This window comes from Pristis pectinata, chromosome 19 (genome assembly GCF_009764475.1).
Source record: "Pristis pectinata isolate sPriPec2 chromosome 19, sPriPec2.1.pri, whole genome shotgun sequence".
Lineage (NCBI taxonomy): Eukaryota > Metazoa > Chordata > Chondrichthyes > Rhinopristiformes > Pristidae > Pristis > Pristis pectinata.
In genome coordinates this window covers 2462759-2985406 of record NC_067423.1, presented here as the reverse complement: position 1 = coordinate 2985406, position 522648 = coordinate 2462759, and the positions used below count along the sequence as shown (strand labels likewise).

The 522648-nt window shown below is 45.6% G+C and overlaps 5 protein-coding genes across 12 annotated transcripts; 3 read left to right on the top strand and 2 right to left on the bottom strand.

The window, feature by feature from the left end:
* The first annotated feature begins 7170 nt into the window (after positions 1 to 7170).
* meig1 (meiosis/spermiogenesis associated 1) lies at positions 7171 to 14174 on the top strand. Of its 2 annotated transcripts, XM_052034104.1 has the most exons (4): positions 7497 to 7520; positions 9677 to 9822; positions 12011 to 12183; positions 14046 to 14174. In XM_052034104.1, exons 3-4 carry the CDS (start codon positions 12025 to 12027, stop codon positions 14172 to 14174), a joined length of 288 nt encoding a protein of 95 aa, XP_051890064.1. In that variant the 5' UTR covers positions 7497 to 7520; positions 9677 to 9822; positions 12011 to 12024. The 2 variants fall into 2 exon arrangements, with proteins under 2 accessions (XP_051890063.1, XP_051890064.1); XM_052034103.1 differs by lacking the exon at positions 9677 to 9822 and having other exon boundaries at positions 7171 to 7520.
* Positions 14175 to 26567: 12393 nt separating this feature from the next.
* tmem243b (transmembrane protein 243, mitochondrial b) lies at positions 26568 to 57871 on the top strand. 2 transcript variants are annotated; one of them, XM_052034266.1, is made up of 5 exons: positions 26568 to 26593; positions 36926 to 37162; positions 49964 to 50014; positions 55287 to 55391; positions 57150 to 57871. In XM_052034266.1, the coding sequence occupies exons 2-5, from the start codon at positions 37085 to 37087 to the stop codon at positions 57270 to 57272; spliced, it is 357 nt and encodes a 118-aa protein (XP_051890226.1). In that variant the 5' UTR covers positions 26568 to 26593; positions 36926 to 37084; the 3' UTR covers positions 57273 to 57871. The 2 variants fall into 2 exon arrangements, with proteins under 2 accessions (XP_051890226.1, XP_051890225.1); XM_052034265.1 differs by lacking the exon at positions 26568 to 26593 and adding an exon at positions 27828 to 27977.
* Positions 57872 to 58004: 133 nt separating this feature from the next.
* On the bottom strand, positions 58005 to 139643 carry dmtf1 (cyclin D binding myb-like transcription factor 1). Of its 3 annotated transcripts, none has more exons than XM_052034263.1 (17): positions 139539 to 139643; positions 120974 to 121090; positions 117063 to 117194; positions 115391 to 115546; positions 107091 to 107208; positions 97025 to 97101; positions 95013 to 95170; positions 94889 to 94921; positions 90903 to 91012; positions 84342 to 84570; positions 80655 to 80806; positions 77548 to 77766; positions 75423 to 75508; positions 73634 to 73780; positions 69457 to 69852; positions 65331 to 65463; positions 58005 to 58769 (listed from the first exon to the last, which is right to left on the bottom strand). In XM_052034263.1, exons 4-17 carry the CDS (start codon positions 115463 to 115465, stop codon positions 58696 to 58698), a joined length of 2007 nt encoding a protein of 668 aa, XP_051890223.1. In that variant the 5' UTR covers positions 115466 to 115546; positions 117063 to 117194; positions 120974 to 121090; positions 139539 to 139643; the 3' UTR covers positions 58005 to 58695. The 3 variants fall into 3 exon arrangements, with proteins under 3 accessions (XP_051890223.1, XP_051890222.1, XP_051890224.1); XM_052034262.1 differs by having other exon boundaries at positions 115391 to 115497; XM_052034264.1 differs by lacking the exon at positions 117063 to 117194 and having other exon boundaries at positions 115391 to 115497.
* Positions 139644 to 161841: 22198 nt separating this feature from the next.
* On the top strand, positions 161842 to 269698 carry elapor2b (endosome-lysosome associated apoptosis and autophagy regulator family member 2b). The gene is made up of 22 exons (XM_052034256.1): positions 161842 to 162008; positions 208900 to 209020; positions 214437 to 214629; positions 217567 to 217714; positions 221775 to 221861; positions 223562 to 223667; positions 226362 to 226514; positions 227694 to 227782; positions 232434 to 232614; positions 233990 to 234118; positions 236914 to 237004; positions 237106 to 237208; positions 243597 to 243734; positions 244872 to 245135; positions 246075 to 246248; positions 248208 to 248397; positions 251097 to 251193; positions 253922 to 254023; positions 255002 to 255128; positions 260102 to 260280; positions 263511 to 263676; positions 265785 to 269698. The coding sequence occupies exons 1-22, from the start codon at positions 161904 to 161906 to the stop codon at positions 265842 to 265844; spliced, it is 3003 nt and encodes a 1000-aa protein (XP_051890216.1). The 5' UTR covers positions 161842 to 161903; the 3' UTR covers positions 265845 to 269698.
* Positions 269699 to 275384: 5686 nt separating this feature from the next.
* Positions 275385 to 467710, bottom strand: grm3 (glutamate receptor, metabotropic 3). Of its 4 annotated transcripts, none has more exons than XM_052034261.1 (7): positions 467623 to 467699; positions 467166 to 467233; positions 349560 to 350154; positions 336782 to 337640; positions 289220 to 290286; positions 280296 to 280470; positions 275385 to 275896 (listed from the first exon to the last, which is right to left on the bottom strand). In XM_052034261.1, coding segments are annotated over exons 3-7 (2577 nt in total). In that variant the 5' UTR covers positions 350034 to 350154; positions 467166 to 467233; positions 467623 to 467699; the 3' UTR covers positions 275385 to 275894. The 4 variants fall into 4 exon arrangements, with proteins under 4 accessions (XP_051890221.1, XP_051890217.1, XP_051890218.1 ...); XM_052034257.1 differs by having other exon boundaries at positions 275385 to 275856; XM_052034258.1 differs by lacking the exon at positions 467166 to 467233 and having other exon boundaries at positions 275385 to 275856; positions 467623 to 467710.
* Between the last annotated feature and the right edge of the window lie 54938 nt (positions 467711 to 522648).

Genomic DNA, 522648 nt, shown 5'->3' with positions numbered 1-522648 from the left:
TGTGGGATCTGCTGCTGGGGCTGTGGGGATATCCTGCTAGGGCTGTGGGGATCTGCTGCTGAGGCTGTGGGATCTGCTGCTGGGGCTGTGGGGATCTGCTGCTGAGGCTGTGGGGATCTGCTGCTGAGGCTGTGGGATCTGCTGCTGGGGCTGTGGGGATCTGCTGCTGAGGCTGTGGGGATCTGCTGCTGAGGCTGTGGGATCTGCTGCTGGGGCTGTGGGGATCTCCTGCTGGGGCTGTGGGGATCTGCTGCTGGGGCTGTGGGGATCTTCTGGGGCTATGGGGATCTCCTGATAGGGCTGTGGGGATGGTGACTGGGGCTGTGGGGATCCACTGCTGGGGCTGTGGGGATCTCCTGCTGGCACTATGGGGATCTCCTGCTGGGGCTGTGGGGATCTCCTGCTGGAACTGTGGGAATCGTGACTGAGGCTGTGGGGATCTCCTGCTGGCACTATGGGATCCCCTGCTGGGGCTGTGGGGATGGTGACTGGGGTTGTGGGGATCTGCCACTGGCTCTCTGGAAGCTGAATATTTAAGCACCCTCAGTTATGCAAGTATCGACTGATACAATCAATGCTTATTTTTAAACATTTAAAGAACATATATAGAACAGTACAGTACAGGCCCTTCGGCCGACCTGTATAAACCTTTTCTCCATTCAATCTGTCCCTCTCTCTACGTCACCTCCGATTATTTTTCTTTCATCCATGTGCCTATCTAATAGTCTCTTAAATGACCCTATCATATCGGCCCCGACCCACCCCCAGCAGTGTGTTCAAGGCAAATACCGCTCTGTAAAAAACCTACCTCTGACATCTCCCCTGAACCTTCCTCCATGCACGTTAACCGGGTGACCTCTATTGTCCATTGCCACCCTGGGGAAAAGATGCTGGCTGTCCACTTTGTCTATGCCCCTCATAATCTTATACACCTCTATCAAATCTCCTCTCATCCTCCATCACTCCAAACAGAAAAGCCCTAGCTCACTCAACCTCTCCTCATAAGACATGCTCTCCAACCCAGGTAGCATCTTTGTAAATCTCCTCTGCACCCTCTCTAAAGCTTCCACATTCTTCCTATAATGTGGTGACCAGCACTGAACACAATATTCCAAGTGTGGTCTAACCAGAGTTTTATAGAGCTGCAACATTACCTCGCTGCTCTTGAACTCAATCCCCTGACTAATGAAGGCCAGCACACCATACGCCTTCTAAACCACCCTATCCACTTGTGAGAAAACTTTGATGGATCTATGTACTTGGACCCCAAGATCTCTCTGTTCCTCCATACTGCTAAGAATCCTGCCATTAACCTTGTACTCCACCTTCATGTTCGTTCTTCCAAAGTGTATCACTTCGCACTTCCCCGGATTGAACTCCATCTGCCACTTCTCTGTCCAGCTCTGCATCCTGTCTAAATCCTGTTGCAACCTACAACAACTTTCTGCATGATCTACCACACCACCAACCTTCGTGTCATCTGCAAACTTACCAACCCACCCTTCCACTTCTTCATCCAAGTCATTTATAAAAGTCACAAAGAGCAGGGGTCCCAGAACAGATCCCTGCGGAACACCACTGGTCACCAACCTACAGGTCGAATGCTCCCTTTCTACAACCACCCTCTGCCTTCTGTGGGCAAGCCAGTTCTGAATCCACACAGCCAATTTTCCATGGATCCCATACCTCATGACTTTCTGAATGAGCCTACCTTGTCAAACACCTTGCTAAAGTCCATATATACCACATCCACCGCACTACCTTCATCAATTTGTCTTGTCACTTCCTCAAAAAGTTCTAAGCTCACAAGGCATGACCTTGCCCTTCACAAAGCCATGCTGACTATCCCTAATAAGACTATACTGCTCCAAATGCTCATAAATCCTGTCCCTAAGAATCCTCTCCAATAGTTTGCCTAGCACTGGTCTTATGGGATTATCCCTTTTAGCTTTCTTGAACAATGGAACAACGTTTGCCATCCTCCAATCCTCCGCTACCACTCCTGTGGCCAGGGAGGACTCAAAGATCATTGTTAACGCTCTAGCAATCTGTTCACTCACTTCCCATAGTAACCTAGGGTATATCCTATCCAACCCTGTGGACTTACCTATCCTAATGCTTTTTAGTAGCTCCAACACTGCTACTTTCTTAACCTTTTGCAGGATTTCTCAGCATTGGGCTGGGAAGCTGACAATTTATCAACAACAATATTACCATTAAAATTTTTATGTCAAAATATAAAAAAAACAAATGTGCAAAAAATAATAATTTCTCCTGCCTTAAACCCTCGTTTGTTTGCAAAAAAATTGAGAAGTACAATTTATTTCTGCACTGCATGACTTTCTAAATTCAGCAAACCAACCCAGATTCCAAAAGCTCTCCAAACATGAGTTTATAGATCTATTGCACAAAAAAATTCAGGTGAGTTACAATAAATGAAAGTAGATTTTTGGTTGATCTGTTGGTATGAAGTGAAGTCAACATGTATCAATGCTGGCCAATGTAAAACACACCCTCCTAAGCTTGTTGCAACACACAAAATGCTGGAGAAACTCAGCAGGTCAGACAGCATCAATGGAGGAAAATGAACAGTCAATGTTTCAGGCTGAGACCCAAAGTGTTGACTATTTGTTTCTCTCCATAGATGCTGCCTGACCTGCTGAGTTCCTCCACCATTTTGTGTGTTGCTCCAGATCGCCAGCATCTGCAGAATCTCGTCTCCTCAGCTTGTTGTTTGGACACAGTTTGCAGCCACTTTCTGTTCACATTCATGCAAAGTACAACCCACAAGGGCCACTATCTTCCTCAAAAATAAAGACAGGGACTGCTACTGGGGTCCTAGATCTTAGTACTTGGCATTTGTATATAGTTTTAATTCAGTATTCTGTCACAATGTCAAACAAAGAGCAAGATCACAGAGAACCCAAATGCAGAACACTGGTATGAGACTGCAGTCGGGATGCTTCCTCAGAACCAAACACAGGCAGTGACCAGAAGGAATCTTGCCTGGGGGCTCTGAGGCAGAGTCCCAACACAGAAACAGGATATCCTAGGTGAAACAGCAAAACCAGGACAGCTCTAGAGTTGCCGGGAGATAAAGTATACCCAAAGATTGACCAATACTCTAGCAACCAGTGCTAGTGAAACCAGGGTTCTAATACAAGTCTCCTGATGGAACTCAGGTGTGTGTTATTATGCAATTAGTAGTGCATGGAAATCATGTGCTGCACAACAAGGCACCAACAATGGGGCCGAATCGAGGGCCAGCACTTGGAACCATGACATATTCACTGTAATCCCACAGATCAACTGGGATTAACAAGCCTTCGCCCCCTCTCTCAGCCAGCACCATCACCTCCTGTGTCATTCAGTCTCTGCTGGTCTCCAGCCTATCACAGCAAATCTTCCTGTTCTCTCCATCCCTTCGCCTCTCAAAGTCAAAGTCGAGTTTATTGTCAGATGCACAAGTCCATGTGTTCACAGGTGCAATGAAAAACTTACTTGCAGCAGCATCACAGGCACAGAGCATCAGATAAGCAGCATTCATAAGAAAAACATAAATTAAAAAATTTGTTACGAGAAAACACAAATAGAACAAGAACAAACAGTCCATTTTAGTGCAAAGTGTTCAAAGTGGTCATAGTGTTGCTAAACTGCAGTGATTAGGGTTGTGCCGGTTGGTTCAAGAACTGAATGGTTGAAGGGAAGTAGCTGTTCCTGAACCTGGTGGTGTGGGACTTCAGGCTTCTGTACCTCCTGCCCGATGGGAGCTGTGAGAAGACGGCACGGCCCGGATGGTGGGGATCTTTGATGATGGATGTTGCCTTCTTGAGGCAGCACCTCCTGTAGATACACCCGATGCAACTTCAAACAGGTTTGATTCCTGACTTTTCTCAGTTCTGAAGAAAGGTCGTCAATCTGAAATGGTTACTTGGTTCGCGCTCCTCAGATACTACCTCGACTGGCTGCTTTGAATATTTTCTGTTTTTATTTGCATTTATATAGTGCTCGACACAATCCTATCAGTGCTTTACATAGAATGAATGTTGATTTATCTCTCTATGCATCATGATGTTCTCTCTTCTCCCCCCTCCCATCGGGCAGAAGATACAAAAGCCTGAAAGCACGTACCACCAGGCTCAAGGACAGCTTCTATCCCGCTATTATAAGACTATTGAACAGTTCCCTTGTACAATGAGATGAATTCTTGACCTCACAGTCTACCTCATAATGGCCTTACACCTTATTGTCTGCCTGCACTGCACTTTCTCTGTAACTGTAACACTTTATTCTGCATTCTGCTATTGCTTTTCCCTTGTACTAATGTAATGATGTGATGAAATGATCAGTATGGATGGCATGCAAAACAAAGTTTTTCACTGTACCTCGGTACATGCAACAATAATAAACCAATTTACCAATTACCCTCGAATGCCTGATGCCTCAGGGAATTCTGGAGTAGTGATTTTTAACTTTAAAGCTGACACTATTGTTAGGAGTTTGAGGAGATTTAGTATGTCACCAAAGACTTACAAATTTCTATAGATGTACAGTGGAGAGCATTCTGACTGGTTGCATCACAGCCTGGTACGGAGGCTCCAATGCACAGGGTCGCAAGAGGCTGCAGACGGTTGTAGACTCAGCCAGCTGCATCATGGGCACAACCCTCCCCACCATCGAGGACATCTTCAAGAGGCGGTGCCTCAAGAAGGCGGCATCCATCAGCAAGGACCCTCACCATCCGGGATATGCCCGCTTCTCGTTACTACCATTGGGGAAGAGGTACAGGAGCCTGAAGACCCACACTCAACGATTCAGGAACAGCTTCTTCCCCTCCGCCATCAGATTTCTGAACGGTCCATGAACCCATGAACGCTACCTAGTTATTCCTTATTTTTGTGCTATTTATTTATTTTTGTAATTTATAATAATTTTATGTCTTTGCACTGTACTGCTGCCGCAAAACAACACATTTCATGTCATAGAAGTCAGCGATAATAATTCTGATTCTGACTATAGACAGGGCAACCCCATCGAGTTAACAGTTCATACTTTTCAATGTTGCAAATGGATTTTCTCCTGTCTGTTCAAGAGCAGCTGGTTCATTCAACAAGCATGTGAGTTGTAGTTTTACCCAGCTGTTTGAACAGATGTGTTATTTCCTGAAATCTGATCTGCTATGTGATGTCTTGATTGAAGACACACTAATTAAATTTAAGCCAAGTTCTTGGCAGTGCTTCATCCTCTACATAACGAGAGCTGAATTGCGGTTCAGGAACTGATCTGCTATTGGCTACTTGGACTGTGTTGAGGTCAATGAACCCACACAGAAGTGTGCCTATTCACAGAAACGTGCCAATGACCCAGGATTGGGACAGCACTTACAACAACAATAACTTACATTTATATAGAAACTTTTAAGGAGCACAAATGCTCCAAAGTGTTTCACAGAAATTTTAATCAAAAAATTGGATGCCAGGCTACCAAGCATTAGGGCAGGGACCAAAGGTTTGATCGTAGATGGAGGACATGACTGAAAGGAGGAAAGAGCAGCAGGGAAGATTTAAGGAGGGAATTCCAGGGCTGTTGAAGATACAGCTGCCAGTGGTGGGACACATGCTATCGGGAATGTTCAAAATCCAGAACTGGAGGAGGCTACAGATATAAGGGGGGGGGGGGGGAATTAGAAAAGAACATTGTGAATTTTTTGAACTCTGAACCAGGCACCAGTGTACGTCAGTGAGCAGAGGGATGTGTAGAGCACTATATAAATGCAAATATAAACAGAAAATATTGGAAACAGTTAACCAGTCGAGAGAGAGAACCAAGTTACCATTTCAGATTGATGACCTTTCTTCAGGACTGAGAAAAGTCAGAAGTTGAACCTGTTTGAAGTGCCTCAGTAGTATCTATAAGAGGCGCTGCCTCAAGAAGGCGCCGTCCATCATCAAAGATCCCCACCATCCTGTCCATGCCATCTTCTCACAGCTCCCATCAGGCAGGAGGCACAGAAGCCTGAGGTCCCACACCACCAGGTTCAGGAACAGCTACTTCCCTTCAACCATTCGGTTCTTGAACCAACCTTCACAACCCCAATCACTGCCTCAGTATAGCAACACTGGGACCACTTTGCAATACAATGGACATTTTTGTTCTAATTGTGTTCTTTCTTATATAATTCATGTTTAATTTATGTTTTTCTTGTGAATCAACAATCAACACCGGCGCACCTCAAGCGGTGGAAAGGGTGAGCAGCTTCAAGTTCCTGGGTGTCAACATCTCGGAGGATCTATCCTGGGCCCAACACATTGATGCAATCAGAAGAAGGCACACCAGCAGCTCTACTTCATTAGGAGTTTGAGGAGATTTGGTACGTCACCAAAGACTCTTGCAAATTTCTACAGATGTACGGTGGAGAGCATTCTGACTGGTTGCATCACTGCCTGGTACGGAGGCTCCAATGCACAGGATCGCAAGAGGCTGCAGAGGGTTGTAGACTCAGCCAGCTCCATCACGGGCGCAACCCTCCCCACCATCGAGGACATCTTCAAGAGGCGGTGCCTCAAGAAGGCAGCATCCGTCACTAAGGACTCTCACCATCTGCGACATGCCCTCTTCTCGTTACTACCATCGGGGAGGAGGTACAGGAGCCTGAAGACCCACACTCAACAATTCAGGAACAGCATCTTCCCCTCCGCCATCAGATTTCTGAATGGTTCTTGATCCCATGAACATCTTGTTATTCCTCTTCTACACTATTTATTTATTTTGTAACTTATAGTAATTTTTATGTCTTGCACTGTACTGCTGCCGCAAAACAACACATTTCAGGACCCATGTCAATGATAATAAAGCTGAATCTGATTCTGAATGTTGTGTCTGTAATGCTCTGTGCCTGTGATGCTGCTGCAAGTTTTTCATTGCACCTGTGCACACATGGACTTGTGCATCTGACAATAAACTCGACTTTGACTTTGACTCTGACTCATCCAGACTCTGCCTATAACTGACATATTCCAATCCAGGCAACGTCCTGCAGATTCCCTCCCCAGCCGACCTAATTATGTAACATCTCTGATCCTTTCCCACGTCCTGAAAGGGCCCTTTTACTAAATACTCTCTCTCTCTCCCACTATCTCGGCCAGTATTGTGCTCTCCCATAAACTCTCACTCAGTTATTCCAACGGTAACAGGAAATGTCCAATGTAATCACATCAGATATGAGTCACATTTTGCATTGTGTTAGAGGCAGTCAGTAGAACTAATCAGCGGGACATGGACGCCGGTGGAGAATGCATGTCCAGCTGCCGCAGTTCCCGGACAGACGAGCGAGGTGGACGGTGCAGAACTGGACGTGTGCCCGGCCCTCCGAGAATATTGTAGCGTCAGACGTTGCCTGGCTACCGAGCACAACAACTGATCAGTCACCCCCAACGTCCGGTCTGGTGAGCAGGACAAAGTCACGGACAGGCGTGGGTGTCCCCTGAGCAGAAGCAGTTTATTTGTGTTGGGCTTCAGCGGTAAGTTTCCTTCCCCCGACTTGCAGCGACCGGCTTGGGAAAGGTTGGCAAGTCAGGCTGGTGGCGTGAGTCTCCCCTCCTGGGACGGGGAGATTGCAAGGGGTTGAAATCGGTCCTAAAAATAACAACTCACCCAACTGTTTAAGTTTTCCTCCGACAAAACCGGTGCCCAGACTTATAATTTTCAATCTCTTTCCGAGATGTGAGTGTCACTGGCATGTGCTGCCAATCATTCCTGTATCCCAGGTGTGGACTTTAGACATGAAGTCAAGTCAAGCCCAGTTTATTGTCATGTGCACAAGTACGGTGAGGTACAGGTACAGTGAAAAACTTGCTTGCAGCAGCATCACAGGCACATAGGTACAGACAACACACAGGACATCAATTATACAAGACAATGAAGAAAAAAGACTGTGCAAAACAAGATATTAGTGCAAACTAAAACACGATCAGAGACAAGTCTGCAAACGTAACTGGGTACATTCATTCACAGTACAGGACAGATTATAGTTATCCCATATGCAACTGAATGTATGACTTCACTTACAAGATTGGCTTTACGTCAGCACGATGTCATTTTACACACACTTTGCTACAATTTTTCCCAAAAATAAACTCTGTTCATAAAATATGCAGTCATCCAGTAGGGGACATTGTATTCACTTAAAGTCATAGAGTCACACGACACGGAAACAGGCCCTTCAGCCCAACTCGTCCATGCCGACTGTGTTGCCCAGCGAGCTGGTCCCATCTGCCCGTGTTTGGCCCACAGCCCTCTAAACCTCTCCTATCCATGGACTTAGCTAGGTACTTTTAAATGTTGCTAATGTGCCCGCCTCAACCACTATTTCTGGCAGCTCATTCTCATTGAGGAAGAATATCATCACATTACCATATTTACATTCTGCCAACGTGTTTGAGGCTGTTACAGGGGACTCAGTGGCAGGACCCAGACTGTGGACCTTCCCCACAGAGCCTTTGTATTAGCTGCACCGAGCTTCAGTGCGTCCTTCAGCATGTACTCCTTCAGCCTGGACTGCGCCAGTTGACATCTTACACTGGAAGACCAACAGGTTTCAGGCAGACCTGTGTGTGTCTTTCACTGAGTTGATGACCTTCCAGACAACGTGTGTCTCAGCGTCCACCTCTGGGTATCGCCCAGCACAGAATCCCGAGACAAATCTAGCTGAAGACTGCTACATTCCTTTGCAGACCTGCTGGGCTGGATGATGGTCTTGTCTTGCAGCACCTTCCAGGAGAGTGTGTGGTGGGAGGGACCCTACAGCTGTGCGTGAAGGGTCAGACAGGAAGGACACTTCTCCCCACTTCACTACAAATCAGTCCCTGAACTGAATATCCTACTGGGCCATCTCAGAGGACAGAGAGATTTAATCATACCAACGTGAGTCTGGAGTCACATGTAAGATCAGCTTCCTTCCCAGAAGGACAATAGTGAACTAGATGCATTTATAGAGTCATAGAATCATAGAGCAATACAGCACGGATACAGGCCCTTCAGCCCAACCAGTCCATGCTGACCATGGTGCCCACTCAGCTAGTCCCAATTTCCTGTGTTCAGCCCATATCCCTCCAAGCCCCGCCCCTCCATGTACCTATCCAAGTGCTTCTTAAATGATACTGTTGTACCTGCCTCACCCACTTCCTCTGGCAGCTCGTTCCATACACTCACCACCCTCTGTGTGAGAAAGTTGCCCCTCAGTTCCCTTTTAAGTCTTTCCCCTCTCACCCTAATCCTATGCCCCCTAGTTTTGGACTCCCCTACCCTGGGGAAAAGATTGTTATCATCCACCTTATCTCTGCCTCTCATAATTTTAAACATTTCTATAAGGTCGTCCCTCATTGTCCTATGTTCCAAGGAATAAAGACCCAGCCTGGCCAACCTCTCCCTATAACTCAGGCCCTCGAGTCCCGGCAACATCTTCGTAAATCTTTCTGCGCTCTTTCCAGTTTAACCACATCTTTCCTATAACAGGGTGACCAAAACTGTACACAGTGCTCCAAGTGCGACCTCACCAACGACTTATACAACTGCAACATAATGTCCCAATTCCTCTGCTCAATGCCCTGACTGATGATTTCTGGGATAATCCGATGGTTAAGTGGTCACCATTACTGAAACTAACTTTTAATTCCAGGTTTACTTAATTAACTGAACTTACATTCCATGGTGTGAATTGAACTCATATCATTGGGTTACCAGTTCAGTTAAAACAGCCATCCCACATCACTGTCGAGAGACTGGACCTCAGTTCTGCTAAACTCAGTCGGACACTGTGGCCAGGTAATTTCAAGATGCTGTTGGTTGGTGGTGATGTCCAGTGACCCAGTCTAAAGATGCAGAGATGTAAATGCACAGCAGCAGGGGAACTTAAATTCAATTAACTAAATTGGGAATGAAAAGACAATGATTCCTTTAGGGAACAGAATTAACTCTACCTTCTGAATGAATTGTGTCCCCTTTGAAATGGTCTAGCAAGCCATGCAAGGCAACCAATATTCTTGCTGTAATACCCACACTTTGTGAATAAAAAAAGTTAAAATACATTAAAAATAGATCAGGCTAATTGATTGGAAGGAGTCAAAATGGTTTGAGTGGGGAATAGTCTGAAGAGCTAGGATGCAATAACCTGGATAAATATAGCTTGGAAATATTGCTGACTTTATCTCCAAGTTGGGATGTTGTGTGATTTGTGGCAAACATCGGACATAAAACAGTACAGCACAGGCCCTTCAGCCCACAATGTCTGTGCTGACCATGATGCTAATCCAAACTAATTCCATCTGCCTGACATGGTCCATATCCCTCCATTCCCTGTTCATGCATCTGTCTAAATGCCTCTTGAATGTTGTGTTGTACCTGCTTCCACTACCTCATTCAAGGCATCTACCACTCTCTGTGTAAGAAACTTGTCTTGAAAAAGCTTGTTTAAACTTCCCCCTCTCACCTTAAAGCTATGCCCTCTAGTGTTTGACATTTCTGCACTGGGAAAAGGACTCCTTGACTATCTAAGCCCAGTCTCCGGCACTCCAGAGAAAACAATCCAAGTTTGTCCAACCTCTCCTTATAGCTAATACTCTCTAATCCAGGCAACATCCTGGTGAACAGGCAACTCCTGAGAACTTGGAGATATTAACCTTCTGGCTGGTGGAAGTCAAAGGATTAAACGATTGGCTTTACATCTGTATGTTGTTCCTCCTGCATTGTGCTGTGATAGTCAAAAGAATTGTTACAGAGTAAAATTGAGACAGTTTTTCAAATTTGTGCTCTGGATGTGGACATCATTGGTGGTGCCAGCATTTATTGTCCATCCCTAAGTGCCACTGAACTGAAGAGGTGGTTAGAGTCAACCACATCGGTGTGTTTGGGGTCAAATATAGGCCGGACTGGGTAAGGACTGGGTAAGGCTGGGTATCTTCTCCCATAAAGCGCATCAGTGAACTGGATGGGTTTTTAGCATGACTGAGTCTCGCTTTTTATTGGAAAATTCCAGCTGGGATGGAGTGAGTTTAAGTTCCCCACCTGCTATGGCGGGGTTTGAACTTGTTCCTCTGGATCAATGGTTTAGACCTCTAGCTGCCATTCCAGTCACTTAACCACTACTCCATCACATCCTAAGGGGAGATATCTGTCTATTGAGACATGTCCCACCTGTTATTTCTGGACCCAGGTGATCCATCACCGTGCTGAGCTGTCATGAAAGCAGTCCACTAAGAAATGTCTACAGATATGGAATGTGTCCTCCCTCTGGAATTAGCCTATGGAAACCTCAGAGCAGAAGCCTAATGGGACCTAAGCAGCTTGATTTGGTAAATGAAGGGACCATGTTTCCCTTGGTTTGGAGTATTCAAAACCAAGGGTTGTACTTTCAAAATGATGGATCGTCCATTCCGGACTGGGATGAGAGGGCTGTGGAGGCTCAGTCCCTGAGTACATTCAAGGCAGAGGTTACCAGATATTAAGTGATTCAAGGAGTTAGTGAAGGAAAATGGTAATAGATCAGCAGTGAACTAATTGAATGGCAGACCAGGCATGAGGGGCAAAATGGCCAACTCCTGCTTCTATTTCTTCTGTATTTGATGTAACATTGAAAGCAATTAGTGATACTACTTTGAAGAAAATGACAGTTCTCCCTAGTGTCCGAGAGCCAATATTTATCCCTCAACATCAGTAAGAACTAATTATTTGGTCAAATCTCTTTGAATTTCAAATTACTAGTGTTTCCTACATTACAGCAGTGACTAAAAATATGTCATTAGCTGTAAAACACTTGAATGATCTAAATGGATGTCAATGACACTACAGAAATGCAAGATACCCTCTCCTCATTTTCTTTCTGAAGACTTGTGGCTATCCGCATGCAACTTCTGACATTCCTTTCTCTGAACTGCAGACTAGATAATGATCCATGAAAATGGTATGATTATTTTGTACATTAGAAGGTAACTTCTCTCCTCCTTCTGCCCTGAAGGTATTTATGACATTATGTCTCTGCGAAACTTTGGAACTGAAGGAAAGGATGTTAAACCGAAGTTTATGAGTCGTGCCAAACATTGGACTGAAGAAATAGAGAATTTATACAGGTTCCAACAAGCTGGATACAGGGATGAAATAGAATACAAGCAAATAAAGAAAGTTGATGGGGTATGTTTTGTTTTTGCATATTTTGTTTACTGTATTGGGGATTGCCCTTCTGAAGGGATTGCCCTTCAGAAGGTGGTAGTGAGCTGCTTACTTGAACTCCTGCAGTCCTTCAGTGATTCATTTCCAAGTCGGGATGGTGTGTGACTGGGAGGGGATCCAGCAGGTGCTGGTGTTGTCCCCATGTACCTGCCCTTGTCCTGAGCGGTTGAGATTGTACTCCAGAATTGTCCAATTACTATAATTATAATTGTAAATATTTTGGAAGTTGGCACAAATTAATTTTAACCAGATGGATTATTCTTTGGAAGGGACCCAGTGAACAGTGGTGAGGTAAAGTATCTCCATAACTGAGCTATGAGTGACAGAAGTAGAAAGGTATTGTGGATTTGGCTAAGGTTCTCCAAGGGAGTATTTTAAAGACTTTTTAAAGAACATCAAAGTGGTCTAAGATTATTCCCAGATTTGGAATTAGACATTATTATATTTCTTTTGGAAAAATAGTAAAATAAACATTTTTTCAGTTCCAATTACAATTCTACTGCTTCTGAAGATATTTCTTCACATTTTTCCAAATTGTCACAAACTGGCTCACATTTTTGCAAATATGATCAATTTTATTCCCACTGATATATCAATCTCTGGCAGACTGCGAAATGTTTCAAGAGTAAGTTTACCATTCCACTTTACACTGGTGTTGTGACTGTTTCATGTGACCATATCCAGGCCTGGGCTGATAGGTGGCAAGTAACATTCACATCACACGTCCCAGGCAATGACAATAAACATCAAGAAAAAATCCTGACATCTAATGGCATCACCATCTTTGAGTCCCCCACTGTAAACATCCTTGGAGTTACCACTGACCAGAAACTGACCAGGAGCAGCCATATACACAGTTTGGCTACAAGAGCAGGTCAGAGGCTGGGACTCCTGCTGTGAGGGAGTTAGGAGGTGTGTTCAGCTCCCCAAAGTGTGTCCACCATCTACAAGGCTCAGGTCAGGAGTGTGAGGGAACACTCTCCACTCTCGAGAAGCTCCACACCATCCAGGACATAGTAGCCCGCTTGACAGGCACCTCATCCACAACCATTCCCTCACTCCACCACCGACACACAGTAGCAGCAGTTTGTACCATCTACAGGACGCACTGCAGCAACTTACCAAGACTCCTCAGACAGCACCTTCCAAACCCACCACCTCTACCAGCTAGAAGGACAAGGGAAGCAAAAGCAAGGGGACCACCAACCCCTGGGAGATGACCTCCGAGCCATACACCGTCCTGACTTGGAAGTATATCCATGTTCCTTCACCGTCACTGGGTCAAAGTCCTGGAACTCCCTCCCTAACAGCACTGTGGGTACACCCACACTTCAGGGACTGCGGCAGTTCAAGAAGGCAGCTCACTGCCACCTTCTCAAGGGCAACTAGGGCGGGCAATTAAATGCTGGCTCAGCCTGTGAAGCTCACACCCCTTGAATGAATTAACAAAAATTGCACCTATCTTTTCCTTATTCACTCCTGAGATGTGAGTGTCACTGGCTTGTCCAGTGTTTAGTGTCCATTCAGAACTGCACTTTAGAAGGTGGTACTGAGCTGGTGCCTTGAATTGCTGCGGTCTATGCATTGAGGTGCAGTGTTTCCAGGGCTTAAAACCAACAACAATGAAGGAAAGGTGATATATTTTCTCAAGTCACTCTGTGTGTGATGGAGGCAAATGTGGAGCTGGTGGTGTAGCCGGTGTTGACCTGGGTTACTGAGGTTGTAGGTCTGGGAGGTAAATGCTTAAATTTCTTTAGCACCATGCTGTGTGTCTGGGTTACTGAATAAAAGTGTAGTAACACTAGATGTTCTGTTGAATGCAGGTGGATCGCTGGCCAGAAACAGGATATGTGAAAAAACTCCAAAGACGTGACAACACTTTCTATTACTACAGCAGGAAGAGGGAATGTGAGGACAACGATGTTCAGAAAGTCAAGGTTTATGCCTATTGAACAGTTCTTGTTCATCACACTTTTGAGTGTAAATAAATCGATGTTTACCTTCACAATTTTTTGTTTGAATAGTTTACATCTTCAAAGTTGTGATTTTTCTTGTGTACTTTCTTGTTCAGGTTAAAAGTTAATGAAAATGCACCAACTGCTCAAAAAAGTGAAAACTGCAGGTGATGCCGGTCAGAGGGGCTACAGAGCTTCCAAAATGTTTATTTAAATAGAGAGACAAAGCAAAATTGGACTAAGTTACTGTTTACACCAATAACGATTTTAAAGCTTGCCAATTAACATGGGTGTAATTGAGTGGCGCAGGCTCGTTGGGCCGGAAAGGCCTGTTACCGTGCTGCAGAAATAAAAAAAAGTTATATTTGGTTACACAAAACTAAACTGGTACACAAGTTGGCTGCGGGGGGTGGGGTGGGGGTGGCGGGAGATGGTGTAATAACAAACTGGCCCTCAGGCCTGGGATTGGATGGTCGTGATTTAATCACAATGAATATTTCTGCGCTGAGTTGGGGAGATGAGGAGAGGAGAGAGCCATTCAACTCCTCAAGCCTATTAAGAGATTAGGCTGGCCGATCTATGTCTTGCATAACACTCACCTTGGTTACGTGACCTCTAATATCCTTGGAAATTGTGTTACAGTTGGTAAATTGGTAAATTGGTTTATTATTGTCACATGTACCGAGGTACAGTGAAAAACTTATCTTGCATACCGTTTGTACAGATCAATTCATTACACAGTGCATTGAGGTTGTACAGGGTAAAACAATAACAGAATGCAGAATAACATGTAACAGCTACAGAGAAAGTGTGGTGCAGGTAGACAATAAGGTGCAATGTCATAACGAGGTAGTTTGTGAGGTCAAGAGTCCATCTTATCGTACAAGGGAACCGTTCAATAGTCTTATAACAGTGGGATAGAAACTGTCCTTGAGCCTGGTGGTACGTGCTTTTAGGCTTTTGTATCTTCTACCTGATGGGAGGGAGGAGAAGAGAGAATGTCTGGGGTGGTGGGTGGGTTCTTTGATTATGTTGGCTGCTTTACCAAGGTAGTGAGAAGTGTAGACAGAGTCCATGGAGGGGAGGCTGGTTTCCGTGATGTGCTGAGCTGTGTCCACAACTCTCTGCAGTTTCTTGGGGTCTCTGGCAGAGCAGTTGCCAGACCAAGCTGCGCTGTACCTGGATAGGATGCTTTCTATGGTGCATCGATAAAAGTTGGTGAAGGTCGACAAGGACATGCCAAATTTCTTTAGCCTCCTGAGGAAGTAGAGGCACTGGTGACCTTGGCCATGGCGTCTATGTGGTCGGATCAGGACAGGCTATTGGTGAAGTTCACTCCGAGGAACTTGAAGCTTTCAACCCTCTAGACCTCAGCACCATTGATGTAGACAGGTGCATGTACACCGCCCCCCTTCCTGAAGTCAATGACCAGCTCTTTTGTTTTGCTGACATTGAGGGAAGGTTGTTGTCCTGACACTATGTCACTAAGCTCTCTATCTCCTTCCTGTACCCTTGACTCATCGTTTTTTGAGATATGGCCCACTACGGTGGTGTCATCTGCAAACTTGTAGATGGAGTTAGAGCAAAATCTGGGCACACAGTCATGAGTGTATAGGGAGTAGAGTAGAGGGCTGAGGACGCAGCCTTGTGGGGCACCAGTGTTGAGAATAATCGTGGCAGAAATGCTGCTGCCTATCCTCACTGATTACAGTCTGTTGGTCAGGAAGTCAAACGATCCAGTTGCAAAGGGAGGTGTTGAGTCCCAGGTTAGGAGTTTGGTGATGAGTTTGCTTGGAATTATATTATTGAAGGAGGAGCTGTGGTCAATAAACAATAGTCTAATGTAGGTGCCTTTACTGTCCAGATGCTCCAGAGATGAGTGTAGGGCCAGGGAGATGCCGTCCACCGTAGACCTATTTCATATCAGTCCTTCTAGTACAGGCTGGGTAAGGAAAATTCATTGGGTCACTTGTTCCTGATCATTGACACTGCAGATGAAAAGAGGGTTGGCTCAAGGATAGGAAATCTTTCGAAGGATATGGGCCAAATGCAGGCAAATGGGACTAGCTTAGATTGGTGTCTTGGTCAGCATGCATCAGTTGGGTTGAAGGGCCTGTTTCTGTGCTGTGTGACTCTATGACTCCATGAGAAAGCCTGAACGATAATCTGCAAGTTCGCATGGAAGAGAAAGACACATTAGGCTGGATTTTGTATTGAAACATTGGCATTACCGTCAGTGAGAGTTTGGAATTGGAATTGGAATTGGTTTATTATTGTCACATGTACTGAGGTAGAGTGAAAAACTTCTCTTGCATGCCGTTCATATAGATCAATTCATTACACAGTGCTTTGAGATAGTATAGGGTAAAACAATACAGAATGCAGAATAAAATGTCACAGCTACAGAGAAAGTGCAGTGCAGGCAGACAATAAGGTGCAAGGTCATAACGAGGTAGATTGTGAGGTCAAGAGTCCATTTTATCATACTAGGGAACTGTTCAATAATCTTATAACAGTGGGGTATTGGTATTGGTAGAATAGGGTAGAAACTGTCCTTGAGCCTGATGGTACGTGCTTACAGGCTTTTGTATCTTCTACCTGATGGGAGGGGGGAGAAGAGAGAATATTTGGGGTGGGTAGGGTCTTTGATTATGTTGGCTGCTTTCCTGAGGCAGTGAGAAGTATAGACAGAGTCCATGGAGGGGAGGCTGGTTTCCGTGATGCGCTGGGCTGTGTCCACAACTCTCTGCAGTTTCTTGCGGTCACAGGCAGAGCAGTCGCCATCCCAAACCGTGATACATCTGGATAGGATGCTTTCTATGGTGCATTGATAAAAATTGGTGAGGGTCAAAGGGGAACATGCCAAATTTCTTTAGCCTCCTGAGGAAGGAGAGATGCTGGTGAGTTTTCTTTACCGTGGCATCTACGTGGTTGGACCAGGAAAGGCTATTGGTGATGTTTACTCCCAGGAACTTGAAGCCTCAACCCTCTTGACCTCAGCACCATTGATGTAGTCAGGTGCATGTACACCGCTCCCTTTCCTGAAGTCAATGACCAGCTCTTTTGTTCTGCTGACACCGTGTCACTAGGCTCTCTTTCTCCTTCCTGTACTCTGACTCATCATTATTTGAGGTACAGCTGACAATGGTGGTATCATTTGCAAGCTTGTAGATGGAGTTGGAGCAGAATCTAGCCACACTGTCGTAAGTGTATAGGGAGTAGAGTAGAGGGCTGAGGAAACAGCTTGTGGTGAGAATAATCATGCCGGAGGTGTTGATGTCTATCCTTACTGATTGCGGTCTGTTGGTCAGGAAGTCAAGAACACAGTTGCAGAGGGAGGTGTTGAGTTCCAGGTCTCGGAGTTTGGTGATGAGTTTGCTTGGAATTATAGTATTGAAAGTGGAGCTGTAGTCAATAAACAATAGTCTAACGTAGGTGTCTTTACCGTCCAGATGCTTCTGAGATGAGTGTAGGGCCAGTGAGATGGTGTCCACTGTTGACCTGTTTCGGCAGTAGGCGAACTGCAGAGGATTGAGGGAGGCTGGAGTTAATGCGTGCCATGACCAGCCTTTTAACAAAGGCTTTTAATGTGACCAGTTTTTAACAATGCAGTAAACATAAGCTTCCTGCTGAATAGTGGAGAGAAGCTGAAGCTGAGATTTGTTGCTAATTTTGATTGGTTTGTAATGGTAACAGAAAGTTGGGTCTTTACTTGTTCTGAAATGAACTGGGATTAGGGAATAATTTGGGGTTAAAATGGGAAGAGGAGTTCCTAGAAGGCAGCCAAGACCTTTCTTCAGTCAACATGTTCTCTGTCTAGGGTGTATTGCCAGATCTGCTTGAGTAATAAGAAAGAATGAAGCAACCAGAAAATAGCAATCGGAAGTAGTTAGAACAACCTACAACCTGACGAGGTTTGCATTGAAAGAAAAAGGAACTTACAAAAGCTCAGCAGCAAAGTGGATCTTCAACTCCCAAAGCCAATTCCCCATTCCTCAAATACTGAGATATTACAGAGTCATAGAGTCAGAGGGTAATACCACACGGAAACAGGCCCTTAAACCCAACTGGTCCATGCTGACTATGGTGCCCACCAAGCTAGTCCCAAAATGTTCTAAATTTTTGCAACCCATCTGCTGCTACGTTCTTAATTTACAAGTTAGTCTATTGCGAAGCACAACCACCAGATGGAACCAGTATGAGATTTTTGTAACACATTGCCAATATTGAATCGTTTACATCTTCTTCGTTGGGAATCTCTTTTTACTCTCCAGTTAAAAATGAATGTAAGGATACATCAGTTCGATAAAAAGCTCAGTTACAAAGTTAAAAGTGCTAAGTCAGTGGATGGTATATGATGCTTTAAACATACAGTTATCATCCACAGGTTGTGTACTTACACCTACACTGTCGTCATAAGAAATATCATCAAACTATATTGCACATTTGTTCATGGGATGTCAGCCTCAATGTTAAGGCCAACATGTAACGTCCCTCTCTAATTGAATTGAAGTACTGGACATTCTCTCTTCTCCCCCCTCCCATCAGGCAGAAGATACAAAAGCATGTACCACCAGGTTCAAGGACAGCTTCTATCCTGTTGTTATAAAACTATTGAATGGTTCCCTAGTACAATAAGATGAACTCTTGACATTGTGCCCTATGATAGTGATTAGGATTGTGCCTCCTGTAGATACTGTAGATCTGCAGGTTTGAGATGGTAATCATTTTAGAAGCCTAGAAGTACGTTCCAAAGATGTACGGGTAGGGTAACATGGGTCTAAATGGGCGGCGCAGGCTCGTTGGGCTGGAAGGGCCTGTTACCATGCTGTATAAATGAAATAAAAAAAAGTCTGCAATGTTTACATTGTAGAATTTCAATTACAACTTATCACACTGAAGAAGTTTAAGAAGAGGGAAGTGATATCAGCTGCATTTGCAGAAGTTTGATGATCTCTCCCCAACAGTTTATGGTCAGATTACATTGAGGACGTTCCTGCTTACACCACTGCCCCACAGGTACACCTCACATACTGTAGATAAAACTTTATTTCAGCAATTCAGCAGCACAGCCTTGGTCCAATGATCTCGACAGCCCATTAGCAAAGCTATGTGTCATTAGTTAATCCAATTAAAAATAAGGCGACACAATTGCTTCAATAACAACATTGAGTTATGTCGTACCTTTAATTCAGCAAATCAGTCAAATTTTGACATTGAGCTAAAACCCACCGTGGCAGCTTGGGAGAGTTCCACAGCCAACTTCACGATAGTGATGTATCAGAGGACTGGGAAAGGAAAGGCAAAATAACAGAAAATGCTGGAGATATTTGGCAGGTCAGACAGCATCTCCTTAAGTCAGGTGCAGAAAGCATGCTGGTGACAGCCGAGCCAGCTCGTGTGAGATCTGGAATAGTGTGTTGCATTGACACCCCATCTTATCACCACTGAAGAATTTTTGGACTGTAGTCACCAAAGTGATGTTGGAAACATAGCAGCCGCTTGCTCACTGACTGCAGCATGTCCTTAGGTAGCTCTGCTAACCCAGACCTAACCCACAGCTGCACAGAATGACAGAATGTTACAGAACAAAACCAGCCCAACTGCGCTCTGTTACACCACCCCTCTTCACCTCACCCTGTCAGCCCATTCCTTAAACAAAACATTGCAGATGCTGGAAATATCTGAAAGGTCATTGATCTGAAATATTAACTGTCTCTCTCTTCACGGATGCTGACTTATCTGCTGAGTGTTTCTGGCACTTTCTGTATAGCTCCTAGGAGTGAACATCACCAATAGCCTGTCCTGGTCCAACCACGTGGACATCATGGCCAAGAAAGCTCACCAGCGTCTCTATTTCTTCATGAAGCTAAAAAAAATTCAGCATTTCCCTTTTGACCCTCACCAATTTTTATCGATGCACCATAGAAAGCATCCTATCCGGATGCATCACGGCTTGGTACAGCAACTGCTCTGCTTGAGACTGCAAGAAACTGCAGAGAGTTGTGGACACAGCTCAGCACATCACAGAAACCAGCCTCCCCTCCATGGACTCTTGTCTATACTTCTCACTGCCTTGGTAAAACCGCCAGCATAATCAAAGACCCCTCCCACCCTGGATATTCTCCTTCTCCCACCCCCCCCTCCCTTGTCCTACCTCATTGCATGAGATAAGATGATCTGTATGGATGGCATGCAAAACAAGGTTTTTCACTGTACAATAATAAACCAATTTACCAAAAGTTGTTTCCTTTCACTCCTTCTATTTATTTTCAGTTCTGACAATCCACAAATTTTATTGTCAGCACTTCAAGCATTAGCTTTTTAATTCATATTTACTAACTAAAGTGGTGAAGAAAGCATTTGGCACACTTGCCTTCATCAGCCAGGGCACTGAGTACAAGAGTTGGGATGTCATGTTACAGCTGTATAGGACAGTGGTGAGACCACACTTTGAACAGTTTTGGTTGCCCAGCTATAGGAAGGACGTCACTAAGCTGGAGAGGCTGCAGAAAAGATTCACGAGGATGTTGCTGGGTCTGGAGGGTTTGAATTATAAGGAGAGACTGGATAGGCTGGGACTTTTTCCTCTGGAGCGTAGCAGTCTGAGGGGTGAACTTATGGAGGTCTATAAACTCATGAAGGGCATAGATAGGGTAGATAGTCAGAGTCATGTGTTGAAATTTTACAAATCACTGGTTGGACCACATTTGGAGTACAGTACTGTGTGCAGTTCTGGTCACCACACCATAGGAAGGATGTAATTGCACTGGAGAGAGTGCAGAGGAGGTTCACCAGGATGTTGCCTGGACTCAAGGACTTTAGTTATGGGGAGGGATTGGACAGACTGGGCTTGTTTTCCCTGGAGCGAAAGAGGCTGAGGGGTGACCCGGCGGAAGTGTATATAAGTGACAACATGGTCAAGGATAAGGCAGAGAGAGGTTGGAGACTGCAAGGTACTTTGCAAGGGCAGAGGGGCCAAGGACGGTTTTTGACTGGGAGGATGACAACAATAACTGCGAGAGGAACGAATACAGGCTCCCTGGAGCAGGAGGTCAGTGGATCATTAGCAGATCCGTGGGACTGGGTCAAAGGCAGCAGATGACAAATGTCGAGAACATAAGAAATAGAAGCAGGAGTAGGCCGTTCAGCCCCTGAGGGCAGCTCTACCATGGCCTTGGCCCCATTTTTCTGCCTGTTCCCCATGACCCCGATAGATCATGCACAATATGTGGATTGGAAACCTTCGTTATGGGCCAAACGCTAGCAAATGGGACTAGCTTGGATGGGGCATCTTGGTTGGCATAGACCAGTTTATGTACTGTATAACTCTGTGATTCTATTAGCCTTGAATATATTCAATGTTTCCACAGCTCTTTGAGACAGAATACCATCCCAAGACATCTGAGAGAAGAAATTTATTAACTGGGTAATGCTTTATTCTGATATTATTCCCCTTAGTTCTGCAATTCAGCATCTACCCTGTCAAGCCTGCTTCCAACGCTGCATATTTCAATGAGATCATCTCTCTCTACTCCAGAGAGTGTTGGCTCAGTCTTATATCGATCATGACCTTGGAGGGGGCATGAAAGAAAATAGGAGAGAGAAAAACTGTGAATTTCGGCATGGCGAGACCTGAGTGAGTGTTTCACTCACTGCTCTGGGACAATGGGAGCCATGGCCTTATTGATCAACAAGTCCATGAGCACTTCACTTATCGGTGAGCGTGGAAGGTGCAGAGAGAGGAGTTAATGAGGTGGCAGACCGTGAATGTAAGAGGTCCATGTCACCCTTTGTCCCAGAAAGACCAGACTGCTCTTGGAGTATTGTGTGCAGTTCTGGTCGCCCCGTTACAGGAAGGATGTGGAGACTGTGGAAAGGGTGCAGAAGAGGTTCACCAGGATGCTGCCTGGATTAGAGGGCATGAGCTATAAGGAGAGGTTGGACAAACTTGGGTTGTTTTCTCTAGAGTGGCAGAGACTGAGGGGAGACCTGATAGAGGTTTATAAAATTATGGGAGGCATAGATAGGGTAGACAGTTGGAATCTTTTCCCCAGGGTAGAAATGTCAAACACCAGAGGACATGCTTTTAAAGTTAGAGGGGGGAAGTTTAAAGGTGACGTGAGGGGCAAGTTTTTTTTTTACGCGGAGAGTGGCAGGTGCCTGGAGTGGTATACCGGGGTAGCAGTGGGAGCAGGCAGTTTGGTGGAGTTTAAGAGTCTTTTAGATGGACACATGAATATGAAGGGAATGGAGGGATGTGGATGATACACAGGATGAGGGCATTTAGTATAAATTGGCGTTAAGATTGGCACAACATCGTGGGCAGAATGGCCTGTACAGTGTTGTACTGTTCTATGTTCTATGTTTTAAAGACCACTTTCTTAACAGAGGAAAGGGAAGCCCAGTGAAACTCAAAGTTATCCTGTCAGACTGGACCACAGATGGTTTATACGATGGAAGTAAAAATTGTTGTGGAGGGAACGACCATAATGCGAGGCACTAAAGTATGAACCGGACAAATGCGCATCAAAGCTGGGGTCAAATGGAAGCATTAGGGACATTCTGGATGGATCGTCAATATTATGGAGGCTCACCAGCACTGAATTCAAATGCAGGAAAAGGCACTGCTGGCAAGGACAGCATTTGTTGCCCATCCCTAATTGGCCTTGAGAAGGTGGTGGTGAGCCACCTTCTGGAACTGCAGCAGCCCTGTGGTGAAGGGTCTCCCGCAGTGCTGTGGGGTAAGAAGTACTTGGTTTTTGACCCAGTGATGATATCTTTTCAAGTAGTGAATGAATGTGACGTGCAGAGGAACCTGCAGGTAATGGTGCTCCCACACCTCCCACCTAGGTGGTAGAGGTGGACAGGTTTTGGGGTGATGTTGAAGCAGCCTTGATTCTGTGAATTTTGTAGATGGTACAAACTGCAGCCATGGTGGAGGGGATGTTTTTTTAGGGTGGTGCATGGGGTGCCAATCAAGCAGGCTGCTTTGCCCAGGATGGTGTTGAGCTTTTTTTAAAGAGTTGTTGGGGGTCACACTCAGCCAGGCATCTGGGGAGTATTCCATGACACTCCTGACGTGTAGGTGCTGGAGAGACCTTGGAGTGTCATCAGATCAGTTGCTCACTGTAGAATACCTCATTTCCAACCTGCCCTTGTAGCCACAGTATTTATTTGGTTAGCACGGTTAAGACTATGGTGAATGGTGATCCCCAGGTTACTGATGATGTGGGATTTGGTGAAGGAAATGCAGTTGAATGTCATTGAGAGGTAATTTGCCTCATTCACGGTGGAGATGGTGAATCCTTGGCACTTATATGGATTCGCTAGCGATGATGAAGCATGGCATGCAGCCTTAGTTTACGACATACCAAGTTTGATGGCGGACAGCTGGATAGTTGAAGGGTGGTACATTGTGGGAAGCTGTAAGCTGTGCCTTCAAAGAATATTTACCAAGGTACGCCACTATAGAATTTCACAATTTAGGCAACTGCAATGCAACAAGAAACTGCAGAGAGTTGTGGACACAGCTCAGCACATCACGGAAACCAGCCTCCCCTCCGTGGACTCTGTCTACACTTCTTGCTGCCTCAGTAAAGCAGCCAACATAGTCAAATACCCCACCCACCCCGGACATTCTCTCTTCTCCCATCTCCCATCAAGCAGAAGGTACGAAAACCTGAAAGCACGTACCACCAGGCTCAAGGACAGCTTCTATCCCGCTCTTATAAGACTATTGAATGGTCCCCTAGTACGATAGCATGGACTCTTGACCTCACAATCTACCTCGTTATGATCTTGCACCTTATTGTCTACCTGCACTGCACTTTCTCTGAAGCTGTGACACTTTACTCTGCATTCGGTGTTGCTTTACCTTGTGCAACCTCAATGCACTGTGTAATGAATTGATCTGTATGAACGGTTTGCAAGACAAGTTTTTCACTGCACCCCGGTGCATGTGACAATGATAAACCAATTCCAATTCCAACCTGGCCACCAAACAGACTCAGAGAATCATATAGAATGGGAACAGGCCATTCGGCCCACTACATCCATGCCAACCAGTAGACACCTATCCGTATTAATCCCATCTTCCAGCACTTGATCCATTGCTTTCTATGGCTGGGAGATTTAAATGCTCTTCTTAACTGCTGTCAGTGACTCTGCTTCCTCCACTCTCAAAGGCAGTGTGTTCCAGGTACTCCCCACTCTCTGGGTGAACACAACAGCTTCTTCCCCACTGCCATTAGGTTCTTGAACCGACCTGAAAACCCCTAACACTACCTCGGACTATATTTCATTTTCTCTCTCTCAACTTGCATTAATGTCGTTTTGTTTCTTTTGTTGTTTATTTTTGTGCATGTGTAAGTTATGTATAATTTATGTTAATTTAAGTTTATGTTAATTTATGTTTGTCATGTTTGTACTGTGCTGTTGTCGCAAAAAGCTCATTTTCATGGCATTTATTCCCTGGGTATGTACGCCAATGACAACAACAAGCTTGAAAAGATCCCCTTCAGATTCCCTGGAAATCTCTTAACCTAAATCTGAGTTCTCTAGTTTTATTCACCTCTTATAAGGGAAAAGTTTCCTGCAGGCTACCCTATCTATACCCCACATCATCTTATATACCTCAGTCATGCCCTCTTTTAATCTCCTCCATTCCAGGAGAGCAGACCTACTTTCTCCTGTCTCTCCTCATCACTGAAACACTCCATCCTAGACAACATCCTGGTGAAACAACACACACAAAGTGGTGGAGGAACTCAGCGGGTCAGGCAGCATCTGTGGAAGGAAATGAACAGTCAATGTTTCAGGCCGAGACCCTTCACCAGGACCCTACATCAATCCAGATGTAGGGCCCAGGACAGGTCGTCCGATATGTTAACACCCAGGAATTTAAAGCTGCTGACCACTCCACCAATATTAAGATAAATGACCAAAAACTTAATGAAACGGAGAGGTATGAAGGATCATAGAGGCAGAGAAGTTCAGGGAAGGACTCCCACAACTTAGGGCTCTTCTTATACCCTTCACGATTTTAAATGTCTGTTATAACATCTGCTTGTATCCTGCTGTGCACCAAGGTCTCCAGTCTATGCACACAACTAAAGCCACTCATCCCTGGAATCTTCTGAGCAAATCTCTTCTGCACCCCCTTCAAAGCCTTCACATCTTTCCTAAAGTGTGGCACCCAGAACTCCAGCTGTGGCAGAACTAGTGTTTTACTGAGGTTTGCCACAGCTCCCTCTGTGCTCCCTGTGTAAAATCCAGAGCTTTTGAAGCACTTTCTCAGCTTGCCCTGTTACTTCCAGCAAACCCTGCACACAGCCCCTCAGTTTACCCGAAATCCCCTCGGATATACCCACATACCCTGAGATATACCCCTACCCTCAGATATACCCCCACACACCCTCAGATATACCCCCCACACCCTCAGATATACCCCCCACACCCTCAGATGTACCCCCACACACCCTGTAATACTCCATCCACCCTCAAATATACCCTCACACCCTGATATACTCCATCCACCCTCAGATATACCCCCCCACCCTCAGATATACCCTCACACCCTCAGATATACCCCCACACCCTCATATATACCCTCACACCCTCAGATGTACCCCATACACCCTCAGATGTACCCCCTACCCTCAGATATACCCCCCATATCCTCAGAGATACCCTCACACCCTCAGATGTACCCCATACACCCTCAGACTCTACCCCTACCCTCAGATATACCCCCACACCCTCAGATATACCCCCCACACCCTCATATATACCCTCACACCCTCAGATGTACCCCTACCCTCAGATATACTCCCCACACCCTCAGATATACCCCCACCCTCAGATATACCCTCACACCCTCAGATATACCCCCACACCCTCAGATATACCCTCACACCCTCAGATGTACCCCATACACCCTCAGACTCTACCCCTACCCTCAGATATACCCCCCACACCCTCAGATATACCCCCACACCCTCAGATATACCCCCACCCTCAGATATACCCTCACACCCTCAGATATACCCCCACACCCTCAGATATACCCTCACACCCTCAGATGTACCCCATACACCCTCAGACTCTACCCCTACCCTCAGATGTACCCCCCACACCCTCAGATATACTCCATCCACCCTCAGATATACCCCACCCTCAATTACCCCCACACACCCTCAGATACCCCCCCAACTCTCCCTGTTCTCTTCTATTCCTACCTCGGGTTAATGATACTGAGGTGATGCCGGGATCGGACTGTCCCCCCCCCCGGGTGAAGGCCGGCCTCTCCCTTTAAGGGAGCGACCGCCCCTTTAAGGGCGCGACCGCCCCTTTAAGAGCGATCGTGACGTCACCGTCATTTGTTTTTGGCCGACGGCGCGGGGAAGCGACGGACGGTGAGTGAGGAGGAGGGAGCGGAGCGGAGCGGGGGGGCCGGGCTGGGGAGGGGGGATCCCGCCCCCCCCCACCCCCCGTCACCCCTCACCGCCCCCCCTCCACCCCCACCCCCGGGAGCCGCTCCCCAGCGCTGCCCCGCCCGATACCCGGGACCCCCTCCTCCCCAGACCCGCTGGGCCGCAGAGACCCCCCCCCCATACAGACCCGGGCTCTCTCCCTCCCTCACCCACCCCCCCGACCCACTCTTCCCCCCCCCCCCGACCCAGGGTCTTCTTGCCCCCCCACCCCCTCCGTACAGGTTCTCTCTCGTGTTCTCTCTCGTCTCCCTATTCCTCCTCCCCCCTCCCCTCCTCCCCCCTCCCCCCCTCCCTCCTCCCCCCCTCCTCCTCCCCCCCCCCTCCTCCCCCCCTCCCCCCTCCCCCCCTCCTCCCCTCCTCCCCCCCTCCCTCCTCCTCCCCTCCTCCCCTCCTCCCCTCCTCCCCCCCTCCTCCCCCCTCCCTCCTCCCCCCTCCCCCCCTCCCCCCCTCCCCCCCCTTCCCCCCCTCCCCCCCTTCCCCTTCCCCCCCTCCCCCCTTCATACTCTCAGACTCTCTCTCTCCCTAACCCACCCCCCAGACCTAGGCTGTTTTGCACCCCCTCCCAAGGCTCAGACTCTCTTCTCCTCCTCTTTCTCCACCCCCTCCCCCCCCAAAGACACAGGCTCTTTCCCCCCACTCCCCCAAGACGGTCTCTCTTTCCCCACCCCCTCCCCCTTCACCCAGGATCTCTCCTCCCTTTTCCTAGACCCAGGCTCTTTCCCACCCCTCTGCCCAGACCCAGGCTTTCTCCTCCTTCTCTCTTCTCTCCCCCCCCCCCCCCCAACCCTGGCGCTCTCCCCCACCCTCCTACTGATGGTTTCCACTTTGCCCCCATGTGCTGCGCTGCCTGTTTCCCGTCTGGTTAGCTGGGTGTGCTGCACCTTCTGTGAGCCCCGTCCACTGCTGCCTGTTGTTTCTATGTTGTGGCAATTCAGTTTGTCATGTAGAAAGGGAGTCTGTTGTGGCGTTTAAATTTGTCTGCTTAAGGAAAAAATAACATTTATTGCAAAGATTTGCAATCAAAACATTTTTAAATTCACTTTTCAGAATGCTTGCAGTTAAGTTGCTTTATCTTTGGCCAGTGAGCTGGTATTTCTTTTGCCTTTGCTGCATTTAAAAAGCCACCTTTTCCCCCTGAATCCATTTCTCAGGTGCCTCTGGTTTAAGTGTGTCAGCCTTGTTCTACTGTTCCAGTCTGCTGCTGCTTAGTCAGAGGCTGCACTGAAGCCGATCTGGCAAATCCACCAGCAGTTTTTCCAAGTTTCACGGTGGAGTTGTCAGCCACCATCCCACACCACAGGTCAAAGTACGTCACGTTATCCACATTTGAATGTGCAGTTGATAATTTACAAATGTCACCAGCAATCTCGTTATGTTTACTGGGATTTGCTTTCTTTTGTTTCCTCTGGATTTGTCCTTTTTCTTGCATGCTGTGATTGGTCTTGTTGATTTAAACAATGGTGTTACATGTAGACTGAGTTCTTTATTCGTGTCACCCTGAAGAATGTCACAAAAGCCTTGCACTGATGTTTGGAACTGATTTTGATGTAGATACTTTGCAAAAGGTAATTCTTAGTCTGGGTGAGCGCTTTAATGGATTTCATATTATTATGTGGATTATAGGCAACCTTTTTGTGAAACGATTCCTGAGATCTGTCAATCTTGAATCAGAATCTCATTCATTCACTGTCTTGTGTGATGTGAAATTTGTTGTTTTGTGGCAGCAGTACAGTGCAAAGACATGAAAAAAACCATAGATTACAAAATGGTGCAAAACAAAAAGGAATAATGAGGTAGTGTTAAGATTAAGATATAAGATATCTTAGTCATATGTACATCAAAACACAAAGCGAAATACATCTTTTTGTGTAGTGTTCTGGGGGCAGGCCGCAAGTGTCGCCACACTTCTGGCACTTACAGTCCGTAGTGTGCACGGACTGTAAGAAATCTGATGGGGAAGAAGCTGCTCCTGAATCGTTGAGTGTGGGTCTTCAGACCTTTAGCTCTAATAATTAAGTGTTGCTTGAAATTGAAAAGGAGACAGTTCAGTTTTATAGTAGTTGCATGGCTGAATTCAGTACCTGCTGGTGCGGCCCAAATGGACGCTTGCTCGCCCAATGAAGGGTTTTGGGGGGGGGGGGGCGAGTGCTGAAAATGCTCAACAGATAAGATTTCTTTATTAGTCATGTGTACATCAAAACACAGTGAAATACATCTTTGGCGTAGTGTGTTCTGGGGGCAGCCCGCAAGTGTTGCCACGCTTCCGGTGCCAACATAGCACGCCCACATCTTTGGAATGTGGGAGGAAGCCAGAGCACCCTGAGGAAACCCATGCAGACACGGGGAGAACGTACAAACTCCTTACAGACAGCAGCCGGAATTGAACCTGGGTCGCTGGCGCTGTAGAGTGTTAAGCTAACTGCTACACTACTGTCTGTGGAATAAAATAATTAATGTTTCAGGTCAAGGGTCTTTGTGTACACTAAACTTCTGTGTGACTATAGTTTGCTCTGAGTTAAACTTTGTTGGTAAAAGCAGGCTATTTTCATGGAAATGTAAAGGCTCTGCAATTTTATGCATTTTTATTGATGCTCCTTAAAAGCATTTTAACTGGTAGGTTGAGTTTGTGTTTTGAAACTCCAGTGTACTTTGGTTACTTGAAGTTTTTGCTCAAGATGAACTGGGTTCGACTGGTGTGATAGAATGCAGAAAAATCGGTGAATAGGGAGGAAGGGATAAACATTGCACTCAGGAATTTAAGACTTGTGCAGATTGAAGATGGCACTAAACCGATGTGTGTGTTGCATTAGGTATTCTACAGTAGGTAGAACTTGCATCATTTTACTAAGAGGATGTAAAAATAACTTAAGAATATCTTGACAGTGAGGGTGCCTGAGCAGGAGTTGATTTCATTGCTAAATATATGGGCTCTTTTTAAATTAAAAAGGTGACCCAAAACGTCAACTGTCCATCTCCCTCCACAGATGCTGCCTGACCCACTGAGTTCCTCCAGCTTTGTGTGTTGCTCCAGATTCCAGCATCTGCAGTCTCGTGTGTCTCCTAGTTGGTAGTGTTAGCCCCAACTCCTGTAAAGCCATTCACTTTGGATTTGAAAGCATGCTATGGTATCTTCTGTTTTTAAATATTGGAACACTTAAAATGGTGGAGGTCTATGTATATATTGAATGTAAAATTGTCATGGAGACACCAGAGACTGCAGATGTTGGAATCTGGAGCAACAAACTATCTGCTGGAGGAACTCTGTGGGTTGAACAGTGTATGTGTGTGGTGGGGTGGGGGTGCAGGGAGTGGTAGGAACAGAACCCGGCATCAGTCCAATTCGATCCTTCTAATTGTACCCACCCCCCTCCAACACCATTTTGCAAACCCAGGATGTACTGCAACTAAAGTTGTTTTGGATTCAAAATTCCAATGATGGGCACCCACAGAATCACAACCCCAACCTTTAAAGAACCAATAATGTTCCTCTTCTGGGCACAGCTAAGAGAAGCTACAGCTTAAAAGATGCCCGATAGATCAGCTGGAGTCACCCTTCAGCTTTTTTATTCCTGGAGTGGCACTTTCCCTGATCTCTCCACTGAAAGCAAGAGCTTAGATACTGCAGGTACAACATCACCAAAATAGAGAATGAAAACACAAAACGCTGGAAATACTTAGTGGGTCAGGCCTTGTCTGTGGAAAGAGAAAAGTGCTTCAGAGGAAACAGAAGAAAATTGAGAGTTGATGTTAACTAAGTTTCTCTTCCCATAGATGTGGCCTGACCTTCTCAGTATTTCCAGCATTTTCTGTTTTTAGTTCAGATTTCTAACATTGGATTATTTGACTAAAATGGACTTTTTTTGTCCTAGTTGTGTTCTTTGTTGTAAAAATTGGGTATAATTTGTTTTTCTTGTGAATGCTGCTTAAATGATTCCATGTGCCTGTGATGCTGCTGCAAGTGCACACATGGACTTGTGCAGATGACAATAAACTCGACTTTGATTATCACCAGAATAGACACATGCTGCTACGTCAAGGCAGGATAAAAACAGTACAGCTGCTGGAGTAAGCCTCTGCTACCTTTTCACTTGTGAAAGCAGAACTTGCACAAAATTCTCCAAAGTAAACTTCCAAGAAATTTAAATGCGTGCTACATAGCAGTTACAACAATACATAGTTCCTCCTGTGGGGGCATATCCTGTTTCATGTGGACCTAGAGATCTTAAAAACACTACAAGTGTCATGGCTTTGAAGACCAAAGTGCTGAAGATCAAACAGCTGGCGGTGTGGCACTCAGAACTGTTCCTGCTATTTAACCAGATGGAACATTTTTACCCAATGGTAAATTGGTTTGCAGAGTTATCTGCAGCAGTGTGATAAAAATCCAGGGGCTCCGGGAAAATAAGAACATGTTAACGGCCTTATGATCTTATTCTCAAGGAATCTCTCTGGATTTCTACAAATCCTGCAGTAAGTGACTGACTAGGCAAACCAAAGCTTTTCCACCATCTACAAAGCACCAGTCAGAAGTGTATTGGAATAATTTCCACCGTCCATAGGCTGCTTGATAGGCACCCCATCCTCTACCCTACACACTGAAGAAAACAGGGCAGCACAATGCCACAGCTAATACAGTCGCTGCCTCACCGCTCCACTGACCGGGGTTCAATCCTGACCTCGGGTGCTGCCTGTGTGGAGTTTACATGTTCTTCTTGAACACATGGGTTTCCTCCAGGTGCTTAGTTTCCCCTCGCACAGGTTAACTGGCCACAATAAAATGGCCCCTAGCATGTAGGTGACTGGGAGAATTGATGGGAGTGTGGAGAGAATAACTTGCAGGGAAAATTACTTGGGGAATGGGATTACTCCATGAGCCACCGACCTGCACGTCTTTAGATGTGGGAGGAAACTGGAGCACTTGGAGGAAATCCTCGCGATCGCAGGGAGAACGCTCAAAGTCCACACTGAACCCAGCTTGGTGGTGGTGAGGTAGCAGCTCTGCTGCCCATTTTATTTTTAAACCAGAAGAGTCTGTTCAGCCCATTGATTCGAAGCTGTTTCTGAATCATTGAGTGTGAGTCTTCAGGCTCCTGTACCTCCTCCCCGATGGTAGTAACAAGAGGGCATGTCTTGGGTGGTGAGGGTTCTTAGTGATGGATGCCACCTTAAGGTACTGCCTCTTGAAGATGTCCTCGATGGTGGGGAAGGTTGTGCTTAGCGTTGGCTGAACAAATAATATCAGCAATGGTAACAAGAAAATTCCTTCCACATAAACTGTCCTTGATAAAGCAAGTATTCAGAGTCCTCATACCCCTCGATTCCACTCAAATTCTAGCTTGTATTACAAGATCATTTTATGAAACACCTGAATGCCTACAAGTCGTGTGCTTGGTTTTATTTGATGCCATCTGCTTTCTTTAGATTTCCTGTTTTTACACAGAAAAACCACAAACAAGAAAAAAACACAAAAAGGACCTTAAATAAAAAAAAGCAGAAGTTATATTATTGATCTGACAGGACTTAGCACAAAAAAGGCAATTCTTTGGGCTACCACTTTGTGCTGGTTAAGTTACACTTCTGAGGGCTGGTTTTGATTTCTTCCTGTTGACCAAAACCTGGTCCCTCCTTCACACAACTTCTAACCTGAACTGGCACAATGGCAGCCAAGTGGGAACAGGGCAAACAAAATGGGACTGCTCTCAAGTTGATGAAACTGCTGACAGCCATGTGTTGCATATCCCAATAACTAATTGTCAAAAGCATATTAACTGCTATTCTTGCATTTTAAATCAAATGTGCGTTAGTGGTTCAAACCGTGTGCTATTAGGCTGTTCAGTCAACACGGCTATTACATTACTTCCTACCACGATGTACTTAATAAGGATGTGGCGGCATGCTCTACTTCTGGGGTCAAGATGATACAACAGCAAACGTGCATCTGGAAAACAAATTGCGCCTGCTGTAGAGAAAAGCTGAGTGTTTCTCATCTAAACATTGAGAGGCATTTGGACAGGCATCTGAACAGGCAGGGGATGGAGGGATATAGATCAGGTGCAGGCAGATGGGATTAGCTTGAATTGACATCGTAGTCAGCACAGACATCATGGGCTGAAGGGCCTGTCCTGTGCTGCACTGTTCTGTATAATCACTGGGATAATTTGGCACCCACATTTTAGCTAATTTTGCTTCTGACTGGGCAGATAAATTAATTCTATAATGCAACTAAAAAAAAATCACTAGAACACAAAAACCAAATGTTGAGTTGCTGGTTGGTTGAGTTTTACATAGAACACGTTTTAAGATACCCTTTACTTTCGTTATCCCTCGCCAGTTTATTCCAACTTTAAATCTATAATTTGTCCATGGTTTCCACAATGAGATTGAACGAAAAGGGAGTCTGCACTCCTGATGATCACCTACCACTGCCTTAACTTGCATCCCCCATTCTGCCTTCACCCTACCTTGGCAAACACTTTGGTCTTATTCATGCAGTCTACATGAACAATGAATCAGCACTGGGTTTTAGGAACCAAATGAACGTAGGTAATTTTAATACTTAAGCCACAGTAGAAATGCATCCTGCTAAATGCTAAAGATGAGAGGAGGTTAAAGTGAGTTCTCTGGAAGATTGAAATAACATGGGCAATAGTTTGTCTTCACCAGAGCCGTTCAGTCGTTACACAGCCTCCACATTTGATGATTTTCAGATAAAAAAAATAACTCAGTTCAATGTCAAACTGCGTGGCCAACATTTAAATATCTGACGTATGTGAAGACACATGAACAACCTCCCAGCCACAAAAACAGACAGTTTATACAAAGCTCAAGTTTTTCAGTTCCATGTTCCAGAGTCCAGCAACATACTGGGATTTGAGAACTACTACCTTTCATCAGAAAGTTCCAGTGAAGGGTCTACAACCCAAAACGTTAACTCTGCCTGACCTGCCAGGCACTTCCAGGATTCCCTGCTCTCATTTCAGATTTCTGTCAGCTGCAATATTTTGCTCTTGTACTGAAGCACATCCCAGTCTACGAGTGGTTGTGCCCAATTCTAGAAATCCAGGAATCTGCCAACTGACTCCATGTACCTATCTCTCCCTGTGTCCTTTGATAGACCTTTGTTAGCCAGTTTTACAATTGAACACCACAGTTTTATGCAAGATATTCCCAACCTCTATGTAAAAATATTTCCCAGATTCACTCCAGAAGTGCATGGCTCCATTCAGCATCAGATTTATTATCACTGGTAAGTGTCGTGAAATGTGTTGTTTTGTGGTGGCAGTACAGTACAAAGACACAAAAATCTATAAGTTATAAAAATAGGTCAAATAAAGGGAATAATGAGGTAATCTCCCAGATTCTCTTAATTTGGCTACTTGAAAACTTTGTTCAAATTAATTTTCAAACTTCTTAAAATTTAGGAAATATGCATTGAGCCAAAAGCCCTGTTCATGCTGAATAACTATAACAACCCTAAAAATTATGTTTTGTAAAAAAAAACCCAGCAACTGGAAGAATCAAGTGGGTCAGGCGGCATCTGTGGAGGCAAAGGGATAGTTGACACTTCGGGTCGAGACCCTGTATCAGGATAACCAAATGTGTAACCGCTCTTTGCACTTCAATTCCTGGGAGTCCAGAATCATCCTTTAGTGAATTTAACACTTCACTCCTATCAAAGCAAATGGATCCCAAGGTGTGACACCAGTCCTCATTGAGGGGTCAGCGGTGGAAAGGGTGAGCAGCTTCAAGTTCCTGGGCGTCAATATCTCTGAGGATCTATCCTGGGCCCAACACATTGATGCAATCATGAAGAAGGCACGTCAGCAGCTCTACTTCATTAGGAATTTGAGATTTGGTATGTCACCAAGGACTTGAAAATTTCTACAGATGTACGGTGGAGAGCATTCTGACTGGTTGCATCACCGCCTGGTATGGAGGCTCCAATGCACAGGATCGCAAGAGGCCGCAGAGGGTTGTAGACTCAGCCAGCTCCATCACAGGCACAACCCTCCCTGCCATCGAGCACATCTTCAGGAGGGGGTGCCTCAAGGTGGCATCCATCACTAAGGACCCTCACCAACTGGGACATTCTTGTTACTATCATCGGGGAGGAGGTACAGGAGCCTGAAGACCCACACTCAATGATTCAGGAACAGCTTCTTCCCCTCCGCCATCAGATTTCTGAATGGTCCATGGACACTACCTCGTTATTCCTTTTTTATGCACTATTTATTTTTGTAATTTATAGTAATTTTATGTCTTTGCACTGTACTGCTGCCGCAAAACAACAAATTTCACGCCACGTAAGTCAGTAGTGATAAACCTGGTTCTGATGTCCAGGGCCACTTACAGTGCTCTAGGTGTGGTCCAATCATACAGCGTAACATTGATCCCTTTCTATTCCAGCCATTTGGACAGTAAAGGATAGCATCCCCAGCAGCCTTGACAGCTTTGTGCAACAAACAATCTGCTGGCGAAACTCAGCTGGGACCCTTCCTATTTTTTATTTACACAAAGAGATTTGGGTATGAATGTAGATGTGATTAGTAAGTTTGCAAATGACACAGATTGATGGTGTTGATAGGCAGGCAGGGAGTAACAGGCTACAAGATGTTGCTCAGTTGATAAGGTAGATACAGAGCCATGTCCAAAACATAGCAATAGCAGATGGAATTTAATTGGGATAAGTGTGGAATGATGCTCTTTGTAAACACTACAGGTAAGATGTACCTAATAAACGGTTGGGTCCTAGAGGGCGTGTACAGGTTCAAGGATCCCTGAAAGTTGCCACACAGGTTATGTAGAAGGCATACAGGATTCTTGCCTTCATTAGCCAAGGCAAAGAATATAAGAGCAGTGAGGTTATGGTACAACTTTACAAAGCATTGGTTAGGACACAGCTGAAGTATATAGTTCTGGTCATCGTCGTATAGAAAGGGCATGATTGTACTGGAGACTGCAGAGGAGATTGGCCTGCGATGGAGCATTTCAGTTATGAGGAAATGCTGAATCGGCTGGGTTTGTTTTTCAAGGAGATAAGAAGGCTGAGTGAGTACCTGGTAAAGGATGCACAATTATATGGGTAGGTAGTAAGATGCCTTTCTCCACAGCAGAGGTGTCTAAAATTAGAGGGCTTAGGGTAAGAGTTTTGGGGAAGGAGTAAGATTTAGTAGGTATCAGAGAAGAACTTTTTCACACAGAGTCAGGTGGTAATGAAGGCAGAGAGACTCAGCATTTAATAACTGCCAAGGGGTACAAGGCTAGGGGTCAAGTTGGAGTTAATAGGATTAGTATAGGTGGGTCCTTTTAATCTGAAGGGCCTGGTTTTGTGCTATATGACTCTGATTTTACTGATCTGGAGACGAGCTCAAAACAAACCGGCAAATCCAGTTGTATAACCCCAGAATTAAAAAGCTAGTGATGGTGACCACAAAACTACTGTGCTGTTAAAACCCCATCTGATTCATATGCCCTTCAAGGAGGAAATGTGTGCTTACCCAGTCTGGCCCGCATGTGACTATAGACCCACTGTCACCGTTCCCTGAAACAGCCCAACAAAGTCCCTCAGTTGAAGGACAGTCAGGAATAGGCAAAAATTGCATCCTTACCAGTGTCAACTAGTGACAAAACAATAACACGTTAACAAGTTCTGACCTACAGAAGAAGGGTACATAGCACAAGCCGGCGGACAACATTGTAGGAGGAGCAGGGAGTGACTGCTGTTTAACACTGCGGCCGTTTCTTCCTCATCCTCTGTTTAACTCTGTGGGGTTCCAAATTTGTGCTAAATCTGGCAGACACTTTTCCTTAACAGTTTATCTAAATTTTAACTATTACAAGAGGACCATTGGGAAAAGCAGGATTCTGTTGAATGAGTGTGGTCAGTTTTACTGTTACGCAGTGAACATGGATAAATGATTAGTGCTATTATAATTGATTTTCAGTACCTTCTGAAATAAAATCAGATATAATTCTTTGTCAACATGCTAATTTTAGAGCAAGTATTGTTGCGAAGAAAATTAGATAATTGAAGTTTATTTGCCTGCTGTTGCTCTTAATGAGGAATTTTGTTTTCTGATAATACATTTATTTAAAGAACTTAATGGTTTAGATAATGTAATTTAATTTGATTACTTTAGTAGTGTATTTGCCTGGGAGACTGTCCATTTATGCAAAGGGAACTGTTTCTTGTGACGAGTAAATTGGCAGCAATAGGGAACATTCATTCTAACTGGCTCATCTTTTGCATTTCAGAATCATTCACCATGAAAACGAAGAGGAAATAGCACCACTGAAGTGCTTTCCATCAGATGTCTCCAAGCGAATATATTTTCCACAATGTGCTCGGGATAACTTGTTAAGGAGAGCTGGCAGGATTTTGGTCTGTATGAAAGTATATCGTATAAAGTTGCAATGGATGAATATGCCACACGGACATATGGCACAAGTGTACAAGACAACAGGCCCTTATTTGGGGAGACATCAGCGAGGGTAAGGGCATATAAAAGACACTAAGTCGTTGTGAGCTCTGATCTCTTGATTCCAGAGAGCATTTTGAACATGGGCCAATTTCAGTTTTAGTTTTAGCTGAGTCACTGAAGCCCAGAGGAACCTTGCATTTCTTATTTACTTGTTAAGTGCCTGTTTTAAGTTTGGATTGAAATGGTTGAATTGTTTTAAATGAATAATGGGTTAATGAAGGTAAAAGTTGACAGATACTTACTTGGAGTATCCCTATGGACAATTAATATATATTTTACTTTGATTGCAGTCCCTGAAAAATTGCACAACAACTTGTTATTTTTGTTTGTGGATTTTTATTCTGAGAAGTAGGTTCACAGCAGCAAGTCTTGATTTAACTGGCTTTCAGGCTTTTGTACCATTGATCTACTGAACTGATAAGCAGCCATTTTAAGGGAGTCGAATTAGTATATTCAAAGCAACTTATTTTTAGATTGTGAAACTAATTGCAAAGACCTTAACTTTACAGTTATATTTAACAGGAAATAGTATAATAAAATAAAAGTACATAGTTGGAAGTAACCTTTTATTTCAGACTTTGTCAAGTATAATAGAACAATTTTAAATTGGGAAAACAATTTTTTAAATTCATAGTTCACCTTGATCTTTTCAAAATAAAACAAAGTATCTGGAGGTGGGGAGGAAAGATTTCATCAGTAAAGTCAAAATCCTGGACGAATGAGCACTGAAAAGTTCATGAACTTTGGCAATAATGGTGATCCCATTTTTCTTGGTAAGTTTTGACTTTAAGATCAAACATGAGTAGGAAAACAAGGCTGGAGGTGACTGTTAGATTGCTCTGATACTGAGTTTGTACCGAGTTTGCAGTAATGTAGTGAGTCACTTCCTGTGCTAAAAAGTATGTGATTTCATATCCTACTTAATATTTTTCTTTTCTGGTTTTTGTATGAAATGTAATGCCTTTTCCAAGCTGAACTACCTTGTTACATGTTCTCCATGGACAATACTGTAGATGCTGGACTGAGATTGAAATGAGAAAAGCTGGGAGCACTCAGCAGGTCAGACAGCATCTGTGAAGAGAGACGGTCACAGTTTCAGACTGATGACTGATTTAACATCAGGGGCCTGAAGTGTTAAGTTGTGTGCAAAATTAGGTTTTGTCCTAAATGTGAAATGAAATCTGGCCCTGATGTTGAGAGATGAAATTGTAGCAGTGTTTTGCAGCTGAGGTTGTTGTATGTGTAAAATCTACGCTCTTCACCCTTGGTTTGGAGTGCACAGGAAGATTTCATCTGCTTGCCATTACTGGATATCCTTGTAAGCATTCCACACACACAGTAGAGAAAATCTGTCAACTGTTACAAATATTCACCGAGGAATCACAATATTATTTCGGGTAGTTTAATTATTTGCTCTTTATAATATGCAAAAGCTTAATGACATCTGATGTTACTGCTGGGTATTTTCTTCCCATAACATTATTTTTACCTCTGTTCTCTTAGGGAGATTATTCCAGATATTCAACTTGCATGAAGAATATTCTTTCCTTGATATCCAAATCTCCTTTTGCTTATTTCTTTGGAAGGACCAACCCCAAGGCAGAGTACAAAGTTAATGGCAGGATCTGGGTAGTGTGGAGGAGCAGAGGGATCTGGGGGTCCATATCCACAGATCCCTGAATGTTGCCTCACAGGTAGATAGGGTAGTTAGAACATAGAACAATTACAGCACAATTCAGGCCTTTTGGCCCACAAAGCTGTGTGGAACATGTCCCTACCCTAGAAATTACTAGGCTTACCCATAGCCCTCTATTTTAAGTTAAGAAAGCTTATGGGATGTTAACATTCATAAGTTGTGGGATCGAGTTTAAGAGCCGCGAGGTAATGCAGCTCTACAAAACTCTGATTAGACCACACTTAGAGTACTGTGTTCAGTTCTGGTTGCCTCATTATAGGAAGGATGTGGAAGCATTGGAAAGGGTGCAGAGGAGATTTACCAGGATGCTGCCTGGTTTAGAGAGTATGCATTATGAGGAGAGACTAGGGGAGCTAGGGCTTTACTCTTTGGAGAGAAGGAGGATGAGGGGAGACATGATAGAGGTGTACAAAATATTAAGAGGAATAGATAGAGTGGACAGCCAGCGCCTCTTTTCCAGGGCACCAATGCTCAATACAAGAGGGCATGGCTTTAAAGTAATGGGTGGGAAGTTCAAGGGAGGTATCAGAGGAAGGTTTTTCACCCAGAGAGTAGTGGGGCATGGAATGCACTGCCTGGGGTGGTGGTGGAGGCAGGTACATTGGTCAAATTCAAGAGATTACTAGATAAGCATATGGAGGAATTTATAATAGAAGGATATGTGGGAGGAAGGAGTTAGATAGTCTTAGGTGTGGTTTAAAGGTCAGCAGAATATTGTGGGCTGAAGGGCCTGTATTGTGCTGTACTGTTCTGTTATTTCCTTTTGAATTCTCTGGTCTTGGTGTATTTTGGAATGAAGGTAGATTTATTTATGCTTGAAGTTTCTCTTTTTGGACTCTTGTCTCAAATCTCACTGCTTATGGTTCTACTTGGATAGTCTCTCCTTCCAAGGGCTTTCAAATATCCTATGCTATGGTTCAATTCTGGTGGATGTATTATTTATGTTTGGTCTGCTGACTCTCTTGCATTTAATTTTTATTGGATAATTTTGTATAAATGTTTTAATTTTCCATTTATCCTGAACTTGAATATCTCTTAGCAGTACACAATGGTTAATAGCTTTGTTTTTTTATTTAAGCTTGTGACTAAAATTATGAATAATTTTCTTAGCACTTGGTAGCAAGGAGTGCTAGCTAATCTGAAATATAATATTATTAATGCTAGTTCTGCAAAGATTAGCAGCTCTTATAACAGCTATTGTCCTAAATATCTGACAGGAACACTTGAGGTGCAGTACAGTGATTTTTGTTTTGCTTTTTGAAACACTGATTCTGTTATCATTTCTGTGAAGGAATTCCTAGTAAATCAATAACTTCAGGTTGCTGGAATGCACAGAATAATTACATAGTTCTGTCTAGGGTTTCGCTTTGGGGATAATGTTGATTTGAGAATATGATTAATGTTTTACTGGGAAGGTAAATTATGTAGCGGCTGCTACTGTGATGTGAAAACAAGACCCTAATCGATGGGTTTCAGAACAAGAACTGGTTTATTTTCCCACCTTGCGCGAGCCTTTTAAGAGAGACTGTTCCCGCCCACCAAAAACAAATGACGTATTCGCTATGTCATCAAACCTTTCCTGCACGCGGGTTCTCCCTGTCGCTCGGGGAAGACGAAGGCCCAACGCCATCCTGGGCCTCGCCGCGCCGACGACGCGCGACCCGACTGCCGAGCCAGTTCGCTTGCTTGCTCGGACGGTGAGTCGCTACACAACCACCCCCACCCCAGAACCGGCGATACGGTCCCCAAGGTCCGCGGGCTGTGTTAGCCATTGCTTAGGAGGTCGGCCTTTGTGTTGCATTGCTGGAACCTCGACCGGTTGTTGTAGATCTAAATGGGCTGGTTTGAGGCAGTCCGTTGTGAAGACCTCTTCCTTGCCCCCACTGTCCAAAATAAAGGTGGACCCATTATTCCTGATGACTTGGAATGGCCCCTCGTATAGTCATTGCAATGGTGCCCGAGGTGTGCCCCTGTGAATGAAAACGAACTTACAGTCTCGTAGGTCCTTGGGCTCACAAGATCGGACTTGACCATGCCGCGAAATGGGAATCGGTGCCAAGTTGCCGAGCCTCTCGCGCAGTCTTTGCAGGACTGGCGTGGGTTGTTCCTCTTGGCCCCGCAGGGCGGGTATGAAATCCCCTGGGACGACCAGGGGCACCCCGTACACGAGTTCAGCTGACGAAGCATGGAGGTCTTCCTTGGGGGCAGTGTGTATGCCGAGCAGGACCCAAGGCAGTTCATTGACCCAGTTAGGACCCTTCAGGCGGGCCATCAAGGCTGATTTTAGATGGCGGTGGAAACGTTCCACTAACCCGTTTGATTGAGGGTGGTAGGCCGTGGTGGTGTGCAGCTGCGTCCCCAGCATGTTTGCTAATACAGACTGGAGGCTGGAGGTAAACTGGGTTCGCCTGTCTGAAGTGATGTGGGCCGGAACACCAAAACACGAGATCCAAGTTGTGAGCAGCGCCTCGGCGCAGGAATCAGTCGTGATGTCAGATAGAGGGGTTGCCTCTGGCCACCTCGTGAACCGGTCCACAATGGTAAGGAGGTACCGGGCTCCTCTTGAAACTGGCAGAGGACCAACAAGGTCGACGTGGATGTGGTCGAACCTTCTACAGGTAGGCTCGAACTGCTGTGGCGGGACCTTGGTGTGTCATTGGATTTTTGATGTCTGGCAGTGCGGACAAGTCCTGGCCCACTCACTGACCTGTTTGTGTAGGCAGTGCCAGACGAACTTGCTGGCGGCCAGTCGGACAGTTGATCTGATGGACAGGTGTGCCAACCCATGTATCAAGTCGAAAACGCGTTTCCACCAGGCTGCAGGAACTATAGGGCAGGGCTGAACTGTTGCGATGTCGCAAAGGAGGGTCTGCTGACCTGGGACCGACTAAGAAATCTTGGAGCTGCAGGCCCGAGACTGTGGTTCTGTAGCTGGGCAGCTCGTCGTCGGCTTGCTGTGCGTCAGCCAGGGCCGTATAGTCGACACCCAGGGACAGGCTGTGGATGGTCGGTCTGGAAAGTGCGTCAGCAACGACATTGTCCTTTCCGGAGACATGTTGGATATCCGTTGTGAATTCAGAAATGTAGGACAAATGTCTCTGCTGACGAGCTGACCAAGGATCAGAGACTTTGGAGAAGACGAATGACAAAGGCTTATGGTCAGTGAAAGCAGTGAAAGGCCTGCCTTCTAAAAAGTACTGGAAATGCCGGACCGCCAGGTACAGCGCTAGAAGTTCCCGATCAAAAGCGCTGTATTTCAGTTCGGGTGGTCTAAGGTGCCTGCTGAAAAATGCCAAGGGTTGCCAACGGCCTTTGATTAGTTGTTCTAGTACTCCACCAACTGCGGTGTTGGAGGCGTCCACCGTGAGGGCGGTTGGGACGTCTGTCCTAGGGTGTACCAGCATCGCGGCGTCTGCCAGGGCGTCCTTGGCCTTAACGAAGGCAGCCGCAGCCTCGTCGTTCCAGGCGATGTCCTTGCCCTTACCAGCCATCAGCGAGAACAAAGGGCGCATGATACGGGCTGCTGCGGGGATGAACCAATGGTAAAAGTTGACCATCCCCAGCAATTCCTGTAGGCCTTTGACCGTGTTGAGTTGGGCAAAATGCGGATAGCGTCTACCTTGGCGGGTAGGGGTGTTGCTCCATCGCTGGTGATTTTGTGGCCGAGGAAATCGATAGAGTCAAGTCCGAATTGGCACTTGGCCAGGTTGATCGTGAGGCCGAAATCATGGAGACGGGAATACAGTTGGCGGAGGTGGGAAAGGTGTTCGTGGCGGTCACGGCTGGTGCTTAGTATGTCATCTAAGTAAATGAACATGAAGTCCAGGTCTCGGCCTACCGCGTCCATCAGCCACTGGAAAGTCTGCGCGGCGTTCTTAAGGTCGAACGGCATTCGAAGGAACTCAAAGAGGCCGAATGGGGTGATAATCGCAGTTTTGGGGACGTCATCCGGGTGGACCGGGATTTGGTGGTATCCTCGAACGACGTCCACCTTGGAGAAGATGCGGGCCCCGTGTAAGTTCGCTGCGAAGTCCTGGATGTGAGGGATGGGGTAGCGGCCCGGGGTGGTGGCATCATTCAGCCTGCGGTAGTCGCCGCAGGGCCTCCACCCGCCGGTGGCTTTGGCGACCGTGTGCAGGGGGGAGGCCCAGGGGCTGTCTGACCTGCGAACGATCCCCAGCTCCTCCATGCGACGGAACTCTTCCTTTGTCAGGCAGAGCTTGTCTGGAGGTAGTCATCGTGCTCGGGCGTGAAGGGGTGGCCCTGTGGTAATGATGTGGTGTCGCACCCCGTGTTTGGGCATAGAATTTGTAAACTGAGGTGCCAAAACCGATGGGAACTTGGCTAGCAGCTTGGTGAACTCGTTGCTAGACAGGGAAATGGAGTCCAGGCGCGGGGCTGGTAGGCTGGCTTCTCCCAGGGGGTAGTGGAAAGTTCTGGAGTGGACTAGCCGCTTCCCTTGCAGGTCGACTAACAGGTTGTGGGCCCGAAGGAAATCGGCTCCTAGGAGTGGTCGGGTGACGGTGGCAAGGGTAAAGGTTCAGGTAAAACGGCTGCCGCTGAATTGTAATTGAACTGTATGGGTACCAAAAGTCTGTATCATTGTGCCGTTTGCGGCATTGAGTACAGGACCTTGTTGCCTGTTACGAGTGTCGCGGCCGGTCGGGGGCAAAATACTGACCTCTGCTCCAGTATCGACGAGGAAACGCCGCCTGGACTGCTTATCCCAAACAAATAGGAGGCTGTGTTGACGGCCAGCCGCCGTAGCCGTCAGCGATGGCTGGCCCTGGCGTTTCCCTTAAACCTTGCAGGGTGGGCGGCATCGACGGGCCTCCACGCCCCACCTCTGATGGTAGAAACACAGCTGGTCGCCAGTGTCGTCATTTGTGTTTCTGGGGTGTGGTCGCTCGGTTGCTGGGACTGGTTTAGGCAGGTGTTGGGCTCACAGCCTGGCGATTTGGCTGACAGATGAACCGCTCTCGCATTTGGCCTTCCACAGGACATCTGCCTGGGCAGCTACCTCACGAGGGTTGCTGAAATCAGTGTTGGCCAACAGCAGGTGAATGTCATCGGGTAGTTGTTCGAGGAAGGCCTGTTCGAACATTAGGCAGGGCTTGTGTCCCTCGGCCAATGCCAGCATCTCATTCATTAGGGCGGATGGGGATCTGTCCCCCAGGCCGTCGAGATGAAGCAGGTGGGCGGCGCGCTCGCGACGGGAGAGGCCGTAGGTCTGAATCAGAAGTTCTTTGAAAGCTGGGTACTTCTCCTCCTCCGGAGGAGACTAGATGAAGTCTCCGACCTGGGCGGCTGTCTCCTGGTCCAGAGAGCTGACCACATGGTAGTACTTTGTGGAGTCGGAGGTGATCTGCCGAAGGTGGAATTGTGCTTCGGCCTGGTCGAACCAGATGCTGGGACGAAGCATCCAAAAGGTGGGCAGCTTGAGTGCCACTGCGTTGGCTGCTGCGTTGTCCATTGTGCGGGTCCAAAATCCGTTTGGACTGTCGGGTTCACCAATATAGCGGCTGCTACTGCGATGTGAAAACAAGACACTAGTCGATGGGTTTCAGAACAAGAACTGGTTTATTTTCCCGCCTTGCGTGGGCCTTTTAAGAGAGACTGTCCCACCCACCGAAAACGGAAATGATGTAGACGCTACGTCATCAAACCTCTCCCGTGTGCGGGTTCTCCCTGTCGCTCAGGGAAGACGAAGGCCCAACGCCATCTTGGGGCTCGCTGCTCCGACGACGAGCCGAGCCGGTTCGCTTGCTTGGATGGTGAGTCGCTACAATTAACACAATAGTTTGGTGCTCAAATTACATTCCTTGAAATAGGGTATTCTTCCTTCTCCCCCATTCTGTTTCCCAAACGCCCTGGATATCATCTGCCAAAGTTCTACAGATTCTGGAATTGTTCCTGTGGACTGGGGACGGTAGATGGGACCCGAGTATTTAAGAAAGGAGGGAGAGAGAAAATGGAAACTACTGACCTGTTAGCCTAATGTCAGTGAAAATGGTGGAACCTCTAATGAAGGATTTAATAACATCTTGAAAAGAGCAGAAAAAGCAGATTTCTGAAAGGAAAACCCTATTTGACAAACCTATTGGAGTTCTTTGAGAATGGATAAGGGGAAACCAATGGATGCGGTGTATTTGGATTTTCAGAAGGCTTTTTGAAATGGTCCCTCACTGGAGGTTGATCGTTATGGTTAGGGCACCAGGAATTGGCTGCAATAAAATTGGTTTATTATTGTCACATGTACCGAAGTACAGTGAAAAACTTTGTTTTGCATGCCATCCATACAGATCATTTCATCACATCAGTGCATTGAGGTCGTACAAGGGAAAAGCAATAATAGAATAAAGTGTTCCAGTTACAGAGAGAGTGCAGTGCAGGCAGACAATAAGGTGCAAGGCCATAGCGAGGTTGATTGTGAGTCCAGTACTAGGGAACCATTCAATGGTCTTATAACAGCGGGATAGAAGCTGTCCTTGAGCCTGGTGGTAGGTGCTTTCAGGCTTTTGTATCTTCTGCCCGATGGGAGGGGGGAGAAGAGAGAATGTCTGGGGTGGGTGGGGTCTTTGATTATGTTGGCTGCTTTACCGAGGCAGCGAGAAGTGTAGACAGAGCCCATGGAGGGGAGGCTGGTTTCCATGATGTGCTGAGCTGTGTCCACAACTCTCTGCAGTTTCTTGCAGCCTCAGGCAGAGCAGTTGCCGTACCAAGCCGTGATGTATCCAGGTAGGATGCTTTCTATGGTGCATCGATTTAAGAATTGATGAGAGTCAAAGGGGACATGCCAAATTTCTTTAGCCTCCTGAGGAACTGGAGGTGCTGGTAAGCTTTCTTGGACGTGGTGTCTGTGTGGTTGGACCAGGACGGTATGCTAACATAGATTGAGAATTGTTTTTTGGACAAAACCAATGAGTGTGAATAAACTCTTCATTGCCAGGTTGACAGGATGGGGTACTGGCAAGATGGGTGCTCCCCAGGTTCCGGCAGGCTTCTGTTCCTGGGAACTGTTCGTAACCTGGACAGCTCGCAAGTCGGAAGTGTTGCCTTGTACCGAGTTCCCACATGGCAGAAAATACCTGCAGTCCCACAGCAGCTGGCAAATCCATCCCGCCGGTCTCCCACATGCTCGTTTGTATGTATGGGCTGTACGTAAGTTGGGTGTTTGTAAGCTGTGGAGGACCAGTACATGGTAAATAGTGAGAGTGTTGAAACGGAGCTTGGTGTACTTGCACACAAGTCATTACAGGCTAACATGTAGGTGGCATCAGGTGATTAAAGGGCAAATAGTGCGTTAGCCTTCTATACAAGAGGATTTGAATGCAGCAGTAAGGCCTTAGTAAGACAACGATTGGAGTACCATGTACAATTTTGCTTAAAAAAAGGACGTACTTGCCGTAGAGGGAGTATAGTGGAGAGAGTACGAGACTGTTTTCAGAAAGACTTATTGGGCTGGGATTGTACTCTCTAGAATTTAGGAGAATAACTGGAGGTAGAAATGTACAAAATGAAAGGACAGGCTGGTGCTGGGAGGATGTTTCTCCTTGCTGAGGAATCGAGGAGAATCAAGATGGTGGATCTTTGAAATTCTCTGCTCCCGGAGGGCTTGTGGAGCCTTGGTCATGGTGTTCATTGAAAACGCAGATTGATAGATTTCAGGATTTTGAGGGAACCAGGAGATGAGGGGATTTTTTTTTTGTATATTCATTGAAGGGATGTGGGCCTTGCAGACTGAGCCAGCATTTAATGGCCGATCCCTACTGCTGGAATAATGGAGTGAGGCACTGAGGTAGAAGGTGAATCATGATGAACGGCAGGACAGGCTTGAAGGGCTGAATGACCATGTGCTCCTATTCCTTGTATTCTTGCTGTCCATGGATTTCTAATTAACTCATTGCCCTTTAGGGATGGCCTGGATGTTGTCCTCTATAGGTGGTCCTCTATAGGAATCTTGGCATAATTACCTGAGGTCTGTGAGTTCTTCATGAGGCAACATGAGTCAAGCAGGCAGTGATCCCAAACGACAGGTCCACCACAGACCCAACCCTGGTGTGGATGCTGTCGTCGCACCAACCTTCTCGGTTTTCTGTGCTGCAACACTTCGCCTCTCCTCCAACAAGCTTCTGGCTGCAATGGAGTCTTTCTACATCAGGAAACTGTTCAACCTCATCTCCACTCCATACCAGATTTGGTGGTTGAGTTATTACATTTGTGCACACTGACAGTGAGATTCAGGCCATTGTTGATGACTTCACTGGTGTGTAAAATGTTGGGTCTTAACTCAAACATCGACCAAAGGTTTTCCACTAATTTGCCCCTCTAATAACCAAGACCTGTGTGGAGATCCTAGAAAGCTTGGATCTCTTTCCATATCTCAGGAGCCATCTCTTGGTGAATGTGGACATGGATGACGAAATTCACCAGTACCTCCAATGTGTCAGTGCAGCCTTCAGATCATGGAGGAAAAGGGCTTGAAGACCATGACCTCGTATTTGGTACCTAAACTCATTGTCTGCTGAGCTGTGGTGATCCCTGCTCTCCAGTATCCTTCAGAGTCATGGGCAACCTATACTGGCCTTCTCAAAACATGAGAGCAAAACCACCTAGCCACCCTTCACAATATCTTCCAAATCTATCAGTGGGATAAGTAAACCAATGTCAATGAACTCTCCCAGGTTGACATCCCTAGTGTTGATGGCCTGATCACATTTGACCAGCTCTGCTGGCTGGGCCACATTGTCAGCATGCCCAACACCAGGTTCCTGAAACAAGCACTCTCAGCTCTGGTACATGGATAGGAAGGGTTTGGAGGGCTATGTGCCAAATGCAGGCAAGTGGGACTAAGCTTAGATGGGCAACTTGGTTGGCACGGACCAGTTGGGCCGAAGGGGCTGTTTCTGTGCTGGATGACTGACTCTCTCCCAGAAAGAGGTTTCTACAAGGACAGAATGTTTCGGTGTGTCAGTCCCTGCCCTGCGATTCATCAGGCTGAGGGGTGCTGTCTGAGAAGGTAATGGACACTGTGTTTCAACGAGTGGCTGTGGAAGCCATTCGCAGATGGCTGGAAGAGCACATCGTTTGCTGTGCTGCCTCAGTTCATGTTATGAGTTTCATCAATGTGCTAATACTTTTGTGAAGACATTTTTAAATTGCTCGTGATAAACGTGGTTATACAACTGGGAGTATGTTCCCGTATTTACCTGGGACCATGTAAAATTTAAGAATTATTTCTGTTCTACTATCTTTGACGTTCATACTGTGATTGGCTGCTCGGAGCTTGATGACATCACAGCTGCTGGGCGTCAGGAATCCTTTTGAACTGAAGCCTGAGCATCATGGAGAGAGGGATCACCCAAGGGTCAGAGGTTGCTCTGTGTGGGCAGCTTTGCTGGAGGTCGCTGGAGGAAAGTTGCTTTCCTGCCACTTATTCATTTTGAATATGGATGTTAACTGAAGGAACACACCAATGATCCTGTGATACTTTCTCTCTTCACCCCCCTCCCATCGCACAGAAGATATAAAAGCCTGAAAGCACGTACCACCAGGCTCAAGGACAGCTTCTATCCCACTGTTATCAGACTATTGAATGGTCCCCTGCTACGATAAGATGGAGTCTTGACCTCACAATCGACCTTGTTATGACCTTGCACCTTGTCTGCCTGCACTGCACTTTCTCTGTAGCTGTAACACTTTATTCTGCATTCTCTTATTGTTTTCCCTTGTACTACCTCAATGTACTGTGGTGAAATAATCTGCATGGATGGCATGAAAAAGTTTTTCACTGTACCTCAGTACATGTGACAATAATAAACCAATTTACCAATTTCCTTGAACTGTGAAGTCCCATGTTCTACGCAAGTAAAATGACATTAAAACATAAAGTGATAAGAGGCAAGTTAAAACTACCATCCTCAGAATAACCTGTCATCACAGTTAAATGTTGAAAGCTGGCTGCGGTATTTATCTTAAATGTCAAACTGCACCTTCATTGTTATTTTCTAATACTTGATTTTCCAGAATGGCTCTCTGTAACTCAGTGCTCTTTTAATGACCCGTTATCATGCATATATTCCAATTGTACAAAATGCTTCAAGAGAATTAATTTCATCCCCTTATAAAGAATCTATCTTCTGCTGTAAATATTCAAAGGCTCTGCTTGCACTGTCCTCTGAGGGTCCAATCACTCTCAACCCTCTGAGGGGAAAAATAACTTTGCTTCATCCTCAAATGGACACCCCCATGGTTTTAAACAGTGACCCTAACTTGGGATCTTCAGCAGGTGGTGTAAGGCAAATACTGTGCAGTGATTTTGATGCCTTGTGACTGTCAGCAAATCTTTTCCTCTAAGCTAAAGTTAGTTTTTGTTGCTGATTACTTGTAGAAGATGTTCTATGGTTGTCCAGTCTCATGAGATTGAGGCAAAGCATCTAAACCACAGTTGCATGGAAGTGTTGAACTTTATAATGGCTGGAGATTCATTGGTAGGCACTGTGGATAGCTGACTGGTGAGGATTGATAGTCTGCTATGCATCTGGGCAAGATCCCAGCTATGGGGAGACAAGCAAGTATGGAGCAAAAAGCTATCTGCTGGAGGAATTTAGTGGGTCAGGCAGCATCTGTGGAGGCAGAGGAATGGTCGACGTTTTGGGTTGAGACCCTGCATCAGAGAGTGCAGAGGGAGGGGTGAAGCGGGGGCTGGCAGGTGATGGGTGGAACCAGTGAGGAGGGGGAGGATGGGCAGGTGGAGGGGAGGCTGGAAGGGGACGTGGAGACACGAGGCTGCAGATGTTGGATTCTGATGGATGAGGGAGGCGATGAGGGATTCCAGCCATGGTCCTTTGTTACTGAGCGTTGACCTCAAGCAGAAGGAGCAGTGGGAGTGTGATACACTTCAGTCTACACTCACATTGGAACAACTATTTACTGATTCTGTATGCTACTGAATGTTTTTAAAGATTAAGAAAAGAGTATTTTGATTGTATTTAAAAAAAACCCTAAATGTTTCTGATAAATGCAGTACAGTTTGAAAGAATATTTAAAGTGTATTGTGGTGTTTTACTGCTTTGACCAAAGCTTGAGCTTTTAATTGCTGTCACCTTCTTTCAGGATCGAATTATCAACATTGTTTTAGGTGTCCTCACTTCACTGTTGCTGATAGTAAGTATCAAGGGTTCAAATCTTTGGAACTGTTTACCAATAAACATAATTAGTAATGTTCTTTAGTGTTATTTATAGATAAGTATTATGTTTACAGTTACATAATAGGCAAAGTTAGGGCAGATGTTATCCTCAGTGGGTAAAGTAGTTTGGCTGAGAGGAGGAAATTGGATTCTTGGGAGACTGATGATTTAATGGGGGAAAAGACGGCATTGATATTCTGGAAGGAGGCAGTCAGATAGATTGGTGCATCTTTATCTGAGTTTATCCTGACGTTGTGTATCAATAATGGAACCAACCCTTGATTTGTGTTAAACATGCAATAAATTTTGCTGGAGGGCTCTGCAGTTTCTGGAGCTGAGAGAGTGATGAGATTAAGCATGGGAGGCCTTTTGAAAGGAGTGTTGCCCAGTTGTACGGGGCTTCAGTGAGACCGCACCTGATGTAGTTTAGTTCTTATAGATAGGAAGGATATGTGTGTGGAGGCAGTACAGAAAATACTCACCAGGTTGATTCCTGGGAATGAGAGTTGGGCCTGTGTTATCTGGTGTTTAGAAGAATGGGGGATAGTTGAAACACAAGTCTCTGGAGGAACTTGACAGAGGAGGTGTTGAGGATATTCCCTTCATCAGGGAGTCTAGAACTAGGGGCCACAGTTCAGGGTAAGTGGTTGACCACTTACAATGAGATGAAGACTTTGGGGATTGTTGAATCTTTGGAATTCTCTGCCCAAGAGAGCTGGGTCATTAAATCCGAGAGATTTTTGGATTGCAGGATATAAAGGACAGCAAAGTGGTGTTGAGGCCAACAATCAGATCAGCGAGGATCTTAACACAGGAGCAGGTTCCTAGGGGCCAAATGGGCGGCAACTCAGAGAGGAGCAGAGTTATGGGGGGAGAGGGAGTTGAGGAGTGTGTAGTTATCAAGAAACGTAAGTGCAAAGATAAACTTTAATTTTGAAGCTGTGTGGAGCAGGAGCCAGTGGAGGATATTGATCGTGAGAGGTACTTGGTGTAGTATAGGTCATGGATCGCAGTGTATTGAATGAACTGAGGAGAGGGCAGCCAAAAGAAGTAAATGAACTAAATCAGCTCAAGTTATCCCTTAAGTTGGAACCTGTAATTAAGTCTATAATATCAGAGTAGGGAATCCAACTCTGTGACCGTCTGCACGACAGATAGATATGTGCTCTTTGTGCAAGGCTTTGACCTTGACTCAACTGTTAGAACAAACAGCATGTTACTGGCCCTGCTGCTCTAGTTACAGGTCCTTCAGACCCAGCTGTACTCCAAGGCAGTCGGGTTCAGACGAGGTGTTTGTCCCCGTTAGGATTGCATCTGGCCGAAGTATGTTGTACTGCTTAATAGACCAAAACACCTCGGACATGGTGTCGAACATGGTTGAAGAATCCACGTGGGCTTATTTGATAGGATGTGAAAGGACGCAGATAGGCACGGGGAACAGTAATGATTTTTCATAGACTTGTAGAAATTGTCACCTTTGGAGAAGGCCATTCAGCCCAAAATCCCCTTGATGGCCAAAAATGGAGCTATTTAGTTCACCCCCACTTCCCAGCTCTTGGTCTGTAGCCCTCTAGGTTTTATCTTTCAAATGCTCATCAGTAGGTTTGAAACTGGCTGAGGGTTTCTGCGTCTCACCGTTTTATACTGAGTTCCAGACCGCACCCCCCCCCCCCCCCAAGAATCCTGGCTCTCTAATCCTCATGCCTCCTAGTTACTGACCGTCCTGCCAGGAGAACAGGTCCTCCTTGGGCATCCTTCCTAGGCCTCATCGATTTTGTTTTTCATCTTAATTAATTCTCCCCCCAGTCTGATTTGCTCCAAAGAAAACCACCCCAGTTCAGTCTCTTTGAGCTGGGATCCTGTGCAAAAATTTAGAATAAAGGAAAGTATATTGGGAATACTTGGCAGGTCAGGCAGCATCTGTGGAAAGAGGAATATTGACATTTGAGGTTGATGTTGGTGTGGCTGTCATCACTGGAAGGGAAGGGTGGTTACACGAGTTGACACTGACCTGCCTCTCCCTTGTGAATATCTGCACGGGACTTCCGATAGCATAAATTGCACTCCATGGCTCAGTTAAAAGATATTAACCCAAATAAAAAAAACCTGCCGAATTAGTCTAATTCAAAGGGAAAAAAAATCTTTATATTTGAGTTATACTAGCATTTCTACCGAGTCAGTGTGCCCGGCTTATCAGGAGTTCCAGTTCCTGCTAATGTAGATAGTTTTCTGTACCAGCATTTAAGTAGGGTGTGGGGCATTTTCTCGAGCGTCTTCTTAACTGAAGTCTGATGCCAGTTTCATTATCTCTCCACCCATCACAGAGAAGTGCGCAAAAATTCCATGTTTCACGATTATTCTCCCCTTCAAGGCCGACCAGAAATTCCCCATCTATTGTCACATTTTAAATTTTCTGCCCTTTCTATTATTGATGATAGCTTTGTAGAATATGGTTTAATAGGTTCTATATGAATCTAAGTAAATGCCATTGCTTTAGCTGCCAATTCTAGCCATTTTACCTGGGATACTTGTTTAACCCTTCCTGTCAAGTGTCATTGATATCTCTGTCCTGTCTACTGTGTGGGTGCACCTGATTTATACTTGACGAAGGAGGGATATCTCCATATTGGAGGCAGTGGGGAGGTTCACAAGGTGGGTTGCCGTTTGAGGAAGGCTTCAGCAGGTTGGGCCCATACTTGGGAGTTCAGAATCTAGGGCGACTTTATTGAAACAACTCTGAGGAGATGCGAGAGACGGCGGGATGCTGGAATCTGGAGCAACAAAATGAACGGCTGCAGGGCTGTAGCAGGTCGAGCAGCATCTGTGGAGGCAGAGGGCTGGGCGACGATTCAGGCCGAGGCTGCATCAGGACTGATACAGGGTCTTGACCTGAAACGTTGACCATCTCTCTGCCTCCACAGATACTGCCTGGCCCGCTGAATTCCTCCAGCATGTTTTTTGCTTTGATTTGAAGGTGGTTTGACAAGGCTGATTGTGAGAGGATGTTCCCCTAGAGCTTAGAGTATGTGTCCAGTTCTGGTCGCCTCATTACAGGAAGGATGTGGAGGTGTTGGAAAGGGTGCAGAGGAGATTTACCAGGATGCTGCCTGGATTGGAGAGCACGTCTTATGAGCATAGGTTGAGCGAGCTAGGGCTTTTCTCTTTGGAGAGGAGGAGGATGAGAGGAGACGTGATAGAGGTGTACAAGATATTAAGAGGAATAGATAGAGTGGACAGCCAGCGCCTCTTTCCCAGGGCACCAATGGTTAATACAAGAGGGCATGGCTTTAAAGTAATGGGTGGGAAGTTCAAGGGAGATGTCAGAGGGAGGTTTTTTACCCAGAGAGTGGTTGGGGCATGGAATGCGCTGCCTGGGGCGGTGGAGGCAGGTACATTGGGCAAATTCAAGAGATTACTAGATAAGCATATGGAGGAATTTAAAATATGTGGGAGGAAGGGGTTAGATAGTCAGGCGAGGTTTAAAGGTTGGCACAACATTGTGGGCTGAAGGGCCTGTATTGTGCTGTACTTTCTACGATTCTATGAGCTCCGGGGCATAGTTTCAGAATATGGGGTCACCTACTTAAGGTAGAATTCCAAAGATTCACACTGCTCAGTTGTGGAGGTTGTGTCACTGAATATATACAAGGCCAAGGTGGTCAGTTTCTTGGACTACAGGAGAGTCGGGGTAACAGGGAACAGACAGGAATGTGGATCAGGGGTGAGGATCAGATTGGCCCTGGTTTCAGTAATTGATGGAGTCAGCTCAAGGGGCTGAATGATCCCCTTCCATTGATCTCGTTTACCCACCTACATTGGGCTTTGTTTCCTTGTTGGACTAACTCCATAAGGAGTAGAATTAGCCCGGTGTGTTTGGTGAGCAGGCACTGTGTGTGGTGACCACTGTCCCCACTGCCGGCAGGAACCCCGAATTTAACTCAGAACTGCAAGAAACATTGCACCTTGGAAAGGAGTCACCCTGTCTACTGGCCCACGTTGCTGTCGGTGCTCCTGCCTTCATCTGTGGCAGCAGAAACAGTGAAACAGACCTGAAACATTAACAGTTTGTCCCTCCGCAGAGCCTGCCTCAGTGTTACCAGCATTTTCTGTTCTAGGTTCAGATTTCCAACATCTGCAGCTTTTTAAAAAAAAATTGGTGCAACCATTTCTCTCTCTCTCTCTCTATCTATCCCTACTGCATCACGTGGCTGACTGCTTCACATTCAACACTGATTAGTAGACTTGTTCCCCATCTCTCCGCAGTATTCTGGTGCTGTAACAGATTTTTTGATTAATGCACTATTCTCTTCCTACAGTCCTTCCTGAAAGTTTAGAACCACAAATGTGTAGCTCCTATTCTTGCTCGCGTCTTTGTGGGTAGGTGGTCTGTTAAAACACCTTCTCTTCCCCTCTGCTGCTGGTTTGTACCTCCAACTCAAACTTTTTAAACTACTCCCCATTACTTAATTTTCCAACATCCCTGCCTTCTGCAATCCCATTCTCTCCTTTACAACCCACCCCCAAAAAAACTGTCCCATAATCAAAAGTAATTGCAAGTTGGATAGGGGTTTGGTTTTCATGAAGAGAACACCGGTTGCCACTTGGTTTGCTTTTGGGAGTTAAAACCAAGAATGCTGGAAGTAGGTCAATGGAAACAAACTTAACATTCGGAGAGACACGAGGCTGCAGATGTTGGAATCTGGAGCAACAAACAACCTGCTGGAGGAACTCAGCGGCTCGAGCAGCGTCTGTGGGGGTGGGGGAAGGAATTGTTAATGGGACTGGTATGGAGAGGGGAGATAGCTGGTATGAAGAGGAGAGGGGGAGTAGTATGACAGGGGCCAGAGGTGATGGGCAGATTGGGGGGGGGGGTGAAGGATGATGGGCAGATCGAGGCTGGTAGGGGAGGGCGGTGGGTGCATTTGGAGGCAGATGGAGCCAGGTGGTGGGGAGATTTAGTATTCAGATTGACGAGCTTTCAGCAGAGCTAGGAAAGCTTAGAAATCAAACTCCATTTTAAGTTGCAGAGAGCGGAGGTGGAGAGAGCAGGGAATACAAGATGGTGCACTGTGTTTGGGGTGGGTGAAGAATCCAGTGCAAGCTTGGAAGGAGGGAGGGTGAAAGAATTGGAGACATTTAGTGCCTGTTCCTTGCGTGATGTCGTTGCTTTGCTTTGGAAGTAATGATCTGTAGTATAATCCTTGCTTGTTATCCATCTTATTCTTTGTTTTTCCAATTTCATCCTATAGGTAACGATTATTAGTGCTTTTGTTTTCCCTCAATTACCTCCAAAGCCACTGAATATTTTCTTTGTTGTCTGCATAGTACTGAGTTGCATCTCAATTGCTGTTCTTGTAAGTATTGATATTTTGTAATCTGTTTCGAGTGGTGATAAATCATTATGTAGAGGTGGTGAACATTTCATTTATAGATAACTTTTGTGTATTAATTATTGAAAGAATTCATGGGGAAAGGGAGAAGGATGTGTGTGCTGCTCATGAATGTGTTGTGCCCAAGAAGGTTAAAAAGAAAAGTGATTTGGAGATGATCTGTTTAATGAGCTCATGGTGTTGAAACAATGAACGGGAGTTAGTTAGTTGTACAATCTTCAGGAAAGGCAGGGAGATTTTCACAGGTGTAAGGGTATTGAGAAATCTAATAAGAGCTATGGGGAAAGGATTTTGGGAAAGGGAGGGGGCTGTTAAATACCAGGTGGCAGTGAGGGGCAGCAGTTTGACAAGACTGCTAGGAATCACAGTGCCAAAAACATGGTGATCAGTGGCAACACACATTCTGCTGGAGGAACAGCAGGTCGAACAGCGTCTGTGGGAGGAGAGGAGTTGTCGATGTTTCGGGTCGGAACCCTGCATCGGGACAGAGTGGAGAGGTGAGATGGCCGGTATAAAGTGGGGAAGGGGAGTGGTGGGATAGGATTCAGAGGTGATTGGCGGACTGAGGAGGGGTGTTAGGTGACAGGCAGGTGGTGCCAGGGAGGGCAGCTGGGGTGGAGTTGGGAGACAGTGGCAGGTGAGCAAGGTGGGGGGAGGATGGTGGAGGTGACAGGCAGGAGCACGAAGGACTATTGGTGCTGGTGAGAATGGGAACCACTGGGGGAGAGGTGAAGGGCAGTTGGAACCAGGACGGGGCAGGGGATGGAGATGGGTGAAGGGGGGTGTATGGGAAAGGGGACAAAAATGGGAGGACTGGGGGTGGGGGGGGGGCGCGGTGGGGAGTTGAGAAGAGGTTACCTAAAATTGTAAGACTCAATCAGTGGTGTGTTTTGGGCTACGCTGGAATGCAGAGGTAAAGGAACCATATACCAAAAACTAAGTGGTTACAGTGAGAAACAGAACAGCTCAAGCAATAGACATCCAGTGTCCAAAATGTAGTCAGCACAGTAGGTACAGATGGGGTAAACCACAATAGACTTGGATACAAACTAATGTTCCTGTGGAAAAGGAAGATTTTGCAGATAGCAATGATTCAAAGTTTATGCTGGGTTTTACAAGGAGAAGAAATTTGCAAAGATTCAAGTTAAATTTTGCAATTGTAAGTGATAAATTGTGTATTAAAGTCATTGGGTAAATCTACAGTATCAGCTGTTCAAAGATGTGTACCCAGGACTTAATTACCTGTGAAGCCTTTGCCTGGTTAGATAAGCCACAGTGGTCCACTGCATTAATATACAGCTCCAAGAAAACAAATACAAGGAAAAGTGAAAATTAGTGAACCAGGGCAGATGCAAAGGGGTGTTGGTTAAAACACAAAGGGAGTATAGACAGATACAGGGGCTATCAGAGTAATAAAATCTAAATATAAAAGGCTAGTAAGGGTGGGTAGGAGTGGGGGACCTGTTTAAATAATGCCACTGTGGAGAAAGGTGGAGATATGGGCAGTAAAATAAGTCGGTGGGAGAAAGTGGATTTAATACAAGCTGAAGAAAAATGGAGAGATGGTCAGCCAACTTCCACAGTGGCCCCTTTATGTGAAGCCTGGGGTTTTTTTGGAATGTGCAAATCTGCAAAGGTTTGGCCAGGTTCTGCCAGTTCTTGGCTGTAACCTTCCCATTTTAGCAATCATCTTGTCACTTTGCACTAATTTATATTTTTCAGATTTGCTGGTATCGGCAAGGAGACTTGGAACCTAAATTCCGAAATCTCATCTACTACAGTTTATTTTCCAACATCCTGCTGTGCATATGTGCCAACTTGTACTTCCATGATGTTGGTAAATGATTTCACCCCACGAGTGAGAGAATTCATGTCTGTGACCTGCTTAAAATTAGGGGCATCACACAGAGATTCCTGGATGCTTCATGGGGATTTCTGGCCTGCACTGCGAGACCATGTTTTGTATAGGTGGAGCGAGTTTCTACATCAGCTTCATATTGTAACACTGAACTTGAAGCATCCTTGGTGCAGGCAGTATTGTTTGAGCTGGGGTAAATGCTACAAACATTTTCTGAAGTAACTTTTAAAACTTTGCACTAAATGAACATTCCAGACTTGCCAATGTTTTGAGATACACACATTCTCTTTTTGTAAAGCGTGTTTTTTTTTCTCTCCAGAAAATCTTTTTTAATTATATAAAGCACTTGAAGGACAATGATCTGTTTAAACAAAGTATAAAACAAGGTAGAAATAAAGATACTGCAAGACGAATGTTTATTTTGTCTTAAGTAATGAACTGATTGCACTATGCAACCACTTAACTCTACTGAGTTTGTACAATGAAATGATATAGCCAAACCAAGACTGAACTGGTACTAGACACCACAACTGTAAGAAAGCATTTACTTTGTTTTAAAGAATAAATAGTAATAAAATAATTTATATACATTGAACTTGCATTATGCTTTCTGTTCATCTGTGCATAAAAATAAGTTGAATACTAATGTGAATAATTGGTGAAGGGTTCACAAAATGACTAGTATTTTATCAAATTTATCATTGCTATAGTGCAAGCTTGCTTCAGGTGCAGTTTTGTCCTTAATTATACCTTGGGCAGTTGCTTGGAGTTTTGTGTTTTGAGGGTGGTGGCACTAGGATATTCTTGCTCTATCCTTGATTAAAATGCATTGGGAGATTTAAACATCTTGTTTCTGACATACAGTCGAGTTGTAACAAATGTTTGAAACCTGGAACATTTCAACCACCTTCCAGTACCTGAATTTGTGTGTGTGCATAAAAAAAAACCCTTTTCCATTTAGGCAATGGGTAATGTTCAAAGCTGCTTAGGATTGGAGAATTGTACAAAGTTGTTCTATAAGCTGTGAAGACTTAAACTAGAAATTTACAAACTGTCTTAAAGGTGAAGTTAAATTCATCCAGTAAAAAAAATAACACTCTTCCATTTCACATTGTTTCTCAACTGTTCAAATAAATAATCCTATCTGTCAATCCTTAACATAATAAGGGGAGGGATGATGAACTTATTGAATGGATCGTTTTCTTGGCACAATGTCACATTTAGTAAATCTGCACCACAGAAAATTGAAATCAGATGACAATGATTCTTTTAAATTTCTCAATTTTATGCAGTTTGTTTTTTTTTGAAGGCAGCACCATACATAGAAATAACAGGATTCCTCAGTCAGTATCCAGCCACAGTGAATGATCAGTGTTGCTCACTGACTCTGCAGGTACATAGGAGCTGCTTTTAGTCATCAGGATCTGGGCTTTCCAGTGATGAGTTAATGTCTGAGCAGTCACCTTGGGTTTGTAAAATGGGATCTGCAAATGGAAGACAATGAGTGTATTTCAGGTAGGTACAGTTGATCTATTCAAGCTCTGACAACTTGATGGGAGATGACGTTTCAGATCGCGACCCTTCATCTGGACAAAGAGGTGGAGTGAATCAAGCCACCTCCCCCATTTGGTTCCATGCCCCACCTTCCTCTCCTGTCAGATCCCACCATCTGCAGCCCTGTGTCACCTCCCAGCTCTTGCTCCACCCCTTCCCTTCACCTCTTTATACCAGCTCTCTCCCCTCTGTCCAGGTGAAGGGTCTTGGCCTGAAATGTTAACTGCCCATTTCCCTCCATAGATGCTGCCTGACCCACTGAGTTCTTCATTAGTGTTGCTCCAGATTCAAACAGCTGCAGTCTTGTGTCTCCAATTCAATCCTTCTGCAAGCTTTTCAAAAACTGGGTTTATTACAACCTCTCAAGGGGAGTTTATTCCCATTTCTATTTAAAGTTCCAATTTATGACTTTATCACCTACCACGGCAGTGCCTTCAAGAACTTGCAGGGGTTGGATCGACCTACTTCATCCACAACCATCCGCTTTGTACAAGACCAGCACAAGCCATTGAAGCTTCACTTCTACCTCTGGCCAGTACCAGGGAACAGCAGCCACACACTTGATCAAATGCATCCTCGCACTCTGGTACTTACCATGTCCAGTTCAAGTAAGAGAAGGTGCCTGGAACGTGGCTTAATTTTAACAAGGCAAGATATAAAATAAGCTGTAGGAAAGGGAGGGGGGGGGGAGCAATATTATGTTCCTGTAGCTTGGACCATGTGTACTGTCTTATGGTTGTATAACAGATTAGCAATAAATGTCAAGATAGCTATAGAAAATCTGAGCACTATTTTTGTGCTGGAACAAGGGGCAGAAATTTCACAGGTATAAAAGTCTGCAAATGCTGGAATCTGGAGCAAAACCAAACTGCTGGAGGAAGCATCTGTGGCAGGAAAGGGATTATTGACATTTTGCAGTAATAATGACAAACTACTCTGCATGTACACAATCCCAGAGTCACTGATGGAAGCAAAGTTTGTTAGAGTCTAAGCTGTTGAGGATTCAGCATTATCAATGGCAAGAGGAAAATCACTTGGCCTGACCTCAATTATTTAAAGCAGTTACATTATAAAATATTCTGAAAATGTCCTTGGTTACACAAGGTCAAGGTAACATTTTACTATACAAAACTCCAGCCCCTGGAAAAAAAACTTATTGGCATGAATATTTCACACAAGGTATTTCAATTTAAAATAAAATCACACTATTAGAAATACTCAGGCACTCTGTGGAGAGAGGTCTAAAGGGAAGTCAGGGACCTGAAACACTATTTTTCTCTTCACAGCTGTTGGCTAACCTGAGTATTTCCAGTACTCTGCTTTTGGATTATTTTAAAGCTTGCTGTGCAATGTACATTCTGATCTTTGGCTTTGTTGGTAACATTTAAAATAGTCTGGGGAAAAAAAACAAGCAGGGATCCTTGTACACTGATGTGACATAATTGGATGTGGTAAAGGAAAAATTCTGACCAGAGATCCCTGGGTCTTTGACAGTGATGATGAGATCTGAGTGAAAAATTCCAGGTATTTTCTAGGATGCATCTTAAAGGGTTGTAAGAATGAAGGTTTCTACATGGGACTGATTGGTTGAATCTGTACTTACATAGGAAGGTTGCAAGATGGTGACTGCAATATTCCCCTCTACTGCAATACTAAAGGCTGTTCATCTTCACACTGGGAAATGAACAGCTCAACGAAGTCCATGTGTACCTATGACAAGACTGACAACTGAAGCAACAAAGTGCAGGTGGTCAATGACCCCTCAGCGTTGGGCACTGATCAACAGTCAACATAAGAAATAGCAGCAGTAGGCTATCTGCCCTGCTCTGCTGTCCAATATGATCAAAGCTGATTTCCCTGTACCAACCCCTTCTCTCCATTTCCCTAACAGCCAGTCTTGAGTATGTTCTATGACTGAACCCCTCTGGGTAAAGAATTAAAGATTCACTTCCTGCTGGGTGAAAACATTTTTTCACCTCAGTCCCATTGACAAACTCTGAGCCACCTCAGCTAGATCAAACATCATCCCTGCAACAACCTGTGGAAACTTTTTCTCTTAAACAGAGCCTTAATGCCATTCCCTCTCAGTCTACTAAACTCTAGCCAGGATAGGGCCTAGTCTGCTGATTCATAGTCCAACCACCACTCCTCCCTAACCCCACCACGGCAATAAATCTGGTGAAACTGTACTCCATCATAGGTCAATAGGGAGACCTGACCAGTATTTCTGGTGTGCTCTCACCAAGGCTCTATTGAAGCTAGTACTGTGTACGGGAAATAACCCTCTTCCCTTCATGTCCAAAGCACTGCCAGATCCTCTCAACATCTGGAGTAGCAGTCACTGTTAATCAGACTGGCCGTATAGTCACTACAACTAAGACAACAGGCCAAAGAGTAACTGATCTAACTCAAAGCTCTTCCACCATTCACACGTGGAAACACCTCCACTTGCCTGGACAAACATAGGTCCAGTAACTCGTGCAGCTGGTCATTATCCAGGATCGCTCGACTTTCCAGGCCATCCACCACTTGTGTATCTTGGCTACAACTACGAGATTGACAACAGCAGTTCCCAAACCTTTGATCTCTACCCTTGAGCAGAACCACCAGCTGGTACCCCTCCTAGTACATCGTTCCATGGTGACTTATTGATGTTCCTTCAGTGCTGGGTCTAACTACTGGAAGTTCTGAACGAAGAGCCCACAAGGAGTATCTTCACAGCATGGAGGGTAGAAGCTTAAAGCAGTTCACCACCACCTTGAGCCTATATCTGGAGGATAGATGGTTGGGGTTGGAGGGGAAGGCAGGCAATTAGTCTGCAGTCAGTTACATGGTGTGTGGCTGATGCTGTAACTGGGTACTCCAGATGAAAGTCTGTCTACTGATCGGGTCCACAGAATTCTTGAGTGGGAGGGAGAGCAGCCAGAGGTTGTGGTCCATATTGGCACCAATGACATAGGTAGGAAGGGGGATGAGGTCCTGAAGAGTGAGTTCAGGGAGCTAGGCAGAAAATTGAGGAACCGGACCTCAAGGGTAGCAATCTCGGGATTGCTGCCAGTGCCATGTGATAGTGAAGGTAGGAATAGGAGGAGGTGGCAGATAAATGTGTGGCTGAGAAGTTGGTGCAGGAGGGAGGGTTTTAGATTTCTGGATCATTGGGATCTCTTCTCGGGAAGGTGGGACCTGTACAAACAGGACGGGTTACACCCGAACCAGAAGGGGGCCAATATCCTTGCGGCGAGATTTGCTAGGGTGGTACAGGAGGGTTTAAGCTAGTTTGTGAGGGGGAAGGGAACCGGAGGAGTAGGTCAGAGGAAGAAGGGAATGGGGAAAAGTCAGATCAAACAGGTAGAGAGGCTTTGGGGAAGGAGAAGCAGAATACAGGCTGTAAAAGTAGTAAGGTAGATGGACTGAAGTGTGTTTACTTAAATGCGTCAGGAATAAGGGGGATGAACTGAGGGCTTGGATAAGTATGGGGGACTCTGATATCGTGGCTATTACTGAGACGTGGCTGACGTCAGGAGAGGAGTGGATATTGAATATTCCTGGTTTTCGGTGTTTTAAGAGGAATAGGGAAGGGGGGAGAAGAGGGGGAGGGGTGGCGATACTGGTCAGGGACACTGTTACGGCTGTGGAAAAGATGGATGTTGTAGAAGGATCATCTCTAGAGTCCGTATGGGTGGAATTAAGGAACAAGAAAGGAGCAGTTACTCTACTAGGAGTATTCTATAGCCCCCCGGTAGCAGTAGAGATATAGAGGAACAGATTGGCAGGCAGTGTTTGGAGAGAAGCAGAAATAACAGGGTTGTTATAATGGGAGACTTCAACTTCCCAAATATAGACTGGAACCTGCTTAGTGCCAAAGGTTTAGATGGGACAGAATTTGTTAAATGTGTCCAGGAGGGATTCCTGACGCAGTATGTCGACAGGCCGACTAGAGGGAATGCCATGTTAGATCTAGTTTTAGGAAATGAACCAGGACAGGTGAAGGATCTATTGGTGGGTGAGCATTTGGGGGACAGTGACCATTGCTCCATAACCTTTAAAATTGTCACGGACAGGGACAGGTGCAGAGAGGACAAGATGATATTTAATTGGGGAAGGGCGAACTATGAGGCTATAAGGGGAGTGTAAATTGGGATGTCCTTTTTGAAGGGAACTGTACAATGGAGATGTGGTCGATGTTGAGGGATCTTATGCAGGATGTTAGGGATAAATATGTCCCGGTGAGACAGAGAAGGAATGGCAGGGTGAAGGAACCGTGGGTGACGAGAGAGGTGGAACGACTTGTTAGGGAGAAGAAGGTAACATACGTGAGGTATAAGCAGCAAGGTTCAGACAGGGCCCGTGAGGAATGTAGGGTAGCGAGGAAGTAACTTAAGAAAGGGCTGAGGAGAGCTAGAAGGGGACATGAAAAGGCTTTGGCTAGTAGGGTTAAGGAAAATCCCAAGGCCTTTTTCAAGTACGTGAAGGGTAGGAGGATGGCTAGGGTGAAGGTAGGTCCGATTAAGGACAAAGGTGGGAGAATTTGCCTGGAGGCGGCGGAAGTGGGAGAAGTTCTGAATGAGTACTTCTCTTCGGTATTCACCAGGGAGAGGGGTCTTGATGATGCGGAGGGGAGTGCTGGTAGGGGTAATGTTCTCGAGGTTGTTGATATCAAGAGAGAGGATGTGTTGAAGTTGTTAAATAATATTAAGATAGATAAATCTCCGGGGCCTGACGGGATTTTTCCCCGGGCTGCTTCGAGAGGCTAGGAAGGAGATTGCTGAACCGCTGGTAAGGATCTTTGAGTCCTCGTTGTCTACGGGGGTGGTGCCGGAGGATTGGAGGATTGCGAATGTGATCCCCTTGTTCAAAAAAGGTAATAAGGATAGGCCAGGGAATTATAGACCGGTGAGTCTCACGTCTGTGGTGGGTAAGCTGTTAGAAAGGATTCTAAGGGATAGGATTTATGAACACCTAGAGAATCATGGACTGATTAGGGACAGCCAGCATGGCTTTGTGAAGGGAAGATCTTGCCTCACAAGCCTGATAGAGTTCTTTGAGGAGGTGACCAGGAAGATTGATGAGGGTAGTGCGGTGGATGTGGTTTACATGGATTTTAGTAAGGCATTTGATAAGGTTCCTCATGGTAGGCTTCTTCAGATGGTCAGAGGCCGAGGGATCCAAGGAAGCTTGGCTGTGTGGATTAGGAATTGGCTTGCCTGTAGAAAGCAGAGGGTTGTGGTGGAGGGAGTGCCCTCGGATTGGAGGGCAGTGACTAGTGGTGTCCCGCAGGGATCGGTTCTGGGACCTCTACTTTTTGTGATATTTATAGATGACTTAGATGAGGGGGTGGAGGGCTGGGTTAGTAAGTTTGCGGACGACACTAAGATAGGCGGTGTTGTGGATAGTGTGGAGGGCTGTCGGAGCTTACAGAGGGATATTGATAGGATGCAGAGCTGGGCTGACAAGTGGCAGATGGAGTTCAATCCGGAGAAGTGTGAGGTGGTACACTTTGGAAGGACAAACTCCAGGGCAGAGTACAGGGTAAACGGCAAGGTACTTGGCAGTGTGGAGGAGCAGAGGGATCTGGGGGTTCATATTCACAGTTCGTTGAAAGTTGCCTCACAGGTGGAAAGAGCAGTTAAGAAGGCCAATGGGATGTTGGCTTTCATAAATCGTGGGATTGAGTTTAAGAGCCGCGAGGTTATGATGCAGCTTTACAAAACTCTAGTTAGGCCACACTTAGAGTACTGTGTTCAGTTCTGGTCGCCTCATTATAGGAAGGATGTGGAGGCATTGGAGAGGGTGCAGAGGAGATTTACCAGGATGCTGCCTGGATTGGAGGGTATTGGAGGGTAGCACCTTAAGGTGCTAGGGCTTTATTCACTGGAAAGGAGGAGGATGAGAGGAGACATGATAGAGGTATATAAAATATTGAGAGGAATAGATAGAGTAGACAGTCAGCGCCTCCTTCCCAGGGCACCAATGCTCAAGATGAAAGGTCATGGCTTTAAGGTTATGGGTGGGAGGTTCAGGGGAGATGTCAGAGGGAGGTTTTTCACCCAAAGAGTGGTTGGTGCATGGAATGCACTGCCTGGGGTGGCGGTGGAGGCAGATACATTGAACAGGTTCAAGAGCTTGTTGGATAGGCATATGGAGGAACGTGAGATAGAGGGATATGCGGGAGGAAGGGGTTAGGTAGTGTGAGGGTGGTCTGATGGACGGCACGACACGGTGGGCCGAAGGGCCTGTTTTGTGCTGTATGGTTCCATGGTACTTCCCAGCACAGCTGTCCTCCACAAGATTCGTTTCAGCAGTAAAATGGCTACAGTTTCGCAAGCACAATACTCTCGTGGCTGGTTTTACTACAAAATATAGTGAAATCATTAAAAAAAAATTAGAATTGTAAGAAATGCAAAGCAAGACTTTGGATAATTTTTAGTGCAGATTAGTGCAGATCTACATGAACGTTGCAGAAACAAATCTTTCAGTAAAGGGCTCCTTACCAGTCAGCGTTGATAATGGCAAAACTGAATCATTGTCAATGTCGTCTGTTGACTGAATGAAGCCATGGTCCGAGGAAACGATGAGTGTTGTTTCTTCATCAATGCTTGCTTCGATATTGGGAGATACCAGAGCCTGCCAAACGGGAAAAAGTTGGCATACGTCATTTTATTGGTTAGTTTTTGGGATGTGGAGATTATCGGCAAGGCCAGCATTTACCGCATGTCCCCAAATGCCTTTGAGAAGACGGCGGTGAACCTGACCCCTTCTTGGAGATGACCACTGCCTGATACTCACGGTAGGAATGTTACTCACCATTTATCAGCCCATTCCTGAATGTGGACCAGGTCTTGCTGCACACATGCATGGGCTGCTCCATTGGACAAGGACTCAATGGAATTGAACACCGAACATTCGTCGGCAAACATCCCCACTTCTGACCTTAAAATGGACCTCAATTGTTGCTGATTGTAAGCAGACTGATAGGTGATAATTAGCTAGTTTGGATTTGTCCTGCTTTTGTGAACAGAACATACCTGGAATTGATTGTGGACTTCGGGAAGGGGAAATCATGAGGACACACACCATTGAGGGGTCAAGGGTGGAAAGTGTGATCAGCTTCAAGTTCCTGAATGTCAACAGCTTGGAAGATCTATCCTGGGCCCAACACATTGATGCAATCACAAAGAAATCATGTCAGTGGCTCTACTTCATCAGGAGATTTGGTATGTCACCAAAGGCACACTCAAATTTCTATAGATGTACGGTGGAGAGCATCCTGACTGGTTGCATTACCGCCTGGTATGGAGGCTTCAATGCACAGCATTGCAAGAGGCTGCAGATGGTTGTAGACTCAGCCAGCTCCATCATGGGCACAACCCTCCCCACCATCGAGGACATCTTCAAGAGGCGGTGCCTCGAGAAGGCGGCATCCATCATCCAGGACATGCCCTCTTCTCGTTACTACAATCGGGGAGGAGGTACAGGAGTCTGAAGACCCACACTCAATGATTCAGGAACAGCTTCTTCCCCTCTGCCATCAGATTTCTGAATGGCCCATGAACACTACCTTCTTATTCCTTTGTTATTGCATTTATTTATTTATTTTGGTAATTTACAGTAATTTTATGTCTTTGCACTGTACTGCTGCCGCAAAACAACACATTTCACATCAAATAAGTCAGTGATAATAAATCTGGTTCTGATTCAATCTTCCACATTGTAGGGTAGATGCCACTGTTGTAACTGTACTGGCACAGGGCTTCAGTACTACATCTGGGATGTCTGGTCCTGGAGCCAGTGAATGGAGACTGGCTTCTGTGCTGGGATGTGGAGGAGGAGGCAGAGAGGGATCATCCAATCAGCACTTGGGCTGAACGTGGTCACAAGTGCTTCGCCTCCATCTCCAGCACTCCCGTGCCGGGCTCTGCCACTTCTAGGGATGTTCTTGGAGTCTCCTTGTCCTGGTGGCTAGTGGTGCTGAGATAAAAGGTCAGCCATGATCTGCATTGAGCAGTGGAGCAGGCAGGAGGGGCTGAATCAGAATCAGCTTTATTATCACTGATTTACATGCCATGAAATTTGTAGTTTTGCGGCAGCAGTCCAGTGCAAAGACAATAAAGTTGCAAAAAGAGGAATAACGAGGGAGTGTTCATGGGTTCATGGACCGTTCTGGGATCTGATGGCGGAGGGGAAGAAGCTGTTCCTGAATTATTGAGTGTGGGTCTTCAGGCTCCTGTACCTCCTCCACAATGGTAGTAACGAGAAGAGGGCATGTCCCAGATGGTGAGGGTCCTTCATGATGGATGCCGCCTTCCTGAGGCACCGCCTCTTGAAGATGTCCTCGAGAGTGGGGAGGCTTGTGTCCGTGATGGAGCTGGCTGAGTTTACAACCCTCTGCAGCTTCTTTCGATCCTGCACATTGGAGCCCCCGAACCAGGTGGTGAAGCAACCAGTCAGAATGTCAGAATGACGTACCAAATCTCCTCAAACTCCTAACGAAGTAGAGCCACTGGCGTGCCTTCCTCATGATTGCATCAGTGTGTTGGGCCCAGGATAGATCCTCTGAGATGTTGATGCCCAGGAACTTGAAGCTGCTCACCCTTTCCACCGCTGACCCCTCAGTGAGGACTGGTGCGTGTTCTCCCGGCTTCCCCTTCCTGAAGTCAACAATCAATTCCTCGGTCTTGCTGATGTTGAGTGGCTTACTCCTGTTTCTATTTGTTGGATGTTTTAACTGCCCATCAATATTCATAACCAGATGTGGCAGGACTGTAGAGTTTAGATTTGATCTGTCGGTTGTGGGATTGCTTAGCTCTGCCCCAGTGCATGTGGTGCTTTGTTGTAGCTTCTCCAGGTGCTCTCACAGTGTCTGCTGCACTCACAGGACGAGGGCTGAACCCATCACAGAGGGAGGTCTATGTGGGGCCATGATGGTACACGTTGTGGACGGGGTCATTTCTGATGGTGCCGATGGTCCACAGAACCTCAAACGTCCAGTCTTGAGCTGTCATGTTTATTCTGAGTCTGTGCCACTGCTGTACTGGAGGGTATCCTGGGTGTGAGGACTGTGTGCTGGCTGGTCACTTCAGCAGTGGACACAGTACACCTGGCAAAAGTGGAGTGGTGAGGTGAGACCAGGGCTCTTCCTCATGTTGGTTCACCACAAAGGTGCACGCAGGCTAGCAGCCGTGTCCTTTGGAGGTGGACCCCTTATAGGTCAGTTCCACCCCCATGGTGGGGGTGGGGTGGGGAGAGAGGGGGTGTCCACCCCATGGGGAGAGGGGATCTGATCCCCACAGGGGAGGGGGTCCTATCCTTTGATTCAGCTGTGGGCCCCTCAAACAGGACTCCTGTCCCAGTCACTACTGTGGGGCAGTTGTGTCAATCATGTGGAAGATCTCATTGTAAATCCAGGCCAGGCAGTAGCGGATCCACCACAGTCCAGATACCGGTCGATTCAGAACACCACGTCGGTTATCATCACTCAGCAGTCATGGTCACCAGTAAACAGGGGCCTGCTCCACCACTGAACATGATCATGGTTGATCACCCACTCCAGTGCCATGGTTCTGCCTTCTCCCCTTATCCCTGGATGTCTTTAGGTGAAGATGAATATCCATCTCCTCATCGACAATATTGTCCTGGCCTCCACAGCTTCTGTGGTGGGGAATTTGATGGGCGATGATGGGTGAAGAAGTTTCTCCAGATCTCGGTTCCTAATCCCTGCTCCATTTCCTGAGGTTGAGATACCTCGCTCTCCAGCCATTGGGAACATCCTCCCGTCCATCGAGGAGAAGGTACAGGAGCCTGAAGACCCACACTCAGCGATTCAGGAACAGCTTCTTCCCTTCTGCCATCAGATTTCTGAATGGTCCATGAACCCATGAACACTACCTCGTTATTCCTTTTTTAAGCACTATATTTATTTTTGTAATTTATACTAATTTTATGACTTTGCACTGTACTGCTGCTGCAAAACAACGAATTTCAAGTCATATAAGTCAGTGATAATAAATCTGATTCTGATTTCCTCTATCTAGCTGGTCGTGTCCTGTTAGAATTTGATAGTCTTCTACAAGCTCCTCTCTCATTCTCCTGTACTCCAATGAATACATGTCTAGTGAGCCTAATCTCTCCTCATACATCAATTGAGGAAGCTTTCACTGTACTCCCCTCTAGGCAAGGAGACTAAAGCTGCACACAACTCCAGATGTGGTCTCACCAAGGCCCTGCAGTAAGACATCCTTTCCTCCTCTTGCAATGAAGGCTACCTCACCTTTTACTCCAGATTTAGTATTTAACATATCTTTATTAGTCACATGTACATCGAAACACACAGTGAAATGCATCTTTTGCGTAGAGTGTTCTGGGGGCAGCCCGCAAGTGTCGCCATGCTTCCGGTGCCAACACAGCATGCCCACAACTTCCTAACCCGTACGTCTTTGGAATGTGGGAGGAAACCTCATTGTTAGTCCAAATATAACTACTATGTTATCACAGACATTTGTGATATAGTAGACTAGGTATTGTCTTATTACACAGGTAATTAAATTTAAGCAAGTCGTCTTCTGTTTACAATACAGCTACTTTTAGATCACATGAATAAATCAGAATTTGAGTTCTTACCTCAGTTGCATAAGCACCACGTAGATCAGACTGCACTTCAACTTCCTGCCTAAGGTCTGTCTCATTAATATTTACACCCGAGCCCATCATATCTTCACCACCGTCACAGTTTAGGCCTGGTTGGCCAATTTCCGTCTCCGTGAGGTCCGTCTGACCAGTGCTTTGGTCCTCGGTTAACTTTGCCTGATCGATCTCACTGTAGGCAGCGGATCCGAGCGAGCTGGAGTCGATCTGGCGCTCGGTCAAAGCTGCTTGGTCTATTTCGGAATCGACTGCCAGCTCCGCTTGGGTTATGGAAGAGGTAATGTCATCCGTGGCGACTGCATGGATGATCACACTTGGATGTGCCATTTGTACACTGGCGTTTTCACTGGCACCATGCAGTAGGGTTTCGGACTGTTGGGACATGACAAAAGTAGTTGGATCAGTTTTCACTTTCATCAGGAAGAGCTGAAAAGCTAAACACTTAATTCATGAACTGTAGCCTTTGAATAATCAGAGGCTGAGGGGAGACCTGATAGACATTCATAAGATTATGAGAGGCACAGATAGAGTAGACAGCCGATATCTTTTTCCCAGGGTCAAAATGTCTAATGCCCCAGGGCATGCATTTAAGGAGAGAGGGGGTAAGTTCAGAGGAGATGTGCGGGGCAAGTATTTTACACAGAAAGCGGTGGGTGCCTGGAATGTGCTGCCAGGGGTGGGGGTGGAAGCAGATATGATAAAGGCATTCAAGAGGCTCTTAGAGAGGCACATGAATGTGCGGAGAATGGAGGGATGTGGACATTGTGTAGGAAGAAGGGATTAGTTTAGTTAGGCGTTTAACTACTAGCTTAATTAGTTTGGCACAACATCGTGGGCTGAAGGGCCTGTTCCTGTGCTGTACTGTTTTATGTTCTAATTGCATACTTAATTAAACAGGTAATAAGCTCAGAAACTATTTATGGACTGCATAAAGTTTTCAATAAAGGAATCTGAAATGGAGAGAGGTTATTTCCCAACGAGGAATGATAAAGTTCTCCAAGAGTGAGATGATGCATTTTAGGAAGTCAATAGGGATAGGACATATACAGTCAATGGTAGGGCACCAAGGAATGTCAATGAGCAGAGGGACCCAGGGGTACAGGTCCATAGTTCCCTGAAAGTGGCAAAACAGGCAGATAGGGTGATGAAGAAGGCGTATGGTGTGCTTGCTTTCATAGGTCAGAGTGTAGAATATAAAAGTTGGAACATAATGTGGCAGCTTCACAGAACAATGGCTAGACCACTTGCAGCACTGTGTGTAGTTCTGGTCACCACACTACAGGAAAGCTGTGTTGGTGCTGGAGAGGGTGCAGAGGAGATTCCCCAGGGTGTGGCCTGGATTGGAGTGTTTCAGTTACGGGGAGAGACTGGACAAGCTGGGCTTGTTTTCCCCAGAGCGAAGGAGGCCGAGGGATGACTTGGTAGAGGTATATAAGAATATGAAAGGCATAGACAGGGTAGACGGTCAAAATCCTTTTCCCATGGTAGGGGTGACAAAAACAAGGGGGCATCGGTTAAGGTGAGGGGAAGAAGCTTTAAAGGGGAAATTTAAAAAAATTTTATTTCCACAGAGAGCGGTTGATCTCTGGAACGCGCTGCCAGGGGAGGTGGTGGAGTCAGGTACGTTATCTGTGTCTAAGAGACATTTAGACAGACACTGAAATAGGCAAGGTATAGAAGGAGACAACAACTGCGGATTCAGGCAGCATCCGTAGAGGCAAAAGGGAGGTTGATGTTTTGTTCTGAGCCTCTGCATCAGGAAACGGTCCTAATGTGGGTAAACGGAATTAGTGTAGGTGGGTTGGCAGGCACGAGGTGGGCCGAAGGGCCTGTTTCAGTGTGGACAACTCGAGTGATACATTCACATGTTCAGTAAAGCAGACTAGATAATAGGTACAGAACAACATTAAAAGACTTGAGTTTCCGAGATGATTTGAAACCAAACAGTTCATCCACAGAGTTGTCCCAACCAAACACAGTTACACTGTGTGACCCAGGCTGTGGTTAGCTGAAAGCAATGCCACTTTGTGCCTTCAAACGCACCATTAAGTCACCTGAAACAGTTTAGCCTCAGCAGTGAAGCAGCAAAATGTACTGTACATGGTATTATAGCTTGTCAATATAAACCAGTGTGTTCTCCACTTTCCACAAGAGTAATGCCACAAGGGATAAATTTACATGGATCATGTGAAGAAATACCACATTCATCGTATAATTCTTCCGTTACAGATAAAAAAAATCTTAAATAACAAGCTCCCTTCAGTCTAAAGCATTCCCCACCAAACAGCTGAGTTCTGGCATGAGATTGTTTTGTGTTAACAATCTGACTTCGTGAACTACAAATGTCATAGATACGACTTGCAATGGCTTCAAAATGGGTCCCAAACCCCAGGCTACTTGTGAGGAACATCACAGTACATCAGCAGCAATACACAGCACTTCTTAAGGAATTATAAAAGGCACAGGACAATGAGATCAGTCTCACCACACACTCTCCAGGCAGGATGCACTCAGCCATGCACTTGGGGCATCAAGCTCATGTCAGCTCTACACGCAACAATACAATCTCACTGGTTTCCCCCACATTTTTCCCATAGCGGCCTAAGTAACATTCCTTCAAATGCTCTTCTAATTCCCTTTGAAAGGCCTGAAATGTATCATAGAACATAGAACAGTACAGCACAGAACAGGCCCTTCGGCCCACAATGTTGTGCCGACATAGCTATTCCCTCCTACCTACAGAATGCCCATCTCCCTCCATTCTCCTCTCATTCATGTGCCCATCCAAGCCCCTCTCAAAAGCCCCCAATGAATTTGCCTCAACCATCCTATCAGGCAACGCATTCCAGGCATCCACCCCTTTCTCAGTAAAAAAAAACTTGCCCCTCGCGTCTGTTCTGAACATACCCCTTCTCACCTTAAATGCATGCCCTCTGGTATTGGATCGCTCAATAATGGGAAAAAGATATTGCTTGTCCACCCTATCTATGCCCCTCATAATCTTATACACTTCCAACAGATCACCCCTCAGCCTCCGCCGCACCAGAGAAAAGAGCCCAAGTTTGTCCAGCCTCTCCCGATAGCACATGCCCTCTAATCCACTATCCTTCAAACAGTGATCCAAAAGCAAAATGTTAGTGAAGAAACCCAAAATAAAAGCCAAAAATGCAGGAAGTACTCAGCAGGCCAGGCAGCGTCTGTGGAGAGGGAAATAGACCCAATGTTTTGAGGTGATCAAGAAGGTGGCATCCATCACCAAGAACCCTCACCATCCAGGACATGCCTGAAGACCCACACTCAACGATTCAGGAACAGCTTCTTCCCTTCCACCATCAGATTTCTGAACGGTCCACGGACCCATGAACCCTATCTCGTTATTCCCTGTCTGTGCACTATTTATTTTGTCATTTATAGTAATTTTATATTTTTGCACTGTACTGCTGCCGCAAAACAGCAAATTTCACGACATACAAGTCAGTGATAATAAACCTGATTCTGTTTCCAGTTTTTATGTCGAAGGGAATGCCTTGTTGAAAGCTGAAGAGGTTCACCAGGATGCTGCCTGGATTAGAGGGTATGAGCTATAAGGAGAGGTTGGACAAACTTGGGTTGTTCTCCCTGGAGCATCAGAGACTGAGGGGAGACCTGATAGAGGTTTTTAAATTTATGAGGCACAGATAGGGTAGACAGTCAGAATCCGTTCCCCAGGGTAGAAATGTCAAACACCGGAGGACATGGTTTTAACATTGGGTGGGGGGGGGGGGGGGGGGGGGGTGTGGGTGGGGAGTTTAAAGGCGACATGAGGGGTGTTTTTTTTTAAACTGCCTGGAGTGGGTTACCAGGGGTAGCAGTGGAAGCAGGCAGATTGGTGGAGTTTAAGAGGCTTTTAGACAGACACATGAATATGAAGGGAGTGGAGGGAGTGGATACACAGGAGGAGGACATTTAGTATAAATTGGCATCAAGATCGGCACAACATTGTGGGCCGAATGGCCTGTCCAGTGCTTTACTGTTCTGTGTTCTATGTCCCTCAGGTTAAACCATGAACAAGCTCCAAACACTCCCAAAAAATACACAAAGTCAAATATGATAATCACTTTACATCTGGTGATACTTCTGAGCTACAAGATCTGATTCTTACACGCAGACTTACTGAGAGTGTGTGCACAATAATCTGTTCTGGGGAGGATGGTGAGGTCAGTGTGACTGCGGGACTTGTCAGTGTTATCGGAAGGCCTTGGCTTGAGCTGGTCTGGATCAGGTACGTTCCTGGCGTTCCTGTGGGCTGCAGTCGGAAAGACTAGATAACGTGCAAAAGAGAAGGAATTAATTTTCACACAAATAAAAAGAAGTGATTTGAATAACTATTTATTTATCCAGGAGTTACTTACTAAATAACATATTGTTTGGAGTTACAAAGAAATTAAAACATGGTATCAGACTGTCGGCTCCAACCAGTCAAGTGGGATGGAAACTCAAAAGCACAGAACAAGAGGCTACAGAGAGTGTTGGGACTCAGTCAGTTCCATCACGGGTACAGCTCTCCCCACCACCGAGGGCATCTACAAGAGGCAGTGTCTCAGGAAGACGACATCCATCACCAGGGACCCCCACCATCTGGGCCGTGCCCTCCTCTCGCTGCTGCCATCAGGCGGGAGGTACAGGAGCCTGAAGACCCCACACCTCAAGGTTCAACAACAGCTTCTTCCCCACTGCGGGCAGGTTCTTGACCCACCTGAAAATCCCTAACTCAATATTTCCTTCAACTTGTACTAATGTTGTTATGTTTTTTTTTTGTTCATTGTGTTGTGTAAGTTGTGTTTAAGTTTATGTAACTTATATGTTTGTAATGTACTGGGCTGCTGCTGGGTATGTTTGCCAATGACAATAAACTTGAACTTGAGTTCCTCTGGCTCTACACCTCGGCTCTCTGCACTCCTCCGACTCTGGCCCTGCATTGAATCGTTCCACCTGTGGTGGCTGGTGCCCTTAGCTGCCTGGGTCCCAACCTCTCAATCCACTTCCTAAACCTCTCCACCTCTCTTCCTTTTGTGCTCAACACTCTGTTCCCAAATGGGACCTTGCAGCTGCTGCAGAAGTGCGTGCGTGCGTGTGTGTGTGTGTATGTATGTGCGAGAGAGAGTGAGAGAGAGAGGGAGTGAGAGGGAGAGAGAGAGGGAGTGAGAGGGAGAGAGAGAGGGTGAGAGGGAGAGAGAGAGGGAGAGAGCGCGCGAATAGGTTTTCAGAAAAATCTTGCGTGGTAACAGTGAGTACTGAAGCCTCCTCCACAAGAGAGCTTTCGCTGATTATTCCTTCTCCTTTACCTGTCGATCCCCTCCATCCTCAACCCCGTTACTTCTGAAATACTTTATTCTGCATTCTGTTATTGATTATCCCTCAATGCACTAATATGATGAAATGATCTGTATGCATGGCGTGCAAAACCAAGTTTTTCACTGTACCTCAGTACACGTGACAACAGTAAACCACTTTACTACAATAGCTCCTTCACTGAGGAGCAGCTCTGCAGAGAGGGATTACAATCCAAGGCCTCTCCCAAGTGTCAGTGAACATCAACAGGTTATTTTACTGTTTGGGCATTGGAGCTGAACTTCATCGTCCCCTTGTCCAACACTCACAGCAGACGGACTTCCAGCAACGATTGCAGGATTACATTTGGGAACAAAACTCTGGCTGACTTTCACTGCCCTTACAAGGGCTGGCATCTTGGTTAAACTCAGCTGTCTCTGGCGCAGTGTGGATCTTAATGCAGTCACTTAATTTGCTATTAGTTTTTAAGTCCTCACCATTTTATTATTTTGTTAGTGGTCTCCTGTGAAACCAGTCTCATCTGCTAGGTTCGTTATATTGAACGATTCCAGAAGAGTACAGAATTCATTATAATAAGGTAGTTGCAATTCTAGATGATTTATTGTACTCACTGGTAGGAATTCAAATCTCTGCAGAGTTCCTGCGTTCAGAGTGATTGTTTCACAATCTGTATTGGTGCCACAGGAATCACCCGTTGCTGTTGAAACATTAATATAATTGTTGTACTGTTATGAACAGATTTCATTCTTATTATGTACATTCCCACAATGTACATTTATCACATATAACATTTAGAAATCAAAGAACTTCTCTAAGCTACTTGTGACCCCCACCATCCGGGTCGTGCCCTCTTCTCGATGCTGCCATCAGGCAGGAGGTACAGGACCCTGAAGACCCCACACCTCAAGGATCAACAACAGCTTCTTCCCCACTGCTGTCAGGTTCTTGTACCCACCTGAAAATCCCTAACACTACCTCAGACTGTATTTTTGGTTCCCTCAACCTTGCACTGGTGTCGTTATGTTTATTTCATACACTTGTAAGTTATGTTAAATTATGTTAATTTATGTTAACTTATGTTTGTCCTCATCTTGTAATGTACTGCGCTGCCACTGCAAAAAGCTAATTTTCAAGGCGTTTATACCCTGGCTATGTAGCCTATGACAATAAATGATCTTGATCTGACTAGAGTGAAAACTACTATTTGGATTCTTTGAGTTAAACATTCATTGCTACATCATGTGTTTAGTGTATAGGACAAAACATTAAATCCCGTCTTTTAAATGCAGCTTCCTGTGTGCAGATTTTAAAACTGACTTTAATCCGGTGTTAACTTACATGGTTGATCATGTGGCTAGTGAGTGCACATCAAGGAAAAGCACGTCAGTCTGGAAATCTGCGAAGGATGAGGGAGAGGCACAGACAAGTGGTGCGGCAGGACGATGGTGCACTGTACATCACCACGGTGACAGTCTCTTGCCGTCATTTCCAGCAATCTGACACCGAGGACAGAGGCAGAGCTATGGAAAGTACAGGCTGATCACTGCAACACCCTCTTGGGCAGCTGCTTTCAGAGTTTACCCTGCCAGGAGCCAGAGGCAGCAAACAGCTCAACTGCACAGGTAGGGAGAAAATAAAGGAAGAGTAAATCCAGCTGGGCAATGGGGAAGAGCGGGGGAGTGGATCCAACTGGACGGCTCTGACAAAAAGCCGGCCAGGACTTGATGGCCCGAGTATCTCCTCCTGTGCTGTACCTTCAGTCATTTCAGAGAAGTCGAGGCCAGTGTAGATCAGCCATGTTGAATGGTGGGGCAGGCTTGAGGGGCCGAGTGGCCTACTCCTGCTCCTGTGTTCTGCTTAAATGCGCAGTTCAGTAAAGGCTGCATGTTGTACTCTGCTTCTGAAAGCTGGCTTTCCTGAAATTAATCGAACGGAAGTGGGATACAACACACAAACAGGGACTGCAGGTGCTGGAATCTGAAGCAACACACAAGATGCTGGAGGATCTCAGCGGGTCAGACAGTTGACGTTTCAGGTATCTCCCCTCTATCGTTTAGTCCAGGTGAAGGGTGACAGCCCAACACATTGAATGTCCATTTCCCTCCACAGGGCCAAATTTCAACTACTTCGAATCCACTTTGGAAAGAAAGTATTTCACATGTGCTGCAAGGAAGGTTATCTGAGTGACCACCTGAAATTCAATTTATTGTTATCCAGAAAATTGATAAATCAGTTCAGTTGCAGCACCAGGTATAAATATGAATCATTAAAGGGCAGGATTTAAATAAATAGGAGGAATTCAAAAGATGGGTTTAATGTTTTTGAAGACACAAGAAACTATAGACACTGGAATCTGGAGCAACACAGACGGTGCTACATGAACTCAGCAGGTCAGGTGGCATCTGTGGAGGGAAATAGACAGTCGATGTTTTGGGTCGAGACCCTTCACCTGTCCAGATAAAGGGTCTTGATCCAAAACGCTGACTGTCCATTTCCCTCTACAGATGCTGCTCGACCCGCTGAGTTTTTCTAGCATCTTTTTTAATGTCTTTGAATCTGGATTAAACCCATCTTCTCAACCCCAGCAAATACATCCAGTGTATTTTCAATGTAATTTGGGGCTTAGTATCAGCACTTAGTCTGCCCACATTGAAGTTAACACCACCTGTAAAGCGAGGAATAAGGGGCTGTGAGGACGTTTCAATGATTGACAAAGATCTGCTGGACTCTACATACCGACGTGAGTGATTTGCACGGGGATTTGTAGAGCTGCTACTGGACTGTTGGGGACACTGCTGCCTTCCTCCATCTGAGCCAATCGAACCCGTAACTGTTGGACTGAGGATGAATTTGAATGACGTGAACTTGACCCCGTTTGAGACTCGGGCAGCTGGTGCACCGGGAGGTGTGGCTGCTTCAGACTCTCCACCAGTTGTCGCAAACTCTCAACCAACTCTGTGAAGGCAGAAACATTACTGTCGGAACCTCAGGTAATACTTTCACAGTGTGAAAACGTGGATTGTGTCTGCCTTGGCTGCAGATTCAGGCTGTCATTACCAACAAGACTATCAATAAATTGACTATCTATGAACTGATAAAGTTTACTAGTATTTCATATAAAACAACCTGGATGCTTGGTCAAAGTTACTTAACATTTAAAAAGAAATTGAGTATAAATATTGAGCATTTTATACTTTTCACTACCAGAAGATAATATTGAATTGTAGCCGCTGTAGCAATGTAGAAAGTACAGGAGTCAACTTGCACACAGCAAGATCCCACAAACACGACCAGATCATCTGTTTTAGTTCCAGTGAAAAGTCATTGTTCGTGTTTCTTCACAGATGTTGCCTGGCCTGCTGAGTATCTTTTGTTTCATTTCATCTGTTTTAATGTTGAATGAGAGATACTGGCTCCAGGACGCCTGCTTTGAAACAGGGCCATGGGACTTTCTCCACTCAGTTTAGAGGGAAGTTGGGCTGCTTCAGTTTAACATAAAACCCAAGCACCTTTAACAGTGTAGCACTCTGTCAATACTGCACTAAGTGTCGGCCTTAATCTCTCCATGTCTGAGGAGCCACCTGATAGAAGTACGTAAATTTATGAGAGGTACAGATGGGGTAGACAGTCAGTATTTATAGCAGGTGATAATGTCAATTACTAGAGGGGATAGCTTTAAAGGGAGGGGGAAAGTTTTAAAGGAGATTTAAACACACACTGAGAATAAAGGGACGTCCCTTTAGAATTGAGATGAGGAATTTCTTCAGCTGGAGGGTGGTGAATCTGTGGAATTCGTCGCCACAGAGGGCTGTGGAGGCCAAGTCATTGGGTGTATTTAAGGCAGAGATTGATAGGTTCTGATCGGTCAGGGGTTAAGGGCTACGGGGAGAAGGTGGGACAATGGGGTTGGTAAAAAAAAATGAGCCATGATTAAATGGTGGAGCAGACTCGATGGGCTGAATGGTCTAATTCTGCTCCTATATCTTATGGATTTATGAGGCAATTTATCTATTTTTTTTACACACAGAGTGGTGGGTGTCTGGAACGGGCTGCCAGGGGTGGTGGTGGAGGCAGATACGATAGTGACGTTTAAGAGGCTTATAGACAGACACACGAACAGGCAGGGAATGGAGGGATATAGACCTACGTGCAGACAGAAGGGATAAGTGTAAATTGGCATCATGGTCGGCACAGACACTGTGGGCAGAAGGGCCTGTTCCTGCTGTGCTGTTTTATGTTCCATGTCTGAAGTGGGTCTTGAACCAGTAACCAGCCCCAGAGGTGAGAATCCCACCAACAGATCCCAGCTATAGAGTAACCAAAGCATTTTTAGCACATTACAAGATAAATAAATCACTCGTTTATCTGGGGAAATTCGGCTGCCGCATCCAAATTTGCACCTAGCTCTGTTCGCTCATCTCCTTGTGTTCTTGTACCCCTACCACACTGCTGCCCAGTTATGTTTTAAAATTCTTAACCCACTTTTAACTCTCTCCACGACCTCGTCCCTTCCATTCTCCCAGATCTCTACGCTCCTCTAATTCTGGCCAACCGTCATTCCTGACTTTAACGGCCAAGTCCTCAGCTTCAGAAATTCCTCCATAAATCATTGCCTCTCCACATATCCCTCCTTTAAGGTGTTTCTTAAAAACTTGCCTCTTCGGCCAAGCTGTCGGTCACCTCCCTCGATATCTCCTTCTGTACCTCAGTGTCAAATTCTGTTTAAAAATGCTCCAATGAAGCACTCTGGGATGCTTTGCCTCATCAAAGGCACTATATTAACAGAAGTTGTTGTTGTACTGCTCCATGAACGCCATTTCATAATCAAGCAAATAATTATAACAGGAAGTAGATTACGATGGCTACGAAAATAAAACATCTACCTCTAGTGGTGTTTAAGAGGCATTTAGACAGACACATGAATATGCAGGGATGGAGGGATATGGATCATGTGTGGGCAGAAGGGACTTGGTTTAATTTGGCATCGTGTTCGGCACAGACATCGTGGGCCAAAGGGCCTGTTCCTGTTTTGTTCTACATGCTGTCTGTTTCATTAGACTTTGGTTTCCCTTTGCAGTGTAGCGGTTAGTGTAACGCTATTACAGCACCAATGACTCAGGTTCAATTCTGGCCGCTGTCTGTAAGGAGTTTGTACGTTCTCCCCGTGTCTGTGTGGGTTTCCTCCGGGTGCTCCGGTTTCCTCCCACATTTCAAAGACGTACGGGTTAGGAAGTTGTGGGCATGCTATGTTGGCACCGGAAGCGTGGCGACACTTGCAGGCTGCCCCCAGAACACTCGACGCAAAAGATGCATTTCACTGTGTGTTTCGATGTACATGTGACTAATAAAGAAATCTTATCTTAACATCCTGAAGCAATGCAATTTATCATAAAAGCATGCAATATATAGTGGGATAAGAAAAACAAGAACTGCTGGAGATACACAGCAGGTCAGGCAGCATCTGTGAAGACAGTATCAGAGTTAACGATGCCTCTTCATCAGAACTCACAACAGCAACAGCTGTAGCTTTTTGCTTTTCACTACCCACAGAATGAGACTGCTCCCAGCGGTCTGCTCTCTTTAGGGGGGCTGCTGCACAAACCGACAACGCAGAGAGCGGTGGGTGCGTGGAACACACTGCCGGCTGAGGTGGTGGGGGCAGAGACATTAGGGACACTTAAGAGACTCTTAGAAAGACACATGAACGATAGAGAAATGGGAGGTTATGTGGGAGGGAAGGGTTAGATAGATCTTAGAGCAGGATAAAATGTCGGCACAACATCGTGGGCTGAAGGGCCTGTACTGTGCTATAATTTTCTATGTATTTGCCGATATGACCCTACCTGCAAATGTCAAATCTTTGTGGTTTGTAACCTGCCGCTTGATTGTCCACCATTTACTCCTCAACCACTGTGGAGAGCGTACACTGCTCCAGCCTTCAGCCATTATGTCCCAGTTTATCTCACTCTCATCTTCCGCGTTCAGTTCTGCAATTCTAAATCAAGTTAGTAAATGAATACATTTTTGTCCACAAAGAGCCAGAATGTCCATAAGCCCAAGTAATACTTGTCGGTTCCAGCTGAATACATCTTCTCAATATAGATGCCAACATGGTTAAACAGTTCAATTCACCTAATGCAAGAAACAAGATGTTGGAGGATCTCAGCGGGTCAGACAGCATCTATGGAGGGAGATGGACAGGTGACCGGAATCATCCAGATGAAGAGTCTCCACCAGAAACATCGTCCATTTCCCTTCACAGATGCTGCCCGACCTGCTGAGTTCCTCCAGCATCTTGTTTCTTGCTCCAGATTTGAGCATCTGTAATCTCCTTTGCCTCAATTCACCTAATATTCTACCAGTTTGTTGTTGGTAGAATCTCAGATGGCGATAAGGAGGTGTACAGGAGTGAAATAGATCGGTTGGTTGAGTGGTGTCGCAACAACAACCTTGAACTCAATGTCAGCAAGAGCAAGGAATTCATCTCAGAGGATCTATCCTGGGCCCAACACGTTGATGCAATCATGAAGAAGGCATGCCAGCGGCTCTACTTCGTTAAGAGTTTGAAGAGATTTGGTATGTCACCAAAGACCCTTGCCAATTTTGTATAGATGTACGGTGGAGAGCATTCTAACTGGTTGCATCACCACCTGGTATGGAGGCTCCAATGCTCAGGATCGAAAGAGACTGCAGAGGGTTGTAGACTCAGCCAGCTCCATCACGGGCACAACCCTCCCCACCATTGAGGACATCTACAAGAGGCGGTGCCTCATGAAGGTGGCATCCATCACTAAGGACCCTCACCATCCGGGACATGCCCTCTGCTCGTTACTACCATCGGGGAGGAGGTACAGGAGCCTGAAGACCCACACTCAATGATTCAGGAACAGCTTCTTCCCCTCCACAATCAGATTTCTGAACGGTCCATGAACCCATGAATACCACCTCATTAATCCTTTTTTTTCTGCACTATTTATTTATCTTTGTAATTTATAGTAATTTTATGTATTTGCACTGTACTGCCGTAAAACAACACATTTCACATCATATAAGTCAGTGATAATAAATCTGATTCTGATTCTAGCTTCAAGCTTGTGGACTAGCTCTTTATCCATTAACTACATATAAACTTAACCAACTCAAGCATTAACACTTCAGGCATTGACATTTAAAGATCAGAGACTTCAATGCTAAACATTATAGCAAAGTCGACAATCACAGTCCACAGTTAAACTGTAGTATAGTTCTCAACACATTCCTTGTTTCATCAATTAATCAAACATCACTTGCTTTGGTTGGCAGGGTTAATCAGTGATATTTGCATTATGCGTTTAATAACAACATTTACATCTACATCTTTTCAGTATTAAAGAAAGTCATCATTACCTTGTATTCCCTTTGATACACAAGAGCAAGACAAGAAAATAGGAGCAGGAGGAGGCCACTCGGGCCCTCAAGCCTGCCCCACCATTCACTATGATCATGGATGATCTACACTGGCCTCAGCTCCTCTTCTGTCCCCATCTCCCTCAATTCCTCAATCTTTCAAACATTTATCTACCTCCACCTTAAATGATCCTGCCTCCACCACCCTGGGGGACAGAGAATTCCAGAGATTCATCTCCCTCTGAGAGAAGACATTTCTACTCACCTCCGTTATAAATGACCAGCCCCTTATTTGGCAACCACGTCCCCTTGTTCAGGATTCTCCCACTGGTGGAAACATCCCAACATCTACTCCGTCAGGTCCCCTCAGGATCTTGGATGTTTGAATTCTTCTTCATTCTTCCAAACCTCAAGGAATACAGACCCAAACTGTCCATCCTCTCTTGACAGGATAATCCTCTCGTCCCAGGAATTACCCTGGTGAACCTCCTTTGGACTGCCTCCAATGTTACCAGATCCATTTTTAAGGGGACCAGAACGGTGCGCAGTACTCCAGGTGTGGCCTCACCTACACCCTGTACAACTGGAACACAACCTCCCTGCTCTTAAACTCCAACCCCTTTACAATAAAGGCCACCAAGCCATTTGTCTTCCTAACTACGTTGGAACTACCTGCTAGCTTTTTGTGATCCATGCACTAGAATACCTCGACCCCTCTGAACTTCACTCATTTGCAGTCTCTCTCCATTTAGATAATAATCTGCCTTTTGATTCCTCTTACCAAAGTGCGTGACCTCACACTCTCCCACATCAAACTCCATTTGCCAGGTTTTCACCCAATCGCTCAATCTATCTATCATTATTATTTCTGAACCATTTTCTTCAAACAACCTTGTTCTATTTCACCTGTGGTAGGATACGTGTGTGCTAATCTGTTGTAAAGTTAAGGTCATGAGATCTTACTAAAGTTTCTGCTGTATGAATAAACTTCCTCTTCAGTGCTCTGGAAATTAAAACACATCTTTCAATTCTGTTTGAGCACCTTAATTAACCCAATGTTTCTCAGGATGAAAAGTTATGTAACAAAACAAATTATCTTGGATAAGAGAATGCAGCGACACTTCCGTGAAGGGATCTACACCAGCAACGTTAGTTCCCACTTCAGTTTTAATGTTCTCCTACCTGTTTCCATCCTCCCATCTGTATAATCTCCAGGCTGACAACCTCAGATCTCCGGCGATCATTTCTCCCCACCGCTGGCAGCTGTGCTTTCTGCTTCAGCCACAAAGCTCACTGAACCTTCCACTTCCCAACACCACTTCCTTCATAAAGCTCCTCAAAGGTTACTGCTTTCGGTTAGCTTCCCCCAGTGCCTCCACACGAGGCTCAGTGCCAGATTTAATTTGGAAATGTTATTGAGGTTATTCACTGTTAAAAGGTGTCATTCAAAAATTATATGGAATCAGAAAAGGCATTATGATTTATAATGCAAGGGGTTCCACCCAGTCGCACCCCCACTTCACCTCTGCCTGACTGCCCACCCCCAACTCTGCCTACAATAACCTCAGTTATAAGAGTCATACAGCACGGAAACAGGCCCTTCGGCCCAACTGGTCCATGCCGACCAAGGTGTGTTCCATTTGCTCACATTTGGCCCATATCCCTCCAGACCTTTCCTATCGATGTACCCGTCCAACTAGCTTTTAAATGTTGTTAATGTACCTGCCTCAACCACTTCCTCTGGCAGCTCGTTCCATATACTGACCACCCTCTGGGTGAAAAAGTTGCCCCTCAGGTTCTATTAAATCTCTCCCCTCTCACCTTAAACCTATGCCCTCTAGTTCTCGATTCCCCAGCCCTGGGAAAAAGACTGCATGCATGCACCCTGTCTATGCCCCTCATGATTTTATACACCTCTACAAGATCACCCCTCATTTCTCCTACACTCTAATGAATAAAACCCAAGCCTGTCCAACCTCTCGGCTTCTATCCCACTGTAAAGCCAAGGAAGACATAAATTGAAACTGATTAAGGCTCAATTTGCAAAGAAAATATTCTGCTGTCACTACTTGAATTAACCTGTCGTGTATGTCTGAACCTTCTGGTTGGAAGCAGCAATGCCTTTGGACTTGGAACTGGTGTACCTTAGGATTAGGTTCATTTCATCATCCTTGCTCCACTCTGTCCCTCCACTCTGTTTCCAGTTGAGATAATTGAGCCACTTGGAACGGCATTGCTTCTCCGAACGAGTGCCCACTCGCTCTGCCACTGCGGCCCAGGATACTCCCTGGGTGACGATATCACCAGGGTCCGTGGCCGTTAATTCGTGGACCACCTCTGCCAGTCGTTTCTCTTCCTCCACGGTCCACTTACCTGGAAAGGCAGACGTGAGAAAACATTTATGTTTGTTGGTACGACCAGGGTTCATGAAATGTTCACTGGCAAAATTGCTTCATTTACCAACAGAAAACAGAAATAAAGAAACACACCTCTAGAATGCATTCACTGTGGGCTTAGAAACAATGGAACTGAAATCAATATGATCCAAATAATATTAAGGATAAAACATCCTGGAATAAAATTTCTTTATTCTGGATAGAATATTCTGGGTTCTGGATAGGTTTGTCCCACTGAGGCAGGAAAAGGACGGTAGGGTGAAGGAACCATAGTTGACAAGAGATGTGGAATATCTAGTGAAGAGGAAGAAAGAAGCTTACCTAAGGTTTAGGAAGCAAGGATCAGACAGGGCTCTAGAGATTTACAAGGTAGCCAGGAGGGAGCTTAAGAATGGACTTAGGAGAGCTAGAAGGGGGCATGAGAAGTCCTTGGCGAGTAGGATCAAGGAGAGCCCCAAGGCATTCTACTCGTACGCGAAGAACAGGAGGATGACTGGAGTGAAAGTTGGACCGATTAGGGATAGAGGACGAAACATGTGCCTGGAGTTGGAGGAGGTAGGGGAGGTCCTTAATGAATACTTTGCTTCAGTATTCACCTGTGAGAGAGATCTTGACGTTTGTGAGGACAGCATAAAACAGGCTGATAAGCTAGAGCATGTCGAAGTTAAGGAGGAGGATGTGCTGGAACTTTTGAAAAACATTAGGATAGATAAGTCCCCGGGGCCGTACGGGATATACCCTAGGATACTGCGGGAAGTGAGGGAAGAGATTTCTGAACCCTTGGTAATGATCTTTGTGTCCTCACTGGCCACAGGAGCAGTACCAGATGATTGGAGGGTGGCAAATGTTATTCCTTTGTTCAAGAAAGGGAGTAGGGAATTATAGACTAGGGAATTATAGACTAGTGAGTCTTACTTCAGTGGTGGACAAATTATTGGAAAAGATTCTTAGGGACTATTTATGGGCATTTGGAGAAGCATCGTCTGATTAGGGACAGTCAGCACGATTTAGTGAGGGGTAGGTCATGCCTCATGAACCTGATTAAATTCTTTGAGGATGTGACAAAGCACATTGATGAAGGTAGAGCAGTGGATGTGGTGTACATGGACTTTAGTAAGGTGTTTGATAAGGTTCCCCATGATAGGCTCATTCAGGAGGTCGGGAGGCATGGGATCCAGGTAAACTTGGATGTGTGGATTCAGAATTGGCTTGCCCATAGAAGGCAGAGGGTGGTTGTAGATGGAGCGTATTCTGCCTGGAGGTCAGTGACCAGTGGTGTTCCGCAGGGATCTGTTCTGGAACCCCTGCTCTTTGTGATTTTTATAAATGACTTGGATGAGGAAGTGGAAGGGTGTGTTAGCAAGTTTGCAGATGACACGAAGGCTGGTGGTGTTGTGGATAGTGTAGAAGGTTGTTGAGGGTTACAACGGGACATTGATAGGATGCAAAGCTGGGCTGAGAAGTGGCAGATGGAGTTCAACCCAGAAAAGTGTGAAGTGATTCATTTTGGAAGGTCAAATTTGAAGGCAGAATACAGGGTTAATGGCAGGAGTCTTAGCAGTGTGGAGAAACAGACGGATCTTGGGGTCAAGTCCACAGATCCCTCAAAGTTGTCATGCAAGTTGATAGGGTTGTTAAGAAGGTGTGTGGCGACTTGGCCTTCATTAGGGGTGGTGGTGGAGGCAGGTTCAAGAGACTGTTAGATAAGCACATGGAGGAATTTAAAATAGGGGGATATGTGGGAGGAAGGGTTTAGATAGTCTTAAGCGAGGTTTAAAGGTCGGTACAACATGGTGGGCCGAAGGGCCTGTATTGTGCTGTATTGTTCTATGGTTCTATGGTTCTATTAGTCGGGTGATTGAGTTCAAGAGCCTTGAGGTAATGTTGCAGCTCTATAAAATCCTGGTTAGACTACACTTAAAATATTGTGTTCAGTTCTGGTCACCTCACTATAGGAAGGATGTGGAAGCTTCAGAGAGGGTGCACAGGAGATTCACCAGGATGATACCTGGATTGGAAAGCATGTCTTATGAGGATAGGTTGAGCGAGCTGGGGCTTTTCTCTTTAGAGAGGAGCAGGATGAGAGGTGACTTGATAGAGGTGTACAAGATGATAAGAGGCATGGATCGAGTCGACAGTCAGAGACTTTTTCCCAGAGCGACAATGGCTAACACGAGGGGGTGATTGGAGGAAAGTACAGGGGGGATATCAGAGGTACATTTTTTTTTGTACACAGAGAGTGGTGGGTGTGTTGGAGGGCTATGGGATGGGGAATGGTTAGATTGATCTTAGAATAGGTTAAAAGGTCAGCACAATATTGTAGGCTGAAGGGCCTGTGTTGTGCTGTAATGTTCTATGAACCCTCACATTCCCCATCAACTAGTGTAGGGATAAACTTGGCAGAGAAGTCACTATCCTTCTCATCCAGAGACTGACACTCAAGGAACCAAATAAAAGGAAATGCAAAGACAAGGAAGAAGCTCTGCAAAATTAAAATTAGTAAAGAATTATATAGAATCATATAGGAACTGCAACTAATAGGTCTGTGTAGATTTAATTACATTAAGGTTTGAATTCATGTGTAATTGAAATAATCCCATTACTTGGAATTAAGCAACGCAAATACTGCAAGCTAGGAATTTGAAGCCAAAATATATTATCTATTAATTTGAAACAGCAATTTTTCATTAACTGTATGCACTCAGAGCAAGAAGAGTGCCCATGATCACAGAGGTTAAGGTAACCATTACAAGATCTAAAATAAATGAGAGATCTCTTGTGAATAGAAGCCTAGAAACTGCTGTTAGCTTCAAGTGTCCAATCTTCAGGACTTCATCTTTAGTAGAGACACTCCATCAAATTTGTGTCTGATAGTGCAGGTTTTTCTTCCTGATCAGTTTCACCCTTTAAGGAAATAATTCTTTAAACATTTAATTTAATCAAATGGTCATAAAACTGCCACTACGCCAGACTTAAAAGTGTTCCTATAATAATTTTGAAGTAGTTTCCTGAACAGTTTAAAACTGTGATGGGAAGAATCTGTGTCGTGATAATGTGGTTATTATGTACAAAATATTAATTAAACACCAAGATGGCACATTCAAGAACAAAATGCCCTACCTTGCCATGCAAACACATCAGTTGGTTAAATGGAGTAGGTATTGCAAGAGGCCACAGTGAAAAAAACAATCTTCATTTAAGGGAGAAGATACAAGAGCTTGAAAGCTCGGACGACCAAACTCAAGAACAGCTTCTTCCCCATTGCTATCAGACTCCTGAACCAGTCCCCTCTCTCACATCCCCTTCCCAGTGGTGCTGCCACGGTCTCAGACTTTTAACTCTCCCTCTCTCGGTTATTCCATTATTGTCACTTAGCATTTCTCTTTGCACTACTTCAGACTGCACTGCAATCTTTGCACCATCCTGCTGTTTTGCGCTCGTCTCTGTACTTATTGCTGTATTTATTATCATCGTGTACACTGTTCACTCTGTGAGCTTCACACGGGCACAGAATTTCACTGCACCCTGAAGTATGACAATAAACTGATCTGAGGACGTGTTGAAAATTTTGATTTTCATGTTCTAGTTTTTTTATACATACACATAATCCCTCACAGCAGGGAACTATCAAGGGCAGCAGAATGACTACACGTCAAGCAGGTAATGTACAAGGCATGCAGTTAAGTCCTTCCATTCTGTCACACAGTGTGTCTCCTGCACCAGACTCTGCTACCTGGTAAGTGACAGTAGGGTGATATCGAAGGAGACTCAAGATGCAGCACAGATGCACTTAATTTCCATTCCTTCCAGATATCAATCCAACACTGAATCAAGTGCACCATCGTGTCTGCAGGAATCAAGTGCACCATCGTGTCTGCAGGAATCAAGTGCACCATCGTGTCTGCAGGAGGGTTTACTCTCCCAAAGTGGGCAAGTTACAATGATCAGCAGAACAAAGACATGCTGGTTCCATTAACCTCTCACAAAGCTTTTATGTAAAGTGCATCGCAACAACGAATTTGTCATCCATAGGTCATGGTACATCAGTGCAGAATCATGCAGAGCACCTCTCCCTGGAAAGCTCTCAAATTCCTTCCCTTAATAGGTTAGCATTGCTGCTACCCTTTTTGTAGGGGAAGGGATTACAATAAAGGTGAAATGAAGCATGGGATGACGACCAGGGAGACAAAGTTATTGTGGCTCTGGACATACTATTTGATGCTGTGCATCAAATCAAGGAAATAACCCCCCTCCACCATGCTTCTCTTCTTCCCCTTCCCAGCTTTTGCTTTTTCTCTCCTTACCTGTGACCCATCCCCCGGTGGATCTGCTCTCCCCTCCTCCCCCGCACTTGCCTATCTCTGTCTCTCACCTGCATCTACCTGTCACCACCCTGTGCCCACCCCGCCTCCCCTCTTTTGTCCACCTATCACTGCTCTGCTTCCCCCCTCTATATATCGGGCTTCCCCTTTTCCTATCTTTAGTCCTGAAGAAGGGTCCTGACCCGAAACGTTGACCGCCTGCTTTTCTCCACGGATGCTGCCTGGCCTGCTGAGTTCCTCCAGCATCATTGTGTTTTTCACCTAGATTCCAGCATCTGCAGTCCTTTGTTTCACCACATAACATCTTATGAAGGATTTGCAAACATAATGTTGGGAACTTGAAGCATCATTTGACCGGCTGAATTAATTAGAAACAGGCCAACATTGCAGTTCTTTTTCATCTGCTTAGATGGAATAAATTATTATTAATTATGCGCCCTGAATGTGGAGGTTTGGCTTGCTGGGCTGTTACCAGGAGAGAACGGTGGTGAAAATGTCAGTGAGGAATTGCCATGGAAACATGAACAGTGTGAAGACGTCTGGTTTAACAGACAGTAATTCTCGACTACATCCACGGCATGGTGCAATTATACCAAATCAGGTGCTGTGTGTTTTTGGCTCTGTTGAATAGTTGGTGTCTATCAGCTCGTTGACGAGGTTCACTCGAAAAATGTGCCTTTGGAAGCAAAGAGTATGCTGGGTGACTATGATGTTTCAACCACAACTGGCAATGGATAACAACACACAAAGTGCTGGAGGAACTCAGCAGGTCAGGCAGCGTCTATGGAGGGAAATGAAGGGTCTCCACCTGAAACGCTGACTGTCCATTTCCCTCCACAGACGCTGCCTGACCTGCTGAGTTCCTCCAGTGCTGTGTGTGTTGCTCCAGGTTCCAGCATCTCCCGTCAGCAACTGGCAATGACAAAGCACCTTTAATGTCTGAAGGCTCTTTACTTTGGCAAACAAACTTGGACATCAAGTCATATAAAGAAATAATGACCAAAGGCTGAATCGATGCAGGTTTAAGGAGCTGGAGGGATTTAGGGAGAGTACTCCATAACCTGCCAGATTTTAATATCCTTTGATCTCATTGGTTGTACATTGCTGAAATCCAGCAGGTAGCATCTGGGCTGTGGTTAGATGAAAATGCCACCAAACAGTCTGGGGAACATCAGACTCAAACACAATACAATACTCCACTGACTCCTCACACCAAGCCAAGAGCAGTATCTTCCCTTGCTCTGAAACCACACTCTGCATTAATTTAGCTCAGCAAATATCTGTGCATTGACATCACCAATCAAGATGTTTAAATGCCTTTATTCACTGCTGTCTACTCGAGTGTGTAGGTACACATACCTTGATCCACAGACTGAAAATGGCAAAACCACATATAGACCTGAAGGGATTTTTAACTCCCCCAAACTATTAGTACCCCATAATTAATCTAAATAATGCTCCAAGGAAAATCTCAGTACATCACAGTAAACCTGAAATGTTAACACTTTCACTGGGATTTTTAATCAATATTTTCATTTTCGGAATGTATTAATTATCATGGAACACTATCAAACTACTGCATTATCTAACTTCAGAATGAGGTCAAATTCTACTATATTAAATTATCTCTCACTATTTAGTGACCACATTTCAGAAATGTTTGAGCTGCTGTGTGTAAAGTCATATTATTAAAATAAATAAATAGGTGAAATTCCAAAACTATTTTTCAAGGGTTGACTATGCATTGTGAGTCCAATTTAGACAACTCACTAGTGCAGCCAACCTCATTTAGAGAGCAGATGGTACCCAATGGTAAGGGGCACGTCTTTTCCTCATACATGTTTTAAGCTTCTTAAAATTGGGTGTGGAGGTCAGACATCAGAAGTCTTTACTGACTATAACATGAAATAAACTGCAGGTTGGTAGTACAAAAGCAAAAACAAAAACCTTATGTTTCAGGAAAGTTACATTTAGAATGTAATTTTACCGGTGTTACAAGTGTCTTTCATCAGTCTGCACCGGTCTTTTACAGAGGAAGCACTTCTTCCCAGAGCTGCCCCGATCGTTGCCCAGTCATTACCATGCTTGGATCGCAACCTAAACATTGGGCAAAGCACGGTATCAATATATATTTGCTTTACAGGTAATATCCCATAACACACATTACAATAAAACCCTTTAACAAATCAGTACAATCTTTTGAAAGCTACAATACAGAAGAGGATGTGTGAGACTAGTTTTTCATATTTTAAACTGTGAATGTTTCAAACGTTTTAAATTTTTCTCTTTGGTGAGAAGAATGTAGGTCATTAGTTGTAATTAGATACCAAAATAATTATGCAAATAGTGCTTGTGTGTAAACAGTACACTAATTTGTGGTAACCAGTGAGGGATTGGGGCATGGATTTTCCCCAGGTAACACAAACATGGATATCATCAAGGACCTCTCCTTTGTACTGAGTACATCCATCAAATAAACACAAATATATCCTATAATGTTCTAAAAGCTTTAATGTGCATTAATGAACAGATCATAAATTTAAATACCTTAGAGGACATGATGTTAGCCTAAAAAAAACTATTTCAATTGAATGATTGGATATTTACAAGCAGTGATAGGTTTTGAAATCACAAGGGTCAGCACTGCAAACAAAGAGCTCACACTGGGGAGCCACTTGCTGTAAGTGGTCTGGAATGTGGTTGTGGTACCTATACAGAGGATGACTGGTTCCTCAGTGTGTAAACGTATATAGGCAGATCCGTTAAAATGAAAACGGGGCCCATCTTGCAAATATGTGGATCAGCAGAGAGCAAATCAGAAAATACTAAAGGCTGTGGACTATTTTAAATTTCCTTTTTCAAGATTTAATGAAACCACTTAACTATAGATTGAAAATAACCTCCATATATAATTACATAATCAGAAACGACGTCAGCGCAGCCTGTTTTAATGTCAGTGGCTTAAATCCAGGCATCAATTACCGGGCAATAATACTGGCCTTGTCAGTGATGCCCAGATCCAGAATAATAAAAAGATCTTAATAACTAAGGATAATTCAGTGAAGATAAGACATAAAAGTCAAAGTTAATTTCCAACAAGATGTTGGCAGCTGTTTTGGCCTCAGTATGTATAGACCTAGAACATTTATTGCATTTATGCACTTGATCGAATTTTATTTAAAGCTCTTACTGTGGGTCATTAATGTCACTACACTACTTCTGAGCTTACGACACACTAATGTACAGAGGCACCTTCACCATCACTGTCATGCCCAAGGTATTCAGCACATGTTTGGACGCCTCTTTCAAGTGTGCACGAGGCCCCTCACACAACACACGATTCATGCTTCAAGGAAATGATCTACCCGAGCAGTGTGGAACCTTTAATACCAGCACTCTGAGAGTAGTTAGGTCCCCAATAAATACATCTGCTTCTCTGTTGCTCCCACACACCCACCTTGCAGTGGTCACATGTGGACCAGACCAGAGAAGGACACATCTCCTTCCCTATAGGAAATTACTGAACCAGATGGGGTTTTCCAACAACCTCAACTTCCCCTTATCAGCACTAACATTTGATCTTTGCTTGACTTCCCCAGCCGGTCCCATGGGACCTGAACCCTCATCTCTGGATCAACGCTGCCCAAACTTTGTCATTTCCCTTTCCCACTCCCATCAGTCCACCTAGGGTCTCCGTTCACCTGTTCCATTCCTTGCTCTTACCCCACCATTTGCCCCGACCCCCTCATCTGGTTCCACCAGCTCCTGTCCCAGCCTCCCACACACTTTATATATCGGCCCTCTTTCTTCTCCCACCCACTGTCCAAATGGTCAGCCCCAGCAGACCTCTGCTGAGCATACTTGGCTTGTGAGAACCCGAAGGTCTCAGTCGGAGGCAATCGTTGGTGGTAGTGAAATGCAAGATGCCCCCGTTCCTCTGATGGCCCTACCCTGTCATGCTACCGATGTACTCAGCCTCCTTTGTCCGTGCAACCCAGTCTCCCAAATCTTGTTGACCCAAAAACCAACCATGTCTGCCAGAGTCCTCCCACTGAGCCACACCCTTTCCCCTGGTCGTCTTCCCTCCAAACATCACTGCTCTCCAAGTAACCCACCCTCCATAAATATGGACCCACACCATCCTGTCTCCGACCCCACCTCCCAGACACAAACCTCTTCTTTTAATGACTCTCCCCCTGCATAAATCGCTCCCCAACATCTCTTCCAGAATCAGTGCAGATGGGCAAAAAGGCTGGCATGGACACGATGGGCCGAAGGGCATATTTCTGTGCTGTATAATCTTATCTTTCGGAGATTGTGGAAGAAAGGAGTGGGCCATTTGTCCCCTCGTGCCTGCTCCACCATTCAACAAGATCACAGCTGATCTCCTACCTCAGCCCTACGTTCCTGCACTAACCCCACGTTCTTTAATTCTCTTAATATCCAAAAATCTATCAACCTGCATCTTGATTATCCGCAGCGACTGAGGCTCTACAGGCCGCTTGGGTAGGGAATTCTAAAGTCACCATCCTCTGGGTGAAGAAATTTCTTCTCATCTCTGTCCCAAGTGGTTGACCCCTTATTCTGGAACTATCACTCCTGATTCCAGACATCCCAGGCAGGGGAAGCATTAACTCCACATCTACCCTGTTAAAAAATGTGTACATCTCAATCTACAAAACTCTAGCCAGTATAGAGCTCAGTGTGAACATAGAACAGTACAGCACAGGAACAGGCCTTTGGCCCATGATGTCTGTGCCAAACACGACGCCAAATCAAACTAAAACTATCTACCTGCACATGGTCTATACCCCTCTATTCCCTGCCTGTTCACATGCTGGTCTAATTGCTTCTTAATAGCTACTTCTGCCTGCACATGACCCACATCCCTCCATTTCCTGCACATTCATTTGTCTATCTAACATCTTCATAAACACCACTATTGTATCTGCTTCCACCACCACCCCTGGCAGTGTGTTCCAGGCACCCACCACTCTGTGTGTAAAAGAAAACTTACCCCACACATCTTTTAAACTTTACCCCTCTCATCTTAAAGCTATGCTCTCTAATATTTGACATTTCTACCCTACGAAAAAGACTCTGACCATCTACCCTATCTACGCCTCTCATAATTTTATAAACTTCTATCAGGTCTTCCCTCAGCCTCCGACGCTCCAGAGAAAACAACCCAAGTTTGTCCAACCTCTCCTTATAGCTCACGCCCTCTAATCCAGGCAGCATCCTGGTGAACCTCTTCTGCACCCTCTCCAAAGCCTCCACACCCTTCCTGTAATGGGGCGACCAGAACTGCACAGAGTAATCTGCTTAATCTTTCAGAGACCAATTCCTCACTGCTGTGACCCCTGGTTCTGGACACCCCAACATCATCCCGCATCCCCTCAAATGCAGGAACAACTCTGTATGTTTTAAACAGATCACCTCTCAGAGAGTACAGAGCCAGTCTGATCAACCTCTCCTCATCTAACAAACACCCCATCCCAGCAAGCAACCTGGTGAACCTTTGCGGCACTCTCTCTATTGCAAGTAGATCTTTCCCTGGTTAGGAAGGTCAGACCAGTACACAATATTCCAGATGTGGTCTCACCAGGGCTTCATTTAATTACATGAACAGTCTCAGGCCTGCATGGGGTGGAAAATTGGAGTCTCCACAGGTGTGCACCAGCTTAAGAATAAAGACAGGCCACCGTAATTTGAGCACCTCTGCTTTGGATCTTCAGTGCTGTGATCTACCAGCCCAGTCACTGAACCACTAAGGTACCCTACTCCTCCATAAAGCAACCGGTGGAAGAGAGTTACCTGAATGGCTGATAGAGTGCAGCTGGGTGAAAAAATTGTCTGATCAGATATTAACAACAGCAAAGGCTATAAAGGTCTTTGGTGACAAGAAGTTACAGACAGAAAGGTGAAAAGATAAAATGATTCAAAATAATAAAACAACAACAAAATACCTACTCTTTGAGCTTTTCAATTTCTTGTGGAGTGTACCTGATAACAAGAAGAATTCAAAATTGTTAAGCAATTTAATCAATCGAAATTATTTCAATTTTTCAAAATGATATCAGAATATATTTCCTACTTTCCCACATGGTTTCTGTTGTCATACATTCGAAGCACCCTTCTGTAAACTGCAAACAATGGGCGGTTAAGACCCCTTGCTATGGTTCGGTAGAAATCTTTCCTTTCATCTTTAGACATCTCAAATATGACTTCTGTAGCATCACTTAGCCCATGGATCTATAGAAAGTCAAGCAAAGCAGGAACAAAAAATTACTTTGGGATATTAATACATTGCATTGTTCAGAAGCAATGATATTCATGTGTTATACACTGGCAACTTTCCTTTGCAGGACCAATCGTGTTCACCTTGTGCTTCTAATGTTAGAAGGATGTTCAAGGGGAACAGTGGGGAGAAGAGGTGCAGGAAATGAGTGGAGGTTCTGGCTGGTTATGTTCAGGAATTTGGAAGAGGAGAGTTTTGTGAGGTGCAGGACTGACATCAGGGAGTGGTGAGTCCACTGTGGATGAGTTTTAAACTGGAAGCTTTAAGGGAGGGAACTAATGTCAGGATGAGATTGGTGAAGAGGAGAGAGGGAGGGATGGAAGATATGGGCAGTGGTTTTGATTAGATGAGGTTTACTGAGAGAGGAACACTAGCATCCAGGAAGAAGCTCTGAGTCAAGAGTGGACTGAATAAAGCACGAATTGTGTTTCAACAACAGGTGGGCTGTAGCAAGGCCACACGAGGATTGTTGCAGAGCTGGAGTAAGTAGTCCCTGTGATGGAGAAAACGCTCAAAAGCCAATGCGAGAGCGAAATGGAGCTCTGAAGCTGTAACCAGCTTGTTTCAAAAGAGGACAATGACTGGGATGAAGATGGAATTAGAGGCCAAGGTGTGTGGAAGAATGATTTAATGAAGACAGTGAAGATCAGTGAAATTATTAATGGTGACCAGTTCTTCAGTGCAGAGGAAGGAAAGAAACGAAGCTATCTCAGTGACAGGACTGGAAAAGGACGAGGTGGTACAAGAAGAACATGGAAAATCCAGTGGGAAACTAGATAGCAAAGACCACACTATCTATAAAGATGGTGCCTCAATGGTCCATTTGGAGAATAGCTCTGGATTTAGTCAAAGAGCTTTAAATTCTGGGATGTTCACAGCAGATTTTGGAAGTGGACAGGTATGAGGCACTGGGTAAAGTTTTGGCAGGAATCCAAGGATGGGGGGGTGGAGGGTGGAGGAAGACCAGATGAGAGGAAGATGAAGTGGGAGATTGAACTGAAAGGATTCATGGGAAAAAGCCAAGTGGTGAGCGAAGATTATGAAAGGATTCAATAGAGTGGACATTGAGAGAATGTCTCCTCTGGTGGGGAAGAGCAGAACCGGGCGCCAAGAAGTACAATAGGAAAGTCAAGAGAAACATCTTTAACCAAAGAGCAGTGAGAAGATGGAACTTGCTGCCAGAGGGAATTGTTGAGAATGATACAGATGCACTTCAGAGAAGGATGGACAAGTCATAAAGGAAATGCAAGAAACTGCAGATGCTGGAATCTGGAGCAAAGAAAAACTTCTGGAGGAACTCAGCGGGTCGAGCAGCATCTGTAGAGGCAAAGGAATTGTTGACGTTTCAGGTCAAGACCCAGCATCAGGATGAAGGAGAATGGAACAGTGGACCACACTGATGGTTTAACTGAGGAATGAGGGGAGGAGGCTCAAGTGGAGTGTGCATTCTGACGTGGACTATCTGGGTCAAATGGTCCACTTCTCTGCTGTATATCCTACATAACCTTAGGTAAAATATAAAACCCATGACCTCAGTTAAGGACATTATCAATCTTAACCAAAGCAACAAATATTGTTTAGGTTGAGCAGCATCCGTTGGGGGGGGGGAAGAGGGCTGTGGGGGAAGGTATTGTCGACGTTTCGGGTTGAAACCCTGCATCAGGACTGAGCACCTGCAGTCTCATGTCTCTACTCCCCTTCCTCTCACAGATGCTGCCTGACCCACTGAGTTCCTCCAGCAGATTGTTTGTAGTTCCATATTCCAGCATCTGTGGTCTCTCATATCTCCATCATTTTAACTATCTCACCTGTAGGTAGTTTTCAATATTGCTCATTAAAACGTCTATTTCTTCCTTCGACCACATCCCCTGCTTCCACTTGTGACCTGGATTTTAAAAAAATATATTTTTCAAAAAATATTTAATGAAAAGTCATTGAGTGTTGTGTGGTAACAGGTTAGAGCTTCACATTCACAGTTCCTCAGCTCCAGTGAGAGGCCAGAGTAAGTTGGTAAATTGGTTTATTATTGTCACATGTACTGAGCTACAGTGAGAAACTTTGTTTTGCATGCCATCCATACAGATCATTTCATCACATCAGTGCATTAAGGTAGTACAAGGGAAAACAATAACAGAATGCAGAATAAAATGTTACAGTTACAGAGAAAGTGCAGTGCAGGCAGACAATAAGGTGCAAGGTCATAACAAGGTAGAGTGTGAAGTCAAGAGTCCACCTCATCGTACTAGGGAACTGTTCAATAGTCTTATAACAGCGGGATAGAAGCTGTCCTTGAGCCTGGTGGTACGTGCTTTCAGGCTTTTGTATCTTCTGCTTGATGGGAGAGGGGAGAAGAGAGAATGACCGGGGTGGCCATGGAATGAGGCAAGAGTAAACTACTTGGATACAGTAATGGTATCTGAGCAAGTAGCTCAGGAGTAACTTGACAGATGCCAGAAAGCAGGTCCTTGACCAGAGGCACTAATTGTCTCTCTGCCCACTTACGCAGAGTATTCACAGCATATTTTGATGTTCTTTCGGATTTCCATCGTTTGCAGAAATTCGTTTACTCTAAGAGGAGAGGGAATCCACTAAGGAAAACAGCTCACTTAAAGTGCTTGCCTAATTACAGCATCTCAAATGAGTCGTGACGTGTGCCTTTGGATACACTCAAAGTCTTTTGAAAAAAAATTAAAGATTTTATGAATTGTGTAGTGCCTCTGTTTACACACTCATCTATTCTGCATTCTGTTTTTACCACCTGATGTCATAATATATAGCATGATCTGTCTGGATGGCATGCAGACAAAAGCTTCTCACTGTATCTCGGTACATGTGACAATAATAAACCAACACCAATCTTTGGAACTCTCACTGTATAAACCTACTACCACATCCTGTGAATGAATAAAGAATCATCTTTAATCTTCTAAACTCAAGGGAATACCTTCCACTGACACTTAAATCCTGTTGCTCCTAATCTCACTGCCTCCAAGCTGATAGCTTTCCTGATAACCAGAACCCTGCACACAGTACTTCAGGTCTGTGACTCTGCAAGGTGTGATCTAACCACAGTTGGATACAGTTACAGAACAACTTCATCCCCTTACATTTCACCAGCCCTGAAATAAAAGGCTAACATTCCATTAGGCTGATCCCTCAGCCAAGACTTTGCAGAACAATGATGGTGAAACTGTCAGCTTTGCTGTCGTTACATTACATGCAACACGAGGTTTCAATTCGCCTGCAGTTATTGCCACTGCATTGGAGTTGGACTTTGGGGGTTACTCCTCACCATTTACGATGGGAATACCTTTGTGGATCCCACGCCAGGTGGCAGGAAGCGCAGGGAGTCATTCACCCACTGGGTTAAATGGGGGGAATGACTGTTAGGTACTTGAGTGCTTGTTAATTTAAGTGTTTTAAAGGTTTTGTGTGTCTTTTGAAGTACTATTTTAATGATTGAAGATTTGAGAAAAATTTTAAACAGCTAATCGAAGTTTTATAGTCTTTGACATACTCAGCCTTTTGAAGTTCTGGTTGTTAGGGACACAGATTAGCATGCCGTCAACTTTTGGAAGTACGTTTGTGGCAACTTGATGACACTACAGTTGGTTGATGCTGCCAGAAACAGTCTGTGGGAGCTGTCCAGAGAAACCTCCAGAGACTGTACAAAATCCGAATGTTCTCTCCATGAGTTCCCACCGGGTGCTCCCGTATCTGCCTACATCCCAAAGACATGCTGGTCGGTATATTGGCTGCTGTAAATGACCCCTCAGTGTAGGTTAATGGCAAAATTAGCCTTTGGGCATTTGATGGGTATGTGTGGGGGAGAATAAGTTATGGGGCACAAGGAGGTAAGGGGGGGGAGACAGTATGATTAATGGCATTGCTTCCTAGGAGCTGACATAGACTTGGTGGGCCAAATGGCCTCTTCCTGTGCAGCAATGAGCCGGTGAAGATTCGACAGAATATATTAAAGAAATGAAAATATTGATAAGAAAGGAAACTTTAAAAGTACGAGAGAATATTACTCAGAAATGTCAAAGCAGATAATAAGTTTCTATAAATATTTAAATAGGAAAAAGTTAACAATGTAGGTAATAGTTCTGCAGAAAATCAATCTGGGGAATTACTGACGGAAAGTGAGGAGAAAGTAGATGATTGAAACAGGTATTTTTCATCAGTCTTCACTATAGATAATAGCTCCATCACGGGCACAACCTCCCCACCATCGAGGACATCTTCAAGAGGTAGTGCCTCAAGAAGGTGGCACCTCAAGAAGGCGGCATCCATCACTAACCATCCTCACCACCCGGGACATGCCCTCTTCTCATTACTACCATGGGGAAGGAGGTACAGGAACCTGAAAACGCACACTCAACATTTCAGGAACAGCTTCTTCCCCTCCGCCATCAGATTTATGAATGTTCCATGAACACTACCTCATTAATCCTTTTTTTGCACTACTTACTCATTTTTGTAATTTATAGTAATTTTATGTTTTTGCACTGTAGTGCTGCCGCAAAACAACACATTTCATGTCATACAAGTCAGTGACAATAAACCTGATCCTGATTACAAGCAAGATTCCAGATGGCTGCAAGTTGGGAATTGGAAGGGAGGCAGGAACTCAGGAAAATTACAATCAGCGGGAGAATGGGACTGAGTAAATTATCAGGGCTGTGGGCTGACAAGTCCCTGGGTCCTGATAGAATTCAACCCAGAGTCTTAAAGGAAATGGTCAGTGAGATAGTTTATGTGTTGGTTTTAATTTTGCAAAATTCCCAAGATGTGGGGAAGGTTCTATTGGATTGGAAAGTTGCAATATAATTTCCTTATTCAAAAAGGAGGGGAGACAGAAAGCTGGACACTATAGAAGGGCACTTGGAGAAACTCAAGTTAATCAGGCAAAGTCAACAAGGCTTTGTAAAAGGTAAATTATATTTGACCAACTTATTGGAGATCTTTGAAGAAATAACGTGCTGTGGACACAGGGGAACAAGTTGATGTGTTAAACTTAGTTCCAGAAGGCACTTGTTAAGGTGTTGCATCAAAAGTTATTGGAGAAAATAAATGCTTATGGTGTAGAAGGTAACATATTGGCTTGGGTAACTGGAAACATTAGAATATACGAACCAGGAACAGGAATAGCCCTTCAAGCCTGATCCACCATTCATCAAGACCATGATTGATTTTCTACCTCAGGGTCATTTACCAGCTCTGTCCCCACATCCTTTGATTCCCAGAAATCTATCAATTTCTGTTTTCAATGAAAACAATGACCGAGTCATAGACTCATATAGCAAAGAAACAGGCCAGTGGGAACCCATCCATATTAATCCCATACTTCACCACTTGGTCCACAGTCTTCTATGCCTAGGCAATTCAAGTGCTCACCTCGACATTTCTTAAGTGCTGTGAGTGACTCTGTTTCCACCACTCTCTCAGGGGGTGTATTTTAGGTACTTGCCTTTCTGGGTGAAAGATATCCCCCTCAGCCCTCCAAGACAGAGAATTCCAAAGGTTCACCATCTTCTGAGTGAAGAAAGTTTTCTCATCCTAGTCTAGAAAGCCTAACCCTTATTCGCAAACAGCGTCCCATGGTCCTAGACTCTCAGCCAGGGGAAACACTGTCCTTGCATCTAACCTGTGAAGCCCTTTGAGATTTTTTTTGATGTTTCAATGAGATCTCGGTTCCTTTGTCTAAACTGTAGGGAATACAGTCCCAGTTTACTCCGTCTCTCCTCATACTGAAAACCCATCATCCCAAGGACCAATCTAGTGCTCACTGTACAGCAACTACATCCTTTCCTCAGTAAGGAGACCAAAGCTACATACAAAATTCCAGCTGTGATGTCACCAAGTCACCATACAATTGCAATGTGATTTCCAAATTCCTATATTTAGATTCTCTCGTAATAAAGGCAAACATCTTTTTTGTTCATTGCACGTGTAAGTTGGCCTTCACCAAAGGCTCTTACAAATTTCTATAGAGCATTCTGATTGGTTGCATCACCGCCTGGTATGGAGGCTCCAATGCACAGGATCGCAAGAGGCTGCAGAGGGTTGTAGACTCAGCCAGCTCCATCACGGGCACAACTCTCCCCACCATCGAGGACATCTTCAAGAGGCGGTGCCTCAAGAAAGGAGCATCCATCACTAAGGACTCTTATCATCCAGGACATGCCCTCTTCTCATTACTGCCATCAGGGAGGAGGTACAGGAGCCATAACACCATGACATGGGAGTAGAATTAGGCCATTCGGCCCATCAAGTCTGCTCCGTCTTTCGATCATGGCTGATTTATTTTTCTCTCTCAACCCCATTCTCCTGCCTTCTCCCTATAACCTTTGATGCCCTTACTAATCAAGAACTTATCAACCTCCGCTTTAAATATACCCAATGACTTGGCCTCCACAGCCGTCTGTGGCAGTGAATTCCACAGATTCACCACCATCTGGCTAAAGAAATTCCTCCTCATCTCAGTTCTAAAGGGACAGCTTCTATTCTGAGGCTGTCCTCTGGTCCTAGACTCTCCCACTACTAGAAAGGGACAGGGTTCCCCTTGTCCTCACCTACCACCCCATGAGACCTCGTATCCAACACATCATTCTCCGCAACTTCCACCACCTCCAATGGGATTCCATCACCAGGCACATCTTCTCCCACCCACCCACCCCACCCCACTTTCTGGAAGGATCGCTATATCTGCGACTCCCACGTCCACTTGTTCCTCCCCATTGATCACCCTCCCAGCACTTAACCCTGCAACCACGCCAAGTGCTACACCTGTCCCCTACACCTCCTCCCTCACCACCATTGAGGGCCCTAGACAGTCCTTCCAGGTGAGGCAGTGCTTCACCTGTGAGTCCGAGGCTGTCATTTATTGCATCCAGTGCTCCCGGTGCGGCCTCCTCTACATCAGTGAGACCCGACGCAGATTGGGTGACCACTTTGTCGAGCACCTTCACTCCCGTCCTCCAAAAAGCAAGGATCTCCTGGTGGCCAGCTATTTCAATTCCACATCCCACTCCCAAACTGACATGTCTATCCACAGTCTCCTCGACTGCCACGTTGAGGCCAGACCCAGGTTGGAGGAACAACACCTCATATTCTGTCTTGGTAGTCTCCAACCTGATGACCTTGATATAGATTTCCCTAACTTTTGGTCACCCCTCCCCTCTGTTTTCCCTCATTCGTGTGGCCCCCCTCACCTCTTCTCTTTCCCCTCCCCCACCCTCATGATCTGCCCATCTGTTCCCCACCTCCGTTCCTTTATTCCATGGCTTTATTCCTCTCCTACAAGATTCCTTCTTCTTCACCCTTTTGCCTCTTCTATCTATCACCTCTCAGCTCCTTACCTCCTCCACCCTCTCACCTGGACTCACCTGTCACCTGCCAGCTCGTGCTCCTCCCTGTCACCTGCCAGCTCCCCCTCCCCCGACCTTTTTATTCTGGCTTCTGCCCTCTCCCTTTCCAGTCCTGATGAAGGGTCTCGACCCAAAATGTCGACTGTTTATCTCCCTCCACAGGTGCTGCCCGACCTGCTGAGTTCCTCCAGCATTTTGTGTGTTGCACTGGAAACATCCCCTCCACGTCCACTCTATCCAGGCCTTTCTATATTTGGTAGGTTTCAATGAGATTCTCCCTCATCCTTCTGATCTCCAGTGAATACAGGCCTAGAGCTATCAAAGGCTCCTCATACGTTAACCCTTTCATACCGAGGATCATTCTCATAAACCTCCTCTGGCACATCCTCCAATGCCAGCACATCCTTCATTAGATATGCAGCCAGAAGACCCACACTCAATGATTCAGGAACAGCTTCTTCCCCTCCGCCATCAGATTTCAGAACATCCATGAACACTACCTTGTTATTCCTTTGGCTTAACAAAAATTTATTTTTGTGATTTATACTAATTTCATGTCTTTGCACTGTACTGCTGCCGCAAAACAACAAATTTCACGTCATATGTCAGTGATAATGAACCTGCTTCTGATCAACACCACCCAATTTCTCACCATTTAGCAAGTAGATTCTTGGACAATATACAGAATCAGACCCTTCGGCTCAACTTGTTCATGCCTACTCTTGCTCCTTTTTTGGATGGTCCATGCAAGGCTTTCTTGGCATCACAGTGAGAATACCACCAGCTTTCTCCTGGAGGTCCCAGAGGGAGAGTTGCTCCAGCCAGGACCAGGAGATTGTAATTGAGGTCTGTGGCAGTCTGCTCGCTGCTGACCACAACATCTGTACCATTGTATCTTGTCTGAGCCCAATTCCCTTTTCAGATTTCTATATCCAGACCTCTGAAGCTTTCTCTTACATTCTTACCAATTAGAAAATGTTATTCTTGCACCCTAGTTCAGAGAGATGTGCTTTTACTGTCACCCGTTCTACACTAATAGTGATTAAAAAGATTTCTTGTATAATTATACCCACCCACTTCTCCATCTCCTCCCTCCCTCAGTTTAGAGATCTTGGGGTTGCACAAAGCTTTTCCAAGTTCCATTCCTGGCCTCCCTTTTGCACATTTCTTCATGAAAACAATGGCAACAACCTCGTCAACAAATAATACTCAGCTTAACTAAACAGCTTTTGCCCTCTTCCTTTCCAGTCCTGATGAAGGGTCTCGGCCCGAAATGTCATTTCTCCATAGATGCTGCCTGACCCCCTGAGTCCCTCCAGCATTTTGTGTTCATTAACTAAATAGCTCCACTCTTGATTCCACAAATATTTGTCTTCCTCGGAATATTGCAGCAAGGCTGACGGTCACGGAATCGACACTGATACAGGTACAATTCCTTGTTCTCCAGCAGAAGAATAAAACTCTCCCGTCATAGCCCTGGCTCCCGTCCCTATTCCCTCATGCCCACTCAAGTTCAACTCCTGTACTGAGCTTCAAACCTCCAAGACTCCTCCACATCCACAAGATCACAAGCCCTGCTCCTACCTTTTGACACTCAATTTTTCTAAACTATTCTGTGTTGCACACTACCTCATCCACAGGGCAGTATGCTGACACAGTGGTTAACACTGCTGTCTCACAACTACAGGCACCTGGGTTCAATCCTGACCCCAGTTGTGTCTTTGTGGAGTTAGCATGTTCTCTCCATGACCATGTGGGTTTCTCCTGGGTGCTCCAGTTTCCTCCTATATCCCAAAGACTTGTTAGTAGGTTAATTGGCCACTGTAATTAACCTTAATGTAGGTTAAGTGGCTAAATTATCAAAGGGAAGTTGATGGGAATGTGTGAGAATGAATAAGCTGCAGGAGTAGGTCACTGTATTTATTATTACCATGTACACTGTGAGCTTCATGTGAGCAAGGAATTTCACTGCACCCTGGTGAATGTGACAATAAACTAATCTAAATAAGGAGGTGAGGAATGAAACTGCTCCCCTGGCAGCCAACATGGGCCAAGTGGCCTCCTTAAGTAGAAGATATCACTCCATCCATGTTCAAACTTCCTCTCCCCCTGACCTTTCACACCATTTTCTGTGCATCCTTTTCAGTTTTCATTCTGAACCTGCTCCCTGGCCTCCTGTCTTCGATCCCCAATCCTACCAGCAAACCTCTACCTTTCTAACTCATCTACTGAATGGTCCTTTTTCCTTTTGTTTAACAAACTGGGGAGCTAGACGAATTCTGTGGATAAGTGTCCATCTGCAAGAAGCAAATCACGATTGCAGAATATTATGAGAAATTAATCATTTTGCACTGCACAACTTTGACAATTTCATGGAACTTTTATATGTTTCTGTACTGTTTGGTGTGCTGGTTCAGTAAATTCAATTTGTAAACAGATTTATTTTTCTTTTTAGGCAAACAGATTAACTTTTTATGCCACAATACTTTGCTTAATCTTTCTCTCTGCAATCCTGCCCCTCACCTCCAGCAAGCTTCCCACTGAGATGGAGCTAATCTTTTGAACAGGGAAAGTTACTCAACTTACGTTGCCTCCTCTTCAGAACCATACAATGAGATAAGGTATCTTTATTACTCACATGTACGTTGAAACACAGAGTGAAATGCATCTTTTGCGTAGAGTCTTCTGGGGGCAGCCCGCAAGTGTCGCCACGCTTCCGGCACCAACATAGCATGCCCACAACTTCCTAACCCGTATGTCTTTGGAATGTGGAAGAAAACCGGAGCACCCGGAGGAAACCCACACAGACGCGGGGAGAACGTACAAACTCCTTACAGACAGTGGCCGGAATTGAACCTGGTTCACTGGTGCTGTAAAGCGTTATGCTAACCGCTACACTACTGTGCCTGCAACCTCAGTTGTGGCGCTGCTGTTTGGAGGCCACACTTGGAGTCATTATTGATTTGTTCACTGAAGCTTATTAGAGAACAAGCCTAATAATTAACATTTCAATCTAAGGTCTTTCTCAATCCGCCTCCACCCTGTGACAATAAAGGTAGACAACACCACTCTGGAAGACGTGGACCACTGCTGCATGAGGAACAGAGTGTTTGAAGATTAAGGTCTCAAACCCGGAACATGGTTTACTGGGCAGCAGTGATCTCTGCCCTCCTGTATGCTTCAGAGAGACAGTACTGGAACCAGGTACCTCAAAGCACTGGAGTGATGCCACTAACTATGCCCTCAAGATCCTCCAAATCTACTGGCAGGAGAAGCAAACCACTGTCAGTGACTTCTGCCAGGCCAACATTCCCAACGAGCACCTAGTTACACACAGATGGCTCTGATGGTACCCCCAACACCAGCCTCCTGAAACAGACATTAGCACAGCGGTTAGCGTAACGCTGTTACAGCGCCAGCGACTCGGGTTCAATTCCGGCCGCTGTCTGTAAGGAGTTTGTACGTTCTCCCCGTGTCTGCGTGGGTTTCCTCCGGGTGCTCCGGTTTCCTTCCACGTTCCAAAGATGTACGGGTTAGGAGTTGTGGGCGTGCTATGTTGGCGCCAGAAGCGTGGCGACACTTGCGGGCTGCCCCCAGCACATTCTTAGTAATGCAAAAAGGCGTATTTCACTGTGTATTTCGATGTACGTGTGACTAATAAGTAAATATAAATATTCCAAGAGGTTGCCAGCTAGACAGAAGAAAAGGTTCAAGGATGTTTGCATAGCCACCTTGAAAAAGTGCACAATCCCCACTGACTCAGGGAATCACTAGCCACTCAAAATAGAGAACCTTTTGAGTTAGTTTTGAGAATCTCAAGTCTCTTCCTCAGCAGTACACAGAGGCCAGGAACAAACACCAGAAGGAGCATACCACCTCCCAACCTACCCATCCGCCCTGCCTGTCAGGCACCCCCTCCTCACTTGTAGCCATGTCTTCAAGTCCTACATGGGTTCCGTCTGCCAACTTAGAACCTACAGGACAGGAGTGGAAACTCATTCTCCTGCACCCCAAGGGCTTGTCTAAGAACTAGATTCAAGCAAAGCTTTACCTCCATCAGTTTGGTGCAAGATTCCATAATGAAGGAACAGAATAATTGTTCCAAACTGTTCATTTTTTCCCACATTGCGATGTCAGAGTTATTGGTTTTGATTTTTCTGGCAAATATTCTTATCAAATGAGAAAAATATTGAAAATTCACAATCCCATTGTATATGTTAATAAAAAGTATGATTGGTGACACATTTATAAATAACTGGTTCTGTACTTTAAGGAGAGGCCCTTGGTTACATTACATTGTCATTCACACCACAAGTCGCTTGAACTGGATGAAAGTACCTTGAGCGGACGTTATGAATGGTTAACCATTTTATCACTTCACAATAATTTTTTTCCACTTCAGTTGCTATATATGCAGAACTGCATTTAGTTCCCACCCCCCAACCCCCCCAAGGATAATCATCACATAAATGTGCAATTTTCAGGAAAAGCACAGTCTCCCTACCTTTGTTCTGTAGTGTGTCCTTATCTTCCTTTGTTGTAAACCAGGCTTGACTGACAGGATCAAGGTCCTCACTGTTTTGGGGTGAAATCCCCTCCATTTGATCTTCATTGTGTAAGATCTATGAATAAACAAGAAATGAAGAGCCTTCCAAAATACTTCAGTCAAAGAAAATACTTCAAAGAACAGTCTCATAGAGCTGTACAGCACAGAAACAGCCCTTCAGCCCATTATGTCCATGCCAACATTTTATCCCCCATCTACGCTAATTCATTTGCCCGCATTAGGTCTGCATTAGGGCAGGCACGGTAGTGTAGCGGTTAGCGTAACACTTTATAGCGCCAGCGACCCAGGTTAAAATCCGGCCACTATCTGTAAGGAGTTTGTATGTTCTCCCCGTGTCTGTGTGGGTTTCCTCCGGGTGCTCCGGTTTCCTCCCACATTCCAAAGACAGACGGGTTAGGAAGTTGTGGGCGTGCTATGTTGGCACCGGAAGCGTGGCGACACTTGCGGGCTGCCCCCAGAACACTCTACGCAAAAGATGCATTTCACTGTGCGTTTCGACGTACATGTGACTAATAAAGATATCTATCTATCTATCTATCTATCTATCTATCTATCTATCTATCTATCTATCTATCTATCTATCATATCCTTCTGTGCCTTGCCTATGTAAGTGTCTGTCTAAATGCTGCTAAATCACACTCACTGTGTGACTCCACCGCCTCCCCTGGCAGCACGGTCCAGAGATCAACCGCTCCCTGTGTGAAAAACTTACCCCTCAGATCCCCTTTAAAACTCCTTCCTCTCACCTTAAAACCTATGCCCTCCTGTTTTTGTAACCCTACCACGGGGAGAAAGATTCTATCTAAAAGCAGAAAATGCTGGGAATACTCAGCAGGTCAGGCCACATCTGTGGGGAGAGAGACAGAGTTAGTGTTTCAGGTCGTTTTGCTCTTCTTTCTCTCCCCACAGATGCAGTCTGACCTGGTGGAGTATTCCCAGCATTTTCTGCCTTTACGTTTAGATTTCCAGCAACTGCAGTTATTTTAAATTTCTATTTACCCTATCTATGCCTCTTATAATTTTATGTACCTCTATCAAGTCACCCCTCAGCCCCCTTCGCTCCAGGGAAAAGAAGCCCAGCCTGTCCAATCTCCGCCCATAACGAAAGCCCTCCAATCCAGGCAACACCCTGGTGAATCTCCGCTGCACTCTCTCCAGAACTGCACACAGTACTCCAATTGTGGTCTAACCAGTGTAAAGTCAGAATCAGGTTTATTATCACTGACCTGTATGTCATGAAATGTGTTGTTTTGCGTCTGCAGTGCAGTGCAAGACAAAATTACTATAAATTACAAAATAATATGGTGCAAAAAGAGAGTAACAAAGTAGTGTTCATGGACTGTTCAAAAATCTGATGGTGGAGGGGAAGAAGCTGTTGCAACATAACATCCAACTTTTTATTCTATGCCCCAAGCCATGCCATACACCTTCCTCGCCACTGTCTACTAGTGTTGCCACTTTCAGGGAACTAAGGACATGAACTCAATGTCCCTCTGATCATCAATATTCCTCAGCGCCCTAACCATTTATTTATAAGACTATTGAACAGTCCCCTAGTTCAATAAGATGGACTCTTGACCTCACAATCTACTTTGTCATGACCTTGCACCTTATTGTCTGCCGGCACTGCACTCTCTCTGTAACTGTATTCTGCATTCTGTTGTTGTTTTTCCACTTTCACTACCCAATGCAGTGATGAAACAAAATGATCTGTATGGATGGCATGTAAAACAAAGTTTTTCACTGTACCTCGGTACATGTGACAATAATAAACCAATTTACCTCTGGCCTCTTGCTGGAACTAAGGAACTGTGAATGTGTTGCTCTAACCTGTTACCACACAACACTCAATGACCTTTCATTAAATATGTTTAAAAATATAGTTTTTTCTTAATCCAGGTCTCAAGTAGATAGTCAAACCATTACCCTGGTACATGTGACAGTAATAAATCAATTTACCAATATGGCCTATTCTTATTCGACTTCCCAAGATGTATCACCTTGCACCTGGCAGGATTAAATTCCATCTGCTAATGCTCTGCCTAACTTTCCATCAGATCAGTATCCTGCTGCAGCCTCCGACAATCTTCCTTGCCATCCGCAACACCAAGTTACCCTAATGCAGGGAACTACAACAGGCAATACATGCACCGTTGGAGACAACTGGCCATCTGATTTAGGCCATGTTGGCTGAGGGATAAATGTGTGTCAGGACTTTAAGGCAACTCCACTGCTCTCTTGTAGTTTCTTGGCATCAATTAACTTGTGAAATTATGCCCTCAAATCATGGAAGTGGGGTTTGAATCTACAGACCCAGAACCAAGAGAATTCAAAGTATCGAGTAACCAAATAAAAAGCGCGAGGAAAGAGAGTATGAAATGACTTGTTTAAAGATAATTCTTTTCATTTTTTAATTGTCTTTCAAGACATGGATATCTAATGATCTGTGAGAAGAGAAGAGAGCTTTAAAGAAAGCCTCCACAAACATTGCTCTGTAATCAGAATTGTGCACAAATAACTTCCGCAACTTGGTCATTGTTTCCAAAATACCAGGGAGTATTGGTCAAAGAACATCTAACACCTTTAATTCAATGGCCTGTAACCTCTTCTATCACTTCCCCAGGAGGATGAGACTTCTCCCTTTCACTGCTGGGCAGTAATTAAATGAAGCAAATCACAGCACCATATTAGAACCCACCTTGGTTTCAACCTACTGGGGATGAAACAAGCTGTATAAGACTGACCAGTGATACACTCTACCTGATTACTACCAAAGTCAAGGTGAAAAAGTTCCTCCAGCAGATTGTTTATTGCTCAAGGTAAAAATTGTCCTGAGCACCTCTCCATTTGTGCATTCCAACATTAAACTGCTATTCTTTTTATACAGCCTTTGTAAATAAACCTTTCATCCATCCAAACTACTTCAGTGATCTTCTCGGTGTTGACCGTGGTCTGACTCATGACCCATTGTGGGCGGCCGTCCCTCACACAGTCTCCGCAGGTGAAGGGCATAGGCTGAGGACGTGAGAGATCTACTGGTCTTGGTTTTCTCTGGGCTTCTTCTCAGCTGCTGAGCTTTCCCCTCGCTTCTTCTCATGCCCTACCGGACACTCGGCTTCCAGAGGTCCCAGTTGTTGGTGTCAATGCCCATCATCTTCAATACACTGCTTACAGTTATACTTAGAGTGGAGGCATGCCCAGCAGATTATGACACAGTGGGCAGTTCACTGTACAGAATGTCCTTGGGAATGGGACCAAACCTATGCTAACTTCCTTAGTTGAGTGATGAATACATGCTGAAGGGTTTAAGCACACTCCAAGAGCCCTAGGGCAATAACCTTGCTCTGCCTTGGAAATGTGAGAGAGCAAAGATGGAAACTATTCAGCATTTTCTCATGCCTTGCATACATTATCCAGGCCCCACTGTTGTAGAGGAGCACACTGAGGACATAGACTTGGTAGATTCACAGTTATTATATTGTGCTTCTACATTGTGCAAGAAAAATTAAGTTCTTTTAAAATTATCAATTACTTTTTATCTTTCATCACAGGCAAAGCTCCCCACAAACGTTGTGGAGGATCCAGTGAAATAGTGAAGATTCATTTCAAAAGGTTCCCAAAAGATAACTGAAAAATTAAATTCTGCTCTAGTTTAGCAAAAGTATATTTTTAAAAAGTTAACAAATGAAATTAACTGATACAGAACTTGTGAACTATAATGGTTCACTTCCATTTTAGAGGTTTACATTCAATCTGTAACATTTCTATCACAAATTCACTGGTATTTTTTAATCTCTTGTCGTATCACAAATTAAATTAAGAAGTTTGTATTAAATTTAGTCATAAATAAAAATTGTTTGATTTTTGTCCCAAAGCTCTTGCAAACTCTTAATCATTTTTTTCATGCAGTATTGCTAGAAGGACTGGCATTTATTGCCTTGAAGAGTTTGCTAGGTTGTTTCAAGCACATTGCCTATGGCCTCGAATCATGTATAGATAAGAGCAGATAAAGGAATCAGTTTTAATTCCCTGGAGGGTATTCGTGCCCAGATGGGTTTTTTACAACACTTGAGACTTATTTAATTAACTGCAGTTGTTAAATGTTTGTCCTAAAGTTCACGTTAACTCTTAAACACAATAATTATGTGTGTTTTAATCTATATATAGACTTGGAAACTCCAAACAGCAGTAGCATCTTAGAGAGTGAATTCATGGGGTGTACATGAGGTGGTTTTCTAGAGCAGAACCAGCTAGGGACTAGGCTACATCAAATCTGGTATTATACAGTGAGAAAGGGTTCATTAACATCTTGTACTTAGGGGCTTTTAGGGAAGGGTGATTATAAAAACAATGGTGACAAAGCAAGATGGCACCAAAGCGTGGAGACTCTGCAAGCTGCCCGCTGCAGATCTACTCATTACTTCTACTATAATTGTTCTACTCTTTTAGATCTAAATTCTATGACTCTAAGAATTACCTCAATGCATTGTTGTAATGGAATGGTCGGTCTGGGTGGCATGCAGTTTTTCCGCTTACCTTGGTACATGTGCCAATAATAAACCAAGTTACCAATGTATTTAATGTTATAGAAGTTGATATTAAGACTGAAGGTGATATAGTTCAATCTGAAACCAGGATTTTAATATAAATAAAGAAACTTATGAAGGTATGAGGCATGAAATGACTATGGTTGATTGGGAAACTACACTAAGTGGCAAGCAAATGATAACGTTAAAAAAATACATAGGTTACAGCAAATATATATCCCATTATAATATAAAAACTAAAGGAAAATAGTGATTCAACTATGATTAACAAGGGAAGTTCAAAATGGTATTACAGGAAAATAAAGGGCTAATAACATTGCTAAAAATCTCAGAGGTTTGGGAAAACATCAGAATTCAGTAAATGAGAACAAAGACATTGATAAGGAAAGGAAAATTAGAACAATAGAGTAATCTAGTGAGAAACATTGAAATGAACTGTAAAATCTCCTACTGACATATAAAAATGATAATAACTGGATATGTTAATGTGGGTCCCTGACAGACTAGGACCAGAGAAATTGCACTGGGGATAAGGGAACGCCCAGGAAGTAGTGGAGAGCAGGTCTGGAAAGAACAAGAAACCAAAAGAAATAAGCATTTGTTAAAAATAAGTACTGAAGCCAAAGACCCCCAGGAGGTGTACCCCATGTTTGAAAGATATTTGAGGTAAGGGATACATTGTTAGCTTCCAAAATTCCACAGATTCCAGAACAGTTCCCACAGAATGGAAGCTGCAAATATTAATCTTCAGATGACATCGAGCCCACACCAGATCTCAGAGCATTCCCATCAGTCCCATTCCGTCCCACGCCAGATCTCAGAGCATTCCCATCAGTCCCATTCCGTCCCACGCCAGATCTCAGAGCATTCCCATCAGTCCCATTCCGTCCCACGCCAGATCTCAGAGCATTCCCATCAGTCCCATTCCGTCCCACGCCAGATCTCAGAGCATTCCCATCAGTCCCATTCCGTCCCACGCCAGATCTCAGAGCATTCCCATCAGTCCCATTCCGTCCCACGCCAGATCTCAGAGCATTCCCATCAGTCCCATTCCGTCCCACGCCAGATCTCAGAGCATTCCCATCAGTCCCATTCCGTCCCATGCCAGATCTCAGAGCATTCCCATCAGTCTCATTCCTGCTTATTCTCCTATCAACATTCCCCATATCCTTCAAAGTAGGAGGGAGAGTAAAAAGGAGGGAACTAGAGGTCAATTACCCTAAAATCAGTGGGAGAGGAAATGGGAATGGGGCACTTGCAAAATAATGACAAGATTGGGCAGAATTAATGTTGATTTATGAAAGGGAAATGATATTTGATAAACCTATTTGCGGTTGTAACTAGCAGCATGTAACACAACAAGACAGCTGTTCAACAGAACACACTTAGAACACGGAAAAGTACAGCACAGGAACATGCCCTTCAGCACATAATCTCTGTACCGAACATGATGCCAAATTAAAATCTCTTCTGCCTGCACATGATCCATATCCCTCCATCCCCTGCATATTCATGTGTCCATCTAACAGCTTCATATGGCAGAGTATAGTATTAATGGTAGGACTCTTGGCAGTGTGGAGGATCAGAGGGACCTTGGGGTCTGAGTCCATAGGACGCTCAAAGCAGCGGCGCAGGTTGATTCTGTGGTTAAGAAGGCATATGGTGTATTGTCCTTCATCAATCGTGGAATTGAATTTAGGAGCCGAGAGGTAATGTTGCAGCTATATAGGACCCTGGTCAGACCCCACTTGGCGTACTGTGCTCAGTTCTGGTCGCCTCACTACAGGAAGGATGTGGAAGCCATAGAAAAGGTGCAGAGGAGATTTACAAGGATGCTGCCTGGATTGGGGAGCATGTCTTCACAGGTTGAGGGAACTCGGCCTTTTCTCCCTGGAGCGACGGAGGATGAGGGGGCACCTGATAGAGGTATATAAGATGATGAGAGGTATTGATCAAGTGGAGAGTCAGAGGCTTTTTCCCAGGGCTGAAATGGTGGCCACAAGAGGACATAGGTTTAAGGTGCTGGGGAGTAGGTACAGAGGAGATGTCAGGGGTAAGTTTTTTACTCAGAGAGTGGTGAGTGTGTGGAATGGGCTGCCGGCAATGGTGGTGGAGGCGGATATGATAGGGTCTTTTAAGAGACTGTTGGATAGGTACATGGAGCTGAGTAAAATAGAGGGCTATGGGTAAGCCTAGTAATTTCTAAGGTAGGGACATGTTCGGCACATCTTTGTGGGCCGAAGGGCCTGAATTGTGCTGTAGGTTTTCTATGTTTCTATAAACACCACTATCGTATCTGCTTCCACCACTACCCTTGGCAGCATATTCCAGGCACCCACCACTCTATGTGTAAAAACACTTGCCATGCACATCTCCTTTAAACTTTCCCCCTCTCACCTTAAATGCATCTCCTCTAGTATTTGACATTTCTACCCTGGGGAAATGATTCTGTCTACCCTTTCTATGCCACTCATAATTTGATAAACTTCTATCAGGTCACTTACACAAATACTTCACGGTTCCATCACTGCACTTCCTCTGTAGCTGTGGCACTTTACTCTGTACTCTGTTATTGCTTTTACCTGTACTACCTCAATGCACTGTGTACTAACTCAATGTAACTGCACTGTGTAATGAATTGACCTGTATGAACAGTATGCAAGACAAGTTTTTCACTGTACCGCGGTACACTTGGCAATAATAAACCAATACGTTATTCCTTCACCACTGCACACTGTCCTGGTCAGCACTTTTGCTCATTTATCCCAGAGGGAGTGAGTGAACAAGAGAAACTATTTGATGAAGAGGGCATGGCTCTGAGACAAGGAAGGGATGATGTCAGGCTGTGCTTGTGGCTAAACTCACTGATTCAGCCAGCTCCCACGGGTGCTGCTCCCTGTGTCGGAGGGGGAAGGCTCCACACCTGGTGGTTCCTTTCTGACTCAACCTCAGGACTTATCCTGAGCCACAGGGATTCTGGTTGATCTTCAGTGATGTTCTGCTGTTGTCCATTCCTTGCAGCGCGAGCTGTGGCTCATTGTGTAACACCCTCAAGCCCTGATTCAGAGGGACTGGGTTTCAGTTCTACTTCAGAGGCAGGAGCCTCTAAATCAAGAGCTTGCTTTAGTGCAGTACCGAGGGAGCGGTGCACAGCGATGGTGCTATCTTTTAGATGAAGTGTTAAGGTGAGGAGCTGTCTGTTTTCCCAGGTGGACAATAACACATCCCTTGACCTTATTTTGAGGAAGAGCAGAGTTCTCCCTCGTGTCCTTGGACCAACATTCATGTGTCTGTCAATATCACTAAAACTGATTAACTGGTCATTAACAGATTGCTGTCTGCAAATCAATTCGAAAGGCAAATGGTACACTGGTCTATATTGCAAGAGGACTTGAATACAAGGGTAAAGCTGTCTGCATTCCTTGTGCAATTACATTACCACTATGATACCACATTTATAACTTTGAACAGGTGATACCAAACACTTCAATGTAATTCCAGCCTCTCATACCAGCCTACCATAGAACCATACAGCTCAAAACAGGCCCTTCGGCCCACCACGTTGTGCCGTCCATCAAACCACCCTCACACTATCTAACCCTTTCCTCCCACATATCCCTCTATCTCACATTCCTCCATATCAGGAGAAATTTCCTAGAACAAGAGGAAATCCTTTGAAGGAAGTCTTACCTGTATCTGAGTAATAGTTTCAGCATCCTCAATTTCAGTTGCATGAGACAGCTCCGAAGCTGCCTCTCCGGTCATGGTTACCTCAAAACTTTGATCATTGTCTGAGACTGTCAACGATAGAAATTACACGGAAGTCAGAATATTCTAACAAAGAACCTAAAGGAATTGGAAAACATGAAAATTCTGTAAACTTAAAAAACAGAATGCTGTGATTAATAAATCCCTGTTGCTCTAATGAGAATGCTTTAACTGAATGGCCTATGGAAATTTCCCAGTGTAGTTACTGATGCAGCCAAAGGCCATTGCAAAACCTTAGGATAGTCCTGTAAACAGGAATAAAATTAGAGGACAGTGGGGAAGGAGAGATGATTTCAATGTAAAACTGAGGTGCTCAGACTAAACTAAAGTAACCGGCAGATTCTGTGGTCAGAGATCTACAAGTTAATCATATTTATGTTAATTTATAATTGGACATGCTACAAATGGTAGGACTAATGTCAAGAGGCAGTGCACTCTTAAAGGCAAGACCCTTAACAGTGTTGAATAGCAGAGAGACCTTGGGGTGCAAGTCCATGGCTCATTGAAAGTGGCTACACAGGTAGATAGGGTGGTTAAGAAGGCTTATGGAATGTTTGCATTTATCAATCAAGGTATTGAGTATAGGAGTCAAGAAGTTATGATTCATCTCTATAGAACTCTGGTTAGGCTGCATTTAGAGTATTGCATGCAATTCTGGTCACCTCACTATAGGAAGGATGTCGAGGCTTTAGAGAAGGTGCAGAGGAGGTTTACTAGGATGTTGCCTGGATTAGAGGGCATGTGCTATCAGGAGAGGCTGGACAAACTTGGGCTCTTTTCTCTGGAGCGGTGGAGGCTGAGGGGTGATCTGTTGGAAGTGTATAAAATGATGAGGGGCATAGATAGGGTGGACAAGCAATATCTTGTTCCCATTATTGAGCGATCCAATACCAGAGGGCATGCATTTAAGGTAAGAGGGGGTAGATCCAGAACAGACGTGAGGGGTACGTTTTTTACTGAAAGAGTGGTGGATCCCTGGAACGAGTTGCCCGATAGGGTGGTGGAGGCAATTTCATTGGGGGCTTGGATGGGCACATGAATGAGAGGAAAATGGAGGGATATGGGTATTCTGTAGGTAGGAGGGAATAGCTATGTCAGCACACACTGTGGGCTGAAAGGGCCTGTTCTGCGCTGTACTGTTATATGTTATAAATACAATTCCTCAGAAATCGTTCTAAATAATTTTTCTTATAACTATTAATGTAAATAGAGGCATCCTCACCCACTTTGCCTATGTAATTATCCTGCCGTAATTTTGATCTCTGGTTAACTAATTTAAGATTATTTTCCTTGCTGTCTACAAATGGAACAGCTTGTTAAAGAAATGGTCTTTCACAAAATTGTTCATTGATAATCAACCTTCAATCACAACCAGCTTCAGCATAATCTAGAGTTTTGAAGTAAATGTTATTGGAAGTAAACCAGTAGATTGGAGTGTAGCACACACTAAAAGTATCTGGGCAGGTTATTCCGCATAACTAATTCCCAATTTCAACAATTTAGTCTTGTACTGTTACCAGCTCCAGAGTCAAACTGATATTGTATAAATAATTAAATGAACTAACTCGACTAAACCAGAGGATGAAATTCTTACTTGGGAGAGTAACAACGGACTGTACTGCTGCAAATGGGCCAGCAATACCCGTGGATTCAAGACTAGCGTCATCTTCGGCTGACAAACAAAGCCTTTTGTGTAGAGGTTCTTGATTATCTTCAGATTCTAAATCTGAATTTGATACACAATAAAATGCTTCATAGTGGATGAAAAGAAAGTTATTTTGTAATACATTTCAGATAAATCTTTTATCATGCATGATTAGCAAAGAAGTATTAGAATATTAGGATAGGCAGTGTGTTACCAGCATGTTGGACAGAATTTTCTTCAGCATCATCTCTGAATTAACCAAATGAAATATGTCCCAATCTTGTCATGTGCACAAGTCCATGTTGTGCACAGGTGCAATGAAAAACTTACTTGCAGCAGCATCACAGGCACACAGCATCAGATAAGCAGAATTCACAAGAAAAACATAAAGTGACATGACAACTAAACTGAGGGTATCAGTCATCGAGATGCAGCTTGCCTTCTAAACTACCTGTTGGACCTGCCTCCTAACCTTTTGTGATTCATGCACTAGAACACCTAGATCGACCTGAACTTCACTCATTTGCAGCCTCTCCCATTGAGGTGAGGATTTAGATTCCTCTTACCGAAGTCCATGACTTCACAGCTCCCCACATTAAACTCCATTTGCCAGGTTTTCACCCAATCCTCAATCTATCTACATCCTGATGCAGTCACAATGTTCTCATCACAATCTGCCCTTCCACCTGTTTTCATATCATTGACAAACTTGGAAATTTTACCTTTCATTTCCTCCTCCAGGTCATTAATGTAAATAGTAAACGATTAAGGGCCAAAAACTGATCCCAGAGGAACTCACTGGTTACACCAAACCAGCCTGAAATGGACCCGTTTATTCCAACTCTATGTTTTCTATGTGACAGCCGATTTTCGATCCATGTTAACAAACTTCCTCCAAGACTTTAGACTCTTAAGCAACAAAGGTGTGGGTAAATTTGTCAATGACACAAAGATTTGTAGGAAACCAAGCCGTGAAGAGGACATACGAGGAGCTGTGAGGGAACTTGGCCTTTTCTCCTTAGAGCGACGGAGGATGAGGGGGGGATCTGATAGAGGTATATAAGATGATGAGAGGCATTGATTGGGTGGATAGTCAGATGCTTTTCACCAGGGCTGAATTGGTGGCCACAAGAGGACATAGGTTTAAGGTGCTGGGAAGTAGGTACAGAGGAGAATGTCAGGGGTAAGTTTTTTACTCAGAGAGTGGTGAGTGCGTGGAATGGGCTGCCGGCAACGGTGGTGGAGGCGGATACGATAGGGTCTTTTAAGAGACTGTTGGATAGGTACATGGAGATGAGAAAAATAGAGGGCTATGGGTAGCCTAGTAATTTCTAGGGCAGGGACATGTTCGGCACAGCTTTGTGGGCTGAAGGCCTGAATTGTGCTGTAGGTTCTTCTATGTTTCTATATGGAAGCTACAAGGGACATAACTGAGTGGACAAATTGGCAAAGGGAGTGTAATTTGGGAAATTGGGAAATTGTCCATTTTGGGAGGGAAAAAAAAATTCTCTAAAAGGAGAGAGATACATCGCCGTCTGAGGTGTGGATGGATCTAGGTGTTCTCATTCAGGATTTGCAAAAGTCTAGTATGCAGATACAGCAAGTAATCTGAGAATCTAACAGAATGTCATTGTTGTCGCTGTGGGAAATGAGTACAAATGTAGAGAGATGACACCTTAAGTCACATGCGGCAGTGGTAAGGCCACATCTGGAGACTGTGTACTGTATTGGTCTCCTTATTTAAGGAAGAATGTAAATGCATTGGAAACAGTTCAGGGAAGGTTTATCAGACTAATACTGGAACGGGTAGATGCCTCAGGTGGAAAAGTTGGACAGGCCAAGGCTTAAATGCAATTGAGTCTGGAAAATTGGGGGGACTTGATTGAAACATACAAGACCCTAAGTGGTCTTGACAGGGTGTATTTGGAAAGGGTTTTACTCTTGTGGGAGAATCTCGAACTTGAGGTCACTGTTTAACAATAAGCAGTCACCCATACAAGGCAGAGAAAGGGCAAAAGTTTTTCTTTCAGAAGGTCAGCGGAAAAACCCTTTGAATACTTTTAAGACAGATGTTTGAAGAGCAAGGTTGGGGGGATGGGTGAATGGTTACCAGGCATTTATGGGCCTGCAGAATAGCTCTTATTGAACAGCAGAGCAGGCTTGAGGCTTTCTCCAGCTCCTAATTTGTTTGTTCATATAAAATTACATGAAACATTTTTCATATGAACATACAAATTAGGAGCTGGAGAAAGCCTCAAGCATGCATACCTAATCACCAACAAATCTAATGTGGTTAGATAACCACTCCTGTTGATAAATCTTGCATTAAGTAGATAGTAAATATATACAATTTTTTTTTGATTTTCACAGCAAATATAAAGAAACTTTAAGAACAGGAAAAAACTAATCTGCTCAACAAGGCAGCTGTTTTGGTTGTTGTAAACCCGCTGCCTGTTACAGAGCAAGGATGCACAGATGGGGACAGTTCAGTGTCTAGGGTTGAAGGAGCATGTGGCAACAATAGACTCTCTGTGGTATTTTCCTGCATTAAAGCATCTGTGAGAATAAACAGCATTGGCTGCCATTTAAACAAGATAGGACCTTCAGATTTACTTCCATCCTGATCATCCACTGCTCTGTGGTTCGTGAGGCGTCGACAGCTTGCTGACATATGAGCAGCTTCAAGTTCCTGGGTGTCGGCATCTTGGAGCATCCTGGGCCCAAACACATTGATGCATCACGAAGAAGGCACGCCAGCAGCTCTACTTCATTAGGAGTTTGAGGAGATTCAGTATGTCACCAAAGACCTTTTCAAATTTCTATAGATGTACGGTGGAGAGCATTCCAACTGGTTGCATCACAGGCCGGTATGCAGGCTCCAATGCACAGGATCACAGAGGCTGCAGAGGGTTGTAGACTCAGCCAGCTCCATCACGGGCACAACCCTCCCCACCATGGAGGACATCCTCAAGAGGTGGTGCCTCAAGCATCCATCACTAAGGACCCTCACCACCCGGGACATGCCCTCTTCTCGTTACTACCATTAGGGAGGAGGTACAGGAGCCTGAAGACCTACACTCAACGATTCAGGAACAGCTTCTTCCTCTCTGCCATCAGATTTCTGAACGGTCCATGAACCCATGAACACTACCTTGTTATTTCCTCTTGTTTGTGCACTATTTATTTGTAACTTACAGTAATTTATGTCTTTGCACTGTACTGCTGCTGCAAAACACAATTCACAACATACAAACCTGATTCTGAAGAAGGCAACATCCATCATCAAAGATCCCCACCATCCGGGCCATGCCACCTTCCCGCAGCTCCCATGAGGCAGGAGGTACAGAAGCCTGAAGTCCCACACCACCAGGTTCAGGAACAACTACTTCCCTTCAACCACTCAGTTCCTGAACCAACCGGCACAACCCTAATCACTACAGTTTATCACTACTATGACCACTTTGATCACTTTGCACTAAAATGGACTTTGCTTTTTTTTTGTTCCAATTTTTTTTCTTGCAAAATTGTGTATATGTTTAACTTTTGTTTTTCTTGTGAATGCTGCTTATTTGACGCTATGTGCCTGCGATGCTGCTGCAAGTAAGTTTTCATTGCACCTATGGACACCATGGACTTGTGCAGATGACAATAAATTGACTGACTTTGAACCCTGGCCATTGACAACACAGAAGAGAAAGAGTCAGATGGATAAAAAGAACGAGCAGCAGCCTGGAGCTGCAGGAAAAGTATTAAGTTATATTGCTTCCAACATTTAGCCAGCAATATGCAAATTAACTGTCTCTGAATACTCTTTAAACAGAATACTGAGAAAATTAATGAATGATCCAGTTTATCTGTACCGTTCTGAGGGCAATGTAGAATCAGATTGCCTTCGGTATCCTGGGCTAGGGTTACTGAACTGATTGTTTCCAAGGTAACTGTGCTAGAATTCGCCTTCAATTGTGTTCATACTCAATCTGAAATAAACAGAAATAAAATGTATTACTTGTAATTTTGTAAAGTAAAAGATTTTGAGTAAGAGAACAAGTAAACACTTACACTTAAAGAAAATTGATGGTCTTATGAAATGGTTCCCATTTAAAAGGATTTTCCTTTGCAAATTCAACTGATACTCAGAGAAAAAGAGACTTCCATTTTGTAATGCTTTCCACTTGCTCAAGCTGTTGCAAAATGCTTCAAGCTGGTAAATTACCCTTAATGCTTTTTTGCAGCTATTGCCTCAGCTAATTTCTGTACAAAAATAGTCAAAATGAAATAAAATAAAACAATAGTTCATCTTGTTGGAGTGTAGGAGGCTGAGAAGTGACTTATAGAGGTTTATAAAATCATAGGGGCATGGATAAGGTGGATGGTCAGTCTTTTTCCCAGGGTAGAGGAGTCTAAAACTAGAGGGCACAGGCTTAAGGTGAGAGGTGAGAGATTAAAAGGGGCCTGAGGGGCAGTGCTTCCACACTGAGGGTGGTGGGTATGTGGAGGCCAGAGGAAGTGGTAGAGGCAGGAATAATTACAAACCTTAAGACATTTAGACAGGTACATGGATAGGAATAGTTCAGAGGGGTGTTGGGCCAATCACAGAGAAATAGGACTAGCTCAAGTAGACAATTTGGCCGTCATGGACAAGTTGGGCCCGAAGGGCCTGTGCCTGTGCTGTATAACTCTATGGTGCTGCTGCTACAGTAATAAATACTAGCCAGGATTCAATACAAATTCCCCTGTTCTTTTTAAGAAAAGGCCTTAGCACCTTTGAGAAGAAACATCTCCTCCAGTAGCATTCTGAACGGGCAACCCAAATTCTGGAGGGGTGTTTAAACTTACGACTATCGGACCGAAGTTGACAGTATCATTAATGAGAGAGAAAAAAAGGAATGCCAGCTCCAGTTGTACATATTCTGTTCTGACAAGGTGACTTGGGACCAGGAACATTGACTCTGTTTCTTTCTGCATAGATGCTGTCTGACCTGCTGAGTGTTTTCCAGTGTTTTCTTATTTCAATTTCTAGCATCTGTGGATTTTATTTTGAAAGACACATGCCATCAAAAGACCTCCACCTCCAAACACCATGCCCACACATTCTGACCACTGGTCGCACAACATCTCAATAAACTGTTTCACCACACCTTTCGCCAATCACAAAGAAAATAGGCTCCTTACTATCCAAATGGCTGACTCTTGATTCTTATTCAAACAACCATGTCATCCATGTCTGGTAGTTTTGTAATGTCCTACAAGAACACAAGAACAGGAGTAGGCCACTCGGCCCCTCAAGCCTGTCACACAATTCAATATGATTGTGGCTAATCTATGCTGGCCTCAGCTCCTCTTCTGTGCTAGTTCCCTATATCCCTCAATTCAATGATCTTTCAAGTATTTATCTACCTCCACCTTAAATAATCTTCCCGAAAAGTGGCTGCACAGGTTGATAGGTTGGTAAAGAAGGCATGCTTGCCTTTATTAGTCGAGGCATTGAGTTCAAGAGTTAGGAAGTTATGTGCAGCTTTATAAAACTCTGGTTAGGCTGCATTTGGAGTATTGCATTCAATTCTGGTCGCTCTATTACAGGAAGAATGTGGAGGCTTTGGAGAGGGTGCAGAAGAGGTTCACCAGGATGCTGCCTGGACTGGAGGGCATGTGCTATGAGGAGAGGTTGGACAGACTTGGGTTGTTTTCTCTGGAATGGCAGAGGCTGAGGGGAGACCTGATAGACGTTTATAATAAGATTATGAGAGGCACAGATGGAGCAGACAGCCGGTATCTTTTTCCCAGGATTGAAATGTCTAATACTAGAGAATGTGCATTTAAGGTGAGAGGGGGTAAGTTCAAAGGGGATGTGCAGGTCAAGTTTTATTTTTTCACACAGAGAGCAGTGGGTGCCTGGAATGTGCTGCCAGGGGTGGTGGTGGAGGCAGATACGATAGAGGCGTTTAAGAGGCTCTTAGATAGGCACATGGATGTGCAGAGAATGGAGGGAGATGGACATTGTGTAGGCAGAAGGGATTAGTTTACTTAGGCGTTTAATTAATTCAGCACAACATCATGGGCCGAAGGGCCTGTTTCTGTGCTGTACTGTTCTGTGTTCTACATAATATATCTAATGATCTGGCCTCCACCACCCTCGGGGGCAGAGAATTCTAGTGATTCACTCCCCTCTGTGCCCTAGCTTCTGCAGTTAGCATTGAAGCCACATCACTTGTTGCTGACATCAAAGAAAGCTTCCTACAGTGTAGAGCAATTTCTGCATGCAATTCGCGATTCCATCTTTGCATAGTATCTGACTCCAGTTCAGCTGTGATGCCCTCAAACCAATCACACTGAAACCAGGAAGAAAAGATGCAAACCTCAGCTAAAATTTTAAATTCTGAAAATATCGCTATTTAACAGATTGGAAGATATACACAATTAAGGTGGAAGCTGAAGAAAAACGAAGAAACATAACAAAAACTATTGTATCATAAAATATTTATATGAGGAAATTATAATTCACACATACAAAATTATGTTAAATATGGCTTCGCATGCTATTACAGATGGACATAGACCTCATGTATAAAGTGCAAGATTTTCAGGGAGTTTTTACAGTGAAATTAGTCTATAAATATCTTAAGTTCTCAACTGGCTTTCCATGGTTGTGGTAGAGAATAGAGAAGCCCCAAATTATTGTCGGCATATTTAAGACCTTTGCTTTAAACTACATGTGTGATGAAATGCCGCAGAGTTGGTAGTAAGGCAAGCAAATGCAACGTTAATGTATGAGGAGCGTTTGATGTCTCTGGGCCTGTACTCGCTGGAGTTTAGAAGAATGAGGGGGGGATCTCATTGAAACCTGCTGAATATTGAAAAGGCCTGGATAAAGTGGACGTGCAGAGGATGTTTCCAGTAGTGGGAGAGTCCAGAACCAGAGGGCACAGCCTCAGAATAGAAGGACGTCCCTTTAGAACAGAGATGTGGAAGAAATTCTTTAATTAGAGGGTGGTGAATTTGTGGAATTCATTACCACAGACGGCTGTGGAGGTCAAGTCATTGGGTACATTTACAGTGGAAGTTGATAGGTTCTTGATTAGTAAGGGCGTCAAAGGTTATGGGGAATGGGATTGCGAGGGAAAAATAAATCAGGCCGTGATCGAATGGCGAGCAGACTGCTCCTATGTCTTATGGTCTTATAGAGTTGCTGTCACTTTCACAGTGGAAACGATGGTGAATGCCTATAGCTTTGCCATTGTCAAAACTGCAAAGACTGGGCTGATTCCTTCACTGTTTTTATTGCCCATGTTGCTCACTGGGGGATTGAAAAACCTCGACACAAAAATGTGCTCTTCATAAAAAAAGACAGACCAAATGTATTGAACAAGAGAACATGCAAATAACTTTACCATTCTTCAATAATTCTCAAAACAGTTGGTGACACTGGCCATAGGTTTGCACTGTTGTTACAATTTATTGCATCTGATCATTGCCCATGACCGCAAGAAACTCCACAGAGTTGTGGACACATCATGGAAACCAGCCTCCCCTCCATGGACTCTATCTACACTTCTCGCTGCCTCAGTGAGTGATAATAAACCTGATTCTGGTCATAATCAAAGACTCCACTCATCCTGGACATTCTCTCTTCTCCCTCCTCCCATCGGGCAGAAGATACAAAAGCCTGAAAGCACGTACCGCCAGGCTCAAGGACAGCTTCTATCCCACTGTTATAAGACCATTGAACGGTTCCCTAGTACGATAAGATGGAGTCTTGACCTCACAATCTATCTCGTTGTGGCCTTGCACCTCATTGTCTGCCTGCACTGTGCTTTCCCTGTAACACTTTATTCTGCATTCTGTTAGTTTTCCCTTGTATGACCTCAACGCACTGATGTGATGAAATGATCTGTATGGATTGTATGCAAAACAAAGTTTTTCACTGTACCTCGGTACACACGACAATAATAAACCAATTTTCTATTGGTGTTCAGAGCAGTATTGAATCTTCTCAGCACCAGTGCATTACTGCAAGAGTTCCTCTGAACAGTGTCCTAGGCCAAACCATCTACAGCTGCTTCATCAATGCAGTCAGGAAGGGAACGTCTACTGATGATAACACAATGTTCAATTCCACTTGCTCTTCCTCAGATAATGAAGCAGTCCATGTAGCAAGACCAAGGTAACATTCAGACACGGACTGATAAGTGACACTTAACATTCACACTATGCAAATGCTAAGCAATGACCTTCTCCGTAAAGACAGTTTAACTACTTGATATTCAGCGAGTCCCCTACCATCAACATCCTGGAGATGTCACTGACTCGAAATTTAACCAGACTAACCAAACTAAACACGGCCACAAGAACAGCTGAATCTGCAGGCCCTGTGGAGTGCGGCTTACTTCCAGACTCTGCAAAGCCTTTTCGCTATCTACAAGTCAAGAATAAGACCGAATACTCTCTTCTGGATAAACACTTCAGAAGCTCGGCATTATTTAGGACAGTCAAACCACTTGATCACCACCCCTTCCACTAGCCCAGACAGTCGTTCCCTCCAACACAGTCGTTCCCTCCACCACTGGTGGAACGTGACTGCGATCTGTACCATCAGGCATGGCAGTGTAGCGGTTAGTGTAAAACTATTACAGCGCCAGTGACCCGGGTTCAATTCCGGCCGCTGTCTGTAAGGAGTTTGTACGTTCTCCCCATGACTAAGTGGGTTTCCTCCGGGTGCTCCAGTTTCCTCCCACATTCCAAAGATGAATGGGTTAGGAAGTTGTAGGCATGCTATGTTGGTGCCGGAAGCGTGGCGACACCTGCGGGCTGCCCCCAAAACACTGCGCAAAAGATGCATTTCACTGTGCGTTTTGATGTACATGTGACTAATAAAGAGATCTTACCCACAAAGTGCACCGCAGCAATGTGAGGTTTCTCTGACAACACTTCCTAAGCCATGACTTCTTACCACCATAAAGGACAGCTCGTGGAACTTCACCACCTGCAGGGAGGAGCATTAAACACTGGCCGAACCAGTAACAGGGATGTTCAGAAGGGGGCTACACAGTGGGGTGGATTTTGCTGGCAAGACCCACCCGCTGAGTCACCACTCACGGTCCCTGCATGCCATATCTAACTGGGGAGATGACAAGGGCCAATCTTACTGGCCCTCTGCCTCTGGTGGCATGTTCTTGTTACCGCCATCAGGGAGGAGGTACAGGAGCCTGAAGACCCACACTCAACGATTCAGGAACAGCTTCTCCCGCCATCAGATTTCTGAACGGTCCCTGAACCCATGATCACTATCATGTTATTCCCTTTTTTTGCACTATTTATTTTGTAATTTACAGTAGTTTTATGTCTTTGCACTGTACTGCTGCCGCAAAACAACAAATTACACATCATATAAGTCAGTGATAATAAATCTGATTCTGATGTTGCTATCTGTCAAAGCCGTAGGGAGATTTAATAATCTTTAAATGTCTGACATTCAAAGACAAATAAAAGGGGAGGAACTGACAATGTTTCTACAGAGACAACATTGCCAAAATGGGCTGAATGGCCATTTTATTCACTGTTTTGACTTTATAAGCTGAAAACATTCTACTTTAACCAGTAATCAGAGATTATACTTATTGCACCTTTCTCATAAGCGAACACTGCAAACATTCTTCAATGTTCAGCTAAATAACCTGTTGTGATAGAATAACTACAGCTCCCCCTGCAAGTCTCACACCACTCTGGTGTGTAAATACAATGCTGTTCCTTCAACATCACAGGGTTAAAATCATCAACACGTTACAGCACTGTGGGAATACCTTGACAACATAAACTACAGGTAAATACATCATCAATTAATAACAACATTAAGAAGACATTTGTATAAGTGCCAAGTAGAAAGTTTAGAGGGATATGGGCCAAATGGGCCAAGCTTAGGTGGGTACCTTGGTCTGCATGGACAAGATGGGCTGAAGGGCCTGTTTCCATACTGTATTACTCTATGATGCTAACTCAAGGGCATTTAAGGATGGGCAACAAATGCTGGCCTCACCTCCAACAACATTCTATGAATGATTAAAAACACCAGTTGTGTGGGGCTACATCAACGAAATGGATGCAACAGTGGATCATGTGTGAGCAATTACCTTGCTCTGGGCAGTGTAGGCAGCTGTGGTTTTTTGCATCACTTTGTAATATGATTATTTCACAAAATGTGTTACATACTCCAGTCATAAAACAGGACGTGTGGTGAACTTGATACATGACACATCCTGCCAACAGTATTGAACCGAGTGCGATGCTGGAAACAGAGTTAACTCCTTCCTCAGTCACTGATTCTTGGGTGAGAATTGTGCAGTTGGATTTTATCTCGGAGTCAGACCTCCAGTGATATGGTGATCATCTTTTACACAGTTGGAGTGAATGCATTTGCCCGTCTTCTGTGTTGCTTGCCCTCTGTTCTGTGACCAAACCCAGCCAATTGTTCATTAAACCAATATTACAATCCAAGTCTTAGTGGGTTTCAGGAGTTGTGGGTCCAAGTTCCATGCAGTGCCTTGAGCACAAGAGACCAAGGGTGACACTCCAGTGCAGTACTGGGGCAGAGACAATTAAGTAAAGGCCCCTGTTTCCTCTCTCAGGGTGTACGTTAAGATAACATGGCACTATTTTGAAGAGGAGCAGACAGATTACCCTGATGTTCTGAAAAATATTTATTGTGAATCAACATCACTATCAGATGATTAGCTGGTTATTGTTATATTGTTGTTTCTGGAGGTTTGCTGTGTTCAAATCAACTTTCGTACCTCTTACAATGGTGACTTCAAAAGCAGTTCACTGATTGTACATATACTTTGGGGCATCTTGATATTATGAAGGGACGATATAGACATGCATTTTCTTGTGTGTAACCTCTTGCGTATGGGTGGTGGTATTCTACACGTCCTGAAGCTATTGACTGGGAAACTGAACAGAAGTGTTTCAACAGGTCAATAGCATCAGTGTTAAAAGAAATATAGTGATGTTTCTCCTCAGTTCTGCTGAAGGGCCCTTGAGTAAAACTAACTGCTTCTTTCACAATGGATGCTGCTTGACGTGCTGAGTGCTTCCAGCATTTTTGTTCTGGAGTTTCAGCAACAGCAGTGTTTTACTCCAATATTTTAATATCCTTCTCGAGAACAATGTAACAGCAGCCTAACGCTGGGATTCATAGTCTCAAAATGTTCACAAAAGTTCCAAGCAATGGTCAGATATGCCACCTGGTACTTCAGTAAGTGTCCAGCTGCTTATGAAGCTATTCCGTAGAAAATGTAGACTTGTAATTCATCTCTGGTCAGTTGCTCTAAATTCGCTCTAGAGTATTAGCACATTGTATGGAATGATTTCAGAGGCAGATACAAGATACTGCAGTGACTGTAGAGCATGGTTAGGGCTACCAACCAGAATGAATTCCTAGACACATATTTTATTTGGGATTGAAAGTCAAGAAACTTGCAGAACAGTTCTGATGAAGGGGCTTCGACCTGAACTCAGTTTCTCGCCCCACTGATGCAGACTGACCTGCTGCATATTTCCGCCATTACCGGTTTGCATCTTATTTCAGAAACTGGATGCAACAACCAGCACTTGTAGTGAACCGTGATCACTTGCATTTCGATAACGATTGTATCTGCTACCTCCATAGTCAAGCCCCAGCTGGGAAGACACTGTGACGAAGACTGCTTTCTTAAACTGAAACCCATTTGCTGGTTGATGGTACATAATGAGCGGGTGAAAACAGAATCATAAACAGATGCAGGAAACGGTTACAAGAGAATGGAGAAACAGGAAGCCATTCCCCACTATAGACTGTTCTACCATTCAACTGAAGATGCTGAACTGTGCCACACAACCTGGCAAATCTCCTTTAAACTTTCCACCCATCACCTTAAACCTATGCCCACTAATACATGGCATTTCCACGCTAGGAAAAAGACTCTGATCACCTACCTTATCTATGCCTCTCATAATTTTATACACTTCTATCCGGCCTCCCTTCAGCCTCCAACGCTCAAGAGAAAACAATACCTCTCCGCAACTTAAAACTAATGCGGTCTCTTTCTTAAAAAAAATTTACAGCACGGTAATAGGCCCTTCTGGCCCAACGAGTCCGTACTACCCATTTAAACCCATGTTAACCTACCTGTACGTCTTTGGAATGTGGGGGGAAACCCGAGCACCCGGAAGAAACCCACGCAGACACGGGGAGAATGTACAAACTCCTTATAGACAGCGACGGGAATTGAACCCCTCCTGAAGGTCCCCTAGCACAGTAAGATGGACTCTTGACCTCACAATCTCTCTCGTTATGGCCTTGCTCCTTATTGTCTGCCTGCACTGTACTTTCTCTGTAACTGCAACACTTTATTCTGCATTGTTATTGTTTTCCTGTGTACTACCTCAATGCACTGATGTGATGAAATGATCTCTATGGATGGCATGCAAAACAAAGATTTTCACTATTCCTTGGTACATGTGACAATAATAAACCAATTTACATTGTCATTGGATTTCCTCTTAGCTTCTGCATCCAAAAACTATCAAGTTGGTCAAATGCAATTAGTTTGCAACAAACCCACACTGGCTTTCCCTGATCAATCTATGTTTGTCCAAGTGCCTTTTCTCTCTGCGATTATCATTCCCAAGAAAAACTCTCCCTCTCTCCCTTAAACTAATGTCTGTAAATTCTAGGGGTACCCTTGCATTCTTATCCTGAAGGTGTAGGCTTTGCAATGCTCAAGCACTGTATCCAAGATAAAAACAGAAAATGCTGGAAACAGGTCAGGCAGCATTAGTGGGAAAGGGAAACAAGTTAAAGTTTCATGGTCAAAGACTCTTTCTCTGTAACATCATATACTGCATTCTGCCTTTCTCTTTCCTACCTTGATGTACGTACGTATGGATATGATCTATCCGGATGGCACACAAACAAAAGCTTTTAACTGTATCTTGATACATGTGACAATAATAATAAAGCAATACCTTAACTATGTTTCACTTTCCTCCGATGTTGTCTGATCTGCTGAATACTTCCAGAATGTCATTTTAATTTCAGATTTCCAGCATCTGTAGTACTTTTTATTTTCCGATCACTGTATCTAAGATATTTGGAAGATTATAGCCATAGTAGATGTTTCTCTTATTTCCCTTAATAACCCAGAATGAATGCCATCTGCACTGGGCGATTCATCCACCAGCTTTTCAAGCAGCTTCTCTTTATCACCTCATTTAGTATTGCAGTATATCATTCTTTGCCGAGACACTGGCAGCACCTTTGTCATCAGTTAAGATTGATGTATCAGTCTCATTTAGCAGCTCAGCCATGCCCTGCTTCCTCGTTTTGTAACTTCATGTGACCCAGCAACTTACTGCTTTGAGGTAGGGCAGAGGTAGAGTGGGGAGAGAATTTTTGGACCCCCGCTACTGTGTGAGATAAAATATGATTTCTGTTGAAAAGGTAAATAATCTGAAACACCAGCTGTTTCTTACTCCATAGATGCTGAGTGACCTGATAAGTATTTTCAGCATTTTCCTGCTTTTGTTTCAGATTTCCAGCATCTGCATGTTTGACGTAACATGTATCACAGGCTTCTGGTGCCATCTGGTGTTAGTTACGATTCAAACAGCTGAGTTCTTCCAACTTTGTTTTTTGTTCCATATAATTTCCTCTATCATTTTGTCTAAATGAAACTCACACGTTTTCATCTGCACAGAACATACGAGAGTCATACAGCATGCAGAAAGGCCCTTCAGCCCAACTTGTCCATGCCTACCTGATCTAGTCCCATTTGTATGCATTTGGTTCATATCATATCTCTTTAAACCTTTCCTATCCATGAACCTGACCAAATGTCTCTAAACATTGTAATTCTATGCACGTTTTGAATGCATTCTATGCAGGTTTTGAGGGGATTGGAATGTCACCACCTGCCCCAACAGCCTCCAATGCACCTGAACCCAGTCACCGCTGCAGACGCAAGATTGGTCTTCACGAGAGTGAACCCACAGAAAGCATCTGGCTCGGGTGGTGTCCCCGGCGACGTCTTTAGATCCTGCGCAGATCAGGTGGCGGGGGTACTTGCAGACATTTTTAACTTCTCCCTGCTTCAATCTGAGGTTCCCACTTGTTTTAAGAAGACCACTATCATCCCGGTACCCAAGAGAAACAAAGTAACATGCCTTAATGACTACTGCCCGGGGGCTCTGACATCTACCATCATGAAGTGCTTCGAGGGGCTGGTCATGGCACGCATCAACTCCAGCCTCCCAGACAACCTGGACCCACTGCAATTCACCAAAACAGGTCTCCAGTGGACGCCATCTCCCAGGCCCTCTGGAGCATCTGGACAGGAAAGACACCTACGTTATACTACTGTTTATTGTCCACCTTCAACACTATAATTTCAAGCAAGCTCATCTCCAAACTCCTATACCCAAGACTCAAAACCTCCCTCTGCAGCTGGATCCTTAACTTCCTGATGAACAGACTGCAATCAGTGAGGATAGGCAGCAACACCTCTGGCACGATTATTCTCAACACTCGTGCCTCACAAGGCTGTGTCCTCAGCCCTCTACCCTACTCCCTATACACTCACGACTGTGCGGCCAGATTCTGCTCTAACTCCATCTACAAGTTTGCAGATAATACCACCGTTGTAGGCCGTATTTCAAACAGCGATGAGTCAGAGTACAGGAAGGAGAGAGAGCTTAGTGACATGGTGTCATGACAACAACCTTTCCCTCAATGTCAGAAAACAAAAGAGCTGGTCATTGACTTCATGAAAGGGGGCGGTGCACACACTCCTGTTTACAACAATGGTGCTGAGGATGAAAGGATTCCTAGGAGTGAACATCACCAATAGCCTACAATAGCCTATCCTGGTCTAACCACATAGATGCCATTGTCAAGAAAGCTCCATAGCGTCCCTACTTCCTCAGGAGGCTAAAGAAATTTGGCATGTCCCCCTTTGACCCTCACCAATTTTTATTGATGCACCATAGAATCATCCTATCCAGATAGGATAGGTACAGCAACTGCTCTACCCATGAAGCAAGAAACTGCAGAGTTGTGGACACAGCTCAGCACATCATGTAAACCAGCCTCCCCTCCATGGACTCTGTCTACACTTCTCGCTGCCTTGGTAAAGCAGCCAACATAATCAAAGACCCCACCCACCCTGGACATTCTCTCTTCTCTCCCCTCCCATTGGGCAGAAGATACAAAAGCCTGAAAGTACGTACCACCAGGCTCAAGGACAGCTTCTATCCCGCTGTTATAAGACTATTGAACAGTCCCCTAGTACGATAAAATGGACTCTTGACCTCATAAACTACCTTGTTATGGCCTTGCACCTTATTGTCTGCCTGCACTTTCTCTGTAACTGTAACACTTGTTAATCTCACAAATGCTGGAAAGAACGCAGAGAAAATTTATGAGGATGCTGCCAGGACTCGAGGGCCTGAGGTATAGGGAGAGTTTGGGCAGGCTGGGACTTTATTCCTTGGAACGTAGGATACTGAGGGGTGACCTTATAGAGGTGTATAAAATCAAGAAGAGTACATATTGGACGAATGCACATAGATTTTTTTTACTAAGATAAGATGTCTTTATTAGTCACATGTATATTGAAACACACAGTGAAATGCACCTTTTGTGTAGAGTGTTCTGGGGGCAGCCCGCAAGTGTCGCCACGCTTCCGGCCCAACATAGCATGCCCACAACTTCCGTCTTTGGAATGTGGGAGGAAACCGGAGCATCCGGAGGAAACCCATGCAGACATGGGGAGAACGTACAAACTCCTTGCAGACAGTGGCCAGTATCGAACCCGGGTCGCTGGCGCTGTAAAGTGTTACGCTAACTGCTACATACCGTGAACCAAAAACCAGAGGACATAGGTTTAAGGTGAGATGGGAAGATTTAAAAGGGACCTGAGGGTAACTTCTTCATGTGGAGGGTGGTTCTTGTATAGAACAAGCTGCCAATGGTAGAGGCGGGTACAATAGCAACATTAAAAAGACATTTGGATAAGTACATGGATAGGAAAGGTTTCGAGGGATATGGGCCAAACACAGGCAAAATGGACTAGTTTAGGTACGCAACTTGGTCAGCATGGACGAGTTAGCCAAAGGGCCTATTCCTGTGCTGTATTACTCTATGACTTTATTCTGTGTTCCGTTATTGCACTACCTCAATGCACTGTTGTAAGGAAATGATCTGTCTGGACGGTATACAAGACAGTTTTTCATTGTACCTCAGTACATGTGACAATAATAAACCAATTTAGTTGTTCCTGCCTCTACCACTTTCTCTGGTAACTTGTGCCATATACCCACCACCCTGTGTGAAAATCTTGCCCCTTAGGTCCCCTTTAAATCTTTTCCTTCTCACCTTAAAGCTACGCTCTCCAGTTTTAGACTCCTCTACCTTGGGAAAAAGACTACCTATACCCCTTATGATTTTATATCGTTCTATAAGTTCACCCCTCAGCCTCCTTCACTCCAGGGTAAACAGTCCCAGCCTGTCCAGCCTTTCCTGATAACTCGAGCCCTCCAGTCCTGGCAACATCCGTGAATCTTTCCTGCCCCCTCTCTAGTTTAGTTACATCCTTCCTATGGTACAGCAACCTGAACTGCACACAACATTCCAGATGCAGCCTCACTGATGCCTTTTACAGCTTTATCATGTTGTACCAACTCCTGTACTAGATCTATTTCTTAAACAAAATGTTTGCATAAATAAGGCTACTTATACCAGTAAAGGCTTACAGTCAATGCCATTTACTGGATATAACAGAACATACCAAATGTATTTTTTTTAAACTGTGAGATGATTAGGGACAGTCAGCATGGCTTTGTGAGGGGCAGGTCGTGCCTCATGAGCCTGACTGAATTCTTTGAGAATGTGACAAAGCACATTGATGAAGGTAGAGCAGTGGATGTGACGTACATGGATTTTAGTAAGGCGCTTGATAAGATTTCTCATGGAAGGTTCATTCAGAAAATCAGGAGGCATGGGATCCAGGAAAACTTGGCTGCGTGGATTCAGAATTGGCTCACCCATAGAAGACAGAGGGTGGTGGTAGACGGAGCGTATTCTGCCTGGAGGTCGGTGACCAGTGGTGTTCCGCAGGGATCTGTTCTGGGACCCCTGCTCTTTGTGATTTTTATAAATGACTTGGACGAGGATGTGGAAGGGTGGGTTAGTAAGTTTGCTGATGACATGAAGGTTGGTGGTGTTGTGGATAGTGTAGAAGGTTGCTGTCAATTACAACAGGACATTGATAGGATGCAGAGCTGGGCTGAGAAGTGGCAGATGGAGTTCAACCCGGAAAAGTGCGAAGTGATACACTTTAGAAGATCGAATTTGAAGGCAGAATACAAGGTTAATGGCAGGACTCTTAGCAGTGTGGAGGAACAGGGGTCCACGTCCATAGATCCCTCAAGTTTGCCACGCAGGTCGATAGGTTTGTTAAAGTGGTGTATGGTGTGGCCTTCATTAGTCGGGGTATTGAGTTCAAGAGCCGCGAAGTGATGTTGCAGCTCTATAGAACTCTGGTTAGACCACACTTGGGGTATTGTGTTCCGTTCTGGTCGTCTCATTATAGGAAGGATGTGGAAGCTTTAGAGGGTGCAGAGAAGATTTACCTGGATTGGAGAGCATGTCTTATGAGGATAGGTTGAGTGAGCTCAGGCTTTTCTCCTTGGAGAGGAGGATGAGAGGTGATTTGATACAGGTGTACAAGATGATGAGAGGCATAGATCGAGTGGACAGTCAGAGACTTTTTCCCAGGGTGAAAATGGCTAACACGATTGGGCATAACTTTAACGTGATTGGAGGAAGGTATAGGGGGGAATGTCAAAGGTAAGTTTTTTTTACACAGAGAGTGGTGGGTGCGTGGAACGCACTGCTGGCAAAGGTTGTGGGGGCAGATACATTAGGGACATTTAAGAGACTCTTAGATAGACACATGAACGATGAAGAAATAGAGGGCTATGTGGGAGGGAAGGGCTGGGTAGATATCAGAGCAGGATAAAATATTGGCACAACATCGTGGGCCGAAGGGCCTGTACTGTTCTATGTTCTGATTATGAGGCAGTTTGGTAACAGTTACAAGGATTGTAAAATAATTTCCCCAGACCTATCTCCACCAAGGCTTTGCCACACATTAATTAAAGCCAACATACTGTATTGATCAGAAGATACATTGTGGAGCCACAAACATACCTGGCATCAGTCAAGTGTTTTTTTCAACCTTAGATAAGTCATCTCCCTACCAGAATCTGTAATGATGTCAGATTCTTTAGCATTTTGGAATTAAAATTTCTAAAGTTACAGAAACCTGATCGTGCATCAGCGAGTAATACGCAGTTAGAACCACATCCTCCACTCGGTCATGCTGATCTGACAAATTAATGAGCTATTAGGTTTTATTTTATTGATCAAGAGAATCATTATAATTGTGTAGATTTTTTAAAAAATGACAAAGGAAAAGAATGGTATAAAATATAGGCAAATATTCAAAGCTAAAAATTGATAGACACGCACAATAAAATAGAAATCAGTGCATGTTCCAGATTCACAAGTGTATTCATTATCTTTGAAATATTTTAATGAACACAAGTTTACTAAAGTGAGCCACCTGATTCCCCAGGACAGTGCAACAAATGTGCAGCATAACAAATGGACAGTTATTACACTTTACTGTGGAAACTTTGTGTTTCTTGATATAAAATGTACATCTGACTCTGTATTGGAGACTCAGCAGGTATGTGCAAGTTTTCCTCAATTAATATCAGCCTGTTATTTGTCATTAAACCTCTGATTTCCCTTTTATACATTACACTTTGAAATATCTGGAATTTTGCTTGAATCTGTTACTGCTCATTAAAACAAATTTCCCTATTATTTTCTATTTTCAAAAATTCAGATCGTTCTTTAACCATCAGACATCTCAATGTGCTCCAGAGAACCCTTCATCAAACATTAGCTCAGACAATTCCCTTGGGATTGGGCACCATTCCAATCCATCTTCTACTTTGCTGAAGGTCCAGTGACCAAGAGATCTGTCGGGGGTTTTAAGACCATAAAACCAAGGAGCAGAATTAGGCCATTCAGCCCATCGAGTCTGATGGGACATTGGAGAGATAATCAGTGGTAATTGAAGACGAGGACCCTGAGCCCATGGCTTCGAGAAGAACCTGCCCTCAGAGTGAACCTGCCCAGATCTTCCTAGATTAGGAAGTATCTGGGTGTGAATCCGTGAGGGAGCTGCGAAAGTGAACTAGCTGTGGAATTGTTTAAGCCAAGCAGTGAATAGTAATAAGACCATAAGACGATCAGATATAGGACCAGAATTAGGCCATTCAGCCCATTGAATAGCAGAGTAGAATCAATCATGGCTGATTTTTTTTTAAAAATCCCATTCTCTTGCCTTCTCCCCGTAGCCCTTAACCCCATTACCAATCAAGAACCTATCAATCTCTGCCTTAAATACATCCAATGACTTGGCCTCCACAGCCCTCTGTGGCGACACATTCCACAGATTCACCACCCTCTAGCTGAAGAAATTCCTCCTCATCTCAGATCTAAAGAGATGTCCCTTTATTCTGAGGCTGTGCCGTCTGGTCCTAGACTCTGCTACTGATGGAAACATCCTCTCCACATCCACCCTATCCAGGCCTTTTAGTATTCAGTAGGTTTCAATGAGATCCCCCCCCATCATCCCTCTGAAACATGTTTAATGTACAGTTCCTTTCAGAGTACATGTGTAAAGTACTGTGCAAAATTAATTTGGCTGTAAAGATTCAAACAGCCAAAACCCTCTCAAATTTCCTTTCTAATTCTTCGAAGTTTAGATTCCCATTGCGCTTAATATCTCAACAAAACATATCCATTTAAAAAAGGTTGAACATAATTTGATACACAAATTGATGTCGAATTAGGTTAAACCACAACTAAAAAAAATCTTTGACAAAACCACGTTGTTTTTTAAAGATTACAAGCTATATTTTCTCGTCATACAGACTTGCGCCTGTACTTGTCACTGAATTAAATTTAATTTAAGAATAATTTGAAAGGTTAGATACTGACACCATTAGGGATCTATCTTTAATAGCAACCAAACACAATTATGGCAATATATCTAAATGTGGTACATGGACAAATATCCTTGCACATCATCTATATAAAGTACAAGATAAATATACTGTCATGTTACCTACATACATGAACACAAATACCCATGTACCCTAAACTACATTCAGTATTACAACATAAACACTAAACACCCTTCTGCAATAACTTGCAAAAGCATATGACCATGTATAACTAGATATATACATCTCTTAATCATATACAATTAGAGGAACGCAAGTACTTAAAATATAAAAATTATTAATAAAAGTATCGATAATTTTATTGCACAAAGTAAACGAGGATACAGAAAGCAAATTGCACATCAGATGAAGAGGGTTTTCACTTGCTGCGCAGTGACTGGTCCAACTCCACAACCCTGCGCACACCGCCCTCCGACGCCCCAACACAAACCCCAACCATCTGCAACTCCCCATAGCCCTCCACCACAACCCCGACATTCAAATCTTCACCCTCCCATTTCACTCCACCCTTGCCCACTCTACCTCTCACTCACTTGAGCTTCACCCCCTCAAACCACAACACACCCACCCAAAACTCTCCACCCTCATCGCCACCCACTGCAAATCACCCAATCTTTTCCAATCACAACCTTCCCTACTCCAACTCTCCCTCACCCCTCCCACCCTCTCCCTCTCTCACCCCCCTCCCTCCCCCCACCCTACCCCCTTCCCCAACCTCCCCCACCCTATCCCCGTCACCCTCCCTCCACCCCTCTCCCACCGGCCCCCTCTCACCCCCGACCTCCTCACCACCCTCCCGCTTCACTGCCACCATCCTCTCCCGTCAGCCTGCTCACCCCAACCCCATCCTCACCACCCTCAAACCCCCCACCCTCTCATCAGTCTAACCCCCATCCTCACCCTCACCCCCTCCTCTCCCCATTCCCTCAACAACCTCCCTCTCCCCATTCCTACAGTCCCCTCCCCCATTCCCTCCTCTACCCCCTGCACTTCCTCCTCTACCCCCTCCCCCCATTCCCTCCTCTACCCCCTCCCCCATACCCCCCTACACCCCCCTCTCCCCATTCCCCCTCCCCCATACCCCCCTACACCCCCCTCTCCCCATACCCACCTACACCCCCCATTCCCCCCTACACCCCCCTCTCCCCATTCCCCCTCCCCCCATACCCCCTACACCCCCCATTCCCCCCCTACACCCCCCTCTCCCCATTCCCTCTCCCCCCATACCCACCTACACCCCCCTCCCCCCCACTCCCCTTACACCCCCTCCCCCCCACTCCCCTTACACCCCCTCCCCCCCACACCCACCTACACCCCCTCCCCCCCACCACCTACACCCCCCCTCCCCCCCCACACCCCCTGCACCCCCCTCCCCCCCCACACCCACCTACACCCCCTCCCCCCACCACCTACACCCCCCCTCCCCCCCACACCCACCTACACCCCCCCTCCCCCCCACACCCACCTACACCCCCCTCCCCCCCACACCCCCTGCACCCCCCTCCCCCCCACTCCCCCTACACCCCCCTCCCCCCCACACCCCCTGCACCCCCCTCCCCCCCCACACCCCCTGCACCCCCTCCCCCCACCACCTACACCCCCCCTCCCCCCCACACCCACCTACACCCCCCCTCCCCCCCACACCCACCTACACCCCCTCCCCCCCACACCCCCTGCACCCCCCTCCCCCCCACTCCCCCTGCACCCCCCTCCCCCCCACCACCTACACCCCCCTCCCCCCCACTCCCCCCTACACCCCCCTCCCCCCCCACCCCCCTACACCCCCTCCCCCCCCCACCCCCCCTACACCCCCTCCCCCCCCCACCCCCCCTACACCCCCCTCCCCCCCCCACTCCCCCTACACCCCCCTCCCCCCCCCCACCCCCCCTACACCCCCTCCCCCCCCACCCCCCCTACACCCCCTCCCCCCCCCACTCCCCCTACACCCCCTCCCCCCCCACTCCCCCTACACCCCCTCCCCCCCCACACCCCCTCCCCCTACACCCCCTCCCCCCCCCCCCCCCCACTCCCCCTACACCCCCCTCCCCCCCCCACCCCCCCTACACCCCCTCCCCCCCCCCCCCACCCACACCCCGTCCCCCCACCATTCCCTCTCCCCTCAGAGCGGGGCCGGGTCCGGGTCCGGGGCTGCGGGCGGGCGGCCCGCGGTGTGGGTGGGAGGGAGCGGCCGCCCCCTGCGCCCCGGTGCCCGGTGCCGCTGCCCCCGCCCGCCCGGTGCCCGGTGCCCGGCGCCGCTCCCTCCCTCCGCCCGGTGCCGCCGCCTTTACTCACTTCCTGTTTCTAGGTCCGGGCACTTTGTGACAGCGGCCAGAGACCAGGATGGAGACAGCGCGCCCGCCGCCGGATGCCCGCCCGCCTCACTTCCGCCCGGCCGCCATGGAAACGCGGCCTACGCCGCCCAAAGGCCTGCGCCACCCAACACTCAGTTAAAACTTCACCGAGATAAAACCTCAGCGGGCTGTGTGCATCCTCCTCCAGCACCAGGCACATCTCCTCACCTTCAGGGTTGGGTTTGATGAGATGATCCCTGAAATAAAATAGCTGGAACCTGGAATCTCAGCAGGAGGGGAATAAAAAATTTGCTAAGTTGGTTAATTATGGTCACATGTACCAAGGAACAGTGAAAAACTTGTCCTGCACCGTCCGTACAGATCAGTTCATTCCACAGTGCATTGAAGTAGTTCAAGGGAAAACAATAACATAATGCATAATGAAGTGTCACAGCTACAGAGAAAGTGCAGTGCAGGCAGACAATAAGGTGCAAAGTCATAACGGGGGGGGGGGGGGGGTAGATTATGAGGTCAAGAGCCCATTTTATAGTCGTAGAACAATGGGATGGAAGCTTTCCTTAAGACACACAATTCACACAGGATCTTCCCAAAAACCCAGCAAGAGTGAAAAGGTGGTGCAAAACAGCTATACTTCCCTGCAAGTTTACTGTTGCTTTTCATGAAATTCCAGGTTTTGTTTATTCATTTCAGATTTTTACCATTTTCTTTTTGTTTACGTGGCTTTTGTGTCCAGACACTTAATCGTAGAGTCACATAGCAAGGAAACAGGCCCTTTGGTAAGTTAGCCGATAATATAGAAGAGGATACCAAAAGTTTTTTGGATATATGAAGAGTGAAAGAGAGGCTGGAGTGGACATCAGATCACTGGAGAGGTAGTAATGGGGAACAAAGAAATGGCGGATAAACTGAACAAGTATTTTGCACCAGTCTTCACTGTGGAAGGCACCAGCTACATGCCAGAAATTCGAGAGAGTCAGGGCACAGAAGTGAGTGTAGTCGCTATTAATAAGGAGAAGGTGCTTGGGAAGCTAAAACGTCTGAAGGTGGATAAGTCACCTGGACCGGATGGACTACACCCCGGGGTTCTGAAAGAGGTGGCTGAAGAGATCGTAGGGGCATTAGTAGTGATCATTCGAGAATCACTAGAGTCAGGAATGGTTCCAGAGGACTGGAAAATCACTAATGTCACTCCACTCTTTAAGAAGGGAGGGAGGAAAAAGACAGGAAATTATAGGCCAGTTAGCCTGACTTCAGTGGTTGGTAAGATTTTAAGAGTCCTTTGTTAAGGATGAGGTTCCAGGATACTTGAAAGCATGTGATAAAATAGGCCAAAGTCAGCATGGTTTCCTTAAGGGGAGATCTTGCTTGACAAATCTGTTGGAATTCTTTGAAGAAGTAACAAGCAGGATAGACAAGGGAGAGTCAGTGGAAGTAGTTTACTCGGATTTTCAGAAGGCCTTTGACAAGGTGCCGCATATGAGGCTGCTAAACAAGGTGGGAGCCTATGGTATTACGGGAAAGGTACTAGCATGGATAGAAGATTGGCTGACTGACAGAAGGCAAAGAGTGGGAATAAAGAAGGCCCTTTCTGGTCGGCTGCCAGTGACCAGTGGTGTTCCGCAAGGGTCGGTGTTGGGTCTGCTAGTTTTCACGTTATATGTTAATGAACTGGATGACGGAATTGATGGCTTTGAGGCTAAATTTTCCATCACAAAAGAAGGAAAAATGTCACCCATTGCAGCACCAAATTGGGCAAAAAATAAAGTGAAGTTGTGGACCATGACATCTTTGAGACAGAGTAGGTCAGTGTTGTTGTGGAGGGAGGTGCAAGAGTATGCATGTGCCAATGGATGGCGTTATGTGTGGATCTCAGGATGTGATAAGAACAGCGAATCAAGAACCAGTTTGGGAACCTGGATGCATCCGAATTGGGAAGGTGGAACCTGACTTGAAATCCAGATCAAATGGGCTTGAGCAGAAGATGTCTGCTGAGGAAAGAGATGTGGCTGTGGAAGTGAACTTTGACAAAATCTTACCTAAGACAAGAAAGGAAACAGAAACCTGTGAACAAGGCAAATAAAGCTGATGGAAATCCCACCAGAGAGCAGAGAACTTCTAGGCCGGCATTTGGAGTCATTGAGTTATACAGCACAGAAACAGGTCCTTCGGCCCAACTTGTCCATGCTGACCATGTTGCCTAACTGAGCTAGACCCATATGCCTGAGTTTGCCCAATTTCCCTCTAAACCATTTTTTGAAGAGAAGTGGCACAGCAGATGAAAATTTAAAAAAACTGCAGATGCTTGAAATCTGAAACTAAAATAACAAAAGCTAGACATCCTCAGCAGGTCAGGCAGCATCTGAGGAGGGAGCAGCAGAGTTTCAGCAACATGTTTCAGCTGTGGATCAGTTCATCACATCAGTACATCAAGGTAGTACAAGGGAGAAACAGTAACGGAATGTAGAATAAAGTGTTCCAATTACAGAGAAAGTGCAGTGCAGGCAGACAATAAAGTGCAAGGGCCATGACAAGGTAGATTGTGAGGTCAAGAGTTCATCTTATTGTACAAGGGGACCGTTCAATAGTTTTATAACAGCAGGTTAGAAGCTGTCCTTGAGTCTGGTGGTACGTGCTTTCAGGCTTTTGTATCTTCTGCCTGACAGGAGGGGGGAGAAGAGAGAATGTCCAGGGTGGGTGGGGTCTTTGATTATGCTGGATGCTTTGCCGAGGCGGCGAGGAGTGTAGACAGAGTCCATGGAGGGGAGGCTGGTTTCTGTGATGTGCTGAGCAACTTCATCACCTTCTTTAAGAAATTCCTTGAATACATCCAACTACCACACAGCAGATTGCCAGCAGACTTGTGCCAACAACTGTTCACAACTCACAACTGATTAACGAGCAACCCGAGCCCAAATCAATCATCAATTGTAACGGACGAACCTTTATTGTGACCATGACGTAGTTATGACCAGAGTGCTTTGGGCTCATCAGAGAGTGAGCAGGTAAATAAAGGAAGGTGAGAAGTTGTGAAATGCAGGGTTGCAGGACCTGCCCAGTAGGTCAGGCTGCTGATGGAGAAAATCAGCTAATATTACAGACCCGGAGTAGAAATGGCCAGTTCTGATTCAGACAGAGAAGGTGAGTTACCTGGAGTCGTCATGGCTATCCCTCGAGGTCGAGGATGATGGTCTTCGTTCCATTGATCAGAAGTAGCCCACAGAGCGAAGACGCCTGTGCGTGTATTTGTTTAACGTGTACTTGATGTTGCACTACAAAAAGCACACGATACTCCACAGATCAACCAACTGATTCCAATAGCATGGAAACCATGACGATTGGAGCTGATGGATTTGTTGCAGCCTTCATCTGCCTTCACAGCCGTTGAGTTTGAAATAACTTCATCCGCCTGTTCCACCGTTGAGGTCTTGGTTGGATTGTTCTTTGTCAGGGACCTCACCATCGACCTTACTGCCATGGGTGACCCTACCAGGAGCATAGCTCCAGACGGCATCGCTCTCGGGATCTCAGGACTACACAATCTTCTCCACCACGACAAGGGGACAACCCACGGAGAAGAACCTGGAGTAATACAGCACAGAAGCAGGTCTTATGGCCCAACTCGTCCGTGCTGAACAAGACACATAGAACACAGAACAGTGCAGCACAGGAACAGGCCCTTCAGCCCACAATGTTGTGCCAAACTAATTAAACTAGTAATTAAATGCCTAACTAAACTAATCCCTTTTGCCTACACAATGTCCATCTCCCTCCATTCTCTGCACATCCATGTGCCTGTCTAAGAGTCACTTAAACGCCTCGATCATATCTGCTTCCACCACCATCCCTGGCAGCACATTCCAGGCACCCACCACTCTCTGTGTAGAAAAACTTGCCCCGCACATCTCCTTTGAACTTACCTCCTCTTGCCTTTAATGCATGCCCTCTGGTATTAGAATCTAAGCTAGTCCCATTTGCTGCATCTGGCCCAAATCCCTCCAAACCTTTCCTACCCATGTACCTGTCCAAATGTTGGTATTGTAACTGCCTCAACCATTTCCTCTGGCAGCTCGTTCTGTAGCCTGGGTGAAGAAGTTGCCCCTCAGGTCCCTTTTAAATCTTTCCCCTCTCATCTTAAACTAATGCCCTTTAGGTTTTGGTTCCCCTTCTCTGGGAAAAAGACGAGTGCATTCACCCTATCTATGCCCCTCATTATCTTATACACCTCTATAAGGTCACCACTCAGTCTCCTATGCTCCAAGGAATAAAGTCCTAGCCTACCCAACCTCTCTCTATAACTCAGGCCCTCGTAGTTGTAGAACTAGATATTGTCCAGAAGGCAACAGTGCGCTCAGACAGAAGATAAGGTGCTGTTCTTCAAGGTTAGACTGAGTCTCATTATAGCAGGCTCAGGGTCAGCATCCTGACTGATCCACAGTGGACAGAGCCCTTGTCCACATCTCATCTATTTCCCACATCTTCTCTCTCACCCTCTCTGCTGCTGGACAGAAAAAGAACAGAATTACCTGGTCCTCATCTTCCACTCCTCCAGCCTCCGTCTTCAGCTGATCATCCTTCGTAAATTCCACCAGCCTTCTGGGCTCAAAACTGAATTCAACAACTTCCTCTAACTCGCTTTCCCTGTATCGTAAATGGTCTTTTCACCAGTAAGTCCTCCACTGTGATTTGGCTCTGGTTTTTCCTCTCTATTAGCACTGCCTGACCTGCTGTTCATGTCCCAAAATCTTGCGTTTCACACCCACTTATGCCTTTTTCTCTGTATTCTCTTAACTGCCCTCATCTCATAGCTTTCATTCCCTTTTTTTCAATCTCTAACAACCCCCATTAACCTCTCCACCAGAGGACCTCTACAACTTATCTCCAAAGCAACCTTGGCCTCACCCTTTCACAGATATACCCTTTTTATCCAACCTTTCCCCACACTCTCTGCAACAGTTCTAATATGTTTTCTCCCTGTTTCTCTCTCTATAGACACTGCCTGATCTACCGAGTATCTCCAGCGTGTTCTGTTTGATTTCAAATCTCCAGCATCTGCAGTATTTTTCTTTTGAGCTTGCTAAAGTTGGAAACAAAATCAGACTGAATACAGCAAATCTAGTCAGTGTAATCAGTAATTGGTTTATTATTGTCACATGGACTGAGATACAATGAAAAACTTTTGTTTGAATGCCATCCAGACAGATCATTCCATAGATAAGAACATCGAGGTAGCACAAAGGGAAAACAAGAACAGAATGCAGGATATGCAGGTTGTGCAGTGCAGGTAGACAAATAAGGTACAAGGGCCGTAACGAGGTAGGTTGAGAGATCAAGAGTTCATCTTTGTTGTACAAGATTTCCGTTCAGGATTCTTCTAACAGCGGGATAGCAGCTGTCCTTGAGCCTGGTGGTACGTGCTCTCAAGCTTTTGTATCTTCTGCCCAATGGGAGGGGGGAGAAGAGAGAATGTTCGGGGTGGGTGCGGTCTTTGATTATGCTGGTTGCTTTCCCGAGGCAGCGGGAAGTGTAGACAAGAGTCCATGGAGGGGAGGCTGGTTTTGTTTTTATTTGTTGTGGTGTAACGCTCGGCACTGAAATTCATCTCTTCCCTTGGTCCATCTTTGAAGAGAAGCACAGGCACCTGATTTACATCTCAACACAATACCAGCCATTGTTTTATTAAAAGCAGTCTCATGTGTAATCACCAGGCTCTGAGTAAACTAGCTGGTGCTGAAGCAGAAGGATGTGATTATGTTATACGGGGGGGAATCAGATTGTGCAGAGGAGATTCACCAGGGTGTTGCCTGGATTGGAGGACTTTAGTTATGGGGAGAGATCGGACAGGCTGGGCTCGTTGTCCCTGGAGTGAAGGAGGCTGAGGGGTGACGTGATAGAGGTGTATTAGATTATGAGAGGCATAGATAGGGTAGATAGAATCTTTTTCCCATGGCATGGGTGTCAAATACAAGATTGGCGTAGGTTTAAGGTGAGAGGGAGGAGGGGGATCTGAGGGGTAAGTTTTTCACACGGGGAGTGGTTGATATCTGGAACGTGCTGCCAAGGGAGGGGGTGGAATCAGATACAGTCACCGTGTTTTAGAGACATTTAGACAGGCACTTAAATAGGCAAGGCTTAGAAGGATACGGCCCTAATGGGAGTAGTGTAGATGGACATAAAAGGTCGGCATGGAGCTGGTGGGCCGAAGGGCCTGTTTCTGTGCTGTACAACCCTATGACTCTCCAGCACAGAAGCAGGCTCTTCGGCCCACCCCACCCATGCTGACCACCAAGTACTCTTCTACATTAACCCCATTTAGCAGCACCTGGTCTGGAGACTTCAAAGCCTTGACGACTTGAATGCTTATCTAGGTACTTCTTAAATGTTGTGAGAGTCTCTGCCTCCACTTTCCTCAGAAGGAACTGCTCGAGGAAAGACTAAGAACATGTAGAATGCTTTGGCTTTGGAAGGCTGGGGAGAAGCAGGGTAGTTCCTCAGGGCCTGATGACCCCATGGGTTGGTGGTGGCCTCAATCTCGCTCAGTCCCGCATCACCCACACCCACATCGATCTTCTTCACCCTGAAAATGCCATCATTTCTTGTCCATCCCTAATTGCCCCTGGTCTCAGGAGGCTGGGGTGGGGTGGCACAGAGTTGCATCCAGTAGTGCTGCTGTTTAACAGCTCCAGTGATCCGGGTTCAATCCCGACCTCCGGTGCTGACTGTGTGGAGTTTGCATGTTCTTTCTGTTTCCTCGGGTGCTCCAGTTTCCTCCAACGTCCCAAACAATTTCGTGTTGGTTGATTGTAAATTGTCCCTAGTGTGTGAGTGAGGGGTAGAATCTGGGGACAGTTGATAGGAGTGTGGGGAGAATAAAATGGGATTAGTGCAGGATTGGTGTAAGTGGGTGTTTGCTGGTCAGCGTGCACACTATAAGCTAAAGGACCTGTTTCCATGCAGAATGATTTTATGATGTTGGCGGGTCAGGAGACACATGCAGGCCAGACCAAGTGAGGACAATTGATTTCCTTCCCTGAGGGAATTCAATGAACCAGATATACCATAGAGCATAGAATAGTACAGCACAGGAACAGGCCTTTCGGCCCACAACGTCTGTGCCGGCAATGATGCCGATTTAAACTACACATCTGCCTGCTACACATCCCTCCATTCCCTGTCTGTCCCTGTGTCTGTATAAATGCCTCTTAAACATTGCTATCATATCTGCTTCCGTCATTTCTCCCAGCAGTGTGATCAAGGCACCCAGCTCCTCTCTGTGTAAAAACTTGCCTCGTAAATCACCTTTAAACTTTCCCCCTCTCACCTTAAACCTGTGCCCTGTAGTATTTGACATTTCTACCCTGGGGAAAAGACTCCGACGGTCTACCCTAACTACGCCCCTCATAATTTTATAAACTTCTATGCAGGTCTCCCCTCTGCTTCCAACGCTCCAGAGAAAACAACCCAAGTTTGTCCAACCTCTCCCTATAGCTAATACTTTCCAATCCAGGCAACATTCTGGTGGACCTCTTCTGCACCCTGTCCAAAGCCTCCACATCTTTCCTGTAATGGGGCGACCAGAACTGCACACAATACTCCAAGTGCGGTCAAATGAAAGTTTTGTACAACTGTAACTTAACTTCCTGACATTTATACTCAACATCCCAACTGATGAAGGCATGTGTACCGTACACCTTCTTTACCACTATATCCATTTGTGTTGCCACTTTCAGGGAGCTATGGACTTGCACCCCAAGGTTTCTCTGTACATCAATGTTCCTGAGAGCAACAACCATCTGCTGGAGGAACTCAGCGGGTTGAGCAGCCTCTGTGGATGGAAAGGAGTTGTCGACATTTTGTGTCTAAACCCTGCACCTTGACTTCAGGAAAGGGGGCGGTCTACATGCTCCTGTCTACATCAACGGTGCTGAGGTCAAGAGGGTTGAGAGCTTCAAGTTCATAGGAGTGAACATCACCAGTAGCCTGTTCTGGTCCAACCACATAGATGCCACGGCCAAGAAAGTTCACCAGTGCCTTTACTTCCTCAGGAGGCTAAAGAAATTTGGCATGTCCCCTTTGACACTCACCAACTTTTATCAATGCACCATAGAAAGCATCCTATCTGATGCATCATGGCTTGGTACGGCAACTGCTCCCAGGACTGTAAGAAACTGCAGAGAGTTGTGGACACAACCCAGAGCATCATGGAAACAAGCCTCCCCTCCATGGACTCTGCCTATACCTCTCGCTGCCTTGGCGAAGCAGCCATCATCAAAGACCCCACCTGGGTCATTCTCTCTTCTCCCCTCTCCCATCAGGCAGAAGATACAGGAGCCTGAGGGCACGTACCACCAGGCCCAAGGACAGTTTCTATCCACTGTGATAAGACGATTGAATGGTTCCCTTATACGATGAGATGGACTCTTGACCTCACACTCTACCTTGTTTGACCTTGCACCTTATTGTCTGCCTATAATGCACTTCCCTGTAGCTGTCACACTTTACTCTGTACTGTTATGGACTCTGTACTAACTCAATCTATCTGCACTGTGTGATGAATTGACCTGTACGAACAGTATGCAAGACAAGTTTTTCACTGTACCTCAGTACAAGTGACAATAATAAACCAATACCAGTACCAATACAATTCCTCTGCCTCCACAGACGCTGCTCGACCCACTGAGCTCCTCCAGCAGATTGTGTGTTGCTCCAGATTCCGGCATCTGCAGCCTCTGGTGTCTCCAATACCCCTAAAGGGTCCTGCAGGGTCCTGGGTGGGTTTCTATGACAATCAGTAGTTTCACACTTTTCATTATTGTCACTAAGACGAGCTATTTTTAAATTGCAGCTTTCCAGGAATCACATACAGACAGACAGAGTTAGAACGGGCGATGTCCTTCCCTGAGAGGTGTTAGATTTACTCCTGGGCCTCAGTGAGGGGTGACTCCTGCTGAGCTTTGGGCACTGATCAGTTTTATGCCGAGGATGTCTTTGGTTCCACCACTGGGTGCATCCAAAGGAGAGCCGAGCATTCTCCCTGCAGGCCCGAGGCCAATGGTATCCCTCATTTAACATCATTAAAGAAAACAATTATTTAATCATCATCATGCTGCATTTCACTGGATCCTGCTGTGTTCGTCAATTTGCTGCCACATTTTCTTCCTAACATCAGTGAGTGTACTTCAAAGGTACTTCATTAGCTGTTATGTACTTTGGTACATCCTGAGTTTGTGGAAGTGGCTATAGAAATACAGGACTAATTCTCTGTCTGGGTCAGTTCTCAATGCATAGAATGTAGAATTTAGGAACTTTGTGGAACTCATGGCTGTTTCTGAATTTCCATAACAGGTAAACAACCTTTCTTGAAATTAAAAAAACTGCAGATGCTGGAAATCCGAAATTAGAACAGAAAATGCTGGAAAGATTTGGCAGCTGATTCTGGTGAGGAGTCCAGGACCTGAAACACTAACTCTGCTTCCCTTTCTGCAGACCATGCACTGTTTCTCGCATTTTCTATTATTCCATTCCCCCCCCCCCCCAAGTGGGCTCCCTTCCATGGAAATGAACCTTGGTTGAATTTCTGATGAAATATGTAACCCTAACATATATATTTACAAACCTTGACTTCCTTGTTGAAAGCTTCTTGCTGTTCAAGCTGTGCTTGTCCAACCTGTTCATGGTATGTGACCCACCCACTTTTCAGCTCACACAAAGCAGGCAGCAGCCTGGAGACTAATGACATCCTGGAGTAAATGATTCAAAAACAATGGATTAAAGCAGGGGATTAAAAGATGGGGGATACAGGAAACATAAAATGAAAAGAAACAAGTGGTGATTGGGACTGGTAGAAATAGTCTGAAAATACCATCATCAAAGGTAAATTAAATATACTAATCAGAACAACCTTCATAACAAACATTGCTGAGTTGTACTGGAAAATATGTACTGATGAAGATTACCAGCTGACTGATGTACTGATGATGATGATGGGCAGGCACGGTAGTGTAGCGGTTAGTGTAACACTTTACAGCGCCAGCGACCCGGGTTCGGTTCCGGCCGCTGTCTGTAAGGAGTTTGTACGTTCTCCCCGTGTCTGCGTGGGTTTCCTCCGGGTGCTCCGGTTTCCTCCCACATTCCAAAGGCGTACGGGTTAGGAAGTTGTGGGCATGCTATGTTGGCGCCGGAAGCGTGGCGACACTTGCGGGCTGCCCCCAGAACACTCTGCGCAGAAGATGCATTTCACTGTGTGTTTCAATGTACATGTGACTAATAAAGAAATCTTACCTTAATTATCAGTTCAATGCAGTCAACTTTTAATTAAAAAATCTAAAAGCATTTTAAATTCAATAACTATTTCTCATTTACAGAATTATAAGAAACTCCCTTCTCCTTGTTCATGTTCTCCTGCTCTCTAACATCCACTGCAGTGTCATTCTGTACGGAGCAAGGTTTTCTGTTGTTTCTAGATGATGCCAGAGGGTGACGCTTGACAGGGAGGGTGGTAGCCATGCCTATCGTGTTCCAATAGGATGGCTGCACCATGGTTTCCCAACCTTTTCCAGCCTCTCTGCAGTACACAGCCCAACAAACCCCCCCACCATCCCAATCACCTTGCCCCCATCCCACACCCTCCAATCATGTGTGAGCCAGGCTCCATGCCTGGGAGGGGGTTCTGCTTCACCTCTCACACATCCATGTCTTCTCCTTCCCCCCCCACTTCTTTTCCCACTGTCACCTTCTCTCCCTCTCCCCCTCTGTCTCTCTCCCCCACTTTTTTCCCTCCTGCTTCCTCCCACTCTGAACTCCACCCTCTCTCTACCCCCTCATCCCTCTTCCTCTCCCTTTTCTCTCCTGATGTCCCCATCTGTGACTCTGTGTGTGACTGCCCTCATTGAGGGGTCAGCGGTGGAAAGGCTGAACAAGTTCCTGGGCGTCAACATCTCAGAGGATCTATCCTGGGCCCAACACATTGATGCAATCACGAAGAAGGCATGCCAGCGGCTCTACATCATTAGGAGTTTAAGGAGATTTGGTATGTCACCAAAGACTTTGGCAAATTTCTACAGATGTACGGTGGAGAGCATTCTGACTGGTTGCATCACCGCCTGGTTATGGAGGCTCCAATGCGCAGGATCACAAGAGGCTGCAGAGGGTTGTAGACTCAGCCAGCTCCATCACGGACACAACCCTCCCCACCATCAAGGACATCTTCAAGAGGCGGTGCCTCAAGAAGGCGGCATCCATCACAAAGGACCCTCACCACCCAGGACATGCCCTCTTCTTGTTACTACCATCAGGGAGGAGGTACAGGAGCTTGAAGACCCACACTCAATGATTCAGGAACAGCTTCTTCCCCTCCACCATCAGACTTCTGAACAGTCCGTGAACCCATAACCATTATTCCTTTTTTGCACTATTTATTTATTTTTGTAACTTATAGTAATTTTTATGTCTTTATGTCCTGCTCTGCACTGCTGCCGCAAAACAACACATTTCACCACATATGTCAGTGATAATAAACCTGGTTCTGATTCTGTGTAGGACTCTGTGTGAGTGTGTGGAGGACACTATGTGTACATGTGTATATGCGTGTATCTGTCTTTCTGTGTGCGTGTCCGTGTGAGTGTTTGTGTGTGCATTTGTGTGTGTGTGTGTGTGTGTGTGTGTATGTGTGTGTGAGTGTGTGTGTGTGAGTGTGTGTGTGTGTATGTGTGTGTGAGTGTGTGTATGTGTGTGTGTATATGCGTGTGTGTGTATGTGTGTGTATGTGTGTGTGAGTGTGTGTGTGAGTGTGTGTGTATGTGTGTGTATATGCATGTGTGTGTGTGTATATGCGTGTGTCTGTGTATGTGTGTGTGAGTGTGTGTGTGTGAGTGTGTGAGAGTGTGTGTGAGTGTGTGTGTGTGTGTGAGTGTGTGTGTGTGAGTGTGTGTGTGAGTGTGTGTGTGAGTGTGTGTGTGTGTGAGTGTGTGTGTGTGTGAGTGTGTGTGAGTGTGTGTGTGTGTGTGTGTGTGAGTGTATGTCTGTGTGGAAGGACAGTGTTCTTGCACCTCTTTGCCAGCCTTCCTTGCTCACATTTAGTTTAGACAGCAGCTACAGAAACACACATCCGTGCTTGTTGATTTATCAGTCCTTAATCAGCAAACTATCAAAAGCTACATTTTTGAATCTTGCTGATTTCAATCACGTGTTTCAACAACCTGCCCTCCTGACGCCTGGTCCTTGTGAGCAACCAATTCGTCAGTCCACTCAGTTCACACTCACTTTTCACAGAGTGAATGTCTCCTCCATGGACACTCATCTCTTCTGCCAAATGCGTTTTGATTTCTCATCCACTTAATTCCCTGAGTTACTGTGAAGCTCAGAAAATCCTGCACATTTTTTATTGCATTGTGAAATAATCACAAAAATCTCAGCGAGATGCCTCAGTGCAGTAGTGAGGGAGGGCTGCACTCTTCGGGGTGATGTCTTTCAGCTGAAATGTTAGACCTAGTTCCTGTGAAGAAAGGAGGAGGATGTTTCGGAGATACCCGTACGTAAAGTCTCATTATCAAAGCAAATGTGAGTGTACTTGAACATGGGCTTCCCTGTACCATTGTTAACTAAGCCCTTGACTCTGTCTCACCCATTTCTCATGCCTCTGCTCACACCCCCTCTCCTCCGGGACAGAACAAGGAGAGAGTTCCCCTGGTCCTCACCTTCCACCCCACCAACTTCTGCATTCAGCAGATCATTCTCCGCAATTTCCGCCACCTTCAAAGAGATCCCACCACTAGGCACATCTTCCCCTCCCCTCCCCTCCCCTTTCGCCATTTGTGGTAAAAGCAGAGAATGTTGGAAACACCCAGCAGGTCAGGCAGCATCAGTGGAGAGAGGAACAGAGTTATTGTTTCAAGCTGATGACCTTTTACCACTTCTGATGAAAGGTCTTTGATCTGAAACGTTAACCTTGCTTCACAGATGCTGCCTGACCTGCTGAGTGTTTCTTGGGTTCATGCTTTTACTTCATTATCTGAAGGAGACTAGTTTTTGATTTCAAGTCTTTAATTAGTCCCAAGATGCTCACTGTACATATTCTTGTTGGTGATCAAATATTCGGTCAAACATACTGTATAGATCACTGGCAGCATCTTAAAAATAGGAATAGGCATAGACCAAGTGGACAGTCAGAGACTTTTTCCCGGGGCGACAATGGCTAAGATGAGGGGACATAATTTTAAGGTGACTGGAGGAAGGTATAAGGGGGACGTCAGGGGTAAGTTTTTTACACAGAAAGTGGTGGGTGTGTGGAATGCACTGCAGGCAGAGGACGTGGGGGCAGATACATTCAGGACATTTAAGAGACTCTTAGATAGACACATGAATGATAGAAAAATAGGGGGCTATGTGGGAGGGAAGGGTTAGATAGACCTTAGAGCAGGATAAAATGTTGGCACAACATTGTGGGCCAAAGGGCCTGTACTGTGCTGTGGTGTTCTATGTTCTATGTAGGAAGAAGAGCCGGGGAGGCTTAGAGAAGGATTTACACAGATGGGACCTCGTCAGCTGAAGGCACGGCCTCCATTGGTGGAGTGGTACACTCACGGGTTATTCAGAGTTAGAGGAGTGCAGGGATCTCAGGGGGCTGGAGGGCTAGAGAGGTAAGACCAACGATATTAAGAATTTTTAAACAGAGGCAATGTTTAACTGGGAGCACAGTGGGTGATGGGTGCATGGGATTTTGTGTGACTCAGGACAGCAAGCAGCAGGGTTTTGGATGTCCTGAAGTTTTGGGAAGACAAATGAGGGTAGGACTTTCACAGTGAATGGTAGGGTCCTGGGAAGTGGGCTCTAGTACATGGTTTCCTGAAAGTGGAGTCACAGGTTGACAGGGTGGTGAAGAAGTCTTTTGGCACGCTGGCCTTCATCAGTCAAGGCACTGAGTACAGAAGTTGGGATGTTACATTGCAGTTGTACAAGATGTTGGTTAGGCTGCATTTGGAATACTGTGTTCAGTTTTGGTCACCCTGCTGTAGGAAAGAGCTGGAAAGAGTGCAGAGGAGATTTACAAGGATGTTGCTGGGACTCAAGGGACTGAGTTATGGAGAGAGGTTGAGCAGGTTGGGACTATTCATTGGAGCGTAGGAGAATGAGGTGCATAAAATCATGAGGGGTATAGACAGGGTGAATGCACACAGTCTTTTTCCCAGGATTGGGGAGTCTAGAACTAGAGGGCATAGGTTTAGGGTGAGAGGGGAAAGATTTAATAGGAGCCTGAGGGGCAACTTTTTCACCCAGAGAGTGGTCAGTATGTGGAATGAGCTGCCAGAGGAAGTGGTTGAGGCAGGTACATTAACAACATTGAAAAGGTACTTGGACAGGTACATGGATGGGAAAGGTTTAGAGGGATATGGACCAAACACAGATAAATGGGACGAACTTAGATGGGAATCTTGGTCGGCATGGACCAGTTGGGCCGAAGGGCCTGTTTCTATGCTGCATTACTCTATGACTCTGAGGAGGGTACATCGAGGGAAGTCGGCCAGGGATGAGTTGGATTTGGATTTGCAGCACTTTAGTCAACCAAAATCAGAAATAAATGAGGTTTTTAACCAATTGACAACTGCTCCATTTGAATTTACATTATAGAAGAAAGATATGAAACAAAGCACCCCACTGAATTCACAAATTACATGCTAATGTTAGACAACACATGAATAATACTTGACATGTAATATCAGCCAAATCCTCACAGTTGTCAGTTCGTGTAGCACTAGTCTGATTGTAACTGAGAAATGGTTATGACTACCTGACTTTAAGAAACTTCTTTCTCTAACCAGGGATTGTCCGTGATATATTGGGCAGAGTCCACTACTCTCTCCAGCTTCTTACGTTCCTACATATTCGAATTGCCGTACCAGACCATAATGCAGCCAGTCAGGATACTTTCACTAGTACCTCTGTAGAAGTTTGTTAGAGTATTTGGTGACAAACTGAACCTCCTGAACCCTCTAAGAAAGTAAAGATGCTGGTGCGCCTTCCTTGTGATTGCACCTTTGAGGAGATTTACCAGGATGCTGCCTGGATTAGAGAGCTTGTCTCATGAGGATAGGTTGAGTGAGCTAGAGCTCTTCTCTTTGGAGAGGAGGATGAGAGGTGACTGTCCACTCAATCTATACCTTTTATCGTCTTGTACACTATCTAGATCGAGTGGACAGTTGGAGACTTTTTCCCCCAGCGATAATGGCTAACACGAGGGGGCATAATTTTAAGGTGATTGGAGGAAGGTATAAGGGGGATGTCAGGGGTAAGTTTTTTACACAGAGAGTGGTGGGTGCATGGAACACACTGCCTGCAGAGGTTGTGGGGGCAGATACATTAGGGACATTTAAGAGACTTAGATATACACATGAATGACAGAGAAATGGAGGGCTATGTGGGAGGGAAGGGTTAGATAGATATTAGAGCAGGATAAAATGTCAGCACAACATTGTGGGCCGACGGGCCTGTACTGTGCTGTAATATTCTATGTTCTATGTGCCAGCCCCAGGACAGATCATTCAATACATTAATGCCCATGAATTTAAAGCTGCTGACCCTCTTGATGATACACTTGTGCTTTCAAATATAAATGCCACAATATCACAATCAGACAAAGTTATCGAAGGAAACATTGGACAATGGGTGGTATCTGGGTGGAATGAGCTGCCAGAGGAAGTGGTTGAGGCTGGTACAATAACAACATTTAAAAGACAGTTGGACAGGTACATGGATTGGAAAGGTTAGAAGGTTATGGGCTAAACATTGGCAAATGGGAAAGCTTGGCTGGGGCATCTTGGTTGGCATGGACCAGTTGGGCTGAAGAGTCTGTTTCCATGCTGTATAACTCTGTGACTATGATTCTATGCTAAGTACATGGATAGGAAAACTCAGGCAAATGAGACTAACTCATTAGTATTTAAAAATTAAAAAGTTTTGAAAAGACTAATATGTACAATATCAACATTTAAGAGACACCTGGGCAGGCACATGGACGGAAAAGCAGTATCCCACAATCAGCAATGAGATCAAAAGAAGCTCCGTTTTCTTAGACATAGATTTAGACAGCATGGAAACAGGCCCTTCGGCCCAACTCGTCCTTGATATCCAAGGTGCCTACTTTAGCAACTTCCATTTGACCATGTTTGTCCCATTTCCCTCTAAACCTTTCCCGTCCATGTGCCGGCCCAGGTGTCTTTTAAATGTTGATATTGTGCATATTATCCTTTATATTTTTAATATAAAGTATTAAAAAATAGTTTTTTTTTCTCCAACACTAAGTAAGGATCCCAATCTTCAATACAAAACATCAAATAGCAACATGAAAAAGAAGAGGTTGCAGTGGGCTAAAGTGAACCCAGCTTCTCAAGGCAAACTGGAATGGACATTAAAAGCAGCCTTGAAATCCCAGATCAAATATAGATCGATATGAGAAAGGAGAGCACTGGCAATATTAAACACATGCAGCATTGCAACGGTAGTTGTAGGGAGGCTGGAGTCCCAGGTTTAGAGAAAGATGACAGGGTGTTCTCTCAGCTGCACCCCTACTGATTGCCTGAGGAGCTTAGTGAAGCCAAGAACAGTGAGAAATCCTATGTTCACATCATCGCACTGTACCGAGAATGTTTCCTGTGGGTGACAGTGCTATTGAAACATCAGTCTTGGAAACTGAAGTCAATTTGGTGGGTTGGTGCTGAGCTTAGGAATAGAGTTAAAAGTTCTCCAAATTCCTTAAAAAGTGAATGTTCGATTGGAGAATTTGTTATTCAGTGAATCAGCATTGTCAGGGAATTAAGTAGCCTTGGGAGTGTGAGTCCTTAATGCACAATTAAAGTAGCTTTGTCCCTAACAATCAAGGAAATTAAATTTATCTTTCTGAATTTGTTATGAACAATAAGAAGTATTTCACCTACAATTTTCTTTGCACACCACAATTTTTGTTCAAGAATTACGGAGGTTTTTGTATAACAGTTCTCTAATATGTGTCTTGGTCAGTTCCTTGGGGTATGGCACTGTGGTGGTTCGGTTACTGGACTAGCAACCAGAGTTCTTAACCACTGGTCTGGAGACACATGTTTGAATCCCACTGGCAGCTGAGAATTTAAATTCAAATGATTAAATCAATTTGGAACTTGGGGAAATATTGTAATAAAGATCACCATGCAACAATTGCATTGTTACAAAATCTCCGTTGGATCACTAATGTTCTTCAGCGGAGGAGATCTGTCGTAGTTTCTATCTATCTATCTATCTATCTATCTATCTATCTATCTATCTATCTATCTATCTATCTATCTATATCTATCTATCTATCTATCTATCTATCTATCTATCTATCTATCTATCTATCTATCTATCTATCTATCTATCTATCTATCTATCTATCTATCTATCTATCTATCTATCTATCTATCTATCTATCTATCTATCTATCTATCTATCATAGAACAGTGCAGCACATCCTCACCTGGTCTGGTTTATATGTGAATCCAGACCAACCAATTGACTTTGGAGTGAACAATAAATTACCTGTGATGTCCACATCCTGGCAAAGAAGATTATGCGGCCATTATCACTGGTGAAACAAAGGACTGCAGATGCTGGAATCTAAATGAAAAACACGATGATGCTGGAGGAACTCAGCAGGTCAGGCAGCATCCGTGGAGAAAAGCAGGCGGTCAACCCTACTGAGTTCCTCCAGCATCAAAGAGTTTTTCATTATCACTGGTCCCTGGGCTGTCAACAGTGGGGAAGCAACAGGTTATAGGTCACTCTAAAACAACTGCATTTGAGATAAGATAAGATAAGATAAGATAAGATAAGATATCTTTATTTGTCACATATACATCGAAACACGCAGTGAAATGCATCTTTGCGTAGAGTGTTCTGGGGGGCAGCCCGCAAGTGTCACCATGCTTCCAGCACCAACATAGCATGCCCACAACTTCCTAACCCGTACGTCTTTGGAACGTGGGAGGAAACCGGAGCACCCGGAGGAAACCCACGCAGACATGGGGAGAACGTACAAACTCCTTACAGACAGCGGCCGGAATTGAACCTGGGTCGCTGGTGCTGTAATAGCAACACTACCGTAGAGCACCTTTAACGTAGCAAATCACCCTAGCGCACTTTTACTGAAAAGTTACCAGAAAAAAATTTGGTGGCACATTAGGAGGAAGTATCAGGCCAGGTGAACAAACGCTTGAGTCTAGAATCATTGAGCCACATAGCACGGGAACAGACCTTTTGACAACCAACAAGAAACCATTTACTCAAATTCCATGTTAATCCCACTTTATTCCCCCCACATTTCCATTAACTCTTCCCAGATTCCAGCTCTCACCTGCACACTAGGGGCAACTGACCGTGACCAATCAACTTACCAACTTGCATGTCTTTGGGATGTGGGAGGAAACCCAAATTGTTACAGGGAGAACATGCAAACTCCACACAGACAGCACCCGAGGTGGGGATTGAACCCATGTCACTTTATTGCTGTGTCACTGTGGAGGATTATTACCAAGTGTAAATGAGTGATTTAGGTGTTCTAGTGCATGAATCTAGTGCAAGATTGACAAGGATGCTGTCAGGATTTGAGGGCATGAGTTATAGGGAGAGGTTGGACAGGCTAAGACTTTATTCCTTGGAGCATGGGAGACTGAGAAGTGATCTTACAGAGGTGTATAAAATCATGAGGGGCATAGATAGGGTGAATACACTCAGTCTTTTCCCCAGGGTCGGGGAGTCAAGAACTAGAGGACATAGGTTTAAGGTGAGAGGGGAAAGATTTAGGAGGAACTTGGGGGACAACTTTTTTTTTACACTGTGGGTGGTATGTATTTGGAATGAGCTGCCAGAGAAAGTGGTTGAGGCAGGTACAATAACACTTGGACAGGTACATGGGATTGGAAAGGTTTCGAGGGATATGGGCCAAATGTTGGCTAATGGGACTAACTTGGATGGGGCATCTTGGTCGGCATGGACCAGATGGGCCGAAGGGCCTGTTTCCATGCTGTACAACTCTGTGAGCTCTAATCACAAATGTTAGCAGGCAGGTCCAACAAGTAACTATGAAGACAAATGGCATGTTGGCCTTTATTGTAAAGGGGTTGGAGTTTAAGAGCAGGGAGGTTGTGTTCCAGTTGTACAGGGTGTAGGTGAGGCCACACCTGGAGTACTGCACACCGTTCTGGTCCACTTACCTAAAGAAGGATCTAGTAACATTGGAGGCAGTTCAAAGGAGGTTCACAGGGGTAATTCCTGGGATGAGAGGGTTGTCCTGTCAATAGAGGCTGGACTGTCTTTGTCTGTATTCCTTGGTGCTTAGAAGAATGAGGGGTGACCTTATTCAAACGTACAGGATCCTAAGGGGATTAGGCAGGGTAGATGTTGAGCTGTTTCCACTAGTGGGAGAGTCATGAACAAGGGACATGAACAAGGAACTAGCTACAAAATAAGGGGCTGGTCATTCAAAACTGAGGTGGGTAGAAATTTCTTCACTTGGAGGGTGGAGAGTCTCTGGAATTCTCTGCCCCGAGCGGGGTGGAGGATCACTCAATATAACCAAGGTGCTGATTGATAAATATTTGAGATTTGAGGGTGATGGAGAACTGGCACAGAAGAAGACTTGAGACCGGTATAGATCAGCCATGATCAGATTGAATGGCAGGACAGGCTTAAGGGGCCGAGTGGCCTAATCCCATTTTCTTGTGTTGCTGTGTACCTTTGGAGAGCTGGCTGAGGAACTGCAGTGGTAGCTGGGGCTGGTGATGGACAGTACTGATGAAATCAGCTAAACTAAACCATCACGTTATTGCAACTTGTCGACAAACTAACTTGGAGTTGAACATTTTTTCTCTCAGATTGCAATCCACCTTGTCATTTACCAGAAGGAATTGGACAACTTGCTGATTGTAATGCGGAACATTTGCTTTAATTTAACAAGGCACAATGCCCAATTATTTCTGAGCTGTGGTGCTTTTTGCAAACAAAACTAGAATAATTTGCCTCTGAAGTGTTAGATTGAAAAGCTGGAGTATGCAGGGACAAATGCAGGAGCTTCAGGTTCCAACATCACCAATAACCCGTCTTGGTCCAACCACGTAGAAGCCACGGCCAAGAAAGCTCACCAGCGCCTCTACTTCCTCAGGAGGCTAAAGAAATTTGGCATATCCCCCTGGATACTCACCAATTTTTATTGATGTACCATAGAAAGCATCTTATCGGGATGCATCACAGCTTGGTACGGCAACTGCTCTGCTCGTGACTGCAAGAAACTGCAGAGAGTTGTGGGCACAGCTCAGCACATCATGGAAACCAGCCTCCCCTCCATGGACTCTGTCCACACTTCTCGTTGTCTTGGTAAAGCAGCCAACATAATCAATGAACCCCACCCACCCGGGACATTCTCCCTTCTCCCCCCTCCCATCGGGCAGGACATACAAAAGCCTGGAAGCACGTACCACCAGGCTCAAGGACAGCTTCTATCCTGCTGTTATAAGACTATTGAACAGTCCCCTAGTACAATAAGATGGACTCTTGATTTCACAACCTACCTCATTTATGGCCTTGCACCTTATTGTCTGCCTGCACTGCACTTTCTCTGTAGCTGTAACACTTTATTCTGCATTCTGTTATTGTTTTCCCTTGTTACTACCTCAATGCACTGTCTAATGAAATGATCTGTCTGAATGGCATGCAAAACAAAGCTCTTCACCGTACCTCGGGACATGTGACAATAATAAACTAATTTACAACTTACAAATGTAATATCCTGGGGAACAGTGGAGCAGACAGGAAGCAATATATGATGCATCAGGATTTCAACATGGGTCACGTTTGCAAACGGGGATGAAGATTTCAATTTCCACAGAGCCTGTCACATATCCCCTGGTCCATTCCACAGCCAAACCAGTGGGTTTGGCGGGTAGTCACTGTTACAACATGGAATCCTCAGCCACCGGTTCACACACTGAAAGCTCCCAAATATAGTCATCTGATAATAATCCGTTTCACTGATGGTACTTAAAGGTGAAAGTGGGACCACTGAGCCACAGCAGACTCTGTGGAAATATGTTGGCACTGTTATAAGTGCACTACAAACGAGTTCTTATACCTCCCACACACTTCGATACAACTCATACACTTGCTCATTGGTTTTATTTTAATTTATTCATTTCTTGGGACTCATGCAATAATTGGCAAGGTCGCATTTAAAGCCCATCCTGAATCATCCTTGATCTTGTTCAGAGTGCACTGGACAGTCAGCCACGTTGGCAGGTCTGGAGTCACATACACCAGACTGGGGAAGGATTCATCAGGCAGATTTCCCTCCGGATCTACATTACTGAAGTAGATGGGTTTTCAGCAACAATGCTGTAATTTTGCCATCACCATTACTGACAGCTGTAATAAAACAACACACGCAATGCTGGAAACTCTCAGCGGGTCGGGCAGCATCCGTGGAGAGAGAATCAGAGCTAACGTTACATCACAATTTAAGCAGTGCACCATTCCATCACCTCCCCTACCACACACACAGTCTCTACTACACCACACAAAAATATGACACACACAGACTCAAACACAGCACTCCCTAATACACTGCACGTGTGTAGCGGTTAGCGTGACGCTATTACAGCGCCAGCAACCCAGGTTCAATTCCGGCCGCTGCCTGTAAGGAGTTTGTACGTTCTCCCCGTGTCTGCGTGGGTTTCCTCCGGGTGCTCTGGTTTCCTCCCACATTCCAAAGACAGACGGGTTAGGAAGTTGCGGGCGTGCTGTGTTAGCGCCGGAAGCGTGGCGACACTTGCGGGCTGCCCCCAGAACACTCTACGCAGAAGATGCATTTCACTGTGTGTTCCGATGTACATGTGACTAATGAAGAAATCTTATCTTATAAATACAGCACACCCTCAAACACAGCACACACACAAATGCAACACTCTCTCAAACACTGCACACCCACAGTCTGATACAGCTACAATACATTCTCAGAAATAGTGTACACATACACAGACTCGGCATACACACACAACACTCTCTACTACACTGTACAAACACAGCCTGATGCAGCACACACACACACACAAATACAACAGACAGACCCAAGTGCAACCCTCTCCAGTACACTGTACATAACCCTTTATTGCGGAACACTTTCCCATATATTCCACACACAAATCTGACACAATAATCCGAGCAGTGCACGCCTACACAGGGGTGGCGGCGCGCCAGCACCGGGTGCGCGCCCGGGGCGGGGACGAGCGCCGTGGGTGGAGGAGCCGGAGCGGCTGCCTGTGTGTGTGTGTGTGTGTGAGAGAGAGCGGCTGCGATGGGTCCGGCGGGGCTGAGCTGCTGTGTCAGTCTGCTGTCTGCGAGCGCCCTTCTCCTGCTGCACCGAGCCGCTGCGGTGTCGGGGCTCGGGGCTTGTACAGAGGTGAGTGCATCCAGACCCAGGCACCTTCCAGACACTCATTGCCTGTGTCTGTAACAAACACCTTTGCTGATTACTGCAGGGCGCTCAATTTGTCGACTAAATGTGATTTAAATTGTGCATTTAAACTGGCAGGGTACCATCTAAATCCTTGTTTATTCCTCTTTGTGTTATCCCCTCCCCTTCTAAAGTAACCGCGTAGAATAAGGTCACCCCATTTATTTATTGGAGACTGTTACTGTCATGTCGCTGATTTATTGCATTTAAATACAAATGATTTCCCTTTGAAATGCATTGTTAGCCGGGCTGTGCCGGTGATCCACTGCCCCAATGTTCCTGCCACTAAATCCTGACGGAATTATATAATTTCCTGATCGCTGCCTCAGTTGGACGCTGATTTCTGTGGGTAATCTTCCACTCTTCCAGAGGCTAATTCTAATGGCGTGGTGCGGTGGATGGGCGCAAATCCGTGTTTGGGAAAAGCTTGCGAGGTTTCCTGAATCAGTGCAGAACAAACAGCTGGTGTTTGTGAACGCACTCTGTTTGCTGAGACACAGGGGCCTCTGAATGATCACCCTTGTGCTGATGTGCCACCCTCAGTGACAATGGCACATCAGGGCTCAGGGTGGTCACCCCCACAGCAAACCTGGGGGGAGACCCCAGCGCACCCTGGCTGTAGCCTGCTCTGTCACAGAGAGGCTTCCATTTGTAGAGGGGTAGGCCATTTGGTAAATTGGTTTATTATTGTCACTTGTACTGAGCTACAGTGAAAAACTTGTCTTGCAAACCGTCCGTACAGATCAATCCAGTAGTACATGGTAAAACAATAACAGAATACAGAATAAAGTGTTACAGTTACAGAGAAAGTGCAGGCAGGCGATAAGGTGCAAGGGCCATAATGAGGTAGATTGTGAGGTCAAGAGTCCATCTTATTGGCCCATCAAGCCGGTTCTGTCATTGACTGTGCTCAGGGCTGGCCCTCTCACCAAGCCGTCATTAAAATCTCTATCCTGTGATGCCTTTTGTGTCTACAAACCTCTCTATTTCCTTAAAAATACTCTGCAACTTGTATTTGGGAATTTCAGAAGTCCACCACATCTGGGTGAAGACATGTCAGTCCTGAATTTCTTGTCCTGGATCCTGATTCCAGATAACAGAGAAACATCCTCTCTGAGTCCAGCTTGTTCATCACTGTCAAGAGTTTTGCAATGAGATCCCCTTCAATTCTTCTGCACTATAGCAGGGACAAGTCCAGTTGACCTGATCTCTCCTCTTATGACGGTTCCTGGAATCAGTCTGGTGAACCTCAGCTCCACTCCTTTGGTGGCTGGCACGGTAGCGCAGCGGTCAGCGTAACGCTATTACACCGTTCAATTCCGCCCGCTGTCTGTCAGGAGTTTGTACGTTCTCCCCGTGACTGCGTGGGTTTCCTCCAGGTGCTCCGGTTTCCTCCCACATTCCAAAGACGTACGGGTTAGGAAGTTGTGGACATGCTATGTTGGTGCCGGAAGCATGGCGACACTTGCGGGCTGCCCCCAGAACACTCTACGCAAAAGATGCATTTCACTGTGTGTTTCCATGTACATGTGACTCATAAAGAGATCTTATTTTATCCTTTCTTAAGTAACGAGACTAGAACTGCTCGCTATACTCCAGGTGTGGTCTCACCTAGATCTTATATAATTGGAGCAAGACATCCTTGCTCCTGTACTCAAAGCCTCTTGCATTGAAGTCAACATACCATTTGCCTTTTTTAACTTCTTGCTGCACATGTTTGTTTTCTCTCAGTCACAGGTGTACAAGGACCAGTATTTCTTGACTCAAGTTGATTTAATTTGTGCCTTTAGACATGTAACGTGATAAGGACACTCTGGTATGCATGCAAAATCTGTATGACCTCTCAAAAGAAGTGAGATTTAAATTCTTGCACCATCCCTTGCGCCACTGGTTACGTGACACTGCAGGACTTCTCCATGCCTGAAATGGAACGTCAGTCCCGATCATTGGTGCAGTCCCTGGAGTGGGATTTGAATCTACAACCTTCTGACTCGGAGGCAAAACTGCTGCCACTGAGTCACGTCCATAAAATGTGTGGGTACGTTTGGCTCTGTAACTGATCAACCTTTCAAAGCTGGCAGAATTGTATGAGTGCCATTTATGAGCTAGCCTTTTAAACCTTCAACTGAACCACAGGTTAGCTTATTAGAAACAGTTTATTGGAACTTGAAGGAATGGTGTTGTCTGCTCGATGGGAGGAGATGTTTGATGTTTCGGGTTTGTTCAGTTCCTGGATATTGAGGGTGAACCTGCTCTGACAGTTCAGCTGGAAATGGGCTTCATACTGTTTGGTTTGCTGTTACCTGCTGCAATCCAATGTGATGACTCGTTATTAATCTTACACTACCGATGGTTAAACACGTGCAGTAATAGATTACACAGGTGGCTGCAAAAGTGACAGCATTTGCCGGGGGTTAGGTTATAAATTATTTAGTATTGATACGGTCTTTTTTAAGTCAACACAAGTGGTTGAGTCACCACCAACTTGAGAACGCCTCTGGCATACTCACTTAATGGTTGTTAATAGGTAGTGGAAATATACATTGCCCAGACAACAGTGTTGTCATGTGCGGCAGAGCCTTGATACTGCCTAGATACATAAAATAGATGTGCTCCTGGAATTGGACACTGCTTAGGGGTTTGACTGGATGCTTGGAATTAGATATCCACCTATTCTGTGCTATATCCTTGGATACACATCAGTAGCAGAATGATGTACCCCCGATGAATACTGTGAATAAAAATCCCCCTTCCTATCTGTTGAAACTATCAATGTAAGCAAGTGCTAAGCTGTGTATATTAATCACAGTCGAATATTGTTCAATAAAAGCTTCTTTTTGAAAGGAGAAATGTCATATTAATAGGGTGGTAATTCACTGTTGGGCAAAAGACATTTGAAAAATAATGCTGTGTGTTTGTATGCTTAATTTTTATCCCATGTCTAGTTCAAAATCGGGTTTATTATCACTGACGAGAAATGTGTTGTTTTGCAGCAGCAGTACAGTGCAAAGACATAAAATTACTATAAATTACAAAATAAATAAATAGTGCAAAAAAAAGGAATGACGAGGTAGTGTTCATGGGTTCATGGACCGTTCAGAAATCTGATGGTGGAGGTGAAGAAGCTGTTCCTGAATCATTGAGTGTGGGTCTTCAGGCTCCTGTACCTCCTTCCCGATGGTAGTAACGAGAAGAGGGCATGTCCCGGGTGGTGAGGGTCCTTAGTGATGGATGCCACCTTCATGAGGCACTGCCTCTTGAAGATGTCCTCGATGGTGGGGAGGGTTGTGCCCATGATGGAGCTGGCTGAGTCTACAACCCTCTGCAGCCTCTTGCGATCCTGTGCATTGGAGCCTCCACACCAGGTGGTGATGCAACCAGTCAGAATGCTCTCTACTGTACATCTGTAGAAATTTGTAAGAGTCCTTGGCGACATAACAAATCTCCTCAAACTCCTAATGAAGTAGAGCTGATGGTGTGCCTTCTTCGTGATTGTGTCAATGTGTTGGGCCCAGGATAGATCCTCCGAGATGGGTTGATCTCATCCTACTTGGTCTCAACAGTCCACATTTTTAATCACTTTAAATTCCACCCATTCAAAAAATTAGCTTGACGTGATAAGAAAATACTGTCTTTGTGGAAGCAAGTGTGACGAAGGTCATGGCTCGTAAGGCCAGGCACAAGTGAAGTTCCATTCCCATGGTCCACTCTTTGTGGATAGTAGCAATGGCAAGTTCATTGCCACTGACCTCAAAGTGAGATGCAGCTGGATCCTTGACTTCCTCATCGGGAGACCACAGTCAGTGCGGATCGGTAGTAACACCTCCTCCTCACTGACAATCAATGCAGGAGCACTCAAGGCTGCGTGCGTAGCCCACTGCTCTACTCTCTCTACATTCATGACTGTGTGGCTAGGCACAGCTCAAACACCATCCATAAATTCGCCAATGACACTACTGTTGTTGGCAGAATCTCAGATGGCGATGAGGAGGTGTACAGGAGTGAGATAGATCGGCTGGTTGAGTGGTGTCGCAACAACAGCCTTGCACCCAACGTCAGCAAGACCAAGGAACTGATTGTGGACTTCAGGAAGGGGAAGTCGGGAGAACACACACCTTCTTCATTGAGGGGTCAGCGGTGGAAAGGGTGAGCAGCTTCAAGTTCCTGGGCGTCAACATCTCAGAGGATCTATCCTGGGCCCAACACATTGACACAATCACGAAGAAGGCACGCCAGCAGCTCTACTTCATTAGGAGTTTGAGGAGATTTGGTCTGTCACCAAAGACACTTGCAAATTTCTACAGATGTACGGTGGAGAGCATTCTGACTGGTTGCATCACAGCCTGGTACGGAGGCTCCAATGCACAGGATTGAAAGAGGCTGCAGAGAGTTGTAGACTCAGCCAGCTCCATCACGGGCACAACCCTCCCCACCATCGAGGACATCTTCAAGAGGCGATGCCTCAAGAAGGCAGCATCCATCACTAAGGACCCTCACCACCCGGGACATGCCCTCTTCTTGTTACCACCATCGGGGAGGAAGTACAGGAGCCTGAAGACCTACACTCAATGATTCAGGAACAGCTTCTTCCCCTTCGCCATCAGAACCCATAAACACTATCTGGTTATTCCTCTTTTGCACTATTTAATTATTTTTGTAACTTACAGTAATTTTTATGTCTTTATGTCTTGCACTGTACTGCTGCCACAAAACAACAAATTTCACGTCATATGTCAGTGATGATAAACCTGATTCTGATTCTGTCCATGGATCCTGTATGCCCCCCAGTCTGCCAGGGATATGTAATGTCTGGAGGTCCTCAAACGGGCTGTGTAGCCAATCGTCTAAGGATTACCACAGTCGGCAAATCTGTAGTCTCCTGTGTCTCCATGGGTTACAATGCACCTTTTCCTATTTTAAAGAAAATGAAATAAAGTTTGGGACTTAATAACAAAAGAGATAATTTTTGTTTTACAAATCTATTTGTAATCTCCTGAAAGGAATGACCCTGCAAACATAAGATTAGTTTTTCATGGTCAGAGGGGTTGTGCAGGAGTGACTTAGTACTCCATTTAAAAATGGTTGCACTTGTTTCAGTGCTTTTTTTTACAGGGTGTAGTGGGTGAAAGCAAAGTTGATGACAATGCACTAGGTTTGCATTGTTTGCACTTTGGTGGTAACCTGTGGGGCAGTAAAGGGGATCACTGATGGTGACTTCAGATGTGTAGACTGTTGTTAGTCATCTTTACACCAACAAGTTTGCAGTTGTCATTAATCACGATGCAATGTTTCTTCAGTAAAGATGACCTACTTGTGAAGTGTTCCCATTACAAGTCCAGTACAACATGTGTGTGGGTGACTTCTTTGTTGAAGCAATTTTGGAGCCTTCTGTCTGTTAATGCAGAAGATTAAAATACAAAGCACTGTTTAATGGAATTTCATTCTATCATTTTTTGAAATTTTAACAGGACAAAACCTTGCATACGATGTGGCCTCATTGTACACCCTCTTTTGTTAATAATATTTCATGCTTCTCTTGGTGAATAGAACTTAGTGATGTTTCTTTAGTTGATGTGTTAAGGATCTTACAAACTGTAGATAAATGACCAGCATCTGAGGAATCTGTTTTATGTTGCGGGGAGGTGTGCTTGTCTTCGTTCTGATTTTAAAAAGGGGAAATTCTGTTGTGCAAAATATTTAACATGGCTGGACAATGTCAAACACATGCATTTCAAAAGAATAAATGGTCATCGACCTGAAACATTAGCTGTTTCTTTCTTCACAGATGCTGCCTTCCCTGAGTATTTTCAGCCTCTTCTGTTTTCTTACTTCAGATCTCTGGCATATGTCGGCACTACATTGTGGGCCGAAGGGCCTGTTCTGTTCTGTACTGTTCTATGTTCTATTTGCAGGATCTTGCTTTGCTGTTGGCCAGTGGGTTTGTCAAAGTCAAGTTCATGGTCAGATGCATGAGTACATGTGTACAGGTGCAACGAAAAACTTACTTGCAGCAGCATCACAGGCACACAGCATCAGATAAGCAGCGTTCACAAGAAAAACACAAATTAAATATAATTTATACACAATTTTTACAAGAAATAATACAAAAAAAAACAGAATCCATTTTAGTGCAAACTGGCCATAGTGTCGCTAAACTGTAGTGATTAAGGTTGTGCCGGTTGGTTCAAGAACTGAATAGTTGAAGGGAAGTAACTGTTCCTGAACCTGGTGGTGTGGGACTTCAGGCTTCTGTACCTCCTGGCCGATGGGAGCTGTGAGAAGATGGCATGGCCCGGATGGTGGGGATCTTTGATGGATGTTGCCTTCTTGAGGCAGTGCCTCCTGTAGATACTCCCGATGGTGGGGAGGGATGTGCCCATGATGTATTGGGCAGAGTCCACTACTCTCTGCAGCTTCTTATGTTATTTGAATTGCCGTACTAGACTGTGATGCAACCAGTCAGGACACTTTCAACAGTACATCTGTAGAAGTTTGTTAGAGTGTTCAGTGACAAACTGAACCTCCTTAACCTTCTGGGAAAGTAGAGACTCTGGCGCGCCTTCCTCGTGATTGCATCTATGTACTGGGCCCAGGGCAGGTCATCCGATATGTTAATGCCCAGGAATTTAAAGCTGCTGACTCTCTCCACCACCGATCCCCCAGTGTAGACTGGCACACGTTCACCCTCCTTCCCCTTCCTGAAGTCAACAATCAGCCCTTTAGTTTTACAGACGTTGAGCGAGAGGTTGTTGTTGTGGCACCTCTCAACCAGGTGTTCTATCTCGCTCCTGTGAGCTGACTCATCGCCACCTGTGATTCATCCAACAACAGTATAGTAGAGGCACAGTTAGGGTAGCGTTTGTTAAAGCCCACCTCTGAAAGTTGAGACTAGAAAAGCTTTCACCACAGCAGACAGGACCCAGGATGGGCTGTGGATGATTTGTTTTTGCTGCCTTGTATTGTTTACCTCTCTGTCAGCTCAGTCATGGTACCTCTGGGATGTTGGCTGGGTCCAGGTGTGACAACAGGCTTCAGTGTGACTGACAAACAAGATGTAAAATGGTCTTCAGCAGTGGGACGTTGGAACACAAATCTCTCCGCATCAGCCTTACAATTACAAATCAAATTGGAAGAAATAAGTTATAATGCAATAACAAAATCCTCCTTCTAGACTTTGAAGTTGTACAGACAATCCTCTATTTATTCCACTACCAAATTTATCACAGCAACCTTTATGTATTGAGTTAAGTGGTACCAAAGTAAGACTTTGTATATTTTTGAAACGATAAAAGTTCATGAATAGTGAAATTAATGAAAGGTTTTATGGTGAATTGCTTGCTGCAAGGTCAATAAATATATTGGTCTTTGCTCCATTTTCCTGAAGCAGTACTTACTGCAACATTAACTTTGTTTCTCTTGCTGCACGGATGTTGTCTGAGTAGTTCCAGCATTTTCTGTTTTTAGATCAATTAGTTCACCGGGTTTGTGGTTGGTTTGATTTATGTTGGTTTGTTGTTTGATTCTGGAGGCGCCTGACAATGTTTCAGTAAACAGCTTCAGCAGAGTTTTGAAAGAAAGAATCATCCATTCTCCATATCCTGCCTTGGAAAGCTTGCCTTAAAACCCGTTAGGTTTTATGGAATGAACCATGTCCATGAGCTACAGTTGCTTGTATGATTTAAATATTTCTCTGCTATCTGGGTTAACTGCAGTCAAAACAACTGAATATTTTTATTTAGGTGAAGGCCTTCATTTGGAACATGCTAACATGATTGTGTAACAGTTTTAAAGAGAATTCTCTATCGCCATTTTCTTCTCATCTGTAATTGCAGTGCTTAAATCTGAAACACAAGGATTAATTTTGACTATGAAATTCCCCCTTGCTTTGAAAAATTCCATTTTGCTTTTGGCTATCAGATATTAAATGAAGCATTTAAAAGTGTTTTATTCAAGGGGAGATTTTGGTCAATGAACAAATATCCTTCCCTGATCCATGAATGATGCTTCTTCAATGCATTTATTCTCTAATTAGACATTTGAGGGGAGCTTTTACACACACTGAACATGTGTATGTCATCTGTGGAAGCCCCTTCGACCAAAGAAAGCAAAGATAATGAATTGGATTGCCTTTTGATATGGTTGATCAAACGCAAGATTATTCAATCAATTAGTCAATAACCATCAATAATACAATAGCAATGTCTGAGGCAGTTAGACGGGCACATTAACAGGCAGGGAATGGAGGGACGTGGGCCATGTGTAGGCAGATAGAATTGGTTTGAATTGGTATCGTAGTCAGCACAGACACTGTGGGCTGATGGGCCTGTTCTGTGCTGTGCTGTTCTTTGCTTTGTGTTATATGTTGTATGTTCTACCTGTCATTAGACTTGCTGCTGTAGTAGCAGTAATTTCTAATGCAGGGACTAAAATGCATTTCAGTAAATTATTTAAGCAGCATTCTGCTTAATTCAAACAAGCCCAAAGTTTGTGGGGTGTAATGATGGAATTGACAGCAGTGAGAGAATCCTTTGATATTTTGCACGTGAACAGTTTAACATTGAAACGCAGAGGTTGCAAGCCATTTCGGTGAACATTTTGACAGGTTGAAACTTTAGAGCGTCGACCATTTGAGAGCATCTTTGTTCACAGGTTAGATGTGGGGTAATTTGGGTTGTAGCCATGATTCATGTGTTGCTGTTGGATTTTATCGCTGATGTGGAATCCCAGTTTGTAACCATGACTACAATCTGAATGCACAGCTTTAAGAGTGCATTGTACCCTTTATGTACACAGAACTGCTCATAACAAAAGATGTGGCAAGTGGATCTGTAATTACACTGATGGAGATATGTTTGAAAATTAGCCCAAATTATGGTGGTCAACTTTTCTGATGTTAAGTGGACCAGGGGAAAGAACATTTCTGAAATAGGAACAGAAGATGCTGGAAACTTTCGGCAGCTCAGGCAGTCTGTGTGCATATTGGAGAAATAGAGATAATGTTTTAAATAGAACATAGAACATGGAACAGTACAGAGCAGGCCCTTCAGCCCACAATGTTGTGCCGACATAGCTAATTCCTCCTACCTACAGAATACCCATATCCCTCCATTTTCCTCTCATTCATGTGCCCATCCAAGCCCCTCTTCAAAGCCCCCAATGAATTTGCCTCCACCACCCTATCAGGCAACGCATTCCAGGCACCCACCCCTCTCTCAGTAAAAAACGTAGCCCTCACGTCTGTTCTGAACCTACCCCCCTCACCTTAAATGCACGCCCTCTGGGATTGGATCGCTTAATAATGGGAAAAAGATATTGCTTGTCCACCCTATCTATGCCCCTCATAATTTTATACACTTCCAACATATCACCCCTCAGCCTCCGCTGCTCCAGAGAAGAGCCCAAGTTTGTCCAACCTCTCCTGATAGCACACATGACTGTAGAAAGTAGGCCATTCAGCCCTTTTGAGCCTTCTCTGCATTCAGTATGATCGTGGCTGATCATCTACCACAGTACCAAAGTCCTGCCATCTCACTATTGCCCTTGATGCATTTTGTATCTAGCAACCTACCCACCTTCTTAAATATGTTCAACCACTCCGTCTTTATTGCCTTCTGTGGTAGAGGATCCCAAATTTCTCCTCATCTGGGACTATGACCCCTGATTCCAGACTCAACCCCCTCCCCCCTGCAGGAGAAATATCCTTCCTGCATCCAGTTGTTTGAAATGTTTGGATTTTATATGTGTTAATGGGATCTCCTCTCATTCTTCTAAATCCCAGTGAATATAGGCCCTGTAGGGCCAATCTCTCCTCAGAGAACAGTCCCTCCATCAAGAATCAGTCAGGGGAACCTTTGTTTCAGTCCCTCTATGGCAAGTATACTCTTTCTTGGGGACAGAGACTTTCAGTGGACGGAGACTCACAAATGAGGGGCCGGTCATTTGAAATGGGTGTGTGGAAATTTCTTCTCCGAGGGTAGTGAACCCCTGGAATTCTCCACCTCCGAGGGTGGTGGAGGCCGGATCATTCGGTATATTTAGGAGATAGAAAAAGTATTTGAAAGATCGAGGAATTGAGGGTTACAGGGAACTGGCTCAGAAGAGGAGCTGAGGCCAGTGTAGATCACATGGGACAGATTTGAGGGGCCGAGTGGCCGCCTCCTGCTCCCATTTTCATTTGTTCAAAACCACACAAAATACTCCAGTTGTGGACTCGCTAATGCCAAATTCGCCGCCTTAACTGCATTTCTTCACTTACTCAACTTGTCTCAATGGCTGAAGCTTCTTTGCATTCTCCACACACCTCATAAGTCCACCCCGTTTCTCGTCATCAGCAAAGAAATACTCCATTTGGTGCCCTCATCCAAATTATTGACACCAATTGGGAATAGTTGGGCCCAGCACTAAACTCTGTGGCCCTCCACCAGTCACACCCAGCACCCTCAGAAAGTACCGTTTATTCCTACTAATGCTATCAACTCTCAGTCCCTGCCAGTATATTACCCCCATCCCCGTGGCTTTAAACCTGCACACCAACCTCTTGCAAGGGACTCTGACAAAGGCATTCTGAAAATTCCAATACACCACATCACTGGTTCTCCCTGACCTGTTGTACCAGCCGCATCCACAGAATAAATGCCAGGAGGTTGGGGACACACGACGTTGGAATCTGCAACAACACCGGAGATGCTGGAGGAACTCAGTGGGTCAGGCAGCATCTGTGGAGGGAAATGGACAGTCAACATTTTGAGTCAGGACTGGAAAGATGGAGGGGAGATAGCCAGTATAAAGAGGTGGGGGGGTAGGGGTGGAGCAAGAGCTGTCGGGTGAAGGGTGGATTCAGGTGACGGGTGGGGGGTGGTAGGCAGATGGGGGAGGGGAGAGTGGAACTAATGACAGAAATTGGGAACAACAACTGGGCTGGTACTTGAATGAGCAGGGCATAGAGGGATGTGGAATTAATGCAGACAGGGGATTGGTATAGATGGGCATGGTGGTTGGTATAGAAGGGCCTGTTTTTGTGCTGGACATCTCTGCCACTGTATGAGAAGCTTTTCTCCTCTTTGTTGCATCATTACTGGATTTGCTGGACTCTGTTGGTCAAAGGTTCAAATCGTATCCATGGTTACCTCCATGACAGTGATTCAGTGTCCTTCATTCACTTTGCATATACCTTCCCCAGCATCTTCCCACTGTCAGGGAATCTCCAGTCTCTCCCAGTTAATGCGGTCGGTTATTTTGGATGCTGCTTTGACTCTTCTATTGTGTCTGTTATTTCCAGCGTTACTGCTATCTACTTTGGTGCAGATCTTCTGTCTTCCTTAGACTTCATGATCTGTGATGGTTCCAATATTTAGTCACCAGCCCCGCTCTTCTTGGAACCACACTTCAGTTACTGCAGGGCATCCTTTCCTATCTCCCCTTGTTTTCCTGTACAGTTACACTGCCCCTCTCTGCACCTTTCTTCATTGCTTCCACCCCCTGTGTGGCAGGCACTTCCGAACTCTCTCTCCAGCTCGAAGATTCTCAGCTTGAGGCAGAGAGGGTCACTGTAGATGTGACTTTCTCTTTCTTTATTCACCAGGTAACTAATTTGACATTGAATTAATTTCTTTAATTCCCTCCCATTCTCAGTCCTTTTGTTTTAACCCCCTCTATCCTTCATTCTGATTGGTTACGGAGATGCCCTGTTGCTTGTCCTGTTCCCTTGGGAACGGTCCGCCTGATATCCCTCTCCGCGCTGTAATTCCAGCAACTTTTGGGCGTTCGTTTTTTCTGCTGAGGGGTCCTTGCGGAGCTGGCCGCACGGTTACTGGCTGTCATGGTAGAAACCGCTGTGGGCGGGGTCCCAGGCGTTAGTGGAATTGAGAGGTTACTGGTGAACTGACTCTGTTCACCAGTAATATAAAGTTCAACGATTGTACCTCCAGCTACTCAGCCCTTGTGGTGCTTCATGTGTTTGGCAGCCTTGAGCTGCTTGTACTTATAGAACATGACAGCACAGTACGATGTTGTCACGACCTTCTATCCTGTTCTAAGATCTATCTAACCCTTCCCTCCCACATAGCTCCCCAATTTTCTATCATTCACGTTTCTATCTAAGAGTCTCTTAAATGTCCCTAATGTATCTGCCCCCACAACCTCTGCCGGCAGTACGTTCCACGCACCCACCACTCTGTATAAAAAAAACATACCCCTGACATCCCCCTTATATCTTCCTCCAGTCACCTTAAAATTATGTCCACTCGTGTTAGCCATTATTGCCCTGGGAAAAAGTCTCTGACTGTCCACTCGATCTATGCCTCTTATCTTGTAGACTTCAATCAGGTCACCTCTCATCATCCTCCTCTCCAAAGAGAAAAGCTCTAGCTCACTCAACCTATCCTCATAAGACATGCTCTCCAATCCAGGCAGCATCCTGGTAAATCTCCTCTGCACCCTCTCTAAAGCTTCCACATCCTTCCTATAATGAGGCGACCAGAACTGAACACAATACTGCAAGTGTAGCCTGACCAGAGTTGCAGCCCACTTGCCCTGTGTACCGACTGAAAGGTTTGTGGTGCGTTGGATAATGTGCTTGAGTTGTTTTGACTATGAACTTGGTTTCACTGGCCCTGCTCGGCATATGGTGCTTTGAACAAAATTATTTATGTAAACACTGCATGCAGCAAAATAGACCCGATTAACGTCTCAGCAAAAGCAGTTGAGCTCACAAGACAGCCGCTCAGAAAAGAATCTTTAACAAAGCTTGTCCAGTTTGAGTCAATCACAAGTAAACTCTGAGACACCAGTTTTGGGAACCTCTACTATCTTGTTCTAGAGTTGTGGAGTCATACAGCATGGGAACGGGCCATTCAGCCCATCAAGTCCACACTGACCAGTGGGCACCAGACCATATTGATCCCATCTTCCAAAACTTATCCCAGAGCCTTGTAATTTTGATATAAACCTTATGTTTGCTGTTTAGAAATGGCTGAGAGGGTTTGAAAAGTGTGCAACTGGCTTTGGAGCAGCAGAGACTGAGGGGAGATTTAATTGATGTGAGTAAAATTATGAAGGGGCACAGTGAGAGGTGACGGCTGACCTCCCTGGGGACAACATTGGCAGCGGGTGCGGAGGCTTAAGGTAAAAGCATTGGAGGGGAGTTGAGGAATTGTTTTGAGCTGAGGAGAAGTGGGTGGTCTGGGTTTCCCTACCTGTGAGAGTGCTAAAGGCAAAAACCCCCACAGTCCAAGGGAGGGGGCAAATTAGGTCCAAAGTTACTCAGTGGCAGGAGGGAAAGGTCGATGGGTGTTTTTGTGACTGTAAATTGTTACCAGTGGGGTTCTACAGGGATCGGCGCACGGACTAACTAATGTGTATTGATGACTTTGACCTAGAAGCTGAGGGCACAGTGAAGAGGTTTGCAGATGCAGTGGCTGACGGTGAGGAAGGAAGATCTGAACTGGGCAGAAAAGTGGTAAATGAAATTTAATCCAGGTGTGGGATTAATGTAGGATGAGTGTAAAATGGGTGTTGATGGTCGGTATGGACTCATAGGGCTGGTGTCTGTGCTGTATCTTTCTCTGTGACCCTGTGAGGTGTGATGTGGGGCAGTGCGACAAGGCAAGGAGATTTTCAATAAATGGGGGGTGTTGAGTGCTGTGGAGGGACCTTGGAGTGTATGTCCACAGGTCCTTAAAGGTAGCAGGACAGGTCAATGATGTGATGAATGTGATACTTTCCTTTACTATGCATGGCACAGAACATAAGAGCAGGGAGGTATTGATTAACTGTACAGAATACTCGATAAGCCGCAGCTTGAACGCTGTGTACAGTCCTAGTCACGGCAGTATAAGAAGGATGTGATTGCGTTGGAGAGGGTGAAGGGGATGTTGCTAGGGCTGGAATGTTGTTGCTACCTGGAAAGATCGGAGAGGCTGGGGTTTTATTCTATTAGATGTGTTCTTCTGACCTGATCTTCTGCCCAGTCCCATCTACCTGCACCCGGACCATATCCCTCCAAACCCCTCCCATCCGTGTACCTGTCCAAACTCCTCTTAAATGTCACAATTGAACCCACATCCTCCACTTCTGCTGGCAGCTCGTTCCACACTCACACCACTGAGTGAAGAAGTTTCCCCTCAGATTCCCCTTAAATATTTCACCTTTCACCCTAAACCTATGACCTCCTAGTTCTAGTCTCACCCAACCTTAGAAGTCTCAGTTGAGGTGTATAAAGTTATTAGGGGTCCAGATATAGTAAAGAGGAAGAACGTGTTTTCCTAATCAGAGGGGGGTCAAAAAGTAGGGATTCAAAGTAACTAGTTGAAGAGACGAGGTGAGGGAGAAATATTTTCCCCAGGGGTGGTGGGGTCTGGAACTCGCTGCCTGACAGGGTGATGGAGGCAGAGAGCCTCCTCACATGTAAACAGTCCCCGGTGTGTCCTTGAAGGGCCGTGACCTGCCGGGTACAGACCCAGTGTTGGCAGGTGGCATGAGATTGGGGTAGCTCTTGTTTGACTGCCGAGAACATGATGGGCCAAATGGCTTCTTGTCTTGTAAATTCACTTTAATTCCATGAAACCCTGACCACAGTTCAGTAATGTACCTGGATGAGCACTTCAGGTGAAACAGAAACAAACTGCTGAAACACTCAGCAGGTCAGGCAGCATCTGTGCAGACAGAAACGGTCAACGCTTCAGGTTCAAACGCTCTGGGGTGCTTTATCCTGCTGGGCTACGGACCAAGAGCTGGCCTGTGGGATCCTTCTCAATGGCTCTCTTTTGGCTAGCATGAAAATGATGGGCTGAATGACTGTCTTTGTGCATTCTGTGAAAGCTCCCAACCTGTTGCAGCCCACTTCCATGGTAGCTGTTGCAGAGTACAGCACATCAGGGGTTGGTCTGCTGTTTGCTTCACCTCATTGTTCTCCTGTCTGGTCCAACCTGGCAATGAGAAGCTTATTTCTCCCCAGCGTTGATCTTAATGCACAGGAACAAATGCTCACAGAAGGTGGTGGACCTCTGGAAATCCCTACCCTGGAGGGTTGTGGAGGCTGATCATCGGGGGTACTTAACGAGAAGTTAGATACATTTTGGAAAGATCGGGGAATTGAGGGTTAAGGGGGAACCGGCACTGAAGTGATGAGGCCCCAGAGCTGGTCAATGATTGCATTGAATGGCGGGGGCAGGCTTGAGGGGCCGAGTGGCCAACTCCTCCTGATTTTTGTTTTTGTGTGTTTCATTGAGCATTGCCTCGGCTTCTTGCTCCACAGATGCTGCCTGACCCGCTGAGTGTTTCCAGCTTTTTCTGTTTTTACTTTTTATGGAAACACTGAAAATGAGTGATTTTTAAATATTCTTAATTTTTTTCTACTTTTTTCAGTGAAATTGGGGAGCGTAGCACAATAAAACGCTGGGTAGCTGTAATGTTGTGTTAAGCAAATTTAAAGTATGATTTAATGGGCAGAACAGAGACTTCTGGGCGTGTAGGATTGTTTATCCTTGGTGCTGAACACAGGAACATGGAATAGTCTGCTGCTGGCGCAGAGCTGCCCCCGGGAATGATTGTAATCTGACAAAGTGGATATCAGAAGATGAGGGTTGCCAAGTAAAGCACAAGAACATAGGATCAAGAGAAGGCCTTGTGTGCTCTGCCTCTCAATGAGCCCAGGCCTTTTGCACCTTTCTGCCTGATCCCCTCAGTCTGTCGAGCCACACTTGCGTAAATGATTGTCACAGGTGCCCATGCCACTGGCTGTCTCCCGGTTCAGTACCAACAAGAGAAATAAAACCTTGTCTGGATCACTGCTAATCTGGTGTAGACTAGGGAGTTGCTGCTGCTTGTTGCCCTGGGTTGCAGTGTCAGCGTTGCCATTGTGTGCTGTGGTTTACCAGAGAGCTGGCTTCGGTTTCACAGCAGAGAGGTTTGTGTTTTAACGTTGTGCTGAGCTGGAGTGCTGTGGGGAGCTTCTTTCAACAACAACCCCTTCCTTGATGTGGGAAGCAGGTATTTGTATAGAGGGGGGACTGGGTGAGGGGGGGGGGGGGGAGCCCTTCGGAAATTTGGGATTCATCATTTTCCACGGGATACTGACCTTTTATGTGTCTTAATTATTGAAAACAATTTGTTGATTCAGAGGCTGGGTTCTGACATGCTAAGAACACGCACACAGTCTGAGCAGAGAACAGACTGGTTTGGTGGCGTTGACCTACACTTGTGACAACACGCGAGGAGTACGTTCAGCCCATCAGATCTGGGGAACAATCCCATCAGTCCTTATTTCCCTGTATCCCGGCAACCTATTCTCTCTCACACATGCGCATCAGCTCTCTTTTTGCCATTAACCTGTAGTGAGGGGTAACTTACAGTAGCCAATCCATCCACAAGTCATCAGGATGTGGGAGGAAACCGGAGCACCCGGAGGAAACCCATGCAGTCACAGGGAGAACATGCAAACTCTACCTGATGTTAAAGATGTATTTTCCCCAGGGTAGATTAAGCGCAATTGTTGAACTGTTGAGTTGAATGGTTCTAACGGAAGAATTTGGAAGTGTTGGACCAGAACGTGAATTAATTGACAGCACTCGCCAGTGACTCAAAGAAAATGACCCACGTGTAGCAGAGGGTCATGATTGAGGTATATAAAATTCACAGAGCAATACAGCAGGGATACAGGCCCTTCAGCCCAACCAGTCCATGCTGACCATGGTGCCCACCCAGCTAGTCCCAATTCCCTGCGTTCGGCCCATATCCCTCCAAGTCCCGCCCCTCCACGTACCCATCCAAGTGCTTCTTAAATGATACCATTGTACCTGCCTCACCCACTTCCTCTGGCAGCTCGTTCCATACACTCACCACCCTCTGCGTGAAAAAGTTGCCCCTCAGGTCCCTTTTAAATCTTTCCCCTCTCACCCTCAATCTGCACCCCCTAGTTTTGGACTCACCTACCCTGGGGAAAAGACTGTTACCGTCCACCTTATCTCTGCCTCTCATAATTTTAAACATTTCTATAAGGTCGCCCCTCATTCTCCTACATTCCAAGGAATAAAGACACAGCCTGGCCAACCTCTCCCTGTAACTCAGGCCCTCGAGTCCTGGCAACATCCTCGTAAATCTTCTCTGCGATCTTTCCAGTTTAACCACGTCTTTCCGATAACGGGGTGACCAAAACTGTACACAGTGCTCCAAGTGTGGCCTCACCAACATCTTCTACAACTGCAACATAATGTCCCAACTCCTGTACTCAGTGCCCTGACTGATGAAGGCCAGCTTGCTAAACGCCTTTTTCACCACCCTGTCTACCTGTGATGCTGCTCTCAACGAACTATACACTTGTACTCCTAGGTCCCTCTGTTCCATTACACTCCCTAGTGCCCTACCATTCATAGTACAAGTCCTACACTGGTTTGACTTTCCAAAATGCATCACTTTGGTTATAAGGGGTATAGACAGGGTAGGCTGCAGGAAATCTTTCCTCATATCAGAGGTAGATAAAACTAGAGGACACTGGGTTAGGGTAAGGGGGAAGAGATCTGAGGTGGACCTTTTTTCACCCAGAGCGCGGGGAGTACCTGGAACACACTGCCTGAGAGAGTGGTGGAAGCAGAGTCACTGACAGCATTTAACAGGTGTGTAGATGAGCACTTGAATCACCCAGGCGTAGAAGGCTTTGGGCCAGGTGTTGGAAGATGGGATTGATATGTATGGGTGCCCACTGGTTGACCTGACGTGTTGGGTCGAATTGCCTGCGTCCATGCCCTGTGACCAAGTGTCCAGCGACTCTGCGGTGTGACATTCTCCTGTTTCTGATGTCAGTAATTGCCAGACTTCAGTTCAATGGGATCCCTGTGCCCAGTCACTGTGATTGGGATCCCTGTGCCCAGTCACTGTGATTGGGATCCCTGTGCCCAGTCACTGTCATGTGGTCAAGCTGGCTGAACAGCCAGTCACGCTTCATAATTGTCACATAGGGAATGAGGTAGGAAAGTACATAACTTTTAGCAAATGCTCCAACCAGGCCCAACTAAAAATAGGAACCTATCCAAAGACAGTGATAGAAGCAGAAATATTGTAGACAAACTGAAGATAATTGACCAAAAGTCTCTTATTTTGAGGTAATTATCTGAGGGAAATATAATTCACACAAATGAACTTCAACATTTTGGGACCTGTGAAATTTGGCACTGCTCCTGACACAGTAAACCTTTTTATCATTGTCAAAGTATTTTACAGTCGGAATTGTTAGTGAATGCCAGATTTTGGTCAGTTGGCTGACGATACTGGAGAAGGCAGTAAGGTTCTGAAGTCTGGAGATGTAAAGCATTGATGGTCAGTTTGGAGTTTCTGTGTTTGACACCATTGTGTGTATCCCAAAAGTTCCACTCTGTTTCACGCTGTAGTGACAAAAGGCGATCGTTTTGCCGCCAGTCCAACTGCCACTATCATCAGCACCTTTCTGGATCGTGCTGTGGTTTTCACAGGAGAGATTTGTACAGAAGTAGTGGCCTGGAAAATTGCAAAAATCATCAGCGACCATTCACTTTCTGAGATTTGGTCAAGGCCAGTGATGATACCTCTCCTTTTTGATTTGATTAAAATTTTTTTTCTGCCAAAATGGACAGTTTTATATTTTGAGATCTCTGCTCACTCATTTAGAATCATACAGCACAGGAACAGGCCCTTTGGCCCACCCAGTCCATGCCAATCATCAAGCACCCATCTATTCTAGTCTCATCTAGCAGCAGTTGGTCCATAGCCTTCTCTGCCTTGGCCATTGAAGTGCTTGGCTAGATGATACTTCTTTAATACTGTGAGAGTCATTGAGTACTACAGTGCAGAAACCGGCCCATCTAGTCCATGCCAACCTGATCTTCTGCCTAGTCCCATCTACCTGCTCCTGGACCATATCCCTCGACACCTCTCTCATCCATGACCTGTCCAAACTTCTCTTAAATGTTACAATTGAACCCGCATCCACCACTTCCGCTGGCAGCTCGTTCCACACTTGCACCACCCTCTGAGTGAAGAAGTTCCCCCTCATATCCCCCTTAAATATTTCACCTTTTACCCTAAACCTATGTCCTCTAGTTCTAGTCTCACCCAACCTGAGGGGAAAAAGCCTGCATGCATTCACCTTATCTATACCCCTCATAATTTTGTATACCTCTATAAGATCTCCCCTCATTCTCCTGCACTCCAGGGAATAAAGTCCTAACCTATTCAACCTATCCCTGTAACTCAGGTCCTCAAGTCCCGGCAACATCTGTGTAAATTTTCCCTGCGCTCTGCACCCCCAGTCTTGGTGTCATCTGCAAATTTGCTGATCCAGTTTACCACATTATTATCTAAATCATTAATATAGATGATAAACAGCAACGGACCCAGCACCGAACCCTGCGGCACACCACTAATCACAGGCCTCCAGTCAGAGAGAGAACCGCTAAGTCAACGTTGAATCCATTTGACTACTTCATCCTGAATGCCAAGCGACTTAACCTTCTGGAGCAGCCTCCCATGCTGGACTTTGTCAAAGGCCTTGCTAAAGTCCACGTAGACAAAGTCCACTGCCTTTCCTTCATCAGCCTTCTTGGTAACCTCCTCGAAAAACTCTATTAGATTAGTTAGACATCACCTACCACGCACAAAGCCATGCTGACCATCCCTCATCAGGCCCTGTCTATCCAAGTACTTTTATGTCGTATCCCTCAGAATACCTTCCAATAATTTACCCACGACTGAATTCAGGCTCGCCAGCCTATCATTTCCCGCTTATTCTTAGAGTCTTTCTTGAACAACATTAGCTATCCCCCAGTCCTCCGGCACCTCACCGTGGCTAAGGACATTTTAAATATCTCTGCCATGCCCCCTGCTAGTTCTGCACTGGCCTCCCACAAGGTCCGAGGGGGACACCTTGTAAGGCCCTGGGGATTTATGCACCTTCATTTGCCTTAAGACAGCCAACACCTCCCCTTCTGTAATCCGGATACAATCCATGATCTCACTACTCCTTTGTTTCAGTTCTATAGTCTCTATGCCTGTCTCCAGAGTAAATATGGATACAAAAAATTCATTTAAGATCTCCCCGGTCTCTCTTGGGGGAGATGGCCACGATGATCTTCAAGAGGACCAACTTTGTCCCTTGCTACCCTTTTGCTCTTAATGTAGCTATAGAAACCCTCGAGATTCTCTTTCACCCTGTCTGCCAGAGCAACCTCGTGTCCTCTTTTTGCCCTCCTGATTTCTCCCTCAAGTGTTCTCTTGCATTTCTTATACTCCTTAAGAGCCTCATTTGATCCTAACTGCCTATACCTGATATGTGCCTCCTCTTTCTTTACCAGGGCCTCAATATCCCTCGATAACCAAGGTTCCCTAAACCTGTTAACCCTGCCTTTTATTTTAACAGGAACTTACAGATTCTGTACTCTCAGTATTTCACTTTTGAAAGCCTCCCACTTACCAAGCATCTCTTTACCGGAAAACAACCTTTCCCAATCCACGCCTGCCAGATCCCTCCTGATGCCATCAAAATTGGCCTTACTCCAATTTAGAATCTGAACCTTAGGACCAATCCTGTCCTCCTCCATAATTATCTTGAAACTAATGGTATTATGATCACTAGATCCAAAGTGTTCCCCTACACACAATTCTGTCACCTGCCCTGTCTTGTTCCCTAAGAGGAGATCCAGTATTGCGCTCTCTCTAGCTGGGACCTGTACATTATTGATTAAGGAATCTTCCCTGAACATACTTGACAAACTTGATCCCATCCAATCCCTTTACAGTATGGGAGTCCCAGTCAATATGTGGAAAGTTAAAATCACCTACTATCACAACCTTATTTTTCTTGCAACTGTGTACTATCTCTCTACATATTTGTTCCTCTAAATCCCGCTGACTATTAGGAGGTCTATAATATAGTCCCATTAACATGGTCATCCCTTTCTTATTCCTCAGTTCCACCCATATTGCCTCGGTAGTGGAACCCTCCAGTACGTCCTCACTGAGCACTACCGTGACATTTTCCCTGATGAGTAATGCCCCCCTCCCCCTTTAATACCTCCCCCTCTATCATGTCTAAAACATCAGAACCCCAGAACATTGAGCTGCCGGTCCTGCCCCTTCTGCACTGATGGCTACAACATCAGAATTCCACCTACCGATCCATGCTCTGAGTTCATCTGCCTTACCTACAATACTCCTCGCATTGAAATAGACGTATCTCAGAACATTAGTCCCACCACGCTCATCAACCAGTCGATCTCCGTCTCTGCTTGTAGGCTTAACATTTACTTTCCCCACAGCCCCTCCACTTGCTGCCTGCCACTCTGGTTCCCACCCCCCCGCAACTCTAGTTTAAACCCCCCCTGAACAGCACTAGCAAACCTTCCTGCAAGGATATTGGTCCCCCTCCAGTTCAGGTGCAAACCTTCCTGTTCTTACAGGTCCCATCTGCTCTGGAAGAGAGCCCAATGATCCAAAAATTTGAAGCCCTCCCTCCTGCACCATCTGCTTAGCCATGTGTTAAACTGCACTATCTTCCTATTTCTTGCTTCGCTAGCACCTGCCTCCACCACCCCCTGAGGCAGTGCGTTCCAGATTCCAACCACCCTCTGGGTGAAGAAGTTCTTCCTTAGATTCCCTCTACATGGTTACACCTTGCCCTAAACCTATGCTCTCCAGTTTTAGAAACCTCTGCTGTGGGGAATAGTTTCCAACTATCTACCCCATCTCTGCACCCTTATAATTTTGTACACCTTGATCAGGTCTCCCCTTCAGCCTCCTATGCTCCAAGGAAAACAAACCCAGCCTCTCCCGTCTCCCCTCATATCTGATGCACTCCATCCCAGTCAACCTCCTGGTGAAGACACGGGGACTGCAGATGCTGGAATCTGGAGCAACATGCAAAGCGCTGGAGGAACTCAACGGGTCAGGCAGCATTGTGGAAGGAAATGGACCGTTGATGTTTTGGGTTGAAACCCTTTATCTCGTGCAGATGAAGGGTCTCAACCCGAAACGTCGACTGTTCATTTCCCTCCACAGATGCTGCCTGACCCCCCTGAATTCCTCCAGTGCTTTGTGTGAACGTTCTGGTGAATCTCCTCTGCACTGTCTCCAGTGCTTAACATATCTGTGTCCCTTTGCTGTCTCTGTCCTCTTCACACCTTCAGTACCTTCACAAGAACATAAGAAATAGGAGCAGGAGGAGGCCATCTGACCCGACGAGCCTGCTCCGCCATTGAGTAAGATCATGGCTGATCTGGCCGTGGACTCAGATCCACCTATCTGCCTTTTCCCCATAACCCTTAATTCTCCTACTATGCAAAAATCTATCTGTGTCTTAAATATATTTAATGAAGTAGCCTCTACTGCTTCTCTGGGCAGAGAATTCCACAGATTCACTACTCTCTGGGAAAAGCAGTTTCTCCTTATCTCTGTCCTAAAACTATTCCCCCTGAATCTTGAGGCTATGTCCCCTGGTTCAACAAACAATCTGCTGGAGGAACTCAGCAGGTCGAGCAGCATCTTCAGGGGAAAGGAATCGTTGATGGTTTGGGTTGAAACCCTGACCTTGACCCTACTAACGAACACCAGGCCACCATCTCCAGCACTGTCACAGATCTCATCACAAGAGGAGATCTCCCCTCCACAGCCTCTAACCTGCTAGTGCCCTAACCTCACACTTCCCGCTCCTATCCCTTACCCAAGGTCAGTCCTGATGCAGGGTTTCGACCCGAAATGTCGACAGTTCTTTCCACAGATGCTGCTCGACCCGCTGAGTTCCTCCAGCAGATTGTGAGAGGATGAGATGAGATATCTTTATTAGTCACCTGTACATTGAAACACACAGTGAAATGCATCTTTTGCGTAGAGTGTGCTGGGGGCAGCCCGCAAGTGTCGCCACACTTCCGGCGCCAACATAGCATGCCCACAACTTCCTAACCCGTACGTCTTTGGAATGTGGGAGGAAGTCAGAGCACCCGGAGGAAACCCACGCAGTTGCGGGGAGAAGGTACAAACTCCTTACAGACAGCAGCTGGAATTGAACCCGAGTCGCTGGCGCTGTAATATCATTACGCTAACCACTACACTGCCGTGTCTGTTGCTTTGTGAGCTATGACTCTTGTTTTCTGCTCAGAGTAACACTAGGAGCAAACTACGCAGAAAATTGGGATCAACACATGAAGGTGAGGTCCCCATTGTGACATCGATTGTATCATTGACTCCCCTGGGTTTATTTCCACCTGCTGCCTTCTTGCAGTTGCCCAGCACTGAGGGAGATGGTAATATCTGTGTATTAGATGCCGTGATCTGAGGTTCCAAGGATGAAGGTGCCACAGAGATCACTACATGGGCAATGCCCCTCCCTCGCCCCTGTGTCACTTATCCTCAAATCTTCCCCTCCAGTTACTTCATCTCCACGGCAACCTGTGTGACCCCAGCTTGGAAGAGTTGAGCCGAAGGGCCTCTTCCTATGCTGTATAACTCTATAACGCAACTGTAATCCTGCTGACTTGTTTCCCAGTACACTGTGGACCAATGAGATGGCGGCTGCAAACCCCAAAGGAATTTCTTTTGGAGAGTCCAACCCCACTCCTGATTTGGAATTGGGGCAAAGCTTAGCTTCACTTCATCTCCGCAATAGTGGGGTGAAATTTGACCAGTCCGAGGCCGGAGTTCTCTGACGACACCAGAGGCTGCAGATGCTGGAAACTGGAGCAACACACAAAATGCTGGAGGAACTCAGCGGGTCAGGCAGCATCTGTGGAGGGAAATGGACAGTCGATGTTTCAGGTCATACCCTTCATCTGGACTGAAGGATAGAGGGAGGATAGCCAGTATAAAGAGGTGGAATTCTCTCACACTTTCTGACTGAATTCGTAAGCTGCTACACCTGCTATTTGAAGCATGTAGGTACTCCCCTTGTATTTCTGTAACAATGGAAAACCACTTCAACAATTCCTGGAAGCTGAACAACCTGAAAAACAAGTTTGTGGGTCAAGCAATTAAAAAATGCAGTCATGAAAACAGAACGTTGAAATCACTCAGCAGGTCAGGCAGCGTCCGTGGAGAGAGAAACATGAAATACGTCAGGTGGATGGATGTCATCAGAACTTCTGAAGTGCGCTGATGTGTGTGTAAAGTGTTAAAGCAGTGGACAGTTGGTTCGTTGGCTAAATCAGACAATTATTCAAAACATGGTGGGTATGGAACGAGCTGCCAGTGGAGGTGGGTACAATTACGACATTTAAAAGACATTTGGACAGGTTCATGGATAGGAATGGTTGAGAGGGATGTGAGCTCAAGGTAGGCACATGGGACTAGCTCAGCTGGGCAAGTTGGTTGGCACGGATGAGTTGGGCCGAAGGGCCTGTTTCTCTGCTGTGAATGTTGTTGCAGCCATCAGTGAGATGTGGTTTGACCATCTTTGGGATTCTCTTCCCCCAGGCACTGCGGACTCTGCCTATTCAGGTCTGATAGCTTGTGGGGTCCTAGGGATCTGGCTGGGAAGTAGTCGAGTCTCGGACTTGGCCGTAATCTCCAGCAGTGCAGGGGGCTGAGGGGCTGAATGGCCTCTTCCTGCACCTCTTCCACACCACCTTGTGCACAACAATTCTGAATGCTGTTTGCTGTGGTTGACAGGGTCATGATCCGGAAGGCAGTTTTTGGGGATGGGTTGAGGGGTCAGTCAGCTGCCAGCTGTCACCCTGGGTCATTTGGATGCCTTACTCCAACTTTGTAGGGCACTGGTGAGACCGTGTTTGGGATATTAGTTCCAGGTCTAGTCTCCCTACTCAAAGAACAATATACTAGTGACACAGGGAGTACAATGAAGGTCTACCAGATCGATTCGTGAGGTGGCAGGTTGGTCCTATCAGGAGAGATTAAATAGACTAGGCCTACGCTCTCTTGAGTTTGGATAAATGAGTGAAGATCCCATTGAACTACAAAAATCCTTATGGACCTCGACAGAGCAGATTTTTCTCTTGGCTTCTCTGTCTAGAATCTGTCTTGATCTAAGGGGCCAGGCATTTGCAACAGAGAAGTGAAGAAACTTCTTCAACTAGAGGGTAGCGAATCTTTAGAATTCTCTACCCAAGGAGCTTCAGAGGCTCAGTGACTGAGCATGTTCCATGCAGGCTTTTGGATTCTAAGGGAATCAAGGATACGGGGTTGGTGCAGGAAAGTGGTGCTTGGTAAAAGGTCAACCATGACGTTGTGGAACGTTAAGACAATGCACAGTGGGCTGAATGTGGGTAGATGGGCTTGTGTTGTTGTGCTAGTTATGGGAACCACACCTTAAGAGTGAAGTATCAGCCTTGGAGAGAGTGCACTGTAGATTTCTCAGAATGATACCAGACACCAAGAATTAAAATACAAGGAAAAATTGCAAAACTATTTCACAGAATTTCAAAGGACAAGACTTATTTGGTTAACTATTTCAAGATTTTGAGATGAATTGATAGGAGAGAATGAGACTTATGAGAGAGAAAAACTATTCCCACTGCTCATGGAGCTTTGCTCTGGGAGAGGAGTCTAGAAGTTCAGGCCAAGACTTCAGGGTGAGGTTCAAAAGCCCTTCTGCTCCTGGCAGCTGAAAGAGGGTTGTGCTGTCCTTTAGTGAACAACAATTTATGCTGGGTCAGTTAGTAATTTTATATCTGGTATTGACAGATTTGTGTCAACTGGAGGTATTAAGGGACAAAGTGAAAAGGCAGGTAAACATAACTGCAGAACAGGTTGTCTGCAGAGTCTGAGCTGCTCGTGTCTTTCCGCTACATGCTGCAGATTTGGCAGCACTGAACAACAGACTAATGTTTTGAGTCACAAGAGACCTAGAGCAATACAGCATGGATACAGGCCCTTCGGCCCAACCAATCCATGCCGACCATGGTGTCCACCCAGCTCATCCCAATTTCCTGCATTCGGCCCATATCCCTCCAAGCTCTGCCCCTCCATGTACCTATCCAAGTGCTTCTTAAATGATACTGTTGTACCTGCCTCACCCACTTCCTCTGGCAGCTCGTTCCATACACTCGCCAGCCTCCGTGTGGAAAAAGTTACCCCTCAGGTCCCTTTTAAATCTTTCCCCCCCCTCACCATAAGCCTATGCCCCCTAGTTTTGGACTCCCCTACCCTGGGGAAAAGACTGTTACCGTCCACCTTATCTATGCCTCTCATAATTTTAAACACTTCTATAAGGTCACCCCTCATTCTCCTACGTTCCAAGGAATAAAGCCCTAGCCTGGCCAACCTCTCCCTATAACTCAGGCCCTTGAGTCCTGGCGACATCCTTGTAAATCTTCTCTGAACTCTTTCCAGTTTAACCATGTCTTTTTTTTATAATAAGGTGACCAAAACTGTGCACAGTACTCTTAGTGCAGCATCACCTGTCTGTGGGCCTCTCTATGAACACTCCAGAGATTATTGGACACTGTTGTCTTTTCTCTGAAGGCTTGGTGTTCCGTTGGCATAAAACGTTGTGTTAGTGAAGTCTCAAGATTTAATTCTTAAACCAGCACCAGGAAAGAAATGTTTCCAATGCTTTACGGACATATTTACAATAAGCAAACACCTTGCTCTTTATATTTAATTCCTTCTGTTTCTTATATTAAGGTATATTGGGTATTTGCTCATTGAATATACTCAATTAAACCAACTTCGACTCAAGACTTATGCTCACAGTAATGGAAGATAATATTGTGACTGAATCGACCTTTGTACTTTAGTGTGTATCACCTCGAGATATTTTCCCAAGTGCCGGCAGTGATGCTGATTTTCTGATTTGCATAGTTGTGGTCGAACATGTTGTGCTAGATTTATTTTCTTGGGTATTGTACAACAGCAAGAACTGAAATGTTGCACAAATGACAGTTCCTTTGTGACTCAGTAATGATTGAAATGTGGGAGCTTGTTTCTGTAGTCTTCAGCACCTGTGATTTCTGTGAAGTGCCAGGAAGGTGTGATGCATTGTTTATTTCAGCTTTGAGTGAACCAGGGGCATGCAGGGCTTTAAGAAAATCTGCAATCCTGGTTAAGGTGTTGACTGTAGATAAGAGCAACATTTATTGACCTTCCTGGTTTGCCACAGTACTCTGTCTGAATGCACAAATACCTGGAAGCATTTTCCCATTCAGTCTGCTGTATATTTTGCCACCAATTCATTACCAAAGGCACAGGTCCACCCGTGGTCAAGGAGAAGGACAATGTGACCAGTCTTGTCCCGAAATGTCAACTGTCCATTTCCCTCCACAGATGCTGCCTGACCCGCTGAGTTGCTCCAGTGCTTTGTGCGTTGCTCCAGATTCCAACATCTGCAGTCTCTTATGTCTCCAGTCATAGAGTCATACAGCAAGGAAACGGGCCCTTCGGCCCAATTGGTCCATGCCGACCAAGATTCCCATCTAGGCTCTTCCCACTTGCCCGCGTTTGGCCCATATCCCTCTAAACCTTTCCTATCCATGTACCTGTCCAAGTACCTTTTTAAATGTTGTTAATGTACCTGCCTCACCCACTTCCTCTGGCAGCTCGTTCCATATACTGACCACCCTCTGGGTGGAAAAACTTGCCCCCTCAGGCTCCTATTAAATCTCTCCCCTCTCACCCTAAACCTATGCCCTCTAGCTCTTGATTCCCCAGCCCTGGGAAATAGACTGTGTATATTCACCCTATCTGTGTCCCTCATGATTTTATACACCTCTATAAGATCACCCCTCATTCTCCTACACTCCAATGAAAAATGTCCCAACCTGTTCAACCTCTCTCCATAACTCAGTCCCTCGAGTGCTGGCAACATCCTCATAAATCTCCTCTGCACTCTCTCCATCTTTCCTACAGCAGGGTAAGCAAATATGAACACAAATGTTCCAAATGTGGCCTCACCAATGTCTTGTACAACTGCAGCATAACCTCCCAACATTGATACTCGATGTCCTAATGAAGGCCAGTGTTCCAAAAGCCTTCTTCACCACCCTGTCTCCCTGTGATGCCACTTTCAGGGAACCATGTGCTTGTACTTCTAAGTCCCTCTGTTCTACAACACTCCCCAAGGCCCTACCTTTGACTGCGAAAGTCCTACCCTGATTTGTCTTCCCAAATTGCAACACCTCGCACGTAATCTGAATTAAACTTCATTTGCCATTCCTCAGCCCACTTACCCAGCTGATCAAGTCTGATCATGTCTTTGTGATGGTGTGGTTCAAGTTTATTGTCACAAGAATACATAAATGCCATGAAAATGAGCTTTTTGCAGCAGCAGCACAGTACGTTACAAACATGACAAATATGAATTAACATAAACTTAACTTAGCATAAATTATACATAAATTACACAATGAAATAGACAAAACAAACATAACACCAGTCCTGATGAAGGGTCTCGACCCAAAATACTGACTGACCATTTCCCTCCATAGATGCTGCCTGACCTGCTGAGTTCCTCCAGCGCTTTGTGTGTTGTTGATAACGACACTAATGCAAGTTGAGAGAGAGAAAAAGAAATGTAGTCTGAGGTTGTGTTAGGGGTTTTCAGGTGGGTTCAAGAACCTGACGGCAGTGGGGAAGAAGCTGTTGTTGAACCTTGAGGTGTGGGTCTTCAGGCTCCTGTACCTCCTGCCTGATGGCAGCATTGAGAAGAGGGCATGGCCCGGATGGTGGGGGTCCTTGATGATGGATCTATGCTAGTCCTATTTACCTGTGTTTGGCCCATATCCCTCTAACCCTTTCCTATCCATGTACCTGTGCATTTTTAAAATATGGAAATGAATATTGCATCTTCTGACTTAATCCCATTATTTATTTAACTTTTCGAAATGTATTGAATAAAGGTAATGGTTTTAACTGCCTGCTGTGCTATCTGGGAAGATGCATCAATTGGCTTGGCACTTGGTGACAGTACTTAACTGAAGGACATTTGTCCTGTACAGATGGGAACAAGTTCCATTGATAAGGAGGAGATCTCAGAGCCTCTTTTCCTCAAAGCCAGCAGAGAGTGAAGTCCGATCACCATAGAGATGATCTGTGAAAATACTTTGCGTCCTGGAGTGGGAATGAGGAAGAGACAGGCATGTTTCAAGATGGGATTGAGAAGTCAGGAGAGAATGAGTTTGGAAGTTGGACAGGGCAAGAGGGAGCATGGAACAAGGAGGTACATTGGAGACATGAGATTGCAGATGCTGGACTCTGGAGCAACACACAAGATGATGAAGGAACTCAGTGGTTCAGGCAGCATCTGTGGAGAGAAATGGACAGTTGACATTTTGGGTCAAGACCCTTCATCTGGACTGGGAGATAGAGGGGAGAGAGCTGCTATAAAGAGGTGAGGGGAGGGGGTGGACCAAGAGCTGGCAGGTGATAGGTGGATCCATGTCGGGAGGGGGGGTGATAGGCAGATGGAGGAGGGGAGGGGAGGGTGGTGATAGCGACAGAGGCTGGGAGGTGAGAGGTGGGGGTGACACAGGGCTGCAGATGGTGGGATCTGACAGGAGGGGAAGGTGGGGCATGGAACCAAGTGGGCAGACGGGAACAGTGGGGGGAGGGGACCCAGTGGGAGGGGTGTGTGGGGGGTGGGCAGATGGACGGGGTGGAGGACGGGAAAGAAACAGGGTGTGTGGGAGGAACTGGGGTGATCGGGAGGAACTGGGGAGATCAGGAGGAGAGAGGAAAGGGACGGAGGGGGAGCAGTTTACCTGAAGTTGGAGAATTCAATGTTCATGCTGTCGGGGTGTAGACTCCCCAGGGGGCAAATGAGTTGTGTCTAGCTTCACCCTGGCAGTGGAGGAGGCTGAGGACAGACAGGTCGGTGTGGGAGAGGGGGCAGCTGTGGGAGAATTAAAATGGCTGGCAACCGGGAGCTCCAGACAGCCATGGCGTTGTGTACATTGGCCTGTCATTTGGTTGTTGTGCTGTTGGAAGTGATTAGTACACAGCAAGCTCCCACAGACTGCATTGTGCCATTGGCCAGATAATCCTCTGAGTGGTGTTAATTGAAGGGGATGAAAAGAGCTCACCTGCCTTTCTGTCGAATAGCACCGTTGGACATTTGATGTCCACTTGAGAGAGAAGACAGGGATGGTTTAACGTCTCATCGAAGGACAATGCAGCACTCGGTCAGCACTGCACGGGAACACCAGCCTGGATTTTTAAGGCCAAATCTCTGTGGTGGCACAGGAACGTGTGGACAGAGGTGGGAGTGTCTCACTGAGCCACGCTGAAGCTGGGATCCACACAAGGATTCTTGTGGCAATCTTCTTCCCATTGCAGTAGCAGCTGTTAAACCAGCCCAGGGTGGTTCTGAGCTGCTTCTAAGAGCTCTCGTTTTTGGTAACTTGGTTAATAGATTTACTGAAGTTGTCCTTTTGTGCTCAGAATCTGTCTCCTGTTCATTTCAGATTTTTGCGAGTAAATGTAAAATGCGAAATCTGCAGTGTGTTGATGATGTTACAAACCAAATATAAGTGCTTTACCTGGACCAGACTGGGTTAATTCCGTCCATCAGTGAATACCTTGAACAGCATCAGCTGTAATAGGTAATCCGATTAAGAGGAAGTTTACTGAAACCAATACTGAGTTTCTGTCACCATGGAAACTAAATAGTCTGCAGTCTGTACTTGGAGAAATTGGCATGCAAGTGTCATGGTTTATAAGTTATGTCCCTTTGAAATACATTTAGCTTTCTCACCATGAGGGTTATGTCAATAATGAGAAAAATATCAGTTCAAAGTTTGAAATCATATTTTCTCCTTTGCTAATGTACTGTGTCATATTGTACAGTTTGATTGCTTTAAGTAATGTTCAGTAAAGTGTGAGCAAACATGAAAAATCCAGGTATCAACAAATTGTGGTTTGATAAATAATTTTTGGTATCTATCAAATCCACTTTTCCTCAGTGAACCCAGAGGTGTTTTGGTAACATCACTGTACAAGTTGCCTGTCCTCACACCCCACCCCCCCACTTCCCCACCCCCACCCCCAAGCTAAACTACTTAGCTTTAACAGCACACTTGTCCAATATCAGTCCCTCTGGTAATTTTTTCCACACCAATCCTTACAAGAATGCCAACAGCATCACACGATGAGATGAGAGCAACTGAAAAGCCATTTCCTATATCTTGCAGTCACTGACGAAATTGGCTGCCTTTAGGAAGGGTGACAGTGAGTTGCTTTAGTGTGTGTAGCGTAGCATTCCAGACACTCCTCTCTCTCTCTCTCTCTCTCTCTCTCTCTCCCCCCTCAGGCAGGCGCTTGGGGTTGAGGATGACCTGCTTCCTCTTCAGTTCTGAGGTGGTTGATGAGTTTCATGTGGGACCTGCAGACTCTGGCGCACACACCAGGGCAGGAGGGACTTCGTTGGGCAGTTGGGTAGTTTGGAAGGTAGTGCGTTCCTTCCACCATTTACCTGAGGCTTCTTTGTGCTCGAGATCCACAACACCTTCCGAAAAGCACTTACTTCACTTTGAGCACCAAGGCGAGGATTTCCCACGAGTCAGTGTACATGTTATATTGTTGTTGAGGAAGCTTTCAGACCTTCCTTCTGTCCACCTGCTGTCCTGCTGTGATTGGTCTGGGAGTCGTGACCGGTTTGGGAATCAGATATTGGACATGTGGCCTGCCCTTTGGAGCTAGTTGAGTGTAATTAGGGTCTCGATGCCAGGAACGTTGGTTCACTCTTCCTACCAGTGGGTTTGGTGGAGTCAGCACTGATGGTACCTCTTGTGGCCCCTGCCCCAACAGCAACTGAAGCATAAAGAACAAATGTCCAATGCATTGTTCAGAGTTCGAGTGAACATCTTAGTTTATTTTGCCAGAAAATTCACATTAAATTTTTGTATGTTGGGATGGATTTGGGGGAGTTGGAGGTGACTAATACTCTTCAGAATTTTGACTAAACCGGTCTAACCAGGGGAGCAGCAAAGACAGCAACTATCCTTAAAGAATTAGCTGTGATTACCTGACGTATTTTGTGAAGTGTGAACTAAGTCAATCATGTCAATGATTTTTCAAAGAACATTTATTTCTGTAGCACATTTCACATCCTTTGGACTTTCTGAAGCACTTACAACCGATGAAGTACTTTGAAGTGGGGTTGCTATTGTAATATAGGAAACACACCAGTCAGCACCGTGCATTAGCAGGTTCACACAGAAATATACAACAAAGAATTTGAGTAAAGCAGTTACTGTGATAAAACAAATTATCAGCAGAATTGTTTATTTTAATTAAAAAAAACATTTAATCAACAAATTAGAAACATGTGTATAACCTATCCTTGTATACATGAGATAAACAGTTCAACTTGTCTATTTTACCAATTCTCCCACTTAAGCAGCAGTTTCCCATTTCAGTAGCTGAGACAAGCTTAAGTTAGAAAAGTCTGTATCACTCAATCACGTCCAGTGACTGGTCACACCTTTTAAACGGACAATGCGAGTTTGGACACCGAGGTTCCGACAATCTCAATTCCAGTTGACACCACCGGCTCTGACGGTTCTAACAAGAATAATTATACTTAATAGAACAAAGGTGTAGGAAACTGACAGCAGGAAATTCTAACCGCGCTCCTGCAGTGAGTGAGGAACTCAGTGGGCCGGTTGTGTGGAAGAGAAACGTCTGCTTACGGTTGACAGATGGTGGGCTGCACACTTTTCCCTGGAAATGCAGGGTAGGAGAAACAGCTGGCACTTAAACCTCGGTTGGTTGTGTCACCTCTCCAGTGCTCTTTGCCCTATGTTGGTTCAACATTGCTGTGGTTTTAAAATTCTATCGGCCGGCCCCTCCCTCTCTCTCTAACCGTTCTCAGGCCTCTACAGTAGCTGGTGTGCAAAGACCACCTTGGACGTGACCTGGAGTGGCAGCAAGTCGTCCTAGGCCCTGAGGGTCCACCTCAGGAGGAGGACAGGAAGAGCCTCCTGCACACCAGCAGTGCTCTGAGACTAACACACAAAATGCTGGAGGAACTCAGCAGGTCAGGCAACATCTATGGAGGGAGATGAACAGTCGATGTTTTGGGTCGAGACCTTCATCTGGACAGTCCAGATGTTCAGATGAAGGGTCTCCATCTGAAACCTCAGTCTATTTCCCTCCGTAGCTGCTGCCTGACCTGCTGAGTTCCTCCAGTGTTTTGTGTGTTGCTCCGGGTTTCAACATCTGCAGCCTCTGGTGACTACATCGAGTGCTCTGAGAGCTCTCATTCTGGCCTCCCTGATCAACCCTGGACTTACTTACTCTGCCACTGGCAGCTGTGCTATCATCTGCCTGGGTCCTAGCTCAGGAATCCCTTCCCTAAAGGATCTGTGTGAATATATTTTAGGGAGCGAGAGCAGGAGTAAGTCACTTGATAAGACAAGATTTCTTCATTAGTCACATGTACATTGAAACACAGTGAAATGCATCTTTTGTGTAGAGTGTTCTGGGGGCAGCCTGCAAGTGTCGCCACGCTTCCGGTACCAACATAGCACGCCCACAACTTCCTAACCCGTACGTCTTTGGAATGTGGGAGGAAACCAGAGCACCTGGAGGAAACCCATTCAGACATGGGGAGAACGTACAACCTCCTTACAGACAGTGGCCGGAATTGAACCCAGGTCGCTGGCGCTGTAAAGCGTTATGCTAACCGCTACACTACTGCCCCTCAAACCTGCTGTACCATTTATTAAGATCTGGGCTGATCTTATTTCAGCTTCAATTCCACATTCCTGTCTAGTTCCAGTAAACTTTCTTGTCAGGAATTTATCTATGGAACATAAAACAGTGGAGCATAGGAACAGGCCCTTCGGCCCACGATGTTGTACAGAATTAATTAAGCTAATGATGCGTAATCCCTTCTGCCTACACAATGTCCCTATACCTCTATTCTCTGCACATTCATGTGCCTATCTAAGAGCCACTTAAACGCCTCTATCATATCTGCGTCCAGCACCACCCCTGGCAGCACATTCCAGGTACCCACCACTCTGTGTGTAGATATAAAAAAGCACCTGCCCCGCACATCTCCTTTGAATTTGCCCCCTCTCACCTATACCTGCCTAAGTATTATTAAAAGACTGTTTCCACTGCCCTTTGAGGAAGAGAGTTCCAAAGACTCCCAAGCTTCTGCGAGAAGAAATTTCATCTCGTCTGTCGTACCTAACTATTTATTTTTAAGCAGTTCTACATTCTCCCACAAGAGGAGATATCCTTTCCATATCCACCAGTTTCTAGACCTTTCAGGATCTTTTTTTTATTCCAAAATAAGCTTTATTCATCATTAAAAAACCAAACTATATCCAACAATAAAACAGTGCAAACATTTACATTCGTGTACGGATCAATCATTAGTGTTACCTTTTTATATAAAAACCACTGCACTGATGCCACCCATGTGGCTCCCTGGGGGCTACCCCAATCACGTATTTACAATATTTAAGGGGCTTCCTCGCCTGACCCTGCCCCTCCCTCTCCAGTGGCAGAAGAACCCTAAACTGTAGTCCTTCCCCACTGAGCCCTTGCGTTGGCTGCACCCAGCTTCAGTGCGTCCCTCAGCGTGTAATCCTGCAGCCTGGAATGTGCCAGTCAGCAGCATTCCCCTACGGACGTCTCACAGTGCTGGAAGACCAAGTTTTGGGCAGACCAAAGGGCGTCTTTCACTGAGTTGATGACCTTCCAGCAGCAGTTGATGTCTGTCTGTGTGTGTGTCCCTGGGAACAGCCTGTAGATCAGAGAATCCTCTGTTACACAGCTGCTGGGGATGAACCGTGACAAGGACCCTTGCATCTTTCGCCACACCCTCCCCGCAAACCCAGGGTTTCAATCAAGTCCACTCTTGGCCTTCTAAACTCCAGCAGATATGAACTCAGCCTATCTAACCTTTCCTCGTGACACTTTAAGGTGAGGGGGAGAGATTTAATAGAAACCTGTGGGGCAACTTTATCACCCAGAGGGTGGTCAGTATAACAGAGGAAGTGGTTGAGGCAGGTACATTAACATTTAAAAGGTGCTCAGACAGGATAGGAAAGGTTTAGAGGGATATGGACCAATTGTGGGCAAATGGGGCGAGCTGAGATGGGAATCTTGGTTGGGCCAAAGGGCCTGTTTCTGTGCTGTATGACTCTATGACAACTTGCCCATTTCAGCTTTTATTGCCTAAAAAGAGTTGCAAACACTGTGGTCTTGTTGTATTCTCACTCAGAAAATGTGTCAGCTGAGCAAATTTCAACCCAGCAAGCTGATGGTCAAATTGAGCAGTGTGTTCTGCTCCTGTTTGGGATTACTAACCTCGGCAGTTCCTTGGCTCCAGACGTTTTTTGTTGGGAGAAATGTTTATTCGTATTCAACAGCTTGCTAAGCAGAAGGTCAGTATTGAATTTATTAGAGATATGAGGTACGCAAATGAAATTTTGGATGTTATTGGGACAGGTTCAAGTCTGTTTTCTGATAACGTTGTGATTAAATAGAAATTCTCCAAGAATATTCTTCAAGTTTTGAAGGGTATAGAACTGGGATTGTAATGCAGAAATGTGAACAAGTATGTAGGAGAAGGGCAGCACAGTAGCAGTGCCAGAGACCCGGGTTCGATCCCGACCTCTGGTGCTGTCTGTGTGGAGTTTGCACGTTCTCCCTGTGACCGCGTGGGTTTTCCCCGGGTGCCCCGGTTTCCTCCCACATCCCAAAGTGTCATTGGATTAATTGGCCGCTGGAAATTGCCCCCAGTATGTGGGTGAGTGGTAGAATAGTTAATGGGAACATAGGGAGAATAAAATGGAATTAACGAATGGACTAATGTAACTGAGTGGTCGGTATAGGCTTAATGGGCTGAAGGGCCTGTTTCTGTGTTGTCTCTCTCTGTGACTCTGTTACTTTAAGTTTTTGTTTGTATTTGGTTAGGCCGCACTTGGAGTAGTGTGTGCAGTTCTGGTCGCCCCTTTACAGGAAGGCTTTGGAGAGGGTGCAGAAGAAGTTCACCAGGATGCTGCCTGGATTAGAGGGTATTAGCTCTATGGAGAGGTTGGACAAACTTGGGTTGTTTTCTCTGGAGCGGTGGAGGCTGAGGGGAGACCTGATAGAAGTTTATAAAATTATGAGAGGCACAGATAGGGTAGACAGGCAGTCTTTTTCCCAGGGTGGAAATGTAATATACTAGAGGTCATAGGTTTAAGGTGAAAAGGGAGATGTGCAGGGCAAGTTTTTTTTTACACAGAGTGGTGGGTGTCTGGAACAGGCTGTCAGTGGTGGTGGTGGAAACAGATACAAAAGTGGCGTTGAAGAGGCTGTTTGACAGGCCCATGAACATGCAGGGAGATGGATCATGTGCAGACAGAAGAGAATTGGTTTAATTTGGTGTCATGGTTGGCACAAACATTGTGGGCCGAAGGGCCTTTTCCTGTGCTGTACTGTTCTATGTTCTCTGCAAGTGTGGAGCCTGAATTCCTTCAGAAATGCTGGCTTGATATTATGCTCTATGGTCCATATAAATTTCACCATGGCTGATCGGGAATTTGAAGTAAAATAAACTAACCTGGAAGAACCAAAGTGATGCAAGTTGAAGGAAAATCAATATGAGAAGAGGAAATGTGATGTCCTTCAAGGAAAGAAAGCCCATGACTCTGCTGGTTCCCCATCAGCTTCTCAGGGTGAGTGGGATTGGTAAAAAATGGTCACTTTGCCACAGCCCTCCCCAGGAGTGAATAAGATTGATTGAGTTCAAGGTGTCAGGTCGAAGACCCTTCGTCAGAGCTGAGAAGGAAAGAAGACAAGTTGGTTTTAAGTTGCAGAGATGGTGGAGGGGAAGGACAAGGGGAGGGTTGTAGACTCAGCCAGCACTATCACGGGCACAACCCTCCCCACCATTGACGTCATCTTCAAGAGGTGGTGCCATCACTGAGGACCCTCACCACCTGGGACATGCCCTCTTCTCGTTACTACCATCGGGGAGGAGGTACAGGAGCCTGAAGACCCACACTCAACGATTCAGGAACAGCTTCTTCCCCTCTGCCATCAGATTTCTGAACGGTCCATGAACCCATGAACACTACCTCTCTTTTGCACTATTTGTTTTCGTAATTTATAGTAATTTATTTCTTTGCACTGTACTGCTGCTGAAAAACAACAAATTTCACATCATATAAGTCAGTGATAATAAACCAGATTCTGAATAGTTTGTAGTCACTAGAGTTTAGTAGAATGAGAGGGGGATCTAATTAAAACTTTAAAATTTCTGACAGGGCTAGACAGGCTGGATGAGAGGATATTTCAATGGCTGGTGGGTCCAGGATAAGGTGTCATGTTCCCTGGATGTGGGGTAAGAGATTTAGAAACTTCTTCACTCAGAGAGTGGTGAACTTGTGGAATATCCCTCCACAGAGGAGTAGAGGACAAGTCACTAAATATATTTAAGAAAGAGATAGACTTCTGGCTGCGAGAAGCTTCAAGGAGTAGCGATGTTGCATTGAGGTAATCGACCATGATCATATCAGTCGACAGAGGGAGAGAAGAGGTTACTGGGAAATAGATTGGGAATGCTCTAAGAGCCAGCATAGGCATGATGGGCCAAATAGCCTCCCTCATTGTTAAGAGGTATGAGAAGATGGTGGAGGACGTGGGTTCCTCTTGCTCTTATCTTCCATGTTTGGAACAAGGAACTGAGCTTTTAATTTCCACACCTGAAGCTTGTGTCTGCACCTTGCCATCGGACATTTACAGATGCTGAGTTGTGCGGAATGGAACTGGTCCAACGGGAATTCAAGTCACAAGTGACAGAACTGGAGACAACTTTTAGTACATCATGGGCAACTGTACTGAGGACAGTGTTCGCAGAAGTTAAAGGCCCTTTGTGTTCAGATGGTGAAGGGGCTTCGGTTGTGCTGGTGATTTGGATCTTAACTGGGTCATTCTCAGTCTGAGTTCATTGTTCCTTGTCATTTTGTTTCTTTTTTCCTGGTATTGGAAAGATATTTTTAGTTTGTCTTGAAGGTTAAACTCCTGGCTCTTTGCCCCAGTTTCTGTTGATAACATTTCTCTGCGTAATTGCAGTGGACTCTGATCTAATGGAGGTTCACGTTAGTTGGTTGGCAGGCTTATGTCTGAATCCACGTCCTCATTGACACTCAACACAAGAAAATCGGAGCAGGAGTAGGCTACTCGGCCCCTCGAGCCTGCCCCGGCACTCAGTATGATCATGGCTAATCTATGCTCCGAGACACCCTGTACATGAATCCACTTGCACCTCTGGCCTTCACTGTTTTAACACCTTCCTGATTGGCCTCCTACCTTGCACAGACTGGAGGTCACCCGAAACCCTGTCCTTCCTGGCACTGTCCTGTCCATCTGTTGCCTCTGTGCTCACCCACCCTCACTACACAATTCCTCGAGTTTATCTCTTGTGGTCCCTCCTCTCCCTGTGTGTATAATATCCAGAGCTGCATCTCCTGGTTTCGGCATTCTGTAAATTGTGGTCTCTTGATCGGACCTGAATCCCACTTTTGGTGAGAGGGCACATGTCACCCAGCACGGAGACACGTCCTTCAGTTCACTGTCCTGCCAATCATCCCTCTCTTATTCCTCAGTTCCACCCATATTGCCTCGGTAGTCGAACCCTCCAGTATGTCTTCTCTGAGCACTGCTGTGACATTTTCCCTCCCCCTTTAATACCTCCCCCTCTATCATGTCTAAAACATCAGAACCCCGGAACACTGAGCTGCCGGTCCTGCCCCTCCTGCAACCAAGTCTCACTGATGGCTACAACATCAGAATTCCACCTGCCGATCCATGCTCTAAGTTCATCTGCCTTACCTACAATACTCCTCGCATTGAAAGAGGTGCATCTCAGAACATTAGTCCCACCACGCTCATCAACCAGTCGATCTCCGTCTCTGCTTGTAGGCTTAACATCTACTTTCCCCACAGCCCCTCCACTTGCTGCCTGCCACTCCGGTTCCCACCCCCCCGCAACTCTAGTGAAATATGATGTGAAATGTGTTGTTTTGCGGCAGCAGTACAGTGCAAGGACATAAAATTACTAGAAACTACAAAATCAAATAATGCAAAGAAAGAAATGATGAGATAGTGTTCATGGACTGTTCAGAAATCTGATGGCGGAGGGGAAGAAGCTGTTCCTGAATCATTGAGTGTGGGTCTTCAGGCTCCTGTACCTCCTCCCCAATGGTAGTAACAAGAAGAGGGCATGTCCCAGGTGGTGAGGGTCCTTTTTTTTGGCAACACTACTGTGAAGGACCTCGGGATGGCTTACTGTGCTAAAGATGTTTTTAGTTCATCATGGTCAAGGTTAAACTCCAGATGAAGGGTCTCGGCCTGAAACGTCGACTGGCCATTTCCCTCCATTGGAGCTACCTGACCCACAGAGTTGCTCCAGCTTTATGAAGATTAAACTCCAGGTTGCTTGCCCCAGTTTTATGATAAGTAACAGTTGTCCATATAATGGGGTGGAATTTGAGGTAACAGATTAGTTGGTCTGCAGGTTCTTTTCTGAATCCACATTGACTGTCGGGATTTACTAGATTATCGTTGCAGGGGTATATTGCTGACTCATTCTTTTTATCTCGTGCACTGTTGGGAGACACTTGAATATACCTTTTCACCTTTGATGAAAATGGCTATATTTGTACTGGGATCTCCCTGCTGTGGTCTGATAGTAGGGAGATTTGAGGGGTAAGTTTTTTTTTGTACAGAGTGGTTGATACCTGGATCTGTTAACTGAAATTCCACTCCATTATGTGCTGTCCGAGGAGATGGTGGAGTCAGAGACAATCACTGTGTTTAAGAGGCATTTAGACAGACTTAAATGGACGGATACGGTCCTAATGCTGGCAAATGGGATGAATGTAGACGGGTGGAATGTCGGCATGGTCATGGTGGGCCGAAGGGCCTGTTTCTGTGCTGTGCCATTCTGTGACTACGAAAACTGTTTGCATTTGGTCGATCAACATTGTCCCTGACTGGGGACTCAGTCACTTTGAGCAGCGTTAATTTGCCAAAGGCTTTCATGATGTTTATGTTCAGCCCTTGCATTTGTTCTTGCTTTATCCCTACTTAAGAGAGATTTGCTACTCATGTGAATATTGGGAAGAGCTAATTATTTTCTGCATAAACAGTCTGCCTTTTCTTTGTTTTGGCTGCGTCAGAATCTCCTGAGGCTCTGCTATTCCTGCCTTCGAGCTGCTCAGAAAGAATTCCTTGCAGCTTGACACTTGTGTCTGCTTTCTAATTTTTAATGGAAATAAAGGCAAGGATTGGTCCCACCAGTCTGAGCTCGCTTCTGTGTCTTTATAAAAAACTAAATGTCATCTGATTATCAGTTTTAATATTCATTGGGTTTGGTATTTGGTTTGAAGTTGAAACCAGTAGTGGTGGTGAGATGCAGCTTCTGCTCTAGTGAAGCCAAAGAAAGTATTTAAAGAGATAAAACTAAGGATTTTTCTCATCTGAATATTTTTGGTTTGACTACACTGAAGCTTCTTCCTTTGGTTACTGGAAAGTTGTCACAGTGATGTGGAATATTTTCTTCTTTAAATGTGAATTAATAACTGTTCGTTTGATAATTTGCTCTACACTCTTACTATGCCACATAAAATACTGCATTACCTTATTGCACCTATTAGTGGAAACATAGAATTGTTACAGCAAGGAGGCCATTCAGCCCATAGGGTGCATGCTGGGTTCCAGGAGCGAAGCCCATCAGTGCCATTCTCCTGCTCTTCCCCCACAGCCCTGCAGATTACTCTGTCAAGTGCCCATCTGGTTCCCTGTTGAAGACTCTGAGTCTGGTTTCACCTCCTTGTAGGCAGTGAGGTCCAAATCAAAATTACATCCCCCTTGTATCTTTTGCCCAAAATTGTCACTGAAAACTAATAAACTTCTAAAGATGTGCTGTTGAAAGTATCCTGACTGGTTGCATCATGGTCTGGGATGGCAATTCGAATGCGCAGGAATGTAAGAAGCTGCAGAGTAGTGGACTCTGCCCAATACATCACGGGCACATCCCTCCCCACCATCAGGAGTATCTACAGGAGGTGCTACCTCAAGAAGGCAACATCCATCATCAAAGATCCCCACCATCCGGGCCATGCCATCTTCTCACAGCTCCCATCAGGCAGGAGGTACAGAAGCCTGAAGTCCCACACCACCAGGTTCAGGAACAGCTACTTCCCTTCAACCATTCAGTTCTTGAACCAACCTGCACAACCCTAATCACTACCTCAGTTTAGTAATGCTATGACCACTTTGCACTAAAATGGACTTTTTTTTGCTTTAATTGTGTTCATTCTTGTATAATTTGTTTTTCTCTTGAATGTTGTGTATCTGATGCTCTGTGCCTGTGATGCTGCTGCAAGTAAGTTTTTCATTGCACCTGTGCACACATGGACTTGTGCATCTGACAATAAACTTGACTATGATTTTAAATCTATGCCTCTTGGAGCTTGAACCATACGTTCACAGAGTCCTACAGCAGGGAAACAGGCCCTTGGGTCCAGCAAATCCATGTCAACCTCCAAGCACCCATTTACACGAATCCTTTTCCCAGATATAATGGCAACCTCTGTCTCCCTCCTCTATTACTGAAGTAGTATTGTGGATCGGGTATGCACCCCACATACTGAAGTGGTTCACAAAGGTGGTCTGGGGATGGACAATAAATCCTGGCCCATATTCCCTGAGTATATAAAAACAATCGACCACAATCAACTTTGTGGCAAGTCCTGTTTAAAATGAATTTATCGTCTCAATTTTCTGAGTAAGTGCATCCTACAGGTACAGGAAATGAACTTTACTCTGATTTGTTACTGAAAACAAATTAGCTGTCTGCACATTTAACTTGGCCGACTGCCACACTGACAGAAATGTGGCTGAAGGAAAGAGATAAGGCTAAAATGCTCCATTTCGTTGGAACAGACACGCCAAGATCTTTTTCCCGAGAGCTGAGGGGTGTTTAACTTCCTCATTGACTTTTCCTATCCATGGGTACACACAGGATTTTCAAATCAGACTACAAACAGCTGTTCGTTCTTCAAGCAGAATATTTCTTTATTTGGTCTTGGGCAGGCTGTGCTAAATATGGCGGGGTTGTTGGTGCTTAGGGTGAACCAAGATCGTGACCCTTGATGGGTCTTCGCGATTTGAATCGTGTTGGTGTACTTAATCTGCGTTGAACCAGGATTAGTGGGATATTTAACAGTGAAGTTATCCCTTCTTGGCGTCAACCTGCCCCCACCTGGGATGTCTGGTATTGGTATTGGTTTATTATTGTCACTTGTACCGAGGTACAGTGAAAAACTTGTCTTACAAACCGATCGTACAGGTCAATTCATTACACAGTGCAGTTACATTTGGTTAGTACAGAGTGCATTGATGTAGTACAGGTAAGAACAATAACAGTACAGAGTAAAGTGTCACAGCTACAGAGAAAGTGCAGTGCAATAAGGTGCAAGGTCACAACAAGGCAGATCGTGAGGTCAGAGTCCATCTCATTGTATAAGGGAACCGTTCAATAGTCTGCCACCTTGGCATCCGTTTTGACCCAGAGCAGGTCCATGCTATCACTAAGGGTGGGTACTCCCATGTCCCCTGCATCCAGCCCATCTCCCGCTGAAGCCCTCATTTAGGCTGGTGTCACCTCTGGGTGTGACCACTGCAGCTCACCTTGTTCCCCTGTGATCAGCCAAGACTACCGCCCAGTTCTCAGCTCGCACGGAATCCCATTCACCCGTTGCCCCTGTGCTTGCTGACTCACTGTGGCTCCCACTTAACCAGTACTAAATGTTAAAATGGCCGTCTTTACTTACAGGTTCCCCCGTGGCCACCCTCCTCCTCTCTCAAAGGCATGTGTGCACAGGTGCAGCGACAAACTTACTTGCAGCAGCATCACAGGCACATAGCATCAGAGATACAACATTCATAAGAAAAAACAAATTATACAGGAAAGAACACAATTAGGACAAAAATAACAAAGTCCATTGAAGTGCAAAGTGGTCACTGTTGCTATGCTGAGGTAGTGGTTAGGGTTGTGCTGGTTGGTTCCAGAACCGAATGGTTGAAGGGAAGTAGCTGTTCCTGAACCTGGTGGTGTGGGACTTCAGGCTTCTGTACCTCCTGCCCGATGGCATGGCCCAGGTGGTGGGGATCTTTGATAGATGTTGCCTTCTTGAGGTAGCGCCTCATGTAGATACTTCCAGCGAAGGGGAGGGATGTACCCATGATGTATTGGGTAGAGTCCGCTACTCTCTGCAGCTTCCTGCGCATTCGAATTGCCGTCCCAGACCGTGATGCAACCAGTCAGGACAATTTCATCCCTTATAAGGAAGTAAAGACGCTGATGCACTTTGCTTGTGACTGTATCCACGTGCTGGGCCCGGGATAGGTCTAATGCCCAGCAATTTAAAGCTGCTGACCCTCCCCACCGCCAATCCATCAATGTAGGCTGGTGTAAGTTCACCCTCTTTCCCCTTCCTGAAGTCGATAATCAGTTCTTTAGCTTAACTGACGCTGAGTGAGAGGTTGTTGTTGTGGCACCACTCAGCCAGGTGTCCTGTCTTGCTCCTGTACACTGACTCATCACCACCTGTGATTCATCCAGTATCATAGAGTCATACAGCACAGAAACAGGCCCTTCAGCCCAACTGGTCCATGCCCATATCCCTCTAAACCTTTGCTATCCATGTACCTGTCCAAATGTCTTTTAAATGCTCATGTACCCTCTGGATGAAAAAGTTGCCTCTCAGGTTCCTATTAGTTCTCTCCACTCTCACTTTAAACCCATGCCCTCTAGTTCTTGATTCCCCAACCCTGGGAAAAAGACTGTGCGTTCACCTTATCTATGCCCCTCATGATTTTATACACCTCTATAAAATTACCCCTCATTCTCCTACACTCCGATGAATAAAGTCCGAATGTACTCAACCTCTCTCCATAACTCAGTCCCTTCAGTCCTGGAAACATCCTCCTAAATCTCCTCTGCACTTTTTCCAGCTTAATGGCATCTTTCCTACAGCAGCGCAACCACAACTGAACACAATGTTCCAAATGTGGCCTCACCAACATCTTGCACAACTGCAACGTAACCTCCCACCTCCTGTACTCAGTGCCCTGACTGGTGAAGGCCAGTGTGCCAAACGCCACCTTCAGCACCCTGTCTACCTACAATACCACTTCCAGGCTCTGTGACTTCCTTCAGCCACGGGGACTGTGCACTGCTCCAACTGGTCATTCCTGGATTTCAGAGTTAAGTCACCAGACTGTGCCTTGAGCTTTGACCAAGTACTTAGTTGTTTTTCCAATCAATCCTTACCCAGCTTGGCCTCTGGGTCCTTGGTATAACTAAAGATCAATCGTAGGACATAGAACATAGAACAATTACAGCACAATTCAGGCCCTTCGGCCCACAAAGCTGTGCTGAACATGGCCCTACCTTAGAAATTACTAGGCTTACCCATAGCCCTCTATTTTACTCAGCTCCATGTACCTATCTAACAGTCTCTTGAAAGACCCTATCGTATCCGCCTCCACCACCGTTTCCGGCAGCCCATTCCACGCACTCACCACTCTCTGAGTAAAAAACTTACCCCTGACATCTCCTCTGTACCTACTCCCCAGCACCTTAAGCCTATGTCCTCTTGTGGCCACCAATTCAGCCCTGGGGAAAAGCCTCTGACTATCTATCCTATCAATACCTCTCATCATCTTATACACCTCAATCAGGCCCCCCCTCATCCTCCGTCTCTCCAAGGAGAAAAGGCCGAGTTCCCTCAACCTGCTTTCATAAGGCATGCTCCGCATTCCAGGCAGCATCCTTGTAAATCTCCTCTGCACCCTCTCTATGGCTTCCACATCCTTCCTGTAGTGAGGCGACCAGAACTGAGCACAATACTCCAAGTGGGGTCTGACCAGGGACCTATATAGCTGCAGCAATACCTCACGGCTCCTAAATTCAATTCCATGATTGACGAAGGACAATACACCATATGCCTTCTTAACCACAGAGTCAACCTGCGCAGCCGCTTTGAGCATCCTATGGACTGGGACCCCAAGATCCCTCTGATCCTCCACACTGCCAAGAGTCCTACCATTAATACTATATTCTGCCAACATATTTGACCTACCAAAATGAATCACTTCACACTTATCTGGGTTGAACTGCATCCGCCACCTCTCAGCCCAACTCTGCATCCTATCTATGTCCCTCTGTAACCTCTGACAGCCCTCCAAACTATCCACAACACCCCCAACCTTTGTGTCATCCACAAACTTACTAACCCACCCCTCCACTTCCTCATCCAGGTCGTTTATAAAAATCACAAATAGTAAGGGTCCCAGTACAGATCCCTGAGGTACACCACTGGTCACCGACCTCCACTCAGAATACGACCCTTCAACAACCACTCTTTGCCTTCTGTGGGCCAACTAGTTCTGGATCCACACTGCAATGTCCCCTTGGATCCCATGTCTCCTCATCTTCTCCATAAGCCTTGCATGGGGTACCTTATCAAACGCCTTGCTGAAATCCATATACACTACATCTACTGCTCTCCCTTCATCGATGTGCTTAGTCACATCCTCAAAAAATTCAATCAGGCTTGTAAGGAAGGACCTGCCCTTAACAAAGCCATGCTGACTATTCCTAATCATATTATACCTGTCCAAATGTTCATAAATCCTGCCTCTCAGGATCTTCTCCATCAGCTTACCAACCACTGAGGTAAGACTCACCGGTCTATAATTTCCTCGGCTATCCCTACTCCCCTTCTTGAATAAGGGAACAACATCCGCAACCCTCCAATCTTCCGGAACCTCTCCCGTCTCCATGGACGACACAAAGATCATCGTCAGAGGCTTGGCAATCTCGTCCCTCGCCTCCCACAGCAATCTGGGGTACATCTCATCGGGTCCCGGCGACTTATCTAACTTGATGCTTTCCAAAAGTTTCAGCACCAACTCTTTTCTAATATCTACATGCTCAAGCTTTTCAGGCCGCTGCAGGTCCCCACTACAATAAATCCTTCAATAAATCCCAACCAATTAGTGCATTGTGTAACTCCGTATTGCTACACATTGTACAAATGGTGCAAGGCGGCACAGTAGTGTAGCGGTTAGTGCGACGCTATTACAGCACCAGCGATCGGGGTTCGATTCCCGTCGCTGTCTGTAAGGAGTTTGTACATTCTCCAGTGTCTGCGTGGGTTTTCTCCGGGTGCTCCGGTTTCCTCCCACATTCTAAAGATGTACGGGTAGGTTAATATAGGGGTTTAAAATAGGCGGCGTGGACTCGTTGGGCCGGAAGGGCCTGTTACCACACTGTAAATAAAATATTTAAAAAAATTAAGTGTGTAAACAGATCCAGGGAAATAAGGATGTCAGACTCACATTTATTTGCAACAGCCTGGACATTCCTAAGTGCTTCTGCCAATTAAAGTACTTTGGAACAGGAGGGACTGCTTGGAACAACATTGCTGATAGGTCAATAGACTGCTCGAACATGGGGAAATATTACTGTCAATTTGGGCAGTGAAAAGAAAACACAAAATTCTGGCAATGTTCAACAGGTCGGGCAGCGTCTGTGAGGAAACTCGGTGAATTCTTCCAGCCTTTGTTCCTTGAGGTGTTTCATAACAACAGCACAGGAACAGAAAACTCTGCTCTTTGAGTCGTTCCAATGAACTGCCTCCAAATGTTGTAAGGGTGATGCTATTTAACTCTTTCTTGTCCATGTTACGTCTGGTGTGAATGTTATGGCAGCAGCAATGGCCCAAGCTTACTGAACGGTACTGAGATTTGGAAGGCACTTCCCTCACCGTTTTGGGCCAGTATAGTTGAGGCAGGTCAGCTCCTTTTTACAACACAGCAGGAGTTCACCTGGTGTTTCTGTTCTCTCGCACAGAATGACTATCACTTTCAGTACACGGAATGCGACAGCACAGGGTCCCGGTGGAGAGTTGCTATCCCTACCAAACCTGGGAAGTGCACAGGACTGCCTGAACCAATCAAAGGCCGGGAATGCTGTAAGTTTGCTGTTCATTGCATTAAGAGGGAGGTGTCAGTATTTCCAACAACATCATCAACTTTTCCCATCATTTTATGCACTCAGGTTTCTATTTTAAGAAGCAATTAATCCTTTAGCAGTGGATTATTGACCAAACCATTGAATAAATGGGATAATCAAGTCTTGCCCTCTTGTAGTTTTATTGCAGATGGTGAGGTTGCAATGATAGAGTCATAGAGTAATACAGCACGGAAACAGGCCCTTCAGCCCAACTGGTCCATACCAACCACAGCATCCTCCCTGCTAGTCCCAGTTTGGCCCATAACCCTCCAAGCCCCTCCCCTCCATGTACCTATCCAAATGCCTCTTAAATGTTGCAATTGTACCCGCCTCGACCAGTTCCTCTGGCAGCTCATTCCAGGTACTCACCACTCTCTGTGTAAAGAAGTTACCTCTCAGGTCTCTTTTAAATCTCTCCCCTCTTATCTTGTATCTGTGCCCTCTAGTTTTGGACTCCCCAACCCTGGGGAAAAGACTATGGCTGTCCACCTTATCCATACCCCTCATGATTTTATAAACTTCTATGAGGTCACCCCTCATTCTAAGAGTGCTCCAATGAATAAAGATCCAGCGTGGCCAACCTCTCCCTATAACTCAGGCCCTCTAGTCCAGGCAGCAACCTCGTAAATCTCCTGCACCCTCTCCAGCTTGACAATGTCTTTCCTATAACAGGGTGACTTATTACTGGACAGGACAGTACTCCAAGTGCGGCCTCACCAATGACCTATATAACTGCAACATAACGTCCCTACTCCTAAACTTGATGCCCTGACTGATGAAAGCCAGTGTGCTAAACACCTTCTTCACAACCCTGTCTACTAGCGCGGCCACTTTCAGCGAACTGTGTACTTGTACTCACAGGTCCCTCTGTTGCATGACACTTGTCAGTGCCCTACCATTCACTGGATACATTCAAGTTCTACCCTGGTTTGAAGTTCCAAAACCCATCACTAATATCTAAGTATGATGCTACCTATTAGACTATCCAGCTCTAGGAACCAGATTGACTTGCAGGGATGAACTTCCCCTTCCTATGACTCCTGCTGACTCACTCCAGAAAAAAAGGACTTGCTTTGGTGTTGACGATTATGTGTGGTGTTTCCTAAGATCATTCTGTGCCTGGAACATTGAGCAACAACTCTCTGTCTGAGCAGGGAAGAGATTCCTAGAATTATATAGCATGGAAACAGGCACTTCAGCCCAACTCTCCATGCTGACCAAGATGCCTCTCTAGGCTAACCCCATTTGCCTGCATTTGGCCCATATCCCTCCCTATCCATGTACGGGTCCAACTGTCTTTTAACCATTGTAATTCTACCTGCCTCTACCACTTCCTCTGGCAGCTCATTCCAGATACCCATCATCCTTTGTGTGAAAAACCTACCTCTCAGGTCCCATTTAAATCTTTCCCTTTTCACCTTAAACCTATGGCCTCTTGTTTTAAGACTCCCCTACCCTTGGAAAAAGACTCGATCTATCTGATCTGTGCCCCTCATGATTTTGTAAACCTCTCTAAGGTCACCCCTCAGCCTCCTTCGCTCCAGAGAGAACAGTCCCGGCCTGTCCAGTCTCTCCTTATAACTCAAGCCCTCCAGTCCTGGCAACATCTTTCCTGCACCCTCTCTAACATGCTAATTTGATCTGTGTACTAATTTTTCTTACTCTTAATTTAATAAGGTGAAGAGGAATAAATCAGAAGCTCGGAGTAACAAAATTGTAAAAATTGGTTCCGGTATTTGTTTATCTAGTCCAGTTGGGACTCAGTGCTCTATGGTATTCCAAAAAGGATTGATGGATAATAAACTGTCGTTACAGTTGTTAAACTAACCACCAGGTAACAGCAGCACAGGTGGTAGACAGAGTCACACAGCACGGAAACAGGCCCTTCAGCCCAGCTGGTCCATGCTGACCAAGATTCCCATCCAAGCTAGTCCCATTTGCCTGCGTTTGGCCCATATCCCTCGAATCCTTCCTATCCATGTACCTGTCCAAGTACCTTTTAAATCTTGTTAATGTACCTGCCTCACCCACTTCCTCTGGCAGCCCGTTCCATCTACTGACCACCCTCTGGGTGAAAAAGTTGCCCCTTGGGTTCCTATTAAATCTCTCCCCTCTCACCTTCAACCTGTGCTCTCCAATCCCGGGAAAAGACTGTGTGCATTCAGCTTATTTATGTCCCTCATGATTTTGTACACCTCTGTAAGGTCATCCCTCATTCTTCTATGCTCCAGTGAATAATGCCCCGATCTGCTCAACGTTTCTTCATAACTCAGTCCCTCGAGTCCCAGCAAATTCACCATAAATCTCCTCTGTGCTCTTTCCAGCTTAAAGGCATCTTTCCTTTAGCAGGGCGACCAAAACTGAACGCGGTATTCCATATGTGCCCTCACCAACATCTTGTACACTGCAACATAACCTCCCAACTTCTATACTCAGTGCCCTGACTGATGAAGGCCGGCGTGCCAAAAGCTTTCTTCACCACCCTGTCTACCTACGGCACCACTTTCAGGGATCCATGTGCTGTGAGATCTTTCTGTTCTAGAGCTTGATTTAGTTGAGCAGAATTGACGCCAGCTCACTGACAAAATCAATGCAATTCCAACCCTCTTGTCTGATTGCTGGTAATTATTTCTCAAGTATTACTAAAACTGCCAGGAATCCTGTAGAATAGAACAGGGATTTATGTGGAATATCTAATTTATTGGAACTTGTATTTAATACAAAGCCTCCAACCTTCAATGCCTTTTGCCAGAATTAGGAACAGGAATAGGGTCGGGGAAACATCGACACTGCCGAGCCCTGAGGATGTTGTACATTTCAGTCAGATGACCTCTCATTCCTGTAAACTCCACAGAATACAGCCTCAGTCTGCCTGATCTGTCCTCATTGGACAACCTTCTCCACCAGAAATCAATCTGGTGAACCTTTGTTGCACACCTTCTATCTTTTGGTAGGGAAACTGGTCCCATCCACACATTCCAAGTACACTTGGGTTTGTATAGTTGGAGCAAGGCATCTTTACCCTTGCACTTAAATCTTCTTGCAATAAAGGACAACATACCGCTTGCTTTCCTAATGGCTTTCTGCACCTTCTCAATGATTCATGTCCAAGGACATACAGGTCTCTCTGAACACCAACACCTTTTAATCCCTAACTGTTTAAAAACAGTGCTTATCTACTGTTGGAACAGTCTGATCTTAATAGCCTCTGATATTTGAAGAAAACATGAAGAGATTAGGTGAAATGGTACAGCCAAACAAAAGTAATCTGCCAACATTACCACACCCCTGGCCATGTTTCCCAGGGTCACTCCCTTCCTGGAACACCCGCCATGTCCCTGCAGCTCCACCTTCGCCTCACGTAACCACTCCTTGGTGACGTGCACAGGGGTGAGAGTGGGTCCTTTGGCCCCGCGAGCCTGTTCTGCCACTTAACTAAATCGGATTGTACCCCGACTGTGCATTCCCACCTACCTACAGTAACCTTCCACCTCTTGCCTGTCAAGTGTCTGTCCACCTCTGTCTTAAAAAGTCGTCACAATCTCTGCTTCCACTGCCCTTAGAGGAAGAGAGTTCCAAAGCCTCGTGATCCTCTCAGAGAAAAGAAGTAAATGGGTTTACTATTGTCACGTGTACCGAGGTACAGTGAAAAACTTTGTTCTGCGTGCCATCCATACAGATCATTTCATTACACAGAGCATTGAGGTAGTACACGGGAAAACAATAACAGAATGTAGACTCCTGATGAAGGGTCTCGGCCCGAAACATTGACTGTTCATTTCCCTCCATGGATGCTGCCTGACCTGCTGAGTTCCTCCAGCATTTTGTGTGTTGCTACAGAATGCAGAATAAAGTGTTACAGTTACAGTGCAGGCAGACAATAAGGTGCAAGGCCATAACAAGGTAGATTGTGAGGTCAAGAGTCCATCTTATTGTACTAGGGGACTGTTCAATAGTCTTATAATAGTGGGATAGAAGCTGTCCTTGAGCCTGGTGGTACGTGCTTTCAGGCTTTGGTATCTTCTGCCCAGTAGGAGGGGGGAGAAGAGAGAATGTCTGGGGTGGGTGGGGTTTTTGATTATGTTGGCTGCTTTACCGAGGCAGCGGGAAGAGTAGACAGAGTCCATGGAGGGGAGGCTGGTTTCCGTGATGTGCTGGGCTGTGTCCACAACTCTCTGCAGTTTCTTGCGTCAAAAAGTCATGTTATCTCAGTCTTAAATGGAGGACCCTTTATTTTTGAAGAGTGACCTCTGGTTCTAGATTCTCCCACTGAAGGAACCACCTTGCCAAAGCCCTTCAGGATCTGTTCTCTTTCAGTTGCCCTCCCTCTCTGAGGAGGCCTTGTGGGATTGGTTTAAAGTCACATCTGTGAGATAAAGGTTCTCCAATGTGAGGAATTTTTGGACGATTTGAGGAGCACACTTGAGCCAATAATCTACCACAACTGTGTCCATCTTGAGATGCATCAGGTTGGGATGAACGGAGACACAAGAGACACCGCAGGTGCTGGAAATCTGGAGCAACACATGAAGCGCTGGAGCAACTCAGCGGGTCAGGCAGCATCTGTGGAGGAAAATGGACAGTTGACGTTTCAGGTCGAGACCCTTCATCAGGACTGGAAAGAAAGAGGGGAGAGAGCCGGTGTAAAAGGGTGGAGGGAAGGGAGTGGGGTAAGAGTTGGAATGGTGGCATGAACATCGATTTCTCTAACTTCCGGTAACCACTTCCCTGTCCCCCTTTTCCCCTTATCCCACCCGCCCCATCAACCCATCTCTCCATCTTTGCCCTCCTCCACCCTCCCCATGTGCCCATGACCCACACACTCCTCCCTCTGGTTCCCCTCCACCCTTAATCCACGGTCCACTGTCCTCTCCTATCAGACTCCATTTTCTTCAGCCCTTTGTCGCTTCCACCTATCACCTCCAAGCTTCTTACATAATTGCCACTCTCCCCTCTCCCTCGCCTGTCTATCACCCCCCTCCGCTGGATGCACCTGTCACCTGCCAGCTCTTGCTCTACCCCCCACCCCCCTTTTTATTCTGGCTTCTCCCCTCTATCTTTCCAGTCCTGATGCAGGGTCTCGACCCGAAACGTCGGCTGTCCATTCCCCTCCACAGATGCTGCCTGACCCACTGAGTTCCTGTAGCATCTCGTGGGATGAATAGAGTTTGTATCTCAGCTGCAGATTTGCTTCACGATCCCTTCTGCCCAGCTCCAGTCATGAAGATGGGGACACTGGAAATGCCTGACTAGTTTTAACTTGCTGACTTTTAGATCTTCATTAATAACCTTGGTTATTATCTTCAAACATTTAACGGACCGACCAATGGACAGGGTGCGATTCCCAAACACCTCTCTCCGCTTTTGTTTTCCAGCTTTTTCCTGTGGGTCTGGGGAGTTCCTGGATTTGTTAAACCAGACCTGCAGTAAATGTGCTGCAGGCAGTTACTCCTTGGGCAGTGGCGTCAGGTTCGATGAATGGGAGAATTTACCACCAGGATTTTCCACCGTGGCAACGTTTGTGGAGGATGTAGATAACAGCCTCAACACTGGGGTCAACTGCAACTCGTAAGTAAACGATGATTGATCGGGAATCATTCAAGTGTAGAAGGCCACAGACCAAGTGCTGGTAAATGGGATTAGCGTGGTTGGCCACTTGACGGACTGAAGGGCTGACAAAAGGCCATCACGGTGGTCCATGGGCAGGTCCCCTGGTCTCACCTTCTGAGGCCTAGTTGCCACACACGGAATGCTCCACCTCCTGGGGCGGCTGTAACGTCCCGTCCTGGAAGTGAGTGAGAGCTCTGGAGCTGCAGGGGGTCACGGCGGTCGGTGGGAGGGGGGGGGCAGTGAGTTCGAGGAATGAGCCAACCTCACGAAAAGGCCTTTGACTTAGAGACCAACCCACCTGGGCAGAGGAATTGTGGGGTGGGGGAGGGGGGGAATCCCACAGTGATGAAGTTGAGCTGAGGTAAATTAGCTCACAATCAACTGAGTCGTTATTTGCACCTAGCTGGTAAATTCTTTCTGAGTTTCTTAAAATAGAAGTACTTTATTTCCCATACAAAATTACTAAAGCTATGTGCTACCTTTCCCCCTTCGTAGAGTCATGCAGCACAGACACAGGCCCTTCGGCCCAACTGGTCCATGCCAGCCAAGGTGCCCCATCCAAGCTAGTCCCATTTGCCAGTGTTTGGCCCGCATCCTTCTAAACCTATCCTATCTGTGTACCTGTTCTTCCTTGCATGTTTGAACTGTAGTCAACATGCGCATGACAATGCAAAACTTGTACATAGTAGAGTGGAGTGATTAGACAGGAGCATGCTTATTGTTGGAGAGAAGATTAGTCTATATTCCCCTGGAGTTTAGAAGAATGAGGGGCATTCTCACTGGGACACAAGATCCTGAGTGGGGTGGGCAGGGTAGATGCTCTTTTGTTGGGCTGAGTCTGGGATCAGGCCAGGGTAAGATTGGGCCTTCGGTTGAACTAACATGTGAGGTCATCTGCAGAACCCTTGGGCTTAAGAATTTCACACCAGCTTCAAAAGAAAGGCCATTGGGACAATGTTCTCTCTATGTTGGCCTTGACGTATCTTGTAAGATGTGCGTAAGAGCAACTCAAAAGTATTTTCACGCCTTGTGTTAAATAAGAGTTATCAGTATCATGCATACCATTCCGTCTCAATACTGGAGCAGCTCCTGCAGCACCCTGTAAACACTGGCTCCTGCCCCATTCCTGCTGTTTATTTGAGTGGGACCGTGGGTGTGTCCCGCTGTGGGGAAGCCTGTCTCCCAGTGTAGGGGCCAATTCACTGCAGGCAGGCAACTGCACTTACACAGTGACTTTGGCGGTGAAGTGTATTCCCTCTATACCAGCTCTCGCTCTTAGTGAGTGTTTGTGAATGTCTTTCGCCCTCACAGGTTGTAACATTTAGGACCTGTTAAAGATTAAAGTTATTACTTTTTTATTACTGATACTTTTCTTCTTAAACAGTTATCTGCGTTCTGTTTTCCTTTCGTACTATCTCCATGTACTTGTGTGTGGAATGATCTGTACGGATGACACACAAACAAAGCTTTTCACTGTATCTCTGTACGTGTGACAATAATAAACCAATACCGATATCACACAAAAAGAAAAATATGTTTCCGCATTAAGGTCATTTAAAAATATTTGTCCAGATATTGGATTTGTCTGAAAAAAATTTATTAAACATCAATAGAGAGGGAATTCTCTGGAATTCTCTGTCCCAGCGGGTGGTGAAAGTTGGATCATTAGAGATGTTTAACGTGGGCGTGGATAGATATTTGATAGATGGAGGAACGGTGGGCACAGAAGCTGAGACCAGCACAGATCCAGGATCAGATTGAATGGTGGGCGGGCATGAAGGGCCTCTCTTCCTTCATTCTTGTGAGAGGATCTTTCAAAGAAAGATATTGATGGTATTTGGGGTGTGGAGACTATAATTTTCACGCAAGCCAACCCCTGATTGTTTTGTTCCATGATTGGTATTAACCAGGGTGTGGTGAGTGGGAGTGGAGATCGAGAGGAGCAGCATTCTCCTGTCATCAGTGCCTTGTGTAGCTGGGATCAGAGGCTAGAAAAACGAGTGTGTCGGGGCAGAAGCTTGAAGAGGGTGAATCCACTTTATGCACAAGGAATATGGCCTCTCCCCATTGCTTGGACCTCCCCATTACCATCCTTGGAGGGAGGAAATAGCTCAGATAGGTGTTGGGAGCATATTGGTAACAAATAACCCAGTGAAGCAACATATGCTTGTATTTATCTATGCTAGGAAGGATGTGGAAGCTTTAGAGAGGGTGCAGAGGAGATTTACCAGGATGCTGCCTGGATTGGAGAACATGTCTTATGAGGAGAGGTTGAGTGAGCTCGGGCTTTTCTCTTTGGAGAGAAGGAGGATGAGAGGTGACTTGATAGAGGTGTACAAGATGATAAGAGGCATAGATCAAGTGGACAGTCAGAGACTTTTTCCCAGGGCGGAAACGGCTAACATGAGGGGAGATCATTTTAAGGTGATTGGAGGAAAGTACAGGGGGGATATCAGAGGTGAGTTTTTTTACACAGAGAGTGGTGAGTGTGTGGAACGCGGTGCCAGAGGCAGATACATTAGGGACATTTAAGAGACTCTTAGATAGGCGCATGGATGATAGAGAAATGGAGGGCTATGTGGGAGGGAAAGGTTAGATAGATCTTAGAACAGGATAAAATGTCGGCACAATATCGTGGGCTGAAGGGCCTGTACTGTGCTGTAGTGTTCTATGTTCTATATCAGCACTGTCCATTGGAGAGGAAGTTGGAACTCTTAAGACTAGTTTCCTGGGCAATTAAATGGTACTGAGAAATATCCTTTGCTGTACTTGATGTCTTCATTATTTTTAAAAAGAGGATTCTTTCACAATATTAAATAGGAGTTGTTTCTTCCGGTTTCTGTGTTTGATGTCATTCGGAGTAACTTTAATTCTGATTCATGGCCTTTTCCACAGGTCGTCCTGGGTCCCACAGGGGAGTTACATCGTCTCCAACAGAGATGACTGTACAGTTTCTCTCATCTATTCTGTGCATCTGAAGAAGCCTGGAAGTGTTTCATTTGACTATCAGTATGTGGACAACAGCATATTTTTTGAGTTTTTTGTAAGTCCTGTTCCATTTAATACTTTTAGGTTAAATCTGGAAAGTAACTAACTCTAGAGTTTAAGCAGTGAATGAAGGCAACTAATTTATTACACAACACACTTTCCTACACACCGACAGTGACCGCTTCTCACCAGTATCTCACTGGCTGGAAAATGCTTTGGAAATCCGAGGTTGCATGAGGCGATGTATGAATACAAGTGTTTTCTTCCCCCACTCCCCCTCGCCCCCTCTCTCTGTCTCTCTCCCTATCACCTGGTCTCTCTGTTTCTCTTTCTGTCTCTTGTCCACAAGATATTCCAAATAGTATCATTGTACGTGGATTATTCTGTAGTCCTGGTTACACAATCAAGGACAGCAGATAATTGTTACATCTCAAGATCTCAGGGATGACAGTGAGACAGACATCAGTGTATCTGTCTCCTTGTGGTGGTCCAGGGTACTGGCAACATCCTGAGTACGTTCCTCTGAGCACCTCTTGTTTTGGTGTTGCACTTGAACGGTGCTACCTCAGACAATACCAGAAGAATCGTCCCAAATTATCTGCCTGTTTCTGGACGGGGATTGGACCCTATGACCTTTTACCTCTGGTACAATGGCCTCACAGCTCCTGCTGTCTGGGTTCAATCCTGACTTCCGACACTGTTTGTCAGGAGTTTGAAAGTCCACTGCGTGACCCGTGATTTACTTGGAAATCTGTTGATGTGATTTTTTTCATTTTTAGACAGATTTATATAAAAGGAACAAAACAGAAACAAGCCCTTCGGTCCAGCTCGTTTCTGCTGATGGAAATTTCTATCCGTGCTAGTTCCATTTGTTTTGGTCCATGTACCTGTCCAAACGCTTTTTAAACACCATGATTGTACTCTACAACTTCCTCTGGCAGCTCGTTTCACTTACTCACCACCCTCTGTGTGCAAAAATGTTCCCCTCAGGTTCCTATTAAGTCTTTCCCTTCTTACCTTAAACCTATGCTCTCTAGTTTTAGACTGCCCTACCCTTGGACAAAGTCTCTATATTTGCCATTCATCATTTTATAAACCTCTATAAGGTCATTCCTCAGCTTCCTGTGCTCCAGTGAGAGCAATCCCAACCTACCCAACCTCTCCGTATAACCGCAGCCCTCCATTCCAGGCAACATCCATGTGAATCGCTCCTGCACTCTCCCTATCGCTCCTGCATCCTTCCTGCGGTGTGGTGACCAGAACTGTGCACAACATTCCGAATGTGACCTTAACCAATGTCTTGTACAGCTGTAACATGTTGTTTCAACCTTTGTACTGTATACCCCTGGCCGTGAAGGCAAGCAAGCTAAACACAGCCTTCATTACTCTATCCACCTGTGTCACCATTTCCAGTGAGCTATAAACTTGCACCCCAAGGTCCCTCTGAACATCAAAGCTTCTAAGGTCTCTGCTGTTTACTGTCTGGTCAGTATTATAAGACCCAAAATGCATTACCTCACATGAGTTTGGATTAAATTCCATCTGCCAGCACTCTGCCCAACTTTCAGCTGATCTATGTCCCTCTGTGTCCTTGGGCAACTGTCCTCACTACCTACAGCCTCACCAATCTTTGTGTCATCAGCAGACTTGCTTATCAGAACACGGACATTCCCATCCAAATCACCGTTATATATTACAAACAACAAAGGTCCCAGCACCGATCACTGTGGTACACCACTGGTTTCCGAACTCCAGTCTGAAAAACAACCCCTCCACACCTGCCTCCCATCACCAAGCCAATTTTAGAACATAGAACACTACAGCACAGTACAGGCCCTTCTGCCCACAATGTTGTGCCAACATTTTATCCTGTTCTAATAACTATCTAATACTTTTCTCCCAAATGTTAACCCTTCCCTCTCATTTCTCTATCAATCATGTGCCTAAGAGTCTCTTAAATGTCCCTAGTGTATCTGCCCCCACAACCTCTGCCGGCAGTGCGTTCCACGCACCCACCACTCTCTGTGTAAAAAAAACATCTCTGACATCCCCCTTATACCTTCCTCCAATCACCTTAAAATTATGCCCCCTCGTGTTAGCCATTTTCACCCTGAGAAAAAGTCTCTATGACTGTCCACTCGATCTGTGCCTCTTATCATCTTGTACACCTCTATCAAGTCACCTCTCATCCTCCTTCTCTCCAAAGAGAAAATCCCTAGCTCACTCAACCTAGGTCTCCAATCCAGGCAGCATCCTGGTAAATCTCCTCTGCACCCTCTCTAAAGCTTCCACATCCTTCCTATAATGAGGCGACCAGAACTGAACACAATACTCCAAGTGTGGTCTGACCAGAGTTCTATGGAGCTGCAACATTACCTCATGGCTCTTGAACTCAGTACCCCGACTAATGAAGGCCAACAGACCATACACCTTCTTAACAACCCTATTGACCTGCGTGGCAACCTTGAGGGATCTATGGACGTGGACCCCAAGATCCCTCTGTTCCTCCACACTGCTGTGAGTCCTGCCATTGGATCGAGTTTGCCAAAATACCTTGGATCCCTTGTGCCCTAACTTTCTGGACCAGCCTACTGTGCGGGATGCTGTCAAAAGCCTTGCTAAAGTCCATAGATGTCATGTCTACTGCCTTGCCTTCACCAATTTTCTTCGTAACCTCCTCAAAACAAAAACGCAATCAGATTTGAGGCCAGGTTTTCCCTGCACAAAACCATGCTGACTCCCTCTAATCAGTCCCTGCCTTTCAAAATGATCATAAATCCTATCCATAAGAATTTTATCAGTTATTTCCCTTCAATTGATGTAAGGCTCACTGGCCTGTAGTTTTCTGGTTTATCCCTACCGCCTTTCTTGAGTGCGGGAACGAAGGTAGCCACCCTCCAGTCTTCCGGTACCTTACCCGTGGCTAAAGATGATGTAAAAATCTCTGTCAGACCCCCAACAATCTCCTTCCTTGCTTCCCATAACACCCTGGGATAGATGTCATCAGGCCCTGGAGATTTGTCCAACTCAATGTGCCTCAATATCTCTGACGCTTCCTCTTCCCTGAAACACACACAATCCCAGAATATCAGTGTACACCTCCCCAACTCTTCATCCTCCCCATCCTTCTCCCTACTGAATATTGATGTGAAGTATTCAGTCAGGACACCACATGTATAAGATTTCTTTATTAGTCACATGTACATTGAAACACACAGTGAAATGCATCTTTTGCGTAGTATTCTGGGGGCAGCCCGCAAGTGTCGCCACGCTTCCGGCACCAACATAGCATGCCCACAACTTCCTAACCCGTATGTCTTTGGAATGTGGGAGGAAACCGGAGCACCCGGAGGAAACCCATGTAGACACGGGGAGAACGTACAAACTCCTTACAGACAGCAGCTGGATCACTGGCACTGTAATACATTACAGACCCGGGTTCCACACAAAGACTTACATTTTGCTCCCTGAGGGGACCTACTGTTTCCCTATCTCCCCTCTTGTGTCTAACATATTTATAAAAGATTTTGGAATTCTCTTTAATTCTATTGGCCAGTCTGTTTCATGTCCTCTTTTCCCCTCCGAACTGCTTTCTCCTATACCCTCTATAAACCTCAAAGGACTTGCTTGATAACAATTCCCCACACCTGACGTACACTCCCTCCTTTTTCCTGATCAGACCCTCACTATCCAAAAATCCAACCAAAGTATCACAGAATCAACACAACCCTTTTCCTGCCCTTTTTTACAATACCATCTGCCACTTGAATATTTACATCCACAGGAACCCAGTGTTGCGGGCAAGCCCAGCATTGAGTGCCCATTGCTGGTTGCCTGTGGGTAGCTGTGTGATCCACAGCCCTGAACCGCAGTGGTCCAACTGGTGGAACCATCCCATGGTCTTCCAAAATCAAAAAAAGTCTGCAGATGCTGGAAATCTGAAATAAAAACTGAGCCTGGTGTAGCCCTTCACCGGCTCTGTCCTGTGGAATATTTCCAGCATCTTCTGTTTTTATTCCATCTTTTTCCAACCGATATTTTTACCTGAAGTGGTGAAAGTAAATTCTGGGATATTTATTCTTCAGCGATCTTTATTACAAATTTTTGGTGTGCAGGTTCAGAATGATCAGTGCCAGGACACCGAATCCACAGAACAGAAGTGGATGCATTTGACGGACAGGGATGAGTGGAAGAGACACTCGGTGAGTCTTCCTCTGGCACAGAATGCTCCGGGTACTGCATTCCCAACAAGGGATTTCAAAGGATACGTGCAAAACCACACAACACAGGCTCCTGGGGTTAAGGACCTTCGAAGTCCTTTTCTCTGGTCCTGGGCATTGAAGAAGTTGTTTCGAACACCTGAGATGAGTGAGGAAGGTCTCGTTGAGGAGGAAAGGAAAGCAGGACACTGGACACTGGGTCCAGAAGGTGCTGCTGCAGCTCCCAGGCAGATCGGGGAACTCTGTGGAATGCCAAAACTGTGAAGGGAGATGTTCTGGATGTTAAATATAAAGCGATTTGGTGGCCATGCGCTGAGCAAATAACACTCTAACTATCTCTTCATAGAGGTGTACAGCATGGTGAAAGGCCCTTCGGCCCATCTGTATCCATGCTGACCAAGATGTATATTCAAGCTAATGCCATTTCCCAGCATTTGGCCCATATCCCTCTAAACTCTTGTCATCCATAGACCTGTTCACATACTTCATAAATGTATCTAATGTACCTGCCTCACCCACTTCCTCTGGCAACTGGGTCTATATATCCACCACCTGCTGTGTAAGAAAAAAGTTGCCCTCAGGTTCTTATTAAATCTTGAATCTATGTCCTCTAGTTTTTGATTCCCCAACCCTGAAAGAAAGACCACATGATTTTATATACAGTCTCCTACGCTCCAAGGAGTAAAGGCCTAGCCTGTCCAACCTCTCCCTATAACTCAGTCCCTCAAGTCCTGGCAACATCCTTGTAAACCTTTCTTGCACTCTTTCCAGTTTAATCACATCCTTCCAATAAAAGGATGACCAAAACTGAACACAATACTGCAAGTGAGGCCTCACCTGCACCTTGTATAATCGTAACATAACCTCCCAACTTCTATACTCAGCACCCTGACTGATGACGGCCAGCGTGCCAAAAGCCTTCTTCAACGTCCTGTCTACTTTTGACTCCACTTTAAGGGAACGATGCACCTGTACTCCAAATTCCCTCTGTTCCACAACAGTACCCAGGGTCCTCCGTTCAATGTATTGACTTGTCTTTCCGAATTAAATTCCATTTGCCATTCCTCAGCCCACCTACCCAGCCGATCATGATCCCACTGCAATTCCTGGTACTCCACTGTCTTTTCCTGCAATCTTTGAATCATTGTAGATGCTTTAAGGGCTGCACAGTGACAGAGCCAGTAGATCTGCTGCCTCACAGCTCTAGTGATCCAGGTTCGATCCTGACCTTTGGTGCTGTCTGTGTGGAGTTTGCACGTTCTCCCTGTGACCATGGGAGTGGATGTCTTGAATTGACAGAGACTGTAAAGTTTTTCTCTCCCACAACTTTTAAACAGTCAGCCCCATTACCATCCACCCTTTCGGCTCTCCTCAGTGACCTGTTGATGTTTAAGTATATCAAGTACAGGTACTAAAGTCTTGTACAGAGACACAAGAGGTTCTGCAGATGAAGGGTCTTGACCCGAAACATTGACTGTTTACTTCTCTCCATAGATGCTGCCTGACCTGCTGAGTTCCTCCAGCATCTTGTGTGTGTTACTAAAGTTTTGTAATTGACTGAAATGAGTGAACACCACTTGGTTGATCTTCAGCTGTTGCAGAAACCTCTGGGCAAGTGTAAAATAAGAAGTGGGATTCATACTGAAGTGATGCCTTAATTCCTCACATTAAAACTTCTGCAGGTGGATTTGAAGACCGGCACAAATGTTCTGTACTGGCGGACAACAGGAATCCTCCTGGGTGAAAAATTGGCCAAGCGAGTTCTTCTGAAAGACATCTACATTGAAGGTACGATACCAAGCGTTCCCTGCTGGGAGGTTTTGTGTCTACAACGCGCCTGTTCCATTCATTTGAAATGTACTTGTTGCTCAAGTTTGTAGTTTGTACTGGAGTACGTACTGGGGAGCTGTTTGGAAATGTATATATTCTTGTAAATAGTGGTATATACATGTTATATTATTAGGCAATTATTGTTGTCCTACAACTCCACGTCCTGAACATTTAATAAAAAAATTACTTTTCAAGAAGCTTAATTTAGATATTTCAACTTCTACACAGCCATGTGTGAGTCATAACCTAGTGCTCTGTAAAATCTTTGTTAAAAATTGTGCCTTTTCCCTCCTGATTTGCAGTCTTTAATCCTTCAGTGTGATTGATTAGTCGGACACCTTATGATATCACTGTTGGTGGGTGCCAGTGATTCTATGGAACTGACATCTGGCAGCAAACACAGGTATTGTTCTGTGCTGCTGTTCAGTTTTTACCAGCTCCCGCTGTAAAACTAACTGTTCAAGGATGGCAAGGAGCAGCCAGTAGTGCCGCTGCCTCACGGCGTCAGAGAACCAGGTTCGATCCTGACCTGGGGTGCTGTCTGTGTGGAGTTTGCACGTTCTCCCTGTGACCACGTGGGTTCCTCTGGGTGCTCCGGTTTCCTCCCACGTCCCAAAGATGTGCCAATTAGCTGGTTAATTGGCTACTGTACATTGACCCCAGTATGTAGATGAGTGGTAACATCTTGGGGGGGGGAGGGGGTGGAGTTGATGGGAATGTGGGGAGAATAAAAAAAAGGATTAATGTAGGATTGGTGTAAGTGTGTGGTTGATGGTTGGTGCGGACTTGGTGGTAAAAGAGCCAATTTCTGTGCTGTATCTCTCTGTGAGTCCACTGAGTTATCAATAACATTTCCTGACATTCCCAAACTTTGTAGTCAGGATCTTAATTCAAGTGAAGATCTTCAAAGTTTATCCATTTAGAACCTTAGCCAGGATATAGAACATAGAACAGTTCAGCTCAGGAACAGGCCCTTCAGCCCACAATGTCTGTGCCAAACCCAATGGCAAATTAAACTAAATCTCTTCTGCCTGCACATAATCCATATCCCTCCATTCCCCGCATGTTCATGTGTCTGTCTAACAGCCTCTTAAAAAGGCCCTGTCGTATCTGCCTCCACCGCCACCCCTGGCAGCCCATTCCAGGCACCCACCACTCTCTGTGTATAAAAACTTGCCCTGTCCATCTCCTTTAAACATTCCCCCCTCTCACCTTACGTGCATCTCTAGTATTTGACATTTCTACCCTGGGAAAAGATTCCGACTGTCTACCCTATCTATGCCCCTCATAATTTGATAAACTTCTATCAGTCTCTGACACTCCAGAGAAAACACCCCAAGTTTGTCCAACCTCTTCTCATAGCTCATACCCTCTAATCCTGGTGAGCCTCTTCCGTACCCTCTCCAAAAGCTTCCACATCCTTCCTGTAATAGGGCGACCAGGACCGAACACAATATTCCAACTGTGGCCTAACCAAAATTTTACATAGCTGCAATATGACTTCCTAACTCTTGTACTCAATGCCCTGACCTATGAAGGCAAGCATGCTGTACACCTTCTTTACCACCCTACCTACCTCTGTGGCCACTTTCAGGTTGCTATTGAGAGCAGCTTGGGGCTTCAGCTGTTTGTTGATAGCTTGGCTTCACTGCAGGCTGAAATATTCATCAGAACTTTTTAGATGGAGGGGCTTGAGAGAGAGGAGGATGGGGTGGGGTGGGGTGGAGTGGCTGAGAGGAGGGAGGGGGACAGAGAGAGAGGGGGGAGGGGTATTTCAACAATGGAGGACTCCAGTTCAGTGAAGTATATTTTGAAATTGAAGAATGCTAAAATTAAAGCTCCTAAAACTCCTCTACTTTATCTTAATTTTTGCTTGTCAAATATAAGTAGCAGGAGCAGTCAGCCATTCAGCCCATTGTGTGTGCTAGGCCACTCAATAAGATTGTGACTGATTTTTGACCTCAGCACCATTTTCCTGCACTAACTCCACATCACTCCCTCATTATCCAGTCTTGGATCTCTGTCCTGAGTGTTCTCAGCGACTGAGCCCCTTGGGTGGAGAATTCCAGAGAGTCACCACTACCTTGGTGAAAAAATTTCTTTTGTGTCCTGCATCTGCCCCCTGGTTCCATGCTGTTTCACTAAGGCAGGAGGTAATTACTTACAGATGTTGGGTAAGTGCCTACAACATAGAGCAGTACAGCACAGGAACAGGCCCTTCGGCCCACGATGTCTATGCCGACCATGATGCCAATCTAAATTAATCCCAGAGACTCAAGACTAGAGCAGCACACAAAGCACTGGAGGAACTCAGTGGGTCAGGCAGCATCTGTGGGGGGAAATGTACAACATCATTCCCACTTTCCCCTCCTCCATCTGCCTAACACCCCCCTCACCTGGATTACCTATCGCCTGCCAGCTCTTGCTCCACCCCTTCCCCCCCACCTCTTTATACCGGCTCTCTCTCCTCTATCTTTCAGAACAGATGAAGGGTCTCGTCCCAAAATGTTGACTGTCCATTTCCCTCCACAGATGCTGCCTGACCTGCTGAGTTCCTCCAGCATTTTGTGTGTTGCCACATTTTTATCCAGATAATTTCTATATATCACAGACCACAGTGGTCCCAGCACTGATCCTCTCTGTTTTGAGCAGGTGTCGCTTATACCTCAGAGTGTTTTCCGTGTAAGCCTGGGACCTATAGCGATGTGGCAGGCTCATCCGTCTGCAAACCTTGCCCCAGAAACACCTTCTCAGGAAGAGGAGCCAGTTCCTGCCAGAAGTGTGATGAAGCCCGGCAGTTTTCAGGTAAGCTTGCTTCAGGTCTCTTGCAGTTAAATTAAAATTACCTTTTGCTCACCATTAATTTTTGGAGTTTTAACAGACTTATCTCTGTTTAATAATTACAAACCGGAAATGTTGTGCAGACAGAGTTTGAACCACAGTGCTACCTGCTGGCAAGGGTCTGAAATTTCAGTCCAAATTTTTATCAATCCTCTTAACAGAATCAGGTTTATTATCACTGACTTGTATGACATGAAATCTGTTGTTTTGAAGCAGCAGTACAGTGCAAGACATAAACTATTATAAATTACAAAATAAATAAATTGTGCAAAAAAGGAATAACGAGGCAATGTTCATGGGTTCATGGACCGTTCAGAAATCTGATGGTGGAGGGGAAGAAGCTGTTCCTGAATTGTTGAGTGTGGGTCTTCAGGTTCCTGTACTTCCTCCCCGATGGTAGTAACATGAAGAGGGCATGTCCCGGGTGGTGAGGGTCCTTAGTGATGGATGCCACCTTCTTGAGGCACCGCCTCTTGAAGATGTCCTCGATGGTGGGGAGGGTTGTGCCCGTGATGGAGCTGGCTGAGTCTACAACCCTCTGCAGCCTCTTGCAGTCCTGTGCATTGGAGCCTCCATACCAGGCGGTGATGCAACCAGTCAGAATGTTCTCCACCGTACATCTGTAGAAATTTGTAAGAGTCTTTGGTGACATGCCAAATCTCCTTAAACTCTTAAAAATCTCCTCACAAGTAGTCCTTCATTTTGTAACATTATGTGGTGATGATGATACCTTTTATGTAGAAACTCAACACCTATTGTCACTGCAACTGAATGCATGTATTGTAATGGGATGGCACATCAAGAACTGGCATTTATCCAGCAAGTACCTTTGTGTGCTGTTTGTAATGTAGGAAAATATCTGAAGATGTTTCTGAAGAGAAGGCAGCTCACCCCCATGTTCTCAAGGGGCAGTTAGAAATGGGGAATAAATGCTGGTCTTCCCAGTAATGTCCATTTCCCAAAGAATAACTAAAAATATTCTAATGTAAAATTATTGAAGTGATCAATAACTGATAATGGGAACAATCACTGAAGTGGCATTTTCCGGACTGGTTTCCATCAGGGTAACGTCAGAGAGAATAATTCTTTTGTTGTCTGTTCACCACCTTGCCTCATTGTTACTATTTTTATGTCCTCTTACAGAGGAAGGATCCAGTAAATGCCAAAACCGCCCACCGTGTTCAGAGAAAGACTATTTTCAAATCCACACCCAGTGTGACAGTGAGAAAAAGGTAGCTATATCTCACACTGTTGGCTCCGTAAATTTTAGGAATGTGTTTGTCGATCTTCTCAGCTATCTGAAATTTATCTCCAGCAATCATAGACTGACACTGAGAATCAAATCACTACAGATGCTGCCAGATGAAATATCATTGACCTGAAATGTTAACCTGTTTTCGTCACTCCCCAGATGCTGCCTGACCTGCTGAGTATTCCTACCGTTCTCTTTCGATTCATTTGCAGAAACCATGCTATGTTTCATAATGCTTCAAACTTTATCTAATACTTCAATATAGATGTTCAACTTGTATTGGGCAATGTGTGCACAGTCGATTATTATCTAAACAGAGCAGTAAACCTGCCTTTGTGGCTTTCCCGAGTAAACACACTGGTGTAGATGACTAATTCTTCCGCATAGTTTGCTGAAAGTGGCAGTGCAGGTTGAGAATGTTATTTGAGGAACAGGTGGGATCCTGAGTTGTATAAGAGGCATGGTGTGCAAGGACACAGAAGTCACAATGAACCTTTATAAAACACAACAGGGTACTGGTAATTAGTAAATGATAATTGGTTTATTAGTGTCACATGTACTGAGATACAGTGCAAAGGTTTGATTGGGTGCCATCCAGACAGATCATTCCATACATAAGTACATTGAGGTAGTTCAAAAGGCCAAACAATAACAGAATGCAGAATATAGTGTTACAGAGAAAGTGCAGTGCAGGCAGACAAAAAGGTTCAAGGGCCATGACGAGGTAGATTGAGAGATCAATAGTTCATCTTTTTCATATAAGAAGTCCTTTCAAGAGTCTTATAACAGTGGGGTAGAAGCTGTCCTTGAGCCTGGTGGTACGGGTTCTCAAGCCTTTGTATCTTCTGCCTGATAGGAGAGGGGAGAAGAGAGAATGTCCGGGGTGGAAGGGGTTCGTGATTATGTCGGCCGTTTTCCTGAGGCAGCGGGAAGTGTAGACGGAGTCAGTGGAGGGGAGGCTGGTTTTCGTGATGGACTGAGCTGTGTCTACAATTTCCTGCAGTCTTGGGAGAGCAGTTACCACTCCAGGCTGTGATGCATCCGGATAGGATGCTTTCTGTGGTGCATCTGGGCACTGTGTGTTAGGACAACTGTGAAGGCTTTGGATGGGGTCCAGAAGAGATTTACCGAAATGATTCCAGCGATGAGGGACTTTAGTTCTGTGAATAGATGGAGACACTGCGATGGGTCTTCTTGGAACAAAGGAGGGTGTGAGGGGATCTGATAGAGGGGTTTAAAGTCATGGCAGTTGTAGATGGAGAAACCCTTCCCAGTGGTGGACAGCTCAAGAACTGGGGGACGTGGAGTGAAGCTGATGTGCAAAAGGACCAAAATTGACATTGATGAAATTCTTTTTTTAAATAACAAGCGGTAGGGGTTGGACTGTATGGTCAGGGAGGGGAATGGTCTGGTCGTCTGGACAGATTCCATCGTGGGTTCACAAGGGAGATGGAGATGTATTGGAAAGAAATACATTTGCACGTTCAGGGCAGTGGTCCAGCTACATTGCTATTACGTAGTGCTAGTATAGACTCGATGGCCTGAATGGCCCCGTGTTGTCACCACTCTGTATCTCACTTCTCAGCTCAGTGGCCGATGTTGCTTCTAGGATGTTGCTGCTTATTTAGATTGCCCAGCATAGAAAGAAAGGAATCTGGCAGCATCATGTTTTTAAGCAGCTTGATGTGGAATAAATGTTTATCAGTTGATGAAGGTAGAGCAGGTGGAATAAAATGGTTGTTTTCTTGGTTGATGTGTGACATTGTCAGACCGATGCCTTGGAGTTGGAGTGCGCAATATGAGTCACTAGACCCAGATTATAACAGGGCAGTTCGGCTTAATCAGGAGCCCATGTGTGTAAGTGAGCAGAGAGGTTGTGGGCGAATGGGACTTGGTGTGAGTTAGCTCAGTGGGCCAACAGAGTTTTGGAAGACTTTGGGTACACTGAAGGGGTGTCGGAATGGGCAAAACTGGTATGACACAGGGATGGATGAGGGTTTCAGCTGCTGATCACCCGGGGCACTGGTGGAGTCGTCACCTGTGGCTTAAACAGACCAGCGTAAATTTAGTGTTTGAATCTTGGCCAATGAAAATTGTACTGAGTACCTGCCTCCACATGTTTCCCAATTAAAGGGCCTTGAAGTATCACAATATTATGCTTCAGAAATTTTGCAAAATTTAGGAGGGATGAGCAAATAAATGAGTGAAGTTGCAAATACAAAATACTGGTGGAAACTTGAAATGAAAGCAGGAAAAGTGGAAACACTCAGGTCAGGCAGCGTCTGTGGAGAGAGAAACAGAGTGAATGTTACAGTTCAATGACACTTCATCACAATTGGGAAAAGTCATGAAGTTGCACGTCTGGTTTTCCCTCATTAATCCTGTCTAACATGCTGAGGATTTCTAACGTCACCCCAAAGACGCGCTGTTTGGTAGGTTAATTGGCCCCTGAAAATTTCCCCTGGTGTGTCGGTGAATGGTGGAATCTGGTGGGAGTTGATGGGGATAAAAAGAGATTAGTGTGGTTGACTCTGAACTTCCTCTCCAGTTCAAGGGGAATTAGGGGTGGCTTGCCAGTGACATTCACACTCCAAATAAAATGTTGTAACCATTGCATGGCCTACTCCTTATAGCTCCTTCCCCTGGTGCTGCAGGAGGTCCCAACACCTGTCCTTTCACCTCTTCCCCTCTGACCATCCAGGGACCCAAACAGCCTTCCAGGTGAAGCAGGGATTCACTTGTGCTTTTTCCAGTCTGGTGTGCTGCGTTTGGTGTTTACAATGTGGTCTCCTCTACGTCGGAGAAATCAAACATAGTCCACAAGAGTGATCCTCAGCTTCCTATTGTTTGCTGCCCTCACTCTGAGCTCTCTGTCAGTGCCCTCCTGCACTGTTACAATGAGACCCAAAGCATCATGAGGAACAAGACCTCATCGTCCATCTGGGTACAATGCAGTCTGCAGGATTCGATGTAGAATTCTCCATCTTTAGATAACTCGCTCTTCCTTTCAGGTGCTATCAAAACTGGCCATTACCACCTCGGGTCAGAATGAGGCCTATCCTATCAGAATCAGGTTTATTATCACTGACTTGTATGGCGTGAGATGTGTTGTTTTGCAGCAGCAGTGCAGTGCAAAGACATAAAATTACTATAAATTACAAAAACAAATAGTGCAAAACAAAAGGAATAATGGAGTGGTATTCATGGGATCATGGACCGTTCAGAAATCTGATGGCAGAGGGGAAGAAGCTGTTCCTGAATCATTGTGTGGGTCTTCAGGCTCCTGTACCCCGTCCCCGATGGTAGTAATGAGAAGAGGGCATGTCCTTTTGGTCAGGTCCCACAGCCTTACCATCAACAACATATCACACACAAAGCTTGATTTCATCTCAAGATAGATAGATCGATATCTTTATTAGTCACATGTACATTGAAACACACAGTGAAATGCACCTTTTGCGTGTAGTGTTCTGGGAGCAGCCTGCAAGTGTCGCCACGCTTCCAGTGCCAACATAGCACGCCCACAACTTCCTAACCTGTACGTCTTTGGAATGTGGGAGGAAACCGGAGCACCTGGAGGAAACCCACGCAGACACGGGGAGAACATACAAACTCCTTAAAGACAGTAGTGGGAATTGAACCTGGATCACTGGCACTGTAATAGCATTACGCTAATCGCTATACTACCATGCCTTCCACTACCACATCAGGGCACGTGGTTTCACCCTATCAGAGATATTCCCTTTGTTCCACCCATCCCTGTCTCACCGTCTCTGCTACCAAGCTAACTTGTCTCTTTCCCAATTCTGATGGAAAGGGTTCCGGACCTGAAACATTGACTCTATTTCCCTTTCTGCAGATGCTGACTGACCTGCTGAGTGTTTCCAACGTTTTCTGTTTTATTTTGGATTTCCAGCATCTGTGGTATTTTGGTTTCTGGCTCTCACTGCTGCGTTGTTTGAGTAATGTACAGGGATACTGAACCCAGGAAATGACATGCCATAGCTTTCATAAGTCGTGGGATCGAGTTTAAGAGCCACGAAGTAATGATGCAGCTCTACAAAACTCTGGTTAGACCACACTTAGAGTACAGTGTCCAGTTCTGGTTGCCTCATCATAGGAAGGATGTGGAGGCATTGGAAAGGGTGCAGAGGAGATTTACCAGGATGCTGCCTGGATTAGAGAGTATGGATTATGAGAAGAGACTAAAGGATCTAGGGCTTATTGGAGAGAAGGAGGATGAGGGGAGACATGTTAGAGGTATACAAAATATTAAGAGGAATAGATAGAGTGGACAGCCAGCACCTCTTTCCCAGGGCACCAATGCTCAATACAAGAGGGCATGGCTTTAAGGTAATGGGTGGGAAGTTCAAGGGAGATGTTAGAGGGAGGTTTTTCACCCAGAGAGTGGTTGGGGCATGGAATGCGCTGCCTGGGGTGGTGGCAGAGGCTGATACGTTGGTCAAGTTTAAGAGATTGTTAGATAAGCATATGGAGGAATTTAAAATAGAGGGATATGTGGGAGGAAGGGGTTAGATAGGCTTAGGCGTGGTTTGAAGGTCGGCAAACATGGTGGGCCGAAGGGCCTGTATTGTGCTGTATTGTTCTATGGTTCTATAACTGTTTTGCAGACCCAAGTGATGTACAAGTGGATATCACCAAAGCTTTGCAGAGATGACATTCTGAAAGCAATCAAGCTCCCACCTTCTGGAGAGAAGCAGCCTTGTCCACCGTGTAATCCTGGCTTCTACAACAATGACACGTCAAGCTGTAGCCCCTGCCCTTCCACTACCTACTCTGACGGCATGAGTTGTAAGTTTGCTTCTCATCTTCATACATTTCTTTTTTTAGTTCTATACACATAACAAGGTGTGATGGTCCTGTTACTGTGCAGAGGGCTGGATTATCAATCTGGCCCTGAGTTCCCATCTCACTATGGCAGGGGTGGGAGGAATTAAAGCAGGTCAGAGGCTGGGAATCCTGCGGTGAGGGAGTTAGGAGGTGTGTTCAAGTCCCCAAAGCCTGTCCACCATCTACAAGGCTCAAGTCAGGAGTGTGAGGGAACGCTCTCCACTCGCCTGGGTGAGTGCAGCTTCAACAACACTCAAGAAGCTCCACACCATACAGCCCACTTGACAGGCACCCCATCCACACCCATTCACTCACTCCACCGCTGACACACAGTAGCAGCAGTTTGTACCATCTACAGGACGCACTGCAGCGACTCACCGAGACTCCTCAGACAGCACCTTCCAAACCCACCACCTCTACCAGCTAGAAGGACAAGGGAAGCAGGAGCACGGGGACCCCACCCCCTGGGAGTTGCCCTCCGAGCCACACACAGTCTTGACTTGGAAATATCTCGCCGTTCCTTCACCGTCACTGGGTCAAAGTCCTGGAACTCCCTCCCTGACGGCACTGTGGGTGCACCCACACCTCAGGGACTGCAGCAGTTCAAGAAGGCAGCTCACTGCCACCTTCTCAAGGGCAACTAGGGCGGGCAATTAACTGCTGGCTCAGCCTGTGAAGCTCACATTTAAAGAAATTAAAAGATATCTGGACTACGCAGCTGGTGTCAGTGGTGAACACAAAACTACTGGATTGCCATAAACCCCCTCCTGAGGATCTGCTAAGCTCTCTCAGCCAAGTCTGTAGGTGACTCTGTACATAGCAATGTCAATGAACACTCGGCCAATGTATCCCAGATTTAGCTCAAAGACCTGTAACATTTTTCATATCAACCTGTCACTGTGAATATAACAATCTCGAGCAGGGTGTTCACAGGTCAGCAGTACAGAACAATTCTTACAACTGAGCCAGCCCTTGGTCTAAATCAGAGTCTGCATTGGCTGTGTTTGGGTCACCTTGCTGTGAATAGAGTCCCTTACGTGACTCAAACCCGAACTTTTGCTTCTAACTGCCTCGGCTTAATGCCTCATTTGAAAGTGGGCACTTCTGGCAGTGCTGCACTCCTGCAGTACCGTGCTGGTGCATCGGTCTGGATGCCTGTGCACAAGTTCCTGGAGTGGCACTTGAACCCACCATCTTCTGTCTGAGGTGAGGATGCCAGAGCAGACTGTGTACCTGGGTGCATTAATAATTGCAGTAAGGGCAAAGAAGACCACAAATTATGAAAACAGGTGGTTTCTCTGTGTATTGAATATTATTTTTCTCAATTTCTCTCTAGCATGTAAGCAGTGCCCAGCTGGAACTGAACCTGTGTTGGGTTTTGAGTATAAATGGTGGAACACGCTGCCTTTTAATATGAAGACATCATGTTTCAACGTGGCTAACACTAAGTGTGATGGAATGAATGGTAAGCTTTCATCGGGGATGCTGTTCTCTGGCTCCTGCTTCACTGATTAAGCTCACACTTGGAACAGAATCAACTCAAAGTCAAGTTTATTGTCATGTGCATAGGTGCAGTGAAAAACTTGCAGCAGTGTCACAGGCACAGAGCATCGTATAAGTAGCATTCACAAGAAAAACAAATTATACCCAATTTTTAAAGAAAGAACACAGTTAGAACAAAGAAGTCCATTGTAGTACAAAGTGATCAAAGTGGTCCCAGTGTTGCTATACTGAGGTAGTGATTAGGGTTGTGCTGGTTGGTTCAAGAACCGAATGGTTGAAGGGAAGTAGCTGTCCCTGAACCTGGTGGTGTGGGACTTCAGGCTTCTGTACCTCCTGCCCGATGGGAGCTGTGAGATCTTGAGGTGAGGATCTTTGATGATGGATGTTGCCTTCTTGAGGCAGCGCCTCCTGTAAGCATTTGGTGAACAGTTTCCAAGGTTTTCAGAGAAACATTTCACATTTGAAAGCTGTGAAGCAAGTTATTTGGTTCTCAATATATCTTAGATTTTAAAAAAACGCTTGTTCACTGTTGCTTTAATCACCCCTTTTGAACTGTGTCTGTGGGGTCCCTGACTGCATTGTTCATACATTTGCTTTAGTTAGATGGAATGGAATTTAAATGAGCCTGTGAACTTGATAACAGCAATTTAGGTCCACTGACAATGCATTTATTGGATGTGGATTACACTGTTGACTGTTGCTCTGATTCAATTTATTACATAATGGGGTTTTAGTGAAAGTTTTTCTCATTGATTTATGTTTGTCCTTGAGAAATGAACGTGTACTTTTGTCACGGAATGTCAGCATGAAGTAGTTTTAAGTTGGCTATCGCACAGCGACACACAGACTGAAGCTTCGTTTATTCCTCTGACAATGTACCTTAATCCGAAATAGAGTGCACTTTCTGTGTAAATGTTGCCACTATCAATGTTAGGCATCTTCCTCCAGTGAGATTGAACAATAATACTGAACTGTGGCTAGCTTTATTCTGCAGAGCTGCAGACGTATTGGGAACTGGGGCTGAGATTACCAGGCTAATTTTGTTTTATGAGAACTTTGTGCTCATTGGAGAGAAAGTTGCTTTCCTGCAGATTATCCTGGCTGGATGTGAAGCAAGCTGCCAGAACTAAAAGACAGGATTAATCCTCAACAATGTTGAGCTATGAAAGCAAAGTGTAATCAGCTGAGAAACAGGAGTAGTGTGTTTTTTTAGGGCCTGGAGGGAAGTGTATAATGAAGTTCCCCACAGGTTGGATCTGGGACCACTGCTTTTTAAAATGTGTCAATGAGTTGGATTTGTGTGTACAGGGAATAAATTCCAAATGACACACAACTTGGAGATGCATTGAACTGAGAGGAACACTGTAATAGACTTTGAGGAGATCTCGGCAGGTTGGTAGAACGGGCAGATAGGACACAGGTGGAATTTAGTGCAGAGTGGGATGTTACATTTTGGTAGAAGAATGAGAGAAGGTGATATAAATAGAAAGGGTACAGGGACAGGTAGCTCTGGAGTTATGTGTGCATCATTCATTGGAAGTTGTAGGCCAGGTTGAGAAAGTGGTTAAAAAGGTATACAGGAGCCTGGGCTTTATCAATAGAGGCACTGACTAAAGAGGTCATGATGAACCTTTGTAAAACACTGGATTGGCCACAGCTGGAGTATTGTGGTTGAGCAAAACAAAACTCCGGCAATGTGGAAAGAAGGTGATTGACAAAAGAATCAAAAATGACAAGGAAAAGCTCGTTTATGCAGGGAGTGGTTAGGGTCTGGGGTGCATAACCAGGGGTAATAGTGGAAGCAGGTTTAAAGGGAGCTGGATAAATATGAGAGTGTGAATTGGGAGCAGGAGTAGGCCACTCGAGCCCCCGAGCCCACCCCACATTTAACAAGATTGAGGCGGATCTTGACTTCACATTATCATCCTCTCATGGTAACTGTTCGCCCACTTGCCAATATAAGGATATCTACCTCTGCCTGGAACACATTGAAAGGAACTACTTCCACTGCTTTTTGAGGAAGTGAATTTCAAGGACTTGCGGGATTCTGAGAGAAATGTTTTACATCATCTGTGTCTTAAGTGGGTGACCCGTTTACCTGGAAAGAATTAGCAGGGCTGTGAGGAGAGGGTAGGGGAGTGGCAGTAGCTGGATCGCTCTCTCATGGAACTGGGATGGACTCTTAGAGTCATACAGCACAGAAACAGGCCCTTCGGCCCAACTGGTCCATGCTAACCAAGGTACCCACCTAAGCCAGTCCCATTTGCCCACATTTGGCCCATATCCTTCTAAACTTTTCCTATCCATGTACCTGTCCAAGTGTCTTTTAAATGTTGTTCATGTACCTGGCTCATGCACTTCCTCTGGCAGCTCGTTCCATGCACACACCACCCTCTAGCGTGAAGAAGTTGCCCCTCAGGTCCCTTTCAAGTGTTTCCGCTCTCACCTTAAACCAATGCCCTCTAGTTTTGATTGCTTTTCCATGGGAAAAAGACCATGTACATTCACCCTATCTATGTCCCTCATGATTTTATACACCTCTGTAAGGTCACCCCTCAACCTCCTACACTCCGAGGCATAAAGTCCTAGATTGCCCAACCCCTCCCTATAAATCAGGCCCTAGAATCCTGGCAAGCCCTGACTCGATGGTCTGAGTGGTCTCACTCCACGTGGTAACCGCCCTGTGATTCTGTGAAGCCAAGTATTTTGCTGTGTTTAATTTGCCTACCATTAAGTTGCTGTTTCTTGTGTCTTTAGGGTGGGAGGTGGCTGGAGATCACATTCACAGTGGAATAGGCGGCTCCGACAATGACTACCTGATATTAAGTCTGCACATTCCCAGCTTCAGGTTTGGTTTTACTGATGTGATTTTAAAAAAAAGAAATTCAATGAAGATCTTGTGGCAGGTTAACTGGAAGTGTCTAATGCACGATCATCTGTTGTGTACAGCTCACCGATATCCACGTCGCAGACTGCTGGATCAGAGATTGGGAGGATCACGTTTGTCTTTGAGACTCAGTGTGCTGAAGCTTGTGAGCTGTACTTCATGGTGGTAGGTGTTTACAGTACGAGAGGCCCTTCGACTCATCGCATCCATGCTGTCTCACTGAGCGAGCCGCAGTGGTTTTCCTATTTCTTTCCATGTTATTCCTGTTACAAATATTTATCTATTTTTTTCATTGAAGTTAAATCTACGAAAGGATTTTTCACTGGTTTTGATCATTCCTATCAGTCCGCTGGATAAAAACTTCTTCTTGAAGCCACCAAAGGCATGGTTGCTAAATTTGGCCATGATAGATAGGAGCGTCAGTTGTGAAGAGGGTGTAAGAGGTTATCGATGGTGAGTGGCTAATGGAGTGTATAATATGGGAGAGTATGCCATTGTTCATAGAGTCTTGCAGCATGGAAACAGGCCCTTTGGCCCAACTCGTCCATGCCGACCAAGATGCCTATCTAAGCTAGTCCCATTTGCTCGCATTTGGCCCATATCCCTCTAAACCTTTCCTATCCATGTACCTGCCCAAGTGTCTTTTAAATGTTGTTATTGTACCTGCCTCAACCACTTCCTCTGGCAGCTCGTTCCACATACGGACTGCCCTCTGTGTGTAAAAAAAAAAGTTGCCTCTCAAGTTCCTATTAAATCTTTGCCCTCTCACCTTAAACCTGTGCCCCCTAGTTCTTGATTCCCCCACCCTGAGAAAAAGATGAGCGCATTCATCCTATCTATGCTCGTTATAATTTTATACATCTCTATAAAATCACCTCTCAGTCTCCTACGCTCCATGGAATAAAGTCCTAGCCCGTCCAACCTTTCCCCATAACTCAGACCCTCGAGTCCTGACAACATCCTCGTAAATCTGTTCTGCGTGCTTTCTAGCTTTATGGCACCTTTCCTATAGCAGGGTGACCAAAACTGAACACAATACTCCAAATGCGGCCTCACCTATGTCTTGTACAACTGCGACATAGCCTCCCAACTTCTGTACTCAGTGCCCTGACTGATGAAGGCCAGCGTGCCAAAACCTACTTTCTCCACCTTGTCTACCTGTGACGCCACTTTCAGGGACCACTTCCACTTGGTAAGAAAAATTTTAAAAAAGCATTTCATCTGAGTGGTGAGAACTTGCAGAGTTCTGCGATGCAGAGGGATCTAGGTGTCTTAGTGTGTGATTTACAAAAGGCCGGTATGTCGGACTTTCAGTAATCAGGAAGGCTCACAGAGCGTTACTATTTATTGTGAATGCAAACATAAGGAGGGTGTTGGTGAGGACATATGCAGAGTACTGTGCAGCGTATTGGTCTCCCTTATTTAGGGAAGAATGTTAATGCATTGGAAGCATTTGAGGAAGGTTTACTGGACCAATACCTGGAATGGATGGGTTGTCCATGTGCAATGGTTGGACAGGCCAGGATTAGAAGCTTAGAAGAGTGAGAGGGGATGATTAAGAGATCCAGTGGAGGTCGTGGTAGGGTGGATGTGGAGCGTGCTATGGGAGATCACTTGTCCTCCACATCCTGCAATACTCAGTCCACACGCTGGTTCCTTTCTCCACCGGTTTATCTGGGCAGGTGGAAAGAAGCCACTCATGGGTATAGTTCCAGGATGACTTAAAAATCACAACCAATAAAGAGAATAACTACCTGGGCCCCGTATCATCCAGTTCTGAAGTGGTACATGACAGAGGATCATCATCTTGACGAACCTACAGCAGTTAACTGTTACTTGACCAACCAGAGAGGAAACCTCTGCCCCTGGTCAGTATCCCATCATAACAAACCATCCCTTTGATTCAACCAATCAACATCTTCCTCCCGAAGATCATTTGTTTGGAACGAGCCTGTCTCCCTTTATTTCCTTCAGCTATTTCATTGTGTCCTTTACCTATTTCATTGTCTGTCCCTGTGGAGCCAACGGGTTGATCAGCACCTTCCTGTACACTTCCATCTGCTTGATGTACTTCCTAGTGACCCGTAACCCTTAATTGGCATAGATGTTACTGCAAGGACTCCTGCACCAGTCATGACTTTGTTATCTTTAAAGGACGTTCCAGTGGGCTGTTTGTTCTCATTTACCCTGCTCAGCCTGATAACCCATTTACAGAAACCAGGTCTGACTTGTTCCGTAGGGCAGGGGCATTTGTTCTTTCATATCTGTTAGCAGCTGTAAAGTTGGACCCCTGCAAGGGGATGTTAAGACGAGCACCTGACTCACCGTGTTGTGGAAGTGCCGATGAATGGGGTTAGTGGAGATGGGTCGCTGATGGTCAGCATGGATGTGTTGGGCCAAAGGGCCTCTTCCTGCGCTGTATAACTGCGTGTGTCTGAGCTTATTATCTGCAGGGATTTACATCATGTGATGTGTGCCCAGTTCTTTCCTGTGGGATTTTGGAAGCCAATTTGAAAATCTAATTGAGAATCTATTTTTAATTTGCCTTTTATAAATTTGGTCGAGTATAACCCAGTTTGTAGGAACTGCAGAGGATAGTTCCTTGTAGCAAAGTGGGTGGGTGTTCATTACTCCCATGCCTTCACCTCAGAAAAAGCCAATCAGATTTGTGAGATGTGATCTCCCCTGAACAAAACCATGCCAACTCCTCCCCATCAATCCTAGTTCTGTTAGGGCAAACAGAGTAAATGGGGGGACCTCCGGAGTGGGTGTACGAGTCCATAGTTCCCTACGAGTGGTGACACAGGTGGATAGGGTAGTGAAGAAGGTGTCTGGCAGGCTTGCTTTCATACGCTGGGGCACTGAGTATAAGAGTTGGGATGTCATGTTGCAGCTGTACAAAACATTGGTTAGACCACGCTGGGAGTATTGTGGACAGTTCTGGTCACCACACTGCAGGAAGGATGTGGTATAGCAATAGACAGTGTGGAAGAGATTCACCAGGATGTTGCCTGGAATGGAGGGCTGTGGTTACAAGGAGAGATTGGACAGGCTGGGTTTGTTCTCAGTGGAGCGCAGGAGGCTGAGGGGTGACCTTATAGAGGTTTATAAAATTATGAAGGATATAGATAGGACAGATGGTCAGAATCTTGGTTCCAGGGTTGGGAAATCAAGAACTAGAGGGCGCAGGTTTAAGGTGAGAGGGGGAGAAATATAAAGGAGATCTGAGGGCAAGTTTTTTCACATAGAGGGTGGTGGGTATCCGGAACGAACTGGTACAGGTGGGTAAAATGCAGTGTTTAAAAGGCGACTTGACAGATAGTTGGATGGGAAGAAGTGCAGTGAGATCCGGGCCTGATGCAGGGAAATGGTAATAGCATGGATAGGCAGGATGGACACGGTGGGCTGAAGGGTCTTTTCTGTGCTTTGTTTTATATGATTTTAATCATTTGGACTCAGAGCTTCATTTGCAGAAATAATTTGCCATTGATTAAGTCAAAGGAATGATCTAGGACCTTTGAGGATGGGAACTTGCATGTTGTTTCCACGTTAATGTTTTACACATTACCTAGTGGCTGCCCTGTCAGTGTGTCACTGAATGATTTCACACGTAGCTCGGACTCCCAGGTTATTGTGCTACTCTTCAGTCAAAGAGGTGGTGTTACTGGAGGCCCATGCTGAGCAGAGAACCATCAAGCTTTATAATGAGGGTGCTTCCGGTTGGGGAAGGTGGTCAGGGAGTACCAGCAGCTAAATGTTTTGTTGAAAACTCCTGACTTTGCAGTGTAGAACTCTGGGGAATTGGGCAGCAATGTCATCAGCACATAAGAATGTAACCCTGGACGCAGGAGCTGGCTCTTCACCTCCTGCATCTGCTTCACCTTTAAATAAGATCATGGCTGATGTTTTATCTTAGTGACACTTTCCTGCACTAGCTCTGTATCACCTGATTCTCTTGATTCTCCAAAAATCTATCTGTCTCTATTATGGGTGGCACTCTGAGAGTGAGAGAGTCATTCAGTCGTACAGGATGCAAACAGGCCCTTCGGCCCAACTAGTCCATGCTGACCAAGGTGCCCATCCAAGCTAGTCCCATTTGCCTGCGTTTGGCCCATAACCTTCTAAACCTTTCCTGTCCATGTACCTGTCCAAGTATCTTTTAAATGTTGTTCTTGTACCTGTCTCACCCACTTCCTCTGGCAGCTCGTTCCATATACTGACCACCCTCTGTGTGTAAAAAAAATTGCCCCTGAGGTTCCTATTAAATCTCTCCCCACTTATCTTAAACCTATGCCCTCTAGTTCTTGATTCCCCAACTCTGGGAATGAGACTGAGTGCATCCACCCTATCTGTGCCCCTCGTGATTTTATACACCTCTATAAGATCACCCCTCAGTCTCCTACGCTCCAAGGAATGAACTCCTAGCCTGTCCAACCTCTCCCTATCACTCAGTCCCTCAAGTCCTGGCAACGTAAGTATTTTCTGCACCCTTTCCAGTTTAATAACATCTTTCTTATAGCAAGGCGACCAAAACTGAGCACAATCCTCCCAGTGTAGCACTGAGGGAGTGCCGTACTGTTGGAGATTCTATTGTACGGATGAAATGTTAAACCTGTCTGTTTTCTCAGGTGGGTATAAAGGAATGTGAGACACTGCTCTGATGAAAAGAATGTCACGAAGCTGAAAAGGGCACAGAAAAGATTCACGGGGATGTTACTGGGACTGGAGGGCTCCAGATGTAGGGAGAAGCTGGATAGGCTGGGACCTTTCTCCCTGGAATGTCGGAGGCTGAGGGGTGAGCCTATTAGAGGTTTATAAAGTCATGAGGGGTGTAGATAGGGTGGAGGTCATAGTCTTTGTCCCAGGGTAGGGAAGCTTAAAACTAGAGGGCACAGGTTTGAGGTGAGAGGGGAAAGATTTAAAAGGGAATGAGGGGCAACTTTTTCACACAGGGCGGTGGGTGTATGGAACGAGCTGCCAGCGGAAGTAGTTGAGACAGGTACAATAACAACATTTAAAAGGCACTTGGACAGGTTCATGGATAGGGAAGGTTTAGAGGGATATGGGCCAAATGCAGGCAAATGGGACTAGCTTGGGCAGACACCTTGGTCAGTATGGATGAGTTGGACCAAAGGGTCTGTTTTTCACATTGTATAACTCTATGACTATGATTCTAACGCAGAGAGTTCTCTCTGGTGTCCTGGGGCTGAGATTTACCCTTCACTCAACTCACAAAGTTATAAGATGATCTGGTCATTGTGTGAGTTTGCTGTGCATACGTTGACCGGCACGATTCCTTGGTCACCACAGTGACCTCTTCAAAAACATTCTCCTGGTTACGAAACATTTTAGGATACCCTGAGATTGAGGTTGTGAAAGTTACTATACAAATGTAAATTTTCCTTGAACTCACATGGTCCAGAAAGTCCAAAAAAATGAAATAAAGGTTTTTATTTGTCTGCCGTGTGTTTCATGATAAAATGGACCTCAGGCACTCAAGGTGCTGAGGGGAGCAATGGGAGCCACTGGTCTGTGTTCCAAGAAGAATGGCAGGGAACGGGGATGAGGACGTTTTGGTGGGTGTCCGGGGGAAGAGTAAGGTTGGCACCTAACTTGGGCTTATTTACCTAAGAGCATTATACAAGTGGCTTTATCTCACAGAGTCATACAGCACAAAAACAGGCCCTTCAGCCCAGCTGGTCCATGCTGACCAAGATGACCATCTAAGCTTGTCCCATTTGCCCACTTTTGGCCCACATCCCTCTAAACCTTTCCTATCCATGTACCTGTCCAACTGTTTTTAATGTTGTTCATGTACCTGCCTCAACCACTTCTTCTGGCAGCTCGTTCCATATGTGGACCATCTTCTGGGTGAAAACGTTGCCCCTCGGGTTCCTATTAAATCTCTCTCCTCTCACCTTAAATGTGTGCCCTCTAGTTCTTGATTCCCCAACCCTGGGAAGAAGACTGTGTGCATTCACTCTAGCTATGCCCCTCATGATTTTATACACGTCTATAAGATCACCCCTCATTCTGCTACGCTCCACTGAATAACGTTCTAGCCTGGTCAAACTCCGTCTATAACTCAGACCCTCGAGTCCCAGCAACATCCTTGTAAATCTTCTCTGTGCTCCTTTCCAGCTTAATGGCATCTTTCCTAATGCAGGGGGACCAAAACTGAACACAATACTCCAAGTGCGGCTTCACTACTGTCTTGTACAAGTGCAGCATAGCATCCCAACTCCTATGCTCAATGCCCTGACTGATGAAGGCCAGCGTGCCAAAAGCCTTCTTCACCACCCTGTTCACCTGCGATGCCACTTTCAGGGAGCCATGTACTTGTACTCCTAGGTCCCTCTGTTCTACAACACTCCCCAGCGCCTGACTATTCACTGTGAAAGTCGTACCCTTGTTTATCTTCTCAAAATGTAGCACCTTGCACTTAAACAAATTGAACTCCATTTGCCATTTGTCTGCAATTCAATCAACTTACCTTGGCAAATCTATTATGGTGATGACAAGTCTTGTTATTAATGGGGTTTCTGGTTTTCAGGACGTTAACAGAAAGTCTACCAATGTCGTTGAGTCCTGGGAAGGCACCAAAGAGAGACAGTCTTACACTCATCTCATCACAAAGAATGCGGCTGTTACATACACATGGGCTTTCCAACGGTTGAACTCTCCACAGGAGGCAAGTCCGTAATTTTCTTTAGCAGGCTGAGACACGTTTACCTTTGGCAGGTGTTGTCTGGAGAACCACCCTTGTCCTCTGCTGCACGTTCACCTGCGTTTGGTTTCTGCGCACCTGTGTTGACAGGCAGAGGATGGAGGTGACGTCTCGTTCCCTCGCGGGAGTTACTAACGAGCACCCACCTCGGTTATGTCCCAGAGACGAGCGGTAACCCTGGTCACTTGAACCAAGGTGATCACCTTGTGTGACAATAAAAGTGCTGGCAAATTTTTATTTTACTTTGTGTTAATACTTTTAATTTATTTCATATTTCAAGATGTTTTTAATGTTAATTTTTAACATTAATTCAAATTGAGCAGTTTTTAAATTTAGAAGATAGGCTAAAAGTCACTGACAGCAGCATCAGAAGGTCATCAGGCCAATCTAGGGCAGTGGGGCCTCAGGATCCACCACCAACTGCTCTGCCCAGGACCGCAAGAAACTGCAGAGAGCTCTGGACACAGCACAGCCCATCACGCAAACCAGCCTCCCCTCCGTGGACTCTGACTACACTTCCTGCTGCCTTGGTAAAGCAGCCAACATAATCAAAGACCTCACCCACCCCGGACATTCTCTCTTCTCCCCTCTCCCGTTGGGTAGAAGATACAAAAGCCTGAAAGCACGTACCACCAGGCTCAAGGACAGCTTCTATCCCGCCGTTATAAGACTATTGAACGGTCCCCTTGTACAATAAGATGAACTCTTGACAATCTACCTCGTTATGGCCTTGTACCTTATCATCTGCCTGCACTGCACTTTCTCTGTAACTGTAACACTTTATTCTGTATTCTGTTATTGTTTTCCCTTGTACTACCTTAATGCACTGATGTGATGAAATGATCTGTATGGATGGCACGCAAATCAAAGTTTCTCACTGTACCTCGGTACACTTGACAATAATTAACCAATTACCAGTTATTGAGGCGTAGTCACTGCCCGCAGCCTGCATTACCCCAGGGTGTGAGGTCAGCTTGCTCAGCCCTTTGGAGCAGGGTACTGTGGGTGCACCAGTCGATGTGTTCTGCCACATGGTTTAAAGGTCGGACAGAGCAGGTTAAACGTGAAGGTAAACTCTGACCTGCCACCTTCTGGTTGCAGGAACGGAAGTACGTAGCCGATAACGTAAAGATCTACTCCATCGTGGTGAACAATGCGGGAAATGGCGTGGGCCTCTCCTGTAGACCGTGTGCACTGGGCTCGGACCAGAGCAGCTCTTCCTGTGTCCCATGTCCACCCGGACACTACATCGATAAGGGCACAAACCAGTGTAAGGAATGTCCTGCTGACACCTACCTCTCAGTCCACCATGTCTACGGGGTGGAGTCATGCATTCCTTGTGGCCCAGGCAGCAGAAGTAATAAGGTACGTGGGCGCTGACCAAATGTGGTTGTCTCATGGGGCAGGCAGTTTTGGGAGAAGGTGGAATGTTATTTCTATTGTCGTCACTTCTCTGCATTCTGTTGATCACTCACTTCCTGTTATAGAACATAGAACAGAACAGCACAGGAACAGGCCCTTCGGCCCATGAAGTTGTACCAAACTGATTAAGCTAATGACACCTAATTGCTTCTGCCTGCACGTGGTCCGTATCCCTCCATTCTCTGCACATTGATGTGCCCATCTAAGAGCCTTTTAAACCCCTCTGTCGTATCTGCCTCCACCCCCACCCCTGGCAGCACATTCCAGGCACCCACCACTCTGTCTAAAACAAAACTTGCCTCACACATCGCCTTTGAACTTACCCCCTCTCACCTTAAATGCATGCCCTCTGGTATTAGACATTTTAACCCTGGGAAAAAGATACCAGCTGTCTACCTTGCCATTATTTCCCTACAACAAAGGGGGAGGTCATTTAACCCATCGAGTCTCTGCCAGCTCAATGTGCAAACTCCACACACAGACAGTACCTGAGGTCAGGATCGAACCTGGGCTGCAGGAGAAGGACTGGGGAGCCCAGGACCTCCTGTTACTCTAAGCTGCCGGATTGTCCTCTTGACTGCTCAACTCCATGGGTCAAAACCAACTAGCTGCCCATGGAGGGGGACAGACGACACTGTCCATTGTCATTTCTAAACATTATGATGGGAAGTAGAAATGTCACAATGTTTCAGGGGTGATCTTTCTCAACTTGGGACATAGCTGCTTAATCTGCTGCTTTTATCTCAGTGAGAAGGTTGTGAGTCCAAGTCCCGTTCCTGAGACTTGAGCACAAGACCAAGGCTGAGATGGTGTGATTGTTGTTTCTGCTGTCGTGTCTAAGCTGTGCACTGATTTAACGTTCTCTCTCTCCCTTTAAAACAGGATCACTCGGTTTGCTTCAGTGATTGCTCCTATGTACATTCCTCAGAGAATCACACTTTAACATTTGAATTCAGCAGCCTTAATGGTGTGTCGTCCTTAATGAATGGACCCAGCTTTACGTCCAGAGGAACAAAGTACTTTCACTTCTTTAATATCAGTTTATGTGGGAATGAGGTATGTGGATTTCAGTTGGCATTTAGATACAAGGAGTGAGGTTTATCAGAGGGAATTTCTGTTTTAGTTACCATGTAGTTTCTGTTTGCTTTGTTCAGTGTTATTAATTGATTCTCTGGATCTGGGTATTGCTGGCAAGACCAGCATTTATTGCCCATCCTTGAATGCCATTGAGAAGGTGGTGGTGAGCTCTCTTGAACTGTTGCAGTCCGTGTAGTGAATGAAGGTGCTCCCACGGTGCTGTTGGGGAGAGAGTTCCAGGACTTAGACCCAGTGATAGTGAGAGACCAGTGATAGATTTCCACAGTGGGATGGTGGGCGATGAAGGGGATCCTGCAGGTGGTGGTGTGCCCAGGCACCACCTCGGCGGTGATGGGTGCAGGTACTCAGTACCTGGACAAGTAACCGTAACGTACGCTTGCTCTGTGGAGGCACAGCACAGTTGCTCATCCGGCCTCATTGGGACAGGATCTTCCCACTTACCTGGAGCAAGGTACAACCAAACCCAGACTCTGAGCCTCTGGTCCATGAGCCAGGGGTGATGTCCAGTCACTGCTGGTGCTGTAGTGCTCTGCAGGCTCAGTGTCATTGAGTTATACAGCACGCTTTGGCCCAACTGGTTCATACTGACCAAAATTCCCATCTGAGCCAGTCCCATTTGCCCACATTTGGCCCATATCCCTCTAAACCTTTCCAATCCATGTACCTGTCCAAGTGTCTTTTAAATGTTGTTAATGTACCTGCCTCAACCACTTCCTCTGGCAGCTCGTTCCTTGTACTGACTCCTCTGCCTCTGGTCTGATTATCCACTCTGTTATGCATGTTAGAATAACCATTATTCCAAGGAGATCCAGTTTGGCTCTTGCCTCTGCTGGTGGTTGGTTTTGACATCCATCAGTCAGACCAGCAGCACGACTGACCAGGAACGGTTGGGATAAAAGATAAGATATTTCTTTATCAGTCACATGTACATTGAAGCACACAGTGAAATGCATCTTTTGCGTAGAGTGTTCTGGGGGCAGCCCACAAGTGTCGTCACACTTCCGGCGCCAACATAGCATGCCCACAACTTCCTAACCCGTACGTCTTTGGAATGTGGGAGGAAACCCACGCAGATGTGGGGAGGACGTACAAACTCCTTACAGACAGTATTGAACCTGGGTCACTGGTGCTGTAATAGCGTTATGCTAACCACCACACTACAAGCAGCTGAGAGCATTTATTTCTAAGCAATGGGAGTGCTCACTTGGATCCTAGAGCCCGATACCACGTTCTGTAGGATCTGCATGAGTAGATGGCCCACACTCCTGAGTTCTCAGCTGTCTTCTGAGTTTATGTTCCTCCTGCCCCACAGTGCCAATATGGTCTCCCTACCTGGGTGCTGTTGTTTGGGTCAAGCACTGCCTGGAGTAGGTGTATTCCCTCATAGCCTGCACGGTGCTGTCTAGGGCACTATTGCTTCCCAGTGTTGAATGGGTTGGAGGTGGGAATCGGAGGTCGTGGCTAACACTGGCCCAACAGATTGCACATCTTGGTGGGAACCTTCCACTCAGCGTAGCACTGCACTGCCCAGATCTTGGTGCTTTCTTCAGTCTACAATGGGACTCACTCCTAGATGTGAGTCACATTTTTTCTCTTTTTTAGGGGTTTCCATGGAACCTCATGCTCTTCCACCATTTCCCTGGCACTATGGATAGGAAAGATTCAGAGGGATACGGGTCAAATGCAGGTAAATGGGACTAGCTCAGATAGGTAACATGGCCGGCATGGATGAGTTGGGCTGAAGGGCTTGATTCTGTGCCAGTTAACTCTATAAATACCTGAAGGTGATCACAGTGAGGAAAGTGTCCTGAAAGAACTTGGCCTTTTCTGTCAGTCAGCTTAGTCTTCCTGGGAATTGGCTTTATACATTAATTAAAATGTCTGTGTTCATTCCCTAACTCCTCTCTCCCCACCTAGGGAAAGAAGATTGCAGTGTGCTCGGACAACGTCACTGACGTGACGTTACAGGACGTACAGAGCGACTCCAGCGACTTTAGCAATGACATTACTTCCTTTCTGTGCCAATCAACCATCATTCCTTCAGATGGGAGGAGTTTCAGAACCGCGCTGTCATCTCAGTCTATAAGCTTGGGTGACACCTTTCTCGGTCAGTTACAGTTGTGGGATGTCTGGGGCAAGTTCTTGGAAGTTTTGTGATGTGAATTTTAGGGAATCCTGTTTGAAGTGGAATGTTTTCGAATGTGGTGAAAGAATGTATTGGTTTATTATTGTCGTGTGTAACAAGATACAGTGAAAAGCTTTTGTCTGCGTGCCATCCAGAGAGAGCATTCCATATATAATTACACTGAGGGAGTGAAAAGGAAAACAGAATGCAGAATAAAGTGTTACAGTTACATGGAAAGTGCAGTGCAGGCAGACAATAAGGTGCAAGGGCCACGCTGAGGTAGATTGGGAGATCCAGAATATCTCCTGACTGTTACAATTCCAACCAACACCTGGCTAAATCTCCCATTAATTGACAAAAGTCAGCCAAAAGGTGAGGCAGCCAGTTCTGGTTTGTAATCTGGATTACTAAATATACAACAAACTAAACTAATGAGGATGAGTTCCAACCTTGTTCCTTCAATTGATTTGAATAATGTTTAATGCTCTTGACTGCTGAGGTAAAATTGAAGAGTTGAGGGCCGTTTTTAATCATAAGGTCATGTCTGGGAAAGGGGACAAATTATTTAAATGATTTGGCAAAGATGAAGTCAGAAAGTTAGTTCTGGATGAGCATTTAATCATCAGTGAAATATTAACGTATTTTATATTTAAGGAGTGAAAATTTCTTGGTCCAGGTTTTCAAAAAATTATTAGCAAATATTTTGAAGCCAATGTTAAATGACTGATTCTGATTGTTCATTCCCCTTACTAACCCATGGAATTTTGGTGGGGATTTGCACAGAAATTATTGCTCTTAGAAATCCAAAATGGTCTGTGAAGGTCCTGGGTCTAGGTCAAGCAACCATGTGTCTCCTTGACCAAAAAAAATCCTTGGTGAGATGCTGAGAGTTTCCCATATTTTCCATATTTCCATGCAAAAGATTACAAGGGGTACAGATAAAGTAGACAGGTAAATTTTCCCCATATCAAAGGTAGATAAAACTAGCGGACTTGGGTTTAGGGTAAGGGGGAAGAGATTTAGGGAGATCTGATGGGGATCATTACCACCCAGACAGTGGTGAGGACCTGGAACGCACTGCCAGAGAGAGTGGTGGGAGCAGAGTTGCTGATAGCATTTAAGAAGTATCTGGATGAATTGAATTGCTTAGGCATGGAGGGCTGTGGACCAAGTGCTGGATGATGGGTTAATACAGAAGGGTTCCCACTGGTTGGCATGGACAGTTTCCATGCTGTACAGTTCTCTGATTCTATAATATCAAAGGAAGTCTGTGCCATCTCTCAGCAATCCCATCAGTCGCACTCCCCCCACAACTCACATACTCATGAACTCTCCCACCACACACCCATTTTTGGGGTAATTTACTGCAGCCAATTAAACAAATGATTGGCTCATCTTTGCAAAGTGGGAGGAAAGGGGAGCACCCGAGGGAAACCATGTGGTCACAGGGAATGTGCAAACTCCACACAAACAGCACCAGAGGCCAGAATCAGACCGGGGTGAGACAGCTGCCAGGAGCGGTGCTGCCGGGGACCACAAACGTTAGTATTGACTCAATGCCAGATCCGGAGGCAAAGTGGGGAGAAGGGGAAACCTGGGATTGGGAGAGCAAATACAGGGCTGAGAGGGTGGTTTGTAACCTTTCTTGTAAATCTTTGAAAATAAATCTTCAGCAATAAAACCTGAAGGAATTCACTTGTAACGGTTTTCAGTGCCACAGGGGGTGTTGAGTAGTAATTGAGATGGCATGCTTTTAAAATTTAACTTAAACTCACATAGAGAGCTTTTTTTGTTTAGCAAGTTTGGTAGTTATACTGGTTATAGAACAGTACAGCACAGGAACAGGTCCTTCAGCCCATGTCTGCACCAAGCTAAACTAAATCCCTTCTGCCTGTACATGATTCACATCCCTCAATTCCCTGCACATCCACGTGTCTGTCCAACAGCCTCTTGTACGCCGCTATCATATCTGCCTCCACCACCACCCCTGGCAGCCCGTTCCATACACCTGATCGAATGTTTCAGTGTGATCCCATAGCATCAGGAGGAGTGGGAGACACAGTCGCCAACCTCCTGCTTTCAGCTTTTAACTGTCAGTGTCAATTAGTGGGGTTTATTGTCAGATGCACGGGTCCATGCATGCACAGGTGCAATGCAAAACTTACTTGCAGCAGCATCACAGGCACAGAGCATCAGATAAGCAGCATTCACAAGGAAAATGTAAATTATACACAATTTTTACAAGAAAGAACACAATTAGAACAAAAAGATACGGTCCATTGTGGTGCGAAGTGGTCATGGTGTTGCTTTATTGAGGTAGGGTGTGCCGGTTTACTCTCTGTTAACAACTAGCGCTGGTAATATTGTTACTTCTGCTGCAAAATTTGGACCAATATTTTTATAAAATCTGATTTTTTTCCCCTGAAATAGTTGGAACAGTATCAGTTTAGTAAATAGCCAAGTTATAAGCAGGTAGGTTGGAATTCTGCACAGTCCCTGTCAATAATGGCAAGAGGTCTCTGCTGATCTATTTGGTAATAAGTGAGATCTGCAAAAAGCAATTAGCTGCAAAAGGCTAATTTTCCTGGCATTTATACCCTGTGTATGCATGTCTGTGGCAATAAACTTGAACGAGCATGAGCGAGCTGTGCTGAACTGTCTTGTTGTCTTTTTTTTGCCAGGGGCAAGTGTTGAAACGTCAATGCAGAATATTACAGCAAGGCCAGACCACTTCCCTCCTCCTCCAACCCACGTACCTGACATCCACTTCTTCTATATGTAAGTGTGAGAACACAGCACTGACAAACTCTGAGCGTTTGATAGCTTTTGAGTGTAAAAATAGAACCTGTAAGTTTCTGATTGGTGGTAATGGAACACCAGCTCGTCCACAGTGCAGTAAGACCCTGGCTGATTATTACCCTTGTTCCTCGTTATTTGTTTGTTTACTAGATGAGGCTGTCAATGGCAACACTAGCGTTTCCCATCCCTAAATACTCTGAAGTTGGTGGTGAGCCACTTCCTTAAACCAGGGCTTCGATCCATTGATGATGATGCTGTTGCAGTAGCCCAGGCGGGTAACTGTGGTTAGTTCTGTAGACGCAATCAGATATCTTGTGACTCCCTCACAACAGAAACTGAAAATGGTGGGAAGGTCAGGCCGGACTTCAGTAAACGAAGGGCCTTTGACAAGGCTCCACATGGGAGGCTGGTCCAAATGGTTAAAACTCACGGGATCCAAGGCAAGTTGGCAAATTGGATCTAAAGTTGGCTTGGTAATAGGAGACAGGGTGATGGTGGAGCATTGCTGGCAAGCCTGTGAGCGGCAGTGTACCACAGGGATCAGTGTTGGGACCCTTGCTGTTTGTTGCACGCATTAATGTGAATGTAAGAGGTAGGTTTGTAGATGATGTGAAAATTGATGGTGTTGCTGAGGAAGGTCATGTTAGGCCACAGAGCGATCTCCATCAGCCGGTAACTTCGGCAAAGCAACGCAAATGAAAATCAGTCATGATAAGTGTGGGGTTATGTACTTTGAGTTATGGAGAGAGGTTGAGCAGGTTGGGACTTTTTCCATTGGAGCGTAGGAGACTGAGGGGTGACCTTATAGAGGTGTATAAAATCATGAGGGGCGTAAATAGAGTGAATGCACACAATCTTTTTCCCAGGGTTGGGGAATCAAGAACTAGAGGGCACAAGTTTTAAGGTGAGATGGGAGAGATTTAATAGGAACTTGAGAGGCAACTTTTTCACCCAGAGAGTGGAATGAGCTGCCAGAGGAACCGATTGAGAGGGGTACGTTAACAAGATTTAAAAGGTACTTAGACAAGTACATGGATAGGAAAGATTTAGAGGGATATGGGCCAAATGTGGGCAAATGGGAATAGTTTAGATGGGCATCTTGGTCGGCATGGACCAGTTGGGCCAAAGGCCCTGTTTCCCTGCTGTATGATTCTATGACTCTATAAGGTAGAGAGCTGGTAACTTCTCCCCATAGCGGAGGAATATAACCAGAGAGTATAGGTTTGGGTGAGGGTAAGAGGTTTAGAGTGGATTTGCAGGGGATTTTTTCCCCCCAGAGGGGTTGTTGGAATATGGAACACACTACCTGAGGGGGTGGTGGAGGCAGAGACTCTCACAACATTTAAGAAGCACCAAGATGAACACTTGAATCACGGAGGCAGAAAAAGCTACAGAGCAAGTGCTGGTAAATGGGATGAGCATAGATGGGGACTTAACGGTCGACAGGGACATGTTGGGCCGAAGGGCCTGGTTTTGTGCTGTGTAATCCTGAGTGTTTGTAGAGAAACAGCTGATGTTTCAGGTTGATGATGGATAGAGTCATAGAGTGATACAGCACGGAAACAGGCCCTTCGGCCCAACTGGTCCCTGCTGACCATGGTGCCCATCCAAGGTAGTCCCATTTGCCTACCTTGAGTCCATAACCTTCCAAACCTTTCCTATCCATGTACCTGTCTTTTAAAAGTTGTTATTGTACCTGCCTCAACCCCTTCCTCTGGCAGCTCGTTCCATAAACATATCACCTTTTGTGTAAAAATAAAAAAGTTGCCCCTGAAGTTCCTATTAAATCTCTCCCCTCTCACCTTTAACCTATGTCCTCTAGTTCTTGATTCCCCAACCCTGGGAAGAAGACTGTGTGCATTCACCCTGTCTATGCCCCTCATGATTTATACATCTCTATAAGATCACCCCTCAGTCTCCTACACTCCAAGGAATAAAGACCCAGCCTGCCCAACCTCTCCCAGTAACTCAGGCCCTCAAGTTCTGACAACTCCCTTCTGCATCCTTCCCAGTTTTAATGATCATTCATCAGAGTTGGGTAAAGTTTTAAAGTGAGCATGTTTTATGATGCAGAGAAGGGGGCGGGGTGGAGAGTACATAAGAGAAGCTCTGTGGTAGGGGTGGGAGACGGGGACAATGACACGTGGGGATGGTGCTGGCTGAGAGAGAGGGTGAAGGCTTGTTAATCCCAGCCGGTCTGTCTGGGGGAGGTGTAAATAGAGGGATGTGAATAAGAACAGAGGAGAGAGAGAGGGAGGAATGGTACCGGAGCTGTGGGATTCAGAACTCTCCCGTGCTGGAAGTGTGAAGTAAGTGAGAAGGCTGAAGATGCTCAGCAGGTCAGGCAGCATCTGTGGAGAGAGAAACAGATTTGCTGTTACAGGCTGATGAACTTTCATCAGATCTGGCAGATGCTGTGTTGTCTTTGAGCTTAATTAAAACGTCCTTAAACTCTTGCAAATAATCAAAAACATTACAATAATGTTGCCTATCGTTATATTCCTGGTGATCCCTATCAAATGAGTGAGGCAAAAATTATTCACACCGTCCTTCCCTGGAGGCAGATACAGTTCCCCACAGAACCCCCAGTAAACTCCACACCAGCTGGTGGAGTCATACAGAGTGGAACCACAAGCCAGGTGTGACAGTGCCTGCAGATACCTACTGGTCAGGAGTTAATGGTGAAAGTCTCATTATCCTGTTGTAGGTCTAAAATGTCGACTACTTCATGTGAAAGTGAGCGTGGGGCGGTGGTAACCATGAGATGTAATCCAACAAAAGTCGGGCGAGGAGAAATCTCCGTACCAAGGTACACTCACTACTAATCACTGCATGCATTAATGATCTGGTATCATGTTAACATTGACCAAGAGTGATGAGCTGGCTCCACATCCCCCTTCCCCTTCAACCTCCATCTCCTCTTCCCCCACAACCCACCCCTCCCCAGCCCCTGCCTCCCCACTCTCCCTCTGAGTGAGCACAAGTGCTCAGCAAAGTGATGACCCAAGTCCGTGTGTGTTGCCCCAATATAGAGGAGGCCACATTGTGAACCCGATCAGGGAAACTCTCATTGTTCCAACCATGAGAACTAAATTTTCTCTTTGTCGTAGTTCTGTTGAGAGGATCTCAGACCTGAAATGTTAATTGTTTCTCTTTACTATATTGATTTATGATGCCACTGAGTTTTTCCAGCATTTTCTATTATTATTTAACATTTCAGGTCATTGACTTTGTTTTTTTTAAAATTCTCTTTACTGTATTTAATTGTGTGTTTTGTTGATAGTTAACCTTTTATTTTTAAATATTAATTATTTTTAATGTATTTAACATTTAATAGTTTTGCATATCTTTGAATGTCAAAGACATTGTAAAATCTATGAAAAATCAGTATGATAGAGCCTCACCCCCCCAGCTTTGCCAGCTGTCGAAGGTACCAGGATGTGTCTGAGTGGGTCCTCCCCACTCTGCTGCTGGTGAGCCTGTTACTGACCAGATCACATTGCTGGACTTTGGGCTGTGTGAGGCCATGCATGGTGCTAGTGCAGGCAAGTGGACATTGGGGTTGTGTCAGTAAAATCTTGAGCATCTCCTCCTGCGCCTGTGAATTCTGTTTTAAGGACTGTGTTCCTTACCTGGCAGATGTAAAGTGCTTTGGAACATCTCCAGGTTATATAATCCACATTTCATTACATCTGGTGACTGTAGTAGATGTGAGAATGTCCTTGTGTCCGGATTGCTTTCTCTAACGCAGTGTCTTGTGTGACTGACCTTTCCCTTCTCACTGCAGTGATTGTCCTGGTGGGACATGTGATGGATGCACCTTCCTCTTCCTGTGGGAGAGTGCTGAGGCTTGCCCACTGTGCACAACCAATGACTACCACGAAATCGAAGGAGCCTGCAGGAGTGGTATTCAGGTAAACTGGTGGAGGTCGCATTGCACCCATCATTAATGGGAATCCAAGTTCTTTTGAACTAGAAGGGGAAGGGGGATGAGGTCCTGAAGAGCGAGTTCAGGGAGCTAGGCAGAAGACTGAGGAACAGGACCTCAAGGGTAGCAATCTCGGGATTGCTGCCGGTGCCACGCGATAGTGAAGGCAGGAACAGGAGGAGGTGGCAGATAAATGCGTGGCTGAGAAGTTGGTGCAGGAGTGAGGGTTTTAGATTTCTGGATCATTGGGATCTCTTCTCGGGAAGGTGGGACCTGTACAGAGAGGACGGGTTACACCTGAACCAGAAGGGGGCCAATATTCTTGCAGCTAGGTTTGCTAGGGTGGTTCGGGAGGGTTTAAACTAGTTTGTGAGGGGGAAGGGAACCGGAGTAGTAGGTCAGAGGAAGAAGGGGATGGGGAAAAGTCAGATCAAACAGGTAGAGAGGCTTTGGGGAAGGAGAAGCAGAATACAGGCTATAAAAGTAGTAAAGTAGATGGACTGAAGTGTGTTTACTTAAATGCAAGAAGCGTCAGGAATAAGGGGGATGAACTGAGGGCTTGGATAAGTATGGGAGACTCTGATATCGTGGCTATTACTGAGACGTGGCTGACGTCAGGGCAGGAGTGGATATTGAATATTCCTGGTTTTCGGAGGGATAGGGAAGGGGGGAGAAGAGGGGGAGGGGTGGCGATACTGGTCAGGGACATGGTTACGGCTGTGGAAAGGATGGATGTTGCTGAAGGATCATCTCTAGAGTCCGTATGGGTGGAAGTAAGGAACAAGAAAGGAGCAGTTACTCTACTAGGAGTATTCTATAGCCCCCCGGTAGCAGTAGAGATATAGAGGAGCAGATTGGCAGGCAGTGTTTGGAGAGAAGCAAAAATAACAGGGTTGTTATAATGGGAGACTTCAACTTCCCAAATATAGACTGGAACCTGCTTAGTGCCAAAGGTTTAGATGGGACGGAATTTGTTAAATGTGTCCAGGAGGGATTCCTGACGCAGTATGTCGACAGGCCGACTAGAGGGAATGCCATGCTAGATCTAGTTTTAGGAAATGAACCGGGACAGGTGAAGGATGTATTGGTGGGTGAGCATTTGGGGGACAGTGACCATTGCTCCATAACCTTTAAAATTGTCATGGACAGGGACAGGTGCAGAGAGGACAAGAAGATATTTAATTGGGGAAGGGCGAACTACGAGGCTATAAGGAGAGAACTTGGGAGTGTAAATTGGGATGTCCTTTTTGAAGGGGAATGTACCATGGGGATGTGGTCGATGTTGAGGGATCTTATGCAGGATGTTAGGGATAAATATGTCCCAGTGAGGCAGAGAAGGAATGGCAGGGTGAAGGAACCGTGGGTGACAAGAGAAGTGGAATGACTAGTTAGGGAGAAGAAGGTAGCATACATAAGGTATAGGCAGCAAGGTTCAGACAGGGCCCATGAGGAATGTAGGGTAGCGAGGAAGTAACTTAAGAAAGGGCTGAGGAGAGCTAGAAGGGGACATGAAAAGGCGTTGGCTAGTAGGGTTAAGGAAAATCCCAAGGCCTTTTTCACGTACGTGAAGGGTAGGAGGATGGCTAAGGTGAAGGTAGGTCCGATTAAAGACAAAGGTGGAAGAATTTGCCTGGAGGCGGCGGAAGTGGGAGAAGTTCTCAATGAATACTTCTCTTCGGTATTCACCAGGGAGAGGGGTCTTGATGACGCGGAAGGGAGTGCTGGTAAGGGTAATGTTCTCGAGGTTGTTGATATCAAGAGAGAGGATGTGTTGAAGTTGTTAAATAATATCAAGACAGATAAATCTCTGGGGCCTGACGGGATTTTCCCCAGGCTGCTTTGAGAGGCGAGGGAGGAGATTTTTGAACCACTGGTAAGGATCTTTGAGTCCTCGTTGTCCACGGGGATGGTGCTGGAGGATTGGAGGGTGGCAAATGTTGTCCCCTTGTTCAAAAAAGGTAGTAGGGATAGGCCAGGGAATTACAGACCGGTGAGCCTTACATCTGCGGTGGGTAAGCTGTTAGAAAGGATTCTAAGGGATAGGATCTGTGAACACCTAGAGAATCATGGACTGATTAGGGACAGCCAGCATGGCTTTGTGAAGGGAAGATCTTGCCTCACAAGCCTGATAGAGTTCTTTGAGGAGGTGGTGAGGAAGATTGATGAGGGCAGTGCAGTGGATGTGGTCTATATGGATTTTAGTAAGACGTTTGATAAGGTTCCTCATGGTAGGCTTCTTCAGAAGGTCCAGGGAAGCCTGGCTGTGTGGATTAGGAATTGGCTTGCCTGTAGAAAGCAGAGGGTTGTGGTGGAGAGAGTGCCCTCGGATTGGAGGGCAGTGACTAGTGGTGTCCTGCAGGGATTGGTTCTGGGACCTATACTTTCTGTGATATTTATAGATGACTTAGATGAGGGGGTGGAAGGCTGGGTTAGTAAGTTTGTGGACGACACTAAGATCGGTGGTGTTGTGGATAGTGTGGAGGGCTGTCGGAGCTTACAGAGGGACATTGATAGGATGCAGAGCTGGGCTGACAAGTGGCGGATGGGGTTCAATCCAGAGAAGTGTGAGGTGGTACACTTTGGAAGGAAAAACTCCAGGGCAGAGTACAAGGTAAATGGCAAGGTACTTGGCAGTGTAGAGGAGCAGAGGGATCTGGGAGTTCATATCCACAGATCACTGAAAGTTGCCTCACAGGTGGATAGGGTAGTTAATAAAGCTTATGGGATGTTAGCTTTCATAAATCGTGGGATTGAGTTTAAGAGCCGCGAAGTGATGATGCAGCTTTACAAAACTCTAGTTAGACCACACTTAGAGTACTGTGTTCAGTTCTGGTCACCTCATTATAGGAAGGATGTGGAGGCATTGGAGAGGGTGCAGAGGAGATTTACCAGGATGCTGCCTGGATTAGAGAGTATGGAATATGAGGAGAGGCTTAAGGTGCTAGGGCTTTATTCACTGGAAAGGAGGAGGATGAGAGGAGACATGATAGAGGTATATAAAATATTGAGAGGAATAGATAGAGTAGACAGTCAGCGCCTCCTTCCCAGGGCACCAATGCTCAAGACGAGAGGTCATGGCTTTAAGGTTATGGGTGGGAGGTTCAGGGGAGATGTCAGAGGGAGGTTTTTCACCCAGAGAGTGGTTGGTGCATGGAATGCACTGCCTAGGGTGGTGGTGGAGGCAGATAGATTGGACAGGTTCAAGAGTTTGTTGGATAGGCACATGGAGGAATGTGGGATAGAGGGATATGCGGGAGGAAGGGGTTAGGTAGTGTGAGGGTGGTTTGATGGACGGCACAACATGGTGGGCCGAAGGGCCTGTTTTGTGCTGTATGGTTCTATGGTAGACTGAAAGTTTGTGTTAAAACATCAGTGCTTGGCAGGGCAGGTGACCTCTGGAGAGAAAGGGTTGATGACCGGAAAATTGAGGTAAAAGAGGTTTCCAGACACGGAAGATGTGGTATTGCCCCCACTTTCACCTTGTGACGTCATTCCTTCTGTAACTTAATCTCGTCTGCAGTCTGGCCTATCACAGACCTTCACTTCTTTCACTCCTCGCCCTTCGTCCAACTGTTCTCTGCATGGTGTTGTCCTGAGTCAGCAGGGTGGTAAACTTGCCAGTGGCTGGCCAGCTGTTCCTCAAAGAACATCTGGTGAACTTCAGTAGGTGTCTCTGGACGTTCCATACTGCTGGGTCCACGCACAGCGGTGTGCAAGTGTAGGACACATGGGAGGTCAATGTTGGTGCTTTCTGACTTTCGGCTCCACCCCAAAGTCACCCAGTGTTGGGGGATTGTAGGCTCACCACTCCCACCCTGGACATCCTCTCTTTTACCTCATTCCATCAGGCAGAAGATACAAACACTTGAGAACATGTACCACCAAGCTCAAGGACAGCTTCTATGTTGCTGGTAGAAGACTCTTCAACAGACCTATTGTACGATTAAGAACTGCTGATCCCTCAGTCTACCTTGTCATGTCTGCCTGCACTGCACTTTCTCGATAACTGTAACACTATATTCTGCATTCTGTTATTGTTTTCCTTTTTACTACCTTGATGTACTTATGTACAGAATGATCTGTCTGGATGACACGCAAGCAAAGCTTTTCACTGTATCTCGGTACACGTGACAATAATAAACCAATTATCCCAGAACATTTAGCCCAATGCTCCTGTGTAATATCAAGGGATAGAGGTACCGTCTTTCAGATGAGATGATAGGTTGAGTGAGCTAGGGCTTTTCTCTTTGGAGAGGAGGAGGATAAGAGGTGGCTTGATAGAAGTGTACAAGATGATGAGAGGCATAGATCGAGTGGACGGTCAAAGACTTTTTCCTAGGGCGACAATGGCTGACATGAGGGGACATAATTTTTGAGGTGATTGGAGGAAGGTATAAGGGGGACGTCAGGGGTAAGTTTTTTACACAGAGAGTGGTGGGTGTGTGGAACGCACTGCCGGCAGAGGTTGTGGGGGCAGATACATTAGGGATGTTTAAGAGACTCTTAGATAGACACATGAATGATAGAGAAATGGAGGGCTATGTGGGAGGGAAGGGTTAGATAGATCTTAGAGCAGGATAAAGTGTCGGCACAACATCGTGGGCCGACGGGCCTGTACTGTGCTGTAATATTCTATGTTCTAAGAACAGGGAAGTTCTCCTGAACAACATTTATCCCTCCGTCTGCACAGTTGGTCACATTATTGTTTGTGGGATCTCGCTGTGCAAAGATAGGCTGTCTGTGTGTCCTCCATTCTAAGAGAGACCACATACTTGCGTTCCAGCTGCTGGGTGCTTTGGAATATCCCGAAAGGGATGCAAAAGGTGCTAAAAAATGGTCTGGGTCTCCCTTTTTTTCCATTAGCGTGGACTGAGGTGCATTTTTAATGTGAGGCAGACCAGGGTAGGAACCTCGCAATTTCTTCCCCCAGTTGTGACAATCTCTTGTCTGGCCTTAAAGGAAACGACGTATGTGTGGAAGGAGCCAAAAGTGTGCGTTAAAGGGGTGCTGCTGCCCAAGAAAAGCACAGCCAACTGCGAGATGATAGACTTCTGGCTGAAGCTGGTTGTAGGAGTCGGAGCCTTCACTGCCGTCCTCCTGATTATCTTAACCTGCTACTTCTGGAAAAAGAACAAGAAGTAAGTCCACGTAACTCCGGGGGTGTTGGGGTGGGGTGGGGTGGAATGAGTGGTCCTCATTGGGAGTAAGTATTATTGAGAATGATACTGAGAAAACCGCTGAGGCCTTGCATCACAACCAGCATTTTCCACAGAACAGTACAGCACAGGAACAGGCCCTTCAGCCCACAATGTCTGTGCCAAACATGATGTCAAATGAAACTCATCCCATCTGTCTGCACAGGATCCATATCCCTCCATTCGCTGCGTGTTCATGTGTCTGTCTAAATGCTTCTTAAACTTCCATCAGCTCCCCTGGGAGTGCATTCCAAGCACCCACCACTCTCTGTATGTAAACTTACTTCCCTTAAACTTTGCCCCTTTCACCTTAAATCTAGTCTTTGACATTTCTACCCTGGGAAAGAGGCTCTGACTGTCTATCTATGCCTCTCACAATTTTATAAACTTCTATCAGGTCTCCCCTCAGCCTCTGACACTCCAGTGAAAACATCCCAAGTTTGTCCAACCTCTCCTTTTTAGCTAACGCTCTCCAGTCCAGGCAGCATCCTGGTGAGCCTCCTCTGCACCCCCTCCAAAGCCTCCACATCCTTCCTGTAATGGGGTGACCGGGGCTTCATTGTGAGGCACGTTGAAATCGCAGAGTTGTGGAGGGGTGTGTGAGGCGGCGTAAACTGAGCTGTGTATGAGGTGCTCAGAATCCATTGACAAAGCAGTTGAAGCCGGTGTAAGATCCAGCACAGCTTTACAAGGAGAGGTGCCAAGTTATTAAAATGTGTTTTTTTCACACAGCTAGTTAGGAGTTGAAGGGCTTCATGGTCAGTCAGGAATAATTAATATTTGCAGGTAATTACAATTATTAATCACAAGTAATATTTTGCTCATCATAAGATGTAAAACAAATGATCATCATGATGGATTGAGTCAACTCCCACGCCTGCTCTTGCTCCAGTATTAAGCCAGTGTTACCCTGGGAGATCCAGCAGATATGGACCATTTGGTCCGACCACTCCATGTCAGATCCTGTACCCAGAACAGACTCCTTCCAGTCTTCCTGATCTAAACCTGTCAGCATAACCTCCCTACCCCACCTCCCTGGAAACACTCAGCAGGTCAGGCCGCATCTGCGGAGAGGGGAATGGAGTTGATTGATTACCTTTCATCATTGTGGTGAAGGGTCATTGTCAGATGCTCCTGACAAGCTGAGAATTTGCAGCATTTGCTGTTTCCCTCAGTTGCTTGTCTGGACTCCGTTTAAATGCACCAGAAGTGTTCCCTTTAACTATTCCCTGCGGGAGTGAGTGCCACATTCTTACTGCTCTTTGGGTAAAGAGGCGCCTACTGGGTTTCTGGTAGGGTGTGTGTGTGTGTCTGTAATTGTGTATGGGGGGTGTGTGTGTGTAATTGTGTACAGGACATGTGTCTGTGTATACTTGTGTACAGGGTGTGCATGTACTTGTGTGCAGTGCATGTGTGTACTTGTGTATGGGGCGTGTGTGTGTGAACTCGTATACAGGGTGTGTGTGTACTTGTGTATGGGGCGTGTGTGTGTAATTGTGTACGGGGTATGTGGTGTACTTGTGTACAGGGTGTGTGTGTAATTGCTTATGGGGCATGTGTGTTACTTGTGTACAGTGCACGTGTGTGTGTACTTGTGTATGGGGCGTGTGTGTGCAATTGTTTACGGGGCATGCGTGTGAGTACTTGTGTACGTGGTGCATGTGGCAGGTGTGTGTACTTGTGTACAGGGCATGTGTGTGTACTTGTATACAGGGTGTGCATGTGTGTGTACTTGTATAAGGGGCATGTGTGTGTATTTGTGTATGGGGTGTGCATGCATGTGTACGAGGTGTGCATGTATGTGTACTTGTGTATGGGGGATGCGTGTGTACTTGTGTATAGGGTGTGCATGTCTGTGTACTTGTGTTTGGGGTGTGCATGCATGTGTATGGGGCATGCGTGTGTGTACTTGCATACAAGGCATGCGTGTGTGTACGTACTTGTGTACAGGTGTGTGTGTACATTTGTGTATGGTGCATGAGTGTGTGCGTGTCTCTATACTTGTGTATGGGGCATGTGCATCTATACACGTGAGTGCATGCCTGACTGTGTTTGTAGTGAGATCTTTCTCTGCCCTGCATACCTGTTGAGTGAAGAAACCACAATTTCTGCTTTTTAAATAAGTCGATTCCATATTGATGTGAATTTTAAGTCTAATTGGATGAATAAAATGTTCTAGCCTGGATCGTGTCAGACACGTACCCATCGCTGTGTGTTCTCAGTGAGGCTGGTCCTGCCCCCCTATTGTGGATCTGGTGGAATCTCTGAGGAAGCCAGATCTCCACATTAATGTTGCTAAAAAGGTCCGAATTGTGGAAATGCTTCAACCTGTTGCTCTTGGCAACTGATATCTGCCAGGTCAGAGTTGTAGGAAACTTGTGACATTGATGGAGACCATTTGGCCCATTGTATGTACAACAGTTGAAAATGATTTACCCAGCCTAATCCTATCTGCAGAACAAAGGGAATTCCTTGCATTAAGAGTCACAGAGTCATGTATAAAACCTTGGTTAGGCTGCACTTTGTGTGCAGTTCTGGTCGCCTCATTACAGGAAGGATGTGGAGGCTTTGGAGAGAGTGCAGAAGAGGTTCACCAGGATGCTGCCTGGATTAGAGGGCATGAGCTATAAGGAGAGGTCGGACACACTTGGGTTGTTTTCTCTGGAGCGGTGGAGGCTGAGGGGAGACCTGATAGTGGTTTATAAGATTATGAGAGGCATAGAGAGGGTAGATATTTGGAGTCTTTTTCCCAGGGTAGAAATGTCAAATACAAGAGGGCATAGGTTTAAGGTGAGAGGGAGAAAGTTTAAAAGGGATGTGTGGGGCAAGTTTTTTTACACAGAGAGTGGTGGGTGCCTGGAACAGGCTGTCAGGGCTGGTGGTGGAGGCAGGTACATTAGTGATGTTTGAGAGGCATTTAGACAGACACATGAATATGCAGGGAATGGAGAGATATGTGCAGGCAGAAAGGATTAGTTTAAGTTGTCATCATGATGGGCACAGACATTGTGGGCCGAAGGGCCTATTCCTGTGTTGTACTGTTCTGTGTTCTATGATGTACACTTTCAAATAGTTCACATTAATGCGGAAGCCCCTCGTTAATCCAACAACTAAGCCCATTTCACTGTGCCTTACACTTATTTACTTAGTCGGGCCTCTTGTTTCCCTTTCAGGCTGGAGTACAAATACTCCAAGTTGGTGATGAATGCAAACTCAAGGGAAGGGGAGCTCCCAGCAGCCGACAGCTGTGCTATTATGGAAGGTGAAGATAATGAAGAGGATGTGGTTTATTCCAATAAACCTTCATTGCTAGGGAAGCTAAAGTCATTAGCTTCAAAGGTGAGCAGCAGTCGTACTCTACAATGTGTGACATGTTTCAACTGATATCAGTGTATAAGTGATGAGCTTTGTGAGTGACTCTCCATGTGATGCAAGTGAAGATTTTGACAAAGGGATTGAATGATGTTAGTGCTGCTTTGTTGTAAGTGGTCAACACCCAACAGTCAAATATAAAGCAGCTTTAATATTAAAGAAATTTGTATTTTAAACATTTTGAACTTGCCGAGAAATTAAACCCCAATTTGGCTATGCTAAAGAAGTTAAATAATTACAACGGTGTCTAGGACTTTGCCTCTGAGATTCATTCCACTGACTTTACAGGAATGGATTTCAGAGACAGATTAAGTTACACTGAATTGCTACTGTCTAGGCTTGACTCTCGGTGCAAGGACGTTTTATGCAGGGAGAAAGGGTTAATACTGCTTAACGTCATTTTATATCTGCTTCATATTCCTAAATGGTAAATATCTGTGAGTTATTCTGATTTATACATGGAAAACAGGAACAGAGCCTACACCCCATGATGTCTGTACAGATCATGACACCAATTTAAACTAATCCCACCTGCCTGCACACGGTCTGTGTCCCTCCATCCCCTGCCTGTTCATGGGTCTGTCTAAATGCTGCTGTTGTATCTGCTTTCACCACTTCCCCTGGCAGATGGAGTTTGGACAGGGGGAATCCAGGGATATGGAGATCAGGCAGAAATTTAGCTGAGGCAGAGGAACCACCATTGACGATGGCTGATATGGTGAGGTGCTTAAGTTAGTAGATGAGCATAGAACATTTATAGAGAAGTGTAGCACAGGAACAGGCCCTTCGGCCCACAATGTCTGTGCCGACCATGATGACAAATGATCCATATCCCTAAATTCCCTGCCTGTTCATGTATCTGTCTAAATGCCTCTTAAACCCCACTATCATGTCTGCTTCCACCATTTCCTCAGGCAGCACGTTCCAGGCACCCACCACTCTCTGTGTAAAACAAAAAAACTTGCCTCGTAAATCTCCTTTAAACTTTCCCCCTCTCACCTTAAATCTATGTCCTCTAGTATTTTACATTTCAACCCTGGGAAAAAGGCAGACTGTCTACCCTATCTATGCCTCTTGTAATTTTATAAACTTCTATCAGGTCTCCCCTCAGCTTCCGGCATTCCAGAGAAAATAATGCAAATCTGTCTAACTTCTGCTTAAAGCTAATACCCTCCAATCCAGGTAGCATCCTGGTAAACCTCTTCTGCATCTTCGCTAAAACCTCCACATCCTTCCTGTAATGGGCTGACCTGAAATGAACACTAAACTCCAAATGTAGCCTCGTCAAAAGTTTTGTGCAGAGATTTCATACAAAGATTTCCTTCTTGAACCCTGAACATGTTGTTACCTCAAGTATTCTGCTTGTTTTAGCTGATTCATGGTTAAAGTATGGTAAATGTGTTTTATGGAGCACAGATATGAATAATACAATGCTGGGACTGAAGTGTGCATAAAGATCTCTCTCAAAAACAGTAACAGAATATAACCTGCTGGGAACTTAAGAAGTTTCAAATTGTAAACTTGGCACTTTCTAAATGCAATTTGTACTGATATCCAACATGCATCTTCTAGTTCTCACTATTCTAAATGATATCTCACGGTTAAAAGCTGCACATTGTTAAATCTGCACATTAGCTCAAAAATCTATAAATTAGAAGATAAATAAATTGTGCAAATAAAAAGGAATAACGAGGTAGTGTTCATGGGTTCATGGACCGTTCAGAAATCTGATGGCAGAGGGGAAGAAACTGTTCCTGAATCGCTGAGTGTGGGTCTTCAGGCTCCTGTACCTCCTCCCCGATCGTAGTAACGAGAAGAGGGCATGTCCCGGGTGGTGAGGGTCCTTAGTGACTTACGCCACTTTCTTGAGGTACCACCTCTTGAAGATATCCTCGATGGTGGGGAGGGTTGTGCCCGTGATGGAGCTGGCTGAGTCTACAACCCTCTGCAGCCTCTTGCAACTCGGTGCATTGGAGCCTCCATACCAGGCGGTGATGCAACCAGTCAGAATTATTGTTACGTGTAAGTATAATGCTTCAATTTAATCATTCACTTTTTTTCTTTTATTACACAAGGATAAAGATGATATTTTTGAGTCTGTTCAACTCAAGTCCCCAAGATCACACAATATATGAAGATGTAGCTTCAGAAACGTTGGCAGTAATTCCTCCTGTGACATGTGGAAGCACATGCCAAGCACAAATGACGTGGATGACAAGACTTCTTAAATATTACTGTCCCTGAAATGCTTCTCAAAAGAACCATTTGCAAACAGTTACTGTTTGATTGCCTTATTGTGCTGGATGAAAGGGGTCTCAGACCAGAGTTGCCAAAACGGTCAATGCCTCTGGTTGCCAAACTGACAACATATATCTCAGGAAGAGCTTACAATCATTCTCAGTAATTGTTCACCAACATGATTGGGTATTTTCTGTATACTTTTTCATTGTGATTTCTGTGTGATTTTTCCAGGTTATTTTGTCTTATGCTGCTTTTGCAATCCTGCAGTTAACTGCAGTATTCCATGTTGAAAAGAAATTAAGATACTGCAACTATAAATTCTATTGTTTAATATTCCCCATCATTAATTATATTTATGTTGTGCAGTGCAGCAAATGAACTGCTATTGCATTGACGTAAATTATGTTTGCAATGAACCATGTGTAATTCTTAAAATATACAAACCCTTCCTATCAGGATACAGGTTTATTACAGTAGCCCTCTGCACTGGAAAGGTGGTACTTTGTGCTTTGGAAGTTATTGTTTAGTAGTTTATTTTAAAACCTGGGTGTTACAAGTCAGTGCCTGGTCTGATTAACGTGTTTCTATCTGACCACGCCCTCCCTGCCTCTCATTCAGTCATCCTTGCCATTTGAGTGAATATTTTTTTCTTAAAATAAATTTTCATGCTTTGCAATGCTTCTGCATTTTCCAATTTCACCATAAAGGCAAAAGAGGCCTGTTTACATTTTTAAAGAAATTTGGATCATCTACTATGAGATTTTAAATCGAAAAGCAAAAAAAAACTGAAGATGCTGGAAATCTGAAACCAAAACAGAAAATGTTGGGATACACAACAGGTCAGGTGGCATCTGTAGAGAGAAAAATCATCAATGTTTCAAGTTGGTGACTTTTTGATGAAATGTCAACTCTGGTGAAAAGTCATACTCTGTTTCTCTCTTAATAGATGCCACCTGATCTACTGAGTATTTTTAGCATTTTTGGTTTATATTTAAGAAAAGTTAAATTTTATTTTGACATTTATTAATACTCCCACATATCAACACCAAAATATTTTTATTCATTTTCAATTCAGTGAAAGAAAACTAATATTAAGAAATAGTTTATTGAAGAGTACCACAGCTGAAATAACTGAAATGACTACACTTCCCTGGATTTAGTGGTGTTAGAGAGAAACATGAAATAGTATCCATAACGCTTTGAGAGAAATTTTGGGAACAAGGGCCCTATTTTCATGCTGTGTGTGTTGTAATTGTGGTCATGATCAGAAATCCTTAAGCATTGTTGCAATGTTTTTCCCCCCACTTTGGACAGAGCCCCTGTGAAAGGCATTAACCCTGTTTCTCTGCTCTGAATTTCTGTGAGTGAATGTCCAGCAAATGAATCCAAACAGGAAAATCTTTTCGTGAAACACGGACGACAAACTTTAGGGAAGATTCAACAAATTGTGTCACTTACTGCAGGAGTTGCTCTATGAGAGAACTTGCTAGGAAGGTTTTTTCTTATGAATTCATACCACCAACAGCCACCAGAAGGCAGCAGCACTTTTAAAATCCATTTCCAAAAGCAAGCAGTTGAATTCATTAAGTGCACAAAGTACTGCCCCATTTATCCCTCCAGAATTGAATATGGCATATCATATTCCTTAAATCAGTAGTTCAATAGACCTCTGCTTATGAACTAGGCAGCATTTACAACAACCTACACTTCACGTGACTGGTTAGCACTTGAACTTATTTATATAAAAATAATTTGACAGACCAAAATGTCCCTTGCTATTTTGATGAGCATGTTGATTTTTAGTTCTGACTACTATATTTCTGTTTACATTATGAATGAATTGGTGATTTGATATTTTAAAACTGTGAAATAGTGTTGGACTATTTAAGATAGATAGTTAAGGTGAAATGTTCCTTTGAATTGTACAGGTGGGTTACTGGTAAAAGAAAGCAGAGGCTTTCTGTAAATTTAAGGTACAGTTTAATTAAGTGTTGCAGTGAACAATAAAAGCTTGCAAATTGAATGCCTTTTTGGGTATATTGATTCTGTTGTGCTCTGACCATCAAGGGGAATGTATTTTTGTCATAGTTCTCTATTATTCTGTAAACCAATTAGGAAATGAGACTGGGATAAATAAGCAGGATGAGAAATTGGGCAGGATTTGGGGAAAAGCAGAATATTCGTAATGCTTGTCGCAAGCTGGAAGTAAAGAATAGTGTGTTGAATGGTGCCTTGTACCATGTTCATCTATCTGGCAGAGTTAGCCATTCAATGCTAATATTATTTCACTGGACACACAGACAGACAGACACACATACACAATGAAACAGGGGAGAGGTAGAGTTTCCAATTTGAAAGCAATTTGTAAATCTGACACAAATCACAGCCAAAAATGCACCCATTGTGAGAAATTATTTGCCCTCATGTTTTCTTCGAAGTTCATTTACTTATCACTGAACCAATATAATAGGGCAGTGTTTCCAAAACATTTATAAATACGTTGCTTTAAAAATATTTCTTGATAGATTTATGTGGTAACTTGAAGTTTGATGAATGCAGTGGGAAGAGAATTTATTGAAGAAAAGTAAGCATTTTAAAATCAGATGTGTGTGACTTTGACTTTTATAAATTATATTTATAATGGTTACTGGATTGAGAGGTGTGGACTGTTGACTGGAGGCTTCAGTTCAAATCCCACATTGGCAGCTGGGAATCTAAATCAAGTAATTAACTAACTGGGAATAAAAAATCTAGTATCCGTATCGGTGACCACGAAACTACCAGGCTGATTAAAAATGCTAAAAACGCTTGCATACCACAAGGAAGGAATTTGGCATCTTTCTCTGATTTGGCTGTGTCCAAACCTATGAATTAGGAGCAGAGAGGAGGCCACTTGCCCCTCGAGACTGCTGTGCCATTCAACAAGATCATGCTGTCGCTTTGCAGTAACCCTTCACCTCCTTACACCTCCAATCTAACCACAAAGTGGCTGACTTCTGATGGAACAGCCAGCAAGTCGCTCAATTCAAGGGTAGTTAGGGATGGGTAATAAATGCTGGGCTTGGCAGCCACTCATGTCTTGTGAAGAAATTAGAAAATCTCCAGTTAGGGTAGGAGATATTGGCTCATTCCTTAAATTAAGAAAGAAAGCTTCCACTATACCTCCTTGGGTGCAAGATGTCTTGGTTAAGTGTTGGCGTTTCCTTGATTAGTTCTGGGCTGAGTATGTTGAATAAATCAAACAATGGAATCTGGCCTGTGGTTAATTCATCTTTGGGAGGTGTCACCACATTCGTGGCTGGGGTCACCGCTGAGCTTTTCTTAAATTTAAGTGTGTTGTGTTTGTGTTTAAAATTCTGCACTGGTTATTCCAATATCAGCAGAAATTCCTCCTGAAAAAGATATCGTCCAACTCCAAAAGACTGAGTAAAAGCATATCATTTTGATTTAAGAAATTATTTGCTGGGTTAGATTTAAACACAACTTCATCTTTCCAATGGCGTCAATATATTACACAAAGGAAAGCATTTTAGCCATCTCTAGATGTTCAGCCTCTGTAGGTGTAGAGGTCTGCAATGTTTAAACCTCTTTACATGTGTTGTGTATTCCAATTTTCCAGAGTTTGTTCATTGTGTGTATATTTTGTACTCGTGTCTGAGGTTTACTTTCTTCTAAGTTGTATAATTGTCATTAACCAAAATAGTACTTGTCTTTTGTGGCATCTTTCTTAAATAAACATAAGCAGTTTTGGGAATTCTTATGTCTGCTTTTTTTAAATGAGCAAATTTCATTATAATAAGATATTATGTTATAAAGCAATTTTTTTGAAGCTATTATATTTAACTCTTCAACATTTTAGAGTCATAGATTTAGAGAGTTATACAGCACAGAAACAGTCCCTTCGGTCCAACGTGTCCAAGCTGATCAAGTCTGAGCTGGTCCCATTTGCCTGCATTTGCCCAGAATCCCTCTAAACCTTTCCTATCCATGTACCTGTCCAAACATTGTAATTGTACCCGCCTCTACCGCTTCATCTGGCAGCTCGTTCCACACATCCACCACCCTCTGTGTGAAAAATGTTCCCCTGCAGGTCCCCTTTTAATCTTTCCCCTCTCACCTTAAACCTGTGTCCTCTAGTTTTAGACTCCCCTACCCTGGGGGAAACGACTATGACCACCCACCCACCTTGTCAACGCCCCTCATGATTTTATAAACCTCTATAACGTTACCCCTCTGCCTCCTTCACTCCAGGGAGTGCAGTCCCAGCTGAATACTACATTTCTTTAGTGTTTTCAGCTCTGAAATTTTGAGATTTGAAAAACAGATCCTCAAATGCTGGGATGATTTAATGTCTCTCTCACTGCAGAGGCTCACATTTTTAAGTCTGTTGTCTTTGACATTTTGAGTCTTTATTTGATCTCGCTGCAGATGTTGTATCATCTGCTGGCTGTTCCTGTTATTTCTGTCACTTCTAATGTGATGATAGTAAAATGAGCACCAAAGAGCCTGTGTTACTATGGATCCCCCTTGGGCTTAATGTTCTGTGTTCCATAGTGCCAGTTACTGGGGGAAAAGTATGGGAATAAATTGAGTGATATTTCTGTCTTGGATTACTGTGTGAATCAGTAGTTTCAAATTTTCTTGCAACTATTTGTTGTAGTTTTTTTTTCACTCTGAAGGAGGGGCAGCCAGATGATAACCCTGATTTTCCAGTTTTATAATAACCAACCTATGTTCCTTATTCATGTTTTTCCCTTTGGAGCAATGGATTATTTCATTTATTCAATGTATTATCGTGGGTATAACAGATCATTCATAAGATCATTGGGGGCATTTGAGGAGGAAGTAGATAAGGTTTTAGATCAGGGAATTGAGGGGTGTGGGGAACAGGCAGCGAAGAGGAGATGAGACCCGGGGTAGATCAGTCATGATTGCATTGAATGGTGGGACATTGAGGGGCCGAGTGGCCTACCTATGTTTACAACAGGTCTGAACAAAGTCCAGCCTGGGAATTTAATAAATGACAGCCCAGAATTTCTTCTTCTGTGATGACCTACCTTTACTGGAGTTATTACAATAGTTTAGCATAATGGCTGGCACTACAGCTTCTACCACCGCTCTAGGCTACGAGCTTCACACCGCCCCCTCACAGCTGTCTTGGTCACCTTGTGGGTTTTCTGGTGACTGACCAGGTCATCCTTCCGGACTGCTGTCTCTCTGCAGCTGGCAGCTTGTTCTTGAGTCTAAATTCTGGCTTGTAGCCAGTTGTCCTCGGGTATTTTCAGTTTTTCACAGGTACTCCTTGTTCTTCAGTCGTGTGACCTTGCAGCTAAAGTTTGCTGTTTCCCTTAGCCACAGGTTGCAAACCTTGTTGATCAATTCCCAAGCCTCTGTACAACCTGGCCTTCAGTACACCAGAGTCTGGCTTGAACTATGTTGTCTATGTGTCAGTGTCCCATTTATCTTAGGCCAATTGAATACAGCACAAATCAACAATGTTAATTAAGTTACATGTCACGTGCTGAATACCCCGGGTGAATGAGTGCACACGGCTGATTTCGCCATTCTCTCCTTCCTTCGATTGTGCTGTCTTTGATGCAAGTGCAGGAATTGGTTTGATTGAGTGAACCAGTCTGCTCCCATTGAGGAATTGTCATTCTGTTGATGTTTGACGATTATTACACGGTAGTGTAGCGGTTAGCGTAACGCTATTACAGTGCCAGCGACCCGGGTTCAATTCCAGCCATTGTCTGTAAGGAGTTTGTACGTTCTCCCCGTGTCTGCGTGGGTTTCCTCCGGGTGCTCCGGTTTCCTCCCACATTCCAAAGACGTACGGGTTAGGAAGTTGTGGGCATGCTATGCTGGTGCCGGAAGCGTGGCGACATTTGCGGGCTGCCCCCAGCACATTCTCAGTAACGCAAAAAGACGTATTTCACTGTGTGTTTTGATGTACATGTGACGTACGTGTGATGTACGTGTTAAGTTGATGGACAACAACCTGAGCTGATTGGCATTCTGAAAGGTTGGTGAATGGGGTTTGCTCCAGTGACAAATTGGGGATCGATTTAGACTGTATTGAACCCTGGTTGTCACATCTCGATCTGTGGACAGCCATGTCACTGGGGTTCAGGGAAGGAAACTGCGTCCAACTCCAGCTCCATCCTCTGAATGGTTCCTCCAACATCTCCTAAATCTCTACCTTAAAAGGTTCATTTCAAAACCTCCGTCTTCCTCAAAGCATGCTGGGATTTAAAACATTATGTATGAAAGGCCACAAGTCGACCTTTACAGCACAGCCTCCTTATCTAATGCTAACTTATTTTGAGATAGGGGTTTGAAGCATACTCGAACCTGAATGAATCCTTGTCTTGCATCATCTCCCCATGTGTTGCCCTAATCCAAGTTCTGCCCTATATTGCACCTTCTTTAACAGCCACATCTAGGAGCTCTTCCCCAGTTCTGGATACAAGTCATGGACTCCGGTTCTCTCTCTACAGATGCCGCCTGACCTGTTGAGTGTTTCCAACATTCATATGATATTGATTAAATGTGTGGTTATGCTGACAGTAATAAGGTAATATCTCAGTGAAACATTTCTTAGGTCTGTGAGTAAAAACTTCTTAAATCCCTTGGGAGAGGGTAGGATATGCACCCAGCCCCCTGATGTAAAGAGCTCTTGGAACATTTATTGTTTCCATTGTATAAACAAATGTCCTAAGCCAGTTGAAAAGGAAGAAATGCTGTGTTGATGGAAAGATTAGGAGGGAGGGGTCAGCAAAATCCAGTTTGAGCAGGGGGTGATGTAAGGGGCAACAAACAACCTGCTGAAGGAACTCAGCAGGTCAAGCAGCGTCTGTGGGAGGAAAGGAATGGTCAACGTTTTGGATCGGTGCCCTACGTCAGGACGTTTTGATCCAAAACATCGACAATTCTTTCCCCCCCCCACAGATGCTGCTCGACCTGGTGAGGTCCTCCAGCAGATTGGCTGTTGCTCCAGATTCCAGCATCTGCAGTCTCTGGTGTCTTGCTGGTGATGTAGAGGATTACAGACTGACTCAGCAGCGTTGATCCTGAAGATGGTTGTTTGTGGTTGAAGGTCAGTACAGGCCACAACAATGTTTGGGGAGATGAAACAAGGATATACACGATGAGAGGGTATGGAAGAACAGAGGGTCCTAGGAAGGTATGTTCACAGATCCCTGGGGAGAGGACAGGTCAACATGGTGGATAAACTGGTATAGGGTGTGTTTTGCTTCCCTCGCTGAGGGCGGACATGAGCAGAGAGGTTGTGCTGGCAGTCCATCACAGAAACCAGCCTCCCCTCCATGGACTCTGGCTACACTTCTCGCTGCCTTGGTAAAGCAGCCAGTATAATCAAAGACCTCACCCACCCCGGACATTCTCTCTTCTCTCCTCTTCCATCGGGCAGAAGATACAAAAGCCTGAAAGCACGTACCACCAGGCTCAAGGACAGCTTCTATCCTGTTGTATAAGACCATTGAACGGTCCCCTAGTACGATAAGATGGACTCTTGACCTCACAATCTACCTCATTATGGCCGTGCACCTCATTGTCTGCCTGCACTGCACTTTCTCTGTAACTGTAACACTTTATTCTGCGTTCTGTTATTGTTTTCCTTTGTACTACCTCGATGTACTGATGAAATGACCTGTCTGGATGGCATGCAAAACAAAATTTTTCACTGTACCTGTGACAATAATAAACGAATTTTAAGTGACAATCCAGAAAACAAGTTCAAACCCCACCAAGTTAGTTGTGCAACTTGGTCATAGCATTTATGGAATTTGGAATTAATAAAAAACTGGTTAAATTAACAAAAAAAACTGGTCATCAGTAGTGATGAACCCAGAACAACTGGACTGATAAAAACCCCTCCGGTTCACTGATGTCTTTCAGGGGAGGAGATCCGGTGTCTGGTCAGACCTATATGTGAGTCTGGACCCACAACCATGAATTTGGCTCAGCCATTCCCTCAGGTCAAGGGCAGTGTGGAATGGGTGATAAGTGCTGACTGAGGCAGTGAGACCCATTTGCTGGAATATGTACAAACAAGCCGGAGGGTGATAACCAGTGACTCTGCCACCTGACCAACTCAACTCTCAGTGGATTTTGCTCAGATTGTTACTGCATTAAACAAGAAATGTACCATCAAATGGCAGGTTATTGTGTATAACCAATTAGGAACTGCAAGCCATTAAAAGAAGAAAGTTAGTAACAGGAGGAGGGAGCAAAAGCTCAGTAATAATAGTCATAGAGTAATACAGCATGGAAGCAGGCCCTTCGGCCGAACTCGTCCATGCTAACCATGGTGCCCACCAAGCTAGTCCTCTTTATAATAATCCCAGTCCAGATGAAGGGTCTCAACCCGAAACATCAACTGTCCATCTCCCTGCATAGATGCTGCCTGACCTGCTGAGTTCCTCCAGCATTTTGTGTGTTGCTCCAGATTCCAGCACCTGCAATCTTTTGCGTCTCCAAGCTAGTCCCATTTGCCTGCATTTGGCCCATATCCCTCTAAACCTTTCCTATTCATGTAATTATCCAAATGTCTTTTGAAAGTTGTTATTGTACCTGCCTCAACCACTTTGTCTGACAGCTCGTTCTATATACTAGCACCAGCGACTCGGGTTCAATTCTGGCCGCTCTCTGTAAGGAGGTTGTACGTTCTCCCCGTGTCTGCGTGGGTTTCCTCCGGGTGCTCTGGTTTCCTCCCACATTCCAAAGGCATACGGGTTAGGAAGTTGTGGGCGTGCTACGTTGGCGCCGGAAGCGTGGCGACACTTGCGGGCTGCCCCCAGAACACTCTACGCAAAAGATGCATTTCACTGTGTGTTTCGATGCACATGTGACTAATAAAGAAATCTTATATCTTACCTTATATACGCACCACCCTCTGTGTGAATAAGTTGCCTTTCAGGTCCTTTTTAAATCTTTCACCTCTCACCTTAAACCTATGCCCTCTAGTTTTTAGTTCCCCTTCCCTGGGGAAAAGACTGTGTGTATTCACCCTATCGATGTCCCTCATGATTTTATACACCTCTGTAAGATCACCCCTCAATATCCTTCATTCCAAGGAATAAAGTCCTAGCCTGCCCAACCTCTCCCTATAACTCAGGCCCTCGAGTCCCGGCAACATCCTCGTAAATCTTCTCTGCGCTCTTTCTAGTTTAATGACATCTCTCCTATGACAGGGCGACCAAAACTGTATGCAGTTCTCCAAGTGTGGCCTCACCAATATCTTGTACAACTGCAACATGACGTCCCAATTCCTGTACTCAGCTGCCTCCTTCACCACCCTGTTTACCCGTGTCACCACTTTCAGCAAAGTATGTACCTGTACTCAGAAATCCTATGAAACTCTTTGATTAGTCCATTGAGTAAAGGCAGCGACATAAATGAGTAGTGGTACAGTGTCAGAGGTCAGAGATTTTTATTCAGTTTATTTTACATTAAAGTTTTCATTTTTGTGCTGTTAAAACCATGTTACGTATTGTAACTATATACAACATAAAAATTACTATGCAATCTAGTGTAAATACATCACGTACGGCTGTAGAACCTCAAAACGTTAGAATAGTCAGTTGGTCATATTTTCATACAGTGCCTGCCTTAAGTAAACCGTTTATAACAATTTATGTAAATAAGTTATGTACAGGATAAAATATTAACCAGAAAACCCAACTATAGTTTAGTTACTTACAGCCCTTAAAAATATCTTAATACACTGTCTCTACAAAAGTTACTGTACCCAGGGTGTGTCACCTGTGTGATTCTGACAGGAGACGGAGTGTTGGATTGGATACCGGCTTCATAAAGATGAAGTGGTGGAGTCCAGAATTTCCCGTCCGTTGCAGACAGCAGGGACGTAGTGAGCGCTGGCAGATGCTGAAAAGCAACAGTATCGGGGCAGGTTACTCCAAGTGTCCTTGAAATGTAGAAAGGAAAACATTCAAAGTAAATCTAGAGTCAGAGGTTTCTTCCCCATCCTGCCGTATTAGGCTGTTCCCGTTCTGTGAGCACCAAGAAGCCCCTGTCCATAGATTTCTTGGAGTTAATCATGATGGCAGCTTGTTCAACTTTGAGGAGCATCGCAATGAATCCACGTGTCTGGTGTGGGGTTCTTGTGCCTTTGTTTAAGAAGGGCCACAGGGACAAACCAGGAAATTATTTGTGGGTGAGCCTTGCACCGGTGGTAGGGAAATTGTTGGAGAGGATTCTTAGGGACAGGATTTACTCATGTGGAAAAGCGTGGACTTGTCAGGGACAGTCAGCGTGGCTTTGTGCAGGGTAGGTCACGTCTTACAAACTTGCCTGAGTTTTTTGAGAAGTTGACGAAGATGATTGATGAGCATGGAATGGATATTGTCTACATGGACTCTAGCAAGTCATTCCACAAGGTGGGCTGATCCAGAAGATTAAGGCACATGCGATCCACGGAGACTTGGTAGACTGGATTTGAAATTGGCTTGGCCATAGAAGACGGAGGGTAGTGGTGGAGGGGTGTTATTTTGACTGGACCAGTGGTCTGTAGGGATGGGTGTTGGCATCTCTGTTGTTTGTGATATATAAAAATGATTTGGACAAAAATGTAGGCGAGCAGGTGACACGAAAATGGGTGGAGTTGTGGACAGCCAGAAAGGTTGTCAACTGATACGGCAGGGTAGGGGTACGGCAGGGTACAGAAGAAATGGCAGATGGAGTTTAATTCGGACAAGTGTGAGGTGTTGCACTTTGGGAGGTCGAATGTGAAAGGAAAGGACATACAGTAAATGGCAGGACCCTGAGGAGCATTGATGTACACAGGGATCTTGGGGTGCAGGTCCATAGCTCCTTGAAAGTGGCAGCACCAAGGGAAGGGATGATAAAGAGGGCGCACGGCATGCTTGCCTTCATAGGTTGGGGCAATGAGTAGAAATGTCAGGCACTCATGTTGCAGCTGTATAAAACTTTGGTTAGGCCGCATTCGGAATATTGTGTGCAGTTCTGGTCGCCCCTTTACAGGAAGGATGTGGAGGCTTTGGAGAGGGTGCAGAAGAGGTTCACCAGAATGCTGCCTGGATTAGAGGGCATGAGCTACAAGGTGAGGTTGGACAAACTTGGATTATTTTCTCTGAAGTGTTGGAGGCGGAGGGGAGACCTGCAGAGAGGTTTATAACATTACGACAGGCGTAGATAGGGTAGACAGTCAGGGTCTATTACCCAGGGTCGAAATGTCAAATACTGGAAGGCGTAGGTTTAAGGTGAGAGGGGGAAAGTTTAAAGGAGGTTTGCGAGGCAAGTCTTTTTACACAGAGTGGTGGGTGCCTGGAACGGGCTGCTGGGGAGGTGGTGGAGGCAGATACGATAGAGGTGTTTAGACAGACACATGAATGGCAGGGAATGGAGGGATACAGACCATGTTCAGGCAGAAGGGGTCAGTTTAATTTGGCATTATGGGTGGCACAGACATGGTGGGCCAAAGGGCCTGTTCCTGTGCTATTCCGGTGTTCCATGTTCTACGTGTGGTTAAGCAGCCCAGAGCTGAGGGAGTGCAGCACCATCAGAGGTGGCAACTTTCAGATAAGACATTAAACTGAGGCCCCACCTGTGTGAGGAAATCCCCCGTGACCACAGTTCGGAGCGGATGATTTCTCCCAGTGTCTGGACCATTCCTCAAACATCGCCACCAGTTCAGCTGGTCAATATCACTTTGCTGTGGGACCTTGCTGTGCCCAAGTTGCCTGCATTACAACAATAACTATGGAGCAAAGGCACTTCACTGGGTGTCACGGGTTCTGGGATGCCGTGTAGATGTGAAATACGGTACAGAAATGTCAAAGTCTTTCTTGCTTTTTTCTTCCCCTTGGTCTACAAATAACACCGTCCATCACTGGGCAGTGACCAGCAGCCCAACCACTGCCTTCCCCTCTCTGCACCACAGCAGAGGCAAAAACTGGACTTACAACAAACCAGCCAGCCAGCCGTCCAGAGACAGATCTCCAACCTGCCCCATTTCTGTTACCTGTATTTAATTTGTCTTGGTTTCAGAGAATTGGGTGACATGAGCGATGCCATGCTCCAAACCCAGAGTTGTCCCTGCCAACCACACCACATTGCACAGGGGGCTCCACTCCTCAAACCCTGTCACACTGAGGACGGTTGGAAGGGGAGGAGAATGTGTTTTCACCAGGGATGGCTGAGAGGCTGTGTGTACACCAGCGACCAGCAGAGGGAGTGAAGGGCTGGCTTGTCAGGAGTAGCTTAAGAAATATATATATGCAGGGTGATAAGGCAGTGAACTGGACACAGAGTCACACAGCAGGGAAACAGGCCCTTCGGCCCATCTCGTCCATGCCGACCTCAGTGCCCACCTAACCTAGTCCCATTTGTCCATGTTTGGCCCATGTCCCGCTAAACCTTTCCTATCCATGTACTTATCCAAATGTCTTTTAAATGCTGTTATTGTACCCGCCTCTACCACTTCCTCTGGCAGCTCGTTCCACACACCCACCTCCCTCTGTGTGAAGAAGCTACCCCTCAGATCCCTTTTAAACCTTTGCCCTCTCACCTTAAACCTATGCCCTCTAGTTTTTGGTTCCCTTTCCCTGGGAAAAAGACTGTGTGCATTCACCCTATCTATGTCCTTCATCATTTTATACACCTCTATAAGGTCACCCCTCCGTCTCCTACGTTCCAAGGAACAGTCTTTGCCTGCCCAACCTCTCCCTATAACTCAGGCCCTCGAGTCCTTGCAGCATCCTCGTAAAGCTCCTCTGCACTCTTTCCAGCTTAATGACGTCTTTCCTATAACAGGGTGACCAAAACTGAACACAGTACTCCAAGTACGGCCTCACCAACGTGTTGTACGACTGCAACATAACATTCCAGCTCCTGTACTCAATGTCCTGACTGATGAAGGCCAGCTTGCCAGATGCCTTCTTCACCACGCTGTCTACCCGTGACGCCACTTTCAGCGAACTCCTGGGTCCCCCTGTTCTACAACACTCCTCAGGACCCTACCATTCACATGGGATAAAGGTCTAGTTCACATGACAACTTCTTTAGGGGAGGGTGGTGCTTATATGGAATGAGCTGCCAGAGAAAGTAGTTGAGGTGGGTAGAACAAGGATATTTAAAAGACATCTGGATGTACAGTATATAGGATTGCAAAGGTTTAGATCTAGTTCACTGCCATAGGCCAACATGTTGGTCAAACAGGGTTAGTACAGGAGTTGGGCAAAATCTGGTGCATGTACTTGAAACGTTGATAGATGTGTCAAACCAATTTCCTCTGGTGAGAGTATTGTGGACAGGGAAACATATTCTCATAATTACAGAGAGAAGGAAAATAGGATGTATCTTTCCCCAATAAAGGCAGCAGGAATTGAAACCCTCTCTCCAATGGGCCGACGGGTTGTGGGGACTTTGGTTTGAGGAAGATTCCGAAGGATGGGGAATGTGGTTGGGTGATGGGTAAACCATGTTCTGAGTGGGAGACTGGATCTGAAGGACAGGACTCTCCTGCTCCGGCATTGCACTTGTTTATACTTTTTTCTAGGAATTTTGCATGATTTTGCTCTACCCAAGACTGCAAGAAATTGCAGAGAATTATGAACACAGCCCAGTTCATCACACAAACCAGCCTCCCCTCTATTGACTCTGTCTACACTTCCCACTGCCTCGGGAAAGCAGCCAACATAATCAAAGACCCCTCCCACCCTGGACATTCTCTCTTCTCCCCCCTTCTGTTGGGCAGAAGATACAAAAGCCTGAAAGCACGTACCACCAGGCTCAAGGACAATTTCTATCCTGCTGTTATAAGACTCTTGAACAGACCTCTCACACATGAAAAGATGAACTCTTGATCTCCCAATCTACCTCATTGTGGCCCTTGCACTTTATTTGTCTGCCTGCACTGCACTTTCTCTGTAACTGTAACACTATATTCTGCATTCTGTTTTCTTTTTACTACCTTGATGTAATTATGTATGGAGTGATGTGTCTGGATGACATGCAGACAAAAGTTTTTCATTGTATTTTGGTACATGAGACAATAATAAACCAATTACCAATATCCTCTGCTGCCATTAACTGGACAGATGGCTGTATAAAAACGTGTCAGATGTCCGTTTTAAATGCTCGTGCGAGTGGGCAGAATGTGGAAAGGCATCCTGGTGAAAATACCTTTTGGTTGAATAATATGTCAATGGCTAACGATTTGGAAATGTCGTGTCTGAGGTGGCTAGGGGGACCTCGCGTGTTTTCTCAGAGTTGGAAGGGCAGTGCTCCCAACGCTATGGGGGTGAGTGTAAAACATCTGTGCTATCGATCCCCTTTGTACTTACAGTGAGAGTGACTGGTGACAGTCCCACTGACACTGAACCTGTTCATGGTGAGTCTGTGGCTCGTTACGTTCTTCTGTGGTTGGAACACAATAATGTGGACCTTGGGTGCAAAGAGACAGCCCAGCACCACAAAGCCGCTCAGGCTGACTGAGATACACATTGTAGTGGTCTGAACCTGTGGAACAAAGGCAATTGTTAGACAGCTGAGACTAATACTGAGCCATAGACCAAAGATACATATGATTGGCATTCGAAGTGGTATCTCTTAATTGAGAATCCAGTACCACATGCTCAGTTCCACCTAGGACAAAGCACACAATTTAATTAACTGTCTAACGTTCACTCCCTCCATCGCTGGTGCACCAGTTATGAAACACACTGCAGTTACTCACCCAGGTTACTCTGAATTCCCCCAAAACACCAAGGAGGATGAGGGCAGCAGGTGCATGGAAACACCACTGCCTGGAAGTTCCCCTCCAACACCATCCTGACTTGGAAATAGCTCACCGGTCACTGGGTCTGAATCCCGGAACTCCTTCCCCCACACACTGTGGGAGGACCTTCACTCGAAGGGCTGCAGTCGTTCAAGAAAGTGACTCACCCCCCCACCTTCTCAGGGGCATTTATGGAAGGGTAATTTGAAGAGGTGACCAAGAGGATTGATGAGGGCAGGGTGGTAGACGTTGCCTACATGGACGTTAGCAAAGCATTTGACAAGATCACTCATGGATGGTAGGATGGTCTGGAAGGTGAGATCACAGAGAGTCATAGAGCAATACAGCACGGATACAGGCCCTTCGGCCCAACCAGACCATGCCGACCACAGTGCCCACTCAGTCCCAATTTCCTGCGTTCGGCCCATATCCCTCCAAGCCCCGCCCCCTCCATGTACCTATCCAAGTGCTTCTTAAATGATCCTGCTGTACCTGCCTCACCCACTTCCTCTGGCAGCTCGTTCCACACACTCACCACCCTCTGCGTGAGAAAGTTGCCCCTCAGGTCCCTTTTAAATCTTTCTCCTCTCACCCTAAACCTATGCCTCCTAGTTTTGGACTCCCCTACCCTGGGGAAAAGACTGTTACCGTCCACCTTATCTATGCCTTTCATAACTTCTATAAGGTCACCCCTCATTCTCCTATGTTCCAAGGAATAAAGACCCAGCCTGGCCAACCTCTCCCTGTAACTCAGGCCCTCGAGTCCTGGCAACATCCTCATAAATCTTCTCTGCGCTCTTTCCAGCTTAATCACGTCTTTCTTATAACAGGGTGACCAAAACTGTACACAGTGCTCCAAGTGCGGCCTCACCAATAACTTACACAACTGCAACATAATGTCTTGATTCCTATACTCAGTGCCCTGACATGGGATCCTGAGTGAGCTAGTCAATTGGATACAAAATTGGCTTGGAGTCAGAGGGTGGCAGTTTTTCATACTGGAGGCCTGTGACCAGTGGTGAGTGGTGTGCCACAGGGATTGGTGCTGGGTCCACTGTTGTTTGTCATCTCTATTAATGATTTGGATGAATGGATAGGTGGCATAGTTAGTAACTTTGCAGATGACACTGAAATTGGTGGGATAGTGGACAGTGAAGGTTGTCACAGGTTACAACAGGATCTAGATCAACAGGGAAAGTGGACCAAGAAATGGCAGATGTAGCTTAACTCAGAGACACACGAGATTCTACAGAGGCTGGAATCTGGAGCAACACCCACAGAATGCTGGAGGAACTCAGCAGGTCAGGCAGCATCTATGGAGGGAAATGAATAGTCAACACTTTGTGTCTCGGCCCGAAATGTCAACTGTTCATTTCCCTCCATAGATGCTGCCTGACCTGCTGAGTTCCTCCAGCATTTTGTGTGTGTTGCTGGAATTTAACTTGGACAAATGTGAGGTGATGCATTTTGGGAAGTTAAACCAGGGCAGGACTTACACAGTGAACGGCAGGGCCCCGGGGAGTGTTGTAGAACAGAGAGCCCGAGGATGCAAGCACATAGTTCTCTAAAGGTGTTGACACAGGTAGACAGGGTGGTAGAGAAAGCGTTTGGCACACTTGCCTTCATCGGTCAGGGCACTGAGTACAGGAGTTGGGACGTCATGTTGTAACTGTACAAAATGTTGGTAAGACCACATTTGGAGCATTGTGTTTAGTTCTGGTCACCCAGCTATAGGAAAGTTGTCTTTAAGCTGGAAAGGATGCAGAAAAGATTCACGAGGATGTTGCTGGGACTGGAGGGCTTGGGTTATAAGGAGAGACTGGACGGGCCGGGACTGTTTTCCCTGGAGCAAAGGAGGCTGAGGGGTGACCTTATAGAGGTTTATAAAGTCATTAGGGGCACAGATAAGGTGGATGGTCACAGTCTTTTCCCCAGGGTAGTGGAGTCTAAAACTAAAGGGCTCAGGTTTAAGGTGAGGGGGGAAAGATTTAAAGCAAATTTTTCACACAGAGGGTGGTGGGTGTGTGGAACGAGCTGCCAGAGGAAGTGGTAGAGGCGGGTAGAGTTACAATGTTTAAACATCACTTCGACGGTACATGGATCGGAAAGGTTTAGCAGGATGTGGGCCAAACACCAGGAAATGGGATTAGCTCAGGTAGGCACTTTGGCCGGTATGAACGAATTGGGCCAAAGGGCCTGTTTCCATGCTGTATAAATCTACAAATCCATGACTCTCTGAGTCTAATAAGCGCTGGCTTTGCCAGCAACGTCCAGATCCCACAGAGAATCAAAATAGTTAATTGTCAAAAAGCAAATTTATTCATTAGAAGAAAGGGAGAAAACTATTTCCTAAGGCTGATTAAATGTCTTCTTATACTGAATTACGTGAAACATTAACTGTGAAAATAGTGCAGGGAGCAGTTCAACAAATTGTCGAAGAGTCACAGAGAGACAGCACGGAGAGAAGCAACCACCATGCATTACCTACAGTAATCCGACAGATTTTTATTCTCCCCGCATTCTCCACACACTAGGGGTAATTTACAGCGGGCAATTAAGCTACCAACGCACACATCTTTGGGATGTGGGAGGAATCTGGAGGACCTGGAAGAAACCCACGGGGTCACAGGGAGAACGCGCAAACCCCACACACAGACAGCACCCGAGCTCATTGAACCTGGGTCTCTGGAGCTGCGAGGTAGCAGTTCTAGCAGTTGCACTATGCTGCCCAAACTTTCACTGTGATCAAACTTTCCTACGAATCCTGTTCTATGAGTAACTTGGCTGGATTCTATGAATTCTCTGGCTGGATTGTCTTGTCACAGTGAATTCATGGCAATGCATCGCCACACACATTTCTGCTATTCATAAGCCAATTGTAAAGCCAATTGGCAGAGTTAACTCTGGGACAGGGTGTAACACTTATGAAAGGTTTAACCTTGTCCATATAGTCATTGCTAAAATATAGGAGAAAACAATGGGAGACACAAGAGAGACTGCAGAGAGGCTGGAACCTGGAGCAACACACAAAGCGCTGGAGGAACTCAGTGGGTCAGGCAGCATCTGTGGAGGGAAGTGGACAGTCGATGTTTTGGGTCGATACTCTTCGCCTGGACTGGTTATACAAGGAGACGAGTTCGGTAGGGCAGGAGCAGGCAGAAACAGTGGGCCTACTGGGGCAGTTTGGTTTGTGCATCTTGGGTAAGAGATAGAAACGGCCAGTGTGGGGTTAAGGAACAATGAGTTGGAGGCTGTGGAGGGGAGATCTCGAGGTGAAGGGGTTGGTGGTGGTACGAGAGACAGTGGCCTGATGACCCTTGGTGGGGTTCTGGTCTAGGGTAGGTAAGGGGAAGTGTCTGAGGGCTGCTGTCTGGCCTCTGCAAGGTAGAGAAAACAATGCAGATGGATATGTGTTGAGAAGAAAACTGGGACAGGTCACTCTGATCTCCAACACTGACATAGCATGATATGAGGCCTACTTTCACAGGGTCACCCCACACCATTGGGTCCTTGAGATTAAGCAAATGGTAGCTTATTCTTCATCCCTCCCTTGGATCTAGTGAAAGATTGGATTGTTCAGACTGGGGAGATAGAGATACCATTTGATGGGTTATGGGGATTTAGGGGTTGTATAACCAACTTTCAGTGACCTTGGATTCTTGCTCTCCCACTGATTAGTTACGTACACATCCATCTTGTGAAATCCCACTGTTCATAGAAGAATTAACATCCAAACGAAAACTCCAGACAGATTATTTTTGTATAAACATATTGATGTGTGCATCATCGTCACCGTATTGACGCCTACTCTACAATGTGGAAAATTGCCCAGGTATGTCTTATTCACTGAAAGCAGAACAAGTCTAATCTGGCTAATCACTGCCCAGCAACACACAAAAAGCTGAAGGAACTCAGCAGGTCGGGCAGCAGCTATGGAGGGGAATGGACAGTCGACGTTTCGGGTCGAGATCCTTCATCTGGACTGGAAAGATAGAGGGGAGATGGCCAGTATAAAGAAGTGGAAGGAAGGGGAGGAGCAAGAGCTGGCAGGTGATGGGTGGATCCAGGTCGGGGGGGGGGATAGGCAGATGGAGGAGGGGAGGGGAGGGTGGTGATAGTGACAGAGGCTGGGAGGTGAGAGGTGGGGGTGACACAGGGCTGCAGATGGTGGGATCTGATAGGAGGGGAAGGTGGGGCATGGAATAAAGGGGAGAGAGGTGGGGAGGGCAGATGGGAACAGTGGGGGGAGGGGACCCAGTGGGAGGGGTGTGTGGGGGATGGGCAGAGGACGGGGTGGAGGAGGGGAAAGAGGCAGGATGATGGGGGCTGGGGTGGCTGTGGGAGGAAGAGATTCAACTGTATGGAATATTGATCCACAACCTCATCCTATTACTGCAATTTTTGGGTTACCAGTGATGGATTCTGGCCACTTATCTGCTTCTGTTTGTCATATGATTGCTTTTGTTACATTAATGGCCAACAGATCCATTTTATTTAAATGGAAGGACCCTATACCCCCTACCACATTGCAATGGTTTTCTCAAACTATAACACGTTTAAACTTAGAAAAAATTCAGAGTGGCTCTGTTGACCCTTTGCTTAAATCTGAGGAAGTTTGGGAGTCCATTTATTCAGTATTTCCATATGAGGTAAGCAGACCTTTCTCGAATCCCTTTCAATAACCTTTGAATATAGAGGAGCGGAGCTAACCACATAATAATGTTTTTTTTTAACCGAAGAAATATCAGACCAGTTTTTTTTTTGAAGTTTTTGGTTTGCTTTTGTTTATTTTTTTTTGATTTGGGGGTTTTCTTTTCATATAATTAAATCTCTTTTCAATTTTTTTTGTATCACGCTCACTTAGCAAAAGCGTGGGAGGTCCAGATTATATATTTTACTCCTTGTGAGTATATATTAACTGTTATCCCGATCTCTTTGCACATTTGTATAATCACTAATGTTACGTATATTAATTTGAATTAATTTGAAATTCAATAAAAAGATTGAAAAAGAAAGAAAGGAGGAAGAGAGAGAGAAAGGGATGGTGGGGGGGGGGGAGCAGTTTACCTGAAGGAGAATTCAATGTTCATGCTGTCGGGTTGCAGAGTGCCCGGGGGGAATGAGGTACCGTTCCCCTAGTTTGTGTTTGGCCTCACCCTGGGAGCGAGGAGGCCGAGGACAAGGCCGACTTTAATACCATTCACCCCCCACATATTTATGGGCAGATGGAGGAGGGGGAAGAGGCAGAGTGATGGGAGCTGGGTAGATCAGGAAAAGGGACAGATGGGGAGCAGTTTACCAGAAGTTGGGAGAGTTCGATGTTCATGCCGCTGGTTTGTAGACTAACCAGGCAGAATATGAGGTGCTGCTCCTCCAGAAGATAGTGAAACGTTTTAGTTACTGACCATGTTTTGGTCTCGTTAATGTTTCTCATACTGTACCTGCCTCATTCAACCCTGGAGCAGCACAGATAGCAGCCAGTGGATACCTATCATTTTAGATTAATACTGGGTCTGAGGTAGGTGCACTGTGTTATGTGTCCATTACCTTCTATTGTAGTCGCACATTGATAAATGTTCATTGCTCCATTCGGGTGAACCAGGGTGTTCTCTAGCTGTGGGAGGTATTGAGAGGGTGGGATGATGTAGGGGCAACAGTCTGGTGCAGGGCCAACAGAATCCAAAGTTCCACTGCACACAACATCCAAAGCACTGCTTGTGTGAGAACCAGCAAATCCCAGCCTGTGGTGCGCAATAACAGCTCTACTCTACAACCTCCCGCCAGATTACAGCGAGAGCGTCGGGTTCAGCGGCTAGTGATGAGCAGTTTTGGGGTGGGCAAGGAGCTAGAGGGATGGGGGGGGGTGTGGAGGATCCAGGTGAAATGTGGTGGGGAGAACTGCAGAGGTGCGGTCTGGTGGTTGAGGTGGCATGTGATGATATCAGGACTATGATCAGGAACTAGGGAAGACATCAAGAGAGATACCAGAGACTGCAGACACTGGAATCCAGAGAAACACACAAAGGAGCTGGAGAAACTCAGCAGGTCAGGTAGCATCTATGGAGGGAAATGCACAGTAGACATTTTGGGATGAGACCCCTCATCTGGACTGGAAAGAGGGGAAAAAACCAGTATAAAAAGATGGAGGGATGGGGTGGAGCAAGAGCTGGCAGTTGATAGGTGGTTCCAGGTGAGGGGGGTGATAGGCAGATGATGGGGGGTGGGGTGGGGGAGAGTGGGAATGATGTCAGAAGCTGGGAGGAGATGAAGGGAGTCTGAGGTGTGTGGGGAGAAGATCAGGGGGTCAGACAGAAGCATGAGTGTGTTGAGGAGAGTTTTGGGGGTGGGGAGGGTTCCAAGTGTCCATGGAGGTTATCAGCAGGGTATGAAGACCAATCAGAGAGAACGAAGGTAGTCACTCATGAAGATAAAACATGAACTTACCTTCAGAAAGAACCTTCCCCACAGGGTTCACCCTGGATCTCTTCAATGAGCTGACTCTGGTTTGAGCGCAGTTCCAAATGTCCCCACAGGACCACTCTCTCAGAGTTTCTCAGTGACATGGACACCCTACCTGGGCTTACCTCATAGCAACAAGGTTACTCGACCCCCTCACAGCTGAGGCCCTTTCAGCCAGACCCCAACACCTTCCAGCTGGAGCAACCAATAGGGTCAAGGGCAGGTTCAAGTTCGAGAGATCTGTACGAGTACTACTCCCATGGAACCACCTCACCAACCCCTCCTGGGGCAAAACTCACAATTTTACACTGGAATTGATATTTTATCAGGAAAAAATGCTGGTGACACATAAACATAGAAGATGATTCTGGAAACAAAGACCTGTTCATGGGAATGACTGAAGAATTAAATCATAGAGTCATAGAGTCATAGAGCACGGAAACAGGACCTTTGGCCCAACCTGTCCATGCCGGCTGTGTTAGCCAGCGAGCCAGTCCCATCTGCCCACAGTTGGCCCACGGCCCTGTAAACCTCTCCCAGCCATGCACTTGTCTAGATGGCTTTTAAATGTTGCTAACGTCTCTCCGTGGACCCTGTTTGGGCAGCCATTTCTGGATAATTCAAGCGGTATTGGCTTGGCCACAGTCCAGCATTTCTTGCATATCCCGACTTGGCCTTGATCTGGGAGGTTTGCTGGGCTATTTCAGAGGCAGCTAATAGTCAATTAAATGTTGGTCTGGAGTCACATTTAGACCAGACTGGGACAGGGCAACGGCAAATCAATAGTTTCAGGGGAATCGCCATTGGTGATACTTATTTCATATTCTAGATTTATTCAATTGAAATAAAATTTCCCAGTTGCCATGGTGGGATTCGAACTCATATTTCCCAGTCATTAATCCATGGCTCTGGGTTGCTCATTGAGTAACAAATCCTGTACGGCATCATACGCTACTGCAGCCACGGTTATGCAGAGCACAGTGAAAGGTGCAAGACACCAACAGTCGCTTTATCACTTCTTGGTGAATTATTTCAATGAACTGTGCCATAATCATTTTAAAGTTCCAGTTTTATGTTAACCTTACATGGAATATGTGATTAGACTTGCAAACGAAGTGACCAAGAACCAACACTGGGACTTCAGACAAACTGGCACCAACTACAGAAGATAAAAAGCCAACAGCAAAGTCCAAACATCTGAAATAAAAACTGAAAACTGTGTTGATTAAATGTCATTGACCTGAAATGTTGACTCTTGTTTCTCTCTCCACAGATGCTGCCTGACCTGCTGAATGTTTCCAGCATTTTCTACTTTTAATTTGAAATTACTGGCATCTGATGGGTGGAGGCTGCGGGGAGACCTGATAGAAGAAAATTATGAGAGGCAAAGATAGGGTAGACAGTCAGAATCTTTTCCCCAGATACCAGAGGACACGCAATTAAGGTGAGAGGGGGAAAGTTCAAAGGAGATGTGCGGGGCAAGTTTTTTACACAGAGAGTGGTGGGTGCCTGGAATGTGCTGCCAGGGGTGGTGGTGGAGGCAGATACGATAGAGGGGTTTAAGAGGCTCTTAGACAGGCACATGGATGTGCAGAGAATGGAGGGAGATGACATTGTGTAGGCAGAAGGGAGTAGTTTAGTTATGTGTTTAATTACGTTTAATTAGTTTGTCACAACATTGTGGGCTGAAGGGCCTGTTCCTGTGCTGTACTCTTCTGTGTTTGATCTGCAGCATTTTGCATTGAGCATTAGCTGAAAATGCTGGTCATATTTGGCAGGCCAGTCAGTATCTGACAGAGAAACACAGTTTTACAGGTTATGAGGAGCTGATATTCCGGCAAATCCCTCTTCAGTTCCCAGCTCCACGATTCTCGAATTTCTCTTGCATTTAAACATTTATTGCAACATTGCCAGTTCTTCACTTATACCCAAGACTGAAAATAAACAAAAATATGTTTCCGCCATCTCCACGGCCACAAAACATTTGGATCTTTACGCTTGATGATAATATGGAAAGAATTCAACACCTACCCTATAATCGCTGGAAGTCACATAAAATATAGGAAGAAAGGCAAGCCATATGATGCAGGTCGTGTACATGGTAAATCCAATAAATTTTGCTTCATTGAAATTTTCAGGACATTTTCTTGTTTTAAAGGCATAGACCGTACAGAGGATCACCAGTACCACATCATATGTCAGTGACATTAACATACTGGAGTCTTTCACATTACATTTCAGAATAACAGTCTCTCTTCTTTCAGGAACAGTGTACCGCCTGGTACCTGGAGCCTCTAACACGAGCCACACTGACACCATAATAATCTGAACCAGGATCAGACTCAGGCAGATGAACACTTGAGAGCTGGGACTGATAAACCTTGGTCTCTGGGTGCCTTCCTTCACACCGTTAAATATCCTGGCAATACGATTGGTTTTGGTGAGCAGTGCAGAGTAGCACACAGCGAAACACGTGCCCAGTCCCAGACGACGCAGGGTGCATATTGCGCGCGAGGGTTTAGCAATGAAGAAAAATGTCATACAGTAGGAAAAGAAGACTCCAAAGAGCAAAATATAGCAGAGTTCACGGCCTGAAGCTTTGATTAGAGGTGTGTTGTTGTGCTTTACAAAGACGGAGGCAACCATGAGGGTGGTAACAATCCCAGCGCATGAGATGGTGATTGGCCCAATGGCCCACCCATCCCCCCATCTGATGTACTCCTCCGGCAAGTCATAGCAGCCTGTCAGATCCTCGTTCGGCCACCGACCAGGACCACAGTCCTTGCAGGTGAACTCGTCCTCCAGGTAGGCGTAGGGATCACAGGGGACGCAGATCCAGCAGCAGACATCTCCGGGTTGCATGTTCTTGACCTCATTCCGGGCGCACGGATCACTGCACTGCGAGGTGGGGATGTAGCGCTTGGGCCAGTGTATCAGGTCTGTGTTCAGGGACAGAGTCGTAGCCCACTGGCCCACCCTGATGTAAGCGTACTTGCCTGCCACCTTCTGGAAGTTGAACACGTTGTATCGGCCGATACCATCTCCATTTTCATCAAACTTGACCTCGCTGTCCACGTCGCCCGGGGGGTGGAAAGGGGCTGGAGGAAAGACAAAAGGCCGACAGTGAACATCAGCTGGTGATAATCCTAAACTTATTCACAAAGTGGGGAAACTGCTCCCACACCAACGAGGTCCAGTTTGTACCAACATTCATTACGAGGCTGAGGGGTAACCTCATGGAGGGTTATAAAAACATGAGGTGGATGGTCACAGTCTTTTTCTCCAGGGTAGGGGAGTCTAAAACTAGAGGGCACAGGTTTAAGGTGAGAGGGGAAAGATTTAAAAGGGACCTGAGGGGCAACTTTTTCACACAGAGGGAAAGAGCTGCCAGAGGAAGTGGGTAAAATTACAGACGACAGTTGGACAGGTACATGGATAGGAAAGGTTTAGAGGGATATGGGCCAAACACAGACAAACGAGACTAGCTCAAAGAGACAACTTGGTCGGCATGGATGAGTTGGACTGAAGCGTCTGTTTTCATGCTGTATGACTCTATGAGTCTATCCTCTTCTGCCCAATGTCGGTACAAATCACAACTGTCCCTGGTTGTCTGTACCCTTCCCCACTCTACCTACAAGGCCTTGCTCCACTGATACGTCAGCAGCCGGGTGTCATTCTGTGTTTAGAATATAAGAAAATCAGAAATAGGAGCAGGAACAGGCCATTCGGCCCCTTGACCCTGCTCTATCATTCAGTGAGATCATGGATGATTTCACTTTGGTCTCAGCTCCATTTTTTCCTGCCTGTTCCCCTCAACCCTTGGATTCCCTGACAGTATCCTCTTGTTCTAGATTCGAAGCAACATCAAGCAGTTCATGTACCCGCTGTCTGACTTATCACAATCAAAATCTCGCCTCACAGCCAACGCTGGAAGATGGCAGAAGGTTGGATACTTGGCTAATGGGAATGCACTTCAGTCACTTCTTCAGAACACTGCAGAGCTCTCTCCCGCCAGAGTCTAGTTGTTAACCTGTTCTTGGGATATGACACGTTTGCCACCCCAGGGATTGAGTGAACTCTTCGCTGCATTTCCTTTGTCACATGGATATCCTTCCTTAAGCAGAACAACCAGACCTGTGCACAATATTTCAGAAGCTTTGCCACTATGCTCTGTGTGACTGGAACAGGGTATCTCTAAACTTGCGCTAAAATCCTTTTGCAATAAAGGCCAGTGTACCCCTGATCCCATGCACTGTATCTCTGTTCAATGAAGTGTTGTGTGGCAACTCACTAAAGGACTTCCCGGAGTCCATACACACCTCACACAACCTCGAGGGCCTGAGTTATAGCGAGAGGTTGGGCAGGTTGGGACTTTGTTCCTTGGAAAGTAGGAGATGGAGGAATGACCTTATAGAGGTGTATAAAACCATGAGGGGCATAGATAGGGTGAATGTGCACAGTCTTTTTCCCAGGGAAGGGGAATCAAGAACTAGAGGGCTCAGGTTTGTGAGAGGGGAGAGATTTAAAAGGGACCTGAGGGGCAACTTCTTCACACAGAGGGTGGTGGGTATGTGGAACGAGCTGCCAGAGGAAGTGGGTGAGGCAGGTACAATAACGACATTTAAAAGACCTTTGGACGGGTCCATGGATAGGAAAGGATTAGAGGGATATGGGCCAAACGCAGGCAAATGGGTCTAGCTTAAATGGGCACCTTGGTCGGTATGGACGAGTTGGGCCGAAGGGCCTGTTTCCGTGCTGTGTGACTCTATGGCTCTGTTATTCAGCCTGTGTGTGAGTGCTCTGGCACTGGGTGGCACTGTGCCCTCACTGCATCAAACAAACAGCTCTCCACATCTTCCTTACTGCGATCCTTTCATAGAAAAGAAACAATGGTGCGGCAGTTAGTGCTGCTGCCTCACAGCTCCGGAGACCAGGGTTCGATCCTTTCAAGCCTGCTCTGTTACTTAATACAATCATGGCTGATCCTCTGTCTTAATACCACAGTCCTTCTCTCTCCTATAACCCCTGATGGCCTTTTGTGTTCAGAAATCAATCTACCTTCTTGCTAAATATATTCAAGGACTTGCTCACCATTCGCATCTGTGGTAGAAAGTTCCACAGGTTCGTCATCTCTGAGTGAAGAAATTTCTCCCCATCTCAGTCCTAATATCCTTCCTTGTATCACAAGACTGTGATCCATCCTTCTAGGCACCTTGTCAGGAGTAACGTCCTCCCTACAAGCCTTGTCAGAACTTTGTAAGTTCCAATGAGATGTTCTCTTGTTCTTCTAAACTCTCGCAAACATGGGCCTACTTGATCCAACTGCTCCTCACATGATGGTTCCACCATCCGAGGAATCAGTCTGGTGAACTTTTGCTGCACTTCTCTCGGGCAAGTATATCTGTCCTTGGTAAGGAGACCAAACTGCACACAATACTGCAGCTGTGGTCCCTCTGTGTGACCATATCAAGGCACCTTTGCTCTCGCACTCAAAACCTCTTGCTGTGAAGGCCAACATGACTTTTGAACTGCTTGCATCACCTGCATGTCTGCTTTCAAAATAACTTCCAAAAGATTATGTGGGTAGGACTGTGCAGTGAAGCTGCACAGAGTAGTGGACTCAGTCCAATACATCACAAGCACATTTCTCTCCATCACTGTTATTATCTAAGGGAGGTGCTGCCTCAAGAAGGCAACACCTATCATCAAAGATCCCCACCATTTGGGCCATAACATTTTCTCACAGCTACCATCAAGTAGGAGTTACAGAAGCCTGAAGTCCCACAGCACCAGGTTCAAGAACAGCTACTCCCCTACGTGCCTGTGGAGTTTGAGGAGATTTGGTATGTCACCAAATCTCTTACAAATTTCTACAGATGTACGGTGGAGAGCATTCAGACTGGTTACATCACCACCTGGTACGGAGGCTCCAATGCACAGGATTGAAAGAGGCCGCAGAGGGTTGTAGATTCAGCCAGCTCCATCATGGGCACAACCCTCCCCACCATCGAGGACATCTTCAAGAGGCGATGCCTTAAGAAGGTGGCATCCATCACTGAGGACCCTCACCACCCGGGACATGCTCTCTTCTCGTTACTACCATCGGGGAGGAGGTACTGGAGCCTGAAGACCCACACTCAACGATTCAGGAACAGCTTCTTCCCCTCTGCCGTCAGATTTCTGAACGGTCCATGAACCCATGAACACTCCCTCGTTATTGCTTTTTTCAGCACTATTTATTTATTTTTGTGACTTATAGATTTTTATGACTTGCACTGTACTGCTGCTGCAAAACAACACATTTCATGTCATCTGTCAGTGATAATAAACCTGATTCTGAATCTGAACCATTCAGTTCCTGAACCAATCTGCACAACCCCAATCACTACCTCAGTATAGCAACACTGGGACCACTTTGCACTACTTTTTGTGTAGTTTATGTTTTTCTTGTGAATGCTGCTTATCTGATGCTCTGTGCCTGTGAGGCTGCTGCAAGTAAGTTTTTCATTGCACCTGTGCACACATGGACTTGTGCATCTGACAATAAATTTCACTTTGACGTTGATTTTGCAGAACTTTGGTAATGATGTTACGGAAGTTGATTTTAATGCTACAGTGGTTAGAGGTGGAAACATGGACTGAAATATCATTACTGGGGAGATGTAAAGTGGAAGCACCTTGGGTGATGGTTCCTAACCAGCCACCACAAAAACCCACCTGGTTCACTAATGCCCTCCAGGGGAGGGAATCTGCCATCCTTACCCAGTCTGGACTACATGTGACTCCTGACCCATCAGTGTGTTGATTCCTACCTGCCCTCTGAAACAGCCCAGAGAACCCCTGTTCCAGGGTATTCCAGGTGATGCCCACACTCCCTGATTTAGTAAATATAAGCCTGTACTCAGGGAATCAACTTACGACACTGACGGAGGCCATTCATCCCATCGTTTCAATGCTGGTCCAAAACGAGCCAGCCAGCCTAATCCCAGTTTTCAGTGCTGGGTCTGTAGCTGTGGGTCACAGCTCTTTAAGTACTTCCAAGTACGGTCTGTGAGTGGCACAGTGGCACAGCGGGTAGAGCCGCTGCCTCACAGCTCCAGAGACCCAGGTTCGATCCCGATCTCCAGCGCTGCCTGTGTGTGAAGTTTACACGTTCTCCCTGTGACCGCGTGGGTTTCCCCTGGGTGCTCCGGTTTCCTCCCACATCCCAATGACATGCGGGTTGGCAGGTTAAATGGCTGCTGTAAATCGTGCCTTTGGTGTAGGAACCAGGGGTGAATTGATGGGCAGGTGAGAGAGAATGGGACCGATGGGATTGCTCTGTGAACCGGCATAGGCTCAAGGGGCCAAGTGGCCTCCTTCTCTGTTGTAAGGAAATAGGAGACAAGAGGCGGTGGTGCTGACTGAGAGAGGGGCGAAGACTTGTTAATTGTGGCTGATCTGAAGGAGATATAAATAGAGGGGGATGAGAACAGAGGAAAGAGAGAAAAAATCTGGAACTGCAATAGTTTGGACTCTGACCTCACGATCTACCTTGTTGTAACCTTGCACCTTATTGCACTGTACTTTCTCTGTAGCTGTGACACTTTACTCTGTACTGTTATTGTTTTTACCTGTACTACATCAATGCACTCTGTACTAACCCAATGTAACTGCACTGTGTAATGAATTGACCTGTATGATTGGTGTGCAAGACAAGCTTTTCACTGTACCTCAGTACAAGTGACAATAATAAACCAATACTAATACCAACCAATACCAATAACTACATTTGCAGGAAATCTGAAATTAAAGGTCTTTCCCGATAGAAGTTTATAAACTTATGAGAAGCACAGATCCGGTAGACAGTCAGAATCTTTTTTCCAGGGTAGAAATGTCAAACACTAGAGGACATCCTTTTAAGGTGCGGGGGGAAAGTTTAGAGGAGATGTGTGGGGTAGGTTTTTTTACACGGAGCGTGGTGGGTGCCTGGAACGGGCTGCCAGGGGTGGGGATGGAGGCAGGTATGACAGTGGCATTTAGGAAGCTGTTAGATAGACACATGGATATGTGGGGAAAGGAGGGAGATGGATCATGTGGATCCAGAAGGGATTTAGTTAACTCAGCATTGTGTTTCCTACAGACATTATGGGCCGAAGGGTCTTATCCTGTGCTGTATTGTTCCATGTAGAGGAAATCTTGGATATACTCAGCAGGTCAGGCAGTACCTGCGGAAGGAGTCAGAAAGTTAACGTTTCAGGTTGATGATCTTTCGTCAGAGATCAAATACGGTACCCTGATCTCGTGTTGGGCTTCACCGAAGCGGCAAGAGAGGGCAAAGTCTTCAGGGTCAGAATAGGAGCAGAACACAGGCAGCCAGAAGCTCAGGGTCACCTGTCTGGACTTGATGGAGGTATTTTCCAAAGCAGTCACCCAAACTAGGTTTGGTTTCTCCAGTGTAGAGGAGACCACAGTGTGAACACCGAATACACTTCACTAGATGTGCAAGTGAATTGCTGCTTCACCTGGAAGGATTGCTCTCGACAACAGTTACAGGGCCAGTTCCAGATTCCGAGTTGACTGAGTGGGACCAATTCTTAAAGTCATTTCCATGAACCCTGTACATTACTGAGCGCACCATTTCATTGGAACAATAAGTGATCCTGTTCTCTGAGAACTAAGGCAGTCAGTCACCTCTTGGAGTGACAAAACCATAATTTGAAGTTCTTTAAAAAAAGCAGACTGACATTTTCACAACAGAAACAAAACAGCATCAACTTTGTAATTTTTGACCGCCAGCTATTCCTGTGAAGACCCATGGCCTTTACAGCCAATTGAAAAGACATCAACTTCCTATTAGTAGGAACAAGGATTTTCTTAAAAAAGAGCTTGATATATAACGGCTGTCCCTTCATCGCTGTAACAGGAGCACAACACCGCAGTTGTGGGAATCTGAAATCAAACCAGAGCTGGCATTTAAGGTCAGTGAACTGTGCAACTCTTCCAACAACAATCATTGACCTGAACTATTTTCTGCTCGCCCACACGTCACCAGACCTGCCCATCGTTTCCAATGATCTCTGTCCCTCTCTCCATCTACTGTGATTGGATTCAGTGTCGATATTGGAAATGGAATTGGTTTATTATTGTCACATGTACTGAGGTACAGTGAAAAACTTGTCTTGCATACCATCCATACAGATCAATTCATTACACAGTGCATTGAGGTAGTACCGGGTAAAACAATAACAGAGTACAGAGTAAAGTGTCACAGTTACAGAGAAAGTGCAGTGCAGGCAGACAATAAGGTGCAAGGCCATAACGAGGTAGATTGTGAGGTCAAGAGTCCATCTTATCGTACTAGGGGATCGTTCAATAGTCTTATAACAGTGGGATAGAAGCTGTCCTTGAGCCTTGTGGTAGGTGCTTTCAGGCTTTTGTATCTTCTGCCCGATGAGAGGGAGGAGAAGAGAGACTATCTGGGGTGGGTGGGGTCTTTGATTATGATAGAGAATGATATGAAAATTGCAATGTTCGGGCTTCAAAAATAACTTGTTCGGAGAATGGTGGGTCGGCAGATCTCGGCTGTGTTAGACATTCCCCTACCAGCTGTGTGATTTGTTTGTAATGCCTGTCTAATGAGAATGCTGAGGGAGTCTGACAGAAGTCTTTGCCTGTCTGGACTCACGCCTCTTCCTTCAATCAAATCAGTCAGTCCCACCTATTCATACATCTGAGAAAGCTTGACGGTAATGTGCCTCCATGATATTTCCATACAGAGACAAGCTCAGTACAAGATAATGTTGTTCCTTCCAAATTTATTCCTCTCTGCAGTTTCAGGTAACATCAAATACAGTTATGGACTGTGCCAGGAAATGGGATGACAAGCAGAATGTGTGAGAATTTGATGCAGATTTAACCCTTTAGCAATCTGTTCACTGCAAGTTGCTCAGGATTGGTTTATCCCACAGGATTTGACATTTATTGTTGGAAAGTGGGAGGAGATGGAAATAAAATTTAGTGGCTGGTGGGGTTACCCTATCCCAATCCCATCCTTCTGCTGAACTTCCTCCTCGGTAATGTGCCACTAAAAATGAGTCAGGCAACCTCACTTGGTTTATGGACACAAGAGACTGCAGATGCTGGAATCTGGAGCAACACACACAGTGCTGGAGGAACTCAGCAGGTCAGGCAGCATCTGTGGAGGGAAATAGACCAGATGAAGTCCAGATGAAGGGTCTGGACCCTCCACAGATGCTGTCTGACCCACTCAGTTCCTCTAGCGCTTTGTGTGTTGCTCACTTGGTTTGTGGTTGAATAACCAGGAAGGTTGTTGGAGTGGTTCTGCACTGTGTCTGAATTATTAGACTTAATAGTTAGGTGGCATATTGTTCAGCTAGTAGACTGGGTTCAATCCTAACCTGGGGCGCTGCCTGTGTGGAGTTTGCACGTTCTCCCCGTGACTGTGTGGGTTTCCTCCGGGTGCTCCGGTTTCCTCCCACATCCCAAAGACGTACGGGCTGGTGGGTTAATTGGCCGCTGTAAATTGCCCCTCTTTTGTAGGTGAGGGGTAGAATCTGGGGGGGGGGGTGCGGGGAAAATAAAATATGGGATTAGAGTAAATGGCTGGCACAGACTCAATGGGCTGAAGGGCCTGCTTCTATGTGGATCTCACTATAACTCTCTGAACTGTAAAAGTGACTGGTACCAACCAGAATGATCTCGATGGGGCCAATCTAAACCAGGGCAGGGTTACAAGCCAGCTGTGGGCCGGATGGTGGGGGAAGCAGGAATGTGTTTGCTGATTTCTGAACTGTGACTCCAGGTGGACAAAGCTTCAGGTAGTTCAGGGTTTAGGAGTTGTCCCAAACCCTTCTCCCTCCATGCTCGTGAAGTCAGCAGTCACTACACAGGCGTGCACTGACAAACATCGAATGAGAGTATCCTGAAAATGTGAGTAAACTGGGCATTCAAAACCCAAATTGTCCTTTACAATGACAAAGGAAATAGGAGGAGAAACCCTTGTAATTTATTCAGGTTTTGGGATCGGGCTGTGACTGGCAAGACCAGTATTTCTTGCCCATCTCTCATAGGCCTTGAGAAGATGGTGAGGAGCCATCTTCTTGGACCGATGTCATCAGTATGTGAGGTACTCCTGCAGTACTGCTGGGGATGGAACTCCAGGGTGCAGGTTCAATGACAACGCAAGAACACTGAGATACTTCCGAGTCAGGATTATGTGGGACTTGGAGGGGAACCTGCAGGTGGTGGTGTCCCCCTGTGTCTGAAGTCCTAGCCCTTCTTAGTAGCAGATGTTGAGATTAGGGAGGTAGTGTCAGAGTAGGCTGTACATTTGTAGATGGTGTACACTTTAGCTACACATTCCAGTGGTGGGAGAACGCAAGAAACACACTGACAGTTCCCATAAACACCATTTAAAGTATTTTAACGAATAATCAACACAAGGCAAGAATTGGTACAGGGAGCAGGGCTTCAGATTTGTGGATCATTGAGATCTCTTCTGGGAAATGTATGACCTGTACAAAAGGGGCAGGTTACACCTGAACTCGAGAGGGACCAATATCCTTGTGAGCTGTTTTGGGGGGGGAGGTGGTTTAAACTAGGTTGGCAGGGGGATGGGAACCAGCATGTTAGGTCAGATGATGGAGCAGTTGGTGTAAAGGTAGATGCGATTGCAGAGAGACGGTGAGGAAGGACAGACAGTGGATAGGTCATAAACGCAGTCAGTTGGATGGGTTGAAATGTGTTTACTTTAATGCGAGAAGTATTGGGAATGAGGGTGATGAACTCAGAGCATGGATCAGTGGAATTACAATGTTGTGGCCATTACAGAGACTTGGCTGTCATAAGGTCAGGATTGGCTGCTTGATATTCTGGGGTTTAGATGTTTCAAAAGGGACAGGGAGGGAGGTAAAAGAGATGGGGGGGGGGTGGCTTTGCTGACCAGGGATAGTAGCACAGCTGCAGAAAGGGGGGACGTCGTGGAGGGATTGTCTACTGAGTCAGTGTGGGTGGAAGTCAGAAACAGGAAGGGAGCGATCACTCTATTGGAAGTATTCTATATGCCCCCCCCAGTGGCCACTGGGACACTGAGGAGCAGATAAGTAGGCAGATTTTGGAAAGGTGCAAAAATAACAGGGTTGTTGTCATGGGAGACTTCAACTTCCCTAATATTAATGAACACCTCCTTAGAGCAAAAGGTTTAGATGGGGCAGAATTTGTTAGGTGTGTCTAGGAAGGATTCCTGATACAGTATGTGGACAGGCCAATGAGAGGAGAGTCCATTCTGGATCTAGTACTAGGTAATGAACCTGGTCAGGTGACAGACCTCTCGGTGGGCGAGCATTTCGGAGATAGTGACCACAATTCCCTGACCTTTAGCATAGCCATGGACAAGGAGAGGAGCTGATGATATGGGAATGTTTTTAATTGGGGGGAGGGTTAATTACGACAGCATTAAGCAGGATCTTGGGAGCTTGAATTGGGAACAGATGTGGAGGCTATTGAGGGAACACTTGCATGGGGTTCTGGATAGGTTTGTCCTACTGAGACAGGGAAAGGATGGTCGGGTAAAGGAACCATGGTTGACAAGAGAGGTGGAACATTTAGTCAGGAGGAAGAAGGAAGCATACTTAAGATTCAGGAAGCAACAAAAACTTCAGCATCTACCCTATCACACCCTCTAGGGTCTCAATGTTTCTAAAATATCACCAAACACTGAGCTGGAAACTTCTGCTTTCTCACAGTGGAATATCTTGTAAGTTACATTTAACTGAGAGAGTGGAGAGTGATGGAGCCTCAGATAAGCACCTGGTCGGAAAGAAGCTACCTTCATCTTCTCACTGGGGATCAGCCTAGGAGTCAGTGCTCAGTCTGTGGAGTGGGTCACCTCCAGCACTTTGGCATACAGAAGACAACCCCCTGAGCTGCAGTGAACACTGCTATTCCTCTGCCCAACTCTGCATCCTGTCTATATCCCGTTGTAACCGCCAATGACCTTCTACACTATCCCCAACACCTTCAACCTTCGTGTCATCTGCAAACTTACTAACCAACCCCTCCACTTCCTCATCCAAGTCATTTATAAATGACTTGGGGTCACTCTCCATTCCCTGCCTCTCATTCTCTGTTAAATCTAATTATAGGCAAGTGTATTCCAATCCAATTTATTGTCACTCAGAAGCTCAAATTTATTTGAACCCATTTTATTATGAAGGAAAAGGACAGGTGTCCATCTGAAGTGTTCGGTGAACCTCGTCATTATCACTGACACATATCATCCTGTACTGAAAAGATGCTGGAAATCATAAGTAAAAACAGAAAATGCAGGAAACACACAGCAGGTCAGGCAGCATCTGTGGAGACAGAAACAGGGTTAACATTTCAAATCAACTTTTCATTAGAAGTGGAAAAGTTCAAGATAAAACAACAACAGGCGGTCCCCGGGTTAAGAACACCTGACTGATGGACACCCTTACATACGAATGAGCTCCCATATTATTAAATTCAAAAGTTCCTATGAATAGCAGAACTAGTTTCCTTTCTCTCCCGCTTTTAGTAATTGTTTTTATATCAATGTTATGTGTTTTTGATGCCAGTCATTACAACACTGTGGAGGTGTGGTTACCGTATTGAATGATTTTTGTGTCTTTTTTGACATGGACAAAATTGATTCATGGACCTCTGTAGAGATGGACCCCGTTCATTACCCAGGGATGGCTTGTATTGAGATGGAAAGAAGCAGGGGAGGAGAGGAGAGACCAGAAGGGAAGGTTTGTACTGGGGTGGGAGGGTGGGGTAATTCAGTGATTAAAGGGATTTTGGTGCTTTGAATTGTCACCTTGATTTTCCATCCCTCTCCCACTCGGTTTCTACACTGTCCCACTGTTGAAAGGTCAAGGAATAATCCCTTACCTTCCTACGATGTCCAATGTAAACTTTCACCAGTACTTGAATTCAACAACTTCTGGTAATTATTCTACTATTTCCATTTTTACGTTCTCTGGACTAAATCTTGCTCCTTTTCATGTTCCATTTTCACCTTCTCTTTCCCCACTCTCCTTTTAATTGCTTCTTGGAAATTGCTTTAACTCTAACACTTCTCCAGTTCTAAGAAAGGTTGTCTACTCAAATCATTAGCCCAGTTTCTCTCTCCACGGAATAGTTGAGCATCTTCAGAACTTTCTATCTTTGGTTTTTTCTGAGTCCCGATATACTGACTGAAAACAGTGTCTCTGAGTCGGCAGCCTGGATTGGATCTCAATCAGAGCACGGTAGTGTAGTGGTTAGTGTAACGCTATTACAGCGCCAGCGACCCGGGTTCAATTCCAGCTCCTGTCTGTAAGGAGCTTGTACGTTCTCCCCATGTCTGCGTGGGTTTCCTCTGTGGGTTTCCTATGTGGGGTTTCCTCCCACATTCCAAAGACATACAGGTTAGGAAGTTGTGGGCGTGCTATGTTGGCGCCGGAAGCGTGGTGACACTTGAGGGGCTGCCCCCAGAACACTCTACACAAAAGATGCATTTCACTGTGTGTTTCGATGTACATGTGACTAATAAAGAAATCTTATCTTATCGTGTCTTATCTCATCATAGCTTCGTAAAGACTGAGAGCATCCCAGAAACTGCAGTCATATCCAAACTTAACAAGCCAACGGTAGCCTGCTCTGTTACCACTGGTTACCTAAAGTTCCAAAGTAGGCCAGGGTCCTAGGTTAACAGCTAACCATCATAATCCTATTCCCACACTACCAGTACACATCCTGCCAGACTTGCAGCTGGGGACATTATGGGTGTCTTGGATACTGTATTCATGAGAGATTTGAGCCAAGAGTTTGGAGATCTAGAAAATCCATGCTCAGAATATTTTTTTGCTTAACAGATTCCTGAATGTTGCATTATGATCAATTCTTTATTCTTTATGGACCTGTATAAAGTCAAAACTGACTTCATGAGATAAGTCTGACTGGTGTGGTTTTTGAGGATTTTACAACCGTTGTACTCTTTCATCATTTTTACTAATTCTTTTTGATTAGTGCAGTTAATTAAATAAAGCAGTTTTTTTCAGATGAAGTCTAATTGCTTTGGATATCATGTAGGGGCATTTATGTGAGCACAGCTGCTTGTTCTTAGGAATGTTGCCCAGGCAACACTGGTGACATCTGCTCCTGGACAAGTTGGTCTTAATCCTCAATATGAGGCCAACCCATGATGATGACATCCGAGTGCACCAATCTTGGGAGAATAGGATATGATGATTATACAGTCATACAGTGCGGAAACAGGCTTTTCAGCCCAACTCGCTCATGCTGACCAAGATTCCCATCGAGGCTAGTCACATTTGCCCGTGTTTGACACATATCCCTTTGAACCTTTCCTATCCATGTACCTGCCTAAATGTTGTTAATGTACCTGTCTCAACCACTTCCTCTGGCAGCTCATTCCATATACTGACCACCCTCTGGGTGAAGAAGTTGCCCCTCAGGTTCCTATTAAATCTCTCCCCTCTCACCTTAAACCTGTGCCCTCTAGTTCTTGATTCCCCAACCCTGGGAAAAAGTGAGTGCATTCACCCTTATCTATGCCCCTCATGGTTTTATACATCTCTATAAGGTCACCCCTTAGTCTCCTACTCTCCAAGGAATAAAGTCCTACCTGCCCAACTTGTACAGGAGGTTGTGCAAGTCTTTTCTGCAGGCTTTCCAGCTTAATGGCATCTTTCCGATAGCAGGGTGACTAGAGCTAAACACAATACTTGTTAGTAACAACACCTTCTGCTGGGGAGGGGCAGGTTATTGGTACATCTTGGGCAAGTTCCATGGCAATGCAAGGTGGCAGGGAGGAGGGACCGGGGAAGGGACAGGCTGGGGATTTTACATAATATATTGGGCCATCTCCAACATATACATACCAACAGTTTGGAGGTGGTGTGATTAGTACCACCTTGGTGGGATAGTGGACAGTGAAGAAGGTTGTCTAAGACGTGAACAGGACCCAGATCGACTGGGAAAGAGGGCCAAGGAGCGGCAGATAGAATTCAACTCAGACAAGTGCAAAGTGATTCATTTTGGGAAGTCAAATCAGGACAGGATCTACGCAGAGAATGGCAGGGCCCTGGGATGAGAGAAACCCAGGGGTACAAGTTCATAGTTCCTTGAAAGTGGCGACATGGGTAGACAGGCTGGTGAAGAAGGTGTACGGTACACTTACCTACACTGGTCAGGGCACTGTGTCCAGGAATTGGGACGTCATGTCACAGCTGTACAAGGCGTTGGTGAGACTGCACCAGGAGCACTGTGTGAAGTTCTAGTCTCCACACTACAGGAAGGATGTGGTTAAGCTAGGGAGGGGGCAGAAAACATTCACATGGATGTTGCCGGGACTGGAGGGCTTGAGTTATAAGGAGAGACTGGACAGGCCGGGACTGTTTCCCTGGAGTGATGGAGGCTGAGGGGTGACCTTAGAGAGGTCTATAAATTTATGAGAGGCACAGATAACATGGGTGGTCACAGTCTATTTCCCAGGATAGGGAAGTCTGAAGCTAAAGGGCATAGGTTTAAGGTGAAAGGGGAAGGATTTAGAGGGGACCCAAAGGGGCAAGTTTTTCACACAGAGGGTGGTGGGTATATGGAATGAGCTGCCAGAAGAGGTGGTAGAGGTGGGTACAATTAGAACACCTAATAGACATTTGGACAGGTACATGGATAGGAAAGGTTTAGGGGAATATGGGCCAAATGCAGGCAAATGGGACATTGTCCCCCAATACTTAATTGTCATTGAAGGACTAAATTCACTCTTCTCAAACACTCGTCCTGCTGAAACAATCCCTTGTTCTGTTGGCTGAATTACCAGATGTAGTCAAACCTGCAGCATTGTTAGAGAAACAAAGGACTGCAGATGCTGGAATCTAAATGAAAAAACAACAAGATGCTGGAGGAACTCAGCAGGCCAGGCAGCATCCGTGGAGAAAAGCAGACAGTCAACCTTTGACGCCCTTACTAATCAAGAACCTATCAACCTCTGCTTTAAGTATAACCAATGCCTCCATAGCCGTCTGTGGCAATGAATTCCATAGATTCGCCACCCTCTGTTCATCTCTGTTCTAAAGGGACGTCCTTCTATTCTGAGGCTGTGCCCTCTGGTCCTAGACTCTTCCACTACTGGAAACATCCTCTGCACGTCCACTCTATCCAGGCCTTTCAATATTCAGTAGGTTTCAATGAGATCCTCCCTCATCCTTCTAAACTCCAGTGAGTACAAGCCCAGAGCCATCAAACACTTTTCACACATTAAGCCTTTCATTACATAGAACACAGAACATAGAACATTACAGCACAGTGCAGGCCCTTCGGCCCACAATGTTGTGCTGACATTTTATCCGGCTCTAAGGTCTATCTAACCCTTCCCTCCCACATAGCCCTCCATTTCTCTATCATTCATGTGTCTATCTAAGAGTCTCTTAAATGTCCCTAATGCATCTGCCCCCACAACCTCTGCAGGCAGTGCGTTCCACGCACCCACCACTCTCTGTCTAAAAAACTTACCCCTGACATCCCCCTTATACCTTCCTCCAGTCACCTTAAAATTATGCCTCCTCGTGTTAGCCATTGTCGCACTGGGAAAAAGTCTCTGACTGTCCACTTGATCTATGCCTCTTATCATCTTGTGCACCTCTATCAAGTCCCCTCTCATCCTCCTTCTCTCCAGAGCTGCAACATCACCTCGTGGTTCTTGAACTCAATACTGGGATCATTCTTGTAAACCTCCTCTGGACCCCCTCCAACACCAGCACATCTTTCCTTATTACGGGGCCTAAAACTGCTCACAATACTCCTGATGTGATCTGACCCTGTGACCGTGTGGGTCTCTCCCAGGTAATGCAGTTTCCTCTCACATCCCAGAGATGTGTATTTCCTTTGAACCTTTTCTCTCCCATATCCCCATCAACTCCCACCCATCTACACATGGGGACATTTTACAGGGGGCAACTTACCTACCAGCCATGACGCAGAGCTGGCAGAGCCACCGCCTCACAGCTCCAGTGACCCAGGTTCAATCCCGACCTCCGGTGCTGCCTGGGTGGAGATTGCACGTTCTCCCTGTGACTGCGTGGGTTTCCCCTGGGTGCTCCGGCTTCCTCCCACATCTCAAAGACATGCAGGTTGCTGGGTTAATTGGCTGCAGCAAATTGTCCCTAGTGTGTAGGTGAGGGGTAGAATCTGGTGGAATTGATGAGGATGTGGAGGAATAAAATAGAATTGGTGTAGGATTAGTATGAATGGGTGGTTGATGGTTGGTACGGATTTGATGGGCCGAATGGCCTGTTTCTGTGGTGTATGTCTCAAAAACTCCATGACTGTAACCAGCACATCTCTGGGATGTGAGAGGAGACTGCATTATCTGGGAGAAACCCACACGGTCACAGGGAGAATGTGCTAACTCCGCACAGACAGCACCCGAGGTCATGATTGAAGCTGGATTGCTGGGACTGGGAGGTAGCAGAACTACCAGCTGTGCCACTGTGCACTCTACGTGGAGACACATTAGACTGTGAGAAAAAGCTGCTGCAACTAGAATTCATTGAAACGTAAGCTTGTAAAATCAGCTTTCTGCCAGTTGACCAGATTTCCAGAATGCTTGATGAAGCCAACAAAATTTTAGATTAAACTCTTAAGAATTCCTGAGGCAGTCAGTGTTTTGCTGAATGGGTTTTTCGCAGATCAGAAAAGGGATAAGGTTGATTGGATTCAGGAGATTCTTGCAGGAACGAAGGGCACAGTGACTTCACCCAGCTGCTAGACTTCATAAGGATACGAGACATTTCACCCAGGTACTTTAGGTAACAATAGGAGATGTAAACAAAGGGCCACCTCAGCAGCTCTAAACACCATCACAAGATTAATGGGGTGTCCTAAGAAACCAAGAACCTGGGAAATTACAGTCCCCCCAACCATATATGGCAGTGTAATGTGTTGCTATACTAAATGTGGGCAGGCATGGTAGTGTAGCAGTTAGCGTAACGCTACTACAGCGCCAGCGACCTGGGTTCAATTCCTGCCGCTGTCTGTAAGGAGTTTGTACGTTCTCCCCGTGACTGTGTGGGTTTCCTCCGGGTGCTCAGGTTTCCTCCCACATTCCAAAGATGTACGGGTTAGGAAGTTGTGGGCATGCTATGTTGGCGCCGGAAGCGTGGCGACACTTGTGGGCTGCCCCCAGAAAACTCTACGCAAAAGATGCATTTCACTGTGTGTTTTGATGTACATGTGACTAATAAAGATATCTTATGTATATGATAAGACAAGGAGATTTGCTTCTGGACTAGGGCTGTGACTGACGGGAGAACAGGTTCATCCAGGTTCATCCAGCTAATCAGCAATTGGTACAGCCTTTGCTATATATAACAAGCACTGTTAAGTCAGAGGGTTTGAGTTATCCTGATCTGACTCAACACCAGGTTAGAGGGTCATTTGGTTTGACCAGGGACAGAGCTCGTGAAGCATGACCGAGAGAACTCACCTGGAGCTAAACAACTGCTCTACCCAAGATCACAAGAAACTGCAGAGAGTTGTGGACACAGCACAGTCCATCACGCAAACCAGCCTCCCCTCCATGGACTCCGTCTACACTTCCCGCTGCCTCGGGAAAGCAGCCGACAGAATCAAGGACCCCACCCACCCTGGACATTCTCTCTTCTTCCCCCTCCCATTGGGCAGAAGATACAAAATCACGAAAACACGTACCAACACCAGGCTCAAGGACAGCTTCTATCCCGCTGTTATCAGACTCGTGAATGGACCACTTGTATGACAAAGATTAACTCCTGATCTCACATCTACCTCGTTATGGCCTTGCACCTTATTGTCTGCCTGCACTGCACTTTCTCTGTAGCTGTAACACTATATTCTGCATTCTGTTTTTTTCCCTTTTGTACAACCTTGATGATCTGTCTGGATGGTGTGCAAACAAAAGCTTTTCACTGTATCTCGGTACCTGTGACAATAATAAGCCAATTACCAATTACATTAACATCCCGAATGCTCCCATCAACCACTCGGTACGTCCTGTGGGCATACCTCATTCCATTTCACTTAATTATTGGAAAGATTGACCTATAAACAGCCAATGACTGCAGTGTTGGAGTGGGGCAGTCTGAAGCAGGAGCCAGGCAATGATATTAAAACCTAACTTTCCATTTTGTGAGGTATAGCAAAACCATTTATGTACAAGGTGGTTGTACCCATTGTTGACATGTACTCTGCACAGTCTGGGTTTACTGGATCAATGGAAACACACAAAGCTGCAGATGCCGGCATCTGGAGCGACACACAATCTGCTGGAGGAACTCAGCGGGTCGAGCAGCATCTATGGAGGGAAAGGAATTGTCGACGTTTCAGGTTGAGATCCTGCATCAGGACTGCACAGAAATGTTGACAGTTCCTCTCCCCCCACAGATGCTGCTCGACCTGCTGAGTTCCTCCAGCAGATTGTTTACTGGATCAATCATGAATTTCGCAACCTTAATCCTCCCAATACTTTTTAAGGTAAATCTCTTTCTATTGAAGCACTACTAAATAAATAGGACCATAAGCTTTTAACTAAGGAGTACACCTTAGTTAAACATCCCCTCAGCCTCCTGTGTTCCAAAGAAAACAGACCCAGCCTGGCCAAACCCTTTGCACAGGGATGAAGCCCAGCTCTGACAACACATGTGTACATCTCCATTGCTCTCTCTCCAGTGCTGACCCATCCTTCCTGTGACATGATTTTTAAAACTGTTTAGTTTAGTTTAGTTTATTGGCATATACACCAGGCTGCAATGGAATTCTTTGCTTGCATGGTCCTTTAGCTGTGGACTAACTTGCTTTTACACAGTTCCAGCATGACCTGCGATGCTGTTGCATGCATGTACTTGTACATATGACAATAAACTTGACTTTGATGACTTTGACACTTTGACCTTGCCAAATGGAAGAGTTGATTAGTGGTAACAACGTCAATGTTGACAGTTGCTGCCCATTCTACAACCAATGTGGGAGCACATGAGACCAACAGAATGGAGAAGTGATCTATTCATTAGCACTGACATATTCTGCCTTGAAGTGTATCAAGATATTCAGTGTTATTATGATGCACATCATTATGAATCATCAATGTAAAATTGCTGGGCAGTAGAATTGATGACAATATTTAAATGGCAATGGAACCTCTCAGACGCTAAAAGATGAACTCCTGATCTCCTAATCTACCTCGTCGTGGCCCTTGCACCTTATTGTCTACCTGCACTGCACTTTCTCTGTAACTGTAACACTTTGTTCTGTTTTCCTTTTGTACTATGTAATTATGTATGGAATGATCTGTATGGATGGCATGCAGACAAAAGCTTTTCACTGTATCGCAGTACGTGTGACAATAATAAACCAATTACCGATTACAATTAAATGATTTCAGACTTGAGAACATGTGGATGACAAGAATTGGAGCAGGAGGAGGCTACACAGCCCCTCGAGCCTGCTGCACCATCCAATACCAGGCAGGCACGGTAGTGTAGCAGTTAGCGTAACGCTTTACAGCGCCAGCGACCTGGGTTCAATTCCGGCCGCTGTCTGTAAGGAGTTTGTACATTCTCCCCATGACTGCGTGGGTTTCCTCCGGGTGCTCCGGTTTCCTCCCACATTCCAAAGACGTACGGGTTAGGAAGTTGTGGGCATGCTATGTTGGCGCCGGAATCATGGCGACACTTGTGGGCTGCCCCCAGAACACTCTACGCAGAAGATGCATCTCACTGCGTGTTTCGATGTACATGTGACAAATAAAGAGATCTGATCTGATCTGATCTGATGGTCTCAAGCCACTTTCCCACTCTCCCCACACCCCTTGTACTTCAAATGCCCATTAATCTCAAATACATTCAGTGACTCCGCCTCCCCACAGCTCCCCGCGGTGGAGAATTCCAACAAATCATAGCCCTCTGGGAGAAGGGATCTCTTCCCATCTCCATCTAAGACAGGCGACTCCTTATCTGAAACCATGGCCCCTGGTTGCAGATACCTCCACAAGGAGAGGCATTCTCTCAGCATCCACCCTGTCAATCCCCCTGATGTGTTTTAACAGAATCAATCTCATCCTATTGTACTTCAGTGAGCTTAGGTCTAACCCGCTCAACCTCTCTTCATACATCAATCTTTCCATTCCTGGAGACCGCCTAATGAACCCTCTCTGCACGAACTCCAATGCAAGTAGATCCTCCCTTAAATATAGAGACCCAAACCACACACAGTAGTCCAGGTGCACTTTTACCACTGCTCTGTACAGTTGGACTAAAACTCGCCCACTCTTATATTCTATACCTCTTGCAAAAAAGGCCAGAATTCCATTAGCTTCCCAATTACTTACTCTACCTGCATGGCACATTTTATGGTCCCTTTGTTTACAGTTAAATGATTAGAAGGATTAGAAGTCTTTTTCCCGGGGAAAGGGAATGAAAAATTGGAGGGCACAGGTTTAAGGTGAGAGGGGAAAGATTTAAAAGGGACCTGAGGGGCAACTTCTTCATGCAGAGGGTGGTGGGTGTATGGAACGAGCTGCCAGAGGAAGTGGTTGAGGCAGGTACATTGACAACATTTAAAAGACACTTGGACAGGTACATGGATAATTGGCAAATTGGTTTATTATTGTCACAAGTACAATTTATTATTATTATAAGATAGGATCTATGAGCATTTAGAGAATCATGGACTGATTAGGGACAGTCAGCATGGATTTGTGAAGGGAAGATCTTGCCTCACAAGCCTGATAGGGTTCTTTGAGGAGGTGACCAGGAAGTTTGATGAGGGTAGTGCAGTGGTCTACATGGATTTTAGTAAGGCATTTGATAAGGTTCCACATGGTAGGCTTCTTCAGAAGGTCAGAGGCCAAGGGATCCAGGGAGGCTTAGCAGTGTGGATTCAGAATTGGCTTGCCTGTAGAAAGCAGAGGGTTGTGGTGGAGGGAGTGCATTCGGACTGGAGGGCTGTGACTAGTGGTGTCCCACAGGGATCGGTTCTGGGACCTCTACTTTTTGTGATATTTATTAATGACTTAGATGAGGTGGGGGGAAGGGTGGGTTAGCAAGTTTGCAGAAGACACAAAGATCGGTGGTGTTGTGGATAGTGTGGAGGGCTGTCGAAGCTTACAGAGGGATATTGATAGGATGCGGAGCTGGGCTGACAAGTGGCAGATGGAGTTCAATCCAGAGAAGTGTGAGGTGGTACACTTTGGAAGGACAAACTCCAGGGCAGAGTACAGGGTAAATGGCAGGATTCTGGGCAGTGTAGAGGAGCAGAGGGATCTGCGGGTTCATATCCACAGATCACTGAAAGTCGCCTCAAAGCTTATGGGATGTTAGCTTTCATAAGTCGGGGGATCGAGTTTAAGAGCCACGAAGTAATGATGCAGCTTTACAAAACTCTGGTTAGACCACACTTAGAGTACTGTGTCCAGTTTTGGTCGCCTTATTATAGGAAGGATGTGGAGGTGTTGGAAAGGGTGCAGAGGAGATTTACCAGGATGCTGCCTGGATTAGAGAGTATGGATTATGAGGAGAGACTAAAGGAGCTAGGGCTTTACTCATTGGAGAGAAGGAGGATGAGGGGAGACATGATAGAGGTATACAAAATATTAAGAGGAATAGATAGAGTGGACAGCCAGCGCCTCTTTCCCAAGGCACCAATGCTCAATACAAGAGGGCATGGCTTTAAGGTATGGGTGGGAAGTTCAAGGGAGATGTCAGAGGGAGGTTTTTCACCCAGAGAGTGGTTGGTGCATGGAATGCGCTGCCTGGGTTGGTGGTGGAGGCTGATACGTTGGTCAAGTTCAAGAGATTGTTAGAAAAGCATATGGAGGGATATGCGGGAGTTAGGCGTTAGATAGTCTTAGGTGAGGTTTGAAGGTCGGCACAACATGGTGGGCCAAAGGGCCTGTATTGTGCTGTATTGTTCTATGGTTCTATGGTACCAACGTACAGTGAAAAACTAGTTTTGCATGCCGTCCATACAGATCATTTCATTGCAGCAGTGCACTGAGGTAATGAAATGATCTGTATGGATGGCATGCAAAACAAAGTACCAAGTATCTTGGTACGTGACAATAAAAGGAAAGGTTTAAAGGGATATGGGTCAAATGCGGGCAAATGCGACTAGCTTAGATGGGCATCTTGGTCGGCATAGATGAGTTGGGCCGAAGGGCCTGTTTCCATGCTGTATAGCTCTATGACCCTATGACTCTAAGGTCAACAATGTACCTCGGAACTAAAAGTCTGCTTTGGACACCACTTTCTCATTCTTCTAGTTTATTTATTTGTTCAAGTTGAGTTCTGGTTGGGTACTTATGCTGAGTGATTTGAGGATGACAGAATGACATGACGGTGTGGTGCATTAACATATATGTAGACAAAACCACCACAAGAGCTGTTGATGGTGAAATGATTCACTTAAGGATTAGAGGATTTTTAGCATTCCTTGGGTTATTGTACGATTTTAACACTTCATGATAATGATTTGTGATAATGTGATAACTAATGCATGAAATCCAAATTATTCAGGAGTTCCTGCTCATGGCAGAACACCAGGGTAATCTCCTTGTGTTGTTATTTGCATTCACCAAGGGAATATACAGCTGCCTGATTTCAGAATATCATGTCTTCTGATTCACAAAGCATGTTTACGAACTTCAAGCATCTGTATGGTCCCTCAGCCAGACCCTTGAAAGAGGCTCCTGGACAAGCTGTTGGATTTTCAGACGTACGAGGATTGTCAGAGGAAATAGAATGTAGGAAACAGAACATAGAACAGTACAACACAGGGACAGGCCCTTCAGCCCACACTGTCTGTGTCAACTATGATTTCAAATTAAACTAATCTCTTCTCCCTGTACATGGTCCATATCCATCCATTCCCTGCATATTCATGTGCCTATCAAAAAGCTTCTTAAACACCACCATTGTACCTGCTTTCACCACCTCCTCTGGCAGCCCGTTCCAGGCACCCACTACTGTCTGCGCAAAAAACTTGCCCCGCACATCTCCTTTAAACTTTCCCTCCCTCACCTTAAAGTTATGCCCCCTAGTATTCGACATTTCTTCCCCGGAAAAAAGACATTGTCTCATTTTATAAACTTCTATGAAGTCTCCCCTCAGCCTCTGCTGTTCCAGAGAAAACAACCCAAGTTTGTCCAACCTCTCCTTATAGCTCATGCCCTCTAATCCAGGCAGCATCCTGGTGAACCTCTTCTGTACCCTCTCCAAAGCCTCCATGTACTTTATTATCTGAATTATGCTGCCTTTGATTTCTTAACATCTTGTAACAAATGAACTGAAGTCTGCATTTCTCTGACTTCTGTTTATTTCTATTCTGTTTACAGAACAGATTTCTCATTAAATTAACGGTGACTGTTGTGTGACTGAGCTCCAAGCATGCGTTCATCCTTGAATGTGGGACTGGAAAGCTGGCATGAAGGTCAGCTACCAACTACTGCAGTGTCTGCACCACTGATCTCCAGGAATGAGTTATCGCTCTGGTATCCTGGTAAACAGCATCCTGGTGAACCTCTCCAAAGCCTCCACATCCTTCCTGTAATGGGGCAACCAGAACTGCACACAATACTACACAAAATATTACCAGGAAAATAAACATCAGGTAGTTCAGAAATATTTATTGGGGTTCCATTTACATGTCATATAATGACAGAGGTTTACAGGACAGTGTTTGCTCATATGGACCATTGGGTTCATCCATTCAAAAATGGACTTTCGCTTACTCCCATTTCTGGGTCAGTAACCCTGTAGCCCTTCGAATCCTCAAGGGCTGGTTCAGGTACTTGGGCATGGGAAGAGTCTCTGCCTCCACTGACCTTTCAGGCAGTGTGTTCCAGAGTCTCACAACTCTTTGAGTGCAGGATTATTCCAGTATTGCCTTAAATCTATATCTCTCATTATTGACCTCTCTGCAAAAGAGAACAGATTCTTACTGTCAGCTCTATGTAGGGCTTTCATAGAATCATAGTCATATAGCACGGAACCAGGCCCTTTAGTCAAACTCATCCATGCCGACTAAGGTGCCCATTTGAGCTAGTTCTATCTGCCTGCAAACCATATCCCTGTAAACCTCTCCTATCCACGTACTTATCCAAGTGTCTTTTAAATGTTGTTCTTGTACCTGCTTCAACCACCTCCTCTGGCAGCTCGTTCCATATACGCACCACCCCTTGCGTGAAGAAGTTGCCCCTCAGGACCCTTCTAAATCTTTCCCCTCTCACCTTAAACCTGTGCCCTCTAGTTTTTGGTTCCCTTTCCCTGGGAAAAGGACTATGCTATTCTATTTATTTATTCTATTCTCCTTGATCAAATTTCCTCTTCATTCTGAAATTAGAACAAAAAAGTGCTGGACATACTTGCCTGTCGGGTGAGAAACGGGCCAAAGATCTTGTGTCACTACTGAGGTAAGTTAGGGATCAAAATGTTTGGAGTTGCAGAGAAGGGAGAGGGATGGAGGGTTTGGGAATAGAACATAGAACAGTACAGCACTGGACAGGCCATTCGGCCCACGATGCTGTGCTGATCTTGATGCCAATTTATACTGAATGTCCTCCTCCTGTGTATCATCCACATCCCTCCACTCCCTTCACATTCATGTGTCTGTCTAAAAGCCTCTTGAGGCAGGTACAATAATAACATTTAAACGCCATTTGGACAGGTTCATGGGTAAGAAAGATTAAGAGGGATATGGGCCAAACACGGGCAAGTGGGACTAGCTTGATGGGAATTTTGGTCAGCATGGACGAGTTGGGCTGAAGGTTCTGTTTCCGTGCTGTATGACTCTGTGACTAAGTTGGCCTGTCCACTTAAGTCAAAGTCAAAGTCAAGTTTATTGTCACATGCACAAGTACATGTATTTCATTGTACAGGCGCAATGAAAAACTTACTTGCAGCAGCATCACAGGCACATAGCATCAGATAAGCAGCATTCACAAGAAAAACATAAATTAAACATAACTAAACTTGAGACCATTGCCGTACAGATGATCTGAGGCTTTAGTTGAAGGAGCTACAACTGTAAATTTCAAATCTGAAACTAGTTTGGCATTCTGCTCTTAAGCAACAAGATCCTGTAAGAACCACTATTCGAAAAGACACTAATAAAACACAACAGTTTGCCCTGAGAGCTGTGGTGTGGTGGGCTGTACTCTTGCCTGTAGGTCAGAAGGTTGCAGGTTCCAGAGAACTAAGCACAGAAATCTGCGCCAGTGTTGAGGGAGTGACCCTTGTGGGAACAAATGCTGTTTTTAAAATGCTAAGGTGATTAAATTTCAGGCTGCAATAATTAAGTGGAAGTTATCTGAAATGACTTGCACTGAATGGAACGAATTTGCAAATCTATTAATGAATCTCTTGTGTTGATGTCCCAAGATGAGCTTGGATCTGCTGTGCCTTCTGGTCAGAGTATAGATTCCTGACCCTCTGCAGTCTCATCTCTCCAGTACTCTGGTTCCCTAACCCAAACACGTTCCCCTTGCAGTCAGGCAGCTGTTTCCAGGAAGTGGTAATTGGTAGTTGCTGTATTATTGTCACATGTACCGAGATACAGTGAAAAGCCTTTGTTTGTGTGCCTTCCAGACAGATCATTCCGTACATCAGTACATCAAGGTTGCACAAAAGGAAAAACAACAGGATGTAGAATATAGACATTGATGTAATTGTGTTTTTCTTCTTGGAAAATTGTGTATGTTTTCTTGTGAATGCTGCTTATCTGATGCTCTGTGCCTGTGATGCCACTGCAAGCAAGTTTTTCATTGCACCTGTGCACACATGGATTTGTGCATCTCACAATAAACTCGACTTTGACATTGAAGAAGGAACAACAGTGGCTCTACTTCATTAGGAGTTTGAGGAGATTCGGTCTGTCACCAAAGACTCTTGCAAATTTCTACAGATGTACAGTGGAGAGCATTCTGACTGGCTGCATCACCGCCTGGTATGGCGGCTACAATGCACAGGATCACAAGAAGCTGCAGAGGGTTGTAGACTCAGCCAGCTCCATCACAGGCACAACCCTCCCCACCATCGAGGACATCTTCAAGAGACGGTGCCTCAAGAAGGCAGCATCCATCAGTAAGGACCCTCACCAACCGGCACATGCCCTCTTCTCGTTACTACCGTTGGGGAGGAGGTACAGGAGCCTGAAGACCCACACTCAACGATTCAGGAACAGCATTATCCCCCCGCCATCAGATTTCTCAACAGTCGATGAACCCATGAACACCACCTTGTTATTCCTTCCTGTTTGCACTATTTATTTATTTTTGTAATTTATAGTAATTTTATATCTTTGCACTGTACTGCTGCTACAAAACAACAAATTTCATGTCATCTAAGTCAGTGATAGTAAACCTGATTCTGATTCTGAATATAGTGTTAGAGTTATAGAGTAAGTGCAGTGCAGGTATGGTAGTGTAGCGGTTAGCGTAACGCTATTACAGCACCAGCGACCCAGGTTGAATTCCAGCCGCTGTCTGTAAGAAGTTCGTACATTCTCCACGTGTCTGCGTGGGTTTCTGTGTCTCCGTGTTCTGGTTTCCTCCCACGTTCCAAAGACGTACGGGTTAGGAAGTTGTGGGCATGCTATGTTAGTGCCAGAAGCGTGGAGGCACTTGGGGGCTGCCCTAGAACACTCTACGCAAAAGATGCATTTCACTGTGTGTTTCGATGTACATGTACATCTTATCTTGGGTAGCCAATAAGGTGCAAGGGCCATGATGAGGTAGATTGAGAGATCAAGGGTTCATCTTTATCATGCAAGAGGTCCGTTTAAGAGTCTATAACAGCTGGATGGAAGGGGTCCTTGAGCCTGGTGGAGCGTGTTCTCAAGCTTTTGTATCTTCTGCCCGATAGAAGGTGAGAGAAGAGGGAACCATTGGGGTGGGAGGGGTCCTAGATTATGTTGGCTGCTTTCCTGAGGCAACGGTAAGTGTAGACAGAGTTAATGGAGGGGAGGCTGTTTTTCATGAGGGACTGGGCTGTGTCTACAACTCTCTGCAATTCCTGATGTTGGGTACATTAGGGCAGATGAGAGACCACACAAGAAAATAGCAGGAGTAGGCCTCTCGGCCTCTCAAACCTGCCCCACCATTCAATATGATCATGGCTGAACTACACTGGCCTCAGCTCCCCTTCTGTGCCAGTTCCCCATCTCCCTCAATTCCTCAATCTATCAAAAATGTATCTATATCCACAGTAATTACCTTTAAAGATTTAGCCCCACCACCCCCTGGATGGAACTACACAGATTTATCACCCTCTGTGAAAATTAATTTCTACGCACCTCCATTTCGAATGTCTGGCCTCTGATCTATAACTAAGAGATGAGATGCTTGGACAGATGGGACAGAGGGGAGTGCAGCCAGCCTGGCTTGGCCTCACCACCCGTGGCCCAACCCATCACGCTCTCCTTTCCGCTTCCCTCCTCTCCATTCTGTGTCTCACGGCCCCTTTCACCCATCACCCTGTCCCTTTCTCCTTCCACACCTTTATCCCCACACTCGTCTCCCGTCCTCAGTCCCTCTCCTACGTTTCAACCGTGTTTATTTTCATCATTCCTTCTCTTCCAGGATGAGCCTTCCGTTTTTCCTCTCTTCTGATCCTTCTAGTTCCTTCTATATCCCCCCAACCCACCCCCAGCCTCCTATCACTCTGTTTCTTTCCCCTCCTCCACCCACTCTACCTGCCTGTCCCCCCAAACACTCTTCCCACTGGGTCAGATCCCACCATCTGCAGCCCTGTGGCACCTCCACCTCTCCCCTCCTCTCCCCCATCTGCCTATCACCCCCCCCCCCCTCACCTGGATCCACCTATCACCTGCCAGCTCTTGCCTCGCCCCTTCCCCTCACCTCTTTATAGCAGCTATATCCCCTTTATCCTTCAGTCCAGATGAAGGGTTTCGACCCAAAATGTCGACTGTCCATCTCCCTCCACAGATGGGAATGTTCATCGTTCTCCATACCTGGCCTGGCCATCACTATACACGCCATTGTGTGGGGCACACACTGAGACACAAGAGATTCTGCAGATGCTGGAATCTGGAGCAACACACACAAACTGCTGGAGGAACTCGGCAGGTCAGGCAGCATCTACGGAGGGAAATAAACAGTCGATGTTTCAGATCGAGACCCTTCATCAGGAGTGGAAAGAGAGAGGGAAGAAGCCAGAATAAAAAGGTCTTCCCCTCCCCCCCTCCACTTTCTGCAGGGACCACTCTCCCTGTGACTCCCTTGTCCACTCGTCCCTCCCCAGTGATCACCCTCCCGGCACTTATCCCTGCAACTGTACAAAGTGCTACACCTGCCCCTGCACCTCCTCACTCACCACCATTCAGGGCCCCAGACAGTCCTTCCAGGTGAGACCCGACGCAGACTGGGTGACCACTTCGTCGAGCCCTTTCGCTCCGTCCGCCACAATAGCCAGGATCCCCCGGTGGCCACCCACTTCAATTCCATTTCCCACTCCCACACTGACACGTCTGTCCACAACCTCCTCGACTGCCACGTTGAGGCCAGACACAGGTTGGAGGAACAACACCTCATATTCCATCTTGGGAGTCTCCAACCTGATGGCATCAACATCGATTTCTCAAACTTCTGGTAATCTCTCCTTTCTGTTTTCTCTCTTCACCTCCCCTTTCCCTTTGTTTTCCCTCATTCCTGTGGCCCCCTCACCCCTTCTCTTTTCCCTCCCCCCCTCACCTGCCCATCACCTCCCTCTGGTTCCCCACCTCCTCTCCTTCCCATTATTCCATGGTCCACTGTCCTCTCCTACCGGATTCCTCCTTCTTCAGCCCTTTGCCTCTTCCACCTCCCAGCTTCTCACGTCACTCCCTTTCATCCCCCCTCCCCCACCCACCTACCTTTCCCCTCTCACCTGGACTCACCTGTCACCTGCCAGCTCGTGCTCCTCCCCCTCCCCCCCCCCCCACCTTCTTATTCTGGCTTCTGCCCTCTTCCTTTCCGGTCCTGATGAAGGGTCTCGACCCGAAACGTCGACTGTTTATTTCCCTCCACAGATGCTGCCGGACCCGCTGAGTTTCTCCAGCGCTGTGTGTGTTGCTCCTGAGCACACACCGGTTGCTCACACCACAGAACTTCAGGCAGGTAAAGCATTCGCTAACAGGTGACCCATGCACTACGGTACGAGTCAGCCCAGCTCAGATCAGCCCAAGCCCCAGGACATAATATTTTCTTGTTGACCTGACTTGAGCCTAATGCATTTAGTCAGGTGCCGCTGGACTCAGGCTGGGTGCTCGGGATCTGTCCAGTGTCTAGACCCAAGAGACGGCAGAAGCTGGAATATGGAGCAACAGAAAGAGTGCTGGAGGAACTTAGTGGGTTGAGCAGCATCTACTGGGGGTCTCGACCCAAAGCTTTGACTGTCCATTTCCCTCCACAGATGCTGCCTGACCCGCTGAGTTCCTCCAGCACGTTTTGTGTCTATCCAGAATCCTCCTGCTTATTCCCTGTTCCTTCTGCTCTGTTTTGCTCTTCAGCTCAAAAGTAGAAGCAAGTCAAATCAAGTGTTATCCAACATCCATTGTGAACCAGATCCAAGTTCCTTAATCTTTAATATTTTTACATTAAACATCTACTTTCTCTCTATAATCCTTCTTTCTCACTTTGTCAATTCCATTAGAAAATGTCACCGTTGTTTGCTCTCTTCTTGTGGTCCAGACCATTCACAATAAATTAATTACATTTTACGCTAAATAACCACAGGAACAACACATTTTGCTGCAGTAGTCTGTTTTATGTGGTGCATTTTAATGAAGCATTTTGTATATTTTGCCTTTGATTAGAAGTTATTATTCTCACTCTGTTATTTGTAATTATCCCAAAACTATGAAACATTGATGTATATAGTAGGCAATAATTAAAATCAACTCTTGAAAATATCTATACAAGGCCTTAATGCACCCAACCATGGGACCCTACAAAAGGGTTCGGAGTGAATGAACAAGGGGATTGTATATAGAATAACAGCCCAAAAAAGAAAAATAAATATTATAAAACTACTGAAACTATGATATGAAAATGGAAAGTGGCGTTAATAATGGAAATTAAAATATTCTAAATGGTAAAGAGACCTGCTTTGAACATAGAACATAGAAAAGTACAGCACAATACAGGCCCTTCGGCCCACCATGTTGTGCCGACCTTTAAACCTCACCTAAGACTATCTAATCCCTTCCTCCCACATATTCCTCTATTTTAAATTTCTCCATGTGCTTATCTAACAATCTCTTGAACTTGACCAACGTATCAGCCTCCACCACCACCACAGGCAGCGCATTCCATGCACCAACCACTCTCTGGGTGAAAAACCTCCCTCTGACATCTCCCTTGAACTTCCCACCCATTACTTTAAAGCCATGCCCTCTTGTATTGAGCATTTGTGCCCTGGGAGAGAGGCGCTGGCTGTCTACTCTATCTATTCCTCTTAAGGTGAAAACCAAGAGATTCAACTGGAAAGCAGTTTAGGAGATTCAGGGCTCGATATGAATGCCTTCCCCATTGGTATCCCCAAAACTTTACCTCAAAATTAGAGGTAAATCAAATTACCTCTATCATCCATTGTAAACCAGATACAAGTTATTTAATCTTTGATATTTTTACATTAAACTGCAGCGGCCACCTAACTGCTCACCTATAAGCTACGTCTTTCTACACTGAGGAATCTGAGCTGGGATTCAGCACCTGGCGTGGGATTCACAACCCCAATGATTTCAGTTGGGCTTGTAGGTCAATGGAAAAGAAAGCAAAAGGGAAGGCAAGTTCCTTTCTTTAATTATTTCACTTCTGTTTAATGTTTTTCATTATTTTTTTAAGTGCTCAGGTTAATTATATTTTTCATTTTTACTTTAATATATTTAAATTTTTGTGTATTATTCTCTTGTTTTACTAGTTTATAGATGGTTATAGGGATTGGAGACATTCAGAGATATTTCAAAGCCCTTACAACTTTGACAGTTGACAAAGCTGGGACGGGGCTTTGAGACCATCAAACCTTTCACAGAGGTTTTGGAAGCAAGATTTCTCAGTGCACCCTTGGAGGTCCTGGCACCAGAAAGGCTTTATTCTTGGAGTCCGCAACAGCAAGAAAGGCCCTGTATATCTGAACAGGTGGGTTCCAGTGTCGGGTGAACATAGATGGTGGTGTGGGTGATCGAGCCCACAGATTTTTTAATTACATAGGGAGAAGATGGTTATCAGGAACTAAAATGTCTTTTAAGGACAGAAAATTATGCCACAATAATGAAGAATAAGAGAAATTAATTGAAATCTTCTCAAATGACATGGCCTTCTGGAGCTCCCGGGTGCCAGCCATTTTAATCCCGCTCCCCACTCCCACACCAACCTGTCTGTCCTCGGCCTCCTCCACTGCCAGAGTGGAGCCAAACACAAACTACAGGAACAGCAGCTTATATTCCACCTGGGCAGTCTACAACCTGACGGCATGAACGTTGAATTCGCAACTTCAGGTAACCTACTCCCTCTTTCTCTCTCCTCCTGGTCCCCCCAGTTCCTCCTGCACCACCCACACACCCTGATCCCCCTGTTTCTTTCCCGTCCCCCACCCACGCCATCTGCCCATCCCCCACACACCCCTCCCACTGGGTCCCCTCCCCCCACTGTTCCCATCTGCCCTCCCCACCTCCCTTATTTGGTTCCATGCCCCACCTTCCCCTCCTATCAGATCCCACCATCTGCAGCCCTGTGTCACCCCCACCTCTCACCTCCCAGCTTCTGGCACCATTCCCACTCCCCTCCCCCATCTGCCCATCACCCCCCCTCACCTGGATCCACACATTACCTGCCAGCTCTAGCCCCACCCCTTCCCTTCACCTCTTTTTACTGGCTCTCTCCCCTCTGTCCTGATGAAGAGTCTTGACTCAAAACGTTGACTGTCCATTTCCCTCCACAGATGCTGCCCGACCTGCTGAGTTCCTCCAACAGTTTGTTTTTTTTGCCCCAGATTCCAGCATCTGCAGTATCTTGTGTTGCCAAATTCCCTCTCTTGCTCAACTGACATGGAACTGAAAGATATGTGGACATTTGTACAGCAAACTGACACAGAGTGAAGTGATTCTACCTCTGACACTGCAGAATTTGATCACATTGTGAGAATATTGCTGATGTGCTGTGCTTCATGTTGGGACGACCATTGTTTGGATTCTTTCCTTATCACAGAAGCAGCTATATTAGTGAACAGAGTCATCAAGTCACAGAGTGATACAGCACGGAAACAGGCTCTTTGGCCCAACTTGTCCATGCCGACTATTGGGGTCAACCGAGCTAGTCCCATTTGCCTGCATTTGGCCCATATCCCTCTGAACCTTCCCTATCCGTGTACCTGTCCAATTTCTTTTAAATCTTGTTATTGTACCTGCCTCAACCACTTCCTCTGGCAGCTTGTTCCACACACCCACCACCCTCTGTGTGAAAAAGTTGCCTCTTAGGTCCTTTTTAATTCTTTCACCTCTCACCTTAAATCTATGCCCTCTAGTTTTTAGTTCCCCTTCCCTGGAAAAAAGACCATGTGCACTCACCCTCTCTATGCTCCTCATTATTTTATACTCCTCTATAAGATCACTCCTCAGTCTCCTTCGTTCCAATGAACAAAGTCCCAACCTGATCAACCCCTCTCCATAATTCAGTCCCTCGAGTCCCAGCAACATCCTCGTAAATCTCCTCTGCACTCATTTCAGTTTAATGGAATGATTAAGATGGAAACAGTGCCTGTATATTAGTGTTAGAAGTTCAAAATAAAGCACTCAAGTACATCGCAGCCCAACACCCAGACTGAAAGGTTTGTGAAGCTATAGTTGTTCAAAACACAATCTCAAACACACAGCACTTTTCGTTTAAGTTTGTATTTTCTGCTGCTCAACCAGGTCCTTATTCCCACTTGCAGCCAAATTAAAAACAATCATTATTACTAAAAATCTATCTAATGTTACTCTGAAAGACGTACTGCATCGTGTTTTAATGTAATTCCTGACTGTTTATATATTGGCACTGGTTTTCCTAAATTTTCATGGGATTAGTTTATGCAGTGAATGGGAATGCATTGCATAAGTGTATGTACACTTAGAATTCAGGAGTGCATCTGGGGTTACTCACAATGTCTGACCACAGGGGATCACAGAGTTCTTCACGGCAACTAACTCCATAATAAATAACATCACTAAGAATGGCTGCATCTCTTTAACAGTTCAATGCATGGTAAAATAATGCCAGCATAACATTTTGAAATTAGCAAACATTTTGAGCTTTAAAGTAGGAATACTGAATTTAAATCTCCCAAGGAATAATTTAGGAGCTGGCAATATATGGATTAATACAGTTTTTTCATCTTTGATCGTGAATCCTAGTTTGTAATTCTCTTTGAAGTGCCTGTCTGGTCTTGAGCTGAATTTCCTTGAGGAAATTTAGATGTAAAGTTCTCTCCACTTGCAACTCCCACTTCCATTAATTGAAAAATGACATTTTCCGTAAATTTGAGATTTGAACAAATTTATACAATGGATTTCTCTTTGCAGTTTACCTTGTATTATATGAAATACATGCAGGGAAGTTCAAGATATAACCTCAATTCATTTCTGTATTAAATCACTGTTTTCTTTGAGGGAAGCTTATTTTATTGGGGTACAAAAGATTGCAAAGAGATGTCAACATACATCAAGAACAACACACAAGAGACCGCAGATGCTGAAAATCTGGAGCAACACACGAAGCGCTAGAGGAACTCAGTGGGTGAGGCAGCATCTGTGGAGGGAAATGGACAGTTGATGTTTCAGGTCGAGACTCTTCATCAGGACAGCACACAATTTGTCACAGTTATTGGGTTATATAGCACAGAAACAGACCCTTCCACATCAAACACCAAACACTAACCCCATTTCATTCTCCTTTCATTCCCATCAACACCTCCCCCCAGGTTCTATCACTCATCTACACAGTAGGGGCAATTGACAGTGGCCAATTAACCGACTAACCCACTTGTCTTTGGGACGTGGGAGGGAACCAGAGTACCTGGAGGAAAGGTACTTCACAGGAAGAACGTGCAAACTCCACACCGACAGCACCGGTGGACGGGATTGAACAGTTTCTGGAGCTGTGAAGCAGCAGCCTCATTAGCTGCACCACCGTGTGCCACTCCTCAATAAGGAAGCCTTTGGATAAATGACCAAATGCTCTGCCAACGATGCTTAAAATTCAACTAGATTGATAGCACAAAATGTGCAACTCCCCCCGCTTTCGAAATCCAATTTATTGAAAAGAATAGAGCATAATTTCAGAAGCAGAGTACAACATACAGGCACCTCTGTCGTGTTGGTTAAGGCCAATGATCTGAGCACAAATTTATCCTCATAGCCAGGATGGCCATGAAGAGCTTGCAGAATGTAGCAGGAGGTGTGGATGAAGAGAGGCAAGGAGCTTCACACATTTAGGGACTAGGAAATGTGAACACCTGCTGAAACAAACCACCAAAAGAGTGCAAAGAAGATTTACGAGAACATTGCCAGGACTTGAGGGCCTGAGTTATGGGAGAAGTTGAGCTTTATTCCCTGGAGGTTGGAGACTGAGGGGTGACCTTATAGAGGTGCATAAAATCATGAGGGGCACAGATAGGGTGAATGCACAAAGTCCTTTTTCCCCCAGGTAAAGGGAACCAAAAACTAGAGGGCGTAGGTGTAAGGTGAGAGGGGAAAGATTTAAAAGGGACTTGAGAGGCAACTATGCAGAAGGTGGTGCATATGTGGAACGAGCTGCCAGAGGAAGTGGTAGAGGCAGGTACAATAATGACATTTAAAAGTCATTTGGATAGGAAAAGTTTAGAGGGAAATGGGCCAAACACGGAAAAATGGGACTATCTTCGGTGGGCACGGAGGAGTTGGGCCGAAGGGCCTGTTTCCGTGCTGTGTTACTCTATGACAGCAGAGATGAGGGTGCTAATGTAATGGAAAGTATGCTTCCTACTTGACAAGCCTGTGATTCCAGCCAGCCCAAGTAAAACCGCCGTATTCTAAAAGATTCTGTATCTAAATAGCAAGTGGGTTAAGATCGAAGATAAAATCCAGATTGTGTTCGGAGGGAATTGTTTCGACAAATCTTTTTATAATTTGGCCGCATGCTTCCTACTGAGGATCAGTAACCAGGCTTGAAGTAAACTTTTAATGTGCCTCTCAGGACTCTGGGCATTTCCCAGGGAGACTCTGGTGGTCCCTGCAATTCCCACCACTTCTGCCATCAGCTGAATTCAAGATGATAAAAGACAACTTGAAATGTCGTGGGAAGATCGAAGTGTGTATAGCTGGCTTGACAGGTATTGACAACACATTTCAAAATGTATTCAGTTTGGACTGTGTCAGACGGCATTAAGCTTTGAAATCCAGCAATTAAAAAGAAACCTGCTTCGCTCTTGTAACAGACTCCAGCCTTTGAAAAAATGGCAGCAAATCTTGTAATAAGCAATTCTCCACTTGTTACTTGGAAAAGCTCCAGCTATTTGTGTTTTAAATTTTATGGTTCTCAGTGGAAATGGCTGAGCAAGTGCAGAGTGCTGGCTCTCTGTGAATTCAATTGTCGGACATCCCTGAGCACCCTGGCCATCCATCAGATTATCCCAAGGACATGTTTGTAACCCTGAACCCAGGGACGTGACCCATGGTTCAAGTGAGTGGCAAGGCTCAAGGGAGAAGTGGAAAGACTGAGACAAGTTAAGAAATGCTGATCACCGACATTAATAATGAATATTAATAATCCATAAGAGGGTGGGAATATTGAAATAAGGCACAAGATTGTTATTAGAATAATTTAGAATGGCTGACGTAAGAAATTCAAACGGGTAGTGTTACGTATTTTAAGGTATTGAATTGAGCGGAAATGTGACCAGCACTTTCGTGCGCACAAAGTGCGTAATAAGAGTTTGAACTGGATGAATCCAGGCATGTTACACAGCAGCGATGATAATCGACTTGCAGTGCAGGTTTAACCTTGCTGCTGCAACACCAGAGCATGATATGTGCCCAGGACAAGGCATGAGTCTCAAGCAGGGAAACAGGTCCCAACACAACAACAGGGTTGCTTGGGCATCCTTTTAAACAGACCGTAATCAGTGAGGATAGGCAGCAATTCCTCCGGCATGATTATTCTCAACACTGGTGCCCCACAAGGCTGCATCCTCAGCCTCTACTCTACTCCCTATACACTCATGACTGTGTGGCCAGATTCTGCTCTAACTCCATCTACAAGTTTGCAGATGATACCACCGTTGTAGGCCGTATCTCAAACAGCGATGAGTCAGAGTACAGGAAGGAGATAGAGAGCTTAGTGGAATGGTGTCATGACAACAACCTTTCCCTCAATGTCAACAAAAGAGCTGGTCATTGACTTCAGGAAAGGGGGCGGTGTACATGCACCTGTCTACATCAATGGTGCTGAGGTCGAGAGGGTTGAGAGCTTCAAGTTCCTGGGAGTGAACATCACCAACAGCCTGTCCTGGTCAAATCACGTAGATGCCACAGCCAAGAAAGCTCACCAGCACCTCTACTTCCTCAGGAGGCTAAAGAAATTTGGTTTGTCCCCTTTGACTCTCACCAACTTTTACCGATGCACCACAGAAAGCATCCTATCTGGATGTATCACAGCTTGGTACGGCAACTGCTCTGCCCAGGACCACAAGAAACTGCAGAGAGTTGTGGACACAGCCCAGCGCATCACGGACACCAGCCTCCCCTCCTTGGACTCTGTCTTTACCTCTCATTGTCTTGGTGAAGCAGCCGGCATAATCAAAGACCCCACCCACCCGGGACATTCTCTCTTCTCTCCTCCTCCATCCGGTAGAAGATAAGGTGCCTGAAGGGTGCGTACCACCAGACTTAAGGACAGCTTCTACCCCACTGTGATAAGACTATTGAACAGTTTCTGTATACAATGAGATGGACTCTGACCTCACGACCTACCTTGTTATGACCTTGCACCTTATTGCACTGCACTTTCTCTGTAGCTGTGACACTTTACTCTGTACTGTTACTGTTTTTACCTGTACTACATCAATGAACTCTGTACTAACTCAATGTAACTGCACTGTGTAATGAATTGACCGGTACGTAAGACCAGATTTTCAATGCACCTCGGTACAAGTGACAATAATAAACCAATACCAATACCAATAAAAGACAGAGAGGAGATTTGCATTGTTGGCAATGCCAGCCGTCATTGCCCATCCCTAAGTACCCTTGAGAAGGTGGGAGTGATCTGCCTTCTTGAACCACTTCTGGTGAAGGTGCTCCCACAGCGCTGCTGGGGAGGGAGTTCCAGGGTTTAGACCCAGTGACGGTGAAGGATGGTGTGTGACTGGAGGGGGAACCAACTGCCCTTGTCCTTCTTGGTCATGGGAGGTGAAGTTAGTGCAGCTTGGTAAGTAACTGGAGTGCATTTTGTAGCTGGTACACACTGCAGCCACTGTGCGCTGTGGAGGAGGGATTGAACGGTTGGTGTGGTGTGGTTCCAACCTGTCACAAGTGAAGACCATGATGGATTCACCAATGGCTCAGATTTCTCAGTACTCTGTGAGACCTTCTACTCTTCTAGGGGCCCTTGAACACTCCACACTCCACTGCAGCTGCCTCGATATCTAATCACAGGCAGAAGGATAGTGTCTGCTACCACTCTGCTAATGCCAGGTGACCACAAGCGGCCCCCACAAACAGCTCCAGCCACAGTGGTGAGACTGTGCCTAAGGCTCATGAAGTTACTTTGGGTGGGCATACAATTGAACTCTAGGCTTGGGAATCACAACCGCTTCTGCTACAATGCCCTTTGGGCTGTGCATGCATTGCAACCGCTGCCCCTATCCTACCTGGGCTGAAGCACGGTGATAATTCAAGGTGAGTTCATAAAATGGACCTTTTTTTGTTCTAATTGTATTCTTTCTTGTAAAAATAGTGTATAACTTATCTTTATGTTTTTCTTGTGAATGCTGCTTATCTGATGCTCTGTGCCTGTGATGCTGCTGCAAGTAAGTTTTTCATTGCACCTGTACACACATGGACTTGTGCATCTGACAATAAACTCGACTTTGACATTTTAAGCCTTTGAAACATAAAGAAAAAAATGCAGGAGTTTCTCAACAATTTTTAAAACATTATTTGTTCTTGATGTCACAGACAACACTGGCATTTATTGTCCATTTCTGACTGTCCCTGAACTGAGGGGGTATGGGGTCTGGAGTCACATATAGACCTGACAAGGGTAGGATGGAAGATCTCCTCTCGATTACATCACTGGACCAGATGGGTTTTTAACAACAATCCAGCTGTTTTTTTGACATTACTGACACAATTTCTACTTTAATTCCAAAGTTTACTTAATTTCTTGATGTTAAAGTGGGATTCAACCTTTATCTCTCGGTCATCAGCCAGACCTCTAGCTGCTAGTCTCGTAATTAGACCATAAGATATAAGAGCAGAATTAGGCCATTTGGCCCATCGAGTCTGCTCCACCATTCAATCATGGTTGATTTTTTTAAACCTCATTCTCCCCGTAACCCTTAACCCCCTTACTAATCAAGAACCTATCAATCTCTGCCTTAAATACACCCAATGACTTGGCCTCCACAGCTGTCTGTGGCAACGAATTCCACAGATTCACCACCCTCTGGCTGAAGAAATTCCTCCTCATCTCAGTTGTAAAGCGACATCCCTTTATTCTGCCCTCAGATCCTGGACCTTCCCACTGATGGAAACATCCTCTCCACATCCACTTATCCAGGCCAAAGCCATCCTGCCTTTTGGTGGGACATGTGGAATTGTATTTGTTTCAACCCTACTCAGGCCTCCTCCCTCAACAGTTTCTCTGCTACATCCATGCCATTGATGCTGCTTCCTGCATTGATATAGAATTGAAGATACCTTTATTAGAACAATACAGCACAATACAGGCCCTTCGGCCCACCATGTTGTGCAGACCTTCAAACCACACCTAAGACTATCTAACCCCTTTCTCCCACATATCCCTCTATTTTAAATTCCTCCATATGCTTATCTAACAATCTCTTGAACTTGGCCAATGTATCAGCCTCCACCACCACCCCAGGCAGCGTATTCCATGCACCAACCACTCTCTGGGTAACATGTACATCAAAACACACAGTGAAATACATCTTTTGCATAGAATATTCTGGGGGCAGCCCGCAAGTGTTGCCACGCTTCCGGCGCCAACATAGCATGCCCACAACTTCCTAACCCGTACATCTTTGGAATGTGGGAGGAAACCGGAGCACCCGGAGGAAACCCATGCAGACATGGGGAGAACGTACGAACTCCTTACAGACAGTTGCCGGAATTGAACCCGGGTTGCGGACACTGGAATAGAGTTACGCTAACCGCTACACTACCGTGCCTGCCCAATTTCCACCTGCTCTCATCTCCATGTTTCGTCTCTGACCCTTCCCGCCCCTCTCTGGGTCTCTGCGTTCTCAGGTCAGGGGATTGGTCAGCGACAAACATTCATTGCAGATTTCCACAGCTACAGTGACTACACCTCCACCCACTCTGCCTCTTTGGATGGCGTTCCAACATCCATCGCATTTGCTCCAATGATGAGACTTTCCACCCATGAGCCTCCGAGCTTTCTTCCTTCTCAAGCATAGTGTTCCTTGTACCATGGTTAACAGAGCCCTTGACTGCACCTCATCCATGTCCCATCCCATACCTCTGCTCAATCTTTCTCCCCTGGAACAGAATGAGGATCAAGTTCCCCTGGCCCTCACCCTCCACCCCTCCAGCCTCTGCATTCAACAGATCATCCTTCGCAATTTCCACCCTCCAACAATGTTCCATCACTGGACACATCTCCCACTCCCCTTCCCTTTCAATATCCCAAAGAGAATGGTCCCTTCACGATTCCTTGGTCCACTCCTCCATCTCTGTCGACCACTCCCTGTCTTACTGCACTTTCCCATGAAACTGCAGAAGATGCAACACCTCCTCCCTTCCCACCATTCGGGGAAGCAGTCTCACTCAATCCTTCCTGGTGAAGCATTCATTCACTCGGACATCTCTAGTGTACTCCATTTGGCACTCACACGGTGATTACCTTGGAGAAACCAGGTCGGGTGACCACTTTGCAGAACATCTCTGCTCAGTCCACATAGGTGACCCTGAGCTCCCAGTTGCCTGAAACCTTAACTCTCCAGCCCACCTGTACTCAGATCTCTCTGTGGTCTCCTGCACTGTAATAATGAGACCAAAGTAGTTGTTTAATTCCCCTGCCATTTCCTTATCCCTATTTAATTTCGCCTCTCTCTGGCTGTAAGGGACCCACATTTGTCTTTTCTTTGTATCCTCCCAATCAATCACAGTCAGATCTCCTCCTGCACCTCATGGTTTCCTTTGTCTGGATTCAAGACTGTAGTTTTGGATTAAATTCCAACACTTTCAAATCCAATGTAAAATTCAATCATATGCACAATCTTCCCCAAAGGCTTCTTGACAACCAGTTCATCTCTGAATCCTTTCTCAATTCACAAAACAAGATCTAAAGTAGCCTTTTCCCCAGCGGATTCCTCAATCCAGAAAATCAAATGCACATCCTCTCTCTGTCTCCACAGATGCTGCCTGACCCACTGAGTATTTCCAGCATTTTCTTTTATTTCAGATTTCTACCATCAACAGAATTTGCTTTTGGATTAACAATTGTCACTATCAAGGTTACAACTTCCCCTCTCACATTTATTAACAAATGAATTATAAAGCTTCACCTTTGACTTTTTGCAAACAATAGAACATAGAACAGTGCAGCACAGAACAGGCCCTTCAGCCCACAGTGTTGTGCCGACATAGCTATTCCCTCCTACCTACAGAATACCCATATCCCTCCATTTTCCTCTCATTCATGTGCCCATCTAAGCCCCTCTTAAAAGCTCCCAATGAATTTGCCTCCGCCACCCTATCAGGCAACGCATTCCAGGCATCCACCCCTCTCTCAGTAAAAAACGTACCCCTCACGTCTGTTCTGAACCTACCGCCTCTCACCTTAAATGCATGCCCTCTGGTATTGGATCGCTCAGTAATGGGAATCCTACAATACTACAATCCTACAAATAAATCTCTTCTCAGCATCCAGAAAGGAACAAATTCTGTTTATGCAGAGCTTTTAGCCTGGGAAAATGCCCCAAGGATCTTCACAGTAGCGTTAGCATTAACCTTGACATTGAGTTGCATAATGCAATGACAGGGTAGGTGACCAGAGGCAGGAACATCTGGAACAGGGCAGAGAAGTAGAGATATTTGGGGAGGGAATTTCAGAGCCTGGATCCTTTGGAACTGAAGGCACTGCCACCGAGAGTGGAGTGATTACATTCGAGAATGAGCCAGAGCCTGCAAACAAGCCCTTCCGCCCAACTCCTCCATGCTGACCATGGTGCCCAACAAGCTAACCCCATTTGCCCGCGTTTGGCCCGTATCCCTCTAATCCCCTCCTAATCGCCTTGGGTAGAGTGAGGGCCTCGGAGGGTTGAGCTGGTGCAGGAGGTGCGGGACTGAGACCACCGAGGGTTTGAGTGGTTCAGGAGATGGACGGTGTGTGAATGAGCTCAAATTTACTGGTGGATGAGGAGAGGGCAAGAGTGCAGAGGAATAAGTGAGTCTGGGGGCCAGAGATTCACAGGCATTTTGGCAGCTGGAGGCATGTTGTTTCAGCGGTGGAATCAGGCTGATGAGGATCTCTGGTTAGCACCTCATCCTGAGGTCAGGTAGGCAATACTTGGTTGGGGGGAATTTCTGTTAATTCAGCACTGGATGTCAAATGAAAATATCTGACAAGTTGGAGATGGTGGATGAATGGAGATAAGTGTGGATGTAACACTACATGGCATAGCATCATAGATACATACAGCACAGAAATGGGCCCACCTTGTCCATGCTGACCATGAGGTCAATCCATGGGAACCCATCAGTGTATCCCTCTACACTGGGAGCCAGGTTACTGTGAACTGCAAGGACCTGGTGCAGATACTGACAGCAGCTAGGGGCAAGGCTGGAGGGAGGGTGATCAACACGACAGGCACAAGTATATGGGTAGCAGTTGGGGAAGGGGGTGGGCATAGATCTACAAGACACGAATTATTGAGGATGACTCTAATGTCATCTGTCAACATCAAAAATCTTGTGAACCTGAAATTCTCTCCTACAACATATCATTGGATGTACCATCAGATCAGTGATAATGAAGGCAGCAGACAGACTGAGCCACAGTTTAATACTAAGTTTGAGACATCTCTGGACGGAACCAGAACATTTTAATAGCTGTGTCTTAAAAAAACTATATTCAATATAAAAATGCTGAATGCACAGATCTGGCTGTCAGTGATACACACGTGACCATTTCCATTGCAGCTTGCTTCATAATAATATTTTGTACGTCAGAATTGCTGGTTTCTATGGTAAAATAATATGGTTGATTTCTGGATTTAACCTGGATTATGAGATTGTTCTGTTAACAGAAAATAAAGGTAAGTGATGATAACCATGGAAACCATAATATCAATATGTGAGCTTATTGTATTCCACAATAACTTTGTTTTGTTTCTGCTGTGAACCAACTGCTCTAATGGTCTTGCCAGAAATTTGACCAAGTGTTCATTTGCCTAGGAGCAGCAGTGTGTCACATCTCCCCAGAGTCTTCACCAAGACCATTTTCTTTCCCAATCCCCCAGACTTCCGGTTCCCACAGCATCTAAAAATCAATCAATTCCAGCCTTGATTGTACTCAGCAGCATAACCTTCTGGGATAGAGAATTCTAATGATTCACAATCCTCTGTGGAATATCTTGCCATCTCCTCCAAAGCCTTTCCAGCCGTGTGGGACTGAACTCACCTGGTTCCACTCTTACCTGTCCAGTCATAACCAGGCATCACCACCAATGGCTTCTCTTCCTGCATGTTACCTCTTGTTATGGTGTCTTAACAAGTATATCACAGGAAGGGTGTGGAGGCTTTGGAGACGGTGCAGAAGAGGTTCACCAGGATGCTGCCTGGATTAGAGGGTCTGAGCTATAAGGAGAGGGTGGACAAACTTGGGTTGTTTTCTCTGGAGCGTCGGAGGCTGAGGGGAGACCTGATAGAGGTTTATAAAATGATGAGAGGCACAGATGGGGTAGACAGCCAGAGTCTCCTTTCCCAGGGTAGAAATGTCAAATACTGGAGGGCATGCAATTAAGGTGAGAGGGGTAAGTTTAAAGGAGATGTGCAGGGTAAGTTTTTTTTACAGGGGAAAAAGCTGTGTCTGGAACTGGCTGCCAGGGGTGGTGCTGGAAGCAGATACAATAGAGGCGTTTAGGAGGCTGTTAGACACATGAACATGCAGAGAATGGAAGGATATGCAGGCAGAAGAGATTTAGTTTAATTTGGCATCATGTTCAGCACAGACATTGTGGGCCGAAGGGCCTGTTCCTGTGCTGTTCTGTTCTATGTTTAATGTTCTATGTACATCAGGACTCAAAATTACTATCTAGTTATGGTTTATTTACCACAGCGGAGCCCTTGAACTGTGTAAACATGGAATTCTACCAGCTCCGGTTCCTGGGAGAGATTGGTCAGCCCCAACACATCCGGGTCCATAACTGTCTATTCCCATTTGGGATGTTCTTGTATGGTTATCTCACGGAATTCAGTATGTCCATATTTGGAAATACACCAGAAAGGTTCCCCAGGTCCTTTCCCTGACTGCCTCTGTCAGTTTTCTCACTGTAATGTCAAGGCCTGAGCACCAAGATGATGCCGTTTCCATGGCGATGAGAGCTGGAGGGACCTTCAGCTCCCTGCTTTCCCGCGATAGGCCCGTTGCCATGTCCATCAACCTTGGGCACCAGGAAGACGATATGGGCTCCCAGTGATCAGTGGGTGCAAACAGGAAGATCCCAACTCCCCTGGGGAGTGGAGTACCTTCTTTGTGTCCCGCTGAATGATATGTCTGGAGCTAAAACATCTAAATTTGGCATGTCCCCTTTGACACTCACCAACTTTTACCGATGCACCATAGAAAGCATCCTATCTGGATGCATTATGGCTTGGTATGGCATCTGCTTTGCCCAGGACTGCAAGAAACTGCAGATAATTGTGGACACAGCCCAGTGTGACATGGAAACCAGCTTCCCCTCCTTGGACTCTGTCTTTACCTCTCGTTGTCTTGGTGAAGCAGCCGGCATAATCAAAGACCCCACCAACCTGGGTTATTCTCTCTTCTCCCCTCTCCCATCAGGCAGAAGATACAGGAGCCTGAGGGCACGTACCACCAGCCTCAAGGACAGCTTCTATCCCACGGTGATAAGATTATTGAATGGTTCCCTTATACGATGAGATGGACTCTGACCTCACGATCTACCTTGTTGTGACCTTGCACTTTATTACACTGCACTTCCTCTGTAGCTGTGACACTTTACTCTGTACTGTTACTGTTTTTACCTGTACTACATCAATGCACTCTGTACTGACTCAATGTATCTGTACTGTGTAATGAATTGACCTGTACGATCGGTATGCAAGACAAATTTTTCACCTTACCTCGGTACAAGTGACAATAATAAACCAATACCAATAGTAATACCAATAAAGAAACCACAATAATGATATAGTCCGCTGTTGTAACAGCCATTCACAGGGTCTCAAAGAAGGCACTGACCACTGAAGTTAATTTTCAGTAGCTATTCTTTGCACAACATTGTCCTCTTGGTGCATGCAGATGAAGCCCTGTATACTTCACAACCCATTTCACAATGAGGGTGTTAGACTGTTAATCTCTCCTTGAATGTGGACAAAACAAGGGAGATGATTGTGGATTTTAGAAAGGCCCAGGCTGACCACTCACCCCTGTGCATCAATGGCACCATTGTACAGAGAGTCAGCTGTTATAAATTCTTGGGAATACACATAGCAGATGACCTGTCCTGGTCAACCAACACCTCCTCCCTCGCCAAGAAGGCACAGCAGCGTCTCCACTTCCTACGGCGGCTGAAGAGAACAAATCTGCCCTCCCCCACCCTCACCACATTCTACAGGGGTACCATTGAGAGTGTCCTGACCAGCTGCTCTCTGCCTGGTCCGGTGACTGTAACACCTCAGACTGCAGGACTCTGCAGAGAGCACAGCTGGAAAGATCATTGGAGTACCTCTTCCCTCCATCCTGGACATCTACAACACACGATGCACACGCAAGACCTGCAGAATCATATGACCCCTCTCATTCCCTCCCACGACCTATCTGTCCCACTGCCGTCTGGTAAGCGGTACCAGAGCATCCAGGCCAGAACTACTAGACCCTACAACAGTTTTTTCCCCCAGGCTGTCAGGCTTCTGAATACCCTGGAGGCAGTCTCAGATAAATGCCACATCAAAAGCCCTGGTTTGCACAACGGCTGCTGCTGAACATGTTTATACACTTAGTGCAACACACTGAGTTCTGCATTTCTTTGTCCAATTCGGTTTGATACTAACCTTGCACTAATTTTGTATTCTGTATATACCATTTTTTGCACTATTTGTGCTTGCACAATTTTTCTGTCTGCGTTTATTATACGTCCTCTGTTGTGTGAGTCTGGGGGAAACGACATTTTGTTCCTCCATGTGTTTTTATAGCATATGGGTGAATGACAATAAAGTGTAACTTGAACTTGAACTGATGTCATCTGATCCGTGTCAAATGGTCTGACTGTGAACACAGACAGATCACTTTTCAGGACATAACTAAAACCAGAAAAGAGAGCACATGGCAACTGCTCTGCCTGTGACCGCAAGAAACTGAAGAGAGTTGTGGACACAGCCCAGTCCATCACGGAAACCAGCCTCCCCTCTATAGACTCTGTCTGCACTTCCCGCTGCCTCGGGAAAGCAGCCAACATAATCAAAGAGCTCACCACCCCGGACGTTCTCTCTTCTCCCCCCTCCCATCGAGCAGAAGATACAAAAACCTGAAAACACGCACCAGCAGGCTCAAGGACAGCTTCTGTCCTGCCGTTATAAGACTCTTGAATGGACCCCTTGTACATTAAAGGTGAATTCTTGACTTCACAATCTACATTGTCATGGCCTTTGCACTTTGTCTACCTGCATTGCACTATAACACTTTATTCTGCATTCTGTTATTGTTTTCCCTTGTACTACCTCAATGTACTGACGTTTTGAAATGATCTGTATGGTTGGCACGCAAAGCTAAGTTTTTCACTGTACCTTGGTACATGTGACAATGATAAACTCAATCCATTTCCTCTTGCTGGTTATTAACTGAATATTTGAAGTTGCCCATTTTAGTGCTAGTTTGTACAAAACTTTAGTTCTCTGCAATATATTTAATTTGTATCCAAACTTATGGTATTATATTTCCTTGGTTCTCTACATATTTCACACTATATTATTAAATGTGACAATCTTTCTACACTGTTGTGAAAATTGATACCATCAGAACGTGGTTCAAGGATGAAGCTCCCTATTGATCCCCGGTTGCTGTGTGCAGCCAAGAAATACACAAGTAGTAATAATATATCCGACGGAGAATCCCCATTTCAACAAAAGAATGACAACACTTTAAGAATATGAGATGAGAGTTCTTCAAAACAGGCTGCCAATTCTCTACTAACAATTCTATCCCCTCTGTTACAGATTTCTTGGTGAGTTTTCTTCTGTGTGTGGAGATCTTGGTTGTGCAGTTACATTTTAACCTACCAGCTGCTTTGTGAGTGACCTTTCCTGCATGTTAGGATCAGGACTGAGGAAGAAGCTGGGGAAGTCAGGCAGCATCTGTGGAGGGAAGTGGACAGTCCATGTTTCGGATCGAGACCCTTCATCTGGACTGATAGACAGACGGGAGATGGCCGGTATGAGGGGAAGGGGTGGAGCAAGAGCTGGCAGGGGATAGGTTGTTCCAGGTGAGGGGGGTGATAGGCAGGTGAAGGAGGGCAGGGTGGAGATAGCAACAGGGGCTGGGAGGTGAGAGGTGGAGGTGATACAGGGCCTGAGATGGTGGAATTGGATAGGAGGGGAAGGTGGGGCATGGAACCAAATAAGGGAGGTGGGGAGGGCAGATGGGGAGGGGATCTAGTGGGGAGAGTGTGTGGGGGATGGGCAGCTGGAGTCGCTGGGTGAGGAGAGGTCAGGAGGAGAGAGAATAGGGACAGAGGAGCAGGTTACCTCAGGATTGGGGATGCTAATTGTCGTACCTTGCTGCATTCACAACTCCTCAGATAACAAAGCAGCCCTTACCCCTGCAACCAGACCTGGGTGACATTTCAGGATAGACTGATAACTGGCGAGAGATATTCAAGCCACACACATGCCTGATTACCACCATCTCAAGAGACCCTAACCCTCTTCCTTTTAGCCTTCAGTGACAATACAACAAACTCTTTGGACATCTGGCTCTCTCAAACTACATTGAGAGCCAAGACATCTAAACAAACCACAATAATGATGAAGCTTTCTATTGCAGCATTCCATCGAGAGCGTCACAGAGAAGGTACTCACCGCTGAAGTTAGTTTTCAGTAGGTATTCTTTGTACAATTTCTTCCCATCCAGTGGCAAAATAGCATCGCAGAGTTTGGTGGTGTTTGGACATAACATTCGTTGCATCTTGTGTATGGCGTGTGCCAGTGAGTACACCGCATTGACCACAAACATAATTTTGGTCTCTTGCTCATAGTTGGAGCTGTTGATCGAGAGCCGCTTGTCACACAACTTTTGACGCGATCGGCCACTCTGGAGCAGGCAGTGAAACTTCTGTTGCCAAAACGCCTTAAACCAAGGGTTGCGCTTGTTGGTATGGGGATGGAGGCTGTGAAAGTACTTGTCAAACTCCTTGATGGGGTATGAAGCAAGCTCCAGGGTTATTGCGCCGTTGGCAACCTGCTCGTTTCCCTTGACAACGATTTCTTGAGCTCCCCACCCATCGCTGGCAATCCAGGTGAATCCTGAAGCATTCAACCGATTGGCAGCGGCGAGAAGCTCCTTTGCGTCGTCACCACGGGTGAAGAGCACGACGATGTTTGCGTTGGCTTTGTTGAGAAGTTCTTGGATGACGCCATCGTAGGTTTTCTTTGTGGTCGAACGGCCAACTTTCTCCGATGTAGCAATGCAAATATTTCGAAGCCTTGCTTCATGCTCAAAGGCTTCAATTCCTGTCTCTCCGTAATCACCCTCTGAAGCAACTGTGGACACATAGGTCCAGTTGAAGAACTGCAAGATTTCTGCCATGGCTTTTGCTTGATAAAAATCGGGAGGGACTGTTCTTGCAAAGTAATCGTAGCGGCTTTTGTCACTGAGTTTTGCGCTCGTTGAAGCATAGCTGATCTGCGGAATCTGGAAGAGTCTTAGCAAGTTTGCAACCTGCAGAAGACATCGAAATTGATAGTTATAAGTTATGGGTTAACTTCAATGACCTTCAATAATCAAACACAACTCCCATATTTTTTTTATAATCCTCCAAGGCACTTAAAAACAGAAGAATGAAGACCAAATTCAAGCTGGCAGGATTTGCAGTGTAACGTCAGAGTATAAGAAGCACAAATAGGCCAGTGACCCTATCATTCTTCCATCCAATATGTCATGACTTAGTCATGGTCCTCACCATGACTATACTTTTCTGTCCAATCCTTATCCTCTCAATTCCTTTAGGTTCCTGAGCATCCACGGCCCAAATTCCAAAGATCCATAACCCCATGACTGAAGAAGATTCTTATCTCAGTCTTCAAAGTTGTCCTTATCCAGAATCCATACTGCCTGGTTTCAGACTCACAGCCTCAGAACACTGTCTTCCAGCACCTACACTGTCCATCCACACACTATCTCCCGTGTCTCAGTGAGACAGCTGCTTGGCCAAGAAGATAGTCTTTGAGGACCATTTTAAAAGTGGATAAAAGGTGGAGAGGCAGAGGGATCAAGGGAGGAAATTCAAGAGCAACAAACAATCTGCTGGAGGAACTCAGTGGGTTGAGCAGCCGCTGCGGGGGTGGGAGGGGCGCGAAGGAACTGTTGACGTCTTAGGTCGAAACCCTGCAACAGAGTCTTGCCTCACTTGTTGAGTTCCTCCAGCAGATTGTTTATTGTTCCAGATTCCAGCATCTGCAGTCTCTTGTGTCTGTGAGGGAATTCAAGAGTTTAGAACTTTGGCAAGTGAAGGTATGGTACCCAAGAGTGAACCAATTAAACTTGACATTGATCAAGTGTTAACTCTTGGTGTTATGGGGAGAGATTGAGTAGGCTAGGCCTTTACTCTCTAGAGTCTAGAAGAATGAGAGGTGACCAAACTGAAGCATATAAAATTCTTATACAGCTTGATGGAGTAGATGTGGGGATATGTTTTCTCCGGCGGAGGAGCCTACAACTAGGCGCCATGGTCTTAGGGTAAGGGGTTGGCCATTTAGGACTTAGATGTGGAGAACGTTCTTCATGCAGAGGGTGTGAATCTTTGAAACTTTCCACCCCAGGGGATTGTGAAGGCTTGGTCATTTAAAACAGAGATTGATAGATTTCTGGATGTTAAGGAAGTCAAAGGATATGGGGATAGAACAGGAAAATGGTGTTGTGGTAGTATGGTAATGACCTTGGTGGAATGAGTGTGCATGATCAAAGGGCTGTGTGGTCTGGTGTTCCTACGTCTTGTGTACTTTTGTTATGAGGCTGGAGGGAGGATGAAGTGATGGGGAATTTGAAAACAAAAATGGTGTTTTTTAAATGGAGGCACCAATTAACGAGGAGTGCGTATAGGTCAGTAAACACAGGGTGAGTGGGATGGTGTGAGTTCAGATACAGTCAATAGAGGTTTGATAGCCTACGGAGGGTGGAACAAGGGAACTCTGCAGAAGTGTGCAGTTCCGGTCACCCCATTACAGGAAGGGTGTGGAGTCTCTGGAGAGGGTACAGAAGCGGTTCACCAGGATGTTACCTGGATTAGAGGGTATTAGCTAAAAGGAGAGGTTGGACAAACTTGCGTCAGAGGCTGAGGGGAGACTTGATAGGAGTTCATAAAATTATGAGAGGAATAGATAGGGGACAGTCAAAATCTTTTTCCAAGGATATAAATGTCAAATACTAGAGGGCATAGCTTTAAGGTGAAAGGGGGAAAGTTTAAAGGAGATGTGCGGGGCAGGTTTTTTTACACAGAGAGTGGTGGGTGCCTGGAACAGGCTGCCAGGGGTGGGGGTGGAGGCAGATACAATAGTGGTGTCTAAGAGGCTGTTAGACAGACACATGAATGTGCAGGGAGTGGAGGGATATGGATCATGTGCAGGCAGAAGGGATTTAGCTTCATTTGGCATCATATTTGATGCAGACACCGTGGGCCAAAGGGCCTGTTCCTGTGTTGTACTGTTCTGTGTTCCATGTTCTACGTGTCTCGGAATATTCATGTGTGGTGGCTAAAAAAAGCAGGAACAAGAGCTTTAGTGGTAGGTGAGACTGTTTTAGTGTCAGGCAATGGAAGAGAGGTGGAAATGCTGGGACGTCTGGCTGGAAGAGGCAAAGGTTGCAGCAATCGTCTGACCTGTCCACCCATGACAGGGTCTGCAGGAGGTGCTGGGTTAGTTGGAGAAGATGTCACCAGTAGATTGGTGGTAGGGCAGCTTAAAGAGGCTGGAGGGGTGAGGCGAGTAGAAGGGAGAACTGGGTGTGGTCAGCAGGCATGCTTTTGCATGATGATGTTGAGGGCTAGGATGTGGATGACGAAAAGGCAGGGGGTCAGGAAGAGATCTCCAGGGATAGCAGACAGAATAATGTAGGTGTGGGATGGGAAGCCAGCTGATGGCTAGTGCATTCCTCTGCTTCCAGGAATCCTTGGACGTGGAGCAGGACAGGCCAAGGTTCTGCATCTCTGATACACCATCGCCAGACCCCACTCCTTCCTTTGCCACTTCTCCATGAAGCAAAGATTGGGGAGACCCCTAATATTGGGTCAATAGGGCAGAGGGCCATGGGTTAAATGGTGCGTGGAGATGGTGAAATGATTGGGATCACAAAACAAACGTTTCCAAAATCAATTAAGAAAATACAGGGCTCTGCAATGTCTGTTCAGTTCATTGGACTGACGTCTCCCAGTGACTGACAACTCTAGAGCCTGACTGAAGTCAGGTGTGACTGTCAGTCAGCCTCAGTGAGGTGGGGAACAGGGACGTGGTCATACCGTTGTGCTTCCATTCCATATTAACAATTTGGATGAGAGTGTAGGTGGCGGTTAGTAAGTCTGCGGATGGCACCAACGGTGGTGGTGTGTTGGACAGTGAAGATGGTTACCTCAGATTACAGTGGGATCGAGATCAACGGGGGAAATGGGCCAAAGAATGGCAGGTGGAATTTAACTCGGAGAAGTGTGAAGTGATGGCAGTGATGAAATCAGGGCAGGACTTACACGATAAATGGTAGGGCCCTGGAGGGTGTTGTAGAACAGAGAGAACTAGGGGCACAGATATACAGTTCCCTGAAAGTGGAGACACAGGTAGACAGGGTGGTGAAGAAGGCATTTGGCACGCTGGCCTTGATTGATTACAGGAGTTGAGATGTTATGTTACAGCTCTACAAGTCATTGGTGAGACCACACCTGGAGTACTGTGTGCGGTTCTGGTCACCCAGCTGTGGGAAGGATGACTTTAAGCTGGAAAAAGCACGGAAAAGATTCACGAGGATGTTACCAGGACTGGAGGGCTTGAGTTATAAGGAGAGGCTGGACAGGCTGGGACTGTCTTCCCTGGAGCGAAGGAGGCTGAGGGGTGACCTTATAGAGGTTTATAAAATCGTGAGGGGCACAGATAAGGTGGGTGGTCACAGTCTTTTTCCCCAGGGTAGGGGAGTCTAAAACTAGAGAGCACAGGTTTAAGGTGAGAGGGGAAAGATTTAAAGGGGACCTAAGGGGCAACTTTTTCACATGGAGGGTGGTGGGTGTGTGCAACGAGCTGCCAGAGGAAATCGTTGAGGTGGGTACAGTTACAACATTTAAAAGATATTTGGACAGGTACATGGATAGGAAAGGTTCAGAGGGATATGGGCCAAATGTAGGGAAATGGGACGAGCTCAGGGAGACCACTTGGTTGGCATGGACGAGTTGGGCTGAAGGGCCTGTTTCTGTGCTGTACAACTCTATGACCTAATAGAGCAACAACCCTCGGTGGCAGCGTCTGGTGCCCGCTTGAGGTGACGGTGGGACATCATCGGCCACTGCAGTGGGTGAAGGTGCAGAGTAAGATGGATTGATGAGGGTAGTGCAGTAGATGTGGTCTACATGGATTTTAGTAAGGCATTTGACAAGGTTCCACATGGTAGGTTTCTTCAGAAGGTCAGAGGGCATGGGATCCAGGGAGGCTTGGCCGTGTGGATTCAGAATTGGCTTGCCTGTAGAAAGCAAAGGGTTGTGGTGGAGGGAGTGCATTCAGATTGGAGGGCTGTGACCAGCGGTGTCCCACAAAGATCGGTTCTGCTTTTTGTGATTGTTATTAATGACTTGGATGAGGGGGTGGAAGGGTGGGTTGGCAAGTTTGCAGACGACACAAGGGTTGGTGGTGTTGTGGGTAGTGTAGAGGATTGTTGAAGATTGCAGAGGGATATTGATAGGATGCAGAGCTGGGCTGAGGAGTGGCAGATGGAGTTCAATCTGGAGAAGTGTGAGGTGGTACACTTTGGAAGGACTAACTCCAAGGCAGAGTACAAAGTTAATGGCAGGATTCTGGGCAGTGTGGAGGAGCAGAGGGATCTAGGGGTCCATATCCACAGATCACTGAAAGTTGCCTCACAGGTGGATAGGGTAGTTAAGAAAGCTTATGGGATATTAACTTCCAGGAGTGGAGGGATTGAGTTTAAGAGCCGCAAGGTGACGATGCAGCTCTATAAAACTCTGGTTAGGCCACACTTAGAGTACAGTGTCCTGGTCAAATCACATAGAGGCCATGGCCAAGAAAGCTCACCAGCGCCTCTACTTCCTCAGGAGGCTAAAGAAATTTGGTTTGTCTCCTTTGATTCTCACCAACTTTTACCGATGCACCATAGAAAGCATCCGATCTGGATGCATCACGGCTTGGCATGGCAACTGCTCTGCCCAGGACCGCAAGAAACTGCAGAGAGTTGTGGACACAGCCCAGTGCATCACGGACACCAGCCTCCCCTCCTTGGACTCTGTCTTTACCTCTCGTTGTCTTGGTGAAGCAGCCAGCATAATCAAAGACCCCACCCACCCGGGACATTCTCTCTTCTCTCCTCTTCCATCGGGTAGAAGATACAGGAGCCTGAGGGCACGTACCACCAGACTTAAGGACAGCTTCTACCCTACTGTGATAAGACTACTGTGAATACAATACAATGAGATACAATGAGATATAATGAGATGGACTTATACAATGAGATGGACTCTGACCTCACGATCTATCTTATTGTGACCTTGCACCTTATTGCACTGCACTTTCTCTGTAGCTGTGACACTTTACTCTGTACTGTTATTGTTTTTACCTGTACTACATCAATGCACTCTGTACTAACTCAGTGTTACTGCACTGTGTAATGAATTGACCTGTACGATCGGTACGCAAGACCAGTTTTTCACTGTACCTTGGGGGTTCATATCCACAGATCACTGAAAGTTGCCTCACAGGTGGATAGGTAGTTAAGAAAGCTTATGGAATGTTAGCTTTCATAACTCGTGGGATCGAGTTTAAGAGCCGCAAAGTGATGATGCAGCTTTACAAAACTCTGGTTAGACCACACTTAGAGCACTGTGTCCAGTTCTGGTCGCCTCATTATAGGAAGGATGTGGAAGCGTTGGAAAGGGTGCAGAGGAGATTTACCAGGATGCTGCCTGGTTTAGAGAGCATGCATTATGAGGAGAGACGAACAGAGCTGGGGTTTTACTCTTTGAAGAGAAGGAGGATGAGGGGAGACGTGATAGAGGTGTATAAGATATTGAGAGGAATAGATAGAGTGGACAGTCAGCGCCTCTTTCCCAGGGCACCAATGCTCAGTACAAGAGGGCATGGCTTTAAGGTAATGGCTGGGAAGTTCAAGGGAGATATCAGAGGTAAGTTTTTTACCCAGAGAGTAGTTGGGGCATGGAATATGCTGCCTGGGCTGGTAGTGGAGGTAGGTACATTGGTCAAATTCAAGAGATTGCTGGATAGGCATATGGAGGAACTTAAAATAGAGGGATATGTGGGAGGAAGGGCTCAGATAGGTGGTTTAAAGGTCGGCACAACATTGTGGGCCGAAGGGCCTGTATTGTGCTATAATGTTCTATGTTTTACGTTCTATGTCTTCTGTGGCATCCGCTGCCCTTCACCCACACACCCCTTCACCCACACACAGCCCTTCACCCACACACACCCCTTCACCCACACACACACCCCTTCACCCACACACACAGCCCTTCACCCCAATACACACCCCTTCACCCACACACAACCCTTCACCCACACACACACCCCTTCACCCACACACACAGCCCTTCACCCCCACACACCCCTTCACCCACACACACACCCCTTCACCCACACACACCCCTTCACCCACACACAACCCTTCACCCCCACACACCCCTTCACCCACACACACACCCCTTCACCCACAAACACAGCCCTTCACCCACACACACACCCCTTCACCCACACACACAGCCCTTCACCCCCACACACCCCTTCACCCACACACACACCCCTTCACCCACACACACAGCCCTTCACCCACACACACAACCCTTCACCCCCACACACAACCCTTCACCCACACACACACACACCCCTTCACCCACACACACACACACCCCTTCACCCACACACACAACCCTTCACCCACACACACCCCTTCACCCACACACACACCCCTTCACCCCCACACACAACCCTTCACCCACACACACAACCCTTCACCCACACATAGCCCTTCACACACACACACGCACGGACGCGCGCGCACGCACGCACGCACGCACGCACACACACACAACCCTTCACCCACACACAATGGCTAAAATAAGAACAGATAAATTAGGAGCAGGAACAGGACTTTTGGCCCATTGAGTCTGTTGCACCACTTGTCGAGATCCTGGCTGATCTTCCACCTTGGCACCATTTGAGTTATATGAGAGGCTGGATAGGCTGGGAGTGTTTCTCCTGGAAGGAAGGAGACTGAAAGGTGACCTTATGGAGGTTTATAAAATCACGAGGGGGATAGAAAAGGTGCATGCTCATATCCCTCGATTCCCTCAATATACAGAAATCTCTGTTCTGAACGAACTCGATGAGTGAGTCCTCAAAGACCTCCAGGGCAGGGAATTCCAAAGATCCACCACCCCTTTGCATGAAGAAATTTCTCTTCTTCTTCATTCTGAATGGCCCTGCCCTTCATCAGAGACTGTGGCTCCTTGTCTATGGGAACATCCTCCCTGCATGCAGCCTGTCAAGTCTTCTCCTCTCATTCTTCTAAACTCCAGAGAATATGGGCCTAGTCTACTCAGTCTCTCCTCACAAACCAGTCTGGTGAATCTGCCTGCACTCCCTCTCTGGCAAGTACATCCTTTCGTTTAGGTAAGGTGACCAAAATTGTCCTTGTACTCCAGGTGTGGTCTCACCAAGGCTCTACGTAACTGCATAAACAATAATGTCACTGAGTAAGAGGAAGTCCTTAATCCGAACAGTTGATAGGATTACTTGATATTGTCTGGAAAAATTTGACTTGTGAAAGATTTAACATGCATTATTAAAGTTTCAGTTTGTCTCTGAAACTTATTTCAAGCCTTGGAATTATGGCATTTTTTATGATATGTGGAGTTATTAATGGTAATCCTGGATTATGGATCTGGTTTAGACACAATCTGACAAAGGGAGATATTTGACTCAGGATGAATAATCCGTATAAACCCTAAACCTAATCAACCACCAGAAGATAATAGTCCTTCATCTGAGATTTTATCTTGCTCACTTTGGCCACCACTTTGTGGTAACTAGGAGTCGGGATAGTTGTAGTTATATTGCATTGTTAGATATGTTGTTAGATATTGTTGGATATGTTGCAGTTGTATAAATTGTTGGTGAGGCCGTACTTGGAGCACTGTGTACAGTTTTGGTCACCCTGTTACAGGAAAGACATGGTTAAACTGGACAGAGTGCAGAGAAGATTTACGAGGATGTTGCCAGGACTTGAGGGCCTGAGTTACAGGGAGAGGTTGGCCAGGCTGGGTCTTTATTCCTTGGAATGTAGGAGAATGAGGGGCGACCTTATAGAAGTGTTTAAAATTATGAGAGGCATAGATAACGTGGACGGTAACAGTCTTTTCCCCAGGGTAGGGGAGTCCAAAACTAGGGGGCACAGGTTTATGGTGAGAGGGGAAAGATTTCAAAGGGACCTGAGAGGCAACCTTTTCACCCAGAGGGTGGTCTATACAGGTATATGGAACGAGCTGCCAGAGGAAGTGGTTGAACCGCAGAACCATAGAACAATACAGCACAATACAGGCCCTTCAGCCCACGATGTTATGCCGACCTTCAAACCACACCTAAGGCTATCTAACCCCTTCCTCCCACTTATCCCTCTATCTTAAATTCCTCCATATGCTTATCTAACAATCTCTTGAACTTGACCAATGTATCAGCCTCTGCCACCACCCCAGGCAGCGCATTCCATGCACCAACCACTCTCTGGGTGAAAAACCTCCCTCTAACATCTCCCTTGAACTTCCCACCCATACCTTAAAGCCATGCCCTCTTGTATTGAGCATTGGTGCCTTGGGAAAGAGGCGCTGGCTGTCCACTCTATCTATTCCTCTTAATATTTTGTACACCTCTATCATGTCTCCCCTCATCCTCCTTCTCTCCAATGAGTAAAGCCCTAGCTCCTTTAGTCTCTCCTCATAATCCATACTCTCTAATCCAGGCAGCATCCTGGTAAATCACCTCTGCACCCTTTCCAACACCTCCACATCCTTCCTATAATGAGGCGACCAGAACTGGACACAGTACTCTAAGTGTGGTCTAACCAGAGTTTTGTAAAGCTGCATCATTACTTCACGGCTCTTAAACTTGATCCCACGACTTATGAAAGCTAACATCCCATAAGCTTTCTTAACTACCCTATCCACCTGTGAGGCAACTTTCAGTGATCTGTGGATATGAACCCCCAGATCCCTCTGCTCCTCCACACTGCCCAGAATCCTGCCATTTACCTTGTACTCTGCCTTGGAGTTTGTCCTTCCAAAGTGTATCACCTCACACTTCTCTGGATTGAACTCCATCTGCCACTTGTCAGCCCAGCTCTGCATCCTATCAATATCCCTCTGTAAGCTTTGACAGCCCTCCACACTATCCACAACACCACCGATCTTTGTATCATCATCAAACTTGCTAACCCAGCCCTTCCACCCCCTTATCTAAGTCATTAATAAATATCACAAAAAGTAGAGGTCCCAGAACCGATCCCTGTGGAACACCACTAGTCACAGCCCTCCAATCCGAATGCACTCCCTCCACCACAACCCTCTGCTTTCTACAGGCAAGCCAATTCTGAATCCACATGGCCAAGCCTCCCTGGATCCCTTGGCCTCCGACTTCCTGAAGAAGCCTACCATGCGGAACACCTTACTAAAATCCATGTAGACCACATCTAGTGCACTACCCTCATCAATCGTCCTGGTCACCTCCTCAAAGAACCCTATCAGGCTTGTGAGGCAAGATCTTCCCTTCACGAAACCATGCTGGCTGTCCCTAATCAGTCCGTGATTCTCTAAATGCTCATAGATCCTATCTCTTAGAATCCTTTCTAACAGCTTACCCACCACAGATGTAAGGCTCACTGGTCTGTAATTCCCTGGACTATCCCTACTACCTTTTTTGAATAAGGGGACAACATTTGCCACCCTCCAATCCTCCGGTACTATCTCCGTGGACAACGAGGACTCAAAGATCCTAACCAACGGTTCAGCAATCTCCTCCCTCGCTTCACGAAGTAGCCTGGGGAATATTCTGTCAGGCCCCGGGGACTTATCTGTCCTAATATTTTCTAACAGCTCCATCACATCCTCTCTCTTGATATCTAAATACTCTGGAACATTACCCTTACCAACACTGTCCTCAGCATCATCAAGACCCCTCTCCTTGGTGAATACTGAAGAGAAGTATTCATTGAGAACCTCACCCACTTCCACAGCTTCCAGGCACATATTCCCACCTTTGTCTTTAATCGGACCTACCTTTACTCTAGCCATCAAGGTTGAGGCAGGTACAACGGTATCATTTAAGAAGCACTTGGATAGGTATATGGAGGGGTGGGTCTTGGAGGGATATGGGCCAAATGCAGGAAATTGGGACTAGCTGGGTGGGCACTGTGGTCGGCATGGACTGGTTGGGCCGAAGGGCCTGTATCTGTGCTGTTTTGCTCTATGACTCTATGACTGCCCACGGTAGCTCTGTGACCACACTAAATGCTTACGGTTGCTTGGCTCCCAGTGATTTGCTGGCATCATCACTGCTGTGTATCTGTGAGGTGCTTTCCTTGAGCAGCAACCAGGTGGTGGGAACTAAGGCCCATCTCACAGTCCAACCTGGGCTTCGGACAGATGGTCCTGTCGAAAACCTTTATCTGTTTTCTGACTGCCCCTGCTGGCCAGTGCCAATAGGGCAATGTAAAAAACAAATAATTTAAAAGGTTAAAAATTAAACTAAGATAATTTATTTAAGCTCAGTAAATAATAAAAACATAAATGTACACTGAAATTAAAAAAAAACAAGATTTTATCTAAAGATTAGTTTTTTGGTGAAGATCTATGACCGTATTCAAATAAATAGGACAGTCCCTGTTGTCCCAGCTGAGGCTGTTGTAAAGTTGAGGGGTCAGGTATGAAATGCATCTGGTTCCTTGGCTCAGCAACTTACAGAAGCACCGCTGGACTCAGTGATGGGTCCAGGGTAGAGTGAGCTGCATCTGAGCCCGAGCTTGTTGCCAACGTCCTCGGCATGGTGCAATGGGGAGAGGTCCACATGCACTGCAGACAGCTGGAGGTTCTCCACGGACCAACCATCTGCCCCATTAGTTGTGAGTGAAAATCCACGCTAAGTTTGACTAAAGCTACCTTTTCAAAGTGTAATGGCTTGGCTAATCGGATTGTAGGTGGTGAATGTGGAGAGCTGTGTAAATAAACTGCTTAGATCCCAGAAGATGTGAGCGAAACACAGAAAGAGCATGGGGATGCTGACAGTTCCAATCTTCACTCATGCTCTTTATTTGCAGAACCAGGCTGTGAACTGGTTAATGGAGTTTGATTGCTTTGGATGCTTTCTGTAAGCGAGGTAGCTTTCTCCTCTTGTTTTTGGCCAGCCGTTTAATGACAACAAATGGCTCCTTGTCAGACAGGAATTGTTCCCTGCTTGCCAGCTGGATACCACAGAATTGTCTCTAAACAACAGTTCCCGGGCTACAAAGGTTCTTTAACCAAAGTGGAGCACAATGAATTTCCTTTTGTTGACTTTATTTGCATGCAATTAGCTATTTAGAATTCTGAAACAAAGCAATGTAAATCACTTTAAAGTAATTCAGTCTGTGGCAATGCTGAGAAAATACTGGAAATCCTCAGCAGGTCAGGCAGTATCTGTGGAGAGAGAAACAGAGTCTGTGTTTCAGGACACTGGCCTGTCAATAGAACCTCTCCTTTCACAGATATTACCTCACCGGCTGGGTAACACAGCCTTCATAATATTTGCCACTATTTATTTTGTGAATGTAAGCCAGACATGAGTTATGTGGGGATGAAATGGCTCATCTTGTGAGCAAGTAGATCCTCATTGTGAACTTTAGTCAACCCATCAAGAGATACCCTTGATTAGTGTGGCAAAACATTCCGTTTTAGTGACTAGTTCAATCTCAAACTGCCCAGCGAAGAATCTAAAACATTCCGTAGCTTGAGTGTCATTTACTGAGAATCAAAGGAAACTGCAGAGCAGGAAAACTGAAATAAAAACAGAACATGCTGGAAACACTCAGCAGGTCAGGCAGCATCTGTATACATAGAGACAGCGTCAGTGTTTCAGGTCAAGGAGGCTTCTCCTTCCACAGATGCTGGCTGATGTGCTGAGTGCTCACGGTACATTTTCTCTTTATTTAAGTACAGCATATGACCCGTGGCAAAACCCCTACATTTGTGTTCTGCAATCACTACAGACATATTTCATGTATCATCAAACATCATATGCCATTATCACTGAGATTCAAGCCACAGAACACAGTCTAGGTATAAACATTCCAGCTTGGTGTTACTGAAGTTAAGCTTTACTGAAATAATATGACTCTTACCTGTATGGAGACACTACTGTATGAGCCCCCAATCACACCTGCAATAGCTAAAGGATTATTGTCCTGAATTGCATATGATCCATCTGGACAAATATATTCTGTTTCGTCTACTTTTGTCAAGGAAGCTCTTACAAATTCCAGTGATTGCTCCAGGGCATATGTGTCTCTTGAGCACGTATCCAATATGTGAACTCCGAGCTTCACACCTGGCAGCAGGTAAGTGTTGTGATTTATTGCATCGATGGCAAACAGCATGGCTTCCAGGCGTTGGATCCCTCGATCTTCATTCACCCTGCCACACTCTTCTGTTCCTGAGCCTTTCTCGTGTATGGGAAACAGCCCTCCCAACACCAGATCCCCCTCAATTTTGATTTCTTTCTTGCCAAAATTGCTTTCACCATGAGAAAAAAAGAAAAATCCTTTGGAAATTAGAATCAGAGCAAGTGCTTGGAGCTTTGAAAACATCTTCAGCATTTTCTTTGACTTGAAGGGGCGTTAGAGAGCAGTTATATTTCATTTTTTATCCATTGAAATGTTAAAGAAGTTATTTTCCATGGGCACTGGCAGATACCGTACACAGGGTCTGATCTGGTTCCTGGAAATCAAAGAAACAAAAAAAAGGTGTTTTAAGTTTTGTCTGTAATGTAAATTCTTTTCTTCTTAGCCCTTCAGTGAAAGTTGTCAACCCATGCATCGGCTAACAAATCAATGACTAACTACATCGTCTAAATGTTGCATCTTCAAATAAATGTTTAGTTATATTTCTGTCAGCTTCATGTCCCTTTCCTTCAGTAGATGGTTAACACAAACTTTTCTAGCCTGTAACTTAGGACAAGGTGGCACTTGAACTCAATTCATCAAGACATTGTCAACATATTGGTATTGGTATTGGTTTATTATTGTCACATGTACTGAGGTACAGTGAAAAACTTGTCTTGCAAACCGACCGTACAGGTCAATTCATTACACAGTGCAGTTACAGAGTGCATTGAGGTAGTACAGGTAAAAACAGTAACAGTGCAAAGTGTCACAGCTACAGAGAAAGTGCAGTGCAATAAGGTGCAAGGTCACAGCAAGGTAGATCGTGAGGTCAGAGTCCATCTCATTGTATAAGGGAACTGTTCAATAGTCTTATCACAGTGGGGTAGAAGCTGTCCTTAAGTCTGGTGGTACGTGCCCTCAGGCACCTGTATCTTCTGCCTGATAGGAGAGGAGAGAAGAGAGAATGACTCGGGTGGGTGTCTTTGATTATGCTGGCTGCTTCACCAAGGCAGCAAGAGGTAAAGACAGAGTCCAAGGAGGGGAGGCTGGTTTCTGTGATGCGCTGGGCTGTGTCCACAACTCTCTGCAGTTTCTTGTGGTCCTGGGCAGAGCAGTTGCCGTACCAAGCCGTGATACATCCAGATAGGATGCTTTCTATGGTGCATCGACAAAAGTTGGTAATTCCATTTTTTAATATGAATTCATGCTTGTGATTGTGGCAGACCGGCTAACATTTATTGCCCTTCTCTATTTACCCCTGAGAAGGTGGGGGTGACCTACTGCAGTCCTTCTGGTGAAGGTGCTTCAAGAGTGCTTTGGAGGGTGGTTTCCAGAGTTTCCACCCAGCGACAGTGACGGAATGGTGATATATTTCTGAGTCAGGAGGGTGTGCAATAAGGAGGGGGACCTGCAGGGGGCGGTGCTCCCTAACCTGATCAACAAGCTTCCATCTACACCCTTGGACAAGAACTCATAAGATCTTGGATAAAGTCAAAGTCGAGTTTACTGTCAGATGCACAAGTACATGTGTGCACAGGTGCAGTGAAAAATTTACTCGCAGCAGCATCACAGGCACATATGGACTTGTGCATCTGACAATAAACTCGACTTTGATTTGACTTTGACTTTGAAATGATCCATCAGTTCAAGCACCAGAGATATTCATAAACAATCCTTATTGGGGCCAATTTAATTTCATATGCATTATATCATCCCATTATTCACTATTAGACAATAATGATTATACAAATGTAAAATGATGTGAATGCGCATGTATCACTATATTGAACGGTGAAATACTGAATATTAAATTTGATATTTACGGCAAATTCAGTCATTAAATGTAATTGGATGGTTCAGTCGGCAACTTATGAAGCAGATAATGCAGCCTGTATCCCACTCCCCATAACGTTGACAGGAACCAGCTCACTCAAACAGTCTTATGATGCTCCCAGTGCTTGACAAGGCAGTGTAGTTGGGGTTGGAATGCTGGGCTGGGCAAAGGCAATGAATGGCCTTTGTCACACGGACAATCAGAACTGGGTGGCTGGAATTCAACTGACGGCAGGGCCCATAATAAAGGACAGCCCAACTATCTCAGTGGTTCCAGCCAGGGGGAAGGATGTTTCTCTTTAATATGGGATGCCCCTAAAGTGCTTGTTGGAAAGGGTCACTCCAATTTGCATCAACCATGCCCTCTGTGATTCTTGCCACAGGGCCCCAGAATGGGATGTGTTTCCTGCCCGTTTGTGAGTTGTAACCTGCAGGGTGACAGACCCAGAGGAAGGTGGGATCAGGCCTGCAGGAACTTTTTGGGCAGGAAAAGACACAATGGGCCAATGGCCTCCTCCTGTGGTCATTATCTTTGACACTTGGTGATGGGTTGTTTGGGTGAGGTTCCCTGATCACACACAGGCCTATCCAAGTTGGGAAGATCCATCATTCTTGCTTCATGTGGGTAGAATTCAGGTCATCTGAATCTTACCTGGAGTGCCCATTCAGGGTTGTTTGGTTTTGGGTACGCTATCAATAGGATATGTGGTGGGTCCATCAGTCTTTCCAGTGGACTACTAGAGATAGTCCATGTAGTCTGGGGCTTCTCCAGGTGGAGCAAGTGGGTCATTGGGGATCTGAGTCAGGTTTGGGTGGATTCTGCGAGCACTTGATAATCAATGTGAGTGAAAACATCTCCAAGATGAAAGTATCCACATCATTGCAACAGGCAGTGTTGATGCCTCACAGCTCCAGAGACCCAGGTTCAATCCAGACCCTGGGTTCTGGCTGTGTGGAGTTAGCACGTTCTCCTGGTGACCACGTGGGTTTCCCCCAGGTTCTCTGGTTTCCTCCCACATCCCAAAGGTTAACTGGCTACCGCAAATTATCCCTGGTGTAGGTGGAGGGTGGGAGGATCAGGGGATGTTACACGGCATGTGTGAAAGATAACGTTACAAAGAAAAAGTGAGGGGACAGGATCACTCCGGGACAGGTATTGATGGAAATCTGAGAAAGGTTTGGAGGCAGAGCTGGGCATGGACACTGGAAGGGGTGTCAGTGAACATTGATAATATTAGACAGTAAATGTTGTCTATGATTATAAGGCATTTGACAAGATCCTGCATTGTAGGCTGGTCCAGAAGGTTAGGGCACATGGAATCCAAGGCCAGCTGGCTAATTGGATCCAAAATTGGCTCGGTGATGGAAAGCAGAGGATGGTGGTGGAGGGATGCTTTTCTGATTGGAAGTCTGTGACTAGTGGTGTACCACAGGGATCGGTGCTGGCACCTTTGCTGTCTATGATGTATATTAACGACTTGGATGTGAATGTAGGAGGTATGATTACCTCTGAACGTGTGGATGAAATGACAGTTGGTGGTGGTGTGGATAGTGAGGAAGGTTGTCTAAGGCTACAGCAGGACACAGTTGGGTGGAGTGTTGACAGATGGAACTTAATCCTGAGAAGAGGTCAAACAGGGGTAGGATTTATACAGGGCACTAAGGAATGTTGATGAACAGAAAGACCCAGGGGTCCAACTCCATAGCTCCCTGAAAGTGGCATCACAGGTAGGTAGAGTGGTGAAGAAGGCATATGACCCTGCTTGTGTTCAGAGGTCAGGTCATGGAATATAGCAGTCAGAACATAATGTTGCAACTTTACAAAACACTGGTTAGACCACACTGTGTGCAGGTCTGGTCACCACACTATAGGAAGGATGTGGTTGCTCTGGAGAGGGTGCAGAGGAGATTCACCTGGACGTTGCCTGGATGGGAGGACTTTAGTTATGGAGAGATCAGACAGGCTGGGCTTGTTTTCCCTGGAGCGAAGGAGGCTGAGGGGAGACCTGATAGAAGTTTATAATATTATGAAAGGCAGGGTAGGGGTTTCAAAAACAAGAGGGCAGAGGTTTAAAGTGAGAGGTAGGAGTTGTTTAAAGGGGATCTGAGGAGAGTGGTTGACATCTGGAACGTGCTGCCGGGGAGCTCGTGGAATCAGATACAGTCACAGTGTTTAAGAGGCACTCAGACAGGCACTTAAATAGGCAAGGCATAGAAGGGTACGGTCCTAATGCAGGCATACTAGAGAAACAAAGGACTGCAGATGCTAGAATCGAGATGAAGAACACAATGATGCTGGAGGAACTCAGCAGGCCAGGCAGCATCCGCGGAGAAAAGCAGGCGGTCAATGTTTCAGGTCAGGACCCTAATGCAGGCAAGTGGGATTAGTGTAGCTGGGCAAAAAGGTCAGCAGAGTTGTGGTGGGCTGAAGGGCCTCTTTCTCTGCTGTACAGCTCTATACTCTAGTTGTTCAGTTGCATCAATTACTCGTAATTCAGAAAATGTATCAGATATAGTTTGGAAGAGTTGTCTTGTTTTTAGGTGAGAAATTACCCAAGATGTTAAATTACTTATTAATGAGGTGCTTTGGCTCAAAAGAAACCAATTAGAGCTCTAATCTGGCTCCAGTTGTATGTTGTGAAGGTTTTGAGTGTCTGCGATTTAAGACTTTCCTCGCCATGAAACGAGAGTACTTACTTGATTTGCAGCGCGGTGATCAGCTACATACTGAGGACAGCTTGTTCCTGCAAGTCTAATGATGCAGGTTTTCACAACTTCCTCGAACTGGGGAAGGGTAAGCCCACCCACAGTCGTTCTGTAATTATTTACACTGAGGCATGATGTGGCTAACCAAACATGGTGAATGATGAATGTCTTATGAGGATAGGTTGAGTGAGCGAGGGCTTTCTTCTTTGGAGAGAAGGGCGATGAGAGGTGACTTGATAGAGGTGTACAAGATGATAGGAGGCATAGATCGAGTGGACAGTCAGAGACTTTTTCCCAGGGTGACAATGGCTAACACAAGGGGGCATAATTTTAAGGTGATTGGAGGAAGGTATAAGGGGGAGGTCAAGGATAAGTTTTTTACACAGAGAGTGGTGGGTGTGTGGAACGCACTGCCGGCAGAGGTTGTGGGGGCAGATACATTAGGGACATTTAAGAGTCTCTTAGATAGCCACATGAATGATAGAGAAATGGAGGGCTATGTGGGAGGGAAGGGTTAGATAGATCTTAGAGCAGGATAAAATCTCAGCACAACATTGTGGGCCGAAGGGCCTGTACTGTGCTGTAGTGTTCTATGTTCTATGAAAGGAACTTCCAAGTCACACACTATCCTGACTTAAATATATTGCTGTTCCTTCAATGTGTTTAAAATTATGTTTAAAATTGTAACAGGCATAGACAAGCTGGTTAGTAATGGTCTTTTCCCCAGGGGAGGGGAGTCCAAAGCTAGGGGGCATAGGTTTAGGGTGAGAGGGGAAAGATTTAAAAAGGACCTGAGGGGCAACTTCTTCACACATGGATGGTGAGTGTATGGAACGAGCTGCCACAGGAAGTGGGTGAGGCAGGTACAACAGTATCATTTAAGAAGCACTTGGATAGGTACATGGAGGGGGCGGGGCTTTGGGGGATATGGGCCGAACGCAGGGAATTGGGACTCGCTGGGTGGGCACTGTGGTCGGCGTGGACTGGTTGGGCCGAAGGGCCTGTATCCATGCTGTATTGCTCTATGATTCTACGTTGCAAGCATAAGAAAATGGATCTCTCTCCCTAACAGCACTGAGGGAACATGGACTACAGCAATTCAAGAAGTCTGCCCATCCTGTCCTTCCTGAGGGCAACCAGTGACGAGGAAGAAATACTGGCCTTGCCCATACTGCCCACATCCTCCCTAAGGGTTATGGTTTAGAGATGTCCAGAGCTCCCATTATGATATCACTAATCTCACGAATATCCAAAAGGAACTAGCTAAGACCTTAAATATGAGTGCACTGGTTCAGATTTAATGACCTTTTTCTCCGGTCTTTTGTACAAATGCACCTGGAAATTATAAAATCAAATCTTTTTATTTACCTCATAAGCAAAATTACAAATTAAGTTCAGTGTTCAGAGTTTACCGAACAGAACTGTCATAAGACCATAAGATACCGAAGTAGAATTAGGCCATTCGGCCCATTGAGTCTGCTCCACCGTTCAATCATGGCTGATTTTTTTCTTCATCCCCATTCTCCCGCCACCTCCCCCGACCCCTCTTACCAATCAATATGGTAAAAGAAGTGAAAAGCTGGTTAATATAGATCCAGGTGACTATCGATTGGTGCATTATGCACCTTGAGAAGTACAATCAATTCATCAAAAAATAAATGAAACTTGTAATTCTATGTACAATGAGTTCTTCAAAATGTACTGAGAGTGTCGTGAAGAAGGTTCTTATTTTCACCTATTAGGCAGTGTAGCAAATGTCTCCTTTTGAATTTACTTTGGTGCACTGCCTCTGAGTGGCTAACACAGGCCTGTAATAATTGCACGATTCATGACTTCAAAATGTAAGAACTGGAAGCAGGAGTTGGCCACAAGGCTCCTTGAACTTGTTCTGCCAAATCAATAACTTCGTGGCCCTTCTGGGCCTCAGCTCCCCGTTTTCCACAACGCTTAACTCCTATGGCCCAAAACATCATGGATTCATAGAATCAGAGAGTGATACAATGCAGAAGCAGGCCCTTCAGCCCAACTCATCCATGCTCACCAGCAAGTATCCATCGATACTAATCCCAATTACCAGCACCTGGTCCTCAGCAATACAAGTGCTCATCTAGATACTACTTACATGTTGTGGGAGTCTCTGCCTCCACCACCCCCTCAAGCAGTGTGTTCCAGACTCCAACCTCCCTCTGAGGGAGAAAAGTTCCTCCTCAGATTCCTTCTGAACCTCCCCCTTACCCTAAACCTATGCCCTTTTAGACACCCCTGCTGTGGTGAAAAGTTTCCTACTCTCCATGACCCTCAGAGCTTTGTCCACCTCTAACAGGTCACCCCTCAGCCTCCTGCACTCCAAGGAAAACAAACCCAGTCTATTCTCAGAACCGAAGAACTCCACCCCAGGCATCCCCCTGGTGAATCTCGTCTACACCCTCTCCAGTGCGGGCACGACCTGCCTATCGTGTGGTGACCAGAACTGCAACCGGCCTTGAACGTAACAAAAAATAAACTGCTGGAAAAACTCAACGGGGCAGGCTGCCTCTCTGGAGGCAGAGGGGTGGTCAATGTTTTGGGTCGAGACCCTGCATCGGGACTGAGGGTGGAGAGGGGAGATAGCCGGTACAATGAAGAGAGGGGAAGGGGGTGAGGCAGGGGCTGGTAGGTGATGGGTGGAACCAGATGAGAGGGGGATGATGGGCAGATGGGGCCAGGTGGGGGGGGCAGATGAATCGAGGTAAGGAGGGGGAAGGGATGGAAGGGAGACACCTTGGGTAGACCGGTGGGAGTGGGAAAGGAACCCGGGGGAGTGGGTTGCCTGAAATTGGAAAATCAATGTTGATGCCATTGGGCTGTAGACTACCCAGGGGGAATATAAGCTGCTGTTCTAGTTTGTGTTTGGCCTCACCCTGGCAGTGGAGAAGGCAAGGACAGCCAGGTCGGTGTGGGAATGGGAAGGGGAGTTGAAGTACCATGTAACCAAAAACTCAGGATGGTCTTTGCAGGCAGAGCGCAGGTGCTCTGCAAAACAGTCGCCTCGTCTATGCTCGGTCTTTCCAAAGTAGAGCTCGCAATGTGGTCTGGGAGATGTTCTCAGAAGGTGGTGACCCAAAGAATCAATGGTACTGATTAACTGCAGCAAACCAGGAATGGTCACACCAGTACCTGTACGTAGTACAGTCCCACTGAAGGTAACTAGAACAGGACCATGAAGATTTCTTCAACGCAAGTAATCACTAGCCACATAAAGTGCAGATGAAGAGACATGGCAATAAAGACTCACCACCTATGAGACGGATGTCGGGCAGGACTGAAGGCAGAGGTGACTCAACACACCCTAGATCATAGCAGGGCATCCTGTATCAGGGGAACAGCTGTAGGAGCAGATCTGGGAGAACAGTCCATCGATCCAAGTATCTGGAGAGCTTTGGTCACAGAGACTGGGTAGTTATTTTGGGTATTTGTTTTTGTTCATTATTAAAGGAGGGATGTAATGTATGAATTTCTGGTTGGTACCACTTTAGGAGTTGTACCATGTGCTCAACTTGTCTCTCGAGCTGTGTTAGAGTACAACGTTTGCTCTGCCCATAGGAGGGATGGTCCAGTTATGCTGAGTCCCAGTGGTACAGAGAGAATGTGATAAGAGGAATTGTCACTCAATAAATGTGGCCCAATACAACTGCTCACATACCACAACGAAACTTAGGGCAAACCATTCCAGAGATCCCCAGGAATCAAAGGAATGAACCTTGTCTGAACTGCTTCCAATGCAAGTATATCCGTCCAAAGCTTTACACAGTGCACATGTAGTCTCACCAAAGCCCACTTCAACTGTAGCAAGACTTCCCTACCCTTGGACCTCAGACCCTTGAAATAAAGGCCAATGTTCCACTTTAAAGCAGCATTTCTGTACACTCAACAGATAGACTGATGCTCGAAGCTATTAAGTCTTAAACTAACAATCAATGTCATTTCCTTTCCTAAAATAATGGAAGACGGTATACTTGTTCTTTTGCATCTATTGAAGGGATGCGGCTGCCTTGGCAGTTTCTCGGCAGTTACATGGAGGTGAGATTACAATTGCACGGTAGCTTTGGAAGATGTTCCATTATTTATGATTCACATCCTTTCACTGAATATCAGAATCAAACTGTACAAGCTTTGTGATGTCTAAATTTTAACTCGAAAAATAAATCAAATGCTTGTCTCTCGAGCTGTGTTAGAGTAAAATGTTTGCTCTGCCCATAGGAGGGATGATACAGTTATGCTGAGTCCCACTGGTCCTGGCCCAATACAAACAGAAGTTCTTTAGCTTTATGTTTGCTAAAATATATACTGATAGACATTGAACATCTTAAGGTTTGTATACAAATAACTTAATTGGAAGTTGATAACCTAACCCAAGAAACGATTGGGGATTACTAGCTAGGGATAAAACTGTATAACCAAGAGTCCAGTGTGTAAAAGAGAGCACTTCCATTTATCATGAAATAAGTTCTGTTCTAATCCATTCTTTACAATCAAAACCTGTGGCCAAAGGAAGATGTGGGTGAGTCAGATTACTTGTTTTGTAATGTGTTTACAGGATGGGGCAAGACCAGCATTTATTGCCCATCCCTTATTGCCCTGAACCTTTCTGGGCTTTTTCACAGTCAGCCTGTGGTGGAGTTGGATTCACATCCAGTACAGACCAGGGAGGATGGGAGGGAACCAGACTGAATAATCCAACCGTTTCATTGGCATCATCACTGACATTGAGTCTTTGTTAATATTCCAGTTTTTCTTTAATTACTTGAACTTCTTCAGTTCCTATGGGATTCGACTTCATGTCTCCTCATCATGTGTTCATGCTTCTGAATGTTGGTCCAGTAACAATCACTGGGGTACCGTACACCTCACTGAGTGCAGGGGATGTGATTAACCACAGAGTGATGTAAGTGTTACGGAAAACAATAAGTCCCCAGAAAAAACAGTTAATATGGCACCTGGAAACAGATGGTGGCAGACACTGTGAAGAATCGATAGGTGCAGAACTTGAGTGGGAGAGGCTGTTTGAAGGTAAAGGGATATCCGGCAAGTGGGAGGCTTTTAAAAGTGAGATGGTGAGAATTCAGGGTCATCATGTTGCTGTTAGAGTGAAGGGCGAGGCCGGTAGGGTTAGGAAACGCTGGCGGGTGATGGACATTGAGGTTCTGGGCAGGAAAGTGGAGGCGTACATCAAAGAGTAGGAGTACAATGTAAGAGTAGACAAGAAGGCAAAAAGGGGACATGAGGTATTCTTGGCAGATCAGGGAAAGGAGAATCAGTATATTAAGAGTAAAAGGGTAACTAGGCAAAGAACAGGCCCAGTTCACAAGAAGTGCTGGAGGAACTCAGCAGGTCAGGCAGCATCTATAGAAGGAAATAAACAGTCGATGTTTCGGGCCGAGACCCTTCATCAGGACCTTTTTTTCCCTCCACGGATGCTGCCTGACCTGCTGAGTTCCTCCAACATTTTGTGTGTATTACTCCAGATTCCAGCATCTGCAGAATTTTTTGTGTCAAAGAATAGGCCCCTTAAAGATCAATGTGGTCATCTGTGTGCAGAGCCACGAGATGGGCGAGGTCTGAAACTAATACTTTTCATCTGTATTTACCGTGGAGAAGCTAAGGAATTCTGGAAGGAGAACAGTGATGTCCTGAAACACATCGATTTTATGAAAGAGGTGGTGTTGGTGGTCTTGCTGTGGATAAAGGTAGACAAATCCCTGAGGCCTGACCAAGTGTATCTGAGGACATTGTGGGAAGCCTGGGAAGAAACTGCTGGTGTTTTAGCAGAAATATTTGTATCTTCCTTAGCTGTGGGTGAGATATCAGAAGACTGGAGGGTGGCTAATGTTGTGCCTTCATTTAAGCAGGGCTGCGAGGATAAGCTAGGGAACTACAGGCTGGTCAGCCTGACATCAGTGGTGGGGAAGTTACTGGAGGGGATCCTGAGTGACAGGATCTACCTGTATTTGGAAAGGCAAGAACTGATTAGGGATAGTCAGCAACGGCTCTGTGCGTGGAAAATCGTGTCTCACAAATTTAACTGAGTTTTTCGAAAAGGCGACCTACAGGATTGACAAGGGCAGGGTGGTAAACGTTGTCTGCATGGACTTTAGCAAGGCTTTTGATAAGGTCCTACATGGTAGCCTGGTCTGGAAGGTTAGGTCACATGGGATCCAGGGTGAGCGAACCAACTGGACACTAAATTGGCTTGGTGGAAGGTCAAAGGGTAGCAGTGGAGGGTTGTTTTTTAGACGGGGGACCTGTGACCAGTGGTGTGCCTCAGGGATCGGTGCTGGGTTTCCTGCTATTTGTCTTATGACTTGGATGAGAATGTAGGTGGCATGGTTAGTAAGTTTGTGGATGACACCAAGATTAGTGGTGTGGTGGACAGTGAAGATCTAGATCCACTGGGAAAGTGGACAAAGCAATGGCAGGTGGAATTTAACTCGGACAAGTGCGAAGTGATACATTTTGGGAAGTTAAAACAGGGCAGGACATACACAGTAAGTGACTGGGAAGTGCCGTACAACAGAGAGACTTAGGGGTACAAGTACAAAGTTCCCTGAAAATGGTGACACAGATAGGCAAACTGGTGAAGAAGGCATATGGCATGTTTTCCTTCATCGGATGGGGCAATGAATACCACTGCAGGGATGTCACGTTATAGCTGTATTGGATGTTGGTGAGACCGCATCTTGAATATTGTGCACAGTTCTGGTCGCCGTACTGTGGGAAGGGTGCGATCAAGCTAGAAAGGGTGCAGAAAGGATTCACGAGGAACTGGAGGGCTTGTGTTATGAGGAGAGATTGGATGGGCTGGGGCTGTTTTCCCTGGAGCGAAGGAGGCTGAGAGGTGACCTCATGGAGTTTTTTAAAGTTACGTGGGGTGTAGATAAGGCGGACGGTCGCGCTCTTTTCCCCAGGGCAGGGCAGTCTAAAACTAGGTGGCACAGGTTTAAGGTGAGAGGGGAAAGATTTAAAGGGGACCTGAGGGGCAAGTTTTCACACAGAAGGTGGTGGGTGTATTGAATGAGCTGCCAGAGGAAGTGGGTGAGGCAGGTACAATTACAGTGTTTAAAGGACATTTACACATGTTCATGGATAGGAAAGGTTTAGAAGGTTATGGGCCAAACACAGGCAAATGGGACTAGCTTAGGTAGGCACCTTGGTCAGCATGGATGAGTTGGGCCAAAGGGCCTGTTTCTGTGCTGTATAACTCTACGACAATCAGCTAGCAGTAAAATGTACGAAGTAGGTACAAGTTGTCACCACCCACGCATCTGAGCCTTCATATACCTCCCAGCTGAGCTGTGGAACCTGCATCAGTGAGCTGGCAGAGGACATGCATTCAATTAGTCAGGCGATCAATTAATCAACTACTGGCCCATACCACAGCTGATTCTGCAGTACTAAGCAGCATACTGAGGGCAGCAACCTCCTTAACCATTGGCAGTGTTAACTCTTTGTGTGGTCAGCTAGTTCAGACTTCTTGGCTAAATTTGACAATGTGCCCATGTGAATTCTTAACCGGCCCACCTGAAGCAGGTGAAGACAGTGGCCTGTGTTTCAGTGCCTCTCTGTTCACCTCTCATTTGTCCTTTACAAAGACTGCCTCCTTCTACAGCTGTCCCAAGGTCGGCCCATCTGCTGCTGAAACTCAGCACCCGCCAGCGTCACCATTCCTGGTATTGGTATTGGTTTATTATTGTCACTTGTACCAAGGTACAGTGAAAAACTTGTCTTGCATACCAATCGTACAGGTCAATTCATTATACAGTGCAGATACATTGGGTTAGTACAGAGTGCATTGATGTAGTACAGGTAAAAACAATAACAGTACGGAGTAAAGTGTCACAGCTACAGAGAAAGTGCAGTGCAATAAGGTGCAAGGTCACAACAAGGTAGATCGTGAGGTCAGAGTCCATCTCATCATATAAGGGAACCGTTCAATAGTCTTATCACTGTGGGGTAGAAGCTGTCCTTAAGTCTGGTGGTACATGCCCTCAAGCTCCTGTATCTTCTACCTGATGGAAGAGAAGAGAGAATGTCCTGGGTGGGTGGGGTCTTTGATTATGCTGGCTGCTTCACCAAGACAACGAGAGGTAAAGACAGAGTCCAAGGAGGGGAGGCTGGTGTCCGTGATGCACTGGGCTGTGTCCACAACTCTCCCCAGTTTCTTGCGGTCCTGGGCACAGTTGCCGTACCAAGCCGTGATACATCCAGATAGGATGCTTTCTATGGTGCATCAATAGGTGAGAGTCAAACGGGACAAACCGAATTTCCTTAGCCTCCTGAGGAAGTAGAGGTGCTGGTGAGCTTTCTTGGCCGTGGCATCTATGTGATTTGACCAGGACAGACTGTTGGTGATGTTCACTCCCAGGAACTTGAAGCTGTCAACCCTCTCGACCTCAGCACCGTTGACGTAGACGGGTGCATGTACACCGTCCCCTTTCCTGAAGTCAATGACCAGCTCTTTTGTTTCCACCCCCAGTCTCCAGAAACCTTTGCCACCTGTACGTTATCACAGCGTAATTCAGCACCCTTGTCCTTGTGTTTAAATCCATCCACAACCCCCGCACCCAGCCCACTCCCCCCCAGCTCCATCACCTCCTCTTACCCTGCAGCTCCTGCACTTACTTTAACTTGAACTACCTGTGATCACCTCTCTGTCCAATTGTTGCTTCCTCAGTCTGAAGCTTTGGAACCTCCACGTTAACTCTTCCCACCTCCCTGCCCTGTTTCAAGACAATTGTTAAAACATAATGTTTTAACCGTGCTCTTGATCACCTTAGAGTCGTTGAACAATACAACATGGAAACAGGCCCTTCGGCCCAACTCATTCATGCTGACTAAGCGAGTTCCATTTGCCTGTGTTTGGCCCATGTCCCTCTAAACCTTTCCTATCCACGTACTTATCCAATTGCCTTTTCAATATCGTTACTGTACCTGCCTCAACCACTTCCCCTGGCAGCTCGTTCCATATACGGACCACTCTCTGGGTGAAGAAGTTGCCCCTCAGGTCCCTTTTCAATGACTACCGACCAGTGGCTCTGACATTCACCACCATGAAGTGCTTTGAGAGGTTGGTCATGGATCGCATCAACTCCAGCCTCCCAGACAACCTGGACCCATTGCAATTCACCTATCGCTGAAACAGGTCTACAGTGGATGCCATCTCCCTGGCCCTTCACTCAGCTCTGGAGCATCTGGACAGTAAAGACACTTATATTAGACTATTGTTTATTGACTACAGCTTTGCCTGGTGGTACAATAATACCAAGCAAGCTTGTCACCAAACTCCGAAACCTAGGACTCGACACCTCCCTCTGTAACTGGATCCTTGACTTTTTAACAAACAGACCGCAATCAGTGAGGAAAGGCAGCAATTCCTCCGGCACGATTATTCTCAACACTGGTGCACCTCAAGGCTGTATCCTCAGCCCTCTACTCTACTCCCTATACACTCACGACTGTGTGGCCAGATTCTGCTCTAACTCCATCTACAAGTTTGCAAATGATACCACCATTGTAGGCCGTATCTCAAACAGTGATGAGTCAGAGTACAGGAAGGAGATAGAGAGCTTAGTGGAATGGTGTCATGACAACAACCTTTCCCTCAACGTCAACAAAACTAAAGAGCTGGTCATTGACTTCAGGAAAGGGGGCGGTGTACACGTACCTGTCTACGTCAATGGTGCTGAGCTCGAGAGGGTTGACAGCTTCAAGTTCCTGGGAGTGAACATCACCAACAACCTGTCCTGGACAAACCACGTGGATGCCATGGCCAAGAAAGATCACCAGCGCCTCTACTTCCTCAGGAGGCTAAAGAAATTTGGTTTGTCCCCTTTGACTGTCACCAACTTTTACCGATGCACCATAGAAAGCATCCTATCTGGATGTATCACAGCTTGGTACGGCAACTGCTCTGCCCAAGACCGCAAGAAGCTGCAGAGAGTTGTGGACACAGCCCAGTGCATTACGGACACCAGTCTCCCCTCCTTGGACTCTGTCTTTACCTCTCGTTGTCTTGGTGTAGCAGCCAGCATAATCAAAGACCCCACCCACCCGGGACATTCTCTCTTCTCTACTCTTCCATCAGGTAGAAGATACAGGAGCCTGAGGGCACGTACCACCAGCCTTAAGGACAGCTTCTACCCCACTGTGATAAGACTATTGAACGGTTCCCTTATACAATGAGATGGACTATGACTTATGACTTCATGACCTCACGATCTACCTTGTTGTGACCTTGCACCTTATTGCACTGCACTTTCTCTGTAGCTGTGACACTTTACTCTGTACTGATACTGTTTTTTTTTACCCGTACTACATCAATGCGCTCTGTACTAATTTGATGTAACTGCACTGTGTAATGAATTGACCTGTAAGATTGGTTTTCTCCCCGTGTCTGTGTGGGTTTCCTCCGGGTGCTCCGGTTTCCTCCCACATTCCAAAGACGTACGGGTTAGGAAGTTATGGGGATGCTATGTTGGCGCCGGAAGTGTGGCGACACTTGCGGGCTGCCCCCCAAAAATCACTACGCAAAAGATGCATTTCACTGTGTGTTTCGATGTACATGTGACTAATAAAGATCTTATCTTATCTTGTAAGACAAGTTTTTCACTGTACCTCGGTACAAGTGACAATAATAAACCAATACCAATACCAATCTTTCCCCTCTCATCTTAAACCTATAAATTGGTAAATTGGTTTATTACTGTCACATGTACCGAGGTACAGTGAAAAACTTTGTTTTACATGCAGTCCACACAGATCACTTTCATCACATCAGTACATCTACATCTACCCTTATTCAACTTCTTATGGCACCTCCCATGCAACCACAGGAGATACAACACCTGCCCTTCACCTCTTCCCACCACACCGGGACCCAAACAGTCTCTTCAGGTGAAGCACTGATTCATTTGCACCTCTTCCTATCTGGTATATTGCATTCAGTGTTCACAGTGTGGTCTCCTCTGCACTGGAGAAACAGCTTTCGGGAGCACTTTTGTTCAATCCACAGGGATGATCTAGAGTTCTAGTTGCCTGGCACTTTAATTCTCCATCCACCTCCCACTCTGACCTATCTATTTGTTGGCTCATGAAGAGTTATAACCAAGCCCAACATCAGCTTGACAAACAGCCTTTCATCTTCAATATGGACACACTGTAGCCCTCAAGACTCAATACTGAATTCAATAACTTCAGGTAAAACATTTCTGCGACTTTATCAGAAATGGTCAGTCCACCCATCTATGATATTGGATCAGATTTTCCTCTTTCTACTTGTACATCTTGCTGGACATTTCACGGCTAAAACGCTCCATTGCTTGTGCTCTCATTCTAACTTCTCTCATTAACCTTTCAACCACATAAGTTTATCAGCAGTTTATAGCATATCTCTCCCCTCTGCCCTGTGCAATGCTCCCCCGCCTCCCTGCAACTTAAAACTAAGTTCTTTTCTCTCTTTTCTAGTTCTAATGAAGGGTCTTTGACCTAAAACGTTAATTATCTCTTTCCACAGATGCTGCCTGACCTGCTGAGTGTTTCCAGCATTTTCTAAGTCGCTCAAAGAATCTGCTCTGATAGAAAGAAACTCAACTAACCTCTCATCAAGATGACCTTGGCTGAGTTGATGGTATGTGGGGAGAACAAGATGGGATTAGTAAATGTGAATTGGAATTGGTTTTGGTATTGGTTTATTATTGTCACATGTACCGAGGTGCAGTGAAAAACTTGTCTTGCATACCATTCATACAGATCAATTCATTACACAGTGCTTCATGTCCAGTGAGCACTCAGAGGGCCAAAGAGCCTGTCTCCCTTTTCTTCAAAAATTTTATTCATAATTAAAAATATATACAAAAGAAGAAACAGTGCAAAAATTTTACATTCATGGTCAATACATTCAGTGGTGTTAACTTATTTTTTAAACCATAGCACCATTGCCACTTATGTGGTCCCCTGGGGTGATACACCCTTTCAACGTTAGAGGGGCTTCCCCACCCACCTCTGCCACTCCATGTGTGGTAGCAGAAGGAGCCCAGCCTGTGGTCCTTCCCCACCGAGCCCTTGCATTGGCTGCCCCGAGCTTCAGTGCGTCCCTCAGCACGTACTCCTGCAGCCGGGACTGTGCCGGTCGGCAGCGTTCCCTCACAGACATCTCGCTGTGCTGGGAGACCAACAAGTTTCAGGCAGACCAAAGGGCATCTTTCACTGAGTTGATGACCTTCCAGCAGCACTTGATGTCTGTCTTGGTGTGTGTCCCTGGGAACAGCCCGGAGATCAGAGAGTCCTCTGTCACACAGATGCTGGGGATGGACCGGGACACGGGTCCTTGCATCTGTCTCCGCACCCTCTGAGCAAATCCACAGTCTGCAAAGAGGATCTCCTCCCCATCGCAGCCGTCCCGAGGGCAGCGTGCATTGGGGGTGATGTGTCATCTGTACAGGAAGGAGCTGTGAGAGCGCCCCTCTCACCACCAGCCAAACCAAGCACTGAAGGGCCATGAGTCCATGACACATACGACAAAGGGGGACAGTTGTTACTGGAGCTGAGGTGGCCATTGGTCACAGTAGCCTCAGGGTGTTTCATTTTATGAAATTCGTTTAAATATTCTGAGATGCAAGGTTCTTGCAAGCTTATTTGAGCCAAAAATTGAATCACAAAATTGTATGGTAATGAACCAAAGAACAACCCAGTCGATGTGATTATTGTGATGTGCCAAAGTATCGATTCATTGGTCCGTTTCAATCTCTGTAACTTTTTATTTGTCCTTAATTAAAGGTAGAAGTTAGTTCCAGTATGCAACTGAGTTGTATTGACCTCAGAATGAAGAGGGATGTATTGGAAAGGCGACTGCACAAATTTGAATTAATTAGAGTGCATATTATTTCCCATGAGAGCAGGAATAAGTTAAAAGGAATGGCTTAGTTACATTTAAATAGGGTCACATCTATCAGTCAAATAAAAAATGAGATGTTTCTCAGGCTCATAAATAGATCTGGTAACTAATTTCACCGGCATCTGATTCAGCCACTTATTGTTTAAATAATGTTGCATGGTGAGTCCTGGTTATTTAACAAAGCATTATATCATCATTAACTGTGTGTTTTCTATACTGCTACAGATGTACTGTGGAGAGCATCCTAACTGGTTGCATCACCGCCTGGTACGGAGGCTCCAATGCACAGGATGACAAGAGGCTGCAGAGGGCTGTAGACTCAGCCAGCTCCATCACGGGCACAACCCCCCCCCCCCCCCCCCCACCATTGAGGACATCTTCAAGAGACGGTGCCTCAAGAAGGTGGCATCCATCACGAAGGACCCTCACCATCAGGGACATGCCCTCTGCTCGTTACTACCATTGGGGAGGAGGTACAGGAGCCTGAAGACCCACACTCAACGATTTAGGAGCAGCTCCTTTCCCTCCGCCGTCAGATTTCTGAACAGTCCATGAACCCATGAACACTACCTCATTATTCCTTTCTTTTGCACTATTTGTTTTGTAATTTTTATGTCTTTGCACTGTACTGCTGCCGCAAAACAACACATTTCACGACATATAAGTCAATGATAATAAAACTGATTCTGATTCTTTAATGACGGTAGCAAGTCTGGCCACAGTCACTGCAGCAGGAACCGCACACTGCTGTGTGAAACATTTCTGTCTGCTGTACTGTGGTCTTTGTTAAAGTCACCAATCTTCCATTAAATCAAACGTCTCAACAACATGGATTGCCAATAAATTATGTTTGCTGCTTTGAATCCTGCTCCACTGTTAGTGCACCACAAACCTGTTAATTCGTGATTGTTTTACGATTCACATATTCACATTTTGTGATTATTTTAGAATATAAAGAAAGGTTTATGTTGGGCAGTTATGAGCGTTTTCCTTTTATCAAAGACAATTGCAATAGCAGCTAAAAAGTTTGAAATCCTTCAGATTATGATGCAGAGGATAAAAGTCATCTCAAAACTTACGCTTAGGCAGAATTATAACATTAATCTAAAATATTAGCTGATCTTCATCCTGATATTTCTTTCAAAAAGATCAGCCAGCACATAAAAGTAGGAATCATGGCATTTCCATCAAACCGCTCAATTTTTGGCCTCGATTGATGAAAAACTCATTAGATTTTTATTCTAGTAAAGAACAATCTCTTGCGTTGCTGAGCAACAGCACAGAAGAGTGTTAAGTGTTCAATTCTAGAGCGTCATTGATCGTAATGTGGTGTTTGGTCAGACAACAGCTAAAGAAGCATTTCAAGTGAGATTTGTTTGACAAGTGTAGAATAATTGAAGAGTTCACCAGAAGATCTTTTTTTGCCATTAAGTAGTTGATTTTAGAGTTTAGGAACTGCAATCTTTGTAATCACTTTATTGTTGTCATCTTGATCCTTACCAACCAAATTTGGATAATATTGCAATATAGCATGTGCAATAAAATATACAGAAATTAAGTCGCTGGTTTTCATGAGCTCAACGATTCACATTATTCTAAAAGAACCCCTTCAAAATCAATCATGAACAAAAGCAAAGTTTTGTAGCTGCTGCAAAGCTTAAAATGCTGGAAACACTCAGCAGGTCAGGCAGCATCTGTGGAGATAGAAACAGAGTTAATGCTTCAGGTTCGTGACCTTTCATTAGAACTGGGAATCATTGGAGATAAAACATGTTTTCAGGTCCAGAGGGGGGAGGAGGAGGAGGAGGGGGAGGGAGGAGAGAATGAAAGGGGAATTCTGTGATGGGGTGGACTCGGATAAATTAAGTGACAAGAGCACGACAGTGCAAGGTGAAAGGATAAGGGGAATGAAAGGACTGTCTGGAAGGGGGTAAAAACGAGGAAGAAGACGTCACTGGGGGAAGATATTAGAAGAAACAACTGGGAATCACAGACACAAGAGATTCGGCAGATGCTGGAATCTGGAGCAACACACACAGAATGCTGGAGGAGCTCAGCAGGTCAGGCAGCATCTACGGAGGGAAATGAACAGTCAACGTATTGGGTCGAGACCCTTCATCAGGACTGGAAAGGAAGAGGACAGAAGCCAGAATCAGGAGGTCGGGGGAGGGGGAGGAGCACGGACTGGCAGGTGATAGGTGAGTCCAGGTGAGAAGATGCTCTGGTTCACTCCTCCACCTCCCCCACCACCCACATCCCAGCAGCTGCCCTTTTACCCCCTGCCTTCTGCCCTCCATGCCCAAGCACTGTCCCAGATGCAGCAGTGATCCACCTGCACCTGAATTTAATGCATTCACTGGTCACAAGGTAATTCCTTCTACTTTGGAGGGAGCAAATACAGATTGGCTGACACTCTGCCAAAAGACCTCCACTTACTTTCTTAGGAAGTTAAGGAGGTTCAGTTTGTCACCAAACACTCTAACAAACTTCTATGGATGTACTGTTGAAAGTTTCCTGACTGGTTACATCACGGTCTGGTACGGCAATTCGAATACGCAGGAACATAAAGGTTGTAGAGAGTAGTGGACTCTGCCCAATACGTCACGGGCACATCCCTCCCCACCATCGGGAGTATCTACAGGAGGCGCTGCCTCAAGAAGGCAACGTCCGTCATCAAAGATCCCCCACCATCCGGGCCGTGCCATCTTCTCACAGCTACCATTGGGCAGGAGGTATAGAAGCCTGAAGTCCCACACCACCAAGTTCAAGAACAGCGACTTCCCTTCAACCATTCGGTTCTTGTTCGGTTCTTGAACCAACCGGCACAACCCTAATCACTACCTCAGTATAGCAACACTGTGACCACTTTGCACTACAATGGACTTTTTTTTGTTCTAATTGTGTTTCATAAAAATTGTGTATAACTTATGTTTAATTTCTGTTTTTCTTGTGAATGCTGCTTATCTGATGCTGTGTGCCTGTGATGCTGCTGCAAGTAAGTTTTTCATTGCATCTGTGCACACATGGACTTGTGCATCTGACAACAAACTCGACTTTGACTTGTGCAAAGGGTAGCTGACCTGTCACTTTGATTCTCTGTCCCACTCCCACTGTGGTCTGCGTCCTCAGACCGCCACACTCAAATATCTCCGGCGTTTCCCAGTTCTGATGAAAGGTCATCAATCTGGAACGTTAATGACATTGATGACGTTTGGTACGTATGTTATGTTATAAATATATAATATTCTATATATCCCATTCTCCTGATTGAGTTCTTTGTAGGTTCTAGACCAGCTGATAGGTGGGGTTAATACTTTGGACCTTTCTGTATATAGCACGAACTTGCTTAACTAATGTAAATCTCACAAATCTAAAAAAACAATTCGGTTTTCAGAGCTCCTTCTATTTATCTCTCTGTGGAATGTCTTTAGGATCCTCTTAGGTATAATTTGCCATTACACTTGAACCCTGTACTATTTATTATACTAATCCTCAACTAACATTTACTTTCAGTCATCACCATATCATTTTTCAGTCTTTGAAAATAATTTTTAATCCTCGTTTTACCAATGTGATGTTGGTTGCTTCATTTCTCTTCCCAATCCTGAGAGACTTCTAGACTGTCTACAACCCTAACGGCAGCCTCAGCACTTCCATTTGGCTTTCCAGATGAGGTTTCAGTGTAACACTTCTTGGGATCCTTATATTGTCACCAGGGTTCCAACTACAGGGTTCCAACTACAAGCAATATCTTTTTCCCATTATTGAGCGATCCAATACCAGAGGGTGTGCATTTAAGGTGAGAGGGGGTAGGATCAGAAGAGATGTGAGGGGTACGTTTTTCACTCAGAGAGTGGTGGATGCCTGGAATGCGTTGCCTGATAGGGTGGTGGAGGCAAATTCACTGGGGGCTTTTAAGAGGGACTTGGATGGGCACATGAATGAGAAGAAAATAGAGGGAGGTGGGCATTCTGTAGGTAGGAGGGAATAGCTATGTCGGCACAACATTGTGGGCCGAAGAGCCTATTCTGTGCTGTACTGTTCTACGTTCTATGTTCTAGTCCAGGTTTACAGTCCTTTATAATGTAGAGCACCGATGTCCAATCTGATGCTGCATTCCTCTGTAATGAAAACTCCCGTATGATCCCTGTGGAATTCTTTGCGCTTGCTCCCTTTCGTCTTCCACTTGTATGCTTAGTTCTGCATTGTTGAATATTGGATGGTAGCGGAGGATTGGAGGGTGGTGAATGTTGTCCTCTTATTCAAAAAAGGTAGTAGGGATAGTCCAGGGAATTACAGATAGTCCAGGGTAAACTGCTAGAAAAGATTCTAAGAGATAGGATCTATGATCATTTAGAGAATCATGGACTGATTAGGGACAGCCAGCATGGATTTGTGAAGGGAAGATCTTGCCTCACAAGCCTGATAGGGTTCTTTGAGGAGGTGACCAGGACGATTGATGAGGGTAGTGCAGTAGATGTGGTCTGCATAGATTTTAGTAAGGCGTTTGACAAGGTTCTGCATGGTAGGCTTCTTCAGAAGGTCAGAGGCCAAGGAATCCAGGGAGGCTTGGCAGTGTGGATTCAGAATTGGCTTGCCTGTAGAAAGCAGAGGGTTGTGGTGGAGGGAGTGCATTCGGATTGGAGAGCTGTGACTAGTGGTGTTCCACAGGGATCGGTTCTGGGACCTCTACTTTTTGTGATTTTTGCACAGCTTTGTACAAAGCTTTTTGCACAGCTTTGTGGGCCGAAAGGCCTGAATTGTGCTGTAATTGTTCTATGTTCTATGACATTTATTAATGACTTAGATGAGGGGGTGGAAGGCTGGGTTAGCAAGTTTGCAGATGACACAAAGGTTGGTGGTGTTGTGGATAGTGTGGAGGGCTGTCGAAGCTCACAGAGGGATATTGATAGGATGCTGAGCTGGGCTGACAAGTGACAGATGGAGTTCAATCCGGAGAAGTGTGAGGTGGTACACTTTGGAAGGACAGACTCCAAGGCAGAATACAGGTAAATGGCAGGATTCTGGGCAGTGTAGAGGAGCAGAGGGATCTGGGGGTTCATATCCACAGATCACTGAAAGTTGCCACACAGTTGGATAGGGTAGTTAAGAAAGCTTATGGGATGTTAGCTTTCATAAGTCGTGGGATCAAGTTTAAGAGCCGCGAAGTAATGATGCAGCTTTACAAAACTCTGGTTAGACCACACTTAGAGTACTGTGTCCAGTTCTGGTTGCCTCATCATAGGAAGGATGTGGAGGCATTGGAAAGGGTGCAGAGGAGATTTACCAGGATGCTGCCTGGATTAGAGAGTATGGATTATGAGAAGAGACTAAAGGAGCCAGGGCTTATTGGAGAGAAGGAGGATGAGGGGAGACATGATAGAGGTATACAAGGTATTAAGAGGAATAGATAGAGTGGACAGCCAGCGCCTCTTTCCCAGGGCACCAATGCTCAATACAAGAGGGCATGGCTTTAAGGTATGGGTGGGAAGTTGAAGGGAGACGTTAGAGGGAGGTTTTTCACCCAGAGAGTGGTTGGTGCATGGAATGCGCTGCCTGGGGTGGTGGTGGAGGCTGATACGTTGGTCAAGTTCAAGAGATTGTTAGATAAGCATATGGAGGAATTTAAGATAGAGGGATATGTGGGAGGAAGGGGTTAGATAGTTTTAGGAGTGGTTTGAAGGTCGGCACAACATGGTGGGCTGAAGGGCCTGTATTGTGCTGTATTGTTCTATGTTCTATGTTCTAAAAACATTTGCCAACTATAGTGTGGAGCTCGTTCCATTAACCACCTTGACCTGATATTCCTCTGTCTGCAATCACAAGCATATTTTTTGCAGCTTTTCCCAGCCTAAAACTCCTCCAATTAGCCAATCTTTGTGAAATCCCATTCTCCACCCTGGGTTTATTTTACCTCCAAAATCAGGCAAAGGATCTACTGAACATTTCCATCCTCAAACCAATGAACCCAATGCCAGTTTTGCTCCTGCTCTTTCTGCCGGAAGGATCTAAGCATTACATTTGACATTTGTCGACACGAGGCTTCCATTACTTGAACCAGACTTTGGCTGCGGCTTCCCATGAGCATATTTTAATCACCTTAATCTTCCAATTTACAATCAGATTGCAAGTGAGTAAGAGCAGATACCGAGAGTAAATGTACTGCTTGGTGTTTCCTCGTGTAATTCTTCACTTGATTCAGAGGGTAGGTTTCTAAAGCACAGTCTGGTGATCTAAGAGGGAGCAGAGTTGTTTGTGGCACATGGCATATATAATTCATCTGAGGGATTACTGTTTTCTTCTTGAATCTAATATGTACAAAGAATTGATGCACCTTTAATTAAGCAAAAGGGACCCAGCTATTTCCCTTCAACCATACCGTTCTTGAACCGACCGGCACAACCCTAATCACTACCGTTTAGCGACACTATGACCTCTTTTATCACTGCAATAAAATGGACCTTTTTTTGTCCTAATGTGTTTTTTTTGTAAACACTGTGTATAATTTATGTTTAGTTCATGTTTTTCTTGTGAATACTGCTCATCTGATGCTCTGTGCCTGTGATGCTGCTGCAAGTATGTTTTTCATTGCACCTGTGCACACATATGCATATGACAATAAACACTCTGTGTTTCACATCTAGAAGATTCACAGGTAAGGTCTAGTTTGTCAGTTTTCACAGAGTGTGTTGATACCCATCTACTACTTGCCACATAGGTACCTATCCTTGATCCTCCAAGGGTTCTCCCTCTGTTACCTCAGCAGGATGAGTGTAAGAACTCAGCCCCCCATGAGAAATCGCATAAAAGGCTGCATTCTGCCATATGCACCAGGGCTGGCATTGACTGAACAGGATCCAGGCAAAACTGAACCTACCCGCTGAGATCCTCCAGCAGGTTGTGTGTTGCTCCAGATTCCAGTGTCTGAAGTCTCTGGTGTCCTTAAAAGTGAGCCTACATCCAGTTCAGCTCTGAGAGATGTTGATAGGTTAGGTGAGCAGGAAAAATGTTGGCAAATGGAGTATGATATTTATTTATTAGTCACATGTACATCGAAACACACAGTGAAATGCGTCTTCTTGCATTACTGAGAATGTGCTGGGGGCAGCCCGCAAGTGTCGCCACGCTTCCGGCGCCAACAAAGCATGCCCACAACTTCCTAACCCGTATGTCTTTGGAATGTGGGAGGAAACTGGAGCACCTGGAGGAGACCCACGCAGACACAGGGCGAACATACAAACTCTTTAGAGACAGCGGCAGGAATTGAACCCTGGTCTCTGGCGCTGTAATAGCGTTACTCTGATTGCTACACTACCGTGCCGGTAGTGATGTGAGAAAATATGAAATGCAGCAGGTAACAGGGAATGCAGACAGAATGTTGGTCCTTATTCCAGTGGGGTTGGACTTTAAAAGTTTTACTGCAATTGTACAAGGCACAAGTGAGACCACATCCAGAGAGCTATGAACAATTTTAGTCCCCTTATTTAAGGAGATATTGTTTCATTTGTGGTAGTTCAGAGAAGGTTCACTAGGAAAATCCTGGGTATGTAGGGATTGTCCATCAAGGAAAGATTAATGAGGCTGGGATTCTACTCATTGGAAGTTAGAAGAATAACAGGTGATCTCATTGAAATATACAAGATTCCTCGGGGACCAGACAGGGTCAATGAGGAGAAGATGCTTCTACTCATGGGACAGTCTAGAACCAGAGGGCATGATCTCATAATAAGGCAGTGCCCATTTACGACCGAGATAAAGAAGAATTTCTCATAGAGTCGTAGAATTGCACAGTGTAGACACAGGCCCTTCAGCCCACCGTGTCTATGCCGACCATCATGCAAGTCTATGGAACTCCGTGCCCAGGTGTGGTGCAGAATCCTTTTGTATATTTAAGGCCGAGGCAGATTGTTTTAATCAGGAAGGGAGTCGAGGGAGATGGGGAAAGGGCAGGGAAGTGGGTGGGGGATGGTCCTATTGAAGCAGGGTTGGAGCGGCTGAATGGCCTACTCCTGTTCCAACTTCTTTTGGTCTTATGGTCTCGTTGAAAGATTGGGGATAGTTACAATGGTATTGAGCACAATACCACTCCATTGTAAGGTCAGAAGTAGGGAGTCTCATGGACAATGTCCAATTCATTTGCAACTCCTCTGAAAATTAGTTGGGCAGCCTAGGACTTTATTCCTTGGAATGCAGAGGATTGAAGGGTGACACCTCTGTAAGGTCACCCTCCAACCATGAGGGGCACAGTTAGGGTGAATGCACACAGTCTTTTACCTAGGGAAAGGGAACTAAAAACTAGGGGGCATAGGCTTAAGATGAGAGGGACAAGATTTAAAAGGGACCTGAGGGGCAACTCCTTCACCCAGAGGGTGTAGGCTTAAGATGAGAGGGGAAAGATTTAATAGGGACCTGAGGAGCAACTTCTTCAAGCAGAGGGCAGTCCGTGTGTGGAACGAGCTGCCAGAGGAAGTGGTTGAGGCAGGTACAATAACAACATTCAAAAGACCCTTGGACAGGTACATGGATAGGAAAGGTTTAGAGGGATATGGGCCAAACGCGGGCAAATGGGACTAGCTTGGTGGGCACCTTGGTTAGCATGGACGAGATGGCCCGTTGGGCCTGTTTCTGTGCTGTATGACCCTGACTGTAAAAGAAGCAGACCAAGCTTGTGTACAGTAAGATCTGGACAACATTCAGACATGAGATGATAAATGATAGACGATAAAAGAGATGATAGGTGATAAGTTCGCCTATCGCCGAAACAGGTCTACAGCAGACGCCATCTCCCTGGCCCTACACTCAGCTCTGGAGCATCTGGACAGTAAGACACATACATTAGACTATTGTTTATTGACTATAGCTCTGCCTTCAATACAATAATCCCAAGCAAGCTTGTCACCAGACACCGAGACCTAGGACTCAACACCTACCTCTGTAACTGGATCCTTGACTTTCTAACAAACAGACCGCAATCAGTGAGGATAGGCAGCAATACCTCCGGCACGATTATTCTCAACACTGGTGCCTCACAAGGCTGCGTCCTCAGCCCTCTACTCTACTCCCTATACACTCATGACTGTGTGGCCAGATTCTGCTCTAACTCCATCTACAAGTTTGCAGATGATACCACCGTTGTAGGCCGTTTCTCAAACAGCAATGAGTTGGAGTACAGGAAGGAGATAGAGAGCTTAGTGGAATGGTGTCATGACAACAACCTTTCCCTCAATGTGAACAAATCAAAAGAGCTGGTCATTGACTTCAGGAAAGGGGGCGGTGTACATGCACCTGTCTACATCAATGGTGCTGAGGTCGAGAGGGTTGACAGCTTCAAGTTCTTGAAGTGAACATCACCAACAGCCTGTCCTGGTCAAATCATGTATACACCATGGCCAAGAAAGCTCACCAGTGCTTCTACTTCCTCAGGAGGCTAAAGACATTTGGTTCTCACCAACTTTTACAGATGGACCATAGAAAGCATCCTATCTGGATGTATCACGGCTTGGTACAGCAACTGCTCTGCCCAGGACCACAAGAAACTGCAGAGAGTTGTGGACACAGCCCAGTGCATCACGGACACCAGCCTCCCCTCCTTGGACTCTTTACCTCTCGTTGTCTTGGCGAAGCAGCCAGCATAATCAAAGACCCCATCCACCTGGGACATTCTCTCTTCTCTCCTCTTCCATTGGGTAGAAGATACAGGAGCCTGAAGGCACGTAACACCAGACTTAAGGACAGCTTCTACCCCACTGTGATAAGACTATTGAACAGTTCCCTTATACAATGAGATGGACTCTGACCTCACGATCTACCTTGTTGTGACCTTGCACCTTATTGCACTGCACTTTCTCTGTAGCTGTGACACTTTACTCTGTACTGTTATTGTTTTTACCTGTACTACATCAATGAACTCTGTAGTAACTCAGTGTAACTGCACTGTGTAATGAATTGACCTGTACGATCGGTATGCAAGACAAGTTTTTCACTGTACCTCAGTACAAGTGACAATAATAAACCAATATCAATACCAATACAAGTAAGATTTGTGCTATAAAAGTGCCAGTAATGGCCATCTCCCACAAGAGAGAGTATGGCTATCTACCCTTGATGTTCAATGGTATTACTGTCACCAAGTCCCCACCATCAACATCTGGGGGAATCATCGTGGGCCAGGAATTCAATCGAACAGTGTCATTTGATTGTGGTGCTCAGAGGCTCGAAATCCTGTGGGAGGTGACTCACATCCTGACACTCCAAAAGCCCTTCCACCATCTACTAGACACAAGACAGGAGTGAGGTGGAACACTCTCCACTTCCCTGGATGAATGCAAGAAGCCTGACACCGTGCATAAACAGACAGCCCCTTCCATTACCTTAAACCCATTCATTCCCTCCACTATGGGGGAATAAATTCTGCAATGTGTTCTCTGGACTCAGAGAGGTTACTCCAACAGCTCCTCCCAAATCTGCAACACCTCTCTCTCCAAGAAGGATGAGGGTAGCTGGCGCAGGGGAACACCACCACCTTCAGGTTCCCCACCAAGCTGAACACCATCCTATCTCGGAAACATATCATTGGTCCTTTATCATCATTGGGTCTAATTCCTGGACTCCACAACACCTGTGTGCCAGTACCTTCACCAGGACTGCAGTGGTTCTAGATGGCAGCACACTACCATCTTCCGAAGGGCAATTAGGAATAGGCAATAAATGCTGGTTTTGCCAGCTGCACTCAGATCCTCAAAAAAACAAGTAAAAATAAAGAGCATTCTTGCTTCTTAACTACTAACAGAATTTGTGTTTTTTAAAACTTCACCCTAACTGCCCTTTTCTTCCCTGAGCTCACAGCTCATCAGTAAGCTGGCCTCTGCACTCAGACACAGACATTGATTTCACCGTCCGACACTTTCCAACTGCGCACAACCCTGTTCTGATTCTAATACAAGTCGGAGTATAGGAAGGAGATAGAGAGCCTAATGACAACGACCTTTCCCTCAATGTCAGCAAAACAAAGGAACTGGACATTGACTTCAGGAAGGGAGGGTGGTGTACACGGCCCTATTTACATCAACGGTGCTGAGGTCGAGAGGGTGGAGAGCTTCAAGTTCCTAGGAATGAACATCACCAATAGCCTGTCCTGGTCCAACCATGTGGATGCCACGGCCAAGAAAGCTCACCAGTGCCTCTACCTGCTCAGGAGGCTAAAGAAATTTTGCATGTCCCCTTTGACCCTCATCAATCTTTATTAATGCACAATAGAAAGCATCCCATCCAGATGCATCATGGCTTGGTGTGGCAACTGCTCTGCCTGAGACAGCAAGGAACTGCAAAGAGTTGTGGACACAGCTCAGCAAATCGCAGAAACCAGCCTCCCCTCCATGGATTCTGTCTACTCTTCTTGCTGCATTGGTAAAGCAGCCAGCATAATCAAAGACCCCACCCACCCCAGACAATCTCTCTTCTCCCCCTCCTGTCGGGCAGAAGATACAAAAGCCTGAAAGCATGTACCACCAGGCTTGAGGACAGCTTCTATCCCGCTGTTATGACTATTGAATGGTCCCCTAGTACAGTGGTTTTCAACCTTTTTCATGCTGCGGCTCCCCAGAACATGTCCTTGTTAGATGGCGGACCCCCAAAGCCCACAAAATCAAACAATCGATAATTCATGCATACAACACTTAAATTACTACACACAGGCCTTATTGAAATAGTGACTATTTCAATCACCGATAATTACCAGCGGTGTCTCAGTGTTCAGTTCAATGTGAAGCTTGTGCCTGTTTTGCACTGCAGAGTTTGTCCAAACATGGTGGTATGTGCGACAAACATACGCATATGTCATCCTCAATATTCAGTCTTGATCTGTATTTGGTTTTCACGGCAGTGACTGCAGAAAATGCTATTTCGCTCAAGTAAGTGGTTGCAAATGGTAACAGAACATTGACGGCTTTGCCGACAGCAGTGGATACTCCTGGAACATGCTATCCAGAACGACAACAGTGACATTCGGTTGAACTGCAAGCGCAAAGTCCTGTCAGATGACAATTCAGCCAATTCTTCTTGATCATGTCCAGTTAAATCAGTAAGCATGGATTCAAATGGATTTCGAATCCAATCAAACATGCTTGTGTCATCGTCGCCGAAATACTCATGGAAATAATGTGACAGCTGTTGAATATGGTTCAAAACGGTGCTCGCAATGGCCTCTGTCTTAGTCTTGTTCACTGTCAGAAATTCAGCCAGCAACGGAAACATATCATAGATGCCTTGCTCGCATCTTCCCTTCCAGAGACGGAGTTTTTTCTGGAAGGCATTGATTTTGTCATGCGTTTTCAGAACATTTGAGGCCAGGTTCCTTGCAATGATAGATTTAATCTTGCTCAAAATGTTGAAAATATCTGCAAAATAAGCTAATCCTGGCAACCCACGTCTCATCTGTCAAGAACTGTGCCAATGATCTGTTATGCTCATTTAGAAAACTGAGCAGTTTCACCCTCACAATTCATATACACACTGCACAACGCAGCCTCATGACAGCCATCTGACTTCTGTATATAGCAACAAATGCTTATGCTCGGCTTCCATTTCACAAACAAACAAACGATGATTGAGCGGCCTGGCTTTGATAAAGTTAACGATTTTAATGCACGTGGAAAACACATCCATAAGATTCTCATCCATATCCTTTGCAGCCAAAGCCCCACGATGAATCATGCAGTGGGTTGCTGCTACATGTGGAGCTACTTCTTTCACTTGTGTGACTAGACCCAACTTCTGCCCCGTCATTGTGGCAGCACCATCTGTGCATACTCCAATACACTGCGTCCACGCCAATGCCAATTGTAGAAAAAAAGTATCAAGCGCAAGGAAAAGTTCTTCACTGGTTGTACGCCCTGGGAGCACCTCACGAAACAAAAAGTCTTCCAAAACCTCTCCTTACCAGCAATATCGAACATAAACCAACAACTGTGCAGCACTGGCAACATCAGTACTTTCATCGAGCTGAATCACAAATCTGACTTGCTGAAGACGTGCTATCAGCTGGCTCTGTATATCTTCTGCCATATCGCCAGTTCTTCTGCTGACTGTGTTATCAGACAGTGGAATGGCTTTCAGTTTTTGACTGGATTCTTTCCCAGTACAACTTCACACATATCTACTGCTGCAGGCAGTATAAGCTCTTCTCCAATTGTGAGAGGCTTCCTGAACGTGCTATTTGTAATGCGACCAAATATGATGCGTGAAGAGCCTTCTCATTTACAGTGGCACAGGCTGTCATTTGCCTTTCTGCTTGAGGTACAGCTCCTTTTGCCGCTGCAAAATATTCCTTCGGCTTACTGGCAATATCTGATGCACCATTGTTAAATGGTGCTTCAATTTTGCTGGTTTCATTGCATCGTTGGACAGTGTTTGCAAACACACAACACAGAGAGGTTGGTTCGCATTTGTCCCCACTGCGATGAAGCCATATGAAATGTATTCTGGATCGTCCTTGCATTGTTTTCTCTTTCGGTCACCCTTATCCCCTTCGTCATCAGAATCTTCCAGTTTCTGGTCAGCTTTTCTCTTCAGAAATTCCTCCACACTCAGCAATACACGCTGGACAGTTTAATTACTGTTATTGATAAACAAAATTATCAAAACTAATCTAAAATTTAAACGCTTGCGCGCTTCATTTAACAGTGATGTCACTGTGGCGTAAATGCACGGTAAGTAAGCAATATTATTGAGGCACACCAACAACGTCACTCAGTCTCGCTAACACTACAGTGCACAACAGAACAGTAGTGAGTAGTGAACACTACTGACTACTCTGACTACACAAATCGAATATTAAGCAGCAGCTTACCAGAAGGGAACGCCGTCTAAGACTCTAAGATTGTCGCCTATAACAGATAGAATAGATATGGCCGATTTTCTGCATAGTGGAAAACTGGAGCAAGCAAGTAAGCTACATCTTTTTAACAGGTCACTTTTCCGTTTTTTTCTTGGCTGTGCTCGCGGACCCCCTGGCAAACTTGCCATGGACCCCTAGGGGTCTGCGGACCACAGGTTGAAAACCTCTGCCCTAGTATGATAAGATGGACTCTTGACCTCACGATCTACCTTGTTATGGCCTTGCACCTTATTGTCTGCCTGCACTGCACTTTCTCTGTAACAGTAACACTTCATTCTGCATTCTGTTCTAGCTTTCCCTTGTACGACCTCAATGCACTGATGTGAATGAAATGATCTGTATGGATGGCATGTAAAACAAAGTTTTTTCACTGTACCTCGGTACATGTGACAATAACAAACCAATTTACCAACTTAATCTACCAGCCAACTTCGCCACGACTATTAAGGATGATACACCAATTGTTTTCTCACTTTAGTCCAGAGTTACCCACTGCATACCCCCTGCTTCCTGCCTGGGACCAGTAAATCAGTACAACATGAGAAATGGGCACAAGCTCTTTTCAATTTGTGCGGTATAGCCCACACACTTAAGTTAGAAAACATCAGAGGTTTGTTTCATTGGCATCAATCCAGAATTAAAGGCTCTTTAGTTAATTTATAATGTAGAATACATGACAGACAATTTGCAAGCAGGCAAGTTTCCAAAAGGATAATGGTCAGATGACCAGCTTTAGTGATCCCCATTGATGAATGTTATCATCCGCAGGACACAGGAAATAATTACCTTGCTCTTCTTCAAAACAGTGCCACAGAATTATTTATATTCCCCTGAGAGTGCACTGGAAGCCTTGGTTTAACTGTCCAATAATCAGTATTGGATTAATACATACAAGGCCTTATTTATTTCCTATGTAGAGGCGTACACCGTGAATATCATCATTTTACTTTGTTTGTGAAGGGTTGATGTCCCATCTGCATATTAGTTCAAGCCCTATAGTTGTAAACTTGAGCTATTTATAAATTAATAAGCAGTCTTTTCATTCACCTTAATTTGGATTGAGGTATAATTCCCATTGCACAAAGCACAATGTTATTACACTTGAATTCTTAGTGATGGCCTCATTTATTCCTTTGTTGGGGGCTCCATTAAACATCTGTTCTGCTCTTTGTATAGTTTGCAAACTTGTTCAGCTGAACTAAACTCTCTTCTCACAAAAGAAAATCACAACAAAATTGAAAATTCAGTTTCTGTTTCTGTTTCTGATTTGGATTTCCAGCATGTGTCAATCTTTGTTCCAATTTTTACCCAGGGGGTTTTGACAGACCCAGCCCAAAGGCTGTTTGCAATAATTATGAGGCAAGTTTACTCTTAACTGTCCTGATGGTTAAAAGAACTGTGTCAATTGGTGCAAATGGTTTGTTTGCAAGGATTTCGAAGCAGCCAAAAATAATCAATGTTTGGAATGCACAAAGTCCCCAGAAACATTCCTCTCGCTATTTTCTCTCCTCTCTAACCCAACTGATTCTACATCTTGAGATGTTAAATGAATATCATTCCTCAACAAGTTCAGCCAGAAGTAGTGAGTGGGTGATCTACCTCTGCTTCCTCCTGAGACCCCACCATTACAGCAGACAGTCTCCAGCTGATTCAATTCACTTCACGTGATCTTGAGAAACGGTTGAGAGTGCTGGACACAGGAGATCAGACAACTGCCCCGCCTGTAGTATTGAAGACCTGAAGCTCTAGAACAAGCTGTGCCTCGAGCCAAGCTATTCCAGTACAGTTACGACACTAGCATCCACCCAACAACATGGCAATAGGGCAGGAGGTACAGAGACTGAAGTCCCACACCACCAGGTTCAGGAACAGCTACTTCCCTTCAACCATTCGGTTCTCGAACCAACCAGCACAACCCTAATCACCACCTCAGTATAGCAACACTGGGACCACTTTGATCACTTTGGCCACTGCCAAAGGACTCTCCTTTCTTGTTCTAATTGTGTTCTTTCTTGTATAATTTTGTATAATTTATGTTGTTACTTTTTGTTTTTCTTGTGAATGTTGTGTATGAGTCTATGTGCCTGTGATGCTGCTGCAAGTAAGTTTTTCATTGCTCCTGTGTGTATATGGACTTGTGTCTGTGACAATAAACTCGACTTTGACTTTGAACAGACCTGGTATATTCTGTTCACAAAAAAGGACAAATCCACTCCAGCTAACTACCACCCAATCAGCCCATTCTCAATCATCAGTAAAGTGATGAAATCCAACAGAAGTGCTATAAAACGGCACTTATTCACCAATAAATTACTCCTGGATGCCCAGGTCGGGTTCTGCCAGGACCACTCAGCACCAGACCTCTTCACAGCCTTGGCTGAAACAGGGACCAGAGAGATGAATTGCAGATGATGCAAGAACTGTTGACATCAAGGCAGCATGTGACTGAGTGTGGCATCAAATGCCCATTGATGTCAATAGGTATCAAAAGGAAGCGACTCCAGTGGTGGGATCCGTACATCGTACAAAGAGAGATGGTTGTGGTGGTCGGTGTTCAGTCACTCCAGCCCCAGAACATCAGAGCAGGAGTTCCTCGGGGCAGTGTCCTGGGCCCGACCATATTCAGCTGCCTCATCAGTGACCTTCCTTCCATCGTAAGGTCATAAGTGGTGACAATGAACTACATTCAATTCCATTCACAACTCCTCAGCTGCATGTAGCAGGACCCAGACAACATTCAGTTATGGTCTTGTGGCAAGTAGCATTTGTACCACAGAAGTGCCAGGAGATACCATCCACCCACACTTGCCATTTCCATTGTCAAGTCTCTGAGCATCAAGATACTTAGGGTCACCATTGACCAGAAACCTACAAGAGCAGGTCAGCCGCTGGGTATCCTGTGGCAAGTGACTTACCTCCTGAGACCTGAGGTCTTTACAACAAGTCAGGAGTCTGATAGGATACTCTCCACTTACCTGAATGACTGCAGCACCAACAACTCTTCAAAACCTAAACACCAACCAGACCAAAGCAGCCTGCTCCTCAGCACTCTTATCACCTTCTTAACATTCATTTCTGTTACCACCAGCATACAGCGGCTGTAATGTGCACCGTGTACATAATGCACTCCAGTTACTTGCTCAGACTAACCACACCTCGCAAACCTGCAACCTGTATCACCAAGGAGAGGCACAGTGGGTGCAGGGGAACACCACCACTGCAGGTTCCCCTCTGTGTCACACACAGTCCTGACTTGAAACCACATCTGTGGTCTTTCATCGTTACTGGGTCTACATCCTGACCTCCCAGTCCAACAGCACTATGGCAGCACCTTCATCAGGAAAACTGCAGCGGTTCAAGATGGGAGCAGCTCGCCACCTTCTCAGGGGCAACTAGGGATGGGCAATAAATGCTGGTATTACATAGAACGGAGAACATTACAGCACAGTACAGGATCCTCAGCCCATGATGTTGTGCCGACATTTTATCCTGCTCTAATATCTCAACCCTTCCCTCCCACATAGCCGTCCATTTCTCTATCATGCATGTGTCTATCTAAGAGTCTCTTAAATATCCCTAATGTATCTGCTCCCACAACCTCTGCCGGCAGTGCGTTCCACGCACCCACCACTCTCTGTGTAAAAAACCTACCTCTGACATCCCCCTTATACCTTCCTCCAGTCACATTAAAATTATGTCCCCTCGTGTGAGCCATTTTTGCCCTGGGAAAAGGTCTCTGACTGTCCACTCGATCTATGCCTCTTATCATCTTGTACACCTCTATCAAATCACCTCTCTTCCTCCTTCTCTCCAAAGAGAAAAGCCCTAGCTCGTTCAACCTATCCTCATAAGACATGCTCTCCAATCCAGGCAACATCCTGGTAAATCTCCTCTGCACCCTCTCTAAAGCTTCCACATCCTTCCTATAATGAGGCAACAGAACTGAACACAATACTCCAAGTGCGGTCTAACCAGAGTGGTTTAACTCTTGTCCAAACGTTTTTTAAATGTGGTTATAGATTCTAAAATAAAACCTAACAAATTAAAGCAAAGCTCTGGCATTCTCTACTTAAGTCTCTCTCTCTCTCTCTCTCTCTGCTCCTTTAGGACACACCTTAATTTCTCTCTCCCCAGTCTTGGTGCCCCCTCTGCCTACCCCTGGGGCGAAGTGCACACCAGCTGCAATGAGGCAAAAGTTCTGAAGCCACCCTTGATTCAGTTACAGCCAACACAAAACAAACCTTCCTGCAACATTTCCCACTGTAGCCCAGTGAGAGCTCTTAGACTGCTGCCCGAACATCTCTTCCCATGGCTTGGCATCGAATGTATTTATTGAACACACTCACTTGGTACCTTGGGACATTTTACTTCATTAAAAGAACCATATGAATATTATTGTTAAAATCACTACTTGCTTTATTAAAGCAGCAGCTCAAACCCAGACAAAAGTGATTGCATGCTTACTTCCAGGTTCTGAGATGTGTAAAGGTTCTCAGTGAAATTAGTTATTTTGAATCCCGGATCATTTCATTCAAATATCGGCCACTAATACAAATTGATACATTCTCTGTGGTTAAGGTCGAGGCAGATTGATGGGATAACGAGGGGAACTGAACTTTATTCAACAATCAACAAATTATATCTGATCTGTAGAACGCTGGCAACTTAATTCCCAATGTGACAAATAGGATTTCCTGCTTTATTCTAATACTGATTGTCCTCTGACGAATTTTTGCCTGACAGGATTTCATCTGTGTATCAAATGTAAGGAGAGACTGGATGGGCAGGGACTGTTGTCCCTGGAGAGAAGGAGGCTGAGGGGTGACCTTATAGAGGAACATAAGATCATGAGAGGCACAGATGAATGGTCACAGTTTTCTTCCAGGATAGAGGACATAGATTTGAGGTAAGGGCATAGATTTAAGGTGAAAGGGGAAAGATTTAAAGGGGACCTGAGGGGCAAGTTTTTCACACAGAGGGTGGTGGGTGTGTGGAACGAGCTGCCAGAGGAAGTGGTAGAGGCGGGTACAATTACAGTGTTTAAAAGACATTTGGACAGGTACATGGGTAGGAAAGGTTTAGAGGGATATGGGCCAAACACAGGCAAATGGGACTAGCTCAGGTGGAAAACTTGGTCAGCATGAATGAGTTGGGCTGAAGGGTCTATTTCCCTCCTGGATAATATGAGTCTATGACTAAAAGGTCTAATGCATCAAGATCTTCATACAGGCATCAGGGAGGAGGTACAGGAGCCTGAAGACCCACATTCAACATTTCAGGAACAGCTTCTTCCCCTCCGCCATCAGATTGCTGAACAGTCCATGAACCCATGGACACTACCTCGTTATTCCTCTTTTGCACTATTTATTTATTTTTGTAACTTATAGTAATTTTTATGTCTTTATGTCCTGCACTGTACTGCTGCCGCAAAACAACACATTTCACTACACGTCAGCGATAATAAACCCGATTCTGATCCTTAACATTGGGTCTAAAAGAATGAATGAACTCCAGGATATCACGTCCTTCACCTGACTGTACTTGTAACTGGAGCTGGATGGGACCTGGACATATTACTGGAGGATGGCTTTTGGATTGGCTGTACATCTACCTGACAAGGGGTGGGCTGAGAGTGTCTCTTTGTGGTTTCATTGGTACACGTGTTGGTTGTGTCATTAGTTCCAGGGTGTAGGCAGAGAGGGGTGTATGGAGACGAGGGAGGGAGCAGAGACGGTGGTCAGACAGTGTGAAGGAGGTGGGACAGGGAGGAGGTGCGGATGAAGGAAGTTTGTGTGGAGCACCAACTGATATTGACCAGTTGTCCCGACAATCCCCATTTTGGGGTTAGAAGCACTTTAGCAGGAGATAAGTTTCCAATTATCTTGTGATTAGGATGGAATAAGGTCATGTTCCTTTTACATAAAACATTACCAACAGCTTGATGCCAGGGAGGTGAATGGAATCTTTGCCAGTAACCCTGTCACCTTCATCCTCTAAAGACGGATCAGTTCAAAATTACAATGTGGGAAAATTACATCGTGACTTCCAGCTAAGACTGCCCATTGTGGAGAGGATGGGCTTGTGTTGTAACCTTCCCCAGACAATTGTTTTGACTGTGTGAGTGAAGGTTCTTGACTGTGGGAGAGCTTTGCCCTGGGGTGCAATCCTGTGCTCACTCAATGCCAGCTTCTCTTCACGGAACAGTGGTGACTTTTGATTAGCAACAGAAGAATTCTCACCCATTCTCATTCCTTTCTTGTGTGGGTTTGCTACGGCTGGGAGACCCTCCCCACTCTTGTGCCAGCAGGGATTAGATAATTCAGCATGGTCCAGGATTTAATGACCTGTAGTGTTTAGTGGACAGTGAAGAGGGTCGTCTAAGATTGCAGTGGGATCAGGATCAACTGGGCCAAGGAATGCCGGATGGAATTTAACTCAGACAAGTGCAAGGTGTTGTACTTTGGTAGGTTAAACTGGATCCGGACTTACACAGTAGACGGTACAGTTCTGGCAGGTTTTTGTAGAACAGAGGGACCTGGGGGTACATGTCCTGAAAGTGGAGACACAGGTAGACAGGGTGGTCGAGAAGACATTGGACATCATTGCCTTCATTGGTCAGGGCAATGAGTACAAGAGTTAGGGTGTTAGTTTACAACTGTACAAATCATTGGTGAGACCACACTTGGAGTATTGTTTGCAGTTCTGGTTGCCCAGCTACAGGAAGGATGTCACAAAGCTGGAACAGGTGCAGAAAGGATTCACAAGGATGTTACCAGGACTGGAGGGTTTGAGATATAAGGAGAGACTGGGTAGGCTGGGACTGTCTTCCCTGGAGTGAAGGAGGCTGAGAGGTGACCTTTCATGGTTTATAAAATCATGAGGAGCATAGATAAAGTGGACGGACACAGTCTTTTTCCCGGAGCAGGGAAGTCTAAGACTAGAGAGCATAGGTTTAAGGTGAGAGGGGAAAGTATTTTTGAACACGAGGGTGGTGGGTACATGGAACGAGCTGGCAGAGGAAGTGGGAGAGGCGGGTACAGTCACAGTTACAATGTTTAAAAGACAGGTCCATGGATAGGAAAGGTTTAGAGGGATATGGGCCAAACGCGGGCAAATGGGACTAGGTCAGATAGACCAGCTGGTGGTCATGGATGTTGGGCTGAAGGGCCTGTTTCCGTGCTCTATAACTGACTGTATAACGGCTGAAGCACTGCAGCCAAACTCTTTAAAAAGACAACAATGTTTGAAAAGGGAATGATGTTTCATCCAACATTATTTCTTCTTCTTAGAGAGCCCCACAGGATCGAGGGTGACTTACCACTGCACCGGTTCTGTGGGTAGTGAGGTGGCGGACGGGAACCACATACCCTTTTACAGACGGGGCAGGAAGTGGCTGAGCATGTTTCATCACTGCAGGTGCTGCGTACGTAGGTCCCAGGGTCGGCAGCGAGGGCAGCACTGAGGCTGAAGGGAGGGTGGCTGGCTTGTGAGGTGGTGGCAGACATTCCTACAAGTTGGGATGTTTGCATTTCTTCATGGAAGCTTTGAGCACATCCATGACAGAGGTCAACATGGAGGGACCGTTTCAGGTGTCGGGCCTGTAAGAGACAAGGCCAGCCCAACACAGCCAACTTGAGTTGGAATTGGTTTATTATTGTCACATGTACCAAGATACGGTCAAAAGCTTTTGTTTGTGTGCCATCCAGACACATCATTCCATACATCGAGGTAGGAAAAAGGAAAGCAGGATGCAGAGTATGGTGCTACAGTTACAGAGACAGCACAGTGCAGGCAGACAATAAGGTGCAAGGGCGATGACAAGGTACATTGATAAATCAAGAGCTTTTAAGTGGAGGAACTCAGCGGGTCAGGCAGCATCTATGGAGGGAAATGAACAGTCGACGTTTCAGGCCGAGACCCTCCATTGGGACTGGCCTGGGTGAGCACATGATTGAAGAGTCGGAGAGCAGCAGAGATCACGGAGGGAGCAGTGAGAGAGCGTCTCACAGAGCTCCCATCGAAGGGAGGAGGAAAACTTCTTCAGGGTAGGTATCCCTCGAAGAGACTCCACCATGGAGCAGCAAAATGGAGGCACAAGACAGACTGCAGATGCTGGAAATCTGGAGCAACACACACAAACTAATGACAAAAATATGATAGATCAGGAGTTCATATTTACCATGTGAGAGGTCTGTTCAAGAGTCTGATAACAGCGGGATAGAAGCTGTCCTTGAGCCTGGTAGTATGTGTTCTCAAGCTTTTATATCTTCTGCCTGACGGGACAGGGGAGAAGAGAGAATGACCAGGGAGGGAGGGGTCTTTGATTATGTTGGCTGATTTGCTGAGGCAGCGGGAAGTGTAGACAGAGTCCATGGCGGGCAGATTAAACAAAATGTCGCCTGCACCAACTGGCTGCAGTGAGCTACATAAACAGAGGTTAAATACATAATGTGTACAAGTTGGCAGCAAAGAGCACGGAAGCTGGTGGATCCGAATAAAAAGCCAACTGGCTCCATCATGTCCTCTGGAGAAGCACCTGCCACCTTCCCTGGTCTTGCAGACCAGCACGCAGCCTTGGGAAAGCAGCCAACATAATCAAGGATTTCTCCCACCCTGGACACTCTCTCTCCTCTTCCCTCCCATTGGGCAGAAGATACAAAAGCCTGAAAGCACGTACCACCAGGCTCAAGGTCAGCTTCTATCCCACTGTTATAAGACTCTTAAACGGACCTCTTGTATGATAAAGATGAACTCCTGACCTCTCAATCTGCCTCGTCATGGCCCTTGCACCTTATTTGTCTACCCACACTGCACCTTCTCTGTAACTGTAACACTATATTCTGCATTCTGTTATTGTTTACCTTTTGTATTATCTCGATGTACTTATGTATGGAAAGATCTATCTGGATGGCACCCAAACAAAAGTTTTTCCTGTGTCTTGGTACACGCGACAATAATAAACCAATTACTGCCTGCAATTGACCTTAACCCATTCGTATTCTCACAGAATCTCCCGTGCCTTCCACCCAATCTCTGACCATCCTCTCTGCCTCACCCCACTTTTTTTGCACCTTAGAACATGTTTTCACTGTAACTTTCCCCAGCTCTGATGAAAGGTCATTGACCCCAAGTGCAGTCTCTGTTTCCATCTCCACAGATGCTGCCTGACCTGCTGAGCATCTCCAGTTCCATCTCTTACTGAAGCAAGAAAAAGAGTTTGTAAGAATTTAGTAAGAGAGATATTGGGGTGGACTTTTATTACCAGTTACCTTATAATGTCTGCTGTGAGAATGGACAACTCTGACCTGTTTCATTGCTGCCCACTCCTCAGGAACAAACACACAACACAGCAATGACTGTGGAGGTTTGTAAGTGGCTGTGGTTTGGAAGGGCACTGATATTGTGTCGGTCTAATCATTCATGCTGCATTTTAAGTATCGGGGCTCTGAGCAGGAAGCAACAATGGGATTGCAGATTAATTTGATTCAGATTTATTATAGGTGAGACAATATTTCCATTTGGCCATAAAAACCTCACACTTACCAAAAGCACTAAATAACTTATGTTTGTGAAATTAAGAGCTGCAGTAAACCTGTCATGTGGGAATTGTTGGCGGGTTTGGAAGATTCATTCCTTCAACAGGATATGTGATAATCAACTGCGTTCCCTCACTGGAAGAGTCAGTCTAATTGTGTCCATTACAGGAGCAGTGCGACATTAATAAGTTGAGTACTGTGCCAAGAATGGGTCAGAGTTCCACATATTACTCTACAAATTGTTGTCGTCCTGAAGGCCTTTGCTGGCAAGCAGCCTGACAGAGTTTCCTGAAGCCCATATCTCAGCCAACTGCCACACATTTTAGCAGTAGCCCACAGCATATGTTTAATACTATTACACTGCAAGGTTTATCTCCCATCATTACATATGTGCCATAGTCACCCTAGCTTCAGATTACAGGAATATCTTGTTATAATCGGCTTTTGAGTATGTTTAAGATTATCAGAATTATTATCTGGATCCAGGGCTGGTTTTGGAGGCTTCCATATTCTGCTAACAAATTTCCCTCGAAATGCTATGAAAGAGTTTTTGTAGCATATTTTATTACTTCAAGATATAGAATAATACAGCATGGAAACAGGCCCTTTGGCCCACCAACTTCATGTTGACCATTTATACCAATCCTACATTAATCCCATATTTTTGACTTTCCCCACATTCCCATCAACTCCCCCCAGATTCTACCCCTCACCTACACGAGGGGCAATTTTACACCGGCCAATTAACCAACTGACCATCATGTCTTTGGGCTGTGGGAGGAAACCCGAGCACCCGGGGAAACCCACATGGTCACAGGGAGAACATGCAAACTCCACACAGACAGCGCCGGAGGTCAGGATCGAACCTGGGTCTCTGGAGCTGTGCGGCTAGTCAGAGTTGCAAAGTAAGAGCAAATTTGCATGGTTTTGGTGTTGCTATTTGAAGGTAAATATTGGCCAGGATAAGATAAGATTTCTTTATTAGTCACATGTACATTGAAACACACAATGAAATGCACCTTTTTGTGTAGAGTGTTCTGGGGGGCAGCCCACAAGTGTCACCACTCTTCCAGCACCAACATAGCATGCCCACAACTTCCTAACCCGTACGTCTTTGGAATGTGGGAGGAAACTGGAGCACCTGGAGGAAACCCACACAGACACGGGGAGAACGTACAAACTCCTTACAGACAGTGGCTGGAATTGAACCCAGGTCGCTGGCGCTGTAATAGCATTACGCTGACCGCTACATCAGGAGAAATGCCCAGCTCTTCTTTGAGATAGAACCATGGAGTTATTTACTTAGTATCTTAGTAGCATAGAATGAAGCCATTTCGTCCCGAGTCTATACAATCTCTACATAAAACAGCTCCCCCACTCTTTCCCACAACCCTTACGTTTTTACTTTCAACTATTTATCCAGTTTCCTATTGAAAAGCACAATCAAATTTTCATCCACCACACATCCTGGCAACATGTTCCGGATTTTAATGAGCACTTACTCTCATCTTCAGCTCGCCCTTAAATTCACATCCCTGGTCTTTGATCCAAACACAGCTGGGAACAGCTTCTCTTTATCCTGTCTAAAGCTCAATCAAATCTCCACTCAGCCTTCTCTGTCCCAAGGAGAACACCCCTCACTATCCTTGCAACTGAAATCTCTCACCGTGCAGCCATTCTAGTGAAGCTTCCACAGTGCCATTGGGGAGGGAGTTCCAGGATTAGGTCCCAGAAGGGATGAATGAGCAGAGATGCTGTCAGGATGGTGGGGAACCTGCGGGTGGTGGTGCTCTCTTGTGCCCGCTGCCCTTGTTCTTGGTGGTAGAAGTTATGGTTTGGGAGGAGCTGTTAGAGTAGAAATCAAGTGGGCTGTTTTGTCCTGGAGGGTGTTGAGCTTTTTGAGAGTTTGGAACTAGACTCATTCAGGCAATTGGAGAGTACTCCATCACACTCTTTATTGTGCTTTGTAGATGGTGGATAGGCTTTGGGGTGTCAGCAGGTGAGCCACTCATCACAGGATACCTTGTCTCTGAACTGTTTGTGTGGCTATAAAGTGGTCTGTCCAGTTGTGTTGAGTCGAGTTTATTGTCATTTGTACAAGTCCATGTGTGCACAGGTGCAATGAAAAACTTACTTGCAGCAGCATCACAGGCACAGAGCATCAGATAAGCAGCATTCACAAGAAAAACACAAATTAAACATAAGTTATACAAGAAAGGATTAGAACAAAAAAACAAAGTCCATTGTGGTGCAAAGTGGTCCCAGTGTTGCTATACTGAGGTAGTGATTAGGGTTGTGCCGGTTGGTTCAAGAACCGAATGGTTGAAGGGAAATAGCTGTTCCTGAACCTGGTGGTGTGGGACTTCAGGCTTCTGTACCTCCTGCCCGATGGTTGCTGTGAGAAGGTGGCATGGCCCGGATGGTGGGGATCTTTGATGATGGATATTGTCTGTTTGAGGCAGCATCTCCTGTAGATACTTCCAATGGTGGGGAGGGATGTGCCCGTGATGTATTGGGCTGAGTCCACTACTCTCTACTGCTTCTTATGTTCTTGTGCATTCAAATTGCTGTACCAGACCGTGACCATGAGTTTCTGGTCAATGGAGACTCCAGAATGTCGGTGGGGAACTCAGCAATGATAATGTCATTGACTTCAAAGGAACTGAATGGGGTCAGGAGTACAATCGGTGTCTGATGCACATTATTGCCAGCACCCATGGAGCCACTCCACCTTCTCTATTTTCATCAAACACCCACATTATTTCCATATATTTATGATGTAAAACGCAACCTCTAAACCCAGTAACCTCTGAAGAAGCAGTAGTTCAAAGGATGAAGATAAATGTCTGGCAGTTGAAATCTCTAATACTTTTGATTATTTAATTGAATTGATTAGGATGCATTTCTTTTGGTTTTCTTACATCATTTTAGTTCTTTCTTTCTTTCAAGTTGTTTATTACTTTCAACTCTTGCTGGCTAGTCACTGCACAGAGCAGGAACCTGGTTCTTTATTCTGTTTCAGGAACATCATCCTGATCTGCACCTCTTCATCCTCCCCGAACTCCCAACAGGTTTTGACGTGGTCCACCAGATCACCCACCTCCAGAACCTCTCAGGCATTGTCCCGTTTGATGGGACCACATTCACCCGCGTGTTTTCCAAGGGATTCTCTTTCTGGGCCTACTCGACTGTTTCTGATGTAGCCCCAAGAGTCTCCTTCTTGCTCCCTCAGCAACATTGAGAACATGACATCAGTTTCCACATACCTCATCACTCCCTCAGCTGAACCCTTCCCAGTCTCCCACCTAGGAGACACTTTGCCTGACATTCAGCATCGATGAGCAGGAATTTCCTGCAAATGAATTTTTGGGAAGAAGAGTTAGTGTCTTCAGCTGCATTGATAAAGTCTGCCCCCTGCCGTTGACCTCTCCCTCACTGACCCTGTGTGGGCTTCAGATCACATATCATAAGACCATAAGATGTAGGAGCAGAATTAGGCCATTCGGCCCAGCGAATCTGTTCCACCATTCAATCATGGCTGATTTTTCTTTCCTTGCCCCATTCTCCCGCCTTTTCCCTGTAACCCTTAACCTCCTTACCTTTAATAACCTGTTAACCTCTACCTTAAATACACCCAATGACTTGGCCTCCACAGCCCTCTGTGGCAACGAATTCCACAGATTCACCACCCTCTGGCTGAAGAAATTCTTCCACATCTCAGTTCTAAAGGGACGTCCCTTTATTCTGAGGCTGTGCCTTCAGATCCCGGACTCTCCACATTTACTCATCCCATCCTTTCAACGTCTGGTAGGTTTCAGTGAGATCCCCCACATCCTTCTGAACTCCATCGAGTACAGGCCCAGAGACATCAAACATTCCTCATGCATGAAGCATATCAGTACCGTTGCTAAGGCCACCTATTTCCAACTCTGTAACGTCACTTGACTTCAGCCCTCTCACACCTCATTCTGACCCACACCTTTCTTGCTTCTGTACTATTCTAATATATTCCTGGCCAGCCTCCTTCTTTCTTCCTCATGACTCGCTATCATCCAAAATCCTGCCCCCTTCACCCTAACGCACCATCCTGCTGCCTTATTGCCCTTCTGTTTCTCGATCAGCACAGACTCTCGGCTGTGCAATCCCTGGATTTTAAAATTCTAACCCTTCTCTGCCCCTGTAACCTCCTCCAGCAGTTCAGCTTCCAACATCTCTGCACCCTTCCATTTCTGACCTCCTGATCACCCTCAATTTCCGTCCCTGCTCATATCTGCAGTGCCTTCTGTGGCAGGACTACGCTCTGCATTCCTTGCTACTCCACCGCTCTCTCTCCCTTCGAGATGCTCCTTAAGCCTCGCTCTTTGATTGAGCAATTTGTCATCTGTCCGATGTCTCCTTATGTGGCCCAGTGTCTAAGCTTTTGTTTGATAATATTCCCTTGGAACGTTGAGCCATATTAAGGGAGCTAAAACAACAGTTGTTGCTGACTTCAGAAGACAGAACTTGCTGAATGGAATCACTACCAACTTTAATTATCTTATTCAGAACAGAACCAGGGTGAAGATTTAGACATTTCTGCTCTCTATGGATCTGAGAAATGCATTTATCAGTTAAATTACCTTGGACCAATTTTTAATGACTCATACCATTTACTTGTATAGTTTTAAATGAATTGAACAATTTTCTACTACTTCTGTGTGTGGTTCAGTTGGTATTAACACAATCCATTATAAACTGTAGAGTTTAATGATATTCTTCAATATAAAATTATGAGGGGCATAGGTAGGGTGGACAAGCAATATCTTTTTCCCATTATTGAGCGATCCAATACCAGAGGGCGTGCATTTAAGGTGAGAGGGGGTAGGTTCAGAACAGATGTGAGGGCTACGTTTTTTTACTGAGAGAGTGGTGGATGCCTGGAATGTGTTCCCTGATAGGGTGGTGGAGGCAAATTCATTGGGGGCTTTTAAGAGGGACTTGGATGGGCACATGAATGAGAGGAAAATAGAGGGAGGTGGGCATTCTGTAGGTAGGAGGGAATAGCTATGTCGGCACAACATTGTGGGTTGAAGGGCCTGTTCTGTGCTGTACTGTTCTACGTTCTATAATTAATGCATGAGGCATGGGTTTCACTAGCAAGGCCACCAGATATTGCCTCTTGCAAAGCAGTGAACCACCTTCCGGTAAACTGTGAGACGAAGCTGCCTCCACAGTGCACTTGCGGAGGGAGTTCCTGGAATTTGATCCTGTGCCGGTGAAGGAGGAATAGTATTTCCCTTCCATTCGTCCATTTGGTCCTTGAAACAACCTGCAAAACCTTAATCACTATGTCAGTAGAGTAACACTATGACCGCTTAGCACCATGATGAGCATTGTTTCTTTTTTGGTTCTAATTATGTTTCTTCTTTGATTCTAATTGTGTTCTTTCTTGTACAATTCTTGTATAATTTATGCATAATTTATGTTTAATTTATGTTTTTCTTCTGAATGTTGTGCATCTGATGCTATGTGCCTGTGATGCTGCTGCAAGTAAGTTTTTACTGCAGCTGTGCAGACTTGTAGGCATGCTTTGCGAGTAGCGGGCATGCCATGTTGGCACCGGAAGGGTGCTGACACTTGTGGGCTGCCCCCAGCACATTCTCAGTAATGCAAAAAGGCGCATTTCACTGTGTGTTTCCATGTACATTTGACTGATAAATATCTTACATGTACTCGTGTCAGAGAGTCATAAGAGTTATACGGCACAGAAACAGGCCCTTCGGCCCAACTGGTCCATGCCAACCAACCAACATGCCCCATCCAAGCTAGTCCCATATGCCAGTATTTGGCCCATAACCTTCTAAACCTTTTCTATCCATGTACCTGTCCAACTGTCCTTTAAACATTGTTATTGTACCTGCCTCAACCACTTCCTCTGGCAGCTCATTCCACATTGTGTAAAAAAGTTGTCCCTCAAGTTCTTCTTAAATGTCTCCCCTCTCACCTTAACCTGTGCCCTCCAGTTCTTGATTCCCCAACTCTGGGAAACAGACGGAGTACATTCACTCTATCTCTGCCCTTCATGATTTTATACACATATTGTGCATACGACAATAAACTTGACTTGACGACTTGAAGTCACAATGGTGTACAAACTGAAGGGGAACCCGAAGGTGGTGGTCTTCCCATGTACTTTGTCCTACTTGGTCATAGAGGTCAAGGGTTAGGAAGTAGCCTGGGTGAGTAACTGCAGTGCATGTTGTGGATGGTACATACTGCAGCCACTGTGCGGCGGTGGGGAAGTGAGTGAATGTTTGCCTTGTCCACATCCATTGAGCTGTTTTACATCAGTTCATTTTGAAGTGTCTGGTCCTCCATTAAACAGATCAAGCAGAGAAGCTGAATACTCATTCAAACAGATAATATAGTAGTGCGGATTATACCAGGCATTTAAACATCCAAAAATATATGCAGTGTTCTTCTCTGAGAAACTGATTGCTTAGGAACTCTGTCCAACACTGTTAGAGGCATACTTTAAACAAATCTAGCACAGAATGAGAATGCTTGTTGGTCGCTATCCAAGCCTTAAAGCATGTGGTCCAGCATCAGGATGCAACTCGTGTTCTTTGAATAGTTCAGAACCTGATGCAATAATAATATGCGACGTAGCACAGATATCAGCAAGTAGGTTGGATCACGTTAAAAATGCTTTCAGTAAAATGCTATTTACAAATTTGACTGCATTACCACAGCTAGTTTTAGTTGTTTTGTCTCCAGGAAGATTACGAAGAACCATCCCTCATTTGAAGAGAATAACATGAGCTCCATACAGGACTGGCACAACATTGGAACTGTAAACTTACTGATCAGTATGTTGTTGGGGTGACTCACTAGTACCATTAATCACAGCCTTACTGGAAAGTAACTCTTCATAAATGCAAAGCATGAGGACAAACATAATAGAAATGTTTCCATATTTCACTGCAAAATGATTGTAAATGAAAAACATCAAATTTCTCTAGGATGCTTCACATTATATTTTATGGAGTCATGAAATATCCTAATTGCTTATACAAATATATGAAGGATTAGGATTTAAAAAAATATAGTTATAGATAATACAGCACAGAAACAGGCCCTTCAGCCCAACTTGTCCATGCCGACCATGATGCCCATCAAGCTAGCCCCACATGCCTGTGTTTCATCCATATCCCCCAAAACCCCTTCTATCCACATACCTGTCCAAATGTCTTTTGAATGTTGTTATTGTACCTGCCTCAACCACTTCCTCTGGCAGCTCGTTCCATATACGCACCCCTCTACACAAAGAAGGGGGGTATGTGGGAGGGAAGGGTTAGATAGATCTTAGAGCAGGATAAAATGTTGGCCCAACATTGTGGGCCGAAGGGCCTGTACTGTGCTGTAGTGTTCTATGTTCTACATTATATTAAGTTGCCCTTCAGGTCCCTTTTAAAGTCCCTCCCCCCCACCCCCCACCGCCTCACAAACCTATGCCCTCCAGTTTTAGTTGCCTTTCCCTGGGAAAAAGACTGTGTGCGTTCACACTATTTATGCCCCTTATCATTTTATAAACCTCTATGAGGTCACCCCTTACATTCCTAAATCTTATTTTCGTTTTAGGTTTGTTCTAAATGGAAGAGTTAAAAGTTGTTCCTTCACAAGACACTTCAGGGTTTCTGATACAAGGCCATTGACCTGATACACAAACTCTATTTCACTCTTCACAGATGCTGCTTAACCTGCTGAGCATCTCCAACATTTTTGATTTTCTATTTCAGATTTTGAGGACATGCAGTGTTTTGCTTTTGCAATTTAGTTGACTCCATTAGTTTGGGTGTTAAAATGACAGGATCTGTAATGATCAACTCTCAGATTGTTTCCATGGCTGCAATGGTAAACAAAGTCATTTAAAGTCACAGAGGAAACAAGGCAAGACAGGATGAAAACTAGTTGGCATCTGTTGTTTTGCTGGAATTCTATTTGTTCTGATGGTCTTGTTTATAATGACATGGGTCATGCCATAACTAATTATCATGGATGGAGCTTGTGAGAAACAGATCTCAATTTTTTCTCAGGGTGCAGAGAGAGTCAGGTATAGAAAGGGGCAACGATAAAACAATGGCTTCATCCAGTGAAAGAAAACCAAGTAGTATTGTTTCCCTGCATATAATGTGTTTAAAGGCATGGGGGTACTAATTCTACCTCGTCATGTGCACTAAATCTAATTATGCTGAATTCTGCTTCCGAATTTTGGTTCTGTTATAGTTGAACACTGGGAGCATCATTGTTCAACAAGCATCTCACAGGTCTGGAGCTGTCATTAATGCTGAATTTCTACCTCATTGACTACCACTAGATTTGGAATGGAGAAGGTTGCAAATGTATACTCTGGTGTTGAAGTCAAAGGCAAATTTATTGTCAGATGCACAAGTACATGTACGCATAGATGCAATGAAAAACTTTTGCAGCAGCATCACAGGCACATAGCATCAGATAAGCAGCATTCACAAGAAAAATATAAATCAAACACAATTTTTACAAGAAAGAACACAATTAGAACCAAAAAAAAGTCCACTTTAGTGCAAAGTGATCAGAGTGGTCATAGTGTTGTTAAACTGTAAGTGATTAGGGTTGTGCAGGTTGGTTCAAGAACCAAATGGTTGAAGAGAAGTAGCTGTTCCTGAACCTGGTGGTGTGGGACTTCAGGCTTTTGTACCTCCTGCCCGATGGCAGCTGCGAGAAGATGGCATAGCCCGGATGGTGGGAATCTTTGGTGATGGATTTTGCCTTCTTGAGGCAGCACCTCCTGTAGATACTCCCGATGGTGGGGAGGGACGTGCCTGTGATGTATTGGGCTAAGTCCACTACTCTCTGCAGCTTCTTATGTTCCTGCGCATTTGAATTGCCGTCCCAGACCCTGATGCAACCAGTCAGGACACTTTCAACAGGACATCTGTAGAAGTTTGTCAGAGTGTTCAGTGACAAGCCGAACTTTCTTAACCTCCTAAGAAAATAAAGATGATGGCTCGACTTCCTTGTGATTGTGTCTATGTGCTGGGCCCAGGACAGGTCACCCGACATGTTAACGCCCAAGAATTTAAAGCTGCTGACCCTCTCCACCACTGATCCCCCAATGTAGACTGGTGCATGTTTGCCCTTCTTCCCCTTCCTGAAGTCACCGATCAGCTTAGTTCTACTGACATTGAGTGAAAGTGAGGGTCAGGAATCAAACTGTGTTACAGACTATAGTAGCTAGAGTAGTAAAAGGTGAGAGGACTAATTTCAACAGGTATCATTTCCTAATCTGGCATTGTAAAAACTACTTTCTTAAGGAATATTTTAATATATTCCTGTTCCTCACCCAATAGTTCATGTCTGCGTACACAATTGAGGCACATTGTTAATATCAGTCACGAGTCACGTGGCTAGTAGCTGGAAGAGCTCTGGTTAACAACTGAATTCTAATTGGAAGCTAATAAACCATTAACAAGACAGAAATAAAACCTTGAGAGGGAGATCTAAGATTTAGACCCAGCAACAATGAAGGAATGGCAACGTATCTCCAAGTCATGGTGTTGAGGTATGATGTAAATGCAGGCTTGCTTCATCTCCTCACTCTGCTGACTGAGTTCAGACCTTTATAATGGGTTCTCTTGGAGAAGAAATGGAAAATCAAACCAGATTACTTATTTTTAGTTGTGCTGTAGGGCAAAGATTATTTTTTGAATGTACTTATATCTGTTTGTAATGATTTGAGTAGACGTATGTTATTATACTTCTAATCCATATTTATTTTTAGAATAGTATTTCTGCACCATACCTTAAAGCAAGCTCTGTGATTACATTTTTCACAGCTGAGCTCTCATAAATGCATTATGTTACTGAATTCTGGATTGTTTTTAGTAGTTTCAATTTTGCTTGATTAAAGTTGTGTCAAGAATTGAACTGAGCACAGAGACATTTATTACTTTGGCCTCTGACTAGAAATGTTCTTTTATCAATCTAAAAAGTAAGGGGATATTCCATTTAACGAATTGTGAAAGTGATTTATTACATTATAATCACACCATAATATAATATTTTCTGATGATTGGACCTCTGAACTCATGGTGTTATGGTTGTATTTAACAAGAAAAATCATGGAGCTTTAAGCTGGCTTGAATCTCAATCCAAGAATTGAAGAGGCAATAAACTATCAAAATCAGTGTTAACCAGCCAATGCTTTCAGCATTTTTCTTAACTTGTAATCCATATCGTTTTAGTAGGTTTGTAGAGCATAGAACATGGAGCAGTACAGCACAGGAACAGGCCCTTCAGCCCACGATGTTGTGCCAAACTAATTAAACTAGTAATTAAGTGCCTAACTAAACTAATCCCTTCTGCCTGCACAATGTCCATATCCCTCCATTCTCTGCACATCCATGTGCCTTCAAGAGCCTCTTGAACACCTCTATTATATTTGCCTCCATCACCACCTCATTCCAGGCACCCACCACTCTCTGTGTAAAAAAATTTGCCCCGCACGTCTCCTTTGAACTTACTATTAGACATTTGGACCCTGGGAGAAAGATACCAGCTGTCTATCTATGCTTCTCATAATCGTATAAACTGCAATGAGATCTCCCCTCAGCCTCCATCGCTCCAGTGAAAACAACCCAAGTTTGTCCAACCTTGCATATAAAGTGTCTTTCTGTTTTGGGGTAGTGATATTCTTAAGGACTGTAGATTCAAAGAGATTCTATGCCCAGAAATCCAGGAGTCAGTGGGGATGTTTCGTATCTCCAAGGAGACCGTGAGCACTTCCTTGAATCCTTTCCTCTGTTTGCCTGGTAATCTCTTAGAGTCATAGAATCTTACGGCATGGAAACAGGCCTTTCGGCCCAACTCATCCATGCTGAATTAATACATCCTAATTAAATGTAAAAACAGGATCCAAGTTCACTAATCTCTCCAGCTTTCCCAATTTGAGAACACGTACCACTAGGCTCAAGGACAGCTCTGATCCCACTGTTATAAGACTCTTGAACAGACCTCTTGTATGATGGAGATAAACTCTTAATCTCTCAATCTACCTCGCCACTCATCCATTGAAGGGTTGCCCAGTGAGCTAGTCCCATCTGCCCGTGTTTGGCCCACAGCCCTCTAAACCTCTCCTCTCCATGGACTTATCTAGATGGCTTTTAAACGTTGCTAATGTGCCCGCCTCAACCACTATTTCTGGCAGCTCATTCCACATACGCACTGTCCCTGATGTCCCTTTTAAATCTCTCACCTCTGATCTTAAACCTGTTCCTGTGACGGAGGGGGAATTGAGGTCCACGTTGGGAGACTGGTGTCGGGCAGGCAAGCAACGTGGCCTGGGCAATGGAGCTGAATTAATGTAAGAAGGGTTAGGATGCTGGGGTTGTTGACTTGGGAGAGGACACTGATGTTGGTTCCTTTATCTTTTCAATGGAATTGGAGGATTTTGAGGAGACAAGCTTTGGTGGTACTTCTGCAGTGCCTTGAGATACCTGCCAGAGGTGGTCCAAGTCTCAGGTACATACAGGAGGGATACAGGATCATTGCTGCCTGGTGGAGTATGAGCTTTGTGCCTGGTTTATGACCTTGATCTTGAAATGCCCTTTTCCTCAGTCAGCTAAAGACTGCTGGTACACCAGAGATGCAGTTGCGCTTGATACATGTACTTGTGCAGATGTCAATAAACTTGACGATGAATTTCATCACTGATCTCGACCCTCACTGAGGTGGTACCTGAGATATGGAACGTAATCTCTGTTTTACTGCACCGGGGTGGCATGTTCACGGCAGGTGAGAGGGAGGGGCTGGGCCATGGGACAGGTTGCCAGACCCTGTTCCAGTTTGTGCCTCTACAAGTTGAGTCATGATCCCTATTGGATTTTAGCAACCAGCATCAATTCACTGCAAACATTCAGACAGATGTTGAAGGGTTAAGTATTGCCCAGAACTGTCCAGCCCTAAAGTGCCAGTGGGCATCATTTATGAAGCACATCTTCAGGTGTACCCAGAAGTGTAATACTCACAGGTAAGAGCGATCTAACATTCACAGAACCCTACCACATAAAATAATGGTTGGTTGGATTTTATGCCAGATTGGTAATTGACTTATTATTGTCACATGCACCGAGATACAGTGAAAAGCTTTTGTCTGTGTGCCATCCAGACAGATCATTCAAGTACTGAGGTAGTACAGAAGGAAAACAATAACAGAATGAAGAATATAGTGTTACAGATACAGAGAAGGTGCGGTGCGGGTAGACAAATAAAGTGTAAGGGCCACGGTGAGGTAGATTGTGACATCAAGAGTTCACCTCTATTATACAAGACGTTGTTCAAGAGTCTTATAACAGCGGGACAGGAGCTGTCCTTGAGCCTGGTGGTACGTGTTCTCAAATTGGGAAAGCTGGAGAGATTGGATCCTGTTTTTACATTTAATTAGGATGTATATTCAATTATTAAGGCGAGGATATTAATGCTGTTGAATGCATACCTTTGCACTTTTGCTATTGAATAACTCGTACAGAACTTTTAAAATAAATGAGTAGCATAAATATGCTACAGCAGGATGCCAGGGATTTCATACAATTTTAGCCCAGTTTGACTTAATCTCAGCTGCTGTGTGTTGTATAATTGCATCATTTCCCATTTTCCACATCACCTCCCATCATCGGTAATGGACTGCAAGTGTTATGCTGATTTTACTCAATTAAATGCAGTTTGTGCTCACATCTATTAAGAACGAAAGAAGAACCAGCCAAACTGATTTAAAGCTCCAGGAGAAATTGTTTCAAAACATTGTGGTTGTTTATGCGCTGACAATATGATGATGCAATTTGTATCAGAATTTATTAACTACTTTTACGAACGTCATTGCAATAACAATCCCCTGCTCTCCATCACATTACCTTCCACTAGCGAACATCGCAGCATTTCAGATCTAACACTGTTCAACAATTTCAGGTAAATGTTGGGCCTTTTCCACACATAAGCCCCTGTAAACACATTCCTTTGTTTCTTTACTTGTCCTATTAAAGAAAAACATGGTAACGTGCCTAAACGACTACCACCCGGTGGTTCTGACATTCACTATGAAATGCTTCGAGAGGTTGATCATGACACACATCAACTCCAGCCTTCCAGACAACCTCAACCCATTGCAATTCACCTACCGCCAAAATAGGTCTATGGTGGATGCCATCTCCCTGGCCCTACACTCATCTCTGGAACACCAGGATAACAAAGACACCTACGTCAAACTCCTATTTATTGACTGCAGCTCCATCTTCAATACCATAACTCTAAACAACCTCATCTCCAAACTTCTAGACCTGGGACGGTATCCCCCTGCAACTGGATCCTTGACTTCCTGACCAACAGACCGCGGTCAGTGAGGATAGGCAGCAACACCTCTGCCATGATTATGCCCAACACTAGTGCCCCACAAGGCTGCGTCCTCAGCTCCCTACTCTACTCCCTATACACTCACAACTATATGGCCAGATTCTGCTCTAACTCCATTTACAAGTTTGTAGATGATACCACCGCAGTGGGCCATATCTCAAATAACTATGAGTCAGAGAACAGGAAGGAGATAGAGAGCTTAGTGACATGGTGTCATGACAACAACTTTCCCTCAATGTCAGCAAAACAAATGAGCTGGTCGTTGACTTCAGGAAGCAAGATGGAGCACACACCCCTGTATGTATTATTGGTGCCAAGGTGGAGATGGTTGAAAGCTTCAAGTTCCTAAGTGGAAATATCATTAACAGCTTGTCCGGGTCCAACCATCTAACCAATGCTATGGCCGAGAAAGCACACCAGCACCCATAGAAGGTTAAGGAAATTCGGCATGTCTCCAATGACCCTCACCAATTTTTACAGATACACCATAGGAAGCATCCTATCTGGATGCATCATGGCTTGGTACGGCAACTGCCCTGCTCAAGACTACAAGAAATTGCAGAGAGTTGTGAGACATCCCAGTCTATCATGAAAACCAGCCTCCCTTCCATAGACTCTGTCTACACATCCCACTACCTCAGGAAAGCAGCCAACGTAATCAAGGACCCCTCCCACCCCGGTCATTCTCTCCTCTCCTCCGTTGGGCAGAAGATACAAAAGCTTGAGAATATGTATCACCAGGCTTAAGGGCAGCTTCTATCCTGCTGTTATAAGGCTCTTGAATGGACCTCTCTTTCCACCTCATCATGGCTTTTGCACCTTATTTGTCTGCCTGCACTGCACTTTCTCTGTCTCCTCCCCCTCCCCTGACCTTCTTATTCTGGCTTCTGCCCTCTTCCTCTCCAGTCCTGATGAAGGGTCTCAACCCAAAACGTCAACTGTTTATTTCCCTCCGTAGGTGCTGCCTGACCTGCTGAGTTCCTCCAGCAGTTTGTGCGTGTTGCTCCAGATTCTGGCATCTGCAGAATCTCTTGTGTTTCCATTCTGCATTCTGTTATTGTTTTCCTTTTGTACTACCTCAATGTACTGATGTGTGGAATGATCTGCCTGGATGGCATTCAAAACAAAAGTTTTTCACTGCATCTCAGTACATGCAATAACAATAAACCAATTACTGCCTGCAGTTGACCTTAACTCATTCCTCTGCTCACTGAATCTCCCGTGCCTTCCACCCAATCTCTGACCTTCTGCTCTGCCTCGCCCCACTTCTTCTGCACCTTAGAACACATTTTCACTGTAACTTTCCCCAGCTCTGATTAAAAAGTCACTGACTCCAAGTGCAGTCTCTGTTTCCATCTCCACAGATGCTGCCTGACCTGCTGAGCATCTCCAGTTCCATCTCTTACTGAAGCAAGAAAAAGAGTTTGTAAGAATTTTGCTAGACAGATATTGGTGAGGACTTTTATTGCACTGGATTGAAATTAAATGGGAATGCTGACCAACAGGGCATCAAGGGCAAAATATCTTCTTTCCATTCATACCCTTCAAGGCAGTGAGGACCTTATTCCAGCTATGCACTAGCTTCAGGTAAGGACAGGGCATTATCCTTTGTTTGCTGTTCTCCATTTCACTGCAATGATCTCCAAAGCATTTCTCATTCTGACTTTGCATCATTTCTCCATGATGTTAGTGTTTTGGTCAGCTTGTTCTCCCTGGATTATGGAAACACATTTCTGGCCCTTTGTTGTGATTCATTTCTTGCTCCATCACAGCCCTGAGTCCCATCAGCCGGCCCAGCTCGTGGTGAAGGAAGCTGGTTGCTGGCATCTTCCCCAGACTTCTGGGGTCAGAAGGGGTGGAATTCTGTCTCCTGCTGTCACTTCCCCTGTGAAAAATGTTTGTCTTCATATTCTAACCAGCATTGTTTCCAGATGAACACTTCACATAATTCCCTCTGTGCCTTACCATTCCAAAAATGTCTTGAGAGAAATATTGCTCAAACACATTTGGCATTAGTATGAAACAAAGCCATTTGAAAGATGTAGCCCTTGATGAGGTTTCCTTGGATAGATCACTTGGATAGACGCTGCCATTGATTGTTCTGGAATACTTTGGTTCCCAACTGGTACAAAAAAATTGCCATCACGGTGTTAACTGGAAGGCTCCAAACACAAGTAAAACTGCCAAGTATTTCAAATGAGAACCTTGAAAAGTCAATTTATGAGCAGTAATCTTTAAGGACAGAAATCTGCCTGTAAGAACCTACAAATTCAGCATTTTTGTATCAGGTCAATAATAAGTAAACAATAACTATACCATGAAGAGCACTTGGACAGGTAACATATGATAGGAAAGGTTTAGAGGGACATGGGCCAAATGTAGACATATGGGACTAGCTTAGGTGGGCATCTTGGTCAGCATGGACCGGTTGGGCCGAAAGGCCTGTTTCCCTGTTGTATGACTCTATAACATGTATCGGCATCTGATACAAGGGAGGAAATGATGCACCAGTTGTAAGACGCCCGGAGACAGAAACAACTTGAAGTTGGGACAATGCATTCAGTGTTGGCTTGGTAATGGGTGGAGAGAATCAAGGGGATGTCTGCGATAGGGTGGAGATCGAGAGGCACTGAATGACACTGGTGCCTGCTGAGAGAGGGTGAGAAGGCTTATTGGTCTCAGCTGATGTGCCTGGAGGAGATGTACACAGAGGAAGGAGAGTGAAGGCAGGAGAGAGAAAGAAAAGGGTCAATGCGTTACAAAACACTGCAGCTATTGCAAATCTGTGATGAGAACTGGAAGCTCCTCGGTCGGGCAGCAATACACCCCCCAAACACCCGGGTCGGGCAGCAGTACACCCCCCAAACACCCGGGTCGGGGAAAATTACACCCCCAAAAACACCCGGGTCGGGGAAAATTACACCCCCAAAAACACCCGGGTTGGGGACAATACACCCCCGAACACCCGGGTCGGGAACAATACACCCCCCAAACACCCGGATCGGGGAACAATACACCCCCCAAACACCCGGGTCGGGGAACAATACACCCCCCAAACACCCGGGTCGGGAACAATACACCCCCCAAACACCCGGGTCGGGGAACAATACACCCCCAAACACCCGGGTCGGGAACAATACACCACCCAAACACCCGGGTCGGGAACAATACACCCCCCAAACACCCGGGTCGGGAACAATACACCCCCCAAACACCCGGGTCGGGGAACAATACACCCCCCAAACACCCGGATCGGGGAACAATACACCCCCCAAACACCCGGATCGGGGAACAATACACCCCCCAAACACCCGGATCGGGGAACAATACACCCCCCAAACACCCGGGTCGGGGAACATCAGTGGGAAGATGAAAGCGGAGCTAATATTTCAGGGTGATGACCCTTCATCAGAACTGTGCTCAACATTGAATTCAATAATTTCGCATCAGACAGGTGGGCTGTAATGGATCAAATCGGAAGCTGAGGTTTTGTTTTTCGAGTTTCTGTCGTGCATCACTGGAACGGTGTCAGGTGGGAGTTTGATGGGGACTTAAAATATCGGCCAATCGGAGGCTCAGGGTCACCCTCACAGAGTGAACAGAGGCTGTCTGAGTAAGGGTGCTCTGCAAAGTGGCCATCCTATCTGCATCTGGTTTCTCCAGGGGAGAGGAGACCACATCAGGAGCACCAGGACGTTAATCCACAGGGGAAGAGGATTCTGACAAACTGCTACAGTTGTACAGTGGGAAGCATTCTGACTGGTTGTATTACGGCCTGTGTTGGGAAGCCCCATTGCACAGGAACTCGAGAGGTTGCAGAGAGAGGTGGGACTCAGCCAGTTCCATCGCGGGTACAGCTCTCCCCACCATCGAGGACATCTACAAGAGGTGATGTCTCAGAAGGCGACATCCATCATCAGGGACCCCCACCAGGCGGGCCAAGCCCCTGGACTATATTTCTCTCAACAATTCAACATTTGCACTAATGTTCTGATTATTTTTGTTTATTTTGTCATGCTAGTTATGTATAACGTATGTAATTTAAGTTTATGTGATTTATGTGTGTCGTGTCTGTAATGTACTGTGCTGCTGCTGCCAAAAGCTGATTTCCATGGAGCTGTACGCCCATGACAAGAAATGTGAACTTGAAATGAATGTTGCTTTGCCTGGAAGGAACGTTTGGGTCTGGTGATGATGGGAAGAGGTGAAAGGACAGGTACTGCATTCTAACCTTCTCAGTCCGATGAAACGTCATCGACCTGAAATGTTATCCCTTTCTCTTTGCAGACCTGCTCTGTAATCCTGACGTCCTCGGTTTCACTTTAGATTTCCCACAGCTTCCATTTTTGACCAAGCAAATACAGAGGCATAGATCGTGTAGGCAGGTAGAATCTTTATCCCAGGGTAGAAATACCAAATACTGGAGGACAGGCATGTAAGGTGAGAGGGGGAAAGTTTAAAGGAGATGCGCAGGGCAAGTTTTCTCCCCCACAGAGAGTGGTGGTGCCTGGAACGGGCTGTTGGAGGAAGTGGTGGAAGCAGATACGATTATGTTATTTAAGAGGCTGTTAGATAGACACATAAGTAAGGAGGGATGTGGATCATGTGCAGGCAGAAGAGATTTAGTTTAATTCAGCATCATGTTTGGTGCAGACATTGTGGGCTGAAGGGCCTGTTCTATGTTCTGTAGAACTTTGGTGTGTATTACTCTGTGACTGAATGACCCTGAAAGTCCAGAATAAGGAAGCAGAAACTGAAGGTTTGAGCAGTGATATCACTTTTTACACAAAGTTTAGAGAAATATGAAATTCATTCCCCTTAGAATCAGTGAATGCTGCGTCAACTGAAATGTTCAACACTGAAACTTCCTTTTTGGATAAAAGTAAGTCAAAGGCAAGTTGCAGGAATCGAGTGTCTAATCAAATGTGGGATGGACTGCAGGCGTTGACCAACCTCCTGTCTCTGAAACGGACACACAGATAAATAATATCCTTTCTCTGTACTGTAAGGCCACCACATCTCAAATTTCTTTTGTTATCAGACCAAATTAGCACCATCTATTCCCCAGTAAACCTTGGCCAATTCTGAGAGAGCCGTCCTCTGGTGACCCCTATTGATATGCTGTAGCAAACATTCTTATGATAATAGAATTTCAATCAAAACTGCATCATTCGAGGTGTTGGACTTGAGGGGACTGACAAGTTAGTTTGTGCAATTCTACAGCTTTCTCCACAGGTTGGGTGTCCAGCAATGACAGATGGGCTGGTTTCTCTTGAACAGATGAGAGAGCACGCACCTTGAAAATGAAATAACATTGCTGCGGGTGCTTGCTATTGAATTCATCGACTGCTCCGAAGGGCACCGCGTGGTGATGCTGGTTGGGGAGTTAACTCCTTCAGCACTGCGGCAGCACATCTGATCACATTTTAAAAACTAGTCTGAGCACTCTGGGATGTAGTGGACCTGAATCCCCTCAGAGTTAAAGCACCCAGGAGCATCTGTGAGTGAACAAGCTCCTGTCAGCTGGCACAACACCAGGCCAGGGCAGAAGACACATACAAACATACCAAGGTAGCAATTAAGAGCAGCAGGTGACCCCACCCACCTGGGTCATTCTCTCTTCTCTCCTTTTCCATCGGGTAGAAGATACAGGAGCCTGAGGGCACGTACCACCAGACTTAAGGACAGCTTCTACCCCACTGTGATAAGACTATTGAACGGTTCCCTTATACAATGAGGTGGACTCTGACCTCACGATCTACTTTGTTGTGACCTTGCACCTTATTGCACTGCACTTTCTCTGTAGCTGTGACACTTCACTCTGTACTGTTATTGTTTTTACCTGTACTACATCAATGCACTCTGTACTAACTCAATGTATCTGCACTGTGTAATGAATTGACCTGTACGACCGGTATGCAAGACAAGTTTTTCACTGTACCTTGGTACAAGTGACAATAATAAATCAATACTAATATAAATACTTTGTCTCTCGAGTGGTTCTGCCATTCAATCAGATCATAGCTGATACGAGTGCCTCACAGCTCCAGGTTGTGGTCCAATCCTGTCCTCTGGTGCAGTGTGGAGTTTGCACATTCTCCGTGACTGTGGGTTTCCCCCGGGTGCTCCGGTTTCCTCCCATGTCCCAATGAGGTGTGGGATGGTGGGTTAATTTGGCGCTATAAATGTCCCCTGGTGGTTGGGTGAGTGGAAGAATCTGGGGTTGAGTTGATGGGAATGTGGGGAGAGTAAAGCAGGATCAGTGTAAGTGGGTGTCTACCGGCTGGCACAGACTTGCTGGGCTGTGCTGTGTGGCTTTAAACTCAAAGTCGAGTTTATTGTCAGATGCACAAGTCCAATGAAAAACTTACTTGCAGCAGCATCACAGGTACATGGCATTAGATAAGCAGCATTCACAAGAACAACACAAATTATACTCAATTTTTACAAGAACACAAATAGAACAAAAAAAAATTCATTTTAGTGCAAAGTGATCAACGTGGTCCCAGTGTTGCTATACAGAGATAGTGATTAGGGTTGTGCTGGTTGGTTCAAGAACTGAATGGTTGAAGGGAAGTAACTGTTCCTGAACCTGGTGGTGTGGGACTTCAGGCTTCTGTACCTCCTGCCCGATGGGAGCTGCGAGAAGATGGCACGGCCCAGATCTTTGATGATGGATGTTGCCTCATTGAGGCAGCGCCTCCTGTAGATACTAACTTTATGACTCAACTCAATTCCCTTCTATCCAGGATAACTTTTCTCCCACTTGCTTATGAGAAACCTGTCCTTTGAGGAAGAAAGCTCCAAAGACTCACAACCCTCCAAGGGGAAAAAAAACTCACCTTAACTGCCTTAAATATGCAACCCCCATTATTATCAAACAGTGACCCCTAGTTCTAGATTCTTCCACAAGAGGAAATGTCCTCTCCACATCCACCCTGTCAAAACTCTTTGGGTCTTATGTTTCAATCATGTCTCCTCTCACTCTTCTGAACTCCAGCAGATACAAGCTCGGTTGTAGTGGTGACCGTATGTAACTGTACCAGCCGTTTGAACTTCTGACATTGGTCTGGGTCTGAGACTAGCTGCCTAGTGACAGAACCTCCACAAGACCACAGCTCATCCACATTTGTACCTTGTAAAGTGGCATCACCACAGTCAGGAGTCCTCCAGCTGAGCAAAGCCTGCGCTGCTGTTGGCCTTCTGAGTCACAAGATCACAAGACAAGGGAGCAGAAGCAGGCCATTCAGCCCATCGAGTCTGCTCCAAGGAAAAGGGAAAAAGAAATGGGGAATGGGGGAGAAAAAAAACCTATTCTAATCTCAATTTCCGGCCTTATCCCCATATCCCTTGATACCCTGACTATTTAGATATCTACCTATCTCCTCCTTGAACGCCCCCACTGATCTGGCCTCCACTGCTGTACATGGCAAGGAGTTCCACAAATTCACCACCCTCTGGCTGAAGAAATTTCTCCTCATCTCTGTTTTGAAACTGTACCCTCTAATTCCAAGATTGTGCCCTCTGGTCCTGGACTCACCCACCAAGGGAAACAGCCTAGCCACATCTACTCTGTCCTTTCCTATCAACATTTTAAATGTCGCTATGAGGTCCCCTCTCATTCACCTGGGCTTCTGAGGCCACCACTCATCTGGGCAACAAACATGGGATCTGATGATTCAGGATGAAACCCTGCATTAGGACTTAGGGTTTCAACCCAAAATGTCGACAATTCCTTCCCCCCACCCACACAGATGCTGCTCGACCCGCTGAGTTCCTCCAGCAGATTGCGTGTTGCTCTGGAATCCAGAGTCTGCAGTCCCCTGTGTGTCCTCATCTGGAATTGCAAAGGAGTTGACCCAGGAAATTCTCCCACAAATATTTCTCCAGACCAATACCTGAAAGAGACTATCTGATCAGTTGCTACCTGGCTGTTTGTGCACAGACAGGCCATTATGTTTCTTGCATTACAATGGTGTCTGGAGTTTGCCAGATAGAGTGGTACTGCTGTCTTCAGCTCTGGGGACAAGGTCTAATTCGGACCTCTAGTGCAGTCTGTGCAGGTTTCTGCAATCTTCCTGTGCTCTCCTTCCTTCCCCCTTCTAAAGATGTGCTGTTAGATTCATTGGCCACTGTAAATTACCCCTTGGTGTCGGGCAATGGTTAAAAATAAAGGACCAAAGGGGAGCTGTGAGAGAGTAAGGTACAGGAAGAATGGGACATCTTATGGTTGGGTCAAGTCAAGTTTAAAGTCATGTGCACAAGTACGGTGAGGTACAGGTACAATGAAAAACTTGCTTGCAGCGGCATCACAGGCACGTTAGTACAGACAACACACAGAACATAAATTATACAAGACAGTGAAGAGAGAAAAAAAGACCTTAGTGCAAAAAAAAAGACACAATCAGAGACAGAGCCACGGCAGAGCAAGGGGTGGTCCGTAGTGTTCCGTTGCTGAGGTAGGGTTAGGGTTGTGCAGGTTGGTTCAAGAACCGAATGGTTGTAGGGAAGTAGCTGTTCCTGAACCTGGTGGTGTGGGACTTCAGACTTCTGTACCTCCTGCCCGAAGGTAGCAGCGAGAAGAGGGCATGGCCCGGATGATGGGGATCCTTGATGATAGATGTTGCCATTTTGAGGCAGTGCTTCCTGAATGTGCCATCAGCAGTGGGTGCAAATTCTCTTTCCAATTCATCCGCTTGTGATCGTTGCTCTAACATTTGTTCCTCATTTCAATGTGGTTTTAAGGCAGTTATGTAATAAAGCATGTTGTTCACTGTTCAGTGGTATCCTAGTGACTGATTGATGCTTTGTGCTACCTCCCATCACTGTATCTCCGTGTACTTTATCACCTGCTTTTCACCACTAATCTCCTTCGAGTTTTACTAACACCTTGGAAATGTTTTGCTCTCCCGATAAGTCCTTTTTGATTACTAAGTCTTCCATGAGACAGCTTAGTTCAATTGTGTTGCTGTGTTCTGTGGTACAAAAAAAACTGTATCCATCATTGTTGCTTGATTGTTAAATCTATGTTAATCCATCACATATTGACCAAAGATCTCATCTTCCCTGTCATGCATTCTGTCAAAGTATACAGTATATCCGTTCCTTGTTACCTTTATCCTGAGTTATAATTTGTCTCAAACTTATCATTCAGTTTATTTACCTTTTCTCATATCTGCCTCAGATTTGAACCACTGTGTTGTATTTCTTGAGTACGATTTTCACAAATCCGACAGACTGACATTTTGCCACTTTTGAGCAGTTTTTTTTCCTGATGTCATTTACAGTTTAAATCCTCCTCTAAGCCTTTGTACCAGATGCTCTTTGTTACTTGTTCATTTTATCTGTGGCATATTCATAAGTTTCTTACTGATGCCAAAAGCTTGACACAGGTACAGCCACTCGTTTTATTTTCAGTTTCCATTTAACTTTATTACACCCGCAGCAGAACTTGTTACTTCCAGTAACTCAACTCATTGAGCTTTCACTTATACTGCAGAAGGTGTTTATGGAATAGTCTGCTAACACCAGCAATGCAGATCTGATGAGCCTTTCATAAGTAAGGTACCCCGATTGGACACGAGCGCTTTGCATAAGTGTCCAGTAAAATGGAATTTGCAAATGGGACTAGCTCTGGTCAGCATGGACGAATTGGGCTGAAGAGTCTGCTTCTGAGATAACCCTCTGCTCACGTCACTGTGCACACCTTGCCCCACTATCTGGAAAAAGAATCAGTTTGGCCAAAAATTTGGCAATTTCCTCAACCTCATTGATACAATTAATTAAAATTACTTTTTTTTACCAGCACTGGGATGCTCTCATATGACATAAGAGGCCACTTGGCCCATCCAGTCTATGCCGGCTCACTGAGCAATTCCACCAATCCTGTTCCCCCACTTATTTCCCTATAACCTATTCTCTCTCACATTCCCATCGGCCCCTGACTGATTCTCCTAGCAAACACCTACACCAGGGGTAATTTACAGTAACCAGTTAACCTATCAACCAGCATGTCTATGGGACGCAGAAGGAAACTGGAGCACCCTGGGGAAAGCCACGTGGTTGGAGGGTCAGTAGAGTGGGAGTACCGAGGGGGTGTTGCACTGTCAGGGAAGCAGTGCTGAGGAACACCGCACTGTCTGACAGCACACTGCCCGCTGGAAGGGGACCAACATTGAGGTGCTCTTCAGATCCTGCTCCAATAACCTTCCTTCAATTGATAAGGCCATGCACATGGATGATTACGCAGTGAGCAAATCCATTCACAACTTGTCAGCAATGCCTGCATGCAGCAAGAGCCGGACAATGTTCAGGATGACCACGCACACCTGCCATTCAGTGGCATTACCATCACTGAGTCCCCCACCACCAACCTCATCAGTGACCAGAGACTTAACTGGACCAGTCACATAAAACCTATGAGATCAGCTAGAGGCTGGGTACCTGTGGCGAGAGACTCGATGCCTGACATCACGGAGTCTTTCCATCTACAAGGTCCAAGTCAGGGGTGTAGAGGAACACTCTGCACTTGCCTGGATCAGGGCAGCTCCAACATGTCTCAAGAAGTTCGACACCATCCGGGACAAAGCACCTCATTCTCCATCGTAAACATTCATTCCCTTCGGCACTGGCGCACAGTGGCTGCAGTGTGTACCATCTACTCCAACACCTTGACTCCAATAACACCTCTGAAAGCAAACCTCTACAACCAAGGAGGACTGAAGGTAGCAGACACGAGAACCCTAGCCACCTGCACGTTGTCCTTCAAGCCACAGACCATCCCAATTACTAAATATATTCCTGTTCCTTCATTGTCACTGGGTCTAAGTCCTGGAACAACTCCTCCACGGCACCATGGGAGCACCTTCAGAAGGACTGCAGCAGTTCACCATCACCTTCACAAGGGGCAATTGGGGGGGGCCCATAAATACCCTTTCAGATGCTTTGCAAATCCTTTTAATTTGTTGTTCATAACACTAAACTCCCTTCTGATTATTTTTCCTAACGACACAGAGTATAGAACACAGAATAATACAGCACAGGAACAGGCCCTTCAGCCCACACTGTCTGTGCCAAACATGATACCAAATTAAAATAAATCTCTTCTGCCTGCACATGATCCACATCCCTCCATTTCCTGCATACTCCTGTCCCTTTCCAAAAGCCTCTTAAACGCCACTGTCATATCTGCCCCCACCATCACCCCTGGCAGCCTGTTCCAGGCACCCACCACTCTGTGTAAATAAAAACTTGCCCCGCACATTTCCTTTAAACTTTCCCCCTCTCACCTTAAATGCACGTCCTCCAGTATTTGACGTTTCTACCCTGGGAAAAACACTCAGACTGTCTACTCTATCTAAGCCCTCATAATTTTATAAACTTCTATCAGGTCTCCCGTCAGCCTCTGCCACTCCAGAGAAAACAACCCAAGTTTGTCCAATCTCTCCTTATAGCTCATACCCTCTAATCCAGGCAGCGTCCTGGTGAACCTCCTCTGCACCCTCTCCAAAGCCTCCATGTATTTTATTACCTGAATTATGTTGCCTTTGGTTTCTTAGCATCTTGTAACAAATGAACTGAAGTCTGCATTTCTCTGACTTCTGTTTATTTCTATTCTGTTTTCAGAAAAGATTTCTCATTAAATTAAAAGTGACTGTTGTGTGACTGAGCTCCAAGCATGCGTTCATCCTTGCTTGGGACTGGAAAGCTGGCATGAAGGTCAGCTACCGACTACTGCAATGTCTGCACCACTGACCTCCAGGAATGAATTATCACTCAAACTTCTGCTAAGCTGGAAGCATCGCTTTACAAAATTCGAGGCATCCATGAAGATCGAGGCCATAAGGAAATGGTGGGAAGTTGGTGTTGGCAAAGTACTAGTGAGATATAATGTCAGCCTGGGTACATCGGCTCAGGACAGACAATGACAGCTGTGGAAGGCACATGTTACATGAAGTTCAACACTAACAAAGTATTGCTTGTCATGAAAACGGCAGGACCCAAGGATGGAAGCCCTGGGATAAAGACCATGCCCATCCACCTTATCTATGTTCCTCAGCCTCCTTCACTCCAGGGAAAACAGTCCCAGCCTGTCCAGTCCCTCCTTATAACACAAGCCCTCCAGTCCTGGCAACATCCTTGTGAATCTTTTGTACTCAATGCCTCTATTTATGAATTTCAGGACCCCATTTGCTTTACTAACTGTGCTCTCGACGCATCCTGCCACTTTCAGGGGTTCATGTACGTGAGCCCCAGGTTCCCATTTCTGTCCTTTCCAAAGTCTCACTTTATACAGTAAGTGCACAGTCCAATGTGAATTGAGGAAAGCGCCAGCACCTGTCGAGTTGAGTCTGCAAGTATTAGGGGTAATCATTGAGATACCAAGATGCTCACAGTGTCCCTTGTACAGAGTAAAAGAATTCTTGATGTGTATACTCCAGCGCTGAGTATATTTAACAGTGAGATCTTACAGATGCACCATAGAAATCCCGGATCATGGCTTGGTACGGCAACTGCTCTGCCCAAGACCATAAGAAACCGCAGAGAGTTGTGAACGTAGCCCAGTCCATTATGAAAACCAGCCTCCCCTCCTGTGACTCTGTCTACACTTGCTGCTGCTTTGGGAAAGCAGTCAACATAATCAAGGACACCTCCCACCCTGGACATTCTCTCTTCTCCCCCCTCCCATCAGGCAGAAGATACAAAAGCCTGAAAGCATGTACTACCAGGCTCAAGGATGGCTTCTATCCTGCTGTTATAAGACCCTTGAACAGACCTCTTGTACGACAAAGATGAACTCTTGATCTGCCAATCAACCTCATCATGGCCCTTGCACTTTATTTGACTACCTGCACTGCACCTAATCTGTAACCGTGACGCTATATTCTGCATTGTTTTCTTTTTCCTTTTGTACTATCTCGATGTACTGATGTACAGAATGATCTGTCTGGATGGCATGCAAACAAAGGTTTTTCACTGTATCCCTCCACAGATGCTGCCTGACCCACTGAGTTCCTCCAGCAGTTTGTTTTTTGGCTCCAGATTCCAGAATCTGCAGTCTCTTGCATCTCCAAGCTCATTAAATTGCCCAGTTAACTGCAAGCATGGAGCACAGTTGAATAAGCTCTTCAGCTCTGTGTGGTGATGGAGCAAGGGACAAGAACCAACACCCTTAAAAGAAAAACCCAGTTAATAAAGGAACCTTGCCTCGTCCCACGGTCTGTGGTTTGAGTGAAATACAGCCACTTATATTCATGTGAAAAGCTTCTGTGTGAGAGGAATGTGTACAATGGAGCAATTCCTCTACAACAGTGCTGAAGCACTCTTTAATGCCTTGGCCAAAATGTACAAACAAATTAGAAGGATAACACTAGGCTGAAGGATGAATAGAAAATACTGGTTACGGATGTGGAATTGTGATAATTCTGCAGGTCCCTAATTAGTGCAACAAAAAAACCCCTTCAGAATCAGTTTGTGTGGCAGTTACAATGACTGGTTTTTTCCCCTATCAGTTAACAGTAAATACACATTAAGGAGAACTTTTACAGTATTGAATCCCAGGCACTGGAAATAGTGACACTCACTGTTAACACCTCAATTGGATTGCATTTATTGCATTGAATGAAACTCACCATAGCTGCAAGAAATGAACAACCATGCATGGTAATTCCCAGGACCACCTTACAATGGTCTCTGCTTCTGACCAGTGTGGGACCTGGATAGGTAGACTCCCAGCGAGAGCGCGACAGGAGGACAACATGATGGATGACTGCTTTAGCAATTCAGTAAACAACGTGCTCAGATTAGATCAGCGACACGGACAGTGGGCACGTCCGTAGAATCGCTCAGCTGTCCAAATCAATTATGCAATGGCTCGTTCAACAGTCTAAAAATGAGGGTCTAAGATTTATTGCTTTTATTCTGCCTTTTTCCCTTTCCTACTGTGTTCGTCCACTTTCACACATCATTGCACTTGAAGAGCTGTAATCTTCAGGGCTACACATTGCCTGATAGGAGGTGGGATTAACTGAAACAACTCCTGGTTGGCATCGATAGGCTGGGCCAAATGGCCACCTTCTGTGCTGTAAACTTCCACGAAAGCAGAAATAATGACACAAGAGATTCTGCAGATGCTGGAATCTGAAGCAACACAGAAAATGCTGGAGGAACTCAGCAGGTCAGGCAGCATCTATGGAGGGAAATACCTTCCCCTCTCACCTATCAGCTGCCAGGTTGTGCTCCTACTCCTCCCTTTTTATTCTGGTTTCTGCTCTCTTCCTTTCCAGTCCTGATGAAGGGTCTCGACCCGAAACGTTGACTGTTCCTTTCCCCTCATGAATGCTGCCTGACCCGTTGAGTTCCTCCAGCATTTTGTGTGTGTTGTTAGCAGAAACAATGCTTGGTTGGTAAATTCAGGGAAGGGCTGCAGCAGGTAAAGGCTTAGATTTGTGTTCCCAGCAGGATCAGAATCAGATTTGTGAACATCTACCCAACCTGTCAATGATGTTGATTTACATTCCAAGGAAGAGTAAGTGATTAGAAGGTCTTGCATTACTCTGCAACAAGCTTCTGGGTACAGACATAAAAGGTTTATCCTTGGACAAGGGAGGAAAACTGGTCGAGTAAGGTTGTGCATTGATCCATGAATCACAGGGTGAACCCTGAATGGTCAAACCAGCTACTGAGACAATGTTGGAACAGAGGAGTCACTCTGCCCTTTAGCCCTATCCCACCATGGCTGACCTGTGACCTGGAAACGAACAATCAGAGAAAATGTATGACAAAGAAGTTGGCCATTTGGCCCATTGTAGAGTCATAGGCACCGGACAGGCCCTTCAGCCCACCACGTCCATGCCCCCTGTTGTACCTATCTACACTAATCCCATTTACCTGTATTTGGTCCATGGCCTTGGTGATTCAAGTACTTGTCTGGATGCTTTGTAAGTGCTGTGACAGTCTCTGCTGCCAGCACCCCCTCAGTGTGTTCTAAACCTCCTACATCTCATCTTAAACCCAAGCCCTTCCTGTTTTAGATGACCCCACAACGGGGAAAAGATTTTTACGATCTATTTGCCTATCTAACCTCCCCCCCCCCCCCCCATACTTCTCTCAGGATACCTCCTCAGCCTCCTCTGCTCCAGGGGAAACAAACTCAGCCTATCCAATCTCTCCTTGTAACGGAAACGTTCCAATCCTGGCAACATCCTGGTGAACCTCCTCTGCACAATTACATCCAGCATAATTACATTCTTCCTGTAGTATGGTGATCAGACTTGCACACAATACTCCAGGTGTGGCTTCACCAAAGTTGTAACAGGACATCCCAGCTCGAATATTCTATGCCATGACTGATGAAGGGAAGCATCCCATATGCCTTTATCGCCACCTCATCCATCTATGCTGTGGTTTTCAGGGATCTAAGGACGTAGCCTCAGGTCCTTCTGTTCATCAACACTCCCTAGCATTTACTGTGTATCTCCTATCCCTGTGTAGTGGACTGTCACACAAATAACGATGAGTAGGAGTACAGGGAGGAGATAGAGAGCCCAGTGACATGGTGTCATGACAACAATTTTCCCTCAGTGTCAGCAAAACAAAAGAGCTGGTCATTGTCTTCAAGAAAGAGGGCGGTGTACATGCTCCTGTCTACATAAATGGTGCTGAGGTCGAGAGGGTTGAAAGCTTCAAGTTCCTGGGAGTGAACATCACCAATAGCCTGTCCTGGTCAAACCACGTAGACGCCACGGCCAAGAAAGCTCACCAGACCTCTATTTCCTCAGGAGGCTAAGGAAATTTGGCATGTCCCCTTCGACACTCACCAATTTTATCAATGCAGCATAGAAAGCATCCTGTCCAGGTACAGCACAGCTTGGTATAGCAACTGCTCTGCCTGTGACTGCAAGAAACTGCAGAGAGTTGTGGACACAGCCCAGCACATCACAGAAACCAGCCTCCCCTCCATGGACCCGGTCTACACTTCTCGCTGCCTCGGTAAAGCAGCCAACATAATCAAAGACCCTACCCACCCTGGACATTCTCTCTTCTCCCCTCTCCCATTGGGTAGAAGATACAAAAGCCTGAAAGCAGTACCACCAGGCTCAAGGACAGTTTCTATCCTGCTGTTATAAGACTATTGAACGTTCCCTAGTACAATAAGATGGACTTGACCTCACAATCTACCTCGTTATGTCCTTGCACCTTATTGTCTGCCTGCACTGCACTTTCTCTGTAACTGGAACACTTTATTCTGCATTCTGTTATTGTTTTCCCTTGTACTACCTCGATGTACTGATGTGATGAAATGATCTGTATGGATGGCATGCAAAACAAAGTTTTTCACTGTACTTCGGTACATGTGACAATAACAAACCAATTTACATAACTACAAAGTTTCAGTCCTGGCGACGTCCTTGCAAATCTTTAAGGATCTGTGGGTGTACACTCCAAGATCCTTCTGTCCCTCCACACCTCTCAACATCCTTCTATTTATTATACACACTTTGTCTTGCTGAATCTCTCGAAATGCTTCACCTCACACTTCTCTGGATTAAATTCCATTTGCCTCATTGACCATCCTCCCGCAGTGCAGGCCTTTCTCCGCACCATTGACCACACAGTCAAATTTTTGTTTAAATCATTAACATTACCACAGGCAAATGAGACTGGCTCAGGTAGGCAGCTTGGTCGTTATGGATAAGTTGGACCAAAGGGCCAGTTTCCGTGCCGGCTCGACGATGCTAAAAAGCAAGGGGCCCAGTACTGAGCCCTGTAGAACCCCACTGGTAATGGCCTTCCAGTCACACAGACACCCCACCAATCATTGCCCTTTGCTTTCTGTCACGGAGCTGACTTTAGATGCAATTTATCACTTTCCCTTGGATCCCTTACATGTTTACGTGTAGCACAGTGTCAAATATCTTGCTGCCTTCCATTTAGACAACATTAAACACGCTGTCCTCATCAACCTTTCTTGTTAGCTGCTCAATAAATGCACTCAGGTTTGTCCGATGTGACAACCTGTTCTTCCTCTTAATATCTTTGTTCAGTGAGAATCTTTCGACAATCTAACAGCTTCTTGGAATAATGTCAGCGAGGAGTCCGATATGCAAGTCCAACTGGAGCATTCATGGTAGGATTTCACGATTGATGAGGCCCAACAGGTCATTATTGGCCAGAGTTTGGGCACTTTACCCTTTACCCCTCTCTTACAGCCCCCACCAGCACTACAACTACTGCAATGGCAGACAATTCACAGTAAAAACTGTTCTTAAAGTATTCCATGTTTGGAGAATACATATTATTTCCATTACCACAAGACAGGTCCCTGACAAATGCAATCATTGAACTGTATTGTCACCAAAACCAAAAAATAAACTAACACTCATTACTAAGACTTAACTTAGAAGCATCAGTTGGTCAATGCAACAAAACTAGAGAAATCGATGCGAGTATGGTGCCATCACTTTACATTGGTAAACAGACTTCTATAATAAATGCTCACTGTAAGGCAATATGTTGCAAAAAAAGGTCCCAGTAAGGAATAGAAATTGAATAACACATGAGCAGACTCCAATGGTGTAGAAGTTTTTAAAATCAATAAATAGCGCTTCATAGAGTGATAGAGGCACAGTCATACAGCACAGAAACAGGCCCTTCGGCCCAACTCGTCCATGCTGACCGTGATGCATGGTAGTGTAGCGGTTAGCATAACGCTTTACAGCGCCAGTGACCCGGGTTCAAATCTGGCCACTGTCTGTAAGGAGTTTGTATGTTCTCCTCGTGTCTGCGTGGGTTTCCTCCGGGTGCTCCGGTTTCCTCCCACATTCCAAAAACGTACAGGTTAGGAAGTTGTGGGCGTGCTATGTTGGCACCAAAAGCGTGGTGACAGCTGCAGGATGCCCCCAGAACACTCTATGCAAAAGATGAATTTCACTGTGCGTTTCGATGTACATGTGACTAATAAAGAAATCTTATCTTGTCTTATTTTATGGCCATCTGTGCTAATCTCATTTGCCAGCATTAGGCCCGTATCCCTCTACTCCTTTCTTATCCAAGTACCTGTCCGAATGCCTTTTAAACATTGTGATTGCATCTACCTCCACCACCTCCTCTGGCAATTCTGTCCATATACCCACCACCCTCCGTGTGGAAAAACGTGCCCCTCAGATCTCCTTTAAATTTCTCCCCTCTCACCTTAAACCTACGCCCTCTTGACTCCTCTGCCCTGGGATAAAGATTCTGACTATCTACCCTACTTCTGGCCCTAATAACCTTATGAACCTCTACAAGGTCACCCCTCAGTCTCCCGTGCTCTGGTGAGAATAAACCCAGCCTGTCCGACTTCTCCTTGTAACCACAGCCCTCCATTCCAGGCAACATCCTGGTGAATCTCTTCTCTAACTCTCTGTAATATCACCACATCCGTCCTGTAGTGTGGTGACCAGAATTGTACACCATGTTCCAAGAGTGGTCTAACCAATGTCATTTTCAGCTACAACATGGCGTCCCAACTCATACTCAATACCTCAGCTTACGAAGGCAAGTATTCTTCACTATTCAGTCCACCTGTGTCACCATTTCCCAGGAACGATGGACTTGCATCCCAAGGTCTCTCTGCACATCAACACTCCTAAGGTTCCTTCCACTTATGCCCTATGTCCTGCTAGTACTTGACGTACCTCACACTTGTCTGGATTAAATCCCACCTGCCACTGCTCTGCCCAATTTTTAGGCTGATCTATATGATATTTATAATACATATAAATGACTTGGATGTCTAACAACAAAGGTCCCAGCACCGATCCCTGCAGTACACCACCTTACAGACTTCCAGGCACAGAAACAACCCACTACCCTCTGTCTCTTGTCACCAAGCCAATTTTGGCTCCAGTTTGCCAATATATCCCTTGTGCCTTAACCTTCTGGACCAGCCTACCATGCAGTACTTTGTCAAAAACCTTGCTAAAGTACATGTGAACCATGTCTACCATGCTGCCTTTATCAACTTTCTTAGTTACATCCTCAAAGAAAAAACTCCATCAGATCTGTGAGACTGGATTCCCTGCACAAAACCATGCTGATTCCCTCCAATCAATCCCTGCCTTTCCAAGTGAACATAAACCGTGCCCCTTAGAATTTTTTCCAATAATTTCCCTACCACTGTGGTAAGGCTGACTGACCTGAAGTTACTTGGCTTAGCCCTGGCCTCCGTCTTAAATAGGACAACAACATTAAACATCCCTCAGTCTTCTGGTACCTTGCATGTGACTAATGGAGATGCAAACACTCCAATATGAAGCTTTTCTGTTGTGTGACTTGCAGTAATATCAAACCTGATAGATCATGCAGATTACAACAATACTTCACAGGGACTTAATGTTGAAATGATTGGATACAGTTTCCTGATGATCTTCAGAATATTGATGGTTATAAATTCATAGCAGATTCAACTGTCCAATCTGTTGTTGCCAATGCTCTATATTACCAACTCAAACTCTTGACTTAAGATAATACACAAGGTCATTCTGCAAGTGATAGAGCATAGAACATAGAACAGTACAGCACAATACATGCCCTTCGGCCCATCGTGTTGTGCCGACCTTTAAACCTCACCTAAGACTATCTAACCCCTTCCTCCCACATATCCCTCTATTTTAAATTCCTCCATATGCTTATCTAGCAATCTCTTGAACTTGACCAATGTACCTGCCTCCACCACCGCCCCAGCTGCATTCCACGCCCCAACCACTCTCTGGGTAAAAAACCTCCCTCTGATATCTCCTTGAACTTCCCACCCATTACTTTAAAGCCATGCCCTCTTGTATTGAGCATTGGTGCCCTGGGAAAGAGGCGCTGGCTGTCCACTCTATCTATTCCTCCTAATATTTTGAACACCTCTAACATGTCTCCCCTCATCCTCCTTCTCTCCAATGAGTAAAGCCCTAGCTTCCTTAGTCTCTCCTTATAATGCATACTCTCCAATCCAGGCAGCATCCTGGTAAATCTCCTCTGCACCCTTTCCAATGCTTCCACATCCTTTCTATAGTGAGGCGACCAGAACTGGACACAGTACTCTAAGTGTAGTCTAACCAGAGTTTTGTAGAGCTGCATCATTACCTCGCGGGTCTTAAACTCGATCCCATGACATGAAAACTAGCACCCCATAAGCTTTCTTAACGACCCTATCCACCTGTGAGGCAACTTTCAGAGGTCTGTGGATATGGATCCCCAGATCCCTCTGCTCCTCCACACTACCCAAAATCCTGCCATTAACATTGTACTCTGCCTTGGAGTTTGTCCTTCCAAAGTGTACCACCTCACACTTCTCCGGATTGAACTACATCTGCCACTTGTCAGCCCAGCTCTGCATCCTATCAATATCCCTCTTGTAAGCTTCGACAGCCCTCCACACTATCCACAACACCACCGACCTTTGTGTCGTCTGCAAACTTGCGAACCCACCCTTCCACCCCCTCATCCAAGTCATTAATAAAAATCACGAAAAGCAGACGTCCCAGAACCAATCCTTGTGGGACACGACTAGTCACAGCCCTCCAATCCGAATGCATTCCCTCCACCACAACCCTCTGCTTTTTACAGGCAAGCCAATTCTGAATCCATGATGAGTTCCATTGTGACATGAAGCTTGATTTTCTTTTAAATAAAACTTATGCCTTCACAAAATATGGTTATCACTGTCAAGGCCATCAATTAATGCCCAACCTCATTGAAATGAATGGCTCAGACTGGTTCTTAATTAGAGTCATAGAGTCTTACAGCATGGAAACAGGCCCTTCAGCCCAACTGGTCCATGCCAACTCTGTTGCCCAGCGAGCTAGTTCCACCTGCCCGTGTTTGGCCCACAGCCCTCTAAACCTCTCCTACCCATGGACTTATCTAGATGGCTTTTAAATGTCGCTAATGTGTCCACCTCAACCACTGTTTCTGGCAGCTCATTCCAAATACACACCACCCTTTGTGTGAAGAAGCTGCCCCTGATGTCCCCTTTAAATCTCTCGCCCCTGATCTTAACCCTCCGCCCTCTTGTTTTTAGCACCCCCTCCCTGGGAAAAAGACTGTGTGCTTTCACCCTGTCTATGATCTTATACACCTCTGTCAGGTCACCCCTCAATCTCCTGCGTTCCAGGGAATAAAGTCCTAATCTACGCAACCTCTCCTTGTAATCACATTGGTGGAGTCACATATACATCAGACTAGCAAAGGACCAACAATTTCCTTTCCTGTAGATAGAACGTGACCATTACTGGTGCTAGGTTTTTATTCTAAATTTATTTAGTTAGTTAAATTCCCTTGTTGCTGTAAAGATTTGAACCCATATCATTGGATCAATAGTGGAAGTAACTGGTCACTGGTCACATACTTTAATGACGATGCTGCCTTATCATTTGCGGGAGCTGGAATACCAGAGTGAAGAATTAAGCTGGTCAATCAATATCTCTGAACAGATTGGGCTGATGGAGGGTACAGGAAGGCAGATGCTTAACTTGAATTGCATGAAATTAGATCAAGACTTGCAAAATGGGAGAATGAAAAAAAGTACTAACTTGTATTTGAAACACAACTGAAAAACATTTATACAACCTTGATTTAATTAGTTTATGCATCATGTGTTAAAGACCTAAATTATGATTATAGAAACATAGAAAAACCTACAGCACAATTCAGGCCCTTCGGCCCACAAAACTGTTCCGAACATGTCCCTACACTAGAAATTACTAGGCTTACCCATAGCCCTCTATTTTACTCAGCTCCATGTACCTATCCAACAGTCTCTTAAAAGATCCTATCGTATCCGCCTCCACCACCGTCGCCGGCAGCCCATTCCACACACTCACCACTCTCTGAGTAAAAAACTTACCCCTGACATCTCCTCTATACCTACTCCCCAGCACCTTAAACCTATGTCCTCTTGTGGCTACCAGTTCAGCCCTGGGGAAAAGCCTCTGACTATCCACCCGATCAATGCTTCTCATCACCTTATATACCTCTATCAGGTCCCCCCTCATCCTCCGTTGCTCCAAGGAGAAAAGGCCAAGTTCCCTCAACCTGCTTTCATAAGGCATGCTCCGCATTCCAGGCAGCATCCTTGTAAATCTCCTCTGCACCCTCTCTATGGCTTCCACATCCTTCCTGTAGTGAGGCGACCAGAACTGAGCATAGTACTCCAAGTGGGGTCTGACCAGGGACCTATATAGCTGCAACAATACCTCACGGCTCCTAAATTCAATTCCCCGATTGATGAAGGACAATACACCATATGCCTTCTTAACTACAGAGTCAACCTGCGCAGCCGCTTTAAGCGTCCTATGGACTTGGACCCCAAGATCCCTCTGATCCTCCACACTGCCAAGAGTCCTACCATTAATACTATATTCTGCCAACATATTTGACCTACCAAAATGAACCACTTCACACTTATCTGGGTTGAACTGCATCTACCGCTTCTCAGCCCAACTCTGCATCCTATCTATGTCCCTCTGTAACCTCTGACAGCCCTCCAAACTATCCACAACACCCCCAACCTTTGTGTCATCCGCAAACTTACTAACCCACCCCTCCACTTCCTCATCCAGGTCATTTATAAAAATCACAAATAGTAAGGGTCCCAGTACAGATCCCTGAGGTACACCACTGGTCACCGACCTCCACACAGAATACGACCCTTCAACAACCACTCTTTGCCTTCCGTGGGCCAACCAGTTCTGGATCCACACTGCAATGTCCCCTTGGATCCCATGCCTCCTTACTTTCTCAATAAGCCTCGCATGGGGTACTGTATCAAATGCCTTGCATAAAATAAAACAAGTATTTTAACACAACATATCAGGCAGCATCTGTGGAGAGGGACACCAGCTGTTCGAATGCCATCAGTCTGAACCTTTGCTCTGTTTCTCTCTCCACAAATGCTGCCTGACTCTCTGAGCATTTCAAGCACTTTCTGGTTATATTTCAGATTTCCAGCACCTACGCTATCTTTGCAGTGGATTCAACACAATGCTGGGTGATGTTGTAGTTTCCTGCAGCATTATTTATTGATACAGCAACTTGGTTCTGATTGTTAAAATTCCTAGCTTAACATGAGAAATTGAGTATCAGGTTTAAAATCAGATTGGATTTTGAATTCACTATGAAGTAAATCTCAGGAGCACTAAAAGGGGACAGATTAAAGATTATAGCATCAGGGAACCTGTCACTGCCAGGGCAATGTGACTGACATTTAATGGAACATAGGGCCAACAGAATGATCTGGCACACCTCATGTGTGCTACTGTGATAAATGAAGACAATGTTAATTCTTGCTCTGACAGGTTATGACTGTGTTAACGATGAAAACAGCTGAACTCCAATGCAGCATAATGGATTGATTGATTCCAAACCAGCTCGCTGTTTTCCCACAGGGGAGGAGGAGGTTATGAGTGTTTATCTGCCTGTGTTGCCACTTCCAGTGGACTTGAAGCCCCAAGTCCCTCTGTTCATCAACATTCTTTGGTGCCCTAATATACAATGTCTTACCCCTGTGTAGCTTACCAAAATGCATCATCTTGCACATGTCAGGATTAAATTCCATCTGACAATGCTCTCCCCAACTTTCCATCCGATCTATCTCCTTAGACAACTGTCCTTGCTATCCACATCACCACCAATTTTCCTGTCATCTGCTAACTTACCGACCACTTCTCCCACATTCACCTCCAAGTCACAATCACAAACAACAAAGGTCCCAGCACCGATCCCTGTAGTATATCACTGGGCACAGACTTCCAATCAGAAAAGCCTCCTTCAACCACTATTCTCTGTCTTCTATCATCAAGCCAATTTTCAATCCATTTAGCCAGCTCGCCTTAGAACCCATCTGTTTTAACCTTCTGGACCAACCTACCTTGAGGGACCTTTGCCACATGGACAATATCTACCAACCTGCCTTCATCAATCTTCTTAGTTACCTCCTCAAAAAGAAATCGTTAGTGATGTAGGAGTTGCCCTGCACAGAGCCAGGCTGACTATCCCGGATCATCCCCTGCATTTCCAAATGTAAGTTAATCCCATTCTTTAGAATTTTCTCCAATAATTTCCACACTGCTGACGGGAGGCTCATTGGCCTGTTTTATTCCTATTGCCCTTCTTAAATGAAGGAACAGCATTAGCAATCCTCCAGTCTCCTGGTACCTCATCTGTGATTAACTAAAATACAAATATCTAAATCAGGGCCCCAGCTCTCTCCTCCTTCGTTTCCCATAGCAATCTGAGATAGATCTCATCCAGCCCTGGGGATTTATCAACCTTTATGTGTTTCACGACATCTAACACCTCTTATACCTGTCATATGCTTCCTCTTTTCTCGTCAAACCTTCAATATCCTTTGTCATCTAAGGTTCGTAATCTTACCATCTTTGCCTTTCATTCTTACTGGAGCATATTGGCCCTGAACGCTTGTTAGTTCTCTTTTAAAAGACTCCCACGTGTCAGATGTAATTTTACCTGCAAGCATTTGCTCCCAATATACTTTTGTCCTACACTATTGAAATCAGCCTTCCCCCCAAGTTCGGACTTTAGTTCGAGAACCAACCTTTCCATAACTACCATGAAACTTACAGCATTACCTCTTGTATGACCCGTTTATGGACAGCACTCAGAATTCTCACTGGGAACTGCAGGCAAATGATGATGTTACTGGATTAGTGGTCCAGATTCTGGGTCTGACTCAGAAAGAGGAATTAAAAAATTCATCACACCAACCGGCTAATTACATCAATCTGGAAATACAAAGCCTGGTGGGTAATAAATATCAGCCTTGCTAACAACACCCGTGTCCTACGAGAAAAAGATTGCAAGAGTGACACCCTGCTACTCTACCCTGGTTCTCTCCCTCCTCTGATCCACCTCACTCCTGGATAAAGGATTCTTTGACAGCACAGTAGCTGAAAGGTGCTTCCTCACTCCGGTGCCCTGAATTGGGTGCCGCAGTCTCCGGACAAGTTGGCAGCCGTTTCACACTCAGAGGATGGGAAACGTTTTCACTCAGAAGGTGGTGAATCTTTGCAATTCATTACCGCAGGCAGTTGTGGAGGCTCAATTGTTGAGCACGTCCGTGTCTCGGACTGATGGACATTTGGACAGATCCATGAACTGGGCAGAAATTTACTTGAGGCAGAGGAACCGCCATTAACTTAATGAATGGTAGATATGGTGAAGTTAATGGATGAACTTAGAACATCTATAGAACAGTACAGCACAGGAACAGGCCCTTCGGCCCACAATGTCTATGCTGACCATGATGCCAAATTAAACCAAAACTGTCTGCTTAGCACATGATCTATTTCCTTCCATTTCCTGCCTGTCTAACAGCCTCTTAAACACCACCATCTGTCTCTACCATCAGCCCTGGCAGTGCGTTCCAGGCACCCACCAATCTCTGTGTAAAATAAAACTTATCCCACACACCTCCTTTAAACTTTCCCCCTCTCACCTTAGAGCTACGGTCTCCAGTATTTTACCCTGGGAAAAAGACTGACTTGCTGATGATCAGACCGAGTTCTGGACTGTTGTTCCAGATTCAAGTTCAAACCCTACCCTGGCAGAATTTAAAATGAAGTAATTAAGTAAAAATCTTGAATTTAGTCACATTAACCGTAACCATGAAACTGCTGGGTTGTCGTCCAAACCCACCCTGTTCACCAATGTCCTTCAGGATTTGCCATCCTTGGTCATGCCCCCCAATATGGTTGACTCTTAACTGCCTCCTTAGTTCAGGGGTAATCAGGGATAGGTAATAAATGCTGGCATCGTCAGTCACACCCACATCCTATCAATAGGTTTTAGAAAGACAGGTCCCAGGGCCCAGTCCTGCTCCTACTCCTGTTTTCTGTCTAACTCTGATGTGCAGAAAAGCAACAGTGGTGAATAACTCCACAATTTAACAGGTGTGGGTGTTCATTGTTACTCTGGAAAGCTTTACGTGATGTGATGCCCCACATCGGACTGGTCTGTATTGTTTCCAGTGAGCAGACTTGCTGGAGTGTCATTAGGGCTAGCTCCTTTTAAAATTATAGTCAGTGCTCTAGTTGTTCACGAAGCCCAGCCAAGTATGCACCTGCATGCCAAGTGGTCTTCTATTATAGCTACAACTTTAATGAGTAACTGCTTGCAGTTAACAACAGCTAATTCCAGTTACCCTGTGCAGAACTGGATGGTGTTCAATAGAACACAAAGCACGCACCTGGGGTCTTGTTTCCTGCACAGAAGGTGTCGATCTTCACCGTGGGCCTACTTTAAATAAATTACGGTAAATAAGGATGCCCCTCCTGTACCTGCAAAACCGTAAACACAGGCCTGTTGTCTCTGGGTGGGAACTGCAGCAAATCCTCTTGGCACTGCCCACCTTAGTGTTGGCAAAAGAACCACAGGACCTCGAGAACATGTGTGTAAAGAGTTTGCGTTGTTTCCCCAGGGTCTCTGCACTTCTGCCAGGATGGAGAAGCTGGGGAACTCTGTAAATTCACCTCGATGGTGATATTCATGTTGTTGGCGTTGTTACTTTTTAGTACATTAATTGAATTGTTGGTGTCTGTCTATTCACAGCAACATAAGACTAAATCTTCGAGGGTATCAGGTTGAAAGCAGGTTGAGAGAACTCAAGCCTTTTCTCCTTGGAGGGACGGAGGATGAGGGGGGACCTGACAGAGGTATATAAGATGATGAGAGGCATTGATCGGGTGCACAGTCAGAGGCTTTTCTCCAGGGCTGAAATGGTTGCCACAAGATGACATGGGTTTAAGGTGCTGGGAGTAGGTATAGAGGAGATGTCAGGGGTAAGTTTTTTACTCAGAGAGTGGTGAGTGCGGGGAATGGGCTGCCAGCAACGGTGGTGGAGGCGGATATGATAGGGTCTTTTAAGAGACTGTTGGATAGGTACATGGGGATAAGAAAAATAAAGAGCTATGGGTAAGCCTAGTAATTTCTAGGGCAGGGACATGTTCAGCACAGCTTTGTGGGCTGAAGGGCCTGAATTGTGCTGTAGGTTTTTCTATGTTTCTGTCATCAAAAAGGAGCATAAAATAAAACAATTCCATTAAATCCCAATTCAACTGCCACCTGAATAGAATAACCCCTACCAAAGAGAAGCAGATCTGCATTACCTCACATAAGTTCACAGGCGATGCATTAAAGCAAGTGCAGAAACTATTGTTGTCCTGGGAACCAACTAGTGAGACTTCTGGGAATTACTTCCAACACAAGAATATTGTGTGCAATTCTGGTCTCCCCATTACAGGAAGGATGTGGAGGCTTTGTGGATAAGAGGGCATGAGCTATAAGGAGAGGTTGGACAAACTTGGGTTGTTTTCTCCGGAGCGTCAGAGGCTGAGGGGAGACCTGATAGAAGTTTATAAAATTATGAGAGGTAGGGTAGACAGGCAGAATCTTTTTCCCAGGGTAGAAATACCAAGTACTACTGACCAGGCACTTAAGGTGAGAGGGGGAAAGTTTAAAGGAGATGTGCGGGGCAAGTATTTTTTTTACATACAGAGAGTGGTGGGTGCCTGGAATGGATATGATGGTGGTGTTTAAGAGGTTGTTAGACAGACACATGAATGTGCAGGGAGTGGAGGGATGTGGGTCACGTGCAGGCAGAAGAGATTTAGTTTAATTTGGCATCGTGTTCAGCACAGACATTGTGGGCCGAAGGGCCTGTTCCTGAGCTGTACTGTTGTTTGTTCTATACCTCCTTAAATAAGGAGACCAAAACTGCACACTGTGCTCCAATGCACTGTACAGCAGTAACAAGGCTTCCCTATGTTAATACTTCATTGACTTTGCAATGGTCAACATTCCATTCACCTTCCTAATTACATGCTGCATCTGACCTTCTGTGTTTCATGTACAAGGACTCGCAGATCCCTCCATATTGCAACACTTGTCTCTCTCCACTTCAATGATATTTTGATTTTCTGTTGGAGGCCAGTACTGGTGGATGGAGACCCTGAATTTGATGACTGAAGCAGGAGAGATGGTGCAGTTCCAAACTGATAAATCAGTGTCAGTTCTGTCAAAAGATCCTTCCCCTTTAGTGAGGGTGATTATTGCAGAAAGATTCGAAGAGAAAGCAGGAGATGGGTGCACACATTGTAGAACATCAGAAATAGGAGCAGGAGTAGACCATTCGGCCCTGCGAGCCTGCTCCACCTTTCTTCAGGGCTGATCTTTGGCCTCAGTGCCATCTGGTATTGGTATTGGTATTGGTTTATTATTGTCACTTGTACCAAGATACGGTGAAAAACTTGCATTGCATACCGATCGTACAGATCAATTCATTACACAGTGCAGTTACATTGAGTCAGTACAGAGTGCATTGATGTAGTACAGGTAAAAACAATAACAGTGCAGAGTAAAGTGTCACAGCTACAGAGAAGGTGCAGTGCAATAAGGTGCAAAGTCACAACAAGGTAGATCGTGAAGTCATAGTCCATCTCATCATATAAGGGAACCGTTCAATAGTCTTATCACAGTGGGGTAGAAGCTGTCCTTGAGCCTGGTGGTACGTGCCCTCAGGCTCCTGTATCTTCTACCCGATGGAAGAGGAGAGAAGAGAGAATGTCCCGGGTGGGTGGGGTCTTTGATTATGCTGGCTGCTTCACCAAGACAACGAGAGGTAAAGACAAGAGTCCAAGGAGGGGAGGCTGGTGTCCGTGATGCACTGGGCTGTGTCCACAACTCTCTGCAGTTTCTTGCAGTCCTGGGCAGAGCAATTGCTGTACCAAGCCGTGATACATCCAGATAGGATGCTTTCTATGGTGCATCGGTAAAAGTTGGTGAGTGTCAAAGGGGACAAACTAAATTTCTTTAGCCTCTTGGGGAAGTAGAGGCGCTGGTGAGCTTTCTTGGCCGTGGCATCCACGTGATTTGACAAAGACAGGCTGTTGGTGATGTTCACTCCCAGGAACTTGAAGCTCTCAACCCTCTCGACCTCAGCTTTTGATGTAGACAGGTGCATGTATACCGCCCCCTTTCCTGGAGTCAATGACCAGCTCTTTTGTTTTGTTGACATTGAGGGAAAGGTTGTTGTTATGACACCATTCCACTAAGCTCTCTATCTCCTTCCTGTACACTGCCTCATCGTTGTTTGAGATACGGCCTACAACAGTGGTATCATCTGCAAACTTGTAGGAGTTAGAGCAGAATCTGGCCACACAGTCATGGGTGCATAGGGAGTAGAGCAGAGGGCTGAGGACGCAGCCTTGTGGGGCACCAGTGTTGAGAATAATCATGCTGAAGGTATTGCTGCCTATCCTCACTGATTGCAGTCTGTTAGAAAGTCAAGGATCGAGTTACAGAGGGAGGTGTTGAGTCCTAGGTCTTGAAGTTTGGTGACAAGTTTGCTTGGGATTATAGTATTGAAGGCAGAGCTGTAGTCAATGAACAAAAGTCTAACATAGGTGTCTTTACTATCCAGATGCTAGCTGAGCGTAGGGCCAGGGAGATGGCATCCGCTGTAGACCTGTTTCGGCGATAGGCGAATTGCAGTGGGTCCAGGTTGTCTGGTAGGCTGGAGTTGATGCGAGCCATGACCAACCTCTCAAAGCACTTCATGGTGGTGGATGTCAGAGCCACTGGTCGGTTGTCATTGAGGCGTCCTGCAATACCTCCATATCCCTTGATTCCCTTAATCCCAAGAAACCTATCGCTCTGTTCCGAATAACCTCAATGACTGATGCTCCACTGTTACCATTGTAGAGAATTCCAAAGTTTCACCACCAAATGAAAAATTTCTCCTCATCTCAGTCCTAAGTGTCCCACCCCTTATCTGGAGACTGTGAGCCCTGGTTCTAGACTCTTTGGCCAGAAAAACCATCCTCCCTGCATCCAGCCTATCAAACCCGAGTAAGAATTTTGTAAGATTCAAAGAAATCTCCTCTTATTCTTCTAAACTTTAGAGAGTAAAGGCCTAGTCTCTTCAACCTCTCTCTCACACACAAACCCACCCTCCCTGTGACCAGTTCAGTAAATCTTAGCTTCACTTAGTTTAATTCGGATAAGTGTGAGGTGTTGCATTTTGGAAAGCCAAGTCCAGGTAGGACTTTCACAGTGAATGGCAGGGCCCGGGGAGTGTTGTAGAACAGAGGGACCTTGGAGTTCAGGTGCATATTTCCCTGAAAGTGGAGTCATAGGTAGACAAGGTGGTGAAGAAGGCGTTTGGCACGCTGGCCTTCATAAGTCAGGGCACTAAGTATAGAAGTTGGGAGGTCATGGTGCGGTTGTACAGGACGCTGGTGAGTATTGTGTTCAGTTTTGGTCGCCCTGCTATAGGAAAGATGTTATTAAACTGGAAAGAGTGCAGAAAAGATTTACAAGGACCTGAGGGACTGAGTTCTAGGGACACATTGGACAGGCTAGGATTTTATTCCTTGGAGAGCAGGAGACTGAGAGGTGATCTTATAAAGGTGTATAAAATCATGAGGGGCATAGACAGGGTGAATCCACTCAGTCTTTCTCCCAGAGTTGAGGAATCAAGAACTAGAGGACATAGGTTGAAGGTGAGAGGACATGCTTTTAAGGTTGGGCGGGGGGTGGGGGGGGAGTTTCTTTACGCAGAGGAATGAGTTACCAGGGGTAGTAGTGGCAGGCAGTTTGGTGGAGTTTAAGAGGCTTTCAGATAGACACATGAATATGAAGGGAATGGAGGGATGTGGATGATACACAGGAGGAGGACATTTATTAAGATAAGATTTCTTTATTAGTCACATGTATATCGAAACACACAGTGAAATGCACCTTTTGCATGAAGTGTTCTGGGGGCAGCCCGCAAGTGTCACCACACTTCCAGCACCAAGATAGCACGCCCACAACTTCCTAACCCGTACGTCTTTGGAATGTGGGAGGAAACCAGAGCACCCGGAGGAAACCCATGCAGTCACACGGGGAGAACATACAAACTCCTTACAGACAGCAGCTGGAATTGAACCTGGGTCTTTGGCGCTGTAATAGCATTACGCTAACCGCTACACTACCGTGCTGCCCTCATATAAATTGGCATCAAGATCAGCACAACATCGTGGGCCAAATGGCCTTTCTGGTGCTGTACTGTCCCAGTTACTCCATCTCACTGAGGCGTTGCAACCACTGAGATCTCAGCAGTGCCAGCTCTGGAGTTTGATATACTGAGCTGCAGAAACACAATGAAACTCATGTCTCTGGTTCCGACGGAGCAATGGAATTCCAACCCGGACACTGGAAAACTGGCAGGGAGGAAGCTGACCTTCCGTGATCAATGTTTCGGATGGGAATCACATTTATCATATCACTGCACTGTTGGTATTGCTGTAAGGTTTGTGCCAAGTCAAAATGACTTTGCCCTCAGGGTACTTGCTCTTTAACTACCTTAATTGATCACGAATAATTCCTGAGATTAACATAATATCACATACAAAATAATGTCATGTCTTTACACCAGCCCTGATTGATTGTATTTGTACTGGCTTATTAGTATGTGCATTTTAATGACAAATTCACAGGTTATGCTGTTCCTTTTGATGAGGTTGTATTGAAGACATTTCTCTTTCAGGCTCCACAAGGCTCATCATAACTTGGATGGTGCAAGTCTTGGTAAATTTGGGTTAGGTGGTTTCAAAACCCATTTATAATGACCCTGAGTTTCCAGATAGAGAATTATTTCTCACAAAACATATTTCAAGTTTCCTTACAGCAGAGGAGGAGGCCATTTGGGCCATCAAGCCATTGCTGGCTCTCAGAGTGATCCCATCAGTCCCATTCTCCCACTTACCTCCATGGACTCTGTCTGCACTTCTCGCTGCCTCGGTAAAACAACCAACAGACTCCACCTATCCCAGACAGTCTCTCTTCTCCCCTGTCCTATCGGGCAGAAGATACAAAAGCCTGAAAGCACGTACCACCAGGCTTAAGGACGGCTTCTATCCTGTTGTTATAAGACTATTGAATGGTTCCCTAGAATGATAGTGAACTCTTGACCTCACAATCTACCTCGTTCTGGCCTTGCACCTCATTGTCTGCCTGCACTACACTTTCTCTGTAACACTATTTTCTGCATTCTATTATTGCTTTTCCCTTGTACTACCTCAATGTACTGATGTGATGAAATGATCTGTATGGATGGCATGCAGAACAAAGTTCCCTCAATGTCAACAAAACAGCTGGTCATTGACTTCAAGAAAGGGGGCGGTGTACATGCACCTGTCTACATCAATGGTGCTGAGGTCGAGAGGGTTGACAGCTTCAAGTTCCTGGGTGTGAACATCACCAACAGCCTGTCCTGGTCAAATCACGTAGATGCCACGGCCAAGAAAGCTCACCAGCGCCTCTACTTCCTCAGGAGGCTAAAGAAATTCAGTTTGTCCCCTTTGACTCTCACCAACTTTTACTGATGCACCATAGGAAGCATCCTATATGGATGTATCACGGCTTGGTACGGCAACTGCCCTGCCCAGGACCACAAGAAGCTGCAGAGAGTTGTGGACACAGCCCAGTGCATCACGGACACCAGCCACCCCTCCTTGGACTCTGTCTTTACCTCTCATTGTCTTGGTGTAGCAGCCAGCATAATCAAAGACCCCACCCACCCAGGACATTCTCTCTTCTCTCCTCTTCCATCGGGTAGGTGCCTGAGGGCACGAACCACCAGAATTAAGGACAGCTTCTACCCCACTGTGAGAAGACTATTGAACGGTTCCCTTATACGATGAGATGGACTATGGCCTCACGATCTACCTTGTTGTGACCTTGCACCTTATTGCACTGCACTTTCTCTGTAGCTGTGACACTTTACTTTGTACCGTTACTGTTTTTACCTGTACTACATCAATGCACTCTGTACTAACTCAATGTAACTGCACTGTATAACGAATTGACCTGTACGATCGGTTTGTAAGACAAACTTTTCACTGTATCCTGGTACAAGTGACAATAATAAACCAATACCAATACACCTGCACTGGGGGTCATTTACAGTGGCCACTTAACCTACCAGTATGCCTTTGGGATGTGTGAGGAAACCGGAGCCCCCAGGGGAAACCCATGTGTACAAACTCCACATGAGCAACACCAGAGCTCAGGATCTAACCTGGGGCACCATTCTGGCCCTGATTCACTCTGAGTGACACAGACCCATCACACTGGGGAAAAATCCACCGTCCTTCAAAAACCTACCATGGGGTTTGCTTTGCCTCCACTTGAAGAAGCGGACAGGAACTCATGACACAAAAGACGGCACTGCTTGCACTGCAGCCCTGCTCCAGTACTGCACTGGTTTCAGCTTCACAAGGCACAACACCACTGTGGTTTAATAGCACCACCGAAAAGTGGAGACAGGATGGGGAGGGCAACAGAGTGATGCAGAAGGTGGTGCTGCCTCTTCACAGCACCAGTGACCCAGGTTCAATCCTGACCTCCGGTGCCGTCTGTGTGGAGTTTTCACGTTTTCTCTGTGACTGCGTGAGTTTCCCCTGGGTGTTCCGGTTTCCTCCCACATCCCAAGGACGTGCGGGTTGGTAGGTGAACTTTCCGCTGTAACCCCTCCTGTGTAGATGAGTGGTAGAATTGGGAGAGGCGAGGTAGGGGGTGGGTGTTAGTTGAAGGGAGTTCGAGAAGAGTAAGATGGAATTGGTGTGAAGTGTATGCCAATGATGGGAGTGGACTCAGCAGCTGAAGGGCTCCTTTCCATGCTGTGTGGCCCTGTGATGCAACGGCAATCGGCTTGGTTCCAATCAAGCATCAACCCCTGAATCCAGATCTGAAGCAGCAAAGCCTAAGAACCTGCCATTGGTAATTTACTGCCAGGTTTGATTGTTTACACATCAACTGAAAATAAACAAAAAACTGCAGAGGCTGGAAATCTGAAACAAAAACAGAAAATAGCAGAAATACTTAACGTTAAGATGAGAATGTACAGGACATGGTTACTAACGTTACAGATGACACTAAAATAGGTGGTGAGAGTGAAGGTGGTTATCAGGAATTACAGCGGGATCTTGATCAGCTGGGTAAGTGGGCCAAGGAATGGCAAATGGAGTTTAATTCAGATAAGTGGGAAGTGCTACATTTTGGGATGACAAACCAGGGTAGGACTTTCACAGTGAAAAGTAGGGCCCTGGGGAGTGTTGTACAACAGAGGGACCTAGCAGTACAAGTACATGGTTCACTGAAAGTGGTGTCACAGGTAGACAGGGTGGTGAAGGCAGCTTTTGGCACGCTGACAGTCATCAGTCAGGGCACTGAGTATAGAAGTTGGGCTGTTATGTTGCAGTTGTACAAGGCGTTCGTGAGGCCACATTTGGAATATTGTGTTCAGTTTTGGTCGCCCTGCTGTAGGAAAGATGCCATTAAGCTGGAAAGAGTGCAGGGGAGAACTATGAGGATGTTGCTGGGACTCAACAAGACAGTTGAACAGGTACGTGAATAGGAAAGATTTGGATATGGGCCAAACGTGGGCAAATGGGACTAGCTTAGATGGGCATCTTGGTCGGCGTGGACCAGTTGGGCTGAAGGGCCTGCTTCCATGCCGTGTGACTCTGTGACTAAGTTAGGCTACATCTGTTGAAAAAGGAGCAGTGGAAACATTAGCTCTTTTCTTCCTTCCACAGACACTGCCTGACTTGCTGAGTGTTTGTATCTGTGACATGAAGAGTTCTGACAGATACACGATTGTGATCTCGGTGTGTTTCAAAAGCAGAAGTGACTGATTTGACTGCAATAAATTGCCTGACTAATACTGATCTCTGTAAGAACTGATTACACAAGAAAATATGTCTCATCTGGGGAAATAAAGCAAAACGTGCTGCCGGCTATTAATCATGCTGTCGGAAAAAAACCAACAGCACTTCAATCCAAAAGTGTTTGTCAAAAGTGCATCCCTTTCCAAATACACCAGCCAACCACGAGCCATTTTATCTTTCAGGAATTCTATCCCTTGACAAAGCCACTTCTTTCTAAATTTCTTTATGGGAAGTGAGGGGTTAACCACAGTGCAGTATCTGGAGTCACATATGGGCCAGATTGGACAAGAGCAACAGATTTCCCATTGCTGACTGTCCAGTTCCCTCCACAGATACTGCCTGACCCATTGAGTTCCTCCGGCAGTTTGTGTGGGGCTGCAGATTCCAGCGTCTGCTGTCTCGTGTCTCTAGATTTCCTTTCCTGTAGGACATCAGTGGACCAAGTGGCAGTTCAGTCGTTTCATGCTTGCATAAGTAATTCTAGTTTTTTTCCTCATATTTATTTAATTACTTATTTTAAGTTGTCCACAGCACCAGGCACCCCTGTTTGATCCCAACCTCTGGTGCTGTCTGTGTGGAGTTGTACGTTCTCCCTTGTGGCCACGTGGATTTCCTCACACCCCACACCGGTTGCCTGCCACAGATTAACCCTTAGACTAAGTTAAAGGCAGAAAGAATGAAAGGGAAGTTGCTGAGCATGCAAAGTGCAATGAAATAAGAATGGGACCAATGAGATTACTGCCCTGGGAGCTGGTCTGAACCCGATGGGCTGAATGACCTCCGTTTCTGTCACTGTGAGAAGTCTCCCAGCAGCTATGGTGACATTTGCACTCAGCTCCCAAGGTCCATTGTCCAAGCTTCAGGTCACTAGTCCAATAACTGAACATTAGGATGCAGTGCACATGAATTCTTGAAATACTAAATGATTCCTTTTCACAAATCCCACATAGTTTATTTAATTTGACCCTTTTCATAAATTAATCAGTCCAATTTTTACAACATAATTGGAGACCACAATCATGCCACTTTGAAACAAAATCCTGAGATGTAAACCTTTTGAAAGACAGACACATTGGGAATTCCACTGTCTTTGACAGAATTTGTTGTGTTTCATTGTTTACCTGTTATGTATTTCGATAATAATCATGACTTGGTGAAAAAATTACTTGGCATGGTGACAGAATTTTCACTTCATATTTCCAACAATGATAATCACTTAATTTATAGTGTGGGCAGTTTTCAAATTGTTTTTTTTTGCATAGTCAATTCTTGTGTAATACTGATTTGCCTAGAGTGTGTGTGGTGTGTCCTTGACACCGAGTACAATCATTGGGACTTCATGTTACAGCGGTATGAGGCATTGTTGAGACTGCACCAGGAGCACTGTGTGTGGTTCTGGTCACCACACCACAGGAAGGATGTGGTTAGGCTAGGGAGGGGGCAGAAAACATTCACATGGATGTTGCTGGGGTTGGAGGGCTTGAGTTATGAGGAGGGACTGGACAGGCCGGGACTGTTTTCCCTGGAGCGAAGGAGGCTGAGGGGTGACCTTGTAGAGGTTTATAAATTCATGAGGGGCACAGTCTTTTCCCCAGGGCAGGGGCATCTAAAACTAGGTTTAAGGTGAGAGGGAAAAGACTTAAAGGGAACCTGAGGGGCAAGTTTTTCCACACAGAGGGTGGTGGATATATGGAATGAGCTGCCCGAGGAAGTGCTGGAGGTGCGTTCAATTACGATGTTTAAAAGACTTTTGGACAGGTACATGGATAGGAAAGGTTTGGCTTATATCGCTCTAGACATGAGCAAATGGGACTAGCTCAGGACTGCACCTTGGCCAGCAGGGACGAGTTGGGCTGAAGGGCCTGTTTCCGTGCTGTATGACTCCGACACAAACACCAGAAATTATTGATTGAAAAGTAGCCACATTATCATTTTATTTGCAATTTAGCAACTTGTCATAAGCAACAGCCTTAAGATAGGCTTCCTCATCCCACAGTAACTAAGAGTATTGTTGGAGGCACAGTGTTGGACCTTGCCTGCATGGACTTAAGTAGGGCATTTGACAAGGTCCCGCATGGTAGGCTGATCCAGGAGGTTAAGGTACGTGGGATCCAAGGTGAGTGGGCAAACTGCATCCAACATTGTCTTGGAGAAAGGAGGTACAGTGGTGGAAGGATGCTTCTCTAATAAAAGTCTGTGACCAATAGTGTATCAGAGGGATCACTGCTGGGACCCTTGTTAATGCAGGGGGCATGGCTAGTAAGCACCTGTGAAGAAACCCACACAGTCACAGGAAGAACATGCGAACTCCACACAGATAGCATCTGGTGCTGTGAGGCAGCAGCACTAACTACAACCCAGGGAGAAACAGCTCCTGGTCCAGAGTTTCCTTGGACAATATCTTCAGGTGTGGCCTGGTTAGAATCACGCATCCTTTCAACCCCGCCTCGACCCAGGTCGCAAAAAATGAAGGAGAAACAAAGGACTGCAGATGCTGGAATCGAGCTGAAAAACATGATGATGCTGGAGGAACTCAGCAGGCCGGGCAGCATCCGTGGAGAAAAGCAGGCGGTCAACGTTTCAGCTCAGGACCCTTCTTCAGGACTGAAGATAGGAAAAGGGGAAGCCCAATATATAGGAGGTAAAAGCAGAGCAGTGATGGGTGGGCAGCAGGGGGAGGCGGGTGGGCACAGGGTGGTGATAGGTAGATGCAGGTAAGAGATAGTGAAGGGCAGGTGTGGGGGAGGAGGGGAGAGCAGATCCACCGGGGGACGGGTCACAGGTGAGGAGAGAGGGAAAAAAAGGAAAAAAAAAGGGCGTGGGGGGGGGGTAGAGAGGTTCCGTCTCGGAACCTAATGGCATGAACCTTTGACTCATCCCCCAGTGGATCTGCTCTCCCCTCCTCCCCCGCACCTGGGTCCTGACCCGAAACGTTGACCGCCTGCTTTTCTCCACGGGTGCTGCCTGGCCTGCTGAGCTCCTCCGACATCATTGTGTTTTTCACTTAGCAAAAAATGAAACATTTGTCATATCCCTCCACCCCAAACCAAAATTCTAATAGACGTGTGTTTTTGGATGTGGTTTGACCTGATTCAGATGTCAGTGTGTGCAATGATTTGCTGTGCATGTTTAAAGAATCATTTACTGAAATCATCAGAAAGAACCAGAGAGGTGAAGTTCAGTACAGTGACATAACTAAGTACTATTAAATTTCTGGATAGAGTATTTCCTTAACCAAAAAGCTGGAGGAACTCAGTGGGTCAGGCAGCGTCTACGGAGGGAAATGGACAGTTGACATTTCTGGTTGCGACCCTTCATCAGGACTGGAAAGAAAGAGGGGAGATAGTATCTGCAGATTTCCAGCTCCCACAGTCTCTCGTGTTTCATTAACCAATATATTTCAAGGTTTGAGAAATAAACAGAGGAATGATTGAGAAGGCTGAAGTAGAGTTAAATTTGCCATTGAAAGCAAAACAAAGAGGGAAAGAGATAGGACAAAAACTAAAGAGACAAAGTTAAATGAAAATCTTAGAATATTTAGTTTGATTTTTGAAGTCTCCAACAATTCCAAATGTGTAGCAATGAGATGTTACATCAGCATTGTATCTCACCATTGATGTCTGCCTTTGCTGGGAAGTGACTCTCAGCGTTAGGCCCTTCAGTCAACCACATCCATGCTGACCACCAGCTACCTATCTATACTAATCCTATTTACCAGCACTTGGTCTGCAGCCCTCTATGCTGGAGATATGTGAAGATGGTCCACATCTTCCATGGTCTTTCCTTGAATGTTTAGAGTTGGACGGTGGTGTTGTACATTGGGGGCAGGTTAGTAAAGGACCTTCTCTCGTTGCTGTTAAGTGTAAGGCCCATCCTTCCACTACCTTCAGTCAACAAGTTGCTGATGTCTTCGAGCTTGACCTCTGAACGCAAACGCAAGTGTCACCTAACGCTATGTGCCTGTGATGTTGCTGCAGTAAGTTTTCATCGCACCCGTGCACACGTGGACTTGCACATGTGACAATGATAATAAACTTAATCTGTAAGAATCCGCACGAAACTGCAGGGAGTTGTGGACACAGCTCAGCACATCGCAGAGTTGGGGCCAGGCAGGTTGGCAGGGCTGCCTGGAGTTTGATAATGTCAATACTGCTGTAAGTTGTGCAGGACCTGTGGGAGGCCTTGACCTTCACAGGAAGGTTCATTAGACCACAGCAGTATTGGATCCAAGGTATCTTCAGTGAAACGCCAACAACATTGACAAGGAAATGAAAGAAATACAAAGTGCTTGTTAGTAACTTGTGGAGAGAGATATCTCTGGAGTGATAGCTAGGCCAATGAGAGCAAACTCCAGCAGTGATATTTCATTAAATACTGAGGAAGCAGCAGGAAGACAGGTATGGACCGATCAGGAGAAGTTATCTTACAACAACATTCAAGCAATCATGTTAGTGACAGTTCCCATCAGCCACATACACCATCTCCTTAATTCCCTGTGCCCCTGAAACTTATTCTCTCTCACAAATCAAGTCAATGAACCTACCAGTAATGTCTTTGGGCTGTGGGAGGAAACCGGAGCACCCAGAGGAAAACCGCATGGTCACAGGGAGAACGTGCAAACTCCACACAGACAGCACCGGAGGTCAGGATTGAACCCGAGTCTCTGGAGCTGTGAGGCAACAGCTCTACCAGCTGTGCTACCGTGCTGCTGAGAGAGCACGCTGACTGACGTGGGGTAAACCAACTCAACTACCTTCCCACTGATGGTCACGGCTTGGGTCAGCAACACAGGGCAAGCAGCGAGTAGAGTGAAGGATGGTGGCCAGGTTACCCTTGGGACGACTTGACCAGAGTAAGTGACCACTTTCCATGAACGAACAGCTAAAATAAAAATGCCTTTTTGTCTTTCTCATTAGCTAGGCTGCCTGGAAAGGGTTGAGGAAGGTACCGATCCTGTGTTAAGTTGTGTCAGAGCAAGACTGCAGTGAAATTCATAAACTGCAATGCAGCCTCACTACAACTGAGCAGCACCATGGGGATCCACCAGGATTTACAAATAATTGATGAGTGCATTGCAAAAAAAATCGTATGTTTGTGGGTCACAGGATTGCAGAAAGATAAAATATTTGGAGGCAACAGACTTAAGGTATTTGCACTGCATTTTCCCAGTTCTTATGTTAAAAGCTGCAAGGCACTGGAAGAAGAAGTTATGTCTGTACACACATGACAAACAGGAAAAGTTACAGCATTAGATAGGTCCAATTAAATCACTTAAGTCCATCAGTGAACAAGTCAGCAGTGGCAGGGACAATAAAACCCAGCTTTATAAATGAACCGGTGGCATGAAGGCAATGATGCTGTGTCTATACAACATTACTCACAGTAATGATGGAAACTGCCGAGACAATGAATAAGATCTTAAGGGCAATTATATTGGCTTTGGGATTTGGATCTTAAAGCTGTGAAGCTGAGTTTAAGCTGTTTTTGTCAGAGGCAAAATAATTAAAACAGGATACACAAATAATCCATGCTAGGAGGAGGCCTTTCAGCCCATTGCTTGCAATGAATGCCGTCGGTGGGAATTCAAGTCTCCATGGCTATGCTTATAAGCGAAGTAGGCAAGGGCTAAGGTAAGGAATAGACATCTTACAACTGACAGCAATTGCACTACAGTGGAAGATATGGAATTAAGATCAATCAAAGAACAATTACTTTCTTACTGCCGCAGCATTTAATGAAATATCACTACTGGAGTTTGCTCTCATTGGCCTAGCTATCACTCCAGAGATATCTCTCTCCACAAGTTACTAACAAGCACTTTGTATTTCTTTCATTTCCTTGTCAATGTTGTTGGTGTTTCACTGAAGATAACTTGGATTTGCCGCTCCAAAATTTTTATGCATCTCTAAGAAAAGGGCTGCTGAAACAGTGAAATGAAATATCATTCAACATGTAATTCTTATTGAGCTAGAAAGAGCGCAGAAACGATTTACCAGGACATTGCCTGGACTTGGGGGCCTGAGTTACAAGGAGAGGTTTCGTAGATTAGGACTTTATTCCCTGGAGATTGAGGGGTGACCTGACAAAGGTGTATAACATCATAGACAGGGTGAAAGCACACAGTCTTTTACCCAGGGAGGGGGTGCTAAAAACAAGAGGGCAGAGGTTTAAGATCAGAGGCGAGAGATTTAAAAGGGACATCAGGGGCAGCTTCTTCACGCAAAGGATGGTGCGTATTTAGAACGAGCTGCCAGAAATAGTGGTTGAGGTGGGTACATTAGCAACATTTAAAAGCCATCTAGTTAAGTCCATGAATAGGAGAGATTTAGAGGGCTGTGGGGCAAACGGGACTAGCTCGCTGGGCAACAGACTTGGCATGGAAAAGTCAGGCCGAAGGGCCTGTTTCTGTGCTGTAGGACTCTGTGACTCTCTGTATACCCAGTGAGTCAGGATGTTTGATTTAAATCAATCTACCTCAGTCTAGACTAAAACCATGTTTCAGTTACCTTGAAATGACATCCTGACTGAGTCTTCAAATGTCCAACATTAGGGGCAGGGCGGAACTATTGAGGGAAATTGTAACCTATTGCAGGCTTAAAAATACATGGAGATATTTTGCCATCAAAATAGTTAAAAAATAAACACGTGCTTCATTCTGCCTAAACTACGTAAGTTAATCAACAGGCACTCCTCTCTCCATTTAGGTTCTGTGAATCAAATATTTCTGATGATTTCATTACACATTATTAACCACAGTTGGAATTGAACAAATTATAAGGCACTTCAGCAACTGATGCTCAAGTTAGTCGAGCAGCCAATCAGATTAAAGAATTATCCCTGGCAGCAAAACAGTAAGTAAAAAGCACTAGGTTTATTAAACTTTGTAAACATTAAGTGAAACCAAAATAAAGATTGGATGTACCATGTAGTGTCGAGAAAAAAAATACAGTAAGATAAACAAGAAAATACTGTTCTTAAAACCACAGAATTTGCATTTGTTATTTGAGGGAATTGGTAATCCATATAAAATTAGTTTTTCAAGGCAGAGACATTGTGCAGCAGTAATTATGTTTGAGAGCACCAGATATAAGCTCAGTTACTCCCTCATTCAGCAGGGTTTAATACTTTTGCTGGTGTTTACAGACCATTACACCCAAGAGAATTGAGTTCCATGTCACTTTTGAAGACTACGATAGGACAGATGGTGGAGGAACATGGGATAAATGACAGCAACATCTGGATTTCGGCATTCAGTTTTACAAATGCACCCCAGAAGCTGCTGTCTGTTTCATGGTTAGTGACAGAAAATTCTGGGCCAGACAAGAGGAAAAAGTCTGCTCAATGTTCCCATCCTATCCGGATGCATCACAGCTTGGTATGGCAACTGCTCTGCCCATGACCATAAGAAACTGCAGAGAGTTGTGAACATAAGCCTAGTCCATCACAGAAACCATCCTCCCCTTCATGGACTCTGTCTACAGTTCCTGCTGCCTCGGGAAAGTAGCCAACATAATAAAAAACCCCATCCACCCCGGTCATTCTCTCTTCTCCCCTATTCCATTGGGCAGAAGGTACAAAAGCTTGAGAACACATACCACCAGACTCAAGGACAGCTTCTATCCTGCTGTTATAAACTCTTAAACGGACCTCTTGTACGATAAAGATGAACTCTTCATCTCCCAATCTACCTCGTCATGGCCCTTGCACCTTATTGTCTGCCTGCACTGCACTTTCTCTGTAACTGTAACACTTTATTATGCATTCTGCCAATAAACTATTAAACAAGAACTGAATATCACCAGTGGCCCCAAGATTCAGTAAACCCTGAGATTGACACCAATATGTACTACCTCAATGTACTTATGTATGGAATGATCTGTCTGGATGGCTTGCAAACAAAAGCTTTTCAATGTATCTTGGAGCATGTGACAATAGTAAACCAATTAACCCATGTATTATTGGACTGGATTTTCAGGGTATTGTCAATATTGGTACCGGTTTATTATTGTCACTTGTACTGAGGTACAGTGAAAAGCTTGTCTTACAAACCAATTGTATAGGTCAATTCATTACACAGTACAGTTACATTGAGTTAGTACAGAGTGCATTGATGTAGTACAGGTAAAAACAATAACAGTATAGTGTAAAGTGTCACAGCTACAGAGAAAGTGCAGTGCAATAAAGTGCAAGGTCAAAACAAGGTAGATCGTGAGGTCAGAGTCCATCTCATTGTATAAGGGAACCGTTCAATAGTCTTATCACAGTGGGGTAGAAGCTGTCTTTAAGTCTGTTGGTATGTGCCCTCAGGCTCCTGTATCTTCTACCTGATGGAAGAGGAGAGAAGAGAGAATGTCCCGGGTGGGTGGGGTCTTTGATTATGCCGGCTGCTACACCAAGACAATGAGAGGTAAAGACAGAGTCCAAGGAGGGGAGGCTGGTGTCTGTGATGCACTGGGCTGTGTCCACAACTCTCTGCAGCTTCTTGTAGTCCTGGGCAGAGCAGTTGCCGTACCAAGCCGTGATACATCCAGATAAGATGCTTTCTATGGTGCATCGGTAAAAGTTGGTGACAGTCAAAGGTGACAAACCAAATTTCTTTAGCCTCCTGAGGCTATCAATACTTCAGCAGCCTCTGGGATTTCTCTGAAAACACAAAAGTTCCCAAATTGCTCACAGTGCATCATGGAGTCAAGCTTGGGTGCACAAGTTTGACATCAATGAATGGAAGGAAGAGGATCTAAGAATACTTCCATCCTCAGTGATGGTTGGGAACTCACACGTAAGGGCTAAAGAAAAGGCTGAAACATTTGGACTATGTCAGCCTGGTGGTACGTGCTTTCAGGCTTTTGTATCTTCTGCGGAAGGAGCTTCCTCCTGAGATCCCACCATTATAGCAGTCTCCAGACCATTCACTGCACATGGTATCAAGATATGGCTGAGAGTACCGGACACACCAAACAACATCCCGACTGTAGTACAGAAGACCTGAGCTCCAGAGGCAGATGCGACTTTAGCCAAAGTGTCCCAGTACAGCTAGAACACTGGCATCTACCTGACGATGTGGAGAATTGCCCAAGTTATACCCTGTTCACTAAAAGCAGAACAAGTACAATTTGGCTAATACTCTCTCAGTCTACTCCCAATTATCAGCAAAACTGCCATCAACTGTGCTATCAAGAGGCACTTGCTCACGAGTGCCCATTTTGGGTTTCACCTGGTTTACATAGAACAGTACAGCATAGAAACAGGCCATTCAGCCCACAATGTCTGTACTGAGCACGATGCCATATTAAACTAATCCCTCCTGCCTGCACAAGATCCATAGCCCTCCATTCCCTGTGTATTTGTGTGCTGATCTAAAAGCCTCTTGAATGCCACGATCGTGTCTGCTTCCATCACCACCCCTGGCAGAGCATGTTCCAGGCACCCACCACTCTCTGTGTAAAAAAAACCGGCCTCACACATTCTTTTTAAACTTTCCCCCTCTCATCTTAAAGCTATGCCCTCTAGTATTTGACATTTGTACCCTAGCAAAAAGATATCTTTATTAGTCACATGTGCATCGAAACACACAGTGAAAAGCATCTTTTTCCTAGAGTGTTCTGGGAGCAGCCCGCAAGTGTCGCCACGCTTCCGGCGCCAACATAGCACGCCCACAACTTCCTAACCCATACGTCTTTGGAATGTGGGAGGAAACCGGAGCACCCGGAGGAAACCCACACAGACACAGGGAGAACGTACAAACTCCTTACAGATAGCAGCCAGAATTGAACCCGGGTCGCTGGCGCTGTAATAGAGTTACACTAACCGCTACACTACTGTGCCTACCCTGGCTGTCTACAGATCCCATCACAACCCTTGTCCAAACATGGACCACAAAAGCCACCTCCAGAGGTGAGGAGGGATAGACGGTCCATGGCATCGTGGCAGTATTTCACCGAGTGTGGCAAGGAGGCCGGGTAAAAGTGGCCAATGGACATCAAGGGGAAAACTCTCCAATGATTAGAGACAAATCTCACACAAAGGAAGATGGTCATTGAAGATAAAGCAGCCCAGCCTCACTGCAGGATTTCCTCCGGGCACTGTCCTCAGCTCAGCCACCTTCAGCTGCTTCACAGGCAGAGAAAGATCCAGCAGAGAATCAGGCCCTCCAGCCCAGGTGCTGGAACCAGATGCAATCTCTCTGTTTAAGAGGCGTTTAGACACTTGAATGGGTAAGGTATAGAAGGATACGGTCCTAATGCAAACAAATGATACGATAAGATGGATTCTTGACCTCACAATCTACCTTGTTATGACCTTGCACCTCATTGTCTACCTGCAACGCACTTCCTCTCTAGCTGTGACACTTTACTCTGTATTCTGTTATTGTTTTACCCTGTACTACCTCAATGCACTGTGTGACCACAGTAGTGTAGTGGTTAGTGTAACGCTTTACAGCGCCAGCGACCCGGGTTCAATTCCGGCCGCTGTCTGTAAGGAGTTTATACATTCTCCCTGTGTCTGTGTGGGTTTCCTCTGGGTGCTCCGGTTTCCTCCCACATTCCAAAGATGTACGGGTTAGGAAGTTGTGGGCATGCTATGTTGGCGTCGGAAGTATGGCTGCCCCCAGAACACTCTACGCAAAAAAAAGGTGCATTTCACTGTGTGTTTTGATGTACATGTGACTAATAAAGAAATCTTATCTTAATGAATTGATCTGTACGATCGGTATGCAAGACAAGTTTTCCACTGTACCTCGGTACAAGTGACAATAATAAACCAACTCCAACACATGGGATTAGTATAGATGGGCAAAGATGTTAGCATGTACGTAGTGGGCTGAAAGGCCTGTTTCTGTCCTGTACAACTCTGTGACTCCATGTCAGTGGAGGGGAACAAGTGTGAAGGGCTGTTAACTGATGATTTAAAAAGTATATGGTTAAGAGTACAGATTGAAATAGTTAAGCATTTAATGGTTCACAAATATTTCTGCATTCCCAAACATTAATATTTAGAAGATTGTAGCAGTTTTAACAGCTTTTGAATGTTTCTGAATAGCACTTTATGCCTTAGCGAGCTGTCAAAGATTTATTCAGCTGTTTAAGGGGGGGTGTAGCTTACTCCTCCCCTACCAACCACCCCTGCCCCCCTCACCCCACAGGGAAGCTCCTTGTTGACACACGACTGTGTCATGAGGCATCGCACAGCCCTCTCTCCACAGGTTCCCACGGGGGTGGGGGGGCTTCTGCAAGAAGGGAGGTCGAACTGCTCGCACAGGTTGGGGGCAAGCGTGGGTGGCCCACCTCCCCCTCACTGCCCTCTGCCAACTCTCAGCTATTGTTGAAATTTAAACTTGAACTCAGAAATTCCATTTCACTTAATACAATGACCTGTTGATATTTGCTCAAAGAGGCTCAGAAATAATCAATGCTTGGGGGGAGGGGGTGGTTTAAAGGTGACGTGAGGGGCAAGCTTTTTTTTACACAGAGAGTGGTAGGTGCCTGGAGTGGGTCACCAGGGGTAGTGGTGGAAGCAGGCAGTTTGGTGGAGTTTAAGAGGCTTCTCAATAGACACATGAAGGGGATGGAGGGATGTGGATGATACATAGGAGGAGGGCATTTAGTGTATATTGGCATCAAGATCGGCACAACATTGTGGGCCGAATGGCCTGTCCAGTGCTGTACTGTTCTGTGTTCTATGTCTATGTTTTCTTTAAGGATTGGATCTATTCCTCTATTCCACTTTCATAATGATATAATTTTGAGGCTGCCCCAACTTTGGGTTCCAAATAGATATGACCCCTGTTAAAAATGGGGCAATGGGAGAAAAACATTCTTCTGGTTAAACAATCAGAGGCCATTTTAAAGCAGCAAATGGCAAAATGTTTCTCTATCTCCCACTGAACTCCAAGGATGGCAATGCACATGGCACTTTGATCATACAGTACAGGTGACCCCTACGTCACTGAGGGGTTGTGTTCCTAGAAAACTCTATTACGATCTTCTGTAACCAGCAGCCACATCATCTGCACATGCAGCAAGAAAAATTCCTGATCCAATTCACTTCCACTGACACATGCAGATTTGAGGATGTCCCATACTAATAAAGTGACATCCAGGACTTGTATATTTTCCACAAACTAAAGGTCACCCTTAATCTTCTTTGTAACTATTTATTGGTATTGGAATTGGTTTATTATTGTCACATATACCGAGATACAGTGAAAACCTTTTGCATGCCATCCAGACAGATCATTCCATACACAAGTACATCAAGGTAGTGAAAAGAAAACAGAATGCAGAATGTGACCAGAATGTGTGGCCAGATTCTGCTCTAACTCCATCTACAAGTTTGCAGATGATACCACCGTTGTAGGCCGTATCTCAAACAGCAATGAGTCGGAGTACAGGAAGGAGATAGAGAGCTTAGTGGAATGGTGTCATGACAACAACCTTTCCCTCAATGTCAACAAAAGAGCTGGTCATTGACTTCAGGAAAGGGGGCGGTGTACACGCACCTGTCTACATCAATGGTGCTGAGGTCGAGAGCTTCAAGTTCCTGGGTGTGAACATCACCAACAGCCTGTCCTGGTCAAATCACGTAGAAGCCACTGCCAAGAAAGCTCACCAGCGCCTCTACTTCCTCAGAAGGCTAAAGAAATTTGGTTTGTCTCCTTTGACACTCACCAACTTTTACCAATGCACCGTAGAAAGCATCCTATCTGGATGTATCACGGCTTGGTACGGCAACTGCTCTTCCCAGGACCGCAAGAAACTGCAGAGAGTTGTGGACACAGCCCAGCGCATCACAGAAATCAGCCTCCCCTCCTTGGACTCTTTACCTCTCACTGTCTTGGTGAAGCAGCCAGCATAATCAAAGACCCCACCCACCCGGGACATTCTCTCTTCTCTCCTCTTCCATCGGGTAGAAGATACAGGAGCCTGAGGGCACGTACCACCAGGCTTAAGGACAGCTTCTACCCCACTGTGATAAGACTATTGAACGGTTCCCTTATATGATGAGATGGACTCTGACCTCACGATCTACCTTGTTATGACCTTGCACCTTATTGCACTGCACGTTCTCTGTAGCTGTGACACTTTGTACTGATATTGTTTTTACCTGTACTACATCAACGCACTCTGTACTAACCCAATGTACTGAATTGACCTGTACGATCGGTTTGCAAGACAAGTTTTTCACTGTACCTCGGTACAAGTGACAATAATAAACCAATACCAATACCATATAGTGTTACAGTTACAGAGAAAGTGCAGTGCAGGCAGACAAATAAAGTGCAAGGGCCACGACGAGATAGATTGAGAGATCAAGAGTTCATTTTTAGCGTATGAGAGGTCCATTTAAGAGTCTTATAACGGCAGGATAGAAGCCGTCCTTGAGCCTGGTGGTACGTGCTTTCAGGCTTTCATATCTTCTGCCCGATGGGAGGGGGGAGAAGAGAGAACGTCCGGGGTGGGTGGGATCCTTGATTATGCTGCTTTCTCGAGGCAGCGGGAAGTGTAGTCAGAGTCAGTGGAGGGGAGGCTGTATCCCTGTAGAACAGGATGCTTGACAAGTTTATGCTTGTAGTTCTGGTTTTAAGTGTCCAGGAGTTATAGTATTACCACGATGAGTCAGTCAAACATCCAATTTACAATGTTATAGATAAGGAATAAAAAGAGTCCACCATTCAGACCCTCGAGCCTGCTCTAGTCTTCAATGAGATCATGGCTGATTTTTCTTTTAACCTCAGAACCACTTCCCTGTACTAACCAAACATCCCTTAATTCCCTAACATCCAGAAATCTACTGATTCTGGTCAAAGTGACTGAGCCTCCACAATCCTGTGGTGCAGAGAATGCCAACTATCCACTGGTGCAAATAGATTTTAATTTACAGGTTCCATATGTGTAAGAGATACAGTTCACAACTGGTCATTCAAAGAGAGGCACACAATTTCACTGAAGTTACCCGCTGTACTTTCTATACACATGACAGTGTGGCTAAGCACAGCTCCAATGCCCTATACAAGTTCGCCAATAACACTACTGTTGGTGGACAAATCACAGGTGGCAATGAGTCAGCTTACCGAAGCGAGGTAGGGCACGTAGTTGAGTAGTACTGCAACAACAACTTCTCGGTCAATGTCAGTAAAAATAAAGAGCTGATTGTTGACTTCAGGAAGGGGAAGGAGGGTGAACGTGTGCCAGTCTACATTGGGGGATCGGCGTTGGAGAAGGTCAGCACCTTTAAATTCCTGGGCGTTAACATCTCGGATGACCTGTCCTGGGCCCAGCACATAGAAAGGTGGGCCAGCGTCTTCACTTTCTTAGCAGGTTTGGCTTCTCACCGAACACTCTAACAAACTTGTACAGATGTAGTGTTGTAGTGTCCTGACTGGTTGCACCAGGGTCTGGTACGGTAATTCAAATGCACAGGAACATAAGAAGCTGCAGAGAGTAGTGGACTCAGTCCAATACATCACGGCATATCCCTCCCCACCATCGGGAGTATCTACAGGAGGCGCTGCCTCAAGAAGGCAATATCTATCATCAAAGATTCGCACCATCCGGGCTGTGCCACCTTCTCACAGCTCCCATTGGGCAGGAGGTACAGAAGCCTGAAGTCCCACACCACCAGGTTCAGGAACAGCTACTTCCCTTCAACCATTCAGTTCTTGAACCAGCCAGCACAACCCCAATCACTACCTCAATACAGCAACTTGGTTGCTGTCATGACCACTTTGCACTACAATGGATTTCATTTGTTTTTGCTCTAATTATGTTCTTCCTTGTAAAAATTTTGTATAATTTATATTTCTGTTTTTCTTGTGAATGCTGCTTATCTGATGCTATGTGCCTGTGATGCTGCTGCAATAATGTTTTTCAATGCACCTGTGCACACATGGACTTGTGCATCTGACAATAAACTCAACTTTGACTTTAACTTTTTTAATGTTGGAATATTAAAGGAGCCCTCTAGGTTATGACAAGAGGCATAGGTTTTACTTTTATCTTCAAAGGCTGAGGGGTGAGTTTTATGCTTTTGCATGACTGTGTTAGAATGCACAGAAAGAAGGGATGGTCTTGCTATCGAGAGACTGCGGCAAAGATTTACCTGACTGGCTCCTGGGCTGGCAGGTCTGTCACACGAGGGCAGACGCCGACGTCTAGGTTTCTGTTCTTTCAAAGTTGGGAAATTGAGAGATGAACTCTTTGAAACGTACAAAATTCTCTGCAGGGTAGAAAAGAGGAGGAAATTTCCCCCGGTTGAGGAGTGTAGAACCAGGAATCACAGTCTCAAGCTTTAGTGGAAATGTGGAGAAAGGTCTTCACTCAGAGGATGGCCAGTTTTTGGAATCCCCTGCCCTGCAGTGAGGTAGAGGCTCAGACATTAACTTCTGGATTTCTGAATATTACAGGAACCAGGGGATATGGGAATAGTGCAGTAAAATGGTGTTGAGGCAGAAAATTGGTGCTGATATTATTGAATAGTGTAGCAGACTGAAAAGGGGCCAAATGGCCTACTCTTGCTCCTATTTCTCACAACTGGCCATTCAAAGACAGGCACGCAATTTCACTAAAGTTACCTGCTCTACTTTCTATACACATGACAGTGTGGCTAAGCACAGCTCCAATGCCCTATACAAATTCAGGCAAAATCCTGAACACCAGCTTCATGTACCAACAACAAACTTGTGATGAGAAATTCTCAGACAAATTTAAACAGATCCCACACTTCATAGTGTTCATATGAAGCTTTGCACTCTGTCATTTTCATTTTTCCTTATGGTATTGGTATTGGTTTATTATTGTCATTGGTACCGAGGTCCAGTGAAAAACTTGTCTTGCATACCGATCATACAGGTCAATTCATTACACAGTGCAGTTACATTGGGTTAGTACAGAGTGCATTGAGGCAGTACAGGTAAAAACAACAACAGTACAGAGTAAAGTGTCACAGCTACAGAGAAAGTGCAGTGCAATAAGGTGCAAGGTCACAACAAGGTAGATCGTGAGGTCAGAGTCCATCTCATTGTATATGGGAACCGTTCAATAGTCTTATCACAGTGGGGTAGAAGCTGTCCTTAAGTCTGGTGGTACGTGCCCTCAGGCTCCTGTATCTCTGACATAGAAGTAGGCTGTTCGGCCCATCAAACTTATGCCGGCTCAGAGGAATCTCACTCTCCCATCAATTTTTCCTGGAACCTACTTTTCCGACGTTCTCATCAATTCTACCATCCATCTACACATTAGGGGCAATTTACAGCGGCCAATTAACCCACCAACCTGCCTGACTCTTGGATGTGGGAGGAAACCGGAGTACTCAGAGGAAACCCACGCGGTCACAGGGAGAACGTGCAAACTCCACACAGATAGCAGTGGAGGTCAGGATCAAACCCAGGTTGCTGGAAAAGTGAGGAAGCAGCTCTACCTGTTTCACCACTGTGTCACTGACTACATCCTTTGGCCTGACCAATAGGAAACTAATTGGCTTCCCCGATGACGACCAGACTGGTTTAGCTCAAAAATACTGCTGGAGGAACTCAGCGGGTCAGGCAGCATCCTTGGAGGGAAATGGACAGTCCACATTTCGGGTCGAGACCCTTCATCAGGACTGGAAAATAGAAGGAAGATAGCCAGTATGGATTATAGTTTATAACTGGTTTAGCGGTTTGCTCTTTCTTAGAAGGTTGGATAAGGATACCTTTGGAGTATTGTGTCCAGTTTTGGTCACCCAGTTATAGGAAGGATGTCATTAAACCAGGAAGGGTGTAGAAGCAATTTCTGAGGATGTTACCAGGACTGGAGGGCTTGAGTCATAAGGAGAGGCTGGGACCATTTTCTCTGGAGCGAAGGAGGCTGAGGGGTGACCTTATAGAGGTTTATAAAATCATGAGGGGCATCGATAAGGTGACCGGTCAGTCTTCCCCCCACCCCCGGAGTGGGGAAGTCTAAAACTAGAGGGCATAGATTAAAAGAGACAAGGGAAAGATTTAAAAGGGACCTGAGAGGCAATATATATATACAACCCACCCACACAGAAGGTGGTGGATATACAGAATGGGCTACCAGAGGAAGGCTGGAGGCTGGTACAGTTATGACATTTAAAAGACACGGACAGGTTCATGGATAGGTAAGGTCCAGGGGGATATGGGCCAAACGCAGGCAAACGGAATTAGCTCGGTTTGGCATCTTGATCGACGTGGACATGTAGAGCCAAAGGGCATGTTTCTGTGCTGTACAACTCTTTGACTTTAAGTGTTTCTTCAGGTTGTCCAACTAAGATACGGAAATTAGTGGGTGAGGAAATTTCGGGGAGAGGCTGCTGTGGACTGAATGCCCCCTGGGCTAGAGAAAAAAAATCCGAACTGGGATTATGAAAGTGGAAGGTCGTAAATATAACTCCAGTGCTTAAAAACAGGGAGATATGAAGCAGGAAACTGCAAGTAGGCCAGCCTAACATCAGTAGTAGGAAAAAATGCTGGATTCTATTATAAAGAACGCAATAATAGTTTACTTGGAAAATATCAACAGGATTATTCAAAGTCAACATGGATTTAAAAATGGAAAATATTTGACAAACCTCAGGACGTAATTGGTGGAATAGACAAGTGGATGGGACATATTAAGATTCTCAGGTGGCTTTTCATGAAGTCCCATCAGAGATTAGTGCGCAAAATTGAAACACACGGGACTGAGGGCAATGGATTGAGACAGGCTGAGAGATGGGAAACAGAGAGCAGGAATAAAGGGTCTTTCAAGGAGTGGAGAGTGGTGATTCGAGGGCTGGTGCAGGGAATGGTGCTTGGGCCTCAGTTATTCACACTACATGTCAAAGATTTGGATTAGGGAACCAAATATGATATTTCTAAATTTTCCAGTGATATCAAACTGAGTGGGATTGAGAATTATGAGGGGAATGCAAAGAGGCTTAAGATGATTTTGGCAATTGTATTGAGTGGATACAGGATAAATGGGGATAGATATGAAGTTATCCACTTTGATAGGAAAAGTAGTAAGGTAAACTATTACTTCAATGATGGTTATTGATAAGAGAGATCAGCGTGTCCTTGTAAACCAGTCACTGACAGCAGCCAGACAGCGAGCTGTCAGAAGGCAAATAAAGGTTGGTTTTCATTGCAAGAGGTTTTGACTACAGGAGGAAAGATGTCTTGCTACAATTACACGGGGTCTTGATGATACCCGGAGGACTATGTGCAGCTTTAGTCTCCTGACCCAAGGGATTTACTTGCCATAAAGGCTGTGCGACAAAGGTTCACCAGACTGACTCCTGGGATGGAGAAACCATTGTACGAGGACAGATTGGCCCGAGTTCTCTGGGGTTTGGAAGAATGAGACGGGATCTCATTGAAATGTACAAACTACTGAAAGGACTCAACAGGCTGGATGCAGATAGGATTTTCCTCCGGCTGGGGTGTATGCAGCCAAAGGTCACCATCTCAGGACACAGAGCAAATCATTTGGGACTGAGATGAGGAGAATTTCTTCACTTGGAACTGAACTTGTGGAATTCTCCACCAGAGAAGGGTGTGGAGGTCATTGCTGATAGGAGATAGATTTCGACACAAAAGGTTTCATGGGGAATGAGAGAGCGCAGGAATACAGTAGTGGGATAGCAGATCAGCCATGATTGGTGGATTACTGTTTTTTAAGAATCGCAGAGGCATTCGTAAATATTCAGTCCTCAAAGGGCACAGGAAACGTGCCAGAGGATTGGTGAGTTGCTTATGTTGTATCACCATTCATGGAAGGAGGGGAATTAACCAGGAAACTACAGACTAGTCAATCTAAAATTAGTGAGGTCAGTGGAAACCATCAGAAGCCACATTGTGTGTAATTTGGAAATGCTGGAATGTATTTGTTAACACAGGTCTGAATAAGTTAGCTGCATTCTTTGATTAGATAACCAAGATGATGATAAAGTAGATGGCTTGTACATAGACTTCCTTGTGGCAAAGTGCCAGGCTGAGGCTTGTCAAGAATCCATGGAACTGGGGGGAAATGGTGCAGAAAAGGGACACTGGTGTCTAGATGCAAGGATCCTCATGGCAAGTGGATAAGATCCTTTGAGTTTGGGAATAGCAAGGACATCATGTTAGGACTTAGTAAAGCACTGGTTAGGCTACAGGTGGGAATCGAGTACAGTTCTGGGTATTGCATCAGGAAGGATGGAAACATGTTGGGAAGAACCATGGAGAAGGTTCAACAAACAATCTGCTGGAGGAACTCCACGGTCGAGTTTGTTACTCCAGATTCCAGCATCTGCAGTCTCTTGTGTTTGCAAGTAGCTTCATTTCTGTCACAACCTCTGGACCTCCCTGGTGAGGTAATGCAGGCACTGTTGTAATGTTGGAAATGTGGCAGCCAATATGCACACAGCAAGAGTCCACAGGCGGCATCCTCCGAATGACCAGGTAGTTTTGTTTTAGTAATACTGCTTGAGGGTAGGTATTGGCCTGAAGCCTCGGGAGAACTCCCCTGCTCTTTGGTGATAGATCTTCTACACACGCTCAAGAGAATGAATGACATTGCAATTTGACATTGCTCCCAGAGGCAACACCTCCAACAGTACAACTCTGCACGATGAGTTCCAATGTCTGGTTACCGACAAGAGTGCTACCTACTGAACCCATATTGTAGGCTTAGAGCCCATCTGTACCACTGTGAGGCAGCACAATGATGCAGGAGGTAGAGCTGCTGTCTCACAGCTCCAGTATCCCCAGGTTCAATCCCGACGTGGAGTTTGCACGTTCTCCCTGTGACTGCGTGGGTTTCATCTGGGTGCTCCGGTTTCCTCTTGCATCTCAAAGACATGCGGGTCGGTAGGTTAACTGGTTGCTATAAATTGCTTCTAGTGTTGGCGAGTGGCAGAATCTGTGGGGAGTCAATGGGAATGTGGGAAGAATAAAGTGAAATTAGTGAACATGTATGTTTGATGATGGGCTGAAGGGCCTGTTCCCGTGCTCTATGACCTATCATTGACATGTGAGCTTCTGTGGTCAAACCCTAAGTAACTCCAGAGTGTGAAGGGGGAGAGCCAACAACCGTGGGAACTGGAAGCCCAAGAATTGTAATCAAGTCCAACAACGGTTTTGATTGAATCCACTGACTTTCAAAGTGTCTTTAAACATTTTCTGATGCTTAACGCCTTGTACAAAACTTTCAGAAATTACTCGATTAACTGAGCACTTTATAGGTAATTTTCATTTCCTTATGGAAATTGGTGGACATCAACGATTGTATAAATTAGGAAATGCTAGCGTTCCCCAAGCATAATGAGCATGCATGGCAGGAACATCCTGTCAGATTTCTTTGGTTTATTTTGTTTCAATAAATGGAAAACTTTTGTTAAAATTTTTGGAAGCAAAATCAAAAAGACAGGAAAGAGGTGGTGATGGAGAAAGTGGTGCTGCCTCCAACAGATAGAAACACAAGTGGGTATCGTAGGGACTAAGGGTGTGGGGCAGGTTCTTCCTGGTCCTGCCCCACTCGCGGGGTTTTATACCCTGCTCTCAACAGCAGAGCCGAATCCCAGCAATACCATGAATCACACTTTAAGGAGGAGCCTCCCCTCCATGGACTGTCTACACTTCTCACTGCTGTGGTCAAGCAGCCAACATAATCAAAGACCCCTCCCACCCAGGGCATTCTCTCTTCTTCCCCTCCCAATGGGCAGAAGATACAAAAGCCTTAAAGTACGTACCACCAGGCTCAAGGACAGCTTCTATCCCATTGTTATAAGACTATTGAACGGTCCCCTAGTACAATAAGATAGACTCTTGACTTCACAATCTACCTCGTTATGGCCTTGCACCTTATTGTCTGCCTGCACCACACTTTCTCTGTAACACTTTATTCTGCAATGTTATTGTTTTCCCTTGTACTACCTCAATGCACTGATGTGATGAAATGATCTGTATGGATGGCATGCAAAACAAAGTTTTTCACTGCACCTCGGTACACGTGACAATAATAAACTACTTTATGAATTAATGCTAAGGTATCTTCTCTCACATTTTGGGGTGCTCTATACTTCTTTACTTTCTCTCTACATCCCACACCCCACGTCCTCAGAGAACGAGTTTATCAAACAGAGTCCAATGCAACAACAAACTGTTGGAGGAACTCAGTGGGTTGAGCAGAGTCTTTAGGGGGAGAGGAACTGTCCACATTTTGAGTTGAAACCCTGCATCAGGACTAAAGGAGGAGAGAGAAGATGGCCTGTGCAAAGGGGAGAGAGGGAGGGGTAAGACAGGGTCCCGGAGGTGATTGGTGGACTGAGGAGGGTTGAGGATGATGGACAGTTTGAGCCAGGCAAGGGGTGGGGGTGGGGGGGGCGTGGTGTAGAGTTGAAAGACAGAGGCAGGAGGATGATGGAGGCAGACAAAGGAAAGGGTAGATGGAGCCAGGTGTGGTGAGGGGAAGGAGATGGAGGCTGGGGGTGATTAGCAGGAACACAAAGGCTACCAGGGCTCCAATGCAACTTTGCAACCTTCATCCACCAATGGCAATTGCTTATTTTAAATCTGAGGTTGACGGATCTTTGGTTATGGGGAAAAAATGGCAGATATGTTGGTGGATCAGCTAATGAATGATGGAACTAGTTCGAAAATCTGACATGCTCCTGTATTCTGATATCAAGATGCACACAGTGTTCCTAGAAGTTCTTGCAACAGGAGCGATGCCAGAAGATGGAAGGACTGCTCATGTTAAACTGTTGTTTAAACGAATAAAGGGATAGACTAAGTAATTACACATCAGTTAGTTCTCCCTTTGGTGGGCAAATTGCTGGAATCGACTCTGAGAGGTCGGTTTAAACCTACATCTGGAGAGACACAGATTGCAGTCAGTATGGATTTGTTAAGGGAAGGTCACATCCGACCAATGACAGCAGGACAGATCAGGAGGGTGGTGAACAGGCACACACAATGCTTTCCTTTATTAGCCGAAGCACAGAACACAAGAACAGGGAGGTTGTAGAGGAAATGTGTCCAACACAGGTTAGGCTGCAGCTGGCAGACCCCTCACCACATTACAGAAAGGTGATTGCAAAGGAGATTGACAAAGATTTGGCAGAGTCTAAAGATTTTAGCCATGAGGACAGATCTAATGGGGAGGGGGTGGGTTCTGTTTGTTTTAGAGGTGGGGAGGCTAAGGTGCACCTAACTAATGTGGATAAAATTATGAAGAGCCTAGATAAAGATAAGAAGGACCTATTTCCTTCTGTAAAGAGTTAAAAACCAGGGCTGGTGACTTAAGGCAATTGGCAGGAATAGAAGTGAGGCATGGAGTCCCACAGCACAGAAACAGGCCCTTCAGCCCAACTGGTCCATGCTGACCAAGATTCCCATCTAAGCCACTCCCATTTGCCCATATTTGGCCCATAGCCCTCTAAACCTTTCCTATCCATGTACCTCTCCAAGTGTCTTTTAACTGTTGTTAACGTACCTGCTTCAACCACTTCCTCTGGCAGCTCATTCCATATACTGACCACTCTCAGATCAGGATGAGATGGGGAAAACTAGTTTCCCTCAGAGGGTGGTAGGGTCCATAACTCACTACCTGGAAGGATGTTAGAGGTGGAAGCACTCCTCATATTTAAACACTACTTGGATGTGTAGTTGAAAAGCCTTGATCTGCAGAGCGACAGACCCAGTGCAGGAGGGTGGGATTAGATAAGGGAGCACTTTTTCAACCAAAGATATGATGGGCTATGCTGTAAATTTGCTACAATTTCTATGACTGTTTGGATAAAATCTCTGAGTCATGGTAAGCTACAGCAGTGTAGGCAGGAAGTGTTTTAGATTGGTATTTCGGGTTTTTGTTTAATCTATATTTAGGGAACAAGAAGGCATTTGGAAAACTGTTACACCAGGCTACAGAAGGAAGTGGAACTGGTGTCTTAAAGTCTTCAGGAAGAATGAATGAATAGTCAGGGCTCACAGCTACTTGATCTTCATGTACCAACATACTGTGCATTCACCGTACTCTGAGACCATCCCTGAGGTGGAGAATTCCAAAAGTTTACTGCTGGCTGAGAAAAGAGATCTTCTTCACCTCCATCCTGAACTGTTGACCTGCATGCTGAGACTGACCCTGGTTCCGGACCCTCCAGCCTGAGCACTCTGCTTCCCAAAGGGAACAGTAAACCTCTGGTCTCTTACGCACTGGATGGTATCCTTGGCTCGTGTATCCTCACTGCAATAATGCCGCCAGCCATGCAGGGAGCTGCGACCGACCCAGGAGAAAAGAAACAGCAAGAATGCCAGACACTCTCCACCTGATCATAACGAGTCACAGAGCTGTACAGCAGAGAATCAAACCCCTTGGCTCAACACATCAGTGTCAACTTGTTTTGCCCATATACAACAATCTCATTAGGACCACATCCTACTCTGCCTTGCCTGTTTAAGTGTCTGATGTAATGTCCCTTGATAGCATATGATCTCTCTCAAACATAGTAACTATAAATGATTCCACTACCTCCCTCGACAGCGCGTTCCAGATATCATCCGCTCTCTGCGTAAAAAAAATCTTGCTCTTCCTTTCACCTTAGATCGATATCCTCATCACAGATGATGACAAGGAGGCGTACAGGAGTTAGATAGGTTGGCTGGTTGAGTGGTGTCACAACAACAACCTTGCGGTGTCACAACAACAACCTCGCACTCAATGTCAGCAAGACCAAGGAACTGATTGTGGACTTCAGGAAGGGGATGTCGGGAGAACACACACCAGTCCTCACTGAGGGGTCAGCGGTGGAAAGGGTGAGCAGCTTCAAGTTCCTGGGTGGAGGATCTATCCTGGGCCCAAAACATTGATGCAATCACAAAGAAGGCATTCCAGTGGGTCTACTTTGTTAGGAGATTCGGTACGTCACCAAAGGCTCTTACAAGTTTCTATAGATGTACGGTGGAGAGCATTCTGACTGGTTGCATAACTGCCTGGTATGGAGGCTCCAATACGCAGGATTGCAAGAGGCTGCAGAGGGTTGTAGACTCAGCCAGCTCCATCACAGGCACAACCCTCCCCACCATAAAGGATATCTGCAAGAGGCGGTGCCTCAAGAAGGCGGCATCCATCACTAAGGACCCTCACCACCTGGGACATGCCCTTTTCTCGTTACGACCATCGGGGAGGAAGTACAGGAGCCTGAAGACCCACACTCAACGATTCAGGAACAGCTTCTTCCCCTCTGCCATCAGATTTCTGAACGGTCCATGAACACTACCTCATTATTCCTTTTTTCTTGCATTATTTGTTTTTGTAATTTATAGTAATTTTATGTCTTTGCACTGTAGTGCTGCCACAAAACAACACATTTCACGTCATACGAGTCAGTGACAATAAACCTGATTCTGATCTTTGTGTTTGATCCCCCAACCATGGGAAAACAATTCTGACTACCTGATTCAGATTAGATTATTGTCATATACACCAGGGTGCAATGAAATCCCTTGCTTGCGTGAAGTGCACAGAGCAAACAGTGTACATGGCAATAATAAATACAATATTAGATATAGCAACAAGCGCAAAAGAACAGTATGGTGCAAAGATTGTACCTCTATCAGCTCACCCCCAGTCTCCTTCACTCCAGGGAAATCAAGCCAAGCCTGTCCAATCTCTATTGCAGAAAGACTCCTGACATCATAGGGGAGCTTCCTGACAACAGCACAGGAACGGATGCTGGCGGAGTGGTCACCCACGAGGGGTTGTGGCTGGTGTGACTCACAGGGTCAGCGATGGGACTGGGTAACAGAGCAGCTTCCGTCGAGGCAGAGGGTAAACATTGCCCCTCAACTGCCTCTGTGCCCACATCTGCCAGTCTAAAGTCAACACAGTGAAATGGGGCAATGCTACAAGACACCAAGCCCGTGACAAGAGGCAGACCCTGCATCACCTTGTGGCCTGCTCACTGTCAGAAGACAGCGCATACACAGTTCAGGATCTTACCGAGGCCACTTCAAGTCAAGTCGAGTTTATTTTCATGTATACAAGTCCACGTGTGCATGGATACAATGAAAAACTTACTTGCAGCAGCATTACAGGCACATAGCATCAGATAAGCAGGATTCACAAGAAAAACAAAAATTGTAGACAATTTTTACAAGAAAGAACAGAAATCGAACAAAAAAAAAAGTCCATTGCAGTACAAAGTGATCGACGTGGTCATAGTGTTGTTACACTGAGGTAGTGATTAGGGTTGTGCCGGTTGGTTCAAGAACTGAATGGTTGAAGGGAAGTAGCTGTTCCTGAACCTGGTGGTGTGGGACTTCAGGCTTCTGTACCTCCTGCCCGATGGGAGCTGTGTGAAGCTGGCATGGTCTAGATGGTGCGGATCTTTAATGATGGATGTTGCCTTCCTGAGGCAGTGCCTCCTGTAGATACTCCCGATGGTGGGGAGAGAGGTTGTACATTGTTCCCATCCCTGAGAAGACCTTGACTTTGGTGCTGGAACAGGAATAAGAATATCTTATCCAGGTGATAATTATTCAGGTGTGATCCCTGGCACTGATGTCCAATCAACTGCCTAGGCAGCGCCCAACCCTGACCTCAACTGACCTGCCCAGGTTTAGCCAATCAGATAGAAAGGAAGAGACACAAGAGACTGCAGATGCCAGAATCTGGATCATCACACAATCTGCTGGAGGAACTCAGCAGGTCGAGCAGCATCTGTGGAGGGAAAGGAAATTGTCGATGATTCGGGTCGAAACTTGCATCAGGATGAAGGTATCAGATGGAAAGAAAGACCAGTATTTCTAATCCATCTTTTGGACTTCGGGACATCCCAAGGCATCGTACAGCCAATGAAGTACTTTTGGAGTGCAGCATTGTTGAAGGGTGGGCACTGCAACAGCAAGGAAATAATGACCAGACCCTCTGTTTTTGCAACCCTGATTGAAAATCAAATATTGGCCAGGTTCCTGACATTAACCCCCCAGTTCACTGACCCAAGGCTGAAGGAGGCTTTACATTCATCCAAAAGAGCCCTTGGAGCCTCACTTTAGCATCACGATGCAATGACCGTGTCTCATCGATCCAGCACTCCCAACACAAAGCCGGCCCACAGTGAGACCTGAACACACCACCTACTGCCTCAGAGACCAGAGCTCAACCAACCGAGCCACAGCTGGCTGTGGGCCTCGTCAACCTTCTCCTCCACAGAACAACGTGGTTGAGATCAGCTGCAGTGCTTTTATGGCCGGTTAGTTGAAACCAGTAAATCCAGCATGAAATGAACACAGAACAGTACAGCACAGGAACAGGCCCTTTAGCCCACAATGTCTGTGCCAAACACAATGCCGAATTAAACTAAATCTCTTTTGCCTGCACATAATCCACATCCCTCCATTCCCTGTCTAACAGCCTCTCAAACCCCTCTATCGTGTCTGCCTCCACCCCTGGCAGCACATTCCAGGCACCCACCGCTCTCTGTGTAAAAAAAAATTGCCCCGCACATCTCCTTTAAACTTTCCCCCTCTCACCTTAAATGCACGTCCTTTAGCATTTGACATTTCTAGCCTGGGAACAAGATTCTGATCGTCTCCCCTATCTATGCCTCTGGTAGTTTTATCAGGTTCCTCAGCCACCAGGGCTCCAGAGACAACAACCCAAGTCTGTTCAACATCTCCTCGCAGCTCATTAAGTTTAATGTTTTGGTTGTGCGCTATTTCACCTGTGGAGCAGGCAGTGAGGATACTGTCTGAAAGTTAATGGACATTCACACTGTTGTGTGTTTGTAGACAGGTGGGAGCTAAAAGCAGCTCATCAAAGACAGCTGATAAATAAAAGCTCATTATTATTTCATTCTGATCCCACCCTAACCCCTAATCATAGCCAGAGCAATTCTCCAACGGAAACATTCTGTGCAGGGAGTTATTGTTACAGTTCTATCTATTTCACTGTTTTTATGAAGAGTCCAAAGAATAATCATGAGAGAAAGGCATCCAGAGAAGCTGGATGAATGATGAAGTAACAGAATAAGCTCTGTGCAAGCACAGGATTTCGGAGGAACATGCACATTCCCCCCAAAAATGCAGAGGATTTGTTCAGCACCCTCACTGCTGATGATCCGAGTCCTTCAAACCAGTCATCAATTTGGACAGAAAAGTGCGTTACATAATCTGGGCAGCACTGGAAACTGGCGTTTTAATGCCTCAGAATTGCAGAAGCTCCCAACTTGTTTTAAACCTTTATTCGGATGTCTTCTGTTGCTCTCCGGTGCTGCAGTCCGGATAAATATGCTGGTGTGTAACGAAGTGATCGCGGCAGGGTGACCACTTACCACAAAGGCAGTCAAACCTTTCTTAAAGACACGCAATTAATTGACCGGTGAAGACTTACATTGTTTTTTTTGTTTCATATATAGCTTTAGATGCAAACAAAAAGATGTGTTTTACAAAAGGGTATGAGGAGCCGTCAGCGTCTCCCTATCTATGACAACAGCAGTCAAACCGTCTTTGCAATAACCATGCAGATGTAGAACACAGCGACAGGCCCTTCGGCCCACAATGTCTGCGCCGGACACAACACCGGATTAAATGCAAAAGTCTTGATTTTCTTCTTTTACAATCTTCACAAAACTGGCGCAAGTCATCGGTCTCATGCATGTACTTTCTACCATCCCACAAGGAGCACCCCATACCCCCAGCAGACTGCTGGTTCATGAACCCAGTCAACGGAAGATGCACAAAGCCTCACCGTTGTACCTGCGGGGATTTGACGGGTAATTGTTCAAAGGTCCCTCAGCAAGGTGGCCTTTTGCATCGAAGTGACCCCGATTAAATTAAATGCTTGTTTTCAGCATGCATTTCAATGCAATTTGGTACAATTGTTATATTTCACGTGTAAACATTAAACAGAATCAGACATATTGCAAGAATTAAAAAATGAACCAATTCAAACGACTGCGCAAAACCGACCCATTCCCGACGCGGGCGGCAGGAGTCACCACATGAAAAGTTGCGAATAGGCGACGTTTCCACGGCAGTTGGTGGACGGTGCGGAGAGTTTGCGGTGAGCCGCTTCGTGGGAGCAACACAGCGGAGCGGGTCCCAGTGAGAGCCGCCCGGATCCCAGCCCGGCACCCGGCGGAGAGACGGGACGGAGCCGGCACCCCGGACGGACTTCTCCTCCAGTTTAGTTGGGGGGAGTCTCTCCCTCCCCCCTCAGGGCAGGAGCCGGACCGGGCCGGTCTCGGTGCGGGACCCCCACCCCGGGACCCCCAGCCACCCGCCCCAGGACCCCCAGCCACACTCACCGCCGGGACATGGCTCCGGCCCCGACTCCGGCTCCGTGCGCCCCGGACGGCGCGGCTCCGCTCGGCACCTGTCACACGGCGACACGGGCGCTCGTCAACTTCCAGCGGGTGGGGAGAGCGAGAGGCGCGGGCGCGCGGGGTCCGCCTGCCCGCCGGGTCCGGGCGCGTGCACGGGGGCAAGAGCGCGCGCACAGGGTGGGGGGTGAGGTAACCCGGTGGGTGCAGGGCGCGTGCACGGGGGGTGACCCGGTGGGTGCAGGGCGCGTGCACGGGGGTTGACCCGGTGGGTGCAGGGCGCGTGCACGGGGGTTGACCCGGTGGGTACAGGGCGCGTGCACGGGGTGGCTGCAGGGCGCGTGCACCGGGAGGGCGAGGGGTGGGTGCCGAGCGCAGGCACGTGGGTGCCCGGTGGGTGCCGGGCGCGTGCACGGCGGGGGCGCGGGTGCCCGCGGCTCACCTTGCTCCGGCCGGCTCCCGCTCGGCTGCAGCGACTGCCGGCTCCCAGCCGCTCCGCCAAACATTTATGGTTTGCGCGCTGCCCGTCCGAGCTGCAGATGCTGCCGTCTCCTGGTAACCCGAGTCAATCCGCCGCCGGTTACCCGGGAAACGGCCATCTGATTGGTCCGGGGCTGCCAGTTAAAATCCCCCCCCCCTCTCTCTGTCCCAGCCCCGGAGAGGGTCAGCCGGCCGGACGGTGCTTTGCCCTGCTCCCTCCGGCCGGGGAGGGAGTCAGAGACCCCACCTCACCACTTCACCTTCCTAACACTCCTGGGAGAAGTTTATAAGGTTATGAGAGGCGTAGGTAGAGCAGAGTCTTCTCCCAGGGGAGCTATATCTAACGCCAGGCATTTAAGGTGAGAGGGGGTAAATTCAAAGGAGATGTGCGGGGTAAGTATTTCTTACACAGAGAGTGGTGGGTGCCTGGGATGTGCTGCCGGGGTGGTGGTGGGAGCCAGATAGAATAGAGGGGTTTAAGAGGCTGTGAGATTGATGTGCAGGGACTGAAGGGGTAGGGAGCATGCACAGGCAGAAGAGATTTGGTTTAATCTGGCATCATAGCACAGATATTGTGGGCCGAAGGGCCTTTTCCTGTGCTGTCCTGTTCTATGAGAGAGGCGGGGTTTCACTTCGGTCTCTCCTGGGGTTGAGGTGAGCAGCTCCCAATACAACCCACTTCCCTTTCGCATTGAGTGTCCGGGGGCAGAACTCGCTGTTCATTGCTCACACGCGTGTGATCGGTGAGGGTGCGTCCGGCCGGTGACCGGTTAGGTGATAAGTCTCAATAAAAGTGGACGGAAGAAGTCAGTACACTTTGTCCAAAAGTTGCAGATAACCGAACGCATCCTTTGCCGCTGTAACCCTGATCTACGAAGCCGGGTTTCAGTGAACACCTTTGAATTTTATGCACTTAGTGAATATTCGGAAGAAACGAGTGCAGTTCGAATGCTTGCAGTGATGCTTAATGTTCTACGGGGAGCTTTGCGCTGAATAATCCTTTGCCGGGAATTGTAAAAGTTTTATTTTGTTAAATGCAATTAAATTGTAATGCACGAGTGGTCATCAACACGGCCCGACCGCTGGCGGGGACACGAGGTGAGGGATGGTTGTCGGTGATGGAGAGCTGGTCTATCTCTCTGCATCAGACCTCACGCTGCGCCCGGCCGCTCTCATCCGCCCCTGGAACACAACCAGTGAAATCTAAAATACCGGCCACAGTCAATGCACCTCAGTCTGCACTTAATTAGCGCCTGCAATAATACTTCGTACGATGCCCATAACTTTGTTTTAAACATCAATTCTTGGAAGAAGAATTGAAGCGGACCTGGATAAGGATTGGGTTTGCTCTCGGGTGCGATGCGTAAAGCGCCTCGGCTTCCCTCGGGATTTTCAGACCAACGGTTGGAACCGCGCCGCGCACATCCTTAAATGCAATATGGGAACGTTTGAAATAAACCGCCGCGGAACATGCAAATAAAGCTCAGTCTGTGACCATTTCCAAAAAAAAATACACCGCTTTTGGGGATAAAATTGTTATCTAAATAAATACAGGGAAAAATAAATGTGCAGTTTATCTGAGTGATATCCTAAATATCCAGAAACATGGTGAACGGCTCCCAACAAAACGCACACTGCATTTGATTACTACTTATAGATAAAAATCTCGGTGCACTGTGTAAAGCATCAAAGACAGAGTGTAGACAGTAACAGGCAGGCAGGGAGGAACCACAGCACTAAATGTCCCAGGTCCGTTCTCAGACGTGCACCAATACCCGTGCGCCGGGAAACATGTGAACGGTAAGATAGACTCAGAATCCATGCTCGGCGTAATGTCGAGGCGAGAAATCTCTTGTCTCAGAGGGTGGGAAATCTCTGGAATTCTCTGCCTCCGAGGCTGGATTTGAAAGATCGAGGAATGGGTGATGGGGAACTGGCTCAGAAGAGGAGTTGAGGTCAACATAGATCAGCCCTGATTGGATTGAGTGGTGGGGTATGTTTGATGGTCTGAGTGGCCTACTCCTGCTATTTTCTTGGTTCTTGTGTTCATCAGTCACCGAACAAATGTTTCCTTCTGTGTCAACATAAACTAGAACAGAAAGATCTCACAATGACCATTATGAATAGTCTCAGAACAAGGAACGTGTCAATTAATGCCTACTCTTGCTCCTAGCATCCTATCCAGGTGCATCGCGGCTTGTTACAGTAACTGCTCTTCCCCAGACAGCAAGAAACTGCAGAGAGTTGTGGACACAGCCCAGCCCATCACGGAAACCAGTCTCTCTTCCATGGACTCTGTCCGCACTTCTTGCTGCCTCGGAAAAGCAGCCAGCATAATCAAAGACCCCACCCACCCTGGACATTCTCTCTCCTCCCCCCCTCCCATCGGGCAGAAGATACAAAAGCCTGAAAGCACCTACCACCAGGTTCAAGGACAGCTTCTCTCCCACTGTTATAAGGTTATTGAACAGTCCCCTAGTACGATAAGATGGACTCTTGACCTCATGATCTACCTTGTTATGACTTTGCACCTTAGTCTGCCTGCACTGCACTTTCTCTGTAGCTGTGACACTTTATTCTGCATTCTGTTGTTGTTTTCCCTTGTACTACCTCAATGTACTGTGTGATGAAATGATCTGTCTGGATGGCATGCAGAACAAAGTTTTTCACTGTACCTTGGTATATGTGACAATAATAAACCAATTTACCAATTTTCTTGTGTTCTAGTGTATGATAACGGAGGAAATCTGGCAATAGCCTTGGAGCCCATAAGCAGTGCCATTAATTTTCCTTCCGAGGCAACACTGATGTAGTTCAGACTCTCTGTGGATTCAGTGAATTGGCTACTCTTCACCTTTTTATTAAACAACAATTTGCTGCCAAAACACTGAAAAAAGTTATGCATTGTTGAGTTGTAACTGTGTTTGTAAAAGTGCACAGGGGCATAAGCTCTCTGCCTTGTAAAATTAATTTTATTTGTGTGGATAATTATTCCCCCAAAACAATTATTTCAAAATTACATGGAATTTAAAATATTATTTGTTTAAATTTTGTTTATAATATTTCAGCTTCTACTGAATCAATTTGTATGTCCAAAATATTTCTTCATTCTCTGTAAAATGTTTACAGAGTCACAATTATCCAGCAGGGAAACAGGCCCTTTGGCCCAACTTATCCATGCTGACCAAGTTGTCTACTTGAGCCAGTTCCACTTCCCTGCATTTGGCCCATATCCCTCTGAACCTTACCTCTCCATGAACCTGTCTAAATGTAATTTAAACACAGTAATTGTACCCACCTCTCCCACTTCCTCTGGCAGTTCGTCCCATACACCCATCACCCTCAGGTCCCCTTTAAATCTTTCCCCTCTCACCTAAAACCCATACCCAACCCTGGGGAAAATGTTATATAAAAGACTATGGCTTTTGCTTCCTATTTTGTTTAAATTCTTTGAACCAAGTGTCTGCTGAGGCAGTTCTTGAACATCACTGTAGCTGGATGCCATAGATCCCCAGAGTCTGTCGGTTACAACTGAGATTGGGCAAGAGAAAATTAAATCCACACAGCCTGATAAAACTTTGTGCCTTTTAAGGTCAGTGCTGTTGAGCAAGTCCTGGCCGATGTATATTGTAAATGAAATCATTAACCAACCACAGTGTCCTTAGTGTAGTTTGCCTCAGTTGCTCAAACTCCCATTTCTGTTCATAGCTCGTTGGCTTAAACCCAGGTTCAGGATACAAGAACCATAACCCTGATCTACCCTTTGGTATCTCACTGAGACAAGTAGCAGCAAGATAGTTGGAGAAACATAGGAAAAGGGGAAGCCCAATATATAGGAGGGAAAAGCGGAGCAGTGATAGGTGGACAAAAGAGGGGAGGCGGGATGGGCACAGGGTGGTGATAGGTAGATGCAGGTAAGAGATAGTGATAGGCAGGTGTGGGGGAGGAGGGGAGAGCAAATCTACTGGGGGATGGGTCAAAGGTAAGGAGCAGGAATATCCCCAGATTGCTGCTGTATTCACCGACATTTCCAAAACCCAGAGTTTGTGAAGCAATGTAAAGATTTTTTAACAAACCAAGAAAGAATTTCTTTAGCACCTCTTGTGGTAATTTCAGGATGTGCCAGAGGCCTGTAGGGAAAATTAAGTAATTTTTGAAGTACCACCACTGTTAGAGGAAATGTGGCAGCTAATTTGTACCCAGGAAACTCCCTCAAAATGAAATGCAGTAATGGCCAGGCAAACTATTCCATGAGGAGATTGATGGAGGGATAAGCATTGCCCCAGGGCACATGAAGAACCCTCCTGCTCTTCCTCAAAATTCTGACTTGGGATCTTTCACCTTGGATTTTTCAGAGGGTAAACTGGACCTTGGTTTAACAATTTATCCTTTAAACAGCACATTGACGGTGCAGCACTCCCACACTAATGCATCACTGGCCTAAAGCAAACCGTAGAATCACACAGCCTCTTCCAGCCCACCTCGTCCATGCCAGCAGTGATGCCCATCTATGCCAATCCCATTTACCTGCACTAGGCCTGTATCCCTCTACACCTTTCTTATCTCTGTCAAACACCTTTTAAACACTGTAATTGTACCTGTCTCCAACACCTCCTCTGGCAACTCATTCCAGAAAACCACCACCCTCAGATCTCCTTTAAGTTCTCCCCCCTCACCTCACACCTCTAGTTCCAGACCCCCCCTGCCCAAGGAAAAAGACTCTGACTATATATTTTTTCCATGCCCCTCATATTTACCCCTCAATCTCCTACGTCCCAGATAGAACAAACCCAGCCTGTCCAATCTCTCCTTATAACTACAGCCCTCCATTCCAGGCAACACCCTGGTGAATCTGCACTCTCTCTATTGCCAACACACCATGTCTGGTTACCAGAACTGTCCACAACACTCCAAGTGCAACATTGACATCCCAACTCTTATACTCAGTTCCCCAGCATATGAAAGCAAGCCTGCCAGACACCTTCTTCACTACCCAATCCACCCGTGTCACCACTTTCAGGGAGCTATGGACTTGCACCCCAAGATCCCTACCATTTACTGTACTTTGTACGTCCTACCAGAATTTGACTTCCCGTAGTGCATTACCTCACACTTGTCTGGATTAAATTCCATCTGCCACCGCCCTGTCCAACCCTCCAACAGGTCCATGTCCCACTGTAGACAACCTTCTTCACTACCTACGTATGACTTGACCAATTTTTGTGTGATTTGCGGACTTACTGATCAGACCACGTACATTCTCATTCAAACGCACCACAGAATACCAGAGCATTCATTAGATATCTTCCCAGATCTGATCATATTCTCTTTCCCTCACATTAAAACATATTGCACTCTGACCCACCAACCTCCTGCTTTTAGAAGTCACAAGGTAGGTGACAAAGTAATCTATGTTTAAAAGGAAGACACAGCCTCTCTGGGTAGTGTCGATGGAAACCAGTTTTTGATTCAGTCTGCGAAGCACCTGTGCTCAGCCCACAACAATGTCCCATTGTGTTCTCAGTCCCACTTCTGTTCTGGCCTGTCTGTCTGTGGCCTCCTCTACTGCCCCAGTGAAGACCAACATAAACTAGAACATCTTACCTTCTGTTCAGGCGCTTTGCAACCCAGTGGAAGGACCTTTCAATGTCGGGTAAACTGCTCTCTCATCGTTTCCAGTTGCTGTACCTATGTCCCTTTCTCACCCCGTTTCTTTAAAAGGCCTTACTACTGGTCAGCACACATGCTCCTTATCACCTGAGCTGCCTTAACATATCACCATATAGGCTTTTGCTTTGCACCTCATTCCTCCCTCCCAGCTCTGCTTTTAAACTGTAACCCCTCCAGTCTCCCCCACCCCCCAAGTTCTGAGGAAGGGGGTCCCTGACCCATAATGTCAACTGGTTTCTCTTTCCATAGAAGCTGATTGACTGGCTGAGTTCTTCCAGCCTTTCTGGTTTTGTTTTTGATTCAGTCTGTCTGATGAGCTCCACCCAGGGACTGAGACACCAACTGGCAAAAGAGTTGTGGTCCTCTGATGATCAGTAGACTGTCACTTTGTTTGGAGTTAACAATGTCAATGGTAAGATCCGGCATGATTATTCTCAACACTGGTGCCCCAAAAGGCTGCGTCATCAGCCCTCTACTCTACTCCCTATACACTCACGACTGTGTGGCCAGATTCTGCTCTAACTCCATCTACAATTTTGCAGATGATACCAACATTGTAGGCCGTATCTCAAACAGTGGTGAGTCAGAGTACAGGAAGGAGATAGAGAGCTTAGTGACATGGTGTCATGACAACAAACTTGCCCTCAATGTCAACAAAACAAAAGAGCTGGTCATTGACTTCAGCAAAGGGGGTGGTGTACATGCACCTGTCTACATCAATGGTGCTGAGGCCGAGAGGGTTGAGAGTCTCAAGTTCCTGGGTGTGAACATCACCAACAGCCTGTCCTGGTCAAATCACGTGGATGCCACAGCCAGAAAAGATCACCAGTGGCTCTACTTCTTCAGGAGGCTAAAGAAATTTGGTTTGTCCCCTTTGACTCTCACCAACCTTTACCAATGCACAATAGAAAGCATCCTATCTGGATGTATCATGGCTTGGTACGGCAACTGCTCTGCCCAGGACCGCAAGAACCTGCAGAGAGTTGTGGACACAGCCCAGCACATCACAGACACCAGCCTCTGTCTTTACCTCTTGTTGTCTTGGTGAAGTGGCCAGCATAATCAAAGACCCCACCCACCCAGGACATTCTCTCTTCTCTCCTCTTCCATCGGGCAGAAGATACAGGAGCCTGAGGGCACGTACCACCAGACTTAAGGACAGCTTCTACCCCACTGTGATAAGACTATTGAACGGTTCCCTTATACAATGAGATGGACTATGACCTCACGATCTACCTTGTTGTGACCTTGCACCTTATTGCACTGCACCTTCTCTGTAGCTGTGACACTTTACTCTGTACTGTTACTGTTTTTACCTGTACTACCTCAATGCACTTTGTACTAACTCAATGTAACTGCACTGTGTAATGAATTGACCTGTACGATCGGTTTGTAAGACAAGCTTTTCACTGTACCTCGGTACAAGTGACAATAATAAACCAACACCAATACCAATACCAAGATATTCCAATGGCTGTAGAAATCATCAGCAGTGGGACGGAGGAGTCTGTGTGTTGCTTTAGTGCCTTGGGACATTTCGGTCAACTGCAGGTGCTGAAGGTCAGACCACGAGATCCAAGTGATTAAATGCACAGAATGTTATATTCCATACCACACGGCAGCTAAAACATAGAACAGTACAGCACAGGAACAGGCCCTTCAGCCCACCACGTTGTGCTGAACTAATTAAACTGCTAATTAAATGTCTAACTAAACTAATCCCCTCTGCATACATAATGCCCACATTCCTCCATTCTCTGCACATCTATGTGCCTATCTAAGAGCCTCTTCAAAGCCTCTATTGTATCTGCCTCCACCACCACCCCTGGCAGCACATTCCAGGCACCCACCACTCTCTGTGTAAAAAAAAATTGCCCTGCACATGTCCTTTGAAGTTACCCCCTCTTACCTTAAATGCATGCCCTCTGGTATTACACATTTCAACCCTGGGAGAAAGATACCAACTGTCTACTCTATCTATGCCTCTCATAATCTTACAAACTTCTATGAGGTCTCTCCTCAGCCTCCGCTGCTCCAGAGAAAACAACCCAAGTTTGTCCAACCTCTCCTTATAGCTCATACCTCTAATCCAGGCAGCATCCTGGTGAACTTCTTCTGCACTCTCTCCAAAGCCTCTTCATCCTTCCTGTAACGGGGCGACCAGAACTGAATGCAGTACTCCAGATGCACTTAACTTAGAGTTTTATAAAGCTGCAACATAACTTCCCAACTCTTGAACTCAGTGCCTCGACTAGTAAAGGCAAGCATGCCTTCTTTACCAACTTATCAACCTGTGCAGCCACTTTCAATGAGCTATGTAATTGGACCCCAAGGTCCCTCTGTACATCAACACTGTTAAGGGTCCTGCCATTAACAGTGTACTGTCCCTTTACATTTGATCTCTCAAAGTGCAACACCTCACACTTGGCTGGATTCATTTCCAGCTGCCATTTCTCTTCCCATAAATAAGCTTGTGGCTCTCTTCTTCAGAACAGGAGGTGAATAATTAGCCCCTCAAGCCTGTTTGGCTATTCACTGAGATTGAAGCTGATCTGTGACCTTACTTCATATCTCATCTCCCTTAATGGCTTTGGTTTACAGAAATCCTATTGAAAATGAGCAACTGACCAAACATCAACCTGCTGTAAGGGGCAGAGGGTTCCAAATTTCTCCATCCTCTCTGTTTCTGAACATAACTCCTGAAACCCGGGTTCCAATGTTTAGGTTCTGATGCTCTGACCATCAGGAATTATTGCTCTTTGTCCACTCTACCTGTTCTAATACCTCAAACTGGAACGAAACAGGAAGGAACAGTGACCATGTCAACCAGGAGGATATTGATTGAGGGATAAATTTTGGCCCCAGCACGTGGAGAACTCCCTGCTCTTCCTCAAAATACTGACTTGGGATCTTTCACTCCCACGACCTTCTTAACCTAAGAGCATAAGATACAGAGCAGAATTAGGCCATTTGGCCCATCGAGTCTGCTCCTTCATTCAATCCTGGCTGATTTTATCAACCCCATTCTCCTGCTTTCTTCCCGTAACCCTTAACCCCCTTGCCAATCAAGAACCTATGAACCTATGAACCTCTGCCTTAAATACATCCAAAGACTTGGCCTCCACAGCCGCCTGTGGCAACACATTCCACAGATTCACCACCCTCTGGCTGAAGAAATTCCTCCTCAGTGCTAAAGGGGCGTCCCTTCCTTCTGAGGCTGTGCCCTCGGATCCTAGATTCTCCCACTGAAGGAAACATCCTCTCCACATCCACTCTATCCAGGCCTTTCAGTATCCAGTGGGTTTCAATGAGATTCCCCCTCATCCTTCTGAACTACATGGAATACAGGCCCAGAGACATCAAAAGCTCCTCATATGATAAGCCTTTTACTCCTGGGATCATGTCTTCTAGAGAACAGGTCTAATTAGTGTGATATCCCTTGTAATTTAACCTCCGAAGTCCAGAAACATTCTGGTAAATCTGTGCCCCTCTCTCTCTCTCTAAGACCCATACGTTGGCATTGGATTTCACACAGTTTTTAGGCATACGGGTTAGGAAGTTGTGGGCATGCTATGTTGGCGTCGGAAGCGTGGCGACACTTGCGGGCTGCCCCCAGAACACTCTATGCAAAAGATGCATTTCACTGTGTGTTTCGACGTACGTGTGACTAATAAAGATATCTTATCAACAGCTGTTCTCCACCAATATGGAATCACTGACTGTGTATTGGTAAATGGGTTTATCATTGTCACATGTACTGAGGTACAGTGAAAAACTTTGTTTTGCATGCTATTACAACAGTGCATTGAGGTAGTACAAGGGAAAACAATAACAGAATGCAGAATAAAGTGTTACAGTGACAGAGAAAATGCAGTGCAGGCAGACAATAAGGTGCAAGGTCATAACGAGGTAGATTGTGAGGTCAAGAGTCCATCTTATCGTACGAGGAGACTGTTCAACAGTCTTATAATGGGGACAGAAGCTGTCCTTGAGCCTGGTGGTACGTGCTTTCAGGAACAACCTTTCCCTCAGTGTCAGCAAAACAAAAGAGCTAATCATTGACTTCAGGAAGGCTGGGGGGGGGCAGTGCACATGCTCCAGTCTACATCAGTGGTGCTGAGGTCGAGAGGGTTGAAAGCTTCAAGTTCCTGGGAGTGAACATCATCAGCAGCCTGTCCCACATAGAAGCCACGGCCAAGAAAGCTCACCAGCGCCTCGACTTCCTCAGGAGGCTAAAGAAATTTGTCATGTCCCCTTTAACCCTCCCCAATTTTTATTGATGCACCATAGAAAGCATCCTATCTGGATGCATCACGGTTTGGTATGGCAACTGCTCTGCCCAGGACCGCAAGAAACTGCAGAGAGTTGTGGACACTGCCCAGCGTGTCATGGAAACCAGCCTCCCCTCCATCAGGCAGAAGATACAAAAGCCTGAAAGCACGTACCACCAGGCTCAAGGACAGCTTCTATCCCGCTGTTATAAGACTATTGAACAGTCCCCTAATACGATGAGATGGACTCTTGACCTCACAATCCTACCTCATTATGGCCTTGCACCTTATTGTCTGCCTGCACTGCACTTTCTCTGTATTCTGCATTCTGTTATTGTTTTACCCTGTACTACCTCAATGCACCATGTAATGAATTGATCTGTATGAACAGTATGCAAGACAAGTTTTTCGCTGTTCCTCAGTACATCTGACAATAATAAACCAATTTACCAATTTACTTCTGCCCGATGGGAGAGGGGAGAAGAGAGAATGTCTGGGGTGGGAGGGGTCTTTGATTATGTTGGCTGCTTTACCGAGGCAGCGAGAAGTGTAGACAGAGTCCATGGAGGGGAGACTGGTTTTCGTGATGTGCTGAGCTGTGTCCACAGTTGTGTCTGAGCAGAGAGGTGGTTGTAATGAAGTCAACCCCTCCCACCAGAGCAGGGGCCTGCCCCTCGCACTCACTCACTCTTCCAGATGACTGAAGAGCTGACCTCACGGGGAGGAAGGACTGTGAGGACCAGATGTCTCTGAATCAGAGTCTGTCCGTCAGATTAGCTTTGGGTCTGAAAGTGGTAGAATCAAAGAACATTTACATCATATAAGGAGACTATTCAGCCCACAATGTACCTACTGGTAGTAAAGAGCTCCCCGGCCCAATCCCACCTTCCAGCACTGGGTCAGTACCTGCAGGTCACAGCTCTTTCAGTGTCCAGGGGGACAGGTAGGATGTTCTGTGGGAGAGATCGAGAAACCTCCCTAGTGCCAGGGTTCGTGATATCTCGGATTGAGTTCTCAATATTCTCAGGAGGGAGGGTGAGCAGCCAGATGTCGTGGTCCATGTAGGTAAACCCGAAGGGTTTCTACAAGTATATTAAGAGTAAAAGAATAGTAAGGGACAAAATTGGTCCCCTAAAAGATCAGAGTGGTCGTCTATGTGTGGAGCCTCAGGAGATGGGGGAGATCTTAAACAGGTTTTTTTGCATCAGTATTTACTCAGGAAAATGGCATCACGGATATGGCAGGACGGGAAACAAGCAGTAGTGTCATGGAACATATAGAGATTAAAGAGGAGGAGGTGCTTGCTGCTTTACAGTGTGCCTGACAAGATATTTCTTCGGACCTTGAGGGAGACTAGTGTAGAAATTGCAGGGGCCCTGGCAGATATATTTAAAATGTCCTTTGCCACGGGTGTGGTGCCGGAGGACTGGACGGTAGCTCATGTTGTTCCGTTGTTTAAAAAAGACTCTAAAAGTAAACCAGGTAATTACAGGCCAGTGAGCCTGACATCAGTAGTGGGTAAATTATTAGAAGGTGTTCTGAGAGATCGGATATACAAGTATTTGGACAGCCAAGGGCTGATTAAGGATAAGTCAGCATGGCTTTGTGCATGGTAGATTGTGTTTGACAAATCATGTAGAGTTTTTCGAGGAGGTTAGCAAGAAAGTAGATGAAGGAAAGGCTGTGGATGTTGTCTACATGGACTTTAGTAAGGACTTTGACAAGGTCCCACATGGGAGGTTAGTTCAGAAGGTTTAGACACTAGGTATCCATGGAAAGGTTGTAAACTGGATTCGAAATTGGCTGTGTGGGTGAAGACTGAGAGTGGTAGTGGATGATTGTTTCTCAGACTGGAGGCCTGTGACTAGTGGTGTGCCTCAGGGATCTGTGCTGGGGCCATTGTTGTTTGTTGTCTATCAATGATCTAGATGATAATGTGGTAAATTGGATCAGCAAGTTTGCCGATGACACTAAGATTGGAGGCGTAGTGGGCAGCGAGGAAGGCTTTCTAAGCTTGCAGAGGGATCTGGATCAACTGGAAGAATGGGCCAGAAAATGGCAGATGGAATTTGATACAGACACGTGTGAGGTGTTGCATTTTGGAAGGACAAATCAAGGTAGGACATACACAGTAAATGGTAGGGCACTGAGGAGTGCGGAGGAACAAAGGGATCTGGGAGTTCAGATACATAATTCCCTGAAAGTGGCGTCACAGGTAGACAGGGTTGTAAAGAAGGCTTTTGGCATCCTGGCATTCAGAAGTCAAAGTATTGAGTATAGGAGTTGGGATGTTATGGTGAGGTTGTATAAGACATTGGTGAGGCCAAATTTGGAGTGTTGTGTGCAGTTCTGGTCACCTAACTATAGGAAGGATGTCAGTAAGACTGAAAGAGTGCAGAGGAGATTTAATAGAATATTGCCGGGTCTTCAGGAGTCAAGTTACAGGAAAAGATTGAACAGTTTAGGACTTTATTCCTCGGAGCGCAGAAGAATGAGGGGAGATTTGATAGAGGTTTATGAAATGATGAGGGGTATAGACAGCGTAAATGCAAGTAGGCTCTTTCCACCTAGATTAGGAGAGATAAGTACGAGAGGACGGCTTTAGGGTGAAAGGGGAAAAGTTTAGGGGGAACATTAGGGGGAATTTCTTCACTCAGAGAGTGGTGGGAGTGTGGAACGGGCTACCATCTGATGTAGTAAATGCGGGCTCACTCTTAAGTTTTAAGAATAAATTGGATAGATACATGGACGGGAGAGGTCTGGAGGGTTATGGACGGTGTAGGTAAATGGGACTAGCGGAATAAAGTTTCGGCACAGACTAGAAGGGCTGAATGGCCTGTTTTCTGTGCTGTAGCGTTCTATGGTTCTGTGGTCTGTCCAGGGACTGTTGAAGTGTGAGGAGGGTTTCTACCTCCATCACCCTGTCAGGCAGCGAGTTCCAGAGACACCAGAGACTGCAGACGTTGGAATCTGGAGCAACACACAATCTGCTGGAGGAACTCAGCGGGTCGAGCAGCATCTGTGGGGGTGGGGAAGGAATTGTCGACGTTTCGGCTCGAAACCCTGCGTCGGAACTGAGAGTGGAGAGGGGAGACGGCTGGTATAAAGAGGGGAGGGGGAGTGGTGAGACGGGAGCTCGAGGTGATTGGTGGACTGGGGAGGGGTGGTGGATGAGGGGCAGATGGAGGCAGGATGGGGAGGGATGGAGCTGGGAGACAAGAGGCGGGTGGATGATAGGTGGAAGCAGACAGCGGTAGCAGAGGTAGATGGAGCCATGTTGGGAAGGAGAGGGTGAAGGTGATAAGCGGGAACACAAACCTCGACCGATGCTCGACTCTGATAAGGAAAGGCGGTGAGAATGAGAACTATGAGGGGAGAGGTGAAGGGCTGGTGGGAATGGGAATGCAGTTGTGTGACGAGCTCGGGTAGACTTCTTGGTCAGCATGGACTCTATTGTGTGTCATTTAATACAGCCCCGGTCACAGCCCTGGTCACAAACAAGATAAACTGGTATTTCAAAGCTAAATGTTGATTGACCAGATAAGTTAAGTGCCTGTTTGTTAATTCGGAGTATATAAGCTTGGGTAAACTGTGCAGTGTAATGGATAAAACACACAGAGAAAGATGAGATAAAAATATAGACTCAATGAACATTGAAATTAATATCATGCATAAAAAGATTAGTAAAAGGCACACGGTGGGCTATTAATCCAAGGTGAGATGAATATAAATTAAAATATTGTCTTAATTAATATGACAAATAAATGAACATTCCCTCTCTGCAATTTCTTCATCTGATCCAAGCTATTGAATCGTGCACTGCACCACACCGTCAATCATCACGATAACCATTCATGTAACCATGAGAATCTGATGAATAATATTCATTCTCATTCACCCTCTCAGCTGAACTTGCATTAAGAACTACGCCTGCTGTGGTCGGGTCTAAGGCACCGTATGTTCCTGTTATTTTGTTGGGTTCCTCATTATTGCTCTGTTGGAGGGATGGTAGGGTTTCCTGTTGTGATATACCCATGGGAATGCAGGCTGCACCTCAGGAGTTCCAGTCAGAAATACAATTTACTGAAATGAAAATCGCTCGGGTGTTATGCATGTCAACACATTGAGAATCATTTCTAGAGAAAGGGATGCCATTACTTATAAAAGGTAGAACAGTATTGGTCATGGAACATAGAACAGCGCAGCACAGGAACAGGCCTTTTGGCCCACATTGTCTGCACCAAACACTATGCTGAATAAAACTAATCTCTTCTGCCTGCACGTGATCCATATTCCTCCATTCCCTGCACATTCATGTGTCTAACAGCCTTTTAAATGCCACTATTTTACCTACTTGCATGTTCCAGGCACCCACCACTCTCTGTGTAAAACAAAAATTGTCCTGCACATCTCCTTAAAACTTTCCCCTTCTCACCTTCAATGCAGGTCCTCTAGTATTTGACATCTCTACACTGGGAAAATAATCCTGAGTGTCTACCCTATTGATGCTTCTCATAATCAGGTCTCCACTCTGCATCTGATGCTCCAGAGAAAACAACCCAACTTTGTCCAATCTCACCTTATAACTCACACTGTCTAATCCTGAACCACTTCTGCACACTCTCCAAAGCCTCCACACCCTTCCTGTAACGGGGCGACCAGAACTGCACACAATACTCCAAGTGCGGTCTAACCAAAGTTGTATGTAGCTTATTACACATTTTATACTTACAGATCAGGTGTGGTGGGGAGAAGTAATTCTGAAGGCAGAAGATATGGCTGAGATATGGAATAAATCGTTTTGCATGTTACATTAACTTTTGGTGTTTGTATTTGCAACGATGGTGGAACTGACAACACAAGGTGCGGTAGAGAAGGTGGTGAAATAATCCTCTGTGCCCACAACAGGAAATATTCGCTTTGAATGCATCATTACCAGACTGAATGATCTACATTAAAGGGGGTGGAGGGGAGCGAGCAGAGGCTTTATTCACAATTGTATGATTAACCGCGCAGGATTATGGTCAAAATCAAAGTCGAGTGTATTGTCATGTACACAAGTCCATGTGTGCACAGGTGTAATGAAAAACTTACTTGCAGCAGCATCACAGGCACACAGCATCAGATAAGCAGCACTCACAAGAAAAACATAAATTAAACATAAATTATATATAACAACACGAAAGAGCATGATTAGAACAAAAAACAAGGCCCATTTTCATGCAAAGTCACCAAAGTGTTCATAGTGTTGCTATACTGAGGTAGTGATTAGGGTTGTGCCGATTGGTTCAAGAACTGAATGGTTGAAGGGAAGTAACTGTTCCTGAACAGTTATGTCGTAAGTCTAATTTCAAATCCCACCACATCTATTTGGAAACTTCAGTTAATCAAGGTAAAAGGGTGCTTGTATCAGTTATGGTATCCACTAATGCCCTTCAGTGACACAGTTTTACCTTGCCTGGCTTGTCTTCAGTGGTTAGTTTAAAATGGCCCTTCATTATTGGGATAGGCCTCATCAGGGACACACACAACTTGTTAACTGCAAAGCAGCTAATGCAAAGTATGTTTAGGGACTCATGAATTCATCGTAATACCTCTGTTGAGGGAAGTTGAGAAGAATAAGTTACGTAATTAGTTGGTCCAATGTCAGATGTTGGGAAATTATTAGAATCTCTATATTCAAGATCAAATTAGCAGACACTGGTGATTCATGGAATAATCAGGGCAGCCAGCCTGGATTTGTTTAAAGCAAATTTTATTTGATGAATTTAAAAAGTTTCTTTTGAGAATGGTATAGAAAGGGGAAGTGCAGCAAATGGATTTTTGTAAAGAATTTGATAAAAGTGTGTAAGGGGAAGCTTGATACAAAAATCGAGATGTGTAGCAAAAAGTAAATGATAGATAATGGTGATAGATTGGAAGTGTGGTGAACTGGTTACTCAGATTGGAAGTAGTGAACGGGGGTCAGTTTTTTTCTGGACTTATACAGATAGACATAGAACAGTACAGCACAGGAACAGGCCCTTTGGCCCATGATGTTGTGCTGAACTAATTAAACTAGCAATTAAATGCCCAGAGAAACAAAGGACTGCAGATGCTGGAATATCTGGATGAAAAACACTATGATGCTGGAGGAACTCAGCAGGTCAGGCAGCATCCGGCATCGAATGCTGCCTGACCTGCTGAGTTCCTCCAGCATCGTAGTGTTTTTCAATTAAATGCCTAACTGAATGAATCCCCTCTGCTGACACAATGTTCGTATCCCTCCATTCTCTGCACATTCATGTGCCTATCTAAGAGCCTCTGAAATGCCTCTATGATTCTGCCTCCACAACCATTTCTGGCGCTGCATTCCAATGGTAACTATCTTTATGAGCATGGATGGGCAGACTAGTGGCAAATACAGTTTAATATAGTGAGATATGAAATGATGCATTTTACAGAGAGAAAAGCAGGTCAGCGTGAGTGAAAGGATGCTGAGTAATCTGAAGAAATAGAGAGACACAACTATTTGTAAGTGCCAAGTGCAGTGGATAAAATTTTAATGGTTTAAAGAACTTTGGAGAAGAAACTTATCTTTGGTCAACACATGAACTGTAAGGGAGAGATTCTTGTCACTAGTTAGAACATGAGAACATAAGAAATGGGAGGAGGAGTCGGCCATCTGGCCCGTCGAGCCTGCTCCACTGTTCAGTAAGATCATGGCTGATCTGGCTGTGGACTCAGATCCACCTACCTGCCTTTTCCCCATAACCCTTAATTCCCCTACTATGCAAAAATATAACTGTGTCTTAAATATATTTAATGAGGTAGCCTCTACTGCTTCCCTGGGCAGAGAATTCCACAGATTCACTACTCTCTGGGAAAAGCAGTTCCTCCCCATCTCAATTATAAATCTATTCCCCTGAATCTGGAGTCTATGTCCCCTAGTTCTAGTCTCAACTATCAGTGGAAACAACTTTCCTGCCCCTATTTTATCTCTCCTTTTCATAATTTTATATGTTTCTATGAGATCCCCTCTCACTCTTCTGAATTCCAGTGAGTATAGTCCCAGGTGACTCAATCTCTCCTCATAGGCTAACCCCCCATCCCTGGAATCAACCTGGTGAACCTCCTCTACACCGCCTCCAAAGCCAGTATATTTTTCCTCAAGTAAGGAGACCAGAACTGCACACAGTACTCCAGGTGCGGCCTCACCAGTACCCTGTACAGTTGCAGCATAACCTCCCTGCTCTTAAATTCAATCCCTCCAGCAATGGCCAACATTCCATTTGCCTGCTTGATAATCCGTTGCACCTGCAAACCAACATTTTGTGACTCATGCACAAGCGCTGCCAACTCCCTCTGCACAACACCATGCTGCAATCTTTCAGCATTTAAATAATAATCTGATCTATTTTTCCTTCCAAAGTGGATGACCTCACATTTACCAACATTGTACTCCATCTGCCAGACCCTTGCCCACTCACTTACCTATCTATACCTCTCTGCAGACTCTCTGCATCCTTTGCACAATTTGCTTTTCCTCTCCATTTACTGTCATCAGCAAACTTAGATACGCTACACTCGGTCCCTCTTCCAAGGTATCCTTAACTCCCCATATTTTGATCTCCTAACTGCAGTGGAGTCAAAGTTAATTGGTAAATTGGTTTATTATTGTCACATGTACCGAGGTACAGCGAAAAACTTTGTTTTGCATGCCATCCATACAGATCATTTCATCACATCAGTACATCGAGGTAGTACAAGGGAAAAGCAATAGCAGAATGCAGAATAAAGTGTTACAGGGAAACTGCAGTGCAGGCAGACAAATAAGATGCAAGGGCTATGATGAGGTAGATTGTGAGGTCAAGAGTCCATCTTATTGTACAAGTTATGGAGACAAGTTCAGGAATGGGTAACTTTCTCAGGTGTGTTTAGTACCAGCGACTAAAACTGAATTATTAACTCTTTGAGTTTATTGCATAGATTAGAAGAGGGCTGGGGGATCTGCTGTGATCACACAAAATGAATTCACCTTAATTACTGGGTTCAGTTTTATGTGCAGTATCCCAGTGGAGGCCCCAAGGAGCCTACAGCACTGATTCTCCAAGATACCCCAGCTGTAGTTATGAAAGAACATGAACAACAGGGATTATTTCCACTGGAGCAGAGATGGTTAACAATGATAGACCTGGACACACCCAGACTTTAGTATTTTATTGTAACCCGTCATTGTAGTTAATGGTTCTTTAAAACCACGAAAACAAGTGATTTGGAAACTAACAGATTCCAAGTACAGCAATGCTTTAGCTCTTGGTGCTTTGCAGCTGAATTTTAAAATATAGTGCAGAAAAGATCTGTTAAAAGGTATAAGGTATTTATTTATTAGACACATGTACATCAAAACACAGAGTGAAATGCATCTTTTTGCATTACTGAGAGTGTTCTGGGGGCAGCCCGCAAGTGTCACCACGCTTCCGACGCCAACATAACGTGCCCACAACTCCTAAACTGTACGTCCTTGGAATGTGGAAGGAAACCAGATCACCCGGAGGAAACCCACGCAGACACGGGGAGAACGTACAAACTCCTTACAGGCAGCGGCTGGAATTGAACCCGGGTTGCTGGCGCTGTAATAATGTTACGCTAACCGCCACACTACCGTGCCGCCTGGTATTTCCTCGACAGATCAATACCTGAACAACATATTTATCAAATTGACAGACAAAGTGCCAAGACGAGGATGGCACATTGGTGCTGTATATACCGCAGCCATCTCACCGCCTCATAGACCGCGGTTCAATCCTGACTCCTGGTGCTGTCTGTGTGGAGTTTGTACGTTCACCCTGTGACCACGTGGGTTTCCTCCGGGTGATCTGGTTTCCTCCCCCATCCCAAAGATGTGCGGGTTGTTAGGTAAATTATCCCCAGTGAAGGTGGGTGGTGGGAGAGCCCAAGAGAGTTGATAGGAATGTGAGAGAAATAGGTTACAGGGAAATGTGGGGCAACGGGATTGATGGAAGCTTGGACTTGAAACAATGACTCTGTTTCTCTCTCCACAGATGCTGCCTGACCAACTGAGTGTTTCCAGCAATTTTTCTTCTTATTTCAGGTTTTCAGCATCTGCAGTTTTTTGGTTTTCCCAGAGCTATATGCCTTGACGGTCACGAGCAATGCTGGCTCTCTGCCCATTCTGACCATGCAGCATTGCCACACTAGGGGCAACTTATAATGCCACAGCTCTCGCGCTGCTGCCTCTCAGCACCAGCAGCCCAGGTTCGATCTTGGCCTCGAGTGCTGTCTGTGTGGAGTTGGCACGTTCTCCCTGTGACCACATGAGTTTCACCCGGGTGCTCTGACTTCCTCCCACATCCCAAAGATATGCAGGTTGGTAGGTTAATTGGTTAATATATGTTGCCCCTAGTGTACAGTCACAAGAGACTGCAGATGCCGGAATCTAGAGCAACACACAACCTGCTAGAGGAACTTAGCGGGTCGAGCAGCATCTGTGGAGGGAAAGGAATTGTCGACGGCTTGGGTCCTGATGCAGGGTTTCGACCCGAAACATCAACAATTCCTGCACCCCCACCCCACAGATGCTGCTCGACCCGCTGAGTTCCTCCAGCCGTTTGTTGCGTGTAGTGTGTAGGTGGTGGTTGAATCTGGGGAAGTTGATGGGAATCTGGGCAGAGTAGATTACACTGAAAGTTAGCAGGGGAATGGGATTGCTCTGAGAGCTGGCATGGATTTGATGGGCTGAATGGCCTCCTTCCATGTCACAGGGAAATATGGAAATTCCCCTGAACTGAGGAGGCAGTTACGCATCAACCATATCGATGGGTTTGAAGTCACTTATCAAGCAGAGTAGAGATAGCCGAGCTCCTGTCCTGAAGGATGTTAATGAATCAGATGGGTTTTTATAACAATTAAGTAGTGTTGCATTTATTGTTACCCAGGCCAGCATTGAAAAAAAATCTTTTTTTCACTTTTTACTTCCTTCAGTTTAAATTTCTTAGCTGTCCTGGTGTGATTCAAACTCATGTCTCTAGATCAATGGGCAGAGTCTCATTCCTGGTCTCATAACTTAACCAATGCACTACTGTTCCCTACCAGTAAGACATGAAAAGAATTTCCAATCTGTGCTAAATGTTGGTTGTTTATATTATATTGTTTGTGGGAAAGAAGCAAATTATTCTTACTAGAATGATGTTTACAGTTTGAGATCCAGGGCACGATATTGGGAATTAAATTTATCGACTGTACCAGCCAAAATTCGAAATGCAGTTGTTATAATCCACCGTCTTTCTGGATGTAATTATTTGATATGCTCTAAATATGCTTTAAATTAGGAAAAGAAACAGAATATTTTAATATATCTCACATATTTGATGTGAGTACAATTTTTCAGAAAGATCTCAAGTAAGGAAACATGGCATGGCAAAGGATTTCATCGCTGTAGCTGGGATAAAGGACAAAATAACTTTCCTCGTGCTCGCAGAAACGTGGTAGTCAGCTAATACTTGGAGAAATGAATAGAGTTCAGGCTGCTCCTTGAGTGTGTTAAACACCATTAATAGGATTTTCTGTGCTGTGAAATGGAGAAGCTATTTAAATGTAATAAAGGAAGCACCAATTTATTGGCCGCATGGTTTAGGTAGTTTACAGCTTGGCTGCAAATGAATTAAAAGTTTTAATAATTGCTCTGACAATCCTCGATGCTATGTTTTCATCACAAGCTGACATGGTTTGTAGCAATTTTTTCTCCACTACTTTCTAGAAGTTCCTTTCATTTATCAAGTGTACGGCTTAATTTTCTAATCTAGTTGGACACCAGATGGTTAGCTTTATGTGATGGGTTGATTTACAGAAGAATCAGACCTCTGCTTGGGATGTCCCGAGCATCTTATAGCATCCCTATCATACGTCTATGGGTTCAATGGAAGTAGAACATTCAACAGAACTGTAACAAGAACAAAAAGTGTAATATATATAAATGTGAGTGTATGTTTGATAACTGTGTGTACCTTGTGCTTTTGACATTTTGTTGTACCAGCCACTGTTGTTGGTTGAGTTGATTGACATTATAGAGGTGTATAAAGTCATCAGGGGCACAGATAAGGTGAATGCACACTGTCTTTTTCCCAGAGAAAGGGAATCAAAAACTAGAGGGTATAGATTTAAGGTGACAGGGGAAAGATTTAAAAGGGACCTGAGGGGCAACTTCTTCACACAAAGGGTGGTGGGTATATGGAATGAGCTGCCAGAGGAAGTGATACAGAACGGTACATTAGCAACAGTTAAAAGACAGTTGGACAGGTACGTGGATAGGAAAGGTTCAGAGGGATATGGGCCAAATGCAGGCAAATGGGACTAGCTTGGATGGGCATCTTGGTTGACATAGACCAGTTGGGCCAAAGGGCCTGTTTCCCTGCTGTCTTGAGTGTTGACTGCCTTTTATAAAGGATGCTTGTTTAGCAGTTCAGTGTTTCTTAATGTTCTTAGTGAACAGCAGGCACTAGGTAACATGTAGACGCTGCAAAAGGTTATTGTTTTTTGCCATGGATCTGAAACATGCTGCTTAAAGTTTCCCTTCTGTAGGAGAGGATTGGGCATGCATCATATTTTTAATACAAGGTTGCTGTGGGTAATAAGGTTACAATGCAGGTTTTATAGCAGTTCTCAACCATATCTGTTCTCCTTTTCATTGAATGTTGATATCTAATTGAACACACAGCAATGATAAATTAATTGTAATTGTCCAGTATTGATTTAAGATTCAAAGCTAATGTAAGGCATGTAAACAATGACCCAGAGTCTCTCAGCCCGACTTGCTTGACATCATTCAAAGTAGTGTGAATGATTGGAGAATGTTCACTGCCAGTTCTGTCGAGTATGAAACACATTTTTACAACCTTTTGCCGATCAAACTGGCAGATTGAAGAGGATAACGAGTTTTTATCAAGTTCCTCTCTGATGAGCATTCTGGAGACTTCTCAAGTAAAGCACCCATTAAAAGTTTTAAAATATTAAAAAATATTTCATTTTCTGACTACTCTGTACCAATAAAATAAAAGGCTCAATGTGGCATTTTAAGATCACTTACAAGTTACTGACGTACAGCAGACTGGAAATATGGGAAATGCAGATTTTTGTGTAAAACCCCTTTTCAGATGCATGAAGTTCCCTCATGTTACCGCTCTTAATTGTGAAGAGATATTCATTAATGGAAGTAAAACAATCGCACTGAGTTCTTCTACACAATTTGTGCAGATCCATGGGAGGTTTGAATTGCTGTGAATGCATAAATTAGAGTGGAAGCTTCAAGTACTTTGGGAAATTGTCACCACATCAAAGACACTTTCATCCGTCTTGTTGTCTATGCCAAGAATGGATGCTGTGTGCAAAACTTACTGGGATAACCCCGCTGAAACACAGCTCTATCAAATAACTGGAGAAGTAGTTAGTCCATTGTGAATTGCTGCTCTCTGGAGCTAATTTACAGGCATGCTTTCTCAAGTCTGTGCAGAATTAGATGACAAGTTTTCCATGCACTCATCGATGTTCCTGAAATATAGCATTTAACCTGTTAAAGATTCATGCCCTAACATAGGTAAGTGTGCATTTTGTAATCACTGCACTATTGTAGCATTACATTGTTCATTGTTCTGACCATGACTATAATTATTTATTCTTTATTTTGCATGTATTAAAATAGTTGATGCTCATTAAGGTGAATTAGTTCTTTCATTGTTTACTGTTCAAGCTATTGCAAATGTGCTTAGTCAAAAGGAGCAGTGAGTAGCAGTGGTCACATTTCTTGAATAAGTTATGGGAAAGTTTAACAGAAGATGATGAAAACACTGCAAGTGTGGATAAAGAAATAGAGCTAATGTTTCACAGCTGACAGGATCTTGGACTCGTTAACTGTTTTGTTTTCCACAGATGCTGCCTGATCAGTTGAGAATTTCCAAAACTTTCTGTTTATATTTCAGATTTTTCAGTATATGCAGTTTTTTGATTTCTATAGAAGGTGTTAGAAAGTGTTGTTGATAGTGAAGAAGGTTATCGTAGATTACAGGGGGAATCTTGATCAGTTTGGGAAGTGGGCTGAGGAGTGGCAAATGGATTTCAATGCAGGTAAGTGTGAGGTGATGCATTTTGGAAAGTCAAGCCAGTGTAGGACTTGTACTATGAATGGTAGGGCACTAGGGAGTGTAATGGAACAGAGGGACCTAGGAGTACAAGTGTATAGTTCATTGAAAGCAGTGTCACAGATAGACAGGGTGGTGAAAAGGGCATTTAGCACCCTGGCCTTTATCAGTCAGGGCACTGAGTACAGGAGTTGGGACATTATGTTGCAGTTGTATAAGTCGTTGGTGAGATCGCACTTGGAGCACTGTGTACAGTTTTGGTCACCCTGTTATAGGACAGACGTGGTTAAACTGGAAAGAGTGCAGAAAAGATTTACAAGGATGTTGCCAGGAGTAGAGGACCTGAGTTATAGGGGGGAAGTTGGCCAGGCTGGGTCTTTATTCCTTGGAACGTGAGAGAATGAGGGGCGACCTTATAGAAATGTTTAAAATTATGAGATGCATAGATAAGGTGGACGGTAACAATGTTTTCCCCAGAGTAGGGCAGTCCAAAACCAGGGGGCATAGGTTGAGGGTGAGAGGGGAAAGATTTAAAAGGGACCTGAGGGGCAACTTTTTCACACAGAGGGTGGTGAGTGTATGGAACGAGCTGCCAGAGGAAGTGGGTGAGGCAGGTACAATGGTATCATTTAAGAAGCACTTGGATAGGTACATGGAGGGGTGGGGTTTGGAGGGATATGGGCCAAGTGCAGGAAATTTGGACTAGATGGGTGGATGCCATGGTTGGCATGGACTGGTTGGGCCGAAGGGCCTGTATCTGTGCTGTATTGCTCTGTGACTTTATGACTAAATGTTTAAGTTGTTATTGCAGCACCTGTTCTGCTCACCTTGAAAACAATGTAAAGAAGATTCCCAAAAGAATGGGATGGAATTTACTTTTCTCCCCCATTAAAACACAAAGAGACAATTTAACAGATGGTCTGCTCATTATCTAATTGCAGACTTCAGGAGCATGTAGCGTGCAAATTGTCTGCTGTGTTTTGGCATTGAAACAGTGACCACATTTCATGGTACTTTGTTGGAGAACGTTGCCTTGGGACATCCTGAAATGGAGCTGAGGAGCTGCTGCAACACAAGCAAGCCTTTATTTTCTGTCCACATTCCTTTCTTTTTCTCACTTTTTATCTAATGTAGGCAAATCCCCTGAAATGAATGAGTTCCATGCCAGTAATTTAAACCCTAATAGAGTACAGCAAAATCAAAACAAAACAGCTGGTCATTGACTTCAGGAAAGGGGGCGGTGTACACGCACCCGTCTACATCAATGGTGCTGAGGGCGAGAGGGTTGAGAGCTTCAAGTTCCTGGGAGTGAACGTCACCAACAGCCTGTCCTGGTCCAACCATGCAGACACCACGGCCAAGAAAGGTCACCAGCGCCTCTACTTCCTCAGGAGGCTAAAGAAATTTGGCATGTCCCCTTTGACACTCACCAACTTTTATCGATGCACCATAGAAAGCATCCTACCGGGATGTATCATGGCTTTTACGGCAACTGCTCTGCCCAGGACCACAAGAAACTTCAGAGGGTTGTGGACACAGCCCATAGCATCACGGAAACCAGCCTCCCATCCAAGGACTCTGTCTTTACCTCTCACTGTCTTGGTGAAGCAGCCAGCATAATCAAAGACCCCACCCACCCGGGTCATTCTCTCTTCTCTCCTCTTCCATCAGGCAGAAGATACAGGAAGCTGAAGGCACGTACCACCAGGCTTAAGGACAGCTTCTATCCCACTGTGATAAGACTATTGAACGGTTCCCTTACATGATGAGACGGACTCTTGACCTCACAATCTACCTTGTCATGACCTTGAACCTTCTTGTCTACCTGCAATGCACTTCCTCTGTAGCTGTGACACTTTACTCTGTGTTCTGTTATTGTTTTTACCTTGTACTACCTCAATGCACTGTGTAATGAATTGACCTGTATGATCGGTTTGCAAGACAAGATTTTCACTGTACCTCGGTACAAGTGACAATAATAAACCAATACCAATACTATGGAAATCATATACACCACACTGACAATTATAGCCTTCTCCTCATTATGTGGGTGCCCTGTACTTCACAATCAGTGAAGTACAATTTAAACTCAATCATTTTGCATTAACACACGTTCCATTGCTTTCCTCGTTTGGTTGCCATGACACCTTGTTCTGTTATGTATTTCATACCTTGAATCTGCATGGCAATGAATTATACAAGTAGCTCTCTGGAAAGTTGGCTTTGATTGAGTCTACCCCCAGGCCCGATTCATTGCTTTTAATAGAGAAAGCTAAAGTCTGGATTTTGATTTTCTAATGTAACAGCTATCGTTCAAAGGTTCTAGAGAGTCCCCTGGAGAAGGAAGTCAGACAGAGTTACAGGACTGTGGGCTTAAGACAATATCCCGAGAAGCATTCTATTCGAAAGCAGATACCTGCCATAGCTTGGTGTCCACTTCTGCTCCTCTCACGAATAATGCTGTTCATCAGTCTCATCTTTTGTCCTTCCTTGTTCTGCTGTGTGGAAGCCTCTTCAGTCTAGATTATAGAGAATATCAGAAGCACACAGCAGGTCAGGCAGCATCTGTGGAGAGAGAAACTGAGTTAATGTTTCAGGTTGATGATCTTTCACCAGAATCAGGAAAAGTTAGAAGCCGACCAGCAACAGGGAAGAAGGAAGGTAGACAGAACGAAGGGAATTGAAAGTCAAAGAGCTGCAGATGTTGGAAATCTGAAATAAAGACAGAAGAAAGGATGTCGCCAGGACTTGAGGGACTGAGTTATAGGGAGAGGTTAGAGGCTGGGCCTTTACTCCTTGGAGCATAGGGGTAATCACATAGAGGTATATAAAATCATGAGGGGCATAGATAGGGTGAGAGGACTTTTTTCCAGGGTTGAGGAATCGAAAACTAGGGGACATAGTTTTAAGATTAAAAGTGAAAGGTTTAATAAGAACCAGAGGGGCAACTTTTTTACACAGCAGGTATCGATATATGGACCCAGCTGCCTGAGGAAGTAGGTGAGGCAGGTACATTGGATTAAGAAGTAAGTGGACAGGTATTTGGATGACAAGGGTTTCGAGGGGTATGGGCCAAGTGCTGGGAATTGGGAATATCTTCAATAAACATCTTGGGCGGCATGGACACTTATGGGCCAAAGGGCCTTTTTCTATGCTGTACACCTCTATGACTCCTTGAAAGTTCAGATGAAGAGTTTTTGACCAATAACATTAACTCTGTTTCTGTCTCCACTGACGCTGCCTGACCTGCTGAGTGTTCCCAGCATTTTCTGTTTTTAAAACAAAAGGATTGTTCATGATAGGGTGGAGACCAGCAGTGAGAGCTGCAGGAAGTCATGGCAGCATTGCTGAGAGAGAGGGTGAAAGTTTGTTAATCACAGCCGATCTGTCTGGAGAAGGTGTATGTGGAGGGATTGAATGGGAACAGGAGAAAGAGAGAAAATTCAGGCTGGAACTGAGAGATACAGCACACCACGGTCGCTGCAAATCTGAAATAAAAGAGGATGCTGGAAATATTCAGCAGGTCAGGCAGCATCTATGGAGAGTTAATGTTACAGGTTGAAGACCTTACATCAAAACTGGCCTGTTCTGGCACCAGCTGGAGGGGCTGGCAATCTGAGATCATTGAATTCAATGTTGAGTGTAATGGGCCCAGTCGGAAGATAAGGTGTTCCCCCTCGAGCTTGCACTGGGCTATACTGGAGCAGTGTAAAAGAGCAAAGATGGACAGGTTGGTGTGGAAATGGATGGACAATTGTGACAGGAAATCCGAAGCTCAGTGCACTTGTGGACCAAGGAGAGGTGTTCTGTAAAGTGTCACGCAATCTGTATTGATAATCTCCAGTGTATGAACCTGGTTATTGCTGAGTGGGTTACAGTGTACTATCTGCCAAATGCAGATTGTATCCCAAAATGGTACCCAAGTTACCTTCAGTTTTATGGGCAAAAATCTCACTTCAGGGTCAGATTTATTATCACTGACTTACATGACATGAAATTTGTTGTTTTGCAGTGCAGTGCAAAGACGTAAAATTACTGTAGATCACAAAAATAAATAAATAGTGCAAACAAAAAGGGATAACGAGGTAGTGTTCATGGACCGTTCAGAAATCTGACAGCAGAGGGGAAGAAGCTGTTCCTGAATCGTTGAGTGTGGGTCTTCAGGCTCCTGTACCTCCTCCCCGATGGTAGTAACGAGAAGATTGCATGAAGTATCTGTATAATAGTTAACTGTCTTATTTTGTTCCTTTCATGGCTTCACCTGTGCAAGTCGTTGTTGTAAATGAACCTCCATTGTACTGTATGCAGTCACTCTGTTGCAGGATTCCTGCACAATCGTCTGGTGCTTTGGACTGTTTATAATATTTCAGCACTGAAGCAAAAACTCTTCCCCTGGCTCCTCTTTCACTGGGTTCACCAAGCACCACGTGCAGACATCTGTTTATGATTTCCAGTTACTGGCTACTTTGCTTGGGCCTGAATATGTATATATATTTCTTTTTGGTTGTCTAGCCTGAGCACCCCATTTGGCTTGTCTTTCCCATTGCATGAAGGCCAGGAGAACACAGTTAACAGTGCTAGCAGGTGCCCTGTGGTTGCATTGACTTTTCATCTGTTTGTTGGCACATATCATATTCTTAATCGTCTCAACACTGGCAATCTGGCTACGCAACAGCAGGAGTGACGACTGTCTCTGCCACTGTGTGCCAGTACCTTATAGAACATTGTCGCCAGAACACTGCTGTTCATAAACACATCATCATATAGTTCACAAGACAGTTCTGGTCGCCCTGCTGTAGGAAGGATGTCATTAAATTGGAGAGGGTGCAAAAAAGAATTTACAAGGATGTTACTGGGACTGGAGGGCTTCTGTTATAAGGAGAGGCTGGATAGGCTGGGACCTTTACCCCCAGAATGTAGGAGGCTGAGTGGTGACCTTATAGAGTTTATAAAATCATAAGGGGCATAGATAAGGTAGATGGTCACAGTTGTTTTCCCCCAGAGTAGGGGATTCTAAAACTAGGGGGCATAGGTTTGAAGTGAGAGGTGAAAGATTTATAAGGGACCTGAGGGCCAACTTTTTCCACATGGAGGTGGTGGGTGTGTGGAACAAACTGCCAGAGGAAGTGGTTGAGGCAGGTACAATTAAGACATTTAAAAGACACTTGAACAGGTACATGGACAGGAAAGGTTTAGAAGGACATGGGACAAATGTAGGCAAATGGGATCAGCTCAGTTAAGCTACTTGGTTGGTACAGATAAGTTGGACCGAAGGGCCTGTTTCTGTGCTGTACAGCTAAAAAAAGAACGAGCTATTGGGCAATTTGTTGTGACTCACTGGGGTGTATTTTCTGGTAGTTGGTGATGCACCATTGTGTTCATTGCCAAATCTTAATGGTGCAACACAGTGAACAGATGGCAACTTAACTCCATGCACTGTGAGGGACATTCTACATTCTAGATCTGCTTCCTGGTGGCATGCAAGCCTTGACCTTCACCACCGTGGCCTGGTTGGACCCAATCTCACTGCAGATTTGTACCTAGAGAGGCTGCAGCCTCACCCCAATGTTTCTCAGTCCTCCTCACCAAAATGCTGTACCTCAGGTCCAGCACCGGCGTGCAAGTAATCTACAAGACGGACGTTCAACCTGTGTCACCTCCACTCTCGAACCAAGGTGACTCCAATCTCAGTCATCGAGCGGCAGTGCAGGTGATGACTGATATTCAGTGGACGAGTTCCAAGTCAACGTTGACTTGTTCACTGAACCAAATGAGAGCACTAACAATCTATCCTAACCTGCCATCACTGTACAGCATTGTGCTCCCAGTCCATGATGAGACTCCAGAGAGTGTCAATCCTCTCCCTGTGTTAGGAACCACCTCGCAGTGAAGCAGACATGGATGATGAATCATTATCACCTTCAATGTGTCTGACCTCAAGCTCAGCACAAACACATGGTCTAGTGGGCAGCAGTGATCCCTGCTCCCGTGACCTGACTACCTGCGGTGGGTACTGGAGAGAGACCATTGATGCTCTCTTCACACAATCCACCAAAGTCCCTGGCAGGATTAGTAAACCAAAGTTGGGGTTCTCTCCCTGGCCAACATCCCCAACACCTCGGACCCCTCCTCAGAGTTGGGAAAGAGAGAAAGCAAGTTATTTTTCAGTTGCAGAGATGGTGGAGGAGTTCTGAGATCATACCTTGTTCTCTTCTGAATATCTTTGTGGACTTCTCCACTGCTTTCATTTGAGACTTGTATCCTTAGCTCAGCCTCCCACAGAAGACTAGGCTGGGGTGACACCACAGTCTTCTGTAGACCTGGCATCCTGCCTCTGAGGCACAGGGAGTCTATCATTAATAACTGGCCACTATTATCTTCAAGGATTTGCAGTCTTGCACAGTGAGCCTTATCCAATGAAATCACTGGTGTTTCAGTGGAAAAAGCAGTGGAAAAAGTTACTCGAGATAACACCAATGTTAAGGTGCAGAGAAAAGTGGGGTGGGGAGGAAAGAACTGAAGGGAAGGCCTGTGATAGGGTGGAGGGCACAGAGGTTACATTTCCAAAGGGGTGATGGTGTCAGGTGACAGATGGTGACCATGAGTCAAGTTAGGAAGCAAAGGATGGGTCTGGAAGAAGTGTAAGTGGAAAGAGAAGATAAGATAAGACAAGATATCTTTATTAGTCACATGTACATCGAAACACACAGTGAATGCATCTCTTGCATAGAGTGTTCTGGGGGCAGCCCGCAAGTGTCGCCACGCTTCCGGCGCCAACATAGCATGTCCACGACTTCCTAACCCGTACGTCTTTGGAATGTGGGAGGAAATCGGAGCACCCGGAGGAAACCCACGCAGACACGGGGAGAACGTACAAACTCCTTACAGATAGCGGCCGGAATTGAACCCAGGTCACTGGCACTGTAATAGCGTTACGCTAACCGCTACACCACTGTGCCTGACACTCTACACTACCGTGCCTGACAGTCATTAGCTGAAGCTGTTGAACTCTGTGCTGAGGATGGAAGGCTGCAATATCCCCAGTTAGAAGGTAAGGTGCTGCCCCTCAAGCTTACGGTGAACTCTGTTGGAATAATGGGAGTACTTGAGTGTTGAAGTGGTCGGCGATCTGAACTTGTGGGGAGGATGAGCACATGTGAATAGAAGTGACTACATGCCTATAGGGCATGGCAAGAACTTTCCTTGTGCCAGCTGCAGTTTGACTGACCAGGCAGCTTTGTATGCATGCTACAAGGAAAGTTTTATTTACAGAGTGGTGGGTGCCTGGAACATGCAGCCAGGGGAGCTGGTGGAACCAGATACAATAACAATGTTTAAGAGGCATTTAGACAGGCACATGAACAGGCAGGGAGTGGAGGGATGTGGATTGTGTGCAGGCAGATGGGATTAGTTTGATTTGGCATCATGGTCAGCACAGACATCATGGGCCAAAGGGCCTGTTCCTGTGCTGTTCTGTGTTCTCTGAGCACTGGGGCTGTTCCACTCCCTGCTGCATTGGTGATGTTGCATCAGCAAATGCAGTGGTGTTGTATAAATCAGGATTATATTTCTTTTTCAATGACTCATAGGTACACGGCATGGAAACAGGCCCTTCGGCCCGCTGAGTCTGTGCCATCCGTCAAACACCCGTTTACACTAATCCCACATTTAATCCCATTTCATTCTCCCCACACTCCCATCAACTCTCTCCAGATTCTGCCCCTCATCCACACGCTGGGGGCAATTTACAGCAGCCAATTAACCCACCGACCTGCATGTCTTTGGGGTGTGGGGGGAAACCAGAGCGCCCGGAGGAAACCCATGCAGTCACAGGGAGAACGTGCAAACTCCACACAGACAGCAGCCTAGGCTGAGATTGAACCTGGCTCTCTGGAGATGTGAGGAAGTGACTCCACTAGCTGTGCCACTGTGGTACTGCACTTCGGTCAAACTTGCCATGGTCCACTCTCTGGCCCAGGTGATGATCTTGTGCAGTCTTGCTAGCCATGGAAGTGGGGGTTTACATTGTCTCTGTTACATGTTGCCTGGTTTGGAGACCCCTCCCTGCTGCACTTCATCCTCCAGCATGTCAAGTGCCACCAGTTGAGGAGGTCTCAGCTCTGACACCAGAGTCTCACCTATCCTTTCCATCAGAGCCAATTACCAGGCTCTGGTGGTCACCCATTGGGAGGCATGTTGTAGACCTCCTCCCCAGCCCAGCTGTAAATTCTGAGGAAGCCCCAGCGGAGCTGACTGCTCTGGATCTCATTTCTGCAGCTCTCAGCTCATTCACACACTGAATCCATCAACATGGTAATCTGATAGAGTTCTTCTTTATAATCTGAGCCCGAAGCAATGCTAAATCTTTGAAATCAATTGAACCATCTTTGATTATTCTTCTTGCTGGGTGAAATTAATTTAGCTGCTGGGGTTGCAAGGAATGGATGACATTTATCCTTATTTGCAAACTTCAGCTTTATTCTCACTGAGTTTTTCCTCTTTCATTTATCTTTCCTCTAGTTCTGTACCTTCTTCAGTCTTCTCAGAGTTTTGCATGAGGAATTGTCACCAGCCTGTACCAGACATCTGTTGCTGGGCTTGCAGACTGACAGAAAATTGACTCGAAGACTCAATTTTATTCTAAGGGCTTCTTTCCGCCTTGGAATGTAGAAACAGGAGGGGAATACTGCATAAAAGTGAAAAACACCTCGATCAAAAGTGCCTAATCTTGTGGATCTGTGATCAAGAGGGGTGAATTGGAATTGGGTTATTATTGTCACGTGTACCGAGATACAATGAAAAGCTTTTGTCTGCGTGCCATCCAGACAGATCATTCCATACATAAGTACCTCAGGTAGTACAAAAGGAAAACAATGCAGAATATAGCGTTTCAGTTACAGAGAAAGTGCAGTGCAGGGAGACAATAAGGTGCAAGGGCCACGATGAGGTAGATTGGGAGATCAAGAGTTCATCTTTTAATGTATGAAAGTGTAATCTAGAGAAGCCTGCAGGAGTGAAGAGGGGTGAATGAGCTCCCTAATGTAATTAACTGCCACTCACAATGATTGTGATATCTCTCACTTGATCCTAGCCCTGCTGTAATTAACCTGGAGTGTTTGATGCCTGAAATTGTTCCATTATTCAATACTAACACTTCTCACTTTAATGAGCAGAAAACGCACATTTTTACTTTAAAATGAGCAGTTTTCAGATATTGACCTCAATAATTTCAATGTTAATGAAAAGGGTAAGTAATATTGCTGCTTCTAATCTGAAAGAATAGAATGAATTTTCTTTGTGCAACTGTTTGTTACGTGGCATAAATTTATAAAGATAAAGAGATTTCTTCATCAGTCACACGTATATCGAAACACACAGTGAAATGCACCTTCTGCATAGAGTGTGTTGGGGGCAGCCCGCAAGTGTTGCCACGCTTCCGGCACCAACATGGCATGCCCACAACTTCCTAAACCGTACGTCTTTGGAATGTGGGAGGAAACCGGAGCACCTGGAGGAAACCCACACAGACACGCGGAGAATGTACAAACTCCTTACAGACAGTGGCCAGAATTGAACCCAGGTCGCTGGCGCTGTAATAACGTTACGCTAACCGCTAAAAAAAATACTTTACTCTGTACTGTTATTGTTTTTACCTGTACTACATCAATGCACTCTGTACTAACTCAATGTAACTGCACTGTGTAATGAATTGACCTGTACGATTGGTATGCAAGACAAGTTTTTCACTGTACCTTGGTACAAGTGACAATAATAAACCAATACCAATACACTACCGTGCCGCCTGTTACATCCTGCCCATTACATTTACACTGTTACATCCCAGCTGCAATTACTTCTGAAGTGATGCTAAAAAGCCTGATGTGCTATGACAGAATTTCTAATTATGATGTTCCTGTACAAATACTTAACTCCACTCATAGAGTCACAGATTCGTACAGCATGGAAACAGGCCCTTCGGCCCAGCTCATCCATGCTGACCAAGATGCCCATCCAAGCTAGTCCCTTCTGCCTTTGGCCCATATCCCTCTGAACCTTTCCTATCCATGTACCTGTCCAAGTGTTCTTTTAAACTTTGTAATTGTACCTGCCCAGTTCCTCTGGCAGTTTGTTCCACATACCCACCACCCTCTGTGAAAAAGTTGCCCCCAGATCGCCTTTAAATTCTTCCCGACTCACCTCTAGTTTTTGCCTCCCCAACCCTGGGAAAAAGACTGACTCTCTATCCTACCTAGGCACCGCATTATTACTTATATCTCCATCAGCTCACCCTTCAGCCTCCTACGCTCCAGGGAAAACTGTCCCATCCTATCCAGTTTTGCCTTGTAACTCAAGCCCTCCAGTACTCACAACGAATGTTTTCTGTACCTTCTCCAGCTTAATGACATCCTTCCTATAGCATTGTGACCAGAACTGTGCACAATACTCCAAGTGTGGTCGAACCAACGTATTATATGATTGTAACATGTTGTCCCAACTTTTGTACTGAATGCCATGGCTGATGAAGTCAAGTATGCCATACGCCATCTTCACTGCCCTGTCTACCTGTGTTCCTGATTTCAGGGAACGATGTACTTGTACCTCTAGGTCTCTCTGTTCTACAATGGATAGAGTGGTAAAGCAGGTGTACGGTTTACCTGCCTTCATCGGTTGGGGTGTTGAGTATAAAAGTCAGGAAGTCATGTTGCAGCTGTCTGAAACTTTAGTTAGGCTGAATTTGGAGTATTGTGTACGATTTTGGTCACCCCATTACAGGAATGAGGCTTTGTAGGGGGTGCAGAAGAGGTTCACCAGGATGTTGCCTGGATTAGAGAGTATTGGATATAAGGAGAGGTTGAACAAACAGATAGATTTTTCTGGAGAGTCAGAGGCTGAGCTTAATATTAAATTATGAGGGGTATAGACAGGTAGAAGGTTAGAATTTTTATCCCAGGGTGGAATGGTCAAATGTCAGAGGGGGAAAGTTTGAAGGAGAATTATGAGGCAAGATTTTTGGAGTGGTGGGTGCCTGGAACACGCTGCCAGAGGAGGAGGTGGAAGCAGATACAACAGCAACACTTACGAGGCACTTAGACAGACACATGAACAGGCGGGGAATGGAGGGACACAGACCATGTGCAGGCAGATGTGCAGTTAAATTGGCATCATGGTCAGCACAGAAGGGCCTGTTCCTGTGCTGTACTGTTCTATGTTCTAAATTTTATGATGGTGCGGTATTCATAGAGTCATAGATTCTTGGCCTCATGGATTCTTGACCTCACAATCTACCTCGATATGTCCTTGCACCTTTTTGTCTGCCTGCACTGCACTTTCCCTGTAGCTGTAACAGTTTATTCTGCATTCTGTTATTGTTTGACCCTGTACTACCTCAATGCACTGTGTGATGAGATGATCTGTATGAACAGTATGCAAGACAAATTTTTCACTGTACCTCGGTACATGCGACAATAATAAACCAATTCCAATTCCAGATTTACACAGCACAGAAAGAGTCCCTTTGGCCCGACTAGTCCTTGACGACCCTGATGCCTGTCTACACTATACCCATTTGTTGTTAGATGTTCCCCGGGTGAGAATAATTCATGCACTCACTCCCCATCCATGGAGACACTGAATTCTGATAACCAGCTGCTGGTGCCTGCTGGAGGTGGGTTCCTTCCTCTCACCCCTCCCCCACCACCCCCCCCGGAACAGGCGGCCCATTGCTGGGAAGCTGCTGGTGCCTCCTGGATGTGTTTTCCTTCCTCTCACCCCTCCCCGCCCTGGCACAGGCAGCCCAGTGCTGCTACTCCCTATACACTCATGACTGTGTGGCCAGATTCTGCTCTGACTCCATCTACAAGTTTGCAGATGATACCACCGTTGTAGGTCACATCTCAAACAGCGATGAGTCGGAGTACAGGAAGCTTAGTGGAATGGTGTCATGACAACAACCTTTCCCTCAACGTCAACAAACAAAAGAGCTGGTCATTGACTTCAGGAAAGGGGGCGGTGTACCTGCACCTGTCTACATCAATGGTGCTGAGGTCGAGAGGGTTGACAGCTTCAAGTTCCTGGGAGTGAACATCACCAACAGCCTGTCCTGGTCAAATCACGTAGATGCCACGGCCAAGAAAGCTCACCAGCGCCTCTACTTCCTCAGGAGGCTAAAGAAATTTGGTTTGTCCCCTTTGACACTCACCAACTTTTACCGATGCACCATAGAAAGCATCCTATCTGGATGTATCACGGCTTGGTACGGCAACTGCTCTGCCCGGCACTGCAAGAAGCTGCAGAGAGTTGTGGACACAGCCCAGCGCATCACGGACACCAGCCTCCCCTCCTTGGACTCTGTCTTTACCTCTCGTTGTCTTGGTGAAGCAGCCAGCATAATCAAAGACCCCACCCACCCGGGACATTCTCTCTTCTCTCCTCTTCCATTGGGTAGAAGATACAGGAGCCTGAGGGCACGTACCACCAGACTTAAGGACAGCTTCTACCCCACTGTGATAAGACTATTGAACAGTTCCCTTATACGATGAGATGGACTCTGACCTCACTATCTACCTTGTTGTGACCTTGCACCTTATTGCACTGCACTTTCTCTGTAGCTGTGACACTTTACTCTGTACTGTTATTGTTTTTACCTGTACTACATCAATGCACTTTGTACTAACTCAATGTAACTGCACTGTGTAATGAGTTGACATGTACGATCGGTTTGTAAGACAAGCTTTTCACTGTACCTCGGTACAAGTGACAATAATGAACCAATACCAATACCAATACCAGTGCTGGGAAGCTGCTGGTGCCTGCTGGAGGTAGATTCCTTCCTCTCACCCCTCCCCATCCCGGAACAGGCGGCCCAGTGCTGGGAAGCTGCTGGTGTTACTGAGCTGGGAGAAGTCCACCAGGGTGAGCATGGGGTCAGCTGTGGGTGGACACTCTCTTCCATCGCTGATCCAGTTGTAGACACAGTGGAGGAAACCTCCAGCCTTTGATACCTGGTGTCACTTACCCTCAAACAAACCGAAACCAAAACAGGTCCCAGATTACGTGGTACACGCTTGTTGTAGCTGGGCAGACATTATACCGTGCCTCAGATTTTTCTTTTCCAAGGAGCCAATGAAATTGAACTTGTACTCCAGGATGCATTCCCGTGAACTGTTGAATCTTGGCTGCCTTGATAAAGAATCTTTGTGGCTCGCAAGGATTCAGCATGCCAAAGACTTCAGTGCAATTTTGTTCTAGGAGCTGACACTTGGAATCAGTTCCACAGAGAACAAATAGAGCTTGCGGCCTACCACATACTGAGAAGGCAAAAGATCTGTATTTTCCCATTAGTTAAGGGCTGAGATTTCCTGTGAAAGGAGACAGGCAGAGTCTTTATGCTGGCACTTTACAAGGCTGAAACCCAACTGATCCCACTATTCTTTGCATCAATGTTTGTTTTCTTCAGACTTCTCCCTCATGCAGAGCATCAATCTGTTAATAGCGCAGCACCAATCCAGTGCATACACGGCTTTTCCTCCCGCTTGCCAAGTCTTGGTATGTTATAGTGAGACTTGTTTTCCCTTGCCACCTCCTTTGCCTATTTAGAGTGAAAAACTGTTGCTTTTATTAAAGTACTGATGGATTGAATTGCCCATGCCAACATAGTAAGTTTTGTTGACAGAACTCCAGGACTAATTCCCTTAGAAAAGCTTTCAACAACCATCTGAAGCTTGCACTTGGCGATCTGGTTCCAAGGCTTCAAGAGACGGACTATTTATTGCCACTTTGACAAGGTGGAATGTCATTTACCCACTGTTGTCATTTGGTTCTTCCGGTGGTTTGAGAAAAAATGTAAAATGGGGTCAACGTTTCACATCCTGAGGAAATGTTAGCCCATCCATTCAATGAGATCATGACCACTGTCCTGTGCACTACCTGGACTTGCATCAACATCACTTAAGGTTGGAAATCTTAAACTTAATTGGACTTTCTTGCTTAGTTTTTCTTACACTGCTGACCTGATCGACATTGGCATTTGTTTGGATCATTGTCCACATCAGTGTCAATAAAAGCCAAACAGAAAATGTTGGAAGTACTCAGTGGATCAGGCAGCATCTGCATAAAGAGAAACAGTTAAGGTTTACATTGCAGTTAATGTCCTGGACTGAAAAGTTAATTGTTTCTCTTTCCTCAGATGCTGCCTGACCTGCTAAGTACTTACAACATTTTTTATTTTTATCTCAGATTTCCACTATCAGCAATTTTTTTGATTTTCAGTGATGCTCAGTGTGGGGTGAATAGTTATTCAGAATTAAGTCGTCGAGGTCAAAGTCGAGTTTATTGTCGGATGCACAAGTCCATGTGTGCACAGGCGCAATGAAAAACTTCTTTGCAGTAGCATCACAGGCACAGAGCATCAGATGCACGACGTTCACAAGAGAAACATAAATTATGCAAAATTTAGGCAAGAAAGAACACAATTAGAAAAAAAACAAAGTCCATTGTAGTGCAAAGTGGTCATGGTGTTGCTTTACTGAGGTAGTGATTAGGGTTGTGTCGGTTGGTTCAAGAACCGAAGTAGCTGTTCCTGAACCTGGTGGTGTGAGACTTCAGGCTTCTGTACCTCCTGCCTGATGAGAGCTGCGAGAAGATGGCATGGCCCGGATGGTGGGGATCTTTGATGATGATGGATGTTGCCTTCTTGAGGCAGCGCCTCCTGTAGATACTCCCGATGGTGGGGAGGGATGTGCCCGTGATGTATTGGGCAGAGTCCACTGCTCTCTGCAGCTTCTTACGTTCTGTACCAGACTGTGATGCAACCAGTCAGGATACTTTCAACGGTACATCTGTAGACGTTTAAATCTGTAGGGACTGATGGGAAAGGTATACGAGCTGACATAGACTCGATGTACCAAATGGGCTCCTTCTGTGCCATAAGAAAATATGACATAAAAACCTTTATCTCCATCACCATTATTATAGTTACAGTGTCTTACCACACCAAAACAGGCCCTTTGGCCTACCATGTCCAAACCAACCATCAATTACTCATCCGTACTAATCCCATCTACCAGCACCTGATCTGCAGTCCATGTCCCTCGATGACTCAGGTACTTGTCTACACACTTCTTGAATGTGAGAGCCCCTTCCTCCACACACACTCATCCCAGGTTCCAATCACTCTCTGGATGAAAACATCTTTTTCGCAGATTCTCCCTGAATCTTTACCCCTTACCCTCAACCTATTCTCCAGATATAGTTTTAGAGACCTCCATTATGGGGAAAAGCATCCCACTATCCACCCTACCTACGCCGCCCTTCATGCCTCCACCAGGCCCCCCTCGGCCTTTTCCACTCTAGGGAAAACAAACCCGGCCTGTCCAGTTTCTCCTTGTCATTGAAACGTTCCATACCAGGCAACATCCTGGTGAATCTCCTCTGCACCCTCTCCAGTGTGATCTCCTCCTTCCCAAGTGTGGTGACCACAACAGCACACATTTACTCCAGCTGTGGCCTAACTAATGTTTTATAAGGTTGGACCTATGCTCCTTATATTCCATGCTCTGGGAAATGAAAGCAAGCATCCTGTTTGCCTTCTTCACCATCTTATCCACCTGCGCTGCCAATTTCAGGGGTCCTTGGACTTGTACACAAGATGCCTCTGTTTCTCAATAGTCCCTAGGGTCCTACCTTTTATTTTGCATGTGCTACCCTCAGTTATCAGGATTACATTTCATCTGCCATTATTCTGCCCATTTTACCAACTCATTCATGGGAATATACAGCACAAAAACAGGCCCTTTTTGTCCACGCTGACCATGATGTCTATCCGCACCAATCCCATTCATCCACATTAGGTCCATAACCCCTCGACACCTTTCCTATCCAAGTACCTGTCCAAATGCCTTTTAAACACTGTAACTGTATCTGTCTCCACCACCTCCTCTGGCAGCTTGTTCCAGATACCCACCACCCTCTGTGTGAAAAACCTGCCCCTCAGATCTCAGATTCTCCCCTCTCATCTTAAACCTCTAGTCCGAAACTCCTCTGCTCTGGGAAGATGATTCTGACTCTCCCTCCTGTCCACGTCCCTCGTAATTTTGTAAACCTCTCTAAGGTCACCCCTTGGCCTCTATGTTCCAGTGAGAATAAACCCAGCCTACCTGACCTCCTTATAACCACAGCCCCCCGTTCCAGGAATCTCTTCTGCACTCTCTCTATTGCTACCACATCCTTCCTGTAATGTGGTGACTAGAACTGTCCACAATACTCTAAGTGTGGTCTAATCAGTGTTTTGTACAACAACAACATGACATTCCAACTGATCAATATAACATCCTGTATCCTGTAAGACTACCCTCCTCATTACCAGCAACACAACCAATTTTGATGTCATCTGTGAACTAACTAATCATATACCCTTACATTCATATCTAAATCATTAATGTATCTAACAAAGAGCAAGCCTCCCGGCACCAGTTCCTGTGGTACACCACTGGTCACAGGCCTCCAATCACAAAAACATCTCTCCACCATCATCCTTTGCCACCAATCACCAACTCAATTCTGGGTCCATTTGCCAACTTATTCTGGATCCCATGGTCTCTAACCCCTTGGACCAGTCTCCCATGTGGGACCTTGTCAAAGGCCACATTGAAGTCCATTTTTGAAGTACACTTCAAAATACGCTCATTCAAGTACACTTTTTTACCTCTTTAAAACATGTAATGAAATTGCTCAAACAGGATCTCCCTCTAACTGCACTGTGTAATAAATTGACCTGTACGATCGGTTTGCAAGACAAGTTTTTCACTGTGCCTCGGTACAAGTGACAATAATAAACCAATACCAATACCAATAATTGAACCATGCTGACCATCTTTGATTAATCCCTGCCTTTCTAAGTGTACATTAATCCTGCCCCTCAGAATTTCTTCTAATAACTTCCCTACCACCGACATTAGACTCACTGGCCTGTAAGTACCTGGCTTATCCCTGTTGTCCTTTTTGAATAAAGGGACCACATTTGCCATCCTCTAGTCATCCGGTACCTGTTCTGTGGCTGGTAAAGGCTTAAAAAGATCTCTGCCAGAGCCCCAGCCGTCTCCCCGCTTTCCTCCTGTAACAGCCTGGGGTACACTTCATCAGGCTATTATTGAAACCACCATTTCAATCTCTGACTTAAAATGTCAGCCATCTATGGAACTTCACGGTTTTTGCTCAATGGCTTATTAAATTGCACATTGCTAGATATATTGTACAGCGGCAGTTACAGAAATATCGTTGCAAGTCTTTCTAAGCATGCACTGCCAGGTTTAATCATTTTATTAATAATTACATAACATTAATTATTTACTATAATTAATATGTGAATCAGCCAGTGAGTTCAAGCTTGGAAGAGAGAAGATGTGGATTGTGAATCTTCAAAACCTATCAGTCAATTCTTGCAACTCCTTCACTACCTCCCAAGATGAATAACTCACCCCTCTCCCTCAGCCTCTGTGTTACTTCAATACTTGCTGAATTTGCGTGTTCATCTCCAAATAACATCGATGCAAGAAGATAAGGCTTCAGTGTAAGTACTCTTTACTCAGAAGGACATCACCAACACATTGCCGATGAAGCACTCAAGCATAGAAAGGGCACAATTTCCAAATTGCCAGATTATGCAAAGCTGGCATTGAGCTGAGGGCAGCAGCAATAGATGTTGAGGAGGTACAGATGGGTGTCTGGACGGGGAGGATCGGTGGCAGATGGAATTCAATGCTGTCTCCAATCTTCACACTCTCCTCTGCCCCACCTCGCTCCGTCTGTCTCTCACTTTTTTTTTCTTTTCGTCTGCCTCCATCTGTCATTCACCTGCTGCTGTCTCGCAACTCCAACCCCTCCCGTCCCCCTACCCGGCGCAACCTACCCATCATCTCACACCCCTTCTCGGTCCACCAATCGCCTGTCTCACCCCTCCGTCTCTCCTCTCTATACCGGCTGTCTCCCCTCTCCCCTCTCAATCCTGATGTAGGTTCTTGACCCGAAACGTCGACAATTCCTTCCCCCCACAGATGTTGCTCGACCTGCTGAGTTCCTGCAGCAGACTGTGTGTAATGCAACAAGGCAGCTGCCTCAGCAGAAAACACTGACACAAATACTTCACGGTTCCATCACATTAGTCCTTCACCACTGCACGCTGCCCTGGTCAGCACTTCTGCTCATTTATCCCTGAGGGAGTGAGTGAGTGAACGAGAGAAACTATTTGATGAAGAGGGCATGGCTCTGAGCAAAGGAAGGGACGATGTCAGACTGTGCTTGTGGCTAAGCTCACTGTGATTCAGCAGACTCCCACGGGTGCTTCTCCCACAGGTGTCAGAGGGGGGAACAGCATGTCTTTGCGATGTGGGAGGAAGCCGCAGCATCTGGGGAACCCTCACGGTGACAGGGAGAACGTGCAAACTCCACACAGACAGCACTGGGAGGTCAGAACTGAACTCAGGTCTCTGGAGATGTGAGGCAGCTGTTCTTCCCGCAGTGCCAATGTGCTGCCCTTATAGAAATTTAAACAGCCTCATTTGCAGTAAACTGCTTGCAAAGGATATGAAAAATTCAATAGAAATGAAAGGCCTCCTTTTCTTATAAACTGAGATGCTTCTCAGTCTTGGTTACAGTTGTGATGCAGGGGTAGACCTGCTGCCTCTCAGCTCCAGCATCAAGGCTTCTATCAGGACCTCTGATACTGTCTGTGTGGAGTTTGTATATTCTTTCCGTGACACTGTGGGTTTCCTCTGGGTGCTCCAGATTCCTCCCACATCCCACAGACGTGTCTGTTGGTAGGTTAATTTGCCACTGTAAATTGTAGGTGAAAGGCAGGATCCAAGGGGAGCTGATGGGAATGTGGGGAGAATAAAATGGGTCAGGGTATGATTAGTGTAAAGATGGGTGTTTGATGGTTGTCATGGACTCAAAGGAACTATTGCTGTGCTGTGCCTTTTTACGACTCTGTGACTCAGTAATGTAATTTGAAATGTTTGAACTGCCATTTTAAACTCATTTCTTTATACTCAAGATATTTATCAGCATTTACACTGATAATCCTTGTAAGTGAGTGTGGAACTTATTGCTACGAGTTTCCTATTTACTTATTCTATGTGGACTATAGTCACACATCCTGCAAGGTCCCCCAGCCTAATTCAAGTCCAAGTCTAAGCAAGCCAGGGCTGGCAGTATCTGAGGACAGAGGTGTCGTCCCTGCCCATTCTGACAGTGACATCTTGCCACAGATTGGTATTGGTATTGGTTTATTATTGTCACTTGTACCGAGGTACAGTGAAAAACTTGTCTTGCATACCGATCATACAGGTCAATTCATTACACAGTGCAGTTACAAAATTTGCGTTCTTCGCACTTAGTCATCGAGCAATACAGCATGGAAACAGGCCCTTCGGCCCAACTTGTCCATGCCAAACAATGTGCCCACTTAAGTCCCATTTGCCCACATTTGGCCCATATCCTTCTAAACCTTTCCTATCCATGTACCTGTCCAACTGTCTTTTAAATATTACTAATGTACCTGCCTCAAACACTTCCTCTGGCAGTTCATTCAATATACTGGCCACTCTCTGGGTGAAGAAGCTATCCCTCAGGTTCCTTGTAAATCTTTCCCCTCACACCTTACGTCTATGCCCTCTACTTCTTATTCCCCAACCCTGAGGAAAAGACTGTGCGTATTCACCCTGTCTATGCCCCTCATGATTTTATACTCCTCTATAAGGTCAGCCCTCAGTCTCCTCCATTCCAAGGAATAAGGTCCCAGCCTGCCCAATCTCTCCCAATAACGCAGGCCCTTGAGTCCTGGCAACGCTCTTGTAAATCTCCTTTGCAATTGCCAGCAACTTTTTAAAAATTGTGTCACCATGGTTACCCGTGAACAGGGTTATATTCAGGAGAAGCTTGATGCCAACATTGATTTGATCTTCATCCTTCCCCAGGGTTGGCTGCATATCTTTTCACCCTTGTCTATGACAATTGGTGATTACATGGCCTATGAAATGAATATGTTAATTTTCAATACCTCATCCCAAATGAGAGTCATTGGGTAGCGTGAGAGGACCAAGTTTGCCAATTGTGGCGCTTGTCCTGCCACATTAATGTGCTCTGGGTATGTAGGGTGTAGCTGATCACCTGAGAGGCATCCCACAAACAGAGACAGGCTCTGTGTGCTGTTTGTTTTAGACACATTCACAGTCTGGATGTGGAAGTAAGACATCTGATTAGTAAGTTCACAGATAACATGAAAATTTGTGGTGTTGCTGATAGGAGCATAAGTCATAGTCTCCAGGATGTTGTTGAAGAGTTGGTGAGATGGGCAAAGCAAAGGCAGATGGAATTTAATCCTGATAAATGCCAGGTGATGCCCTTTGGGAGGACAGACTGATAAATATAGGATGTAGAAGAGGTTCACCAGGATGCTTCCTTGATTAGAGGGCTATAAGGAAAGGTTAGACAAACTTGGGTTGTTTTCTCTGGAGCATTGGAGGCTGAGGGGAGACCTGATAGAAGTTTATAAGATTATGAGAGGCATAGATAGAGTAGACAGTTGGTACCTTTTTCCCGGGTAGAAATGTCTAATACTACAGGGCATGCATTTAAGGTGAGAGGGGGAAAGTTTAAAGGAGATGTGCGGGGCAAGTTCTTTACGCAGAGATTGGTGGGTGCCTGGAATGTGCTGCCAGGTGTGGTGGTGGAGGCAGATACAATAGAGGGGTTTAAGAGACTCTTAGATAGGCACATGGATGTACAGAGAATGGAGGGATGTGGGCATTGTGTGGGCAGAAGGGAGTAGTTTAGTTAGCTGTTTACTTACTAGTTTAATAGTTTGGCACAACATTGTGGGCCGAAGGGCCTGTTCCTGTGCTGTTCTGTCCTATGTTCTGCGATATACACAATGGATGATAGAACCTCAGGAAGTACTGATGAACGGCGGGAGTCCTGGATTCCTGAAGGTGGCAGCATAGGTGGAAAAGGTGGTGACAAAGGCATAAGGGATACTTGCCTTCATTAGTCGGGGCATGGAATATTAAGAGCAAAAAAGGGCATGTACAACACTATAAAACGTTGGTTAGCTGGAGTACAGTGTACAGTTCTGGTTGTCAGGCTATAGGAAGGGCGAGATTGTACTGGACAGGGTGCGGAGGAGATTCACAAGGATGGAGCTTCAGTTATGAGGAGAGACTGGAGAGGCTGGGTTTGTTATCCTTGGAACAGAGGGGGGATCTGATGGAGGTGCACAATGTTATAAGATGCATTGACAGGGTAGATAGCAGGAAATGTTACCCCTTATCGGGAGTCTAAGGTTTAAGGTAAAGCAATTAAGACTTAGAGGGGATCTGAGGCGCAATGTTTTCACTGAACGAATGATTGGAATTGGTGAGACCAGAACCACTTACAAGTGTAACCTGTAATTCACTGAGAACATACGTGATAGTAAATGCTTCTCTGTAGTTGTTATTGTCACAGTGCAGATCCCAGGAAGTGATGAGCGGCTTACTCCATTACCCATACTGCAAGAAACTGCAGAGAGTTGTGGACACAGCCCAACGCATCACAGACACCAGCCTCCCCTCCTTGCAGCCAGCATAATCAAAGACACCACCCACCCGGGTCATTCTCTCTTCTCTCCTCTTCCATCGAGTAGAAGATACAGGAGCCTGAGGGCACGTACCACCAGGCTCAAGGACAGCTTCTACCCCACTGTGATAAGACTATTGAACGGTTTCCTTATACAATGAGTCTGACCTCATGATCTACCTTGTTTGTGACCTTGCACCTTATTGCACTGCACTTTCTCTGTAGCTGTGATACTTTACTCTGTACTGTTATTGTTTTTACCTGTACTACATCAATGCACTCGGTACTGACTCAATGCAACTGCACTGTGTAATGAATTGACCTTTATGATCGGTTTGCAAGACAAGTTTTTCACTGTACCTCAGTACAAGTGGCAATAATAAACCAAAACCAATACACCTTGTCACAACTTACTCGGGCTTCAGAAGGAGATGTGAGCAAGTCTCAGAGGATCAGAATTCTTCCAAAGTCAACACTTTTGTATTGATCAAGGGAAATATCTGGATTTTTTAAAATCGTTCCAGCGAAGCTGATTACATTCCAATGGCATAGATGGACACTCTGTCTGTGGAAAATGAGAACTAAATGTCATATAGAGTCATAGAGCAATACAGCACGGATACAGGCCTTTCAGCCCAACCAGTCCATGCCAGCAACAGTGCCCACCCAGCTAGTCCCAATTTCCTGCATTCAGTCCATATCCCTCCAAGCCCCGCCCCTCCATGTACCTGTCCAAGTGCTTCTTAAATGATACTGTTGTACCTGCCTCACCCACTTCCCCTGGCAGCTCGTTCCATACACTCACCACCCTCTGTGTGAAAAAGTTGCCCCTCAGGTCCCTTTTAATTTTTTTTCCCTTTTCCCTCAACCTATGCCCCCTAGTTGTGGACGCCCCTACCCTGGGGAAAACACTGAAGCTGATGATATTGGTCCAGTGATTCTCATTGGAAACAGTAGGAAGGCAACTATCACAGCTCTGCCCTGCTTCTAGTGATCACAAGGGTGCTACGTTTAAAACATTCTTCCCTTCATTGTCACTTGGATCCTCAGCCATCTGACTTCTACATTTGAAGTGATCACTTGCTTTATTTTCCATTATATGGAGGTTCCTGCAAAGCTGCCAGAGGTCACGCACGGTCCTCCAATTAGCCTTTAATGAAGGTTATTGGGAAATAAATTAATCTATCAGAATTAGTAGTAAACTGTGTTGTTGGGAAGAAGCCTGATCTGTTCACGTTCTCCAACCCCACCAACCCAACAAACTCCTGGATCACAGAAGAGGTGAGTTCCAACACGGTAACTAAAGAGGGGAGAATAAACGGAGCTAATTACAAGCCAATTTCTTTAACTTTGGGCAAATCTGTAGAGTCAGAACTTAGGACACAGACTGATCAAAGTCAGTCTGCATGGATTTGTTAAGGGAAGATCTCCCCTGATTGAATTTTTTGGGATGGTAACACTGTTGTATATAATTTAAAAGGTGCTGGGGACACAGGTCAGGCAGCAAGAGTTAATGGCCCGTTAGTGAGTGTGCTGTAGTCCACATGGATTTTAACAAAGTTTGTTGGAAAGTTCCCAGATGGCAGGCTGGTCAATGAAGTAAAGGCAGGAGGCCACTGAGCCAATTTTGGTTCTGATGTGCCACTCTCCATTGGTGGAGGGGTGTTTCATTGACCAGTGGGTTCTATACAGCTGAGTCCCATGTGGTGTACACCCAGTGCGGTGGTGCAGCAGGCATGGTGAAGGAGTTTGCAGATGAAGCAAAAGTTGGCCGTGTGGTTGACAGTGACAAGTTTTACAGTACAGGAGGATATAGATGAACTGGTCAGTTGGTCAGAATGGTGGCAAATGAAAATTAATCAGGAAAGGTAGGAAGTAATTCAAGGCCATGGAGAAAGGGCTGGTAGGTGAAACTAGTGAGTTGTTCTGGTAGGGAGCTGGTGTGGACAAGGTGGGCCAAATGGCCTCCTTCTGTGCTGTAACTTGCTATGATTATATAGTGCATTCGGGGAGGTGCAACAAGACAAGAGAATATACAATAAATGGAAGGACCCTGAAAGGTGTGGAGGAACAGTGCGACCTTAGGGTGTCCCTCCTTGTCAGATGGCGATGAGGAGGTGTACAGGAGTGAGATAGGTCGGCTGGTTGAGTGGTGTCGCAACAACAACCTCGCACTCAACGTCAGTGAGACCAAGGAACTGATTGTGGACTTCAGGAAGGGGAAGTTGGGAGAACACACACCAGTCCTCATTGAGGGGTCAGCGGTGGAAAGGGCTGGGCGTCAACATCTCAGAGGATCTATCCTGGGCCCAGCACATTGATGCAATCAAGAAGAAGGCACGCCAGTGGCTCTACTTCATTAGGGGTTTGAGATTTGGTATTTCACCAAAGACTCCTGCAAATTTCTACAGCTGTACGGTGGAGAGCATTCTGACTGGTTGCATCACTGCCTGGTATGGAGGCTCCAACATACAGGATTGCAAAAGGCTGCAGAGGGTTGTAGACTCAGCCAGCTCCATCACGGGCACAACCCTCCCCACCATCGAGGACATCTTCAAGAGGTGGTGCCTCAAGAAGGCACCATCCATCACTGAGGATCCTCACCACCCGGGACATGCCCTCTTCTCGTTACTACCATCAGGAGGAGGTACAGGAGCCTGAAGACCCACACTCAATGATTCAGGAACAGCTTCTTCCCCTCCGCCATCAGATTTCTGAATGGTCCATGAACCCATGAACACTACCTCATTATTCCTTTTTTGAATTATTTATTTTTGTAATTTATAGTAATTTTATGTCTTTGCATTGTACTGCTGCTGCAAAACAACACATTTTATGTCATGTAAACCAGTGATAATAAACCTGATTCTAATTCTGATTCAGTACGTCTATAGATGGGCTGACAAGATGTCCGAAAAGTATATGGGATGCTTCCTTTAACTAAACAAGGCATAGAATACAGGAGTAGGCAGGTTATTCTAGAACGGTATACAACAATAATTAGGTCATGAATTGAGTATACAACTGGTATACAACTATATACAACTGGTCATGAATTGAGTACTGTGTAAGTTTTGGTCACGACATTAAGATGTGATTGCAGAAGAGTTTTACAAGGATGTCACCTGGACTGGGCCTTGGGGCTTAATATTGCATTTAATAGTTTCCAGTAAGCACCTTTACTTTCTCTCCACAGATGTTTCTGTGCCTTAATGTTTCGATTTATTTTTTTCTCTCTCCTATCTCCATACTGGTGTATTTGACAAATTTGGCCCCCAGCCTATCACAGACATTCCCTCCCTCCACCCCACTCCTCCACCTTCTCTGCAACAAAGAACATCCACGTTCTCACTTTTCCCAGTTCTGATGAAGGCTCCTTGATGTGAAACATCAACTCTTGTTTCTCTCTCTACAGACGCCGCCTGACCTGCTGAGTGTTTCCAGCATTTTCTGTTGTTGTCCTGGAAAATTGATCAGATATACTGGAGTTTGTTTTTTTTTAGCACAGAGGAAGCTGAGGGAGAATTAATTAAAGTGCATAAAATTACAACAGCAAATAAGGAGGGGCCTATTTCTTAACAGAGGGGTCAAAACCCAGAGGACAGAGATCTAAAATAATTGATCAAAGGATTAGAAGGGAGAGGAGGTAAACTTTTCCCCAAAGGGTGGTGGGGTCTGGAACTCACCGCCTGAAAGTGTGGGGGAGGTAGAAACCCCTCATCACACTTAAACAGTACTTGATGTGTACTTGAAGAGCTGTGAGCTGCAGGCCCTCGGACCAAGTGCTCGGTTAGATGGGCTAGCACTGACCAGCACAGAAGTGATGGGTTGACTGGCCTTGTTCTGTGTTGTGAATTTTTTCTGCTTCTTTGAGATTACTGGCCTTCCTGGGTTACAAATGCCCAACTTATGGACACCCATACAAACGAATGAGCTCCCATAAATATTATATTCAAATGAGAACCAGTCTCAGGGAAAAAAGAACTGTTTCCATGTAACCTCCCTGCTGTCATCAGACACCATTGTCTCTGAAGAACACAGGCTGCCAGTTTCACCATGGGAGGCCACTTAAGAGATTTGCTTTGGAAACTGACAAGCAATTAATTCTATTGATACCAGTGCAACGATGCTCTATTAGACAGTGTAACATCCACTGATATTTCAAACCCATCGAAACCCATGGGACATCCTGATTCTGCACCACCGTAACTAGGCAGGGGAAGACAATAAATAAATGTTCATGTTAATTGGCCCTGATCAACACTGTTCATTACACTGTAGAGGTATGGTTACCATATCGAGTGATTTTGTGTATTTTCCGACTTATAGACAAAATCGACTTATGGACATCTGTAAGTGTCCATCCACTGTTATAGGACGCTTGAACAGATCTCTTGTATGCAGGCACAGTAGTGTAGCCGTTAGCATAGTGCTGTTACAGTGCCAGCGACCTGGGTTCAATTCCGGCCACTGTCTGTGAGGAGTTTGTACGTTCTCCTTGTGTCTGCGTGGGTTTCCTCCGGGTGCTCTGGTTTCCTCCTGCATTCTAAAGACCTATGGTTTAGGAAGTTGTGGGCATGCTATGTTGACGCCGGAAGCGTGGCGACACTTGCAGGCTGCCCCCCAGAGCAGTCTACGCAAAGGATGCATTTCACTGTGTGTTTCGATGTACATGTGACTAGTAAAGATATCTCATCTCTTATCTTATCTCTTAAAGTTGAACTCTTGATCTCACAATTTACCTCGTTGTGGCACTTTCTCTGTAACTGTAACTCAATATTCTGCATCCTGTTATTGTCTTCCATTGTACTACCTCAATGTACTTATATTTGGAATGATCTGTCTGGATGACATGCTAACAAAAGCTTTTCACTGTACCTCGGTACACATGACAATAGTAAACCAATTACCGATTACCAATTACATGGAACTTGTTCATAACGCGGAGACAACCTGTAGAACCATTTTCAGGAATCAGAAGTTAATGAACTAATGCAACCAAAATCCTCTGGAGGGAAAAAAGAGGAATAAAAAGTTAGAAAAGTCATGGCAGCAACTCCCAGACTTTGGCACAAGCTTCACTCAGCAATAACAGCAGGGCTGGTGTGTTAGCCTCCGGTTAGGTGAGGTCTGATTGTTTACGCTGTGCCCTGTGGCATTTCCTCACCAGTTTTCCAGCAAATTCTGGAGTAAGTTCTCCCCTGAGTTATTGAACTTATGGTTCTAGTCATCAATAGCTCATAGAGCCGCTACCTCACAGTGCCACAGACCCCGGTTCAATCCTGACCGGGGGTGCAGTCCATGTGTGGAGTTTACACATTCTCCCTCTGACCCTGTGGGTTTCCCCCTAGTGTTCCGGTTTCCTCCCACATCCCAGTTCTGTGCTGGTTGGTGGGTTAATTGGCTGCTACAAATTGTCCCCAGTGTGCAGGTGAGTGGTAGAATCTGGGGAATGGGATTAATGTAGGATTAGTGTAAATGGGCAGTTGGTGGTCAGCACGGACTCAGTGGGCCAAAGGGCCTGTTTCCATGCTGCATCTTTCTATGACTTCTTCAGAGGGTGGTGAGTGTATGGAACGAGCTGCCAGAGGAAGTGGGCGAGGCAGCTACAACAGGATCATTTAAGAAGCACTTGGATAGGTACATGGAGGGGGTGGGGCTTGGAGGGATATGGGCTGAACGCAGGAAATTGGGACTAGCTGGGTGGACACTGTGGCCAGCATGGACTGGGTGGGCCGAAGGGCCTGTATCCATGCTGTATTGCTCTGTGACTCAATCACCACCACAGGAACTTCTGTAGAAAATGCTGGCGGATACAAAAACTTGCAACATGCTTGTGTCTGTGGCTTTCCTTTCCTGACCACAGAAGCACAGGTGCCCCCGCCTGTCAGCAGGACAGTATAACCTTTGGCTGATAGAATACAACAACACAGTTAAAGTGTATTGAATGACCACTGCTGTGTTTCACAAGGCCAAGTTACATCAAAGGCCACTGTGTGGAAAATGATAAAGGACATTGAACTGAAATCAAAGCTTCCAAATTGCATTGATGAAGAATTCTGGTCCAAGGGAATAAAAGTACATGCTGCCTGAGGAAAGGATGGTTGAACTTATTTCCTGCAAAGTTAATCTTCAAGTTTGTAGCCTATCTGGAACCTCTGCCTCTGTCCCAGAGCAGTGACGCTATAGGCGGGAAGGCTGTTAATCTCCAAATGTTCTGATTTGCTTCAACTGGGACCTCCTCTCAATCTGCAGAGCAACCTGTCAAATGAAAGTACGCTGAGCTTGCAACGTCTCCACGTCCAGCTGTTGGGGTGGCTGGAGTCAAATGTCAAACGATGTGAAAGTTTCCCTAAAGCGTAGCCCCTTTGAACTGAATGCGGCCTTGCTGAGGCACTCTTCGTCCCACTATGTACGTCATCAGCCAAGAGTTAGGGGGTGCAGTAACTTGTCGGCCCCACAGCTGTCCACTGAAACATCAGCTGACTATTCTACCAACCATAAAGATGAACTCTTCATCTCCCAATCTACCTCGTCGTGGCCCTTGCACCTTATTGTCTGCCTGCACTGCACTTTCTCTGCAACTGCAACACTTTATTCTGCATTGTTTTTTTTCTCTTTTGTACTACCTCGATGTAATTGTGTATGAAATGATCTGTCTGGATGGCACGCAAACAAGTTTTTCACTGTATCTCGGTCCATGTGACAATAATAAACCAATTCCAATTATAACTTCCCCCAACATCATTTAGTTCCACTGAGTTCAGTTTACTCCTTCAGCCAACAACCACAGGGACAGGAGGAAGACACAGATCAATGCACATATCGAGGGGTGGTGCAGGAGGGAGGGCTTTACACTCCTGGGGCATTCTGATGGAGGTGGGACTTGCACTGGCTGGACAGAGCCGGGAGCAGTGTCCTCAAAGGAAGGGTCGTGGGTGCTCTGAGGGGAGAGGAGGTGAGGAGGACGTAGCAACGATATAGAGCAATGGTGCTAAAAAAGAGACATAAGAGATTCTGCAGGTGCTGGAGGAACAAAATGTTGGAGGAACTCAGCAGGTCAGGTTGGAGGAGCAACACCTCATATTCCATCTTGGGAGTCTCCAACCTGACGGCCTCAACATCGATTTCTCCAACTTCTGGTAGCCCCTCCCTTCTTCTCCCCCATTTTCGTTCCTTTTTGCCTCCCTCCTTCGTCTTCCTTCATTCCTGTGACCTGCTCCACCCTTCTCTTCCTCCTTCTCCTCCCCCACCCTCACGACCTGCCCACCTGTTCCTCACCTCCTTCCCTTTAGACCATGGTCCACTGCCCTTCCTACCAGATTCCTTCTTCCTCAGCCCTATGCCTCTCCTACCTATCGGCTTCTTACATCTCCCCCCTTCCCACCCCCCTACATTCCCCCCTCACCTGGACTCACCTGTCACCTGCCTGCGTGTGCTCCTCCCCCTCCCCACCACCTTCTTATTCTGGCTTCTGCCCTCTTCCCTTTCCGGTCCCGATGAAGGGTCTCGGCCCGAAATGTCGACTGTTTATCTCCCTCCATAGATGCTGCCTGACCTGCCGAGTTCCTCCAGAACTTCTGCGCATGGTGCTATAAAAGATTGGTTGGGATAAATGACACCAGAACAAGAAATAGACTAAGGGAGAGTAGAAGAGTCGAAGTCAGGTGCACTGTGCATTTTGTAACTGCTACAGACGGAGTGGACAGGTTGGTGAGTTGCAGGCATAATTCACCTCTTGGAATTTCAATGTCTCACAGTGGTTCAGAGACAATGAAAGTGCTTCAGATATTTAGTTCGTGTTGTGGTGTTGAAATTCTGAAGGGGAATATCAGGAGGGCCAGGCCTGGAGAAAGCAACACACTTCACCAGAACTTGGGATTCTTTTAGTTCTCTGAGCTCTCCAAAGCTGAATTTTCACCGATATAGCATGGAAACAGGCCCTTCGGCCCAACTCACCCATTCTGACTAAGGTGCCCAACTGAGCTAGTCCCATTTGCCTGCATTTGGCCCATATCCCTTGAAACCTTTCTTACCCATGTACCTGTCCAAAGGTCTTAAAGATTGTAGTTCTACCTGCCTCTACAACTTCCTCTGGCAGCTCGTTCCACACACCCACCACCCTCTGTGTGAAAAAACTTGCCCCTCAGATCTACTTTAAATATTTCCCCTCTCACCTTAAATCTCTGCCCTCTAGTTTTGGATTCCCCTACCTTGGGAGAAAGACTTTTGTACGCCCCTCGTGATTTTATAAACTATGAAAGGTCACCCCTCAGCCTCCTTCACTCCAGGGAAAACAGTCCCGGCCCATCCAGTCTCTCCTTATAACTCAAGCCCTCCAGTCCCAGTAACATCCTTGTGAACCTTTTCTGCACCCTCTCTGGCTTCATCACATCCTTCCCGCAGAACTGCACACAACAAGTGACGTCTCGCCAACATCTTGTACATCTGTAACATGACATCCCAACTCCTGTACTCTGCCTCAACCAATGAAGGCAAGTGTACCAAACGCCTTCTTCACCACCCTGTCTACCTGTTATATTAATGGCAAATAAAAGTAAGATACTATAAATATTCAGCAGGTCACACTGCATGTGTGGACAGACAAACAGAGATTGTGTTTCAGATCCATGATTTTTTAAATCAGAATTGGAACAAGTCACTGAGAGGCCAGATGTCACTCTAACTTTTCCCTGTCTTGATGGACGGTAATCAATCTGAAACATTTTCTCCTCCATGGGTTCCTGAACATTTCCAGCATTTCTGATTTTATTTCAGATTTCTGGCCTCTGTAAGATTTGTTGTATCAACATTAAAGATGTGAAGCACATTCACTGTGCTCCTGGGCACAAGTTGTTGTTTCATTTCTGTTTTGAGGAATTGTCCAGTGTTTGCAATGGCAAGGTGTTGAAGCCTGCAGGCCAAAATATGTTTATCTTTAATGGAACAGCGAAAAGCTCCAGATAATGGAAATCCGAAAGCGTATTTACAATGTAATTTTATGCTTCCGACGCTGTGGACAGTATGAAGTGTTGCTGTATAACCAAGCCACTGTGGGCCCAGCAGTTAATGCAATATATTTTATCTGCTGTCCAGTTTTATTTTGAGTAGTGCTATGGGATTAGTGGGGATGCAGTTTAATGTCTTGTTTGAAAGACACCACCTCCAATGTTCAGCAAGTTAGGCAGCATCTGCGGAGAGAGAAACAGAAATAATGTTTCAGATCGAATAGGAAAAGCTGTAAGTGTGAGGCATTGCATTTTGGGAAGTCAAATCAGGGTAGGACTTTCACAGTGAACAGCAGGGTCCTGGGGAGTGTTGCAGAACAGAGGGACCTTGAAGTTCAGGTACATGGTTCTTTGAAAGTGGAGTCACAGGTAGACAGGGTGGTGAAGGAAGCTTTTGGCACACTGGCCTTCAACAGAAAGGGCCTTGAGTATAGAAGTTGGGAGGTTACATTGCAGTTGTACAGGACGTTGGTGAGGCTGCACTTGGAGAACTCTGTTCAAATTTGGTCACCCTCCTATAGTAATATTGTTACTAAACTGGAAAGAGTACAGAAAAGATTTATAAGGATGTTGCCAGGACTTGAGAGACTGAGTTATATGGAGAGGTTGGACAGGCTGGGACTTTTTTCCTTGGAGCATAGATGGAGAGTGATCTTATAGAGATGTATAAAATCATGAGGGACATAGATAATGCACACAGTTTTTTTCCCAGGGTTGGGGAATCAAGAACTAAAGGGCATAGATATAAGGTGAGTGGGGACAGACTTAACAGAAACTTGATGAGGAACTATTTTTTTACACAGAGGGCTGTCAGTATGTGGAACGAGCTGCCAGAGGCAGTCGTTGAGGCAGGTATGATAACAACTTTTAAAAGACACTTGGACAGGTACATGGATAGGAAAGATTTAGAAGGATATGGGCCAGGCGTGGGCAAATTGAACTGGCTTGGATGCGGCATCTTGGTCAGCAAGAACTACAGAGAAGGTGGTGTGTGGAGAGAACAAGGGATTGTTTATGATAAGCTGGAGACAAGAGAGATTGAATGGTTCATGGCACAGCAGCGCAGCTGGGAGAGCCACTGCCTCACAGCACCAGTGACCCGGGTTCAATCCCCACCTCAGACGCTGTCTGTGTGGAGTTTGCATATTCTCCTGGTGACTGCCTGGGTCTCCCCTGGGTACTCTGGTTTCCTCCTACATCCCAAAGACATGCAGGTTGGTCGGTTAATTGGCCGCTGTAAATTGACCCTGGTGTGTAGGTGAGGGGTAGAATCTGGGGGGAGTTGTTGAGAATGTGG

What these genes read in the sequence shown, in the direction of transcription:
- tmem243b (XM_052034266.1), top strand. Translation starts at nt 37,085, where the DNA reads ATGGATGAATATGCCACACGGACATATGGCACAAGTGTACAAGACAAC. An exon ending in TCACTTCACTGTTGCTGATA is followed by an intron (nt 50,015 to 55,286) that starts GTAAGTATCAAG and finishes TTCATCCTATAG; the next exon opens with GTAACGATTATTAGTGCTTT. An exon ending in GCATCTCAATTGCTGTTCTT is followed by an intron (nt 55,392 to 57,149) that starts GTAAGTATTGAT and finishes TATATTTTTCAG; the next exon opens with ATTTGCTGGTATCGGCAAGG.
- dmtf1 (XM_052034263.1), bottom strand. Translation starts at nt 115,465, where the DNA reads ATGACCGGAGAGGCAGCTTCGGAGCTGTCTCATGCAACTGAAATTGAG. An exon ending in CAAAGATTTGACATTTGCAG is followed by an intron (nt 77,767 to 80,654) that starts GTAGGGTCATAT and finishes CTGCCTTCACAG; the next exon opens with AGTTGGTTGAGAGTTTGCGA. An exon ending in GCCATTATCAACGCTGACTG is followed by an intron (nt 58,770 to 65,330) that starts GTAAGGAGCCCT and finishes TTCCATTTGCAG; the next exon opens with ATCCCATTTTACAAACCCAA.
- grm3 (XM_052034258.1), bottom strand. Translation starts at nt 350,033, where the DNA reads ATGCTGAAGATGTTTTCAAAGCTCCAAGCACTTGCTCTGATTCTAATT. An exon ending in TGACTTCCAGCGATTATAGG is followed by an intron (nt 280,471 to 289,219) that starts GTAGGTGTTGAA and finishes TTTGTTCCACAG; the next exon opens with GTTCAGACCACTACAATGTG. An exon ending in TGTCACCAGTCACTCTCACT is followed by an intron (nt 275,857 to 280,295) that starts GTAAGTACAAAG and finishes GTTGCTTTTCAG; the next exon opens with CATCTGCCAGCGCTCACTAC.
- elapor2b (XM_052034256.1), top strand. Translation starts at nt 161,904, where the DNA reads ATGGGTCCGGCGGGGCTGAGCTGCTGTGTCAGTCTGCTGTCTGCGAGC. An exon ending in CTGCACATTCCCAGCTTCAG is followed by an intron (nt 237,005 to 237,105) that starts GTTTGGTTTTAC and finishes TGTTGTGTACAG; the next exon opens with CTCACCGATATCCACGTCGC. An exon ending in TAAAGTCATTAGCTTCAAAG is followed by an intron (nt 263,677 to 265,784) that starts GTGAGCAGCAGT and finishes TTATTACACAAG; the next exon opens with GATAAAGATGATATTTTTGA.
- meig1 (XM_052034103.1), top strand. Translation starts at nt 12,025, where the DNA reads ATGTCTCTGCGAAACTTTGGAACTGAAGGAAAGGATGTTAAACCGAAG. An exon ending in AAATAAAGAAAGTTGATGGG is followed by an intron (nt 12,184 to 14,045) that starts GTATGTTTTGTT and finishes TGTTGAATGCAG; the next exon opens with GTGGATCGCTGGCCAGAAAC.